Below are 576,716 nucleotides of genomic sequence, written 5' to 3' on the forward strand. Positions count from 1 at the left end.
ACGGCTAAGAAATAGTCTGCTCATAGTGTAGTTGAAAGCCGTTTAACCACAACTGCTAACAGTAAATAATTTTTGGATATTGTCTTGCATTCGTAAAAAATTTAGTCACAATGTACTATTTTATAATATACCTTGTAAGAGGTGTATTGCTCATGCGCTTCCTGCGATATACGAGGTATAAGAAAATCTCTGACCAGAGAGCAGTGTTGACTGCAGTAGGAACTGTGTAGCTGTAGCAGTTAAGTTGTTGCTAGTCTGGAGTCTGCTCCGGTCTGGTATGGTGTATCGTGTTGGCTGACCCGGTCGCGTTGCAGCGATGTCGGAGCCTGAATATTATTGTATAAGGTAAAAAGTAGCCTCGCCCATATGTAGTAATGTTATCTGAAGTCGCATGTAAATGTTTTTAAAACTCTCGTAATAATAATCTTGCTCAGAAAAGTAACTTTTAACAACCATTCATTTCAATTTAAAGAATTTACTAATTCCTCCCATCCATGATCATCCCGATTATTGCAATATAAAAATCAGGTGCTTCCTTTCATAAATGACAGATAGGTCGGCCAGCATTGCACAGAGCTGTGCTGGAAAAATTTATCGTAAGAGCAGATATATCCGGTGACTTCATTGAGGTAAGAATTTTTCCTTTTTTTATTCAAAATGATCTTTCAAGGCCATGACGCAGCACTGCTGTCGTCCAAAATTTACCAGGTTAAATTCACAGTGAATTATTGAAAAGTCATAAGTGAGCGACAATTTAATTGAGAGGTTAGTTACATTGTATTATCACCAGGTTACTGATTTTTTTTTTTTTTATTGCGACGTTACACTGAATGTGAACGACATAATTATAATTTTTACTGTTGAGAGGTTTTCTGCTTTGAGCTTACACTAAACGTGAATATTATTTATGTAAATATTTTCTGTTTTGAGGTTACACTAAATGTGAATGAGTTTTGAGCTTAGATTAAATCAGAAAGAATTTTTGTGGGGAGATTAAATGTGAATGAATTCTGTTGGGAGGATACACTTGGCGACAACCGGCCAGGATCGTATTTTCTTTGTGAATTTCTGAGAAGAAGTCATATATCTGCTCTGATTTACTTAAATGTAGTTTGCATCTGGCGCAACGCATTTACTAATTTGTCACTCTTTCTTTCACAGATCATCGGCAATTTATTGCTCTTTGTTGTAAGTGTATTTGTTCCATTTTTGCTTTGACTTTGTTTCATTTTGTGCTTAATTTTGATTTGTGAAAAATGCCGCGAAAAACAGTTAACAGTACATCGCGATGTGCAATGAGTGAAATAGCCGACTCAAATAATTGCCCGATAATACTTGCGACGCTCAGTGTAATAGCGATAATCCTCTAATTACAGATAATCAGTGCCTGCCGATCACTAGTAATGATTTTAATTCTAATGATGGGCAAACAAATTGAATTATGTCCATAGTAAATTTAACAATTGATGACGCGACACGTTCCAATACAATGAACGCAGTCCAGTTTGACACGCCTAATTTGCAAAATTTACGTAACTTTGATTTGTGAAAAATGCCGCGAAAAACAGTTAACAGTACATCGCGATGTGCAATGAGTGAAATAGCCGACTCAAATAATTGCCCGATAATACTTGCGACGCTCAGTGTAATAGCGATAATCCTCTAATTACAGATAATCAGTGCCTGCCGATCACTAGTAATGATTTTAATTCTAATGATGGGCAAACAAATTGAATTATGTCCATAGTAAATTTAACAATTGATGACGCGACACGTTCCGATACAATGAACGCAGTCCAGTTTGACACGCCTAATTTGCAAAATTTACGTAACGAACAGATAAATGTTTCTAACGAAAATGAACAGTGTACTCAGAATACGTCAGATTTATTTGATTCCGGTGTAGTGACCAACAGTGCACGTCCGATTGGCAAACCTTTTCAAGAATCACAGAATAACCAAATGGTTACACAAAACGTGACACATGCAGATACACCATCACACAGTACAGAGAATAGAGCCGCTAATTTTGGCTGGGATCAAGTTATGGCATTATTACTACAAATCAATGAAAAACTAGACAATGCGCACAAACAAGTTAATGAAAATCTCAAACGAATTAATGAATCCTACAAACAACGTAATGAAAATCTCGAACAGTGGAATGAAAAACTAAACAACAATTTCAAACAACTTAATGCAAAACAAGACAACAGTTATAAACAATTTAATGAACAGAACAAAAAACTTAGTGAACAGATTACAGCCGTTACCGTCCAACGTCATGATACTAAAGAACAATTACGTGAGGAAATTACGGTTTGTGCAAGGACCAGTAGTGAAGAAAGTAGATCTGTTGCACAAGAATTAAGTAATACACATGCAGCCACAACCAAATTACTTAGAGATGGAAGGAGTACAGTCACTGAACAATGTTCTGAAAAAGCAACACAGTTACGCGACGAGTTTAAATTAATGTCAGCAGAAGTTTCACGTACTCTGTATACGGAACTGGATAAGAAATTTGAACAACAGATCAGCCAAATTGACGAACGTTTTAAAGTGACAGAAATGAAAAATGTTTCAGTCACTAACACGTCACAGCACACGCCACGTTCCGAACATTTGTCACACTCACACAGCCAGTATAACTTAAGTAATTTACAGAGACCACGCGACTTAGAATCCGAAGAGACACAGACAAACAGACTCTCATTCGATCCTAAACATGTTAACACATTCAGAGACGATAACGTTGATTATAAGCAATTTTTATCCGTAAAAAAATCTCCCCCCCCCCCCCCCCCCAAGAACCAAGGACTTTGTCGTTGGTGGGGAGGCGTGCGGGCCTCAGCGATACAGACAGCCGTACCGTAGGTGCAACCACAACAGAGGGGTATCTGTTGAGAGGCCAGACAAACGTGTGGTTCCTGAAGAGGGGCAGCAGCCTTTTCAGAAGTTGCAAGGGCAACAGTCTGGATGATTGACTGATCTGGCCTTGTAACAATAACCAAAACGGCTTTGCTGTGCTGGTACTGCGAACGGCTGAAAGCTAGGGGAAACTTCAGCCGTAATTTTTCCCGAGGGCATGCAGCTTTACTGTATGATTAAATGATAATGGCGTCCTCTTGGGTAAAATATTCCGGAGGTAAAATAGTCCCCCATTCGGATCTCCGGGCGGGGACTACTCAAGAGGACGTCGTTATCAGGAGAAAGAACACTGGCGTTCTACGGATCGGAGCGTGGAATGTCAGATCCCTTAATCGGGCAGGTAGGTTAGAAAATTTAAAAAGGGAAATGGATAGGTTGAAGTTAGATATAGTGGGAATTAGTGAAGTTCGGTGGCAGGAGGAACAAGACTTCTGGTCAGGTGACTACAGGGTTATAAACACAAAATCAAATAGGACTAATGCAGGAGTAGGTTTAATAATGAATAGGAAAATAGGAATGCGGGTAAGCTACTACAAACAGCATAGTGAACGCATTATTGTGGCCAAGATAGATACGAAGCCCACACCTACTACAGTAGTACAAGTTTATATGCCAACTGGCTCTGCAGATGACGAAGAAATTGAAGAAATGTATGATGAAATAAAAGAAATTATTCAAATTGTGAAGGGAGACGAAAATTTAATAGTCATGGGTGACTGGAATTCGAGTGTAGGAAAATGGAGAGAAGGAAACAAAGTAGGTGAATATGGATTGGGGATAAGAAATGAAAGAGCAAGCCGCCTGGTAGAATTTTGCACAGAGCACAACATAATCATAACTAACACTTGGTTTAAGAATCATGAAAGAAGGCTGTATACATGGAAGAACCCTGGAGATACTAAAAGGTATCAGATAGATTATATAATGGTAAGACAGAGATTTAGGAACCAGGTTTTAAATTGTAAGACATTTCCAGGGGCAGATGTGGACTCTGACCACAATCTATTGGTTATGAACTGTAGACTAAAACTGAAGAAATTGCAAAAAGGTGGGAAATTAAGGAGATGGGACCTGGATAAACCGAAAGAACCAGAGGTTGTACAGAGTTTCAGGGAGAGCATAAGGGAACAATTGACAGGAATGGGGGAAAGAAATACAGTAGAAGAAGAGTGGGTAGCTTTGAGGGATGAAGTAGCGAAGGCAGCAGAGGATCAAGTAGGTAAAAAGACGAGGGCTAGAAATCCTTGGGTAAAAGAAGAAATATTGAATTTAAGTGATGAAAGGAGAAAATATAAAAATGCAGTAAATGGAGCAGGCAAAAAGGAATACAAACGTCTCAAAAATGAGATCGACAGGAAGTGCAAAATGGCTAAGCAGGGATGGCTAGAGGACAAATGTAAGGATGTAGAGGCCTATCTCACTAGGGGTAAGATAGATACTGCCTACAGGAAAATTAAAGAGACCTTTGGAGATAAGAGAACGACTTGTATGAATATCAAGAGCTCAGATGGAAACCCAGTTCTAAGCAAAGAAGGGAAAGCAGAAAGGTGGAAGGAGTATATAGAGGATCTATACAAGGGCGATGTACTTGAGGACAATATTATGAAAATGAAGAGGATGTAGATGAAGATGAAATGGGAGATATGATACTGCGTGAAGAGTTTGACAGAGCACTGAAAGACCTGAGTCGGAACAAGGCCCCCGGAGTAGACAACATTCCATTGGAACTACTGACGGCTTTGGGAGAGCCAGTCCTGACAAAACTCTACCATCTGGTGAGCAAGATGTATGAAACAGGCAAAATACCCTCAGACTTCAAGAAGAATATAATAATTCCAATCCCAAAGAAAGCAGGTGTTGACAGATGTGAAAATTACCGAACTATCAGTTTAATAAGTCACAGCTGCAAAATACTAACACGAATTCTTTACAGACGAATGAAAAAACTAGTAGAATCCGACCTCGGGGAAGATCAGTTTGGATTCCGTAGAAACACTGGAACACGTGAGGCAATACTGACCTTATGACTTATCTTAGAAGAAAGATTAAGGAAAGGCAAACCTACGTTTCTAGCATTTGTAGACCTAGAGAAAGCTTTTGACAATGTTGACTGGAATATTCTCTTTCAAATTCTAAAGGTGGCAGGGGTAAAATACAGGGAGCGAAAGGCTATTTACAATTTGTACAGAAACCAGATGGCAGTTATAAGAGTCGAGGGACATGAAAGGGAAGCAGTGGTTGGAAAGGGAGTAAGACAGGGTTGTAGCCTCTCCCCGATGTTGTTCAATCTGTATATTGAGCAAGCAGTAAAGGAAACAAAAGAAAAAATTGTAGTAGGTATTAAAATCGATGGAGAAGAAATAAAAACTTTGAGGTTCGCCGATGACATTGTAATTCTGTCAGAGACAGCAAAGGACTTGGAAGAGCAGTTGAATGGAATGGACAGTGTCTTGAAAGGAGGATATAAGATGAACATCAACAAAAGCAAAACAAGTATAATGGAATGTAGTCTAATTAAGTCGGGTGATGCTGGGGGAATTAGATTAGCAAATGAGGCACTTAAAGTAGTAAAGGAGTTTTGCTATTTGGGGAGCAAAATAACTGATAATGGTCGAAGTAGAGAGGATATAAAATGTAGGCTGGCAATGGCAAGGAAAGCGTTTCTGAAGAAGAGAAATTTGTTAATATCCAGTATTGATTTAAGTGTCAGGAAATCATTTCTGAAAGTATTCGTATGGAGTGTAGCCATGTATGGAAGTGAAACATGGACGATAAATAGTTTGGACAAGAAGAGAATAGAAGCTTTCGAAATGTGGTGCTACAGAAGAATGCTGAAGATTAGATGGGTAGATCACGTAACTAATGAGGAGGTATTGAATAGGATTGGGGAGAAGAGAAGTTTGTGGCACAACTTGACCAGAAGAAGGGATCGGTTGGTAGGACATGTTCTGGGGCATCAAGGGATCACCAATTTAGTATTGGAGGGCAGCGTGGAGGGTAAAAATCGTAGAGGGAGACCAAGAGATGAATACACTAAGCAGATTCAGAAGGATGTAGGTTGCAGTAGGTACTGGGAGATGAAGAACCTTGCACAGGATAGAGTAGCATGGAGAGCTGCATCAAACCAGTCTCAGGACTGAAGACCACAACAACAACAACAACAAAATCTAAGGTATTTAATAAGGACAGAACACAGATTCACGTTTTGGACTGGATACGACAATTTGCTTTTGTATTTTCTCCAGCTTGGCCTGTAATGCACAAACTAGAATTGGACTGGATACGATAACTTGTTTTTTAATTTTCACCGGCATTGCCTGTACCGCAGAAACTAAAATTTATTTGCAGCGCTTAATTGACCTCAGGGGATTCATTACACTTGAATGAATATGTGCCGTAGCGTACACAGGGCCCAGAGCCGTAGTAGTGCTATTTCATCTTTAGTTTTCTGCACTGCTGCCTTCTCTTCTACTATCCTTTATATCTGTCAAAACAGCTCTTCAACTATCGATCTATTTAGAAGTAAGCACGTGTAAAGAAAACCAGATACGACAAGTTTTACCTGAAAGTGACAGTTATCATTGTACGCTGCAGAAATGACAACCACGAGAACTTTAATACCAGACAAAATTTTAATCATCAGTATGTACAAAATTTTCAGCTATCGCAGACGCATTTTTGGCAACAATAGAGGCTTTTTTCCCAACAACAGCAACAAAACCAGACGGTTAGCACACCTAACCAACAATCTAATGTGCAAAGTCAATTAAGCTTTAATGTTTCGCCGCCTACACGTATAGCGTCGGCTCCGCCAAATAGTAACGCACAGCAACAAGGAAATTACTACGTACAGAAGACATACCATTTCAACTCATATCGCAATGCGCCGTATAGCAATGATTATTATGACAGACGTAAAAGTAATGAGCATAGTTTTCAGCGTAACAGTCGGTCTTACCAGCAGCAGAATCAAGCACAACAGCAGATAATCATGAATGAACCAGACAGTAGATATCATCCCGAACGTAATACGTCAGGACGAAATAACAGAACAGTACAAATAGTCGAGATGCCACAGCATCCTCCCGCAAATAATAGCACGTCAGAATGAATTTGACTAGATACAGTACAGGTTGCATCATCCAGCAACGCAAGCAATACTTTTGACACACAGAATCTTGTTCACGAAAATGTTATTACTTTTGACGACATCCGAGACACTCTTTTGCATGAAAAACCTGTTATTCAAAAAACCATTTCCCACCCTGTCATTGAAGTAAAGATTGGATAATCCAAATTTTCAGCAGTAATCGATTCTGGATCACCCAGGTCAGTTATAAATGAGGAAACTTTCAACGAATGTAACAAAAAGAATACCTATCCTACGTTACCATTAGGCAAAAGTAAAGTAAAGGGAACAGTATCTGGTAAAGGAGTGGATGTAAAATTACAGACACACTTATCGGTTTGTATTGCAGGTCATACGTTTCACTCAAATTTTTGGATTGTTCCCTTATTGACAACAGACGTGATTTTAGGTACGAATTTTCTAGTACAACACGACGCAATTATTGACTTTCAAATTTCCTATTTAATGTTAAAGGATGAAAATGTACAACTGGCTTTAGAATCTCAGCACTCTTTATCTGCGAAAGAACAAACAATTAATCGTACAGAGGTCATTTCTGCATCACGTAACATAGACTGTGATTCCACATTGTTCACATATACGTACGTACACAACTATAATACTCCAGACGAAGCCGACTATGGCGTTATTCAGATGATTACTCATAAAATTACACATAGCAGTGCAAATACAGACGACGAACGTTCAGAGCTACGCAAAATTCTTTTACAGCAAGCTCCAGTTTTTGACAACGTCCCTGGTACTATGTCCGGTTTTATGTATGAATTTCAGGTTAAACAGCACGACACATTTAAAGCAAAACATTATTCCATTCCTTATATTCACACAGAACAAGTTAAGAATGAATTGCAAGCTATGCTTGACCAAGGTATTATTGAACCGGCAGTTAGTCCGTACATAAACAAGCTCCATATTGTTAAGAAAAAGGATGGTTCACTTCTCCTCGTACTTGATTCGCGTCACATCAACGACATTATTATTAATGAAACAGATCGCCCACAGCCACTAGAAGAACTTCTACAGAAATTGCATGGTACTGCTATTTATTCCACATTAGATTTGAAATCGGGATTTTGGAAAATTCAGCTCCATCCGAACTGCAGAAGGTACACAGCTTTTCTCTGTTTTGGTGACTCTTATCAATTTTGTAAATTACCGTTCGGTCTAACTATTTCTTCAGCAGCATTTATTCGCGGTTTGAATACTATATTTCCGACTGAATTAAAAAACAGAATCACAACGTATGTAGACGACATTCTTATTGCAGAAGCTAACTGGTCTGAACACAATTTGATTCTTGAACAACTGTTACAAATCTTTCGTGCACAAGGACTCACAGTTAATCTCAGCAAATCGCTCTTTGGCAAAAGTTCTATAAGATTTCTTGGACATGTAATTTCAGCAGAAGGCATTGCGCCTGACCCGGAAAACCTTCAAGCTTTACGTGACATTACTGTTCCTACGACGAAGAAACAACTACGCAGCTTTTTGGGTTTAATTAACTTTTTCCGTAAATTTATTCATTACTGTGCTTTAGACACCCCTAGATTATGTCAGTTGACCGGTAAAAACACTATTTGGTCATGGGATAGCCAAGCACAGTCTGAATTTGTCCATCTAAAACATGCCTTGTTGAATGCACCATTTTTGTCACACCCAGATCTTACTAGAAATTTTTCCATTGCCACCGACAGTTCTAACACCGCTTTAGGCGTACACATTTTTCAGGAAATTGAAGAAGATGGTTCTGCAGCAATTAAAAACATCGCCTTTGCGAGTCGCATTCTGTCACCTGCTGAACGCAATTATTCTGTCGCAGAACTTGAAACATTATGTGTTGTATGGGCATTTGCGAGATTTAGGCATTTTCTTTATGGAAGACACACTACCGTTTACACAGACCATAGAGCTATACAGTTTTTACTTTCAGCAAAATTTACACATGACAGGTTAAGCAGAAGGAAACTCTATTTACAGGAATTTAATTTTACAATTTTTCATATTCGCGGCACACAAAATATTGTAGCAGACGCACTATCCCGTTCTCTCAGCAACAATCAGCAAGACATCGCAACCAACTTCTGCCAAGCAAATTTTAGCGTCATGTATATTCAACAAGTTGCATTTGAAATTTTATTTCGTCATGATTACGAAACATAGCACAAGAGCAGAGTAAAGGTAACGTATGGAAAGAGATTATACACCTTTGGCACGATAGGAATAATGTTACCATAAGAAACCATTACACTGTACGCAGTAATATTCTGTTTCGCCGCTCTCACCCTCACAGCAACAACTGGTTACTATGCATTCCTGACGAACTGGTTACCAAATTAATTTGGTATACTCATTTAAATTTCGCACATTATGGAGCCAGAAAATGTTTTCTTATACTGAGACAGAACTGTTATTTTGCCATTGCCATTGACATGGAAAACATATTAGACGAGTTTTAGCGTCATGTAAAATTTGCCAGAAAGCTAAGTCAGACACGACTTCACATATTCCTCCGTTACATCCCATTGTACCTGTTAAATTGAGACATATGGCCGCCGTAGACATTTTTGGTCCGATTCCCAGAACTAATAGAGGTTTTTGCTACATCTTTGTGTCGCTGTTGAACTCACTTCAAAATTTGTAACTTTCACTCCGTTACGCAAAGCTACTGCTAAAACTGTTTCGAAAGCATTTGTAAAACATTTTCTATATCATGTAGGACATGTATTGAAAGTAATTTCCGACAATGGACCACAGGTTCGATCTGCTATATGGACACGTATGTTACGAACAAGGAACATTTTTCCGATCTATATATCCAAGTATCACGCTTCTTCGAACCCTTATGAACGACTGATGAAAGAAATTGGTAAACTATGTAGAATATACTGCTACAAAAAACATAATGATTGGGATACACACATACTATCATTCCAGGATGTAATTAAATCCACACCAAATGAATCTACTATGTTATCTCCGAGAGTTGTACTGAAAAATGTTGAGCCACCTAACAAAATTTAAGAATTAGTATCCTTTCCTACATCTCGTCGACTACGACACCATGAAATAATTGGCATTGCACTCAACAACATCAAACGTGCCGCAGAGCGCCGAAGAATACAGCAAAAACAGGTTTGCACACGCCGTGACTTTCACATTGGACAGAAGATATTAGTACGCACACATTATTTATCCAACAGAGGAAAGAGTAGATGTAGTAAATTTGAGCTTCTATATGCAGGTCCATATCGAATTCGTAGCATTCCTCACCCCAATGTAGTACACGTCGAAACTTTGAGAACCAGAAAAAGCAAGGGCAATCACCATGTCTCCAATATTAAACCCTTTATTGAATGAACATACCTTATGATTTATCACACTGTAATGCCATTTCCCGATTTTTGTATGAGCACTTATGCAATTATATTTATATGAACACTTTCTGATAATTATCATATTTTTTCTTGGCAAGTGCCCGGCAAGGTAAGGTTAGCAGGTCGCTTTTCTTGTCGTTACGCATCAGACCGTGCACATTATTCCAGATAAAGTTACATATTTTATGACCAATTATGCAATTCTATCTAGTGACATATTAATTTTATCAAATTCTTTCTCCATTAAAGTCTTAAACTCTCGCCTCTATCAACTACACAACATACAAGCTGAACACAAAGAAAGTCATTGCTTGTCGTTATATATCAGACGGTGTACATTTTCCATTTTACGTGTATGTATGATTGTTTTCCTGTTTTGTTTGTATGCATTACGAAATCATTAAGATATAATAAACACCAGTTGATTTTAACATTTTTCCTTATCATATCTCAATATCTTGACTATTCTACACTTTTGGCTACTGCATTATGAGACTGTGTGTACATTTTTGCACCTGAACACTCTCTATGTTTTTGACACAATACGTTTTCTGTCATGCTATGGTGTATGCTTAATTATATCACTAGAAACAAGTTTTTATTTAATGGGTATATGATGTAAATGCAAGATATTAATCATTATTCATCATTTTCAGAAAGCAATAACGTGTAAAAGAAATAAATTAAACAAACCACAGTGGATTACTATGAAATGGTAATTTCACCTTCGGAATGAACGAAAGAAAATGGAATACCTTGTGATGAAGAGTAAATAGATCAGAATTAACAAGCATTAACAAGAATATACCATACACATCGTATGATAGCAGTCTTAACAATTTTTTTTCTTTCAGAATGCGAGGCGATTGATGTAGGCTGTCAGACAGAACTACACATCTTAGTTATTAGTGAAGAAATATGCTAGAAATAAGAAACTCTATACTATGAATAGTTATATGAAGTAAATGGTAATATGAATAATGAATAATGAAGTGTCTTTTTTGCAGATGATAATGAATGATGATGAATAGTTATATGAAGAATATACTAATATGAATAATGAAGTTTTTCTTTGCAGGTGATGATAGTGATGAATTTTATATGGCCACTTAACGCACCACTTTTTAATTTTTCCTTGCAGATGAGAATAATGATGAAGTTTATATATTATTTAAGAGATGCTATGTAGTTATTTAAGTATTTTTTGCAGTCCGTTTTCACAATATGTCTTATGTCGCATGGTATAATGACTGAATGTTTTGGAAAGGACAGCTAGAGTCCATACATATTGAGTACATGTTTCATAACCTGTTAATTCGAAGTTCACTACTTTTCAGCATAATATGCGATTCTTCTTTCAGCTCAATAATCCATTTTGTATTTTTTCCAGGAGAAGCTATTCATGAAATTAATGTGCTATAAGCAGTTATTTATTAAACCTGTTCTAGTACTTGCATTTTTTTTTTACCCATTTGTGTGTGTCATTCATGAATGTGATCACATATACTCTACTTGTTTCATAACCTTGCTTCAGCTGACTCATGACGAATGACGTTACCTATCCTCATTTGCAGCAATAAGTCAAAAGCAAATATTGTTATCCCCCAGCAATTAATTATCAATCCCAACGCAATGCATTGCTAGCACAAAAAACGTATTACCAGTCCCAAATAATGCTACCTGTTTACGAGAGTTCTGAGTAACACTGAATGATGTTTTCTAATCACAGACCTTGAGTAATAGTTACAGTGTGTTACATTTTAAATATGTCTTATGTCACTTGAATGATGAGTTATGAGTAATACCGAATGATGTTTTCTAACCACAGACCTTGAGTAATAGTTATAGTGTGTTACATTTTAAATATGTCCTATGTCACTTGAACGATGAGTTCTGAGTAATACTGAATAATTTTTTGTAATAATGCATAAATGCTATGCCAATAATTTCTGTAAATAATATTTTTGTTATACTCTATAAATGCTATGCCAATAATTAATTCTCATTTTGAATGATGACTTCTGAATAATACTGAATAATGATTTATAAAACTATATGAATACTTTGTAACTGGCCAATGAATGCCACTGTTTCTTATATTTTAAATTTGTCTTATGTCACTTATATGCTATTATACACTCCTGGAAATTGAAATAACAACACCGTGAATTCATTGTCCCAGGAAGGGGAAACTTTATTGACACATTCCTGGGGTCAGATACATCACATGATCACACTGACAGAACCACAGGCACATAGACACAGGCAACAGAGCATGCACAATGTCGGCACTAGTACAGTGTATATCCACCTTTCGCAGCAATGCAGGCTGCTATTCTCCCATGGAGACGATCGTAGAGATGCTGGATGTAGTCCTGTGGAACGGCTTACCATGCCATTTCCACCTGGCGCCTCAGTTGGACCAGCGTTCGTGCTGGACGTGCAGACCGCGCGAGACGACGCTTCATCCAGTCCCAAACATGCTCAATGGGGGACAGATCGGGAAATCTTGCTAGAGCACGTTGGGTGGCACGGGATACATGCGAACGTGCATTGTCCTGTTGGAACAGCAAGTTCCCTTGCCGGTCTAGGAATGGTAGAACGATGGGTTCGATGACGGTTTGGATGTACCGTGCACTATTCAGTGTCCCCTCGACGATCACCAGTGGTGTACGGCCAGTGTAGGAGATCGCTCCCCACACCATGATGCCGGGTGTTGGCCCTGTGTGCCTCGGTCGTATGCAGTCCTGATTGTGGCGCTCACCTGCACGGCGCCAAACACGCATACGACCATCATTGGCACCAAGGCAGAAGTGACTCTCATCGCTGTAGACGACACGTCTCCATTCGTCCCTCCATTCACGCCTGTCGCGACACCACTGGAGGCGGGCTGCACGATGTTGGGGCGTGAGCGGAAGACGGCCTAACGGTGTGCGGGACCGTAGCCCAGCTTCATGGATACGGTTGCGAATGGTCCTCGCCGATACCCCAGGAGCAACAGTGTCCCTAATTTGCTGGGAAGTGGCGGTGCGGTCCCCTACGGCACTGCGTAGGATCCTACGGTCTTGGCGTGCATCCGTGCGTCGCTGCGGTCCGGTCCCAGGTCGACGGGCACGTGCACCTTCCGCCGACCACTGGCGACAACATCGATGTACTGTGGAGACCTCACGCCCCACGTGTTGAGCAATTCGGCGGTACGTCCACCCGGCCTCCCGCATGCCCACTATACGCCCTCGCTCAAAGTCCGTCAACTGCACATACGGTTCACGTCCACGCTGTCGCGGCATGCTACCAGTGTTAAAGACTGCGATGGGGCTCCGTATGCCACGGCAAACTGGCTGACACTGACGGCGGCGGTGCACAAATGCTGCGCAGCTAGCGCCATTCAACGGCCAACACCGCGGTTCCTGGTGTGTCCGCTGTGCCGTGCGTGTGATCATTGCTTGTACAGCCCTCTCGCAGTGTCCGGAGCAAGTATGGTGGGTCTGACACACCGGTGTCAATGTGTTCTTTTTGTCCATTTCCAGGAGTGTATATGAATACCAGTAGCTTGATGCTACACTCATTAACTCCTGTTTTGAATGATGACTTCTGAACAATGCATAAAAATGGTTTGTTACTGGCCAATGAGTGCCGATGATTACTATAATTAGATGAATTATGTAAATACTATGTCATTAATTAACTCCTTTTTTGAATGATGACTTCTGAATAATGCATAAAAATGGTTTGTAACTGGCCAATGAGAGCCAATGATTACTATAATTAGATGAATTATGTAAATAATATGCCATTAATTAATTTTTGTTTTGAATGATGACTTCTGAATTATGCATAAATATGGTTTGTAACTGGCCAATGAGTGCCAATGATTACTATAATTAGATGCATTATGTAAGTACTATGCCATTAATTAACTTTTGTTTTGAATGATGACTTTCTGAACAATGCATAAAAATGGTTTGTAACTGGCCAATGAGTGCCAGTGATTACTATAACTAGATGAATTATGTTAATGCTATGCCGTTAATTAACTCTTGCTTTGAGTGATCACTTCTGAATAATGCATAAAATGGTCTGTAACTGGCCAATGACTGCCAATGATTACTATAACTAGATGAATTATGTTAATGCTATGCCATTAATGAACTCTTGCTTTGAATGATGACTTCTGAACAATGCATAAATATGGTTTGTAACTGGCCAATGAGTGCCAATATTTAGTGTAATCAAATGACTTATGAATACTTTTCTGTAATACTCCATACATAGTACAGAAATGTTTAGTAACTAGGCAATGAGTGCCAACAATTACTGAAATCGGTTGATAGACTAGTGTAATTCTCTATGATGACTAGTATAAGACTTAATGTCCTTCACCTTCTGACCTAATTACCAGAAATTACTGCAATATCCGTTTGTCCTGTCTATCCTCATGATCATGGAGCACTATATTTGGTTTTTGCACTAATTCTACGTTGGTGTACCTTACAAGAGTGTGGTGTTGACACATCATGCTGTCCACCACCTTGAACGATGGAGATGTTATTATGGTCTCACTGTTTGGTGTACCTAATGTACTACCAAAATGATAACACTGAATATTAATGCGACATTTCAGTGTCTTGGTTACACTGATTAATACTTCAGAGAAGAGAACTTCAGATTGTCTCACTTGGTGTTGTGCTTCTGTAGAAAGATATAGACTTTCAGTGCAGCTACGTGCAACCTACTGTGCTACAACCATGATGCAATCCTTCCCTTTCCTTTCCTGGTTCTTATAATATGGTAGAGATATATACAGTGCGTGTGCACTTTATTTCATTTGTTAATATGTCTTGTAGTCATTGCATATCCTAGTTCTTGTAAAATGGTAGAGATATGAACAGTGCATGTGTACTTTATGTCATTTGTTAATATGTTTTGTACTCATTGCATATACATTTTGCTTGATATGTTCTGTACTCAGTGCATTTGCACTCTATTTTATTTCATGTTATGCACTTATATATATATATATATATATATATATATATATATATATATATATATATATATATATTCTGTAACTGTCAACTTTGTTAATTAAGTAGATTTTAGATAAATTTGTTGCTCATGGCAAGTACAATTGACTCACCATCGCTGACAAATTTTTGCCCCCCCCCCCCCCCCCAGTGGAGGGTTATGTAAGAGGTGTAATGCTCACGCGCTGCCTGCGATATGCAGGGTATAAGAAAATCTCTGACCAGAGAGCAGTGTTGACTGCAGTAGGAACTGTGTAGCTGTAGCAGTAAGTTGTTGCTAGTCTGGAGTCTGCTCTGGTCTGGTATGGTGTATCGTGTTGGCTGGCCCGGTCGCGGTGCAGCGATGTCGGAGCCTGAGTATTATTGTATAAGGTAAAAAGCAGCCTCGCCCATATGTAGTAATGTTATCTGAAGTCGCATGTAAATGTTTTTAAAACTCTCATAATAATAATCTTCCTCAGAAAAAGTAACTTTTAACAACCATTCATTTCAAATTAAAGAATTCACCTATTCCTCCCATCCCTGATCATCCCGATTATTGCAATAGAAAAATCAGTTACTTCCTTTCATAAATGACAGATAGGTCGGCCAGCATTGCACAGAGCTGTGCCGGAAAAATTTATCGTAATAGCAGATATATCCGGCGACTTCATTGAGGTAAGAATTTTTCCTTTTTTTATTCAAAATGATCTTTCAGGGCCATGACACAGCACTGCTGTCGTCCAAAATTTACCAGGTTAAATTCACAGTGAATTATTGAAAAGTCATAAGTGAGCGACAATTTAATTGAGAGGTTATTTACATTGTATTATCACCAGGTTACTGATTTTTTTTTATTGGGACGTTACACTGAATGTGAACGACATAATTATAATTTTTACTGTTGAGAGGTTTAGGAATTTTCAGTTTTTAGCTTACACTAAACGTGAATATTATTTATGTTAATATTTTCTGTTTTGAGGTTACACTAAATGTGAATGAGTTTTGAGCTTAGATTAAATCAGAAAGAATTTTTGTGGGGAGATTAAATGTGAATGAGTTCTGTTGGGAGGTTACAACCTATGCAATCGCAATAGGACCGGTTTCAACATAAAATCAAAGTATGATGTCGACTGATCAAGCAGCTGAAAAGGGGGCACTAGGGCTCTAAATGCATCAAGCGTTGATGTGAAATCACGTCTTGTGACTGAAGGGGGTTTGTGTTTTATTTTACGAGTGTAATACAGTCACAGACGGAAGACTCAGTTTCCTCATTAGCAAATATAGTTTCACAAGTTAGTATCAACATTTTTTTCTAGGGCGCTTCTTTATGTTCCAGAGGAAATGAAAATTTTATTTAATTAATAATCTTGCTCAAATAGTAAGGACTGACATAAAATCATCCCTTAAAAATAAAATCGTAACTTAAAAGCAAATAAACATACGTAACTTTTCATTGTAAAAATGTGCCCTTGGGAATGTATTTACAATGTACCAGTAAATATTTGAGACTACCACAAGCATCAACAAATTTCCGGATATATTATTCGTAAAAAAGTAGCAACGAAGAACTGAAAAGAATATAGGCATAGAAAAATCTCATAATTTTTGGGATGCGGTGTTGCACTCAACTAATTTAAAAATATTTGGTTCATCATTTTTTTTTCAGACACATGTATTTTTAATACACAAACCAGACTGCAGTTTGTCTTCTGTAACAGGAGACACCCCTGCCAGCCCTAGGCACTCCTCGGGACATACCACCTGTGCAGAGATGGCCACTGCGCAAAGGAAATGTTTTGTTGTTTCAATATGTCATACAACGCCATTAAACCAGTAATTCATCATTCACACCAGAAAAGTGAATTTATTCAGATGAGAGACCTAAAGAGATACTAAATGTTCATTGTCTAAATCAAAAGTCTCATAGTTCTATATCTCGATGCTTTACCTGTATTTACTATGGCCAATTGACCACTGAGTTATGAGACAACAGTTTCAAAATCAGCAATAATTTACCACACTGCCATCCATTCAATGGGAATTAGATTCACAGAAGTGTCTATAAGATTAATTCAATGTAATTTGAGGTGTGAACAGGAACTTACTAGGAGACACTCTCTCAACAATATAGCTAAGAAGATTGAGTACTCGTAACATTGTGAGATAGTTGCTGTTACATCCCACTCATCTCACTGCATACAAAAAACTTTTACAGATGTAGCTGCAGTGAAAGTTTGACAATGTAGAAGGTACGGTAAAATTTCAGCACCAGAACTCTGAGGACATAATTTAATATCTGTTGTCTACTCCACACAGCAGAAATTACCGTCGTGACAGTCCAAAGAGGAATGGATACAGGATGATTCACGAAGATATGCAAATATTTTAATATGTTATCCAGCAAGTACAACTGAAGAAAATAGTTCACATGAAGATAGGTCCGCGTATGTTTAGTTATGGGTAGTAAAAGCTTTTCCGCGAAATCTAGCAACTTCGTTAATATGAAGCCATCGCAAAACTGTACGAGGTTAAAGTACGATTTCAATTTTGTTGTTGTTGTTATTGGTCTGGTATATCTAATAAAACATCTCCCAGACGTCTATCCACAGTGGTTTTCCAGAACGTCCAACATGAATTCACGCGTGCTTTGGTATTAATGATAGCAGATTATCTGACAAATTCACACAGTTTCAGTTAACTTCATTAGCATCATTTCTCCAAAATTAATTCCTCTACATCTTCTGTTGAAAGCGTTGTGCATTGTCTGGAATTAAAAAAAAATGGGCCAAGTAGTTAATAAATTTAAATTACGTCTTTTCTTCTTTGCAAGTTCTAGAAACTATTGCAGATACACGTCTGGTACATGTTTTATGAGAACCACCGGATCAATAACAACAATCGTGCTTCACTTTAAACTGTTATTGATTTGCGATGGCTTCAAATTAGCGAAGTTGCTAAATTCCAGACCAAATCTTTTATTAGCCGTAACTCCGTAACTAAACATTTGCGGACGTAGATTTATCTGAGGATCTTTTCTTTAGTTTTACTTATAAAATAACGTATGAAAATATTTGCATATCTTCGTCAATCACCCTGTAGAAATATGAAGGTTCCAAATAAACAGTGCGTCCAAGACAGTTGCAAAATTCGTGAGCATCTGGCTTATGTCTCCATACGACAAACATTCTATTCAGTATAACAATACGAGCCCCGCGTCCTTTTAAAGGATTTCTGTAACTTGGGTAAATGGTAGAAAAAATCATTAGCTGTATATCCCATCATAGCTGGTAAACTTGTAAAACTTCTGCTACAATGATCAGTCCGGATTTCGTAAGCATCACGGCACCATGGGAACCTAAAATATGCCACTGGCAAACATACGGCTACAATAACGATACTGCTTGAGTTCGGCAAAGCATTCGATGCACAAGAAAGTGGTATAATGCCCCGAAAACACGCGGTAGCTAAATTTTTTGGATAGTGTGCTGTAGTTACGTGAAAGTTTCGTGAGAAACAGAGCCCTACGTGCTGTCTGTGGGAAGGAAATCTGTCCTGGGAGCATGTTCTATGCAGATTGCCAAGGGGTTCAATCCTAGGCTCCTAGTGGTTCTCTTCTACGTCGGGGACATCTAACTCATTCTGACATCCTGTAAATATCATTTCTGTGCCGACCACCACCACCTTTAAGTAAGAGATACGCCATTTACATCTACGTGGCTACTCTGCAGTTCAAATTAAGGTGGCACATTGAGGGATCTTCGAACCACCTTCAGACTATTTCTCTACCGTTGCACTCTCTAACAGAGCGTTAGAAAAACAAACATTTACATACTTCTGTAGCTAATCTGATTTCTCTTGCTTTATAAAGATGGTCATTTCACCCTACGTAGGTACGTGACAGTCAAATACTTTCACATTAAGGGAAAATATTGTTGACTGAAATTTCGTGAAAAGATCTCGTCGCAGTAAAAATCGACTTTCGTTTAATGACTTGCAAAGGACGTACAACCGCACTGTAAGCAGTCTCTTTAGTAGAAATGTTATATCTTCTAAGTCTTAGTTAAACGCAGTCTGTATGTTGCCTTCCCCATGACATTGTCTATCTGGTCTTTCCAATTTAAGTTGTCCTTAACAGTAATTCACAGATATTTAGTTCAATTGAGAGCCTTTAAATTCGTGTAATTTCTTGTGTAACCGAAATCTAATGCCTTTCTTTCTTAATCATTTGGTTGACTTTATGGTTTATCTATTCCGAGAAAATTGTCGCTTCTCGCACAATACAGATACCGTGTCTATTTTGGAATTGGTTTTGATCTTCTGACGACTTCACTACAGACCAAACGAAGGCATCATCTACAAACAGTCCTTCAGGGCTACAAAGATTGCCTCCTGAAATTTTTACATAGGTTAGGGAGAGCAGAGAGACCATAACTCTTCTTTTGGGAATGCCAGATAATAGTTCTGTTTTATGAAAACAAGATGTGTTTGTCTTCGTAGGGTTGCCTCAATCGTTACTGAACAAAAATAGGAAGATTGGATTTGAATACTTCCATTTTACTCGATGATTTTCTGTACATTACTGCGAACTGTGACCTATTTTACAGGAACCCATGAGTCTAGTCGCGTAACTGAAGTGAACTTTATAGACAGCAATTGATTAGAAGTCTCTTTGAAGGAACGATGTCAAAAGCCTTCTGGAAGCCTACAAATATGGAATGAGCTTGAGATCCCCCGTCGATAGCACTCATTATTTCTTGCGAATTAAGAGCTATTTGTGTTTCACAAGAACGAATTTTCTAAAAACACGCTGACAATGCGTCAATGAATATCATATATACGAGTATCGATGTTTCGTCAGTGTTTCAAAAACTACAACTACATGTGACGACGACCCTGGTATTTTTAGTAACCGATCAGAAATTGCTCACTTTCAGGTTCCAAAAACTACTGCTTTTGTTTCATCTTGACGGTATCCAAATACCATGTATCAGAAAACGGTAAAAATTAGTAGTGAAATTTCGCAGCGGCAGCTCAGCTGGACACAAATGCTGCCGCCACATCCAGGAAGAAGTACATTACGCAATGAGTTGTTTGAACGAAACTGCCCTACTATGATGTAATCCAAAACGGCACCAGTAATGGTAACGCTAGATAAACAGAACTGACCATGAACGAATGTGTGTGTTACATCTAACATGTCCATCGATATGAGCACGTCCAGTGCTTCACATCCTTGTTAATGGCTTCGTCTAAACAAGTTACGTGAGAAACATAACCTTTGTCTACATCACCAACTCGTCAGGGTGCAAGCACACTTTTTACCTCGTGTGACGTCGGGCGCTGTCGATACTACGCCACCTGAGTCCACATCTAGAACTTGGCGGTAGCCCATGTGACTACACCACCAATTGATGGCCGGCTCAGAGACACACCCTCCTCAGCCCATGCGCCCAGTACCACTACGAAAACGACTTAATAGGCAACCCACAGCTCTCTACAGTAGTCTAGTATAGTCCTGCTGTAGTTCCGCCCTCTCTGTCTAGTCTAAGCGTTCTCATTCAGCCTTCGTTGCTACTGCGGTCATCGGACTCGGCCTATCTCACAGACTTACGTTAGTTATTGCGCCGGACTTGCTGAGAATCACGTTAAGTATAGAGATGTATCAATCACTACGTATGAATCTCGTTATTTGCCTCCCTGTCACAGAATCCACGACCCCCTTGACCTTCACACGTTTATGGTCGACCAGACATCTCACATGAGAGGCCACAAGTTTTCACTGAGGCGACAAAAGTCATGTGATACCGTGCCGGACGTCGTTTTGCCCAGTGTAGTGCAGTAACTCGAAATAGCATGGACTCAAAAAGTCGTTGGAAGTCCTCTGCAGAAAAACTGACCCATGCTACGTCTATAGCCGCCCACAACTACTAAAAGGTTGGTAGTGCAGTATTTTAGGCTCGAAGTGAGCCCTTGATTATGTCCCATAAGCGCTCGATTGTATTCGTGTCGGACGATCTAGGGGACCAATTTATTCGCTATAACTGTGTAGAATGTTCTTCAAACCAAACGCGAGCAATGGCGGCATGGCGCATTGTCACCCATAATGATTCCACCACTGAAAGACCGCAAATGGTGTTCAGTTAGCCGAACATAACCATTGCAAACATCAAACTTTCAATTGCAATCATGGCTTTAATAAAAATATAGCAAAGGTAATGTTGAATCATAACACTAGGAGCATTTGTGGTCTAAATAACACAGTTTTATTCATTCTTATCATCACCAGACAAAAAGAGTGGTTAAAGAAACGTACACATTTTAACGCTATAAATGATATGCGATATATGGTGAACAAAGTGATCAGCTGGGCATCAACACACGACTCAGACCAGAACACTAATCGCTTTACCTGACTTCATATATGTGAATCCGTGGCATGGCCCAACAACTACTCTGCAGTCAAGCATCTGTACTGTACTATTCCATAAAGAAGAATGTGGCTCCAAAGGCTGCTGAGAAGTATACATTGGAGACCCACGCCATAGCAGCGAATACGTTTCCCTCCTGCTGGTCAGGGCGGCACACCACGATGAGCTCGGCGACTGGAGACATGGGCGGCAGCTATCTGTTATTAATGGCGCGCGTCCGAAAGATGCAAGTACGCGGTTTCACGTTTGGCTGATCTGGAGGCTCTCAAACCCTAGTGGATTCCAGTGTGCAGGTGGACCCGTTTGCTGTCCTGCAAACCAATTTGACTCCATGCCACAACTATGCGTGACGGAATATGTGAAGTGTTTAGACGGCTGACTCAAAATAAATAAGTGCACCCACGCGTCTCTCGTTGTGTGCGTGATGCTAGAAGGTGTACCTCAGACAGTTCAGATGATGACTGACACAGGCTCTAAATGGCACACTGGCAAAGGACACAAGTCTCACCATCTAGGTATCACCTGCTGTTCTTTACTAGCGAAGCGCCAGTACAAGAGTGTCCCCTTCTCTTTCTCTCAGCTTTCCTCTCCAGCTCGGTAGCCCAGCACAGTTACATGTTAGACTACTCCCACTTTAGCCCAAGCCAATCACGAGCTGGAGCGCAGCACTTGAAGCTGGGTGACCACCCCTTACTCTGCAAACACAGATTAGACCATTTTTTAAAAATTAATTGGGGGAAAAGGAAAAACAGATTCTGCTTCGCGGCCTGTTTCCCTCACGTTTACGCCGTATCTTTTGCTAAAATCATGACCTCGATGGAAACACAGCACACCATAAAAGATTGCTATCTCCCTTGTTGTGTCCATTTCGAACTTTCTAATGAATACCCATAAACTCGCTACAAGCCTTGTGCCTTCACAAATATGTCTTGTAGCAGAGTATGGATGTCTGGGCGCCACTGACCTGTCCCATAGATATTCGCAGAAACACAAAGTCGTCCCATCGGCTTCGTGTCTAACAAAGACCCATCCTCTGCTCTATTGGCGTGGTACACAGGTCAGGTAACCAGTCCACCGCGATGCCACTCCAAAATTCGCTCGCAGGCGTTTAACTATAACTCTGTCCATTCACACCGCACAATAAGTGTGTTGGCCAACACAGTGAAGAACGCTTAATCTCAAGGACTCAATATAGAGTAGCACTTCGATCCGCTCTCGACAGTGGTGCTCTCCCAGTGAAGTACTGAGGAGAGACTTGTTCCTCACTCTTTGAGTACATGTTCGAGCGCGCACGCTTTCGTTACGTGTTCTCGCTCCAATAGCGACAACGGAATGACCCATCTCCACGCCAGATGTGAAGGTGTATATCTTTCGGTCTCTTCCATTACTCCTTCAGCTCAAGGCGTCAGAAATATCGTCTGCCAATCAGCATTGCTCTTCTAAAACGGGAGAATGACGTTTCGTTTAAGCCGACCAATCTGGAAACCTGTAGTCTCGGCGTTTGGCGTTTGCTGTTTCCCTGTGAAAATCTCTGAAACTGCATGCTATGAGTAAAGAATGCATAGGCTGGCCGCTCCCACACAATGTAGCGGAATTTGCTTTTAAGCTGAACACGGGGTCGTTCCCCCTTTTCACTCGGGCCTACGCTGTCCGTCCCACAGGCGGTCACCGGCAGACAGAGATAGGCTGGGTCGTCCTCTGAAGCGACCGGCGTCTCGTTGTGGAGTTTCTCTCCCGAACTAAAAGCTCCGGTGACCGTTGTGTCTGGAATGTATGTGTGTACGCCAGCCTAAAGGATTTCAACCCCGGTGTGCTTACTTGTTATTTGCATATCGTTTACATGAATTCATATGACGTTGACTTTATCTTATCGAGTTTGGGCGTCTTGATGTGCGGAATATGATAGTGAGGGCGGAATGTGTAAGCAATTAAGGTCAGGAGGCCACGACGTGTTACAGCCCATATGTAATGGGCATGTTCAATACCTCACTTCACGAAAGAACCTTACCCAGAGACTGGAAAGTTGCACAGTCTCACCAATATTCAGGAAAGATAATAGGAATAATCCTCTATATTACAGGCTCAAATCATTAACTTCGATATGGAGCAGGATTTTGGAATGTATATTGTTTTCAAACATTATGAATTACCTTGAAGAGAACTGTCTATTGCCACACATTCAGCACAGATTTAGGAAACATCGTTCTTGTGAAACACATTTACTCACATGAAATGGTGCGTGCTATTAACAAGGGATTTCAAATTGATTCCGTATTTTTAGATCTCCAGAAGGATTTGACACTGTACCTCAAAAACGGCTTCTAATCAAACTGCATGCTTGCGGAATATCGTCTCAGTTACGCCAATGGACTCCTGATTCCCTGCTAGAAAGGTCGCAGTTCGTAGGAAAGTGACGGAAAGTTATGGAGTAAAACAGAACTGATTTCTGGCATTCGCAAAGGTAGTGTTATAGACATTTGCTCTTCCTTTTTAATGTAAATGGTTTAGGAAACAATCTGAGCAGCCCTTTTAGGTTGTTTGCAGGTGATGCTGTCGTTTGGCATCTACGAAAGTCATCAGAAGATCAAAGTAGATTGCGGAACGACTTAAAAAAATCCCATAAGATTTCACACACATTTGAACATTTTTTTGAGCTGCTGCAGCAATGCGCCGGGCAAAGGGAAGTCCGAAACGATATTAGAAGGTATCCAATGGCTCTGTCACCTCAGTCATTTTCTGCTGTGCATGCTACTACCCTAACATAGGGCTATTTTCGACGACTAAAGACAATGCATGCCACATTTTTATACTTATATTGGCGGCACTGGTTTAGTATGTACTCTGGCTAGGGTGCCGTCTGCTGGCATTAGGTTTTTGTATAACTACTGACGCAATCTGAATATTATCAAGCACATGGTTAACTTGACGATAATTTATAACAGAATATTTTAAAGCTATGTATGATTGTCATACATAGCTGTAAGTATTTTATATTTCATGCATCACTAAGACTTGTATAGATTTAATGTTAATTAATTGAACTGAGTCGCTTCCACAGTATTTATATTTAAAACAGATCTGAAGATGGCGATAAGCCGAAATCGGTCATAAAGTGGATAGAAATCTATGTGATCAAGAAGGACTTATGAAAATAAATGTGCTCAAAATAAAATGATCGCTGACTCATATACGACTTTATGTCTTCAACTGATAATAAATTCTCTTGAGACTGAGAATCTTATGTCAACGAATCAGAATGGTTTCCGAAAGCATCGGTAGTGCGAAACTCAGCTTGCCCTTTTCACACATGATAGGCTGCGAGTTATGGATGAAGCGCAACAGGCAAATCGCATATTTCTAGATTTCCGGAAAACGTTTGGCACGGTACCCCTTCGAAGCCTGTTAAAGAAGGTACCAGCATGTGGATTAGTTTCACTGATATGTGAGCGCCTCGAATATTTCTGAAGTTATAGAACCCTGGATGTGGATCTCGACTGCCAGTTTTCGTCAGAAACAAGGATATCGTCAGGAGTGCACGATGGAAGTGCGACAGGCAAACTGTTGTTCTCTACACATACAAATGATTTGGCCGACCGGGTGGAAAGCAAATTGTGACTGCTGACGATGCTGTGGTGTAGGGTAAGTGTCGAAGGTGAGTGACAGTAGGAGGATAAAATATGAATTAGACAAATTTTATAGTTGGCGTGATGAATGGCACTAGCTCCAAATGTAGATAAATGAAAGTTAATGTGGATGATAAACCCGTAATGCTGGGATACAGCGTTAATAGTCTCCTGTTTGAGACGGGAACGTCGTTTTCATACACAGGCGTAACGCTGCAAGCGATATAAAACGAAACGAGTATGTGAGATTTGTTGTAAGAAAGGCGAATGATCGAATTCTGTTTATTGGGAGAAACATAAGTAAATGAAACCACATACAGGTCATTAGTGCGACGTATTCTTGGGTACTGCTTCTGTGTTTGGATCCGTACCGGGTCTCATTAAAGGAAGACATCGAAGTAATTCAGAGACGAGTGGTTAGATATTTTACTAACAGTGTTCCGGACATGGTTCAGGATCTAAAATGAGAATTGCGGGACTGGAAGGAGACATTATGTACCAGTAAGACTATTGAGAAAATTTAGAGAACGGTTCTACTGCCGCCACAGTATATTGCGCGTAATGACCGTGAAGATAAAAAACGAGAAATTCGCACACATACGAAGGCACATAGACAATAATTTTCCTGTCGCTCTGATTTGAGTGGATCTGGAAGGAAAATGACGGACAGGGGTACGGAGTACCCTCCGCTACTCGTCGTATGGTGGACTGCGGATTAGATATAGACGTACATATGTGCTATTCCTTTTTGTAGTACTACCACGTGATACAACTGGTAGATATTCTCTTATGTTCCTCAGCCTATCGTAACACATCCACCCCACACAACTGGCACCAAAATTTTGCGTCATTTCCTGGCGAAGATCCGAACTACAAATATAGATTTTGTGTGACTTGCGTAGCGCAGTCAGAATATTGACGATAATACTGTTCATCATGTTTTGCCCTAATTAACCATTCTAAGAGAATGGGGAGGGAGTAGAACTTCCATGGCTGTTTTCGTATTGGTACTGTGAAACAGAAATGAATATTTGATAATGAAGGAGACATGCGAAAGTAGCAAGATGATACGCACTCCTTAAAAAAAGTTTCATTAGTCATGTTTATATGTGAGTGTTGACCACCTGATATACAAGGTAATTGGGTGTAAGTGCAGACATGTCTACTGGCGACTGAGGATGGTGTACTGAAGAATATTGCAACAGTATTTATGTCGATTGTAGACTAATAATTATGCCCATAAAAAAACCGATAGATTTATGTGTGTACATATAAAGGTACCACATATAAAAATATCTGCATTTACACCTTTCACACCCTGTACATCCCTGAACTACTAATCGAACCAACATTTTACTGTCGTAATTTCTTTACTGTGATTCCATATCATTACAAATGGGTTCCCATTGTGAAGAGACGAGCCACCTGGCTCTTGTCCTAATCTATATAAAATGCATTACCTAGGGTGCTTAGCCTGTTCCGTCATCTAATGAATCAATGGCCACTTGGCATAACTGCTAATTCAGCTTCTAACTGACTAGTTATTGCATCACTGTCCCCTTCGCCCAACTCTCGCAGGGACAGCCACTATCCACAACATTGCTAACTGACATAAAGACAGACTCTGCCGTGCTGTCGTGAACATTACTAAATGAAACACACACACACACACACACACACACACACACACACACATATATATATATATATATATATATATATATATATATGTGTGTGTGTGTGTGTGTGTGTGTGTGTGTGTGTGTGTGTGAGTGTGTGTGACATTTGTAAGACTCCTACTCATGCTACTCATCTATCAGTTGTTGATACTTCACCCAGAGTTGCACTGTTCCTACATTAACTGCTGTGTCCAAGTCGTTGACGCTAATCCCATCCATAATTACTACTCACTGACTCTATAAATGTTTTCTACGTCCCATTCCTGACCATTTATATGATTCCTAAGTGACTTTTACGAAACCGATGAAACCGATGTTTGTGAAGCAACATTATATTATGGTGCCAGACTTTAAATAGCAGCCAATGTAAATTTAGGAAGAAAGATTGTAGCTCCCCACAAAATATTCAGTTTTCAAATTCCTCAACTTGAACGAAAAACTGTCATCGAGGAGAAGTACTTTACAAAAGATCGTAGAACTTACGTACACTGTTGCAATGTTGATGTGTAATTTGCGTGTTTGATTGGTATTTCCATGACCTAATTATATCTCGTAATCCAGGACAGTAAATTCCTTCTTCCCGCATTAATATATCACCTATGCATTTACGCCAAGCCCCGCTTTTCATCCAGATAAAAAATTTCCATACCACTGCACTTTAAGCAACACATATCATCACAGTGCCAGCCGCCCACAGAATACTACTCCACACCGGTATGGTAATGTAGTTTATGTCTAGCTAGTGCAGTTCTCTTACAGCTATAATAACATGTTTTGCATGTTTTAGTATTTTATTATGCATTACGCTCTTCTGAAAAGTTTAACTTTTGAGGTAGCTGATGACAAAAATATTGCATTTTTCGATAAATGCGAACCAAGGAACACTTATCTCTAGCAGATGTGCGTCAGATGGATATGTTGTGAGCATAATGGGTTATGAGACTCTATTAACTGTAATCATCAAACGTAATGTCTAACGTCTGTTACACTAGAAAAAGTCTGTTAAGTCGTTCTTACTATTAAAATGACTTATAACATACCAGCTGATAAATGCTCCTGTCAGATAACAAAAAAGCCACTATACTCTTCTTTACTAGAAGAGTGTTGTCAGTCAACAAAGATTCACAGCAATATTTTCTTGTCTGCTGTGAAATGAGGAGAAACTGAACGAAATACGTTCACTTTTACAAATGCAGAGAAAGGCAAACAATACTCACACTTTCAGTGCCAGCAAGATGTTTAACACGAAGATTTGTATTTATATAGGCTCCGTAGGTATCTTGATGATGCTCTAAGTGGCATATTAAGTCCAACAGTGAATTGTTAACGACCTGAATTGCAAAGCTAATTAAGAATGGATTTAAATTTTTACTATGTGAAAAACCATACGTTGCATAAGAAAAATTTTTACCAACATTGCTATTTCTAGCATACCTGATGTCTAATAACAAAGCATCACAGGTCTGAGTAAACAATATAATTATGTGGTCGTTGAAAATTTGTGCAACTGGGTATGCTTCAGGAAAAAACTGCAGGCAGTTTTGAATTTGTGTATAATTATTCTAATTTCTGAAACTATATCACAAAGTTTACATAATACACAGGATCGAGACGACATGGTTTATGTACAAAGGTCATAATACTTTTGGACCCACAAATATATTCAAACACCATTTCACACAAGGTGAGATTTTAATCAAAACACATTTAAAAAATAAAATACATTTAAGAAATATTCTACAGTATCCCCTAATTTATTTCGTGACTGCCTTGACTAAAAACATGAAGTGAATAGTGTTTTATCAATTTTTTAACGTTCTCTTCTTTGTCTTTCTTGAAGATCCTTGTATATCATGACTCTCCCTCTTCAACATCGAACGATATTCGGCCATAATAGTTGCTTTCCAGTTCCCCTGGTACCCACTCGCCATCTCCTTAATGTCTTTGTGGGAAGGTTTATCCTGCGCATCGCTACAAAGTTCCAACTTTTCTGGATGTAGTCGGTAAATGAGTGTAGAAAAGTGGAATTTCAAACTCATATTACATCCCATCTTCTCGAAATTTTGCTACATGTTTTCAGCAAATGCCTAGCACTTAGGATGCTTGTTATTCAGAGAACATTTTCAGTAATTGATCGGAAAGCGGACCATTGGTTTTTTTGTTTTCTTTTCCTTTTCATTGTCTTGTCAAAATTTTCATCCTTAATCTGAGGATCAACAAAAATTGTCTCTTGCGATGAAAAGATATTTCTCTGGAAAGTTGCTTAAATCAGGGTCCATCCTGTGGTAGAGCCTTTAAAAACTGCTACATCAAACCCAATTATGTGTGTAGTGGTGGAAGCAAGATTTTATTTCTTTGTGTGCCTCTACAAGCGGTCCGTGCTAAATATTACTAGTTCCAGGCACAAAAATTCTCCGTTATGGACAAACTCTCGCACCGCTACATGTTTTCCTTCCCCATATCTACCATCGTGTACGTAGCAAAGCATTTTTGTAAACTCTAATACTATTCAGATAATTTTGAAGTCATCACTGATTAGCCATTTGTGTTCCTCTTAATGGATACTTGAAAACAGTATCTTCATGTTCTCATACGCCTCTTTCAGTTGAACTGAATGGGCCACAGGAATGGGCACATACACTTTCCCATAATGCAGTACCACGCCTTCAGGCTTTTCTTTGGTTAGCCTAGAAAAAGTCCCCAATAGGCAGGATCTTGTTCAGTGCCATAGAAGTACATTAAATCTTTTACGTTACTCCAGTAAACTAAGGAATCGCTCTGTGAGAATAAAACGACTAGTTCTTACTCTCTATGTCTGTACCATGAGTAATGTGTTGCTGGTTCCGGAAGTTTCTTAGTTTTTAACCGGGAGCCACGTAGTTCAGTAGATTCCTAATGCAAATATAAATCTCCTACTAGAACATTAATTTTACTCTGAGAGAATAATTGTGCAGTAAAGTCGTATTCAGGCTGGCAGACATCACTATAATCTTCGGTAAATGCATCAGCTTCATTTTCGTCATCATCTTCTGCCATTATCTCTGAAACAGATGGAAGAAGAGGAGCAATCAGTTCTTCTCCAAGTGCAACTGGCCTAATGGCTGCAAAAAAGGCTTGGATATACAATGTGTTTGTTAGTTTCGTAGCGGCTTCCCTGAACGTTAACTAAACAGAAGTATGAATCATTAAGGCGATACTGGATGGTCAAAAAGTCAGTATAAATTTGAGACCTTAATAAACCACGGAATAATGTAGGTAGAGAGGTGCTTGAAATGACATGATGGGGTTTTATTAGAGACAAAAAAGAAAAAAAAGTTCACAAAATGTCCGACAGACGGCGCTGGATAGCAAAACTGCGCATGACAATCGTGTATAAAAGGAGCTGTAATGAGAGAGAGAATCAGAAGCGCCAGCAGTCGCAGCATGTTGTATGCTAGTTCCGCGTTACGATCCTATCGCCATAGGAAGGGGACTCGAACGGGTAAAGGTCCGTTGACAAAAGCAGCTGTGGCGAGAATGATTTCGAAGTTCGAAGCCAAGGGTGGTTTAGACGATAGACCCCGTAGTAGCCGACCGCGCCGAAGGCGTAATGCTGCTGAGACAGTTCAGGAAGAAATGGGGACTGTAGCGGGTTCGTCTATGCAAGGGGAAGTCGGCGCTCGTGCAGTCGCACATCGCACCGGAATTCCAAACACTGTTTGGTTGGCACTTAGGCGTACCCTCCGTTGCTATCCGTACAAAATCCAACGGCATCAACAACTGTTACCTGGCGATTTAGTGGCGGAGGGCGTTTACGGTGTCGGCGTTTCAAAAGATAGCGGAAGATGACAATTGGTTGAGTAACGTGTTGTTTACCGACGAAGCTCATTTCACGATCGGAGGATCTGTCAACACCAACTGCAGAATTTGGGCTTTCGAAAATCCTAGAACTGTCGTGGAAACTCCATTTCACGACGAGAAAGTCACGGTATGGGTTGGATTTACCACATCTACCGTTATTGGGACTTTCTTCTTCGAGGAAATGCGTGATTCTGGTTTTGTAACTCATACCGTGATGAGTAAGAGGTACGCCGATATGTTACAGAATCGCATCATCCCCAGCCTGGCTGATAAACACGTGCTGGAAAGTACGATGTTTATGCATGATGGAGTTCCACCCCATTGCTAGACGTGTGAAAGATCTCTTGCGCGCGTCGTTTGGTGATGATCGTGTGCTCAGCCGACACTTTCGTTATGCTTGCCCTCCCAGGTCCCCGGACCTCAGTCCGTGCCATTATTGGCTTTGGGGTTACCTGAAGTCGCAAGTGTATCGTGATCGAACGACATCTCTAGGGATGCTGAAAGACAACATCCGACGCCAATACCTCACCATAACTCCGGACATGCTTTACAGTGCTGTTCGCAACATTATTCCTCGACTACAGGTATTGTTGAGGAATGATGGTGGACATATTGAGCATTTCCTGTAAAGAACATCATCTTTGCTTTGTCTTACTTTGTTATGCTAATTATTGCTGTTCTGATCAGATGAAGCGCCATCTGTCGGACATTTTTTGAACTTTTGTATTTTTTGGTTCTAATAATACCCCATGTCATTCCAAGCATGTGTGTCAAATTTTACCTCTCCATTTACATTATTCTGTGATTTATTCAGTTTTCAAATTTATACTTACTTTTTGATCACCCGGTATATTGTGAACACCAACGGCCCTATCACACTTTCCTGTGGTACTCCGGATATTACCTTCGCATCTGTTGCGTTAAGAGCGACGTGTTGAGTTCTATCTGCAAAGAAAGTCTTGAATCCAATCACAGGTCTGCTCCGATACTCCGTAAGCTAGTATTTTCTTCATTAAACGGCAATGCACGACGGTGTCAAACGCCTTACTGAAATAAAGGAACACGACATCAGCCTGAGCGCCGTTGTCCACTGCGCTGTGGATCTCATGGAGGAACAGAGCGAGCTGAGTTTCGCAGGATTTGTGTTTGCGGAATCAATGTCGATTTTTATAGAGGAGCTGTTCATTTTCCAAGAACGTCATAATGCTTAATTCTAGTTCTGGTCACCACGTTCCATTTTAAAATAAGCATGGAAAGCTTTTTTCACAAAGCCTGTTTTAGCCACTCTCTGCTTAGGCATTGTATAATTTCCACAAACGCAACAGAAAACATTTGGGTCGTTCACGCACTTGAATGTTGACATTGTAGAAACTACAAACAGTAGGCGAACTGTTTTATTAATAATGTCTTAAATACACAGACTAATCAAATTATATCACTGGTAACGCAAGCCCGTGAGATAAAAGCACTTTCAACGTCACACAATAACAACTAGCATCAACAACTGTAGCAACCGAAAGGTATACAGTGCGAATTGACAAAACTTCTCTCCAACAATATGCATTACCTACCACAGCAACATACATTGAAGCAGATTGCGCCAAAACTGTACGTTACAGGAAAAAACAGAAAACAGATTTAGAATCAGAATAGAAAGTAGAAGTAATATCATATATTAGTTTTCAGTCATCTAGTACCATGCGGACTAGTGTAATATGCCCTTTATGAAAATCGTTTATCTCAACTGATTTCCCCATTTGCAGCCCATATATTCTATAGCGTGGGCCCACATACGAATCTGCTCCACTTACATACTGTTGTTACCGCGTCAAATCCCCACAGCGCCACTGGGCGTCATCCAACGCCGCGGTGGGCAGCGGTCATAATGCTTTGACTTACCACTGTTTACAGGGTGTTGACAATGACATTCAAGGTTCGAAACGCACGTAGAAAGAGAAGCATTCTTCAGAACGATCTCAAATCTTAACAGCATATTACTGAGGCGGGGGGAATGGTCAGTGGACAAAAAAACATGTTACAAAAATCTGACAAACAGATGGCGCTGTAACAGTCAGACAGACACGCGACTGCATCACGGTTGCTGCCCTCCAAGACAGGGAGGTGTCGCCGCCCTTGGTCTTGGAGGGCAGCAGTCGTGATGGGCGTCGCATGCGCCGTGTACTGAACGCTGGCCTATATAGCACGTCGATTTGCAGTCGGGCGTCAGTTCTCAGCGAGACTCATCAGCAGAAGCAGCATTTTCCTTAAGATGGCGACCAGTTGGATCGCCGAAATATCGAGTCAAGATGATTTTTAGGATCCGGCTGCAAACCCGAAGAGACTTTCAAGAATTATTACGCTGGGAAATACTACGTAAACACATTAGACTAGTTTCTTACGTGTAAATTGATGTGTTTTCACTCACAAAATCAATACCTTTGCTATATTCACACAGGACAAGTGAGCAGTTACGACTATCTTGGATATTTTACAAACCACAAGAGGCTAATTCCCACTGCTAGGAGTTCGTACATCCGAAATATGGTTACATGTCATATTTCAAGGGATGGGATGAGGGGGAGGAAGCTTGCCAAAGCAGATAGCAACACACATGCGATACATGAATTTATAATTGTCACGTCCTTAATATGAACAAGTGGAGTAACTTCCATAGCAGTAATTTTTCATGTTGAGCAATTCATGACTCCATATAATTTAAAGCCTCCTCTTTCGTGACAGAAGCAGTTTCTGGTATAGCGTAGTCGAAAGAATAGAAAATATTTGTAATATCTTCTCCACTCTTTTGAGAATTATCTCACATTGTTATAACTTTGACGCCAGTGGACGAAGATACGTCGATTATAAAGACCAAAGAGTTAAAATACAATTGAAAGAAAACAGCCCTCGGTCACTAATTTTTAACAAATTAACCGGGTATCGACACTGATAGGAGTGTCTTCATCAGAAGTTAAACCAAAGAATGGTCTAAAACGTAGTGCCCTTTTATTCCATGTGTACGCGATACTACTGCCATTTGTATACGTGCTTATAACTAGCCCATGATCTTCGCCATCTCAGTGTATTAAAAGAAACTATTGACAATCGGACGAGAGATTATAACTCAGAAGTATAACCTTGGTACATATGGGTGGGGAGGATGAAACACAGTTACGTTAATAATTTGCCGATACGACCAGTGACTTCATAAGTTGAATAGTTAAATGTAGGAAGCACACAGAAACTTAGGAACGAACACCATAAGTTTGCTAAAACGCGCAGCGAGGGCAACAAGCTTGATTCGTGACCATAAAAATCGCACTCGTTCGCTGAAGGGACTGAATGAACTTCGCTTCTGAAAGGCGACCAAGCGGGCAACGGAGATTCGTCTTATCAGGCAGCCAAAGCGCGAATAAATCGGAAGACGGCACTAGCAACTCGAGTGTCAGATTCAGCAGTCCATTTGTACTTAAAGATCAAATGCAGAAATCCTTCCAACGGCAGCAAGGTTCAGATCATCAGTTGCCTCTCCTGTCCCCGCCTGAAACTCCAACTGTGCAGATAACTGAAGTGAAGTGACTGCTCTGCAGAAATCTACAGGTCATCTCCTTGTGCTTCTCTTTGGATCTTCGCTGCATTTCGCCAGAGAAGAAACTCGTTGGACAATGGTGACGAAGATTGCAAATGTCGACCAGAAAAAGCCAAATGAAGGTGTTAAACGATCTCCTATTCTTGTAGATTTTTTTTTCTTTTTTGATCCAATATAGCTCTTAGGTGTTGAGGAAGGCAGAAGAACTCTCCTACTACATAGTACAATTCTCAAAAGGGCCTGTCCAATGTTCCGCACGTAGAAAGAGCGAAAAAGTGTGGGCACGCCAGAAATTAAGAGCATGACCGAGCCAGAAATCTACATTCTCTGTGTTTAAACCGAACGTTATTATGAGGCATTGTAATGAAAAATTACACGGCATGAGGGAAACCACACCTGGCTAAAGATCTCTTACATGACTAAATGTCTTCTGCAGAGAATTCTATGGTTCTTACGACAAAAAAAGTGCTTCGTGTGTCGCTCCTGGGCTACCGGCGGAGGGAGAGGGAGGGGTAGGGTTGTTAGAGTGGCCATGAATGCCTATCTGCCCATCTAAGGCCGCGCCTCTCCCAGGGCTCAACATTTTTATGGTGGCCAATCCCTCTTGACAGGACTGATATCTCGTGCAGCCAGCTAGAAAGCTTTCAGTTCTTGGAAACCTCCACTGTATTATCTAGTAAATGTAAAGAAACAAACACGAAATGAAAAAAGCCACTGTCTTGGCTAACACATATCTGCTATTTCAGCGCAATAAAACTGAACTGAATAAAACTGAACGACTATGTTTCGTTTTGCAACTTACCAGCCACGCCCAAGTACCATCTAGCGACATTTTGCAAACTGGTCAGGTTAGTCGGTCCAGTGTTGGCTGCCGCCTGTAGCGATGTATTGAAACTTTGTTTGTCCAGAAGTAGACTTGCTGGTCCTTTGTTCACTCAGATACTGGCGAACATCCGTTGAGAGCGGATGCCTCATGTAGCCTGCAGACACTGCAGCGTGCAGATGTAGGTGGGTGTCTCGACCAGTCAGCGGCCACAGCTTTTGAGGAACTTCTAATGTATTACTGAATACCTCCTTGTGCACTTTTAGACAATTCGGAATAAAGTATTTTCACGTAAAGGTTGTGTTCGGTGTCATCATTGTGGAGTGAAAATAAGGAGAGGACAATGAGTCCTCTCGTACTACACATTCCAAACTCAAATCTATGAATGCATTAACAGAGGCCTGCAAGTGAGCTTCCTAGATATCAATTTATCAAGCGAATTTACATATCGCCCTCTGAAAAATGTTAGTGGCTACTTTCAAAGACAAATGCCCATGTTAGAAATGGAACAGATCTTTAAAATGTCATTCGAAGAAAACTATAACCAATGTTGATAAAATGCAGAATTAGCATGGGGAATACGTCACACTAAAAACTAAAGAATTTTCTGGCTAAGAGCAGGGGACAAATCTCATGTACATTCTCGAGTGTGTACACAGAGCACCAGCACAATACATTATACAGACAGACAGACACACACACACACATATATATATATATATATATATATATATATATATATATATATATATATATATATATATATATGGTGGTCCTTAAATCTACGAAGAACGAAACTCGTCTAGCTAGAAGTGGGAAACCACATGGTGATATGGTTGGCCCACTAGGTGGCGCTGCCATAGGTCAAACGAAATCAACTGCGTTTTTTAAATAGGAACCCCCATTTTTATTACATATTCGTGTATTATATATATATATATATATATATATATATATATATATATATATATATATATATATATGTGTGTGTGTGTGTGTGTGTGTGTGTGTGTTGTCAAGCACTACTAACTTTCAAGGAACCAAGGTGAATTTATTAGTTCACATACACCGCCATAATAAACACTATTTACTCACCTTTGGGCCAAGCCGTGTGGCTCCCACAGGTGACAGCAACGCCACAGGTCTGAGTCTGGCAAGCGAGATGTTAAAATTTGTAAATAGAGACCCAGCATGAATGTGTTAATACCAGAATGAATGCACTGTTTATTAGTTCACATACACCGGCATAATAAACACTATTTACGCCTACTACAGTAGTACAAGTTTATATGCCAACTAGCTCTGCAGATGACGAAGAAATTGATGAAATGTATGATGAGATAAAAGAAATTATTCAGGTAGTGAAGCGAGACGAAAATTTAATAGTCATGTGTGACTGGAATTCGAGAGTAGGAAAAAGGAGAGAAGGAAACATAGTAGGTGAATATGGACTGGGGCTAAGAAATGAAAGAGGAAGCCATCTTGTAGAATTTTGCGCAGAGCATACCTTAATCATAGCTAACACGTGGTTCAAGAATCATGAAAGAAGGCTGTATACATGGAAGAACCCTGGAGATACTAAAAGGTATCAGATAGATTATATAATGGTAAGACAGAGATTTAGGAACCAGGTTTTAAATTGTAAGACATTTCCAGGGGCAGATGTGGACTCTGACCACAATCTATTGGTTATGAACTGTAGACTAAAACTGAAGAAATTGCAAAAAGGTGGGAAATTAAGGAGATGGGACCTGGATAAACCGAAAGAACCAGAGGTTGTACAGAGTTTCAGGGAGAGCACAAGGGAACAATTGACAGGAATGGGGGAAAGGAATACAGTAGAAGAAGAATGGGTAGCTTTGAGGGATGAATTATTGAAGGATGCAGAGGATCAAATAGGTAAAAAGACGAGGACTAGTAGAAACCCTTGGGTAACTGAAGAAATATTGAATTTAATTGACGAAAGGAGAAAATATAAAAATGCAGTCAATGAAGCAGGCAAAAAGGGATACAAACGTCTCAAAAATGAGATGGACAAGAAGTGCAAAATGGCTAAGCAGGGATGGCTAGAGGACAAATGTAAGGATATAGAGGCTTAGTTCACCAGGGGTAAAATAGATAAAGCTTACAGGAAAATTAAAGAGACCTTTAAAGAAAGGAGAACCACTTGCATGACTATCAAGAGCTTTGAAGGAAGACCAGTTCTAAGCACAGAAGGGAAAGCAGAAAGGTGGAAGGAGTATATAGAGCGTCTATACAATGGCGATGTACTTGAGGACAATATTATGGAAAAGGAAGTGGATGTAGATGAAGATGAAAAGGGAGATACGATACTGCGTAAAGAGTTTGACAGAGCACTGAAAGACCTGAGTCGAAACAAGTCCCCGGGAGTAGACAACAAGAACTACTGACAGCCTTGGGAGAGCCAGTCCTGACAAAACTCTACCATCTGGTGAGCAAGATGTATGAAACAGGCGAAATACCATCAGACTTCAAGAAGAATATAATAATTCCAATCCCAAAGAATGCAGGTGTTGACAGATGTGAAAATTACCGAACTATCAGTTTAATAAGTCACAGCTGCAAAATACTAACGCTAATTCTTTACCGACGAATGGGAAAATTGATAGAATCCGACCTCGGGGAAGATCAGTTTGGATTCCGTAGAAATGTTGGAACACGTGAGGCAATACTGACGCTACGACTTATCTTAAAAGAAAGATTACGGAAAGGCAAATGTACGTTTCTAGCATTTATAGACTTAGAGAATGTTGATTGGAATACTCTCTTTCAAATTCTGAAGGTGGCAGGGGTAAAATACAGGGAGCGAAAAGCTATTTACAATTTGTAAAGAAACCAGAAGGCAGTTATAAGAGTCGAGGGGCATGAAAGGGAGGCAGTGGTTGGGAAGGGAGTGAGACGGGGTTGTAGCCTATCCCCGATGTTGTTCAATCTGTATATTGAGCAAGCAGTAAAGGAAACAAAAGAAAAATTCGGAGTAGGTATTAAAATTCATGGAGAACATGTAAAAACTTTGAGGTTCACCGATGACATTGTAATTCTGTCAGAGACAGCAAAGGACTTGGAAGAGCAGTTGAACGGAATGGACAGTGTCTTGAAAGGAGGATATAAGATGAACATAAACAAAAGCAAAACGAGGGTAATTGAATGTAGTCAAATTAAATCGACCGATGCTGAGGGAATTAGATTAGGAAATGAGACACTTAAAGTAGTAAAGGAGTTTTGCTATTTGGGAAGCAAAATAACTGATGATTTTCGAAGTAGAGAGGATATAAAATGTAGACTGGCAATGGCAAGGAAATCGTTTCTGAAGAAGAGAAATTTGTTAACATCGAGTATAGGTTTAAGTGTCAGGAAGTCGTTACTGAAAGTATTTGTATGCAGTGTATCCATATATGGAAGTGAAACATGGACGATAAATAGCATGGACAAGAAGAGAATAGCAGCTTTCGAAATGTGGTGCTACAGAAGAATGCTCAAGATTAGATGGGTAGATCACATAACTAATGAGGAGGTATTTAATAGAATTGGGGAGAAGAGGAGCTTGTGGCACAATTCGATTAGAAGAAGAGATCGGTTGGTAGGACATATTCTGAGACATCGAGGGATCACCAATTTAGTGTTGGAGGGCAGCGTGGAGGGTAAAAATCATAGAGGGAGACCAAGAGATGAATACACTAAGCAGATTCAGAAGGATGTAGGCTGCAGTAGGTACTGGGAGATGAAGAAGCTAGCACAGGATAGAGTAGCATGGAGAGCTGCATCAAACCAGTCTCAGGACTGAAGACCACAACAACAACAACTCACCTTTGGGCCGAGCCGTGTGGCTCCCACAGGTCTGAGTCTGGCAAGCGAGATGTTAAAATTTGTAAACAGAGTCCCAGCATGAATGTGTTAATCCCACAATGAATGCACTGATTGAAATCTTCGGCTAAGTCGCCAGGAACCTTGAGTAGTGAATGTTGTATTCGCCTGATAAACACAGGCATGGAGAGTGTGCAGGATGTGTGTGGCTACTTCAGATCTTCCTCGAAAGGTATCGGTGTTCAAACGGTTTTACCATGAGATTGAGCACGGAGTGTCATTATCGTGCAGCTTCTAGCGACTCTCTTACATAAGCTGGCCATGCAGTGTAGTTTGGATTTAAAACGGTTTTATTTACAAGACCTGCAATACCTTCTTTCCCCAAAACCGCCAATTCTCCTGTCTCATATACTTTCCAATAGTAGAAGCAGTCAGTGGTCACATGGCTCCTCAAACTGACCTAGTACCAAACTGGGGCTTAGGTTTGATAGAAAACCCTATGTGTTTAGTTTGGGAAGGAGGTCCCATTAGAGAAATGCGTTCAGTCAATCGAAATAGCACATTAAGCAAATGAACATGGCAAGGTGTGCTGCTGTTTACGAAATAGTGATTTCAGATGGCGCTGTTGTTGGATTTTTCTATCTGAACTCTCTGATGGGCATTATTTTGGTTCTCCTACCTTTGACGACCCTATAACTAATGCCCTTGGTGTATATATTCATCGTAAATAAAATTTTCTGTTTTCTAACGAATTATTTGGCAAGTTAGTCTATATCTTTTTGCTGGATAATATCTTCCATCAAACGGTCGCATACTTTCTGTGGCACTTCGCTGCCTCTTTCATTGTACTGGGTGAAATCCAGGTATCTATGTGTGTCATTACAATTTTTTAATGCCATAGTAATGATTAACCAGTGTTATTGTTAATCACAGTCATAATTTCAGTTTTGTTAACTTTGTATTGCACAAGGTAAGGATCCAGTCGTTTATGACTGAACTTGTGTGGAAACGAGGATATTTTGATGTAGGCAGTTAGGAAAAATGTGAAAGGAAAAGCTTCTTTATTGATACTGAAGTTTTGGGATGAAACGACAAAATAAATCAAATCATCATGAGGAAAAGAAGTACTTTATTTGCAGTAGAATTGCGTAAATTAATATTCGTACGAGCTATTTCTGCACATGGTGCTGTTATTACTCAATTTAATGAAAGAGCAAAACATGTCGTAGCAAATTTTATCATTTATTACGGTGGTGAACAGCAACAGGCCTGGAATGGTGAGTAGCCGTTGTACGTCAGTGCGGTCGTGGGTTGGTAAGAGCTCATCCACCTTCCTGCGTCGTGGTTTAGCCCCTAGATGGAGGAAGCGTTGGACGCTAGAGAGGAGGACAAGAAAAAAAACTTGGTTATTACTTTGTTTCTATCATATCTCGAGCCATCATCACGTTCCACAATTGACTTCTTATATCAACGAATGTAGCATATGAATTGCAGAGAATATACAAGGACCTGTTTGTGAAGTTTGCAGGAAGTGTCTCCTCAGCTCTTATGTTACTGCGCACGTCTGTAGCAGGGAGATAGGAAAAGCAACAGACCGTCTGTACACTCATCGTGCACAAATGTCAATCAGTATTTTATAAATGGGGTTGTTTGCTTCGTTCTCACCCATCGTTGTTGACAAAGTGTATGAATACTGCATAGCTTTCAAGAGCGAAAGGCGGCATGTATCAGTTAACTTACTTTAACGAAAGCCTAGTCTTTTAATATCTCTTCTTAGTTTGACACAACAGAAAGTTTATGTGTCGAGGAGGCATCACAGAAACAGTATTACGGATCAAATAAGTGTTATGTTATCGTCGTGGGTGAAGAGATTACAATTAACTATTTCAAACTGACAATAGGCCAAATTTCATGATTTACATTGTGGAAACGTTAAGAATTATGCCGCGATAGACATGGTACCGTTCCATTGGTGCCGGATTTGAATTTATTGTGATGTTCAAAAGCTTATTCTGTGATTTCTTTTCCCGTTTACCGTATATATAGCAACTTAGCACTACCACTCTCCTTGGCTGAGTTATGTATTGGCAGCAGAGGGTGGTTGAGAACATTGTGAGCCTTATATTTTATTATAAATTTACATTCTATTTATTCTATGGTTAAGATTTGTGGCAGGCCTTCTATTTGAAGTGGTGTGCTTCAGCGTGTCTGCCTGAGAGCTGTTAGGTTTAATGCTTCGAGGAAAGTAAAAGTGAGTTAAGAATTAAAAATAAGTATGAATGTTACTATGTCGGAAGTTTAAGAGAAGTGCTGTATCGACCGGTATTGCTGCCGACGTCGGGCGAGCAAGATATGACTGCAGCCCTGTATGTTACTGAAATGATGTTTGTAGACATGTTGACATTACTTTCATTCTTCGAAGAACTAGAACCGTCTTCCCGCAACTAAATTCCTCCGGCACCAACGGGGAAGGTGTACTTTTCACCAATCTATAGTAAGTACTATAATCTAGTCATGTACTTCATATTTTAGAATTTCGAAAAAAAAAGTAGGCCGGCCTTTGTGACCGTGCGGTTCTAGGCGCTTCAGTCTGGAACCGCGTGACCGCTACGGTCGCAGGTTCTAATCCAGCATAGGGCATGGATGTGTGTGAAGTCCTTAGGTTAGTTAGGTTTAATTAGTTCCAAGTTCTAGGGGACTGATGACCACAGATGTTAAATCCCATAGCGCTCAGAGCCATTTGAACCATTTCGAAAAATATGTATACTGCTTCCCATGAATTCTTCTAGCATATTCTACAGTACTGTTAAATTTTTATCATGTAAAGTTAATTCAGAAATTTAGGTTGTAGTGATAAATGTAGTTGTAGTAGTCTACTAGTACTCCATTCGACTTGCCACAACGATAGTCATATTAAATATTTTCAACCTCTGAATGCTAGTTACACGTCATCATCTATTTAAAATGTATGCTTTTAGTAAAAGTCCACAACAGCTAAGGTTATCTGTACTTTTTTTTAACCTTTTGTCTTCGTGGTGCTGTTGATGAACAAGATAGAACCGAGTTTAATAAGCAGTAGGTAGAGACAACAGTGGGTAAGGGTGGTAATGAGAATAGAATTAGTGCCGAAATGTTTCGGGAGAGTGAGTACCAACCATGTTAAGTGAATTTGCCAGTTGGTACGAAAGGGAAAATGTGCAATGTCTTAGTGACTAGCTGCACGGAACGGAAACTGTTTTAATTATTATGTCTGACATGTGCAGTAGGACAGCAGGATTTACACCTACTGTTCCCTTCATTTGCGTTATATGCGGAAAAATGCTGTGTATGCTTGGACTCACGCAGTTCAATTTCCCTACTCAGGGAGAATAGTTACCGTAATAACGATGCAACTTGAAAAATTCCATCATTGGTTTCAGATGTGGGAACTTGTAAGATGGAAAATTCGGCCGAGATGTTATTACTAGCTGACTCCGATTAAATAGCACTATTTAACTTGCAAATTCCGCGTGAGAGGGGGAAGTCATTTAGCAGTATCGCAAACTTTGGGATGTTATTTGATAAAACATTCGAGCCAGAGGGTAGCTTTACAAAGCACAAACATGTAAATTTTGTGGGCTTACGATGCCATTGGTAATTCGGTTGGGGGGAAGGAAGACTTCGAGATCGATCACTTGTCAACCGAGAAGGCCAAATACTTACTGGATTTCTTTCCTGACGTTCCCACTGATGACATGGGAGCGACGAAACTGAAGTCAGTCATAACGTGAAGAAAAGGTAACAATCATAACGACTCTTACCCCCACGGATGAAACAACTTTAGCCAATATCGGTTAGTTGTTACGTGAAGAAATAATTAGACTATGTATCATCATTATATTGACTCATATTTTTAGTTCTGAAAAGATGAGGCGGATTTGGCCAGCAGCTGATTAAAGAGGCCTGAATTACAAAGTAATCCTCCAGTCTGTTTCACTACGAGACTTCCATTCATGTTTTCGTGCTACGATAAGCAGAGATATTTATTACACTAGAAGTAAACCAGGCTTATTCTCAGATACCGTTTGCAGAAGCGTGTAAGACTATTGTAGTCTTCACAATGCACTAAAATTTATATGAATTTAACTGAGTTTTGTTCAGGCCTTCAATCGGAGCTGTGGTGTTGTTACGTCTCCTGGGCAACATTTTTTGACACAACTAGATGTTGTGCCTGCATTTACTATAGTGAAATGAAGTCAGAGTTACACAGATACGGTTCCAGGATTCCTTTATAAATAGCCTTCTAATCGCGATTACATTCACTTTATTGTGAATACGAGGAAGTCATCGTAACTAGAGACTCATACATGATCTTAGTGATACACTTTATACATAACATATTATAACATAACGTTTTTTTCCGAGACATTGCTGTCGTGATTTCCATATTTTTCAGCATCGATCAAGATCGATTCAAGATAGTTTTACGTGCGCATTTCAAACATCGTTGTAATCATTTTCGTGACTACTAAATTTTTCTTAAAAAAAGACACTATAGCCATTTTATGAAGCCCATACAGCGATAGCCCATTTCTGCGAGAAATGTTCCTCAGGTTTCACTTCAGCATATGCACTTACTGAGTCGTTTAAATAAAATAAGTCTTCAGAATTATTTCACCGGAAAGGTTCAGCCTCTTATTCATTCACACATCATCACTTCTAGTCATTTCTTTCCCTGTTGCACTCTCAAATAGAGCGAGGGCAAAACTACTGTCTACAAGCCTCCGGACGAGACCCAGTTTCTGTCAAGTCATCTTCTTGGTCTTTGCGCGAAACGTACGATGGCGGCAATAGAAAAGTTCTGCTGTCAGCCTTAAAACTGAGTTGACTAAATATCTGCTATGGTGCCTCGAGAGAAGTGTGCCGTCTGCCCTCTAAGGTCCTCATTTGAGTCCACAAAGTATATTTGCCTGCTGCTCGAACCACCCGGTAACAAATCTAACAGCACGAATCTGAATTATTGTGATGTTTTCCTTTAACCCGACCTGGTGAGTACCCCAAACACATGAGCAGTACACAAGAAAGGGTCGCACTAGCGTTATATATGCCGCCTCCGCTATAAATGAGCTACATTTACCCAAAATCCTTCGAATAAACCGAAGTCGATCATTCGCCTTTCCTGCTAAAAACCTGACCTGATCGTTCCATTTCATATTGCTTTACAAATTTTCGCCTAGATGTTGAAGCGATGAGTCTGTGTCATGCAGCACACGACTAACTCTGTATTCTAAAGTTACAGGAATTGTTTTTTCCTACTCGATCACATTATCTAATATCTTTCTAAATTTAAAGCACGTTGCTACTCATCTCACCAACTAGAAATTCTGTTTTGGTCATCTTGTGTCAACCTACAGTCAGTCAACGTCGACACCTTCCCGTACATTACAGCATCATCAGCAGAAAGACGTAAATCTCTGCAGCCTGACCGATCACTTACGTATATAGAGAATAAAAGCTGTAAAATCATGCTCCCCAGAGACATTCCTGACAATGCACTAGTCTCTGGTAAACGCTCGCCGACAAGGAAAACGTACTGGGTTGTATTACTTAAATAGTATTGAAGCCATTCACATATCTAGAAACATAATCCATATTGCCTCAAATGGCTCTGAGCACTATGGGACTAAACATCTGATGTGATCAGTCCCCTAGATCTTAGAACTAGTTACACCTAACTAACCTAAGGACATTACACACATCCATGCCTGACACAAGATTCGAACCTGCGACCGTAGGGGTCGCGCGGTTTCAGACTGAAGCGCGTAGAACCGCTCGGCCACAGCGACCGTGTAATCCCTCTTCTCGCACCTTTGTGAACAACCTGCACTGGGGCGCTATGTCAAACGTTTCTCGGAAATCTATGATTATCAATGTGCTTTTTACCCTTCAACCATGGTTCGCAGTATATCTTGCGAGAAAAGAGCAAGCTGAATTTTAAATGTGGGCATAGTTACGTGAAATGCATTCTAATGTAATGTAACTATGAAATCAATAAAAGAACCCACAGTATGAACGTATTTACGAGGGGCTTTCAATAAGTAATGCAACACGTTGCTTTTCTCAGCCCAGTTTAGGTTGGAAAACGCGAAATTTGTTGTGGAACGTCGTTGAATACTACCGCTTCAGTCCCTCTAGTTTCATTACGTTCCGATTGGCGGTGGCTCTGTACATGACCTTCAAATTAGGGTCTGTCACTGAGGTGCATTCCAAGCAGAAAGCTGTCATAAAGTTCTTTTCAGCGGAAAACCTGAGCTTCATAGAAATTCATAGGTGCCTGGAATGTCAACGGAGACCTAGTAGTTGAAAAAAGCACGATGTGTCGCGGGGCGAGACGTCGGCGATTATCGCTGCGAGGTCGCTCAGACCTGTCCGGAGTCCTGCGTGACGGGAGGCCTCACGCAGCTGTGACTCTTGCAACGTTTCAACGTGCGGACACTCTAATTCGAGGCGAGTTAGGACGACGGTCCTCTGGGACACTGAGGATGTGGTCCTGTTTGACGTTCTCCCTCATGATGTAACGATCAACTCTGAAGTGTACTGTGCTACTACAACGAAATTGAAGAAACGACGTGAGTGTGTTAGTCGCACAAAAATACAAACGAACTTTTGTTCCACCGTGAGAACACAAGCACTCACACAATTCTGCGCACACGAGAGGAACTCACAAAACGTCATTGGACTGCTCTTCCTCATCCACCCTACGGCCCTGATCTTGCACCTTCCGCCTCTTATCTGTTTGGCCCAATGAAGGACGTTCTCCGCAGGAAGCGTGATGGCCAGGCTATTCATGGATCTGGACGTTGGCTGCAACGTTGACCAGCAGAGCAGTAACAGGGGGGATACAGGCCATCCACTAACGTGGAGCAAGGCCGTCGCACTGAACCAAGGTTTTGAATTAAAAAAAAAATAAGGAAGAATGTCGTGTACTGGAATCTTGAATAAAACCTACCTGCATCCTGAAAAAAAATGTGTTGCATTGCTTTTTGTACGCAAGTCGTATAACTATGAATTATTTACCGATCCTTATCGCTGATGTACTTAACAAATGCTACTAGCAATTCAGCCGTGATTTGTTCAAGATATAGATGCAAGTTATTATTTTGTTTCGTCCCTTATGCAGCACCTGCCAAGTGTAGACGTTGAGATTATTCGCACTGAAGCGTACAATAAATATAAGTTAAAGCTAATCCAACTCCTTTTTCCGCCAGTTATGGCAATTGTTAATCGCGTTGTGCTTACTAGCAAGCGGAAACGAAGCACCGTTGCCGCTACTCTTGCAGTGGTTGTATTACATTATCGTAAAAATTGGTTAGTTGCAACAAGATGAGGATTCTTCCATTACACCCCAAAATGGTTCAAATGGCTCTGAGCACTATGGGACTCAACTTCTGAGGTCATTAGTCCCCTAGAGCTTAGAACTAGTTAAACCTAACTAACCTAAGGACATCACAAACATCCATGCCCCAGGCAGGATTCGAACCTGCGACCGTAGCGGTCTTGCGGTTCCAGACTGCAGCGCCTTTAACCGCACGGCCACTCGGCCGGCCATTACACCGCACCCACATCACTACGCGACGACACATTCTTATACACGTAAATCCACTGGAAAAGAATAACAGTGTATTAGTTATTGGTAAAACTAGAACTCCAGCCATGGCAGTGTATGTTGCAGGTTCCGTGATTTACTCCTCACACTCACCAAAACTTTGATTGCTTGACGCAGCTTATAGGAACATTAATCATCTCGACCGTGGATCTCTGGAGCATAGTGCTCATAAACGCTGTAACGTCAAATAATCAGTGAACCAGACGGCATCGTGCCAGCCTCGGCTAACATTCACTGACGGAAAAAAGTCGCAACACCAAGAAATAGTTGTGCGACATCAGAATTACTCTAAAAACATGCTGTAGCGGCCGTGAGCACTAGTTACTTTTGATAGTGGACCCGGTGTGCTGCTGTTAGTCAAGAACGCGTTTATGGTGACTAAGTTTGAACGAGGTCGTGTAATACAGTACTAGAAGCTGGATGCTCCGTCTCCGATACTGTACAAAGACTTGGCAGGAACGTAGCCACCCTGCATGACTGGTGACAGCGGTCGTCACGAGATTAAACAGTCGCAAGAAGATCGGTCTCCGGATGGCTACGTGGCACTACGAAGACCATACGTTCGGTGTGTGGTTCTGGGGCATATTTCAGCAGCGGTTGACATCATAGCGCCATAGAAAGCTGTTATAAATCTGTTACCTCAAGCACAGCTCTGAGCCAGACGCCTTGTAGCATGCATTCCGCTGTGCCCAAACCATTGGACAGCGCGGTGGCAATCTCTCGTGTTTTCTGGTGAAAGCAGGTTCTGTCTGCCAGTGACGGCTGTGTGTTGGTTACTGGGACATCAGTTGAGGACCTACGGCCAACCTGTCTACTTTCTAGACGTAATGGACCTATACTTATAGTTATGGTCTGCGATGCGATTTCATACATCAGATGGAGTACTCTTACGGGTAACCAACGCACTCTGACAGCAAATCTGTACGTCAACCTGCAGATTGGACCTATTGTGTTGCCATTCATGAACAGCGTTCCAGGGTGTATTTTCCAACAGGATAACGCTGGCCCACATACAGTTGTTTTAACCCAACATGCTCTACAAAGTGTCGACATGTTGCCCCGGCCTACTCTATCATCACATCTGTCTCCAATCGAGCGCATATGGAACATCATCACACGACAGCTCCAGCGTCCTCCACAGAAAGCGTTAATCATCCCTGTATTGACCGACGGGGTGCAACAAGCAAGGAACTCCATTCAAGAAACTGACATCCGGTAACCGTAAAACAAAATACATGCGTGTTTGCATCAAACATTCTGGCAGATGCTACGGTTATTAATGTACCAGCACTTCACATTTTCAATGGATCATCTCGCGCTGACATTAACCTGTGATCTTGCCCTGTTAATAACCTGGACAAATGTATTGGAGGAATTTTATTCCTTTACATTAATTATTCTTGGTGTTGTGACATTTGTTCCGTCAGGGTATTTAAATTTTCCTCCGAGTTTGGGACACAACGCCTTCAATAGGTAAGAAGTAAAGTTCACACTGCTCCTAAAAACAAAAATCCACATGCACTTAGTGATAAACTAATTACCAGATAATACCAAAACCCTGGATTATACACTTCGGTAACGTGGGTTTCCTGGGGTATCGGCTGGCCATTTGCTCTGGTCGCTGAGACGGGAAGTGGCGCTCGTAGACTTTGACGGGGCAGGTCCCTTCCATGGCGTCCTGTGCAGGAAACTTTAGTTAGTTACTGCTGAGTATTTTCCTGGAAGTAAAAGTCTTTACAATCGTTTCTTTCAGCTACCCGATGGCGTGGTAATCCACACACGGATGCTGAAAGCAGGAGCTACAATGAGCTACATTCTACCAGCTCTACTTTAGTGTTCGTTTCTGCTGCAGGCAACCACACGCCGAAATCTACATTTTTTGCTGTGAGTTTTGTGAGCGTCGGTGCGTTTCCGTCAATTAAGGTATCATGTCCTGGAAAGTGCGTTCTGATTAGCTTACGATGTTACTGCAATGAGGTGAAATTTGTGGTTGGGGACGTTTACGTTTCTTTTTTGCATGCAAATTGCCCGGAGTATCAGTTATCATTAGTTTGTCTGTCTGGTGTTTTTTACAATCAATTGTCCATTAAGATCTCTGGATTTGCGGAATCTGCCTGATAACTTGTACTGGTAGCCTATATCAGGGATTGCACGATTAGTTCAGAGAATGTACTGACGGGGAATCAATTACGCACATCATTCTGGCGGTAATGGGACTTTGTCCTTCTTGTGGTTCTGTTTAAACGGTTAAGGAACCGCGACTGAGCAAGGATGTACAAATTTTTGGAAATTTGTGGTAAGTTCCTATGTGACCAAACTGCTGACGTTATCGGTTCCTAGGCTTACACACTACTGAATATAATTTAAAATAACTTACGGTAAGGACTACACATACACCCATTCCCAAGGGAGGACGCGAACCTCCGACGGAGAGAGTCGCGCGAACCATGGCAAAGCGCCTAAGACCGCACAGCTACCCCGCGCGGCGATGTACTAATTGTAATCAGCTCCACCATAGTTGCTTATATTGTCACTCGATCAAGTTTGTGTCTGTTTGGATTCACCGAGAACTCGAGTTCATGATATCCATGTCAGAGCGAGCACTGAGTTTCGCTGTATGTGTTTTATGAAGTTTTCTAAACGCCGTTAAGTGTGTTGGTATTTAAGTGTTAGCTTTTGTTGGCAAGAGTACGATAAGAACTGCATTGTGTTTTCGCATTGCACGTTATTTACTGTCAAATACTGAAGTGTGGCATAAAGGAAAAACATATGTTGGTCACTGCGGTTCAGCTGGATTAGGTAAGGTTAGAGCCGTCTTTGGGTAAATGGGTTTTTGTGCGAAAATTGTAAGTGATATCTTACGACAAACGGCCTTACTTGTAAGAGGCGGATACGTTAAGAGTTAGTTTGGTTGTAGTTCGGTGAGTTTCCACTAGTGTATCTACTAATTCATAGCAACGAGTACGACAAACTGGGCTCAGGTAATACCTGTTAAGTGTGCAACTTATTCGGCTATTGATGGTGTTAATTGTTAACTGTGCTAACCATTTAACCCATGTTATAATCAATACCACGAGGCAGCTGTGTTTGTTCGAAACAGCTTAGACCGATTTGCGCACATTAATAATTACCAACTATATGATAAGAAACTGAAGTGTGTTGTCTGCCTTACTATTTGGTATTCTTTGATGTCAGAAGTTTAGTTTCTTGCAAATATAATTTCACAAGTTAGTGTCAACATTTTTTTCTAGGGCGCTTCTTTATGTTTTAGAGGTGCTGCAAATTTTATTTAATTAATAGTCGTGCTCAAGCTCTAAGGATTGACATAAATTCATCGGTTAAAAATAAAAACGCTGTTTAAAAGCAAATTAACATATGTAATTTTTCATCGTAAAAATATGACCTTGAAAATATATTTAAAACTTAGCAGTAAATATTTTATACTACCACAAGCACCAAAAAATATTAGTACTAATTAACTGTATAAAAATAGCAACGAAGAACTGAAAAGAATATGGGCATAAAAATCGCATAATTTTTGGAATACACAATTAATTTTAAAAAAAATATTTCTTTCAGTATATTTTTCAGACATATGAAGTGGTAATATACAAACCAGACTGCAGTCTGTCTTCTGCAACCGAAGGCCCTCCTGCTAGCCCTAGGCACTCCTCGGGACATTCCACCTGTGCAGAGATGGCTCCTACGCAAAGGAATTGTTTTGCGGTTTTAATATGTGTCATACAACGCAATTACAGCAGTAAATTTATCGTTCACAATAGAAAATTGAAGTTATTTAGTTGAGAGACCTAAAGAGATACTAAATGTTCACATTCTCCATCAAAAGTCTCACAGTACTATATCTCGATGCTTTTCCTGTATTTAATATGGTCAACTGACCTCTGAGTTATGACAAAACAGTTCCAGAATCCGCAATAATTTACCAAACTGTCATCCATTCAATGGGAATTAGATTCACTTCAGTGTCTATAAGAGTAATTCAACTTAATTCGAGGCGTGAACAGGAAATTACTTGGAGAAACTCTCTCCATAATATAGCTAAGAAGATTGTGCACTCGCAACATTTTGAGATTGTTGCTGTTACACCCCACGCATCTCACTGCATGCAATAAACTCTTACAGATGTAGAATGAGAATTTCACTCTGCAGCGAAGTGCGTGCAGATTAAAACTGTGTGCCATACCGAGACTCGAAATCGGGACCTTTACCTTTCGCGGGCAAGTGCTCCACCAGCTGAGCTATCCAAGCACGGCTCACGCACCGTCCTCACCGATTTACTTCTGCCAGTACCTCGTCTCCTACTTTCCAAACTTTACAGAAGCTCTCCTGCAAACCTTGCAAAGTGAAAATCTCATTCTGGAATCATCCCCCAAGCTGTGGCTAATCCATGTCTCCGCAATGTCCTTTCTTTCAGGAGTGCTAGTTCTGCAAGGTTCGCAAAAGAGCTTCCGTAAAGTTTAGAAAGTAGGAGACGAGGTACTGGCAGAAGGAAATCCGTGAGGACGGGGCGTGAGTCGTGCTTGGGTAACTCAGATGGTGGATCACTTGACGCGAAAGGCAAAGGTCCCGATCGAGTCTCGGTCAGGCACACAGCTTTAATCTACCAGGAAGTTTCTTACAGAGGTAGCTGCAGCGAAAGTTTGACAATGTAAAGGATATGGTAAAATTTAAGCACCAGAACTCTGAGAGCATAATTTAATATCCGTTGTCTACTCCACACAGCACAAATTTTGTCACACAACTTGGAGGAACATTAGATATATCGATCGCGACAGCCCAAAGGGGACTGCATACAGGATGATTCACGAAGATATGCAAATATTTTAATACGTTACTGTGCAAGTACAACTAAATAAAAAAGTTCATATGAAGATAGGTCCGCAAATGTTTAGTTACGGCTAATAATAGCTTTTCCGTGAAATTTAGCAACTTCGTTAATACGAAGCCATCGCAAAACTGTTTTAGATTAAAGTAAGGCACGATTTCAGTTTTTTTTATATTTTTTTTATTATTGGTCTCCTGAATCTAATAAAACATGTCCCAGACGTGTACAGCAGTGGTTTTCCAGAACATCCAACATGAATTCACATGTGCTATGGTATTGATGAAAGTAGATTATCTGACATATTCACACAGTTTCACGTAACGTTATTACCCCGTTTTTTCAAAATTAAGTTCTCTACAACTTGTGTTGAAAACGTTGTGCATAGTCCGGAATTTAAAAAGCGAATTAGGCCAAGTAGTTAATAAATTAAAATTTTACGAAATTACATCTTTACTTCTCTGGATGTTCTGGAAAACTGCTGCAGATACACGTCTGGTACATGTTTTATTAGATCCACTTGATCAATAAAAACAAAATGAATGGAAATCATGCTTTGCTTTAACCTCGTACAGCCATGAATTCAAAATAGTGAAGTTGCTAAATTGCCGACAAAATATTTTACTAGCCATAACTCCGTAACTAAACATTTTCGGACGTGTGTTTATCTGAACTGTTTTCTTTAGTTTTTCTTATAGAATAACATATCAAAATATTGGCATATCTTCGTGAATCACCCTGTAGAAATATAAAGGCTCCAAATATAGAGTGCTTCCAAGAAAGTTGCTAAATTTTGGAGCTTCTGTTTCATCGCTAAATACAACAAACATTCTATTCAGTATAACAATACGAACCCTGCGTCCTGTTAAAGGATTTCTGTAACTTTGGTAAAAGTCAGAAAAAATCATCAGGTGTACATCACATCATAGCTGATAAACTTGTACAACTTATACCGCAAGTATCAGTCGGGATTAAGTAAACACCCGGCACCAACTGATGACCTAAGATATGCCACTGACAAACGTGCGGCTACCATAACGACACTGCTTGAGTTCGGCAGAGTATTTGATGCACAAGAAATTGGTGCAGCGCGTGAGAGAAATAAACATTTACATACACATACCTCTGTAGCTACTACGATTTCTCTTACTTTATTAAGATGGTCATTTCTCCCTATGTAGGTAGGTGACAGTAAAATACTTTCACATTAAGGGAAAATATTTGTGACGGAAATTTTGTGAGAAGATCTCGTTGCAGTGAAATCGACATTCGTTTAATGACTTGCAAAGGACGTATAAGGGTACTGTAAGCAGTCTCTTTAGTAGAAATGTTATACCATCTAAGTCTTGGTTAAGTGTAGTCCATGTGATATCTTCCCCATAACATTATCTATCTGGTCTTTCCAATTTAAATTGTCCTTAAAAGTAATTCACAGATACTTAGTTCAACTGGCAGCTTTTAAATTTGTGTAATTTCTGGTGTAACAGAAATTTAAAGGATTTCTTTTCTTACTCATTTGGGTGACCTTATTGGTTATCTATTCTGTCACTTTTCACACCATGCCGATACAGTGATTATTTGGGAATGGTTTGGATATTCTGATGACTTCACTAGAGGGCAAACGATAATTTATTCTGCAAACAGTCTAACAGGGCTACAAAGATTGCCTCCTAAAATGTTTACATAGGTTAGGGAGGGAAGAGAGACTATAGCTCTTCTTTTGGGAAAGCCGGATAATAGTTCTGTTTTATCGAAACTGGACGTGTTTTTCTTCATAGAGCTACCACAATCGTTACTGAAGAAAAAGAACGAGATTGCATTGGAACAGTTCTGTGTTACTCGATGATTTTCTGTTGATTACCACGAACTGTGACCTATATGATAGGAACCCACGAGTCTAGTCACGTAAGTGAAGTGATACTTCATAGACACGCAATTGATTAGATGTCTTTTGGAAGGAACAGTGTCAAAAGCCTTCTTGAAGCCTAGAAATATGGAATCAATTTGAGACCCCTCGTCGACAGCACTCTTTATTACTTGCGAATGAAGAGCTGGTTGCGTTTCACAAGAACGAATTTTCTGAAAACACGCTGACAATGCGTCAATGAATATCATGCATATGAATATCGATCTTTCTTCAGTGTTCCAAAAATTACGACTTAAAGTACGTGTGATGACGTCCCAGGTATTTGTAGTAACCGAACAGAAATTATTAACTTTCAGGTTCCACGAACTACTGGTTTAGTTTCATCTTGACGGTATCCAAATACCATGTATCAGAAAAAGTTAAAAATGAATAGTAAAATTTCGCAGTGGCAGCTCAGCTGGACAGAAATGCTGTCGCCACATCCAAGAAGACGTACATTACGCAATGAGTTATTTGAACGAAACTGTCCCTATTATGATGTAATCCATACCGGCACCAGTAGTGGTAATGCTAGATGATTAGAACTGATCATGAACGAATGTGTGTGTTACATCCAACTTGTCCCCAGTATGAGCACGTCAGGGCTTCACAGCCCTGTTAATGATTTCGTCTAAACAAGTTACGTGACTAACATAACCTTTGTCTACATAACCAACTCCCCAGGGTGTCAGCACACTTTTTACCTCGTGTGACGTCGTGTGCTGTCAATACCACGCCACCTGAGTCCACATCTAGAACTTGGCGGTAGCCCATGTGACTACACCGACAACCTATGGTCGGCTCAGAGACACACCCTCCTCAGCCCATGCGCCCAGTACCACTACGAAAACGACTTAATAGACAACCCACCGCTCTCTACCGTAGTCTAGTATAGTCTTGCTGCAGTTCGCTCTTTCTGTCTACTCTAAGCGTTGTCATTCAGCCTTCGTTACTTCTGCGGACATCGGACTCGGCCTATCTCACAGACTTACGTTGGATATTGCGTCGGACTTGCTGGGAATCACGTTAAGTATACAGATGTATCGAACACTACGTATGAATCTCGTTATTTGCCTCCCTGTCACTGAAGCCACCACCTCCTTGACCTCCACAAGTTTATGGTCGACCAGACACCTCACATGAGAGGCCACAAGTTTTCACTGAGCCGACAAAAGTCATGGGATACCGTGCCGGACGTCGTATTGCCCAGTGTAGTGCAGTAACTCGAAATAGCATGGACTCAAAAAGTCGTTGGAACTCCCCTGCAGTAAAACTGACCCATGCTACGTCTATAGCCGTCCACAACTGCGAAAACGTTCCGAGTGCAGGATTTTTGTGCTCGAAGAGAGCCCTTGATTATGTCACATAAGCGCTTGACTGTATTCGTGTTGGACGATCTAGGTGACCAATCTATTCGCAGAATGTTCTTCATACCAAACTCGAACAATGGCACATGGCGCGTTGTCATCCATAATGGTTCCACCACTGAATGACTGCAAATGGTCTTCTGTTAGCCAAATATAACCACTGCAAACATCCAACTTTCAATCGCAATCATGACTTTAGTAAAAATGTGGCAAAGGTAATGTTGAATAAGATCACTGGGAGCAGTTGTGATCTAAATAAGAATAGATTTATTCATTCTAAACATCACGAGACAAAAAAAATGACTAAATAATCGACACAAATATTTTTTATTTGGCCAAACGCTATCAATGATATGCGGCCTATAGTGAACAAAGTGATCTCCTGGGGATCAACACACGACATTAACCAGAACACTCAGATTAGAGGCCTCTTTCTCACACGTTTACGCTGTGACGTTTGCTGAAAACATATACTCGATGGAACCACAGTCTTACATACAAAGATTGCTATGTCCCCTGTAGCATCCATCTTGAACTTTCCAAATAATGGCCATAAACTCGATAAACCCCTGTGGCGTCACAAATATGTATTGAAGCAGAGTCTTGACGTCTGGGCGCCACTCATCATGGAAATTCGCAGAAACGCACAGTCGTCTCATTGGCTTCCTGCCTAACAAGTGCCCATCCTCTGCTTTATTTGCTGATCATGAATGCTCTGCCCACAGCTAGTCGGACTATGTGGACGCGGCCGCCGGCCGACTGGCGCCATCTAACGAGTCTGCACAATGAGACTGAGAAGCAGGGCAGTCCGCAACGTTTTCACCCAGGTTCTGCAGAAAAAACGATCCCCTCGGCCGTGAGCCACCGTACGCTTTCACTGCAGTCGTTTAAATCGGCACCCTCTTCCTTTAGATGAAGGCAAAGCCTACCGCAACTCCTTCAGTGGACCACACAAGCAAGAGCGTTAACTGCTGCCAACCATTTCATGATATGAATGAAGTCAGATAAATTCCAGCTATAGCAAGCATGTAATAAAGATCAACTTCCCTAGGAACACAACACCGTATCAGAACTGACAGTGCCCTGCAATTTCTCACCATCGCCAGGCAATGAGGGGTTCAGATGAACTAGACCAACCAGTCCATTGAATCTAAACACAGCCCTCACCATTACTGAACCACTACCAGCTTACACTATGTCTTGTTGAAAACTTGGTTTTGTGGCTAAGTGGGGTGTGTGCCACACTCAAAATCTAGCATGAGCTCTTACGAACTGAAATAGGCACTCGTCTGACATGACCACCGTTTCCCTGTCATTTAGGGTCCACCCGATATGGTCATCGGCTCAGGAGAGGCACTGCAAGCGATGTCATGCTGTTAGCAAAGGCACTCGGGTATGTCGTCTGCTGCCATAGCCCATTAACGACATCTTTCGCAGCACTGCCGTAACAGATACGTTAGTCGTACGTTTCACACTGATTACTACGGCTGTTTCTCGTATTGTTATTGCCTGTTAGTACTGACCAATCAAACGCAGTTGCTGTCGGTCGTTAAGTGAAGGCCATCAACCACTGCACTGTCCGCCTGAAATGTCATATTCTCGGCACACTCTGAATTCCCAAACGATCTCCAGAATGTACTTACCCAATCGTCTCGCTCCAAATGCCTTTCCGCGTCGTTAAAAGTAAGCTAATTACCTTGTTGAGGCCACAATCACCTTGGGGAAATATTGTACATGAATCACATCTACATCATACTCGGCAAGCCACCTAATGGTGTGTGGCGGAAGGAATTTTTGGTACAACTATCTGATCCCTCCAACCCTGTTCCACTCGCAAATAGTGCGCGCAAAGAATGATTGTCAGTAACTACCTGATTACAAATGAAAGCTCCGCCAACGCACTGCCCTTTTACGCCTTGTGTACCCGATACTACCGACACTTGTATGTGTGCATGTCGTTATCCCATCACCTTTGTTATCTTAGAGATAGGTTTCGTACATGAACCAGTCGCCTGCTGTGGAGGTGACCCTTGAGCCGATAGCCATTGACCTCTGTACACCAACAAGCCCGTTTTCAGTGTTGTCGGGCACATTCGACTTGTAATCTCACTGACTGTATTAGAAGTGTCTACAGTGATGAGACCCGCTTTGAACCGAGCCCCGATGACCAGTGGGGACGTACTTTCAGACACCCATGGATGGATGTGCCATTTCATATCATAGCAGGACCACTTTGAATGTCATCCTCGGAAACCTTACAGCATGTTCTAAGCCCATTTTATTGCCCTTTATGGCAAGGCATCATGGGCTTACATGTCAGCTAGATAACGCCCTCCTGCACACGGCGAGACTTTCTGCTGCTTGCCTTCGTGCTTTCCAAAACCTACCTTACCCAGCAAGGTCGCCTTATCTCACCCCAGTTGAGGAAATTTGGAGCATTATTGGAAAGTCCCTCCAAGCAACTCGGAATTTTGAAGATCTAGAGTGCAATTTGGACAGCATTTGCCAAGGTATCCCTCAGGAGGACATCCAACCATTCTATCAAACAATGTCAAGACTAATAACTGCTCACGTAGCGCCAAAGGTGGACCAAAGCGTAAACGACTTTCTCAACTTATGAAGCTTTTCCTCTTGAATAAACTATCGAATTTTTTCTTAAGTTGCAATCATTTGTTTGACTGTACACGCACATTACATCGACCGAGTTCCGTCACTTTTTGTCTCAGAGTATATTCGTAAAGTAATTCTGGCGCAAGCATTGTTCTTTTTAGGAGCAGTAGCGGTCAATTTCATAACAAATAATCTTTTCGTTCCAAAACAAGGCGGGAGGAATATGAGAATCTTTTATCTGCAAACGTGAGAACTAAAATTATTAGACACAATGGAAGAGACACCAAAGAATTAGAGCCAGTATGGTAGTGCTGTTAGTACTCAGTTAAAAACCCTCTCCGGTAAAGAAGCAACACATGAGCCACACTGCCTCACGGATGACCGAATATGTGAAAAATGTGTTTAGCTTCCAAACTGACTACCGCAGGAACGCCTGTAGACCTATGTTGCGAACGCTACGAACAATACCATACAGTTACCATAAACGCTCGTCGTCTCTTTGCGTCACATTAAAATGGAACTAACACTTAATTTAACGAAACTGGAATGTAAACGCAGCCATGGAGCACAAAACCACAAAATGTATATATTCATTAAGGTTTTTTACGAAATATCAAGGTAGTTAATTTACTGTTTAGCTTGTGGAAATTTGTACGATATCTATGTCGTAACTGCTTCTTTAAATCAGCGCAATAAATAATCCATAGTGTAGCCCATATGATTTAGAAGAAAATTATTTTCCATCGTCTTGTCATCGAAACGATATGTAAGCACAGGGTTCGTTGCATTATTGAGATTTAGTGACAGCACTTCAAGCAACCGTCTGTTAGATATTGCTCAAACGAACTCCACTTAATCAAATATCCAAACGGGAATGCTACCACAACTCAGAATATGTGAACATAGCAACTTAATGCTCCATTTTATTCCAAATGGCTGCTCTTTTTGGAGCTTGCAGTTACTGACTGGTAATATTAATCTCCTTTCCCAGAGTTTATTTCTAAGTAATTAGGTGCACATAGTCTCACTCTGCTGTACGCGACGCTTGCCTCATTTATCCTTTACCTTTTCCTTTTTTTACACATGGGATATCATGAGAAAAAGTTATGCCTATGCCTCCACGTGTAATATTTTCTGTCAAACAGTATGAGGTGATAGCCAAAACTATAACGCAGTTGAGTCCGTTCTGTCAGTCAGGATACAAGAACAAATGAATAAAGGCTTGTGTACTGGTGAAAGCATGCAGTGCAGTACATGAGAAAGGGGATGCATATAGAGAACGGATGGAAGAACGGAGTGTCTCAAAGATTAGCAACAAGTAATTCGTTTCCAGCTGTTCGCCTCTTCGAAACGTAGTTAGAGGTCAAACAACGTTATTGGTATATCTGTTACAAATGCGTCTAAGAGTCAATTACAAACGAAGTTACGTGGCTCTGTTCGGCGAATTGGCTTACCGACACAGGCGGCGACCACGACGATGACAATGAGTGTCTTCTGCATGGCGAATAGTAGCCAGGAGTCAGCAACATCGCCTTTTATAGGCTAGCAAGCTTCCGTTGTTACGTAAAGCGAACGTTATCAGATACGTGCGAATTGTAGTGATAAAAGCTATCAGGCGTTTTGTACTTCACAGAAAATTATCCGTTGTTCCGTCCTGTGGGTGTTAATAGCAGTCCGACAAGGAAAATGGAAATTAATTTACATGTAACTGGTTGAGGGAAGCGTGGCTACGCGAACGAGCCAGAAAACAAAACGTTTACGACGTCTGGTTACGTAAAGTTTTTATTTTTTTCATTATTTATTTATATAATGCTTTGAGTTAAAATAAATACTATCGACGGCTGTCAAGTAACATATACCAAATATATTAATAATAAATGCTACTGATCGCCCACATTACACAATACAGGTCGGAACACTGTTGCAGAAGCGACGAAAAAAGCATATCAAAGAAGAACGCGAAATCTCCAAGAGTGACGAAGCTTTACGTAAGCTAGAAATTCAGCGCGATCTCAAATGACAAATGGTTTTTATAGTTTCCACAACGAAACTCAATCTATAAATGTGGCAGAAGATCCAAAGACATTCTGGTCGTATGTAAAGAACTCAAGCGGAAATATGCAATGAATATCTCCATTACACTATAACGCGCTACAGATGACAGTGCCATTAAAGCAGAGTTACTAAAAGTGGTTTTACCCAATTCTTTCCCCAAAGAAGACGAAGTAAATATTTCCGATTCGAATCAAGATCAGCTGCAAACGTGAGTAACTTACAAGCAGATATCCTTGGTGTAACACAGCAGCTTAAATCAATAAAAGCAAAGCCTCGGTCCATACTGTATACCAGACAGGTTCTTCTCAGAGTATGCTGATAACATAGCTTCATATTTATAGAAGCATATACAGCCGCTTGCTCGTCGAATCATTCTTACCTAAACACTGGGAACTTGCACAACTCACACCAATATCCAGGAAAGGAAATAGCCTTAATCCGCTGAATTACAGACCCATACCGTAAACTTCGAATTGCCGTAGTGCTTAGGAACATATATTCTGTTCGAGGATTATGAGTTACCTCAAAAAATAAAAAAAATTTATTGACAAACGGGTAACCTGGATCGCCTTGCGAAACGCATCTCAAAATTTATTGTCAGCAAGTAATGAGCACTATTGACGGGGTTGTCAAAGTGCTTCCGTAGCTATAGGCTTCCAGAAATTCCGTATATTTAGGTTTCCTGGAAGTTATTGACAACGTTCTCCACCGTCAGAAGCTGCTTCTGTTCAAATTACGTGGCTGCAGAGGATCGTCCCAGTTGTGTGACTGGATTCGTGATTTCCTGCCAGAAAGGTCACAGTTCGTAGTAATAGACGGAAAGTCATCGAGTAAAACAGAAATAATACCTGTCGTTCCCCAGGAAGTATTATAGGCCCTCTGTTGTTCCTCGTGTACATGACAGATTTAGAAGACAATCTGAGTAGCACTCTTAGATTGTTGGAAGATGGAGCTGTCATTTATCGTCTTATAAAGTCATCAGATGCGCAAAACAAATTCCACTACTATTTAAACGAGGTATCTGTGTAGTGCGAAAAGTGGCAATTGACTCTAAATAATTAAAAATGTGATGTCGACCACATGACTACTACAAGAAATCGGCCAAATTTCGGGTACACTAAAAATCACACAAATATAAGGCCTATAATCTCAACAACATACTTAGGGATTTTTATTACGAATAACTTAAGTTGGTTGCATTACATAAATGTTGTGGGTAAAATAAACCGAAGACCACAATTTATTGACAAAACACTTAAAACGTGTGACGGGGCCTCTAAAGACACTGCGTACACTACGCTTGTCCGTGCTCTTCCAGAGTAGTCCTGTGCGTTGCAGGAGCCGCATCATATTGCATCTGTGGAGGTCACTGAAAAAGTTAAGAGAAGGGCACCTCATTTTGTACTGTCACGAAATAGCGAAGAGATGTGCCACGGATATGGTACGCGAACTGGTGCGGCAATCACTAAACGTAAGTCGTTTTTCATTGAGGCTGGATGTTGTCACGAAATTTCAATCACAAATTTTTTCCTCAGAGTGTGGTAATTTTGGATTATGCCCACCTACATAGGGAGCAATGATCATCGTAATGAAACATGAGAAATCAGAGCACTCACGGAGAGATGTACTCGTATGTATTTGTGTTTCCCGCGTGCTGTAACAGGGTGGCACGCAAGAGAAACAGAATGAAGTTGGTTCGGTGAACCCTGCGTCAGGCACTTCATTGTGAATTGCAGAGTACTAAAGCAGATGTGAGTGTATTTTCACAGACGTTAGGTGACTACCTGCACCAACAGAGTCAACTGGAGAGAAAAAAGCTATAAGCCAAGTTGACTCTAAACACCTGTTTGAAAGTTTTTCTTCATTTAATAAAGGCTAAACGTATAAATACCGTCAAAGAGCTTCTTCTTAAAAGTTCAGTAATACGTATTATGTAAAAGGCGAGATACTCACTTGATTGGTAAGCTTCATTATTGACTTGTAGATAAGGGTCTATATCTAGCCTTCATACAAGAGCCGGTTAATTAGTCTTCTCCTCTATTTGAAAACACTAGGAAGAACCTGATATCATATCATTTTCGCCGATGCGGATTATATCATCGGTAAGCATTTAACAGGTTTTTTTCAATGTCCACGAAACACGGTAATGCACAGTCCTCAAGGTAGTAAGTGGTTCCTGTTGATTATCTCAGTAGGTGGGACTATACCAGGCACGGCCTACATCTCAACAGGAAAGGGAAGGGGAAACTGGCTGGGGTAATAGCAGGAAATTTAAGGGGGGGAGGCACTGCCATGAATGGTAAAATACCAGTGGTTACAGGTGTTGGAGCAGCACCTTTTTTAGGATAGGTAAGACAGAAAGATGTCAAGTTCTACGAGAGGTCAGGATTGAAACAAATCTTCAGTTTAGGAAAGAAATTAAACAGCACAATTCTAGCACATTGGATCACCAATCACAGCTATCAATTATAAATTTTCACCAATCACCAGAAATTTTATTTCCACCAAGTTGTAGCTCAGTCCTAGGTAATTGCATTGATGAATTAAAGTCACCCAACCCAGTTGACATAATCTGCCTCTCTGAACACCGTGTGACCATTGGTATAGGAACTAGGCCTAAGCACAATGAGAAACTCAGACAGGAGAGTACTGCAAATGTTAGAATAAGGAAAGGTTCTCATAAAGGTATAATTAAAAATAATGTAAGTATATTTCATCAAAATATTGGGAGTTTAAAGAATAAAGTAGATGAGCTTCTGGTTTGTTTAGAAGATTCAGAAGCTGAGAATGAAATAGATATACTATGCCTGTCTGAGCATCACATTGTTACTGATATGGATAAGGTAAATGTAAGTGGATATAAGCTCTCTGCACATGTAATGAGAGAAAATATGGAGAAAGGAGGAGTTGCCATATATGTCAAAAGTTATCATTGTGCAAAAAGTATAGAAACAAAAAAGTTTTGTGTAGAGAAACATATAGGAGCATGTGCCTGTGAGCTTAAATTAAATAAAGGCACATTTATAATTGTAACTGTATATAGGTCCCCATCAGGAAATTTTCATCTATTTCTGAAAAATTTGGACTCCTTGTTGTGCTATCTGTCAGACAGGGGGAAGCAAATTATTATTTGTGGGGACTTCAATGTAGATTCTCTGAAAGAGGGTAATAGGAAAAATGACCTTGAAGTATTACTCGGTTCTTTCAATTTGACACCCGTTATTGATTTTCCTACTCGGGTGGTAAAGGATAGCAGCTCACTGATAGATAACTTCTTTATAGACCAAGATAAGTTTAACCAGATAAATGCTCAGCCTGTTGAGAATGGTCTTTCTGATCATGGCGCACAGCTAGTTACAATATATGACATAGCTCCATTCAGCAATACTAAACAGTCCTCCAAAGTGGTACGTTCAGTCAACGATTTAACAATTGCAAATTTCAGGGAAAGCCTACAGCAGTTAGACTGGGATGAGGTGTACCGTGAACCTGATGCCAATTTAAAATATAATTTATTTCATGACATTTTTGTAAATGCATTTGAAAACTGCTTCCCCAAGAAAATAGTTAAATATACTCGTAAGAAACCTTGTAAGAAACCATGGCTTACTAAGGGTATAAAAATATCTTGTAACCGCAAAAGGGAAATGTATCTGACAGCAAGAAAGAGTAGTGACCCAGAAACTATCAAAAATTATAAAAACTACTGTGTTATATTAAGAAAAGTTATTAAAAAATCCAGGAGTATGTGTATCATGTCTGAAATCAGCAACTCTGATAATAAAATTAAAACAATTTGGAATATTATTAAAAGAGAAACAGGTCAACCAAGAGCAGAGGAAGACAGTATTACCATCAAATTGAATGAAAACTTTACGAACAAAAAGTCAGAAGTTGAAAATATTTTTAATAATCATTTTCTAAATGTTGTGGATATAGTAGGATCCAGGTGTTCATTAGAAGATGCTAGGCTGTTAATGGAAGAGGCCATACCTATGCAATTTGATACAATTGAAATCTCACCCACTTCTCCCTTTGAAATTAGGAAAATAATAAACTTGCTTAAAAGCAAAAACTCACATGGAATTGATGGCATTTCCAGCAAAATACTAAAAGCTTGTTCTCAACAGATAAGTAAGATTCTCAGCCACCTGTGTAATAGCTCTCTGGAACAGGGCATTTTCCCTGATAGACTGAAATATGCTATTGTTATACCTTTGCATAAAAAGGGGGATAGATCTGATGTCAACAATTACCGTCCAATCTCCCTTCTAACAGCTTTATCCAAAATTTTTGAGAAAGTAATGTATTCAAGAGTAGCTTCACATATCTGTAAAAATGAAGTACTAACAAAATGTCAGTTTGGTTTTCAGAAAGGTTTTTCAACAGAAAATGCCATATATGCTTTCACCAGTAAAATTTTGAATGATCTGAATAACCGAACACCACCCATTGGGATTTTTTGTGATCTCTCAAAGGCTTTTGATTGTGTAAATCATGAAATTCTGCTAGACAAGCTCAAGTATTGTGGCATGAGTGGGACAGTGCACAAATGGTTTAATTCGTACCTAACTGGAAGAGTGCAGAAAGTTGAAATAAGTAGTTCTCGTAACATGCAAAGATCAGCACATTCCTCAAACTGGGGAACTATCAAGAATGGGGTTCCACAAGGGTCAGTCTTGAGTCCTTTGTTGTTCTTATTATATATTAATGACTTGCCATTCTATATTCATGAAGAGGCAAAGTTAGTTCTCTTTGCTGATGATACAAGTATAGTAATCACACCTGACAAACAAGAATTAACTGATGAAATTGTCAATACTGTCTTTCAGAAAATTACTAAGTGGTTCCTTGTAAACGGACTCTCACTGAATTTTGATAAGACACAGTACATACAGTTCCATACAGTGAATCGTATGACGCCATTAATAAATATAGACCTTAATCAGAAGCATATAGCTAAGGTAGAATATTCCAAATTTTTAGGTGTGTCCATTGATGAGAGATTAAATTGGAAGAAACACATTGATGATCTGCTGAAACGTTTGAGTTCAGCTACTTATGCAATAAGGGTCATTGCAAATTTTGGTGATAAACATCTTAGTAAATTAGCTTACTACGCCTATTTTCACTCATTGCTTTCATATGGCATCATATTTTGGGGTAATTCATCACTGAGGAATAAAGTATTTATTGCACAAAAGCGTGTAATCAGAATAATAGCTGGAGTCCACCCAAGATCATCCTGCAGACATTTATTTAAGGATCTAGGGATATTCACAGTAGCTTCTCAGTATATATACTCTCTTATGAAATTTGTTATTAACAACCAAACCCAATTCAAAAGTAATAGCAGTGTGCATAACTACAATACTAGGAGAAAGGATGATCTTCACTATTCAAGATTAAATCTAACTTTGGCACAGAAAGGGGTGAATTATACTGGCACTAAAGTCTTTGGTCACTTACCAAATAGTATCAAAAGTCTGACAGATAACCAACAAGTATTTAAGAAGAAATTAAAAGAATTTCTGAATGACAACTCCTTCTACTCCATAGAGGAATTTTTAGATATAAATTAAGAAAAAAAAGAAAAAAATATTAAAAAAATAAAAATAAAAAATAAAGAAAAACAAAAAACACAAAAAATAAAGTTGTTATATTAACTTAAGTATGTTGTTAAATTAACCTAATTATGTCATGTATTGGAAAATTCGACTCGTTCCACATCATTACGAAATATCGTATTCATGATCCATGGAACTAGTATTAATCTAATCTAATCTAAAGAAATTCGTTTCAAATAATAATATAAACTATTTATTTTCCAAGAAATCCATATGCTTTCTCAGCATTTTAACAAACCTCGTTGTGTACTTATAACACTACCTCCAGTTACCTATCGCGACTCCATCGTAACAGTGTGAGTCCCACGTAACAGAGTGACTCTCACGGAAAGTAAATGGGCCACTGACTTGTTTTTAACACTGCACACTAAAAGGTATTGTAGTAATCAGCGTCACTAACCACTGAAATTATGTTTTTCGCCCCCGTGTCCTCCATGGTACTGGGAAGCTGTTTTACAGACTCCTTGAAGGTCCTAGAGGGTTTCACGCATTATCGACTGCAGAGAAAATCGTCAGTAATTTTCATCCACACATCATTTGCAGCATCATTAACTTCTACCGGCGATATGAACACTGCTATAGCTACACAGTCTCTTCAGCAAACTATACGTCTCAGAAGCTGTTTCACTCAGAGCACGACACACTTACGCGACACATAGGCGACCATAGAATTACCTAAAAATATGAAGTCTTTTTTCAAAAGCTTTCCTCAAGTCATGTCTCTGCCACCCTTCGCATCTGGAATATGCACACAGAGGTGGGCATTCCAGGGAACACACTAGTGGCCTGTATCTCTCCCGCAAGCAGCCTTTTCTTCTCTGTGACAGAGAAATCCCAATGCTGTTGAAGTCTGCGTTTAAATCAAATACACCCCTTTCCCGAAACAGCTTTCGATCGGATAGTTTACCGTTATGAAATTTCAATACAGACTGAACGTGATATGAAACACAAATAATTATCAGCGTTATCGGATAAATTATTTGTTTACAAATTAGATGAAATAAAGCATTTGGAAGAAAAAGTAATCACTGAATGTTTAGTCATACAAAGGGAGTACAGGAATTATTAGTAGCAAATAGAAACTGTGATGTAGCGCAATAACGGGTAAACGCAGGTGGGTGACATCGACTCTGCCGTTACCACGCACTGGGGGCACGGTCGAACTCTAGAAAAGATCGATTAATATGTTTCTCACCTCGTACTGGAGGTCGAAACCATGGGCTTGTAGATTAACTGCTGCTTTTTCCGGTCTCTGACTGGCCAGCACGCGAAAAATCCTGACAGGTAGCCGTGTCTTGGCAGCTGGAGTGCGAAGGTGTTTGGAAAAAGACGTCCAGTACACATCCAGCGTTCGTATGTCAAACAAAGGCGTTACCTCACACATCATATCATACTATTCGGTAATCTCACTGTAAATTAGTGGAACGATTTCAAGCTGTTAAAACAGTGAATTTAAACTTTGTAGTTATTAGTTGCCAATCCTCTCAGTTCGTAGCTTGTAACCGATTAGTTCTTAGTTTAGTTGCACATCATCAGTTGTGGCGGTCACATCATCCGTTGTTTTGTATATATTTGTCTTTATACTTTCAAATGTCCACTGTAACAATATAAGGACGAACAGTCTTCACAAACAGTTGTATTATAAACATGCCTCAGGCTTTCGCATTACCGTCGCCATGAAAAAACAACTTTTGATAAGTGTCTGGCAAATTGCTTATGTAGAGATGTCACACAAAAAGACCGGCCTACCTCAGGCGGTAATACATCCTTGTCAAACCTCTAGTTACCTGGTCAGGGAACTTTACTTATTTGGAAAAATTGTGAAACTCTTTGTTTACGACGGTCGCGTGAAAATAAACGTTAAAAGCAGTCTTCTCTGCAGTTATAAAGCAGTGGCTTTTCTGTTTTTGTATCGGTTACCCGAAACAGGTTGCCAGATTTCGCTGGTTGAAAGGGAAATAAGGTGAGTGACAAAAAAAAGTAAGTTCAGAAAGTAAGGAGGAGCAAAACTAAACGTCTCATGTTGAGCGGTTGTACGCCTTAATTCCAGTGACTGAAAAATCAAATGAAACGAACAATGATGCAGGAAGCCTACGCTCACTGTTGGTCCTTTGTCAGTACGATGATGTAGTATCACTGGTAGTGAAGGATGGAGGGCAGTCGGAAGAAATGTCACGGTTCATTTCAGACATCCGTCGGCACTGCTTGCACGCAAAATGACCGTGTTAGCATAGTTACGGAGCCTAATAAGTCAACTGAGTGTCTTCCGGCGAGAAAGCAAAATGTAAATCACCCTCTTAGCTAATTCAGATTACTGGGACTCATATTCCTCAGAAATTTTCATTAGCGACTGAGTTTGCTGCCTCTGAGTTGGATGTGAGGTTTGCAACTCTGCGTGGCATCCCGGCAGAGATCCTAGCTACGACAATACGATACACGTAGATTTGGTCTGGCCTTCGTGGCGCAATCAGGACGTTGAGACAGGATTGTATATTGTGTGTTCTACTAATTACAACGGAGATGAGAGAACGTAGAGCCTGCTTGGTAGTTTCAGGTTTGGTTCTGGGGAAACAGAGAAGGACTTTTCACAGGGTTAACGGTCTGCCAATTCAGCAAGACGATATGGTATTCGTAATAAAGTTTAATTTTCGTTAGACATATTTCTATGCCAAGTGTTTGACAAATTAACATATATACATGAGCTACGGTTGGTACCAACGTTTTACTGTTGAAAGTCCTTCCTCCACAATTCCGTTTTACAGGACATGGAATACCTACCTCAGAGACAAGGACAATTGCTGCTATTTGTTCTGTCGTCTACTGAATCAATGGCCACTTGACCTTATTAAAAACTCAATGGCCACTTGGCTAATGGTTATATCATTGGCTCCTTGGCCTAACTCACAGGACACAAGTACTGTTCACTGACGTGTTCCGACTAGCTAATTAAATTCGATACAGTGAGGGCTGAGACAAAGACAGACTGTCTCTTATCCACACTCTTCAATGAAAGATATATAATACACTGTAGAACTGTTACTGTTGTATAAACTGTTGTTGCGTCGCACGAAGTAGTACTCTCTTCTTGTTACAGAAGTAGCTGCTGTCGTCGAAGATTCTGGTGCCTTCGTTGACACTCTCCTTACTCCATTCTTAATGAATACTCGCTGACTCCATGACCGAAAACTACTGCCCATAGCGCACCCTTTATAGGTTTTCTAAGTGACTTTTGTCAACTCGTAGGTAGTTGTCCATGATCCTATTCATTATTTTCTCGATCACTGCATCTACACATGATTATCTTCATGCGCTTCTAGTAACCTAAATTCGATCATGGCTTTTTTCTGTCTTGAGTTTAGTCTCGAATCTCGTCTCATTTGATAGGTTGATAAGTGTTACCCATGTGCTGTACTCTTGACATGCGAGCTAATTACTTCTAGGAGTCTGCATCTACATCTACCTGATTACTCTACTATTCACAGTAAGGTGTGAGGCAGAGGCTTCAATGAACTACCTTTAAGAAGTCTCTACCGTACCACTCTCTAACGGTGCGCCGGAAAAACGAATACTTAAATTTTTCTGTGCGACTCCTGATTTTTTTTTTCATCGTGATGAACATTTCTCCTATATAGGTGGATGCCAACAGAATGTTTTCGCAATCGGAGGAGAAAACAGCTTAATTTCTCTGATAGTGCAATGAGATGGTTTGAAAGCTACTTAAAAGGCAGACAGCAATGTGTTGTCTGCGTAAATGAAAAATCTTCCTGGAAACATGTTTCCTCGGGAGCGCCACAAGGATCAGTCTTAGGACCACTTTTGTTTTCTTTATATGTTAACGATATTTCGTCGGTTCTGTCTTCCTGTAAATATCATTTCTATGCCGACGACCTCCAGCTCTACCTAAGCGTCAGACCTGAAGATATAAACACTGCAATCGCTCAGATGAATGATGATCTGCCTTCAGTAGCGACATGGGCGAAAAACCTGGGGCTTAAACTAAACGCAAAAAAGACGCAAGTAATCTTAATAGCCCATCAGAAATTAGTAAGTTCAGATTTCCGTGAACGGCTACCTCCTATTCTGCTCGACGGTACCGCAATACCATATCAGAAAACAGTGAAGAACTTGGGTGTAACTCTGGATGAGCATCTCAACTGGGCGGAGAATACAGTCGCAGTGTGCCGAAAGACGTCTGCTTGTCTCTATGCTCTCAAAAAGTTTCGGAACATATATCCACAGGACTTGAAACGCCAGCTCGTGCAAGCACTCGTTCTACCGAACCTCCACTATTGTTATGTGATTCAACAAGGCATGAGTAGTGAAAACAAAAGACGGCTAGAGCTAACCGTGAATGCCTGTGTGCGTTACACCTGCAACATTCGCCGATATTATCATGTTAGTGCTTCATACTCCGAGCTAGGGTGGCTGCGGCCGGACAAATTGCGTGACTACCACACTCTATGTCTACTTCACCGACTCCTCATCGCGCAAGCACCCCAGTACCTTGCATCAGAGATTAAAAACCTGTCATGCCATCATAATCGAAACACGAGGTCACTATAATTTGGTATCCTAACTGTGCCCACTCACAAAACAAAAACTTTTGCAAACTCCTTCTCAGTTGCCGCTGTCCGCCTCTGGAACAAACTGCCCCTTACCTTGCGCAAAATTCAATCTCCTGCTGCTTTTAAAAAGAAGTTGAAGCATTTCCTACTATCATCCTCATAAAGTTCTCCACAAAATTAATGTACAAGGGCAATCCTCTCATCTGTCGAATAGCAAAGCTAGCGTCTCCTATCTTGCTCCTGAGATGCCTTCCTCTTCATCTATCTCTATTAGCCACACAATTTTCTTTTCCTTTATATTTCCTTAATTATGTTTCATCATGTCTCTCTATTCTTCTCCTCCCTTCACCATGAGTCTCCCTCATACTCCCTGCTGCCAGCACTCCTATCTAAAATCTGTCTCTTCAATAATGTCTAATTATAACAGTACTTATGATCTAAGAATATAAACTCTATATGTATGTATTTTTCCAGGTGTACCTTTCTAATTGTTTATTTCACTTTTTGCACTAGATGTAGTTTAACATGCCTACTAAAACATATGAATGTAAAATAAGTAGAATGCCTGGTTAGATGTAAGAGAGGGCCTGATGGCACTAATCTTGCCAGGTTAAATAAATAAATAAATAAAATATTTTGAGAAGATCCCGTCGCTACGAAAAACACCTTTCTTTTAATGATTTCCACTCCAGTTCACTTATCATATCTGTGGCACTATCTCCGCTATTTACAGCCTTTAGATTTGTGCGACTTATCACGTAATCGAAATTTAGCGGATTTCTTGTATTACTCATTTGAATAACTTCACACTTTTCTTTATTCAGTGTCAATTGCCACTTTTGGCACTATACAGATAACTTATCTAAATGATTTTGGAATTCGTTTTGGTGATCCGATGACTTTACAAGACGGTAAATGACACCATCATCGGCAAACAAGCTAATAGCGCCACTCAGATTATCTCCTATGTAGTTAATATAGATCGGGAAAAATAGAGGGTATATAGCACTTCCTTGGGGAACGCCGGATATTAATTCTGTTTTACTCGATGACTTTCCGTGTACTACTACGAACTGTGATTTTTCTGACAGGAAATCACGAATCCAGTCGCACAACTGAGGCGATATTCCATAGGTACACTGTTTGATTAGAAGACACTTGCGAGGAACGGTGGCGAAAGCCATCTGGAAACCTAAAAATATGGAATCAATTTGACATCCCCTGTCGATAGCACTCATCACTTTATGAGTATAAAGAGATTCTTGTGTTTCACAAGAACGATGTTTTCTGAAGTTGTTCTATGTGTCAATAAATCGTTTTCTTCGAGGTACTTCACAATGTTCGAATACAGTATATGTTCCAAAACCCTACTGCAAATAGACGTTAGTTATATTGGCCTGTTATTCAGTGGATTACTCCTATTTCCCTTTTGATTATTGGTGTGACTTGAACAATTTTCCAGTCTTTAAGTACGGAACTACCTGTGAGCGAGCGGATGTATATAAATGCTAAATATAGAGCTATTGTATCAGAATACTCTGAAAGGAACTGACTCGTATACACTCTGGAGCGGAGGCTTGCATTTATTAAGTGATATAAGCTGCTTTGTTGCACCGGGGATATCTACTTCTATGTTTCACATCTTCGCAGTTGTTCTTTATTGGAATTCAGGAATATTTACTTCGTCTTCTTTGGTGCAGGAGATTCGGAAAGCCGTGTTTAATAACTCTCCTTTAGTGGTACTGTCAGTAGTGACTTCACCGTTGTTATTGCCCAGTGAAGGTATTGATTGCGTCTTGCCACTGGTGTGCTTTATGTATGACCAGAATTTCTTTGGGTTTTCTGCAAGATCCAGAGACAAAGTTTCGTTGTGGAAATTATTAAAAGCATTTAGCACTGAAGTACGCGCTATATGTCGAACTTCTGCAAAACATTGCCAATCTTGGGGATTTTGCGTTCTTTTAAATTTGGCATGCATTTTTCGTTGCTCCTGCAACAGCGTTCTGACCCGTTTTGTGTACCATGGAGGACCCGTACCATCACTTATTAATTTATGTGGTATATATTTCTCAATTACCTTCGATACTATCTCTTTGAAATCACTCCACATCTTTTCTACGCTTACGTGGTCAGATCGGAAGGAGTGGAGACTGCCTCTTAAAGAGGCATTAAGAGCATTTTTATCAGCCTTTGTAAATAGATGTACTTTGCGTTTCCTTTTGATGGTTGTGGGTGTTACGTCATTCAGCCTAGCAGAATCTTCCTTGTGGTCGATAATCCCTGCATTCGTCATGATACTCCCAATTAGTCCGGGATTATTTGCTGCTAAGAGGTGAAGTATGCTTTCGTAACAATTTACGCATCGAGTTGGCTCATGAACTACTTGTTGAAAATAATTTTCTGAGAAAGCATTCAGTACAATTTAGGATGACGTTTTATGCCTGCCTCAGGCTTTATATGTATAAATTTTCCAGCATATCGATTGTACATTTAAGTCACCACAAATTGAACTGTTCAGCACTATATGTTCTGAGTAGGGTGGTCGGTAAAACGATCCATTTAATAGTTTAGTCCGACATACTACTTCGCAGGAAATATGTACTTAAATTTCACTACAAGGTAAACAACTTCTGACATTAATATATTCTCCATCACAACTGTATTTAATCTATCCTTTCTGAACACTGTTAAATCATTTGGAAAAAAATTCTGATAAACTTATTTCCGGCTTTAGCCAGCTTTCCGAACCTATAACTTTTTGAGATTCAGTCCTTTCTATTAGGGTTTGGAACTCTGGTTCTTTCCCAACCCAGTAATGACAATTCACAATTACAACACCGATCTTTTCTACAACTACCTTTCTGTGTTTTAAACTGCCCCCGTTTAGACGGACGCCCTTCCTGTGGTTTCCTGAGACCCTCTAACCTAAAAATTTGCTTCGGAAGGCGTTCTCGTTTACAATTACTCGGCTTCGCTCCGTTCTTGTTTCTCCTGCTCCGCACAACCATGGGCGTATTCCAAGAAGCCCAGTGGAAGTGCCCCACTTATCTTCTCACTTTTAACTAAAATAGTCCCGGTCCTGAGAGCTACCCGCCAAAATACATTAAAGGGCACTACACGAAGTAGCAGTAGTACAATAAAAGTTGTACATGGATTGTTCACATGACCCTGAAAGAACGCAACTACATTTTGTACACTATCGTCAGTTTGTTATGATTACTCAGTCATCTGTTTCTCTATGAAGTCTTTCTTACATCACTATTTCGTCATCTGTCCCTCCTGCTCGTATCGGTATTTCGGTTTCTCTGCAGAACTCGGTACAGATGTCCTCTTAGGAAGAGAAAACAATAGTTACCACCTCAAATTTCATCAAATAATTTCTTATACACATGTTGTAACAATCACATTCGGAACAACGCAAAAATACAACTACTATTATAATTTAGCTTGTACTTAAGATATGTAGCAATGGGACATTTTTACATCGTTTCTTCGCTTTGCATTTCGATCTATTCCTCACCTATGGATTTGCAAATTTCCTCTACTCTTTTTACAGGTTTTCTTAAATCAACAGATTCGATGTTACATATTTCAAAGGTAAATATAATCGTACCTGTCAGGCAGTAATGTTTGTTTCTGGGCTCTCACAACATCTGTGCTCAAAGCCACATTTGGTATTTCTTCTTTCCAATTATAATTTTTCTGTACCACTTTGTCTGACTGAGTATATGATGATCCTACCCTTCAACAATTTTCCAGATTTCATTTACCTCAACAGCTTGAGATGAATACGTATTACAAAATATGGTATTATTTTACTCACTAAAAACTACATACAACCATTCGTTGGCAAGTAAATGTGTCCATTAACTTTTAGCTAATGAATTAGTTTTTATTTAAACAATTATTAGGATAATGCCTTTTTCGTTGTAAGGCAATTTCACTTTTCTCGCTCATACATCGTAATTTCCACAAAAGTTTGGTAATAAATTTTCTCCCTTTTATCTCTCTCCTTAGATAATTTATGTTACTTACCAGCTGTCGTAATAAATGGTCAACACAAAATTTTCATTGTCTAGAATTCTCACTTAAGGGAATATCAATTAAATATCCTAAAACATCAATGTTACCAAATACATCAAGATCCGTAACATTCAATAGACTATACCTACATAATCTACAATTAGAGGTAATTGAAACCTTACATCTCTCTTCAGCTTGGATTAGCCTTAGGTATTTATCATTCTGTAATGAATTTACTACATGTGGTACAGGCAGTCTTTCTGTGTGTGAACTACTGCAATCACTAACTCTTCATATTCTATACTTAACTCGCTCAAAGAGGTGTAGTTCTTTTCAGAGTCACATCTGTAGTTCTCAGACAGTACGTGTGAATTGTTCCATATCTGTCATACCATTCTTAAGCAACTTCCCATTTCTGCTGATCGAATTTACCATCCAATTCAGACCAGACAAGGGGCATTCACTACAGTCACTTGCTCTTTGATAATTTCCACGGTTGTTCTGATCTAGATTCGATCATATGTATTTGCATTTTATAATAAGCGACATTCGCCTCGTCCAAGGTTCCGAACAATATTTTGCTAAATTCTTATACAAAGTTAAGAATTCATTAATTTATCATTTTATGGATCTCGTTACTTGCAACCTTTCCACATAGTACAATTCGTTTTACTAATATTTAGTTGCTATATTTTACCCTTGTCTTGTTGAACAACCTTCAAATCCGCTCTCTTTGCCCTACTAAGTTTTCATGAATTGTTCTAAGATTTACTTAAGTTACCAACTTTCAGGTCATACTGATAACTTTGACGAAGGTTGATGATGGTAATATAATCCTGAGGAAGCCCCTGCACTTGAACACCCCAGGCATAATACGTTCAAGTAATGATCGAGAGCCAAGTCATCACTGGCATTGCTAGCATGATGGTTTGGTATTCAGTATGCGGAAACCGCACCTAAATTTCCTTGAAAGTTTATGCCATACAACTCTATTCTGATAGTATGTCTTGAGTCTGTAGGCGTGTTCCTATAATTCTTGCTTTCTTTTTGACTCCATTAGTATATTAGGCAGTGCTACTCTTAGTACGAGGGTGACTATGCCCATTTTATACCATTCGCAGGTCCTAAGGTATAGGAAGGTTTCATGCTGCTAAGCGCCGGATAACATGATGAAAGGCAAGCGAATGATGTCTTCACGGAATCATCTGGAACGGTACTCCAATGAGTGCGAAGATCTCCTGGAGCTCTTTGTTACTGGTGATGAAACGTGGATGTTGCATTTCACGACGGAATCCCACGAGCAGATTAAGGTGTGGAAACGTCCAAGTTCGGCTGTCACAAGTAAAAAAAATCCGTTGAGAGCCACCTGTCAGGAAAGTGATGTTAGCGGCCTTCTGCGATAGCCGTGGACCGCTCCTGCTGGTTTTCATGCCATGAGATGGCACCATCAGTGCCGACAGCTATTGCACCTCACTGCCACGTCTGAGGGCTGTCATCAGACGAAGGCGTCGAGGCATACTGTGGACAACGTGGTTCTCATCCATGACAATACGATGAGACATGTGGTAATCAGAACAGCCGAAAAACTACCAGGCTCAGGTTTTCCAGTCGTCTAGGGTCCAGGCGATAAGGTAACGAGCCAAGGAGAGGTGCTGCAAGTGGTGACGTGCCGTGGCCATAAACGCGAACATTCGCCGCTTTGTGCTAACGGATACGTTCTTTGGACGTCCCACACTGATTTCTGGTTTCATTTCACGCAGTGTTGCTTGTCTGTTAGCACTGACAACTCTTGAAAACGCCACTTCTCACGGTCGTTAAGTGAAGAGCGTCGGCCACTACGTTCTTAGTGGTGAGAGGTAATAACTGAAATTTGGTGTTCTCGTGACATTCTTGACATTGTGGATCTCTATGTATTAAATTAAATGACGATTTCCGAAATTGAATGTCCCAGGCTTCTTGCTCCAACCACCTTTCCGCGTCTAAAGTTCGTTAGTTCCCGTCGTGCGACAAAAACCACATCGGAAACCCTTTCACATGCATCACATGAGTACATATGACAGCTGCCCTTTCATACCTTGTGTATGCGACACTACCGCAATCTGCATACGTGCATATCGCTACCGCATGACTATTGTCATCTCAGTGCATAATTTGGCATTTATGTTCTGCTGATACCGGGTGTATATGGCTCATAGTTTCGGTAAATGATAATCTGTCACTCTTTAAATGAAGCGCAATGCGATATGCACAGCCGGCCGGTGTGGCCGAGCGGTTCTAGGCGCTACAGTATGAAATCCGCGACCGCTACGGTCGCAGGTTCGAATCCTGCCTTGGGCATAAATGTGTGTGATGTCCTTCGGTTAGTTAGGTTTAAGTAGTTCAAAATGGCTCTGAGCGCTATGGGACTTAACATCTGTGGTCATCAGTCCCCTACAACTTAGAAGTACTTAAACCTAACTAACCTAAGGACATCACTCACATCCATGCCCGAGGCAGGATTCGAACCTGCGACCGTAGCGGTCACGCGGTTCCGAACTGAAGCGCCTAGAACCGCTCGGCCACACCGGCCGGCTAGGTTTAAGTAGTTCTAAGTTATAGGGGGCTGATGACCTCAGGTGTTAAGTCCCATAGCGCTCATAGCCATTTGAACCATTTTCCGATATGCACAACAGAACTTTTGTAATTCATGTTTTCCATTTCATTTTATGTGCCCTGTTCGCAAAGTGTCCCTGACTTGCGCGATGTGAGCATTATATTCTTGGGCCACGTCTGGGGTTTCTACACCTTACTGTTGTTTCCCAGCATATTGATTCAGTAATTAAGTATACAGACCTTATATCACACTCCTCCTCGATTGCATGCATATCATTTATAATTCATTCCCCTCGTATGATTCTTAGTAGGGCTTCTGTTTCGACACTATCATTTCTTCGTCTTCTTGATTAATGCAGTATCCTTTATTCGACTCCATATGACCTTCCCGTCCCTTGACCCAATTGTTTCCTTTCGTCCGCGTAGCTTGCTTTTGCGTTGGTCCATAATTCTCGCTGACAATGTTCCACCATTTGAAATTGCTTTGCTGCGACTCGTCCCATTGTCTATTCTCATTTATCACATTCTTAGAGTCCTGATGGGCAATTCGTGCTCCCAAATGTCCAGTAACATTTCGTGGTCTCGTTTGTTTTTTCTGTATCTCATCTTCGTGTACCTACAACAGCGACATTTTACTCTTAGTCACTTCTAATTTTCTACCCATATAGATAATGACCACTATCTCTCTTGTGAGGAAATATCTTCCTACTAAACTATTATAACGGACGTTTCTTCCCTTCTTCAGATTTGAAGTTTGTTTCCTCCTAAAACATTTCTGGCTATTTTAACAGTCAAATTCACCATCCCAAGCATGTTCAAAGTGCCATGAGTCACACTTTTCAATCTTCGCACCTCATGCTTGTCAGCTGGTACACATTTGGTTGTAGCTTCTCCTGTAACTAATTTGTAAATACACTCGGATGACAAAAGTCATGGTAAAGCGATATGCACATATAGAGATGGCGGTAGTATCTCGTACACAAGGGGTGAAAGGGCAGTGTGAATGCGGAGCTGTCATTTTGACTCAAGTGATGAATGTGAAATTGTTTCCGACGTGATTATGGCCGCACGAGGGGAATTACTAAACGTTAAACACAGAGAGGTGCCTGGAGTTAGAAGCCTGGGACATTCCATTTCACAAATCGTCAGGGAATTTAGTATACCGAGATCCACAGTGTCAAGAGCGTGCCAAGAACACCAAACTGCAGGCATTGCCGATCACCACGCACGATACATCGGCTGTCGGCCTTCACTTAACGACCGCGAGCAGCGCCGTTTTCGTAAAGTAGTCAGTGCTAACAGACAAACACCACTGTGTGAAATAGACTCAGAAAGCAATGTGGGACGAAATTTTTGATAAGGACTTAACGGTTTTCTGAAACGATCGGCTAAACACATTTGGTGGTGGCATGTCTGTTGCTGTTAGAACTAATTTATCTTGTACCGAAAATGAATTAGTTTGGGTAGAGGTCATTCGTGGCAACCGGAATAAAGTAATAATTTGATCATTTAGGTAATTTACAGAGAATACGTGAGTTACATTCCGAACAGTCACAGACAAATAGATTCTCATACAATCCTGAACTTGTTCAGACATACAGAGACGATAATTTAGATTATAAGCATTTTCTATCCGTGAGAAAATTTAAAGTATTTAAAAATGACAGAACACAGATCCACCCCTTGGATTGGATACAACAATTTAGCTTTGCTTTTCTACCGACTTGGCCCGTAACACACAATCTTGAATTTATTTGCAGTTTTTTGGAAGGCGAACCGGCAACTCGTATGAGACCGATCGCGAGACAATGCTATTCGGTAGAAGAATTTCAGAATGCTTTTCTGTCAGCATATTGGTCGAAGACGACACAGCGCGGAATCAAGGATCAATTAATTAATTTACCGAATTATGAGAACTCATACTCTTCCACTGTCACGCAATTTTTTGAACACATGGTCCAACAAAACCAGTACTCAGGTGAGCCATACAGTGAATCTGCACTTATCCAATTATGAATTTCTAAATTACCACGATCATTAAGAGTATCACTTTTAACAGGTCAGCAGAAAGAAAATATTTCGGCATTCAGAGATCTGTTACAGCTTCTGGAAGTTCAGCAATCAGATTATTCCTTCATAAACAAAAACTTTTCATATAATAACCAAGGTCAACAAGCATACAGCAATTACGATCAGCCACGCTATGTCAATAGCAAAGCTAATAGACGCTTCAGGAGCGACAACCACCAGAATTTTAAAAACAGAAAATTTTTTTTGTATCAGTATCGTCAAAATTATCAGCAACAGGAACCACATTTTGGTAACAATAGACGTTTTTCACCGCAACAGCATCAAAGCCAGCCGGTTAGCATTCCTAACGAACAATGTAATGTACAAGGTCAACCAGGCTTTAATGTTTCGCCGCCTACACGTATAGCGTCGGCTGCACCAAATAGTAACGCACCGCAACAAGGAAATCACTACGTACAGAAAACACATCATTTCAATTCCTATCGCAACGCGCCATATAGCAATGACCATCATGCCAGACGAAAAATAATGAGCACAATTTTCATCGTACGTTTAATAACAGTCGGTCTTACCCGCAGCAAAATCATCCGCAACAACAGATTATCATGAATGAACCAGACAGTAGATATCATCCCGAACGTAATACGTCAGGAAGAAATGACAGAACAGTACAAAGAGTCGAAATGCCACAGCATCCTCCGGCAAATAATAGTACGTCAGACAGAATTTGACTAGATACAGTACAGCTTGCATCTTCCAGTAACGCAAGCAATACTTTTGACACGCAGAATCTTGTTCAAGAAAATGTTAGTACTTTTGACGACATCCGAGACACTCTTTTGCAGGAAAGACCAGTTATTCAAAAAACCATTTCACACCCTATCATTGAAGTAAAGATTGGATCATCCAAATTTTCAGCAGTAATCGATTCTGGATCAACTATGTCAGTCATAAATGAAGAAACTTTCAACGAATGTAACAAAGAGAAAACCTATCCTACGTTACCATTAGGCAAAACTAAAATAAAAGGAGCAGTATCTGGTAAAGGAGTAGATGTAAAATTACAGACACATTTATCATTTTGTATTGCAGGTCATACATTTCACTCAAATTTATGGATTGTTCCCTTATTGACAACAGACGTTATTTTAGGTACGAATTTTCTGGTACAACACGACGCAGTTATTGACTTTCTAAACTCCTATTTAATGTTAAAGGATGAAAATGTACAACTGGCTTTAGAATTTCAGCGCTCTTTATCTGCAGAAGAACAAACAATTAATCGTACAGAGGTCATTTCCGCATCACGTAACATAAACTGTCATTCCACATTGTTCACAGATACGTATGTTCACAACTACAGCACACCAGACGAAGCCGACTATGACGTTATACAGATGATTACTGATAAAATTAAACAGATCAGTGCAAATACAGACGACGAATGTTCAGAGCTACGCAAAATTCTTTTACAGCAAGCTCCAGTTTTTGACAACGTCCTTGGTACTACGTCCGGTTTTATGTATGAATTTCAAGTTAAACAGCACGACACATTTGAAGCCAAACATTATCCCATTCCTTATATTCACAGAGAACAAGTTAAGAAAGAATTGCAAGCTATGCTTGACCAAGGAATTATTGAACCGGCAGTTAGTCCGTACATAAACCCGCTCCATATTGTTAAGAAAAAGGATGGTTCACTTCGTCTCGTACTTGATTCGCGTCACATCAACGACATTATAATTAATGAAACAGATCGCCCACAGACACTAGAAGAACTTCTACAGAAATTTCACGGTACTGCTATTTATTCCACATTAGATTTGAAATCGGGATTTTGGAAAATTCAGCTCCATCCGAACTGCAGAAAGTACACGGCTTTTCTCTGTTTTGGTGACTGTTATCATATTTGTAAATTACCGTTCGGTTTAACTATTTCTTCAGCAGCATTTTTTCGCGGATTGAATACTATACTCCAGACAGAACTTAAAGACAGAATCACAACGTACATAGACGAAGGAGGAGGAGGAGATTAGTGTTTAACGTCCCGTCGACAACGAAGTCATTAGAGACGAAGCGCAAGCTCGGGGGAGGGAAGTATGGGGAAGGAAATCGGCCGTGCCCTTTCAAAGGAACCATCCCGGCATTTGCCTGAAGCGATTTAGGGAAATCACGGAAAACCTAAATCAGGATGGCCGGAGACGGGATTGAACCGTCGTCCTCCCGAATGCGAGTCCAGTGTGCTAACAACTGCGCCACCTCGCTCGGTGTACATAGACGACATTCTTATTGCAGAAGCTAACTGGTCTGAACACAATCTGATTCTTGAACAACTGTTACGAACTTTTCGTGCACAAGGACTCACAGTTAATCTCAGTACATCGCACTTTGGCAAAACTTCTATAAAATTTCTTGGATATGTAATTTCAGCAGAAGGCATTGCGCCTGACCCGGAAAAACTTCAAGCTTTACGTGACATTACTGTCCCTACGACGAAGAAACAACTACGCAGCTTTTTGGGTTTAATTAACTTCCGTAAATTTATTCATTACTCTGCTTTAGACTCTCCTAGATTATGTCAAGTGACAGGTAAAAACACTATTTGGTCCTGGAATAGCCAAGCACATTCTGAATTTGTGAACCTGAAAGAAGCTTTGTTGAATGCACCACTTTTATCACATCCAGATATTACTAGAAATTTTTCCATTGACACCGACAGATCTAACACCGCTTTAGGCGTACACATTTTTCAGGAAATTGAAGAAGATGGCACTACAGTAATTAAATACATCGCCTTTGCGAGTCGCATTCTGTCACCTGCTGAACGCAATTATTCTGTTACAGAACTTGAAACATTATGTGTTGTATGGGCATTTACGAGATTTCGGCATTTTCTTTATGGAAGACACACTACCGTTTACACGGATCATAGAGCTATACAGTTTTTACTTTCCGCTAAATTTACACACGACAGATTAAGCAGATGGAAACTTTATTTACAGGAATTTAATTTTACAATTGTTCACATTCCCGGCACACAAAATATTGTAGCAGATGCACTATCCCGTTCTCTCAGCAAAAATCAGCAAGATATTGCAACCAACTTCTGCAAAGCAAATTTCAGCGTCATGTACTTTCAACAAGTTGCATTTGAAAATTTCATTTCGTCGTCATTACGAGACATAGCGCAAGAGCAGAGTAAAGACAACGTGCGGAAAGAAATTAAACACCATTGGCAAGATAGGAATAATGTTACCATTAGAAACAATTACACTGCACGCAATAATATTCTGTTTCGCCGCTCTCACCCTGATAGCTACAATTGGTTACTATGCATTCCTGACGAGCTTGTTAACAAATTAATCTGGTATACTCATTTAAGTTACGCACATTACGGGGCCAGAAAATGTTTTCTTATACTGAGACAGAACTGTTATTTTGCCAACATGGAGAAACGTATTCGACGAGTTTTAGCGTCATGTAAAATCTGCCAGAATGCTAAGTCAGACACGACTTCACATATTCCTCCGTTACATCCCATTGTACCTGTTAAATTGAGACACATGGCCGCTGTAGACATTTTTTGTCCGATTCCCAGAACTAATAGAGGTTTTTGCTACATCTTTGTCGCTGTTGAACTCACTTCAAAATTTGTTACCTTCACTCCGTTACGCAAAGCTACTGCTAAATCTGTTTCGAAAGCATTTATAAAACATTTTCTATTTCATGTAGGACATGTAATGAAAGTAATTTCCGACAATGGATCACAGTTTCGATCTGCTATATGGACACGTATGTTACGAGCTAGAAACATTTCTCCGATCTATATATCCAGGTACCATGCTTCTTCGAACCCCTGTGAACGACTAATGAAAGAAATTGGTAAACCGTGTAGAATATACTGCCATAAAAGACATATTATTGGGACACACACATACTCTCATTCCAGGATGTAATTAATTATATACCAAATGAATCTACTGTGCTATCTCCGACTGTTATACTGAAAAATGTTGAACCACCTAACAAAATTAAAGAATTGGTATCCTTTCCTACATATCGTCGACTACGACACCATGAAATAATTGACATTGCGCTGAACAACATCAAACGTGCCGCAGAGCGCCGGAGAAGACAGCAAAAACAGGTTTGTACACGCCGTGACTTTCACATTGGACAGAAGATATTAGTGCACACACATTATTTATCTAACAGAGGAAAGAGTAGATGTAGTAAATTTGAGCTTCTATACGCAGGTCCATATCGAATTCGCAGCATTCCTCACCCCAATGTAGTACACGTCGAAACTTTGAGAACCAGAAAATGTAAAGGCAATCACCATGTCTCCAATATTAAACCCTTTATTAAATGAATATACTTTATGATTATCACACTGTAATGCCATTTCCTGATTTTTATATGACCAATGATGCAATTATATTTATGTGACTACATACTGATGATTATTATATTTTTTCTTGGCAAGTGCCCGGCAAGGTGAGGTTAGCAGGTCGCTTTTCTTGTCGTTGTATATCAGACCTAGCACTTTTTCCATTTTTCATGTATGTATGATTGTTTTCCTGTTTTGTTTGTATGCACTATGAAATGTTTAAGATGTAACAAACACCAGTTTACTTTGACATTTTGCCTTATGATATCTCAACATCGTGACTATTTTACATTTTTTTTGCAACTACATTATGATACTCTGTGTACATTTTGCACCTGAACACTGTCTATGTTTTTGACATAATACGTTTTCTGTCATGCTATGCTGTATGCTTAATTATATCACTAGAAACCAGTTTTTATATAATGGGTATATGATTTAAATGCAAGATTCTAATCCTTATTCATCATTTTCAGAAAGCAATAACGTGTAAAAGAAATAAATTAAACAAACCACAGTGGATTACTATGAAATGGGAATTTCACCTTCGGAATGAACGAAAGAAGATGCAATACCTCGTCACGAAGAGTAAATGGATAAAAATTAACAAACATAAACAAGAATATACTATACACATCGTATGATAGCAGTCTTAACTAATTATTTTTCTTTCAGAATACGAGGCGATTGATGCAGGCTGTCAGACAGAACTACACATCTTAGTTTTAGTGATGAAACATGCTAGAAATAAGAAACTCTATACTATGAGTAGTTGTTGAAGTAAATGGTAATATGAATAATGAATAATGATGTGTCTTTTTTGCAGAGTTATTTAAGTATTTGTTGCAGTTCGTTTTGACAGTATGTCTTATGTCGCATGGTATAATGGCTGAATGTTTTGGAAAGGACTGCTAGAGCACATACATATTGAGTACACGTTTCATTACCTGTTAATTCGAAGTTCACTACTTTTCAGCATAATATGCGTTTCTTCTTTCAGCTCAATAATCCATTTTGTATTTTTTCTAGTAGAAGCTTTTCATGAAATTAATGTGCTATTAGCAGTTAGTCATTAAACCTGTTCTAGTACTTGCACCTTTTTTTACCCATTTGTGTGTGTCATTCATGAATGTGATCACATATACTCTACTTGTTTCATAACCTTGCTACAGCTGACTCATGATGAATGACGTTACCTATCCTCATTTGCAGCAATAAGTCAAAAGCAAATATTGTTATCCCCCAGCAATTAATTATCGATCCCAACGCAATGCATTGCTAGCACAAAAAATGTATTACCAGTCCCAAATAATGCTACCTGTTTACGAGAGTTCTGAGTAACACTGAATGATGTTTTCTAATCACAGACCTTGAGTAATAGTTACAGTGTGTTACATTTTAAATATGTCATATGTCATTTGAATGATGAGTTCTGAGTAATAGTGAATGATATTTTGTAATAATGCATACATGCTATGCCAATAATTTCTGTAAATAATGTTTTTGTTATACTCTATAAATGCTATGCTGATAATTAACTCTCATCTTGAATGATGACTTCTGATGATTTGTAACTGGCCAATGAGTGTCAATAATTATTCTAAATATGTCGTATGTCACTTGAATGATGAAAAATGTTTTGTAATATTCAATACGTGCTATAAGTTTAGTAACTGGCCAATGAATGCCACTGTTTCTTATATTTTAAATTTGTATTATGTCACTTACGCTATATATATGAATACCAGTAGCTTGATGCTACACTCATTAGCTCCTGTTTTGACTTATGACTTCTGATGGTTTGTAACTGGCCAATGAGTGCCAATAATAATTTAAAATATGTCGTATGTCACTTGAATGATGAAAAATGTTTTGTAATATTCAATACTTGCTATATGTTTGGTAACTGGCCAATGAATGCCACTGTTTCTTATATTTTAAATTTGTATTATGTCACTTACATGCTATTGTGTATGAATACCAGTAGCTTGATGCTACACTCATTAGCTCCTGTTTTGAATGATGACTTCTGATGGTTTGTAACTGGCCAATGAGTGCCAATAAATATTTTAAATATGTCGTATGTCACTTGAATGATGAAAAATGTTTTGTAATATTCAATACTTGCTATATGTTTGGTAACTGGCAAATTAATGCCACTGTTTCTTATATTTTAAATTTGTATTATGCCACTTACATGCTATTGTGTATGAATACCAGTAGCTTGATGCTACACTCATTAGCTCCTGTTGTGAATGATGACTTCTGATGGTTTGTAACTGGCCAATGAGTGCCAATAATAATTTAAAATATGTCGTATGTCACTTGAATGATGAAAAATGTTTTGTAATATTCAATACTTGCTATATGTTTGGTAACTGGCCAGTGAATGCCACTGTTTTTTATATTTTAAATCTGTATTATGTCACTTACATGCTATTGTATATGAATACCAGTAGCTTGATGCTACACTCATTAGCTCCTGTTGTGAATGATCACTTCTGATGGTTTGTAACTGGCCAATGAATGTCAAACATTACAATAACTAGATGAATTATGTAAATAGTATGCCATTAATTAACTCTTGTTTTGAATGATCACTTTTGAATAATGCATAAAAATGGTTTGTAACTGGCCAATGAGTGCCAATGTTTACTATAATTAGATGACTTATGAACATTATTCTGTAATACTTCACACATAGCACAGAAATGTTCAGTAACTAGGCGATGAGTGCCCCCAATTACTCCAATCGGAAATCCTTCCCTTTCCTTTCCTAGTTCTTGTAAAATGGTAAAAAAAATATACAGTGCGTGTGCACTTTATGTCATTTGTTAATATGATTTGTACTCATTGCGTATACATTTTGTCATTGCTTGATATGTTCTGTACTACAGTGCGTGTGCACTTTATGTCATTTGTTAATATTTTTTGTATTCATTGCGTATACATTTGTCATTGCTTTATATGTTCTGTACTACAGTGCGTGTGCACTTTATGTCATTTGTTAATATGTTTTGTATTCATTGCGTATACATTTTGTCATTGCTTGATATGTTCTGTACTCAGTGCATGTGCACTATATTTCATTTCATGTTCTGCACTTATATATATGTATATATTCTGTGACTGTCAACTTAGTTAATTAAGTGGATTTTAGAAAAATGTTTTGCTCATGGCAAGTCCAATTGACTCACCATCGCTGCCAAATTTTAGCTCCCCCAGTGGAGGGTTATGTAAGAGGTATGCGCTGCGTGCGATATGCAAGGTATAAGAGAATCGCTGACCAGAGAGCAGTGTTGAATGAGTATGAACTGTGTAGCTGTAGCAGTAAGTTGTTGCTAGTCTAGTCTAGTCTGCGGTTGTCTGCAGTCTGCTCTGGTCGGGAGTCTGGAGCCTGACTATTATTGTATAAAGTAAAAAGCAGCCTCGCACATATCTAGTAGTGTATCTGAACTGTCATTCAAATGTTTTAAAAAATGTCCTAATAATAATTTTTGTAATATAAAATAATTTTTTTAAAAGCATTCATTTCAATTTAAAGAATTTACTAATTTCTCCAATCCATGATCATCCCGATTGTTGCAAAAGAAAAATCAGTTGCTTCCTTTCACAAATCACAAATGTATAGGCCAGCATTGCACGGAGGTGTGCCGGAAAAATGTTAAGTAAGAGCAGATATATTCGCCGTTGTTATTGAGGTAAGAATTTTTGCTTTTCTTTATTCAGAATGATCTTACAGGGCCATCACGCAGCACTGCTGTCGTCCTAAAATTTACCAGGTTACTGAATTAATTTTTTTTATTTCGGGGTTTAGGAATTTTTCTGTTTCGCGCTTACATTAAATGAGAAAAGAATTTTGTGGGAACATTAAATGGAAATAAATTTTGTGTGGAGGTTAAATGTGAATGATTTTCTGTAGAGAGGTTACACTAAATTAGAATCACATTCACTATTCATATTTAATTTATTTAATAATTTCGTATGGGGAGGTTACAATGGTGACAAGTGTTACCCATGTGTTGTGGTTATAGCAGGTTGTCAAATGATAAACAGTATTCACCTGCTTCCGAAGGTGTTATCATTTACAAATACTCTGGTTCCCCCTGCCATTGTCGCGTCTCCCGGTACAGACCAACGGGTGTTTGCCAAGAAGTTCCGTCCACCAACACAGTACCTGAATCATCAACATCAACAACAGAAAGGACTGAACCCAGTGAAACAACTAAGTCAGCTGTGGAGACAACATCAGAGGGGACAACTTCTCCAACCACAAAAAATGCGTCGACCTTAGCAGAAGAAGAAACAACAGCTGCTGACACAGCAACAGATGTTTCAGACACAACTGCTGAAACTGATTCTTCCACATCAGAGGAGACAAACGTGTTAACCTCAACTGCCTCAACTGCAGCAGGCGCCTGAAAGAAACGTAATGCTATCGCACTGGGTAAGAGAAGCCAGCACCACGAATTACGCCATGGCTTTATGCGTCATTCTAAACACGCAAAACGTGGGGGCACGGAGAACATGTAAAAAATGGAAAACATGCCTTTTTTGACAGGTAACAGAACTGAGTGTTTCACGATCGGTGTAACAAGAATGGTTCAACCAAATTTTAACTAACTATACTAATAATCTTTTACTTTTACGTGGATGAACTGAAAACTTGCAATTAGAAAAACGTAAAACACTAATAATTGGAGGGTTGATACAGATATTGCACTGCAGAAGTGAATGCATAGGATGATGCTACGATAACAATTTGCAAAACCCAGTCACACTCATTCATGTCACTACATTACTAATCATGCACTAAACAATAATGAAAGTAGTACATACACAACTATGAAAATAATAAATAAATTAGTCTACTGCAATTGATGAAAACGATGTTTGTGAAGCAACATTATATTATGGTGCCAGACTTTAAATAGCAACCAATGTAAATTTAGGAAGAAAGATTGTAGCTCTCCACAAAATATTCAGTTTTCAAATTCCTCAACTTGAACGAAAAACTGTCATCGAGGAGAAGTACTTTACAAAAGATCGTAGAACTTACGTACACTGTTGCAATGTTGATGTGGACTTTGCGTGTTTGATTGGCATTTCCATGACCTAATTATATCTCGTAATCCAGGACGGTAAATTCCCTCTTCCGGCATTAATATATCACCTATGCATTTACGACAAGCCCCGCTTTTCATCCAGATAAAAAATTACCATACCACTGCACTTCAAGCAACACATATCATCACAGTGCCAGCCGCCCACAGAATACTACTCCACACCGGTATGGTAATGTAGTTTATGTCCAGCTAGTGCAGTTCTCTTACAGCTGTAATAACATGTTTTGTATGTTTTAGTATTTTATTATGCATTCTGCTCTTCTGAAAAGTTTAACTTTTGAGGTAGCTGATGACTAAAATATTGCATTTTTCGATAAATGCGAACCAAGGAACACTTATCTCTAGCAGATGTGCGTCAGATGGATATGTTGTGAGCATAATGGGTTATGAGACTCTATTAACTGTAATCATCAAACGTAACGTCTAACGTCTGTTACACTAGAAAAAGTCTGTTAAGTCGTTCTTAGTATTAAAATGACTTATAACATACCAGCTGATAAATGCTGCTGTCAGATCACAAAAAAGCCACTATACTCTTCTTTACTAGAAGAGTGTTGTCAATCAGCAAAGATTCACAGCAATATTTTCTTGTCTGCTGTGAACTGAGGAGAACTGAACGAAATACGTTCAATTTTACAAATGCAGAGAAAAGCAAACAATACTCACACTTTCTACATCTACATCTACATTCATACTCCGCAAGCCACCCAACGGTGTGTGGCGGAGGGCACTTTACGTGCCACTGTCATTACCTCCCTTTCCTGTTCCAGTCGCGTATGGTTCGCGGGAAGAACGACTGTCTGAAAGCCTTCGTGCGCGCTCTAATCTCTCTAATTTTACATTCGTGATCTCCTCGGGAGGTATAAGTAGGGGGAAGCAATATACTCGATACCTCATCCAGAAACGCACCCTCTCGAAACCTGGCGAGCAAGCTACACCGCGATGCAGAGCGCCTCTCTTGCAGAGTCTGCCACTTGAGTTTATTAAACATCTCCGTAACGCTATCACGGTTACCAAATAACCCTGTGACGAAACGCGCCGCTCTTCTTTGGATCTTCTCTATCTCCTCCGTCAACCCGATCTGGTACGGATCCCACACTGATGAGCAATACTCAAGTATAGGTCGAACGAGTGTTTTGTAAGCCACCTCCTTTGTTGATGGACTACATTTTCTAAGCACTCTCCCAATGAATCTCAACCTGGTACCCGCCTTACCAACAATTAATTTTATATGATCATTCCACTTCAAATCGTTCCGCACGCATACTCCCAGATATTTTACAGAAGTAACTGCTACCAGTGTTTGTTCCGCTATCATATAATCATACAATAAAGGATCCTTCTTTCTATGAATTCGCAATACATTACATTTGTCTATGTTAAGGGACAGTTGCCACTCCCTGCACCAAGTGCCTATCCGCTGCAGATCTTCCTGCATTTCGCTACAATTTTCTAATGCTGCAACTTCTCTGTATACTACAGCATCATCCGCGAAAAGCCGCATGGAACTTCCGACACTATCTACTAGGTCATTTATATATATTGTGAAAAGCAATGGTCCCATAACACTTCCCTGTGGCACGCCAGAGGTTACCTTAACGTCTGTAGACGTCTCTCCATTGATAACAACATGCTGTGTTCTGTTTGCTAAAAAATCTTCAATCCAGCCACACAGCTGATCTGATATTCCGTAGGCTCTTACTTTGTTTATCAGGCGACAGTGCGGAACTGTATCGAACGCCTTCCGGAAGTCAAGAGAAATAGCATCTACCTGGGAGCCTGTATCTAATATTTTCTGGGTCTCATGAACAAATAACGCGAGTTGGGTCTCACACGATCGCTGTTTCCGGAATCCATGTTGATTCCTACATAGTAGATTCTGGGTTTCCAAACACGACATGATACTCGAGCAAAAAACATGTTCTAAAATTCTACAACAGATCGACGTCAGAGATATAGGTCTATAGTTTCGCGCATCTGCTCGACGACCCTTCTTGAAGACTGGGACTACCTGTGCTCTTTCCAATCATTTGGAACCCTCCGTTCCTCTAGAGACTTGCGGTACACGGCTGTTAGAAGGGGGGCAAGTTCTTTCGCGTACTCTGTGTAGAATCGAATTGGTATCCCGTCAGGTCCAGTGGACTTTCCTCTGTTGAGTGATTCCAGTTGCTTTTCTATTCCTTGGACACTTATTTCGATGTCAGCCATTTTTTCGTTTGTGCGAGGATTTAGAGAAGGAACTGCAGTGCGGTCTTCCTCTGTGAAACAGCTTTGGAAAAAGGTGTTTAGTATTTCAGCTTTACGCGTGTCATCCTCTGTTTCAATGCCATCATCATCCCGGAGTGTCTGGATATGCTGATTCGAGCCACTTACTGATTTAACGTAAGACCAGAACTTCCTAGGATTTTCTGTCAAGTCTGTACATACAACTTTCAGTGCCAGCAAGATGTTTCACACAAAGATTTGTATTTATATAGTCTCCGTTGGTATCTTGACGTTGCTCTAAGTGGCATACTAAGTCCAACAGTGAACTGTTAACGACCTGAATTGCAGAGCTATTTAAGAATGGATTTAAATCTTTACTATGTGAAAAACCATACGTTACATACGAAAAAAATTTACCAACATTGCTATTTCTAGCATGCCTGATGTCTAATAACAAAGCATCACAGGTCTGAGTAAACAATATAATTATGTGGTCGTTGAAAATTTGTGCAACTGGGTATGCTTCAGGAAAAAGCAGCAGGCAGTTTTGAATTTGTGTATAATTATTCTAATTTCGGAAACTATATCAGAAAGTTTACATAATACGCAGGATCGAGACGACATGGTTTATGTACAAAGGTCATAATACTTTTGGACCCACAAATATATTCAAACACCATTTCACACAAGGTGAGCTTTTAATCAAAACACATTTAAAAAATAAAATACATTTAAGGAATATTCTACAGTATCCCCTAATTTATTTCGTGACTGCCTTGACTAAAAACATGAAGTGAATAGTGTTTTATCAATTTTTTAACGTTCTCTTCTTTGACTTCCTTGAAGATCCTTGTATATCATGACTCTCCCTCTTCAACATCGAACAATATTCGGCCATAATAGTTGCTTTCCAGTTCCCCTGGTACCCACTCGCCATCTCCTTAATGTCTTTGAGGAAAGGTTTATCCTGCGCATCACTACAAAGTTCCAACTTTTCTGGAAAGTAGTCGGTAAATGAGTGTAGAAAAGTGTAATTTCAAACTCATATTACATCCCATCTTCTCGAAATTTTGCTACATGTTTTCAGCAAATGCCTAGCACTTAGGATGTTTGCTATTCAGAGAACATTTTCAGTAACTGATCGGAAAGCGGACCATTCGTTTTTTTTTTCCTTTTCATTGTCTTGTCAAAATTGTCATCCTTTATCTGAGGATCAACAAAAATTGTCTCTTGCGATGAAAAGAAATTTCTCTGGAAAGTTGCTTAAAGCAGGTTCCATCCTGTGGTAGAGCCTTTAAAAACTGCTACATCAAGCCCAATTATGTGTGTAGTGGTGGAAGCAAGATTTTATTTCTTTGTGTGCCTCTACAAGCGGTCCGTGCAAAATATTACTAGTTCCAGGCACAAAAATTCTTCGTTATGGACAAACTCTCGCACCGCTACATGTTTTCCTTCCCCATATCTACCATCGTGTACGTAGCAAAGCATTTTTGTAAACTCTAATACTATTCAGATAATTTTGAAGTCATCACTGATTAGCCATTTGTGTTCCTCTTAATGGATACTTGAAAACAGTATCTTCATGTTCTCATACGCCTCTTTCAGTTGAACTGAATGGGCCACAGGAATGGGCCCATACACTTTCCCATAATGCAGTACCACGCCTTCAGGCTTTTCTTTAGTTAGCCTAGAAAAAGTCCCCAATAGGCAGGATCTTGTTCAGTGCCATAGAAGTACATTAAATCTTTTACGTTACTCCAGTAAACTAAGGAATCGCTCTGTGAGAATAAAACGACTAGTTCTTACTCTCTATGTCTGTACCATGAGTAATGTGTTGCTGGTTCCGGAAGTTTCTTAGTTTTTAACCGGGAGCCACGTAGTTCAGTAGATTCCTAATGCAAATATAAATCTCCTAGTAGAACATTAATTTTACTCTGAGAGAATAATTGTGCAGTAAAGTCGTATTCAGGCTGGCAGACATCACTATAATCTTCGGTAAATGCATCAGCTTCATTTTCGTCATCATCTTCTGCCATTATCTCTGAAACAGATGGAAGAAGAGGAGCAATCAGTTCTTCTCCAAGTGCAACTGGCCTAATGGCTGCAAAAAAGGCTTGGATATACAATGTGTTTGTTAGTTTCGTAGCGGCTTCCCTGAACGTTAACTAAACAGAAGTATGAATCATTAAGGCGATACTGGGTGGTCAAAAAGTCAGTATAAATTTGAGACCTTAATAAACCACGGAATAATGTAGGTAGAGAGGTGCTTGAAATGACATGATGGGGTTTTATTAGAGACAAAAAAAAAAAAAAAAAAGAAAAGTTCACAAAATGTCCGACAGACGGCGCTGGATAGCAAAACTGCGCATGACAATCGTGTATAAAAGGAGCTGTAATGAGAGAGAGAATCATATCACTCGGCTGAAGAGCGGCGGATTGTGCTGCTGACAGCCCTCCCCTGCCCGTATGGGGCAGGGGAATGAAATCACAATAAAGAAAAAAAAAAAAAAAAGAGAGAGAATCAGAAGCGCCAGCAGTCGCAGCATGTTGTGTGCTAGTTCCGCGTTACGATCCTATCGCCATAGGAAGGGGACTCGAACGGGTAAAGGTCCGTTGACAAATGCAGCTGTCGCGAGAATGATTTCGAAGTTCGAAGCCAAGGGTGGTTTAGACGATAGACCCCGTAGTAGCCGACCGCGCACAAGGCGTAATGCTGCTGAGACAGTTCAGGAAGAAATGGGGACTGTAGCGGGTTCGTCTATGCACGGGGAAGTCAGCGCTCGTGCAGTCGCACATCGCACCGGAATTCCATACAGTTTGGTTGGCACTTAGGCGTACCCTCCGTTGCTATCCGTACAAAATCCATCGGCATCAAGAACTGTTACCTGGCGATTTAGTGGCGGAGGGCATTTGCGGTGTGGTCGTTTCAAAAGATGGCGGAAGATGACAATTGGTTGAGTAACGTGTTGTGGACCGACGAAGCTCATTTCACGCTCCGAGAATCTGTCAACACCCACAACTGCAGAATTTGGGCTTCCGAAAATCCTAGAACTGTCGTGGAAACTCCATTGCACGACGAGAATGTCACGGTATAGGTTGGATTTACCACATCTACCGTTATTGGGACTTTCTTCTTCGAGGAAATGCGTGATTCTGGTTTTGTAACTGCTACCGTGATGAGTAAGAGGTACGCCGATATGTTACAGAATCGCATCATCCCCAGCCTGGCTGATAAACACGTGCTGGAAAGTACGATGTTTATGCATGATGGAGTTCCATCCCATTGCTAGACGTGTGAAAGATCTCTTGCGCGCGTTGTTTGGTGATGATCGTGTGCTCAGCCGACACTTTCGTCATGCTTGCCCTCCCAGGCCCGCAGACCTCAGTCCGTGCGATTATTGGCTTTGTGGTTACTTGAAGTCGCAAGTGTATCGTGATCGACCGACATCTCTAGGGATGCTGAAAGACATCATCCGACGCCAGTGCCTCACCATAACTCCGGACATGCTTTACAGTGCTGTTCGCAACATTATTCCTCGACTACAGGTATTGTTGAGGAATGATGGTGGACATATTGAGCATTTCCTGTAAAGAACATCTTGTGTTTGCGGAATCAATGTCGATTTTTATAGAGGAGCTGTTCATTTTCCAAGAACGTCATAATGCTTAATTCTAGTTCTGGTCACCACGTTCCATTTTAAAATAAGCATGGAAAGCTTTTTTCACAAAGCCTGTTTTAGCCACTCTCTGCTTAGGCATTTTATAATTTCCACAAACGCAACAGAAAACATTTGGGTCGTTCACGCACTTGAATGTTGACATTGTAGAAACTACAAACAGTAGGCGAACTGTTTTATTAATAATGTCTTAAATACACAGACTAATCAAATTATATCACTGGTAACGCAAGCCCGTGAGATAAAAGCACTTTCAACGTCACACAATAACAACTAGCATCAACAACTGTAGCAACCGAAAGGTATACAGTGCGAATTGACAAACTTGCTCTCCAACAATATGCATTACCTAGCACAGCAACATACATTGAAGCAGATTGCGCCAAAACTGTACGTTACAGGAAATAACAGAAAACAGATTTAGAATCAGAATAGAAAGTAGAAGTAATATCATATATTAGTTTTCAGTCACCTAGTACCATGCGGACTAGTGTAATATGCCCGTTATGAAAATCGTTTATCTCAACTGATTTCCCCCTTTGCAGCCCATATATTCTATAGGGTGGGCCCACATACGAATCTGCTCCACTTACATACTGTTGTTACCGCGTCAAATGCCCACAACGCCACTGGGCGTCATCCAACGCCGCGGTGGGCAGCGGTCATAATGCTTTGACTTACCAGTGTTTACAGGGTGTAGACAATGACATTCAAGGTTCGAAACGCACGTAGAAAGAGAAGTATTCTTCAGAACGACCTCAAATTTTAACAGCATATTGCTGATGCGGGTGGAATGGTCAGTGGACAAAAAAACATGTTACAAAAATGTGACCAACAGATGTCGCTGTAAGAGTCAGACAGACACGCGACTGCATCACGGTTGCTGCCCTCCAAGACAGGGAGGTGTCGCCGCCCTTAGTCTTGGAGGGCAGCAGTCGTGATTGGCGTCGCATGCGCCGTGTACTGAACGCTGGCCTAAATAGCACGTCGATTTGCAGTCGGGCGTCAGTTCTCAGCGAGACTCATCAGCAGAAGCAGCATTTTCCTTAAGATGGCGACCAGTTGGATCGCCGAAATATCGAGTCAAGACGATTTTTAGGATCCGGCTGCAACCCGAAGAGACTTTCAAGAATTATTACGCTGGGAAATACTACGTAAACACATTAGACTAGTTTCTTACTTGTAAATTAATGTGTTTTCACTCACAAAATCAATACCTTTGCCATATTCACACAGGACAAGTGAGTAGTTACGACTATCTTGGATATTTTACAAACCACAAGAGGCTAATTCCCACTGCTAGGAGTTCGTACATCCGAAATATGGTTACATGTCATATTTCAAGGGATGGGATGAGGGGGAGGAAGCTTGCCAAAGCAGATAGCAACACACATGCGATACATGAATTTATAATTGTCACGTCCTTAATATGAACAAGTCGAGTAACTTCCATAGCGGTAATTTTTCATGTTGAGCAATTCATGACTCCATATAATTTGAAGCCTCCTCTTTCGTGACAGAAGCAGTTTCTGGTATAGCGTAGTCGAAAGAATAGAAAATATTTGTAATATCTTCTCCACTCTTTTGAGAATTATCTCACATTGTTATAACTTTGACGCCAGTGGACGAAGATACGTCGATTATAAAGACCAAAGAGTTAAAATACAATTGAAAGAAAACAGCCCTCGGTCACTAATTTTTAACAAATTAACCGGGTATCGACACTGATAGGAGTGTCTTCATCAGAAGTTAAACCAAAGAATGGTCTAAAACGTGGTCAAAGAATTATGACTAAAGACGTATGATACAAATTACTAGTATGGAATTATCGTGAAAGACTGGCAGTACTTATATTTCATTTATAAAATAATAAAAATGCCAAATAGGCATTAGTTACAAGATGGCCTTTTGGCCAATTTTTGACACTGTGCATCACGGAATATTGAATTCCAGAACGATTTCCGAAACGGAATATCCAGTGTGTCTAGCTCCTACCACTGTTGCGCGTTGAAAGTGTGTTAACTCTAGTTGTTCGACCATCATAACGTCGGAAATCTATTCAAATGAGTCGCCAGAATACAAATGACAGCTCTGCCAACGTAGTGCCCTTTTATTCCATGTGTACGCGATACTACTGCCATTTGTATACGTGCTTATAACTAGCCCATGATCTTCGCCATCTCAGTGTATTAAAAGAAACTATTGACAATCGGACGAGAGATTATAACTCAGAAGTATAACCTTGGTACATATGGGTGGGGAGGATGAAACACAGTTACGTTAATAATTTGCCGATACGACCAGTGACTTCATAAGTTGAATAGTTAAATGTAGGAAACACTCAGAAACTTAGGAACGAACACCATAAGTTTGCCAAAACGCGCAGCGAGGGCAACAAGCTTGATTCGTGACCATGAAACTCGCACTCGTCCGCTGAATGGACTAAATGTACTTCGCTTCTGAAAGGCTACCAAGCGGGCAACGGAGATTCGTCTTACCAGGCGGTCAAAGCGCGAATAAATCGGAAGACGGCACTAGCAACTCAAGTGTCAGATTCAGCAGTCCATTTGTACTTAAAGATCAAATGCAGAAATCCTTCCAACGGCAGCAAGGTTCAGATTATCAGTTGCCTCTCCTGTCCCAGCCTGAAGCTCCAACTGTGCAGAAAACTGAAGTGACTACTCAGCAGAAATCTACAGGTGATCTCCTTGCGCTTCTCTTTGGAACTTCGCTGCATTTCGCCAGAGAAGAAACTCGTAGGACAATGGTGACGTAGATTGCAAATGCCGACCAGAAAAAGCCAAATGAAGGTGTTAAACGATCTCCTATTCTTGTAGATTTTTTTTCTTTTTTGATCCAATATAGCTCTTAGGTGTTGAGGAAGGCAGAAGAACTCTCCAACTACATGGTATAATTCTCAAAAGGGCCTGCCCAATATTCCGCACGTAGAAAGAGCGAAAAAGTGTGGGCACGCCAGAAATTAACTGCATGACCGAGCCAGAAATCGACATTCTCTATGTTTAAACCGAACGTTATTATGAGGCGCTGTAATGAAAATTTACATGGCATGAGGGAAACCACACTCGCCTAAAGATCTCTTACATGACTAAATGCCTACTGCAGAGAACTCTATGGTTCTTAAGACAAAAATAGTGCTTCGTGTGTCGCTCCTGGGCTACCGGCGGAGGGAGAGGGAGGGGTTGGGTTCTTAGAGTGGCCATGAATGCCTGTCTGCCCATCTTAGGCCGCACCTCTCCCAGGGCTCAACATTTTTATGGTGGCCAATCCCTCTTGACAGGACTGATATCTCGTGCAGCCAGCTAGAAAGCTTTCAGTTCTTGGAAACCTCCACTGTATTATCTAGCAAATGTAAAGAAACAAACAGCGAAATGAAAAAAGCCACTGTCTTGGCTAACACATATCTGCTATCTCAGAGCAATAAAACTGAACGACTATGTTTCGTTTTGCAACTTACAAGCCACGCCCAAGTACCATCTAGCAACATTTTGCAAACTGGTCAGGTCAGTCGGTCCAGTGTTGGCTGCCACCTGTAGCGATGTATTGAAACTTTGTCCAGAAGTAGACTTGCTGGTCCTTTGTTCACTCAGATACTGGCGAACATCCGTTGAGAGCGGATGCCTCATGTAGCCTGCAGACACTGCAGCGTGCAGATGCGTGTCTCGACCAGTCAACGGCCACAGCTTTTGAGGAACTTCTAATGTATTACTGAATACCTCCTTGTGCACTTGTAAGACATTACGGAATAAAGTATTTTCACGTAAAGGTTGTGTTCGGGGCATCATTGTGGAGTGAAAATAAGGTGAGGACAATGAGTCCTCTCGTACTACACATTCCAAACTCAAATCTACGAATGCATTAACAGAGGCCTGCAAGTGAACTTCCTAGATATCAATTTATCAAGCGAATTTACATATCGCCCTCTGAAAAATGTTAGTGGCTATTTTCAAAGACAAATGCCCATGTTAGAAATGGAGCAGTTCTTTAAAATGTCATTCGAAGAAAACTATAACCAAAGTAGATAAAATTCAGAATTAGCATGGGAAATACGTCACACTAAAAACTAAAGAATTTTCTGGCTAAGAGCAGGGGACAAACCTTACGTACATTCTCGAGTGTGTACACAGAGCACCAGCACAATACATTATACACACACACACACACACCCACACACACATATATATATATATATATATATATATATATATATATATATATATATATATATATATATTGTGCTGGTGCTCTGTGTACACACTAGAGAATGTACATAAGGTTTGTCCATGAACCATGGACGTTCCCGTTGGTGGGGAGGCTAGCGTGCCTCAGCGATACATATGGCCGTACCGTAGGTGCAAATACAACGGAGGGGTATCTGTTGAGAGGCCAGACGAACATGTGGTTCCTGAAGAGGGGCAGCAGCCTTTTCAGTAGTTGCAGGGGCAACAGTCTGGATGATTGACTGACCTGGCCTTGTAACATTAACCAAAACGGTCTTGCTGTGCTGGTACTGCGAACGGCTGAAAAGCAAGGGGAAACTACAGCCGTAATTTTTCCCGAGGACATGCAGCTTTACTGTATGATAAAATGATGATGGCGTCCTCTTGGGTAAAATATTCCGGGGGTAAAATAGTCCCCCATTCGGATCTCCAGGCGGGGACTACACAGGAGGACGTCGTTACCAGGAGAAAGAAAACTGGCGTTCTAGGATAGGAGCGTGGAATGTCAGATCCCTTAATCGGGTAGGTAGGTTAGAAAATTTAAAAAGGGAAAGGGGTAGGTTAAAGTTAGATGTAGTGGGAATTAGTGAAGTTCGGTGGCAGGAGGAACAAGACTTTTGGTCAGGTGATTACAGGTTTATAAATACAAAATCAAATAGAGGTACTGCAGGAGTAGGTTTAATAATGAATAAAAAATAGGAGTGCGGGTTAGCTACTACAAACAGCATAGTGAACGCATTATTGTGGCCAAGACAGATGGTTCAAATGGCTCTGAGCACTATGGGACTCAACTGCTGAGGTCATTAGTCCCCTATAACTTAGAACTAGTTAAACCTAACTAACCTAAGGACATCACAAACATCCACGCCCGAGGCAGGATTCGAACCTGCGACCGTAGCGGTCCTGCGGTTCCAGACTGCAGCGCCTTTAACCGCACGGCCACTTCGGCCGGCTGCCAAGACAGACACAAAGCCCATGCCTACTACAGTAGTACAAGTTTATATGCCAACTAGCTCTGCAGATGATGTAGAAATTGATGAAATGTATGACGAGATAAAAGAAATTATTCAGGTAGTGAAGGGAGACGAAAATTTAATAGTCATGGGTGACTGGAATTCGTCAGTAGGAAAAGGGAGAGAAGGAAACGTAGTAGGTGAATATGGATTGGGGGGAAGAAATGAAAGAGGAAGCCGCCTTGTAGAATTTTGCACAGAGCATAACTTAATCATAGCTAACACTTGGTTCAAGAATCATAAAAGAAGGTTGTATACCTGGAAGAATCCTGGAGATACTAAAAGGTATCAGATAGATTATATAATGGTAAGACAGAGATTTAGGAACCAGGTTTTAAATTGTAAGACATTTCCAGGGGCAGATATGGATTCTGACCACAATCTCTTGGTTATGAACTGCAGATTGAAACTGAAGAAACTGCAAAAAGGTGGGAATTTAAGGAAATGTGACCTGGATAAACTGAAAGAACCAGAAGTTGTAGAGAGTTTCAGGGAGAGCATAAGGGAACAATTGACAGGAATGGGGGAAAGAAATACAGTAGAAGAAGAATGGGTAGCTCTGAGGGATGAAGTAGTGAAAGCAGCAGACGATCAAGTAGGTAAAAAGACGAGGGCTAATAGAAATCCTTGGGTAACAGAAGAAATATTGAATTTAATTGATGAAAGGAGAAAATATAAAAATGCAGTAAATGAAGCAGGCAAAAAAGAATAAAAACGTCTCAAAAATGAGATCGACAGGAAGTGCAAAATGGCTAAGCAGGGATGGCTAGAGGACAAAGGTAAGGATGTAGAGGCTTGTCTCACTAGGGGTCAGATAGATACTGCCTACAGGAAAATTAAAGAGACCTTTGACTAGAAGAGGACCACATGTATGAATATCAAGAGCTCAGATGGCAAACCAGTGCTAAGCAAAGAAGCGAAGGCAGAAAGGTGGAAGGAGTATATAGAGGGTTTATACAAGGCCAATGTACTTGAGGACAATATTATGGAAATGGAAGAGGATGTAGATGAAGATGAAATGGGAGATACGATACTGCGTGAAGAGTTTGACAGAGCACTGAAAGACCTGAGTCGAAACAAGGCCCCGGAGTAGACAACATTCCATTAGAACTACTGACGGCCTTCGGAGAGCGAGTCCTGACAAAACTCTACCATCTGGTGAGCAAGATGTATGAGGCAGGTGAAATACCCTCAGACTTCAAGAAGAATATAATAATTCCAATCCCAAAGAAAGCAGGTGTTGACAGATGTGAAAATTACCGAACTATCAGCTTAATAAGTCACAGCTGCAAAATACTAGGGCGAATTCTTTACAGACGAATGGAAAAACTGGTACAAGCGGACCTCGGGGAAGATCAGTTTGGATTCCGTAGAAATGTTGGAACACGTGAGGCAATACTAACCTTACGACTTATCTTAGAGGAAAGATTAAGAAAAGGCAAACGTACGTTTCTAGCATTTGTAGACTTACAGAAAGCTTTTGACAATGTTGACTGGAATACTCTCTTTCACATTCTAAAGGTGGCAGGGAGCGAAAGGCTATTTACAAATTGTACAGAAACCAGATGGCAGTTATAAGAGTCGAGGGGCATGAAAGGGAAGCAGTGGTTGTGAAGGGAGTGAGACAGGGTTGTAGCCTCTCCCCGATGTTATTCAATCTGTATATTGAGCAAGCAGTAAAGGAAACAAAAGAAAAATTCGGAGTAGGTATTAAAATTCATGGAGAACAAGTAAAAACTTTGAGGTTCACCGATGACATTGTAATTCTGTCAGAGACAGCAAAGGACTTGGAAGAGCAGTTGAACGGAATGGACAGTGTCTTGAAAGGAGGATATAAGATGAACATCAACAAAAGCAAAACGAGGGTAATGGAATGTAGTCAAATTAAATCGGGTGATGCTGAGGGAATTAGATTAGGAAATGAGACACTTAAAGTAGTAAAGGAGTTTTGCTATTTGGGAAGCAAAGTAACTGATGATGGTCGAAGTAGAGAGGATATAAAATGTAGACTGGCAATGGCAAGGAAATCGTTTCTGAAGAAGAGAAATTTGTTAACATCGAGTATAGGTTTAAGTGTCAGGAAGTCGTTTCTGAGAGTATTTGTATGGAGTGTAGCCATGTATGGAAGTGAAACATGGACGATAAATAGCATGGACAAGAAGAGAATAGCAGCTATCGAAATGTGGTGCTACAGAAGAATGCTCAAGATTAGATGGGTAGATCACATAACTAATGAGGAGGTATTTAATAGAATTGGGGAGAAGAGGAGCTTGTGGCACAATTCGATTAGAAGAAGAGATCGGTTGGTAGGACATGTTCTGAGACATCGAGGGATCACCAATTTAGTGTTGGAGGGCAGCGTGGAGGGTAAAAATCATAGAGGGTGACCAAGAGATGAATACACAAAGCAGATTCAGAAGGACGTAGGCTGCAGTAGGTACTGGGAGATGAAGAAGCTTGCAGAGGATAGAGTAGCATGGAGAGCTGCATCAAACCAGTCTCAGGACTGAAGACCACAACAACAACAACTCACCTTTGGGCCGAGCCGTGTGGCTCCCACAGGTCTGAGTCTGGCAAGCGAGATGTTAAAATTTGTAAACAGAGTCCCAGCATGAATGTGTTAATCCCACAATGAATGCACTGATTAAAATCTTCGGCTAAGTCGCCAGGAACCTTCAGTAGTGAATGTTGTATTCGCCTGATAAACACAGGCATGGAGAGTGTGCAGGATGTGTGTGGCTACTTCAGATCTTCCTCGAAAGGTATCGGCGTTCAAGCGGTTTTGCCATGAGATTGAGCACGGAGTGTCATTATCGTGCAGCTTCTAGCGACTCTCTTACATAAGCTGGCCATGCAGTGTAGTTTGGATTTAAAAAAGGTTTTATTTACAAGACCTGCAATACCTTCTTTCCCCAAACCGCCAATTCTCCTATCTCATATACTTTCCAATAGTAGAAGCAGTCAGTGGTCACATGGCTCCTCAAACTGACCTAGTACCAAACTGGGGCTTAGGTTTGATAGAAAACCCTATGTGTTTAGTTTGGGAAGGAGGTCCCATGAGAGAAATGCGTTCAGTCAACCGAAATAGCACATTAAGCAAATGAACATGGCAAGGTGTGCTGCTGTTTACGAAATAGTGATTTCAGATGGCGCTGTTGTTGGATTTTTCTATCTGAACTCTCTGATGGGCATTATTTTGGTTCTCCTACCTTTGACGACCCTATAACTAATGCCCTTGGTGTATATATTCATCGTAAATAAAATTTTCTGTTTTCTAACGAATTATTTGGCAAGTAAGTCTATATCTTTTTGCTGGATAATATCTTCCATCAAACGGTCGCATTCTTTCTGTGGCACTTCGCTGCCTCTTTCATTGTACTGGGTGAAATCCAGGTATTTATGTGTGTCATTACAATTTTTAATGCCATAGTAATGATTGACCAGTGTTATTGTTAATCACAGTCATAATTTCAGTTTTGTTAACTTTGTATTGCACAAGGTAAGGATCCAGTCGTTTATGACTGAACTTGTGTGGAAACGAGGATATTTTGATGTAGGCAGTTAGGAAAAATGTGAAAGGAAAAGCTTCCTTATTGGTACTGAAGTTTTGGGATGAAACGACAAAATAAATCAAATCATCATGAGGAAAAGAAGTACTTTATTTGCAGTAGAATTGCGGAAATTAATATTCGTACGGGCTATTTCTGCACATGGTGCTGTTATTACTCAATTTAATGAAAGAGCAAAACATGTCGTAGCAAATTTTATCATTTATTACGGTGGTGAACAGCAACAGGCCTGGAATGGTGAGTAGCCGTTGTACGTCAGTGCGGTCGTGGGTTGGTAAGAGCTCATCCACCTTCCTGCGTCGTGGTTTAGCCCCTAGATGGAGGAAGCGTTGGACGCTAGAGAGGAGGACAAGAAAAAAAACTTGGTTATTACTTTGTTTCTATCATATCTCGAGCCATCATCACGTTCCACTATTGACTTCTTATATCAATTAATGTAGCATATGAATTGCAGAGAATATACAAGGACCTGTTTGTGAAGTTTGCAGGAAGTGTCTCCTCAGCTCTTATGTTACTGCGCACGTCTATAGCAGGGAGATAGGAAAAGCAACAGACCGTCTGTACACTCATCGTGCACAAATGGCAATCAGTATTTTATAAATGGGGTTGTTTGCTTCGTTCTCACCCATCGTTGTTGAGAAAGTGTATGAATACTGCATAGCTTTCAAGAGCGAAAGGCGGTATATATCAGTTAACTTACTTTAACGGAAGCCTAGTCTTTTAATATCTCTTCTTAGTTTGACACAACAGAATGTTTTTGTGTCGAGGAGGCATCACAGAAACAGTATTACGGATCAAGTAGGTGTTGTGTTATCGTCGTGGGTGAAGAGTTTACAATTAACTATTTCAAACTGACAATAGGCAAAATTTCATGATTTACATTGTGGAAACGTTAAGAATTATGCCGCGATGGACATGGTACCGTTCCATACGTGCCGGATTTGAATTTATTATGATGTTCAAAAGCTTATTCTATGATTTCTATTCCTGTTTACCGTATATATAGCAACTTAGCACTCTCCTTGGCTGAGTTATGTATTGGCAGCAGAGGGTGGTTGAGAACATTGTGAGCCTTATATTTTATAATAAATTTACATTCTATTTATTCTATGGTTAAGATTTGTGGCAGGCCTTCTATTTGAAGTGGTCTGTTTCAGCGTGTCTGCCTGAGAGCTATTAGGTTTAATGCTTCGAGGAAAGTAAAAGTGAGTTAAGAATTAAAAATAAGTATGAGTGTTACTATGTCGGAAGTTTAAGAGAAGTGCTGTATCGACCGGTATTGCTGCCGACGTCGGGCGAGCAAGATATGACTGCAGCCGGCCTTTGTGACCGTGCGGTTCTAGGCGCTTCAGTCTGGAACCGCGTGACCGCTACGGTCGCAGGTTCTAATCCAGCATAGGGCATGGATGTGTGTGATGTCCTTAGGTTAGTTAGGTTTAATTAGTTCCAAGTTCTAGGGGACTGATGACCACAGATGTTAAATCCCATAGCGCTCAGAGCCATTTGAACCATTTCGAAAAATATGTATACTGCTTCCCATGAATTCTTCTAGCATATTCTACAGTACTGTTAAATTTTTATCTTCTAAAGTTAATTCAGAAATTTAAGTTATAGTGATAAATGTTGTTGTAGTAGTCTACTAGTAGTCCATGCGACTTGCCACAACGATAGTCATATTAAATATTTTCAACCTCTGAATGCTAGTTACACGTCATCATCTATTTAAAATGTATGCTTTTAGTAAAAGTCCACAACAGCTAGGGTTATCTGTACTTTTTTTTTAACTTTTTGTCTTCGTGGTGCTGTTGATGAACAAGATAGAACCGAGTTTAATAAGCAGTAGGTAGAGACAACATTGGGTAAGGGTGGTAATGAGAATAGAATTAGTGCCGAAATGTTTCGGGAGAGTGAGTACCAACCATGTTAAGTGAGTTTGCCAGTTGGTACGAAAGGGAGAATGTGCAATGTCTTAGTGACTAGCTGCACGGAACGGAAACTGTTTTAATTATTATGTCTGACATGTGCAAGAGGACAGCAGGATTTACACCTACCGTTCCCTTCACTTGCGTTATATGCGGAAAAAAGCTGTGTATGCTTGGACTCACGCAGTTCAATTTCCATACTCAGGGAGAATAGTTACCGTAATAACGATGCAGCTTGAAAAATTCCATCATTGGTTTCAGATGTGGGAACTTGTAAGATGGAAAATTCGGACGAGATGTTATTACCAGGTGACTCCGCTTAAATAGCACAATTTATCTTGCAAATTCCGCGTGAGAGGGGGAAGTCATTTAGCAGTATCGCAAACTTTGGGCTGTTATTTGATAAAACATTCGAGCCAGAGGGTAGCTTTACAAAGCACAAACATGTAAATTTTGTGAGCTTACGATACCATTGGTAATTCAGTTGGGGGGAAGGAAGACTTCGAGATCGATCACTTGTCAACCGAGAAGGCCAAATACTTACTGGATTTCTTTCCTGACGTTCCCACCGATGACATGGGAGCGACGAAACTGAAGTCAGTCATAACGTGAAGAAAAGGTAACAGTCATAACGACTCTTACCCTCACTGATGAAACAACTTTAGCCAATATCGGTTAGTTGTTACGTGAAGGAATAATTAGACAATGTATCATCATTATATTGACTCATATTTTTAGTTCTGAAAAGATGAGGCGGGTTTGGCCAGCAGCTGATTAAAGAGGCCTGAATTACAAAGTAATCCTCCAGTCTGTTTCACTACGAGACTTCCATTCATGTTTTCGTGCTACGATAAGCAGAGATATTTATTACACTAGAAGTAAACCAGGCTTATTCTCAGATACCGTTTGCAGAAGCGTCTAAGACTATTATAGTCTTAACAATGCACTAAAATTTATATGAATTTAACTGAGTTTTGTTCAGGCCTTCAATAGGTGCTGCGGTGTTGTTACATCTCCTGGGCAACATTTTTTGACACAACTAGATGTTGTGCCTGCATTTACTATAATGAAATGAAGTCAGCGTTACACAGATCCGGTTCCAGGATTCCTTTATAAATAGCCTTCCAATCGCGATTACATTCACTTTATTGTGAATACGAGGAATTCATCGCAACTAGAGACTCATACATGATCTTAGTGATACACTTTATACATAACATATTATAAGATAATGTTTTTTTTCCGAGTCATTTCTGCCGTGATTTCCATATTTTTCAGCATCGATCAAGATCGATTCAAGAGAGTTTTACGTGCGCATTTCAAACATCGTTGTAATCATTTTCGTGACTACTAGATTTTTCTTAAAAAAAGACACTATAGCCATTTTATGAAGCCCATACAGCGATAGCCCATTTCTGCGAGAAATGTTCCTCAGGTTTCACTTCAGCATATGCACTTACTGAGTCGTTTAAATAAAATAAGTCTTGAGAATTATTTCACCGTAAAGGTTCAGCCTCTTATTCATTTACACATCATCACTTCTAGTCATTTCTTTCCCTGTTGCACTCGCAAATAGAGCGAGGGCAAAACTACTGTCTACAAGCCTCCGGACGAGACCCAGTTTCTGTCATCTCATCTTCTTGGTCTCTGCGCGAAACGTACGATGGCGGCAATAGAAAAGTTCTGTTGTCAGCCTTAAAACTGAGTTGACTAAATATCTGTTATGGTGCCTCGAGAGAAGTGCGCCGTCTGCCCTCCAAGGTCCTCATTTGAGTCCACAAAGTATATTTGCCTGCTGTTCGAACCAACCGGTAACAAATCTAACAGCACGAATCTGAATTATTGTGATGTTTTCCTTTAACCCGACCTGGTGAGTATCCCAAACACATGAGCAGTACACAAGAAAGGGTCGCACTAGCGTTATATATGCCGCCTCCGCTATAAATGAGCTACATTTACCCAAAATCCTTCCAATAAACCGAAGTCGATCATTCGCCTTTCCTGCTAAAAACCTGACCTGATCGTTCCATTTCATATTGCTTTACAAATTTTCGCCTAGATGTTGAAGCGATGAGTCTGTGTCATGCAGCACACGACTAACTCTGTATTCTAAAGTTACAGGAATCGTTTTCTCCTACTCGATCACATTATCTAATATCTTTCTAACTTTAAAGCACGTTGCTACTCATCACACCAACTAGAAATTCTGTTTTGGTCATCTTGTGTCGACCTACAGTCAGTCAACGTCAACACCTTCCCGTACATTACAGCATCATCAGCAGAAAGACGTAAATCTCTGTAGCCTGACCGATCACTTACGTATATAGAGAATAAAAGCTGTAAAATCATGCTCCCAAGAGACATTCCTGACAATGCACTAGTCTCTGGTAAACGCTCGCCGACAAGGAAAACGTACTGGGTTGTACTACTTAAATAGTATTGAAGCCATTCACATCTCTAGAAACATAATCCATATTGCCTCAAATGGCTCTGAGCACTATGGGACTAAACATCTGATGTGATCAGTCCCCTAGATCTTAGAACTAGTTACACCTAACTAACCTAAGGACATTACACACATCCATGCCTGACACAAGATTCGAACCTGCGACCGTAGGGGTCGCGCGGTTTCAGACTGAAGCGCGTAGAACCGCTCGGCCACAGCGACCGTGTAATCCATCTTCTCGCACCTTTGTGAACAACCTGCACTGGGGCGCTATGTCAAACGTTTCTCGGAAATCTATGATTATCAATCTGCTTTTTACCCTTCAACCATGGTTCGCAGTATATCTTGCGAGAAAAGAGCAAGCTGAATTTTAAATGTGGGCATAGTTACGTGAAATGCATTCTAATGTAATGTAACTATGAAATCAATAAAAGAACCCACAGTATGAACGTATTTACGAGGGGCTTTCAATAAGTAATGCAACACGTTGCTTTTCTCGGCCCAGTTTAGGTTGGAAAACGCGAAATTTGTTGTGGAACGTCGTTGAATACTACCGCTTCAGTCCCTCTAGTTTCATTACGTTCCGATTGGCGGTGGCTCTGTACATAACCTTCAAATTAGGGTCTGTCACTGAGGTGCATTCCAAGCAGAAAGCTGTCATTAAGTTCTTTTCAGCGGAAAACCTGAGCTTCATATAAATTCATAGGTGCCTGGAATGTCAACGGAGACGTAGTAGTTGAAAAAAGCACGATGTGTCGCGGGGCGAGACGCCGGCGATTATCGCTGCGAGGTCGCTCAGACCTGTTCGGTGTCCTGCGTGACGGGAGGCCTCACGCAGCTGTGACTCTTGCAACGTTTCAACGTGCGGACACTCTAATTCCAGGCGAGTTAGGACGACGGTCCTCTGGGACACTGAGGATGTGGTCCTGTTTGACGTTCTCCCTCATGATGTAACGATCAACTCTGAAGTGTACTGTGCTACTACAACGAAATTGAAGAAACGACGTGAGTGTGTTAGTCGCAACAAAAATACAAACGAACTTTTGTTCCGCCGTGAGAACACAAGCACTCACACAATTCTGCGCACACGAGAGGAACTCACAAAACGTCATTGGACTGCTCTTCCTCATCCACCCTACGGCCCTGATCTTGCACCTTCCGCCTCTTATCTGTTTGGCCCAATGAAGGACGTTGTCCGCAGGAAGCGTGATGGCCAGGCTATTCATGGATCTGGACGTTGGCTGCAACGTTGACCAGCAGAGCAGTAACAGGGGGGCATACAAGCCATCCACTAACGTGGAGCAAGGCCGTCGCACTGAACCAAGGTTTTGAATTAAAAAAAAAATAAGGAAGAATGTCGTGTACAGGAATCTTGAATAAAACCTACCTGCATCCTGAAAAAAAATGTGTTGCATTGCTTTTTGAACGCAAGTCGTATAACTATGAATTATTTACCGATCCTTATCGCTGATGTACTTAACAAATGCTACTAGCAATTCAGCCGTGATTAGTTCAAGATATAGATGCAAGTTATTATTTTGTTTCGTCCATTATGCTGCACCTGCCAAGTGTAGACGTTGAGATTATTCGCACTGAAGCGTAGTATAAATATAAGTTAAAGCTAATCCAACTCCTTTTTCCGCCAGTTATGGCAGTTGTTAATCGCGTTGTGCTTACTAGCAAGCGGAAACGAAGCACCGTTGCCGCTACTCTTGCAGTGGTTGTATTACATTATCGTAAAAATTGGTTAGTTGCAACAAGATGAGGATTCTTCCATTACACCCCAAAATGGTTCAAATGGCTCTGAGCACTATGGGACTCAACTTCTGAGGTCATTAGTCCCCTAGAGCTTAGAACTAGTTAAACCTAACTAACCTAAGGACATCACAAACATCCATGCCCCAGGCAGGATTCGAACCTGCGACCGTAGCGGTCTTGCGGTTCCAGACTGCAGCGCCTTTAACCGCACGGCCACTCGGCCGGCCATTACACCGCACCCACATCACTACGCGACGACACATTCTTATACACGTAAATCCACTGGAAAGGAATAACAGTGTATTAGTTATTGGTAAAACTAGAACTCCAGCCATGGCAGTGTATGTTGCAGGTTCCGTGATTTACTCCTCACACTCACCAAAACTTTGATTGCTTGACGCAGCTTACAGGAACATTAATCATCTCGACCGTGGATCTCTGGAGCATAGTGCTCATAAACGCTGTAACGTCAAATAATCAGTGAACCAGACGGCATCGTGCCAGCCTCTGCTAACATTCACTGACGGAAATAAGTCGCAACACCAAGAAATAGTTGTGCGACATCAGAATTACTCTAAATACATGCTGTAGCGGCCGTGAGCACTAGTTACTTCTGATAGTGGACACGGTGTGCTGCTGTTAGTCAAGAACGCGTTTATGGTGACTAAGTTTGAAGGAGGTCGTGTAATACAGTACTAGAAGCTGGATGCTCCGTCTCCGATACTGTACAAAGACTTGGCAGGAACGTGGCCACCCTGCATGACTGCTGACAGCGGTCGTCACGAGATTAAACAGTCGCAAGAAGATCGGTCTCCGGATGGCTACGTGGCACTACGAAGACCATACGTTCGGCGTGTGGTTCTGGGGCATATTTCAGCAGCGGTTGACATCATAGCGCCATAGAAAGCTGTTATAAATCTGTTACTTCAAGCACAGCTCTGAGCCAGACGCCTTGTAGCATGCATTCCGCTGTGCCCAAACCATTGGACAGCGCGGTGGCAGTCCTCGTGTTTTCTGGTGAAAGCAGGTTCTGTCTCTTTGCCATTGACGGCTGTGTGTTGGTTACTGGGACATCAGTTGAGGACCTACGGCCAACCTGTCTACTTTCTAGAAGCAATGGACCTATACTTATAGTTATGGTCTGCGATGCGATTTCATACATCAGATGGAGTACTCTTACGGGTAACCAACGCACTCTCCCAGCAAATCTGTACGTCAACCTGCAGATTGGACCTATTGTGTTGCCATTCATGAACAGCGTTCCAGGGTTTAATTTCCAACAGGATAACGCTGACCCACATACAGTTGTTTTAACCCAACATGCCGTACAAAGTGTCGACATGTTGCCCCGGCCTACTCTATCATCACATCTGTCTCCAATCGAGCGCATATGGAACATCATCACACGACAGCTCCAGCGTCCTCCACAGAAAGCGTTAATCATCCCTGTATTGACCGACGGAGTGCAACAGGCAAGGAACTCCATTCAAGAAACTGACATCCGGTAACCGTAAAACAAAATACATGCCCGTTTGCATCAAACATTCTGGCAGATGCTACGGTTATTAATGTACCAGCACTTCACATTTTCAATGGATCATCTCGCGCTGACATTAACCTGTGATCTTGCCCTGTTAATAACCTGGACAAATGTACTGGAGGAATTTTATTCCTTTACATTAATTATTCTTGGTGTTGTGACATTTGTTCCGTCAGGGTATTTAAATTTTCCTCCAAGTTTGGGACACAACGCCTTCAATAGGTAAGAAGTAAAGTTCACACTGCTCCTAAAAACAAAAATCCACATGCACTTAGTGATAAACTAATTACCAGATAATACCAAAACCCTGGATTATACACTTCGGTAACGTGGGTTTCCTGGGGTATCGGCTGGCCATTTGCTCTGGTCGCTGAGACGGGAAGTGGCGCTCGTAGACTTTGACGGGGCAGGTCCCTTCCATGGCGTCCTGTGCAGGAAACTTTAGTTAGTTACTGCTGAGTATTTTCCTGGAAGTAAAAGTCTTTACAATCGTTTCTTTCAGCTACCCGATGGCGTGGTAATCCACATACGGATGCTGAAAGCAGGAGCTACAATGAGCTACATTCTACCAGCTCTATTTTAGTGTTCGTTTCTGCTGCAGGCAACCACACGCCGAAATCTACATTTTTTGCTGTGAGTTTTGTGAGCGTCGGTGCGTTTCCGTCAATTAAGGTATCATGTCCTGGAAAGTGCGTTCTGATTAGCTTACGATGTTACTGCAATGAGGTGTAATTTGTGGTTCGGGACGTTTACTTTTCATTTCTGCATGCAAATTGCCCGGAGTATCAGTTATCATTAGTTTGTCTGTCTGGTGTTTTTTACAATCAATTGTCCATTAAGTTCTCTGGATTTGCGGAATCTGCCTGATAGCTTGCACTGGTAGCCTATATCAGGGATTGCACGATTAGTTCAGAGAATGTACTGACGGGGAATCAATTACGCACATCATTCTGGCGGTAATGGGACTTTGTCCCTCTTGTGGTTCTGTTTAAACGGTTAAGGAACCGCGACTGAGCAAGGATGTACAAATTTTTGGAAATTTGTGGTAAGTTCCTATGTGACCAAACTGCTGACGTTATCGGTTCCTAGGCTTACACACTACTGAATATAATTTAAAATATCTTACGGTAAGGACTACACATACACCCATTCCTAAGGGAGGAAGCGAACCTCCGACGGAGAGAGTCGCGCGAACCGTGGCAAAGCGCCTAAGACCGCACAGCTACCCTGCGCGGCGATGTACTAATTGTAATCAGCTCCACCATAGTTCCTTATATTGTCACTCGATCAAGTTTGTGTCTGTTTGGATTCACCGAGAACTCGAGTTCATGATATCCATGTCAGGGCGAGCACTGAGTTTCGCTGTATGTGTTTTATGAAGTTTTCTAAACTCCGTTAAGTGTGTTGGTATTTAAGTGTTACCTTTTGTTGGCAAGAGTACGATAAGAACTGCATTGTGTTTTCGCATTGCACGTTATTTACTGTCAAATACTGAAGTGTGGCATAAAGGAAAAACATATGTTGGTCACTGCGGTTCAGCTGGATTAGGTAAGGTTAGAGCCGTCTTTGGGTAAATGGGTTTTTGTACGAAAATTGTAAGTGATATCTTACGACAAACGGCCTTACTTGTAAGAGGAGGATACGTTAAGAGTTAGTTTGGTTGTAGTTCGGTGAGTTTCCACTAGTGTATCTACTAATTCATAGCAACGAGTACGACAAACTGGGCTCAGGTAATACCTGTTAAGTGTGCAACTTATTCGGCTATTGATGGTGTTAATTGTTAACTGTGCTAACCATTTAACCCATGTTATAATCAATACCACGAGGCAGCTGTGTTTGTTCGAAACAGCTTAGACCGATTTGCGCACACTAATAATTACCAACTACACTCCTGAAATGGAAAAAAGAACACATTGACACCGGTGTGTCAGACTCACCATACTTGCTCCGGACACTGCGAGAGGGCTGTACAAGCAATGATCACACGCACGGCACAGCGGACACACCAGGAACCGCGGTGTTGGCCGTCGAATGGCGCTAGCTGCGCAGCATTTGTGCACCGCCGCCGTCAGTGTCAGCCAGTTTGCCGTGGCTTACGGAGCTCCATCCCAGTCTTTAACACTGGTAGCATGCCGCGACAGCGTGGACGTGAACCGTATGTGCAGTTGACGGACTTTGAGCGAGGGCGTATAGTGGGCATGAGGCAGGCCGGGTGGACGTACCGCCGAATTGCTCAACACGTGGGGCGTGAGGTCTCCACAGTACATCAATGTTGTCGCCAGTGGTCGGCGGAAGGTGCACGTGCCCGTCGACCTGGGACCGGACCGCAGCGACGCACGGATTCACGCCAAGACCGTAGGATCCTACGCAGTGCCGTAGGGGACCGCACCGCCACTTCCCAGCAAATTAGGGACACTGTTGCTCCTGGGGTATCGGTGAGGACCATTCGCAACCGTCTCCATGAAGCTGGGCTACGGTCCCGCACACCGTTAGGCCGTCTTCCGCTCACGCCCCAACATCGTGCAGCCCGCCTCCAGTGGTGTCGCGACAGGCGTGAATGGAGGGACGAATGGAGACGTGTCGTCTTCAGCGATGAGAGTCGCTTCTGCGTTGGTGCCAATGATGGTCGTATGCGTGTTTGGCGCCGTGCAGGTGAGCGCCACTATCACGACCGAGGCACACAGGGCCAACACCCGGCATCATGGTGTGGGGAGAGATCTCCTACACTGGCCGTACACCACTGGTGATCGTCGAGGGGACACTGAATAGTGCACGGTATATCCAAACCGTCATCGAACCCATCGTTCTACCATTCCTAGACCGGCAAGGGAACTTGCTGTTCCAACAGGACAATGCACGTCCGCATGTATCCCGTGCCACCCAACGTGCTCTAGAAGGTGTAAGTCAACTACCCTGGCCAGCAAGATCTCCGGATCTGTCCCCCATTGAGCATGTTTGGGACTGGATGACGCGTCGTCTCACGCGGTCTGCACGTCCAGCACGAACGCTGGTCCAACTGAGGCGCCAGGTGGAAATGGCATGGCAAGCCGTTCCACAGGACTACATCCAGGATCTCTACGATCGTCTCCATGGGAGAATAGCAGCATGCATTGCTGCGAAAGGTGGATATACACTGTACTAGTGCCGACATTGTGCATGCTCTGTTGCCTGTGTCTACGTGCCTGTGGTTCTGTCAGTGTGATCATGTGATGTATCTGACCCCAGGAATGTGTCAATAAAGTTTCCCCTTCCTGGGACAATGAATTCACGGTGTTCTTATTTCAATTTCCAGGAGTGTATATGATAAGAAACTGAAGTGTGTTGTCTGCCTTACTATTTGGTATTCTTTGATGTCAGAATTTTAGTTTCTTGCAAATATAATTTCACAAGTTAGTGTCAACATTTTTTTCTAGGGCGCTTCTTTATGTTTTAGAGATGCTGCAAATTTTATTTAATTAATAGTCGTGCTCAAACTGTAAGGATTGACATAAATTCATCGTTTAAAAATAAAATCGCTGTTTAAAAGCAAATTAACATATGTAATTTTTCATCGTAAAAATATGACCTTGAAAACATATTACAAACTTAGCAGTAAATATTTTAAACTACCACAAGCACCAAAAAATATTAGTACTAATTAACTGTATAAAAATAGCAACGAAGAACTGAAAAGAATATGGGCATAAAAATCGCATAATTTTTGGAATACTCAATTAATATAAAAAAATATTTCTTTCAGTATATTTTTCAGACATATGAAGTGGTAATATACAAACCAGACTGCAGTCTGTCTTCTGCAACCGGAGGCCCTCCCGCCAGCCCTAGGCACTCCTCGGGACATTCCACCTGTGCAGAGATGGCTCCTACGCAAAGGAATTGTTTTGTAGTTTTAATTTGTGTCATACAACGCAATTACACCAGTAAATTCATCATTCACAACAGAAAATTGAATTTATTTCGATGAGAGACGTAAAGAGATATTAAATGTTCACTTTCTACATCAAAAGTCTCACAGTACTATATCTCGATGCTTTTCCTGTATTTAATATGGTCAACTGACCTCTGAGTTATGACAAAACAGTTCCAGAATCCGCAATAATTTACCAAACTGTCATCCATTCAATGGGAATTAGATTCACTTCAGTGTCTATAAGAGTAATTCAACTTAATTCGAGGCGTGAACAGGAAATTACTTGGAGAAACTCTCTCCATAATATAGCTAAGAAGATTGTGCACTCGCAACATTTTGAGATTGTTGCTGTTACACCCCACGCATCTCACTGCATGCAATAAACTCTTACAGATGTAGAATGAGAATTTCACTCTGCAGCGAAGTGCGTGCTGATATGAAACTTCCTGGCAGATTAAAACTGTGTGCCATACCGAGACTCGAAATCGGGACCTTTACCTTTCGCGGGCAAGTGCTCGACCAGCTGAGATATCCAAGCACGGCTCACGCCCCGTCCTCACCGATTTACTTCTGCCAGTACCTCGTCTCCTACTTTCCAAACTTTACAGAAGCTCTCCTGCAAACCTTGCAGAGTGAAAATCTCATTCTGGAAACATCCCCCAAGCTGTGGCTAATCCATGTCTCCGCAATGTCCTTTCTTTCAGGAGAGCTAGTTCGTGCTTGGGTAACTCAGATGGTGGAGCACTTGCCCGCGAAAGGCAAAGGTCCCGATCGAGTCTCGGTCAGGCACACAGCTTTAATCTGCCAGGAAGTTTCTTACAGAGGTAGCTGCAGCGAAAGTTTGACAATGTAAAGGATATGGTAAAATTTAAGCACCAGAACTCTGAGAGCATAATTTAATATCCGTTGTCTACTCCACACAGCACAAATTTTGTCACACAACTTGGAGGAACATTAGATATATCGATCGCGACAGCCCAAAGGGGACTGCATGCAGGATGATTCACGAAGATATGCAAATATTTTAATACGTTACTGTGCAAGTACAACTAAAGAAAAAAGTTCATATGAAGATAGGTCCGCAAATGTTTAGTTACGGCTAATAATAGCTTTTCCGTGAAATTTAGCAACTTCGTTAATATGAAGCCATCGCAAAACTGTTTTAGATTAAAGTAAGGCACGATTTCAGTTTTTTTATATTTTTTTTTATTATTGGTCTCCTGAATCTAATAAAACATGTCCCAGACGTGTACAGCAGTGGTTTTCCAGAACATCCAACATGAATTCACGTGTGCTATGGTATTGATGAAAGTAGATTATCTGACATATTCACACAGTTTCACGTAACGTTATTACCCCGTTTTTTCAAAATTAAGTTCTCTACAACTTGTGTTGAAAACGTTGTGCATAGTCCGGAATTTAAAAAGCGAATTAGGCCAAGTAGTTAATAAATTAAAATTTTACGAAATTACATCTTTACTTCTCTGGATGTTCTGGAAAACTGCTGCAGATACACGTCTGGTACATGTTTTATTAGATCCACTTGATCAATAAAAACAAAATGAATGGAAATCATGCTTTGCTTTAACCTCGTACAGCCATGAATTCAAAATAGTGAAGTTGCTAAATTGCCGACAAAATATTTTACTAGCCATAACTCCGTAACTAAACATTTTCGGACGTGTGTTTATCTGAACTGTTTTCTTTAGTTTTTCTTATAGAATAACATATCAAAATATTGGCATATCTTCGTGAATCACCCTGTAGAAATATAAAGGCTCCAAATATAGAGTGCTTCCAAGAAAGTTGCTAAATTTTGGAGCTTCTGTTTCATCGCTAAATACAACAAACATTCTATTCAGTATAACAATACGAACCCTGCGTCCTGTTAAAGGATTTCTGTAACTTTGGTAAAAGTCAGAAAAAATCATCAGGTGTACATCACATCATAGCTGATAAACTTGTACAACTTATACCGCAAGTATCAGTCGGGATTAAGTAAACACCCGGCACCAACTGATGACCTAAGATATGCCACTGACAAACGTGCGGCTACCATAACGACACTGCTTGAGTTCGGCAAAGTACAGTATTTGATGCACAAGAAATTGGTGCAGCGCGTGAGAGAAATAAACATTTACATACACATACCTCTGTAGCTACTACGATTTCTCTTACTTTATTAAGATGGTCATTTCTCCCTATGTAGGTAGGTGACAGTAAAATACTTTCACATTAAGGGAAAATATTTGTGACGGAAATTTTGTGAGAAGATCTCGTTGCAGTGAAATCGACATTCGTTTAATGACTTGCAAAGGACGTATAAGGGTACTGTAAGCAGTCTCTTTAGTAGAAATGTTATACCATCTAAGTCTTGGTTAAGTGTAGTCCATGTGATATCTTCCCCATAACATTATCTATCTGGTCTTTCCAATTTAAATTGTCCTTAAAAGTAATTCACAGATACTTAGTTCAACTGGCAGCTTTTAAATTTGTGTAATTTCTGGTGTAACAGAAATTTAAAGGATTTCTTTTCTTACTCATTTGGGTGACCTTATTGGTTATCTATTCTGTCACTTTTCACACCATGCCGATACAGTGACTATTTTGGAAATGGTTTGGATATTCTGATGACTTCACTAGAGGGCAAACGATAATTTATTCTACAAACAGTCTAACAGGGCTACAAAGATTGCCTCCTAAAATGTTTACATAGGTTAGGGAGGGAAGAGAGACTATAACTCTTCTTTTGGGAAAGCCGGATAATAGTTCTGTTTTATCGAAACTGGACGTGTTTTTCTTCATAGAGCTACCACAATCGTTACTGAAGAAAAAGAACGAGATTGCATTGGAACAGTTCTGTGTTACTCGATGATTTTCTGTTGATTACGACGAACTGTGACCTATTTGATAGGAACCCACGAGTCTAGTCACGTAAGTGAAGTGATACTTCATAGACACGCAATTGATTAGATGTCTTTTGGAAGGAACAGTGTCAAACGCCTTCTTGAAGCCTAGAAATATGGAATCAATTTGAGACCCCTCGTCGACAGCACTCTTTATTACTTGCGAATGAAGAGCTGGTTGCGTTTCACAAGAACGAATTTTCTGAAAACACGCTGACAATGCGTCAATGAATATCATGCATATGAATATCGATCTTTCTTCAGTGTTCCAAAAATTACGACTTAAAGTACGTGTGATGACGTCCCAGGTATTTGTAGTAACCGAACAGAAATTATTAACTTTCAGGTTCCACGAACTACTGGTTTAGTTTCATCTTGACGGTATCCAAATACCATGTATCAGAAAAAGGTAAAAATTAATAGTAAAATTTCGCAGCGGCAGCTCAGCTGGACAGAAATGCTGTCGCCACATCCAAGAAGACGTACATTACGCAATGAGTTATTTGAACGAAACTGTCCCTATTATGATGTAATCCATACCGGCACCAGTAGTGGTAATGCTAGATGATTAGAACTGATCATGAACGAATGTGTGTGTTACATCCAACTTGTCCCCAGTATGAGCACGTCAGTGCTTCACAGCCCTGTTAATGATTTCGTCTAAACAAGTTACGTGACTAACATAACCTTTGTCTACATAACCAACTCCCCAGGGTGTCAGCACACTTTTTACCTCGTGTGACGTCGTGTGCTGTCAATACCACGCCACCTGAGTCCACATCTAGAACTTGGCGGTAGCCCATGTGACTACACCGACAACCTATGGTCGGCTCAGAGACACACCCTCCTCAGCCCATGCGCCCAGTACCACTACGAAAACGACTTAATAGACAACCCACCGCTCTCTACCGTAGTCTAGTATAGTCTTGCTGCAGTTCGCTCTTTCTGTCTACTCTAAGCGTTGTCTTTCAGCCTTCGTTACTTCTGCGGACATCGGACTCGGCCTATCTCACAGACTTACGTTGGATATTGCGTCGGACTTGCTGGGAATCACGTTAAGTATAGAGATGTATCGAACACTACGTATGAATCTCGTTATTTGCCTCCCTGTCACAGAAGCCACCACCTCCTTGACCTCCACAAGTTTATGGCCGACCAGACACCTCACATGAGAGGCCACAAGTTTTCACTGAGCCGACAAAAGTCATGGGATATCGTTCCGGGCGTCGTATTGCCCAGTGTAGTGCAGTAACTCGAAATAGCATGGACTCAAAAAGTCGTTGGAACTCCCCTGCAGTAAAACTGACCCATGCTACGTCTATAGCCGTCCACAACTGCGAAAACGTTCCGAGTGCAGGATTTTGTGCTCGAAGAGAGCCCTTGATTATGTCACATAAGCGCTTGACTGTATTCGTGTTGGACGATCTAGGTGACCAATCTATTCGCAGAATGTTCTTCATACCAAACTCGAACAATGGCACATGGCGCGTTGTCATCCATAATGGTTCCACCACTGAATGACTGCAAATGGTCTTCTGTTAGCCAAATATAACCACTGCAAACATCCAACTTTCAATCGCAATCATGACTTTAGTAAAAATGTGGCAAAGGTAATGTTGAATAAGATCACTGGTGGCAGTTGTGATCTAAATAAGAATAGATTTATTCATTCTAAACATCACGAGACAAAAAAATGACTAAATAATCGACACAAATATTTTTTATTTGGCCAAACGCTATCAATGATATGCGGCCTATAGTGAACAAAGTGATCTCCTGGGGATCAACACACGACATTAACCAGAACACTCAGATTAGAGGCCTCTTTCTCACACGTTTACGCTGTGACGTTTGCTGAAAACATATACTCGATGGAACCACAGTCTTACATACAAAGATTGCTATGTCCCCTGTAGCATCCATCTTGAACTTTCCAAATAATGGCCATAAACTCGATAAACCCCTGTGGCGTCACAAATATGTATTGAAGCAGAGTCTTGACGTCTGGGCGCCACTCATCATGGAAATTCGCAGAAACGCACAGTCGTCTCATTGGCTTCCTGCCTAACAAGTGCCCATCCTCTGCTTTATTTGCTGATCATGAATGCTCTGCCCACAGCTAGTCGGACTATGTGGACGCGGCCGCCGGCCGACTGGCGCCATCCAACGAGTCTGCACAATGAGACTGAGAAGCAGGACAGTCCGCAACGTTTTCACCCAGGTTCTGCAGAAAAAACGATCCCCTCGGCCGTGAGCCACCTTACGCTTTCACTGCAGTCGTTTAAATCGGCACCCTCTTCCTTTAGATGAAGGCAAAGCCTACCGCAACTCCTTCAGTGGACCACACAAGCAAGAGCGTTAACTGCTGCCAACCATTTCATGATATGAATGAAGTCAGATAAATTCCAGCTATAGCAAGCATGTAATAAAGATCAACTTCCCTAGGAACACAACACCGTATCAGAACTGACAGTGCCCTGCAATTTCTCGCCAGGCAATGAGGGGTTCAGATGAACTAGACTAACCAGTCCATTGAATCTAAACACAGCCCTCACCATTACTGAACCACTACCAGCTTACACTATGTCTTGTTGAAAACTTGGTTTTGTGGCTAAGTGGGGTGTGTGCCACACTCAAAATCTAGCATGAGCTCTTACGAACTGAAATAGGCACTCGTCTGACATGACCACCGTTTCCCTGTCATTTAGGGTCCACCCGATATGGTCATCGGCTCAGGAGAGGCACTGCAAGCGATGTCATGCTGTTAGCAAAGGCACTCGGGTATGTCGTCTGCTGCCATAGCCCATTAACGACATCTTTCGCAGCACTGCCGTAACAGATACGTTAGTCGTACGTTTCACACTGATTACTACGGCTATTTCTCGTATTGTTATTGCCTGTTAGTACTGACCAATCAAACGCAGTTGCTGTCGGTCGTTAAGTGAAGGCCATCAACCACTGCACTGTCCGCCTGAAATGTCATATTCTCGGCACACTCTGAATTCCCAAACGATCTCCAGAATGTACTTACCCAATCGTCTCGCTCCAAATGCCTTTCCGCGTCGTTAAAAGTAAGCTAATTACCTTGTTGAGGCCACAATCACCTTGGGGAAATATTGTACATGAATCACATCTACATCGTACTCGGCAAGCCACCTAATGGTGTGTGGCGGAAGGAACTTTTGGTACTACTATCTGATCCCTCCAACCCTGTTCCACTCGCAAATAGTGCGCGCAAAGAATGATTGTCAGTAACCACCTGATTACAAATGAAAGCTCCGCCAACGCAATGCCCTTTTACGCCTTCTGTACCCGATACTACCGACACTTGTATGTGTGCATGTCGTTATCCCATCACCTTTGTTACCTTAGAGATAGGTTTCGTACATGAACCAGTGGCCTGCTGTGGAGGTGACCCTTGAGCCGATAGCCATTGACCTCTGTACACCAACAAGCCCGTTTTCAGTGGTGTCGGGCACATTCGACTTGTAATCTCACTGACTGTATTAGAAGTGTCTACAGTGAAGAGACCCGCTTTGAACCGAGCCCCGATGACCAGTGGAGACGTACTTGCAGACACCCATGGATGGATGTGCCATTTCATATCATAGCAGGACCACTTTGAATGTCATCCTCGGAAACCTTACAGCATGTCTAAGCCCATTTTATTGCCCTTTATGGCAAGGCATCATGGGCTTACATGTCAGCTAGATAACGCCCTCCTGCACACGGCGAGACTTTCTGCTGCTTGCCTTCGTGCTTTCCAAAACCTACCTTACCCAGCAAGGTCGCCTTATCTCACCCCAGTTGAGGAAATTTGGAGCATTATTGGAAAGTCCCTCCAAGCAACTCGGAATTTTGAAGATCTAGAGTGCAATTTGGACAGCATTTGCCAAGGTATCCCTCAGGAGGACATCCAACCATTCTATCAAACAATGTCAAGACTAATAACTGCTCACGTAGCGCCAAAGGTGGACCAAAGCGTAAACGACTTTCTCAACTTATGAAGCTTTTCCTCTTGAATAAACTATCGAATTTTTTCTTAAGTTGCAATCATTTGTTTGACTGTACACGCACATTACATCGACCGAGTTCCGTCATTTTTTGTCTCAGAGTATATTCGTAAAGTAATTCTGGCGCAAGCATTGTTCTTTTTAGGAGCAGTAGCGGTCAATTTCATAACAAATAATCTTTTCGTTCCAAAACAAGGCGGGAGGAATATGAGAATCTTTTATCTGCGAACGTGAGAACTAAAATTATTAGACACAATGGAAGAGACACCAAAGATTTAGAGCCAGTATGGTAGTGCTGTTAGTACTCAGTAAAAAACCCTCTCCGGTAAAGAAGCAACACATGAGCCACACTGCCTCACGGATGACCGAATATGTGAAAAATGTGTTTAGCTTCCAAACTGACTACCGCAGGAACGCCTGTAGACCTATGTTGCGAACGCTACGAACAATACCATACAGTTACCATAAACGCTCGTCGTCTCTTTGCGTCACATTAAAATGGAACTAACACTTAATTTAACGAAACTGGAATGTAAACGCAGCCATGGAGCACAAAACCACAAAATGTATATATTCATTAAGGTTTTTTACGAAATATCATGGTAGTTAATTTACTGTTTAGCTTGTGGAAATTTGTACGATATCTATGTCGTAACTGCTTCTTTAAATCAGCGCAATAAATAATCCATAGTGTAGCCCATATGATTTAGAAGAAAATTATTTTCCATCGTCTTGTCATCGAAACGATATGTAAGCACAGCGTTCGTTGCATTATTGAGATTTAGTGACAGCACTTCAAGCAACCGTCTGTTAGATATTGCTCAAACGAACTCCACTTAATCAAATATCCAAACGGGAATGCTACCACAACTCAGAATATGTGAACATAGCAATTTAATGCTCCATTTTATTCCAAATGGCTGCTCTTTTTGGAGCTTGCAGTTACTGACTGGTAATATTAATCTCCTTTCCCAGAGTTTATTTCTAGGTAATTAGGTGCACATAGTCTCACTCTGCTGTACGCGACGCTTGCCTCATTTATCCTTTACCTTTTCCTTTCTTTACACATGGGATATCATGAGAAAAAGTTATGCCTATGCCTCCACGTGTAATCTTTTCTGTCAAACAGTATGACGTGATAGCCAAAACTATAACGCAGTTGAGTCCGTTCTGTCAGTCAGGATACAAGAACAAATGAATAAAGGCTTGTGTACTGGTGAAAGCATGCAGTGCAGTACATGAGAAAGGGGATGCATATAGAGAACGGATCGAAGAACGGAGTGTCTCAAAGATTAGCAACAAGTAATTCGTTTCCAGCTGTTCGCCTCTTCGAAACGTAGTTAGAGGTCAAACAACGTTATTGGTATATCTGTTACAAATGCGTCTAAGAGTCAATTACAAACGAAGTTACGTGGCTCTGTTCGGCGAATTGGCTTACCGACACAGGCGGCGACCACGACGATGACAATGAGTGTCTTCTGCATGGCGAATAGTAGCCAGGAGTCAGCAACATCGCCTTTTATAGGCTAGCAAGCTTCCGTTGTTACGTAAAGCGAACGTTATCAGATAAGTGCGAATTGTAGTGATAAAAGCTATCAGGCGTTTTGTACTTCACAGAAAATTATCCGTTGTTCCCTCCTGTGGGTGTTAATAGCAGTCCGACAAGGAAAATGGAAATTAATTTACATGTAACTGGTTGAGGGAAGCGTGGCTACGCGAATGAGCCAGAAAACAAAACGTTTACGACGTCTGGTTACGTAAAGTTTTTATTTTTTTCATTATTTATTTATATAATGCTTTGAGTTAAAATAAATACTATCGACGGCTGTCGAGTAACATATACCAAATATATTAATAATAAATGCTACTGATCGCCCACATTACACAATACAGGTCGGAACACTGTTGCAGAAGCGACGAAAAAAGCATATCAAAGAAGAACGCGAAATCTCCAAGAGTGACGAAGCTTTACATAAGCTAGAAATTTAGCGCGGACTCAAATGACAAATGCTTTTAATAGTTTCCACAACGAAACTCAATCTATAAATGTGGCAGAAGATCCAAAGACATTCTGGTCGTATGTAAAGAACTCAAGCGGAAATATGCAATGAATATCTCCATTACACTATAACGCGCTACAGATGACAGTGCCATTAAAGCAGAGTTACTAAAAGTGGCTTTACCCAATTCTTTCTCCAAAGAAGACGAAGTAAATATTTCCGATTCGAATGAAGATCAGCTGCAAACGTGAGTAACTTACAAGCAGATATCCTTGGTGTAACACAGCAGCTTAAATCAATAAAAGCAAAGCCTCGGTCCATACTGTATACCAGACAGGTTCCTCTCAGAGTATGCTGATAACATAGCTTCATATTTATAGAAGCATATACAGCCGCTTGCTCGTCGAATCAACACTGGAAACTTGCACAGCTCACACCAATATCCAGGAAAGGAAATAGCCTTAATCCGCTGAATTACAGACCCATACCGTAAACTTTGAATTGCCGTCGTTTTTCATTGAGGCTGGATGTTGTCACGAAATTTCAATCACAAATTTTTTCCTCAGAGTGTGGCAATTTTGGATTATGCCCACCTACATAGGGAGCAATGATCATCGTTATGAAACATGAGAAATCAGGGCACTCACGGAGAGATGTACTCGTATGTATTTGTGTTTCCCGCGTGCTGTAGCAGGGTGGCACGCAAGAGAAACAGAATGAAGGTGGTTCGATGAACCCTGCGTCAGGCACTTCATTGTGAATTGCAGAGTACTAAAGCAGATGTGAGTGTATTTTCACAGACGTTAGGTGACTACCTGCACCAACAGAGTCAACAGGAGAGAAAAAGCTATAAGCCAAGTTGACTCTAAACACTTGTTTGAAAGTTTTTCTTCATTTAATAAAGGCTAAACGTATAAATACCGTCAAAGAGCTTCTTCTTAAAAGTTCAGTAATACGTATTATGTAAAAGGCGAGATACTCACTTGATTGGTAAGCTTCATTATTGACTTGTAGATAAGGGTCTATATCTAGCCTTCATACAAGAGCCGGTTAATTAGTCTTCTCCTCTATTTGAAAACACTAGGAAGAACCTGATATCATATCATTATCCCCGATGCGGATTATATCATCGGTAAGCATTTAACAGGTTTTTTTCAATGTCCACGAAACACGGTAATGCACAGTCCTCAAGGTAGTAAGTAAAGAAATTCGTTTCAAATAATAATATAAACTATTTATTTTCCAAGAAATCCATATGCTTTCTCAGCATTTTAACAAACCTCGTTGTGTACTTATAACACTACCTCCAGTTACCTATCGCGACTCCATCGTAACAGTGTGAGTCCCACGTAACAGAGTGACTCTCACGGAAAGTAAATGGGCCACTGACTTGTTTTTAACACTGCACACTAAAAGGTATTGTAGTAATCAGCGTCACTAACCACTGAAATTATGTTTTTCGCCCCCGTGTCCTCCATGGTACTGGGAAGCTGTTTTACAGACTCCTTGAAGGTCCTAGAGGGTTTCACGCATTATCGACTGCAGAGAAAATCGTCAGTAATTTTCATCCACACATCTTTTGCAGCATCATTAACTTCTACCGGCGATATGAACACTGCTATAGCTACACAGTCTCTTCAGCAAACTATACGTCTCAGAAGCTGTTTCACTCAGAGCACGACACACTTACGCGACACATAGGCGACCATAGAATTACCTAAAAATATGAAGTCTTTTTTCAAAAGCTTTCCTCAAGTCATGTCTCTGCCACCCTTCGCATCTGGAATATGCACACAGAGGTGGGCATTCCAGGGAACACACTAGTGGCCTGTATCTCTCCCGCAAGCAGCCTTTTCTTCTCTGTGACAGAGAAATCCCAATGCTGTTGAAGTCTGCGTTTAAATCAAATACACCCCTTTCCCGAAACAGCTTCCGATCGGATAGTTTACCGTTATGAAATTTCAATACAGACTGAACGTGATATGAAACACAAATAATTATCAGCGTTATCGGATAAATTATTTGTTTACAAATTAGATGAAATAAAGCATTTGGAAGAAAAAGTAATCACTGAATGTTTAGTCATACAAAGGGAGTACAGGAATTATTAGTAGCAAATAGAAACTGTGATGTAGCGCAATAACGGGTAAACGCAGGTGGGTGACATCGACTCTGCCGTTACCACGCGCTGGGGGCACGGTCGAACTCTAGAAAAGATCGATTAATATGTTTCTCACCTCGTACTGGAGGTCGAAACCATGTGCTTGTACATTAACTGCTGCTTTTTCCGGTCTCTGACTGGCCAGCACGCGAAAAATCCTGACAGGTAGCCGTGTCTTGGCAGCTGAAGTGCGAAGGTGTTTGGAAAAAGACGTCCAGTATACATTCAGCGTTCGTATGTCAAACAAAGGCGTTACCTCACACATCATATCATACTATTCAGTAATCTCACTGTAAATTAGTGGAACGATTTCAAGCTGTTAAAACAGTGAATTTAAACTTTGTAGTTATTAGTTGCCAATCCTCTCAGTTCGTAGCTTGTAACCGATTAGTTCTTAGTTTAGTTGCACATCATCAGTTGTGGCGGTCACATCATCCGTTGTTTTGTATATATTTGTCTTTATACTTTCAAATGTCCACTGTAACAATATAAGGACGAACAGTCTTCACAAACAGTTGTATTATAAACATGCCTCAGGCTTTCGCATTACCGTCGCCATGAAAAAACAACTTTTGATAAGTGTCTGGCAAATTGCTTATGTAGAGATGTCACACAAAAAGACCGGCCTACCTCAGGCGGTAATACATCCTTGTCAAACCTCTAGTTACCTGGTCAGGGAACTTTACTTATTTGGAAAAATTGTGAAACTCTTTGTTTACGACGGTCGCGTGAAAATAAACGTTAAAAGCAGTCTTCTCTGCAGTTATAAAGCAGTGGCTTTTCTGTTTTTGTATCGGTTACCCGAAACAGGTTGCCAGATTTCGCTGGTTGAAAGGGAAATAAGGTGAGTGACAAAAAAAAGTAAGTTCAGAAAGTAAGGAGGAGCAAAACTAAACGTCTCATGTTGAGCGGTTGTACGCCTTAATTCCAGTGACTGAAAAATCAAATGAAACGAACAATGATGCAGGAAGCCTACGGTCACTGTTGGTCCTTTGTCAGTACGATGATGTAGTATCACTGGTAGTGAAGGATGGAGGGCAGTCGGAAGAAATGTCACGGTTCATTTCAGACATCCGTCGGCACTGCTTGCACGCAAAATGACCGTGTTAGCGTAGTTACGGAGCCTAATAAGTCAACTGAGTGTCTTCCGGCGAGAAAGCAAAATGTAAATCACCCTCTTAGCTAATTCAGATTACTGGGACTCATATTCCTCAGAAATTTTCATTAGCGACTGAGTTTGCTGCCTCTGAGTTGGATGTGAGGTTTGCAACTCTGCGTGGCATCCCGGCAGAGATCCTAGCTACGACAATACGATACACGTAGATTTGGTCTGGCCTTCGTGGCGCAATCAGGACGTTGAGACAGGATTGTATATTGTGTGTTCTACTAATTACAACGGAGATGAGAGAACGTAGAGCCTGCTTGGTAGTTTCAGGTTTGGTTCTGGGGAAACAGAGAAGGACTTTTCACAGGGTTAACGGTCTGCCAATTCAGCAAGACGATATGGTATTCGTAATAAAGTTTAATTTTCGTTAGACATATTTCTATGCCAAGTGTTTGACAAATTAACATATATACATGAGCTACGGTTGGTACCAACGTTTTACTGTTGAAAGTCCTTCCTCCACAATTCCGTTTTACAGGACATGGAATACCTACCTCAGAGACAAGGACAATTGCTGCTATTTGTTCTGTCGTCTACTGAATCAATGGCCACTTGACCTTATTAAAAACTCAATGGCCACTTGGCTAATGGTTATATCATTGGCTCCTTGGCCTAACTCACAGGACACAAGTACTGTTCACTGACGTGTTCCGACTAGCTAATTAAATTCGATACAGTGAGGGCTGAGACAAAGACAGACTGTCTCTTATCCACACTCTTCAATGAAAGATATATAATACACTGTAGAACTGTTACTGTTGTATAAACTGTTGTTGCGTCGCACGAAGTAGTACTCTCTTCTTGTTACAGAAGTAGCTGCTGTCGTCGAAGATTCTGGTGCCTTCGTTGACACTCTCCTTACTCCATTCTTAATGAATACTCGCTGACTCCATGACCGAAAACTACTGCCCATAGCGCACCCTTTATAGGTTTTCTAAGTGACTTTTGTCAACTCGTAGGTAGTTGTCCATGATCCTATTCATTATTTTTCTCGATCACTGCATCTACACATGATTATCTTCATGCGCTTCTAGTAACCTAAATTCGATCATGGCTTTTTTCTGTCATGAGTTTAGTCTTGAATCTCGTCTCATTTGATAGGTTGATAAGTGTTACCCATGTGCTGTACTCCTGACACGCGAGCAAATTACTTCTAGGAGTCTGCATCTACATCTACCTGATTACTCTACTATTCACAGTAAGGTGTGAGGCAGAGGGTTCAATGAACTACCTTTAAGAAGTCTCTACCGTACCACTCTCTAACGGTGCGCCGGAACAACGAATACTTAAATTTTTCTGTGCGACTCCTGATTTTTTTTTTCATCGTGATGAACATTTCTCCTATATAGGTGGATGCCAACAGAATGTTTTCGCAATCGGAGGAGAAAACAGCTTAATTTCTCTGATAGTGCAATGAGATTGTTTGAAAGCTACTTAAAAGGCAGGCAGCAATGTGTTGTCTGCGTAAATGAAAAATCTTCCTGGAAACATGTTTCCTCGGGAGTGCCACAAGGATCAGTCTTAGGACCACTTTTGTTTTCTTTATATGTTAACGATATTTCGTCGGTTCTGTCTTCCTGTAAATATCATTTCTATGCCGACGACCTCCAGCTCTACCTAAGCGTCAGACCTGAAGATGTAAACACTGCAATCGCTCAGATGAATGATGATCTGTCTTCAGTAGCGACATGGGCGAAAAACTTGGGGCTTAAACTAAATGCAAAAAAGACGCAAGTAATCTTAATAGCCCATCAGAAATTAATAAGTTCAGAATTCCGCGAACGGCTACCTCCTATTCTGCTCGACGGTACCCCAATACCATATCAGAAAACAGTGAAGAACTTGGGTGTAACTTTGGATGAGCATCTCAACTGGGCGGAGAATACAGTCACAGTGTGCCGAAAGACGTCTGCTTGCCTCTATGCTCTCAAAAAGTTTCGGAACATATATCCACAGGACTTGAAACGCCAGCTCGTGCAAGCACTCGTTCTACCGAACCTCCACTATTGTTATGTGATTCAACAAGGCATGAATAGTGAAAACAAAAGACGGCTAGAGCTAACCGTGAATGCCTGTGTGCGTTACACCTGCAACATTCGCCGATATTATCATGTTAGTGCTTCATACTCCGAGCTAGGGTGGCTGCGGCCGGACAAATTGCGTGACTACCACACTCTATGTCTACTTCACCGACTCCTCATCGCGCAAGCACCCCAGTACCTTGCATCAGAGATTAAAAACCTGTCATGCCATCATAATCGAAACACGAGGTCACTCTTATTTGGTATCCTAACTGTGCCCACTCACAAAACAAAAACTTTTGCAAACTCCTTCTCAGTTGCCGCTGTCCGCCTCTGGAACAAACTGCCCCTTACCTTGCGCAAAATTCAATCTCCTGCTGCTTTTAAGAAGAAGTTGAAGCATTTCCTACTATCATCCTCATAAAGTTCTCCACAAAATTAATGTACAAGGGCAATCCTCTCATCTGTCGAATAGCAAAGCTAGCGTCTCCTATCTTGCTCCTGAGATGCCTTCCTCTTCATCTATCTCTATTAGCCACGCAATTTTCTTTTCCTTTATATTTCCTTAATTATGTTTCATCATGTCTCTCTATTCTTCTCCTCCCTTCACCATGAGTCTCCCTCATACTCCCTGCTGCCAGCACTCCTATCTAAAATCTGTCTCTTCAATAATGTCTAATTATAACAGTGCTTATGATCTAAGAATATAAACTCTATATGTATGTATTTTTCCTGGTGTACCTTTCTAATTGTTTATTTCACTTTTTGCACTAGATGTAGTTTAACATGCCTACTAAAACATATGAATGTAAAATAAGTAGAATGCCTGGTTAGATGTAAGAGAGGGCCTGATGGCACTAATCTTGCCAGGTTAAATAAATAAATAAATAAAATATTTTGAGAAGATCCCGTCGCTACGAAAAACACCTTTCTTTTAATGATTTCCACTCCAATTCACTTATCATATCTGTGGCACTATCTCCGCTATTTACAGCCTTTAGATTTGTGCGACTTATCACGTAATCGAAATTTAGCGGATTTCTTGTATTACTCATTTGAATAACTTCACACTTTTCTTTATTCAGTGTCAATTGCCACTTTTGGCACTATACAGATAACTTATCTAAATGATTTTGGAATTCGTTTTGGTGATCCGATGACTTTACAAGACGGTAAATGACACCATCATCGGCAAACAAGCTAATAGCGCCACTCAGATTATCTCCTATGTAGTTAATATAGATCGGGAAAAATAGAGGGTATATAGCACTTCCTTGGGGAACGCCGGATATTAATTCTGTTTTACTCGATGACTTTCCGTGTACTACTACGAACTGTGATTTTTCTGACAGGAAATCACGAATCCAGTCGCACAACTGAGGCGATATTCCATAGGTACACTGTTTGATTAGAAGACACTTGTGAGGAACGGTGGCGAAAGCCATCTGGAAACCTAAAAATATGGAATCAATTTGACATCCCCTGTCGATAGCACTCATCGCTTTATGAGTATAAAGAGATTGTTGTGTTTCACAAGAACGATGTTTTCTGAAGTTGTTCTATGTGTCAATAAATCGTTTTCTTCGAGGTACTTCACAATGTTCGAATACAGTATATGTTCCAAAACCCTACTGCAAATAGACGTTAGTTATATTGGCCTGTTATTCAGTGGATTACTCCTATTTCCCTTTTGATTATTGGTGTGACTTGAACAATTTTCCAGTCTTTAAGTACGGAACTACCTGTGAGCGAGCGGATGTATATAAATGCTAAATATAGAGCTATTGTATCAGAATACTCTGAAAGGAACTGACTCGTATACACTCTGGAGCGGAGGCTTGCATTTATTAAGTGATATAAGCTGCTTTGTTGCACCGGGGATATCTACTTCTATGTTTCACATCTTCGCAGTTGTTCTTTATTGGAATTCAGGAATATTTACTTCGTCTTCTTTGGTGCAGGAGATTCGGAAAGCCGTGTTTAATAACTCTCCTTTAGTGGTACTGTCAGTAGTGACTTCACCGTTGTTATTGTCCAGTGAAGGTATTGATTGCGTCTTGCCACTGGTGTGCTTTATGTATGACCAGAATTTCTTTGGGTTTTCTGCAAGATCCAGAGACAAAGTTTCGTTGTGGAAATTATTAAAAGCATTTAGCACTGAAGTACGCGCTATATGTCGAACTTCTGCAAAACATTGCCAATCTTGGGGATTTTGCGTTCTTTTAAATTTGGCATGCATTTTTCGTTGCTCCTGCAACAGCGTTCTCACCCGTTTTGTGTACCATGGAGGACCCGTACCATCACTTATTAATTTATGTGGTATATATTTCTCAATTACCTTCGATACTATCTCTTTGAAATCATTCCACATCTTTTCTACGCTTACGTGGCCAGATCGGAAGGAGTGGAGACTGCCTCTTATAGAGGCATTAAGAGCATTTTTATCAGCCTTTGTAAATAGATGTACTTTGCGTTTCCTTTTGATGGTTGTGGGTGTTACGTCATTCAGCCTAGCAGAATCTTCCTTGTGGTCGATAATCCCTGCATTCGTCATGATACTCCCAATTAGTCCGGGATTATTTGCTGCTAAGAGGTGAAGTATGCTTTCGTAACAATTTACGCATCGAGTTGGCTCATGAACTATTTGTTGAAAATAATTTTCTGAGAAAGCATTCAGTACAATTTAGGATGACGTTTTATGCCTGCCTCAGGCTTTATATGTATAAATTTTCCAGCATATCGATTGTACATTTAAGTCACCACAAATTGAACTGTTCAGCACTATATGTTCTGAGTAGGGTGGTCGGTAAAACGATCCATTTAATAGTTTAGTCCGACATACTACTTCGCAGGAAATATGTACTTAAATTTCACTACAAGGTAAACAACTTCTGACATTAATATATTCTCCATCACAACTGTATTTAATCTATCCTTTCTGAACACTGTTAAATCATTTGGAAAAAAATTCTGATAAACTTATTTCCGGCTTTTGCCAGCTTTCCGAACCTATAACTTTTTGAGATTCAGTCCTTTCTATTAGGGTTTGGAACTCTGGTTCTTTCCCAACCCAGTAATGACAATTCACAATTACAACACCGATCTTTTCTACAACTACCTTTCTGTGTTTTAACCTGCCCCCGTTTAGACGGACGCCCTTCCTGTGGTTTCCTGAGACCCTCTAACCTAAAAATTTGCTTCGGAAGGCGTTCTCGTTTACAATTACTCGGCTTCGCTCCGTTCTTGTTTCTCCTGCTCCGCACAACCATGGGCGTATTCCAAGAAGCCCAGTGGAAGTGCCCCACTTATCTTCTCACTTTTAACTAAAATAGTCCCGGTCCTGAGAGCTACCCGCCAAAATACATTAAAGGGCACTACACGAAGTAGCAGTAGTACAATAAAAGTTGTACATGGATTGTTCACATGACCCTGAAAGAACGCAACTACATTTTGTACACTATCGTCAGTTTGTTATGATTACTCAGTCATCTGTTTCTCTATGAAGTCTTTCTTACATCACTATTTCGTCATCTGTCCCTCCTGCTCGCATCGGTATTTCGGTTTCTCTGCAGAACTCGCTACAAATGTCCTCTTAGGAAGAGAAAACAATAGTTACCAACTCAAATTTCATCAAATAATTTCTTATACACATGTTGTAACAATCACATTCGGAACAACGCAAAATACAACTACTATTATAATTTAGCTTGTACTTAAGATATGTAGCAATGGGACATCTTTTACATCGTTTCTTCGCTTTGCATTTCGATCTATTCCTCACCTATGGATTTGCAAATTTTCTCTACTCTCTTTACGGGTTTTCTTAAATCAACAGATTCGATGTTACATATTTCAAAGGTAAATATAATCGTACCTGTCAGGCAGTAATGCTTGTTTCCGGGCTCTCACAACATCTGTGCTCAAAGCCACATTTGGTATTTCTTCTTCCCAATTATAATTTTCTGTACCACTTTGTCTGACTGAGTATATGATGATCCTACCCTTCAACAATTTTCCAGATTTCATTTACTTCAACAGCTTGAGATGAATACGTATTACAAAATATGGTATTATTTTCCTCACTAAAAACTACATACAACCATTCGTTGGCCAGTAAATGTGTCCATTAACTTTTAGCTAATGAATTAGTTTTTATTTAAACAATTATTAGGATAATGCCTTTTTCGTTGTAAGGCAATTTCACTTTTCTCGCTCATACATCGTAATTTCCACAAAAGTTTGGTAATAAATTTTCTCCCTTTTATCTCTCTCCTTAGATAATTTATGTTCCTTACCAGCTGTCGTAATAAATGGTCAACACAAAATTTTCATTGTCTAGAATTCTCACTTAAGGGAATATCAATTAAATATCCTAAAACATCAATGTTACCAAATACATCAAGATCCGTAACATTCAATAGACTATACCTACATAATCTACAATTAGAGGTAATTGAAACCTTACATCTCTCTTCAGCTTGGATTAGCCTTAGGTATTTATCATTCTGTAATGAATTTACTACATGTGGTGCAGGCAGTCTTTCTGTGTGTGAACTACTGCAATCACTAACTCTTCATATTCTATACTTAACTCGCTCAATGAGGTGTAGTTCTTTTCAGAGTCACATCTGTAGTTTTCAGACAGTACGTGTGAATTGTTCCATATCTGTCTTACCATTCTTAAGCAACTTCCCATTTCTGCTGATCGCATTTACCATCCAATTCAGACCAGACAAGGGGCATTCACTACAGTCACTTGCTATTTGATAATTTCCACGGTTGTTCTGATCTAGATTCGATCATATGTATTTGCATTTTATAATAAGCGACATTCGCCTCGTCCAAGGTTCCGAACAATATTTTGCTAAATTCTTATACAAAGTTAAGAATTCATTAATTTATCATTTTATGGATCTCGTTACTTGCAACCTTTCCACATAGTACAATTCGTTTTACTAATATTTAGTTGCTATATTTTACCCTTGTCTTGTTGAACAACCTTCAAATCCGCTCTCTTTGCCCTACTAAGTTTTCATGAATTGTTCTAAGATTTACTTAAGTTACCAACTTTCAGGTCATACTGATAACTTTGACGAAGGTTGATGATGGTAATATAATCCTGAGGAAGCCCCTGCACTTGAACACCCCAGGCATAATACGTTCAAGTAATGATCGAGAGCCAAGTCATCACTGGCATTGCTAGCATGATGGTTTGGTATTCAGTATGCGGAAACCGCACCTAAATTTCCTTGAAAGTTTATGCCATACAACTCTATTCTGATAGTATGTCTTGAGTCTGTAGGCGTGTTCCTATAATTCTTGCTTCCTTTTTGACTCCATTAGTATATTAGGCAGTGCTACTCTTAGTACGAGGGTGACTATGCCCATTTTATACCATTCGCAGGTCCTAAGGTATAGGAAGATTTCATGCTGCTAAGCGCCGGATAACATGATGAAAGGCAAGCGAATGATGTCTTCACGGAATCATCTGGAACGGTACTCCAATGAGTGCGAAGATCTCCTGGAGCTCTTTGTTACTGGTGATGAAACGTGGATGTTGCATTTCACGACGGAATCCCACGAGCAGATTAAGGTGTGGAAACGTCCAAGTTCGGCTGTCACAAGTAAAAAAAATCCGTTGAGAGCCACCTGTCAGGAAAGTGATGTTAGCGGCCTTCTGCGATAGCCGTGGACCGCTCCTGCTGGTTTTCATGCCATGAGATGGCACCATCAGTGCCGACAGCTATTGCACCTCACTGCCACGTCTGAGGGCTGTCATCAGACGAAGGCGTCGAGGCATACAAAATGTGGACAACGTGGTTCTCATCCATGACAATACGATGAGACATGTGGTAATCAGAACAGCCGAAAAACTACCAGGCTCAGGTTTTCCAGTCGTCTAGGGTCCAGGCGATAACGTAACGAGCCAAGGAGAGGTGCTGCAAGTGATGACGTGCCGTGGCCATAAACGCGAACATTCGCCGCTTTGTGCTAACGGATACGTTCGTTGGGCGTCCCACACTGATTTCTGGTTTCATTTCACCCAGTGTTGCTTGTCTGTTAGCACTGACAACTCTTGAAAACGCCACTTCTCACGGTCGTTAAGTGAAGAGCGTCGGCCACTACGTTCTTAGTGGTGAGAGGTAATAACTGAAATTTGGTGTTCTCGTGACATTCTTGACATTGTGGATCTCTATGTATTAAATTAAATGACGATTTCCGAAATTGAATGTCCCAGGCTTCTTGCTCCAACCACCATTCCGCGTTTAAAGTTCGTAAGTTCCCGTCGTGCGACAAAAACCACATCGGAAACCCTTTCACATGCATCACATGAGTACATATGACAGCTGCCCGTTCATACCTTGTGTATGCGACACTACCGCAATCTGCATACGTGCATATCACTACCGCATGACTATTGTCATCTCAGTGCATAATTTGGCATTTATGTTCTGCTGATACCGGGTGTATGTGGCTCATAGTTTCGGTAAATGATAATCTGTCACCCTTTAAATGAAGCGCAATGCGATATGCACAGCCGGCCGGTGTGGCCGAGCGGTTCTAGGCGCTACAGTATGAAATCCTCGACCGCTACGGTCGCAGGTTGAATCCTGCCTTGGGCATAAATGTGTGTGATGTCCTTCGGTTAGTTAGGTTTAAGTAGTTCAAAATGGCTCTGAGCACTATGGGACTTAACATCTGTGGTCATCAGTCCCCTACAACTTAGAAGTACTTAAACCTAACTAACCTAAGGACATCACTCACATCCATGCCCGAGGCAGGATTCGAACCTGCGAACGTAGCGGTCACGCGGTTCCGAACTGAAGCGCCTAGAACCGCTCGGCCACACCGGCCGGCTAGGTTTAAGTAGTTCTAAGTTATAGGGGGCAGATGACCTCAGGTGTTAAGTCCCATAGCGCTCATAGCCATTTGAACCATTTTCCGATATGCACAACAGAACTTTTGTAATTCATGTTTTCCATTTCATTTTATGTGCCCTGTTCGCAAAGTGTCCCTGACTTGCGCGATGTGAGCATTATATTCTTGGGCCACGTCTGGGGTTTCTACACCTTACTGTTGTTTCCCAGCATATTGATTCAGTAATTAAGTATACAGACCTTATATCACACTCTTCCTCGATTGCATGCATATCATTTATAATTCATTCCCCTCGTATGATTCTTAGTAGGGCTTCTGTTTCGACACTATCATTTCTTCGTCTTCTTGATTAATGCAGTATCCTTTATTCGACTCCATATGACCTTTCCGTCCCTTGACCCAATTGTTTCCTTTCGTCCGCGTAGCTTGCTTTTTCTTTCGTCACCTAACAACTGCGTTGGTCCATAATTCTCGCTGACAATGTTCCACCATTTGAAATTCCTTTGCTGCGACTCGTCCCATTGTCTATTCTCATTTATGACATTCTTAGAGTCCTGATGGGCAATTCGTGCTCCCAAATGTCCAGTAACATTTCGTGGTCTCGTTTGTTTTTTCAGTATCTCATCTTCGTGTACCTACAACAGCGACATTTTACTCCAAGTCACTTCTAATTTTCTACCCATATAGATAATGACCACTATCTCTCTTGTGAGGAAATATCTTCCTACTAAACTCTTATAACGGACGTTTCTTCCCTTCTTCAGATTTGAAGTTTGTTTCCTCCTAAAACATTTCTGGCTATTTTAACAGTCAAATTCACCATCCCAAGCATGTTCAAAGTGCCATGAGTCACACTTTTCAATCTTCGCACCTCATGCTTGTCAGCTGGTACACATTTGGTTGTAGCTTCTCCTGTAACTAATTTGTAAATACACTCGGATGACAAAAGTCATGGTAAAGCGATATGCACATATAGAGATGGCGGTAGTATCTCGTACACAAGGGGTGAAAGGGCAGTGTGAATGCGGAGCTGTCATTTTGACTCAAGTGATGAATGTGAAATTGTTTCCGACGTGATTATGGCCGCACGAGGGGAATTACTAAACGTTAAACACAGAGAGGTGCCTGGAGTTAGAAGCCTGGGCCATTCCATTTCACAAATCGTCAGGGAATTTAGTATACCGAGATCCACAGTGTCAAGAGCGTGCCAAGAACACCAAACTGCAGGCATTGCCGATCACCACGCACGATACATCGGCTGTCGGCCTTCACTTAACGACCGCGAGCAGCGACGTTTTCGTAAAGTAGTCAGTGCTAACAGACAAACACCACTGTGTGAAATAGACGCAGAAAGCAATGTAGGACGAAATTTTTGATAAGGACTTAACGGTTTTCTGAAACGATAGGCTAAACACATTTGGTGGTGGCATGTCTGTTGCTGTTAGAACTAATTTATCTTGTACCGAAATTGAATTAGTTTGGGTAGAGGTCATTCGTGGCAACCGGAATAAAGTAATCATTTGTTCATTTAGGTAATTTACAGAGAATACGTGAGTTACATTCCGAACAGTCACAGACAAATAGATTCTCATACAATCCTGAACTTGTTCAGACATACAGAGACGATAATTTAGATTATAAGCATTTTCTATCCGTGAGAAAATTTAAAGTATTTAAAAATGACAGAACACAGATCCACCCCTTGGATTGGATACAACAATTTAGCTTTGCTTTTCTACCGACTTGGCCCTTAACACACAATCTTGAATTTATTTGCAGTTTTTTGGAAGGCGAACCGGCAACTCGTATGAGACCGATCGCGAGACAATGCTATTCGGTAGAAGAATTTCAGAATGCTTTTCTGTCAGCATATTGGTCAAAGACGACACAGCGCGGAATCAAGGATCAATTAATTAATTTACCGAATTATGAGAACTCATGCTCTTCCACTGTCACGCAATTTTTTGAACACATGGTCCAACAAAACCAGTACTCAGGTGAGCCATACAGTGAATCTGCACTTATCCAATTATGTATTTCTAAATTACCACGATCATTAAGAGTATCACTTTTAACAGGTCAGCAGAAAGAAAATATTTCGGCATTCAGAGATCTGTTACAGCTTCTGGAAGTTCAGCAATCAGATTATTCCTTCATAAACAAAAACTTTTCATATACACTCCTGGAAATGGAAAAAAGAACACATTGACACCGGTGTGTCAGACCCACCATACTTGCTCCGGACACTGCGAGAGGGCTGTACAAGCAATGATCACACGCACGGCACAGCGGACACACCAGGAACCGCGGTGTTGGCCGTCGAATGGCGCTAGCTGCGCAGCATTTGTGCACCGCCGCCGTCAGTGTCAGCCAGTTTGCTGTGGCATACGGAGCTCCATCCCAGTCTTTAACACTGGTAGCATGCCGCGACAGCGTGGACGTGAACCGTATGTGCAGTTGACGGACTTTGAGCGAGGGCGTATAGTGGGCATGCGGGAAGCCGGGTGGACGTACCGCCGAATTGCTCAACACGTGGGGCGTGAGGTCTCCACAGTACATCGATGTTGTCGCCAGTGGTCGGCGGAAGGTGCACGTGCCCGTCGACCTGGGACCGGACCGCAGCGACGCACGGATGCACGCCAAGACCGTAGGATCCTACGCAGTGCCGTAGGGGACCGCACCGCCACTTCCCAGCAAATTAGGGACACTGTTGCTCCTGGGGTATCGGCGAGGACCATTCGCAACCGTCTCCATGAAGCTGGGCTACGGTCCCGCACACCGTTAGGCCGTCTTCCGCTCACGCCCCAACATCGTGCAGCCCGCCTCCAGTGGTGTCGCGACAGGCGTGAATGGAGGGACGAATGGAGACGTGTCGTCTTCAGCGATGAGAGTCGCTTCTGCCTTGGTGCCAATGATGGTCGTATGCGTGTTTGGCGCCGTGCAGGTGAGCGCCACAATTAGGACTGCATACGACCGAGGCACACAGGGCCAACACCCGGCATCATGGTGTGGGGAGCGATCTCCTACACTGGCCGTACACCACTGGTGATCGTCGAGGGGACACTTAATAGTGCACGGTACATCCAAACCGTCATCGAACCCATCGTTCTACCATTCCTAGACCGGCAAGGGAACTTGCTGTTCCAACAGGACAATGCACGTCCGCATGTATCCCGTGCCACCCAACGTGCTCTAGAAGGTGTAAGTCAACTACCCTGGCCAGCAAGATCTCGGGATCTGTCCCCCATTGAGCATGTTTGGGACTGGATGAAGCGTCGTCTCACGCGGTCTGCACGTCCAGCACGAACGCTGGTCCAACTGAGGCGCCAGGTGGAAATGGCATGGCAAGCCGTTCCACAGGACTACATCCAGGATCTCTACGATCGTCTCCATGGGAGAATAGCAGCATGCATTGCTGCGAAAGGTGGATATACACTGTACTAGTGCCGACATTGTGCATGCTCTGTTGCCTGTGTCTATGTGCCTGTGGTTCTGTCAGTGTGATCATGTGATGTATTTGACCCCAGGAATGTGTCAATAAAGTTTCCCCTACCTGGGACAATGAATTCACGGTGTTCTTATTTCAATTTCCAGGAGTGCAATAACCAAGGTCAACAAGCATACAGCAATTACGATCAGCCACGCTATGTCAATAGCAAAGCTAATAGACGCTTCAGGAGCGACAACCACCAGAATTTTAAAAACAGAAAAAATTTTTTGTATCAGTATCGTCAAAATTATCAGCAACAGGAACCACATTTTGGTAACAATAGACGTTTTTCACCGCAACAGCATCAAAGCCAGCCGGTTAGCATTCCTAACGAACAATGTAATGTACAAGGTCAACCAAGCTTTAATGTTTCGCCGCCTACACGTATAGCTTCGGCTGCACCAAATAGTAACGCACCGCAACAAGGAAATCACTACGTACAGAAAACACATCATTTCAATTCCTATCGCAACGCGCCATATAGCAATGACTACCATGCCAGACGAAAAATAATGAGCACAATTTTCATCGTACGTTTAATAACAGTCGGCCTTACCCGCAGCAAAATCATCCGCAACAACAGATTATCATGAATGAACCAGACAGTAGATATCATCCCGAACGTAATACGTCAGGAAGAAATGACAGAACAGTACAAAGAGTGGAAATGCCACAGCATCCTCCGGCAAATAATAGTACGTCAGACAGAATTTGACTAGATACAGTACACGTTGCATCTTCCAGTAACGCAAGCAATACTTTTGACACGCAGAATCTTGTTCAAGAAAATGTTAGTACTTTTGACGACATCCGAGACACTCTTTTGCAGGAAAGACCAGTTATTCAAAAAACCATTTCACACCCTATCATTGAAGTAAAGATTGGGTCATCCAAATTTTCAGCAGTAATCGATTCTGGATCAACTATGTCAGTCATAAATGAAGAAACTTTCAACGAATGTAACAAAGAGAAAACCTATCCTACGTTACCATTAGGCAAAACTAAAATAAAAGGATCAGTATCTGGTAAAGGAGTAGATGTAAAATTACAGACACATTTATCATTTTGTATTGCAGGTCATACATTTCACTCAAATTTATGGATTGTTCCCTTATTGACAACAGACGTTATTTTAGGTACGAATTTTCTGGTACAACACGACGCAGTTATTGACTTTCAAAACTCCTATTTAATGTTAAAGGTTGAAAATGTACAACTGGCTTTAGAATTTCAGCACTCTTTATCTGCAGAAGAACAAACAATTAATCGTACAGAGGTCATTTCCGCATCACGTAACATAAACTGTCATTCCACATTGTTCACAGATACGTATGTTCACAACTACAACACACCAGACGAAGCCGACTATGACGTTATACAGATGATTACTGATAAAATTAAACAGATCAGTGCAAATACAGACGACGAATGTTCAGAGCTACGCAAAATTCTTTTACAGCAAGCTCCGGTTTTTCACAACGTCCCTGGTACTACGTCCGGTTTTATGTATGAATTTCAAGTTAAACAGCACGACACATTTGAAGCCAAACATTATCCCATTCCTTATATTCACAGAGAACAAGTTAAGAAAGAATTGCAAGCTATGCTTGACCAAGGAATTATTGAACCGGCAGTTAGTCCGTACATAAACCCGCTTCATATTGTTAAGAAAAAGGATGGTTCACTTCGTCTCGTACTTGATTCGCGTCACATCAACGACATTATAATTAATGAAACAGATCGCCCACAGACACTAGAAGAACTTCTACAGAAATTTCACGGTACTGCTATTTATTCCACATTAGATTTGAAATCGGGATTTTGGCAAATTCAGCTCCATCCTAACTGCAGAAAGTACACGGCTTTTCTCTGTTTTGGTGACTGTTATCATATTTGTAAATTACCGTTCGGTTTAACTATTTCTTCAGCAGCATTTTTTCGCGGATTGAATACTATACTCCAGACAGAACTTAAAGACAGAATCACAACGTACATAGACGGAGGAGGAGGAGGAGATTAGTGTTTAACGTCCCGTCGACAACGAAGTCATTAGAGACGAAGCGCAAGCTCGGGGGAGGGAAGGATGGGGAAGGAAATCGGCCGTGTCCTTTCAAAGGAACCATCCCGGCATTTGCCTGAAGCGATTTAGGGAAATCACGGAAAACCTAAATCAGGATGGCCGGAGACGGGATTGAACCGTCGTCCTCCCGAATGCGAGTCCAGTGTGCTAACAACTGCGCCACCTCGCTCGGTGTACATAGACGACATTCTTATTGCAGAAGCTAACTGGTCTGAACACAATCTGATTCTTGAACAACTGTTACGAACTTTTCGTGCACGAGGACTCACAGTTAATCTCAGTACATCGCACTTTGGCAAAACTTCTATAAAATTTCTTGGATATGTAATTTCAGCAGAAGGCATTGCGCCTGACCCGGAAAAACTTCAAGCTTTACGTGACATTACTGTCCCTACGACGAAGAAACAACTACGCAGCTTTTTGGGTTTAATTAACTTTTCCCGTAAATTTATTCATTACTCTGCTTTAGACTCTCCTAGATTATGTCAATTGACAGGTAAAAACACTATTTGGTCCTGGAATAGCCAAGCACATTCTGAATTTGTGAACCTGAAAGAAGTTTTGTTGAATGCACCACTTTTATCACATCCAGATATTACTAGAAATTTTTCCATTGCCACCGACAGATCTAACACCGCTTTAGGCGTACACATTTTTCAGGAAATTGAAGAAGATGGCACTACAGTAATTAAATACATCGCCTTTGCGAGTCGCATTCTGTCACCTGCTGAACGCAATTATTCTGTTACAGAACTTGAAACATTATGTGTTGTATGGGCATTTACGAGATTTCGGCATTTTCTTTATGGAAGACACACTACCGTTTACACGGATCATAGAGCTATACAGTTTTTACTTTCCGCAAAATTTACACACGACAGATTAAGCAGATGGAAACTTTATTTACAGGAATTTAATTTTACAATTGTTCACATTCCCGGCACACAAAATATTGTAGCAGATGCACTATCCCGTTCTCTCAGCAAAAATCAGCAAGATATTGCAACCAACTTCTGCAAAGCAAATTTCAGCGTCATGTACTTTCAACAAGTTGCATTTGAAAATTTCATTTCGTCGTCATTACGAGACATAGCGCAAGAGCAGAGTAAAGACAACGTGCGGAAATAAATTAAACACCATTGGCAAGATAGGAATAATGTTACCATTAGAAACCATTAAACTGCACGCAATAATATTCTGTTTCGCCGCTCTCACCCTGATAGCTACAATTGGTTACTATGCATTCCTGACGAGCTTGTTAACAAATTAATCTGGTATACTCATTTAAGTTACGCACATTACGGGGCCAGAAAATGTTTTCTTATACTGAGACAGAACTGTTATTTTGCCAACATGGAGAAACGTATTCGACGAGTTTTAGCGTCATGTAAAATCTGCCAGAATGCTAAGTCAGACACGACTTCACATATTCCTCCGTTACATCCCATTGTACCTGTTAAATTGAGACACATGGCCGCTGTAGACATTTTTTGTCCGATTCCCAGAACTAATAGAGGTTTTTGTTACATCTTTGTCGCTGTTGAACTCACTTCAAAATTTGTTACCTTCACTCCGTTACGCAAAGCTACTGCTAAATCTGTTTCGAAAGCATTTATAAAACATTTTCTATTTCATGTAGGACATGTAATGAAAGTAATTTCCGACAATGGATCACAGTTTCGATCTGCTATATGGACACGTATGTTACGAGCTAGAAACATTTCTCCGATCTATATATCCAGGTACCATGCTTCTTCGAACCCCTGTGAACGACTAATGAAAGAAATTGGTAAACCGTGTAGAATATACTGCCATAAAAGACATATTGATTGGGACACACACATACTCTCAATCCAGGATGTAATTAATTCCATACCAAATGAATCTACTGTGCTATCTCCGACTGTTACACTGAAAAATGTTGAACCACCTAACAAAATTAAAGAATTGGTATCCTTTCCTACATATCGTCGACTACGACACCATGAAATAATTGACATTGCGCTGAACAACATCAAACGTGCCGCAGAGCGCCGGAGAAGACAGCAAAAACAGGTTTGTACACGCCGTGACTTTCACATTGGACAGAAGATGTTAGTCCACACACATTATTTATCTAACAGAGGAAAGAGTAGATGTAGTAAATTTGAGCTTCTATACGCAGGTCCATATCGAATTCGCAGCATTCCTCACCCCAATGTAGTACACGTCGAAACTTTGAGAACCAGAAAATGTAAAGGCAATCACCATGTCTCCAATATTAAACCCTTTATTAAATGAATATACTTTATGATTATCACACTGTAATGCCATTTCCTGATTTTTATATGACCAATGATGCAATTATATTTATGTGACTACATATTGATGATTATTATATTTTTTCTTGGCAAGTGCCCGGCAAGGTGAGGTTAGCAGGTCGCTTTTCTTGTCGTTGTATATCAGACCTAGCACTTTTTCCATTTTTCATGTATGTATGATTGTTTTCCTGTTTTGTTTGTATGCACTATGAAATGTTTAAGATGTAACAAACACCAGTTTACTTTGACATTTTGCCTTATGATATCTCAACTTCGTGACTATTTTACATTTTTTTGCAACTACATTATGATACTCTGTGTACATTTTGCACCCGAACACTGTCTATGTTTTTGACATAATACGTTTTCTGTCATGCTATGCTGTATGCTTAATTATATCACTAGAAACCAGTTTTTATATAATGGGTATATGATTTAAATGCAAGATTCTAATCCTTATTCATCATTTTCAGAAAGCAATAACGTGTAAAAGAAATAAATTAAACAAACCACAGTGGATTACTATGAAATGGGAATTTCACCTTCGGAATGAACGAAAGAAGATGCAATACCTCGTCACGAAGAGTAAATGGATAAAAATTAACAAACATAAACAAGAATATACTATACACATCGTATGATAGCAGTCTTAACTAATTATTTTTCTTTCAGAATACGAGGCGATTGATGCAGGCTGTCAGACAGAACTACACATCTTAGTCTTAGTGATGAAACATGCTAGAAATAAGAAACTCTATACTATGAATAGTTGTTGAAGTAAATGGTAATATGAATAATGAATAATGATGTGTCTTTTTTGCAGAGTTATTTAAGTATTTGTTGCAGTTCGTTTTGACAGTATGTCTTATGTCGCATGGTATAATGGCTGAATGTTTTGGAAAGGACTGCTAGAGCACATACATATTGAGTACACGTTTCATTACCTGTTAATTCGAAGTTCACTACTTTTCAGCATAATATGCGTTTCTTCTTTCAGCTCAATAATCCATTTTGTATTTTTTATAGTAGAAGCTTTTCATGAAATTAATGTGCTATAAGCAGTTAGTCATTAAACCTGTTCTAGTACTTGCACCTTTTTTTACCCATTTGTGTGTGTCATTCATGAATGTGATCACATATACTCTACTTGTTTCATAACCTTGCTACAGCTGACTCATGATGAATGACGTTACCTATCCTCATTTGCAGCAATAAGTCAAAAGCAAATATTGTTATCCCCCAGCAATTAATTATCGATCCCAACGCAATGCATTGCTAGCACAAAAAATGTATTACCAGTCCCAAATAATGCTACCTGTTTACAGAGAGTTCTGAGTAACACTGAATGATGTTTTCTAATCACAGACCTTGAGTAATAGTTACAGTGTGTTACATTTTAAATATGTCATATGTCATTTGAATGATGAGTTCTGAGTAATAGTGAATGATATTTTGTAATAATGCATACATGCTATGCCAATAATTTCTGTAAATAATGTTTTTGTTATACTCTATAAATGCTATGCTAATAATTAACTCTCATCTTGAATGATGACTTCTGATGATTTGTAACTGGCCAATGAGTGTCAACAATTATTATAATATGTCGTATGTCTCTTGAATGATGAAAAATGTTTTGTAATATTCAATACGTGCTATAAGTTTAGTAACTGGCCAATGAATGCCACTGTTTCTTATATTTTAAATTTGTATTATGTCACTTACGCTATATATATGAATACCAGTAGCTTGATGCTACACTCATTAGCTCCTGTTTTGACTTATGACTTCTGATGGTTTGTAACTGGCCAATGAGTGCCAATAATAATTTAAAATATATCGTATGTCACTTGAATGATGAAAAATGTTTTGTAATATTCAATACTTGCTATATGTATGGTAACTGGCCAATGAATGCCACTGTTTCTTATATTTTAAATTTGTATTATGTCACTTACATGCTATTGTGTATGAATACCAGTAGCTTGATGCTACACTCATTAGCTCCTGTTTTGAATGATGACTTCTGATGGTTTGTAACTGGCCAATGAGTGCCAATAATTATTTTAAATATGTCGTATGTCACTTGAATGATGAAAAATGTTTTGTAATATTCAATACTTGCTATATGTTTGGTAACTGGCCAATGAATGCCACTGTTTCTTATATTTTAAATTTGTATTATGTCACTTACATGCTATTGTGTATGAATACCAGTAGCTTGATGCTACACTCATTAGTTCCTGTTGTGAATGATGACTTGTGATGGTTTGTAACTGGCCAATGAGTGCCAATAATAATTTAAAATATGTCGTATATCACTTGAATGATGAAAAATGTTTTGTAATATTCAATACTTGCTATATGTGTGGTAACTGGCCAATGAATGCCACTGTTTCTTATATTTTAAATTTGTATTATGTCACTTACATGCTATTGTATATGAATACCAGTAGCTTGATGCTACACTCATTAGCTCCTGTTGTGAATGATGACTTCTGATGGATTGTAACTGGCCAATGAGTGTCAAAGATTACTATAATTAGATGAATTATGTAAATAGTATGCCATTAATTAACTCTTGTTTTGAATGATCACTTTTGAATAATGCATAAAAATGGTTTGTAACTGGCCAATGAGTGCCAATGTTTACTATAATTAGATGACTTATGAACATTATTCTGTAATACTTCACACATAGCACAGAAATGGTCAGTAACTAGGCGATGAGTGCCCCCAATTACTCCAATCGGTTGATAGACTAGTGTAATTCTCAATTATGACTAGCATAAGACTTAATGTCCTTCACTTTCTGGCCTAATTAGCAGAAATTACTGCAATATCCGTTTGTCCTGTCCATCCTCATGATCATGGAGCACTATACTTGCTTTTTGCACTAATTCTACGTTGGTGAAAGAATATGGATTCTGCAAGAGTGTGGTGTTGACACATCATGCTGCCTACCACCTTGAGCGATGGAGATGTTATTATGGTCCCACTATTTGGTGTACCTAATGTACTACCAAAATGATAACATTGAATATTAATGCGACTTTTCAGTGTCTTGGTTACACTGATTAATACTTGGTGTTGTGCTTCTGTAGAAAGATATGGACTTTCAGTGCAGCTACGTGCAACCTACTGTGCTACAACCATGATGAAATCCTTCCCTTTCCTTTCCTAGTTCTTGTAAAATGGTAAAAAAATATACAGTGCGTGTGCACTTTATGTCATTTGTTAATATGATTTGTACTCATTGCGTATACATTTTGTCATTGCTTGATATGTTCTGTACTACAGTGCGTGTGCACTTTATGTCATTTGTTAATATTTTTTGTATTCATTGCGTATACATTTGTCATTGCTTGATATGTTCTGTACTACAGTGCGTGTGCGCTTTATGTCACTTTTTAATATGTTTTGTATTCATTGCGTATACATTTTGTCATTGCTTGATATGTTCTGTACTCAGTGCATGTGCACTATATTTCATTTCATGTTCTGCACTTATATATATGTATATATTCTGTGACTGTCAACTTAGTTAATTAAGTAGATTTTCGAAAAATTTTTTGCTCATGGCAAGTCCAATTGACTCACCATCGCTGCCAAATTTTAGCTCCCCCAGTGGAGGGTTATGTAAGAGGTATGCGCTGCGTGCGATATGCAAGGTATAAGAGAATCGCTGACCAGAGAGCAGTGTTGAATGAGTATGACCTGTGTAGCTGTAGCAGTAAGTTGTTGCTAGTCTAGTCTAGTCTGCGGTTGTCTGCAGTCTGCTCTGGTCGGGAGTCTGGAGCCTGACTATTATTGTATAAAGTAAAAAGCAGCCTCGCACATATCTAGTAGTGTATCTGAACTGTCATTCAAATGTTTTAAAAAATGTCCTAATAATAATTTTTGTAATATAAAGTAATTTTTTTAAAAGCATTCATTTCAATTTAAAGAATTTACTAATTTCTCCAATCCTTGATCATCCCGATTGTTGCAAAAGAAAAATCAGTTGCTTCCTTTCACAAATCACAAATGTATAGGCCAGCATTGCACGGAGCTGTGCCGGAAAAATGTTAAGTAAGAGCAGATATATTCGCCGTTGTTACTGAGGTAAGAATTTTTGCTTTTCTTTATTCAGAATGATCTTACAGGGCCATCACGCAGCACTGCTGTCGTCCTAAAATTTACCAGGTTACTGAATTATTTTTTTTTTATTTCGGGGTTTAGGAATTTTTCTGTTTCGCGCTTACATTAAATGAGAAAAGAATTTTGTGGGAACATTAAATGGAAATAAATTTTGTGTGGAGGTTAAATGTGAATGATTTTCTGTAGAGAGGTTACACTAAATTAGAATCACATTCACTATTCGTATTTAATTTATTTAATAATTTCGAGTGGGGAGGTTACAATGGTGACAAGTGTTACCCATCTGTTGTGGTTATAGCAGGTTGTCAAATGATAAACAGTATTCACCTGCTTCCGAAGGTGTTATCATTTACAAATACTCTGGTTCCCCCTGCCGTTGTCGCGTCTCCCGGTACAGACCCACGGGTGTTTGCCAAGAAGTTCCGTCCACCAACACAGTACCTGAATCATCAACATCAACAACAGAAAGGACTGAACCCAGTGAAACAACTAAGTCAGCTGTGGAGACAACATCAGAGGTGGCAACTTCTCCAACCACAAAAAATGCGTCGACTTAGCAGAAGAAGAAACAACAGCTGCTGACACAGCAACAGATGTTTCAGACACAACTGCTGAAACTGATTCTTCCACATCAGAGGAGACAAACGTGTCAACCTCAACTGCCTCAACTGCAGCAGGCACCTGAAAGAAACGTAATGCTATCGCACTGGATAAGAGAAGCCAGCACCACGAATTACGACATGGCTTTATGCGTCATTCTAAACACGCAAAACGTGGGGGCACAGAGAACATGTAAAAAATGGAAAACATGCCTTTTTTCACAGGTAACAGAACTGAGTGTTTCACGATCGGTGTAACAAGAATGGTTCAACCAAATTTTAACTAACTATACTAACAATCTTTCACTTTTACGTGGATGAACTGAAAACCTGCAATTAGAAAGACGTAAAACACTAATAATTGGAGGGTTGATACAGATATTGCACTGCAGAAGTGAATGCATAGGATGATGCTACGATAACAATTTGCAAAACCCAGTCACACTCATTCATGTCACTACATTACTAATCATGCACTAAACAATAATGAAAGTAGTACATACACAACTATGAAAATAATAAATAAATTAGTCTACTGCAATTGATGAAAACGATGTTTGTGAAGCAACATTATATTATGGTGCCACACTTTAAATAGCAACCAATGTAAATTTAGGAAGAAAGATTGTAGCTCTCCACAAAATATTCAGTTTTCAAATTCCTCAAATTGAACGAAAAACTGTCATCGAGGAGAAGTACTTTACAAAAGATCGTAGAACTTACGTACACTGTTGCAATGTTGATGTGGACTTTGCGTGTTTGATTGGCATTTCCATGACCTAATTATATCTCGTAATCCAGGACGGTAAATTCCCTCTTCCGGCATTAATATATCACCTATGCATTTACGACAAGCCCCGCTTTTCATCCAGATAAAAAATTACCATACCACTGCACTTCAAGCAACACATATCATCACAGTGCCAGCCGCCCACAGAATACTACTCCACACCGGTATGGTAATGTAGTTTATGTCCAGCTAGTGCAGTTCTCTTACAGCTGTAATAACATGTTTTGTATGTTTTAGTATTTTATTATGCATTCTGCTCTTCTGAAAAGTTTAACTTTTGAGGTAGCTGATGACTAAAATATTGCATTTTTCGATAAATGCGAACCAAGGAACACTTATCTCTAGCAGATGTGCGTCAGATGGATATGTTGTGAGCATAATGGGTTATGAGACTCTATTAACTGTAATCATCAAACGTAACGTCTAACGTCTGTTACACTAGAAAAAGTCTGTTAAGCCGTTCTTACTATTAAAATGACTTATAACATACCAGCTGATAAATGCTGCTGTCAGATCACAAAAAAGCCACTATACTCTTCTTTACTAGAAGGGTGTTGTCAATCAGCAAAGATTCACAGCAATATTTTCTTGTCTGCTGTGAACTGAGGAGAACTGAACGAAATACGTTCAATTTTACAAATGCAGAGAAAAGCAAACAATACTCACACTTTCAGTGCCAGCAAGATGTTTCACACGAAGATTTGTATTTATATAGTCTCCGTAGGTATCTTGACGTTGCTCTAAGTGGCATACTAAGTCCAACAGTGAATTGTTAACGACCCGAATTGCAAAGCTATTTAAGAATGGATTTGAATCTTTACTATGTGAGAAACCATACGTTACATACGAATATTTTTTACCAACATTGCTATTTCTAGCATCCCTGATGTCTAATAACAAAGCATCACAGGTCTGAGTAAACAATATAATTATGTGTTCGTTGAAAATTTGTGCAACTGGGTATGCTTCAGGAAAAAACAGCAGGCAGTTTTGAATTTGTGTATAATTATTCTAATTTCGGAAACTATATCAGAAAGTTTACATAATACACAGGATCGAGACGACATGGTTTATGTACAAAGGTCATAATACTTTTGGACCCACAAATATATTCAAACACCATTTCACACAAGGTGAGCTTTTAATCAAAACACATTTAAAAAATAAAATACATTTAAGGAATATTCTACAATATCCCCTAATTTATTTCGTGACTGCCTTGACTAAAAACATGAAGTGAATAGTGTTTTATCAATTTTTTAACGTTCTCTTCTTTGTCTTTCTTGAAGATCCTTGTATATCATGACTCTCCCTCTTCAACATCGAACGATATTCGGCCATAATAGTTGCTTTCCAGTTCCCCTGGTACCCACTCGCCATCTCCTTAATGTCTTTGTGGAAAGGTTTATCCTACGCATCACTACAAAGTTCCAACTTTTCTGGAAAGTAGTCGGTAAATGAGTGTAGAAAAGTGGAATTTCAAACTCATATTACATCCCATCTTCTCGAAATTTTGCTACATGTTTTCAGCAAATGCCTAGCACTTAGGATGTTTGCTATTCAGAGAACATTTTCAGTAACTGATCGGAAAGCGGACCATTCGTTTTTTTTTTCCTTTTCATTGTCTTGTCAAAATTTTCATCCTTTATCTGAGGATCAACAAAAATTGTCTCTTGCCATGAAAAGAAATTTCTCTGGAAAGTTGCTTAAAGCAGGTTCCATCCTGTGGTAGAGCCTTTAAAAACTGCTACATCAAGCCCAATTATGCGTGTAGTGGTGGAAGCAAGATTTTATTTCTTTGTGTGCCTCTACAAGCGGTCCGTGCAAAATATTACTAGTTCCAGGCACAAAAATTCTCCGTTATGGACAAACTCTCGCACCCCTACATGTTTTCCTTCCCCATATCTACCATCGTGTACGTAGCAAAGCATTTTTGTAAACTCTAATACTATTCAGATAATTTTGAAGTCATCACAGATTAGCCATTTGTGTTTCTCTTAATGGATACTTGAAAACAGTATCTTCATGTTCTCATACGTCTCTTTCAGTTGAACTGAATGGGCCACAGGAATGGGCCCATACACTTTCCCATAATGCAGTACCACGCCTTCAGGCTTTTCTTTGGTTAGCCTAGAAAAAGTCCCCAATAGGCAGGATCTTGTTCAGTGCCATAGAAGTACATTAAATCTTTTACGTTACTCCAGTAAACTAAGGAATCGCTCTGTGAGAATAAAACGACTAGTTCTTACTCTCTATGTCTGTACCATGAGTAATGTGTTGCTGGTTCCGGAAGTTTCTTAGTTTTTAACCGGGAGCCACGTAGTTCAGTAGATTCCTAATGCAAATATAAATCTCCTACTAGAACATTAATTTTACTCTGAGAGAATAATTGTGCAGTAAAGTCGTATTCAGGCAGGCAGACATCACTATAATCTTCGGTAAATGCATCAGCTTCATTTTCGTCATCATCTTCTGCCATTATCTCTGAAACAGCTGGAAGAAGAGGAGCAATCAGTTCTTCTCCAAGTGCAACTGGCCTAATGGCTGCAAAAAAGGCTTGGATACACAATGTGTTTGTTAGTTTCGTAGCGGCTTCCCTGAACGTTAACTAAACAGACGTATGAATCATTAAGGCGATACTGGGTGGTCAAAAAGTCAGTATAAATTTGAGACCTTAATAAACCACGGAATAATGTAGGTAGAGAGGTGCTTGAAATAACATGATGGGGTTTTATTAGAGAGAAAAAAAAAGTTCACAAAATGTCCGACAGACGGCGCTGGATAGCAAAACTGCGCATGACAATCGTGTATAAAAGGAGCTGTAATGAGAGAGAGAATCAGAAGCGCCAGCAGTCGCAACATGTTGTGTGCTAGTTCCGCGTTACGATCCTATCGCCATAGGAAGGGGACTCGAACGGGTAAAGGTCCGTTGACAAAAGCAGCTGTGGCGAGAATGATTTCGAAGTTCGAAGCCAAGGGTTGTTTAGACGATAGACCCCGTAGTAGCCGACCGCGCAGAAGGCGTAATGTTGCTGAGACAGTTCAGGAAGAAATGGAGACTGTAGCGGGTTCGTCTATGCACGGGGAAGTCAGCGCTCGTGCAGTCGCACATCGCACCGGAATTCCATACAGTTTGGTTGGCACTTAGGCGTACCCTCCGTTGCTATCCGTACAAAATCCAACGGCATCAAGAACTGTTACCTGGCGATTTAGTGGCGGAGGCCATTTGCGGTGTGGTCGTTTCAAAAGATGGCGGAAGATGACAATTGGTTGAGTAACGTGTTGTGGACCGACGAAGCTCATTTCACACTCCGAGAATCTGTCAACACCCACAACTGCAGAATTTGGGCTTCCGAAAATCCTAGAACTGTCGTGGAAACTCCATTGCACGACGAGAACGTCACGGTATCGGTTGGATTTACCACATCTACCGTTATTGGGACTTTCTTCTTCGAGGAAATGCGTGATTCTGGTTTTGTAACTCATACCGTGATGAGTAAGAGGTACGCCGATATGTTACAGAATCGCATCATCCCCAGCCTGGCTGATAAACACGTGCTGGAAAGTACGATGTTTATGCATGATGGAGTTCCACCCCATTGCTAGACGTGTGAAAGATCTCTTGCGCGCGTTGTTTGGTGATGATCGTGTGCTCAGCCGACACTTTCGTCATGCTTGCCCTCCCAGGCCCGCAGACCTCAGTCCGTGCGATTATTGGCTTTGTGGTTACTTGAAGTCGCAAGTGTATCGTGATCGACCGACATCTCTAGGGATGCTGAAAGACATCATCCGACGCCAGTGCCTCACCATAACTCCGGACATGCTTTACAGTGCTGTTCGCAACATTATTCCTCGACTACAGGTATTGTTGAGGAATGATGGTGGACATATTGAGCATTTCCTGTAAAGAACATCTTTGCTTTGTCTTACTTTGTTATGCTAATTATTGCTGTTCTGATCAGATGAAGCGCCATCTGTCGGACATTTTTTTAACTTTTGTATTTTTTTGGTTCTAATAATACCCCATGTCATTCCAAGCATGTGTGTCAACTTTTACCTCTCCATTTACATTATTCTGTGATTTATTCAGTTTTCAAATTTATACTTACTTTTTGATCACCCGGTATATTGTGAACACCAACGGCCCTATCACACTTTCCTGTGGTACTCCGGATATTACCTTCGCATCTGTTGCGTTAAGAGCGACGTGTTGAGTTCTATCTGCAAAGAAAGTCTTGAATCCAATCACAGGTCTGCTCCGATACTCCGTAAGCTAGTATTTTCTTCATTAAACGGCAATGCACGACGGTGTCAAATGCCTTACTGAAATAAAGGAACACGACATCAGCCTGAGCGCCGTTGTCCACTGCGCTGTGGATCTCATGGAGGAACAGAGCGAGCTGAGTTTCGCAGGATTTGTGTTTGCGGAATCAATGTCGATTTTTATAGAGGAGCTGTTCATTTTCCAACAACGTCATAATGCTTAATTCTAGTTCTGGTCACCACGTTCCATTTTAAAATAAGCATGGAAAGCTTTTTTCACAAAGCCTGTTTTAGCCACTCTCTGCAGATTGCGCCAAAACTGTACGTTACAGGAAATAACAGAAAACAGATTTAGAATCAGAATAGAAAGTAGAAGTAATATCATATATTAGTTTTCAGTCACCCAGTACCATGCGGACTAGTGTAATATGCCCTTTATGAAAATCGTTTATCTCAACTGATTTCCCCCTTTGCAGCCCATATATTCTATAGGGTGGGCCCACATACGAATCTGCTCCACTTACATACTGTTGTTACCGCGTCAAATGCCCACAGCGCCACTGGGCGTCATCCAACGCCGCGGTGGGCAGCGGTCATAATGCTTTGACTTGCCAGTGTTTACAGGGTGTAGACAATGACATTCAAGGTTCGAAACGCACGTAGAAAGAGAAGCATTCTTCAGAACGATCTCAAATCTTAACAGCATATTGCTGATGCGGGTGGAATGGTCAGTGGACAAAAAAACGTGTTACAAAAATGTGACCAACAGATGTCGCAGTAAGAGTCAGACAGACACGCGACTGCATAACGGGTGCTGCCCTCCAAGACAGGGAGGTGTCGCCGCCCTTAGTCTTGGAGGGCAGCAGTCGTGATGGGCGTCGCATGCGCCGTGTACTGAACGCTGGCCTAAATAGCACGTCGATTTGCAGTCGGGCGTCAGTTCTCAGCGAGACTCATCAGCAGAAGCAGCATTTTCCTTAAGATGGCGACCAGTTGGATCGCCGAAATATCGAGTCAAGACGATTTTTAGGATCCGGCTGCAAACCCGAAGAGACTTTCAAGAATTATTACGCTGGGAAATACTACGTAAACACATTAGACTAGTTTCTTACGTGTAAATTGATGTGTTTTCACTCACAAAATCAATACCTTTGCCATATTCACACAGGACAAGTGAGTAGTTACGACTATCTTGGATATTTTACAAACCACAAGAGGCTAATTCCCACTGCTAGGAGTTCGTACATCCGAAATATGGTTACATGTCATATTTCAAGGGATGGGATGAGGGGGAGGAAGCTTGCCAAAGCAGATAGCAACACACATGCGATACATGAATTTATAATTGTCACGTCCTTAATATGAACAAGTGGAGTAACTTCCATAGCAGTAATTTTTCATGTTGAGCAATTCATGACTCCATATAATTTAAAGCCTCCTCTTTCGTGACAGAAGCAGTTTCTGGTATAGCGTAGTCGAAAGAATAGAAAATATTTGTATTATCTTCTCCACTCTTTTGAGAATTATCTCACATTGTTATAACTTTGACGCCAGTGGACGAAGATACGTCGATTATAAAGACCAAAGAGTTAAAATACAATTGAAAGAAAACAGCCCTCGGTCACTAATTTTTAACAAATTAACCGGGTATCGACACTGATAGGAGTGTCTTCATCAGAAGTTAAACCAAAGAATGGTCTAAAACGTGGTCAAAGAATTATGACTAAAGACGTATGATACAAATTACTAGTATGGAATTACACTGTTCTACAAAAAAAAACCTTTTTTTCTATTTCTGATAAAAAATATTGTGATCCTAGTTGTATTTTGAGTGCTGAATTGAAAACTGTTTTTGGTTTTTTTCTGTCAGGGATAGTTTATGAGTAATCGCAATTTTATTTCTCTTTTCAGTTTCTGATATAGTGCAGCAAACGTGAGGTGAAATTCGACAAACAAATGCACATCTTTATGATGTTATAAGTTCATCACATTAAAGGAGGGTGGGATCTAACATATAACACAGTAACCCTTGTGTATACACTTTGAAGCATTTATTTGACATGAGAAATTACAGAAAATTGACAAACAATGAGCCACTGCCTTGTAATGCACATAACGTTTTTCTCTTGTATTGTGAATCTTTCTTCTCTCGAATAATATTCCAGCAATAATCTGCTAACATAGAAGGTACCCACTTCCCTTCATAGCGCCTTTCTATGGTAGAAATGTCTTTATGAAATCCTTCCCCATGTTCATCCGATACGTCACTATAACTCTCTGTGAAGTAGTCCAGATGAGAGTCCATCATATTTACCTTCAAAGACATATTGCACCCCAAATCCTGATATGCTTTGTTCATATCCTTCACCATTGCTTTGTAGTTAGTAGCTCTTCTTCTTCCGAGGAAGTTTTCCGACACCATCTTGAAACAGTCCCATGCGGTTTTTTCTTTATCAGTTAAACATGCTTCAAAATTTGCATCTTTCTGCAGCTCCCTGATTCGTGGGCCCACAAATACACCTTCCTTTATTTTTGAAGCTGAAAGACGGGGGAATTTGGTAGCTAGATATGCAAACCCACAGCCTGTTGGATCTATGGCCTTCACGAATTGTTTCATCAGGCCAAGTTGATGTGAAGCAGTGGAAGTAGTATATATTCAGGACCTACCAGACTTTCACGTTGTACATTCTTTTCGCCAACTTTCCATCTTCGCCTAGGCCATTTCTTTTTCACGTACTGAGAAATTCGGTCTCGACTATCCCACTCGCAAAGAAAACAGGCATACTTTGTGTAGCCTTGTTGCATTCCCAGTACCATAGCAATTACCTTGAAATCTGCACATAATTTCCATTTGTGTTCATTGTATTTTAATGAATTTAGCATCCTTTGTACTAATTCGTAATTTTCTTTTGTCAAACTAGCGTAAGCTACTGGAACAGAGGGTATTTTATTTCCGTTATGGAGCAAAACACCCTTCAGACTTGTTTTCGATGCATCTATGAAAAGTCTCCACTCCTGTGAAATATAAGTGAAGTTCAGCACTTTCATCAGGCCAGCAACGTCATTGCAAAATGTCAGTGCTTCGTCAGTTGAAAAATAAGAAATAAAGGCATGTTCTCTGTGCCTGAACACACTGATTTTAGTACTTTAGCGCGGCAGATTATACTCTTGTAATCTTGAACCAAGCAGATGCGCCTTTTGTTTACTTAGTCCTAGATCACGTATTAAATCATTTAAATCTGCCTGGGTTAACAAATGTGGCGATGACTCACTTGTGCAGTGATATAAAGAATCATCATCTGTGATTTCTTCATTACTACTTATTTCACTGTCACTCGGAATTTGACCTCGGGCTCTTGAAGGTACTGGAAGGTTGTCGGAATGCTGCACTGGCATTCTCGCTGAAGGCAGATCTGGGTAAACAATGTGCCTCTTCGACTTTTTGTTTGTAAAACCCTGAATTTTTGTTAGACACAAATAACAATCAGTAATATGGTCCTTAGGCTCCCTCCACACCATGGGAACCGCAAACAACGCCACATTCTCTTTACCTTTCCACCACTGAATTAGTTTGCAGTAACATGTAGCACAACAGAAATGTGGTGCCAATTCTTTATCTTGGTCTCCTACCTCTACTCCAAAGTAATGTTTGTATGCTTTCTTTTATGACTGAAGAAATTTTCTTCCTATTTCTGGCAAAAGCGAACTTCCCACAGATGTAGCAGAAGTTGTCCGGCTTATATCGACATCCACGACGACGTGGCATTTCTGCAAATTTAAAAATACCACTTTGGTAATACACCTGTATTAAATTAATAGTAGGGAACTAGACGAACGGTGATGTGTAAAACCAAGCAGTCGTTTTACCTTCAACACCAGGCTCAATCAGTTTACACGCAGTAACTAAAAAATTCAACCGTGCTCGGAAATATGACAGACAGTTTGTTACTTGTCAGCCAAAACACCCACTCGTTAAGACTGACACAAATTGCGGCTAACACCACTATTGTAAACTCGATGCACCTGCCCCTAGGAGGCGTGAAGCTTTACTGCCGAGGCAGCGACCGGCTGTCGCCGTTGGAGTTAATGAGATGTTTCAGGTGGTTTTAATGACATAGGTGTGGCGGGGGATAACCTAATGATGTCTGATTCTTCCCACCTGCTGTTGCACAAGAAATTATCACGTTCTATGACTACTGGATGCGGCAACATACCCGTATTTCTCTATAACGTCTCTGTGTTTGCCATGAATTGTGAATATGCATATATATACATATTACATAAAAAGTATCCCTGACAACGATATTTTGTTTACATATTTGAATTTCCCACGGTAAAATGGTCTAGAAGCACATACTTTAATATCAGAAATAGAACCCATGTCGAACAGTGTTATCGTGAAAGACTGGCAGTACTTATATTTCATTTATAAAATAATAAAAATGCCAAATAGGCATTAGTTACAAGATGGCCTTTTGGCCAATTTTTGACACTGTGCATCACGGAATATTGAATTCCAGAACGATTTCCGAAACGGAATATCCAATGTGTCTAGATCCTACCACTGTTGCGCGTTGAAAGTGTGTTAACTCTAGTTGTTCGACCATCATAACGTCGGAAATCTATTCAAATGAGTCGCCAGAATACAAATGACAGCTCTGCCAACGTAGTGCCCTTTTATTCCATGTGTACGCGATACTACTGCCATTTGTATACGTGCTTATAACTAGCCCATGATCTTCGCCATCTCAGTGTATTAAAAGAAACTATTGAAAATCGGACGAGAGATTATAACTCGGAAGTATAACCTTGGTACATATGGGTGGGGAGGATGAAACACAGTTACGTTAATAATTTGCCGATACGACCAGTGACTTCATAAGTTGAATAGTTAAATGTAGGAAACACTCAGAAACTTAGGAACGAACACCATAAGTTTGCCAAAACGCGTAGCGAGGGCAACAAGCTTGATTCGTGACCATGAAACTCGCACTCGTCCGCTGAATGGACTAAATGTACTTCGCTTCTGAAAGGCGACCAAGCGGGCAACGGAGATTCGTCTTACCAGGCGGTCAAAGCGCGAATAAATCGGAAGACGGCACTAGCAACTCGAGTGTCAGATTCAGCAGTCCATTTGTACTTAAAGATCAAATGCAGAAATCCTTCCAACGGCAGCAAGGTTCAGATCATCAGTTGCCTCTCCTGTCCCAGCCTGAAGCTCCAACTGTGCAGAAAACTGAAGTGACTACTCTGCAGAAATCTACAGGTGATCTCCTTGCGCTTCTCTTTGGAACTTCGCTGCATTTCGCCAGAGAAGAAACTCGTAGGACAATGGTGACGTAGATTGCAAATGCCGACCAGAAAAAGCCAAATGAAGGTGTTAAACGACCTCCTATTCTTGTAGATTTTTTTTCTTTTTTGATCCAATATAGCTCTTAGGTGTTGAGGAAGGCAGAAGAACTCTCCAACTACATGGTATAATTCTCAAAAGGGCCTGCCCAATGTTCCGCACGTAGAAAGAGCGAAAAAGTGTGGGCACGCCAGAAATTAACTGCATGACCGAGCCAGAAATCGACATTCTCTATGTTTAAACCGAACGTTATTATGAGGCGCTGTAATGAAAATTTACATGGCATGAGGGAAACCACACTCGCCTAAAGATCTCTTACATGACTAAATGCCTACTGCAGAGAATTCTATGGTTCTTAAGACAAAAATAGTGCTTCGTGTGTCGCTCCTGGGCTACCGGCGGAGGGAGAGGGAGGGGTAGGGTTCTTAGAGTGGCCATGAATGCCTATCTGCCCATCTTAGGCCGCACCTCTCCCTGGGCTCAACATTTTTATGGTGGCCAGTCCCTCTTGACAGGACTGATATCTCGTGCAGCCAGCTAGAAAGCTTTCAGTTCTTGGAAACCTCCACTGTATTATCTAGCAAATGTAAAGAAACAAACAGCGAAATGAAAAAAGCCACTGTCTTGGCTAACAGATATCTGCTATTTCAGAGCAATAAAACTGAACGACTATGTTTCGTTTTGCAACATACAAGCCACGCCCAAGTACCATCTAGCAACATTTTGCAAACTGGTCAGGTCAGTCGGTCCAGTGTTGGCTGCCACCTGTAGCGATGTATTGAAACTTTGTCCAGAAGTAGACTTGCTGGTCCTTTGTTCACTCAGATACTGGCGAACATCCGTTGAGAGCGGATGCCTCATGTAGCCTGCAGACACTGCAGCGTGCAGATGCGTGTCTCGACCAGTCAACGGCCACAGCTTTTGAGGAACTTCTAATGTATTACTGAATACCTCCTTGTGCACTTGTAAGACATTACGGAATAAAGTATTTTCACGTAAAGGTTGTGTTCGGGGCATCATTGTGGAGTGAAAATAAGGAGAGGACGATGAGTCCTCTCGTACTACACATTCCAAACTCAAATCTACGAATGCATTAACAGAGGCCTGCAAGTGAACTTCCTAGATATCAATTTATCAAGCGAATTTACATATCGCCCTCTGAAAAATGTTAGTGGCTATTTTGAAAGACAAATGCCCATGTTAGAAATGGAACAGTTCTTTAAAATGTCATTCGAAGAAAACTATAACCAAAGTAGATAAAATTCAGAATTAGCATGGGAAATACGTCACACTAAAAACTAAAGAATTTTCTGGCTAAGAGCAGGGGACAAACCTTACGTACATTCTCGAGTGTGTACACAGAGCACCAGCACAATACATTATACACACACACACACACACACACACATATATATATATATATATATATATATATATATTGTGCTGGTGCTCTGTGTACACACTAGAGAATGTACATAAGGTTTGTCCATGAACCATGGACCTTGCCGTTGGTGGGGAGGCTAGCGTGCCTCAGCGATACAGATGGCCGTACCGTAGGTGCAAATACAACGGAGGGGTATCTGTTGAGAGACCAGACGAACATGTGGTTCCTGAAGAGGGGCAGCAGCCTTTTCAGTAGTTGCAGGGGCAACAGTCTGGATGATTGACTGATCTGGCCTTGTAACATTAACCAAAACGGTCTTGCTGTGCTGGTACTGCGAACGACTGAAAAGCAAGGGGAAACTACAGCCATAATTTTTCCCGAGGACATGCAGCTTTACTGTATGATTAAATGATGATGGCGTCCTCTTGGGTAAAATATTCCGGAGGTAAAATAGTCCCCCATTCGGATCTCCAGGCGGGGACTACACAGGAGAACGTCGTTATCAGGAGAAAGAAAACTGGCGTTCTAGAATAGGAGCGTGGAATGTCAGATCCCTTAATCGGGCAGGTAGGTTAGAAAATTTAAAAAGGGAAAGGGGTAGGTTAAAGTTAGATATAGTGGGAATTAGTGAAGTTCGGTGGCAGGAGGAACAAGACTTTTGGTCAGGTGATTACAGGTTTATAAATACAAAATCAAATAGAGGTAATGCAGGAGTAGGTTTAATAATGAATAAAAAAATAGGAGTGCGCGTTAGCTACTACAAACAGCATAGTGAACGCATTATTGTGGCCAAGATAGACACAAAGCCCATGCCTACTACAGTTGTACAAGTTTATATGCCAACCAGCTCTGCAGATGATGTAGAAATTGATGAAATGTATGACGACATAAAAGAAATTATTCAGGTAGTGAAGGGAGACGAAAACTTAATAGTCATGGGTGACTGGAATTCGTCAGTAGGAAAAGGGAGAGAAGGAAACGTAGTAGGTGAATATGGATTGGGGGGAAGAAATGAAAGAGGAAGCCGCCTTGTAGAATTTTGCACAGAGCATAACTTAATCATAGCTAACACTAGGTTCAAGAGTCCGCCCCAGTAGCTGAGTGGTCAGCGTGTCGGATTGCCGACCTCTGGGCCCGGGTTCGATTCCCGGCTGGGTCGGAGATTTTCTCCGCTCAGGGACTGGGTGTTGTGTTGTGTTCATCATCATTTCATCCCCATCCGGCGTGCAGGTCGCCCAATGTGGCGCCGAATGTAATAAGACCTGCGATATGGCGGCCGGACCTGCCCCGCGAGGGGCCTCCCGGCCAATGACGCCAAACGCTCATCATCATCACTAGGTTCAAGAATCATAAAAGAAGGTTGTATACCTGGAAGAATCCTGGAGATACTAAAAGGTATCAGATAGATTATATAATGGTAAGACAGAGATTTAGGAACCAGGTTTTAAATTGTAAGACATTTCCAGGGGCAGATATGGATTCTGACCACAATCTCTTGGTTATGAACTGCAGATTGAAACTGAAGAAACTGCAAAAAGGTGGGAATTTAAGGAAATGTGACCTGGATAAACTGAAAGAACGATAGGTTGTAGAGAGTTTCAGGGAGAGCATAAGGGAACAATTGACAGGAATGGGGGAAAGAAATACAGTAGAAGAAGAATGGGTAGCTCTGAGGGATGAAGTAGTGAAAGCAGCAGACGATCAAGTAGGTAAAAAGACGAGGGCTAATAGATAACCTTGGGTAACAGAAGAAATATTGAATTTAATTGATGAAAGGAGAAAATATAAAAATGCAGTAAATGAAGCAGGCAAAAAAGAATACAAACGTCTCAAAAATGAGATCGACAGGAAGTACAAAATGGCTAAGCAGGGATGGCTAGAGGACAAAGGTAAGGATGTAAAGGCTTGTCTCACTAGGGGTGAGATAGATACTGCCTACAGGAAAATTAAAGAGACCTTTGAGGAGAAGAGGACCACATGTAGGAATATCAAGAGCTCAGATGGCAAACCAGTTATAAGCAAAGAAGCGAAGGCAGAAAGGTGGAAGGAGTTTAGAGAGGGTTTATACAAGGGCAATGCACTTGAGGACAATATTATGGAAATGGAAGAGGATGTAGATGAAGATGAAATGGGAGATACGATACTGCGTGAAGAGTTTGACAGAGCACTGAAAGACCTGAGTCGAAACAAGGCCCCGGAAGTAGACAACATTCCATTAGAACTACTGACGGCCTTCGGAGAGCGAGTCCTGACAAAACTCTACCATCTGGTGAGCAAGATGTATGAGGCAGGTGAAATACCCTCAGACTTCAAGAAGAATATAATAATTCCAATCCCAAAGAAAGCAGGTGTTGACAGATGTGAAAATTACCGAACTATCAGCTTAATAAGTCACAGCTGCAAAATACTAACGCGAATTCTTTACAGACGAATGGAAAAACTGGTACAAGCGGACCTCGGGGAAGATCAGTTTGGATTCCGTAGAAATGTTGGAACACGTGAGGCAATACTAACCTTACGACTTATCTTAGAGGAAAGATTAAGATAAGGCAAACGTACGTTTCTAGCATTTGTAGACTTATAGAAAGCTTTTGACAATGTTGACTGGCATACTCTCTTTCACATTCTAAAGGTGGCAGGGAGCGAAAGGCTATTTACAAATTGTACAGAAACCAGATGGCAGTTATAAGAGTCGAGGGGCATGACAGGGAAGCAGTGGTTGGGAATGGAGTGAGACAGGGTTGTAGCCTCTCCCCGATGTTATTCAATCTGTATATTGAGCAAGCAGTAAAGGAAACAAAAGAAAAATTCGGAGTAGGTATTAAAATTCATGGAGAAGATGTAAAAACTTTGAGGTTCACCGATGACATTGTAATTCTGTCAGAGACAGCAAAGGACTTGGAAGAGCAGTTGAACGGAATGGACAGTGTCTTGAAAGGAGGATATAAGATGAACATCAACAAAAGCAAAACGAGGGTAATGGAATGTAGTCAAATTAAATCGGGTGATGCTGAGGGAATTAGATTAGGAAATGAGACACTTAAAGTAGTAAAGGAGTTTTGCTATTTGGGAAGCAAAGTAACTGATGATGGTCGAAGTAGAGAGGATATAAAATGTAGACTGGCAATGGCAAGGAAATCGTTTCTGAAGAAGAGAAATTTGTTAACATCGAGTATAGGTTTAAGTGTCAGGAAGTCGTTTCTGAGAGTATTTGTATGGAGTGTAGCCATGTATGGAAGTGAAACATAGACGATAAATAGCATGGACAAGAAGAGAATAGCAGCTTTCGAAATGTGGTGCTACAGAAGAATGCTCAAGATTAGATGGGTAGATCACATAACTAATGAGGAGGTATTTAATAGAATTGGGGAGAAGAGGAGCTTGTGGCACAATTCGATTAGAAGAAGAGATCGGTTGGTAGGACATGTTCTGAGACATCAAGGGATCACCAATTTAGTGTTGGAGGGCAGCGTGGAGGGTAAAAATCATAGAGGGAGACCAAGAGATGAATACACTAAGCAGATTCAGAAGGATTTAGGCTGCAGTAGGTACTGGGAGATGAAGAAGCTTGCACAGGATAGAGTAGCAGGGAGAGCTGCATCAAACCAGTCTCAGGACTGAAGACCACAACAACAACAACTCACCTTTGGGCCGAGCCGTGTGGCTCCCACAGTTCTGAGTCTGGCAAGCGAGATGTTAAAATTTGTAAACAGAGTCCCAGCATGAATGTGTTAATCCCACAATGAATGCACTGATTGAAATCTTCGGCTAAGTCGCCAGGAACCTTCAGCAGTGAATGTTGTATTCGCCTGATAAACACAGGCATGGAGAGTGTGCAGGATGTGTGTGGCTACTTCAGATCTTCCTCGAAAGGTATCGGCGTTCAAGCGGTTTTGCCATGAGATTGAGCACGAAGTGTCATTATCGTGCAGCTTCTAGCGACTCTCTTACATAAGCTGGCCATGCAGTGTAGTTTGGATTTAAAACGGTTTTATTTACAAGACCTGCAATATCTTCTTCCCCCAAACCGCCAATTCACCTATCTCATATACTTTCCAATAATAGCAGCAGTCAGTGGTCACATGGCTCCTCAAACTGACCTAGTACCAAACTGGGGCTTAGGTTTGATAGAAAACCCTATGTGTTTAGTTTGGGAAGGAGGTCCCATGAGACAAATGCGTTCAGTCAACCGAAATAGCACATTAAGCAAATGAACATGGCAAGGTGTGCTGCTGTTTACGAAATAGTGATTTCAGATGGCGCTGTTGTTGGATTTTTCTATCTGAACTCTCTGATGGGCATTATTTTGGTTCTCCTACCTTTTACGACCCTATAACTAATGCCCTTGGTGTATATATTCATCGTAAATAAAATTTCCTGTTTTCTAACGAATTTTTTTGCAAGTAAGTGTATACCTTTTTGCTGGATAATATGTTGCATCAAACGGTCGCATTCTTTCTGTGGCACTTCGCTGCCTCTTTCATTGTACTGGGTTAAATCCAGGTATCTATGTGTGTCATTATAATTTTTTAATACCATAGTAATGATTGACCAGTGTTATTGTTAATCACAGTCATAATTTCAGTTTTGTTAACTTTGTATTGCACAAGGTAAGCATCCAGTCGTTTATGACTGAACTTGTGTGGAAACGAGGATATTTTGATGTAGGCAGTTAGGAAAAATGTGAAAGGAAAAGCTTCTTTATTGATACTGAAGTTTTGGGATGAAACGACAAAATAAATCAAATCATCATGAGGAAAAGAAGTAGTTTATTTGCAGTAGAATTGCGGAAATTAATATTCGTGCGAGCTATTTCTGCACATGGTGCTGTTATTACTCAATTTATTGAAAGAGCAATGCATGTCGTAGCAAATTTTATCATTTATTACGGTGGTGAACAGCAACAGGCCTGGAATGGCGAGTAGCCGTTGTACGTCAGTGCGGTCGTGGGTTGGTAAGAGCTCATCCACCTTCCTGCGTCGTGGTTTAGCCCCTAGATGGAGGAACCGTTGGACGCTAGAGAGGAGGACAAGAAAAAAAAACTTGGTTATTACTTTGTTTCTATCATATCTCGAGCCATCATCACGTTCCACAATTAACTTCTTATATCAACGAATGTAGTATATGAAGTGCAGAGAATATACAAGGACCTGTTTGTGAAGTTTGCAGGAAGTGTCTCCTCAGCTCTTATGTTACTGCGCACGTCTGTAGCATGGAGATAGGAAAAGCAACAGACCGTCTGTACACTCATCGTGCACAAATGTCAATCAGTATTTTATAAATGGGGTTGTTTGCTTCGTTCTCACCCATCGTTGTTGACAAAGTGTATGAATACTGCATAGCTTTCAAGAGCGAAAGGCGGCATATATCAGTTAACTTACTTTAACGGAAGCCTAGTCTTTTAATATCTCTTCTTAGTTTGACACAACAGAATGTTTTTGTGTCGAGGAGGCATCACAGAAACAGTATTACGGATCAAGTATGTGTTGTGTTATCGTCGTGGGTGAAGAGTTTACAATTAACTATTTTAAACTGACAATAGGCAAAATTTCATGATTTACATTGTGGAAACGTTAAGAATTATGCCGCGATGGACATGGTACCGTTCCATTGGTGCCGGATTTCAATTTATTATGATGTTCAAAAGCTTATTCTGTGATTTCTTTTTTTGTTTACCGTGTATATAGCAACTTAGCACTACCACTCTCCTTGGATGAGTTATGTATTGGCAGCAGAAGGTGGTTGAGAACATTGTGTGCCTTATATTTTATAATAGATTTACATTCTATTTATTCTATGGTTAAGATTTGTGGCAGGCCTTCTATTTGAAGTGGTCTGTTTCAGCGTGTCTGCCTGAGAGCTATTAGGTTTAATGCTTCGAGGAAGGTAAAAGTGAGTTAAGAATTAAAAATAAGTATGAATGTTACTATGTCGGAAGTTTAAGAGAAGTGCTGTATCGACCGTTATTGCTGCCGACGTCGGGCGAGGAAGATATGACTGCAGCCGTGTATGTTACTGAAATGACGTTTGTAGACATGTTGACATTACTTTTATTCTTCGAAGAACTAGAGCCGTCTTCCCGCAACTAAATTCCTCCGGCACCAACGGGGAAGGTGTACTTTACACCCATCTATAGTAAGTACTGTAATCTAGTCATGTACTTCATATTTTAGAATTTTGAAAACAAAAATAGGCCGGCCGGTGTGACCGTGCGGTTCTAGGCGCTAGCCGGCCGAAGTGGCCGTGCGGTTAAAGGCGCTGCAGTCTGGAACCGCAAGACCGCTACGGTCGCAGGTTCGAATCCTGCCTCGGGCATGGATGTTTGTGATGTCCTTAGGTTAGTTAGGTTTAACTAGTTCTAAGTTCTAGGGGACTAATGACCTCAGCAGTTGAGTCCCATAGTGCTCAGAGCCATTTGAACCATTTTTTTTCTAGGCGCTACAGTCTGGAACCGCGCGACCGCTACGGTCGCAGGTTCGAGTCCTGCCTCGGGCATGGATGTGTGTGTTGTCCTTAGGTTAGTTAGGTTTAAGTAGTTCTAAGTTGTAGGGGACTTATGACCTCAGCAGTTGAGTCCCATAGTGCTCAGAGCTATTTGAACCATTTTACTCCATGCGACTTGCCACAACGATAGTCATAATAAATATTATCAACCTCTGAATGCTAGTTACACGTCATCATCTATTTAAAATGTATGCTGTTAGTAAAAGTCCACAACAGCTAAGGTTATCTGTACTTTTTTTTTTAACTTTTTGTTTTCGTGGTGCTGTTGATGAACAAGATAGAACCAAGTTTAATAAGCAGTAGGTAGAGACAACATTGGGTAAGGGCGGTAATGAGAATAGAATTAGTGCAGAAATGTTTCGGGTGAGTGAATACCAACCATGTTTAGTGAGTTTGCCAGTTGGTACGAAAGGGTAAATGTGCAATGTCTTAGTGACTAGCTGCACGGAACGGAAACTGTTTTAATTATTATGTCTGACATGTGCAGTAGGACAGCAGGATTTACACCTACTGTTCCCTTCATTTGCGTTATATGCGGAAAAATGCTGTGTATGCTTGGACTCACGCAGTTCAATTTCCATAGTCAGGGAGAATTGTTACCGTAATAACGATGCAACTTGAAAAATTCCATCATTGGTTTCAGATGTGGGAACTTGTAAGATGGAAAATTCGGACGAGATGTTATTACCAGGTGACTCCGCTTAAATAGCACAATTTATCTTGCAAATTTCGCGTGAGAGGGGGAAGTCATTTAGCATTATCGCAAACTTTGGGCTGTTATTTGATAAAACATTCGAGCGAGAGGGTAGCTTTACAAAGCACAAACATGTAAATTTTGTGAGCTTACGATACCATTGGTAATTCGGTTGGGGGGAAGGAAGACTTCGAGATCGATCACTTGTCAACCGAGAAGGCCAACTACTTACTGGATTTCTTTCCTGACGTTCCCACTGACGACTTGGGAGCGACGAAACTGAGGTCAGTCATAACGTGAAGAAAAGGTAACAGTCATAACGACTCTTACCCTCACGGATGAAACAACTTTACCCAATATCGGTTAGTTATTACGTGAAGGAATAATTAGACAATGTATCATCATTTTATTGACTCATATTTTTAGTTCTGAAAAGATGAGGCGGGTTTGGCCAGCAGCTGATTAAAGAGGCCTGAATTACAAAGTAATCCTCCAGTCTGTTTCACTACGAGACTTCCATTCATGTTTTCGTGCTACGATAAGCAGAGATATTTATTACACTAGAAGTAAACCAGGCTTATTCTCAGATACCGTTTGCAGAAGCGTCTAAGACTATTATAGTCTTCACAATGCACTAAAATTTATATGAATTTAACTGAGTTTTGTTCAGGCCTTCAATAGGAGCTGCGGTGTTGTTACGTCTCCTGGGAAACATTTTTTGACATAACTAGATGTTGTGCCTGCATTTACTATAATGAAATGAAGTCAGAGTTACACAGATACGGTTCCAGGTTTCCTTTATAAATAGCCTTCCAATCTCGATTACATTCACTTTATTGTGAATACGAGGAAGTCATCGTAACTAGAGACTCATACATGATCTTAGTGATACACTTGATACATAACATATTATAACATAACGTTTTTTTCCGAGTCATTGCTGTCGTGATTTCCATATTTTTCAGCATCGATCAAGATCGATTCAAGAGAGTTTTACGTGCGCATTTCAAACATCGTTGTAATCATTTTCGTGACTATTAGATTTTTCTTTAAAAAAGACACTATAGCCATTTTATGAAGCCCATACAGCGATAGCCCATTTCTGCGAGAAATGTTCCTCAGGTTTCACTTCAGCATATGCACGTACTGAGTCGTTTAAATAAAATAAGTCTTGAGAATTATTTCACCGTAAAGGTTCAGACTCTTATTCATTTACACATCATCACTTCTAGTCATTTCTTTCCCTGTTGCACTCTCAAATAGAGCGAGGGCAAAACTACTGTCTACAAGCCTCCGGACGAGACCCGGTTTCTGTCATCTCATCTTCTTGGTCTTTGCGCGAAACGTACGATGACGGCAATAGAAAAGTTCAGTTGTCAGCCTTAAAACTGAGTTGACTAAATATCTGTTATGGTGCCTCGAGAGAAGTGTGCCGTCTGCCCTCTAAGGTCCTCATTTGAGTCCACAAAATATATTTGCCTGCTGCTCGAACCACCCGGTAACAAATCTAACAGCACGAATCTGAATTATTGTGATGTTTTCCTTTAACCCGACCTGGTGAGTACCCCAAACACATGAGCAGTACACAAGAAAGGGTCGCACTAGCGTTATATATGCCGCCTCCGCTATAAATGAGCTACATTTACCCAAAATCCTTCCAATAAACCGAAGTCGATCATTCGCCTTTCCTGCTAAAAACCTGACCTGATCGTTCCATTTCATATTGCTTTACAAATTTTCGCCTAGATGTTGAATCGATGAGTCTGTGTCATGCAGCACACGACTAACTCTGTATTCTAAAGTTACAGGAATTGTTTTCTCCTACTCGATCACATTATCTAATATCTTTCTAAATTTAAAGCACGTTGCAACTCATCACACCAACTAGAAATTATGTTTTGGTCATCTGGTGTCGTCCTACAGTCAGTCAACGTCGACACCTAACCGTACATTAAAGCATCATCAGCAGAAAGACGTAAATCTCTGTAGCCTGTCCGATCACTTACGTATATAGAGAATAAAAGCTGTAAAATCATGCTCCCCAGAGACATTCCTGACAATGCACTAGTCTCTGGTAAACGCTCGCCGACAAGGAAAACGTACTGGGTTGTATTACTTAAATAGTATTGAAGCCACTCACATATCTAGAAACATAATCCGTATTGGCTCAAATGGCTCTGAGCACTATGGGACTAAACATCTGATGTGATCAGTCCCCTAGATCTTAGAACTAGTTACACCTAACTAACCTAAGGACATTACACACATCCATGCCTGACACAAGATTCGAACCTGCGACCGTAGGGGTCGCGCGGTTTCAGACTGAAGCGCCTACAACCGATCGGCCACAGCGGCCGTGTAATCCCTCTTCTCGCACCTTTGAGAACAACCTGCACTGGGTCGCTATGTCAAACGTTCCTCGGAAATTTATGATTATCAATCTGCTTTTTACCCTTCAACCATGGTTCGCAGTATATCTTGCGAGAAAAGAGCAAGCTGAATTTTAAATGTGGGCATGGTTACGTGAAATGCATTCAAATGTAATGTAACTATGAAATCAATAAAAGATCCCACAGTATGAACGTATTTATGAGGGGCTTTCAATAAGTAATGCAACGCGTTGCTTTTCTCGGCCAGTTTAGGTTGGAAAATGTGAAATTTGTTGTGGAACGTCGTTGAATACTACCGCTTCAGTCCCTCTAGTTTCATTACGTTCCGATTGGCGGTGGCTCTGTACATGACCTTCAAATTAGGATCTGTCACTTAGGTGCATTCCAAGCAGAAAGCTGTCATAAAGTTCTTTTCAGCGGAAAACCTGAGCTTCATAGAAATTCATAGGTGCCTGGAATGTCAACGGAGACCTAGTAGTTGAAAAAAGCACGATGTGTCGCGGGGCGAGACGTCGGCGATTATCGCTGCGAGGTCGCTCAGACCTGTCCGGAGTCCTGCGTGACGGGAGGCCTCACGCAGCTGTGACTCTTGCAACGTTTCAACGTGCGGACACTCTAATTCCAGGCGAGTTAGGACGACGGTCTTCTGGGACACTGAGGATGTGGTCCTGTTTGACGTCCTCCCTCATGATGTAACGATCAACTCTGAAGTGTACTGTGCTACTACAACGAAATTGAAGAAACGACGTGAGCATGTTAGTCGCACAAAAAGATAAATGAACTTTTGTTCCACAGTGAGAACACAAGCACTCACACAATTCTGCGCACCCGAGAGGAACTCACAAAATGTCATTGGACTGCTCTTCCTCATCCACCCTACGGCCCTGATCTTGCACCTTCCGCCTCTTATCTGTTTGGCCCAATGAAGGACGTTCTCCGCAGGAAGCGTGATGGCCAGGCTATTCATGGATCTGGACGTTGGCTGCAACGTTGACCAGCAGAGAAGTTAAATGGAGGCATACAGGCCATCCACTAACGTGGAGCAAGGCCGTCGCACTGAACCAAGGTTTTGAATTCAAAAAAAGAATAAGGAAGAATGTCGTGTACTGTACTCTTGAATAAAACCTACCTGCATCCTGAAAAAAATGTGTTGCATTGCTTTTTGAACGCAAGTCGTATAACTATGAATTATTTACCGATCCTTATCGCTGATGTACTTAACAAATGCTACTAGCAATTCAGCCGTGATTAGTTCAAGATATAGATGCAAGTTATTATTTTGTTTCGTCCCTTAGGCTGCACCTGCCAAGTGTAGACGTTGAGATTATTCGCACTGAAGCGTAGTATAAATATAAGTTAAAGCTAATCCAACTCCTTTTTCCGCCAGTTATGGCAGTTGTTAATCGCGTTCTGCTTACTAGCAAGCGGAAACGAAGCACCGTTGCCGCTACTCTTGCAGTGGGTGTATTACATTATCGTAAAAATTGGTTAGTTGCAACAAGATGAGGATTCTTCCATTACACCCCACCCACATCACTACGCGACGACACATTCTTATACACGTAAATCCACTGAAAAAGAATAACAGTGTATTAGTTATTGGTAAAACTAGAACTCCAGCCATGGTGGTGTATGTTGCAGGTTCCGTGATTTACTCCCCACACTCACCAAAACTTTGATTGCTTGACGCAGCTTATAGGAACATTAATCATATCGACCGTGGATCTCTGGAGCATAGTGCTCATAAACGCTGTAACGTCAAATAATCAGTGAACCAGACGGCATCGTGCCAGCCTCTACTAACATTCACTGACGGAAATAAGACGCAACACCAAGAAATAGTTGTGCGACATAAGAACTACTCTAAATACATGCTGTAGCGGCCGTGAGCACTAGTTACTTTTGATAGTGGACACGGTGTGCTGCTGTTAGTCAAGAACGCGATTATGGTGACTAAGTTTGGTTGGTTCAAATGGCTCTGAGCACTATGGGACTCAACTGCTGAGGTCATTAGTCCCCTAGAACTTAGAACTAGTTAAACCTAACTAACCTAAGGACATCACAAACATCCATGCCCGAGGCAGGATTCGAACCTGCGACCGTAGCGGTCCTGCGGTTCCAGACTGCAGACTAAGTTTGAACGAGCTCGTGTAATACAGTACTAGAAGCTGGATGCTCCGTCTCCGATACTGTAGAAAGACTTGGCAGGAACGCAGCCATCCTGCATGACTGGTGATGGTGGTGGTGGTTAGTGTTTAACATCCCGTCGACAACGAGGTCATTAGAGACGGAGCGCAAGCTCGGGTTAGGGAAGGATTGGGAAGGAAATCGGCCGTGCCCTTTCAAAGGAACCATCCCAGCATTTGCCTGAAACGATTTAGGGAAATCACGGAAAACCTAAATCAGGATGGCTGGAGACGGGATTGAACCGTCGTCCTCACGAATGCGAGTCCAGTGTGCTAACCACTGCGCCAACTCGCTCGGTCTGCATGACTGCTGACAACGGTTGTCACGAGATTAAACAGTCGCAAGAAGATCGGTCTCTGGATGGCTACGTGGCACTACGAAGACCATACGTTCGGCGTGTGGTTCTGGGGCATATTTCAGCAGCGGTTGACATCATAGCGCCATAGAAAGCTATTATAAATCTGTTACTTCAAGCACAGCTCTGAGCCAGACGCCTTGTAGCATGCATTCCGCTGTGCCCAAACCATTGGACAGCGCGGTGGCAGTCTCTCGTGTTTTCTGGTGAAAGCAGGTTCTGTCTCTTTGCCAGTGACGGCTGTGTGTTGGTTACTGGGACATCAGTTGAGGACCTACGGCCAACCTGTCTACTTTCTAGACGCAATGGACCTATACTTATAGTTATGGTCTGCGATGCGATTTCATACATCAGATGGAGTACTCTTATGGGTAACCAACGCACTCTGCCAGCAAATCTGTACGTCAACCTGCGGATTGGACCTATTGTGTTTCCATTCATGAACAGCGTTCCAGGGTGTATTTTCCAACAGGATAACGCTGGCCCACATACAGTTGTTTTAACCCAACATGCCGTACAAAGTGTCGACATGTTGCCCCGGCCTACTCTATCATCACATCTGTCTCCAATCGAGCGCATATGGAACATCATCACACGACAGCTCCAGCGTCCTCCACAGAAAGCGTTAATCATCCCTGTATTGACCGACGGAGTGCAACATGCAAGGAACTCCATCCAAGAAACTGACATCCGGTAACCGTAAAACAAAATACATGCGTATTTGCATCAAACATTCTGGCAGATGCTACGGATATTAACGTACCAGCACTTCACATTTTCAATGGATCATCTCGCGCTGACATTAACCTGTGATCTAGCCCTGTTAATAACCTGGACAAATGTATTGGAGGAATTTTATTCCTTTACATTAATTATTCTTGGTGTTGTGACATTTCCACTAGTGTATCTACTAATTCATAGCAATGAGTACGACAAACCGGGCTCAGGTAATACCTGTTAAGTGTGCAACTTATTCGGCTATTGATGGTGTTAATTGTTAACTGTGCTAACCATTTAACCCATGTTATAATCAATACCACGAGGCAGCTGTGTTTGTTCGAAACAGCTTAGACCGATTTGCGGACACTAATAATTACCAACTATATGATAAGAAACTGAAGTGTGTTGTCTGCCTTACTATTTGGTATTCTTTGATGTCAGAATTTTAGTTTCTTGCAAATAAAATTTCACAAGTTAGTGTCAACATTTTTTTCTAGGGCGCCTCTTTATGTTTTAGAGGTGCTGCAAATTTTATTTAATTAATAGTCGTGCTCAAGCTGTAAGGATTGAAATAAATTCATCGGTTGAAAATAAAATCGCTGCTTAAAAGCAAATTAACATATGTAATTTTTCATCGTAAAAATATGACCTTGAAAATATATTTAAAACTTAGCAGTAAATATTTTAAACTACCACAAGTATTAAAAAATATTAGCACTAATTAACTGTATAAAAATAGTAACGAAGAACTGAAAAGAATATGGGCATAAAAATCGCATAATTTTTGGAATACTCAATTAATTTAAAAAAATATTTCTTTCGGTATATTTTTCAGACATATGAAGTGGTAATATACAAACCAGACTGCAGTCTGTCTTCTGCAACCGGAGGCCCTCCTGCCAGCCCTAGGAACTCCTCGGGACGTTCCACCTGTGCAGAGATGGCTCCTACGCAAAGGAATTGTTTTGTAGTTTTAATTTGTGTCATACAGCGCAATTACACCAGTAAATTCATCATTCACAACAGAAAATTGAATTTATTTCGATGTGAGACGTAAAGAGATACTAAATGTTCACTTTCTACATCAAAAGTCTCACAGTATTATATCTCGATGCTTTTCCTGTATTTAATATGGTTAACTGACCACTGAGTTATGAGAAAACAGTTCCAGAAACCGCAATAATTTACCAAACTGTCATCCATTCAATGGGAATTAGATTCACTTCAGTGTCTATAAGAGTAATTCAACTTAATTCGAGGCGTGAACAGGAAATTACTTGGAGAAACTCTCTCCATAATATAGCTAAGAAGATTGTGCACTCGCAACATTTTGAGATTGTTGCTGTTACACCCCACGCATCTCACTGCATGCAATAAACTCTTACAGATGTCTCGAGTCTCGGTCAGGCACACAGCTTTAATCTGCCAGGAAGTTTCTTACAGAGGTAGCTACAGCGAAAGTTTGACAATGTAAAGGATATGGTAATATTTAAGCACCAGAACTCTGAGAGCATAATTTAATATCCGTTGTCTACTTCACAAAGCACAAATTTTGTCACACAACTTCGAGGAACGTTAGATATATCGATCGTGACAGCCCAAAGGGGACTGCATACAGGATGATTCACGAAGATATGCAAATATTTTAATACGTTACTGTGCAAGTACAACTAAAGAAAAAAGTTCATATGAAGATAGGTCCGCAAATGCTTAGTTACGGCTAATAATAGCTTTTCCGTGAAATTTAGCAACTTCGTTAATATGAAGCCATCGCAAAACTGTTTTAGATTAAAGTAAGGCACGATTTCAGTTTTTTTTATATATTTTTTTTTATTATTGGTCTCCTGAATCTAATAAAACATGTCCCAGACGTGTACAGCAGTGGTTTTCCAGAACATCCAACATGAATTCACGTGTGCTATGGTATTGATGAAAGTAGATTATCTGACATATTCACACAGTTTCATGTAACGTTATTACCCCGTTTTTTCAAAATTAAGTTCTCTACAACTTGTGTTGAAAACGTTGTGCATAGTCTGGAATTTAAAAAGCGAATTAGGCCTAGTAGTTAATAAATTAAAATTTTACGAAATTACGTCTTTACTTCTCTGGATGTTCTGGAAAACTACTGCAGATACACGTCTGGTACATGTTTTATTAGATCCACTTGATCAATTAAAACAAAATGAATGGAAATCATGCTTTGCTTTAACCTCGTACAGCCATGGATTCAAATTGGCGAAGTTTGCTAAATTGCCGACAAAATATTTTACTAGCCATAACTCTGTAACTAAACATTTTCGGACGTGTGTTTATCTGAACTGTTTTCTTTAGTTTTACTTATAGAATAACATATCAAAATATTAGCATATTTTGGTGAATCACCCTGTAGAAATATAAAGGCTCCAAATAAACAGTGCTTCCAAGAAAGTTGCTACATTTTTGAGCTTCTGTTTCATGGCTCCATACAACAAATATTCTATTCAGTATAACAATACGAACCCTGCGTCCTGTTAAAGGATTTCTGTAACTTTGGTAAAAGTCAGAGAAAATCATCAGCTGTATATCACATCATAGCTGATAAACTTGTACAACTTATACCGCAAATATCAGTCGGGATTAAGTAAACACCCGGCACCAACTGATGACCTAAGATATGTCACTGATAAACGTGCGGCTACCATAACGACACTGCTTGGGTTCGGCAAAGTATTTGATGCACAAGAAATTGGTTCCAGCGCGTGAGAAAAATAAACATTTACTTACACATACTTCTGTAGCTATTACGATTTCTCTTACTTTATTAAGATGGTCATTTCTCCCTATGTAGGTAGGTGACAGTAAAATACTTTCACATTAAGGGAAAATAATGCTGACTGAAATTTCGTGAGAAGATCTCGTCGCAGTGAAATCGACATTCGTTTAATGACTTGCAAAGGACGTATAAGGGTACTGTAAGCAGTCTCTTTAGTAGAAATGTTATACCATCTAAGTCTTGGTTAAGTGTAGTCCATGTGATGTCTTCCCCATAACATTATCTATCTGGTCTTTCCAATTTAAATTATCCTTAAAAGTAATTCACAGATACTTAGTTCAACTGGCAGGTTTTAAATTTGTGTAATTTCTGGTGTAACCGAAATTTAATGGATTTCTTTTCTTACTCATTTGGGTGACCTTATTGGTTATCTATTCTGTCACTTTTCACACAACGCCGATACAGTGACTATTTTGGAATTGGTTTGGATATTCTGATGACTTCACTAGAGGGCAAACGATAGCTTATTCTACAAACAGTCTAACAGGGCTACAAAGATTGCCTCCTAAAATGTTTACATAGGTTAGGGAGGGAAGAGTGACTATAACTCTTCTTTTGGGAAAGCCGGATAATAGTTCTGTTTTATCGAAACTGGACGTGTTTTTCTTCATAGAGTTACCACAATCGTTACTGAAGAAAAAGAACGAGATTGAATTGGAATAGTTCTGTGTTACTCGATGATTTTCTGTTGATTACGACGAACTGTGACCTATATGATAGGAACCCACGAGTCTAGTCACGTAACTGAAGTAATACTTCATAGACACGCAATTGATTAGATGTATTTTGGAAGGAACAGTGTCAAAAGCCTTCTTGAAGCCTAGAAATATGGAATCAATTTGAGATCCCTCGTCGACAGCACTCTTTATTACTTGCGAATGAATAGCTGGTTGCGTTTCACAAGAACGATTTTTCTGAAAACACGCTGACAATGCGTCAATGAATATCATGCATATGAATATCGATCTTTCTTTAGTGTTCCAAAAACTACGACTTAAAGTACGTGTGATGACATCCCAGGTATTTGTAGTAACCGAACAGAAATTATTAACTTTCAGGTTCCGCGAACTACTGGTTTGGTTTCATCTTGACGGTATCCAAATACCATGTATCAGAAAAAGGTAAAAATGAATAGTAAAATTTCGCAGCGGCAGCTGAGCTGGACAGAAATGCTGTCGCCACATCCAAGAAGACGTACATTACGCAATGAGTTATTTGAACGAAACTGCCCTATTATGATGTAATCCATACCGGCACCAGTAGTGGTAATGCTAGATGATTAGAACTGACCATGAACGAATGTGTGTGTTACATCCAACTTGTCCCCAATATGAGCACGTCAGTGCTTCACAGCCCTGTTAATGATTTCGTCTAAACAAGTTACGTGACTAACATAACCTTTGTCTACATCACCAACTCCCCAGGGTGTCAGCACACTTTCTACCTCGTGTGACGTCGTGTGCTGTCAATACCACGCCACCTGAGTCCACATCTAGAACTTGGCGGTAGCCCATGTGACTACACCGACAACCTATGGTCGGCTCAGAGACACACCCTCCTCAGCCCATGCGCCCAGTACCACTACGAAAACGACTTAATAGACAACCCACCGCTCTCTACCGTAGTCTAGTATAGTCTTGCTGCAGTTCGCTCTTTCTGTCTACTCTAAGCGTTGTCTTTCAGCCTTCGTTACTTCTGCGGACATCGGACTCGGCCTATCTCACAGACTTACGTTGGATATTGCGTCGGACTTGCTGGGAATCACGTTAAGTATAGAGATGTATCGAACACTACGTATGAATCTCGTTATTTGTCTCCCTGTCACAGAAGCCACCACCTCCTTGACCTCCACAAGTTTATGGTCGACCAGACACCTCACATGAGAGGCCACAAGTTTTCACTGAGCCGACAAAAGTCATGGGATACCGTGCCGGACGTCGTATTGCCCAGTGTAGTGCAGTAACTCGATTTGGCATGGACTCACAAAGTCGTTGGAAGTTCCCTGCAGTAAAATGGAGCCATTCTATGTCTATAGCCGTCCACAACTGCGAAAATGTTCCGAGTGCAGGATTTTGTGCTCGAAGTGAGCCCTTGATTATGTCACATAAGCGCTTGACTGTATTCGTGTCGGACGATCTAGGTGACCAATCTATTCGCAGAATGTTCTTCATACCAAACTCGAACAATGGCACATGGCGCTTTGTCATCCATAATGATTCCACCACTGAATGGCTGCAAATGGTCTTCTGTTTACCGAGCGAGGTGGCGCAGTGGTTAGACACTGGACTCGTATTCGGGAGGGCGACGATTCAATCCCGCGTCCGGCCATCCTGATTTAGGTTTTCCGTGATTTCCCTAAATCACTCCAGGCAAATGCCGGGATGGTTCCTCTGAAAGGGCACGGCCGACTTTCTTCCCCATCCTTCCCTAAACCGATGAGACCGATGACCACACTGTCTGGTCTCCTTCCCCAAACCAACCAACCAACCATCTTCTGTTAGCCGAATATAACCATTGCAAACATCCAACTTTCAATCATGGCTTTAGTAAAAATGTGGCAAAGGTAATGTTGAATAAGATCACTGGGAGCAGTTGTGATCTAAATAGGAATAGATTTATTCATTCTTAACATCACGAGACAAAAAAATGACTAAAGAATCGACACAAATATTTTTATTTGGACAAACACTATCAATCATATGCTGCCTATGGTGAACAAAATGATCACCTCACAACACACGACATTAACCAGAACACTCAGATTAGAGGCCTGTTTCTCACTCGTTTACGCTGTGACGTTTGCTGAAAACATGAACTTGATGGAACCACAGTCTTACATACAAAGATTGCTATGTCCCCTGTAGCGTCCATCTTGAACTTTCCAAATAATGGCCATAAACTCGCTAAACCCTTGTGCCGTCACAAATATGTATTGAAGCAGAATCTTGACGTCTGGGCGCCACTCATCATGGAAATTTGAAGAAACGCACAGTCGTCTCATTGGCTTCCTGCCTAACAAGGGCCCATCCTCTGCTTTATTTGCTGATCATGAACGCTCTGCCCACAGCTAGTCAGCCTATGTGGACGCGGCCGCCGGCCGACTGGCGCCATCCAACGAGTGTGCACAATGCGACTGAGGAGCAGGGCAGTCCGCAACGTTTTCACCCAGGTTCTGCAGAAAAAACGATCCCCTCGGCCGTGAGCTACCGTACGCTTTCACTGCAGTCGTTTAAATCGGCACCCTCTTCCTTTAGATGAAGGCAAAGCCTACCGCAACTCCTTCAGTAGAGCACACAAGCAAGAGCGTTAACTGCTGCCAACCATTTCATGATATGAATCAAGTCCGATAAATTCCAGCTATAGCAACCATGTAATAAAGATCAACTTCCCTAGGAACACAACACCGTATCAGAACTGACAGTGCCCTGCAATTTCTCACCATCGCCAGGGAATGAGGGGTTCAGATGAACTAGACTAACCAGTCCATTGAATCTAAACACAGCCCTCACCATTACTGAACCACTACCAGCTTACACTATGTCTTGTTGAAAACTTGGTTTTGTGGCTAAGTGGGGTGTGTGCCACACTCAAAATCTAGCAAGAGTTCTTACGAACTGAAATTGGCACTCGTCTGACATGACCACCGTTTCCCTGTTATTTAGGGTCCACCCGATATGGTCATCGGCTCAGGAGAGGCACTGCAAGCGATGTCATGCTGTTAGCAAAGGCACTCGGGTATGTCGTCTGCTGCCATAGCCCATTAACGACATCTTTCGCAGCACTGCCGTAACAGATACGTTAGTCGTACGTTTCACACTGATTACTACGGCTATTTCTCGTATTGTTATTGCCTGTTAGTACTGACCAATCAAACGCAGTTGCTGTCGGTCGTTAAGTGAAGGCCATCAACCACTGCACTGTCCGCCTGAAATGTCATATTCTCGGCACACTCTGAATTCCCAAACGATCTCCAGAATGTACTGACCCAATCGTCTCGCTCCAAATGCCTTTCCGCGTCGTTAAAAGTAAGCTAATTACCTTGTTGAGGCCATAATCACCTTGGGGAAATATTGTACATGAATCACATCTACATCATACTCGGCAAGCCACCTCTTGGTGTGTGGCGGAAGGAACTTTTGGTACAACTATCTGATCCCTCCAACCCTGTTCCACTCGCAAATAGTGCGCGCAAAGAATGATTGTCAGTAACCACCTGATCACAAATGAAAGCTCCGCCAACGCACTGCCCTTTTACGCCTTGTGTACCCGATACTACCGACACTTGTATGTGTGCATGTCGTTATCCCATCACCTTTGTTACCTTAGAGATAGGTTTCGTACATGAACCAGTGGCCTGCTGTGGAGGTGACCCTTGAGCCGATAGCCATTGACCTCTGTACACCAACAAGCCCGTTTTCAGTGGTGTCGGGCACATTCGACTTGTAATCTCACTGACTGTATTAGAAGTGTCTACAGTGAAGAGACCCGCTTTGAACCGAGCCCCGATGACCAGTGGAGACGTACTTGCAGACACCCATGGATGGATGTGCCATTTCATATCATAGCAGGACCACTTTGAATGTCATCCTCGGAAACCTTACAGCATGTCTAAGCCCATTTTATTGCCCTTTATGGCAAGGCATCATGGGCTTACATGTCAGCTAGATAACGCCCTCCTGCACACGGCGAGACTTTCTGCTGCTTGCCTTCGTGCTTTCCAAAACCTACCTTACCCAGCAAGGTCGCCTTATCTCACCCCAGTTGAGGAAATTTGGAGCATTATTGGAAAGTCCCTCCAAGCAACTCGGAATTTTGAAGATCTAGAGTGCAATTTGGACAGCATTTGCCAAGGTATCCCTCAGGAGGACATCCAACCATTCTATCAAACAATGTCAAGACTAATAACTGCTCACGTAGCGCCAAAGGTGGACCAAAGCGTAAACGACTTTCTCAACTTATGAAGCTTTTCCTCTTGAATAAACTATCGAATTTTTTCTTAAGTTGCAATCATTTGTTTGACTGTACACGCACATTACATCGACCGAGTTCCGTCACTTTTTGTCTCAGAGTATATTCGTAAAGTAATTCTGCCGCAAGCATTGTCCTTCTTAGGAGGAGTAGTGGTCAATTTCATAACAAATAACCTTTTCGTTCCAAAACAAGGCGGGAGGAATATGAGAATCTTTTATCTGCGAACGTGAGAACTAAAATTATTAGACACAATGGAAGAGACACCAAAGATTTAGAGCCAGTATGGTAGTGCTGTTAGTACTCAGTTAAAAACCCTCTCCGGTAAAGAAGCAACACATGAGCCACACTGCCTCACGGATGACCGAATATGTGAGAAATGTGTTTAGCTTCCAAACTGACTACCGCAGGAACGCCTGTAGACCTATGTTGCGAACGCTACGAACAATACCATACAGTTACCATAAACGCTCGTCGTCTCTTTGCGTCACATTAAAATGGAACTAACACTTAATTTAACGAAACTGGAATGTAAACGCAGCCATGGAGCACAAAACCACAAAATGTATATATTCATTAAGGTTTTTTACGAAATATCAAGGTAGTTAATTTACTGTTTAGCTTGTGGAAATTTGTACGATATCTATGTCGTAACTGCTTCTTTAAATCAGCGCAATAAATAATCCATAGTGTAGCCCATATGATTTAGAAGAAAATTATTTTCCATCGTCTTGTCATCGAAACGATATGTAAGCACAGCGTTCGTTGCATTATTGAGATTTAGTGACAGCACTTCAAGCAACCGTCTGTTAGATATTGCTCAAACGAACTCCACTTAATCAAATATCCAAACGGGAATGCTACCACAACTCAGAATATGTGAACATAGCAACTTAATGCTCCATTTTATTCCAAATGGCTGCTCTTTTTTGAGCTTGCAGTTACTGACTGGTAATATTAATCTCCTTTCCCAGAGTTTATTTCTAGGTAATTAGGTGCACATAGTCTCACTCTGCTGTACGCGACGCTTGCCTCATTTATCCTTTACCTTTTCCTTTTTTTACACATGGGATATCATGAGAAAAAGTTATGCCTATGCCTCCACGTGTAATCTTTTCTGTCAAACAGTATGACGTGATAGCCAAAACTATAACGCAGTTGAGTCCGTTCTGTCAGTCAGGATACAAGAACAAATGAATAAAGGCTTGTGTACTGGTGAAAGCATGCAGTGCAGTACATGAGAAAGGGGATGCATATAGAGAACGGATGGAAGAACGGAGTGTCTCAAAGATTAGCAACAAGTAATTCGTTTCCAGCTGTTCGCCTCTTCGAAACGTAGTTAGAGGTCAAACAACGTTATTGGTATATCTGTTACAAATGCGTCTAAGAGTCAATTACAAACGAAGTTACGTGGCTCTGTTCGGCGAATTGGCTTACCGACACAGGCGGCGACCACGACGATGACAATGAGTGTCTTCTGCATGGCGAATAGTAGCCAGGAGTCAGCAACATCGCCTTTTATAGGCTAGCAAGCTTCCGTTGTTACGTAAAGCGAACTTTATCAGATAAGTGCGAATTGTAGTGATAAAAGCTATCAGGCGTTTTGTACTTCACAGAAAATTATCCGTTGTTCCCTCCTGTGGGTGTTAATAGCAGTCCGACAAGGAAAATGGAAATTAATTTACATGTAACTGGTTGAGGGAAGCGTGGCTACGCGAACGAGCCAGAAAACAAAACGTTTACGACGTCTGGTTACGTAAAGTTTTTTATTTTTTTCATTATTTATTTATATAATGCTTTGAGTTAAAATAATTACTATCGACGGCTGTCGAGTAACATATACCAAATATATTAATAAGAAATGCTACTGATCGCCCACATTACACAATACAGGTCGGAACACTGTTGCAGAAGCGACGAAAAAAGCATATCAAAGAAGAATGCGAAATCTCCAAGAGTGACGAAGCTTTACATAAGCTAGAAATTTAGCGCGGACTCAAATGACAAATGCTTTTAATAGTTTCCACAACGAAACTCAATCTATAAATGTGGCAGAAGATCCAAAGACATTCTGGTCGTATGTAAAGAACTCAAGCGGAAATATGCAATGAATATCTCCATTACACTATAACGCGCTACAGATGACAGTGCCATTAAAGCAGAGTTACTAAAAGTGGCTTTACCCAATTCTTTCCCCAAAGAAGACGAAGTAAATATTTCCGATTCGAATGAAGATCAGCTGCAAACGTGAGTAACTTACAAGCAGATATCCTTGGTGTAACACAGCAGCTTAAATCAATAAAAGCAAAGCCTCGGTCCATACTGTATACCAGACAGGTTCCTCTCAGAGTATGCTGATAACATAGCTTCATATTTATAGAAGCATATACAGCCGCTTGCTCGTCGAATCAACACTGGAAACTTGCACAGCTCACACCAATATCCAGGAAAGGAAATAGCCTTAATCCGCTGAATTACAGACCCATACCGTAAACTTTGAATTGCCGTCGTTTTTCATTGAGGCTGGATGTTGTCACGAAATTTCAATCACAAATTTTTTCCTCAGAGTGTGGCAATTTTGGATTATGCCCACCTACATAGGGAGCAATGATCATCGTTATGAAACATGAGAAATCAGGGCACTCACGGAGAGATGTACTCGTATGTATTTGTGTTTCCCGCGTGCTGTAGCAGGGTGGCACGCAAGAGAAACAGAATGAAGGTGGTTCGATGAACCCTGCGTCAGGCACTTCATTGTGAATTGCAGAGTACTAAAGCAGATGTGAGTGTATTTTCACAGACGTTAGGTGACTACCTGCACCAACAGAGTCAACAGGAGAGAAAAAGCTATAAGCCAAGTTGACTCTAAACACTTGTTTGAAAGTTTTTCTTCATTTAATAAAGGCTAAACGTATAAATACCGTCAAAGAGCTTCTTCTTAAAAGTTCAGTAATACGTATTATGTAAAAGGCGAGATACTCACTTGATTGGTAAGCTTCATTATTGACTTGTAGATAAGGGTCTATATCTAGCCTTCATACAAGAGCCGGTTAATTAGTCTTCTCCTCTATTTGAAAACACTAGGAAGAACCTGATATCATATCATTATCCCCGATGCGGATTATATCATCGGTAAGCATTTAACAGGTTTTTTTCAATGTCCACGAAACACGGTAATGCACAGTCCTCAAGGTAGTAAGTAAAGAAATTCGTTTCAAATAATAATATAAACTATTTATTTTCCAAGAAATCCATATGCTTTCTCAGCATTTTAACAAACCTCGTTGTGTACTTATAACACTACCTCCAGTTACCTATCGCGACTCCATCGTAACAGTGTGAGTCCCACGTAACAGAGTGACTCTCACGGAAAGTAAATGGGCCACTGACTTGTTTTTAACACTGCACACTAAAAGGTATTGTAGTAATCAGCGTCACTAACCACTGAAATTATGTTTTTCGCCCCCGTGTCCTCCATGGTACTGGGAAGCTGTTTTACAGACTCCTTGAAGGTCCTAGAGGGTTTCACGCATTATCGACTGCAGAGAAAATCGTCAGTAATTTTCATCCACACATCTTTTGCAGCATCATTAACTTCTACCGGCGATATGAACACTGCTATAGCTACACAGTCTCTTCAGCAAACTATACGTCTCAGAAGCTGTTTCACTCAGAGCACGACACACTTACGCGACACATAGGCGACCATAGAATTACCTAAAAATATGAAGTCTTTTTTCAAAAGCTTTCCTCAAGTCATGTCTCTGCCACCCTTCGCATCTGGAATATGCACACAGAGGTGGGCATTCCAGGGAACACACTAGTGGCCTGTATCTCTCCCGCAAGCAGCCTTTTCTTCTCTGTGACAGAGAAATCCCAATGCTGTTGAAGTCTGCGTTTAAATCAAATACACCCCTTTCCCGAAACAGCTTCCGATCGGATAGTTTACCGTTATGAAATTTCAATACAGACTGAACGTGATATGAAACACAAATAATTATCAGCGTTATCGGATAAATTATTTGTTTACAAATTAGATGAAATAAAGCATTTGGAAGAAAAAGTAATCACTGAATGTTTAGTCATACAAAGGGAGTACAGGAATTATTAGTAGCAAATAGAAACTGTGATGTAGCGCAATAACGGGTAAACGCAGGTGGGTGACATCGACTCTGCCGTTACCACGCACTGGGGGCACGGTCGAACTCTAGAAAAGATCGATTAATATGTTTCTCACCTCGTACTGGAGGTCGAAACCATGGGCTTGTAGATTAACTGCTGCTTTTTCCGGTCTCTGACTGGCCAGCACGCGAAAAATCCTGACAGGTAGCCGTGTCTTGGCAGCTGGAGTGCGAAGGTGTTTGGAAAAAGACGTCCAGTACACATTCAGCGTTCGTATGTCAAACAAAGGCGTTACCTCACACATCATATCATACTATTCGGTAATCTCACTGTAAATTAGTGGAACGATTTCAAGCTGTTAAAACAGTGAATTTAAACTTTGTAGTTATTAGTTGCCAATCCTCTCAGTTCGTAGCTTGTAACCGATTAGTTCTTAGTTTAGTTGCACATCATCAGTTGTGGCGGTCACATCATCCGTTGTTTTGTATATATTTGTCTTTATACTTTCAAATGTCCACTGTAACAATATAAGGACGAACAGTCTTCACAAACAGTTGTATTATAAACATGCCTCAGGCTTTCGCATTACCGTCGCCATGAAAAAACAACTTTTGATAAGTGTCTGGCAAATTGCTTATGTAGAGATGTCACACAAAAAGACCGGCCTACCTCAGGCGGTAATACATCCTTGTCAAACCTTTAGTTACCTGGTCAGGGAACTTTACTTATTTGGAAAAATTGTGAAACTCTTTGTTTACGACGGTCGCGTGAAAATAAACGTTAAAAGCAGTCTTCTCTGCAGTTATAAAGCAGTGGCTTTTCTGTTTTTGTATCGGTTACCCGAAACAGGTTGCCAGATTTCGCTGGTTGAAAGGGAAATAAGGTGAGTGACAAAATAAAGTAAGTTCAGAAAGTAAGGAGGAGCAAAACTAAACGTCTCATGTTGAGCGGTTGTACGCCTTAATTCCAGTGACTGAAAAATCAAATGAAACGAACAATGATGCAGGAAGCCTACGCTCACTGTTGGTCCTTTGTCAGTACGATGATGTAGTATCACTGGTAGTGAAGGATGGAGGGCAGTCGGAAGAAATGTCACGGTTCATTTCAGACATCCGTCGGCACTGCTTGCACGCAAAATGACCGTGTTAGCGTAGTTACGGAGCCTAATAAGTCAACTGAGTGTCTTCCGGCGAGAAAGCAAAATGTAAATCACCCTCTTAGCTAATTCAGATTACTGGGACTCATATTCCTCAGAAATTTTCATTAGCGACTGAGTTTGCTGCCTCTGAGTTGGATGTGAGTTTTGCAACTCTGCGTGGCATCCCGGCAGAGATCCTAGCTACGAGAATACGATACACGTAGATTTGGTCTGGCCTTCGTGGCGCAATCAGGACGTTGAGACAGGATTGTACATTGTGTGTTCTACTAATTACAACGGAGATGAGAGAACGTAGAGCCTGCTTGGTAGTTTCAGGTTTGGTTCTGGGGAAACAGAGAAGGACTTTTCACAGGGTTAACGGTCTGCCAATTCAGCAAGACGATATGGTATTCGTAATAAAGTTTAATTTTCATTAGACATATTTCTATGCCAAGTGTTTGACAAATTAACATATATACATGAGCTACGGTTGGTACCAACGTTTTACTGTTGAAAGTCCTTCCTCCACAATTCCGTTTTACAGGACATGGAATACCTACTTCAGAGACAAGGACAATTGCTGCTATTTGTTCTGTCGTCTACTGAATCAATGGCCACTTGACCTTATTAAAAACTCAATGGCCACTTGGCTAATGGTTATATCATTGGCTCCTTGGCCTAACTCACAGGACACAAGTACTGTTCACTGACGTGTTCCGACTAGCTAATTAAATTCGATACAGTGAGGGCTGAGACAAAGACAGACTGTCTCTTATCCACACTCTTCAATGAAAGATATATAAAACACTGTAGAACTGTTACTGTTGTATAAACTGTTGTTGCGTCGCACGAAGTAGTACTCTCTTCTTGTTACAGAAGTAGCTGCTGTCGTCGAAGATTCTGGTGCCTTCGTTGACACTCTCCTTACTCCATTCTTAATGAATACTCGCTGACTCCATGACCGAAAACTACTGTACATAGCTCACCCTTTATAGGTTTTCTAAATGACTTTTTTCCACTCGGAGGTAGTTGTCCATGATCCTATTCATTATTTTTCTCGATCACTGCATCTACGCATGATTATCTTCATGCGCTTCTAGTAACCTAAATTCGATCATGGCTTTTTTCTGTCATGAGTTTAGTCTCGATTCTCGTCTCATTTGATAGGTTGATAAGTGTTACCCATGTGCTGTACTCTTGACACGCGAGCAAATTACTTCTAGGAGTCTGCATCTACATCTACCTGATTACTCTACTATTCACAGTAAGGTGTCAGGAAGAGGGTTCAATGAACTACCTTTAAGAAGTCTCTACCGTACCACTCTCTAACGGTGCGCCGGAGAAACGAATACTTAAATTTTTCTGTGCGACTCCTGATTTTTCTTTTTTCATCGTGATGAACATTTCTCCAATATAGGTGGATGCCAACAGAATGTTTTCGCAATCGGAGGAGAGAACAGCTTAATTTCTCTGATAGTGCAATGAGATGGTTTGAAAGCTACTTAAAAGGCAGACAGCAATGTGTTGTCTGCGTAAATGAAAAATTTTCCTGGAAACATGTTTCCTTGGGAGTGCCACAAGGATCAGTCTTAGGACCACTTTTGTTTTCTTTATATGTTAACGATATTTCGTCGGTTCTGTCTTCCTGTAAATATCATTTCTATGCCGACGACCTCCAGCTCTACCTAAGCGTCAGACCTGAAGATGTAAACACTGCAATCGCTCAGATGAATGATGATCTGCCTTCAGTAGCGACATGGGCGAAAAACCTGGAGCTTAAACTAAATGCAAAAAAGACGCAAGTAATCTTAATAGCCCATCAGAAATTAATAAGTTCAGATTTCCGTGAACGGCTACCTCCTATTCTGCTCGACGGTACCGCAATACCATATCAGAAAACAGTGAAGAACTTGGGTGTAACTCTGGATGAGCATCTCAACTGGGCGGAGAATACAGACGCAGTGTGCCGAAAGACGTCTGCTTGTCTCTATGCTCTCAAAAAGTTTCGGAACATATATCCACAGGACTTGAAACGCCAGCTCGTGCAAGCACTCGTTCTACCGAACCTCCACTATTGTTATGTGATTCAACAAGGCATGAGTAGTGAAAACAAAAGACGGCTAGAGCTAACCGTGAATGCCTGTGTGCGTTACACCTGCAACATTCGCCGATATTATCATGTTAGTGCTTCATACTCCGAGCTAGGGTGGCTGCGGCCGGACAAATTGCGTGACTACCACACTCTATGTCTACTTCACCGACTCCTCATCGCGCAAGCACCCCAGTACCTTGCATCAGAGATTAAAAACCTGTCATGCCATCATAATCGAAACACGAGGTCACTCTTATTTGGTATCCTAACTGTGCCCACTCACAAAACAAAAACTTTTGCAAACTCCTTCTCAGTTGCCGCTGTCCGCCTCTGGAACAAACTGCCCCTTACCTTGCGCAAAATTCAATCTCCTGCTGCTTTTAAGAAGAAGTTGAAGCATTTCCTACTATCATCCTCATAAAGTTCTCCACAAAATTAATGTACAAGGGCAATCCTCTCATGTGTCGAATAGCAAAGCTAGCGTCTCCTATCTTGCTCCTGAGATGCCTTCCTCTTCATCTATCTCTATTAGCCACGCAATTTTCTTTTCCTTTATATTTCCTTAATTATGTTTCATCATGTCTCTCTATTCTTCTCCTCCCTTCACCATGAGTCTCCCTCATACTCCCTGCTGCCAGCACTCCTATCTAAAATCTGTCTCTTCAATAATGTCTAATTATAACAGTACTTATGATCTAAGAATATAAACTCTATATGTATGTATTTTTCCAGGTGTACCTTTCTAATTGTTTATTTCACTTTTTGTACTAGATGTAGTTTAACATGCCTACTAAAACATATGAATGTAAAATAAGTAGAATGCCTGGTTAGATGTAAGAGAGGGCCTGATGGCACTAATCTTGCCAGGTTAAATAAATAAATAATTAAATAAATAAAATATTTTGAGAAGATCCCGTCGCTACGAAAAACACCTTTCTTTTAATGATTTCCACTCCAGTTCACTTATCATATCTGTGGTACTATCTCCGCTATTTACAGCCTTTCGATTTGTGCGACTTATCACGTAATCGAAATTTAGCGGATTTCTTGTATTACTCATTTGAATAACTTCACACTTTTCTTTATTCAGTGTCAATTGCCACCTTTGGCACTATACAGATAACTTATCTAAATGATTTTGGAATTCGTTTTGGTGATCCGATGACTTTACAAGACGGTAAATGACACCATCATCGGCAAACAAGCTAATAGCGCCACTCAGATTATCTCCTATGTAGTTAATATAGATCGGGAAAAATAGAGGGTATATAGCACTTCCTTGGGGAACGCCGGATATTAATTCTGTTTTACTCGATGACTTTCAGTCTACTACTACGAACTGTGATGTTTCTGACAGGAAATCACGAATCCAGTCGCACAACTGAGGCGATATTCCATAGGTACACTGTTTGATTAGAAGACGCTTGCGAGGAACGGTGGCGAAAGCCAACTGGAAACCTAAAAATATGGAATCAATTTCACATCCCCTGTCGATAGCACTCATCACTTTATCAGTATAAAGAGATTGTTGTGTTTCACAAGAACGATGTTATCTGAAGTTGTTCTATGTGTCAATAAATCGTTTTCTTCGAGGTACTTCACAATGTTCGAATACAGTATATGTTCCAAAACCCTACTGCAAATAGACGTTAGTTACATTGGCCTGTTATTCAGTGGATTACTCGTATTTCCCTTTTGATTATTGGTGTGACTTGAACAATTTTCCAGTCTTTAAGTACTGAACTACCTGTGAGCGAGCGGATGTATATAAATGCTAAATATAGAGCTATTGTATCAGCATACTCTGAAAGGAACTGACTCGTATACACTCTGGAGCGGAGGCTTGCATTTATTAAGTGATATAAGCTGCTTTGCTGCACCGGGGATATCTACTTCTATGTTTCACATCTTCGCAGTTGTTCTTTATTGGAATTCAGAAATATTTACTTCGTCTTCTTTGGTGCAGGAGATTCGGAAAGCCGTGTTTAATAACTCTCCTTTAGTGGTACTGTCAGTAGTGACTTCATCGTTGTTATTGCCCAGTGAAGGTATTGATTGCGTCTTGCCACTGGTGTGCTTTATGTATGACCAGAATTTCTTTGGGTTTTCTGCAAGATCCCGAGACAAAGTTTCGTTGTGGAAATTATTAAAAGCATTTAGCACTGAAGTACGCGCTATATGTCGAACTTCTGCAAAACATTGCCAATCTTGGGGATTTTGCGTTCTTTTAAATTTGGCATGCATTTTTCGTTGCTCCTGCAACAGCGTTCTCACCCGTTTTGTGTACCATGGAGGACCCGTACCATCACTTATTAATTTATGTGGTATATATTTCTCAATTACCTTCGATACTATCTCTTTGAAATCATTCCACATCTTTTCTACGCTTACGTGGTCAGATCGGAAGGAGTGGAGACTGCCTCTTAAAGAGGCATTAAGAGCATTGTTATCAGCCTTTGTAAATAGATGTACTTTGCGTTTCCTTTTGATGGTTGTGGGTGTTACGTCATTCAGCCTAGCAGAATCTTCCTTGTGGTCGATAATCCCTGCATTCGTCATGATACTCCCAATTAGTCCGGGATTATTTGCTGCTAAGAGGTGAAGTATGCTTTCGTAACAATTTACGCATCGAGTTGGCTCATGAACTATTTGTTGAAAATAATTTTCTGAGAAAGCATTCAGTACAATTTAGGATGACGTTTTATGCCTGCCTCAGGCTTCATATGTATAAATTTTCCAGCATATCGATTGTACATTTAAGTCACCACAAATTGAACTGTTCAGCACTATATGTTCTGAGTAGGGTGGTCGGTAAAACGATCCATTTAATAGTTTAGTCCGACATACTACTTCGCAGGAAATATGTACTTAAATTTCACTACAAGGTAAACAACTTCTGACATTAATATATTCTCCATCACAACTGTATTTAATCTATCCTTTCTGAACACTGTTAAATCATTTGGAAAAAAATTCTGATAAACTTATTTCCGGCTTTAGCCAGCTTTCCGAACCTATAACTTTTTGAGATTCAGTCCTTTCTATTAGGGTTTGGAACTCTGGTTCTTTCCCAACCCAGTAATGACAATTCACAATTACAACACCGATCTTTTCTACAACTACCTTTCTGTGTTTTAACCTGCCCCCGTTTAGACGGACGCCCTTCCTGTGGTTTCCTGAGACCCTCTAACCTAAAAATTTGCTTCGGAAGGCGTTCTCGTTTACAATTACTCGGCTTCGCTCCGTTCTTGTTTCTCCTGCTCCGCCCAACCATGGGCGTATTCCAAGAAGCCCAGTGGAAGTGCACCACTTATCTTCACACTTTTAACTAAAATAGTCCCGGTCCTGAGAGCTACCCGCCAAAATACATTAAAGGGCACTACACGAAGTAGCAGTAGTACAATAAAAGTTGTACATGGATTGTTCACATGACCCTGAAAGAACGCAACTACATTTTGTACACTATCGTCAGTTTGTTATGATTACTCAGTCATCTGTTTCTCTATGAAGTCTTTCTTACATCACTATTTCGTCATCTGTCCCTCCTGCTCACATCGGTATTTCGGTTACTCTGCAGAACTCGCTACAGATGTCCTCTTAGGAAGAGAAAACAATAGTTACCACCTCAAATTTCATCAAATAATTTCTTATACACATGTTGTAACAATCACATTCGGAACAACGCAAAAATACAACTACTATTATAATTTAGCTTGTACTTAAGATATGTAGCAATGGGACATTTTTACATCGTTTCTTCGCTTTGCATTTCGATCTATTCCTCACCTATGGATTTGCAAATTTTCTCTACTCTCTTTACGGGTTTTCTTAAATCAACAGATTCGATGTTACATATTTCAAAGGTAAATATAATCGTACCTGTCAGGCAGTAATGCTTGTTTCCGGGCTCTCACAACATCTGTGCTCAAAGCCACATTTGGTATTTCTTCTTCCTAATTATAATTTTTCTGTACCACTTTGTCTGACTGAGTATATGATGATCCTACCCTTCAACAATTTTCCAGATTTCATTTACTTCAACAGCTTGAGATGAATACGTATTACAAAATATGGTATTATTTTCCTCACTAAAAACTACATACAACCATTCGTTGGCAAGTAAATGTGTCCATTAACTTTTAGCTAATGAATTAGTTTTTATTTAAACAATTATTAGGATAATGCCTTTTTCGTTGTAAGGCAATTTCACTTTTCTCGCTCATACATCGTAATTTCCACAAAAGTTTGGTAATAAATTTTCTCCCTTTTATCTCTCTCCTTAGATAATTTATGTTCCTTACCAGCTGTCGTAATAAATGGTCAACACAAAATTTTCATTGTCTAGAATTCTCACTTAAGGGAATATCAATTAAATATCCTAAAACATCAATGTTACCAAATACATCAAGATCCGTAACATTCAATAGACTATACCTACATAATCTACAATTAGAGGTAATTGAAACCTTACATCTCTCTTCAGCTTGGATTAGCCTTAGGTATTTATCATTCTGTAATGAATTTACTACATGTGGTGCAGGCAGTCTTTCTGTGTGTGAACTACTGCAATCACTAACTCTTCATATTCTATACTTAACTCGCTCAATGAGGTGTAGTTCTTTTCAGAGTCACATCTGTAGTTTTCAGACAGTACGTGTGAATTGTTCCATATCTGTCTTACCATTCTTAAGCAACTTCCCATTTCTGCTGATCGAATTTACCATCCAATTCAGACCAGACAAGGGGCATTCACTACAGTCACTTGCTCTTTGATAATTTCCACGGTTGTTCTGATCTAGATTCGATCATATGTATTTGCATTTTATAATAAGCGACATTCGCCTCGTCCAAGGTTCCGAACAATATTTTGCTAAATTCTTATACAAAGTTAAGAATTCATTAATTTATCATTTTATGGATCTCGTTACTTGCAACCTTTCCACATAGTACAATTCGTTTTACTAATATTTAGTTGCTATATTTTACCCTTGTCTTGTTGAACAACCTTCAAATCCGCTCTCTTTGCCCTACTAAGTTTTCATGAATTGTTCTAAGATTTACTTAAGTTACCAACTTTCAGGTCATACTGATAACTTTGACGAAGGTTGATGATGGTAATATAATCCTGAGGAAGCCCCTGCACTTGAACACCCCAGGCATAATACGTTCAAGTAATGATCGAGAGCCAAGTCATCACTGGCATTGCTAGCATGATGATTTGGTATTCAGTATGCGGAAACCGCACCTAAATTTCCTTGAAAGTTTATGCCATACAACTCTATTCTGATAGTATGTCTTGAGTCTGTAGGCGTGTTCCTATAATTCTTGCTTTCTTTTTGACTCCATTAGTATATTAGGCAGTGCTACTCTTAGTACGAGGGTGACTATGCCCATTTTATACCATTCGCAGGTCCTAAGGTATAGGAAGGTTTCATGCTGCTAAGCGCCGGATAACATGATGAAAGGCAAGCGAATGATGTCTTCACGGAATCATCTGGAACGGTACTCCAATGAGTGCTAAGATCTCCTAGAGCTCTTTGTTACTGGTGATAAAACGTGGATGTTGCATTTCACGCCGGAATCCCACGAGCAGATTAAGGTGTGGAAACGTCCAAGTTCGGCTGTCACAAGTAAAAAAAAATCCGTTGAGAGCCACCTGTCAGGAAAGTGATGTTAGCGGCCTTCTGCGATAGCCGTGGACCGCTCCTGCTGGTTTTCATGCCATGAGATGGCACCATCAGTGCCGACAGCTATTGCACCTCACTGCCACGTCTGAGGGCTGTCATCAGACGAAGGCGTCGAGGCATACAAAATGTGGACAACGTGGTTCTCATCCATGACAATACGATGAGACATGTGGTAATCAGAACAGCCGAAAAACTACCAGGCTCAGGTTTTCCAGTCGTCTAGGGTCCAGGCGATAAGGTAACGAGCCAAGGAGAGGTGCTGCAAGTGATGACGTGCCGTGGCCATAAACGCGAACATTCGCCGCTTTGTGCTAACGGATACGTTCGTTGGACGTCCCACACTGATTTCTGGTTTCATTTCACGCAGTGTTGCTTGTCTGTTAGCACTGACAACTCTTGAAAACGCCACTTCTCACGGTCGTTAAGTGAAGAGCGTCGGCCACTACGTTCTTAGTGGTGAGAGGTAATAACTGAAATTTGGTGTTCTCGTGACATTCTTGACATTGTGGATCTCTATGTATTAAATTAAATGACGATTTCCGAAATTGAATGTCCAAGGCTTCTTGCTCCAACCACCATTCCGCGTTTAAAGTTCGTAAGTTCCCGTCGTGCGACAAAAACCACATCGGAAACCCTTTCACATGCATCACATGAGTACATATGACAGCTGCCCGTTCATACCTTGTGTATGCGACACTACCGCAATCTGCATACGTACATATCGCTACCGCATGACTATTGTCATCTCAGTGCATAATTTGGCATTTATGTTCTGCTGATACCGGGTGTATATGGCTCATAGTTTCGGTAAATGATAATCTGTCACCCTTCAAATGAAGCGCAATGCGATATGCACAGCCGGCCGGTGTGGCCGAGCGGTTCTAGGCGCTACAGTATGAAATCCGCGACCGCTACGGTCACAGGTTCGAATCCTGCGTTGGGCATAAATGTGTGTGATGTCCTTCGGTTAGTTAGGTTTAAGTAGTTCAAAATGACTCTGAGCACTATGGGACTTAACATCTGTGGTCATCAGTCCCCTACAACTTAGAAGTACTTAAACCTAACTAACCTAAGGACATCACTCACATCCATGCCCGAGGCAGGATTCGAACCTGCGACCGTAGCGGTCACGCGGTTCCGAACTGAAGCGCCTAGAACCGCTCGGCCACACCGGCCGGCTAGGTTTAAGTAGTTCTAAGTTATAGGGGGCAGATGACCTCAGGTGTTAAGTCCCATAGCGCTCATAGCCATTTGAACCATTTTCCGATATGCACAACAGAACTTTTGTAATTCATGTTTTCCATTTCATTTTATGTGCCCTGTTCGCAAAGTGTCCCTGACTTGCGCGATGTGAGCATTATATTCTTGGGCCACGTCTGGGGTTTCTACACCTTACTGTTGTTTCCCAGCATATTGATTCAGTAATTAAGTATACAGACCTTATATCACACTCCTCCTCGATTGCATGCATATCATTTATAATTCATTCCCCTCGTATGATTCTTAGTAGGGCTTCTGTTTCGACACTATCATTTCTTCGTCTTCTTGATTAATGCAGTATCCTTTATTCGACTCCATATGACCTTTCCGTCCCTTGACCCAATTGTTTCCTTTCGTCCGCGTAGCTTGCTTTTTCTTTCGTCACCTAACAACTGCGTTGGTCCATAATTCTCGCTGACAATGTTCCACCATTTGAAATTCCTTTGCTGCGACTCGTCCCATTGTCTATTCTCATTTATCACATTCTTAGAGTCCTGATGGGCAATTCGTGCTCCCAAATGTCCAGTAACATTTCGTGGTCTCGTTTGTTTTTTCAGTATCTCATCTTCGTGTACCTACAACAGCGACATTTTACTCTAAGTCACTTCTAATTTTCTACCCATATAGATAATGACCACTATCTCTCTTGTGAGGAAATATCTTCCTACTAAACTATTATAACGGACGTTTCTTCCCTTCTTCAGATTTGAAGTTTGTTTCCTCCTAAAACATTTCTGGCTATTTTAACAGTCAAATTCACCATCCCAAGCATGTTCAAAGTGCCATGAGTCACACTTTTCAATCTTCGCACCTCATGCTTGTCAGCTGGTACACATTTGGTTGTAGCTTCTCCTGTAACTAATTTGTAAATACACTCGGATGACAAAAGTCATGGTAAAGCGATATGGACATATAGAGATGGCGGTAGTATCTCGTACACAAGGGGTGAAAGGGCAGTGTGAATGCGGAGCTGTCATTTTGACTCAAGTGATGAATGTGAAATTGTTTCCGACGTGATTATGGCCGCACGAGGGGAATTACTAAACGTTAAACACAGAGAGGTGCCTGGAGTTAGAAGCCTGGGCCATTCCATTTCACAAATCGTCAGGGAATTTAGTATACCGAGATCCACAGTGTCAAGAGCGTGCCAAGAACACCAAACTGCAGGCATTGCCGATCACCACGCACGATACATCGGCTGTCGGCCTTCACTTAACGACCGCGAGCAGCGACGTTTTCGTAAAGTAGTCAGTGCTAACAGACAAACACCACTGTGTGAAATAGACGCAGAAAGCAATGTGGGACGAAATTTTTGATAAGGACTTAACGGTTTTATGAAACGATAGGCTAAACACATTTGGTGGTGGCATGTCTGTTGCTGTTAGAACTAATTTATCTTGTACCGAAATTGAATTAGTTTGGGTAGAGGTCATTCGTGGCAACCGGAATAAAGTAATAATTTGATCATTTAGGTAATTTACAGAGAATACGTGAGTTACATTCCGAACAGTCACAGACAAATAGATTCTCATACAATCCTGAACTTGTTCAGAGATACAGAGACGATAATTTAGATTATAAGCATTTTCTATCCGTGAGAAAATTTAAAGTATTTAAAAATGACAGAACACAGATCCACCCCTTGGATTGGATACAACAATTTAGCTTTGCTTTTCTACCGACTTGGCCCGTAACACACAATCTTGAATTTATTTGCAGTTTTTTGGAAGGCGAACCGGCAACTCGTATGAGACCGATCGCGAGACAATGCTATTCGGTAGAAGAATTTCAGAATGCTTTTCTGTCAGCATATTGGTCAAAGACGACACAGCGCGGAATCAAGGATCAATTAATTAGTTTACCGAATTATGAGAACTCATACTCTTCCACTGTCACGCAATTTTTTGAACACATGGTCCAACAAAACCAGTACTTAGGTGAGCCATACAGTGAATCTGCACTTATCCAATTATGTATTTCTAAATTACCACGATCATTAAGAGTATCACTTTTAACAGGTCAGAAGAAAGAAAATATTTCGGCATTCAGAGATCTGTTACAGCTTCTGGAAGTTCAGCAATCAGATTATTCCTTCATAAACAAAAACTTTTCATAGAATAACCAAGGTCAACAAGCATACAGCAATTACGATCAACCACGCTATGTCAATAGCAAAGCTAATAGACGCTTCAGGAGCGACAACCACCAGAATTTTAAAAACAGAAAAAATTTTTTGTATCAGTATCGTCAAAATTATCAGCAACAGGAACCACATTTTGGTAACAATAGACGTTTTTCACCGCAACAGCATCAAAGCCAGCCGGTTAGCATTCCTAACGAACAATGTAATGTACAAGGTCAACCAAGCTTTAATGTTTCGCCGCCTACACGTATAGCTTCGGCTGCACCAAATAGTAACGCACCGCAACAAGGAAATCACTACGTACAGAAAACACATCATTTCAATTCCTATCGCAACGCGCCATATAGCAATGACTATCATGCCAGACGAAAAATAATGAGCACAATTTTCATCGTACGTTTAATAACAGTCGGCCTTACCCGCAGCAAAATCATCCGCAACAACAGATTATCATGAATGAACCAGACAGTAGATATCATCCCGAACGTAATACGTCAGGAAGAAATGACAGAACAGTACAAAGAGTCGAAATGCCACAGCATCCTCCGGCAAATAATAGTACGTCAGACAGAATTTGACTAGATACAGTACAGCTTGCATCTTCCAGTAACGCAAGCAATACTTTTGACACGCAGAATCTTGTTCAAGAAAATGTTAGTACTTTTGACGACATCCGAGACACTCTTTTGCAGGAAAGACCAGTTGTTCAAAAAACCATTTCACACCCTATCATTGAAGTAAAGATTGGATCATCCAAATTTTCAGCAGTAATCGATTCTGGATCAACTATGTCAGTCATAAATGAAGAAACTTTCAACGAATGTAACAAAGAGAAAACCTATCCTACGTTACCATTAGGCAAAACTAAAATAAAAGGAGCAGTATCTGGTAAAGGAGTAGATGTAAAATTACAGACACATTTATCATTTTGTATTGCAGGTCATACATTTCACTCAAATTTATGGATTGTTCCCTTATTGACAACAGACGTTATTTTAGGTACGAATTTTCTGGTACAACACGACGCAGTTATTGACTATCAAAACTCCTATTTAATGTTAAAGGTTGAAAATGTACAACTGGCTTTAGAATTTCAGCACTCTTTATCTGCAGAAGAACAAACAATTAATCGTACAGAGGTCATTTCCGCATCACGTAACATAAACTGTCATTCCACATTGTTCACAGATACGTATGTTCACAACTACAACACACCAGACGAAGCCGACTATGACGTTATACAGATGATTACTGATAAAATTAAACAGATCAGTGCAAATACAGACGACGAATGTTCAGAGCTACGCAAAATTCTTTTACAGCAAGCTCCGGTTTTTCACAACGTCCCTGGTACTACGTCCGGTTTTATGTATGAATTTCAAGTTAAACAGCACGACACATTTGAAGCCAAACATTATCCCATTCCTTATATTCACAGAGAACAAGTTAAGAAAGAATTGCAAGCTATGCTTGACCAAGGAATTATTGAACCGGCAGTTAGTCCGTACATAAACCCGCTTCATATTGTTAAGAAAAAGGATGGTTCACTTCGTCTCGTACTTGATTCGCGTCACATCAACGACATTATAATTAATGAAACAGATCGCCCACAGACACTAGAAGAACTTCTACAGAAATTTCACGGTACTGCTATTTATTCCACATTAGATTTGAAATCGGGATTTTGGCAAATTCAGCTCCATCCTAACTGCAGAAAGTACACGGCTTTTCTCTGTTTTGGTGACTGTTATCATATTTGTAAATTACCGTTCGGTTTAACTATTTCTTCAGCAGCATTTTTTCGCGGATTGAATACTATACTCCAGACAGAACTTAAAGACAGAATCACAACGTACATAGACGGAGGAGGAGGAGGAGATTAGTGTTTAACGTCGACAACGAAGTCATTAGAGACGAAGCGCAAGCTCGGGGGAGGGAAGGATGGGGAAGGAAATCGGCCGTGCCCTTTCAAAGGAACCATCCCGGCATTTGCCTGAAGCGATTTAGGGAAATCACGGAAAACCTAAATCAGGATGGCCGGAGACGGGATTGAACCGTCGTCCTCCCGAATGCGAGTCCAGTGTGCTAACAACTGCGCCACCTCGCTCGGTGTACATAGACGACATTCTTATTGCAGAAGCTAACTGGTCTGAACACAATCTGATTCTTGAACAACTGTTACGAACTTTTCGTGCACGAGGACTCACAGTTAATCTCAGTACATCGCACTTTGGCAAAACTTCTATAAAATTTCTTGGATATGTAATTTCAGCAGAAGGCATTGCGCCTGACCCGGAAAAACTTCAAGCTTTACGTGACATTACTGTCCCTACGACGAAGAAACAACTACGCAGCTTTTTGGGTTTAATTAACTTTTCCCGTAAATTTATTCATTACTCTGCTTTAGACTCTCCTAGATTATGTCAATTGACAGGTAAAAACACTATTTGGTCCTGGAATAGCCAAGCACATTCTGAATTTGTGAACCTGAAAGAAGTTTTGTTGAATGCACCACTTTTATCACATCCAGATATTACTAGAAATTTTTCCATTGCCACCGACAGATCTAACACCGCTTTAGGCGTACACATTTTTCAGGAAATTGAAGAAGATGGCACTACAGTAATTAAATACATCGCCTTTGCGAGTCGCATTCTGTCACCTGCTGAACGCAATTATTCTGTTACAGAACTTGAAACATTATGTGTTGTATGGGCATTTACGAGATTTCGGCATTTTCTTTATGGAAGACACACTACCGTTTACACGGATCATAGAGCTATACAGTTTTTACTTTCCGCAAAATTTACACACGACAGATTAAGCAGATGGAAACTTTATTTACAGGAATTTAATTTTACAATTGTTCACATTCCCGGCACACAAAATATTGTAGCAGATGCACTATCCCGTTCTCTCAGCAAAAATCAGCAAGATATTGCAACCAACTTCTGCAAAGCAAATTTCAGCGTCATGTACTTTCAACAAGTTGCATTTGAAAATTTCATTTCGTCGTCATTACGAGACATAGCGCAAGAGCAGAGTAAAGACAACGTGCGGAAATAAATTAAACACCATTGGCAAGATAGGAATAATGTTACCATTAGAAACCATTAAACTGCACGCAATAATATTCTGTTTCGCCGCTCTCACCCTGATAGCTACAATTGGTTACTATGCATTCCTGACGAGCTTGTTAACAAATTAATCTGGTATACTCATTTAAGTTACGCACATTACGGGGCCAGAAAATGTTTTCTTATACTGAGACAGAACTGTTATTTTGCCAACATGGAGAAACGTATTCGACGAGTTTTAGCGTCATGTAAAATCTGCCAGAATGCTAAGTCAGACACGACTTCACATATTCCTCCGTTACATCCCATTGTACCTGTTAAATTGAGACACATGGCCGCTGTAGACATTTTTTGTCCGATTCCCAGAACTAATAGAGGTTTTTGCTACATCTTTGTCGCTGTTGAACTCACTTCAAAATTTGTTACCTTCACTCCGTTACGCAAAGCTACTGCTAAATCTGTTTCGAAAGCATTTATAAAACATTTTCTATTTCATGTAGGACATGTAATGAAAGTAATTTCCGACAATGGATCACAGTTTCGATCTGCTATATGGACACGTATGTTACGAGCTAGAAACATTTCTCCGATCTATATATCCAGGTACCATGCTTCTTCGAACCCCTGTGAACGACTAATGAAAGAAATTGGTAAACCGTGTAGAATATACTGCCATAAAAGACATATTGATTGGGACACACACATACTCTCAATCCAGGATGTAATTAATTCCATACCAAATGAATCTACTGTGCTATCTCCGACTGTTACACTGAAAAATGTTGAACCACCTAACAAAATTAAAGAATTGGTATCCTTTCCTACATATCGTCGACTACGACACCATGAAATAATTGACATTGCGCTGAACAACATCAAACGTGCCGCAGAGCGCCGGAGAAGACAGCAAAAACAGGTTTGTACACGCCGTGACTTTCACATTGGACAGAAGATGTTAGTGCACACACATTATTTATCTAGCAGAGGAAAGAGTAGATGTAGTAAATTTGAGCTTCTATACGCAGGTCCATATCGAATTCGCAGCATTCCTCACCCCAATGTAGTACACGTCGAAACTTTGAGAACCATAAAATGTAAAGGCAATCACCATGTCTCCAATATTAAACCCTTTATTAAATGAATATACTTTATGATTATCACACTGTAATGCCATTTCCTGATTTTTATATGACCAATGATGCAATTATATTTATGATGTGTCTTTTTTGCAGAGTTATTTAAGTATTTGTTGCAGTTCGTTTTGACAGTATGTCTTATGTCGCATGGTATAATGGCTGAATGTTTTGGAAAGGACTGCTAGAGCACATACATATTGAGTACACGTTTCATTACCTGTTAATTCGAAGTTCACTACTTTTCAGCATAATATGCGTTTCTTCTTTCAGCTCAATAATCCATTTTGTATTTTTTCTAGTAGAAGCTTTTCATGAAATTAATGTGCTATAAGCAGTTAGTCATTAAACCTGTTCTAGTACTTGCACCTTTTTTACCCATTTGTGTGTGTCTTTCATGAATGTGATCACATATACTCTACTTGTTTCATAACCTTGCTACAGCTGACTCATGATGAATGACGTTACCTATCCTCATTTGCAGCAATAAGTCAAAAGCAAATATTGTTATCCCCCAGCAATTAATTATCGATTCCAACGCAATGCATTGCTAGCACAAAAAATGTATTACCAGTCCCAAATAATGCTACCTGTTTACGAGAGTTCTGAGTAACACTGAATGATGTTTTCTAATCACAGACCTTGAGTAATAGTTACAGTGTGTTACATTTTAAATATGTCATATGTCATTTGAATGATGAGTTCTGAGTAATAGTGAATGATATTTTGTAATAATGCATACATGCTATGCCAATAATTTCTGTAAATAATGTTTTTGTTATACTCTATAAATGCTATGCTAATAATTAACTCTCATCTTGAATGATGACTTCTGATGATTTGTAACTGGCCAATGAGTGTCAATAATTATTCTAAATATGTCGTATGTCACTTGACTGATGAAAAATGTTTTGTAATATTCAATACGTGCCATAAGTTTAGTAACTGGCCAATGAATGCCACTGTTTCTTATATTTTAAATTTGTATTATGTCACTTACGCTATATATATGAATACCAGTAGCTTGATGCTACACTCATTAGCTCCTGTTTTGACTTATGACTTCTGATGGTTTGTAACTGGCCAATGAGTGCCAATAATTATTTTAAATATGTCGTATGTCACTTGAATGATGAAAAATGTTTTTTAATATTCAATACTTGCTATATGTTTGGTAACTGGCCAATGAATGCCACTGTTTCTTATATTTTAAATTTGTATTATGTCACTTACATGCTATTGTGTATGAATACCAGTAGCTTGATGCTACACTCATTAGCTCCTGTTTTGAATGATGACTTCTGATGGTTTGTAACTGGCCAATGAGTGCCAATAAATATTTTAAATATGTCGTATGTCACTTGAATGATGAAAAATGTTTTGTAATATTCAATACTTGCTATATGTTTGGTAACTGGCCAATGAATGCCACTGTTTCTTATATTTTAAATTTGTATTATGTCACTTACATGCTATTGTATATGAATACCAGTAGCTTGATGCTACACTCATTAGCTCCTGTTGTGAATGATCACTTCTGATGGTTTGTAACTGGCCAATGAGTGTCAAACATTACAATAACTAGATGAATTATGTAAATAGTATGCCATTAATTAACTCTTGTTTTGAATGATCACTTTTGAATAATGCATAAAAATGGTTTGTAACTGGCCAATGAGTGCCAATGTTTACTATAATTAGATGACTTATGAACATTATTCTGTATTACTTCACACATAGCACAGAAATGTTCAGTAACTAGGCGATGAGTGCCCCCAATTACTCCAATCGGTTGATAGACTAGTGTAATTCTCAATTATGACTAGCATAAGACTTAATGTCCTTCACTTTCTGGCCTAATTAGCAGAAATTACTGCAATATCCGTTTGTCCTGTCCATCCTCATGATCATGGAGCACTATACTTGGTTTTTGCACTATTTCTACGTTGGTGAAAGAATATGGATTCTGCAAGAGTGTGGTGTTTACACATCATGCTGTCCACCACCTTGAGCGATGGAGATGTTATTATGGTCCCACTATTTGGTGTACCTAATGTACTACCAAAATGATAACATTGAATATTAATGCGACATTTCAGTGTCTTGGTTACACTGATTAATACTTCAGGGAAGAGAACTTCAGATTGTCTCACTTGGTGTTGTGCTTCTGTAGAAAGATATGGACTTTCAGTGCAGCTACGTGCAACCTACTATGCTACAACCATGATGAAATCCTTCCCTTTCCTTTCCTAGTTCTTGTAAAATGGTAAAAAAAATATAAAGTGCATGTGCACTTTATGTCATTTGTTAATATGATTTGTACTCATTGCGTATACATTTTGTCATTGCTTGATATGTTCTGTACTACAGTGCGTGTGCACTTTATGTCATTTGTTAATATTTTTTGTATTCATTGCGTATACATTCGTCATTGCTTGATATGTTCTGTACTACAGTGCGTGTGCACTTTATGTCATTTGTTAATATGTTATGTATTCATTGCGTATACATTTTGTCATTGCTTGATATGTTCTGTACTCAGTGCATGTGCACTATATTTCATTTCATGTTCGGCACTTATATATATGTATATATTCTGTGACTGTCAACTTAGTTAATTAAGTAGATTTTCGAAAAATTTTTTGCTCATGGCTAGTCCAATTGACTCACCATCGCTGCCAAATTTTAGCTCCCCCAGTGGAGGGTTATGTAAGAGGTATGCGCTGCGTGCGATATGCAAGGTATAAGAGAATCGCTGACCAGAGAGCAGTGTTGAATGAGTATGAACTGTGTAGCTGTAGCAGTAAGTTGTTGCTAGTCTAGTCTAGTCTGCGGTTGTCTGCAGTCTGCTCTGGTCGGGAGTCTGGAGCCTGACTATTATTGTATAAAGTAAAAAGCAGCCTCGCGCATATCTAGTAGTGTATCTGAACTGTCATTCAAATGTTTTAAAAAATGTCCTAATAATAATTTTTGTAATATAAAGTAATTTTTTTAAAAGCATTCATTTCAATTTAAAGAATTTACTAATTTCTCCAATCCATGATCAACCCGATTGTTGCAAAAGAAAAATCAGTTGCTTCCTTTCACAAATCACAAATGTATAGGCCAGCATTGCACGGAGCTGTGCCGGAAAAATGTTAAGTAAGAGCAGATATATTCGCCGTTGTTATTGAGGTAAGAATTTTTGCTTTTCTTTATTCAGAATGATCTTACAGGGCCATCACGCAGCACTGCTGTCGTCCTAAAATTTACCAGGTTACTGAATTAATTTTTTTTATTTCGGGGTTTAGGAATTTTTCTGTTTCGCGCTTACATTAAATGAGAAAAGAATTTTGTGGGAACATTAAATGGAAATAAATTTTGTGTGGAGGTTAAATGTGAATGATTTTCTGTAGAGAGGTTACACTAAATTAGAATCACATTCACTACTCATATTTAATTTATTTAATAATTTCGTGTGGGGAGGTTACAATGGTGACAAGTGTTACCCATGTGTTGTGGTTATAGCAGGTTGTCAAATGATAAACAGTATTCACCTGCTTCCGAAGGTGTTATCATTTACAAATACTCTGGTTCCCCCTGCCATTGTCGCGTCTCCCGGTACAGACCCACGGGTGTTTGCCAAGAAGTTCCGACCACCAACACAGTACCTGAATCGTCAACATCAACAACAGAAAGGACTGAACCCAGTGAAACAACTAAGTCAGCTGTGGAGACAACATCAGAGGGGACAACTTCTCCAACCACAAAAAATGCGTCGACCTTAGCAGAAGAAGAAACAACAGCTGCTGACACAGCAACAGATGTTTCAGACACAACTGCTGAAACTGATTCTTCCACATCAGAGGAGACAAACGTGTTAACCTCAACTGCCTCAACTGCAGCAGGCGCCTGAAAGAAACGTAATGCTATCGCACTGGGTAAGAGAAACCAACACCACGAATTACGCCATGGCTTTATGCGTCATTCTAAACACGCAAAACGTGGGGGCACAGAGAACATGAAAAAAATGGAAAACATGCCTTTTTTCACAGGTAACAGAACTGAGTGTTTCACGATCGGTGTAACAAGAATGGTTCAACCAAATTTTAACTAACTATACTAAAAATCTTTTACTTTTACGTGGATGAACTGAAAACTTGCAATTAGAAAAACTTAAAACACTAATAATTGGAGGGTTGATACAGATATTGCACTGCAGAAGTGAATGCATAGGATGATGCTACGATAACAATTTGCAAAACCCAGTCACACTCATTCATGTCACTACATTACTAATCATGCACTAAACAATAATGAAAGTAGTACATACACAACTATGAAAATAATAAATAAATTAGTCTACTGCAATTGATGAAAACGATGTTTGTGAAGCAACATTATATTATGGTGCCAGACTTTAAATAGCAACCAATGTAAATTTAGGAAGAAAGATTGTAGCTCTCCACAAAATATTCAGTTTTCAAATTCCTCAACTTGAACGAAAAACTGTCATCGAGGAGAAGTACTTTACAAAAGATCGTCGAACTTACGTACACTGTTGCAATGTTGATGTGGACTTTGCGTGTTTGATTGGCATTTCCATGACCTAATTATATCTCGTAATCCAGGACGGTAAATTCCATCTTCCGGCATTAATATATCACCTATGCATTTACGACAAGCCCCGCTTTTCATCCAGATAAAAAATTACCATACCACTGCACTTCAAGCAACACATATCATCACAGTGCCAGCCGCCCACCGAATACTACTCCACACCGGTATGGTAATGTAGTTTATGTCCAGCTAGTGCAGTTCTCTTACAGCTGTAATAACATGTTTTGTATGTTTTAGTATTTTATTATGCATTCTGCTCTTCTGAAAAGTTTAACTTTTGAGGTAGCTGATGACTAAAATATTGCATTTTTCGATAAATGCGAACCAAGGAACACTTATCTCTAGCAGATGTGCGTCAGATGGATATGTTGTGAGCATAATGGGTTATGAGACTCTATTAACTGTAATCATCAAACGTAACGTCTAACGTCTGTTACACTAGAAAAAGTCTGTTAAGTCGTTCTTACTATTAAAATGACTTATAACATACCAGCTGATAAATGCTGCTGTCAGATCACAAAAAAGCCACTATACTCTTCTTTACTAGAAGAGTGTTGTCAATCAGCAAAGATTCACAGCAATATTTTCTTGTCTGCTGTGAACTGAGGAGAACTGAACGAAATACGTTCAATTTTACAAATGCAGAGAAAAGCAAACAATACTCACACTTTCAGTGCCAGCAAGATGTTTCACACGAAGATTTGTATTTATATAGTCTCCGTAGGTTTCTTGACGTTGCTCTAAGTGGCATACTAAGTCCAACAGTGAACTGTTAACGACCTGAATTGCAAAGCTATTTAAGAATGGATTTAAATCTTTACTATGTGAGAAACCATACGTTACATACGAATATTTTTTACCAACATTGCTATTTCTAGCATCCCTGATGTCTAATAACAAAGCATCACAGGTCTGAGTAAACAATATAATTATGTGTTCGTTGAAAATTTGTGCAACTGGGTATGCTTCAGGAAAAAACAGCAGGCAGTTTTGAATTTGTGTATAATTATTCTAATTTCGGAAACTATATCAGAAAGTTTACATAATACACAGGATCGAGACGACATGGTTTATGTACAAAGGTCATAATACTTTTGGACCCACGAATATATTCAAACACCATTTCACACAAGGTGAGCTTTTAATCAAAACACATTTAAAAAATAAAATACATTTAAGGAATATTTTACAGTATCCCCTAATTTATTTCGTGACTGCCTTGACTAAAAACATGAAGTGAATAGTGTTTTATCAATTTTTTAACGTTCTCTTCTTTGTCTTTCTTGAAGATCCTTGTATATCATGACTCTCCCTCTTCAACATCGAACGATATTCGGCCATAATAGTTGCTTTCCAGTTCCCCTGGTACCCACTCGCCATCTCCTTAATGTCTATGAGGAAAGGTTTATCCTGCGCATCACTACAAAGTTCCAACTTTTCTGGAAAGTAGTCGGTAAATGAGTGTAGAAAAGTGGAATTTCAAACTCATATTACATCCCATCTTCTCGAAATTTTGCTACATGTTTTCAGCAAATGCCTAGCACTTAGGATGTTTGCTATTCAGAGAACATTTTCAGTAACTGATCGGAAAGCGGACCATTCGTTTTTTTTTTTTCCTTTTCATTGTCTTGTCAAAATTTTCATCCTTTATCTGAGGATCAACAAAAATTGTCTCTTGCCATGAAAAGAAATTTCTCTGGAAAGTTGCTTAAAGCAGGTTCCATCCTGTGGTAGAGCCTTTAAAAACTGCTACATCAAGCCCAATTATGTGTGTAGTGGTGGAAGCAAGATTTTATTTCTTTGTGTGCCTCTACAAGCGGTCCGTGCAAAATATTACTAGTTCCAGGCACAAAAATTCTCCGTTATGGACAAACTCTCGCACCGCTACATGTTTTCCTTCCCCATATCTACCATCGTGTACGTAGCAAAGCATTTTTGTAAACTCTAATACTATTCAGATAATTTTGAAGTCATCACTGATTAGCCATTTGTGTTCCTCTTAATGGATACTTGAAAACAGTATCTTCATGTTCTCATACGCCTCTTTCAGTTGAACTGAATGGGCCACAGGAATGGGCCCATACACTTTCCCATAATGCAGTACCACGCCTTCAGGCTTTTCTTTGGTTAGCCTAGAAAAAGTCCCCAATAGGCAGGATCTTGTTCAGTGCCATAGAAGTACATTAAATCTTTTACGTTACTCCAGTAAACTAAGGAATCGCTCTGTGAGAATAAAACGACTAGTTCTTACTCTCTATGTCTGTACCATGAGTAATGTGTTGCTGGTTCCGGAAGTTTCTTAGTTTTTAACCGGGAGCCACGTAGTTCAGTAGATTCCTAATGCAAATATAAATCTCCTACTAGAACATTAATTTTACTCTGAGAGAATAATTGTGCAGTAAAGTCGTATTCAGGCTGGCAGACATCACTATAATCTTCGGTAAATGCATCAGCTTCATTTTCGTCATCATCTTCTGCCATTTTCTCTGAAACAACTGGAAGAAGAGGAGCAATCAGTTCTTCTCCAAGTGCAACTGGCCTAATGGCTGCAAAAAAGGCTTGGATATACAATGTGTTTGTTAGTTTCGTAGCGGCTTCCCTGAACGTTAACTAAACGGAAGTATGAATCATTAAGGCGATACTGGGTGGTCAAAAAGTCAGTATAAATTTGAGACCTTAATAAACCACGGAATAATGTAGGTAGAGAGGTGCTTGAAATGACATGATGGGGTTTTATTAGAGACAAAAAAAAAGAAAAGTTCACAAAATGTCCGACAGACGGCGCTGGATAGCAAAACTGCGCATGACAATCGTGTATAAAAGGAGCTGTAATGAGAGAGAGAATCAGAAGCGCCAGCAGTCGCAACATGTTGTGTGCTAGTTCCGCGTTACGATCCTATCGCCATAGGAAGGGGACTCGAACGGGTAAAGGTCCGTTGACAAATGCAGCTGTGGCGAGAATGATTTCGAAGTTCGAAGCCAAGGCTGGTTTAGACGATAGACCCCGTAGTAGCAGACCGCGCACAAGGCGTAATGCTGCTGAGACAGTTCAGGAAGAAATGGGGACTGTAGCGGGTTCGTCTATGCACGGGGAAGTCAGCGCTCGTGCAGTCGCACATCGCACCGGAATTCCATACAGTTTGGTTGGCACTTAGGCGTACCCTCCGTTGCTATCCGTAAAAAATCCATCGGCATCAAGAACTGTTACCTGGCGATTTAGTGGCGGAGGGCATTTGCGGTGTGGTCGTTTCAAAAGATGGCGGAAGATGACAATTGGTTGAGTAACGTGTTGTGGACCGACGAAGCTCATTTCACGCTCCGAGAATCTGTCAACACCCACAACTGCAGAATTTGGGCTTCCGAAAATCCTAGAACTGTCGTGGAAACTCCATTGCACGACGAGAATGTCACGGTATCGGTTGGATTTACCACATCTACCGTTATTGGGACTTTCTTCTTCAAGGAAATGCGTGATTCTGGTTTTGTAACTCATACCGTGATGAGTAAGAGGTACGCCGATATGTTACAGAATCGCATCATCCCCAGCCTGGCTGATAAACACGTGCTGGAAAGTACGATGTTTATGCATGATGGAGTTCCACCCCATTGCTAGACGTGTGAAAGATCTCTTGCGCGCGTTGTTTGGTGATGATCGTGTGCTCAGCCGACACTTTCGTCATGCTTGCCCTCCCAGGCCCGCAGACCTCAGTCCGTGCGATTATTGGCTTTGTGGTTACTTGAAGTCGCAAGTGTATCGTGATCGACCGACATCTCTAGGGATGCTGAAAGACATCATCCGACGCCAGTGCCTCACCATAACTCCGGACATGCTTTATAGTGCTGTTCGCAACATTATTCCTCGACTACAGGTATTGTTGAGGAATGATGGTGGACATATTGAGCATTTCCTGTAAAGAACATCTTTGCTTTGTCTTACTTTGTTATGCTAATTATTGCTGTTCTGATCAGATGAAGCGCCATCTGTCGGACATTTTTTGAACTTTTGTATTTTTTTGGTTCTAATAATACCCCATGTCATTCCAAGCATGTGTGTCAACTTTTACCTCTCCATTTACATTATTCTGTGATTTATTCAGTTTTCAAATTTATACTTACTTTTTGATCACCCGGTATATTGTGAACACCAACGGCCCTATCACACTTTCCTGTGGTACTCCGGATATTACCTTCGCATCTGTTGCGTTAAGAGCGACGTGTTGAGTTCTATCTGCAAAGAAAGTCTTGAATCCAATCACAGGTCTGCTCCGATACTCCGTAAGCTAGTATTTTCTTCATTAAACGGCAATGCACAACGGTGTCAAATGCCTTACTGAAATAAAGGAACACGACATCAGCCTGAGCGCCGTTGTCCACTGCGCTGTGGATCTCATGGAGGAACAGAGCGAGCTGAGTTTCGCAGGATTTGTGTTTGCGGAATCAATGTCGATTTTTATAGAGGAGCTGTTCATTTTCCAAGAACGTCATAATGCTTAATTCTAGTTCTGGTCACCACGTTCCATTTTAAAATAAGCATGGAAAGCTTTTTTCACAAAGCCTGTTTTAGCCACTCTCTGCTTAGGCATTGTATAATTTCCACAAACGCAACAGAAAACATTTGGGTCGTTCACGCACTTGAATGTTGACATTGTAGAAACTACAAACAGCAGGCGAACTGTTTTATTAATAATGTCTTAAATACACAGACTAATCAAATTATATCACTGGTAACGCTAGCCCGTGAGATAAAAGCACTTTACACGTCACACAATAACAACTAGCATCAACAGCTGTAGCAACCGAAAGGTATACAGTGCGAATTGACAAACTTTCTCTCCAACAATATGCATTACCTAGCACAGCAACATACATTGAAGCAGATTGCGCCAAAACTGTACGTTACAGGAAATAACAGAAAACAGATTTAGAATCAGAATAGAAAGTAGAAGTAATATCATATATTAGTTTTCAGTCACCCAGTACCATGCGGACTAGTGTAATATGCCCGTTATGAAAATCGTTTATCTCAACTGATTTCCCCCTTTGCAGCCCATATATTCTATAGGGTGGGCCCACATACGAATCTGCTCCACTTACATACTGTTGTTACCGCGTCAAATGCCCACAGCGCCACTGGGCGTCATCCAATGCCGCGGTGGGCAGCGGTCATAATGCTTTGACTTGCCAGTGTTTACAGGGTGTAGACAATGACATTCAAGGTTCAAAACGCACGTAGAAAGAGAAGTATTCTTCAGAACGATCTCAAATCTTAACAGCACATTGCTGATGCCGGTGGAATGGTCAGTGGACAAAAAAACGTGTTACAAAAATGTGACCAACAGATGTCGCAGTAAGAGTCAGACAGACACGCGACTGCATCACGGTTGCTGCCCTCCAAGACAGGGAGGTGTCGCCGCCCTTAGTCTTGGAGGGCAGCAGTCGTGATGGGCGTCGCATGCGCCGTGTACTGAACGCTGGCCTAAATAGCACGTCGATTTGCAGTCGGGCGTCAGTTCTCAGCGAGACTCATCAGCAGAAGCAGCATTTTCCTTAAGATGGCGACCAGTTGGATCGCCGAAATATCGAGTCAAGACGATTTTTAGGATCCGGCTGCAAACCCGAAGAGACTTTCAAGAATTATTACGCTGGGAAATACTACGTAAACACATTAGACTAGTTTCTTACGTGTAAATTGATGTGTTTTCACTCACAAAATCAATACCTTTGCCATATTCACACAGGACAAGTGAGTAGTTACGACTATCTTGGATATTTTACAAACCACAAGAGGCTAATTCCCACTGCTAGGAGTTCGTACATCCGAAATATGGTTACATGTCATATTTCAAGGGATGGGATGAGGGGGAGGAAGCTTGCCAAAGCAGATAGCAACACACATGCGATACATGAATTTATAATTGTCACGTCCTTAATATGAACAAGTCGAGTAACTTCCATAGCAGTAATTTTTCATGTTGAGCAATTCATGACTCCATATAATTTAAAGCCTCCTCTTTCGTGACAGAAGCAGTTTCTGGTATAGCGTAGTCGAAAGAATAGAAAAAATTTGTATTATCTTCTCCACTCTTTTGAGAATTATCTCACATTGTTATAACTTTGACGCCAGTGGACGAAGATACGTCGATTATAAAGACCAAAGAGTTAAAATACAATTGAAAGAAAACAGCCCTCGGTCACTAATTTTTAACAAATTAACCGGGTATCGACACTGATAGGAGTGTCTTCATCAGAAGTTAAACCAAAGAATGGTCTAAAACGTGGTCAAAGAATTGTGACTAAAGACGTATGATACAAATTACTAGTATGGAATTATCGTGAAAGACTGGCAGTACTTATATTTCATTTATAAAATAATAAAAATGCCAAATAGGCATTAGTTACAAGATGGCCTTTTGGCCAATTTTTGACACTGTGCATCACGGAATATTGAATTCCAGAACGATTTCCGAAACGGAATATCCAATGTGTCTAGCTCCTACCACTGTTGCGCGTTGAAAGTGTGTTAACTCTAGTTGTTCGACCATCATAACGTCGGAAATCTATTCAAATGAGTCGCCAGAATACAAATGACAGCTCTGCCAACGTAGTGCCCTTTTATTCCATGTGTACGCGATACTACTGCCATTTGTATACGTGCTTATAACTAGCCCATGATCTTCGCCATCTCAGTGTATTAAAAGAAACTATTGAAAATCGGACGAGAGATTATAACTCGGAAGTATAACCTTGGTACATATGGGTGGGGAGGATGAAACACAGTTACGTTAATAATTTGCCGATACGACCAGTGACTTCATAAGTTGAATAGTTAAATGTAGGAAACACTCAGAAACTTAGGAACGAACACCATAAGTTTGCCAAAACGCGTAGCGAGGGCAACAAGCTTGATTCGTGACCATGAAACTCGCACTCGTCCGCTGAATGGACTAAATGTACTTCGCTTCTGAAAGGCGACCAAGCGGGCAACGGAGATTCGTCTTACCAGGCGGTCAAAGCGCGAATAAATCGGAAGACGGCACTAGCAACTCGAGTGTCAGATTCAGCAGTCCATTTGTACTTAAAGATCAAATGCAGAAATCCTTCCAACGGCAGCAAGGTTCAGATCATCAGTTGCCTCTCCTGTCCCAGCCTGAAGCTCCAACTGTGCAGAAAACTGAAGTGACTACTCTGCAGAAATCTACAGGTGATCTCCTTGCGCTTCTCTTTGGAACTTCGCTGCATTTCGCCAGAGAAGAAACTCGTAGGACAATGGTGACGTAGATTGCAAATGCCGACCAGAAAAAGCCAAATGAAGGTGTTAAACGACCTCCTATTCTTGTAGATTTTTTTTCTTTTTTGATCCAATATAGCTCTTAGGTGTTGAGGAAGGCAGAAGAACTCTCCAACTACATGGTATAATTCTCAAAAGGGCCTGCCCAATGTTCCGCACGTAGAAAGAGCGAAAAAGTGTGGGCACGCCAGAAATTAACTGCATGACCGAGCCAGAAATCGACATTCTCTATGTTTAAACCGAACGTTATTATGAGGCGCTGTAATGAAAATTTACATGGCATGAGGGAAACCACACTCGCCTAAAGATCTCTTACATGACTAAATGCCTACTGCAGAGAATTCTATGGTTCTTAAGACAAAAATAGTGCTTCGTGTGTCGCTCCTGGGCTACCGGCGGAGGGAGAGGGAGGGGTAGGGTTCTTAGAGTGGCCATGAATGCCTATCTGCCCATCTTAGGCCGACCCTCTCCCAGGGCTCAACATTTTTATGGTGGCCAATCCCTCTTGACAGGACTGATATCTCGTGCAGCCAGCTAGAAAGCTTTCAGTTCTTGGAAACCTCCACTGTATTATCTAGCAAATGTAAAGAAACAAACAGCGAAATGAAAAAAGCCACTGTCTTGGCTAACAGATATCTGCTATTTCAGAGCAATAAAACTGAACGACTATGTTTCGTTTTGCAACTTACAAGCCACGCCCAAGTACCATCTAGCAACATTTTGCAAACTGGTCAGGTCAGTCGGTCCAGTGTTGGCTGCCACCTGTAGCGATGTATTGAAACTTTGTCCAGAAGTAGACTTGCTGGTCCTTTGTTCACTCAGATACTGGCGAACATCCGTTGAGAGCGGATGCCTCATGTAGCCTGCAGACACTGCAGCGTGCAGATGCGTGTCTCGACCAGTCAACGGCCACAGCTTTTGAGGAACTTCTAATGTATTACTGAATACCTCCTTGTGCACTTGTAAGACATTACGGAAAAAAGTATTTTCACGTAAAGGTTGTGTTCGGGGCATCATTGTGGAGTGAAAATAAGGAGAGGACAATGAGTCCTACATCTACATCTACATTCATACTCCACAAACCACCCAACGGTGTGTGGCGGAGGGCACTTTACGTGCCACTGTCATTACCTCCCTTTCCTGTTCCAGTCGCGTATGGTTCGCGGGAAGAACGACTGTCTGAAAGCCTCCGTGCGCGCTCTAATCTCTCTAATTTTATATTCGTGATCTCCTCGGGAGGTATAAGTAGGGGGAAGCAATATACTCGATACCTCATCCAGAAACGCACCCTCTCGAAACCTGGCGAGCAAGCTACACCGCGATGCAGAGCGCCTCTCTTCCAGAGTCTGCCACTTGAGTTTGCTAAACATTTCCGTAACGCTATCACGGTTACCAAATAACCCTGTGACGAAACGCGCCGCTCTTCTTTGGATCTTCTCTATCTCCTCCGTCAACCCGATCTGGTACGGATCCCACACTGATGAGCAATACTCAAGTATAGGTCGAACGAGTGTTTTGTAAGCCACCTCCTTTGTTGATGGACTACATTTTCTAAGCACTCTCCCAATGAATCTCAACCTGGCACCCGCCTTACCAACAATTAATTTTATATGAGCATTCCACTTCAAATCGTTCCGCACGCATACTCCCAGATATTTTACAGAAGTAACTGCTACCAGTGTTTGTTCCGCTATCATATAATCATACAATAAAGGATCCTTCTTTCTAAGTATTCGCAATACATTACATTTGTCTATGTTAACGGACAGTTGCCACTCCCTGCACCAAGTGCCTATCCGCTGCAGATCTTCCTGCATTTCGCTACAATTTTCTAATGCTGCAACTTCTCTGTATACTACAGCATCATCCGCGAAAAGCCGCATGGAACTTCCGACACTATCTACTAGGTCATTTATATATATTATGAAAAGCAATGGTCCCATAACACTCCCCTGTGGCACGCCAGAGGTTATTTTAACGTCTGTAGATGTCTCTCCATTGATAACAACATGCTGTGTTCTGTTTGCTAAAAACTCTTCAATCCAGCCACACAGCTGGTCTGATATTCCGTAGGCTCTTACTTTGTTTATCAGGCGACAGTGCGGAACTGTATCGAACGCCTTCCGGAAATCAAGAAAAATAGCATCTACCTGGGAGCCTGTATCTAATATTTTCTGGGTCTCATGAACAAATAACGCGAGTTGGGTCTCACACGATCGCTGTTTCCGGAATCCATGTTGATTCCTACATAGTAGATTCTGGGTTTCCAAAAACGACATGATACTCGAGCAAAAAACATGTTCTAAAATTCTACAACAGATCGACGTCAGAGATATAGGTCTATAGTTTTGCGCATCTGCTCGACGACCCTTCTTGAAGACTGGGACTACCTGTGCTCTTTTCCAATCATTTGGAACCCTCCGTTCCTCTAGAGACTTGCGGTACACGGCTGTTAGAAGGGGGGCAAGTTCTTTCGCGTACTCTGTGTAGAATCGAATTGGTATCCTGTCAGGTCCAGTGGACTTTCCTCTGTTGAGTGATTTCTGTTGCTTTTCTATTCCTTGGACACTTATTTCGATGTCAACCATTTTTTCGTTTGTGCGAGGATTTAGAGAAGGAACTGCAGTGCGGTCTTCCTCTGTGAAACAGCTTTGGAAAAAGGTGTTTAGTATTTCAGCTTTACGCGTGTCGTCCTCTGTTTCAATGCCATCATCATCCCGGAGTGTCTGGATATGCTGTTTCGAGCCACTTACTGATTTAACGTAAGACCAGAACTTCCTAGGATTTTCTGTCAAGTCTGTACATAGAATTTTACTTTCGAATTCACTGAACGCTTCTCGCATAGCCCTCCTTACGCTAACTTTGACATCGCTTAGCTTCTGTTTGTCTGAGAGGTTTTGGCTGCGTTTAAACTTGGAGTGAAGCTCTCTTTGCTTTCGCAGTAGTTTCCTAACTTTGTTGTTGTACCACGGTGGGTTTTTCCCGTCCCTCACAGTTTTACTCGGCACGTACCTGTCTAAAACGCATTTTACGATTGCCTTGAACTTTTTCCATAAACACTCAACATTGTTAGTGTCGGAACAGAAATTTTCGTTTTGATCTGTTAGGTAGTCTGAAATCTGCCTTCTATTACTCTTGCTAAACAGATAAACCTTCCTCCCTTTTTTTATATTCCTATTAACTTCCATATTCAGGGATGCTACAACGGCCTTATGATCACTGATTCCCTGTTCTGCACTTACGGAGTCGAAAAGTTCGGGTCTATTTGTTATCAGTAGGTCCAAGATGTTATTTCCACGAGTCGGTTCTCTGTTTAATTGCTCGAGGTAATTTTCGGATAGTGCACTCAGTATAATGTCACTCGATGCTCTGTCCCTACCACCTGTCCTAAACATCTGTGTGTCCCAGTCTATATCTGGTAAATTGAAATCTCCACCTAAGACTATAACATGCTGAGGAAATTTATGTGAAATGTATTCCAAGTTTTCTCTCAGTTGTTCTGCCACTAACGCTGCTGAGTCGGGAGGTCGGTAAAAGGAGCCAATTATTAACCCAGCTTGGTTGTTGAGTGTAACCTCCACCCATAATAATTCACAGGAACTATCCACTTCTACTTCACTACAGGATAAACTACTACTAACAGCGACGAACACTCCACCACCGGTTGCATGCAATCTATCCTTCCTAAACACCGTCTGTACCTTTGTAAAAATTTCGGCAGAATTTATCTCTGGCTTAAGCCAGCTCTCTGTACCTATAACGATTTCAGCTTCGGTGCTTTCTATCAGCGCTTGAAGTTCCGGTACTTTACCAACGCAGCTTCGACAGTTTACAATTACAATACCGATTGCTGCTTGGTCCCCGCATGTCCTGACTTTGCTCCGCACCCTTTGAGGCTGTTGCCCTTTCTGTACTTGCCCGAGGCCATCTAACCTAAAAAACCGCCCAGTCCACGCCACACAACCCCTGCTACCCGTGTAGCCGCTTGCTGCGTGTAGTGGACTCCTAACCTATCCAGCGGAAACCGAAACCCCACCACCCTATGGCGCAAGTCATCTCGTACTACACATTCCAAACTCAAATCTACGAATGCATTAACAGAGGCCTGCAAGTGAACTTCCTAGATATCAATTTATCAAGCGAATTTACATATCGCCCTCTGAAAAATGTTAGTGGCTACTTTCAAAGACAAATGCCCATGTTAGAAATGGAACAGTTCTTTAAAATGTCATTCGAAGAAAACTATAACCAATGTAGGTAAAATTCAGAATTAGCATGGGAAATACGTCACACTAAAAACTAAAGAATTTTCTGGCTAAGAGCAGGGGACAAACCTTACGTACATTCTCGAGTGTGTACACAGAGCACCAGCACAATACATTATACACACACACACACACACACACACACTGGTGCTCTGTGTACACACTAGAGAATGTACATAAGGTTTGTCCATGAACCATGGACCTTGCCGTTGGTGGGGAGGCTAGCGTGCCTCAGCGATACAGATGGCCGTACCGTAGGTGCAAATACAACGGAGGGGTATCTGTTGAGAGGCCAGACGAACATGTGGTTCCTGAAGAGGGACAGCAGCCTTTTCAGTAGTTGCAGGGGCAACAGTCTGGATGATTGACTGATCTGGCCTTGTAACATTAACCAAAACGGTCTTGCTGTGCTGGTACTGCGAACGGCTGAAAAGCAAGGGGAAACTACAGCCGTAATTTTTCCCGAGGACATGCAGCTTTACTGTATGATTAAATGATGATGGCGTCCTCTTGGGTAAAATATTCCAGAGGTAAAATAGTCCCCCATTCGGATCTCCAGGCGGGGACTACACAGGAGGACGTCGTTATCAGGAGAAAGAAAACTGGCGTTCTAGGATAGGAGCGTGGAATGTCAGATCCCTTAATCGGGTAGGTAGGTTAGAAAATTTAAAAAGGGAAAGGGGTAGGTTAAAGTTAGATATAGTGGGAATTAGTGAAGTTCGGTGGCAGGAGGAACAAGACTTTTGGTCAGGTGATTACAGGTTTATAAATACAAAATCAAATAGAGGTAATGCAGGAGTAGGTTTAATAATGAATAAAAAATAGGAGTGCGGGTTAGCTACTACAAACAGCATAGTGAACGCATTATTGTGGCCAAGATAGACACAAAGCCCATGCCTACTACAGTAGTACAAGTTTATATGCCAACTAGCTCTGCAGATGATGTAGAAATTGATGAAATGTATGACGAGATAAAAGAAATTATTCAGGTAGTGAAGGGAGACGAAAATTTAATAGTCATGGGTGACTGGAATTCGTCAGTAGGAAAAGGGACAGAAAGAAACGTAGTAGCTGAATATGGATTGGGGGGAAGAAATGAAAGAGGAAGCCGCCTTGTAGAATTTTGCACAGAGCATAACTTAATCATAGCTAACACTTGGTTCAAGAATCATAAAAGAAGGTTGTATACCTGGAAGAATCCTGGAGATACTAAAAGGTATCAGATAGATTATATAATGGTAAGACAGAGATTTAGGAACCAGGTTTTAAATTGTAAGACATTTCCAGGGGCAGATATGGATTCTGACCACAATCTCTTGGTTATGAACTGCAGATTGAAACTGAAGAAACTGCAAAAAGGTGGGAATTTAAGGAAATGTGACCTGGATAAACTGAAAGAACGATAGGTTGTAGAGAGTTTCAGGGAGAGCATAAGGGAACAATTGACAGGAATGGGGGAAAGAAATACAGTAGAAGAAGAATGGGTAGCTCTGAGGGATGAAGTAGTGAAAGCAGCAGACGATCAAGTAGGTAAAAAGACGAGGGCTAATAGAAATCCTTGGGTAACAGAAGAAATATTGAATTTAATTGATGAAAGAAGAAAATATAAAAATGCAGTAAATGAAGCAGGCAAAAAAGAATACAAACGTCTCAAAAATGAGATCGACAGGAAGAGCAAAATGGCTAAGCAGGGATGGCTAGAGGACAAAGGTAAGGATGTAGAGGCTTGTCTCACTAGGGGTGAGATAGATACTGCCTACAGGAAAATTAAAGAGACCTTTGACTAGAAGAGGACCACATGTATGAATATCAAGAGCTCAGATGGCAAACCAGTGCTAAGCAAAGAAGCGAAGGCAGAAAGGTGGAAGGAGTATATAGAGGGTTTATACAAGGGCAATGTACTTGAGGACAATATTATGGAAATGGAAGAGGATGTAGATGAAGATGAAATGGGAGATACGATACTGCGTGAAGAGTTTGACAGAGCACTGAAAGACCTGAGTCGAAACAAGGCCCCGGAGTAGACAACATTCCATTAGAACTACTGACGGCCTTCGGAGAGCGAGTCCTGACAAAACTCTACCATCTGGTGAGCAAGATGTATGAGGCAGGTGAAATACCCTCAGACTTCAAGAAGAATATAATAATTCCAGTCCCAAAGAAAGCAGGTGTTGACAGATGTGAAAATTACCGAACTATCAGCTTAATAAGTCACAGCTGCAAAATACTAACGCGAATTCCTTACAGACGAATGGAAAAACTGGTACAAGCGGACCTCGGGGAAGATCAGTTTGGATTCCGTAGAAATGTTGGAACACGTGAGGCAATACTAACCTTACGACTTATCTTAGAGGAAAGATTAAGAAAAGGCAAACGTACGTTTCTAGCATTTGTAGACTTACAGAAAGCTTTTGACAATGTTGACTGGAATACTCTCTTTCACATTCTAAAGGTGGCAGGGAGCGAAAGGCTATTTACAAATTGTACAGAAACCAGATGGCAGTTATAAGAGTCGAGGGGCATGAAAGGGAAGCAGTGGTTGGGAATGGAGTGAGACAGGGTTGTAGCCTCTCCCCGATGTTATTCAATCTGTATATTGAGCAAGCAGTAAAGGAAACAAAAGAAAAATTCGGAGTAGGTATTAAAATTCATGGAGAACAAGTAAAAACTTTGAGGTACACCGATGACACTGTAATTCTGTCAGAGACAGCAAAGGACTTGGAAGAGCAGTTGAACGGAATGGACAGTGTCTTGAAAGGAGGATATAAGATGAACATCAACAAAAGCAAAACGAGGGTAATGGAATGTAGTCAAATTAAATCGGGTGATGCTGAGGGAATTAGATTAGGAAATGAGACACTTAAAGTAGTAAAGGAGTTTTGCTATTTGGGAAGCAAAATAACTGATGATGGTCGAAGTAGAGAGGATATAAAATGTAGACTGGCAATTGCAAGGAAATCGTTTCTGAAGAAGAGAAATTTGTTAACATCGAGTATAGGTTTAAGTGTCAGGAAGTCGTTTCTGAAAGTATTTGTATGGAGTGTAGCCATGTATGGAAGTGAAACATGGACGATAAATAGCATGGACAAGAAGAGAATAGCAGCTTACGAAATGTGGTGCTACAGAAGAATGCTCAAGATTAGATGGGTAGATCACATAACTAATGAGGAGGTATTTAATAGAATTGGGGAGAAGAGGAGCTTGTGGCACAATTCGATTAGAAGAAGAGATCGGTTGGTAGGACATGTTCTGAGACATCGAGGGATCACCAATTTAGTGTTGGAGGGCAGCGTGGAGGGTAAAAATCATAGAGGGAGACCAAGAGATGAATACACTAAGCAGATTCAGAAGGATGTAGGCTGCAGTAGGTACTGGGAGATGAAGAAGCTTGCACAGGATAGAGTAGCATGGAGAGCTGCATCAAACCAGTCTCAGGACTGAAGACCACAACAACAACAACTCACCTTTGGGCCGAGCCGTGTGGCTCCCACAGGTCTGAGTCTGGCAATCGAGATGTTAAAATTTGTAAACAGAGTCCCAGCATGAATGTGTTAATCCCACAATGAATGCACTGATTGAAATCTTCGGCTAAGTCGCCAGGAACCTTGAGTAGTGAATGTTGTATTCGCCTGATAAACACAGGCATGGAGAGTGTGCAGGATGTGTGTGGCTACTTCAGATCTTCCTCGAAAGGTATCAGCGTTCAAGCGGTTTTGCCATGAGATTGAGCACGGAGTGTCATTATCGTGCAGCTTCTAGCGACTCTCTTACATAAGCTGGCCATGCAGTGTAGTTTGGATTTAAAACGGTTTTATTTACAAGACCTGCAATACCTTCTTTCCCCAAAACCGCCAATTCTCCTGTCTCATATACTTTCCAATAGTAGAAGCAGTCAGTGGTCACATGGCTCCTCAAACTGACCTAGTACCAAACTGGGGCTTAGGTTTGATAGAAAACCCTATGTGTTTAGTTTGGGAAGGAGGTCCCATGAGAGAAATGCGTTCAGTCAACCGAAATAGCACATTAAGGAAATGAACATGGCAAGGTGTGCTGCTGTTTACAAAATAGTGATTTCAGATGGCGCTGTTGTTGGATTTTTCTATCTGAACTCTCTGATGGGCATTATTTTGGTTCTCCTACCTTTTACGACCCTATAACTAATGCCCTTGGTGTATATATTCATCGTAAATAAAATTTCCTGTTTTCTAACGAATTTTTTGGCAAGTAAGTGTATACCTTTTTGCTGGATAATATCTTCCATCAAACGGTCGCATTCTTTCTGTGGCACTTCGCTGCCTCTTTCATTGTACTGGGTTAAATCCAGGTATCTATGTGCGTCATTATAATTTTTTAATACCATAGTAATGATTGACCAGTGTTATTGTTAATCACAGTCATAATTTCAGTTTTGTTAACTTTGTATTGCACAAGGTAAGGATCCAGTCGTTTATGACTGAACTTGTGTGGAAACGAGGATATTTTGATGTAGGCAGTTAGGAAAAATGTGAAAGGAAAAGCTTCTTTATTGGTACTGAAGTTTTGGGATGAAACGACAAAATAAATCAAATCATCATGAGGAAAAGAAGTACTTTATTTGCAGTAGAATTGCGGAAATTAATATTCGTACGAGCTATTTCTGCACATGGTGCTGTTATTACTCAATTTAATGAAAGAGCAAAACATGTCGTAGCAAATTTTATCATTTATTACGGTGGTGAACAGCAACAGGCCTGGAATGGTGAGTAGCCGTTGTACGTCAGTGCGGTCGTGGGTTGGTAAGAGCTCATCCACCTTCCTGCGTCGTGGTTTAGCCCCTAGATGGAGGAAGCGTTGGACGCTAGAGAGGAGGACAAGAAAAAAAACTTGGTTATTACTTTGTTTCTATCATATCTCGAGCCATCATCACGTTCCACTATTGACTTCTTATATCAACGAATGTAGTATATGAATTGCAGAGAATATACAAGGACCTGTTTGTGAAGTTTGCAGGAAGTGTCTCCTCAGCTCTTATGTTACTGCGCACGTCTGTAGCAGGGAGATAGGAAAAGCAACAGACCGTCTGTACACTCATCGTGCACAAATGGCAATCAGTATTTTATAAATGGGGTTGTTTGCTTCGTTCTCACCCATCGTTGTTGACAAAGTGTATGAATACTGCATAGCTTTCAAGAGCGAAAGGCGGCATGTATCAGTTAACTTACTTTAACGAAAGCCTAGTCTTTTAATATCTCTTCTTAGTTTGACACAACAGAATGTTTTTGTGTCGAGGAGGCATCACAGAAACAGTGTTACGGATCAAGTAAGTGTAGTGTTATCGTCGTGGGTGAAGAGTTTACAATTAACTATTTCAAACTGACAATAGGCAAAATTTCATGATTTACATTGTGGAAACATTAAGAATTATGCCGCGATGGACATGGTACCGTTCCATTGGTGCCGGATTTCAATTTATTATGATGTTCAAAAGCTTATTCTATGATTTCTATTCCTGTTTACCGTATATATAGCAACTTAGCACTCTCCTTGGCTGAGTTATGTATTGGCAGCAGAGGGTGGTAGAGAACATTGTGTGCCTTATATTTTATAATAAATTTACATTCTATGTATTCTATGGTTTATATTTGTGGCAGGCGTTCTATTTGAAGTGGTCTGTTTCAGCATGTCTGCCTGAGAGCTATTAGGTTTAATGCTTCGAGGAAAGTAAAAGTGAGTTATGAATTAAAAATAAGTATGAATGTTACTATGTCGGAAGTTTAAGAGAAGTGTTGCATCGACCGGTATTGCTGCCGACGTCGGGCGAGGAAGATATGACTGCAGCCCTGTCTGTTACTGAAATGATGTTTGTAGACATGTTGACATTACTTTCATTCTTCGAAGAACTAGAATCGTTTTCCTACAACTAAATTCCTCCGGCACCAACGGGGAAGGTGTACTTTACACCCATCTATAGTAAGTACTATAATCTAGTCATGTACTTCATATTTTAGAATTTTGAAAAAAAAAGTAGGCCGGCCTTTGTGACCGTTGGTTCTAGGCGCTTCAGTCTGGAACCGCGTGACCGCTACGGTCGCAGGTTCGAATCCTGCCTAGGGCATGGATGTGTATGATGTCCTTAGGTTAGTTAGGTTTAATTAGTTCTACGTTCTAGGGGACTGATGACCACAGATGTTAAATCCCATAGTGCTCAGAGCCATTTGATCCATTTTGAAAAATATGTATACTGCTTCCCATGAATTCTTCTAGCATATTCTACAGTACTGTTAAATTTTTATCTTCTAAAGTAAATTCAGAAATTTAAGTTATAGTGATAAATGTAGTTGTAGTAGTCTACTAGTAGTCCATGCGACTTGCCACAACGATAGTCATATTAAATATTTTCAACCTCTGAATGCTAGTTACACGTCATCATCTATTTAAAATGTATGCTTTTAGTAAAAGTCCACAACAGCTAAGGTTATCTGTACTTTTTTTTTAACTTTTTGTCTTCGTGGTGCTGTTGATGAACAAGATAGAACCGAGTTTAATAAGCAGTAGGTAGAGACAACTTTGGGTAAGGGTGGTAATGAGAATAGAATTAGTGCAGAAATGTTTCGGGTGAGTGAGTACCAACCATGTTAAGTGAGTTTGCCAGTTGGTACGAAAGGGAGAATGTGCAATGTCTTAGTGACTAGCTGCACGCAACGGAAACTGTTTTAATTATTATGTCTGACATGTGCAGTAGGACAGCAGGATTTACACCTACTGTTCCCTTCACTTGCGTTATATGCGGAAAAAAGCTGTGTATGCTTGGACTCACGCAGTTCAATTTCCCTACTCAGGGAGAATAGTTACCGTAATAACGATGCAGCTTGAAAAATTCCATCATTGGTTTCAGATGTGGGAACTTGTAAGATGGAAAATTCGGACGAGATGTTATTACCAGGTGACTCCGATTAAATAGCACTATTTAACTTGCAAATTCCGCGTGAGAGGGGGAAGTCATTTAGCAGTATCGCAAACTTTGGGCTGTTATTTGATAAAACATTCGAGCCAGAGGGTAGCTTTACAAAGCACAAACATGTAAATTTTGTGAGCTTACGATACCATTGGTAATTCGGTTGGGGGGAAGGAAGACTTCGAGATCGATCACTTGTCAACCGAGAAGGCCAAATACTTACTGGATTTCTTTCCTGACGTTCCCACTGATGACATGGGAGCGACGAAACTGAAGTCAGTCATAACGTGAAGAAAAGGTAACAATCATAACGACTCTTACCCCCACGGATGAAACAACTTTAGCCAATATCGGTTAGTTGTTACGTGAAGAAATAATTAGACTATGTATCATCATTATATTGACTCATATTTTTAGTTCTGAAAAGATGAGGCGGATTTGGCCAGCAGCTGATTAAAGAGGCCTGAATTACAAAGTAATCCTCCAGTCTGTTTCACTACGAGACTTCCATTCATGTTTTCGTGCTACGATAAGCAGAGATATTTATTACACTAGAAGTAAACCAGGCTTATTCTCTGATACCGTTTGCAGAAGCGTCTAAGACTATTATAGTCTTCACAATGCACTAAAATTTATATGAATTTAACTGAGTTTTGTTCAGGCCTTCAATAGGAGCTGCGGTGTTGTTACGTCTCCTGGGCAACATTTTTTGACACAACTAGATGTTGTGCCTGCATTTACTATAATGAAATGAAGTCAGCGTTACACAGATACGGTTCCAGGATTCCTTTATAAATAGCCTTCCAATCGCGATTACATTCACTTTATTGTGAATACGAGGAAGTCATCGTAACTAGAGACTCATACATGATCTTAGTGATACATTTTATACATAACATATTATAACATAATGTTTTTTTTCCGAGTCATTTCTGCCGTGATTTCCATATTTTTCAGCATCGATCAAGATCGATTCAAGAGAGTTTTACGTGCGCATTTCAAACATCGTTGTAATCATTTTCGTGACTATTAGATTTTTCTTTAAAAAAGACAATATAGCCATTTTATGAAGCCCATACAGCGATAGCCCATTTCTGCGAGAAATGTTCCTCAGGTTTCACTTCAGCATATGCACTTACTGAGTCGTTTAAATAAAATAAGTCTTCAGAATTATTTCACCGTAAAGGTTCGGCTTCTTACTCATTCACACATCATCACTTCTAGTCATTTCTTTCCCTGTTGCACTCGCAAATAGAGCGAGGGCAAAACTACTGTCTACAAGCCGCCGGACGAGACCCAGTTTCTGTCATCTCATCTTCTTGGTCTCTGCGCGAAACGTACGATGGCGGCAATAGAAAAGTTCTGTTGTCAGCCTTAAAACTGAGTTGACTAAATATCTGTTATGGTGCCTCGAGAGAAGTGCGCCGTCTGCCCTCCAAGGTCCTCATTTGAGTCCACAAAGTATATTTGCCTGCTGCTCGAACCAACCGGTAACAAATCTAACAGCACGAATCTGAATTATTGTGATGTTTTCCTTTAACCCGACCTGGTGAGTATCCCAAACACATGAGCAGTACACAAGAAAGGTTCGCACTAGCGTTATATATGCCGCCTCCGTTATAAATGAGCTACATTTACCCAAAATCCTTCCAATAAACCGAAGTCGATCATTCGCCTTTCCTGCTAAAAACCTGACCTGATCGTTCCATTTCATATTGCTTTACAAATTTTCGCCTAGATGTTGAATCGATGAGTCTGTGTCATGCAGCACACGACTAACTCTGTATTCTAAAGTTACAGGAATTGTTTTTTCCTACTCGATCACATTATCTAATATCTTTCTAAATTTAAAGCACGTTGCTACTCATCTCACCAACTAGAAATTCTGTTTTGGTCATCTTGTGTCAACCTACAGTCAGTCAACGTCGACACCTTCCCGTACATTACAGCATCATCAGCAGAAAGACGTAAATCTCTGCAGCCTGACCGATCACTTACGTATATAGAGAATAAAAGCTGTAAAATCATGCTCCCAAGAGACATTCCTGACAATGCACTAGTCTCTGGTAAACGCTCGCCGACAAGGAAAACGTACTGGGTTGTATTACTTAAATAGTATTGAAGCCACTCACGTATCTAGAAACATAATCCATATTGCCTCAAATGGCTCTGAGTACTATGGGACTAAACATCTGATGTGATCAGTCCCCTAGATCTTAAAACTAGTTACACCTAACTAACCTAAGGACATTACACACATACATGCCTGACACAAGATTCGAACCTGCGACCGTAGGGGTCGCGCGGTTTCAGACTGAAGCGCGTAGAACCGCTCGGCCACAACGACCGTGTAATCCCTCTTCTCGCACCTTTGTGAACAACCTGCACTGGGGCGCTATGTCAAACGTTTCTCGGAAATCTATGATTATCAATCTGCTTTTTACCCTTCAACCATGGTTCGCAGTATATCTTGCGAGAAAAGAGCAAGCTGAATTTTACATGTGGGCATAGTTACGTGAAATGCTTTCTAATGTAATGTAACTATGAAATCAATAAAAGAACCCACAGTATGAACGTATTTACGAGGGGCTTTCAATAAGTAATGCAACACGTTGCTTTTCTCGGCCAGTTTAGTTTGGAAAACGTGAAATTTGTTGTGGAACGTCGTTGAATATTATCGCTTCAGTCCCTCTAGTTTCATTACGTTCCGATTGGCGGTGGCTCTGTACATGACCTTCAAATTAGGGTCTGTCACTGAGGTGCATTCCAAGCAGAAAGCTGTTATAAAGTTCTTTTCAGCGGAAAACCTGAGCTTCATAGAAATTCATAGGTGCCTGGAATGTCAACGGAGACCTAGTAGTTGAAAAAAGCACGATGTGTCGCGGGGCGAGACGCCGGCGATTATCGCTGCGAGGTCGCTCAGACCCGTTCGGTGTCCTGCGTGACGGGAGGCCTCACGCAGCTGTGACTCTTGCAACGTTTCAACGTGCGGACACTCTAATTCCAGGCGAGTTAGGACGACGGTCTTCTGGGACACTGAGGATGTGGTCCTGTTTGACGTCCTCCCTCATGATGTAACGATCAACTCTGAAGTGTACTGTGCTACTACAACGAAATTGAAGAAACGACGTGAGCGTGTTAGTCGCACAAAAATACAAACGAACTTTTGTTCCACAGTGAGATCACAAGCACTCACACAATTCTGCGCACCCGAGAGGAACTCACAAAACGTCATTGGACTGCTCTTCCTCATCCACCCTACGGCCCTGAACTTGCACCTTCCGCCTCTTATCTGTTTGGCCCAATGAAGGACGTTCTCCGCAGGAAGCGTGATGGCGAGGCTATTCATGGATCTGGACGTTGGCTGCAACGTTGACCAGCAGAGCAGTAACATGGGGGCAGTAACAATTCAAAAAAAGAATAAGGAAGAATGTCGTGTACTGGAATCTTGAATAAAACCTACCTGTATCCTGAAAAAAATGTGTTGCATTGCATTTTGAACGCAAGTCGTATAACTATGAATTATTTACTGATCCTTATCGCTGATGTACTTAACAAATGATACTAGCAATTCAGCCGTGATTAGTTCAAGATATAGATGCAAGTTATTATTTTGTTTCGTCCCTTATGCAGCACCTGCCAAGTGTAGACGTTGAGATTATTCGCACTGAAGCGTAAAATAAATATAAGTTAAAGCTAATCCAACTCCTTTTTCCGCCAGTTATGGCAGTAGTTAATCGCGTTGTGCTTACTAGCAAGCGGAAACGAAGCACCGTTGCCGCTACTCTTGCAGTGGTTGTATTACATTATCGTAAAAATTGGTTAGTTGCAACAAGATGAGGATTCTTCCATTACACCCCAAAATGGTTCAAATGGCTCTGAGCACTATGGGACTCAACTTCTGAGGTCATTAGTCCCCTAGAGCTTAGAACTAGTTAAACCTAACTAACCTAAGGACATCACAAACATCCATGCCCCAGGCAGGATTCGAACCTGCGACCGTAGCGGTCTTGCGGTTCCAGACTGCAGCGCCTTTAACCGCACGGCCACTCGGCCGGCCATTACACCGCACCCACATCACTACGCGACGACACATTCTTATACACGTAAATCCACTGAAAAAGAATAACAGTGTATTAGTTATTGGTAAAACTAGAACTCCAGCCATGGCAGTGTATGTTGCAGGTTCCGTGATTTACTCCTCACACTCACCAAAACTTTGATTGCTTGACGCAGCTTATAGGAACATTAATCATCTCGACCGTGGATCTCTGGAGCATAGTGCTCATAAACGCTGTAACGTCAAATAATCAGTGAACCAGACGGCATCGTGCCAGCCTCGTCTAACATTCACTGACGGAAAAAAGTCGCAACACCAAGAAATAGTTGTGCGACATCAGAATTACTCTAAAAACATGCTGTAGCGGCCGTGAGCACTAGTTACTTTTGATAGTGGACACGGTGTGCTGCTGTTAGTCAAGAACGCGTTTATGGTGACTAAGTTTGAACGAGGTCGTGTAATATAGTACTAGAAGCTGGATGCTCCGTCTCCGATACTGTACAAAGACTTGGCAGGAACGTAGCCACCCTGCATGACTGCTGACAGCGGTCGCCACGAGATTAAACAGTCGCAAGAAGATCGGTCTCTGGATGGCTACGTGGCACTACGAAGACCATACGTTCGGCGTGTGGTTCTGGGGCATATTTCAGCAGCGGTTGACATCATAGCGCCATAGAAAGCTGTTATAAATCTGTTACTTCAAGCACAGCTTTGAGCCAGACGCCTTGTAGCATGCATTCCGCTGTGCCCAAACCATTGGACAGCGCGGTGGCAGTCTCTCGTGTTTTCTGGTGAAAGCAGGTTCTGTCTGCCAGTGACGGCTGTGTGTTGGTTACTGGGACATCAGTTGAGGACCTACGGCCAACCTGTCTACTTTCTAGACGCAATGGACCTATACATATAGTTATGGTCTGCGATGCGATTTCATACATCAGATGGAGTACTCTTACGGGTAACCAACGCACTCTGCCAGCAAATCTGTACGTCAACCTGCAGATTGGACCTATTGTGTTGCCATTCATGAACAGCGTTCCAGGGTTTATTTTCCAACAGGATAACGCTGGCCCACATACAGTTGTTTTAACCCAACATGCTCTACAAAGTGTCGACATGTTGCCCCGGCCTACTCTATCATCACATCTGTCTCCAATCGAGCGCATATGGAACATCATCACACGACAGCTCCAGCGTCCTCCACAGAAAGCGTTAATCATCCCTGTATTGACCGACGGAGTGCAACAAGCAAGGAACTCCATCCAAGAAACTGACATCCGCTAACCGTAAAACAAAATACATGCCAGTTTGCATCAAACATTCTGGCAGATGCTACGGTTATTAATGTACCAGCACTTCACATTTTCAATGGATCATCTCGCGCTGACATTAACCTGTGATCTTGCCCTGTTAATAACCTGGACAAATGTATTGGAGGAATTTTATTCCTTTACATTAATTATTCTTGGTGTTGTGACATTTGTTCCGTCAGGGTATTTAAATTTTCCTCCGAGTTTGGGACACAACGCCTTCAATAGGTAAGAAGTAAAGTTCACACTGCTCCTAAAAACAAAAATCCACATGCACTTAGTGATAAACTAATTACCAGATAAGCCCAAAACGCTGGATTATACACTTCGGTAACGTGGGTTTCCTGGGGTATCGGCTGGCCATTTGCTCTGGTCGCTGAGACGGGAAGTGGCGCTCGTAGACTTTGACGGGGCAGGTCCCTTCCATGGCGTCCTGTGCAGGAAAGTTTAGTTAGTTACTGCTGAGTATTTTCCTGGAAGTAAAAGTGTTTACAATCGTTTCTTTCAGCTACCCGATGGCGTGGTAATCCACATACGGATGCTGAAAGCAGGAGCTACAATGAGCTACATTCTACCTGCTCTACTTTAGTGTTCGTTTCTGCTGCAGGCAACCACACGCCGAAATCTACATTTTTTGCTGTGAGTTTTGTGAGCGTCGGTGCGTTTCCGTCAATTAAGGTATCATGTCCTGGAAAGTGCGTTCTGATTAGCTTACGATGTTACTGCAATGAGATGTAATTTGTTGTTGGGGACGTTTACGTTTCTTTTATGCATGCAAATTGCCCGGAGTATCAGTTATCATTAGTTTGTCTGTCTGGTGTTTTTTACAATCAATTGTCCATTAAGATCTCTGGATTTGCGGAATCTGCCTGATAGCTTGTACTGGTAGCCTATATCAGGGATTGCACGATTAGTTCAGAGAATGTACTGACGGGGAATCAATTACGCACATCATTCTGGCGGTAATGGGACTTTGTCCCTCTTGTGGTTCTGTTTAAACGGTTAAGGAACCGCGACTGAGCAAGGATGTACAAATTTTTGGAAATTTGTGGTAAGTTCCTATGTGACCAAACTGCTGACGTTATCGGTTCCTAGGCTTACACACTACTGAATATAATTTAAAATAACTTACGGTAAGGACTACACATACACCCATTCCCAAGGGAGGACGCGAACCTCCGACGGAGAGAGTCGCGCGAACCATGGCAAAGCGCCTAAGACCGCACAGCTACCCCGCGCGGTGATGTACTAATTGTAATCAGCTCCACCATAGTTGCTTATATTGTCACTCGATCAAGTTTGTGTCTGTTTGGATTCACCGAGAACTCGAGTTCATGATATCCATGTCAGAGCGAGCACTGAGTTTCGCTGTATGTGTTTTATGAAGTTTTCTAAACGCCGTTAAGTGTGTTGGTATTTAAGTGTTACCTTTTGTTGGCAAGAGTACGATAAGAACTGCATTGTGTTTTCGCATTGCACGTTATTTACTGTCAAATACTGAAGTGTGGCATAAAGGAAAAACATATGTTGGTCACTCCGGTTCAGCTGGATTAGGTAAGGTTAGAGCCGTCTTTGGGTAAATGGGTTTTTGTGCGAAAATTGTAAGTGATATCTTACGACAAACGGCCTTACTTGTAAGAGACGGATACGTTAAGAGTTAGTTTGGTTGTAGTTCGGTGAGTTTCCACTAGTGTATCTACTAATTCATAGCAACGAGTACGACAAACTGGGCTCAGGTAATACCTGTTAAGTGTGCAACTTATTCGGCTATTGATGGTGTTAATTGTTAACTGTGATAACCATTTAACCCATGTTATAATCAATACCACGAGGCAGCTGTGTTTGTTCGAAACAGCTTAGACCGATTTGCGCACATTAATAATTACCAACTATATGATAAGAAACTGAAGTGTGTTGTCTGCCTTACTATTTGGTATTCTTTGATGTCAGAAGTTTAGTTTCTTGCAAATATAATTTCACAAGTTAGTGTCATCATTTTTTTCTAGGGCGCTTCTTTATGTTTTAGAGGTGCTGCAAATTTTATTTAATTAATAGTCGTGCTCAAGCAGTAAGGATTGACATAAATTCATCGGTTAAAAATGAAAACGCTGTTTAAAAGCCAATTAACATATGTAATTTTTCATCGTAAAAATATGACCTTGAAAATATATTTAAAACTTAGCAGTAAATATTTTAAACTACCACAAGCACCAAAAAATATTAGTACTAATTAACTGTACAAAAATAGCAACGAAGAACTGAAAAGAATATGGGCATAAAAATCGCATAATTTTTGGAATACACAATTAATTTAAAAAAAATATTTCTTTCAGTATATTTTTCAGACATATGAAGTTGTAATATACAAACCAGACTGCAGTCTGTCTTCTGCAACCGAAGGCCCTCCTGCTAGCCCTAGGCACTCCTCGGGACATTCCACCTGTGCAGAGATGGCTCCTACGCAAAGGAATTGTTTTGCGGTTTTAATATGTGTCATACAACGCAATTACAGCAGTAAATTTATCGTTCACAATAGAAAATTGAAGTTATTTAGTTGAGAGACCTAAAGAGATGCCGGCCGAAGTGGCCGTGCGGTTAAAGGCGCTGCAGTCTGGAACCGCAAGACCGCTACGGTCGCAGGTTCGAATCCTGCCTCGGGCATGGATGTTTGTGATGTCCTTAGGTTAGTTAGGTTTAACTAGTTCTAAGTTCTAGGGGACTAATGACCTCGGCAGTTGAGTCCCATAGTGCTCAGAGCCATTTGAACCATTTTGAACCTAAAGAGATACTAAATGTTCACATTCTCCATCAAAAGTCTCACAGTACTATATCTCGATGCTTTTCCTGTATTTAATATGGTCAACTGACCTCTGAGTTATGACAAAACAGTTCCAGAATCCGCAATAATTTACCAAACTGTCATCCATTCAATGGGAATTAGATTCACTTCAGTGTCTATAAGAGTAATTCAACTTAATTCGAGGCGTGAACAGGAAATTACTTGGAGAAACTCTCTCCATAATATAGCTAAGAAGATTGTGCACTCGCAACATTTTGAGATTGTTGCTGTTACACCCCACGCATCTCACTGCATGCAATAAACTCTTACAGATGTAGAATGAGAATTTCACTCTGCAGCGAAGTGCGTGCAGATTAAAACTGTGTGCCATACCGAGACTCGAAATCGGGACCTTTACCTTTCGCGGGCAAGTGCTCGACCAGCTGAGCTATCCAAGCACGGCTCACGCACCGTCCTCACCGATTTACTTCTGCCAGTACCTCGTCTCCTACTTTCCAAACTTTACAGAAGCTCTCCTGCAAACCTTGCAGAGTGAAAATCTCATTCTGGAATCATCCCCCAAGCTGTGGCTAATCCATGTCTCCGCAATGTCCTTTCTTTCAGGAGTGCTAGTTCTGCAAGGTTCGCAAAAGAGCTTCCGTTAAGTTTAGAAAGTAGGAGACGAGGTACTGGCCGAAGGAAATCCGTGAGGACGGGGTGTGAGTCGTGCTTGGGTAACTCAGATGGTGGAGCACTTGCCCGCGAAAGGCAAAGGTCCCGATCGAGTCTCGGTCAGGCACACAGCTTTAATCTGCCAGGAAGTTTCTTACAGAGGTAGCTGCAGCGAAAGTTTGACAATGTAAAGGATATGGTAAAATTTAAGCACCAGAATTCTGAGAGCATAATTTAATATCCGTTGCCTACTCCACACAGCAAAAATTTTGTCACACGACTTGGAGGAACATTAGATATATCGATCGCGACAGCCCAAATGGGACTGCATACAGGATGATTCACGAAGATATGCAAATATTTTAATACGTTACTGTGCAAGTACAACTAAAGAAAAAAGTTCATATGAAGATAGGTCCGCAAATGTTTAGTTACGGCTAATAATAGCTTTTCCGTGAAATTTAGCAACTTCGTTAATATGAAGCCATCGCAAAACTGTTTTAGATTAAAGTAAGGCACGATTTCAGTTTTTTTATATTTTTTTTTTATTATTGGTCTCCTGAATCTAATAAAACATGTCCCAGACGTGTACAGCAGTGGTTTTCCAGAACATCCAACATGAATTCACGTGTGCTATGGTATTGATGAAAGTAGATTATCTGACATATTCACACAGTTTCACGTAACGTTATTACCCCGTTTTTTCAAAATTAAGTTCTCTACAACTTGTGTTGAAAACGTTGTGCATAGTCCGGAATTTAAAAAGTGAATTAGGCCAAGTAGTTAATAAATTAAAATTTTACGAAATTACATCTTTACTTCTCTGGATGTTCTGGAAAACTGCTGCAGATACACGTCTGGTACATGTTTTATTAGATCCACTTGATCAATAAAAACAAAATGAATGGAAATCATGCTTTGCTTTACCCTCGTACAGCCATGAATTCAAAATTGTGAAGTTGCTAAATTGCCGACAAAATATTTTACTAGCCATAACTCCGTAACTAAACATTTTCGGACGTGTGTTTATCTGAACTGTTTTCTTTAGTTTTTCTTATAGAATAACATATCAAAATATTAGTATATTTTTGTGAATCACCCTGTAGAAATATAAAGGCTCCAAATAAACAGTGCTTCCAAGAAAGTTGCTAAATTTTTGAACTTCTGTTTCACAGCTCCATACATAAATATTCTATTCAGTATAACAATACGAACCCTGCGTCCTGTTAAAGGATTTCTGTAACTTTGGTAAAAGTCAGAAAAAATCATCAGGTGTACATCACATCATAGCTGATAAACTTGTACAACTTATACCGCAAGTATCAGTCGGGATTAAGTAAACACCCGGCACCAACTGATGACCTAAGATATGCCACTGACAAACGTGCGGCTACCATAACGACACTGCTTGAGTTCGGCAGAGTATTTGATGCACAAGAAATTGGTGCAGCGCGTGAGAGAAATAAACATTTACATACACATACCTCTGTAGCTACTACGATTTCTCTTACTTTATTAAGATGGTCATTTCTCCCTATGTAGGTAGGTGACAGTAAAATACTTTCACATTAAGGGAAAATATTTGTGACTGAAATTTTGTGAGAAGATCTCGTTGCAGTGAAATCGACATTCGTTTAATGACTTGCAAAGGACGTATAAGGGTACTGTAAGCAGTCTCTTTAGTAGAAATGTTATACCATCTAAGTCTTGGTTAAGTGTAGTCCATGTGATATCTTCCCCATAACATTATCTATCTGGTCTTTCCAATTTAAATTGTCCTTAAAAGTAATTCACAGATACTTAGTTCAACTGGCAGCTTTTAAATTTGTGTAATTTCTGGTGTAACAGAAATATAAAGGATTTCTTTTCTTACTCATTTGGGCGACCTTATTGGTTATCTATTCTGTCACTTTTCACACCATGCCGATACAGTGACTATTTTGGAAATGGTTTGGATATTCTGATGACTTCACTAGAGGGCAAACGATAATTTATTCTACAAACAGTCTAACAGGGCTACAAAGATTGCCTCCTAAAATGTTTACATAGGTTAGGGAGGGAAGAGAGACTATAGCTCTTCTTTTGGGAAAGCCGGATAATAGTTCTGTTTTATCGAAACTGGACGTGTTTTTCTTCATAGAGCTACCACAATCGTTACTGAAGAAAAAGAACGAGATTGCATTGGAACAGTTCTGTGTTACTCGATGATTTTCTGTTGATTACCACGAACTGTGACCTATATGATAGGAACCCACGAGTCTAGTCACGTAAGTGAAGTGATACTTCATAGACACGCAATTGATTAGATGTCTTTTGGAAGGAACAGTGTCAAAAGCCTTCTTGAAGCCTAGAAATATGGAATCAATTTGAGACCCCTCGTCGACAGCACTCTTTATTACTTGCGAATGAAGAGCTGGTTGCGTTTCACAAGAACGAATTTTCTGAAAACACGCTGACAATGCGTCAATGAATATCATGCATATGAATATCGATCTTTCTTCAGTGTTCCAAAAATTACGACTTAAAGTACGTGTGATGACGTCCCAGGTATTTGTAGTAACCGAACAGAAATTATTAACTTTCAGGTTCCACGAACTACTGGTTTAGTTTCATCTTGACGGTATCCAAATACCATGTATCAGAAAACGGTAAAAATTAATAGTGAAATTTCGCAGTGGCAGCTCAGCTGGACACAAATGCTGCCGCCACATCCAGGAAGAAGTACATTACGCAATGAGTTGTTTGAACGAAACTGCCCTACTATGATGTAATCCAAAACGGCACCAGTAGTGGTAACGCTAGATAAACAGAACTGACCATGAACGAATGTGTGTGTTACATCTAACATGTCCATCGATATGAGCACGTCCAGTGCTTCACATCCTTGTTAATGGCTTCGTCTAAACAAGTTACGTGACAAACATAACCTTTGTCTACATCACCAACTCGTCAGGGTGCAAGCACACTTTTTACCTCGTGTGACGTCGGGCGCTGTCGATACTACGCCACCTGAGTCCACATCTAGAACTTGGCGGTAGCCCATGTGACTACACCGACAACCTATGGTCGGCTCAGAGACACACCCTCCTCAGCCCATGCGCCCAGTACCACTACGAAAACGACTTAATAGGCAACCCACCGCTCTCTACCGTAGTCTAGTATAGTCTTGCTGCAGTTCGCTCTTTCTGTCTACTCTAAGCGTTGTCATTCAGCCTTCGTTACTTCTGCGGACATCGGACTCGGCCTATCTCACAGACTTACGTTGGATGTTGCGTCGGACTTGCTGGGAATCACGTTAAGTATAGAGATGTATCGAACACTACGTATGAATCTCGTTATTTGCCTCCCTGTCACAGAAGCCACCACCTCCTTGACCTCCACAAGTTTATGGTCGACCAGACACCTCACATGAGAGGCCACAAGTTTTCACTGAGCCGACAAAAGTCATGGGATATCGTTCCGGGCGTCGTATTGCCCAGTGTAGTGCAGTAACTCGAAATAGCATGGACTCAAAAAGTCGTTGGAACTCCCCTGCAGTAAAACTGACCCATGCTACGTCTATAGCCGTCCACAACTGCGAAAACGTTCCGAGTGCAGGATTTTTGTGCTCGAAGAGAGCCCTTGATTATGTCACATAAGCGCTTGACTGTATTCGTGTTGGACGATCTAGGTGACCAATCTATTCGCAGAATGTTCTTCATACCAAACTCGAACAATGGCACATGGCGCGTTGTCATCCATAATGGTTCCACCACTGAATGACTGCAAATGGTCTTCTGTTAGCCAAATATAACCACTGCAAACATCCAACTTTCAATCGCAATCATGACTTTAGTAAAAATGTGGCAAAGGTAATGTTGAATAAGATCACTGGGAGCAGTTGTGATCTAAATAAGAATAGATTTATTCATTCTAAACATCACGAGACAAAAAAATGACTAAATAATCGACACAAATATTTTTTATTTGGCCAAACGCTATCAATGATATGCGGCCTATAGTGAACAAAGTGATCTCCTGGGGATCAACACACGACATTAACCAGAACACTCAGATTAGAGGCCTCTTTCTCACACGTTTACGCTGTGACGTTTGCTGAAAACATATACTCGATGGAACCACAGTCTTACATACAAAGATTGCTATGTCCCCTGTAGCATCCATCTTGAACTTTCCAAATAATGGCCATAAACTCGATAAACCCCTGTGGCGTCACAAATATGTATTGAAGCAGAGTCTTGACGTCTGGGCGCCACTCATCATGGAAATTCGCAGAAACGCACAGTCGTCTCATTGGCTTCCTGCCTAACAAGGTCCCATCCTCTGCTTTATTTGCTGATCATGAATGCTCTGCCCACAGCTAGTCGGACTATGTGGACGCGGCCGCCGGCCGACTGGCGCCATCTAACGAGTGTGCACAATGCGACTGAGGAGCAGGGCAGTCCGCAACGTTTTCACCCAGGTTCTGCAGAAAAAACGATCCCCTCGGCCGTGAGCCACCGTACGCTTTCACTGCAGTCGTTTAAATCGGCACCCTCTTCCTTTACATGAAGGCAAAGCCTACCGCAACTCCTTCAGTGGACCACACAAGCAAGAGCGTTAACTGCTGCCAACCATTTCATGATATGAATGAAGTCAGATAAATTCCAGCTATAGCAACCATGTAATAAAGATCAACTTCCCTAGGAACACAACACCGTATCAGAACTGACAGTGCCCTGCAATTTCTCACCATCGCCAGGCAATGAGGGGTTCAGATGAACTAGACTAACCAGTCCATTGAATCTAAACACAGCCCTCACCATTACTGAACCACTACCAGCTTACACTATGTCTTGTTGAAAACTTGGTTTTGTGGCTAAGTGGGGTGTGTGCCACACTCAAAATCTAGCATGAGCTCTTACGAACTGAAATAGGCACTCGTCTGACATGACCACCGTTTCCCTGTCATTTAGGGTCCACCCGATATGGTCATCGGCTCAGGAGAGGCACTGCAAGCGATGTCATGCTGTTAGCAAAGGCACTCGGGTATGTCGTCTGCTGCCATAGCCCATTAACGACATCTTTCGCAGCACTGCCGTAACAGATACGTTAGTCGTACGTTTCACACTGATTACTACGGCTATTTCTCGTATTGTTATTGCCTGTTAGTACTGACCAATCAAACGCAGTTGCTGTCGGTCGTTAAGTGAAGGCCATCAACCACTGCACTGTCCGCCTGAAATGTCATATTCTCGGCACACTCTGAATTCCCAAACGATCTCCAGAATGTACTTACCCAATCGTCTCGCTCCAAATGCCTTTCCGCGTCGTTAAAAGTAAGCTAATTACCTTGTTGAGGCCATAATCACCTTGGGGAAATATTGTACATGAATCACATCTACATCATACTCGGCAAGCCACCTAATGGTGTGTGGCGGAAGGAACTTTTGGTACAACTATCTGATCCCTCCAACCCTGTTCCACTCGCAAATAGTGCGCGCAAAGAATGATTGTCAGTAACCACCTGATTACAAATGAAAGCTCCGCCAACGCACTGCCCTTTTACGCCTTGTGTACCCGATACTACCGACACTTGTATGTGTGCATGTCGTTATCCCATCACCTTTGTTACCTTAGAGATAGGTTTCGTACATGAACCAGTGGCCTGCTGTGGAGGTGACCCTTGAGCCGATAGCCATTGACCTCTGTACACCAACAAGCCCGTTTTCAGTGGTGTCGGGCACATTCGACTTGTAATCTCACTGACTGTATTAGAAGTGTCTACAGTGATGAGACCCGCTTTGAACCGAGCCCCGATGACCAGTGGAGACGTACTTGCAGACACCCATGGATGGATGTGCCATTTCATATCATAGCAGGACCACTTTGAATGTCATCCTCGGAAACCTTACAGCATGTTCTAAGCCCATTTTATTGCCCTTTATGGCAAGGCATCATGGGCTTACATGTCAGCTAGATAACGCCCTCCTGCACACGGCGAGACTTTCTGCTGCTTGCCTTCGTGCTTTCCAAAACCTACCTTACCCAGCAAGGTCGCCTTATCTCACCCCAGTTGAGGAAATTTGGAGCATTATTGGAAAGTCCCTCCAAGCAACTCGGAATTTTGAAGATCTAGAGTGCAATTTGGACAGCATTTGCCAAGGTATCCCTCAGGAGGACATCCAACCATTCTATCAAACAATGTCAAGACTAATAACTGCTCACGTAGCGCCAAAGGTGGACCAAAGCGTAAACGACTTTCTCAACTTATGAAGCTTTTCCTCTTGAATAAACTATCGAATTTTTTCTTAAGTTGCAATCATTTGTTTGACTGTACACGCACATTACATCGACCGAGTTCCGTCACTTTTTGTCTCAGAGTATATTCGTAAAGTAATTCTGGCTCAAGCATTGTTCTTTTTAGGAGCAGTAGCGGTCAATTTCATAACAAATAATCTTTTCGTTCCAAAACAAGGCGGGAGGAATATGAGAATCTTTTATCTGCGAACGTGAGAACTAAAATTATTAGACACAATGGAAGAGACACCAAAGAATTAGAGCCAGTATGGTAGTGCTGTTAGTACTCAGTTAAAAACCCTCTCCGGTAAAGAAGCAACACATGAGCCACACTGCCTCACGGATGACCGAATATGTGAGAAATGTGTTTAGCTTCCAAACTGACTACCGCAGGAACGCCTGTGGACCTATGTTGCGAACGCTACGAACAATACCATACAGTTACCATAAACGCTCGTCGTCTCTTTGCGTCACATTAAAATGGAACTCACACGTAATTTAACGAAACTGGAATGTAAACGCAGCCATGGAGCACAAAACCACAAAATGTATATATTCATTAAGGTTTTTTACGAAATATCAAGGTAGTTAATTTACTGTTTAGCTTGTGGAAATTTGTACGATATCTATGTCGTAACTGCTTCTTTAAATCAGCGCAATAAATAATCCATAGTGTAGCCCATATGATTTAGAAGAAAATTATTTTCCATCGTCTTGTCATCGAAACGATATGTAAGCACAGCGTTCGTTGCATTATTGAGATTTAGTGACAGCACTTCAAGCAACCGTCTGTTAGATATTGCTCAAACGAACTCCACTTAATCAAATATCCAAACGGGAATGCTACCACAACTCAGAATATGTGAACATAGCAACTTAATGCTCCATTTTATTCCAAATGGCTGCTCTTTTTGGAGCTTGCAGTTACTGACTGGTAATATTAATCTCCTTTCCCAGAGTTTATTTCTAGGTAATTAGGTGCACATAGTCTCACTCTGCTGTACGCGACGCTTGCCTCATTTATCCTTTACCTTTTCCTTTTTTTACACATGGGATATCATGAGAAAAAGTTATGCCTATGCCTCCACGTGTAATATTTTCTGTCAAACAGTATGAGGTGATAGCCAAAACTATAACGCAGTTGAGTCCGTTCTGTCAGTCAGGATACAAGAACAAATGAATAAAGGCTTGTGTACTGGTGAAAGCATGCAGTGCAGTACATGAGAAAGGGGATGCATATAGAGAACGGATGGAAGAACGGAGTGTCTCAAAGATTAGCAACAAGTAATTCGTTTCCAGCTGTTCGCCTCTTCGAAACGTAGTTAGAGGTCAAACAACGTTATTGGTATATCTGTTACAAATGCGTCTAAGAGTCAATTACAAACGAAGTTACGTGGCTCTGTTCGGCGAATTGGCTTACCGACACAGGCGGCGACCACGACGATGACAATGAGTGTCTTCTGCATGGCGAATAGTAGCCAGGAGTCAGCAACATCGCCTTTTATAGGCTAGCAAGCTTCCGTTGTTACGTAAAGCGAACGTTATCAGATAAGTGCGAATTGTAGTGATAAAAGCTATCAGGCGTTTTGTACTTCACAGAAAATTATCCGTTGTTCCCTCCTGTGGGTGTTAATAGCAGTCCGACAAGGAAAATGGAAATTAATTTACATGTAACTGGTTGAGGGAAGCGTGGCTACGCGAACGAGCCAGAAAACAAAACGTTTACGACGTCTGGTTACGTAAAGTTTTTATTTTTTTCATTATTTATTTATATAATGCTTTGAGTTAAAATAAATACTATCGACGGCTGTCGAGTAACATATACCAAATATATTAATAATAAATGCTACTGATCGCCCACATTACACAATACAGGTCGGAACACTGTTGCAGAAGCGACGAAAAAAGCATATCAAAGAAGAACGCGAAATCTCCAAGAGTGACGAAGCTTTACATAAGCTAGAAATTTAGCGCGGACTCAAATGACAAATGCTTTTAATAGTTTCCACAACGAAACTCAATCTATAAATGTGGCAGAAGATCCAAAGACATTCTGGTCGTATGTAAAGAACTCAAGCGGAAATATGCAATGAATATCTCCATTACACTATAACGCGCTACAGATGACAGTGCCATTAAAGCAGAGTTACTAAAAGTGGTTTTACCCAATTCTTTCCCCAAAGAAGACGAAGTAAATATTTCCGATTCGAATCAAGATCAGCTGCAAACGTGAGTAACTTACAAGCAGATATCCTTGGTGTAACACAGCAGCTTAAATCAATAAAAGCAAATCCTCGGTCCATACTGTATACCAGACAGGTTCCTCTCAGAGTATGCTGATAACATAGCTTCATATTTATAGAAGCATATACAGCCGCTTGCTCGTCGAATCATTCTTACCTAAACACTGGAAACTTGCACAACTCACACCAATATCCAGGAAAGGAAATAGCCTTAATCCGCTGAATTACAGACCCATACCGTAAACTTCGAATTGCCGTAGTGCTTAGGAACATATATTCTGTTCGAGGATTATGAGTTACCTCAAAAAATAAAAAAAATTTATTGACAAACGGGTAACCTGGATCGCCTTGCGAAACGCATCTGAAAATTTATTGTCAGCAAGTAATGAGCACTATTGACGGGGTTGTCAAAGTGCTTCCGTAGCTATAGGCTTCCAGAAATTCCGTATATTTAGGTTTCCTGGAAGTTATTGACAACGTTCTCCACCGTCAGAAGCTGCTTCTGTTCAAATTACGTGACTGCAGAGGATCGTCCCAGTTGTGTGACTGGATTCGTGATTTCCTGCCAGAAAGGTCACAGTTCGTAGTAATAGACGGAAAGTCATCGAGTAAAACAGAAATAATACCTGTCGTTCCCCAGGAAGTATTATAGGCCCTCTGTTGTTCCTCGTGTACATGACAGATTTAGAAGACAATCTGAGTAGCACTCTTAGATTGTTGGAAGATGGAGCTGTCATTTATCGTCTTATAAAGTCATCAGATGCGCAAAACAGATTCCACTACTATTTAAACGAGGTATCTGTGTAGTGCGAAAAGTGGCAATTGACTCTAAATAATTAAAAATGTGATGTCGACCACATGACTACTACAAGAAATCGGCCAAATTTCGGGTACACTAAAAATCACACAAATATAAGGCCTATAATCTCAACAACATACTTAGGGATTTTTATTACGAATAACTTAAGTTGGTTGCATTACATAAATGTTGTGGGTAAAATAAACCGAAGACCACAATTTATTGACAAAACACTTAAAACGTGTGACGGGGCCTCTAAAGACACTGCGTACACTACGCTTGTCCGTGCTCTTCCAGAGTAGTCCTGTGCGTTGCAGGAGCCGCATCATATTGCATCTGTGGAGGTCACTGAAAAAGTTAAGAGAAGGGCACCTCATTTTGTACTGTCACGAAATAGCGAAGAGATGTGGTACGCGAACTGGTGCGGCAATCACTAAACGTAAGTCGTTTTTCATTGAGGCTGGATGTTGTCACGAAATTTCAATCACAAATTTTTTCCTCAGAGTGTGGTCATTTTGGATTATGCCCACCTACATAGGGAGCAATGATCATCGTAATGAAACATGAGAAATCAGAGCACTCACGGAGAGATGTACTCGTATGTATTTGTGTTTCCCGCGTGCTGTAACAGGGTGGCACGCAAGAGAAACAGAATGAAGGTGGTTCGATGAACCCTGCGTCAGGCACTTCATTGTGAATTGCAGAGTACTAAAGCAGATGTGAGTGTATTTTCACAGACGTTAGGTGACTACCTGCACCAACAGAGTCAACTGGAGAGAAAAAAGCTATAAGCCAAGTTGACTCTAAACACCTGTTTGAAAGTTTTTCTTCATTTAATAAAGGCTAAACGTATAAATACCGTCAAAGAGCTTCTTCTTAAAAGTTCAGTAATACGTATTATGTAAAAGGCGAGATACTCACTTGATTGGTAAGCTTCATTATTGACTTGTAGATAAGGGTCTATATCTAGCCTTCATACAAGAGCCGGTTAATTAGTCTTCTCCTCTATTTGAAAACACTAGGAAGAACCTGATATCATATCATTATCGCCGATGCGGATTATATCATCGGTAAGCGTTTAACAGGTTTTTTTCAATGTCCACGAAACACGGTAATGCACAGTCCTCAAGGTAGTAAGTAAAGAAATTCGTTTCAAATAATAATATAAACTATTTATTTTCCAAGAAATCCATATGCTTTCTCAGCATTTTAACAAACCTCGTTGTGTACTTATAACACTACCTCCAGTTACCTATCGCGACTCCATCGTAACAGTGTGAGTCCCACGTAACAGAGTGACTCTCACGGAAAGTAAATGGGCCACTGACTTGTTTTTAACACTGCACACTAAAAGGTATTGTAGTAATCAGCGTCACTAACCACTGAAATTATGTTTTTCGCCCCCGTGTCCTCCATGGTACTGGGAAGCTGTTTTACAGACTCCTTGAAGGTCCTAGAGGGTTTCACGCATTATCGACTGCAGAGAAAATCGTCAGTAATTTTCATCCACACATCTTTTGCAGCATCATTAACTTCTACCGGCGAAATGAACACTGCTATAGCTACACAGTCTCTTCAGCAAACTATACGTCTCAGAAGCTGTTTCACTCAGAGCACGACACACTTACGCGACACATAGGCGACCATAGAATTACCTAAAAATATGAAGTCTTTTTTCAAAAGCTTTCCTCAAGTCATGTCTCTGCCACCCTTCGCATCTGGAATATGCACACAGAGGTGGGCATTCCAGGGAACACACTAGTGGCCTGTATCTCTCCCGCAAGCAGCCTTTTCTTCTCTGTGACAGAGAAATCCCAATGCTGTTGAAGTCTGCGTTTAAATCAAATACACCCCTTTCCCGAAACAGCTTTCGATCGGATAGTTTACCGTTATGAAATTTCAATACAGACTGAACGTGATATGAAACACAAATAATTATCAGCGTTATCGGATAAATTATTTGTTTACAAATTAGATGAAATAAAGCATTTGGAAGAAAAAGTAATCACTGAATGTTTAGTCATACAAAGGGAGTACAGGAATTATTAGTAGCAAATAGAAACTGTGATGTAGCGCAATAACGGGTAAACGCAGGTGGGTGACATCGACTCTGCCGTTACCACGCACTGGGGGCACGGTCGAACTCTAGAAAAGATCGATTAATATGTTTCTCACCTCGTACTGGAGGTCGAAACCATGGGCTTGTAGATTAACTGCTGCTTTTTCCGGTCTCTGACTGGCCAGCACGCGAAATATCCTGACAGGTAGCCGTGTCTTGGCAGCTGGAGTGCGAAGGTGTTTGGAAAAAGACGTCCAGTACACATTCAGCGTTCGTATGTCAAACAAAGGCGTTACCTCACACATCATATCATACTATTCGGTAATCTCACTGTAAATTAGTGGAACGATTTCAAGCTGTTAAAACAGTGAATTTAAACTTTGTAGTTATTAGTTGCCAATCCTCTCAGTTCGTAGCTTGTAACCGATTAGTTCTTAGTTTAGTTGCACATCATCAGTTGTGGCGGTCACATCATCCGTTGTTTTGTATATATTTGTCTTTATACTTTCAAATGTCCACTGTAACAATATAAGGACGAACAGTCTTCACAAACAGTTGTATTATAAACATGCCTCAGGCTTTCGCATTACCGTCGCCATGAAAAAACAACTTTTGATAAGTGTCTGGCAAATTGCTTATGTAGAGATGTCACACAAAAAGACCGGCCTACCTCAGGCGGTAATACATCCTTGTCAAACCTCTAATTACCTGGTCAGGGAACTTTACTTATTTGGAAAAATTGTGAAACTCTTTGTTTACGACGGTCGCGTGAAAATAAACGTTAAAAGCAGTCTTCTCTGCAGTTATAAAGCAGTGGCTTTTCTGTTTTTGTATCGGTTACCCGAAACAGGTTGCCAGATTTCGCTGGTTGAAAGGGAAATAAGGTGAGTGAGAAAAAAAAGTAAGTTCAGAAAGTAAGGAGGAGCAAAACTAAACGTCTCATGTTGAGCGGTTGTACGCCTTAATTCCAGTGACTGAAAAATCAAATGAAACGAACAATGATGCAGGAAGCCTACGCTCACTGTTGGTCCTTTGTCAGTACGATGATGTAGTATCACTGGTAGTGAAGGATGGAGGGCAGTCGGAAGAAATGTCACGGTTCATTTCAGACATCCGTCGGCACTGCTTGCACGCAAAATGACCGTGTTAGCGTAGTTACGGAGCCTAATAAGTCAACTGAGTGTCTTCCGGCGAGAAAGCAAAATGTAAATCACCCTCTTAGCTAATTCAGATTACTGGGACTCATATTCCTCAGAAATTTTCATTAGCGACTGAGTTTGCTGCCTCTGAGTTGGATGTGAGGTTTGCAACTCTGCGTGGCATCCCGGCAGAGATCCTAGCTACGACAATACGATACACGTAGATTTGGTCTGGCCTTCGTGGCGCAATCAGGACGTTGAGACAGGATTGTATATTGTGTGTTCTACTAATTACAACGGAGATGAGAGAACGTAGAGCCTGCTTGGTAGTTTCAGGTTTGGTTCTGGGGAAACAGAGAAGGACTTTTCACAGGGTTAACGGTCTGCCAATTCAGCAAGACGATATGGTATTCGTAATAAAGTTTAATTTTCTTTAGACATATTTCTATGCCAAGTGTTTGACAAATTAACATATATACATGAGCTACGGTTGGTACCAACGTTTTACTGTTGAAAGTCCTTCCTCCACAATTCCGTTTTACAGGACATGGAATACCTACCTCAGAGACAAGGACAATTGCTGCTATTTGTTCTGTCGTCTACTGAATCAATGGCCACTTGACCTTATTAAAAACTCAATGGCCACTTGGCTAATGGTTATATCATTGGCTCCTTGGCCTAACTCACAGGACACAAGTACTGTTCACTGACGTGTTCCGACTAGCTAATTAAATTCGATACAGTGAGGGCTGAGACAAAGACAGACTGTCTCTTATCCACACTCTTCAATGAAAGATATATAATACACTGTAGAACTGTTACTGTTGTATAAACTGTTGTTGCGTCGCACGAAGTAGTACTCTCTTCTTGTTACAGAAGTAGCTGCTGTCGTCGAAGATTCTGGTGCCTTCGTTGACACTCTCCTTACTCCATTCTTAATGAATACTCGCTGACTCCATGACCGAAAACTACTGCCCATAGCGCACCCTTTATAGGTTTTCTAAGTGACTTTTGTCAACTCGTAGGTAGTTGTCCATGATCCTATTCATTATTTTTCTCGATCACTGCATCTACACATGATTATCTTCATGCGCTTCTAGTAACCTAAATTCGATCATGGCTTTTTTCTGTCATGAGTTTAGTCTCGAATCTCGTCTCATTTGATAGGTTGATAAGTGTTACCCATGTGCTGTACTCTTGACACGCGAGCAAATTACTTCTAGGAGTCTGCATCTACATCTACCTGATTATTCTACTATTCACAGTAAGGTGTGAGGCAGAGGGTTCAATGAACTACCTTTAAGAAGTCTCTACCGTACCACTCTCTAACGGTGCGCCGGAAAAACGAATACTTAAATTTTTCTGTGCGACCCCTGATTTTTTTTTTTTTCATCGTGATGAACATTTCTCCTATATAGGTGGATGCCAACAGAATGTTTTCGCAATCGGAGGAGAAAACAGCTTAATTTCTCTGATAGTGCAATGAGATGGTTTGAAAGCTACTTAAAAGGCAGGCAGCAATGTGTTGTCTGCGTAAATGAAAAATCTTCCTGGAAACATGTTTCCTCGGGAGTGCCACAAGGATCAGTCTTAGGACCACTTTTGTCTTCTTTATATGTTAACGATATTTCGTCGGTTCTGTCTTCCTGTAAATATCATTTCTATGCCGACGACCTCCAGCTCTACCTAAGCGTCAGACCTGAAGATGTAAACACTGCAATCGCTCAGATGAATGATGATCTGCCTTCAGTAGCGACATGGGCGAAAAACCTGGGGCTTAAACTAAATGCAAAAAAGACGCAAGTAATCTTAATAGCCCATCAGAAATTAATAAGTTCAGATTTCCGCGAACGGCTACCTCCTATTCTGCTCGACAGTACCGCAATACCATATCAGAAAACAGTGAAGAACTTGGGTGTAACTCTGGATGAGCATCTCAACTGGGCGGAGAATACAGTCGCAGTGTGCCGAAAGACGTCTGCAGGTCTCTATGCTCTCAAAAAGTTTCGGAACATATATCCACAGGACTTGAAACGCCAGCTCGTGCAAGCACTCGTTCTACCGAACCTCCACTATTGTTATGTGATTCAACAAGGCATGAGTAGTGAAAACAAAAGACGGCTAGAGCTAACCGTGAATGCCTGTGTGCGTTACACCTGCAACATTCGCCGATATTATCATGTTAGTGCTTCATACTCCGAGCTAGGGTGGCTGCGGCCGGACAAATTGCGTGACTACCACACTCTATGTCTACTTCACCGACTCCTCATCGCGCAAGCACCCCAGTACCTTGCATCAGAGATTAAAAACCTGTCATGCCATCATAATCGAAACACGAGGTCACTCTTATTTGGTATCCTAACTGTGCCCACTCACAAAACAAAAACCTTTGCAAACTCCTTCTCAGTTGCCGCTGTCCGCCTCTGGAAGAAACTGCCCCTCACCTTGCGCAAAATTCAATCTCCTGCTGCTTTTAAGAAGAAGTTGAAGTATTTCCTATTATCATCCTCATAAAGTTCTCCACGAAATTAATGCACAAGGGCAATCCTCTCATGTGTCGAATAGCAAAGCTAGCGTCTCCTATCTTGCTCCTGAGATGCCTTCCTCTTCATCTATCTCTATTAGCCACGCAATTTTCTTTTCCTTTATATTTCCTTAATTATGTTTCATCATGTCTCTCTATTCTTCTCCTCCCTTCACCATGAGTCTCCCTCATACTCCCTGCTGCCAGCACTCCTATCTAAAATCTGTCTCTTCAATAATATCTAATTATAACAGTACTTATGATCTAAGAATATAAACTCTATATGTATGTATTTTTCCAGGTGTACCTTTCTAATTGTTTATTTCACTTTTTGCACTAGATGTAGTTTAACATGCCTACTAAAACATATGAATGTAAAATAAGTAGAATGCCTGGTTAGATGTAAGAGAGGGCCTGATGGCACTAATCTTGCCAGGTTAAATAAATAAATAAATAAATAAATAAAATATTTTGAGAAGATCCCGTCGCTACGAAAAACACCTTTCTTTTAATGATTTCCACTCCAGTTCACTTATCATATCTGTGGCACTATCTCCGCTATTTACAGCCTTTTGATTTGTGCGACTTATCACGTAATCGAAATTTAGCGGATTTCTTGTATTACTCATTTGAATAACTTCACACTTTTCTTTATTCAGTGTCAATTGCCACTTTTGGCACTATACAGATAACTTATCTAAATGATTTTGGAATTCGTTTTGGTCATCCGATGACTTTACAAGACGGTAAATGACACCATCATCGGCAAACAAGCTAATAGCGCCACTCAGATTATCTCCTATGTAGTTAATATAGATCGGGAAAAATAGAGGGTATATAGCACTTCCTTGGGGAACGCCGGATATTAATTCTGTTTTACTCGATGACTTTCCGTGTACTACTACGAACTGTGATTTTTCTGACAGGAAATCACGAATCCAGTCGCATAACTGAGGCGATATTCCATAGGTACACTGTTTGATTAGAAGACGCTTGCGAGGAACGGTGGCGAAAGCCATCTGGAAACCTAAAAATATGGAATCAATTTGACATCCCCTGTCGATAGCACTCATCACTTTATGAGTATAAAGAGATTGTTGTGTTTCACAAGAACGATGTTTTCTGAAGTTGTTCTATGTGTCAATAAATCGTTTTCTTCGAGGTACTTCACAATGTTCGAATACAGTATATGTTCCAAAACCCTACTGCAAATAGACGTTCGTTATATTGGCCTGTTACTCAGTGGATTACTCCTATTTCCCTTTTGATTATTGGTGTGACTTGAACAATTTTCCAGTCTTTAAGTACGGAACTACCTGTGAGCGAGCGGATGTATATAAATGCTAAATATAGAGCTATTGTATCAGAATACTCTGAAAGGAACTGACTCGTATACACTCTGGAGCGGAGGCTTGCATTTATTGATATAAGCTGCTTTGTTGCACCGGGGATATCTACTTCTATGTTTCACATCTTCGCAGTTGTTCTTTATTGGAATTCAGGAATATTTACTTCGTCTTCTTTTGTGCAGGAGATTCGGAAAGCCGTGTTTAATAACTCTCCTTTAGTGGTACTGTCAGTAGTGACTTCACCGTTGTTATTGCCCGGTGAAGGTATTGATTGCGTCTTGCCACTGGTGTGCTTTATGTATGACCAGAATTTCTTTGGGTTTTCTGCAAGATCCAGAGACAAAGTTTCGTTGTGGAAATTATTAAAAGCATTTAGCACTGAAGTACGCGCTATATGTCGAACTTCTGCAAAACATTGCCAATCTTGGGGATTTTGCGTTCTTTTAAATTTGGCATGCATTTTTCGTTGCTCCTGCAACAGCGTTCTGACCCGTTTTGTGTACCATGGAGGACCCGTACCATCACTTATTAATTTATGTGGTATATATTTCTCAATTACCTTCGATACTATCTCTTTGAAATCATTCCACATCTTTTCTACGCTTACGTGGTCAGATCGGAAGGAGTGGAGACTGCCTCTTAAAGAGGCATTAAGAGCATTTTTATCAGCCTTTGTAAATAGATGTACTTTGCGTTTCCTTTTGATGGTTGTGGGTGTTACGTCATTCAGCCTAGCAGAATCTTCCTTGTGGTCGATAATCCCTGCATTCGTCATGATACTCCCAATTAGTCCGGGATTATTTGCTGCTAAGAGGTGAAGTATGCTTTCGTAACAATTTACGCATCGAGTTGGCTCATGAACTATTTGTTGAAAATAATTTTCTGAGAAAGCATTCAGTACAATTTAGGATGACGTTTTATGCCTGCCTCAGGCTTTATATGTATAAATTTTCCAGCATATCGATTGTACATTTAAGTCACCACAAATTGAACTGTTCAGCACTATATGTTCTGAGTAGGGTGGTCGGTAAAATGATCCATTTAATAGTTTAGTCCGACATACTACTTCGCAGGAAATATGTACTTAAATTTCACTACAAGGTAAACAACTTCTGACATTAATATATTCTCCATCACAACTGTATTTAATCTATCCTTTCTGAACACTGTTAAATCATTTGGAAAAAAATTCTGATAAACTTATTTCCGGCTTTAGCCAGCTTTCCGAACCTATAACTTTTTGAGATTCAGTCCTTTCTATTAGGGTTTGAAACTCTGGTTCTTTACCAACCCAGTAATGACAATTCACAATTACAACACCGATCTTTTCTACAACTACCTTTCTGTGTTTTAACCTGCCCCCGTTTAGACGGACGCCCTTCCTGTGGTTTCCTGAGACCCTCTAACCTAAAAATTTGCTTCGGAAGGCGTTCTCGTTTACAATTACTCGGCTTCGCTCCGTTCTTGTTTCTCCTGCTCCGCACAACCATGGACGTATTCCAAGAAGCCCAGTGGAAGTACCCCACTTATCTTCTCACTTTTAACTAAAATAGTCCCGGTCCTGAGAGCTACCCGCCAAAATACATTAAAGGGCACTACACGAAGTAGCAGTAGTACAATAAAAGTTGTACATGGATTGTTCACATGACCCTGAAAGAACGCAACTACATTTTGTACACTATCGTCAGTTTGTTATGATTACTCAGTCATCTGTTTCTCTATGAAGTCTTTCTTACATCACTATTTCGTCATCTGTCCCTCATGCTCGCATCGGTATTTCGGTTTCTCTGCAGAACTCGCTACGAATGTCCTCTTAGGAAGAGAAAACAATAGTTACCACCTCAAATTTCATCAAATAATTTCTTATACACATGTTGTAACAATCACATTCGGAACAACGCAAAAATACAACTACTATTATAATTTAACTTGTACTTAAGATATGTAGCAATGGGACATTTTTACATCGTTTCTTCGCTTTGCATTTCGATCTATTCCTCACCTATGGATTTGCAAATTTTCTCTACTCTTTTTACAGGTTTTCTTAAATCAACAGATTCGATGTTACATATTTCAAAGGTAAATATAATCGTACCTGTCAGGCAGTAATGTTTGTTTCCGGGCTCTCACAACATCTGTGCTCAAAGCCACATTTGGTATTTCTTCTTCCCAATTATAATTTTTCTGTACCACTTTGTCTGACTGAGTATATGATGATCCTACCCTTCAACAATTTTCCAGATTTCATTTACTTCAACAGCTTGAGATGAATACGTATTACAAAATATGGTATTATTTTCCTCACTAAAAACTACATACAACCATTCGTTGGCAAGTAAATGTGTCCATTATCTTTAGCTAATGAATTAGTTTTTATTTAAACAATTATTAGGATAATGCCTTTTTCGTTGTAAGGCAATTTCACTTTTCTCGGTCATACATCGTAATTTCCACAAAAGTTTGGTAATAAATTTTCTCCCTTTTATCTCTCTCCTTAGATAATTTCTGTTCCTTACCAGCTGTCGTAATAAATGGTCAACACAAAATTTTCATTGTCTAGAATTCTCACTTAAGGGAATATCAATTAAATATCCTAAAACATCAATGAGGTGTAGTTCTTTTCAGAGTCACATCTGTAGTTCTCAGACAGTACGTGTGAATTGTTCCATATCTGTCATACCATTCTTAAGCAACTTCCCATTTCTGCTGATCGAATTTACCATCCAATTCAGACCAGACAAGGGGCATTACTACAGTCACTTGCTCTTTGATAATATCCACGGTTGTTCTGATCTAGATTCGATCATATGTATTTGCATTTTATAATAAGCGACATTCGCCTCGTCCAAGGTTCCGAACAATATTTTGCTAAATTCTTATACAAAGTTAAGAATTCATTAATTTATCATTTTATGGATCTCGTTACTTGCAACCTTTCCACATAGTACAATTCGTTTTACTAATTTTTAGTTGCTATATTTTACCCTTGTCTTGTTGAACAACCTTCAAATCCGCTCTCTTTGCCCTACTAAGTTTTCATGAATTGTTCTAAGATTTACTTAAGTTACCAACTTTCAGGTCATACTGATAACTTTGACGAAGGTTGATGATGGTAATATAATCCTGAGGAAGCCCCTGCACTTGAACACCCCAGGCATAATACGTTCAAGTAATGATCGAGAGCCAAGTCATCACTGGCATTGCTAGCATGATGGTTTGGTATTCAGTATGCGGAAACCGCACCTAAATTTCCTTGAAAGTTTATGCCATACAACTCTATTCTGATAGTATGTCTTGAGTCTGTAGGCGTGTTCCTATAATTCTTGCTTCCTTTTTGACTCCATTAGTATATTAGGCAGTGCTACTCTTAGTACGAGGGTGACTATGCCCATTTTATACCATTCGCAGGTCCTAAGGTATAGGAAGATTTCATGCTGCTAAGCGCCGGATAACATGATGAAAGGCAAGCGAATGATGTCTTCACGGAATCATCTGGAACGGTACTCCAATGAGTGCGAAGATCTCCTGGAGCTCTTTGTTACTGGTGATGAAACGTGGATGTTGCATTTCACGACGGAATCCCACGAGCAGATTAAGGTGTGGAAACGTCCAAGTTCGGCTGTCACAAGTAAAAAAAATCCGTTGAGAGCCACCTGTCAGGAAAGTGATGTTAGCGGCCTTCTGCGATAGCCGTGGACCGCTCCTGCTGGTTTTCATGCCATGAGATGGCACCATCAGTGCCGACAGCTATTGCACCTCACTGCCACGTCTGAGGGCTGTCATCAGACGAAGGCGTCGAGGCATACAAAATGTGGACAACGTGGTTCTCATCCATGACAATACGATGAGACATGTGGTAATCAGAACAGCCGAAAAACTACCAGGCTCAGGTTTTCCAGTCGTCTAGGGTCCAGGCGATAAGGTAACGAGCCAAGGAGAGGTGCTGCAAGTGGTGACGTGCCGTGGCCATAAACGCGAACATTCGCCGCTTTGTGCTAACGGATACGTTCGTTGGGCGTCCCACACTGATTTCTGGTTTCATTTCACGCAGTGTTGCTTGTCTGTTAGCACTGACAACTCTTGAAAACGCCACTTCTCACGGTCGTTAAGTGAAGAGCGTCGGCCACTACGTTCTTAGTGGTGAGAGGTAATAACTGAAATTTGGTGTTCTCGTGACATTCTTGACATTGTGGATCTCTATGTATTAAATTAAATGACGATTTCCAAAAATTGAATGTCCCAGGCCTCTTGCTCCAACCACCATTCCGCGTTTAAAGTTCGTAAGTTCCCGTCGTGCGACAAAAACCACATCGGAAACCCTTTCACATGCATCACATGAGTACATATGACAGCTGCCCTTTCATACCTTGTGTATGCGACACTACCGCAATCTGCATACGTGCATATCGCTACCGCATGACTATTGTCATCTCAGTGCATAATTTGGCATTTATGTTCTGCTGATACCGGGTGTATATGGCTCATAGTTTCGGTAAATGATAATCTGTCACCCTTTAAATGAAGCGCAATGCGATATGCACAGCCGGCCGGTGGGGCCGAGCGGTTCTAGGCGCTACAGTATGAAATCCGCGACCGCTACGGTCGCAGGTTCGAATCCTGCCTTGGGCATAAATGTGTGTGATGTCCTTCGGTTAGTTAGGTTTAAGTAGTTCAAAATGGCTCTGAGCACTATGGGACTTAACATCTGTGGTCATCAGTCCCCTACAACTTAGAAGTACTTAAACCTAACTAACCTAAGGACATCACTCACATCCATGCCCGAGGTAGGATTCGAACCTGCGACCGTAGCGGTCACGCGGTTCCGAACTGAAGCGCCTAGAACCGCTCGGCCACACCGGCCGGCTAGGTTTAAGTAGTTCTAAGTTATAGGGGGCAGATGACCTCAGGTGTTAAGTCCCATAGCGCTCATAGCCATTTGAACCATTTTCCGATATGCACCACAGAACTTTTGTATTTCATGTTTTCCATTTCATTTTATGTGCCCTGTTCGCAAAGTGTCCCTGACTTGCGCGATGTGAGCATTATATTCTTGGGCCACGTCTGGGGTTTCTACACCTTACTGTTGTTTCCCAGCATATTGATTCAGTAATTAAGTATACATACCTTATATCACACTCCTCCTCGATTGCATTCATATCATTCCCCTCGTATGATTCTTAGTAGGGCTTCTGTTTCGACACTATCATTTCTTCGTCTTCTTGAATAATGCAGTATTCCTTTATTCGACTCCATATGACCTTCCCGTCCCTTGACCCAATTGTTTCCTTTCGTCCGCGTAGCTTGCTTTTTCTTTCGTCACCTAACAACTGCGTTGGTCCATAATTCTCGCTGACAATGTTCCACCATTTGAAATTCCTTTGCTGCGACTCGTCCCATTGTCTATTCTCATTTATGACATTCTTAGAGTCCTGATGGGCAATTCGTGCTCCCAAATGTCCAGTAACATTTCGTGGTCTCGTTTGTTTTTTCAGTATCTCATCTTCGTGTACCTACAACAGCGACATTTTACTCTTAGTCACTTCTAATTTTCTACCCATATAGATAATGACCACTATCTCTCTTGTGAGGAAATATCTTCCTACTAAACTATTATAACGGACGTTTCTTCCCTTCTTCAGATTTGAAGTTTGTTACCTCCTAAAACATTTCTGGCTATTTTAACAGTCAAATTCACCATCCCAAGCATGTTCAAAGTGCCATGAGTCACACTTTTCAATCTTCGCACCTCATGCTTGTCAGCTGGTACACATTTGGTTGTAGCTTCTCCTGTAACTAATTTGTAAATACACTCGGATGACAAAAGTCATGGTAAAGCGATATGCACATATAGAGATGGCGGTAGTATCTCGTACACAAGGGGTGAAAGGGCAGTGTGAATGCGGAGCTGTCTTTTTGACTCAAGTGATGAATGTGAAATTGTTTCCGACGTGATTATGGCCGCACGAGGGGAATTACTAAACGTTAAACACAGAGAGGTGCCTGGAGTTAGAAGTCTGGGCCATTCCATTTCACAAATCGTCAGGGAATTTAGTATACCGAGATCCACAGTGTCAAGAGCGTGCCAAGAACACCAAACTGCAGGCATTGCCGATCACCACGCACGATACATCGGCTGTCGGCCTTCACTTAACGACCGCGAGCAGCGACGTTTTCGTAAAGTAGTCAGTGCTAACAGACAAACACCACTGTGTGAAATAGACGCAGAAAGCAATGTGGGACGAAATTTTTGATAAGGACTTAACGGTTTTATGAAACGATAGGCTAAACACATTTGGTGGTGGCATATCTGTTGCTGTTAGAACTAATTTATCTTGTACCGAAATTGAATTAGTTTGGGAAGAGGTCATTCGTGGCAACCGGAATAAAGTAATCATTTGATAATTTAGGTAATTTACAGAGAATACGTGAGTTACATTCCGAACAGTCACAGACAAATAGATTCTCATACAATCCTGAACTTGTTCAGACATACAGAGACGATAATTTAGATTATAAGCATTTTCTATCCGTGAGAAAATTTAAAGTATTTGAAAATGACAGAACACAGATCCACCCCTTGGATTGGATACAACAATTTAGCTTTGCTTTTCTACCGACTTGGCCCGTAACACACAATCTTGAATTTATTTGCAGTTTTTTGGAAGGCGAACCGGCAACTCGTATGAGACCGATCGCGAGACAATGCTATTCGGTAGAAGAATTTCAGAATGCTTTTCTGTCAGCATATTGGTCGAAGACGACACAGCGCGGAATCCAGGATCAATTAATTAGTTTACCGAATTATGAGAACTCATACTCTTCCACTGTCACGCAATTTTTTGAACACATGGTCCAACAAAACCAGTACTCAGGTGAGCCATACAGTGAATCTGCACTTATCCAATTATGTATTTCTAAATTACCACGATCATTAAGAGTATCACTTTTAACAGGTCAGCAGAAAGAAAATATTTCGGTATTCAGAGATCTGTTACAGCTTCTGGAAGTTCAGCAATCAGATTATTCCTTCATAAACAAAAACTTTTCATATAATAACCAAGGTCAACAAGCCTACAGCAATTACGATCAGCCACGCTATGTCAATAGCAAAGCTAATAGACGCTTCAGGAGCGACAACCACCAGAATTTTAAAAACAGAAAAAATTTTTGTATCAGTATCGTCAAAATTATCAGCAACAGGAACCACATTTTGGTAACAATAGACGTTTTTCACCGCAACAGCATCAAAGCCAGCCGGTTAGCATTCCTAACGAACAATGTAATGTACAAGGTCAACCAAGCTTTAATGTTTCGCCGCCTACACGTATAGCGTCGGCTGCACCAAATAGTAACGCACCGCAACAAGGAAATCACTACGTACAGAAAACACATCATTTCAATTCCTATCGCAACGCGCCATATAGCAATGACTATCATGCCAGACGAAAAATAATGAGCACAATTTTCATCGTACGTTTAATAACAGTCGGTCTTACCCGCAGCAAAATCATCCGCAACAACAGATTATCATGAATGAACCAGACAGTAGATATCATCCCGAACGTAATACGTCAGGAAGAAATGACAGAACAGTACAAAGAGTCGAAATGCCACAGCATCCTCCGGCAAATAATAGTACGTCAGACAGAATTTGACTAGATACAGTACAGCTTGCATCTTCCAGTAACGCAAGCAATACTTTTGACACGCAGAATCTTGTTCAAGAAAATGTTAGTACTTTTGACGACATCCGAGACACTCTTTTGCAGGAAAGACCAGTTATTCAAAAAACCATTTCACACCCTATCATTGAAGTAAAGATTGGATCATCCAAATTTTCAGCAGTAATCGATTCTGGATCAACTATGTCAGTCATAAATGAAGAAACTTTCAACGAATGTAACAAAGAGAAAACCTATCCTACGTTACCATTAGGCAAAACTAAAATAAAAGGAGCAGTATCTGGTAAAGGAGTAGATGTAAAATTACAAACACATTTATCATTTTGTATTGCAGGTCATACATTTCACTCAAATTTATGGATTGTTCCCTTATTGACAACAGACGTTATTTTAGGTACGAATTTTCTGGTACAATACGACGCAGTTATTGACTTTCAAAACTCCTATTTAATGTTAAAGGATGAAAATGTACAACTGGCTTTAGAATTTCAGCACTCTTTATCTGCAGAAGAACAAACAATTAATCGTACAGAGGTCATTTCCGCATCACGTAACATAAACTGTCATTCCACATTGTTCACAGATACGTATGTTCACAACTACAACACACCAGACGAAGCCGACTATGACGTTATACAGATTATTACTGATAAAATTAAACAGATCAGTGCAAATACAGACGACGAATGTTCAGAGCTACGCAAAATTCTTTTACAGCAAGCTCCAGTTTTTGACAACGTCCCTGGTACTACGTCCGGTTTTATGTATGAATTTCAAGTTAAACAGCACGACACATTTGAAGCCAAACATTATCCCATTCCTTATATTCACAGAGAACAAGTTAAGAAAGAATTGCAAGCTATGCTTGACCAAGGAATTATTGAACCGGCAGTTAGTCCGTACATAAACCCGCTCCATATTGTTAAGAAAAAGGATGGTTCACTTTGTCTCGTACTTGATTCGCGTCACATCAACGACATTATAATTAATGAAACAGATCGCCCACAGACACTAGAAGAACTTCTACAGAAATTTCACGGTACTGCTATTTATTCCACATTAGATTTGAAATCGGGATTTTGGCAAATTCAGCTCCATCCTAACTGCAGAAAGTACACGGCTTTTCTCTGTTTTGGTGACTGTTATCATATTTGTAAATTACCGTTCGGTTTAACTATTTCTTCAGCAGCATTTTTTCGCGGATTGAATACTATACTCCAGACAGAACTTAAAGACAGAATCACAACGTACATAGACGGAGGAGGAGGAGGAGATTAGTGTTTAACGTCCCGTCGACAACGAAGTCATTAGAGACGAAGCGCAAGCTCGGGGGAGGGAAGGATGGGGAAGGAAATCGGCCGTGCCCTTTCAAAGGAACCATCCCGGCATTTGCCTGAAGCGATTTAGGGAAATCACGGAAAACCTAAATCAGGATGGCCGGAGACGGGATTGAACCGTCGTCCTCCCGAATGCGAGTCCAGTGTGCTAACAACTGCGCCACCTCGCTCGGTGTACATAGACGACATTCTTATTGCAGAAGCTAACTGGTCTGAACACAATCTGATTCTTGAACAACTGTTACGAACTTTTCGTGCACAAGGACTCACAGTTAATCTCAGTACATCGCACTTTGGCAAAACTTCTATAAAATTTCTTGGATATGTAATTTCAGCAGAAGGCATTGCGCCTGACCCGGAAAAACTTCAAGCTTTACGTGACATTACTGTCCCTACGACGAAGAAACAACTACGCAGCTTTTTGGGTTTAATTAACTTTTCCCGTAAATTTATACATTACTCTGCTTTAGACTCTCCTAGATTATGTCAATTGACAGGTAAAAACACTATTTGGTCCTGGAATAGCCAAGCACATTCTGAATTTGTGAACCTGAAAGAAGCTTTGTTGAATGCACCACTTTTATCACATCCAGATATTACTAGAAATTTTTCCATTGCCACAGACAGATCTAACACCGCTTTAGGCGTACACATTTTTCAGGAAATTGAAGAAGATGGCACTACAGTAATTAAATACATCGCCTTTGCGAGTCGCATTCTGTCACCTGCTGAACGCAATTATTCTGTTACAGAACTTGAAACATTATATGTTGTATGGGCATTTACGAGATTTCGGCATTTTCTTTATGGAAGACACACTACCGTTTACACGGATCATAGAGCTATACAGTTTTTACTTTCCGCAAAATTTACACACGACAGATTAAGCAGATGGAAACTTTATTTACAGGAATTTAATTTTACAATTGTTCACATTCCCGGCACACAAAATATTGTAGCAGATGCACTATCCCGTTCTCTCAGCAAAAATCAGCAAGATATTGCAACCAACTTCTGCAAAGCAAATTTCAGCGTCATGTACTTTCAACAAGTTGCATTTGAAAATTTCATTTCGTCGTCATTACGAGACATAGCGCAAGAGCAGAGTAAAGACAACGTGCGGAAAGAAATTAAACACCTTTGGCAAGATAGGAATAATGTTACCATTAGAAACCATTACACTGCACGCAATAATATTCTGTTTCGCCGCTCTCACCCTGATAGCTACAATTGGTTACTATGCATTCCTGACGAGCTTGTTAAAAAATTAATATGGTATACTCATTTAAGTTACGCACATTACGGGGCCAGAAAATGTTTTCTTATACTGAGACAGAACTGTTATTTTGCCAACATGGAGAAACGTATTCGACGAGTTTTAGCGTCATGTAAAATCTGCCAGAATGCTAAGTCAGACACGACTTCACATATTCCTCCGTTACATCCCATTGTACCTGTTAAATTGAGACACATGGCCGCTGGAGGCATTTTTGGTCCGATTCCCGGAACTAATAGAGGTTTTTGCTACATCTTTGTCGCTGTTGAACTCACTTCAAAATTTGTTACCTTCACTCCGTTACGCAAAGCTACTGCTAAATCTGTTTCGAAAGCATTTATAAAACATTTTCTATTTCATGTAGGACATGTAATGAAAGTAATTTCCGACAATGGATCACAGTTTCGATCTGCTATATGGACACGTATGTTACGAGCCAGAAACATTTCTCCGATCTATATATCCAGGTACCATGCTTCTTCGAAACCCTGTGAACGACTAATGAAAGAAATTGGTAAACCGTGTAGAATATACTGCCATAAAAGACATATTGATTGGGACACACACATACTCTCATTCCAGGATGTAATTAATTCCATACCAAATGAATCTACTGTGCTATCTCCGACTGTTATACTGAAAAATGTTGAACCACCTAACAAAATTAAAGAATTGGTATCCTTTCCTACATATCGTCGACTACGACACCATGAAATAATTGACATTGCGCTGAACAACATCAAACGTGCCGCAGAGCGCCGGAGAAGACAGCAAAAACAGGTTTGTACACGCCGTGACTTTCACATTGGACAGAAGATATTAGTGCACACACATTATTTATCTAACAGAGGAAAGAGTAGATGTAGTAAATTTGAGCTTCTATACGCAGGTCCATATCGAATTCGCAGCATTCCTCACCCCAATGTAGTACACGTCGAAACTTTGAGAACCAGAAAATGTAAAGGCAATCACCATGTCTCCAATATTAAACCCTTTATTAAATGAATATACTTTATGATTATCACACTGTAATGCCATTTCCTGATTTTTATATGACCAATGATGCAATTATATTTATGTGACTACATATTGATGATTATTATATTTTTCCTTGGCAAGTGCCCGGCAAGGTGAGGTTAGCAGGTCGCTTTTCTTGTCGTTGTATATCAGACCTAGCACTTTTTCCATTTTTCATGTATGTATGATTGTTTTCCTGTTTTGTTTGTATGCACTATGAAATGTTTAAGATGTAACAAACACCAGTTTACTTTGACATTTTGCCTTATGATATCTCAACATCGTGACTATTTTACATTTTTTTTGCAACTACATTATGATACTCTGTGTACATTTTGCACCTGAACACTGTCTATGTTTTTGACATAATACGTTTTCTGTCATGCTATGCTGTATGCTTAATTATATCACTAGAAACCAGTTTTTATATAATGGGTATATGATTTAAATGCAAGATTCTAATCCTTATTCATCATTTTCAGAAAGCAATAACGTGTAAAAGAAATAAATTAAACAAACCACAGTGGATTACTATGAAATGGGAATTTCACCTTCGGAATGAACGAAAGAAGATGCAATACCTCGTCACGAAGAGTAAATGGATAAAAATTAACAAACATAAACAAGAATATACTATACACATCGTATGATAGCAGTCTTAACTAATTATTTTTCTTTCAGAATACGAGGCGATTGATGCAGGCTGTCAGACAGAACTACACATCTTAGTTTTAGTGATGAAACATGCTAGAAATAAGAAACTCTATACTATGAATAGTTGTTGAAGTAAATGGTAATATGAATAATGAATAATGATGTGTCTTTTTTGCAGAGTTATTTAAGTATTTGTTGCAGTTCGTTTTGACAGTATGTCTTATGTCGCATGGTATAATGGCTGAATGTTTTGGAAAGGACTGCTAGAGCACATACATATTGAGTACACGTTTCATTACCTGTTAATTCGAAGTTCACTACTTTTCAGCATAATATGCATTTCTTCTTTCAGCTCAATAATCCATTTTGTATTTTTTCTAGTAGAAGCTTTTCATGAAATTAATGTGCTATAAGCAGTTAGTCATTAAACCTGTTCTAGTACTTGCACCTTTTTTTACCCATTTGTGTGTGTCATTCATGAATGTGATCACATATACTCTACTTGTTTCATAACCTTGCTACAGCTGACTCATGATGAATGACGTTACCTATCCTCATTTGCAGCAATAAGTCAAAAGCAAATATTGTTATCCCCCAGCAATTAATTATCGATCCCAACGCAATGCATTGCTAGCACAAAAAATGTATTACCAGTCCCAAATAATGCTACCTGTTTACGAGAGTTCTGAGTAACACTGAATGATGTTTTCTAATCACAGACCTTGAGTAATAGTTACAGTGTGTTACATTTTAAATATGTCATATGTCATTTGAATGATGAGTTCTGAGTAATAGTGAATGATATTTTGTAATAATGCATACATGCTATGCCAATAATTTCTGTAAATAATGTTTTTGTTATACTCTATAAATGCTATGCTAATAATTAACTCTCATCTTGAATGATGACTTCTGATGATTTGTAACTGGCCAATGAGTGTCAATAATTATTCTAAATATGTCGTATGTCACTTGAATGATGAAAAATGTTTTGTAATATTCAATACGTGCTATAAGTTTAGTAACTGGCCAATGAATGCCACTGTTTCTTATATTTTAAATTTGTATTATGTCACTTACGCGATATATATGAATACCAGTAGCTTGATGCTACACTCATTAGCTCCTGTTTTGACTTATGACTTCTGATGGTTTGTAACTGGCCAATGAGTGCCAATAATAATTTAAAATATGTCGTATGTCACTTGAATGATGAAAAATGTTTTGTAATATTCAATACTTGCTATATGTTTGGTAACTGGCCAATGAATGCCACTGTTTCTTATATTTTAAATTTGTATTATGTCACTTACATGCTATTGTATATGAATACCAGTAGCTTGATGCTACACTCATTAGCTCCTGTTGTGAATGATGACTTCTGATGGTTTGTAACTGGCCAATGAGTGTCAAAGATTACTATAACTAGATGAATTATGTAAATAGTATGCCATTAATTAACTCTTGTTTTGAATGATCACTTTTGAATAATGCATAAAAATGGTTTGTAACTGGCCAATGAGTGCCAATGTTTACTATAATTAGATGACTTATGAACATTATTCTGTAATACTTCACACATAGCACAGAAATGTTCAGTAACTAGGCGATGAGTGCCCCCAATTACTCCAATCGGTTGATAGACTAGTGTAATTCTCAATTATGACTAGCATAAGACTTAATGTCCTTCACTTTCTGGCCTAATTAGCAGAAATTACTGCAATATCCGTTTGTCCTGTCCATCCTCATGATCATGGAGCACTATACTTGCTTTTTGCACTAATTCTACGTTGGTGAAAGAATATGGATTCTGCAAGAGTGTGGTGTTGACACATCATGCTGCCCACCACCTTGAGCGATGGAGATGTTATTATGGTCCCACTATTTGGTGTACCTAATGTACTACCAAAATGATAACATTGAATATTAATGCGACTTTTCAGTGTCTTGGTTACACTGATTAATACTTCAGAGAAGAGAACTTCAGATTGTCTCACTTGGTGTTGTGCTTCTGTAGAAAGATATGGACTTTCAGTGCAGCTACGTGCAACCTACTGTGCTACAACCATGATGCAATCCTTCCCTTTCCTTTCCTAGTTCTTGTAAAATGGTAAAAAAATATACAGTGCATGTGCACTTTATGTCATTTGTTAATATGATTTGTACTCATTGCGTATACATTTTGTCATTGCTTGATATGTTCTGTACTACAGTGCGTGTGCACTTTATGTCATTTGTTAATATTTTTTGTATTCATTGCGTATACATTTGTCATTGCTTGATATGTTCTGTACTACAGTGCGTGTGCGCTTTATGTCACTTGTTAATATGTTTTGTATTCATTGCGTATACATTTTGTCATTGCTTGATATGTTCTGTACTCAGTGCATGTGCACTATATTTCATTTCATGTTCGGCACTTATATATATGTATATATTCTGTGACTGTCAACTTAGTTAATTAAGTAGATTTTAGAAAAATTTTTTGCTCATGGCAAGTCCAATTGACTCACCATCGCTGCCAAATTTTAGCTCCCCCAGTGGAGGGTTATGTAAGAGGTATGCGCTGCGTGCGATATGCAAGGTATAAGAGAATCGCTGACCAGAGAGCAGTGTTGAATGAGTATGAACTGTGTAGCTGTAGCAGTAAGTTGTTGCTAGTCTAGTCTAGTCTGCGGTTGTCTGCAGTCTGCTCTGGTCGGGAGTCTGGGGCCTGACTATTATTGTATAAAGTAAAAAGCAGCCTCGCGCATAACTAGTAGTGTATCTGAACTGTCATTCAAATGTTTTAAAAAATGTCCTAATAATAATTTTTGTAATATAAAGTAATTTTTTTAAAAGCATTCATTTCAATTTAAAGAATTTACTAATTTCTCCAATCCATGATCATCCCGATTGTTGCAAAAGAAAAATCAGTTGCTTCCTTTCACAAATCACAAATGTATAGGCCAGCATTGCACGGAGCTGTGCCGGAAAAATGTTAAGTAAGAGCAGATATATTCGCCGTTGTTACTGAGGTAAGAATTTTTGCTTTTCTTTATTCAGAATGATCTTACAGGGCCATCACGCAGCACTGCTGTCGTCCTAAAATTTACCAGGTTACTGAATTAATTTTTTTTATTTCGGGGTTTAGGAATTTTTCTGTTTCGTGCTTACATTAAATGAGAAAAGAATTTTGTGGGAACATTAAATGGAAATAAATTTTGTGTGGAGGTTAAATGTGAATGATTTTCTGTAGAGAGGTTACACTAAATTAGAATCACATTCACTATTCATATTTAATTTATTTAATAATTTCGTGTGGGGAGGTTACAATGGTGACAAGTGTTACCCATGTGTTGTGGTTATAGCAGGTTGTCAAATGATAAACAGTATTCACCTGCTTCCGAAGGTGTTATCATTTACAAATACTCTGGTTCCCCCTGCCGTTGTCGCGTCTCCCGGTACAGACCCACGGGTGTTTGCCAAGAAGTTCCGTCCACCAACACAGTACCTGAATCATCAACATCAACAACAGAAAGGACTGAACCCAGTGAAACAACTAAGTCAGCTGAGGAGACAACATCAGAGGTGACAACTTCTCCAACCACAAAAAATGCGTCGACTTAGCAGAAGAAGAAACAACAGCTGCTGACAGAGCAACAGATGTTTCAGACACAACTGCTGAAACTGATTCTTCCACATCAGAGGAGACAAACGTGTTAACCTCAACTGCCTCAACTGCAGCAGGCACCTGAAAGAAACGTAATGCTATCGCACTGGGTAAGAGAAGCCAGCACCACGAATTACGCCATGGCTTTATGCGTTATTCTAAACACGCAAAACGTGGGGGCACAGAGAACATGTAAAAAATGGAAAACATGCCTTTTTTCACAGGTAACAGAACTGAGTGTTTCACGATCGGTGTAACAAGAATGGTTCAACCAAATTTTAACTAACTATACTAACAATCTTTTACTTTTACGTGGATGAACTGAAAACTTGCAATTAGAAAGACGTAAAACACTAATAATTGGAGGGTTGATACAGATATTGCACTGCAGAAGTGAATGCATAGGATGATGCTACGATAACAATTTGCAAAACCCAGTCACACTCATTCATGTCACTACATTACTAATCATGCACTAAACAATAATGAAAGTAGTACATACACAACTATGAAAATAATAAATAAATCAGTCTACTGCAATTGATGAAAACGATGTTTGTGAAGCAACATTATATTATGGTGCCAGACTTTAAATAGCAACCAATGTAAATTTAGGAAGAAAGATTGTAGCTCTCCACAAAATATTCAGTTTTCAAATTCCTCAAATTGAACGAAAAACTGTCATCGAGGAGAAGTACTTTACAAAAGATCGTCGAACTTACGTACACTGTTGCAATGTTGATGTGGACTTTGCGTGTTTGATTGGCATTTCCATGACCTAATTATATCTCGTAATCCAGGACGGTAAATTCCCTCTTCCGGCATTAATATATCACCTATGCATTTACGACAAGCCCCGCTTTTCATCCAGCTAAAAAATTACCATACCACTGCACTTCAAGCAACACATATCATCACAGTGCCAGCCGCCCACAGAATACTACTCCACACCGGTATGGTAATGTAGTTTATGTCCAGCTAGTGCAGTTCTCTTACAGCTGTAATAACATGTTTTGTATGTTTTAGTATTTTATTATGCATTCTGCTCTTCTGAAAAGTTTAACTTTTGAGGTAGCTGATGACTAAAATATTGCATTTTTCGATAAATGCGAACCAAGGAACACTTATCTCTAGCAGATGTGCGTCAGATGGATATGTTGTGAGCATTATGGGTTATGAGACTCTATTAACTGTAATCATCAACCGTAACGTCTAACGTCTGTTACACTAGAAAAATTCTGTTAAGTCGTTCGTACTATTAAAATGACTTATAACATACCAGCTGATAAATGCTGCTGTCAGATCACAAAAAAGCCACTATACTCTTCTTTACTAGAAGGGTGTTGTCAATCAGCAAAGATTCACAGCAATATTTTCTTGTCTGCTGTGAACTGAGGAGAACTGAACGAAATACGTTCAATTTTACAAATGCAGAGAAAAGCAAACAATACTCACACTTCCAGTGCCAGCAAGATGTTTCACACGAAGATTTGTATTTATATAGTCTCCGTAGGTATCTTGACGTTGCTCTAAGTGGCATACTAAGTCCAACAGTGAACTGTTAACGACCTGAATTGCAAAGCTATTTAAGAATGGATTTAAATCTTTACTATGTGAGAAACCATACCTTACATACGAATATTTTTTACCAACATTGCTATTTCTAGCATCCCTGATGTCTAATAACAAAGCATCACAGGTCTGAGTAAACAATATAATTATGTGGTCGTTGAAAATTTGTGCAACTGGGTATGCTTCAGGAAAAAACAGCAGGCAGTTTTGAATTTGTGTATAATTATTCTAATTTCGGAAACTATATCAGAAAGTTTACATAATACACAGGATCGAGACGACATGGTTTATGTACAAAGATCATAATACTTTTGGACCCACAAATATATTCAAACACCATTTCACACAAGGTGAGCTTTTAATCAAAACACATTTAAAAAATAAAATACATTTAAGGAATATTCTACAGTATCCCCTAATTTATTTCGTGACTGCCTTGACTAAAAACATGAAGTGAATAGTGTTTTATCAATTTTTTAACGTTCTCTTCTTTGACTTCCTTGAAGATCCTTGTATATCATGACTCTCCCTCTTCAACATCGAACAATATTCGGCCATAATAGTTGCTTTCCAGTTCCCCTGGTACCCACTCGCCATCTCCTTAATGTCTTTGTGGAAAGGTTTATCCTGCGCATCACTACAAAGTTCCAACTTTTCTGGAAAGTAGTCGGTAAATGAGTGTAGAAAAGTGGAATTTCAAACTCATATTACATCCCATCTTCTCGAAATTTTGCTACATGTTTTCAGCAAATGCCTAGCACTTAGGATGTTTGCTATTCAGAGAACATTTTCAGTAACTGATCGGAAAGCGGACCATTCGTTTTTTTTTTTTTTTTCTTTTCATTGTCTTGTCAAAATTTTCATCCTTTATCTGAGGATCAACAAAAATTGTCTCTTGCCATGAAAAGAAATTTCTCTGGAAAGTTGCTTAAAGCAGGTTCCATCCTGTGGTAGAGCCTTTAAAAACTGCTACATCAAGCCCAATTATGTGTGTAGTGGTGGAAGCAAGATTTTATTTCTTTGTGTGCCTCTACAAGCGGTCCGTGCAAAATATTACTAGTTCCAGGCACAAAAATTCTCCGTTATGGACAAACTCTCGCACCGCTACATGTTTTCCTTCCCCATATCTACCATCGTGTACGTAGCAAAGCATTTTTGTAAACTCTAATACAATTCAGATAATTTTGAAGTCATCACAGTTTAGCCATTTGTGTTTCTCTTAATGGATACTTGAAAACAGTATCTTCATGTTCTCATACGCCTCTTTCAGTTGAACTGAATGGGCCACAGGAATGGGCCCATACACTTTCCCATAATGCAGTACCACGCCTTCAGGCTTTTCTTTGGTTAGCCTAGAAAAAGTCCCCAATAGGCAGGATCTTGTTCAGTGCCATAGAAGTACATTAAATCTTTTTCGTTACTCCAGTAAACTAAGGAATCGCTCTGTGAGAATAAAACGACTAGTTCTTACTCTCTATGTCTGTACCATGAGTAATGTGTTGCTGGTTCCGGAAGTTTCTTAGTTTTTAACCGGGAGCCACGTAGTTCAGTAGATTCCTAATGCAAATATAAATCTCCTACTAGAACATTAATTTTACTCTGAGAGAATAATTGTGCAGTAAAGTCGTATTCAGGCTGGCAGACATCACTATAATCTTCGGTAAATGCATCAGCTTCATTTTCGTCATCATCTTCTGCCATTATCTCTGAAACAGCTGGACGAAGAGGAGCAATCAGTTCTTCTCCAAGTGCAACTGGCCTAATGGCTGCAAAAAAGGCTTGGATACACAATGTGTTTGTTAGTTTCGTAGCGGCTTCCCTCAACGTTAACTAAACAGACGTATGAATCATTAAGGCGATGCTGGGTGGTCAAAAAGTCAGTATAAATTTGAGACCTTAATAAACCACGGGATAATGTAGGTAGAGAGGTGCTTGAAATGACATGATGGGGTTTTATTAGAGAGAAAAAAAAAGAAAAGTTCACAAAATGTCCGACAGACGGCGCTGGATAGCAAAACTGCGCATGACAATCGTGTATAAAAGGAGCTGTAATGAGAGAGAGAATCAGAAGCGCCAGCAGTCGCAGCATGTTGTGTGCTAGTTCCTCGTTACGATCCTATCGCCATAGGAAGGGGACTCGAACGGGTAAAGGTCCGTTGACAAAAGCAGCTGTGGCGAGAATGATTTCGAAGTTCGAAGCCAAGGGTGGTTTAGACGATAGACCCCGTAGTAGCCGACCGCGCACAAGGCGTAATGCTGCAGAGACAGTTCAGGAAGAAATGGAGACTGTAGCGGGTTCGTCTATGCACGGGGAAGTCAGCGCTCGTGCAGTCGCACATCGCACCGGAATTCCATACAGTTTGGTTGGCACTTAGGCGTACCCTCCGTTGCTATCCGTACAAAATCCAACGGCATCAAGAACTGTTACCTGGCGATTTAGTGGCGGAGGGCATTTGCGGTGTGGTCGTTTCAAAAGATGGCGGAAGATGACAATTGGTTGAGTAACGTGTTGTGGACCGACGAAGCTCATTTCACACTCCGAGAATCTGTCAACACCCACAACTGCAGAATTTGGGCTTCCGAAAATCCTAGAACTGTCGTGGAAACTCCATTGCACGACGAGAACGTCACGGTATCGGTTGGATTTACCACATCTACCGTTATTGGGACTTTCTTCTTCAAGGAAATGCGTGATTCTGGTTTTGTAACTCCTACCGTGATGAGTAAGAGGTACGCCGATATGTTACAGAATCGCATCATCCCCAGCCTGGCTGATAAACACGTGCTGGAAAGTACGATGTTTATGCATGATGGAGTTCCACCCCATTGCTAGACGTGTGAAAGATCTCTTGCGCGCGTTGTTTGGTGATGATCGTGTGCTCAGCCGACACTTTCGTCATGCTTGCCCTCCCAGGCCCGCAGACCTCAGTCCGTGCGATTATTGGCTTTGTGGTTACTTGAAGTCGCAAGTGTATCGTGATCGACCGACATCTCTAGGGATGCTGAAAGACAACATCCGACGCCAGTGCCTCACCATAACTCCGGACATGCTTTACAGTGCTGTTCGCAACATTATTCCTCGACTACAGGTATTGTTGAGGAATGATGGTGGACATATTGAGCATTTCCTGTAAAGAACATCTTTGCTTTGTCTTACTTTGTTATGCTAATTATTGCTGTTCTGATCAGATGAAGCGCCATCTGTCGGACATTTTTTGAACTTTTGTATTTTTTGGTTCTAATAATACCCCATGTCATTCCAAGCATGTGTGTCAAATTTTACCTCTCCATTTACATTATTCTGTGATTTATTCAGTTTTCAAATTTATACTTACTTTTTGATCACCCGGTATATTGTGAACACCAACGGCCCTATCACACTTTCCTGTGGTACTCCGGATATTACCTTCGCATCTGTTGCGTTAAGAGCGACGTGTTGAGCTCTATCTGCAAAGAAAGTCTTGAATCCAATCACAGGTCTGCTCCGATACTCCGTAAGCTAGTATTTTCTTCATTAAACGGCAATGCACGACGGTGTCAAATGCCTTACTGAAATAAAGGAACACGACATCAGCCTGAGCGCCGTTGTCCACTGCGCTGTGGATCTCATGGAGGAACAGAGCGAGCTGAGTTTCGCAGGATTTGTGTTTGCGGAATCAATGTCGATTTTTATAGAGGAGCTGTTCATTTTCCAAGAACGTCATAATGCTTAATTCTAGTTCTGGTCACCACGTTCCATTTTAAAATAAGCATGGAAAGCTTTTTCCACAAAGCCTGTTTTAGCCACTCTCTGCTTAGGCATTTTATAATTTCCACAGACGCAACAGAAAACATTTGGGTCGTTCACACACTTGAATGTTGACATTGTAGAAACTACAAACAGTAGGCGAACTGTTTTATTAATAATGTCTTAAATACACAGACTAATCAAATTATATCACTGGTAACGCAAGCCCGTGAGATAAAAGCACTTTCAACGTCACACAATAACAACTAGCATCAACAACTGTAGCAACCGAAAGGTATACAGTGCGAATTGACAAACTTGCTCTCCAACAATATGCATTACCTAGCACAGCAACATACATTGAAGCAGATTGCGCCAAAACTGTACGTTACAGGAAATAACAGAAAACAGATTTAGAATCAGAATAGAAAGTAGAAGTAATATCATATATTAGTTTTCAGTCACCCAGTACCATGCGGACTAGTGTAATATGCCCGTTATGAAAATCGTTTATCTCAACTGATTTCCCCCTTTGCAGCCCATATATTCTATAGGGTGGGCCCACATACGAATCTGCTCCACTTACATACTGTTGTTACCGCGTCAAATGCCCACAACGCCACTGGGCGTCATCCAACGCCGCGGTGGGCAGCGGTCATAATGCTTTGACTTACCAGTGTTTACAGGGTGTAGACAATGACATTCAAGGTTCGAAACGCACGTAGAAAGAGAAGTATTCTTCAGAACGATCTCAAATCTTAACAGCATATTGCTGATGCGGGTGGAATGGTCAGTGGACAAAAAAACATGTTACAAAAATGTGACCAACAGATGTCGCTGTAAGAGTCAGACAGACACGCGACTGCATCACGGTTGCTGCCCTCCAAGACAGGGAGGTGTCGCCGCCCTTAGTCTTGGAGGGCAGCAGTCGTGATGGGCGTCGCATGCGCCGTGTACTGAACGCTGGCCTAAATAGCACGTCGATTTGCAGTCGGGCGTCAGTTCTCAGCGAGACTCATCAGCAGAAGCAGCATTTTCCTTAAGAAGGCGACCAGTTGGATCGCCGAAATATCGAGTCAAGACGATTTTTAGGATCCGGCTGCAAACCCGAAGAGACTTTCAAGAATTATTACGCTGGGAAATACTACGTAAACACATTAGACTAGTTTCTTACGTGTAAATTGATGTGTTTTCACTCACAAAATCAATACCTTTGCCATATTCACACAGGACAAGTGAGTAGTTACGACTATCTTGGATATTTTACAAACCACAAGAGGCTAATTCCCACTGCTAGGAGTTCGTACATCCGAAATATGGTTACATGTCATATTTCAAGGGATGGGATGAGGGGGAGGAAGCTTGCCAAAGCAGATAGCAACACACATGCGATACATGAATTTATAATTGTCACGTCCTTAATATGAACAAGTCGAGTAACTTCCATAGCAGTAATTTTTCATGTTGAGCAATTCATGACTCCATATAATTTAAAGCCTCCTCTTTCGTGACAGAAGCAGTTTCTGGTATAGCGTAGTCGAAAGAATAGAAAATATTTGTAATATCTTCTCCACTCTTTTGAGAATTATCTCACATTGTTATAACTTTGACGCCAGTGGACGAAGATACGTCGATTATAAAGACCAAAGAGTTAAAATACAATTGAAAGAAAACAGCCCTCGGTCACCTATTTTTAACAAATTAACCGGGTATCGACACTGATAGGAGTGTCTTCATCAGAAGTTAAACCAAAGAATGGTCTAAAACGTGGTCAAAGAATTATGACTAAAGACGTATGATACAAATTACTAGTATGGAATTATCGTGAAAGACTGGCAGTACTTATATTTCATTTATAAAATAATAAAAATGCCAAATAGGCATTAGTTACAAGATGGCCTTTTGGCCAATTTTTGACACTGTGCATCACGGAATATTGAATTCCAGAACGATTTCCGAAACGGAATATCCAATGTGTCTAGATCCTACCACTGTTGCGCGTTGAAAGTGTGTTAACTCTAGTTGTTCGACCATCATAACGTCGGAAATCTATTCAAATGAGTCGCCAGAATACAAATGACAGCTCTGCCAACGTAGTGGCCTTTTATTCCATGTGTACGCGATACCACTGCCATTTGTATACGTGCTTATAACTAGCCCATGATCTTCGCCATCTCAGTGTATTAAAAGAAACTATTGACAATCGGACGAGAGATTATAACTCAGAAGTATAACCTTGGTACATATGGGTGGGGAGGATGAAACACAGTTACGTTAATAATTTGCCGATACGACCAGTGACTTCATAAGTTGAATAGTTAAATGTAGGAAACACTCAGAAACTTAGGAACGAACACCATAAGTTTGCCAAAACGCGCAGCGAGGGCAACAAGCTTGATTCGTGACCATGAAACTCGCACTCGTCCGCTGAATGGACTAAATGTACTTCGCTTCTGAAAGGCTACCAAGCGGGCAACGGAGATTCGTCTTACCAGGCGGTCAAAGCGCGAATAAATCGGAAGACGGCACTAGCAACTCGAGTGTCCATTTGTACTTAAAGATCAAATGCAGAAATCCTTCCAACGGCAGCAAGGTTCAGATCATCAGTTGCCTCTCCTGTCCCAGCCTGAAGCTCCAACTGTGCAGAAAACTGAAGTGACTACTCTGCAGAAATCTACAGGTGATCTCCTTGCGCTTCTCTTTGGAACTTCGCTGCATTTCGCCAGAGAAGAAACTCGTAGGACAATGGTGACGTAGATTGCAAATGCCGACCAGAAAAAGCCAAATGAAGGTGTTAAACGACCTCCTATTCTTGTAGATTTTTTTTTCTTTTTTGATCCAATATAGCTCTTAGGTGTTGAGGAAGGCAGAAGAACTCTCCAACTACATGGTATAATTCTCGAAAGGGCCTGCCCAATATTCCGCACGTAGAAAGAGCGAAAAAGTGTGGGCACGCCAGAAATTAACTGCATGACTGAGCCAGAAATCGACATTCTCTATGTTTAAACCGAACGTTATTATGAGGCGCTGTAATGAAAATTTACATGGCATGAGGGAAACCACACTCGCCTAAAGATCTCTTACATGACTAAATGCCTACTGCAGAGAATTCTATGGTTCTTAAGACAAAAATAGTGCTTCGTGTGTCGCTCCTGGGCTACCGGCGGAGGGAGAGGGAGGGGTAGGGTTGTTAGAGTGGCCATGAATGCCTATCTGCCCATCTTAGGCCGCACCTCTCCCAGGGCTCAACATTTTTATGGTGGCCAATCCCTCTTGACAGGACTGATATCTCGTGCAGCCAGCTAGAAAGCTTTCAGTTCTTGGAAACCTCCACTGTATTACCTAGCAAATGTAAAGAAACAAACAGCGAAATGAAAAAAGCCACTGTCTTGGCTAACACATATCTGCTATCTCAGAGCAATAAAACTGAACGACTATGTTTCGTTTTGCAACTTACAAGCCACGCCCAAGTACCATCTAGCAACATTTTGCAAACTGGTCAGGTCAGTCGGTCCAGTGTTGGCTGCCACCTGTAGCGATGTATTGAAACTTTGTCCAGAAGTAGACTTGCTGGTCCTTTGTTCACTCAGATACTGGCGAACATCCGTTGAGAGCGGATGCCTCATGTAGCCTGCAGACACTGCAGCGTGCAGATGCGTGTCTCGACCAGTCAACGGCCACAGCTTTTGAGGAACTTCTAATGTATTACTGAATACCTCCTTGTGCACTTGTAAGACATTACGGAATAAAGTATTTTCACGTAAAGGTTGTGTTCGGGGCATCATTGTAGAGTGAAAATAAGGAGAGGACAATGAGTCCTCTCGTACTACACATTCCAAACTCAAATCTACGAATGCATTAAGAGAGGCCTGCAAGTGAACTTCCTAGATATCAATTTATCAAGCGAATTTACATATCGCCCTCTGAAAAATGTTAGTGGCTATTTTCAAAGACAAATGCCCATGTTAGAAATGGAACAGTTCTTTAAAATGTCATTCGAAGAAAACTATAACCAATGTAGATAAAATTCAGAATTAGCATGGGAAATACGTCACACTAAAAACTAAAGAATTTTCTGGCTAAGAGCAGGGGACAAACCTTACGTACATTCTCGAGTGTGTACACAGAGCACCAGCACAATACATTATACACACACACACACACACACACACACACTGGTGCTCTGTGTACACACTAGAGAATGTACATAAGGTTTGTCCATGAACCATGGACCTTGCCGTTGGTGGGGAGGCTAGCGTGCCTCAGCGATACAGATGGCCGTACCGTAGGTGCAAATACAACGGAGGGGTATCTGTTGAGAGGCCAGACGAACATGTGGTTCCTGAAGAGGGACAGCAGCCTTTTCAGTAGTTGCAGGGGCAACAGTCTGGATGATTGACTGATCTGGCCTTGTAACATTAACCAAAACGGTCTTGCTGTGCTGGTACTGCGAACGGCTGAAAAGCAAGGGGAAACTACAGCCGTAATTTTTCCCGAGGACATGCAGCTTTACTGTATGATTAAATGATGATGGCGTCCTCTTGGGTAAAATATTCCAGAGGTAAAATAGTCCCCCATTCGGATCTCCAGGCGGGGACTACACAGGAGGACGTCGTTATCAGGAGAAAGAAAACTGGCGTTCTAGGATAGGAGCGTGGAATGTCAGATCCCTTAATCGGGTAGGTAGGTTAGAAAATTTAAAAAGGGAAAGGGGTAGGTTAAAGTTAGATATAGTGGGAATTAGTGAAGTTCGGTGGCAGGAGGAACAAGACTTTTGGTCAGGTGATTACAGGTTTATAAATACAAAATCAAATAGAGGTAATGCAGGAGTAGGTTTAATAATGAATAAAAAAATAGGAGTGCGGGTTAGCTACTACAAACAGCATAGTGAACGCATTATTGTGGCCAAGATAGACACAAAGCCCATGCCTACTACAGTAGTACAAGTTTATATACCAACTAGCTCTGCAGATGATGTAGAAATTGATGAAATGTATGACGAGATAAAAGAAATTATTCAGGTAGTGAAGGGAGACGAAAACTTAATAGTCATGGGTGACTGGAATTCGTCAGTAGGAAAAGGGACAGAAGGAAACGTAGTAGGTGAATATGGATTGGGGGGAAGAAATGAAAGAGGAAGCCGCCTTGTAGAATTTTGCACAGAGCATAAGTCAATCATAGCTAACACTTGGTTCAAGAATCATAAAAGAAGGTTGTATACCTGTAAGAATCCTGGAGATACTAAAAGGTATCAGATTATATAATGGTAAGACAGAGATTTAGGAACCAGGTTTTAAATTGTATGACATTTCCAGGGGCAGATATGGATTCTGACCACAATCTCTTGGTTATGAACTGCAGATTGAAACTGAAGAAACTGCAAAAAGGTGGGAATTTAAGGAAATGTGACCTGGATAAACTGAAAGAACCAGAGGTTGTAGAGAGTTTCAGGGAGAGCATAAGGGAACAATTGACAGGAATGGGGGAAAGAAATACAGTAGAAGAAGAATGGGTAGCTCTGAGGGATGAAGTAGTGAAAGCAGCAGACGATCAAGTAGGTAAAAAGACGAGGCCTAATATAAATCCTTGGGTAACAGAAGAAATATTGAATTTAATTGATGAAAGGAGAAAATATAAAAATGCAGTAAATAAAGCAGGCAAAAAGGAATACAAACGTCTCAAAAATGAGATCAACAGGAAGTGCAAAATGGCTAAGCAGGGATGGCTAGAGGACAAAGGTAAGGATGTAGAGGCTTGTCTCACTAGGGGTCAGATAGATACTGCCTACAGGAAAATTAAAGAGACCTTTGACTAGAAGAGGACCACATGTATGAATATCAAGAGCTCAGATGGCAAACCAGTGCTAAGCAAAGAAGCGAAGGCAGAAAGGTGGAAGAAGTATATAGAGGGTTTATACAAGGGCAATGTACTTGAGGACAATATTATGGAAATGGAGGAGGATGTAGATGAAGATGAAATGGGAGATACGATACTGCGTGAAGAGTTTGACAGAGCACTGAGAGACCTGAGTCGAAACAAGGCCCCGGAGTAGACAACATTCCATTAGAACTACTTACGGCCTTCGGAGAGCGAGTCCTGACAAAACTCTACCATCTGCTGAGCAAGATGTATGAAACAGGTGAAATACCCTCATACTTCAAGAAGAATATAATAATTCCAATCCCAAAGAAAGCAGGTGTTGACAGATGTGAAAATTACCGGACAATCAGTTCAATAAGCCACAGCTGCAAAATACTAACACGAATTCTTTACAGACGAATGGAAAAACTAGTAGAAGCCGGCCTCGGGGAAGATCAGTTTGGATTCCGTAGAAATACTGGAACACGTGAGGCAATACTGACCTTACGACTTATCTTAGAAGAAAGATTAAGGAAAGGCAAACCTACGTTTCTAGCATTTGTAGACTTAGAGAAAGCTTTTGACAATGTTGACTGGAATACGCTCTTTCAAATTCTGAAGGTGACAGGGGTGAAATACAGGGAGCGAAAGGCTATTTACAGTTTGTACAGACACCAGATGGCAGTTTAAGAGTCGAGGGACATGAAAAGGAAGCAGTGGTTGGGAAGGGAGTGACACAGGGTTGTAGCCTCTCCCCAATGTTATTCAATCTGTATATTGAGCAAGCAGTAAAGGAAACAGAACAAAAATTCGGAGTAGGTATTAAAATTCATGGAGAACATGTAAAAACTTTGAGGTTCACCGATGACATTGTAATTCTGTCAGAGACAGCAAAGGACTTGGAAGAGCAGTTGAACGGAATGGACAGTGTCTTGAAAGGAGGATATAAGATGAACATCAACAAAAGCAAAACGAGGGTAATGGAATGTAGTCAAATTAAATCGGGTGATGCTGAGGCAATTAGATTAGGAAATGAGACACTTAAAGTAGTAAAGGAATTTTGCTATTTGGGAAGCAAAGTAACTGATGATGGTCGAAGTAGAGAGGATATAAAATGTAGACTGGCAATGGCAAGGAAATCGTTTCTCAAGAAGAGAAATTTGTTAACATCGAGTATAGGTTTAAGTGTCAGGAAGTCGTTTCTGAGAGTATTTGTATGGAGTGTAGCCATGTATGGAAGTGAAACATGGACGATAAATAGCATGGACAAGAAGAGAATAGCAGCTTTCGAAATGTGGTGCTACAGAAGAATGCTCAAGATTAGATGGGTAGATCACATAACTAATGAGGAGGTATTTAATAGAATTGGGGAGAAGAGGAGCTTGTGGCACAATTCGATTAGAAGAAGAGATAGGTTGGTATGACATGTTCTGAGACATCGAGGGATCACCAATTTAGTGTTGGAGGGCAGCGTGGAGGGTAAAAATCATAGAGGGAGACCAAGAGATGAATACACTAAGCAGATTCAGAAGGATGTAGGCTGCAGTAGGTACTGGGAGATGAAGAAGCTTGCACAGGATAGAGTAGCATGGAGAGCTGCATCAAACCAGTCTGAGGACTGAAGACCACAACAACAACAACTCACCTTTGGGAAGAGCCGTGTGGCTCCCACAGGTCTGAGTCTGGCAAGCGAGATGTTAAAATTTGTAAACAGAGTCCCAGCATGAATGTGTTAATCCCACAATGAATGCACTGATTGAAATCTTCGGCTAAGTCGCCAGGAACCTTCAGTAGTGAATGTTGTATTCGCCTGATAAACACAGGCATGGAGAGTGTGCAGGATGTGTGTGGCTACTTCAGATCTTCCTCGAAAGGTATCGGCGTTCAAACGGTTTTGCCATGAGATTGAGCACGGAGTGTCATTATCGTGCAGCTTCTAGCGACTCTCTTACATAAGCTGGCCATGCAGTGTAGTTTGGATTTAAAACGGTTTTATTTACAAGACCTGCAATACCTTCTTTCCCCAAACCGCCAATTCTCCTATCTCATATACTTTCCAATAATAGCAGCAGTCAGTGGTCACATGGCTCCTCAAACTGACCTAGTACCAAACTGGGGCTTAGGTTTGATAGAAAACCCTATGTGTTTAGTTTGGGAAGGAGGTCCCATGAGAGAAATGCGTTCAGTCAACCGAAATAGCACATTAAGGAAATGAACATGGCAAGGTGTGCTGCTGTTTACGAAATAGTGATTTCAGATGGCGCTGTTGTTGGATTTTTCTATCTGAACTCTCTGATGGGCATTATTTTGGTTCTCCTACCTTTTACGACCCTATAACTAATGCCCTTGGTGTATATATTCATCGTAAATAAAATTTCCTGTTTTCTAACGAATTTTTTGGCAAGTAAGTGTATACCTTTTTGCTGGATAATATCTTCCATCAAACGGTCGCATTCTTTCTGTGGCACTTCGCTGCCTCTTTCATTGTACTGGGTTAAATCCAGGTATCTATGTGCGTCATTATAATTTTTTAATACCATAGTAATGATTGACCAGTGTTATTGTTAATCACAGTCATAATTTCAGTTTTGTTAACTTTGTATTGCACAAGGTAAGGATCCAGTCGTTTATGACTGAACTTGTGTGGAAACGAGGATATTTTGATGTAGGCAGTTAGGAAAAATGTGAAAGGAAAAGCTTCTTTATTGGTACTGAAGTTTTGGGATGAAACGACAAAATAAATCAAATCATCATGAGGAAAAGAAGTACTTTATTTGCAGTAGAATTGCGGAAATTAATATTCGTACGAGCTATTTCTGCACATGGTGCTGTTATTACTCAATTTAATGAAAGAGCAAAACATGTCGTAGCAAATTTTATCATTTATTACGGTGGTGAACAGCAACAGGCCTGGAATGGTGAGTAGCCGTTGTACGTCAGTGCGGTCGTGGGTTGGTAAGAGCTCATCCACCTTCCTGCGTCGTGGTTTAGCCCCTAGATGGAGGAAGCGTTGGACGCTAGAGAGGAGGACAAGAAAAAAAACTTGGTTATTACTTTGTTTCTATCATATCTCGAGCCATCATCACGTTCCACTATTGACTTCTTATATCAACGAATGTAGTATATGAATTGCAGAGAATATACAAGGACCTGTTTGTGAAGTTTGCAGGAAGTGTCTCCTCAGCTCTTATGTTACTGCGCACGTCTGTAGCAGGGAGATAGGAAAAGCAACAGACCGTCTGTACACTCATCGTGCACAAATGGCAATCAGTATTTTATAAATGGGGTTGTTTGCTTCGTTCTCACCCATCGTTGTTGACAAAGTGTATGAATACTGCATAGCTTTCAAGAGCGAAAGGCGGCATGTATCAGTTAACTTACTTTAACGAAAGCCTAGTCTTTTAATATCTCTTCTTAGTTTGACACAACAGAATGTTTTTGTGTCGAGGAGGCATCACAGAAACAGTGTTACGGATCAAGTAAGTGTAGTGTTATCGTCGTGGGTGAAGAGTTTACAATTAACTATTTCAAACTGACAATAGGCAAAATTTCATGATTTACATTGTGGAAACATTAAGAATTATGCCGCGATGGACATGGTACCGTTCCATACGTGCCGGATTTGAATTTTTTATGATGTTCAAAAGCTTATTCTATGATTTCTATTCCTGTTTACCGTATATATAGCAACTTAGCACTCTCCTTGGCTGAGTTATGTATTGGCAGCAGAGGGTGGTAGAGAACATTGTGTGCCTTATATTTTATAATAAATTTACATTCTATGTATTCTATGGTTTATATTTGTGGCAGGCGTTCTATTTGAAGTGGTCTGTTTCAGCATGTCTGCCTGAGAGCTATTAGGTTTAATGCTTCGAGGAAAGTAAAAGTGAGTTATGAATTAAAAATAAGTATGAATGTTACTATGTCGGAAGTTTAAGAGAAGTGCTGTATCGACCGGTATTGCTGCCGACGTCGGGCGAGGAAGATATGACTGCAGCCCTGTCTGTTACTGAAATGACGTTTGTAGACATGTTGACATTACTTTCATTCTTCGAAGAACTAGAACCGTCTTCCCGCAACTAAATTCCTCCGGCACCAACGGGGAAGGTGTACTTTACACCCATCTATAGTAAGTACTATAATCTAGTCATGTACTTCATATTTTAGAATTTTGAAAAAAAAAGTAGGCCGGCCTTTGTGACCGTGCGGTTCTAGGCACTTCAGTCTGGAACTGCGTGACCGCTACGGTCGCAGGTTCGAATCCTGCCTAGGGCATGGATGTGTATGATGTCCTTAGGTTTAGTTAGGTTTAATTAGTTCCAAGTTCTAGGGGACTGATGACCACAGATGTTAAATCCCATAGTGCTCAGAGCCATTTGATCCATTTTGAAAAATATGTATACTGCTTCCCATGAATTCTTCTAGCATATTCTACAGTACTGTTAAATTTTTATCTTTTAAAGTTAATTCAGAAATTTAAGTTATAGTGATAAATGTAGTTGTAGTAGTCTACTAGTAGTCCATGCGACTTGCCACAACGATAGTCATATTAAATATTTTCAACCTCTGAATGCTAGTTACACGTCATCATCGATTTAAAATGTATGCTTTTAGTAAAAGTCCACAACAGCTAAGGTTATCTGTACTTTTTTTTAACTTTTTGTCTTTCTCGGAAATTTATGATTATCAATCTGCTTTTTACCCTTCAACCATGGTTCGCAGTATATCTTGCGAGAAAAGAGCAAGCTGAATTTTAAATGTGGGCATAGTTACGTGAAATGCATTCTAATGTAATGTAACTATGAAATCAATAAAAGATCCCACAGTATGAACGTATTTACGAGGCGTTTTCAATAAGTAATGCAACACGTTGCTTTTCTCGGCCAGTTTAGGTTGGAAAATGTGAAATTTGTTGTGGAACGTCGTTGAATACTACCGCTTCAGTCCCTCTAGTTTCATTACGTTCCGATTGGCGGTGGCTCTGTACATGACCTTCAAATTAGGGTCTGTCACTGAGGTGCATTCCAAGCAGAAAGCTGTCATTAAGTTCTTTTCAGCGGAAAACCTGAGCTTCATAGAAATTCATAGGTGCCTGGAATGTCAACGGAGACCTAGTAGTTGAAAAAAGCACGATGTGTCGCGGGGCGAGACGTCGGCGATTATCGCTGCGAGGTCGCTCAGACCTGTCCGGAGTCCTGCGTGACGGGAGGCCTCACGCAGCTGTGAATCTTGCAACGTTTCAACGTGCGGACACTCTAATTCCAGGCGAGTTAGGACGACGGTCTTCTGGGACACTGAGGATGTGGTCCTGTTTGACGTCCTCCCTCATGATGTAACGATCAACTCTGAAGTGTACTGTGCTACTACAACGAAATTGAAGAAACGACGTGAGCATGTTAGTCGCACAAAAATACAAACGAACTTTTGTTCCACAGTGAGAACACAAGCACTCACACAATTCTGCGCACACGAGAGGAACTCACAAAATGTCATTGGACTGCTCTTCCTCATCCACCCTACGGCCCTGATCTTGCACCTTCCGCCTCTTATCTGTTTGGCCCAATGAAGGACGTTCTCCGCAGGAAGCGTGATGGCCAGGCTATTCATGGATCTGGACGTTGGCTGCAACGTTGACCAGCAGAGCAGTAACAGGGGGGATACAGGCCATCCACTAACGTGGAGCAAGGCCGTCGCACTGAACCAAGGTTTTGAATTCAAAAAAAGAATAAGGAAGAATGTCGTGTACTGGACTCTTGAATAAAACCTACCTGCATCCTGAAAAAAATGTGTTGCATTGCTTTTTGAACGCAAGTCGTATAACTATGAATTATTTACCGATCCTTATCGCTGATGTACTTAACAAATGCTACTAGCAATTCAGCCGTGATTAGTTCAAGATATAGATGCAAGTTATTATTTTGTTTCGTCCCTTATGCTGCACCTGCCAAGTGTAGACGTTGAGATTATTCGCACTGAAGCGTAGTATAAATATAAGTTAAAGCTAAGCCAACTCCTTTTTCCGCCAGTTATGGCAGTTGTTAATCGCGTTCTGCTTACTAGCAAGCGGAAACGAAGCACCGTTGCCGCTACTCTTGCAGTGGGTGTATTACATTATCGTAAAAATTGGTTAGTTGCAACAAGATGAGGATTCTTCCATTACACCCCACCCACATCACTACGCGACGACACATTCTTATACACGTAAATCCACTGAAAAAGAATAACAGTGTATTAGTTACTGGTAAAACTAGAACTCCAGCCATGGTGGTGTATGTTGCAGGTTCCGTGATTTACTCCCCACACTCACCAAAACTTTGATTGCTTGACGCAGCTTATAGGAACATTAATCATCTCGACCGTGGATCTCTGGAGCATAGTGCTCATAAACGCTGTAACGTCAAATAATCAGTGAACCAGACGGCATCGTGCCAGCCTCTGCTAACATTCACTGACGGAAATAAGTCGCAACACCAAGAAATAGTTGTGCGACATAAGAACTACACTAAATACATGCTGTAGCGGCCGTGAGCACTAGTTACTTTTGATAGTGGACACGGTGTGCTGCTGTTAGTCAAGAACGCGATTATGGTGACTAAGTTTGAACGAGGTCGTGTAATACAGTACTAGAAGCCGGATGCTCCGTCTCCGATACTGTAGAAAGACTTGGCAGGAACGTAGCCATCCTGCATGACTGGTGGTGGTGGTGGTGGTGGTGGTTAGTGTTTAACATCCCGTCGACAACGAGGTCATTAGAGACGGAGCGCAAGCTCGGGTCAGGGAAGGATTGGGAAGGAAATCGGCCGTGCCCTTTCAAAGGAACCATCCCGGCATTTGCCTGAAACGATTTAGGGAAATCACGGAAAACCTAAATCAGGATGGCTGGAGACGGGATTGAACCGTCGTCCTCCCGAATGCGAGTCCAGTGTGCTAACCACTGCGCCAACTCGCTCGGTCTGCATGACTGCTGACAACGGTTGTCACGAGATTAAACAGTCGCAAGAAGATCGGTCTCTGGATGGCTACGTGGCACTACGAAGTCCATACGTTCGGCGTGTGGTTCTGGGGCATATTTCAGCAGCGGTTGACATCATAGCGCCATAGAAAGCTATTATAAATCTGTTACTTCAAGCACAGCTCTGAGCCAGACGCCTTGTAGCGTGCATTCCGCTGTGCCCAAACCATTGGACAGCGCGGTGGCAGTCTCTCGTGTTTTCTGGTGAAAGCAGGTTCTGTCTGCCAGTGACGGCTGTGTGTTGGTTGCTGGGACATCAGTTGAGGACCTATGGCCAACCTGTCTACTTTCTAGACGCAATGGACCTATACTTATAGTTATGGTCTGCGATGCGATTTCATACATCAGATGGAGTACACTTATGGGTAACCAACGCACTCTGCCAGCAAATCTGTACGTCAACCTGCGGATTGGACCTATTGTGTTGCCATTCATGAACAGCGTTCCAGGGTGTATTTTCCAACAGGATAACGCTGGCCCACATACAGTTGTTTTAACCCAAGATGCCGTACAAAGTGTCGACATGTTGCCCCGGCCTACTCTATCATCACATCTGTCTCCAATCGAGCGCATATGGAACATCATCACACGACAGCTCCAGCGTCCTCCACAGAAAGCGTTAATCATCCCTGTATTGACCGACGGAGTGCAACAAGCAAGGAACTCCATCCAAGAAACTGACATCCGGTAACCGTAAAACAAAATACATGCCCGTTTGCATCAAACATTCTGGCAGATGCTACGGTTATTAACGTACCAGCACTTCACATTTTCAATGGATCATCTCGCGCTGACATTAACCTGTGATCTAGCCCTGTTAATAACCTAGACAAATGTATTGGAGGAATTTTATTCCTTTACATTAATTATTCTTGGTGTTGTGACATTTGTTCCGTCAGGGTATTTAAATTTTCCTTCGAGTTTTGGACACAACGCCTTCAATAGGTAAGAAGTAAAGTTCACACTGCTCCTAAAAACAAAAATCAACATGCACTTAGTGATAAACTAATTACCAGATAATACCAAAACCCTGGATTATACACTTCGGTAACGTGGGTTTCCTGGGGTATCGGCTGGCCATTTGCTCTGGTCGCTGAGACGGGAAGTGGCGCTCGTAGACTTTGACGGGGCAGGTCCCTTCCATGGCGTCCTGTGCAGGAAAGTTTAGTTAGTTACTGCTGAGTATTTTCCTGGAAGTAAAAGTGTTTACAATCGTTTCTTTCAGCTACCCGATGGCGTGGTAATCCACATACGGATGCTGAAAGCAGGAGCTACAATGAGCTACATTCTACCAGCTCTACTTTAGTGTTCGTTTCTGCTGCAGGCAACCACACGCCGAAATCTACATTTTTTGCTGTGAGTTTTGTGAGCGTCGGTGCGTTTCCGTCAATTAAGGTATCATGTCCTGGAAAGTGCGTTCTGATTAGCTTACGATGCTACTGCAATGAGGTGTAATTTGTGGTTCGGGACGTTTACGTTTAAACGGTTAAGGAACCGTGACTGAGCAAGGATGTACAAATTTTTGGAAATTTGTGGTAAGTTCCTATGTGACCAAACTGCTGACGTTACCGGTTCCTAGGCTTACACACTACTGAATATAATTTAAAATAACTTACGGTAAGGACTACACATACACCCATTCCCAAGGGAGGACGCCAACCTCCGACGGAGAGAGTCGCGCGAACCGTGGCAAAGCGTCTAAGACCGCACAGCTACCCCGCGCGGCGATGTACTAATTGTAATCAGCTCCACCATAGTTCCTTATATTGTCACTCGATCAAGTTTGTGTCTGTTTGTATTCACCGAGAACTCGAGTTCATGATATCCATGTCAGAGCGAGCACTGAGTTTCGCTGTATGTGTTTTATGAAGTTTTCTAAACTCCGTTAAGTGTGTTGGTATTTAAGTGTTACCTTTTGTTGGCAAGAGTACGATAAGAACTGCATTGTGTTTTCGCATTGCACGTTATTTACTGTCAAATACTGAAGTGTGGCATAAAGGAAAAACATATGTTGGTCACTGCGGTTCAGCTGGATTAGGTAAGGTTAGAGCCGTCTTTGGGTAAATAGGTTTTTGTGCGAAAATTGTAAGTGATATCTTACGACAAACGGCCTTACTTGTAAGAGACGGATACGTTAAGAGTTAGTTTGGTTGTAGTTCGGTGAGTTTCCACTATTGTATCTACTAATTCATAGCAACGAGTACGACAAACTGGGCTCAGGTAATACCTGTTAAGTGTGCAACTTATTCGGCTATTGATGGTGTTAATTGTTAACTGTGCTAACCATTTAACCCATGTTATAATCAATACCACGAGGCAGCTGTGTTTGTTCGAAACAGCTTAGACCGATTTGCGCACATTAATAATTACCAACTATATGATAAGAAACTGAAGTGTGTTGTCTGCCTTACTATTTGGTATTCTTTGATGTCAGAAGTTTAGTTTCTTGCAAATATAATTTCACAAGTTAGTGTCAACATTTTTTTCTAGGGCGCTTCTTTATGTTTTAGAGGTGCTGCAAATTTTATTTAATTAATAGTCGTGCTCAAGCAGTAAGGATTGACATAAATTCATCGGTTAAAAATAAAATCGCTGTTTAAAAGCAAATTAACATATGTAATTTTTCATCGTAAAAATATGACCTTGAAAACATATTAAAAACTTAGCAGTTAATATTTTAAACTACCACAAGCACCAAAAAATATTAGTACTAATTAACTGTATAAAAATAGCAACGAAGAACTGAAAAGAATATGGGCATAAAAATCGCATAATTTTTGGAATACTCAATTAATATAAAAAATATTTCTTTCAGTATATTTTTCAGACATATGAAGTGGTAATATACAAACCAGACTGCAGTCTGTCTTCTGCAACCGGAGGCCCTCCCGCCAGCCCTAGGCACTCCTCGGGACATTCCACCTGTGCAGAGATGGCTCCTACGCAAAGGAATTGTTTTGTAGTTTTAATTTGTGTCATACAACGCAATTACACCAGTAAATTCATCATTCACAACAGAAAATTGAATTTATTTCGATGAGAGACGTAAAGAGATATTAAATGTTCACTTTCTACATCGAAAGTCTCACAGTACTATATCTCGATGCTTTTCCTGTATTGAATATGGTCAACTGACCTCTGAGTTATGACAAAACAGTTCCAGAATCCGCAATAATTTACCAAACTGTCATCCATTCAATGGGAATTAGATTCACTTCAGTGTCTATAAGAGTAATTCAACTTAATTCGAGGCGTGAACAGGAAATTACTTGGAGAATCTCTCTCCATAATATAGCTAAGAAGATTGTGCACTCGCAACATTTTGAGATTGTTGCTGTTACACCCCACGCATCTCACTGCATGCAATAAACTCTTACAGATGTAGAATGAGAATTTCACTCTGCAGCGAAGTGCGTGCTGATATGAAACTTCCTGGCAGATTAAAACTGTGTGCCATACCGAGACTCGAAATCGGGACCTTTACCTTTCGCGGGCAAGTGCTCGACCAGCTGAGCTATCCAAGCACGGCTCACGCCCCGTCCTCACCGATTTACTTCTGCCAGTACCTCGTCTCCTACTTTCCAAACTTTACAGAAGCTCTCCTGCAAACCTTGCAGAGTGAAAATCTCATTCTGGAAACATCCCCCAAGCTGTGGCTAATCCATGTCTCCGCAATGTCCTTTCTTTCAGGAGAGCTAGTTCTGCAAGGTTCGCAAAAGAGCTTCCGTAAAGTTTAGAAAGTAGGAGACGAGGTACTGGCAGAAGGAAATCCGTGAGGACGGGGCGTGAGTCGTGCTTGGGTAACTCAGATGGTGGAGCACTTGCCCGCGAAAGGCAAAGGTCCCGATCGAGTCTCGGTCAGGCACACAGCTTTAATCTGCCAGGAAGTTTCTTACAGAGGTAGCTGCAGCGAAAGTTTGACAATGTAAAGGATATGGTAAAATTTAAGCACCAGAACTCTGAGAGCATAATTTAATATCCGTTGTCTACTCCACACAGCACAAATTTTGTCACACAACTTGGAGGAACATTAGATATATCGATCGCGACAGCCCAAAGGGGACTGCATACAGGATGATTCACGAAGACATGCAAATATTTTAATATGTTACTGTGCAAGTACAACTAAAGAAAAAAGTTCATATGAAGATGGGTCCGCAAATGTTTAGTTACGGCTAGTAATAGCTTTTCCGTGTAATTTAGCAACTTCGTTAATATGAAGCCATCGCAAAACTGTTTTAGATTAAAGTAAGGCAAGATTTCAGTTTTTTTTTTTTTATTATTGGTCTCCTGAATCTAATAAAACATGTCCCAGACGTGTACAGCAGTGGTTTTCCAGAACATCCAACATGAATTCACGTGTGCTATGGTATTGATGAAAGTAGATTATCTGCCATATTCACACAGTTTCACGTAACGTTATTACCCCGTTTTTTCAAAATTAAGTTCTCTACAACTTGTGTTGAAAACGTTGTGCATAGTCTGGTATTTAAAAAGCGAATTAGGCCAAGTAGTTAATAAATTAAAATTTTACGAAATTACGTCTTTACTTCTCTGGATGTTCTGCAAAACTGCTGCAGATACACGTCTGGTACATGTTTTATTAGATCCACTTGATCAATAAAAACAAAATGAATGGAAATCATGCTTTGCTTTAACCTCGTACAGCCATGAATTCAAAATAGTGAAGTTGCTAAATTGCCGACAAAATATTTTACTAGCCATAACTCCGTAACTAAACATTTTCGAACGTGTGTTTATCTGAACTGTTTTCTTTAGTTTTACTTATAGAATAACATATCAAAATATTGGCATATCTTCGTGAATCACCCTGTAGAAATATAAAGGCTCCAAATAAAGAGTGCTTCCAAGAAAGTTGCTACATTTTTGAGCGTCTGTTTCATGGCTAAATACAACAAACATTCTATTCAGTATAACAATACGAACCCTGCGTCCTGTTAAAGGATTTCTGTAGCTTTGGTAAAAGTCAGAAAAAATCATCAGCTGTATATCACATCATAGCTGATAAACTTGTACAACTTATACCGCAAATATCAGTCGGGATTAAGTAAACACCCGGCACCAACTGATGACCTAAGATATGTCACTGATAAACGTGCGGCTACCATAACGACACTGCTTGGGTTCGGCAAAGTATTTGATGCACAAGAAATTGGTTCCAGCGCGTGAGAAAAATAAACATTTACTTACACATACTTCTGTAGCTATTACGATTTCTCTTACTTTATTAAGATGGTCATTTCTCCCTATGTAGGTAGGTGACAGTAAAATACTTTCACATTAAGGGAAAATAATGCTGACTGAAATTTCGTGAGAAGATCTCGTCGCAGTTAAATCGACATTCGTTTAATGACTTGCAAAGGACGTATAAGGGTACTGTAAACAGTCTCTTTAGTAGAAATGTTATACCTTCTAAGTCTTGGTTAAGTGCAGTCCATGTGATGTCTTCCCCATAACATTATCTATCTGGTCTTTCCAATTTAAATTGTCCTTAAAAGTAATTCACAGATACTTAGTTCAACTGGCAGCTTTTAAATTTTTGTAATTTCTGGTGTAACCGAAATTTAATGGATTTCTTTTCTTACTCATTTGGGTGACCTTATAGGTTATCTATTTTGAGACCATTGTCACTTTTCACACAATGTCGGTACAGTGACTATTTTGGAAATGGTTTGGATATTCTGATGACTTCACTAGAGGGCAAACGATAGCTTATTCTACAAACAGTCTAACAGGGCTACAAAGATTGCCTCCTAAAATGTTTACATAGTTTAGGGAGGGAAGAGAGACTATAACTCTTCTTTTGGGAAAGCCGGATAATAGTTCTGTTTCATCGAAACTGGACGTGTTTTTCTTCATAGAGTTACCACAATCGTTACTGAAGAAAAAGAACGAGATTGAATTGGAATAGTTCTGTGTTACTCGATGATTTTCTGTTGATTACCACGAACTGTGACCTATTTGATAGCAACCCACGGGTCTAGTCACGTAACTGAAGTGATACTTCATAGACACGCAATTGATTAGAAGTCTTTTGGAAGGAACAGTGTCAAAAGCCTTCTTGAAACCTAGAAATATGGAATCAATTTGAGATCCCTCGTCCACAGCACTCTTTATTACTTGCGAATGAAGAGCTTGTTGAGTTTCACAACAACGAATTTTCTGAAAACACGATGACAATGCGTCAATGAATATCATGCATATGAATATCGATCTTTCTTCAGTGCTCCAAAAACTACGACTTAAAGTACGTGTGATGACGTCCCAGGAGGTTTCGTTTCATCTTGACGGTATCCAAATGCCATGTATCAGAAAAAGGTAAAAATGAATATTAAAATTTCGCAGCAGCAGCTCAGCTGGACAGAAGTGCTGTCGCCACATCCAAGAAGACGTACATTACACAATGAGTTATTTGAATGAAACTGCCCTATTATGATGTAATCCATACCGGCACCAGCAGTGGTAATGCTAGATGATTAGAACTGATCATGAACGAATGTGTGTGTTACATCCAACTTGTCCCCAATATCAGCACGTCAGTGCTTCACAGCCCTGTTAATGATTTCGTCTAAACAAGTTACGTGACTAACATAACCTTTGTCTACATCACCAACTCCCCAGGGTGCAAGCACACTTTTTACCTCGTGTGACGTCGTGTGCTGTCAATACCACGCCACCTGAGTCCACATCTAGAACTTGGCGGTAGCCCATGTGACTACACCGACAACCTATGGTCGGCTCAAAGACACGCCCTCCTCAGGACATGCGCCCAGTACCACTACGAAAACGACTTAATAGATAACCTACCGCTCTCTACCGCAGTCTAGTATAGTCTTGCTGTAGTTCGCTCTTTCTGTCTACTCTAAGCGTTGTCATTCAGCCTTCGTTACTACTGCGGACATCGGACTCGGCTTATCTCACAGACTTACGTTGGATATTGCGTCGGACTTGCTGGGAATCACGTTAAGTATAGAGATGTATCAAACACTACGTATGAATCTCGTTATTTGTCTCCCTGTCACAGAAGCCACCACCTCCTTGACCTCCACACGTTTATGGTCGACCAGACACCTCACATGAGAGGCCACGAGTTTTCACTGAGGCGACAAAAGTCATGGGATACCGTGCCGGACGTCGTTTTGCCCAGTGTAGTGCAGTAACTTGATTTAGCATGGACTCAAAAAGTCGTTGGAAGTTCCCTGCAGTAAAATTGACCCATACTATGTCTATAGCCGTCCACAACTGCGAAAATGTTCCGAGTGCAGGATTTTGTGCTCGAAGTGAGCCGTTGATTATGTCTCATAAGCGCTTGACTGTATTCGTGTCGGACGATCTAGGTGACCAATCTATTCGCAGAATGTTCTTCATATCAAACTCGAACAATGGCACATGGCGCATTGTCGTCCATAATGATTCCACCACTGAATGACTGCAAATGGTCTTCTGTTAGCCGAATATAACCATTGCAAACATCAAAATTCAATCGCAATCATGACTTTAGTAAAAATGTGGAAAAGGTAATGTTGAATAAGATCACTGGGAGCAGTTGTGATCTAAATAAGAATAGATTTATTCATTCTTAACATCACGAGACAAAAAAATGACTAAAGAATCGAAACAAATATTTTTTATTTGGACAAACGCTATCAATCATATGCGGCCTATGGTGAACAAAGTGATCACCTGGGGATCAACACACGACATTAACCAGAACACTCAGATTAGAGGCCTCTTTCTCACACGTTTACGCTGTGACGTTTGCTGAAAGCATGAACTCGATGGAACCACAGTCTTACATACAAAGATTGCTATGTCCCTTGTAGCGTCCATCTCTAACTTTCCAAAGAATGGCCATAAACTCGCTAAACCCTTGTGCCGTCACAAATATGTCTTGAAGCAGAAGCAACGTTTTCACCCAGGTTTTGCAGAAAAAACGATCCCCTCGGCCTTGAGCCACCATACGTTTTCACTGCAGTCGTTTAAATCGGCACCCTCTTCCTTTAGATGCAGGCAAAGCCTACCGCAACTCCTTCAGTAAAGCACACAAGCAAGAGCGTTAACTGCTGCCAACCATTTCATGATATGAATGAAGTCAGATAAATTCCAGCTATAGCAACCAAGTAATAGAGATCAACTTCTCTAGGAACACAACACCGTATCAGAACTGACAGTGCCCTGCAATTTCTCACCTTCGCCAGTCAATGAGGGGTTCAGATGAACTAGACTAACCAGTCCATTGAATCTAAACGCAGCCCTCACCATTACTGAACCACTACCAGCTTACACTGTGTCTTGTTGAAAACTTGGTTTTGTGGCTAAGTGGGGCGTGTGCCACACTCAAAATCTAGCATGAGCTCTTACGAACTGAAATAGGTACTCGTGTGACATGACCACCGTTTCCCTGTCACTTAGGGTCCACCCGATATGGTGATCGGCTCAGGAGAGGCACTGCAAGCGATGTCATGCTGTTAGCAAAGGCACTCGGGTATGTCGTCTGCTGCCATAGCCCATTAACGACATCTTTCACAGCACTGCCGTAACAGATACGTTAGTCGTACGTTTCACACTGATTACTACGGCTATTTCACGTATTGTTATTGCCTGTTAGTACTGACCAATCAAACGCAGTTGCTGTCGGTCGTTAAGTGAAGGCCATCAAGCACTGCACTGTCCGCCTGAAATGTCATATTCTCGGCACACTCTGAATTCCCAAACGATCTCCAGAATGTACTTACCCAATCGTCTCGCTCCAAATGCCTTTCCGCGTTCAAAGTAAGCTAATTACCTTGCTGAGGCCATAATCACCTGGGGGAAATTTTGTACATGAATCACATCTACATCATACTCCGCAAGCCACCTAATGGTGTGTGGCGGAAGGAACTTTTGGTACAACTATCTGATCCCTCCACCCCTGTTCCACTCGCAAATAGTGCGCGCAAAGAATGATTGTCAGTAACCACCTGATCACAAATGAAAGCTCCGCCAACGCCCTGCCCTTTTACGCCTTGTGTACCCGATACTACCGACACTTGAATGTGTGCATGTCGTTATCCCATCACCTTTGTTACCTTAGAGTTAGGTTTCGTACATGAACCAGTCGCCTGCTGTGGAGGTGACCCTAGAGCCGTTAGCCATTGAGCTCTGTACACCAACAAGCCCGTTTTCAGTGGTGTCGGGCACATTCGACTTGTAATCTCACTGACTGTATTAGAAGTGTCTACAGTGATGAGACCCGCTTTGAACCGAGCCCCGATGACCAGTGGAGACGTACTTGCAGACACACATGGGTGTGCCATTTCATATCATAGCAGGACCACTGTGAGTGTCATCCTCGGAAATTTTACAGCATGTTCTAAGCCCGTTTCATTGCCCTTTACGGCAAGGCATCATGGGCTTACATGTCAGCTAGATAACGCCCTCCTGCACACGGCGAGACTTTCTGCTGCTTGCCTTCGTACTTTCCAAAACATACCTTACCCAGTAAGGTCGCCTTATCTCACCCCAGTTGAGAAAGTTTGGAGAATTATTGGAAAGACCCTCCAAGCAACTCGGCATTTTGAAGATCTAGAGCGCAATTTGGACAGCATTTGCCAAGGTATCCCTCTGGAGGACATCCAACCATTCTATCAAACAATGTCAAGACTAATAACTGCTCACGTAGCGCCAAAGGTGGACCAAAGCGTAAACGGCTTTCTCAACTTATGAAGCTTTTCCTCTTGAATAAACTATCGAATTTTTTCTTAAGTTGCAATCATTTGTTTGACTGTACACGCACATTACATCGACCGAGTTCCGTCACTTTTTGTCTCAGAGTGTATTCGTAAAGTAATTCTGGTGCAAGGATTGTCCTTTTTAGGAGCCGTAGCGGTCAGTTTCATAACAAATAACCTTTTCGTTCCAAAACAGGGCGGGAGGAATATGAGAATCTTTTATCTGCGAACGTGAGAACTAAAATTATTAGACACAATGGAAGAGACACCAAAGATTTAGAGCCAGTATGGTAGTGCTGTTAGTACTCAGTAAAAAGCCCTCTCCGGTAAAGAAGCAGTATGTGAGCCACACTGCGTCACGGATGACCGAATATGTGGAAAATGGGTTTAGCTTCCGAACTGACTGCCGCAGCAACGCCTGTAGACCTATGTGTCGAACGCTACGAACGATACCATACAGCTACAATAATCGCTCGTCGTCTCTTTGTGTCGCATTAAAATTGAGCTAACTCTTCATTTAACGAAACTGGAATATAACCCATGGAGCACGAAACGACAAAAATTTATGTATTCATTAAAGGTATTTACGAAATATCAGGGTAGTTCATTTACTGTTTAGCTTGTGGAAATTTGTATGATGTCTATGTCGTAAGTGCTTCTGTAAATCAGCGCAATAAATAATCCGTAGTGTAGCCCATATGATTTAGAAGAAAATTATTTTCCATCGTCTTGTCATCGAAACGATATGTAAGCACAGCGTTCGTTGCATTATTGAGATTTAGTGACAGCACTTCAAGCAACCGTCTGTTACATATTGCTCAAACGAACTCCACTTAATCAAATTTCCAAACGGGAATGCTACCACAGCTCAGAATATGTGAACATAACAACTTCATGCTCCATTTTATTCCAAATGGCTGCTGTTTTTGGGGCTTGCAGTTACTGACTGGTAATATTAATCTCCTTTCCCAGAGTTTATTTCTAGGTAATTAGGTGCACATAGTCTCACTCTTCTGTACGCGGCGCTTGCCTCATTTATCCTTTACCTTTTCCGTTCTTTACAAATCGGATATCATCAGAAAAAGTTAGGCCTATGGTTCCATCTGTAATATTTTCTGACAAACAGTATGGCGCAGTTGAGTTCGACCTGTCAGTCAGTATAAAAGAACAAATGAATAAAGGCTTGTGTACTGGTGAAAGCATGCAGTGCAGTACATGTGAAAGTGGATGCATATAGAGAACGGATGGCTCAAATGGCTCTGAGCACTACGGGACTCAACTGCTGAGGTTATTAGTCCCCTAGAACTTAGAACTAGTTAAACCTAACTAACCTAAGGACATCACAAACATCCATGCCCGAGGCAGGATTCGAACCTGCGACCGTAGCGGTCTTGCGGTTCCAGACTGCAGCGCCTTTAACCGCACGGCCACTTCGGCCGGCTAGAGAACGGATGGAAGAACGGAGTGTCTCAAAGATTAGCAACAAGTAATTCGTTTCTAGCTGTTCCCCTCTTCGAAACGTAGTTACAGGTAAAACAACGTCATTGGTATATCTGTTACAAATGCGTCTAAGAGTCAATTACAAACGAAGTTACGTGGCTCTGTTCGGCGAATTGGCTTACCGACACAGGCGGCGACCACGACGATGACAATGAGTGTCTTCTGCATGGCGAATAGTAGCCAGGAGTCAGCAACATCGCCTTTTATAGGCTAGCAAGCTACCGTGGTTACGTAAAGCGAACGTTATCAGATAAGTGCGAATTGTAGTGATAAAAGCTATCAGGCGTTTTGTACTTCACAGAAAATTATCCGTTGTTCCCTCCTGTGGGTGTTAATAGCAGTCCGACAAGGAAAATGGAAATTAATTTACATGTCACTGGTCGAGGGAAGCGTGGCTACGCGAACGAGCCAGAAAACAAAACGATTACGAGATACGACGTCTGGTTACGTAAAGTTTTTATTTTTTCATTTATTTATTTATATAATGCTTTGAGTTAAAAGAAATACTATCGACGGCTGTCGAGTAACATATACCAAATAAATTAATAAGAAATGCTACTGATCCCCCACATTACACAATACAGGTCGGAACACTGTTGCAGAAGCGACGAAAAAAGCGTATCAAATTTGAAAGAACGCGAAACCTCCAAGAGTGACGAAGTTTTACAGAAGCTAGAAATTTAGTGCGAACTCAAATGACAAATGGTTTTAATAGTTTCCACAACGAAACTCAATCTATAAATGTGGCAGAAGATCCAAAGACATTCTGGTCGTATATAAAGAACTCAAGCGGAAATATGCAATGAATATCTCCATTACACTATAACGCGCTACTGATGACAGTGCCATTAAAGCAGAGTTACTAAAAGTGGCTTTACCCAATTCTTTCCCCAAAGAAGACGAAGTAAATATTTCCGATTCGAATGAAGATCAGCTGCAAACGTGAGTAACTTACAAGCGGATATCCTTGGTGTAACACAGCAGCTTAAATCCATAAAAGCAAAGCCTCGGTCCATACTGTATACCAGATAGGTTTCTCTCAGAGTATGCTGATAACATAGCTTCATATTTATAGAAGCAAATACAGCCGCTTGCTCGTCGAATCATTCTTACCTAAACACTGGAAACTTGCACAACTCACACCAATATCCAGGAAAGGAAATAGCCTTAATCCGCTGAATTACAGACTCATACCGTAAACGTCGAATTGCCGTAGTGTTTAGGAACATATATTCTGTTCGAAGATTATGGGTTACCTCAAAAAATAAAAATAATTTATTGACAAACGGGTAACCTGGATCGCCTTGCGAAACGCATCTGAAAATTTATTGTCAGCAAGTAATGAGCACTATTGACGGGGTTGTCAAAGTGCTTCCGTAGCTATAGGCGTCCAGAAAATCCGTATTTTTAGGTTTCCTGGAAGTTATTGACTCCGTTCTCCACCGTCAGAAGCTGCTTCTGTTCAAATTACGTGACTGCAGAGGATCGTCCCAGTTGTGTGACTGGATTCGTGATTTCCTGCGAGAAAGGTCACAGTTCGTAGTAATAGACGGAAAGTCATCGAGTAAAACAGAAATAATACCTGGCGTTCCGCAGGAAGTGTTGTAGGCCCTCTGTTGTTCCTCGTCTACATGACCGATTTAGGAGACAATCTGAGTAGCACTCTTAGATTGTTGGAAGATGGAGCTGTCATTTATCGTCTTATAAAGTCATCAGATGCGCAAAACAAATTCCAGTACAATTTAAACGAGGAATCTTTATGGTGCGAAAAGTTCCAACTGACTCTAAATAATTAAAAATGTGATGTCGACCACATAAGTACTACAAGAAATCGGCCAAATTTCGGGTACACTAAAAATCACACAAATATAAATGCTGTAATCTCAACTACATACTTAGGGATTTTTATTACGAATAACTTAAGTTGGTTGAATTACATAAATGTTGTGGGTAAAATAAACCGAAGATCACAATTTATTGACAAAGCGCTTAAAACATGTGACGGGGCCTCTAAAGAGTCTGCGCACACTACGCTTGTCCGTGCTCTTCCGGAGTAGTCCTGTGCGGTGCAGGAGCCGCATCATATTGCATCTGTGGAGGACACTGAAAAGGTTCAGAGAAGGCCACCTCGTTTTGTATTGTCACGAAATAGCGAAGAGAGTGCCACGGATATGGTACGTGAACTGGTGCGGCAATCACTAATCGAAAGTCGTTTTCCATTGCGGCTGGATGTTGTCATGAAATTTCAATCACAAATATTCTCCTCAGAGTGTGGAGATTTTGGATTATGCCGGCCTACATAGGGAGCAATGATCTTCGTAATGAAACATGAGAAATCAGAGCTCTCATGGACATATGTACTCGTATGTATTTGTGTTTCCCTCGGGCTGTAACAGAGTGGTACGGTAGAGAAAAAGAATGAAGGTGGTTCGGTGAACCCTGTGTCAGGCACTTCATTGTGAATTGCAGAGTAATGAAGTAGATGTGAATGTACTTTCACAGACGTTAAGTGACTACCTGCACCAACAGAGTGAACAGGAAAGAAAGAAGCTGTAAGCCCAAAACACTAAATAACTGATTTGAAAGTTTTTCTTCGTTTAACAAAGGCTAAACATATAAATACCGTCGAATTGCTTCACTGGTTTATTTTTCTTGTTACAAGCTCAGTAATAAGTATCATGTAAAACGCGAGATCCTCACTTGATTGGTAAGCTTCGTTATTGATTTGCAGCTAAGGGTCTATATCTCGCCTTCATACAAGAGCCGGTTAATTAATCTTCTCTTGTATTTGAAAACACTAGGTAGAACATGAGTTCATATCATTAACCTCGATGCGAATTATATCATCCGTCAGCATTAAACAGTTTTTTTTCAATGTCCACGACACACGGTTTGCACAGTCCTCAAGATAGTAAGTAAAGACATTCGTTTCAAAAAATAATATAAACCCTTCAGTTGGCAAGAAAACCATATGCGTTCTAAAAATTTTAACCCACTTCATTGCTTACTTATAACACTACCTCCAATTACCTATCGAGACTCCATCGTAACAGTGTGAGTCCCACGTAACAGAGTGACTCTCACGGAAAGTATATGGGCCACTGACTTGTTTTTAACACTGTACACTAAAAGGTATTGTACTAAACAGCCTCACTAACCACTGAAATTATGTTTTTCGCCCCCGTGTTCTCCATGGTACTGGGAAGCTGTCTTACAGACTCCATGAAGGTCCTAGAGGGTTTCACGCATTATCGACTGCAGAGAAAATCGTGAGTAATTTTCATCCACACATCTTCTGCAACATCATTAACTTCTACCGGAGATATGAACACTGCTATAGGTACACAGTCTCTTCAGTAAACTATACGTCTCAGAAGCTGTTTCACTCAGAGCATGACACACGTACGCGACACGTGGGTGACCATAGAATTACCTAAAAATATGAACACTTTGTTCAAAAGCTTTCCTAAAGTCATGTCTTTTCTAATTGTCAGTTTGCACCCTTCGCATCTGGAATATGCACACAGAGGTGGGCATTCAAGGGAACACACTAGTGGCCTGTATCTCTCCCGCAAGCAGCCTTTTCTTCTCTGTGACAGAGAAATCCCAGTGCTGTTGAAGTCTGCGTTTAAATCAAATACACTCGCTTCCCGAAACAGCTTTCGATCAGATAGTTTACCGTTATGAAATTTCAATACAGACTGAACATGATATGAAACACAAATAATTATCAGCGTTATCGGATAAGTTATTTGTTTACAAATTAGATGAAATAAAGCATTTGGAAGAAAAAGTAATCACTGAATGTTTAGTCATACAAAGGGAGTACAGGAATTATTATTACCAGATAGAAACTGTGATGTAGCGCAATAACGGGTAAACGCAGGTGGGTGACATCGACTCTGCCGTTACCACGCACTGGGGGCACGGTCGAACTCTTGAAAAGATCGATTAATATGTTTATCGAATCGTACTGGATGTCGAAAGCATGCGCTTGTAAATTAACTGTTGCTTTTTGCGGTCTCTGACTGGCCAGCACTCGAGAAATCCTGACAGGTAGCCCTGTCTTGGCACCTGGAGTGCGAAGGTGCTTGGAAAAACACGTCCAGTACACATTCAGCGATCGTGTGTCAAACAAAAGCGTTACCTCACAGATCATATCATATTATTCGGTAATCTCATTGTAAATTAGTGGATTGATTTCACGCGGTTAAAACAGTGAATTTATAGTTTGTAGCTATGAGTTGCCAATCCTCTTAGTTCGTAGCTTGTAACCGATTATTTCATAGTTTGGTTGGACAACATCAGCTGTGGCGTTTACATCATCCGTTGTTTTGTGTATATTTCTCTTTATACTTTCAAATGTTCGCTGGAACAAGATAAGGACAAACAGTCTTCAGAAACAATCCTATTATAGACGTGCCTCAGTCTTTCTCATTATCGTCGCCACGGAAAAACAACTTTTGATAAGTGTCAGGCAAATTGCTTATGTAGAGCTGTCGGACAGTAAGACCGGCCTACCTCAGACGATGTGGACCTCCTTGTCAAACCTCTAGTTATCTGATCAGGGAACTCTACTTACTTGGGAAAATTGTGAAACTCTTTGTTTAAGACGGTCGCGTGGAAATAAACGTTAAAAGCAGTCTTCCCTGCAGTTATAAAGCAGTGGCTTTTACGTATTTGTTTCGGTTACCCGAAACAGTTTGCCACATTTCGCTGGTTGAAAGGGAAATAAGGTGAGTGACAAGAAAAGTAAGTCCAGAAAGTAGGGAGGAGCAAAACTAAACATCTCATGTTGAGCGGTTGTACGCCTTTATTCCAGTGACTGAAAAATCAAATGAAGCGAATAATGATGCAGGAAGCTTACGCGCACTGTTGGTACTTTGTCAGTACGATGATGTAGTAGCCCTGGCAGTGAAGGATGGAGGGCAGTCGGAAGAAATGTCACGGTTCATTTCTGCCATCCGTCGGCACTGCTTGCACGCAAAATGACCGTGTTAGCGTAGTTATGGAGTCCAATAAGTCAACTGAGTGTCTTCCGGCGAGATAGAAAACTGTAAATCACCCTCTTAGCAAACTAAGATTACTGAGACTCGTATTCCTTAGAAATTCTTATTAGCGACTGAGTTTGCTGCCTCTAAGTAGGATGTGAGGTTTGCAACTCTGCGTGGCATCCCGGCAAAGTTCCTAGCTACGAGAACACGATATACGTAGATTTGGTCTGGCCTTCGTGGCGCAATCAGGACGTGGAGACAATATTGTACATTGAGTGTTCTACTAATTACAACGGAGATGAGAGAACGTAGAGCCTGCATGGTAGTTTCAGGTTTGGTTCTGGGGAAACAGAGAAGGACTTTTCACAGGGTTAACGGTCTGCCAAGGCAGCAAGACGATATGATATTGGTAATAAAGTTTAATTTCCATGAGACATATTTCTATGCCAAGTGTTTTACCAATTAACATATATACATGAGCTACGGTTGGTACCAACGTTTTACTGTTGAAAGTCCTTCCTCCACAATTGCGTTTTACATGACATGCGCTTTCCAGTATCGAGGGATACCTACCTCAGAGACAAGGAAAATTGTTGCTATTTGTTCTGTGGTCTACTGAATCAATGGCCACTTGACCATGTTAAAAAACTCAATGGCCACTTGGCTAATGGTTATATCATTGGTTCCTTGGCCTAACTCACAGGACAGAAGTATTGTTCAGTGACGTGTTCCGACTAGCAAATTAAATTCGCTATAGTGATGGCTGAGACAATGACAAACTGTCTGTTTTCTACACTCTTCAATGAAAGATATATAATACACTGTAGTACTGTTACTCTTGTATAAACTGTTGCTGCATCGCACGGAGTAGTACGAGGGGCATTCAAGTTCTAAGGCCTCCGATTTTTTTTCTCCGTACTGGAAAGAGATAGAAACATGCGCATTGTTTTAAAATGAGGCCGCGTTCATTGTCAATACGTCCCAGAGATGGCAGCACCGTACGGCAGATGGATTTTTACCGCCAGAGGCGAGAATGAGAACTGTTTTAAATACTTAAAATGGCGATGTTTTCCTTACTTGAACAGCGTGCAATCATTCGTTTTCTGAATTGGCGTGGTGTGAAACCAATTGAAATTCATCGACAGTTGAAGGAGACATGTGGTGATGGAGTTATGGATGTGTCGAAAGTGCGTTCGTGGGTGCAACAGTTTAATGAAGGCAGAACATCGTGTAACAAACCGAAACAACCTCGCGCTCACACAAGCCACTCTGACGACGTGATCGAGAAGGTGGAGAGAATTGTTTTGGGGGATCGCCGAATGACTGTTGAACAGATCGCCTCCAGAGTTGGCATTTCTGTGGGTTCTGTGCACACAATCCTGCATGACGACCAGAAAATGCGAAAAGTGTCATCCAGGTGGGTGCCACGAATGCTGACGGACGACCACATGGCTGCCCGTGTGGCATGTTGCCAAGCAATGGTGACGCGCAACGACAGCATGAATGGGACTTTCTTTTCGTCGGTTGTGACAATGGATGAGACGTGGATGCCATTTTTCAATCCAGAAACAAAGCGCCAGTCAGCTCAATGGAAGCACACAGATTCACCGCCACCAAAAAAATTTCAGGTAACCGCCAGTGCTGAAAAAATGATGGTATACATGTTCTGGGACAGCGAGGGCGTAATCCTTACCCATTGAGTTCCAAAGGGCACTACGGTAACAGGTGCATCCTACGAAAATGTTTTGAAGAACAAATTCCTTCCTGCACTGCAACAAAAACGTCCGGGGAGGGCTGCACGTGTGCTGTTTCACCAAGACAACGCACCCGCACATCGAGCTAACGTTACGCAACAGTTACTTCGTGATAACAATTTTGAAGTGATTCCTCATACTCCCTACTCACCTGACCTGGCTCCTTGTGACTTTTGGCTTTTCCCAAAAATGAAAGAATCTCTCCGTGGCCGCACATTCACCAGCCATGCTGCTACTGCCTCAGCGATTTTCCAGTGGTCAAAACAGATTCCTAAAGAAGCCTTCGCCGCTGCCATGGAATCATGGCGTCAGCATTGTGAAAAATGTGTACGTCTGCAGGGCGATTACGTCGAGAAGTAACGCCAGTTTCATCGATTTCGGGTGAGTAGTTAAATACAAAAGAAATCGGAGGCCTTAGAACTTGAATGCATCTCGTACTCTCTTCCTGTTCCGGAAGTAGCTGCCGTCGTCGAAGATTCTGTCGCCTTCGTTGACACTCTCCTATTCGTAATGAATACTCGCTGACTTTATGATCGATCACTACTGCCCATATCTCACCCTTAATAGGTTTTCTAAGTGACTTTTTTCCACTCAAATATAGTTGTCCATGACCCCTCTTCATTATCATTCTCGATCTCTGAATCTACACGTGATCATCTTAATGCGCACATAGTAACCAAAATTCGAAAATGGCTTTTTCCTGTCAGGAGTTTAGTCTCGACCCTCGACTCATTTGATGGGTTGACAAGTGTTACCCGTGTGCTGTACCCTTGCAAACAAGCTAATAGCGCTACTCAGATTGTCTCCTATGTCGTTAATATAGATCGGGAATAATAGAGGGCCTATAAGATCTCCTTGGGGAACACCGGATATTAATTCTGTTTTACTCAATAACTTCCGTGTACTACTACGGACTGTGATGTTTCTGACGGGAAATCACGAATCCAGACGCACAACTGAGGCGATATTCCATAGGCACACAGTTTGGTTGGAAGACGCTTGCGAGGAATGGTGGCGAAAGCCATCTGGAAACCTAAAAATATGGAATTAATTTGACATCTCCTGTCGATATCACTCATCACTTTCTGAGTATAAAGAGATTGTTGTGTTTCACAAGAACGATGTTTTCTGAAGTTGTTCTATGTGTCAATAAATCGTTTTCTTCGAGGTACTTCACAATGTTCGAATGCAGTATATGTTCCAAAACCCTACTGCAAATAGACGTTAGTTATACGGGCCTGTGATTCAGTGGATTACTGCTATTTCCCTTTTGATTATTGGTGTGACTTGAACAATTTTCCAGTCTTTTGGTACGGAACTGCCTCTGAGCGAGCGGATGCATATAAATGCTAAATATAGAGCTATTGTATCAGCATACTCTGAATGGAACTGACTCGTATACACTCTGGAGCGGAGGCTTGCATTTATTAAGTGATATAAGCTGCTTTGCTGCACCGGGGATATCGACATCTATGTTTATCTTCGCAGTTGTTCTTTATTGGAATTCAGGAATATTTACTTCGTCTTCTTTGGTGCACGAGTTTCGAAAAGCCGTGTTTAATAACTCTTCCTTAGTGGTACTGTCATTAGTGACTTCATCGTTGTTATTCCCCAGTGAAGGTGTTGATTGCGTCTTGCCACTGGTGCGCTTTATGTATGACCAGAATTTCTTTGGGTTTTCTGCAAGATCCCGAGACAGAATTTCGTTGTGGAAATTATTAAAAGCATCTAGCACTGAAGTACGCGCTATATGTCGAACTTCTGCAAAACATGGCCAATCTTGGGGATTTTGCGTTCTTTTAAATTTGGCATGCTTTTTTCGTTGCTCCTGCAACAGCGTTCTGACCCGTTTTGTGTACCATGGAGGACCCGTACCATCACCTATTAATTTATGTGGTATATATTTCTCAATTACCGTCGATACTATCTCTTTGAAATTATTCGAAATCTTTCCTACGGTTACGTGGTCAGATCGGAAGGAGTGGAGACTGCCTCTTAAAGAGGTGTTAAGAGCATTTTTATCAGCCTTTGTAAATAGGTGTACTTTGCGTTTCCTTTTGATGGTTGTGGGTGTTACGTCATTCAGCCTAGCAGAATCTTCCTTGTGGTCGATAATCCCTGCATTCGTCATGATACTCCCAATTAGTCCGGGATTATTTGCTGCTTAGAGGAAAAGTATGCTTTCGTAACCATTTATGCATCGAGTTGGCTCATGAACTACTTGTTGAAAATAATTTTCTGAGAAAGCATTCAGTACAGTTTCGGATGACGTTTTATGTCTGCCGCCGGCTTTATATGTATTATTTTCCCAGCATATGGATGGTAGATTTAAGTCACCAATGACTATAATTGTATGATTGGGGTACCTATTGAAATGAGACTCAAGTTTTTGTTGGTCTCCTCAGCAACTATATTTCTGAGTCGGGTGGTCAGGAAAACGATCCAATTAATATTTTAGTCCGACATACTACTTCGCAGGAAATATGTACTTCAATTTCACTACAAGGTAAACAACTTCTGACATCAATAAACACTCCACCACAACTGTATTTATTCTATCCTTTCTGAAAACTGATAAATCATTTGAAATAATTTCTGCTAAACTTATTTCCGGCTTTAGAAAGCTTACCGAAACCATAACTATTTGAGCTTCAGTCCTTTCTATTAGGGCTTGGAACTCTGGTTCTTTCCCAACCCAGTAATGACAATTCACAATTACAACACCGATCGTTTCTACAATTACCTTTCTGTGTTTTAACCTGCCCCCGTTTAGACGGACGCCCTTCCTGTGGATTCCTGAGACCCTCTAACCTAAAAATTTGCTTCAGAAGGCGTTCTCGTTTACAGTTACTCGGCTTTGCCTCGTTCTTGTTTCTCCTGCACCGCACACCCATGGGCGTCTTCCAAGAAGCCCCAGTGGAACTGCCAAACTTATATTCTCACTTTTAACTAAAATAGTCGCGTTCCTGGCCGCTAACCGCAGAAATACATTAAAGGGCCCTACACAAAGTAGCAGTAGTACAATAAAAGTTGAACATAGTTTATATGTTTCTGAAAGAATGCAGCTACATTTTGTACACTATCGTCAGTTTGTTACGATTATTCAGTGATCCGTTTATCTACGAAGTCTTTCGTACGTCCCTATTTCATCATCTGTCCCCCCTTCTGGCAACGGTAATTCGGTTTTTCTGCAGAACTTACTACAGTTATCCTAGCAGAAAGAGAAAACAATAGTCACCACCTCAAATTTCATCAAATAATTTCTTATACAAATGTTACAACAATCTCATTCGGATCAACGCCAAAATACAAATACTATTATAATTAAACTTGTGCTTAAGTTATGTAGCAATGGAACATCTTTCAGACCCTTTCTTCTCTTTGCACTTCGATCTATTCCTTACCTAAGGATTTTGAAATTTCCTCTACTCCTTTAACAGGTTTTCTTAAATCAACTGATTCGATGTTACATATTTCAAAGATAAATGTAATCGTACCTGTCAGGCAGTAATGTTCGTTTCCGGGCCCTCACATCTGTGCTGAAACTCACATTTGGTATTACTTCTTTCCAATTACAATTTTTCTGTACCACATTGTCCAACTGAATATATGAGGACCCTACCCTTCACCATTCTTCCAGATTTCATTGACTTCAACAGCTTGACATGAACATCTATTACAAAAGATGGTATTATATTCTTCCCTAGAAACTACGTACAACCATTCGTTGGCACATAAATGTGTCCATTATCATTTAGCTAATGAATTAGTTGTTATTTAATACAAATATTAGAATAATGCTTGTCTCGTTGTAAGATCATTTCACTTTTCTCGGTCATACACCGTAATTTCCACAAAAGCTTGGTTATAAATTTTCTTCCTTTTGTCTCTCTCCTTACATAATTTCTGTTCCTTACCAGCTGTCGTTCTAAATGGTCAACATAAAATTTTAAAAATTTTAATTGTCTAGAATTCTCACTTAAGAGAATATTAATTAAATATCCTAAAACATCAATGTTAGCAAATACATCAAGATCCATGACTTTCAAAAGACTATACCTATATATTCTACCATTAGAGGTAATGGAAACCTTACGTCTCTCTTCAGCTTGGATTAGCCTTAGGTATTTAACGTTCTGTAGTGAATTTACTGCATTTGGTGCAGGTAGTCTTTCTATATGTGAACTACCGCACTCACTAACTATTCAGATTCTACACTTTCCTAACTCGCTCAATGAGGTGTAGTTCTTTTCAGAGTCACATCTGTAGTTCTCAGACAGTACGTGTGAATTGTTCCATTTCTGTCATTCCTTCGAATTTACCATCCAATTCAGATTAGACAAGGGGCATTCACTACAGTCACTTGCTATTTAATAATTTCTACAGTTGTTCTAATCTAGATTCGATCTTATGTGTGTGCAGTTTATAATGAGTGACATTCGCCACGTCCAAGGTACCGAACAATATTTTACTAAATTCTCATACAAAGTTTAGAATTCATTAATTTATGATTTCATGGACCTCGATACTTGCAACCATTCCACATTGTGTGTGACCCCATTAATCAACATATTATAATCAATTTTACTAATATTTAGGTGCTATAGTTTACCCTTGTCTTGTTGAACAGGCTTCAAATCCACTAAGTTTTCATGAATTGTTCTAAGATTTACTTACGTTACCAACTTCCAGGTCATACTGATAACTTTGAAGGTTGATGATGGTAATATAATCCTGAGGAAGCCCGTGCACTTGAACAACCTATTCATAATACCTTCAAGTAGTGATCCAGATCCAAGTCATCACTGGCCATGCTAACATGATGGTTTGGTATTCAGTAGCAGGAAACCCCACCTAAATTTCCTGAAAGTTTATGCCATACACTCCTATTTTAATAGTATGTCCTCAGTCTATTGGCGTGTACCTATAATTCGTTCTTTCTCTTTGACTCCATTACTAGATTAGGCCGTTCCACCCTTAGGACGAGGGTGACTATGCCCATTTTATACCATTCACAGGTCTTAAGATATGAGAAAGTTTCATGCTGCTAAGCGTCGGATAACATGATGATAGATATGCAAATGATGTCTTCACTGGATCATCTGGAACGGTACTCCAAGGAGTGTGAAGATCTCCTGGAGCTCTTTGTTACTGGTGATGAAACGTGGATGCTGCATTTCACGACGGACTCTCACGAGCAGATTAAGGTGTGGAAACATCCAAATTCGGCTGTCACAAATAAAAAAAATTCGTTGAGAGCCACCTGTCAGGAAAGTAATGTTAGCGGCCTTCTGGGATAGCCGTGGACCGCTCCTGCTGGATGTCATGCCATGAGATGGCACCATCAGTGCCGACAGCTATTGCACCTCACTGCCACGTCTGAGGGCTGTCATCAGACGAAGGCGTCGAGGCATACAAAATGTGGACAACGTGGTTCTCATCCATGACAATACGATGAGACATGTGGTAATCAGAACAGCCGAAAAACTACCAGGCTCAGGTTTTCCAGTCGTCTAGGGTCCAGGCGATGAGGTAACGAGCCAAGGAGAGGTGCTGCAAGTGATGACATAAACGCGAACTTTCGCCGCTTTGTGCTAACGGATACGTTTGTTGGATGTCCCACACAGATTTCTGGTTTTATTTCACGCAATGTTGCTTGTCTGTTAGCACTGACAACTCTTGCAAACGCCAATGCTCGCGATACTTTAGTGAAGAGCGTCGGCCACTACATTCTTAGTGGTGAGAGGTAATACCTGAAATTTGGTGTTCTCGTGACATTCTGGACATTGTGGAACTCTATGTATTAAATTAAATGACGATTTCCGAAATGGAATGTCCCAGGCTTCTAGCTCCAACCACCATTCCGCGTTTAAAGTTCGTAAGTTCCCGTCGTGCGACAAAAACCACATCGGAAATCCTTTCACATGCATCACATGAGTACATATGACAGCTGCCCATTCATACCTTGTGTATGCGACACTACCGCCATCTGCATGTGTGCATATCGCTACCGCATGACTCATGTCATGTCAGTGTATAATTTGACTTTTATGTTCTGCTGATACCGAATGTATATGCCTCATAGTTTCGGTAAATGACAACCTGTCACCCATTAAATGAAGCACAATGGGATAGCACAGCAGGCCGATGTAGCCGAGCGATTCTAGGCGCTTCGGTCTGGAACCGCGCGACCGCTACGGTCGCAGGTTCGAATTCTGCCTCGCGCATGAACGTGTGTGATGTCCTTAGGTTAGTTAAGTTTAAGTAGTTAGTTCTGAGTTCTAGGGGGCAGATGACCTCAGATGTTAAGTCCCATATTTTCGGATATGCAAAACAAAACTTTTGTAATTTATGTTTTCCACTTCATTTTATGTGCCCTGTTCGCAAAGTGTCCTTGACTTGCGCGATGTGAGCATTATATTCTTGGGCAACGTCTGGGGTTTCTACACCTTACTGTTGTTTCCCAGCATATTGATTCAGTAATTAAGTATACAGGTCTTATATCACACTCCTCGTTTGTATCCATATCATTTATAATTCATTCTGCTCGTATGATTGGTACTAGGGCTTCTATTTTGACACTATAATTTCTTCGTCTTCTGGAATAATGCAGTATTCCTTTATTCGATTCCACATGAACTTCCCGTCCGTTGACCCGATTGTTTCCTTTCGTCCGCTAGCTTGCTTTTTCTTTCGTCACCTAACAACTGCGTTGGTGCGTAATTCTCGCTGACAATGTTCCACCATTTGAAATTCAAAAAAAATGGTTCAAATGGCTCTGAGCACTATGGGACTCAACTGCTGAGGTCATTAGTCCCCTAGAACTTAGAACTAGTTAAACCTAACTAACCTAAGGACATCACACACATCCATGCCCGAGGCAGGATTCGAACCTGCGACCGTAGCGGTCTCGCGGTTCCAGACTGCAGCGCCAGAACCACGCGGCCACTTCGGCCGGCATTTGAAATTCCTTTGCTGCGACTCGTCCCATTGTCTCTTCTCATTTATCACATTCTTATAGTCGTGATGGCCAATTCGTGCTCCCAACTGTCCCGTAACATTACGTGGTTTCGTTTGTTCTTTCAGTATCTCATCTTCGTGTGCCTTCCACAACGGTAATTACTCTCAGTCACTTCTAACTAACTACCCATATAGATAATGACCACTATCTCTCTTGTGAGGAAATATCTTCCTCCTAAACTATTATAACGGACGTTTCTTCCCTTCTTCATATTTGAAGTTTGTTTCCTCCTAAAACATTTCTGCCTATTTTAACCGTCAAATTTACCATCCCAAGCACGTTCAAAGTGCCATGTGTCACACTTTTCAATCTTCGCACCTCATGGTTGTCACCTGGTACACATTTGGTTGTAGCTTCTCCTGTAACTAATATGTAAATACACACGGTTGACGAAAGTCATGGTAAAGCGATATGCACATATAGAGATGGCGCTAGTACCGCGTACACAAGGGGTGAAAGGGCTGTGTGAACGCGGAGCTGTCATTTTGACTCAAGTGATGAATGTGAAAATGTTTCCGACGTGATTCAGGAGTTAGAAGCCTGGGACATTCCATTTCACAAATCATCAGGGAATTTAGTATACCGAGATCCACAGTGTCAAGACGTGCCAAGAATAGCAAACTGCAGGCATTACCGATCACCACGAACGATACATCGGCTGTCGGCCTTCACTTAACGACCGCGAGCAGCGACGTTTTCGTAAAGTTGTCAGTGCTAACAGACAAACATCACTGTGTGAAATAGACGCAGAAAGCAATGTGGGACGAAATTTTTGATAAGGACTTAACGGTTTTCTGAAACGATAGGCTAAACACATTTGGTGGTGGCATGTCTGTTGCTGTTAGAACTAATTTATCTTGTACCGAAATTGAATTAGTTTGGGTAGAGGTCATTCGTGGCAACCGGAATAAAGTAATAATTGGATCCTTTTAGCGACTTCCCAACTCAAATAATATAGTTTTTGAAAGGTTCTAAGAAAACTCGAATCTAATTTGAAACACCTACCGGACCCATACAGTTATAGTTGGTGGTGACTTCAGTTTACGCTCGATATGTTAGCGAAAACACATGTTTAAATACGGAGGTACGCATAAAACATCATGCACAATTGTGCTATACTCATTCTCTGTATATTATTTCCAGCTCTTCGGCCACAAGTCTACTCGAATGCTAAACGGTTGTGAAAACACACTTGACATCTTTGCAACAAATAATTATCAGCTAATAACCAGCATCAAAACGGGTACAGGGATTAGTGAACACAGGGTTGACTAAATACCCTAAAAATAAACGAAAAATAAACGTATTCAGAAAACGAATAAAAATTCTCTTGACGCCTTCCTGAAACATAAGCACTAATCCTTCCAAATGCGGCTTGAATTCAAAGAAATAGAATCGAAAGCAATTGAGAGATTTAGACTAAGTAAATTAACAAACGACGGAGCCGAATCCGCTGGGTACATGAAATGGGTAGGACCAGTGTTGCGGAAACAACGAAAAAAGCATGCCAGATTAAAACGAACGCAAAATCTCAAAGATTGGCGATCTTCTACACAAGCTCGAAACTTAGCGCGGACTTCAATGCGATATCCTTATAATAGTTTCCACAACGATACTTTCTCTAGAAACCTGGCATAAATTCGACAGTGATTCTGATCGTACGTAAAGAATGCTAGCGGCAAGACATAAACGGTATCTTTACTGGAAAATGCCAATGGTACCGATAAAAGGGACACTAAGACGGAGTTATTAAACTTAATCCTCAAAATTGATTCATCAAAGAAAACGAAGTAAATATTCAAGAATTCGAATCAAGAACAGATGTCAACATAAGAAACTTAGACGTTGATGCCCTCGGAGTAGTGAAGAACCTTCAATCAATAAAAACAAGTCTTGCTGTGCAGGGTTCTTTCGGAGTATGCTGGTGCAATAGACGCATACCTAACACGCATGTACAATCCCTCTTTTCACTAAAGAACCTTACCCAAAGAGTGGAAAGTTGCACAGTTCATCAATAATCAGGAAAGGCAATAGGAGCAATCCTCTAAATTAGAGACCCAAATCGTTAACTTCGATATGCAGCAGGATTTTGGAATGTATTTTCTTTTCGAACATTATGAATTACCTCGAAGAGAACTTTCTATTGACTCACAGTCAGCACGGATTTAGGAAACATCGTTCTTGTGAAACACACTAGCTCTTTACTCACACGAAATGGTGAGTGCTATTAACAATGGATTTGAAATTGATTCCGTATTTCTAGATCTCAAGAAGGTTTTTGACACTGTACCTCAAAATCGGCTTCTAATCAAACTGTGTGCTTCCGAAATTTCATCTCAGTTACGCCAATGGATTCCTGATTCTCTGCCAGAAAGGTCGCAGTTCATAGGAAGTGATGGAAAGTTATCGAGTAAAACAGAACTGATTTCTGGCATTCCCAATAGTAGTGTTACAGACATCTGCTGTTCCTTCTCAATATAAATGATTTAGGAAACAATCTGAGCAGCCCTCTTAGGTTGTTTGCAGATGATGCTGTCGTTTGGCGTCTACGAAAGTCATCAGAAGATCAGAGTAAATTGCGGATCGACTTAAAAAAATATCTGTATGGTGTGAAAATTGGCCATTGATTATAAAAAAAGAAAAGTATGAGGTCATCAACATGAGTGCTGAAAAGAATCCGGTAAACTTCAGTTAATTGATAAGTCAATGAAATGTGACGGCCGTAAATTAAACTGATATCTAGGAATTACAGTTTCGTACAACTTAAATTCAAAAGAACAACAGAAAATGTGCAGAAAGCAAATCAAAATATGCGATTTATTTGAAAAACACTTTGAAAAAGCAGCAGATCTGCTCAAGAAACTTCCTACACTACGCTTGTCCGTCTTCTTTTGGAGTACCTCTACGCGGTGAGGGGTTTTTATTTATTTATTTATTGTTCCGTGGGACCAAATTAAGGAGACGTCTCCATCCTCATGGAACGAGTCAATACATGAAATTATAACAATATATTAGAAACAGATAAAATGAAATATAAAAAAACATATTCAGGTGACAAGTCGTAAGCTTAAATAAAGAAAATCAACAATGTAACACTGGAACCCCCTTAATTTTTTAGCTCTTCCAGGAGCTCCTCGACAGAATAGAAGGAGTGAGCCATGAGGAAACTCTTCAGTTTGGTCTTTAAAGAGTTTGGGCTACTGCTAAGATTTTTGAGTTCTTGTGGTAGCTTATTGAAAATGGATGCAGCAGAATACTGCACTCCTTTCTGCACAAGAGTCAAGGAAGTGCATTCAACATGCAGATTGGATTTCTGCCTAGTATTAACTGAGTGAAAGCTGCTAACTCTTAGGAATAGGCTAATATTGCTAACAACAAACGACATTAAAGAAAATATATACTGTGAGGGCAATGTCAGAATTCCCAGACTATTCAATAGGGGTCGACAAGAGGTTCTCGAACTTACACCACATATAGCTCGAACAGCCCGTTTTTGAGCCAAAAATACCCTTTTTGAATCAGAAGAATTACCCCAAAAAATAATACTATACGACATAAGCGTATGAAAATATGCGAAGTAGACTACTATTCGTGTTGAAGTGTCACTTATTTCAGATACTGTTCTAATGGTAAATAAAGCAGCATTTAGTTTCTGAACAAGATCCTGGACATGGGCTTTCCACAACAGCTTACTATCTCTCTGAACGCCTAGGAACTTGAACTGTTCCGTCTCGCTTATAATATGCCCATTCTGTCTGATCAAAATATCGGTTCTTGTTAAATTGTGAGTTATAAACTGTAAAAATTGTGTCTTACTGTGATTTAGCCTCAAATTTTTTCCACAAGCCACGTACTTATTTCATGAACTATATTATTTGATACTGTTTCATATTACACACAAGATCCTTCACTATCAAGCTGGTGTCATCAGCAAACAGAAATATTTTTGAATCACCTGTAATACTAGATAGGATTAACGGAGAACATCGAGAAATTTCGAAGAAAAGCAGCACTGGAAAACAGTCGCCTGTTGAGATGAGTATCAACTGGAAGAGCTCACGGTTCACGGTGTGGTGGAGACCTCACGAAGCCATGGACCCAAGTTATCAACAAGGCGCTGTGCAGGCTGGTGGCTGTTCCATAATGGTATGGGCTGTATTTACATGGAATGGACTGGATCCTCTGGTCCAACTGAACTGCTCATTGACAGGAAATGGCTATGTTCGGCTACGTGGAGACCATTTGTAACCATTCATGGACGTCATGTTCCCACATAACGATGGGATTTTTATAGATGACAATGCGCCATTCACCCGGACACAGTTGTTCGTGATAGGCTTGAAGAAGGTTTTAGACAATTCGAAAGAATGATCTGGCCACTAGGGCCACCTTCTTAAATCCTGTAGAAGATTTATGACATATACTGATGAAGTTAGTTCTTGCACAATACCCTGAACGATCAACACTTTCGTACTTACGGACGGATATAGATGCAGCATGGTTCAATATTTCTGCAGAGGACTCCAACGACTTTCTGGGTCTATGCCACGTCCAGCTGCCTTAGCACTGTGCCAGCCAAAGGGAGGTCCGAAACGATATTAGAAGGTATCCCATGGCTCTGTCACCTCAGTCATTTTCTGCTGTGCATGCTACTACCCTAACATTGGGCTATTTTCGACAGTGGCCGCGCATGACTGCCACACGAAGCAGCTATTGATTATCCCATCGTTTTCTCAGGAGTGTTTCCGAGTTTCTCTCCACACCAGTGTGCTGCTTGCCAGTATTTAGTACATAAATAAGATCTGGAAGTGTCAGAGGCCTTACGGTGACGTCTGACTTTTTAACAGTTACACTTTGCATCTGTTTGCTCTGACTCGTCACAATAGTAAGAGAAATCTAGAAATTTTCTAGCTAACTCTGCCTTAGTATGTGTCTGCACCCATTTTACTTTGACATTGTTTCGGTCCTTATCACAGCATCTGCATATATGTCTCTAATTCCCACATTTGTAATGTTACTTATCACGTTTCTTTATTATTACCCTGCCAACATTTTACTGTTGTCACTTTACTTCCACTTTCTTTGGCATATTCGCACTTTCGTCGTACAGCACGAAATGAAATGAGTCACTTAAACTAATGTTCTCGCCCTTCTCCAACATGCTGCGCTCTCTAGTCTGTCATTTTCCAATCTCTGAAGGAAATATGCTCGTCCTAGTGCATAAACCAATTCTATTATGGTGCTTAACTTCACTTTTTCAGTCCCACTCTTATGGCAGTCCTAAGGGACTTTGATTGCTAATTCATCCCATTTCCCCATCAGGCTACAATTCCCCTGAATGGTGTCTGGCTTGATATAATATACGCGTGTAAAAATCTGTCGTACGTCTATCGGAAGTTTTTGTTCTGTTACCTCTGACTACCAAATTAGGTCTTGTATCACCAGTAATTTTTTAATTTAGCTATCAAAATAATAGTTCTTGGTCATCAACTTTAGCTACCTCAAATGCAGCATGTATATTTTCAGTAACTCCTGCACTTCCCCTTTGTTACTCTCAAATGTTCTAGAAAATATTACTAGTGGTTCCTCCGAACGTTTACAACTCTCATCGCTGCTGGAGGACGTCATTTTACACATGGGATTTCAGATGTTTTGGCGCTATGTGGCTCGTTCTACCAGCTGGGCTCCTCTGCTCGTCTACTTCTTGGGGCAACCTCTGGCATGGATCTCAGTCTGCTGGCCTATATGTCTTCTGTTTCTCCGACACTGCAACGCATATTGACTTGAATTGGTATCATTTTGTTTATAACTGCTCAACGTTAATCATACTGGGACTAAGTTTAAGCGGATTGTAAATCGTGATCTAGATAATTATGTCCGTAGTAATTGGGTTAAGGACGGAAGACCAACCTTGTTTTAATAACAAGATTCGAGAAAATTTCAGGAAGCGGACGCTGTTGCGCTCGAAGTTCAAAAGACAAGATGTAAATGTCTGCTAGCAAAGGAGAGTAGAGATTGAAGCGTCTGTGAAAATATCTATGCTTGAAGCATACAAAAACTACCACCGTCGTACATTAGAAAAACATATGACAGAGAACTTTCGAAAATTTTGGCCTTGATGTAAAATCGCTAAGCGGGTAAAAGAGTATTCCATGGCATTGGCCCCTTACCTAGCTTGCCTTTACCGCGAATCTCTCGCCCAGCGGAAAGTCGCAAGCATCCCTCACATCGGTTTTCAGCAAAATCCTTGAACACATTCGCAGTTCGAACATAGTCAATTTTTAGCACTTTTATTTTCACAAGTTCGTCTTGACCACACAGATTTCTTTACAGTTTATAACCCGTTTCGGCTTATCGACATCTTCAGATCTGTTGTAAATATAAATACTGTGTAAGCGACTAGGTTCTATTAATTAAGATTAAATCTATACAAGTCTTAGAGATGCATGTAATATAAAATATAAAATATTTATAGCCATGTATGACAGTCATACATACTGTTAAAGTATTGTGATATAAATCATCCTCAAGTTAAACATGTGCTTGCTAATACTCTGACTGCGTCAGTATTTATACAAGAACCTAATGCCAGCAAATGGCAATTTAGTCAGAGTACATAGTAAACCAATGTCCCCAATATAAAGATTAAAATGCGGTATGTATTTTCTGTAGTTAATTTTTTCCCCTTTGGCTAAACGAGCGCCTGTCATTAAAAACATATACTGATATACTATATGCGAAATTAGACTCACACTTGAAATTCATGAAGAGTACAAATAACATACATTACAACCCTTAGCCTGGTTAGGTAATATACAACTTTTATGAATGCCAGCATAAAAAGTAGCCCTAACCACGCAACGGTTGTATTGCATATTATTTGTACTTTTTATGGATGTCAACTATGTGTATATCAGTACATATTTTTAATTACAGTCGCTCGTTACCCAAGGGCGAAATTTTTTTAACTAAAGACAATGCATTCCGCAATTTAATTTTTATATTGGCGGCACTGGTTTACTATGTACTCCGGCTAAAGTGCCCTCTGCTGGCATTAGGTTTTTGTATAAATACTGACGTTATCTGAGTATTATCAAGCACAAATTTAACTTGACGATGATTTATATCAGAATATTTTGACGGTATGTATGGCTGTCACACGTGACTATAAATATTTTATATTTTATATTTCATCCATTACTAAGACTTGTATAGATTTAACCTTACTTAACTGAACCTGGTGGCTTACAACAGATCTGAAGATGTCGATAAGCCGAAACTGGTCATAAAGTGGATAGAAATCTATGTGATCAAGACGGACTTGTGAAAATAGAAGTGCTCAAAATAAAATGGACGCTGACTCATATACAGACCTTATGTCTTCAATTGATTCTAAATTTTCTTGAGACTGAGAATCTTATGTGAACGAATCAGCATGGTTTCCAAAAGCATCGCTAGCGCGAAATTCAGGTTGCCCTTTTCTCACATGATATGCTGCGAATTATGGATGAAGCGCAACAGGCAAATTGCGTATTTCTAGATTTCCGGAAAACGTTTGACACGGTACCCCATCGAAGCCTGTTAAAGAAGGTACGAGCATATGGATTAGTTTCACAGATACGTGAGTGTCTCAAATATTTCTTAAGTTATAGAACCCAGAATGTGGCCCACGACGGCCAGTTTTCGTCAGAAACAAGGATATCGTCAGGAGTGCTCCATGGAAGTGCGACAGGTCCACTCTTGTTCTCTTCATAATATACAAATGATTTGGCGGACCGGGTGAACAGCAATTTACGGTTGTTTGCAAACGATGCTGTGGTGTAAGGTAGGTGTCGAAGGCGGGTGACTGTGGGAGGACAAAATATGACTTAGACAAAATTTATAGTTGGCGTTATGAAGGGTACGAGCTCCAAATGTAGAAAAATGAAAGTTAATGTGGATGATAAACCCGTAATAATCGTATACAGCGTTAACAGTGTCCTGTTCGACACAGTCACGTCGTTTAAATACATAGACGTAAGACTGCAAGAGATATGAAACGGAACGAGTATATGAGAATTGTTGTAAGGGAGGCGAATGGTCGGATTCGGCTTATTGGGAGAGTAAATGAGACAAAATATAGGACGCTAGGGCGACGTATTCTTGGGTACTGCTTCTGTGTTTGGATCCGTACCGGGTCACATTAATGGAAGACGTCGAAGCAATTCAGAGACGAGTGGTTAGATATTTTATTACCAGGTCCGAGCGACACTTAAGTGTTCCGGACATGGTTCAGGATCTAAAATGAGAATCCATGGAGGGAAGGCGACATTCTGTAACAGGAACACTATTGAGAAAATTTAGAGAACCAACACTGGAAGTTGGCTGCAGAACGGTTCTACTACCGCCACAGTATATTTCGTGTATGGACCGTGAAGATAAAATACGAGAAATTAGCACACATACGAAGGCACATAGACAATCATTTTTCTCTCGCTCTGTTTTCTAGTGGGTAAACGACTCAGAGTTCGGAGTACCCTCCGCCACGCGTCGTATGGTGGACTGCGGAACCGATGTAGATGGACTTATGTGCTGGTTCTTCTTATAATACTGCCACGTGATACAACTGGAAGATATTCTCTTATGTTCCTGAGCCTATCGTAAAACACCCGCCCCACAAGCCTGTCACCAAAATTTTACGTCGTTTCCTGGCGAAGATCCGAATTACAAATATAGATTTTGTGTGACTTGCGTAGTGCATCAGAATGTTGACGATAATATTGTTCATCGTGTTTTCCCCTAATTGAATATTATAAGAGAACGGGGAGGGAGTGGGACTTCCCTGGTTGTTTAGAATTGGTGCTGTGGAACAGAAAAGAATCTTTGATAAGGATGGAGACAGGCGAAAGTAGCAAGATGATACGTACTCGTTAAAAAAGTTTTTTTAACTTTCATTAGTCATGTTTAGATGTGAGGTGTCTGACCATTTGGTACACCAGGTAAATGGGTGTAGGTGTTGACATGTCTACTGGCCACTGAGGACGATGTACTGAAGAATATTGCATCAGTTAACCCTTTGTGCGTCACATTTAGAACAAAATTGTTGAATTTTTTTTATGATGAGTATTTATTGTATATGTTGCACATATGCCATATCCATTGCAAAATTTCTTTTGAAGCTATTGGTTAATAAATAAAATAATGATTCCAAATGACATCATTGTCGCAGAAATTCATCGTAAGTATTATTTAGGTATAAAGTTGTCACTATAAATACATAAACTAATTTTTTATATATTTTATTAGTAAGTGTTAAGACTCTTTATCGTTTTGTTAATGAATAAAACAGCATGTTTGTTTGATCCTTTCATTTATTTTTAACACAAGAAAATGCTACGAATTTGATTTTTTACTAATTTATTTACAATGAAAATTTCTGAAGCAATAGTTTTGTTTGTTAACACATAATGCAACATTGCACTTGCAGCATTTAACTCTTGAATATGCCTTTATGCAAAGTCTGCATCTGGATTTAGATTCTAAAAGCTCTGGCCAGTGTCCTATTGGGCCAGAGCGCACGTCAACGACTAGGTGAATTGCCTTGGGCTTTCTTTTGGGAGCAGGTAGACTTGGAGAGTCTGTGGCTGGATGGCCCCTCTTTCTTGCAGGTGAACCAATTCCTTTCTTCAGCAAGTCACTTGTTATATCTGCTCAAAACTTCAGCCGTGGTGTATATTTCTCATTTTCTGAGCGTAATGTCGCCTGCAAAGCAGCCAAGCGTTCATACAAGCCATGTGTATGAAATGGAAAACAATTCTCGAGTAGTACCTCTTGATTTTTATGTTTATTCTGTATATTTGTACCAACATATCACGGACGTCCACTGCTCCCATGTGCATATTATATTCCTGCATAATGTTGGGACATGGAATGTCTATATACGATATGTTCTGTTTACTCCAACGTTCCACATTATCAACAGGTTCCTTGCCTTTATAGGTAGAAATGAGGTGAACAGCTTTATTGTCATACCATTTCAAAATTATATTTTTTTTTTCATCTTCACTGTAACCACAGGTTCCTCTGCTTTCTTTTTTCACCTCTGCATCACTTTTCAGACGGCATCTACCCAATCTGTTTTTTCTGATGCATCCCACAACATATATTCCTTCATTTCTAAGCTTTACTGCTATGTTGAGGGAAGTAAACCAATTGCCCATAAAGAGTTTGAGAACTGGCCTAGGCACGCCAATTTCAATAAGCCAAATCACTACATTCCCACTCATACCTAACTCAGGATTACTTGCAGTGTTTGTTCCCATCCCAACATACACTTCAAAATCATAAATGTAATCACTTACACCAGCTCAAGCAAATACATTTATGCCCCGTTTGTGAGGCTTTGATTTTCTATACTGGCGTACAGAAGTATGTGATTTTAGAGGAATAATAAGTCCATTAATATTGTTGTATTCTTTAACTTTGGCTTTTAGAAAATTGTTCATTAGTTGATCTAAAAAATGACCTGACCATGAATAACTTGTCATGTTGAGGGTCATCCCTAGGTAACGTATTTGCATTGTTGTTCACATGCAAATACCACCTCAACTTGTAAAATCGACAGAGTGACATCATGTCAGCTATCTGATTATACCTTGTCTCATTTGCCCAATACATCTTGTAACTCGACACACTCACAATATGACTTAGCAAATAAATACCAAAGAACTGTCTTCCTTCATTGGCACTAGTGTTTATACTTCGTTGTAACACTTGAGTAGAGTATAGATTTGTCTGCGTAACTAAATTGTGAATTATACGCTCATCAATAAAAATTTCAAAATATTGGAGGGGAGAATGTTCTTCACTTGGTGGATCCGAAAGCTACACAGCACACTGAAGATCCATAGCCTGCAGATCCTTGCATATCCGCATATAACCCAGGCAATCTGCATTTCCTGCTCCTAAAGTTTCAAGGCATACAAACAGGGGAGTTTCATCAACAGTAAGAGATACTTCTAAACTGTCCAGCTCGGGTTCTGTCTGTAGAGGCGATACTTGCTGTACTGATGGATCATAGTTACTTTCATCATCCAAAACAATTTCGTCATCTGATATTTCAGAGTCATCGTCGCAAAGAAGATGAAGAATTTCATCATCCTGTAGAGCTTCATGTTTTCCACGCTCAACCTATAAAGAAACAATGATGCAAGAATGAAAACTAGGAAATATTATATAAGAACAAACACAATTCACTCTTGTGATACAAATTAATTTTTACATACCTCATACATACTAATGCATCAATGACTCCAAATGACGTCATTAGAAATTACGTAATAATTAATCCAAAAAATGTATGCATAACTGTATCGTAAACTTAACGTATTTCTTTCCCTTGCCATTGGGTACTTGGTAAAATTGGTTCCATAACCAAGAATTTCAGTATATACACAATAAAACTAAACAATTGTTGTGCACTCAGAAATGCAGTAGCACAACTCATGACGCTTCTTTGTTCTGCATTTTAAACAAACAGCGAGTCACCAAACTAAACACCACTGCAATCTGATGGTCAAACTTGGAACTGCGCGAAAAGATTCCAAACGGTATCATTGAAGCATTGGGAAGCACAAAAAAAAAAAAAGGAATACTTAGTGATGCCATTTGGAATCGCAGACGCAGAGAGGGTTAAGTCGACTGTAGACTATTAATTATGGCTATTATAATTTGTACTTTTTCTGGTGGGGTAGTAGTACCTTTACCTAAGTGTGGTACAAGTAAGCCACTAACATTAATTTTCACTCTGTGTAATAGGTCAATTATTGAAGTGTGTACGTGTGGAAGCAAAACGAGAAGTATATACTGAAAGGCGTAGTCCACCTCGTTGAGCAGTTACGACCATGGAGAAAACATCTATTATTGTTCGTGGGACGACTGATGCAGAAGAAAGAAAAGACAGATTGATGTGTGTACATATAAAAGTACTACATATAAAGGTATCTGTATCTATACCTATCACACCCTGTAAATCCCTGAACTACTCCTCGAACCAACATTTTACTGTCGTAATTTCTCTACTGTGATTCCATATGATTACAAATGGGATTCCCATTGTGAAGAGACGAGCCATCTGGCTCTTGTTCTAATCTATATAAAATGCGCCACCGGTTGTGCTTAGCTTGGACTTGTTCTGTCATCTAATGAATCAATGGCCACTTGGCCTAACTGCTAAAGCAGCTTCTACCTGACTAATTATTATGCCACTGGCCCCATATACACACACACACACACACACACACATATATATATATATATATATATATATATATATATATATATATATATATATATATATATATATATAGGGTGAGTCACCTTACATTACTGCTGGATATATTTCGTAAACCACATCAAATACTGACGAATCGATTCCACAGACCGAACGTGAGGAGAGGGGCTAGTGTAATTGGTTAATACAAACCATAAAAAAATACACGGAAGTATGTTTTTTAACACAAACCTACGTTTTTTAAATGGAACCCCCTTAGTTTTGTTGGCAAATCTGAACATAAAAAACAAATACCTAATCAGTGCCGTTTGTTGCGTTGTAAAATGTTAATTACATCCGGAGATATTGTAACCCAAAGTTGACGCTTGAGTACCACTCCTCCGCTGTTCGATCGTGTGTATCGGAGAGCATCAAATTACGTAGGGATCCAAAGGGAACGGTGATGGACCTTAGGTACAGAAAAGACTGGAACAGCACATTACGTCCAAATGCTAACACCATTTTATTGGTCTTTTTCACTGACGCACAGGTACTTTACCATGAGGGGTGAGGTACTCGTACACACGTGGTTTCCGTTTTCAATTACGGAGTGGAATAGAGTGTGTCCCGACATGTCAGGCTAACAGAGGTTCAATGCGGTGGCCATCATTTCCTGCACACAGTTGCAATCTCTGGCGTAATGAATGTCGTACACGCCGCAGTATATCTGGTGTAATGCCGCCGCAGGCTGCCACAATACGTTGTTTCATATCCTCTGGGGTTGTAGGCACATCACGGTACACATTTTCCTTTAACGTACCCCACAGAAAGAAGTCCAGAGGTGTAAGATCAGAAGAACGGGCTGGCCAATTTATGCGTCCTCCACGTCCTATGAAACGCCCGTCGAACATCCTGTCAAGGGTCAGCCTAGTGTTAGTTGCGGAATGTGCAGGTGCACCATCATGCTGATACCACATACGTCGACGCGTTTCCAGTGGGATATTCTCGAGCAACGTTGGCAGATCGTTCTGTAGAAACGCCATGTATGTTGCAGCTGTTTGGGCCCCTGCAATGAAGTGAGAACCAATGAGGTGGTCGCGAATGTTTCCGCACCATACATTTACAGTACACGGTCGCTGTCGCTCTACCTGTCTGAGCCAGCGAGGATTGTCCACGGACCAGTAATGCATGTTCCGTGGATTCACTGCCCCGTGGTTTGTGAAACCCGCTTCATCGGTAATCAGGTAGACCTGCAACGCAATCTCTGTTAATGGCCATTGACAGAATTGCACTCGATGATTAAAGTCATCACCATGTATTTGCTGATGTAGCGACACATGAATCGGGTGAAAGCGGTGACGATGCAGTATGCGCATGACACTACTTTGACTCAGTCCACCGGCTCTCGCAATGTCCCGTGTACTCATGTGAGGGTTCATGGCAACAGCAGCTAACACACCAACTGCACCCGCATCTCCTGTGACGGGCCTGTTACGGACCCGTTTCCGAGCTACGACCATACATGTTGCATACAGTTGGCGGCAGATGTTTTGCAATGTGCGGAACGTTGGATGCTCTCTGTCCGGGTACCGTTCTGCATACACCCTGCAGGCTTCCGCTGCATTTCGTCGACACTCGCCATAGATGAGCATCATCTCCACCTTTTCAGAATTCGAATACACCATGGTCACACTTCCTACAACACAACACTATCACAGACGTCTGGTAACACGGTGTACTACAGTTGGTCTGCGTGCGGAGACGAATGCAGAATAACAATAGCAGCTAGCGCTACATGCGGACACTGCGACAGCTAGACCAAACCACAACAGTGCACTACAGCCACACTCGTAAACACGGTCCTCATCGTAAACATGTCCCTGCAGTTGCTGCTCGCCGACCGTGGACCGTGTTTGTTACAACACGCAACTGAATATCGGTGGTTTCAAGCGTCAACTTTAGATTACAATATCTCCGGATGTAATTAACATTTTACAATGCAACAAACGGATCTGATTACGTATTTGTTTATATGTTCAGATGTGCTAACAAAACTAACGTGGTTCCGTTTAGAAAAACGTAGGTTTGCGTTAAAAAACATACTTCCGTGCATTTTTGTATGGTTTGCATTAAACAATTACCCTAGCCCCTCTCCTCACGTTCGGTCTGTGGAATCGGTTCGTCAGTATTTGATGTGGTTTACGAAATATATCCAGCGATAACATTTGGTGACTCACCCTTATACACTCCTGGAAATGGAAAAAAGAACACATTGACACCGGTGTGTCAGACCCACCATACTTGCTCCGGACACTGCGAGAGGGCTGTACAAGCAATGATCACACGCACGGCACAGCGGACACACCAGGAACCGCGGTGTTGGCCGTCGAATGGCGCTAGCTGCGCAGCATTTGTGCACCGCCGCCGTCAGTGTCAGCCAGTTTGCCGTGGCTTACGGAGCTCCATCGCAGTCTTTAACACTGGTAGCATGCCGCGACAGCGTGGACGTGAACCGTATGTGCAGTTGACGGACTTTGAGCGAGGGCGTATAGTGGGCATGCGGGAGGCCGGGTGGACGTACCGCCGAATTGCTCAACACGTGGGGCGTGAGGTCTCCACAGTACATCGATGTTGTCGCCAGTGGTCGGAGGAAGGTGCACGTGCCCGTCGACCTGGGACCGGACCGCAGCGACGCACGGATGCACGCCAAGACCGTAGGATCCCACGCAGTGCCGTAGGGGACCGCACCGCCACTTCCCAGCAAATTAGGGACACTGTTGCTCCTGGGGTAAATGGACCGCCAAAAGTCGTCGTAGATATCTTTTGCTAATTGCTGATAAACGCACTATTTCACTCCCATTTACGGAGCTTGTTAGCACTTGATGTTAGGTTGGCGCCATTACAAAATATTGTATTGTAGTAATCGCTGCTGCTTGCTGGATCGCTGCTGCTTGCTGGATCGCTGCTGTGTCTCGTTGCTGATGCTGGCTCTAAATTTGGTTGTCTAGGGTAAACACATGAGGTTCCGTTTTTTTCATGTGCTTTTGATGATAAAGAACGAGCGAAACCAACACGTATGTAAACATCAAATATTTATTACTTTAGTGGCCATATTAATTCCACTGTCCACCAAAGACCATAACACAACACAAAGTAATACTTCCTTTACATGTTCTTTGACTTGTTTTGCCAAACAATAACACAGAAACACACTTCACCAAAGTGACATTCCGACTGCCCTGACTGCCTCCGACTGCTCTCTCGACCCTTCTCGTTGCTTGTATTTATAACATTGTCAAAGAACTACTAAAAAGAGATATAGCTTATGAGTCACATGTACATCTGTTATCATAATTTGTGCAGAAAAGTTATTAATTTGCATCGAGTGACATAATTTAACATGTTATTAAAATGACAGACAGATTTGTTGACTTGACAGAATAATTCTTTGTTACAAAAAGGCTGTTTTTTAGAAGTTTGTCAATTGACTTCTCTAATTTGCATTAATAAGTAAGTAACATGAATTATGAAGAATTACATTGGTTTTCGTCTAAAATAGGATTGATTACGTGAATACTGAGTGAAAACGCTCCTAGTGAACAAATAGGTTTCACTGGGTGATTTTTATTTAAGGAGATCCAAAATACCTATGTTGGCCACTATTTTTCGTACTTCATATTAATTATTTAAGATGAACTTAGTGTTTTTACATGATGACATTTGCTGTATCAGTGATCAAGTGATATTAACTTTTGTATGGGTCAGTTATTCAGTATAATTTAATGGGTTGACTGTTTATGGAGACATGTTGTGCAATCATTGTTAACATACACAATAACTTTTCTATAATCATAAATACTCGTTAAACTGGTTGAATTTGGAAGGGATCGCATACTTCATTAAAGTAAAGCCTTTAATATGTTCCGTTACAATACCCCCCTCGGGTAATATCATTTACAGAATGTTAATGATATTAGCCGACTAGGACAAATGTGTCAATTACTATGCATAATGTGTATGTATACAACAACCGTTACACCGTTTCAAAATGACTTTTTCCTGAAAATATTTTAGTTGTGTTGTTTCAAATGCACTTTGTGTTATGTCAATCAGTATGACAGCATAATAAAAATATTTAGTAATACATGAAAGTAAAAAAAAAATGTTAATCTTTGCTCCCAGTGAGCCACATGGAAAATGATCAAAAAACACACACAAATATATCACATGCGATTTTAAGATATATAAAAAAAATATATATGTAAATTATTTCAAAGTCAGCTCTCATTGAGTCACAGATTAGTCAAGATAATAGAAGGAACATAAATATATTACATAGATGGACAGGTCATATGTCCATATGAAAATATTGCCACTGTCTGTTCCTTTTGAGCCACATAAAAGAAATGAAAACCAAGAACATAATTATAAGTATGGACATGATATGTAAATACACACACTAGTGAAGTCACATGTACGGATATAATATGCATTTAAAAAAGAAACGAAATATTTAAAAAAACTTGTCTCCCATTGAGACACATAGTCAAGACAGTACAAGAACATATGAATACTAAAATTGGACACTTAAATTGGTCACAACATAACACAAACATCAAACTTGGTGAACATCTGATTAGCTGTAGAAAATTGTCCACAAATCTTATGTCTAAGAAAACAATAGTAACACAATGATGGGTCTTGCACAACAATTTTTACATTGTCTTTTATATTTGGTGCAAGTATGTCCCATATTCAACAATACAACAAGAAAGTAATAAATGTTTGTCACCTTCTTGCCCATTGCAAGTAAAGAAGATGTCTCCAAATTTAATATTCAATGGTGACAATAAAAATATAAAAACATTCTCTCAGAAATCTGGAACTTTTCCAGGGTCTGTAGTATGAGTGGTAGTTGCTACTTGACACATCCAGTAAAAATCTTTGCTGATCACATGCTTTATGGAAAATGGGTAAGTAACTGTATTTAAACAGGGAAATGTGCTTAATCATGTTTATATGGTTTCAATTCAGTGATGTTTCTTAGTCCAAATAACCTTCTTGATCTGGGGAAGATAAGTCTATACGCATTTGGATGTGGGCTTTCTTTTATTTCATATGGACTAATGTCAATGTTTACTTTAACATATAGCCAACCTAGATCAACATCTTTGTCTATTTCAGTATTTTCAAACAATAGATCATTTTCAATTTCTTTAGTTCCTAAGTCTAATGTCTCTTTCCTACATTTAGCCACATCCCTCTCTGTTTGCAAAGCATTGACATTTAAACATAAACCTTTGTTTTCATCTGTTCCTTTTAACACTGTGTTGTCACTTAACAACCTACTGTTTTCACCCCCTTTTTTATAAAGTCCACTACGGATTTTTGTCCACCATATAGGATACAAGGTTGCACTTACCTTTGCTAATTCTTTCCAAAAGGCATCTTTGTTTATACAGTTCCCATAGTTGTTCCACAAAACTTCTAAAAACTTTTCCCCTTTTTCTTGAAAACACACATTTACATTCAATCCCTTTATATTTTCTTTAATATTATTATTATTACCATTCTCATAGATTAGCGTTTCATAGTTCCCAATAGGCAATAGCTTGTCTTCAGATACACATTCCCTAGTCTGCATTTCACTTAAATTAACCTCATTATTATCCATGTTTGTCACATTACTTACCTTTATCTCATCATCACTTTTCAATTCTACAAATACTTTTATTTCTTCCTCTACACTCTCATCAATAACATCACTTGATTTAGGATCATTATTTAAATGTCCCTCTATTACTTCTTCTTCCTCCTCAACAACAACAACCCCATCTTCAGTTTCCCCCCTATGTATCTGAATCTCAGCAATTGAGTCTTTGGCTCCATTAAACACTTCGTCATCCCCCTTCATATCAAATAAACCCCCCAAAATAGAATCTACTTGTGGTGTGTCTGACTTGTTATTCACACCAGTATCTTTTTCAGCCCAACTATGGAACTCTGCAATACCTTCAACTTCTGCACTTTCACCAACTACCTGTGCTTGAATACAGTTTTTATTAACTGTATCACTTTTACTCATAGTATCCCAAAACCTTTTATTAAATTCTAATTTATTCATTCTAACAACTTCAGTATTTTCATGGTATTTACTCTTTACATTGTATCCTCTCCTTTTCCAGTTTCGGTTATGTGTTGTCCTGTCATAATATTGTCTAGCCCCTAAACTACGGACATCTAGTGGGACTGTCCACCGTTTCCCGGCTGGTTTCCTCGGTCTGTCCGTTTGTAGTTGTCGTTTTGTTCACTAGTTTCAACAAACCCCCTTCTATCTTGTTCTCTTCCCCAAAACCTATTTCTATCATTCCTGTTATCTCTCCTCCATCCTCCCTCCTGTGTATTGTTTCTGAAATTATTTTCATATCTCCTATCTCCCCTATTTGGAGCATTATTTCCAGAATTTTCAAAGTCTCTCCTCCCATAATAATCTCTATTTACATTCCTGTTCCACCCCCCATACTGGTTGTTGCCAGAGCCAAAACTTTGGTTACTTTCTCTTTCCAAGGCCCTATCTAATCTATCTACAAATTTCAGGAACTCTTCCATTGAATCGTCTGGTCCATGGACCAATTCCCACTGCAGTCTCTCTGGTAATCTTCTTTTTAAAACATCAATTTGTGTCATAATATCAAAAGAGTTATTTAAGTGAGCAAGTTTTTTCAATTGATCTCTGCAAAATTTTTGCATTCCCCCTACTTTCCCTCTATACACTGGTCCATTTAGAAATTCTGACTTTAATCTGGCTTGTATGGACTGTGACCAAAATTTACGAATAAATTTGGCTTCAAACTCTTCAAACGTATTCCAAGAATCATTATTCTCATTTGCCCAGGATAGGGCCTCCCCTTCTAGAAACCGTTTTACTAACTTAATTTTTAGGTTATCTGACATTCCTACAACAAACATATCCTTACATTGGTGAATAAAGTCAATAGGGTGCAGATTTTCACCAGGAAAGCATTTCACTTGGATGTGCCCATACATTGTATTTTGATTGTAAATCGTTTGTTTGGACATCAATGCATCTTCCAATTGTGAATATTTAGTGTGCATATTTTCTACTTTTGTATCTACATTAGTGGTGTACAGGTTGTATTCTTGTTTAAGGTCTTCTGATGTTTTGTCTATTCTTTGATCTAATCTTTTAGCTTCAGCATCTACTCTGTTGTAGATGACAGCAATGCTGTCTGTGTTAGCTTGTATGTTTTCATTTAAACTTTCAACTTTAACTTGAAATTCTTTTCTGAAGTGTATCAACTGTTCTCTAGTGTCCCTACTGAGGGTAGTTTTAATTTCTTCACACTTCTCATTGAGATGAGTACTTAATAGATCAAAATCCAAACTTAACTTATCCAGTCTATCTGTGTTTTCTTCACTTGATTGTTTAAAATCCAAACTTAACTTATTCAGTCTATCTGTGTTTTCTTCAAGTTTCAAACTTACTTGTTCACTTAATTGTTGAAAATCCAAACTTACTTTCTCACTTGATTGTTTAGAATCCAAACTTAACTTATTCAGTCTATCTGTGTTTTCTTCATGTTTCAAACTTACTTGTTCACTTAATTGTTGAAAATCCAAACTTACTTCCTCACTTGATTGTTTAGAATCCAAACTTAACTTATTCAGTCTATCTGTGTTTTCTTCATGTTTCAAACTTACTTGTTCACTTAATTGTTTAAGTTGCGAGTTTATTTGCGTTGCAAACCCTGCTAGCCACTCTGTTAAGTTTAATTGTTCACCATCCCCTGGTTCAATTTTTACATTTCCTACGATATCATCACTCTCAGGTAGAGACATTTTCACTAATAATTATTTTAAATGACAACAACAAAATACCTTGCTTTATGCTATGATGTCGTGATCGGTGTTCTTGTTGGCTTTCTTCACTTCTATTCAGTTTTATCGAAGCTGAAGTCTTGATTGATGAAATCCATTGACATAATCCAGACGTTAATCTTCCGAGCGGTGTGATGATAGTTCTTCGTAGTCGCACAAACACACTTTATTTATTTATTTTTGACATATTTTCACTGTTGCCACAATGCACAAATAAAATTTTTTGGAGTGCTAAGCACTTACGAAATTTATCGCTGCACTATTATCATCGATGCACTTAAAGATCCCGGACGAGCCCCCACTTTTGTAAATGGACCGCCAAAAGTCGTCGTAGATATCTTTTGCTAATTGCTGATAAACGCACTATTTCACTCCCATTTACGGAGCTTGTTAGCACTTGATGTTAGGTTGGCGCCATTACAAAATATTGTATTGTAGTAATCGCTGCTGCTTGCTGGATCGCTGCTGCTTGCTGGATCGCTGCTGTGTCTCGTTGCTGATGCTGGCTCTAAATTTGGTTGTCTAGGGTAAACACATGAGGTTCCGTGTTTTTCATGTGCTTTTGATGATAAAGAACGAGCGAAACCAACACGTATGTAAACATCAAATATTTATTACTTTAGTGGCCATATTAATTCCACTGTCCACCAAAGACCATAACACAACACAAAGTAATACTTCCTTTACATGTTCTTTGACTTGTTTTGCCAAACAATAACACAGAAACACACTTCACCAAAGTGACATTCCGACTGCCCTGACTGCCTCCGACTGCTCTCTCGACCCTTCTCGTTGCTTGTATTTATAACATTGTCAAAGAACTACTAAAAAGAGATATAGCTTATGAGTCACATGTACATCTGTTATCATAATTTGTGCAGAAAAGTTATTAATTTGCATCGAGTGACATAATTTAACATGTTATTAAAATGACAGACAGATTTGTTGACTTGACAGAATAATTCTTTGTTACAAAAAGGCTGTTTTTTAGAAGTTTGTCAATTGACTTCTCTAATTTGCATAAATAAGTAAGTAACATGAATTATGAAGAATTACATTGGTTTTCGTCTAAAATAGGATTGATTACGTGAATACTGAGTGAAAACGCTCCTAGTGAACAAATAGGTTTCACTGGGTGATTTTTATTTAAGGAGATCCAAAATACCTATGTTGGCCACTATTTTTCGTACTTCATATTAATTATTTAAGATGAACTTAGTGTTTTTACATGATGACATTTGCTGTATCAGTGATCAAGTGATATTAACTTTTGTATGGGTCAGTTATTCAGTATAATTTAATGGGTTGACTGTTTATGGAGACATGTTGTGCAATCATTGTTAACATACACAATAACTTTTCTATAATCATAAATACTCGTTAAACTGGTTGAATTTGGAAGGGATCGCATACTTCATTAAAGTAAAGCCTTTAATATGTTCCGTTACAACGTGCCCGTCGACCTGGGACCGGACCGCAGCGACGCACGGATGCACGCCAAGACCGTAGGATCCTACGCAGTGCCGTAGGGGACCGCACCGCCACTTCCCAGCAAATTAGGGACACTGTTGCTCCTGGGGTGTCGGCGAGGACCATTCGCAACCGTCTCCATGAAGCTGGGCTACGGTCCCGCACACCGTTAGGCCCTCTTCCGCTCACGCCCCAACATCGTGCAGCCCGTCTCCAGTGGTGTCGCGACAGGCGTGAATGGAGGGACGAATGGAGACGTGTCGTCTTCAGCGATGAGAGTCGCTTCTGCCTTGGTGCCAATGATGGTCGTATGCGTGTTTGGCGCCGTGCAGGTGAGCGCCACAATCAGGACTGCTTACGACCGAGGCACACAGGGCCAACACCCGGCATCATGGTGTGGGGAGCGATCTCCTACACTGGCCGTACACCACTGGTGATCGTCGAGGGGACACTGAATAGTGCGCGGTATATCCAAACCGTCATCGAACCCATCGTTCTACCATTCCTAGACCGGCAAGGGAACTTGCTGTTCCAAAAGGACAATGCACGTCCGCATGTATCCCGTGCCACCCAACGTGCTCTAGAAGGTGTAAGTCAACTACCCTGGCCAGCAAGATCTCCGGATCTGTCCCCCATTGAGCATGTTTGGGACTGGATGAAGCGTCGTCTCACGCGGTCTGCACATCCAGCACGAACGCTGGTCCAACTGAGGCGCCAGGTGGAAATGGCATGGCAAGCCGTTCCACAGGACTACATCCAGCATCTCTATGATCGTCTCCATGGGAGAATAGCAGCCTGCACTGCTGCGAAAGGTGGAAATACACTGTACTAGTGCCGACATTGTGCATGCTCTGTTGCCTGTGTCTATGTGCCTGTGGTTCTGTCAGTGTGATCATGTGATGTATCTGACCCCAGGAATGTGTCAATAAAGTTTCCCCTTCCTGGGACAATGAATTCACGGTGTTCTTATTTCAATTTCCAGGAGTATATATATATATATATATATATATATATATATATATATATATATATATATATATATATGTGTGTGTGTGTGTGTGTGTGTGTGTGTGTGTGTGTGTGTGTGTGTGTGTGTGCGTGCGTGTGTGTGTGTGTGTGTGTGTGTGTGTGTGACACTTCTAACACTGCTACTCATGCTACTCATCTATCAGTTGTTGATACTTCACCAAGAGTAGTACTGGCCTCTCATAGATGAAGTAATACTGTTCCTTCATCAACTCATATATGTCCAAGTCGCTGGCGCTTACTCCATCCATAATTACTACTCACGGTCTATAGATGTTTTCTACTTGCCATTAGTGCCCATTTATACGATTCTTAAGTGACTTTTGCGACTTGGAACTGTGTGCACACGACACTCTTCATTCTCTTTCGGGAATATTCAGTCTACGTGTGATAATTCCCATCTGTTAGCAAAATCCAGAGAGGACTTTTCATTGTCGTGAGTTTGGTGTCGACCCTCGACTCATTTGACATGGTGACAACTGTTATCCACGCGTTCTGTCTGTAGCAGGTTGTCAAATTATGAACAGTATTCCCCCCGCCGTTGTCGCGTCTGCCGGCACAGACCTATGGGTGTCTGCTAAGAAGTTTAGTCAGAATTTCTCCACTTACATTCGTACAAGCAAGTAAAATATTCCCAAGTCATGACATGTTATATATTGTTAGTTAGGCATTAGATCTACACAAATTCAACGAAAGTTAATCATTACATTAAAACACAGGATCACGACCTCTTTTAATTGCTGTAAAGAATTCGAACTCTTTCCTCCTTTGAGATTCTGGACTACAGCCACGTTAGTAGGGCAACAGTACCAGGATGAGGCCAATCTCCATTGTACCCAGTTCTGTCCAAAGGACCAAGATCATGGTCACACTTCATTCTCTCACAACCTTCCTCCATTTAATCTAGGCCAAATCGGCAGCTTAAAAATGATGAGATATTCTAACCGGTGTATTTCTTTTGACAGGGGAAATGAGTATAGGCTATGTGGTTTCCAGATTCATCCTCCAACAAAGGGCAAACGGTCCATTGGTTTCCTTCATCTAGGTTAAATGAGACTGACGACCTGTCACTTTTAGCATCTTTATTTATTGTGCAGTCATAGTCATTTATCATCCAAAAATAAGGATTTTCGCCCACCATCAACAATTAAAAAAGATAGTTCCCTCCACTACTCCTCCGCCTGTACTAATCATCAGACAAAGTCCTCACTCACATTCTATTTCTCACACTATATCCATTCCTGCCCTTTAGTTGTATATGACATCTGACTCATCTCTTATGCCATTTTTATGCAGTTCAACCGCCTTTTTACATTTATGTGATCAATGTTTAGCACAGAAGGTATGGTTTGTAAATTACAACAAGGCATAGTGCAACACATTTTCTTGATTAAATCACAATAGTTTCTCTGGTAGCAATTTTATGTCCTATACGTTCTTGGCTACAATACATCATATCTTTTGACATAATTTTTTCTTTGATTACAATATGTTGAGAGACACTATATATATATATATATATATATATATATATATATATATATATATATATATATAGAGAGAGAGAGAGAGAGAGAGAGAGAGAGAGAGAGAGGGAGAGAGAGAGAGAGAGAGAGACAGAGAGAGAGAGAGAGAGAGAGGAGAGGTTCTTCTACTTACACGAATACAACAAAATCAGTACACACCATGTCTGAACAAGCCTCAGAATATTTGGAAATTTGTGGTAAGTCCCTAAGGCACCAGAATGCTAAAGTCATTGGCCCCTAGACTTGTTGTTGTTGTTGTGGTCTTCAGTCCTGAGACTGGTTTGATGCAGCTCTCCATGCTACTCTATCCTGTGCAAGCTTCTTCATCACCCAGTACCTACTGCAACATACATCCTTCTGTATCTGTTTAGTGTTATCATCTCTTGGTCTCCCTCTACGACTTTTACCCTCCACGCTACCCTCCAATACCAAATTGGTGATCCCTTGATGCCTCAGAACATGTCCTACCAACCGATTCCTTCTTCTAGTCAAGTTGCGCCACAAACGTCTCCTCTCCCCAATCCTATTCAATACCTCCTTATTAGTTTTATGATCTATCCATCTAATTTTGAGCATTCTTCTGTAGCACCATATTTCGAAAGCTTCTATTCTCTTCTTGTCCAAACTAGTTATCGTCCATGTTTCACTTCGATAAATGGCTACACTCTATACATATACTTTCAGAAACGAATTTCTGACACTTAAATCTATAATCGATGTTAACAAATTTCTCTTCTTCAGAAACGCTTTCGTTGCCAATGCCAGTCTACATTTTTCATCCTCTCTACTTCGACCATCGTCAGTTATTTTGCTCCCCAAATAGCAAAACTCCTTTACTACTTTAAGTGTCTCATTACTTAATCTAATTCCCGCAGCATCAAGCGACTTAATTTGACTACATTCCATTATCATCGTTTTGCTTTTGTTGATGTTTATCTAATATCCTCCTTTCAAGACACTATCCATTCCGTTCAACTGCTCTTCTAAGTCCTTTGCTGTCTCTGACTGAATTACAATGTCATCGGCGAACCTCAAAGTTTTTATTTCTTCTCCATGGATTTTAGTACCAACTCCGAATTTTTCTTTTGTTTCCTTCACTGCTTGGTCAATATACATATTGAATAACATTGGGGAGAGGCTACAACCGTGTCTCGCTCCATTCCCAACCACTGCTTCCCTTTCATGTCCCTAGACTCTTATAACTTCCATCTGGTTTTTGTACAAATTGTAAATAGACTTTCGCTTCCTGTATTTTACCCCTGCCACCTTCAGAATTTGAAAGAGAGTATTCCACTCGACATTGTCAAAAGCTTTCTCTGAGTCTACAAATGCTAGAAACGTAGGTCTGCCTTTCCTAGCTGCTAAGATAAGTCGCAGGGTCAGTCAGTATTGCCTCACGTGTATCACATCTGTCAACACCTGCTTTTTTTGGGATTGGAATTATTATATTCTTCTTGAAGTCTGAGGGTATTTCGCCTCATACAGCATGCACACAGGATGGTAGAGATTTGTGAGAACTGTCTCTCCCAAGGCCGTCAGTAGTTCTGATGGAATGTTGTCAACTTCCGGGAACTTGTTTCAACTCAAGTCTTTCAGTGCTCTATGAAACTCTTGACGCAGTATCGTATGTCCCATTTCATCTTTATCTACGTCCTCTTCCATTTCCATAATATTGTCTCAAGTACATCGCCCTTGTATAGACCCTCTATATACTCCTTCCGCTTTTCTGCTTTCCCTTCTTTGCTTAGAACTGGATTTCCATCTGAGCTCTTGATATTGATGCAAGTGGTTCTCTTTTCTCCAAAGGTCTCTTTAATTTTCCTGTAGCCAATATCTATCTTATCCCTAGTGAGATAAGCCTCTACATCCTTACATTTGTCCTCTAGCCATCCCTGCTTAGCCATTTTGCACTTCCTGTCAATCTCATTTTTGAGACGTTAGTATTCCTTTCTGCCAACTTCATGTACTGCATTATTATATTTTCTCTTTTCATCAATTAAATTCAATATATCTTCTGTTACCCAAGGATTTCTACTAGCCCACGTCTTTTTACCTACTTGATCCTCTGCTGCCTTCACTAATTCATCTCTCAAAGTCACCCATTCTTCTTCTATTGTATTTCTTTCCCCCATTCCTGTCAATTGTTCCCTTATGCTCTCCCTGTAACTCTGTACAACCTCTGGTTCTTTCATTTTCTCCAGGTCCCATCTGCTTAAATTCCCAGCTTTTTGCTGTTTCTTCAGTTTTAATCTACATTTCATAACCAATATTTTGTGGTCAGAGTCCACATCTGCCCCTGGAAATGTCTTACAATTTAAAACCTGGTCCCTAAATCTCTGTCTTACCATTACATAATCTATCTGATACCTTCCAGTATCTCCAGGATTCTTCCAGGTATACAACCTTCTTTTATGCTTCTTGAACCATGTGTTAGCTATGATTAAGTTGTGCTCTGTGCAAAATTCTACCAGGCGGCTTCCTCTTTCATTTCTTAGCCCCAATCCATATTCACCTACCACGTTTCCTTCTCTCCCTTTTCCTACTACAGAATTCCAGTCACCCATGTATTAAATTTTCGTCTACCTTCTCTATCTGAATAATATCTTTTATTTCATCATACATTGCTTCAATTTCTTCGTCATCTGCGGAGCTTGTTGGCATATAAACTTGTACTACTGTAGTAGGTGTGGGCTTCGTGTCTATCTTGGCCACAATAATGCATTCACTATGCTGTTTGTAGTAGTTTTTCAGCACTCCTATTTTTTTATTCATTATTAAAGAGACTCCTGCTTTACCACTATTTGATTTTGTATTTATAACCCTGTATTCGCCTGCCCAAAAGTCATGTTCCTCCAGCCACCGAACTTCACTGATACCTACTATATCTAACTTTAACCTATCCATTTCCCTTTTTAAATTTTGTAACCTACCTGCTCGATTAAGGGATCTGAAATTCCACGCTCTGATCCGTAGAATGCCAGTTTTCTTTCTCCTGATAACGACGTCCTCCTGAAAAGTCCCCTCCCGGAGATCCAAATGGGTGACTATTTTACCTCCGGAATATTTTACCCAAGAGGACGCCAATGTAAAGCTACATGGCCTCGGGAAAAATTATGGCTGTAGTTTCCCCTTGTTTTCAGCCGTTCGCAGTAGCAGCACAGCAAGGCCGTTTTGGTTAGTGCTATAAGGCCAGATCAGTAATCATCCAGACTGTTGCCCCTGCAACTACTGAAAAGTCTGCTGCCCCTCTTCAGGAACCACACGTTTGTCTGGCCTCTCAACAGATACCCGTCCATTGTGGTTGCACCTACTGTACGGCGATCTATATCGTTGAGGCACCCAAGCCTCCCCACCAACGACAAGGTCCACGGTCCTTCTTAATCTAACTTAAACTAACTTAGAGTAAGTACAACACACATACCCACGCTCAAGGGAGGACTCGAACCTCATGTCATCCTCAGCTGAAAGGCAAAACTATTCAGATACAGTAAGGCATGTGGTCATCATGTTACTCTCATGGCTATTGGCAGCTTTCATGATTAGCTTTACAGAGACACAAGTTACATGAAAAGAATCTGTATACTACATTCCTCTCATTACACTTCAATATCATTGTTAAAATATCGAACTTTCATATCATTTTTTCCAATAGAAACTTTAGACACTGTTAGTATTCTTTAATGCAGTTGTTATAATATTAAAATATCCTTTCTTGTTATCACTGTTCCAGTAGAGGCGTTTTCACATGGGAAGTGAGAAACAGTAATAATACTGCCTGGGACAACTAACAGCATGTGATACAACTATAGAAAAACACACACACACACACACGTAATGTACAAGTGCACTCATAGTATGCAGTCAGCTGGGATACACACATCATACATCTGTACAGTATATATGCATATAGTATGCAATCAACTTCACCACACACCTATTTAAAATATTACAAGGTGTCCCTACAAGACCACATACACTCACACCTATGAGCACACACATACATACACACACACACACACAGACACACACACACACACACACACACACACACATGTACACGATAAACACATTCTCACTGTCACCCTAGTGAATAGTATGTATATGGGAAGGTCTGTGCCACACTCTCACAAATGAAATGCACCAAAGACCAATCTTCAATTTCCATACAATGTGTACCACATGGTAGTGTGATCTAATGCTTACTTGGTGCACCATATGTCAATGTTAGGGCAGAGCACAACCAACAATACTGAGCATGCACTCCTTGTAATCATCAATGTGAAACCTATTGATAGTGGAGGATGCACACTCTCTGCCTTGCTTGGAGTGGCATTTATTCTGTATTGTACTTGTACATTTTGATCTAAGGCCGATTACCTTGGACCCATTTTCCCCTCTTTCATGAGAGTGATAATCTTATTGTAAGCAGATGCTCTAGCATAAGAAATATCTGGGATGTATCCAGATGTATCAAATCTTTCAGGGTGGTATTTTCTTACTTCATTTGGCTAGCAGCTCTTTACACAGAGATGAAACTGTTTGCTTACATATAAATTAGTTTTGGTTCTGTGACATAAGTTTTAGCTAACTCAAAATGAACGTGGTAAATATGGAGTTTGAATATACCCAATGAATACCTACTTACTTATATAAACAGGTCCTGTCCACTGTATCAAAACCTGAGCCATCTCCACAGCAACGCATTGTTCATAGAAGATTGTGGACAGTTTAAAATCTGACTTGCCGATATAATCGCTATGTGAATTTCTTGATGGTTTCTCAAATTCTCCATTGCCTTGCCTAAAATTAGGTTGGTCCTTAATTTAGAAAATCTGTTACATTACGGAAGTCCTCATGTCGGTGTTAACACCAATATACTCACTCTTTCAATGAGTGTGACTTCTTGAAGGAGGTGGTGTATATGATTCTAATCGCTTTCATACCCAGCATCATCCTGTTCTGGAGGCTCCTGTAGAGCTTATGTATTTCTGTTTATCCCCGCTAGGATCGTCATCAGTTTGTGGAGGGAACTTTAGAATGGAACCAATCTTTCTGGACATAGTGGCAAATCGCTGTACCATTCATGCAGACTATTAGTATATTCCAATTCTTCCTCCACGATACATCCTACACCAGAAATCACAGCCATACCCGTGAATTCACCTAATCTGACGATTTCTTTACGTGAAGCCATCGCAACCCTACAATCAGCTGTGAATATTGCATGGCTTACCTTTATATATTATTTATGTCAAAGTATAGGATGTAACTCAAATTGTTGGAAGTGATGAACTCCTCAGTCATTCATGTCTATTTGCTTTGCTTAGGGACACATTGGCGAAGTCCCACGCGATTTGCAAAACGATCAGCATGTTGACATCGATCAAACGGTCGATGTTAACAGGTGTCTTTAGCAAGACAGTGTCCCACAAAAGCCCTGTATGGTGTAATAGAAGACAGCTTTCAGCATGTATGTGGTCATGCATACACTCCTGAATTTATTGCAAATAAATTCAGGTCGGTACATACCCATGTTCACATAAAGTCTAGTATACTCCTTTAAATTAGGTATGTTGAACCGCTGTCCAACATACTGTACATGCCCATACTGTAAGCTTACTGATGGAGGTGTTTATGTTGGACAATGTGGTTTCATTGAAAGTCTCCATATATTCCAGGTATTTAGAAGGGAAGACCCCCTTCTAATACAGAGCGAGTTGGTGCAATGGTTAGCACACTGAACTCACTTGTCAGCCTGGCCTGTGTCTGTCCATTCTGGTTTAGGTTTTCCGTGATTTTCCTAAATCGCTTCAGGCAAATGTTGGGATGTTTCCTTTGAAAGGGCATGGCCGATATCCTTCCCCATCCTTCCCTAATCCAACCTAGTTCTCCATCTCTAATGACATCGTTGTTAAAGTTAACCACTAATCTGCTCCTCCACTTTCTCCCCTTCTTCATCTGATCTGAAAATTTTCATGATGGGGATTTGAACTTCGAATGATGTGTATGTCCACTTGATGCATTGTTTCAGCAAGTTTCCGAAATGGTGCATTCGCAAAACATATTGTTGTAGGAGGTAGAGCACAATATCTTTGGCAATTCACTTTAAGAATAAAATGTATTTTTCAACGTTCTCAGGAAGCACACTAACCTTGTCTTTTCTCAAGGAAATATCAACGATAAATAGAGAATCCTTGCCTCTCAAACTGAGGAAGAAAATGGTTATTTGTCATGACAGCTGGTATTTAATGATGCATGCATTGGAGCTGCGCTATGGAATTCCCCATTACAGACAGCTTTCCCTACATGGAGTCTCCATCATTCTATCTAATGGGAGCTCACAAATGTGACAGTCAGCTGCTTTCTTTTATAAATGATCATATTCCTGCTATTTAATCATGGGAATATTGATGCAAGGAACCTATCAACAGCCTTTGCAAGTCATTTGACCTCAGAGAACAGCTATCTCTTAGCAATAACCGACATGTATGGCTCAGAATGGTTAAGAGTGGGGTTATATGAGCACACAATTTGATACCCTTACCCATATGGTACATGACATTCTGTGAAGCTGCTATGGGAGGCAGTGGGGTCACACCTAAAATGTGTCACAATCTCTAGGAGGTTCTAAGAATCAGCATATACTAAAAGGGAAAACGCTGTTGACGGTGAGTGTTAGTAAACTTGAAGAATTTGTTTTGTTTTCTAGGCATTCCCACAAGTACTGGTTGCTTTGTAGAGTAATCCATCAGATGCTTCGCTAAATACTCATCGTATGGGTCCTGCTTCGCAACATTTCAGAAAATTGGCCCAGTATGGCACTCAAGGTAAGATTTTGGAACCATTCTTCAATTTTGGTGATCCATCATATCATCCGTCCAATCCACCCCTCCCCCCCCCACCGGAAATATAGATAAATTCTCTTCAACAGCAATACCATATTATTTTGAGGTGTATGTGAGCTTCCAGCATAGCACTTCGCTGCATTTAATTGTAGGGTATTGTGGATTGTTAATAGTTTTGAGGAACCAAATGGATTTACTGTCTTCAACGGAACTTAGTCATTGCGCTAACTGCAGTTTTAATTTCAATGTCAACATCCATCTCAGTATTATCAGCATCATCTGAGCTTCCTAGAAATGGAAAACGCCAGATATGTATTGTATGTAAGTGGAAATTATTGTAGAAACACTTTTCGCATCAATCGACACTGATGGATTCTTTCACAGACAACTGATGCCATTCCTCATGAACTCAGGATTGAGAATGGCATCATAACATGTTCCAGGTCGATAGCAACAGCCTAAACACAGTCCAGTCTCTCAATGTCCTCTTCCAAATTCCCTGGAAACAAGATCATTTGACAGGTATTTAAGTGCAAAATATTGTAACACTTTTTGTGTGAATTAACATTTATGTATTAATTCATCAACAATTGGGCCCATTTCCTTTCAACTTTTGGTGGAATCTTGCTCTGTGTCATGTTCTGGCAAATCTGTGTGAAGACTAGGTATCTCATCACAAAGTCAGTAACCAGTTGTCAACCCACTCACACATTACAATAATATCATCTAAGCCTCCGAGAAATATCAGTTATCAGATTAGTATTGAATGCAAGTGTAAATTGTTTTTGTAGAAACGTACGTAGGAAATTACGTAAACTGTTTATCATTACAAAAGCAATCACTGTAGCAGTTAATACATTTCTTCCACTGTAAGACAAGATGGTCAGTTTCTTCATAGACACATGTTTTTAGCCGCATACTCTAACAAACCCGTTCCCACTGTTCAGTAATCATGGAGATAATAAAATATAGGTGACTGAGTTGTTTGATATTTCTGTCAACATCAGTCGACATATAAATGTTTAATGTTTCAAGAAGGCAAATGGAATTATAGATGGGCTGCTCCTAAGTTCATTATAGTGGTAGCTGAAAGTAAGTAGAAGGCGGCAGCTCATGCAGACACTCTTCATCGTCATTCTAAGTCCGTTGACCTGCGTGACGGAGAGTGCGTTAATAATCTATGATGACACGGGAGATGGTGGTGTGCGTCTCTGCACGTTGCACCTCCATTGCAGTAACTACCGTGATGAGTCACCTCTTACGCTGACTCCATTCTCTCACGATGTGATAAGGAAAAGAATGTTCTTGTGGGATGGAATCTTGCAGTCCCGCTCGAACCGGCGTGTTTTCTAGTCCGGCAGACGTGATTTGCGGGAGCCATGTTTGTGACTGTTAGACGCTCTGGCGAAGGCTGTTGAGACGCTAGTTCTTTCAAGATCCTGTAGTAAAATTCAGAGGTCGATCATTACCAAAGCCCTCTGTCTCGTCCATATGCCATTAGCGTGCGGCGAACAGCTGGTTTGCAGCAGTGTGTCCACCATCGTTTCGTAGGATCACAGGTATAACGTCGTCGTTCACATTTTTGCCAGATATCAGTGACGGCTAGACTGCAAGCCTCTTAATGGGGAATGTTTAAATGAAGCGTTCATGATCTTCTACTAAGGTTCGTCTGTTTTCGTCGCAGGGTCAAGGCGCATTAGCCTCAAGGTCGGTGGACGCATTGGGCCACAGCTTGGCACCTACAGTTGCTGCCCGCCGGTCTCGGGAAACTGAAATCCTGCCCAGCCTGCTGGCCAAGTGGTTGGTGAAGTTTGTACAGTGGCGTCGTTCACCATGGATTATTGTCGATGTAACGTGGAAACCCTTACCAATGCGTGAAGGGCAAGGACGTGAGACATGGTGAGGGTTCTGATCGTCAGGGCGTCAGACACTGTTGAACTCCCCGCCCAGCACGAAGTACTCTGTAGCACCTTGAAACAGTGGAGCTACGTCCGCAGAGTAATACTGCTCGCTCTCGACGCTTCGTAGTACCGGACTGGGCGTACAGAGTCACAAGGCGGACCGCAACGATTGTGAGCGCTATGCCCCGCGCTGATGGCAGATACTGAATACCCGTCGCTTCTGCGCCGTCACGTAGTAGTATGGCGTACCACCATCACAGTCGGTTACTGGATTGACTTAAGACATGTATTCATAAACATTCAGGGGCAGATCAGGGCTTAACTCTCGAAGAAGCACGATATCGATGTCCGCCGCCCGAATCATATCCTTTAACAGCTGGATTTCGATCGTGGAACTAATTCCGTTGATTGTACCTATCCGATACACCCGGATCATTGGGGAGTAAGATTTCGTATCCTACAGTCGTTTAGACCAGTAAGCGCCACGTCGCCCATCTAACTGTCCCTGTCACCCGCAACACATGCATTAGTGATCGGCTGAGACAAGATACCCCATCCGAGGATCCGCCGATCGCGGGCATCAGATGGTCGCTCGAGTATGACATCACCTCTTCCACCTCAGACGCCCATTCACCAAGCTGGAGATGTGGTACGTTAGGGGACGGAAGATCTTCATCTGATGTCTTAGCGGCAAATTCTCCAGGGGGTTGAACATCGGCAAACTGTCTTTGTCCTGGGGCAGACGCTGGCAGCAGCGAAACAGGAACCGTTGAAGTGGGGTCAACAGCCCGGGCCGCAGGGCGATTGTCTTCATTTTCCTGCAACGTGTCTTGCGAAGCGTTCCCTGCGGACAGCCCCCACTTCTTTCGCCTTTTGGGCGACTTCTGCGTGCGGGAAGGTGTGTCTGCGTCCCGTGGATCACGACGAACGGTAGGCACCACCCATCTCTCCATGTACGAGCTTGAATCGACCTTCAGGTGATGTCCTCCCTCCCACGGATGATTTGCAGACAGGGTTGTTGCTGTCGAAAACGTCGACGGTTCCGATGCAGGCCGTGGCTAGATGGGCGCGGAAACCGGACTCGCAGTGGTGGGTAATCGTAACGGAAGGGCAGCCGCTTCCATCACGTTCCTCGCTGCTTCAACGTATGTAATAATCAGCGTCACCGGTTGCGCTGTAGGGTCGTGTCTGCACGAGATATCTTGACGAGAGTTCTCTGCAGGCATTCAGGGGGAACATGCCCTTCCTGCCCGCACCCCGAAGAAGTCCGTGGTTGACGATCGATCGACAGCCAACGACGGTCACGTACGACGGGATGTGTTTGCGCAGTTTGATTCTCAGCTACGTAGTACTTCACAGCAATGCCGCAGCGTGTCCACGACAGCATGGCCGGAACTTTAAAAGGCAGCTCGAAGATTCGTACGGTCCGAACCGAGAGTCCTGCATGGCCAACATTCACTCCTCTCACATTGCCGTCCTAGTGATGGAAACGATATCCATGGGTGGAACGGCGAATAATCCTTTCACACGCTGCTTCATCGACGTATTTCAGGTGAACTGTGCTGGTGACGATCGAAAGATGTATACCGGGGAGTCCCTGTGGATCGTCAAGCATTACTTCACGCAGGAAACGCTCTACTTTATATTGCCTTTGGCTGTACGTACTGGGCATGGAACGCTAATTTTACCCTGGACACTCTACATGAAAGCGACATCAGTTTACCTTACGATACCATTACCTGCTCGAGTAAACAAATGCCCGCAGGGGGAGCACCGCACATAGCCCCCGGCACATCTGCTTGGCAACACAGCTGAGTGCCGACTGACTACTTGGCAACAATATTCTCATACTGATACTCTGCAGCTGTATTTGCGCCTTCAAAAGCGAAATGAGTAAACCTTAACAACTGAAGAAGTATTACGAAATGAGGTTATTATTTTCGATTTTCAGTTTAATCATGGCAGTCACGTTGAGGAACAGCGCATCTCCTTCACATGTACTTCATTATCACGTTTTCAGTGTTAAAATCCAAAGAAAATTACGTACAACAGTGGTGTTAACTGGGGAGTAGTTCTCCTCTACTTCTTTAATGACAATCCCATTTATTTCACGTGCTCACGATACTTTTGTGAATCGCGACATGAAAATGTTCAGAGTAAAGGTATCGCTGGCATGATCTGTAAGTTAGAAACGGCGCACTTTGTCACAATGAACAAAGCATGTTACCAATACCACAGCAGTATTTCACAGCCCTGTAACACCGCTGTACAGTACTTCGCGCTCGGACCTTAACTGACCGCAGTGACGAGTAGTTAGTGAAAAACGACCGGTGAGCACGTAACTTAAAAGCTGTACATTCGGTAGGTCATCAGAGAGCATACTGTCAGAACTATGGCCGAAAGTTACGCCTGGGATCAATTGCTGTGACTGCAGTCTTTCAATGTCTGCTTTTTTCTGTAAAATGTGAGGTCAAGTTGGTGCTGTTTTCTTCTGAGTCACAGCCATAATTCGTATTTGATCATAACACAACTCTAAAATAATTTCTTTTTATTGTTGTCAGGGTTACGTGAACGTATACTGGGTATATGTGGTACGCTGGATCGAAATCCGAAAACGTATTTCTTCAGTTGGCTCTAGTTTCTTAGATAAAGGCTATCTCTGACACGTAGCGTTTAATCGTTAAATTATCAGTAAGTGAAATCCATAATTCTGTATGCCTATTCATTTTACATTTTGTGGCTGCGTTCGTTCAAATGAGGACAAGGTGAGATTATGAGACGTGGTAGTAATTTGAGACACCCTCTTGAGTCTCACAATTTCAAGGAGAGTCAGTTGGTCACACTGCTGCATTGAAGGTCAGGCTGCCCCACCCCATTGTTTCTGCTCAGAGCGGCATTAGAGCCAGGAACGAGCGTGTGAGAGGACGCTATTTGTGTAATAGCAGTTAAAAGCTTTTGTTAGTGAAAAATTTCTCGTTCGTTGTATCAAGAAAAAGGTATATCACGATTAGTTGTTACATTATGGTTATTTAAATGTAAGCTATAGATCATTTAGTAACATATATTGTCTTATTGGTTCCATCTTATCATATTTATAATAACATGTTTTTGCAAATATAATTTTTATCTTATTTTATTTTTTTCATAGATAAACATCAGTTCTTCACACAGAGGTCGTTTCAACTCTCCTAATGTGTTCTGCTATATTCGTGGAGAATACACTCGGCGAGAACAACGGAAGAATATCACTGGCTTTGTGAAACAGACCACTCTTGCGTATTTTTGGGATCAACTGCGAGACAAAGATAAACACTGGACTCCTCATAAAGTTTGCAAAAGATGTATCGAGTCATTACGACTGTGGACTAATGGTAAACGAAGGGGTTTAAACTTTGGAGTGCCAATGTTGTGGCGAGAGCCAAAACACCACCATAATAATTGTTAATTTTTGCATTGTCAGTGTAAAATGTTCAGAAGCATTAGTGGGACTATCCACATTTAGAATCAGCAAGGCGACCTAAGCCACATAGCGATGACATTCTTGTCCCAGTGTGCACCACTCTGCAACAACTACTTCCTTCAGATGACGATGATTTGCAGGACTTTAACATTAGCAGCAGTGAATCTGAATACGAAGAAGTTCCACAAGACATCAGCTTTTCAGTACAGAACAGCTTAACGATTTGATAAGAGACCTCAGTCTTTTTAAACAGTCTTTGAACTCTAGGCATCTAGACTAAATGAGAAGAATTGTCTACAACCATAACTATAATCACAGCTTACCAGACAAGAGAAGAAGATCTATTTCCATACTTCAGTCGTGATGATGCACCTGTTTACTGTAGTGACATACCTGGTTTGTTACTAAAAGTTGGACTACCAAAATATCAACATTAAGACTGGAGGATTTTTATCAATAGCTCAACCAGAAGCCTAAAATGTATGTTACTGCATAATGGTAACTGATATGCATCCATTCCAATTAGCCACTCGACGAAACGTCATAAAGAATACGAAAGCATCCAGACGATTCTCTAGAAATTTCATTATAGTCAACACAAATGGCCTATCTGTGTTGATTTAAAAACGGTTAACTTTTTTCTTGGACAGCAAAGTGGATACACAACATTCCCTTGCTTTGTTTGAATATGGGCCAGCAGAGCAAAGCATGTTCACTGGGAAAAGTTTCGTGGTCATCAAGATAGAGCTTTACTGTAGGAGCAACTAATATCCTTAAAGAACCGTTAATTGACAGGGACGAGATCATACTTCCACCGCTTCATATCAAGTTTGGTATAATGAAGTGACTGTTTCAAATATATATGCAAATCATTCCCTGGACTCAGTAATGAAAAATGAAAAGCTGGTATATTTGATGGCAGAGTCAGAGAAGAAGGAGGATGGGTGCGAAGAGTGCAGTGAAGGCCTGTTTGTGGAGTAAGACTTGTCCGATGACGTGACGGAAGAGGAAACTAGTCTCGATTGGGATGGAATGGGGAACATTGTGTTGGATTCTATATTTGGAAGAGCTCTGAAGGCTTCAGATCAGATAAGGTATACGAGATGGAGGACATTGCACCGAGTTTCTAGGATCGTTGGGGTAAATGAAAACAGGGGGACTACTCAGACTGATGCGTAGAATGTGTAAGACTGGCGATATACCATCGCACTTTCGAAGGAGTATCTTCCTCGTAATTCCCAACACTGCGGGGGCCACAGGTGCGAGAATTCTCGCACTATCAGTTTAACAGTTAATGAATCGAGGTTGCTGAGAAGAATAGTATACAGGGGAAAGGAAAATAATTTTTAAATCCGTTAAATGGTCCCCTAATTCGAAAGCTTATACATGATTTGGAATTAATTAAAGTTATGAATTGCACTGAATCATCTGCCTGGAACAGTTTTGTCTCTATAGTGAAGAATGTCTTAGGGAACCACAAGGCACATAATTATGAGGAACTGGAGCAAAACATGCTCAGAAACTTCAAGAGCTTAAGGGCTGATTTGAGCATTAAGATTCACTACCTCCACAGCGATCTTGATAGATTTCCGGACAATCTTGGTGACTACAGCGAGGAACAAGGTGTCATATTAAATCGATTTTCAGGTGATGGAACAACGATATGATGGTAGATGGGACAAGCACATGATGGCAGACTACTGTTGGAATCTTGAGCCTGACTGGCCTGACGATAAACACAAGAGAAATCACACAGGCAGAGTTTTTTCCATATGCCAATTGCAACGTTTTTAACAGTCAATGTTTTTCTTTCTTCCTGTATTACATGCTGAATCAACTACAAAATTGCATTTTTGTATTCCTTTTCATATGTTTTTGTCATTTTCATTTGACTGTGTAGAGAATGTATCTTAATTACTATTTTGAATTTTGGTTTGTTTGTTTATCTACCTATGATACGTTACCACAATAAATAGAGCCAATCCTGCAAAACGAGTGACACATTCGAATTCAGGGCCATAAAGTTACCCTAAATTCACTGTCAATTAATTGGCACTAAAATCACTGTTGACCAGTGATAATCTAGTGGACATGGCATCACAGTCCAAATTGATGAATCTTATTGTTTACCAACTATTGCCCACTACAGCAGATGTCTTCAACCACTTCTTAATCGAAAGTGTTTTCCCTGAAGCCTGGAAAAGGGGGATAGTTAAGCCATTATCTAAAATGATTTCGCACAGAACTCTCTGAAAACCGACCAACTCGCATTCTTAGCGCACTGTCCAATGCCTTGGAATATATAGACCAAACCGAGGTAACAAATAATCTATCTTTACACAACCTACTGGCCGAATACCAACCTGTCTTAATATAGGAAACACATGAGCTGGAGCTTGCCATGGATGCAGACGAGGCAATTAGCATGTTAGTAAGACGAGGCAATTATCTTACTAACGCTACAGCAGTGACTTATGAACTGAATTCTTTTGCTTGCATTGAAATTGTACACTCCAGGAAATGGAAAAAAGAACACATTGACACCGGTGTGTCAGACCCACCATACTTGCTCCGGACACTGCGAGAGGGCTGTACAAGCAATGATCACACGCACGGCACAGCAGACACACCAGGACCCGCGGTGTTGGCCGTCGAATGGCGCTAGCTGCGCAGCATTTGTGCACCGCCGCCGTCAGTGTCAGCCAGTTTGCCGTGGCATACGGAGCTCCATCGCAGTCTTTAACACTGGTAGCATGACGCGATAGCGTGGACGTGAACCGTATGTGCAGTTGACGGACTTTGAGCGAGGGCGTATAGTGGGCATGCGGGAGGCCGGGTGGACGTACCGCCGAATTGCTCAACACGTGGGGCGTGAGGTCTCCACAGTACATCGATGTTGTCGCCAGTGGTCGGCGGAAGGTGCACGTGCCCGTCGACCTGGGACCGGACCGCAGCGACGCACGGATGCACGCCAAGACCGTAGGATCCTACGCAGTGCCGTAGGGGACCGCACCGCCACTTCCCAGCAAATTAGGGACACTGTTGCTCCTGGGGTATCGGCGAGGACCATTCGCAACCGTCTCCATGACGCTGGGCTACGGTCCCGCACACCGTTAGGCCCTCTTCCGCTCACGCCCCAACATCATGCAGCCCGCCTCCAGTGGTGTCACGACAGGCGTGAATGGAGGGACGAATGGAGACGTGTCGTCTTCAGCGATGAGAGTCGCTTCTGCCTTGGTGCCAATGATGGTCGTATGCGTGTTTGGCGCCGTGCAGGTGAGCGCCACAATCAGGACTGCATACGACCGAGGCACACAGGGCCAACACCCGGCATCATGGTGTGGGGAGCGATCTCCTACACTGGCCGTACACCACTGGTGATCGTCGAGGGGACACTGAATAGTGCACGGTATATCCAAACCGTCATCGAACCCATCGTTCTACCATTCCTAGACCGGCAAGGGAACTTGCTGTTCCAAAAGGACAATGCACGTCCGCATGTATCCCGTGCCACCCAACGTGCTCTAGAAGGTGTAAGTCAACTACCCTGGCCAGCAAGATCTCCGAATCTGTCCCCCATTGAGCATGTTTGGGACTGGATGAAGCGTCGTCTCACGCGGTCTGCACATCCAGCACGAACGCTGGTCCAACTGAGGCGCCAGGTGGAAATGGCATGGCAAGCCGTTCCACAGGACTACATCCAGCATCTCTACGATCGTCTCCATGGGAGAATAGCAGCCTGCATTGCTGCGAAAGGTGGAAATACACTGTACTAGTGCCGACATTGTGCATGCTCTGTTGCCTGTGTCTATGTGCCTGTGGTTCTGTCAGTGTGATCATGTGATGTATCTGACCCCAGGAATGTGTCAACAAAGTTTCCCCTTCCTGGGACAATGAATTCACGGTGTTCTTATTTCAATTTCCAGGAGTGTATATACAGAAGGGCATTGATTATTTGCTAGCCGTCATTTTTTTCTTGCGGCCTACCTTTGTGGATACGCAAAGTTAAGTATTGTCAATTTAACTTACTGCAATAAACACCATTAATAAGATTTGCTAGAACTGTTGTCTAGCGATCCGAGAAAACAGCTTCCTAGGCAGCCTATATAAGACGAGTGGGCGGGATACCACAGATAATATATGTAACCTGATGAGCTCCAATTGTATGTAAATGCAAAACCAATAAACCTGAAGCCACCAATCGAGAATCACATTACCGACCTGTGTGCGCTGTCAAAATGGGTGCAGGAACAGAGCTAAATCTCAACCCATACAAAACTCATGCGGTACTGGTTGGTAATTCTAGGCTCATTAGCTCAAAATGTCGGGAATCAATACCTTCTTTAATCCTAAACGGGGCAAACATGAACATGTGTCCTTAATTAAAGAGTCTAGGACTAATAACAGCTGAAAATCGAAATTGGACTGAGCACGTAGCTGCAGTGTGGAAGAAGAGATCAGCGTCTCCTCATACCAGACAAAAATATAAAATGTTGTCCCTCTTGACATCAAACAGATACTTCTAGAAACACATATAATTCCAGTTACTGATTACAGCGATGTATCCTGCAAGCATTTCTCCGGAAAGCTCATGGTGCCTGGAACCGGTTACAAATGTCTGAGCTCGATTTATTTTCTGTGTATTTGATCACATTTCACCATACACAGATATCCTGGATGGGTGCCGACTAGCACAGAGATTTCAATGCCCTGTGTCTTCTCTACTGTCTTATCAACGAACACTGTATCTGAAATCTCTCCTCGACCTTAGCTCTTGTCTGATCAGCGAAGCAGAAACTCGCGCTTTCATCAGAGCCAAATTCTTTCCGTCCCACTCCATAGTTCGGCCACTTTCTCGAAGTCCTCCCCAGTGGCAGAAACCCGACTCTGGAATAACCTTCTGCATTAGATTCGAGAAGTGAATAATGTCTCCAGCTTCAGAAGAGAATTAGTGACGCGTCTACTAAATCAACAATGAGGGCCGCCATTGTCCCTGCACGTACTTGTTATCGTTGTACGTCACTCTCCTCATATCCCAGTGTTCTTAGCCGTTTCCTTTTCCCCAGAAGTCTCTACATTAGAAAACGCGTATTCTACCCACAAGTCAGTTCTTCTTATACCTGCTACTGTCATTATTGTTATTATTGTCTTTATTATTGTCATTGTTTTCAATATTACTATTATCACTATCATTGAAAGCAGCTACAGTAGTAAAAGTACTACCGGCATTACCTTTATTAGTTCATAGTCACGATAGCTTACTCAGACTGTCACTTCAGACACGTAGATCATTTTAATACTAGTTGTCTTATTAAATTTTTTGTTTCTTAAATAATTTAGATGAATCCCTAGTCCTATGTGAAAGAGGGTCTCATGGCCCTAATAAAATTCGATTAAATAAATCAATAAGTAAATAAATGTGGTATAACGAGCTACAGTAAAATATTATGTAAGAATAAACCTCGCTAACAGTCTATAGTTGCTGGTTCCACCGTCTCTGAGGTGTCGTCAGATACTTCGTTTTCTTGGCGATGTATCATAGCGCACAGCGACTGAAGTGACGTTTACTTACTATCGACCTTAAATAGTGATACAAGGATGTATATGATGCTTATCACTGAATTACATGGTTACCTTCACGGAACTGCACTATACACATATTTCGAGCAGTGCGGGATTAGCCGAGCGGTCTATGGCGCTGAAGTAATGGACTGTGTGGATGGTCCCGGCGGACGTTCGAGTCCTCCGTCGGGCATGGGTATGTGTGTTTGTCCTTAGGATAATTTATGTTAAGTAGTGTGTAAGCTTAGGGACTCATTACCTTAGCAGTTAAGTCCGATTACATTTCACAATTATTTCAACATTTGAACACATATTTCTAGTAAACTCATATTTTTCTTTAATGATAGTGGTTCCATTATAGCGCTAACCCCTTACCGGCTGGGTCGAAGATTTTCTCTGCTTGGAGACTGAGTGTTGTGTTGTCCTAATCATCATCATTCTCTGCCTCGTGATGACTGGGTGTTGTGTGCTGTCCTTAGGTTAGTTAGGTTTAAGTAGTTCTAAGTTCTAGGGGACTGATGACCATAGATGTTAAGTCCCATAGTGCTCAGAGCCATTTTTGAACCATCATCATTTCATCCCCATCGACGCGCAAGTCGCCGAAGTGGCGTGAAATCGAAAGACTTGTACCAGGCGAGCGATCTACCCGACGGGAGGCCCTCGTCACAAGACATTTTTTTTTATTTGTATAAGCCTGATGCATAAGCCCGTATCGTTCTTCGATAAGTTTAGTAACCACAAGAGATTCACTATTTGCAACAGTCTGCCAGCCTTGGAGTAACTTTTCGATTACGCGTGTGTAGAAATCACGTGGTTTTTCAGGCGAGGAATTCATCGAGCAATGCTCGGAGCGCGTTCTCATCAGGAAAGGAAGTTCCTTCAAGGTTGTTCCTACAGAGAGCGGAAAAGGTCAAAATTTGAGGACGTGAGATCAGGTGAATAAGGTGGGAGCGCAATAACCTCCCAACCCAAGTCATGAATAATGTTTTTTGTCAGTCTAGGATAGTGCGGGCGGATGTTATCGTGGAGTAGTGTCATTCCGAGTAATCTTCAAGGTCGTTATTATTGGATTGCGTCTGCAAGACGTCTCAGTTGTTGACAGTAAATATCGGCAGTGACGGTTACACCTCGGGTTCGCAATTTTTAATGCACCGCACCGTCGCCGTTCCACCAGACGCACAACGTTATCTTCTGCCGATTAGCGTACGTGAAGTTGCAGCTTCTTTGGGGCTCGACTTTTCCTTTCTTTTCTTTATGGTAGCATAAAGACAACATTTTCTGTCGCCAGTAAAAACGCATGATAGGAATGGTTGGTGTGGTTCAAGAGCCAATTGATGACGAGCAAGCAGAGATGGCCGGCAGCGGTGGTCTCGCGGTTCTAGGCGCGCAGTCCGGATCCGTGCGACTGCTACGGTCGCAGGTTCGAATCCTGCCTCGGGCATGGATGTTTGTGATGTCCTTAGGTTAGTTAGGTTTAAGTAGTTCTAGGTTCTAGGGGACTAATGACCACAGCAGTTGAGTCCCATAGTGCTCAGAACCATTTGAACCATTTGAACCAAGCAGAGATGTGCGTGTCCAATGGCATTACCCCATACAGGGCGCAGATTTTTTGGCTACCACTGCTGCTGCCACCCGTTTCTTTTACACGAACAGAGGAGTATGTCGATAATATTGCGATTTCTCCTCTTCGCACTCCATTTTCTAGGATCCACGTCTCCGCTCACTATCTCAAACTGACAGTATGTAAACTCAGATAGCAACAGTTAACTACAAATAAAGAATTACGATCGATAAGTAAACAAATAGCAACCAGAATACCGCCATACTTATTTACTTACTTACTTACTGCGTTGGCCACACAAACCGCAGTCGGTCTTTGGCCTCACCAATGAGCCTCCTCCAGCGTCCTCGGCCACCGTATTCTTCTTCAGACAGCCCCAGCTTACTCACATACTCTGTGACCTGATCAGTGCATCGGAGTCGTGGTCTTCCCCGTGGTCTGTTGCCTCTAATGTCTTCCTCCTCTACGTGCCTGATGATCATCCCTTCTCGACGCATCACGTGTCCACACCACTTCAGTCCTCTTTCTTTGTCCACTGCCACGATGTCCATCGACTTGTATAGCTCCTGCGATTTGTAGTTCTTTCTTTTCCTCCATTCATTTCCTTCATTCACTGGTCCAAAAATCTGTCTGAGGATGGCGTTCTCAAACGTCAGAATTTTCCTCTCCATCTTTTGCGTGATGGTCCTAGTCTCTGCTCCACATAAGACTAAAGGTTGTATTATTGTCTTATAAAAATTGGTCTTTGAAAATTTCGATAGAAGCCGGGACTTTAATAGCTTTACCAGAGCATACCTTTACCTGTTTCCTGCTTGTATTCCGTGCGGTAATTTCCTGGTCTATCTCGTTCCTTTCACTGAGTATAGAACCAAGATATTTAAAGGTTTTACTCTTTCTAAGACTTTGTCCTCCACTTTCAGGGATCTGTCATTATTTTCTCTGCTAACTACCATTCAAAACAAAAATGCTACAAACTTATGCACCTAGTATCGTATCCCCGGAATCCTATACTAGTTTTTTTCCTACTTATGGCGTATAAAATATTTCATATCGGTTCCTAAAGATTCTAGAGTGTGGGAACGTGCATGGGATTTGTGAATGTAACAAGTTTTTTTATTCTGTTTCGTTTTGCAACACTAAATATTAATAAATTTCTAGAAATTTTTTTACATACGGTGCAGTTATAATAAGAATCAAGTAAGTAATAATGATATGCCACAGAAGCTATCTTCAGGGATTGCCTTAGCTGTTTTGGCGACTGTAACCTCAAGCGTAGAGTGAAGGTCGCGCACTGGCGCTGGATAGGTGCCGTCGTGCATTGATGCGAGACCCTGAACTGTGGAGTAAAGCCCTCTCTCTAGCGCTGTGTAGATGTGGTCGTGCGTTGATGCGTGCCGACCCACTGCCCTCAGACGATGTGGCCTCTGTATCTGAAGACGACTCCGTAGATGCTGTTGCTGATTCCGATGTTGTGGTTGACGTTGTTGTCTATTGCATAGCAAATGTTAGTTGCCATTGGCAGATGAAGTCAATGAAACACTAGTATTTTAGTAAGGAACATTGTTATACTATTCATTTACAATGTATGTAGGAAAAGCTTACCTGGTAGTTACTGCATCGCCAACAAGCAAAGGTATAGTATCTGATGAGATCACCTACCAAACAGAACGAAAATATTTTATTGATGTGGCCTAGGATATGTAAACACATAAGCAAATATTTTAATAGCTCTCCACTGAAAAACATCCTTTTCCCCTAATGTATTGTAGTACCCAATACAACGTTAGTGTCTGTAATGTGTGATGACAATTGGTTTTTCACGTTAAAGTATGAAAACATATAGGACGTTCTACGAATGAATGCTGCTAAGCACTTTGCTAGGTGTTGGCAGTCTATCATCGTGGAAGACGAAATCCAATAAAACATCAATCATTGGAATAATTTTCAAGCTTGTCGTCAAATGTTGCGACACAGACACACGTTTATGATAGTCATGTGCCACGTGAGGAGACTGAATAACTAGTACATGCATCCCACGTTGTAGTGTTCGTTTACTTATTGAAATATATGAACATTACCGTGTACTTACCTTTCTATCATCAGTCTTTCGACTCGTTCTTTTGTGTCTGTCTCTCCTTATTTTATCTTGTATAAACGTTTCATACCAGCGTACCTACCTTGCTCATCTTCCAGAATCCGATTTTACATATTCGAAACTTGGTCTCTCTCTGCTATTTTTTGCCCTCTACAAACCCCTTTGGTGCCAATTTAACTAGTCATGGATGAAATACACTCCTGGAAATGGAAAAAAGAACACATTGACACCGGTGTGTCAGACCCACCATACTTGCTCCGGACACTGCGAGAGGGCTGTACAAGCAATGATCACACGCACGGCACAGCGGACACACCAGGAACCGCGGTGTTGGCCGTCGAATGGCGCTAGCTGCGCAGCATTTGTGCACCGCCGCCGTCAGTGTCAGCCAGTTTGCCGTGGCATACGGAGCTCCATCGCAGTCTTTAACACTGGTAGCATGCCGCGACAGCGTGGACGTGAACCGTATGTGCAGTTAACGGACTTTGAGCGAGGGCGTATAGTGGGCATGCGGGAGGCCGGGTGGACGTACCGCCGAATTGCTCAACACGTGGGGCGTGAGGTCTCCACAGTACATCGATGTTGTCGCCAGTGGTCGGCGGAAGGTGCACGTGCCCGTCGACCTGAAACCGGACCGCAGCGACGCACGGATGCACGCCAAGACCGTAGGATCCTACGCAGTGCCGTAGGGGACCGTACCACCACTTCCCAGCAAATTAGGGACACTGTTGCTCCTGGGGTATCGGCGAGGACCATTCGCAACCGTCTCCATGAAGCTGGGCTACGGTCCCGCACACCGTTAGGCCCTCTTCCGCTCACGCCCCAACATCATGCAGCCCGCCTCCAGTGGTGTCACGACAGGCGTGAATGGAGGGACGAATGGAGACGTGTCGTCTTCAGCGATGAGAGTCGCTTCTGCCTTGGTGCCAATGATGGTCGTATGCGTGTTTGGCGCCGTGCAGGTGAGCGCCACAATCAGGACTGCATACGACCGAGGCACACAGGGCCAACACCCGGCATCATGGTGTGGGGAGCGATCTCCTACACTGGCCGTACACCACTGGTGATCGTCGAGGGGACACTGAATAGTGCACGGTACATCCAAACCGTCATCGAACCCATCGTTCTACCATTCCTAGACCGGCAAGGGAACTTGCTGTTCCAACAGGACAATGCACGTCCGCATGTATCCCGTGCCACCCAACGTGCTCTAGAAGGTGTAAGTCAACTACCCTGGCCAGCAAGATCTCCGGATCTGTCCCCCATTGAGCATGTTTGGGACTGGATGAAGTGTCGTCTCACGCGGTCTGCACGTCCAGCACGAGCGCTGGTCCAACTGAGGCGCCAGGTGGAAATGGCATGGCAAGCCGTTCCACAGGACTACATCCAGCATCTCTACGATCGTCTCCATGGGAGAATAGCAGCCTGCATTGCTGCGAAAGGTGGATATACACTGTACTAGTGCCGACATTGTACATGCTCTGTTGCCTGTGTCTATGTGCCTGTGGTTCTGTCAGTGTGATCATGTGATGTATCTGACCCCAGGAATGTGACAATAAAGTTTCCCCTTCCTGGGACAATGAATTCACGGTGTTCTTATTTCAATTTCCAGGAGTGTAGATTATATCTTAAAAAATCTGTTCATTCCTCAGGTAACTTCCGAAGCCCTCTTTATCACCTGTTATTTTCAGTATTTCTTCAGCTTGTACTATGTCTCTCCACTGTATTACTAACTATCGCTGATAACATGAGATTTCAAATGTTTCAGGTTTCTCCGACTCCAGGCTCCCAGTGAACCCGTCTTTGAGTTACAATTAAGTGCTGTGCTTCATATATGTACTTTCAGGAATGTCTTATTCTCTCCCAAATCGGTGTTTAATGCAAGTGCAGATATGTTATTGAAGAAAGCTTTCTCAGTTTGTGCTAATGTTCATTTAATGTATTAGTTACTTTGGCTGCCCTTTGCTACCTTACAGTGCTATTACAAATGATTGAAGCGATTTCATAAATTCATTGTAGCTCCATTCATTGACATATGGTCACGACACACTACAGACACGTAGAAAAACTCATAAAGTTTTGTTCGGTTGAAGCCGCACTTCAGGTTTCTGCCGCCAGAGCGCTCGAGAGCGCAGTGAGACAAAATGGCGACAGGAGCCGAGAAACCGTATGTCGTGCTTGAAATGCACTCACATCAGTCAGTCATAACAGTGCAACGTCACTTCAGGACGGAGTTCAACAAAGATCCACCAACTGCTAACTCCATTCGGCGATGGTATGCGCAGTTTAAAGCTTCTGGATGCCTCTGTAAGGGGAAATCAACGGGTTGGCCTGCAGTGAGCGAAGAAACGGTTGAACGCGTACGGGCAAGTTTCACGCGTAGCCCGCGGAAGTCGACGAATAAAGCAAGCAGGGAGCTAAACGTACCACAGCCGACGGTTTGGAAAATCTTACGGAAAAGGCTAAAGCAGAAGCCTTACTGTTTACAATTGCTACAAGCCCTGACACCCGATGACAAAGTCAAACGCTCTGCATTTTCGGCGCGGTTGCAACAGCTCATGGAAGAGGATGCGTTCAGTGCGAAACTTGTTTTCAGTGATGAAGCAACATTTTTTCTTAATGGTGAAGTGAACAGACACAATGTGCGAATCTGGGCGGTAGTGAATCCTCACGCATTCGTGCAGCAAATTCGCAATTCACCAAAAGTTAACGTGTTTTGTGCAATCTCACGGCTTAAAGTTTACGGCCCATTTTTCTTCTGCCAAAAAAACGTTACAGGACACGTGTATCTGGACATGCTGGAAAATTGGTTCATGCCACAACTGGAGACCGACAGCGCCGACTTCATCTCTCAACAGGATGGTGCTCCACCGCACTTCCATCATGATGTTCGGCAATTCTTAAACAGGAGATTGGAAAACCGATGGATCGGTCGTGGTGGAGATCATGATCAGCAATTCATGTCATGGCCTCCACGCTCTCCCGACTTAACCCCATGCGATTTCTTTCTGTGGGGTTATGTGAAAGATTCAGTGTTTAAACCTCCTCTACCAAGAAACGTGCCAGAACTGCGAGCTCGCATCAACGATGCTTTCGAACTCATTGATGGGGACATGCTGCGCCGAGTGTGGGAGGAACTTGATTATCGGCTTGATGTCTGCCGAATCACTAAAGGGGCACATATCGAACATATGTGAATGCCTAAAAAAACTTTTTGAGTTTTTGTATGTATGTGCAAAGCATTGGGAAAATATCTCAAATAATAAAGTTTTTGTAGAGCTGTGAAGTCGCTTCAATCATTTGTAATAACACTGTACTTCCTACACTGGAGCTTTCTTGCAATTATGCACCAATATGTTATTCCTAACTTGATGTGAAAGGAATAGTTATTCTCCATTCAACCATCGTTCATCAGATTCACTTTTGTTTTGTTCATCCCTAAACCCTCTTGCTGACTAAGTGTGTACCCATATCATGTTAGCAGGACTTTTGAGTCTTCCTTATCTTTAGCCAGAAGGGCTATAACACTAGCGGAAAGTAATATTGGTATCTTTTCGGCTTGAAGGTATATTACTTCTCCTAAAGATTCTTTCAGGTCCTTCATGGTTTTTCCCACGTACTAGTTAACAATAGCGGTGATAAACTACAACACTGCCTCAGACCCTTCTTAACACAAACATGTCCACTCCAGGTTCTTCCTTTTAGATGTAGGAGATTATTCGTTTGTCTCCTTTCAGCAGCATTAATATTCTGGTTAATTAATATGTCAGGTAGTTAGCCTACATTCTAAGGATTGTAAATTTACTTTATGCTATTCACTATACACAGGTGAATTATATTACTTAAAAAGTAACTGCTCAATTCTTATACAATATTTAGTCGTTAACAGTCTGCTTTATATCTACATATATTTGCAGTACAGCAATACCTTTATGTTGTCGTACTGTTTAACTTCTGACACAAAATCCGGCTTCTGAAAGGTAAATGTAATTGAAATGATGTTGATACCCACACTCCATCACAGTAGAGGCTGGAGATAAATACAACTGTACTGAGTGAGTTTGGGTGAGTGTGTGTGTGTGTGTGTGTGTGTGTGTGTGTGTGTGTGTGTGGAGTGGAGTTTTATGTTAGCGTGGGGAGGGAAGCCGTTTCGATGTTTATCATTAACTTCCTAGACGTGTTGTGTGAAGCAACGACCTCCACGACCCGTTATTCGTATGAAAGTGACCGACCATAATGTAACTAAGAGACTTAATGACAAAAATTTCAAACTACATTTCTATAGACTGTTGCTATAATGATCAATCACTTTTCGGTAAATACAGTTCTAATATACAAACCTAAAGAAAAATCAGGACCATGTATGTCATTTGATAGCTCCAAGCATTGATCAGGACACGACACCTGGGCTGAGCAAACGCCTGCAAAAAGAAAAAGAAAGCAACATATATCTTATAATGTGAGGAAATCAGGGAGATACAATTTACTGTATACCACAGTAATGAGTCCTTGTCGTTAAGAGAAAAAAATAAAGCAAAAAGGAAATCTTGCTGCTCTCAGAATGTTTCATTATGATAAATCCTTATTGTTTCAGTGCTCTCCAGATCATCCGAGTCATATTCCGTGCAGTTTCTACTGATACGTATGGTACTATTAGATTGCAGTGACTACAGCGATATTAACAGTATAGTGATAAGAGAGTGAGGTGAGATAAAGTAATGTACGCATTCATGTTTTCGCAGCACAACGAATGATACATTAAATTTGGGGCGTGCAGACATAAAATGTATTTCTTGTCCTGATATTTCGATCGTATACTTTTCGGCCACTTTCAGAGTGAGCCAACAGAAACGCTAGCTTTTGCTGTGCTGTCAGACTTCAGTACATTTACTGTGGAATGAATTACCTCCTACAGATGGTGCCCGAATCACTAACAGATACTCCAGGTGAGATTTACTTTAATTTCAGATACATTTACCTACTACGGATGATCATTGGTAGCTTGATTAGTGATAGTTACATTGGCAGAAGACAGTTACTGAATACTGTAATTGCTGTAAGGTAACACATTGTCGTGCCCTACAGACACGATTAATACACACAGAAGCCTTACCTTCAGAAAACAATTATAATCTACTTTCTACTGAAATACATTGTTTTCCAAGATTTCTCCTAAGTTTGCATTTCCATGTACTGCATACTTCCCACCTTGACGAAATGTCAAGTTGTATTGTGTCGCTGACAGCAATTTATTTTAAATGAAGCGAAAGAACAAGAAAACTCTGACCCAAGTATACACGTATCTGCCACCAGAATGTAAAAGTGAAGATATTGTTAGAAATTTGGATTAAAGACCTGCATTTCCCATAAAAACTGTAGAGCTGTAGGTGATGAACTTGTGCAGATGACTCTAACGTCGAAACTTAACAGGGGAGATCGGGCAACACTGTCAGAAGTGGCACGATGGCCAACTGGTATTATATCGTTAGGTTGCGCCACCGGCCAAGGACGTTACTAGCAATCAGTGGTCTTTAAACAAATACGTTAGAGTACTTAAACTGTCGAGTGAGGATGGGCAACGATTTTAAGTTTTCCTTTTAGTGAAAGTAAATTTTGCTTATTGAAGATATTTTGTTGTGTGCCTGAGGACAACACTCTTGTTAAACAAGTAAGTACGACGATAAAAGTCCATAGTTCACGGATTACAGCGATAGGTGTTTAAAACGTTTTTGTAAACGAACTAAAATAATTCGAGTATGGCAACGGGGCACAATCGCCCACTTAAATAGTGGGGGAACATTGGTCCACTTGGCCAACCTTCCTCGCTGTCTTTATGTAAGAAGTTCTTTTATTTAATAGATACATTCGTAATGTGAGTGTAAGTCACATCTAATGAAATTTTGTACGAGAGTCAATTATAGGTTGCGTTGATTTTAAATCAGTAACATGTTTAAGATTTTAAATCTTATTTATATTTAACTTTTTGATTTTCATAGATGACTTCTTTCATAACAACCTAACGCTGATGGGTGTGGCTGAATTTCTGAAGTTGGTCCTTCAATTGCTCAGGAACACAATGGTAGCGTTTGCTGTCAAAACAACGCCTCTTAAGCGCAACGTCACTTCAGCTGACGAACCGCATTACCCAACGCCTGAAGAAATCCAGTCATTTTAGAAATGACAAACAAGGAAATACCAGAAAACTAACCACAAAGAATTCGGCTACGCTGACAGACACTCCAGTGAAAGATGCGTTACAATGGGAAAAACAAGCCTCCACGGAGAGAAAAGAAACCAGTGTAAAGGGAAATACTGATGTTTTGCTCAAAACATATTACCTAAAAAGTGCCAATTGTCAAGGTAAATTACATGATTAAACTCCTCAGATAAAAACAGTAAGGAAGTAGGCATTCCTAAGAAGGTTCTTCACGATGAAGAAGATGAAGATGAGGATGTCGTGTGCCTCGGTTGTCTTAAACCATTCTGTCACAGCAATTCAGTTGACGAAAGGACTCACAAGTGGAAGGCCTCAGACACGGCCAACCGATTCGGCTCAAATTTGGGAGGTCGCTTGTGTACAACCTAAAACGAAGGACTCTAAGATATTTTGGGTCAACAACCCCGGAATTTTGAGAAAATCACCCCTAAATGTTATGACGAACAAGCCATTCAAAATTGGAGGGATCGATAGATAATTAATTGTAAATAGAGCATTTTTCATCATCAGGTATGGGGTTCGCAAACGCAAACTTTTCCAGAAAGCGAGGGAAGAAACTTTTACAACTGCCTCTTCTGTAGCCACATGGTAAACGCTTTTCGCCGACAGCACCGATAGCGCAACGGCCAAGGTAACTGCCTGGGAATCGGAAAACCCGGGTTCGAACCTCGACGAATATTAACGGATGTTATTATTTTCGTTTGTATTTTTCCATATCTCAATTGATGGGGATAGGAGGGTTAATAAGGTAAGTAACTCAATAAGGAATGATAATAACAAGGTAGGCAATCTAATTTCCTTGCCAGCACGGTAGCTCAGCGTGTTCGGCCAGAGGGGTGGCTGCCCCCTGTAATAAGCAAACTGAGTTAATCGATCAACAACGAACTTAACGGATGTCTTACGACGTCCGCCCCGAGCAGATACAACGAACGAAAGCGAACAAAATGAGACAAAAAAGGTAACTGGCTGAGAATCGGAAAACCCGTGTTCGAATCTCGAAGGATCTTAACGGATGTTATTCTTTCCGTTTGTATTTTTCCATATCTCAATTCCTGGGGATAGGAGGGTTAATAAGGTAAGTAACTCAATAAGGAATGATAATAATAAGGTAGGCAAACTAATTTCCCAAATGCCGTGAGTTAATAAAGTATTAAACTTTTAAGCCTTGTCACATGAAAAAAGCTCCGAGTAAGAGTGCTGCAAATTCCTCACGAGGGATCACAGATAGCCAACCGCGCGACGCTTGTTTACAGCGGGGCACGGGACAGAATGCACGCGGCGAGAGTTATGTTGTCGCGGTTGCCTCTTCCTCATATCATAGTTGTGAACCTGGAAGAGTGAAGGTGTCCTGCACGGGCCTTATAGAAGTCAATCGGGAAGAGTTGTTTTCCGTCATTAGGCTGCCACGAACCTCGCGGATACATGTAGTGATTTTTCCATCGTTAATGCACCGAATGAATTACGTTTTGTGAATGAATGCATAAGTAACATATGACGAGTACTGTATGTAGTTTGTAGTAATTAGCTCGTCTGTTTATGCCGTAGTAACCAGTTATTGTTTGTTGTGTCATATCTTTCAGGAATCTGAATAATGGAGGATGTACACACTTCGACTAGCGCTGTAATATATAGTTGGGAGCCTGTCACAGACGATGGCAAGTGGGAAGTTACCGACGCTGTGTTTTGGTTTGTAAAAGTGTTGCAAGACAGATACAATATCAATGCACTACAGGAAGCAGGCAGTTCTGTTTCTCGGCGTTCCAGATTGATAGGAGCGGCTATCGTCAAGCGATTTTTGGAGCTGACGAACGAAACGACTTTTGTTGATACTGAAGTACTATACCATGAAGACGAAGCAGAAGGTGATTCAGTGGAAGATATCCCAACTAGTGAATCCCTAATGGACATAACACTTTGGAAATCTCCACGTCACTGGGAATATGTGCTTCATCTGTTCCCGATGAGTATTACGAACTGGTTACTAAACGATTGAACTACGGTGCTACAACCCTTGAAGTAAAAGTAAAGGCGCTAGCGGTAGCCACGAATCATCCAAATTGGAACTTACAAACACTGCAAAAGAGTGGAGGAACAACAGCCTTGAAAAGGAAGAAGGACTTGAAATTGTGGGAAAGTGATATCGTTAAATGAGGGACAAGATACGACAAATAACAGGCGATAAATAAGTGGACATACGACCAACTTGTCAAATTTCGTGTTCGTAACGAGAATGTAACAACGAGGATACTTCAGGAGTGGGCTGCAGGTGCAGCGCTTCAATATACGGCCAACGAGGATTTTTCGTCAGCTGCATCATTATCTTGGGCAAAAAATTTGAAATCGGAGTATAAAATTCGTCAACGGCACGTCACTAAATACGTCTCTCATAAGGAGGTACAACATAGAAGATACACAGAAAGTGGCGGCTCTTTTCTGAACGAAAACGGCGTCACTTATAACCGGTTTTAATCGTGATTATGTGATCAACACCGATGAAACAGGATGCGAATATCGGGTGAACATTCAACGCACGTTATCACATAATGGAGAAAAACGAACTCTTGTCGCACTTGATAGTAAAAACAAACTAACACGTTCGTACACGGCGCAATATGCCATCACAGCCTCCGGAAAAGTGTTGCCTAAGGTTTTCCTGTGTTTACAAGAAACGAATGTTACATTTGGTCCTCGGGTTATAGAAGAGGTCAATCGTTTAACCGACTCGTTGAAAAATGTTTACGTAGTTTCTCATAACGAGTTTTGTCTAATATTGGATTCCTGGAATGGATAAATTAATACTACAATATATGACACAATGTTTATAGATGGCGAGGGTCAGCCGACGTGCACAGTAAAAGTAATACCGCCAAACTGCACACCTTTGTGCCAGCCGTGTGATGTTTATTTCTATCGCCAGGTTTTTTAACAGCCAGTTACCTTTTTTTCATTTTGTTCGATATAGTTCGTTGCGTTTGGTCTGGGCGGATATCACAATACATCCTTTCAAAGTTGATCGTTGATTACTTGACTGAGGTTTTTTTTTTTTTTTTTTTTTTTTTTTTTTTTTTTTTTTTTTTTTTTTAATTACAGAGACACGCAGCCCTCTGACCCTCTGACCGAACACGCTGAGCTACCGTGCCGGCAAAACCTTGGCCGTTGTGCTATCGGCGAAATGCGTTTACCGTATGGGTATAGAGGCGGCAGTTGTAAAAGTTTCTTACCTCGATTTCTAGAGAAGTATGCGTTTTTGACCCCATACCTGATGATGAAAAATGCTCTATTTACAATTACCTGTCGATCCCGCAAATTTGGAGTGCATTGCCTTTCATAACCTTTAGGGGTGATTTTTCCAAAAACGTGGGGATGTTGACCCAAAAATCTTAGATTCCTTCGTTTTAAGTCGTACATAAATGACATCCCAAATTTGAGCCGAATCGGTTGGTCGTGTCTGAGGCCTTCCCTTGTCAGTGGCCAAGTTATGAGCGATGGGCACACCCATTTAAAATGACACGAAAGAACTTTTTCCTTTTTAAGAACGTGAAGATCCTATCAGTCATTCAGACAAAGACTGATAAAAGTTCTGGATATACTACTCTGTCAAGCTGTTATTATAACAATGATAATACAATTTATGGTTTTAGTTTTTGCGAAAAACTATAATAATTCTTATTAAAATCGAGTCTTAGTATTAAAGTCGACACATGTTCAGTTAGATAACTAATTAAGTGATAAAGTTATGTGCGTCAACTTGCCCCAACTACTGGGCCATTTTATTCCATTGTTGGCGTAATTTGGCTTAGGTGGTATTACTGTATTAAATATTGTTTATGTGAATAGACAGTCACGGAGACACCACAAATGATTAGCTGCAAAGCTGCTGAAACAATGTACCAAAGTTTCCACATACAAATAGCAATGGAAACATTTGAAATGCAGCTCGAAAAAAAAAATCAAGAAAAAAAGGGCCAATCTGTCCCGTTCTCCACTACCAAATACTTCTGTTGTTCACGATCTGTTCCTCACTCAACAATATTTTGTTCTTACGTACAAGTATCTATGTTTTCTTTTTAATTTATACTTGTATTAGCTAGTCCATCACACACAACCAGTACGCAGAGGAAAGTAAATGTCTATGACAGCCGAGTATTCGCCTATACCTTTGGAAAAGGTGACTTACCTAGACACACAGCGACAACAAGTACGGAAAGGAGTGTTCTCTCCATGGCGGAAGACTGAAAGCAATCGTGGACTTCTTCCTTTATATATCATTCTTCACCAGTAATTTTGGACGCGAAAGAGCATGCGTAAAAACGATAAGGTCACCGTGATAACAGTCTACTTTCGGCAAGTTGATCACCTTCCTTCTTGTTGCGTATTTTGTTGGTAATTAGACAGAGTACATTTTTGTGATAGTCGTTATCTACTTCTTCTAGTAAGCTATGTGGTATAGGGGAGAAGCCTTATAAGGAAGGCGATGATAACATTTAAAATATGTATCTTTCCAAGAGTTGTTTCGTGTCATTTGTCTTCCTGTTTGACTACGGTAAAGGAGACTACCGAAGGAACCAGCGTGCATGAAACAGTATCCACTCGTATTGTAAGTTATGAGTGATTAAAAGTCACCAATAATCAACATCTGACATTGACGTGTTTGGTTATTTCCGTTCTTAGATACAATATTCGTGACTATATTTTAGGCAAGTTGTTCCAGGTATTTGCAGACAAGATGTCATCTGCAACAAACAGAAGGGATAGCTGTATAAACAGCGAAGTTCGGACGATTGTAATTGTTTCGACGAGCAGTAGATGATCCAAAACCTTCGTGTGCGAGGAATAGGACTGAAGATGGCATAAATGAAGCTGTTTCGACTTCCATTCATCATGAGCAGTTACCTGACATATACCTCTCACTTGGACATGTTTATCGTAAGCGATGCATTCCGCAGCCATTGAGAATGCGCGATGCATAAGACAACTAAATACGAAGGCAGCTAGGAGTGTTCGCAAGAGTTCGTCGTTCACTGAAAGGAGAGCAAAAGTCTTTTCTTGTTCTATTACAACAGAATATCTGATTCTCAACATGTACTTAGATCTCCGTATATGTTCGTAGAACCTATCTTTCTATTAGAACAATAGGTCCTATAACCATATTATGAACGGAAGTGGGAAACGTTCTAAGTGTCATTATAAGAAAAAGGCGAATCCATTGCTGTTGTGGTCTCGGTGCTCTGCTGCATTTTCTTCAGCCTGATTTAGGTGCAAGATCATGGAGAACATGCCTTCGTAAACGTGCTTAGCTGTACCTCCCTCTAGAATGCCAGTGCTGTTAGTTGGAACAGTTCTACTAGTTACAAAACGAATATAGATTTCTGAATATATATTGTTACAGATAAAAAATAGTGACTCAGTATTACTGGTACTTGGAACAAAAACTTTCTTCCCACTATTTTATAGAAAGGTGACATTTGTGAGGCTATGTATAAAATATTACTCGAATTTTGAAAAGATGAAACAAGCGACCAATCCCTGTCAATAATGCTATTTATTTCCACAAATAGCGCCGTTACCGGTTTCAAACCGAAAGAGTCATCTTCAGACGGCTGTTCATTTTTATATTAAATTTGTTTCTTGTTTACATTAATCGTTGGAGTAAAGCAATCACCAACAAATATAAAGAACAACAAATGTGCAACAAACGGAAACGTGCGGTTGAAGACGAACGTGTCGGCTGGAAATCATTATGTTTAACATTTTTGTAAATAAATAATAGTCCTATCAGTGACTAGTTGCTGTTAATACCATAATCAACCTGTAAAACTTTTGTTATTGGTAACTGAACTCAGTCAGTTTCCTTGTATGAATATAGAACGTTCTTAATTAACAGTTTATTTTCTAGCTTGTCTCGCTTTTTTTCACTGATGTGGTGAGTAGCAAGATGCTGTTGTATTAGAACACACTCCTAATTTCTTCGATACATATCAGTTACGCACAAACATCCGAAAACAAATACTTGTGAAGAAATCGACTATTCTTTCCCACGATAGCCGCTCTTCTGCTGCTGACACTGAATCAGTGGATCAAGTGACAAGAAACTTATTTAAAATGAGAGCTTTTTAATTAAGTCCCCATCTACATTGGTGTGCGCACATGCGTTTAATTCGTTTATTTTCGGGACTAGTTCTCTTAACTCAGGTATTCGAGATCCTCAAAACTACATGTTTGTATCGATTCGTGTTTATTTTCACGGACATATACTACCAAAAAGTAGGACCACTGTCCTTATTCACTGACTTCTTTTATACGCCGCTTTACTCTTTAATTGTTAGTATTATCCTGTTTCTTGTACAGAACTGATTACAATGCGCTATTTCTTAACTAAAGAGGTGTTCATGCACGGAAGTATGTTTAGTAAGGTGTATGCTTCGCCGGCGATGGGCGAGGCATGACAGAATCTCTGACCAGACAGTAGTTTATTGTTAGTTGTTGCTTGTCGCGAGTCTGCGCTTGTCTGCGGGAGTCGACAGTAGTAGTCAGTCGGATACAGTAGTAGTCGGTCGGCTTTAGTAGCAAGTGGACGGTAGTAGTCGGCGGGAGTCGGCATGCGTCGGCTGTGTGCTCTGCTCGCGACTCTGGTCAGGACTCTGGAGGATGAGTATCGTTGTAGAAGGTAAAGAAGCAGCCTTGCGCATAATTAATAATGTATGTTAATTGTAATTTAATTTGTTCAAAAAATGCCCCAATAATACTTTTTACAATATAAAGTAACCTTTTTTTAAAAAAAGAAAAGTATTCATTTCAATTTAAAGAACTTTTCCAATGCATTATCATTGCTTCCAAGAATCAAAAAAAAAAAAAAAAAAAATTTACGCCAACATAGCACGAAGCTGTGTCGAAGAATGTATTCATAAGAGCAGATACATAATTGCAGTTTTATTGAGGTAAGAATTTTTCCTTGTTTTATTCAGAATACAGGGCCGAAGGTCAGCGCTGCTGTCCTTATAAAATTTACCAGATATTATTATTTCTGTTAGGAGGCTACATTTCGTTCATGGTTCATTATTTAATTAATATTATTATATTATTGTGTGGTTTCCCCCCCCCCCCCCCTGAACCATGGACCTTTCCGTTGGTGGGGAGGCTTGCGTGCCTCAGCGATACAGATGGCCGTACCTTAGGTACAACCACAACGGAGGGGTATCTGTTGAGAGGCCAGACAAACATGTGGTTCCTGAAGAGGGGCAGCAGCCTTTTCAGTAGTTGCAGGGGCAACAGTCTGGATGATTGACTGATCTGGCCTTGTAACATTAACCAAAACGGCCTTGCTGTGCTGGTACTGCGAACGGCTGAAAGCAAGGGGAAACTACAGCCGTAATTTTACCCGATGACATGCAGCTTTACTGTATGATTAAATGATGATGGCGTCCTCTTGGGTAAAATATTCCGGAGGTAAAATAGTCCCCCATTCGGATCTCCGGGCGGGGACTACTCAAGAGGGCGTCGTTATCAGGAGAAAGAAAACTGGCGTTCTACGGATCGGAGCGTGGAATGTCAGATCCCTTAATCGGGCAGGTAGGTTAGAAAATTTAAAAAGGGAAATGGATAGGTTGAAGTTAGATATAGTGGGAATTAGTGAAGTTCGGTGGCAGGAGGAACAAGAGTTTTGGTCAGGTGACTACAGGGTTATAAATACAAAATCAAATAGAGGTAATGCAGGAGTAGGTTTAATAATGAATAAAAAATAGGAGTGCGTGTTAGCTACTACAAACAGCATAGTGAACGCATTATTGTGGCCAAGATAGACACAAAGCCCATGCCTACTACAGTTGTACAAGTTTATATGCCAACTAGCTCTGCAGATGATGAAGAAATTGATGAAATGTATAACGAGATAAAAGAAATTATTCAGGTAGTGAATGGAGACGAAAAGTTAATAGTCATGGGTGACTGGAATTCGTGAGTAGGAAAAGGGAGAGAAGGAAACATAGTAGGTGAATATGGATTGGGGGGAAGAAATGAAAGAGGAAGCCGCCTTGTAGAATTTTGCACAGAGCATAACTTAATCATAGCTAACACTTGGTTCAAGAATCATAAATGAAGGTTGTATACCTGGAAGAATCCTGGAGATACTAAAAGATATCAGATAGATTATATATTAGTAAGACAGAGATTTAGGAACCAGGTTTTAAATTGTAAGACATTTCCAGGGGCAGATATGGATTCTGACCACAATGTCTTGGTTATGAACTGCAGATTGAAACTGAAGAAACTGCAAAAAGGTGGGAATTTAAGGAGATGGGACCTGGATAAACTGAAAGAACGATAGGTTGTAGAGAGTTTCAGGGAGAGCATAAGGGAACAATTGACAGGAATGGGGGAAAGAAATACAGTAGAAGAAGAATGGGTAGCTCTGAGGGATGAAGTAGTGAAAGCAGCAGACGATCAAGTAGGTAAAAAGACGAGGGCTAATAGAAATCCTTGGGTAACAGAAGAAATATTGAATTTAATTGATGAAAGGAGAAAATATAAAAATGCAGTAAATGAAGCAGGCAAAAAGGAATACAAACGTCTCAAAAATGAGATCGACAGGAAGAGCAAAACGGCTAAGCAGGGATGGCTAGAGGACAAATGTAAGGATGTAGAGGCTTGTCTCACTAGGGGTAAGATAGATACTGCCTACAGGAAAATTAAAGAGACCTTTGGAGAGAAGAGAACCACTTGTATAAATATCAAGAGCTCAAATGGCAACCCAGTTCTAAGCAAAGAAGGGAAGGCAGAAAGGTGGAAGGAGTATATAGAGGGTTTATACAAGGGCGATATACTTGAGGACAATATTATGGAAATGGAGGAGGATGTAGATGAAGATGAAATGGGAAATACGATACTGCGTGAAGAGTTTGACAGAGCACTGAAAGACCTGAGTCGAAACAAGGCCCCGGGAGTAGACAATATTCCATTAGAACTACTGACGACCTTGGGAGAGCCAGTCCTGACAAAACTCTACCAACTGGCGAGCAAGAAGTATGAGACAGGAGTAATACCCTTAGACTTCAAGAAGAATATAATAATTCCAATCCCAAAGATAGCAGGTGTTGACAGATGTGAAGATTACCGAACTATCAGTTTAATAAGTCACAGCTGCAAAATACAAATGCGAATTCTTTACAGACGAATGGAAATACCGGTAGAAGCGCACCTCGGGGAAGATCAGTTTGGATTCCGAAGAAATGTTGGAACTCGTGAGGCAATACTAACCTTACGACTTATCTTAGACGAAAGATTAAGAAAAGGCAAACCTACGTTTCTAGCATTCGTAGACTTAGAGAAAGCTTTTGACAATGTTGACTGGAATACTCTCTTTCACATTCTAAAGGTGGCAGGGGTAAAATACAGGGAGCGAAAGGCTATTTACAATTTGTACAGAAACCAGATGGCAGTTATAAGAGTCTAGGGGCATGAAAGGGAAGAAGTGGTTGGGAAGGGAGCGAGACACGGTAGTAGTCTCTCCCCGATGTTATTCAATATGTATATTGACCAAGTAGTGAAGGAAACAAAAGAAAAATTCGAAGTTGGTACTAAAATCCGTGGAGAAGAAATAAAAACTTCGAGGTTCGCCGATGACATTGTAATTCAGTCAGAGACAGCAAAGGACTTAGAAGAGCAGTTGAACGGAATGGATAGTGTCTTTAAAGGAGGATATTAGATAAACATCAACAAAAGCAAAACGAGGATAATGGAATGTAGTCAAATTAAGTCGCTTGATGCTGCGGGAATTAGATTAAGTAATGAGACACTTAAAGTAGTAAAGGAGTTTTGCTATTTAGGGAGTAAAATAACTGATGATGGTCGAAGTAGAGAGGATATAAAATGCAGACTGGCAATGGCAAGGAAATCGTTTCCGAAGAAGAGAAATTTGTTAACATCGAGTATAGATTTAAGTGTCAGGATGTCGTTTCTGAAAGTATTCGTATGAAGTGTAGCCATGTATGGAAGTGAAACATGGACGATAACTAGTATGGACAAGAAGAGAATAGAAGCTTTCGAAATGTGGTGCTACGGAAGAATGCTGAAGATAAGGTTGGTAGATCACGTAACTAATGAGGAGGTATTGAATAGGATTGGGGAGAAGAGAAGTTTGTGGCACAACTTGACTAGAAGAAGGGATCGGTTGGTAGGACATGTTTTGAGGCATCAAGGGATCACAAATTTAGCATTGGAGGGCAGTGTGGAGGGTAAAAATCGTAGAGGGAGACCAAGAGATGAATACACTAAGCAGATTCAGAAGGATGTAGGTTGCAGTAGGTACTGGGAGATGAAGAAGCTTGCACAGGATAGAGTAGCGTGGAGAGCTGCATCAAACCAGTCTCAGGACTGAAGACCACAACAACAACAACAACATTGTGTGGTTTATGGTCAATTATCATTCCTTAATTTTTGTGGGGAGGTTACGCATGGCTCCATTTCACATTTTTATTAAACATTTATTTTCGTGGGGAGGTTACACTTGGCTCCATTTCATTTAATTATTCAAATTTTTGTGGGGAGGTTACACTTGGCGACCCGGCCAGGATCGTATTTCTTTGGGAATCTTCTGATAAGTAGTCATATATCTGCTGTTATTTACTTAAATGTAGTTTGCATCTGGCGCAACGCGTTTACTAATTTGTCGCTCTTTCTTTCACAGATCATCGGCAATTTTTTGCTCTTTGTTCTATTTGTGTTTGTTGCATTTTTGCATTTTTGCATTGTGTTTGTTTCATTTGTGAATAATTTTAATTTTTTGATTTGTGAAGAATGCCGCGAAAACCTGTTAACAGTACATCGCGATGTACAATGAGTGAAATAGCCGACTCAAATAACTTGACCGATAGTATTTGCGACACTCAGTGTCTTAATGAAAGTCCTCTATTTACAGACAATCAGAGTGTGCGGATTATTAATGTTGATTTTGATCCTAGTGATGAACAGACAAATTCAATTGTGTCGCGGGACGTTCTGTTACAATGAACGCTGCCCAGCTTGACACACCCGGTTTGCAAAATTTAAGTAATGAACAGACAAATTTTTCTAATGAAAATGAACAGTGTAATCAGAATATGTCATATTTATTTAATTCCGGTGTAGTGACCAACAGTGCACATCCGATTGTCAAACCTATTCAAAAATTACAGAATGACCAAATGGTTACAGAAAACGTGACAAATGCATATACACCATCACACAACACAGAGAATGCAGCAGCTATTTTTGGCTTGGATCAAATTATGGCAGTATTGCTACAGTTTAACACGGAACAAAATGAAAAATACGACAAACTTAATGAATCGTGCAAACAATTAAATGAAAGTTTCAAATAGCGGAATGAAAATTTCGTCAACCATTTCAAAGAACTTATTGAAAGTTTCGACAACCATTTCAAACGGTCGAACGAAAAACACGACAACCTTACCGAATAGAACAAACAACTTAGTGAACAGATTACAGCCGTTACCGTGCAACGTGATGATACTAAAGAACAATTACGTGACGAAATTAAGACTTGTGCTACGAACAATAGTGAAGAAACTAGATCTGTTGCACAAGAATTAGGTAATAGACATGCAGGCACATCAGAATCATTTAGAGATGAAATTAATGCAGTCGCTGAACAATGTTCTGAAAGTGCGACACAGTTGCACGACGAGTTTAATTTAAAGTCACCAGAACTTTCACTCACTCTGGATACGGAAGTCGATAAGAAATGTGAACAACAGAACAAGCAAATTGACGAACGTATTAAAGTGACAGAAATGAAAAATGTTTCAGTCGCTAACACGTCACAGCGTACGGCACATTCCGGTCATTTCTCACACTCGTACAGCCAGTGTAGCTTGGATAATTTACAGAGAGCACGCGACTTAAAATCCGAAAAGATGCAGACAAACAGATTCTTATGTAATCGTGAACCTGTTCACACATTCAGTGACGAGAACGTTGATTATAAGCAATTTTTATCCGTAAGAAAATCTAAGGAATTTAATAATGACAGAGCACAGGTACACGCTTTGAACCGTATAGGACAATTTATATTTGTACTTTCATCAGCATTGCCTGTAATGCAGAAATTAGAATTAGCATGGATACAGCAATTTGTTTTTGATTTTTCACCGGCATTGCCTGTAACGCAAAAGCTGAAAAGTATTTGCAGCGCGTAATTGACCTCAGGGGATTCATTACGCTTTTAAGGAATATGTGCCGTAGCGTGCACACGGCCCCGAGCCATAGTAGTGCTGTTTCATCTTTAGTTTTCTGCACTGCTGCATTCTCTTCTACTACAGGTATCCTTTATATCTATCAGAACAGCTCTTTAACTATTGCTCCACCTAGGATTAAGAAAAGTGTAAAGAAAGCCCGATATGACATATTTTACCGAAAGTGACAATTTTTTATTAGACGCTCAAGAAATGACAACCACGAGAACTTTAATATCAGAGAAAATTTTAATCATCAGTATGTGTAAAAAAATTATCAGCAACAGGAACCACATTTTAGTAATAATAGACGTTTTTCACCGCAACAGCATGAAAGCCAGCCGGTTAGCATACCTAACCTACAATGTCGTCTACAAGGTCAACCAAGCTTCAATGTTTCGCCGCCTACACGTATAGCATCAGCTCCAACGAATAGTAACGCACAGCAACAAGGGAATCGGTACGTACAGAAAACACACCATTTCAATTCCTATCGCAATGCACCGTATAGAAATGACTATCACGCCAGACGTAAAAATAATGAGCACAATTTTCACCGTACATTTAATAACAGTCTATCTTATCAGCAACAAGAATATCCGCCTCAACAAATAATCATGAATGAACCAGACAGTAGGTATCATCCAGAACGTAATGCGTCAGGAAGAAATAATAGAACAGTACAAATACTTGAAATGCCACAGCATCCTCCTGAAAAAAATAACACGCCAGATAGAATTTGATTAAACACAGTACAGGTTGCATATTCCAGTCACGCAAGCAATACTTTTGATACGCAGAATCTTGTTCACGAGAATGTTATTTGAAACATGCTTTGTTGAATGCACCACTTTTATCGCACCCAGATCTTGCCAGAAATTTTTCTATTGCCACCGACAGTTCTAACACCGCTTTAGGCGTACATATTTTTCAGGAAATTGAAGAAGATGGTTGTACAGTAATTAAAAACATCGCTTTTGCAAGTCGCATTCTGTCACCTGCTGAACGAAATTATTCTGTTACAGAACTTGAAACATTATGTGTTGTATGGGCTATTACCAGATTTCGGCATTTTCTTTATGGAAGACATACGACCGTTTACACAGACGACAGAGCGATACAATTTTTACTTTCCGCTAAATTTACACACGACAGATGAAGCTGATGGAAACTTTATCTAGAGGAATTTAATTTTACAATTGTTCACATTCCTGGTACACAAAATATTGTAGCACATGCACTATCCCGTTCTCTCAGCAACAATCAGCAAGACATCGCAACCAACTTCTGCAAAGCAAATTTCAGCGTCATGTACATTCACAAGTTGCATTTGAAAATTTCATTTCGTCGTCATTACAAGACATAGCACAAGAGCATAGTAAAGACAACGAATGGAAAGAGATTAAACACCTTTGGCAAGATAGGAATAATGTTACCATTAGAAACCATTACACTGTACGCAATGACATTCTGTTTCGCCGCTCTCATCCTGACAGCAACAATTGGTTATTATGCACTCCTGACAAAGTTGTTAACAAATTAATCTGGTATACTCATTTAAGTTACGCACATTACGGAGCTAGAAAATGTTTTCTTATACTGAGACAGAACTGTTATTTTACCAACATGGAGAAGCGTATTCGACGAGTTTTAGCGTCATGTAAAATCTGCCAGAAAGCTAAATCAGATACGACTTCACATATTCCTCCATTAAATCCCATTGTACCTGTTAAATTGAGACATATGGCCGCTGTAGACATTTTTGGTCCGATTCCCAGAACTAATAGAGGTTTTTGCTACATCTTTGTCGCTGTTGAACTCACTTCAAAATTTGTTACCTTCACTCCGTTACGCAAAGCTACTGCTAAAACTGTTTCGAAAACATTTGTAAAACATTTTCTATTTCATGTAGGGCATGTGTTGAAAGTAATTTCCGACAATGGATCACAGTTTCGATCTGCTATATGGACACGTATGTTACGAGCTAGAAACATTTCTCCGATGTATATATCCAGGTACCATGCTTCTTCGAACCCTTGTGAACGATTAATGAAAGAGATAGGTAAACTGTGTAGAATTTACTACCATAAAAAACATATTGATTGGGACACACCCATACTCTCATTCCAAGATGTAATTAATTCCATACCGAATGAATCTACTGTTCTATCTCCGTCTGTTATACTGAAAAATGTTGAACCACCTAACAAAATTAAAGAATTAGTAACATTTCCTACATCTCGTCGACTACGACACCATGAAATAATTGACATTGCGCTGAACAACATCAAACGTGCCGCAGAGCGCCGGAGAAGGCAGCAAAAACAGGTTTGTACACGCCGTGAATTTCACATTGGACAGAAGATATTAGTACGTACACACTATTTATCCAACAAAGGGAAGAGTAGATGTAGTAAATTTGAGCTTCTATACGCAGGTCCATATCGGATTTGCAGCATTCCTCACCCCAATGTAGTACACGTCGAAACTTTGAGAACCAGAAAAACCAAAGGGAACCACCACATATCCAACATCAAACCTTTTATTGAATGAAAATACTTTATGATTTATCACACTGCAATGCCATTTCCTAATTTTTTATGACCGCTTATGCAATTATATTCACATGAACACCTACTGATGATTATCGTAATTTTTTCTTGGCAAGTGCCCGGCAAGGTAAGGTTAGCAGGTCGCTCTTCTTGTCGTTACACATCAGACCGTGCATATTTTTCCAGATGAACTTATACATTTTATGACCACTTATGCAATTGTATTTATGTGACTACTTACTGATGATTATCGCATTTTTTTCTTGGCAAGTGCCCGGCAAGGTAAGGTTAGCGGGTCGCTTTTCTTGTCGTTACACATCAGACCGTGCATATTTTTCCAGATGAACTTATACATTTTATGACCACTTATGCAATTGTACTTATGTGACTACTTACTGATGATTATCGCATTTTTTTCTTGGCAAGTGCCCGGCAAGGTAAGGTTAGCGGGTCGCTTTTCTTGTCGTTACACATTAGACAATGCACATTTTCCAGATAAAATTACGTATCTTACGAATAATTATGCAATTCTATCTAGTGATATATTAATTTTATCAAATTTTCTCTCTATTAAAGTCTTCAATTCTCGCCTCTATTAACTACACAACATACAAGCTGTACACAAACAAGATCACATTTCTTGTCGTTATACACCCTAGACCGTGCATATTTTCCATTTTTATGTATGTATGACTGTTTTCCTGTTTTGTTTGTATGTACTATGAAATATTTAAGATGTAACAAACACCAGTTGACTTTAACATTTTGCCTTATGGTGTATGCTCAATTATGTTACTATAAACCAGTTTTTGTCTAATGGGTATATGAATTAAATGCAAGACATTAATCTTTGTTCATCATTTTCAGAAAGAAATAACGTGTAAACGAAATAAATTAAGCAGAAATGGGAATTTCACCTTCGGAATGAACGAAAGAGGATGCAATACCTCGTGATGAAGAGTAAATGGATCAGAATTAACAAGAATATACTATACACATCGTAGAATAGCAGTCATAACTATTTTTTTCTTTAAGAATACGAGGCGATTGATGCAAGTTGTCAGACAGAACTACACATCTTAGTTTTAGTGATGAAATATGATAGAAATAAGGAATAGTTGTATAATGAATAATGAAGGGACTCTTTTGCAGATGATAATGAATGGTGATGAATAATGATGAAGAATATGCTACTATGGATAATGAAGTTTTTCTTTACAGGTGATAATAATAATGGAGTTATGGTGATATGGATAATGAAGTTTTTCTTTGCAGATGAAAATAATGATGAAGTTTATATATTTGCTGTTAGTTAAGAGATGCTATGTAGTTATTTAAGTATTTGTTGCAGTTCGTTTTGACAGTATGTCTTATATTGCATGGTAGGATGACTGAAGGTTTTGGAAAGGACAGCTAGAGAACATATATATTTTTATATACATTTCACTACCTGTTAATTCGAAGTGCACTACTTTTTAGCATAATATGCGTTTCTTCTTTCAGTTTTATAATCTATTTTGTATATTTTGTAGGAGAAATTATTCATGAAATTAATGTGGTATAAATAGTTGTTAATTAAACCTATGTCGTTTATGAATGTGATCACATATACTCTACTTGTTTCATAACCTTGCTACAGCTGACTCATGACGAATGACGTTACACATCTTCATTTGCAGCAATAACTCAAAAGTAAACAAAGTAATTACCAGTCTCAAATAATGCTACTAGTTTAAGAGAGTTCTGAATAATACTGATCAGCTCTGAATAGTATGTCACTTCAATAATGACTTCTGAATAATACAAAAAAAAAAAATTCCTTGTAACTGGCCAATGAATGCCACTGTTTATTGTAATAAGATTACCTATGATGCCAATGATTACTATAATTAGATTAATTATGTATAAATGCTATGCCAATAATTAACTCATTTTGAGTAAGGACTTCAGAATAATACAAAAAATTATGCTTTGTAGCTGGCCAATGAATGCCACTGTTTATTGTAATAAGATTACCTATAATGCAAATGATTACTATAATTAAGTGAATTATGTTAATACTATGCCATTCATTAGCTTCTGTTTTGAATGATGACTTCTGATGGTTTGTAACTGGGCAATGAGTGGCAATAATTACTATATTCATATAATTTTATGAACATTATTCTGTAATACTACATAGATGGTACAGAAATGTTCAGTAACTGGGCGATGAGTGCCACCAATTACTCAAATCAGTTGTTAGACTAGTGTAATTCTCAATGAAGACTACTATGTGACTTAATGTCCTTCACCTTCTGACCTAATTACCAGAAATTACTGCAATATCCATTTGTCCTGTCTATCCTCATGACCATGGAGCACTATATTTGGTTTTTGCACTAATTATACGTTGGTCTACTTTACAAGAACATGGTGTTGACACGACATGCTGTCCACCACCATGAGCGATGGAGATGTTATTATGGTCCCACTGTTTGGTGTACCTAGTGTACTACCAAAATGATAGCATGGAATATTATTACGACATTTCAGTGTCTTGGCTACATTGATTAATACTTCAAGGAAAAGAGCTTCAGATTGTCTCACTTGGTGTTGTGCTTCTGTAGAAAGATATGGACTTTCAGTGCTGCTGCGTGCAACCTAAAGTGCTACAACCATGACGCAATCCTTCCCATTCCTTTCCTAATTCTTGTAAAATGATAAAGACATATACTGTTCGTGTGTACTTCCTTTCATTTGTTAATAAGATCAGTTGTCCTGAAATACTAAAGACTTCTATAGTGCATGTGCACTTTATTTCACTCCTTGGTATGTTTATTTGTTGTAAAAAAATGCTAGAGAGTTTTACAGTGCGTGTGCACTCTATGCCATATGTTAATATGATTTGTACTTATTATGTATACATTTTGTGATTCCCAGATAAGTTCTGTATTGCAGTGCGTGTGCACTTTCGTCATTTTGTTAACATGATTTGTATTCATTGCATATATATTTTGTGATTTGCTGATATATTCTGAACTACAGTGCGTGTGCACTTATGTCATTTGTTAATATGATTTGTATCCATTGCGTATACATTTTGTGATTTCCGGATATGTTCTTTACTACAGTACGTGTGCACTTTATGCCATTTGTTAATGTGATTTCTACTCATTCCGTATTTGCTGATATGTTCTGAACTACAGTATGTGTGCACTTTTACCATTTGTTAATACGTTTTCAACTCATTCCGTATACATTTTGTGATTTGCTGATATGTTCTGTACTCAGTGGATGTGCACTATATTTTATTTCAATATATATATATATATATATATATATATATATATATATATTCTGTAAATGTAAAGTTAATTAATTATGAAAAATTTGTTGCTCATGTCAAGTCCAATTGACTCACCATCGCTGCCAAATTTTTGCCCCCCCAGTGGAGGGTTATGTAAGGTGTATGCTTCGCCGGCGATGGGCGAGGCATGACAGAATCTCTGACCAGACAGTAGTATATTGTTAGTTGTTCCTTGTCGCGAGTCTGCGCTTGTCTGCGCGAGTCGACAGTAGTAGTCAGTCGGATACAGTAGTAGTCGGTCGGCTTGAGTAGCGAGTGGACGGTAGTAGTCGGCGGGAGTCGGCATGCGTCGGCTGTGTGCTCTGCTCGCGACTCTGGTCAGGACTCTGGAGGATGAGTATTGTTGTAGAAGGTAAAGAAGTAGCCTTGCGCATAATTAATAATGTATGTTAATTGTAATTTAATTTGTTAAAGAAAATGCCCCAATAATAATTTTTACAATATAAAGTAACCTTTTTTTTAAAGAAAAGTATTCATTTCAATTTAAAGAATTTTTCCAATGCATTATCATTGCTTCCAAGAATCAAAAAAAGAAATATACGCCGGCATAGCACGAAGCTGTGTCGAAGAATGTATACATAAGAGTAGATACATAATTGCAGTTTTATTGAGGTAAGAATTTTTGCTTGTTTTATTCAGAATACAGGGCCGAAGGTCAGCACAGCTGTCCTTATAAAATTTACCAGATATTATTATTTCTGTTAGGAGGTTACATTTCGTTCATGGTTCATTATTTAATTAATATTATTGTGTGGTTTATGGTCAATTATCATTCCTTAATTTTTGTGGGGAGGTTACGCATGGTTCCATTTCACATTTTTTATTAAACATTATTTTTGTGGGGAGGTTACACTTGGCTCCATTTCATTTAATTATTCAAATTTTTGTGGGGAGATTACAGTTTATTAACACAAACCTACGTTTTTTTAAATGGAACCACGTTAGTTTTGTTAGCACATCTGAACATATAAACAAATACGTAATCAGTGCCGTTTGTTGCATTGTAAAATGTTAATTAGATCCGGTGATATTGTGACCTAAATTTGACGCTTGAAACCTCCGACGTTCAGTTGCGTGTTGTAACAAACACGGGTCAGGGTCGGCGAGCAGCATCTGCAGGGACCCGTTTCATGTGTCGCTACATCAGCAATTACATGGTGATGACTTTAACCATCGAGTGCAAATCTGTCAATGGCCATTAACAGAGAATGCATTGCCGTTCTACCTGTTTACCGATGAAGCGGGTTTCACAAACCACGGGGCAGTGAATCTACGGAACATGCATTACTGGTCCGTGGACAATCCTCGGTGTCTCAGACAGGTAGAGCGACAGCGACCGTGGACAGTAAATGTATGGAGCGGAATCATTGGCGACCACCTCATTGGTCCTCCCTTCATTGCAGGGGCCCAAACAACTACAACATACATTGCGTTTCTACAGAACGATCTGCCAACGTTGCTCGAAGATGTCCCACTGGAAACGCGTCGACGTATTTGGTATCAGCATAATGTTGCACCTGCACATTCCGCAATTAACACTAGGCTGACCATTGACAGGATGTTCGACGGGCGTTTCATAGGACGTGGAGGACGCATAAATTGGCCAGCCCGTTCTCCTGATCTTACAACTCTGGACTTCTTTCTGTGGTTTACGTTAAAGGAGAATGTGTGCCGTGATGTGCCTACAACCCCAGAGGATATGAAACAACGTATTGTGGCAGCCTGCGGCGACATTACACCAGATGTACTGCGGCGTGTACGACATTCATTACTTATATGAACTCTTAATGTAATTACAATGATGATTATGGACTTCTTAAAAGGTTAACAATTATTCGTATTTTATTTACAAAATGTTATCTTCCAAAGATGATTTTGCGCAAATGGATCCATACATGATAGTATTTTCCTTGCTACATGTTGTCAGAGGCAAATCTTTGTCTTTGAGAAGTGTGCTTTACGGGTCTGAAGTGTGAGGATGGTGTACAAGTTACGTGTGTTATACTGTTTTTTACTGCGAAATGAAATGACTGAATATGTAAGCGTTAATCATCACAAAGTCCATCAGTGAACATATGATTTAATAGAAGGAACCCAGACAACCTTGAGACCAGCATAAAAAGTTATACCTAAGAATCGATAATAAGCAATCAACTTACAACAAAGAAGAGGAATAAAAGATGAGTATTGTTATTAAAATTGGTTATTCAAATTCTTCTGTCGCTATCTTTGACTGCAGTTTGTCACTATCTCAGTGTGGCAAGTGCTGTGAAAATGTAACCTGCTGCTCAAATTAGTAACTTACTTCAAAATTATTAAGTCAACTTTGGGCAACTAGAGGGTGGTGATGGACAGAAATGGTGGCATCTTCCGGGTTGTCTGAAAGGGAAATACGAATACTGTGTTCGATTATTTTTCTTATTGTAAATTGAAAGTAAAAGCATTGGGAAAATTTTATACAAGTAATCTACGAAGTAAGAATCACTGTGACAAGACAGTAACAATAGCAGCAAAAAGAGTTCGAAAACAAGAATAAGAAGAAGAAAATTATGAAAACCAAAAAGTGAGGTGAACAATTAACAATGACAAAGTCCAACGACAAAGTTAAGTACTGGATGTATTTTCTTTATTTTACCCTTTTTCTGGTGAAGTGTTTCTTGGAATTATCATTAACAATGACAGGCATTGAACAGGAGTCTAAGGTAATGGAGAGAAATAAGACTTGGGAGCAATGACAGTCATTGAACAGGAGTCTAAGGTAATGGATGGAATTAAGACATGGGAAACTTAAGTAGTGTTGTGATGAAGCAGTAGTGTGGAAAAGAGACACAGAGGATTCATGTACATTGTTAAAAAAGATGGTGATATTGATATAAATACAATGCTGGCATTGTTAATAAAAGTGACTAACCAAAAGCTTAGAGGTAATAAGTAGCAGTTTGCAAAAACTTATGAGCAATTTGAAAGTCATGAACAAGAAAGTAAACATCAGTTTAGAGAATTCGGCCATTAAATAGGAGCATTATTTGCTCATATGGGTAAAGATACAGCTAAACTAAACGATATCAATGAAAAAATTAGGGGTTGGATGGTCGACTAGAGATTGTTGGGCCCAAAATATAAGAAATTGAACTTAAACTTAACACTGAAATCAAAAACGTCAAAGATGAGGTCGAGGAAGATAGAAAAACAATTTCTTTCGAAAAAGTGCATGACAAAATAACTCCTGTTGAAAAAATGTAAATAGTCGAATTTAGATGTTGGAAAGTAATGTTGACACCAAACTGAAATTTTTTGATGGCACAACATATGCAGATTTGGAGAAAGGATATTTAGATAAATGTTGATCAGAGACTAAAAAAGATAGAATAAAAAAAGTGAACTTCGCAGTGGACCTAATTACAGTGAAGGTCATCTTAGCATGAAGCAGTTTTGCAAAAATCAACTCAAAAAATTGGTACATTTGAGCAAACCTTTTGATAAACTCATCCAGACTGATGTTTTAAAAAGGTTACAAGCTGAGGTATAGTGGGACCTAGCCTATTTGCCAGTTGACAATAGACCTGTTTTGGAAATGTGTGTATCAACAAGAAGAGAGTTCTGAAAAACAGAAAAATACAACTATAGTAGATACACACATTTTGAAAGAGGTAGAAATCAAAATTAGCACTGTAATAATCCCAACATGAAGGAACATAGTATCCACAATGATGGTAACAATTGTCATCAGAAGGAACATAATGGAGTAAACAGTAATAATTTTCATTCTGAATAGCAACATGGTGATAGCTGCAACAAAAACGTGTTTTAGAACCCAAATGCTTTCGACCATATGTAAAGAACTATATATTTACAGTTTTTTTTCTAAATTTTTGGGCTAACAATTTAAATGTGGTAACTTTCTTTTTGCTTGTGCCCTGTTACTTTTAAACAGGTGGTAAGTAAGACATGATTTATATTTTTTATCTTCTTGGATAAGAAGTAATTAGTTTTTTATATTGTCATTTGTCAATATTTAGAGAAATGTTTTACTTAGGTAATCATTTGAAAAGCCACAGCTTTAAGTATAAGTCTCAGTCAATTCCTGAACATTTATTCAGTTCTTATTTGTGGAACATAATGTATTAGTACTTGTGCCATTTCCATGTTATTTTTGGTCATGATGTTTGTGTGAAAAGACACTGGAATCTGAAGTGACCATTAGAACACTTCTTTTTGTTATCTACAATTGTTTGTCACCCAATGAAACTTGTTCTGGGAGGGTGTGTGAAAAGTAACACACTATTTCTCACAAAATAACTGCAATTTCTTTTTTCTGTATGTAATTTACTTGTATGTACTAGGATATATTTTATACTTAATATTATTTTTTGTGTATGTATTGAACTTTCAGGTTGCCCCATTCAATCAATAAACTTTATCTAGACGTGAAATAAGAATTTAAATGTAACAGCGACAAATATTTAAGGAACAGCACTTAAAAACAAATTTTAGTGTTGTTGACATTTTTAGCATAATCTATGGAAAATATGTTTTAAGTAAATAACTAAATATTTGAGTTTTCAAGAAAACACATAAGAAAGAGCTAGTGGTCTCATTCTGTAACATAATTTGAGATATCTGAAAAGTAATTTTTCATATCCTATTGTAATCTATTATGTAAAATGTAAACTAACAAATGTAATATGTTTCTAACAAACGGAGACTAAATGACAAAAGAGTGATAAAATTGATAACCTTGCACATGAAATGTATGTAGGGGGTCTGGCTTTGGTAGGTACACCACTTGGTGACTGGTGCCTTTCCAAGCTGGGTGTAACGATTCTTAACTTCTGGTAGACTCAGACTCTTTCCTGTCAGGGTTCTGTTTCCACTGTGCTCTTAAATTTTTTTTTACTTTTTTCAATCTGGGGTGTATCCTATTTTATGTCACCACAACTTCTGAGGTGATAGACGGATCTGCACTTCATGCACCTGCCATTTCGTACATAAAAAATTATTGCGAAGAAGGGCCAGAAATAATTCCTGTTGGTGCAAATTTTTATATTCTGAGCGTTAAATGCTCTGTATGAAAGTTAAATTCGGAAGTAAGAAGGTCCTGGTACCCATTCTAGATGATAAACTCAGACAACTGTGGAGTTTGGTAAAATGAATATGCACTGAGTACCAATACTGAAGAAAGTAAAGTGAAGTTTGTTTCAGTGGAAGCCAGACATACCTGGTGATGATGTAAGGCTCTATAGAAGATATGTAGGTATTAGTGAAAAATGTAAAGTGTAAAAGACATTGTAAAATGTTGTTACCAAAACATTTCATTAGTGTTCTGAGCAAAATCTGTAAGCTCCTAACTAAGTACATTAGTTTTTTTCCATGGTCCAAAGTATTTTGCTCTATTTTCTTTAGAGCACTTCAAATAACTCTGTGTGTTCTAACATGGTTCCTTTTGGTCATATAGCATTACAATCAATGATATTTCAGTTACTGAAGACAGATTCATAAGCACTGGTACATAAGGAAATGTAAAAGAAATTTTTTTTGTGTAGTGCTTATTAACAGACACAGGTTGATCACAGTATTTTTTTGGTTTATCAAAATGCTTACAGACATTTTCATGAAATACAAGTTATACTGTCATGCCAATATGATAAAATCACTGTTATATCTAACATCTTCTCCATATTCCATACATGTTACATGATATTTGCTAAAAGTTTTAGAGCTACACAATAGGTAAAAAATCAGACTTTCAAACTACTTTGAAAATTAGTGAGAAAAGAACTTTTTAAAGCGAAATTTTGCTATTGCCTCTCTTGAATGAAGTAATGACACTAAGATAGTCAAATTGTTCTAATTCATGTAATGAGGAATATATGGATATTGATTTGCTATACTCAAATCTTGTTGGCATAACCAGTTTTATCATTTTGTATCATAATCGTTTTCCCTTTTATGCGTTAAAATTTTTTTGGTGGAGGCAAGTAGTTGTATTAAGACAGGTTATAGTGAGATACTTGTACTAACCGATTTTGGATCATATGAAAAGACCGATTCCAGATTGAAGATTTAACTCCCAGAAATCCACTAGCACGTACTTTTACAAAATGTTTAAACTGTAACTTATATAAACTCTTAATGTAATTACAATGATGATTATGGACTTCATAAGAAGATAAACAAATATTTGTGTTTTATTGACAAAATGTTATGTTCCCAAGATGATTTTGCATAATCAGGTCGATGTTTAGTATTTCCTGTGCTACATGTTGTTAGATGTAAATCTTTGTCTTTGAGCTGTCTGTTGTACGAGTCGGAAGTGTGAGGATGGTGTACAAGTTATGTGTGTTACACTAATCTGTATTGTGAAATGAAATAGTCGAAAATGTTAGCATAAATCACTACAAACTTCTTCAGTGTTCGTGTGACTTAATCCTGCGGCAGACGCGCTTAAGATTGTTGCGTCAGCAGGCTCGTGCAGCACTCAGTGCCGCCTACTTTTAAATACATAAAAAAACAGTTTTTTTTAATTTTTTGGTCGAATTAATTATTTATTGTTTATAACATCATTCTTAACAGCAACTTTTAATATGATCTGTATACATATATCCAAGGCGCATGGGAAATTTAAAATTGTTACAGAATATGTGACATACGTTTCCAGGATATTTCCTAAGCGCTACTTTAATAGCAAATTCTAAATAAATTATAACGACAGTTATGATTCGATTGTTTACCATTGCTAAAGCAGGTTTTACAAAAACGTGTAATATGTATAAAACTTTTCTAGTAATAATAAAGAATAAGGCAGTCAGTAAATACATATCAAGAATCACACACTTTCCTTTTCCAGAGAAGCTCTGCAATCATTACATGTGACAACATTTTGGCAATGTTGCTTGCAAACGAATCTTTTGCAGCTATTGCAAGTGACAGCAGTTTTATTACTTTTTTTTACCACCACAATGGTGGCACCTCCCACACCTTACAGTCTCATAGTGATTGGCGGGAATTGATTGATTAGGTGACAGAAATCCTTGATTATCTCGTGGGAGAGTAGAGAGCCGAGCCCTTTCTTTCAAATGGCAGTCCATCAGAGCCAATGTCAGGTTTGTTAGGTAGGTTCTTCTTTTGAATCTTTTCTCTGGATTGTTTGCAAAAAACAAGTGCTGGGAATTTATCCCAGCAACATCCAGATAACGAAAAACCAATGCTAAGGGCCATCTTCTTGTGGTCCATTGTGTAGAGTAGGATGTACACATATAATCCACAGTATCGTCTCCACCTTTTGTTGCATTGTAGTCCAAATTTTACAGATTTTACAGATTTGCCTGTAGCGGTGTCGATTTCAGCAGTTTCATGCATTGACGACAGGAAAATCACAGCCTTGTTCCTTTTTGTTTGGCACGAAACAAGACAGAAGTCATCTTGAAATCCGAAAAGACAATTTCCAATTTCTCCCGATCTGTTGGTCAACAATTCTGGAGGAATTTCCTTCATGTTATTTTTCAATGTTCCAATGAACGTTAGCCCATTTTCTAAAGGATGCTGGGCCACAGGGTAACTACTGTAGTAGTTGTCTGTAGTTACATTTCTGTGAGTTCCCTTGATTGGTTCAATCAATCTCTTCACAATATCCATTGGCTGGTTAGATGCAACAAATGGTCCAGGATTCTGTCTGCCGCAGTATACTTCAAAATTAAAAGTATAAAATGTCTTGCTATCTCACAATGCATACAACTTCAATCCATACTTAGCAGGCTTATTGGGCATGTACTGAACAAAACCACAACGTCCGCGAAATGGGACAAGCATATCGTCTATCGTTGTGTGTGTGTGTGTTTGAGGTTTACGGGCGCTAAACAGCGGGGTCATCAGCACTCCTATCGTTGTGATCTCCCCTGGACTATAGATATTTCTGCAGTTGTTCGGAAATGCTGAGTGGAGATTGCGGATGGCAGAAAGTTTATCAGTTGCTAGTCATTCTTTTCTTGTAGAAGTGTCGTCAAACCTGAGTGACTGGAGCAAGAACAGAAAGCGCTTTTATCTAAATGCTGCCCTTAGAATAATCATTCCTGTTCCATTTAATGCCCGCAGTTCTAATACATTTCTGCGTCCACCTTTTTGTACTGCAATGAGAAACAGTGCTCCTAAAAGAGCCGTTATTTCAGAAGCCGAAGTAGTTTTGCAATCTGTAGCCCTTGAGTAATTCACAGATGATCTCTTGTTATTTATGTACTTGTTTATGTTTCCAACGACATAATCAATTATCTCAGGATCAAACAATTTGAGGAAACTTTCAATTTCAGTTTTAGCTTCTGTACCATTGCGTTTCGGGCCAGATAGGACTTTGATTATATTCTTACGTTTTGGTTTCCCTGTTCGATCGTGTGTATCGGAGAGCACCGAATTACGTAGGGATCCAAAGGGAACGGTGATGGACCTTAGGTACAGAAGAGACTAGAACAGCACATTACGTCCACATGCTAACACCTTTTTATTGGTCTTTTTCACTGACGCACATGTACATTACCATGAGGGGTGAGGTACACGTACACACGTGGTTTCCGTTTACAATTACGGAGTGGAATAGAGTGTGTCCCGACATGTCAGGCCAATAGATGTTCAATGTGGTGGCCATAATTTGCTGCACACAATTGCAATCTTTGGCGTAATGAATGTCGTACACGCCGCAGTACATCTGGTGTAATGTCGCCGCAGGCTGCCACAATACGTTGTTCCATATCATCTGCGGTTGTAGGCACATCACCGTACACATTCTCCTTTAACGTACCCCACAGAAAGAAGTCCAGAGGTGTAAGATCAGGAGAACGGGCTGGCCAATTTATGCGTCCTCCACGTGCTATGAAACGCCCGTCGAACATCCTGTCAAGGGTCAGCCTAGTGTTAATTGCGGAATGTGCAGGTGCACCATCATGCTGATACCACATACGTCGACGCGTTTCCAGTGGGACATCTTCGAGCAACGTTGGCAGATCATTCTGTAGAAACGCGATGTATGTTGCAGCTGTTTGGGCCTCTGCAATGAAGTGAGGACCAATAAGATGGTCGCCAATGATTCCGCACCATACGATGGCCACCACATTGAACATCTATTGGCCTGACATGTCGGGACACACTCTATTCCACTCCGTAATTGAAAACGGAAACCACGTGTGTACGTTTACCTCACCCCTCGTGGTAATGTACATGTGCGACAGTAAAAAAACCAATAAAAAGGTGTTAGCATGTGGACGTAATGTACTGTTCCAGTCTCTTCAGTACCTAAGGTCCATCACCGTTCCCTTTGGATCCCTACGTAATTCGGTGCCCTCCGATACACACGATCGAACAGTGGAGGAGTGGTACTCAAGCGTCAAATTTAGGTTACAATATCTCCGGATGTAATTAACATTTAACAATGCAGCAAACGGCACTGATTACGTATTTGTTTATATGTTCAGATGTGCTAACTAAACTAACGTGGTTCCATTTAAAAAATCGTAGGTTTGTGTTAAAAACATACTTCCGTGCATTTTTTTATGGTTTGTATTAACCAATTACACTAGCCCCTCTCCTCACGTTCGATCTGTTGTGGAATCGATTCGTCAGTATTTGATGTGGTTTACGAAATATATCCGACGGTAATGTTAGGTGACTAACCCAAATACAGCTTGCTTGCTGCATTACCTACGAAGACTGATCGCAAGTGCGAACAAGATTGGGGCACAGCAGATATTTAAATCTTGTGGTCGCAGAGTAATTAACCAAGCCTGATACACCTAAAACGTAATATTTTATGTTCCCAAAACTTTGTTTGAAACGTCACTACAGCTCATGTCATGAAAAACGCGATTCTTTGGGGACGCTAAGAGCACTTAAGTGTAAAAATATTCTTACGCTGGATATGTCAATGTATTCAGTAATATGTATAATTCATGATTGATGGTTTCTCTTACATGTAATCATAAAACACACATGTCGGTCGAGATAAATGTTAAACGAAAACAGAAAATAAAGATTCAATAAGTGCTTTGACAAGCAACAAAATACAATACAACGGTTGAAACTAGTAATGTAAGGAATAACAACACAACAGCACTAGTTAAGGAATACTTAGACTTACTTCAAAACAAATGGTTTGTAGGATTCTGTAATTTTCAAGTCTGTTACTTGAGCCTCTTGCAAGCTAGAGATTTTGTTACATACATAATTTGTCATTATCATATAATTATTTTTACATTTCATAACAAAGCCACAAGAGGGAAGATGTCCTTGATTAAGTGCGTGCAGTTTTTAGTAGCGAGGTGGTGTTGTTTTCGAAGAAATATCATCCATCAGTAAAACTGTGCCGGACACGAATACATCTGTGATTTGTTTCTGTGTTAATCGCAATAAGATCAGATGTAACTTCAGCCAGTTATTCTTGCACATCAGTGTGGTTAAAGCTAGACGCCAGGTAACCATGATCCAATACTCAGATGTAGGGAGTGTGTCACATCAAATATCAGAAGGCAAATAGGCCAGTGAGAAAGTGTGTAACGTTCGCGCTTCAGCAGTGAGCTAACGTCACCTGCTACAATCTAAGCTATTGCTGAGTCTATCGCTACGACACCAGATTCTGTTACGCAAATACTCCGAGGACAAGAAACAATGATCGGTTGTTTGACGAATTAATAACAAAACACATTAAAACAGACATATTTCGTCTAGTAAGCAAAACGTTTTGCCTTGTTAGGTTGCACAAGCCACCGAACAGCTTAAAAATCTAACCAAGCAGTTGATAACCGAAGTTGCTAATCACGTAACTCGGTTATTACAAGAATATCTTAAAAATGTCACAACCGAATTAAGGGGGAGTTGTTAAGTGTATCGCTGAGTCGGTAGAAGAGTCATCTGAGTACTTTAACTCTCTACAATCGCCACAAAACACTTCAAAAATTAACATTTCAGCAATTTGTAAGACAGGTGGAAGATATTTGTACCAAACACGAAAAAAAGGTAGATCAGTTTTTAAAAAACACTGTCAGATCACAAAAAGATTAGAGCCAGACTTAGAAAATGTGGCACAGGAAACCATTACTGAAGAACATAATGACCAAAGCGCTTCAGCACAGACGATTAAGAAAGAGTTAGGACAGATACATAAGACACTGAAACAAGGTTTGCCTCAGTCGCAAGTCAGAATGCAGCCTCAACTTAGTGCGAAGATAGGTAAATATAAAAGGAATTGGAATGCTGTTGAGAACTACTGAGAAGCGGTACAACCTACATAGTTAGGACTATTGGTGTCCGTCACGGTATCGAGTCTTAAGGAAACAGGTACGCTGACAAAGTATGTGGTGGTTCTTGATTAGCACCAAATCTTACAGCAAAGAGTATAGGGGCAGCACCCACTGTTTCTGTTGTTTTGTTAGTAGAAGTTATACTAAAACCAGGGAGTTTCAGATGTTCACACCTACGATACATAATAATGACAATAAAGACGAAAACTACAGCAGTTGTGGTGCGAGTCAATTCTTGCCGCTGCAATTAAGGTTTTGTAGTCGCAGTTCAGTTTGGCGATGCAACCGCTGACACTGGTGTTGTGTTACACTCGACACTCAGAATGCAGCGCACCTTGTGTTAATAAGAAAAGATGTGGCGTAAACGCCATCGCTTGCCGGCATCCCGATCTATGGCAGCATCCATATCATGAGTCAATACAGACTAGAGTGTAAATTATCTACAGTTACTCGGCATTTCAGTGTCATACATAATTCTAGCATGAACTGATAAAGACATTAACCCTCGACACGTTAACTGTGACCATCAAAAACCAACCAAACAATAATTTGTGGGCAGTTTGTACCGAATAGTTCACAAGAAGGAAGTTATGGTTATCTTTTACTACATCCAAGGTGTAAAAAAATTAAAACCCTATATTTCCACAGGGACATTAAAAAACATTTACTAGTGCTTTCAAATAATAAATGAAAGTGGAAATGCACTAAAGGTTCAGGAAACATAAGTTCTTTATGTGATGACATAATTTTTACTCGTACAGTCAGGTACTACTGAGTACTTTCAGACCACAACAGAACTATAATGACGTAAAAGCAAATTCAAATGGCTCTGAGCACTATGGGACTCAACTGCTGAGGTCATTAGTCCCCTAGAACTTAGAACTAGTTAAACCTAACTAACCTAAGGACATCACAAACATCCATGCCCGAGGCAGGATTCGAACCTGCGACCGTAGCGGTCTTGCGGTTCCAGACTGCAGCGCCTTTAACCGCACGGCCACTTCGGCCGGCTATAAGCAAATTCATGGGAAACATAACATCCCATTTCTATATCCGAGATGCCTTAGTTCTGATTTCATGTGCGAGTGTTGTCACTGTTAATAAGTAACTAGGATACATTAGTAATTGTTTGCTCTGCAGTCTGGAACCGCAAGACCGCTACGGTCGCAGGTTCGAATCCTACCTCGGGCATGGATGTTTGTGATGTCCTTAGGTTAGTTAGGTTTAACTAGTTCTAAGTTCTAGGGGACTAATGGCCTCAGAAGTTGAGTCCCATAGTGCTCAGAGCCATTTGAACCATTTTTTTTGTTTGCTCTGCGTCAATAGAAATGCAGTTGTCATGGTGAGTGAAGAAATACAACAGGACCGCTGTAATGTTAGGGTAAGTTTATCAAAGGCAATCGAAATCAATTGGCACGGCTCATGTAGATACTTAAATGCAGTTTGGTGGGGATGACGAAATCTAGGAAGGGAGGAATGACTCGACCTTCCACCACTTATGGAATTTAAATGATGGATGAGTAGATAAGTGTTCAAGTTTTTTGTGAAATGTGTAAATGATGAAACAAGTACTGTCTCATGTGGAGCAGGTAATTTGTTCAAATTAACTCTAAACAAATATGAGGATTCTGAAACAATTGAATAGATAAATAATGTTTTGACAGACACCCATGAATGTGGAAGCTTAATTGTACTGAAGAGTTGGGGAAGAACTTAAAGTATTGTTCATTCACAGCCGTAAAATAAAACATTCTTCTTATATGTAGGAGAACGTAATATTCTCTGCTTATAATTACAACAGTAACGAACCATATCCAATGGAAGTGACGTAACTGGTGAACTCCAATCTGGTAAATCATTTGGGGACTTCCTTTTGGTATAAAACTGACGTGATGTAAGTTGTGCACATCTTTATAAGGAGCAATGACTGATATTATACCTTATTATTTACATTATGCTACCGTTAATTAATTGTGTTGGGAATGTATAAATTTTAATGGAAGAAGTAGTACAATGAAAATGTGAAAGAATCTTTGTCACTGCGATCACTGAAAATGAGGAAGTCTTTACCCAGACAATGGACGTTGAAGGGAAGTTCTAGAAACCAAAATGACAATATATTAATAGAAAATCGTAGCCCAAAATTATCTAAAAGAGCAATAGAATGAGGTGGCAAATGTCATGGAATAGCGATATTCAAATATAAAGATGGCGGTAGTATCGCGTACACAACGTATAAAACGGCAATGCGTTGGTGCAGCTGTCATCTGAACTGAGCTGCTTCACGTGAAAAGGTGTATACAGAGTGTAACGGGTATAAGTGCAGGTATTTTGTATGTGCTACTTTAACATCCACACACATCAGGTGCGTTGGTTGTTTTTTCTTCTGTGCCGAACAATCTGCCCACAAAAAGTCACAAACTTAACGACCTGGTGTTTTATGCTGATGGTAGTTGCATCACGAAGTGGAAGATGCTTGTCATTGTAGACTTACCTTTCTATGTCCACGTGTCCACACTTCAACACGTAATCTGCAGACCAGGGCAAAGTAACCATTAAAGGGTTGCCCTTGCCACACGTACTTGGAGATAGTAACTAACCTAAAAATATATTACTCCCAATAGCTGTAATTATTAGTATGCAAATGAAGTAACTTCTGGCGTAATGTTATTCAGTACATCGCCCTCAGTCAAAAATAGAAATATCTACAAATGACTCTGAGCACTATGGGACTTAACTTCTGAGGTCATCAGTCCCCCAGAACTTAGAACTACTTAAACCTAACTAACCTAAGGACATCACACACATCCATGCCCGAGGCAGGATTCGAACCTGCGATCGTAGCGGTCGGGCGGTTACGGACTGTAGCGCCTAGAGCCGCTCGACCACTTCGGCCGGCTATCGACACTGATACGCGTTTTACCGTATGTATATTTTTAGGCAATAAGTGAATAACATCATATCTGGAGAGTTACTGATTGATTAATTGCTGTGTTAGTGAGTGAAAGAAATAGGTTATGACTTTGAAACACCGGCCGGTAGTTACCAATTTCAGTATTTTGAAGAAATATTTTCTACCTATTTTCCATGAATCAATAACCAAATAAAAGATGATGCAGAATTTCATATACAGGTCTCAAATAAACAGATTTTCTCCGGTAAATTTCGCTGTAGGACTTTTTCTTTCCTGTCTCTTTTGGGTTGAGACTAGTGTCTACATGAATTGACACTTTCATCTGTGTTTCACGTAATGAAAGCTGTTGAACTTAGTAAATGGACGAGGGGCATTGCCTTGCCGCATTTAGCTGACGAGTGTACTATAAAAGCTGAACTGTGTTCCCATCCGAGTAATATAAAATCAAGAAACATTACTTCTTATTAAATCGTACGTTCTCACTGCATAAGAAAAGAAAATTGTAAATCTGTTTCACAGAGAGCATTGGGAACGATTGACAAGAATAGCGGAAAGAAATACAATAGAAGAAGAGTGGGCAGCTTTGAGAGATGAAATTGTGAAGGCAGCAGAGGATCGAGTCGGTAAATGACGAGGGCTAGTAGAAATCCTTGGGTAACGGAAGAGATATTGAATTTAACTGATGAAAGGAGGAAACATAAAAATGCAGTAAATGAAGCAGGCGAAAAGAAATACAAACGTCTCAAGAATGAGATCGACAGGAAATGCAAAACCGCTGAGCATGGAAGGACAGAGGACAAATGTAAGGATGTAGAAGCATATATCACTAGGGTTGATACAGACACTGCCCATTGGAAAATTAAAGAGACATTTGGAGAAAAGAGAGCAAACTGTATGAATATCAAGAGCTCAGATGGAAAACCAGTCCTGAGCAAATAAAGGAAAGCAGAAAGGTGGAAGAAGTATATAGAGGAGGGGGTCTATACAAGGGCGCTGTACTTAAGGGTAACGTTATGAAAGTGGAAGAAAACGTAGATGAAGATGAAATGGGAGATATGATATCGAGTGAAGAATTTGACAGAGCACTGAATGACCTTAGTAGAAAAAGTAGATAACATTCCATTAGAACTACTGATAACCTTGGGTTAGGCAACCATGACAAAACCCTTTCATTGGTTGAGCAAGATGTACGGGTTAGGCGAAATACCGTCAGACTTCAAGAAGAATGTAATAATTTCAATCCCAAAGAAAGAAGGTGTTTGGAGGTGTACGTGTTACCGGACTATCAGTTTAATAAGTCACGATTGCAAAATACTAACACGAATTCTTTACACATGGACGGAAAAACTGGTAGAAGCCGACCTCGGGGAAGATCAGTTTGGATTTCGTAGAAATGAAGGAACTGGCGAGGCAATACTGACCCTACGACTTATCTTAGAAGATATGTTAAGGAAAGGCAAACTTTCATTTTTAGGATTTGTAGGTTTAGAGAAAGCTTTTGACAATGTTGCCTGGAATACTCTCTTTCAATTTCTGAAGGTGGCAGGGAGCGAATGGAGCATGGAGCGAAAGGCTATTTACAAAATCCACAGAAACCAAACGACAGTTATAAGAGTCGAGGGGCACGGAAGGGGAGCAGCGATTGAGAAGGACGTGAGACAGGGTTGTTGCCTATCGCCGATGTTATTCAATCTGTATACTGAGCAAGCAATAAACTAAACACAAGACAAATTTGGAGTAGGAATTAACATCCATGGAGAAGAAATAAAAACTTTGAGGTTTTCCGACGACACTGTAACTCTGTCAGAGACAGCAAAGGACCTGAAAGAGCAGTTCAGCGGAATGAACAGTGTCTTGAAAGGAGGATATAAGATGAACATCAACAAAAGCAAAACCAGATTAATGGAATATAGTCTAATGAAATCAGGTGAGGCTGAGGGTATTTGATTAGGACATGAGACACTTATAGTAGTAGATGAGTTTAGATATCTGGGAAGCAAAATAACTGATGATTGTCAAAGTAGAGAGGATATAAAATGTAAACTCTCTATGGCAAGGAAAGCGTTTCTGAAGAAGAGAAATTTGTTGACACCTAGTAAAAATTTAAGAGTCGGGAAGTTCTTTCTGACAGTATTTGTATAGAGTGTAACTATGTATGACAGTGAAACATGGACGATAAATAGTTTTGATAAAAAGAGAATAGAAGCATTCGAAACGTGGTGTTGCAGAAGAATACTGAAGATTAGGTGGGTAGATCACATAACTAATGAGGAGGTACTGAATAGAACTGGGGAGAAGAGTAATTTGTGGCACAACCTGATTAAAAGGAAGGATCGGCAGGTAGGAAACGTTTCGAGGCATCAAAGGATAACCGATTAGTATCGGAAGGAAGCGTGAAGGGTAAAAACCTAACGAGTCTCTGGACCGAAGTCCACAACGACAACAACAAATTGGTTTATAATTGTAATTTGATGTAAAGATAGAATGTGAGTTTCTAATCGATTATCAATTAAATCACTCTTGCATGGGGCCTCAATATGTACAAAGTACTTTATAGGTAAGGCAAAGAGGAGAACACAACTAACGCTGTCCAAATAATGAACAGAGCTATGAATGTTCAAAATTCTTAGTGAAAGTGGACAAAAGTGAGGCGGTGGTATGTAGTGATGTGAAATAGCTGTTGCCTAATGGAGAAGGTAGTTGACAGTGAAAATGCGTTTCACTCACAAGTGCTGGAATGTTGCGGACACGGGAAGGGACGGGATTCACAGAATGTCTTCGCTTTTTCCTGTGGGTAGCACAAAATGTTCCGAAATCGCTGACAAAACGGACATTTGTCGGCGATGTTAAGCAGGCCAAGGCTAAGTATTTACGCACCGGCAGGTGTGGCAGTGCGGCACAGCCTAAACTGTAAACTGCCCAGAGTAGTAGCTTATTTTGTGTTGTTGATGGCTTTCCGGTGTAAATGTCTGCCATCGTAACATTCAACGAACAAATGAAAGAAGTTGCAAAACTGACAAAATGGCACACAGAGACACATCATGCCGTGCTGGACTGATCGTTAACTAATAAAGACGATTTGAAACTGTGTACAGGTTTCCCGTAAATAGGTTGTGTTAAAGTTACAACTCACATAATCGTGAAATGATGCTCAGGCTTCATGCTGAACTTGTGAGATAACCCGAAGAATTTCGATGTTGGCTAGTTTCTATTAGAGAAAACAAACTACATGTACCCTAAAGTAAACTTTCTTTTATGCACATAGATGTATCTCACTGAGCAGCTATTTTAATTCGTGTCTACGTGTCTTTCCATGTAACTCGCCAAATGTGGACGTCATCGTAACCTCCGGGATCCTGTCCTGAGTGGTCTCGAGGTGTCTTGTAATTGGTTCCGAAAACCATTTCTGGAAGGTTCTCACTTCGTGTGATGTGTCCAGGGTCGAAATGCAACCGTGTCTGCTGTCCTCCGTGAACTGTCAGTCGCCCGCAAAGCCATAACCACGAGTCCTTTCCGGTTGAAGCCTCCATAAAAGCTGCCATACAGGACAGAACTTATACTTTTATTTAAAACTCTTTTAGAGTGTGAATCTATTGTGTAGGCTGAAATGTTGAAGTGTTTTCAGTGGTGAACTGGTTTTTGGATGCTAAACTTTGGTAGTGTGCATTGTTGAATGACCTAAAGGTGCGATTCCTGGCGTAATTCTGTTTTTTGGATGCTAAACTTTGGTCTGCTTAAAATAGTGTGCATATGCAACCGTGTCTGCTGCCCTCCGTGAACTGTCAGTCGCCCGCAAAGCCATAACCACGAGTCCTTTCCGGTTGAAGCCTCCATAAAAGCTGCCATACAGGACAGAACCCATCCTTTTATTTAAAACTCTTTTAGAGTGTGAATCTATTGTGTACGTTGAAATGTTGAAGTGTTTTCAGTGGTGAACTGGTTTTTGGATGCTAGACTTTGGTGGTGTGCATACTTGAATGACCTAAAGGTGCGATTCCTGGCGTAATTCTAACCGTTGATTTCAAAATTCAACTGCGAGAGTGCACTCAGAAATGTAACTGTGAGATTTCTAAGAGTATCATGTTATTTCTGAAATTTATTGTCATTACAAAAACTGACTATATACTTTGACAGAAAACTGGTTACTTTGAAACTAAAGTTGGTCCCTGTGAAATTTAATTAAAGCAAGAATCTGTTTTCTACACGATTCCTTTACCTTGATCGCACCGGATAACGCCGTGCAAACTGCTCTCGTAGCTACAGTGCGTCTCGATAACAGAGCTGCAAAATCTAACTACTCCGGTACACAAAGGTGCAATGCGTTCTCTACAAGCACTGCTATCATTTCTGATTCATAAGTTTTGATAATGGTTTGAAAATAAACTGAAAAATAATTGACTCCTGAGATGTGGACAATGACTCTGAGTTAAATAAACTCAATAGCAATCTCATGCCATTTTGCTTAATAACGTTTAATGAAACAGATATACTTTCTCTGAAATCATGTTACTATTACCCAAGAATTACAAAAATTAAATCTCAAATTTACAATCTTTGGCTAAACAAAATTCCAAAACCTATTTCTTAAATCCATTTGCCTCACAGTTATCGGTAAATCCTAACAACAACAAAAATTGAGAGACAGAAAGATTTCTGATCATGATGTCTGATGAACCAAGAATGCTGCATTATCAAACGAACTTAATCATTACCTGTAAACCATTCTTCACAAAGATTATAATCGTACCAGTGCAAAAATCAATCCTTTTGTCCTCCACAACAAATCTTCCAATAATCCATAATATAATTCCGAATATTCTCCATCACTTACTGCTTACTGCTTGTTGCTAATAAACATCTAACCTCAAAGCTGTCTCCTCTCCTCCTGACAAACAGATAAATCTGCCGCGCATCTTCGCTGAGCAAAAGTCACCCCAACATATCTGCGCAGCGGATCTTCTCTGTTGAAGCTGCGCGCCCATGTCTAAGCAATTCAAACTTTACGTATGCGATTCCAGAGGTCCAAAACAATGAAATTCCTATGAAAATTTACACGCACACCTTTCAAGAGCAAATAATAGGCACACTTGCGTCATGTAACGAATGTTCATAGAAACGCAAAGCCTAACGAAACTTTTCCTTGTAGTTGTTATGTGACTGACGTAAATCTTCCTGGTTTAAAAAATGTTGGGGTACTGTAAGTTGAATGGTAAGTATGGTAAAAGCTTTATTTTCGTGTAAGTATATACATGCAGTGTGTGGATTTCTGAAACGACACAATAAAAGACATGGTTCCAGCCCATGATAAAATATTTGTAAACCAGTAAGTTCTGACGGTCCCACTGCAGTTTCTACTCTCGGGGTTTTTCCGCTGGCTTCTCCCGGATGGGGGTACCATAATCAGTTAAGATCCTGAGAGTAACATGTTGTTCGGGACTGTTTGTTGGAAGAATATGATATAGCTATTGAAGAAAATTTAGTAATCCATCTATCCTATTAAATATTTAAGCTCCATGGACATTTCAAATTAGTGAAAGGTATCTACAGTGGATTTCAGGAAGTAAAGGTCACCACGTTCGTGGCTCAGTCCAGCGGACAGTGAACAGACCCCATTACTTTTTTGTGAACCGTTTTACATGGACAGTTGTTGTGGTTTCTTCGAATATCACATTTTCTTTTATGATAAGTGGAGACTCATATATTACATGAACTTGAAATATTGATGACTCAGAGCTGAAAGCTGTGCAAAGGAAATATCTCTGTCCAATATTTTCTTTCTTGTCTTTCTTCCTTGTCATGTTGGACATATCGCATTGTACTTTAAATTTTCCCCGACACTAATACTATGTATGTGTTTTAATACCATATCATTTGGATGTATCGGTGAGTTTTGTTTCATGATCAGTATTAGTTTGCTTCGACGTGATCTGTTCAGCTGCCATTACGGCCATCTCATTAGGATAACTACTAGCTACAGTAACTAAATAGAGCCTGCTCCCTACTTTACGTACGACTTCCTATCGCCAGTGCGAACAAAACTTGAGCGCCTGAGATATTTATAACTCATGTCGCAGAGAAAATACAACTAAATTGTAATATTTCGTGTTCTCAATATTTGTTTTGAACCATTAGTGCAACGAGTGTAATAAAAAACGCGTTATAAAGTATTCTAAGGACAACCGTTCAAAAGTACGCGTAAGAGGTTAAAAATTCACATAATGCCAATCTCCTGAGTTTCAACCATAACAATATATGTCTTTAGAAACTACAAAAAGTTCTCATAATGGAAATGTGAAGCTGCATAGTAGCTCTAGACTGTAACTCAGGCCACTGTAGAAACGCACTTCACAAAAAATCAATTGAATTCTTTCAACTGTACTTGCTACGAGAGTTCCTACCGGAAGAAAATGTCATTTCGGCTTCATCCTGACTGGATAAAAATACCAAGTAGCTCTACAGCACGCTATGCTCCCAAACTGTAATCATAAGGAATGAAAAGCTGCCTACGCTTACATTTCCCATGCAATGCAAATAGCTGCCTTTTACATCACTCGGTGATAAGCGAATAATATCTTCAATCCTCACTTAAACAAGAATACTGTTTAATAGTGAGACGTTTAGACAATACACTGTAGTTATAGGGCAATTAAAAACGGCCCCTCCGTTTTACTTATTTATTAATACAGATAACTCTCAGACCAATTTCAAATAATTGTCGAGTTCTGATTTCTGACTGAGAGCTCTGAATGTTATTATGTGCAACACTGTGTCACGTATATTTCAATGGCATCTTCCAAAACCAACTGCAACGTTCGCCGTACTAGAAGATTCCAGCGGAACCAATCAGTCTTATCCAGAAGCTTCCAAAAACCAAACTCGGTTCCAACTAAAAAAGGCTGCTCTTAGAATTTGGGCTACACTGGTGTCCAAAATTAAAGCAACAAACCGGTAATTCCCCGTCATCTGTCTAATTCACGGTATAATTATACAGACTGTCAACAGATTTCCGTACAATCGTGTTCTGCACGGAAGGCGGCATTCCGGTCAACGGACAACCGCACCAATGATGACGACAGGGCACCTATCAAACGGGGTAGTGCGTTCCGGGTAGTTCCACATCCGCAGTCGCTGTGTACATAGTCACAGAAGGGGCGGTATGGAAGAATGAAGACGTCTACCAGACTCCCGACGGGGGAGGGGCATAAACAGAGTCGAAGCAAGACAGTTTCAAACTGATGTGGCCCGATGGCTTAATGTGAGTTGTTGTGTGGTTTCTCGGTGTGGCGACAGTTTATAGAGACCGAAACTGTATCCCGAAGACCAGGGAGAGGCTGAACATGAGTAACATCAGAAAGAGAGGAGTGTTATTTGACTGTAAGGGCGCGACCGTACCGCACGAGTACTGCACGAGTACTGCACAGCAGTTGGCATTTGACATCGCAGCATCCACTGCACGTATTGTATCGAGACTAACTGTGTGCGCAAGGCTTCGGCAAAATGGCCTTAATGGTACGAGACCTGCTGTATGTGTACCTCTGATGCGTCGTTACAGAAGGGAACGTTTAGAGTAGAGCCTTCAACATACATCCTAGACGTCGAACAATAGGCCAATGTTCTTTCCACAGATGAGTCCCGATTTGGTATGAAGAGTGATTCTCCAAGCATTCGCATCTCGAAGGGACGTTGAAGACGATTTCGGGACCAATGCTCCGTGGAAAGAGACAGATATCTAGGAGGATCCATAATGGTGTCGGCAGAAATTATGTACACCACTCGAACACCTCTGTGTGAAACTGTATGGATGAATCGGCAAGGTTTAACTGTTGTCAAGTAGCATTATGAGATCTTGGGACCTCATATGCGGTTGTTGCGAGGTGCTGTGGACTTAGACTTCATATTGATGCACTATATGGTCGACATCATAGAACACGGGTGGTCGATGTTTCTGGGAAACGGTAAATGCTGCACGCATGGCTTGGCCTACTCGCTCTCTCGATTTGAATCCATAGAGCATGTCTGCGGTGCACTACGGACAGAGGCTACATCAATTCAACATCCACCAAACCACACACCAAGCTCTGCAGGTAGAATGGGAGTTATTGCCTCAAGATGAGATTGATGAAATCATTCCCAAAGTACGTCCCGGCGTCGTCGCGCCTGCATTACTGCCAGAGGTGGTCACACCCCATACTGCGAACATAACCAGTTGTCGTAATGAGCGTACAAATCCGTTAAGTAGAAAAAAAACGAAGAACATTTTTGTCTACCGTCATATATATAGCAGTTATTCTTTACCTAGTTTCTACTTTACTGTCACCTGTTTATACTGTTTCGTGGCAAAATAAATGCAACCTTGCGAAATTTCTCTTCGTTGCTTTAATTTTCGACACCAGTGTATGTCGACAAATTTGAACATTATAACCGAGATGATGAGGGATTGTGTCTTGTGCGGGAACCCATGACGTAGCTGTCACTCAAACCGGAGACGTATTGTTTCGATCACACGTTCTTAGAAGACATTGTGAAACAAGCCCTGTATACTGATATGCCAAATGTTACTCACAGAGTGCTAGATCGAAAGGAACCAGAGAACGCGGAAAATAGGCAGAACCAACGAGAGTATCTTTCTAAACAGTAAGTACGTCAAATTAACACAACAGCAGACTGATCAGCTAGAACATTATGCCCACTGACGTACTACTGATACAAACCCATTCAGGCGACAGTAGCATCACCTAGTGACGAATGACTGCTAAGCAGACACACGCGCGGTGCATGAAGTATCAACGTGCGTGCTGTCCGTGTGTAGAATTGGGAAAGCACGCTATATGAGCATGACCGAGGCCAGATTGTGATGACATGGCGGCTCGGCACGAGCATTTCGGAAACTGCACGACTGGTCGGGTGTTCGAGGAGCGCTGTTGTGAGTGTCTTCAACGCGTGGCGAAACCGAGGTGAAACCACGTCCAGGGGTCGGGGGTTGGGCGGCCACCCATCATTACAGATGAAGGACGTCATAGGCTCGGCAGACTTGTAAAATAGGACAGGCAGCAAACTGTGAGGGAACTAACATCAGACTGTAATGCTGAGCAGAATGCAAGAGTGTCTGAACACACATACCCTGAACACTCTTAACCATAGGCCTCCGCAGCCGACTACCCATACATTTGCCAATGTTAGCACCATGAGATCGGCAACTATGACAGAAATGGAGTCGTGGCCATGGGCACTGGACGTTGGTGCAGAGGCAGAGCGTTTCATAGTCTGATGAATCCCAGTATCTTCTTCATCACGCCGACGGGATTGTGCGGATTCGTCTTACTCCAGGGGAATATCTCCTTGACACTAGTACTCTGGGCTAGAGACAAGCCGTCGGCGGCTGTATTGTGCTCTGTGGAATATTCACTTGGGCAGCTGTGGGTGCAGTGGAGCTCGTGCAAGGCCTCATGGTGGTTAAGGAGTTTCGTACACTAGTTTCAGACCACATACACCTCTTAATGACGATCATGTTTCAGGACAGCAGTGGCATTTTACAACAACATAATGCGCCATGTCAGAAAGGCAGGAGTGTGATGGAGTGGTTTCAGGAGCACAGTAGCTAATTCCAATTGATGCGCTGGCGCCCCCATCTCGCCAGATCTGAACCCCATCGAAGACACGTGGGACGTGATTGAACGTAGCGTCAAGCTCACCACCCCCCCTCCCTGGAATTCACGGGAATTAAGTGACTTGTGCGTGCATTGTGGTTCCAGATCCTTCTAGCGACCTATCAAGACTTCATTTCTTCAATGCCACGATGCATCGCCGCTGTTATCCGTAACAATGGTGGTCATCTACATTTACACATTTAGCACTATTACATCAACACTAGCTTCCAAAATTAAAGCAACAAACCGTTATTTCCCCGTCACGATATAATCATAGAAACTGTCAACCAGACATGTGTACGGTGTTGCTCTAGACGTAAGATGGCATAGTCAACGGACAACCACGTCAACGATGGCTTCAGGGCACCAATTAAACGAGGTAGTGTTTGCTGGGTAGCCCCACATCCACAGCCACAGCCACAGACGGTGCCCCGAGGGAGGTGCCGCAGTGGTAGCACACTGGACTCGCATTCGGGAGTACGACGGTTCAGTCCCGCGTCCGGCCATCCTGATTTAGGTTTTCCGTGATTTCCCTAAATCGCTCCAGGCAAATGCCGGGATGGTTCCTTTGAAAGGGCACGGCCGACTTCCTTCCCCGTCCTTCCGTAATCCGATGAGACTGATGACCTCGCTGTCTGGTCTCCTTCCCCAAACAACCCAACCCAACAGACGGTGCAGTGTGGCACAGAGGAGGTAACTACCAGACTCTCTGTGGTAGAGGGCCACAGAAAGTACAGGCGCAGGCAAACTGATGTGGGCTCATAGTTTAGTGTGAATCGTTCTGTTGTTTCTTGGATGTGGCGACAGTTTATAGAGTTCGAAACTGTATCCCGAAGACCAGGGCAGGGCCGACCAAGTGTGACTTCACAGTGAGGACCGTCATTTGGCTGTAATGGCACGATAGTACCGCCTTAGTACTGCATGGCGACTGGCATGTCAGTCGCAGCATCCACTGGACGTGTTGCATCGAGGCAAACGATGTGCAGAAGGCTTCGGCAGAGTGGCCTATATTGTGGGAGACATGCTGTCTTCACAGAAGGGAACTTCTAGAGTGGAGCCGTCAACAGACAACCTGGACGTCGAATAGTGGGCCAATGTCTTTTTCACAGAGGAGTTTCGATTTAGTCTGGTGAGTGATTCGCGATGGATTCGTATATGGAGGAAACGTGGAACAAGATTTCGGGATCCAAACATTGTGGAAAGAGGCCGATATCGTTGAGGGTCCCTAATGGTGTGGGCATGGATTATGTTTCCCACTCTAACCCCTACTCATGAAATTGTCAGGGTGAATCGGCAAGCTTTAACTGCTATCAGGTATCGTGAAATCCCATTTGCAGTTGTTGCGAGGTGCTGGGGCCCAGACTTCGTACTGATGGACGATAATGCTAGGCCTTATCCACGGGAGGTTGATGTTTTCCTGTAAACGGAAGGTATTGCACGCATGGCGTGTCCTGCTCACTCTACCGATTCGAATCCAGTAGAGCCTGTCTAGGATACACTAGGGAGATGGATTGCATCTCCTCAGCATCCACCAACCACTCTCCAGGACTGCGATCGGCTCTTCAGGTAGAATGGGTGCTATTGCCTCACATGAGACTGATGACATCATTCACAGCATGCATCATTGCTGTCAGGCCTGTAATGGTGGCAGGGGGCGTCACAACCCAAACTGAGCACATCAACCAGTCTTCGGAATGTGTCTGAAAATCTGTTAAGTTGGGGAGAAAGAAGAACTTTGTTGTCTACCGTTATGCATGTCGCAGATCTGAATTCTTTGTATTGTTTCTATTTTACTATCACCTGTTCATACTGTTTTGTGGCAATGTAAAGGTAAACTTGTAAAACTTCCTCTTGTTGCTTTGTTTTTTGACACCATTTTACATAGATACTCCGCAAGCCACCGTAGGGTGCCTGGCGGAGGGTACCCATTACCGCATAGGAGGCAGGTGCCCGTAATGACCTGGCTGATCAGTGTACCTGGGTTAGAGGTAGTTAAGAATCCCATATACCTCGGTCGTTGAACCTATATTTCGATGTTAAAAAATTAGATAATAGATCTATGGTCACAGATTTTATCGTAACGATACAACTGGAGGAGTGTCTAAGGAAATATGTAGCCCTCTATGTAACATAAGGGAGGGAGTATGTTTTTAAATTACTTTCGACTGAAATTAATTTATTACTCGCCAACGTAATAAAATCCTGAGCAGGGGTGCCAGATAAAGGACGGGAGTATTCATTAAAAAAAGGGGTCAGTTATGGTTCAGTATGCACTTCGTAATCTATCATACTTGTAATATTAAGTGAAGTTACACTATCGAATATGGCCATTAAAACATGACTGATGAGATTTCGAGTATTGGATAAACTAGATATCAGCAAGCATTTAGTGTTAGCTGACGTTATGGAAATAGCATTAGGATTGAATTCATTATCCATCCTGTAACCTTAGTCTTATTTAGTTTTCAGGGCGCACGTACTTTCAGTTCGCCCTAATCTTTTGGGGTCAGGAACATCGGGATGAATGGAGAATGAGATACGTGAGATAAAAATCACCTAAAGGCAAGAAACGCATTTAAAATTCAAAGTATTCATGGGAGGAAACAGGAATATGTAATTTAATATTCGATCCGCTACAACACTCTTCGTTTAACAGGTGATCCTTTAACATGTACCAAAATGGGACACGTAGGAAACAGTGAATCTATTGTGGAATCAGCCTCGTGCCCGAGATACTGGAGCTACAAAACGGATGAAGCAAGGATCATTTAATCCAGACTCATTCATACAATGGGAGAACAAGCAACATTAATCTCTACAATTTTTTCGTATGAGGGCATTCAGAGAATGAATAGATGAGGCAGTGATATCTTTCGTATCAGAGACTGGTGTTCGCAAAAATAGTTTACGAAAGAAAATTCTCTATGAAAGTAGTTATTCATTGGATGCGTAATTTCACGCTCTACAACGTGCACGGAGAATTAAACTGGTAGCGAAGAGACCGGAAACACAAGCTGATATAATGAACAAATGTGCAACATTGGATGCAGTCTTTATCCGGTTAAAAGAACAATCAATTTAACAGGACGTTTGTCACACAGTGCATGAGTCAATACGTAGCCAGATTAGTGAATAGAGGGCTCATGATGTCTACTGCTTTGGACAAAGTTTAAATGTGGTGGTTGTTGAAAAGGAACAGAGCATGCCATATCAAATTACATTCTATAACCCAATTTAAGTGAAGCAATCGAAAAAGACGGGAACACAAACCGTTTTCCTGACTTTTTTAGTTTAATCATCAGTCTACTGACTTGTTTGAGGTGGCCCGCCACGAAATTCTCTCTTCTACTAGCCTTTTGATCCCAGAGTAGCACTTGCAACCTATGTCCTCAATTATTTGCAGTATGTATTGCCATCTCTGTCTTCCTCTACAGTTTTTCGCCTCTACACTTCCTTCTAGTAGTGGATCGAATATTAAATTACGTGTCCCTGTTTGCGGCCTGTGTTTGTTCCGTGATGTCTTAGCAGATGTCCTACTATCCCTTCATATTGCGTGTTTTTTTTTCTATGTATTCCTCTCCTCATCGATTCTCCCAGTAACTCTTCAGTCCTTACCTAGTCAGTCCACCCAACTTTCAACAATCTCCTGCAGCACCATGTCTCAAGTGCTTCTACTATCTTCTGTTCTGGTTCTCCTACAGTCCTTGTTTCACTACCATGCAGTGCAGTGCTCAGAACGTAAATCAGTAGAACTTCCTCAAATGAAGGCCTATGTCTGATACTAGTAGACCTTACTTGACCAGGAATGCCCTTTTCGCCAGTCCTAGTCTGCTTTTTATGTTCACGTTGGCCCGTTCGTCGTAGGTTATTTTGCTGCCTAGGTAGAATAATTCCTTAACTTCATCTCCTTCGTAATCGCAGGTGATTTTTTTCCGAAACACAGATGGTATATCGCCAGTCTCATACATTCTACAGAAAGAAGTTAATAGTCGTTTCATTGCTACTTCCTCCAATGATTTTACAAATTTGGATGGGATGTTACCTATTCTTTCTTAAGTCTTCCAGAGTTCTTTGAAATTCTTATTCTAGTACAGGATCATATACCTCTTTCAATATGGATTCCTGTTTCTTCTTCTATCACCCCATCAGACAAGTTTTCCACCTCATAGAGGTCTTCAACATGCTCTTTCGACATATCCGCTCTCTCCTTTGCTCTTAACAGTGGAATTTCCATCCCCTAACGTCATCCTACTGTCCATCACTACTAAATTCTGGCCTGAATCTGTACTCGCTCCTGGGTACGTCTTACAATCCAATATCGGATTTCGTATTCTATGCTTGACCATGATGTAATCTAAATGAATTCTTCCCGTATCTCCCTGCCTTTACCAGGTATACCTCCTACTCTTGTGATTCTTGAACAGCGTATTCGCTATTACAAACGGAATTTTATTGCAGAACTCAATTAGTCTTTCTCCTCTCATTTCCGGTACCAGGCACTCTTCCGTAACCCTTTCTTCTACTTCCCCTTCAACTCCATTCTGATACCGCATGTGAATTAGATTTTTATCAGCCTTTATGTACAGAATTAGCTATTCAGTATCCTCATATACTTTCTCTGTCTCTTCATCTTCGGCTTGCTACGTCGACATGTATACATGAAGTATCGTTGTCAGTGGTGATTTGCTGTTGATTCTGATGAAAAAAACCCTATCTCTGAATTGTTCACAGTAGCTCACTATATGCTCTACCTTCCCGTTCATAACGAATTCTACTCCTGTTATACCATTTACTGCTGCTGCTGATGCTGGCCTCTACTCATGTGACCAAAAATCCTTGTTCTCTTTCCAATTCACTTCACTGAACCCCACTATATACACATTGAGCCTTAGTATTTCCATTTTAGGATTTTCTAGCTTCTCTACCACGTTCAAACCTCTGACATTCCACGCCCCGACTCATAGAACGTTATCCTTTCGTTGAGTATTGAATATTTTTCTCATGGTCACCTCCTCCTCGGGGAGTCCCCTCCAGGAGATCCGAATGGGAGAATAGTCCGGAACCTATTGCCAATGGACAGATCATCCATAACATAGTAAGAGTTAATTAAACAGATCAAGTAAATTGTCTCATTCAAGTATTTTTATCCTCGACCTGACACCAATACTCAGGAGAGCAAATCGCTGAAAAAATAACGCTGCCAAGAGAACTCATGGCCGAAACGTTTCCTCTATCACGTGGAAGGGTGAGATACCTGTGACGAAATTCACCCCTGCGACGAATGGAAGTATTGTTAATCTCTGTCCATTGCGTTCTATTCGCTTCCGCAAAGTGAAGTTCGTAGGGACTACCTGCTACGTTCACTGACTGTTGTATGCAGAAGCATTTCAAATGCGCTTATACGCACATTCTTTCATTCATGGTCAATTACATAATAAATACAAAACAGAAAGTCTTATACAGAGTAAATAGATGGAAAAATTGTGTATTGCCAACTCAAGAATGCTATTAGACTGTGACGTGTTACCTATGAGATTTATGGTATTAATCTGATTGCCATTTCATCACCCCATGCCTTAGGAAAACAAGTGAACCAGAAATATCGTTGCCATGGAAGAGCAGTTCTTAGCATGCTGACCCAATGAGGTCCCCCATTTTTACATATAAATTAATGACTAAAAGTCACGAAATACACATATCAATTGTGAAGAGTTCTGAACTGTTTAAACATATTACATGAAATCGTAATCACTACAGACATACAAAAGTATGAACTGGCCTCTGTGCATAATTATCTGTCACAGTAACTTACACGTTTTACATAGAAAATGACAAGAATAGAAACAACAAAACAAATTGCTTCACATCAATTGAAAATTATACTTGACAAATAAGCAAGAACATGATGGAGATAATCACAAATACACTACTTGTTATTTACAAGAGGATCAAAAACTTCACAAATTACACGCTCTATTCCATTGAGCCACACCTAATATACTCTAATCTGGTTCAAATATTTTGCATATAAATTCGACAATTTAAATAAAATTTTGAAGATATATGTTGGTGTTCCAATAATTAAAAGTATCATGATAGAGACTTTAATAGCACTCGTCTTTAGGTAACAACATCACTCAAGGAACGTAATTAAGAAGCAGCCTCAGACGTCATCTGATTAGCGAAAAAAAAACAAGAACAAATTTACTTCCATATCTATAAATACATTATGTATATAGAGACAATTTGAAACTTGAAATGAGTGACTGTCAGTAACATGTAAAATCTACCTGCATTTGTTGCTTGATTTCCACACCTTTGTCAGGGGCTGCCTCTCTATCACTAGTCTTCTGTCGTGTTAGTATCGACGTGCTTTATTCACACAGCAACAGCTGAACACATCATTTCTGATAGTTGACACCTTGCTACCAGAATCTAGAATACACTGTAACATAATATTACCTATACTTATGTCTACTATGAGACATTTAACGACCTAAGTTTCTCCATTTTCTTAGAGTAAAGCCTCTGTAACATTATGAGGTCACATGCCCTTACTCTCTCCATTTTCGCTCTCAGGTCTTATATTCTCCAATAGTCAGTCCCTTCAGTTTTCAACCTCTCCTAGATAGCACTCATTGTTACAGGGATCACCTGATCTGATTTCCATTACGTGTGGAGAAGACCTATTGTTAATCGCTGATACATTTTCATCAAAACGTCGCGGTTCATTATAGTTGCGATGTTCTGAGCGCACAAGCTGGGGGAGGGGGTGGGGGGAGATTTGAGCGGCAGTTGCCTGCCGCAGAGCACATGGCTGGCGGCTGCAACGAGGCTGTGGCTGTGGCTGTGGCGAGCGGCTAGCGTTTACGCGGCCTTGGAAAAATCCGAGCGGAAGCCTGGCAGGGGCGTGTATGGCCCGTGTTTTCGGGCTTGGAGGAAGTTATATGCCAGAGAAAAATTGATGAAAACAGAACTAAGAGAGACATGGAGGTACGAGTTGGCACTCATGGACAGAAAAATGTGTAAAGCTAAATTATCTAGACGCGCCACAAAATCAATAATAGTTTCAATGTTACTGTTGCGTTAAAAATTGTAAATTTATGAAAGTTCAAAAGCTATATCTCGTCAATGCTTTAGGCTATTTATATGAATAAATTGCTTACGGATGCGGCTAGTAGAGCTGCATCGAGCAGTCGTAGCCGATTTAGCAGAATACGTACCGTATCTGAATGAGAGGTCGGAATATGGCATTCGACTGAGAGAAACTGTTGTTTTTGGTTACAAATAAATTTAAACAGACAAATCTAGCCGTAGCTTTCTAAAGTCTAAGGAGGTAGATGAGTAATGAAGTATGTATTTTTATTTGTTATTTATGTTTAGTATCAAAAATCCGGGGAAAGCAAAATCACGCCACAAGAACATTATTTGTGAAAAAACGGTAGCGTGTTTAGTTTCAGAATGTTCGTAATTTTTTTGTAAAAAATTGTTTTTAGTTAGGCAGTCGTTTCGAGGATGCACAGGGCGGCCATCTTTTAGAACAGTGGAGACTGAGTGACGCTAAGAGCCGGATGTGCCACCCATCTGGGGTAGTAGTCGGTTGGTAGCCAGGTTCAGGGACAAGTACGTATGTAGCGAAATTCGAAAACGATCAAGTTAAGCTCAATATAGTGGTTTAGGACAGCAGATAACAGTGTATTTTGTGAATTGTGAACAGACTGTTGAGTGCCGTGATTGCGACATATGAATTTTATAGTGAAGTGTTGCAGCATCAGCTATTAACGGCCGCCCTTACGTAAAAGCACCTAGTCTGTATTTTAAGTGTTTAGTCAATATATTGAAGCTTTCGTGGAAAAATAAAAATAAACTACAAGTTCAAATTATAAATCAAGCTGAGTGACTGAGTACTTTTTTAAATTTCATCTTATCTGCCTGCATTGCTTTTTTATATTTTTATTTCAGCTTGGACATTGAGTTTGCGACATGTCTGAGCTGGCACCCTATGAGCAAAAACGTAGCCAAACGTTGAGACCGGTCACATCTATGGGCCGCTCAATTAAGCTGAATGTTCAGTGTAAGAAATATATATATTTTCGTCCCATAGCACGTGAGGGGCTGTAGCTAACTATACAAATCATCAGTGCTTAGTGCCCAGTACACCGTAATGTGAATACCACGAACCACATACACAGTTCATTTTCCATCTTCTGCCACTCGCTGACCATTTCATCACACAAAGCTTGACAAGAGATCTGCTGGCTCGAATACATGCCTTACCTCCTCCAGGTGCGGGTGCCAACTGCGGTGGGTGATAAATGTGCTGAGGCACATGTGCTTCCAACAGCCGCTGGCCCTCGTGCTGTTAATCATTCAAGACTGGACCGCTGAATTGACCAGACGAAATGGTGACTGGCTCATGATTTTGCTGGCTAGAGACACTCTGTGGTGTGAAGTATTGCCTTCCCCACCGCACAGTGGTGTAGCGAGGTGGCTGAACCTATGAATACACTACAGATCTGTTAGGCATTAAGAGCTATAAAGACTGTACCCGTGGTCTGGGGGTAGCGTCTTTGATTCGTAATCAAAACGGCTTCGATCCCCGCCACTGCCTAAATTTTGATAAATAATCAGCATTGGCGGCCGAAGACTTCCGGCATAAGAAGTCAGCCTCATTCTGCCAACGGCCTTGTCAAAGAGGGCGGAGGAGCGGATAGGTTCAGGGCACTCTCTTGTCCTAGGGGTGGGAAATTGCCCCTAAAGGCGGAAGAATCAGCAATGATCAACGACATGAGGATGCAGAAGGCAATGGAAACCACTGCATTAAAGACACGTAACGTGTATCCACAGGACATGTGGCCTGTAATTGAAGAAGTGTCATGATGATCTCTCCATTGGCAAAAGATTCCGGAAAAGTCCCCCATTCGGATCTCCGGGAGGGGACTGCCAAGGGGGAGGTTACCATGAAAAAAAGATTGAATAATCTACTAAAGGATAACGTTCTACGAGTCGGGGCGTGGAATGTCAGAAGCTTGAACGTGGTAAGGAAACTAGAAAATCTGAAAAGGGAAATGCAAAGGCTCAATCTAGATATAGTAGGGGTCAGTGAAGTGAAGTGGAAGGAAGACAAGGGTTTCTGGTCAGATGAGTATCGGGTAATATCAACAGCAGCAGAAAATGGTATAACAGTTGTAGGATTCGTTATGAATAGGAAGGTAGGGCAGAGGGTGTGTTACTGTGAACAGTTCAGTGACCGGTTTGTTCTAATCAGAATCGACAGCAGACCAACACCGACAACGATAGTTCAGGTATACATGCCGACGTCGCAAGCTGAAGATGAACAGATAGAGAAAGTGTATGAGGATATTGAAAGGGTAATGCAGTATGTAAAGGGGGACGAAAATCTAATAGTCATGAGCGACTGGAATGCAGTTGTAGGGGAAGGAGTAGAAGAAAAGGTTACAGGTGAATATGGGCTTGGGACAAGGAATGAAAGAGGAGAAAGACTAATTGAGTTCTGTAACAAGTTTCAGCTAGTAATAGCGAATACCCTGTTCAAGAATCACAATAGAGGAGGTATACTTGGAAAAGGCCGGGAGATACGGGAAGATTTCAATTAGATTACATCATGGTTAGACAGAGATTCCGAAATCTGATACTGGATTGTAAGGCGTACCCAGGAGCAGATATAGACTCAGATCACAATATAGTAGTGATGAAGGGTAGGCTGAAGTTCAAGACATTAGTCAGGAAGAATCAATACGCAAAGAAGTGGGATACGGAAGTACTAAGGAGTGACGAGATACGTTTGAAGTTCTCTAACGCTATAGATACAGCAATAAGGAATAGCGCAGTAGGCAGTACAGTTGAAAAGGAATGGACATCTCTAAAAAGGGCCATCACAGATGTTGGGAAGGAAAACATAGGTACAAAGAAGGTAGCTGCGAAAAAACCATGGGTAACAGAAGGAATACTTCAGTTGATTGATGAAAGGAGGAAGTACAAACATGTTCCGGGAAAGTCAGGAATACAGAAATACAAGTCGCTGAGGAATGAAATAAATAGGAAGTGCTGGGAAGCTAAGACGAAATGGCTGCAGGAAAAATGTGAAGACATCGATAAAGATATGATTGTCAGAAGGACAGACTCAGCATACAGGAAAGTCAAAACAACCTTTGGTGACATTAAAAGCAACGGTGGTAACATTAAGAATGCAACGGGAATTCCACTGTTAAATGCAGAGGAGAGAGCAGATAGGTGGAAAGAATACATTGAAAGCCTCTATGAGGGTGAAGATTTGTCTGATGTGATAGAAGAAGAAACAGGAGTAGATTTAGAAGAGATAGGGGATCCAGTATTAGAATCGGAATTTAAAAGAGCGTTGGAGGACTTACGGTCAAATAAGGCAGAAGGGATAGATAACATTCCATCAGAATTTCTAAAATCATTAGGGGAAGTGGCAACAAAACGACTATTCACATTGGTGTGTAGAATATATGAGTCTGGCGATATACCATCTGACTTTCGGAAAAGCATCATCCACACAATTCCGAAGACGGCAAGAGCTGACAAGTGTGAGAATTATCGCACAATCAGCTTAACAGCTCATGCATCGAAGCTGCTTACAAGAATAATATACAGAAGAATAGAAAAGGAAATAGAGAATGCGCTAGGTGACGATCAGTTTGGCTTTAGGAAAAGTAAAGGGACGGGAGAGGCAATTCTGACGTTAGGGCTAATAATGTAAGCAAGGCTAAAGAAAAATCAAGACACTTTCATAGGGTTTGTCGACGTGGAAAAAGCGTTCGACAATATAAAATGGTGCAAGCTGTTCGAGATTCTGAAAAATGTAGGGGTGAGCTATAGGGAGAGACGGGTCATATACAATGTGTACAACAACCAAGAGGGAATAATAAGAGTGGACGATCAAGAACGAAGTGCTCGTATTAAGAAGGGTGTAAGACAATTCTGTAGCCTTTCGCCCCTACTCTTCAATCTGTACATCGAGGAAGCAATGATGGAAATAAAAGAAAGGTTCAGGAGTGGAATTAAAATACAAGGTGAAAGGATATCAATGATACGATTCGCTGATGGCATTACTATCCTGAGTGAAAGTGAAGAAGAATTAAATGTTCTGCTGAACGGAATGAACAGTCTAATGAGTACACAGTATGGTTTGAGAGTAAATCGGAGAAAGACGAAGGTAATGAGAAGTAGTAGAAATGAGAACAGCGAGAAACTTAACATCAGGATTGATGGTCACGAAGTCAATGAAGTTAAGGAATTCTGCTACCTAGGCAGTAAAATAACCAATGACGGACGGAGCAAGGAGGACATCAAAAGCAGACTCGCTATGGCAAAAAAGGCATTTCTGGCCAAGAGAAGTCTACTAATATCAAATACCGGCCTTAATTTGAGGAAGAAATTTCGGAGGATGTACGTCTGGAGTACAGCATTGTATGGTAGTGAAACATGGACTGTGGGAAAACCGGAACAGAAGAGAATCGAAGCATTTGAGATGTGGTGCTATAGACGAATGTTGAAAATTAGGTGGACTGATAAGGTAAGGAATGAGGAGGTCCTACGCAGAATCTGAGAGGAAAGGAATATGTAGAAAACACTGATAAGGAGAAGGGACAGGATGATAGGACATCTGCTAAGACATGAGGGAATGACTTCCATGGGACTAGAGGGAGCTGTAGAGGGCAAAAACTGTTGAGGAAGACAGAGATTGGAATACGTGAAGCAAATAATTGAGGACATAGGTTGAAGTGCTACTCTGAGACGAAGAGGTTAGCACAGGAAAGGAATTTGTGGCGGGCCGCATCAAACCAGTCAGTAGACTGATGACCAAAGAAAAAGAGCTATAATTCTTCCATTCCGTTGTATTACACCATGTGGTACAGCATCCACGTAAATAAAATGGTAATTTTTAAACAAGAAACGATGGAATATTACTGTAATTGATACATATCAAGAGTGTACAAAGTGGACTCTGCCCCTCTACAACGATAGCAGGAGTGTACTTTACTAGTTATCCCACTTGATCTTTTCTTTTTTAATTTCCAGTCGCTTTTACTCCAGAGGATAATGTTGTCGTCAGCTAACATCACTTGCTTATGATGAAAGTACTTTTCCTGCTTCATTATTAGAAATGCTACAAGTTATAACACATCAGTAATTTATAACTACCCTACAATTTACACTATTTAGTACTTAGCACAGTGCTGAACATTCCTACACAAATGGACCACGCATTTAATGTGAATTTATTCAATTTCTCACCATTTTTACGCATCTATAGTAATGCCATACTCTCAGACTTCTCTGGGGCCGCCTGATGGTGACTTCATTATACTGGCCATATTGGCTCAGAAAGTATATTCTGGATACCGAAACATCTGGCACTTACATTGGGTCATAATTTACAGCGATAAGATAAAGGTGATATCAATATGTAGCTGATCACTTTGTTACAGTCAGGATAATGAAATAGGTAATACATATAAATGCTACATAAATACTAATATCTAGTAGCATAACACCCACGTTTATAAATTAGATTTTAAATAAAACAGTGGTCTACCTGCTCAGTGGTGGAGCTGGGGCTAGGGTCCGGGATGATAGGTGCGGTTTGCTTACATGAAGGTCTTCGCACCCAGTTTGGCCCATTACTATTGGAGTATGCAGAACACAACTGACACCCTGAAACTTATCTATCTCCGTATTTGATCTGTCGAGATGATAATAGTATTCCATATGTCAGTATGTTCTGTGTGATATTGCTCTATGTTTTAAATTGTCCTATTTTTTCCACCTCTTTACCTTTGTTTCTTTATGCAATCTATGTTAAAGATGGTGTTTCAGCATGATACGAAAGAAAGAAGTTGTTAAAATGCCATGTCGAGACCTACTGGATTGCCAGACCATTCATATTTCTCTGAATACGAGTAGGAAATGAAGACTACTGAAGTGAGTTTTTTTGTTTGCTTTAGTGAACCTAGCCACTAATATTTTTTCACTGCTGTTGTTATGTAGATGAGCTCTACACACAGTTGAGGCTTCTGTTAACACTACAGATACACAGACGTGTGGAAGGGCTAGACAGGATGCAAGAGATTGTTACACTGTTGTCTGCAAATGACGTCCAAGCCGATACCAGACGTTTCTGCAACGTTCATATGAGCTTAGACGTGGTGATTGGTACTGAGAAAATAATCATACCTCAAAATCTAAATCTTATTGAAGATAGTTATATATCTCCATTATTATTCCCAGGATTGAGTTAGAATGAGATGAAGATGCTTCTTCATCTTCAGAATCCAGTTGCACCACCACGACTCCAGGGCCACGCCGGAGAATGAGACGACTGGACATCACCATTAGCAGCCATGGTTTCGAGTGTGGGTTGGACTGGCCAGTGCCAGTTCATTGCAAAACTTGGTGTCTCAGTGGCAGCAGCCGTCCTGTTCCTGCCCGAAGGCAGCGTGTTGCATCTACATCTACATCTACATTTATACTCCGCAAGCCACCCAACGGTGTGTGGCGGAGGGCACTTTACGTGCCACTGTCATTACCTCCCTTTCCTGTTCCAGTCTCGTATGGTTCGCGGGAAGAACGACTGTCTGAAAGCCTCCGTGCGCGCTCTAATCTCTCTAATTTTACATTCGTGATCTCCTCGGGAGGTATAAGTAGGGGGAAGCAATATATTCGATACCTCATCCAGAAACGCACCCTCTCAAAACCTGGCGAGCAAGCTACACCACGATGCAGAGCGCCTCTCTTGCAGAGTCTGCCACTTGAGTTTATTAAACATCTCTGTAACGCTATCACGGTTACCAAATAACCCTGTGACGAAACGCGCCGCTCTTCTTTGGATCTTCTCTATCTCCTCCGTCAACCCGATCTGGTACGGATCCCACACTGATGAGCAATACTCAAGTATAGGTCGAACGAGTGTTTTGTAAGCCACCTCCTTTGTTGATGGACTACATTTTCTAAGCACTCTCCCAATGAATCTCAACCTGGTACCCGCCTTACCAACAATTAATTTTATATGATCATTCCACTTCAAATCGTTCCGCACGCATACTCCCAGATATTTTACAGAAGTAACTGCTACCAGTGTTTGTTCCGCTATCATATAATCATACAATAACGGATCCTTCTTTCTATGTAATGGCAATACATTACATTTGTGTATGTTAAGGGACAGTTGCCACTCCCTGCACCAAGTGCCTATCCGCTGCAGATCTTCCTGCATTTCGCTACAATTTTCTAATGCTGCAACTTCTCTGTATACTACAGCATCATCCGCGAAAAGCCGCATGGAACTTCCGACACTATCTACCAGGTCATTTATATATATTGTGAAAAGCAATGGTCCCATAACACTCCCCTGTGGCACGCCAGAGGTTACTTTAACGTCTGTAGACGTCTCTCCATTGATAACAACATGTTGTGTTCTGTTTGCTAAAAATTCTTCAATCCAGCCACACAGCTGGTCTGATATTCCGTAGGCTCTTACTTTGTTTATTAGGCGACAGTGCGGAACTGTATCGAACGCCTTCCGGAAGTCAAGAAAAATAGCATCTACCTGGGAGCCTGTATCTAATATTTTCTGGGTCTCATGATCAAATAAAGCGAGTTGGGTCTCACACGATCGCTGTTTCCGGAATCCATGTTGATTCCTACATAGTAGGTTCTGGGTTTCCAAAAACGACATGATACTCGAGCAAAAAACATGTTCTAAAATTCTACAACAGATCGACGTCAGAGATATAGGTCCTGTGCACAACAGACAACACGCGCCCCTATGAGGTGCAGGTGCTTGGCTGAGTGGCAAGAAGAGGCCGCTGCCAAATAGAATGCCGTTACAACATAACACATAGCACTAAGGCTGCCGCCCATCCTCCAGCCTGCTGTCAGTGTCACCAGCCACTTGCATGAACATCACCTCGCTTCACAGAAGCAACCAGCCACAATGTAGCGCTAGCCACGGTCAATGGAGGGGTCGTATTTGCTCAACTGAGACAAAGACTCAATCTATAATTCAAGTTGAATAAATGCGTTTCCTTCAGTGTGTGGTATTTCCACTGGGCCTCCTGGCCCATTGTCAGCACCACTCACCTTACCGCATGCAACTGCACTCAACAGTTGCAGTAGTGCTATCTCTGAACCCATCACCACGTTGTGTGATGACAGCAAATGGAGCAGACATTTGACTACTTCAGAAGCGCAGTTAAATCAACACTTGGTGGGGTGAGCGCAGCCTGTTCGTTTGATTGTCAGGTCATAGATCATGGCACATCAGTATGTATTACTAGGGGTTGAGTTGTGCTTTTATGTTTAGTATGCGACAGGATGATAATTTGCAGTAGACATAAATATTAATGTTAGTTTCATTTGGTTGACATGTGCAATACGATTGTCACAAGCATAATATGTGGCTCATTATTTAGTAGCACATAAGCAGTCAACCATGAGTAGTGATTGTAGAGGTGAACCTGAGATTGGTCGTTGTTTCAATGAGTAGCAATAATTATGAGCAACCACTAAGATGAAAGTAATTAAGTTATAATAAGGAGTATTATGATAGAGTTAAGGTTAAATGTTGTCATAATATGATTTTGTTTTCTGCAGAGCAAGGAACATGGCTTGGTATTTGAGCATATAAGATAGTGACAAGTGTTGGAACTGTGTATGTTCAAATGTTTGTTCTTCGTTTATGTTTTTGTAATTGATAAGAGGTAACAAATTCAAATGGTTCAAATGGCTCTGAGCACTATGGGACTCAACTGCTGAGGTCATTAGTCCCCTAGAACTTAGAACTAGTTAAACCTAACTAACCTAAGGACATCACAAACATCCATGCCCGAGGCAGGATTCGAACCTGCGACCGTAGCGGTCTTGCGGTTCCAGACTGCAGCGCCTTTAACCGCACGGCCACTTCGGCCGGCGGTAACAAATTCACGTTCAGTATCACCAGGAGGGGAATTTCGATACTGCTAGGAGATACCATGGTAGAAATGTTTAAAATTTTAGGTAGTACAATGAAGGAGAAGATAGAGTGATGTAAACAATTAGAAGCACTTGATACTAAGATGAAGGAAACAGCTTGTCATTTGACTCTGGAGTATAAGGAGAAGTTGTGGAGAGAACACGAGGACTGGATAATTTAAAACGGGCCATGTGAGGAATATGTTGATTATGCAGAAGCTGGAGAGAAGCAAAAGAAAGGAAGCAAAGAGGAGGAAGAAGGAAGTATCTGAAAGAGAGGGGATAAGGCTTGTGGATATTTTTCTGTTCCTGCAGTAAGGCCAACTGCTGTTAATTTAGTTAAACCTGTGCAGAGTAGGGCAGAATGTCTCAGTTGATTAGACAGTCTTTCTAGTGGTAAGATTAGATTAGTTGTGAATGTTGTCGTAATACAAGTTCCTGACAATTTATGTGAGGCACAGTACCATGATGTTGTTGAAGTTGAGGAGATTAATGTAGTTGGAGATGCATGAATGAGTAAGGGTTCTACTGAAATGACTGTGTGTGGGATTAGTAATACGGGTGATTTAAGTGCAGTAGCTTCTGTTGTAAGGTGTCAAACAAATAACATGCCTTACACTGAATTCCTAAAACAATTGATATGTCACACGTCATAGTTACATGAAAATGTACGAATTTTATTGATAGGCAAAGAGAAGTGAATAAATAAACAGACATTTCATGAATATAAACGACAAACATTCACACTAGTAACTGCACGCAAGTAATATCTTGGCCAGAGCTACGAGACACACGTCTGAGGGAAAGGAAAATTTTACGATGAAGCGCCACCTTGCATGGCTGAAACCCTCGCTACGGGACACCTAGAGGACACAAGGAGACACTGCCGCCACTGCGTAGGCTGCTGGCAGAAGCAGCCCATGTCCCTGCTTTTAATGACGACCCTTAGGAAAGCCTTTCTACAGGAACACGATCAGAGATCACAAATGAACGTCCAGAGAAACCCAACTCAAAACATTGATGACTCCCTGTAGCCACATGCATTAAAACTCACTCACATGAAAGAAAAAGCTGTTTATTTCAGTATTACGTAGCACAAGTTAAACTCTGTCCTAGAAAAAGGAACGACTCTTGTGATAGGCTACAAAAACTCTAGTGGGTGAAAATATGAAAAGCACGAATGCCCTGATTGGCCAGAAAGAAAATGCATGGCCACTAGCTTTGGCATAAGCAAACTGCAGACAGAATAATTGGCTTCTTCTCTTGCAGAAAATCGCTGAGTCTTTGAGCAAGGTGAATTGCACCGTACTGAGACTATTGCGAGAGTCATTATGTGAACACTTGCTCTGAGGCTCATTTTAACTCATAGGGAGTTAAACTGCTAAGTCTTCTAGTACAGAAAATGGCACCTAGCAGTGACAGTTAATACTTGCGAGCAATTTGAGGGAAACGGCGTATGTGGTATTTCAGCCAAATAGAATGTACCATGCCAATTAACATAGCTAGGGAATAAATAGGAGTCTCGACTTCACCGAAGAACGAGGAAATGTATCAGACTAGCGTGTCTCAGTAGAGAGAGATTTAGAATAGATTCTCAGGATCCACAGCTCGAGCCGACAGTCGTCACTGCGCCGCCGACGCAAGGTAATCACATGCGCTCGCACTACACCAGCAAGTGAGATACAGTTGACACTCATAACTTTGGTTGTCTCCATGTCTCCTGATTTTCGTACATTCAACCACGACCAGTAGTTAAACATATTCATGATAGTTGGGTGTAACTGAAGCAGAAACGTGAGATGTCTAAGCTATTAGAAAGGATGATCTGCCACTGTATGAATCATTAATTGCGTACTTCTTTTTGATTGCTCTTTACCAACGCCCATTCTTTTTGCGTATTTGGGTATTTTTATTGTGCATTTTACCGTAATTGATACCTCTGGCCCCAAATGTATTTCATTTATTTGTATTTTCATCGACGCACAGACATGGTCATCAGCCATCTTACCATTAAACACTAGTATAATATGGACCATGGACCTTGTCGTTGGTGGGGAGGCTTGCGTGCCTCAGCGATACAGATGGCCGTACCGTAGGTGCAACCACAATGGAGGGGTATCTGTTGAGAGGCCAGACAAGCGTGTGCTTCCTGAAGAGGGGCAGCAGCCTCTTCAGTAGTTGCAGGGGCAACAGTCTGGATGATTGACTGATCTGGCCTTATAACACTAACCAAAAGAGCCTTGCTGTGCTGCTACTGCGAACGGCTGAAAGCAAGGGGAAACTACAGCCGTAATTTTTCCCGAGGGCACGCAGCTTTACTGTATGGTTAAATGATGATGGTGTCCTCTTGGGTAAAATATTCCGGAGGTAAAATAGTCCCCTCATTCGGATCTCTGGGCGGGGACTACTCAAGAGGACGTCGTTATCAGGAGAAAGAAAACTGGCGTTCTACGGATCGGAGCGTGGAATGTCAGATCCCTTATTCGGGCAGGTAGGTTAGTAAATTTAAAAAGGGAAAGGGATAGGTTAAAGCTAATTATAGTGGGAATTAGTGATGTTCGGTGGCAGGAGGAACATGACTTTTGATCAAGTGAATACAGGGTTATAAATACAAAATCAAATAGGGGTAATGCAGGAGTAGGTTTAATAATGAATAAAAAAATTGGAGTGCGGGTAAGCTACTACAAATCGCATAGTGAACGCATTATTGTGGCCAAGATAGATACGAAGCCCCTGCCTACCACAGTAGTACAAGTTTATATCCCAACTCGCTCTGCAGATGATGAGGAAATTGATAAATGTATGATGAGATAAAAGAAATTATTCAGGTAGTGAAGGGAGACGAAAATTTAATGGTCATGGGTGACTGGAATTCGAGAGTAGGAAAAGGAAGAGAGGGAACCATAGCGGGTGAATAAGGATTGGGGGAGAGAAGTGAAAGAGGAAGCCGTCTGAGAGAATTTTATGCGGAACATAACTTAATCATAGCTAACACTTGGTTCAATAATCATCAAAGAATGTTGTATACATGGAAGAATCCTGGAGATACTAGAGGGTATCAGATAGATTATATAATGGTAAGGCAGAGTTTTAGGAACCAGGTTTTAAGTTGTAAGACATTTCCAGGGGCAGATGTGGACTCTTATCACAATCTATTGGTCATGAACTGTAGATTAAAACTGAAGAAACTGCAAAAAGGTGGGAATTTAAGGAGATGGTACGTGGATAAACTGACTAAACCTGAGGTTGTACAGAGTTACAGGGAGAGCATAAGGGAACAATTGACAGGAATGGGGGAAAGAAATACAGTAGAAGAAGAATGGGTAGCTCTGAGGGATGAAGCAGTGAAGGCAGCAGAGGATAAAGTAGGTAAAAAGACGAGCGCTAGTAGAAATCCTTGGGTAACAGAAGAAATATTGAATTTAATTGATGATAGGAGAAAATATAAATACGCAGTCAATGAAGCAGGCAAAAAGGAATACAAACGTCTCAAAAATGAGATCGACACGAAGCGCAAAATGCCTAAGCAGGGATGACTAGAGGACAACCGTAAGGATATAGAGGCTTATCTCACTAGAGGCAAGATAGATGCTGCCTACAGGAAAATTAAAGAGACCTTTGGAGAAAAGAGAACCACTTGTATGAATAACAAGAGCTCAGATGGAAACCCAGTTCTAAGCAAAGAAGGGAAAGCAGAAAGGTGGAAGGAGTATATAGAGGGTCTATACAAGGGCGATGTACTTGAGGACAATATTATGGAAATGGAAGAGAATGTAGATGAAGATGAAATGGGAGATACGATACTGCGTGAAGAGTTTGACAGAGCACTGAAAGACCTGAATCGAAACAAGGCCCCCAGAGTAGACAACATTCCATTGGAACTACAGACGGCCTTGGGAGAGCCAGTCCTGACAAAACTCTACCATGTGGCGAGCAAGATGTATGAAACAGACTTCAAGAAGAATATAATAATTCCAATCCCAAAGAAAGCAGGTGTTGACAGATGTGAGAATTACCGAACTATCAGTTTAATAAGTCGCAGCTGCAATATACTAACTGCAAAATACTAACGCGAATTATTTACAGACGAATGGAAAAACTGGTACAAGCCGACCTCGGGGAAGATCAGTTTGGATTCCGTAGAAATGTTGGAACACGTGAGGCAATACTGACCCTACGACTTATCTTAGAAAATAGATTAAGGAAAGGCAAACCTACATTTCAAGCATTTGTAGACTTAGAGAAAGATTTTGACAATGTTGAGTGGAATACTCTCTTCCAAATTCTGAAGGTGACAGGGTAAAATACAGGGACCGAAAGCCTATTTACAATTTGTACAGAAACCAGATGGCAGTTATAGGAGTCGAAGGGCATGAAAGGGAAGCAGCACTTGGGATGGGAGTGAGACAGGGTTGTAGCCTATCCCCGATGTTAATCAATCTGTATATTGAGCAAGCAATAAAAGAAACAAAAGAAAAGTTCGGAGCAGGTATTAAAATCCATGGAGAAAAAATAATAACTTTGAGGTTCGCCGATGACATTATACTTCTGTCAGAGAGAGCAAAGGACTTGGAAGAGCAGTTGAACGGAATGGACAGTGTCTTGAAAGGGGGATAAAAGATGAACATCAACAAAAGCAAAAACGAGGATAATGGAAAGTGGTCACATTAAGTCGGGTGATGCTGAAGGAATTAGATTAGGTAATGAGACATTTAAAGTAGTAAAGAAGTTTTGCAATTTGGGGAGCAAAATAACTGATGATGGTCGAAGTAGAGAGGATATAAGAAGTAGACTGGCAATAGCAAGGAAAGCGTTTCTGAAGAAGAGAAATTTGTTAACATCGAATATAGATTTAAGTGTCAGGAAGTCGTTTCTGAAAGTATTTGTATGGAGTGTAGCCATGTATGGAAGTGAAACATGGACGATAAATAGTTTGGACAAGAAGAGAATAGAAGCTTTCGAAATATGGTGCCACAGAAGAATGCTGAAGATTAGATGGGTTGATCACATAAGTAATGAGGAGGTATTGAATAGGATTGGGGAGAAGAGGAGTTTGTGGTACAACTTGACAAGAAGAAGGGACCGGTTGGTAGGACATGTTCTGAGGCATCAAGGGATCACAAATTTAGCATTGGAGGGCAGCGTGGAGGGTAAAAATCGTAGAGGGCGACCAAGAGATGAATACACTAAACAGATTCAGAAGGATTTAGGTTGCAGTAAGTGCTGGGAGATGAAGAAGCTTGCACGGGATAGAGTAGCATGGAGAGCTGCATCAAACCAGTCTCAGGACTGAAGACAACAACAACAACAACAATATTCGTTGATAGTTGTTTTGCCGATGTTGTGTCAGAAATTATACAGGCACACATACTTCCTCAGAAGCAGGGTGAAATGAAGAAAAGGAAAAAGAAGCGAGTTCATAGAGAGAATTATCAAGTAGACACGACTGGATTGGTTGAATATAGTAGGCGAGAAGTGCAGAAAGTGATGCGAGTACAAGTACATGGCACAGATTTGCAGCACAAGCCGCTGACAGGTGTAGCGAACTGTTTAGAGCACAACTGAAGTCCGACGATCGCGACGACTTAGAAGTTGGGGCAGGGTACAACGCAAGCCTGGATGTAAGCGTTTCGACTGAATAGCGCGCCAAAGTTACCCTTCGGGGCAGAGACTATTGCTTGTGTAGAGCTGTTACGAGATGCGTTTGTTCTTCAAGACACACCAGCGAAACCACGTAGAGTTAGCAGTAATTTGCATGATGTACAGGGTGATTTTTTGCACCGAGCACAAACTCTAGGGATTGATCAATGAGAGGATATGGAACAAAAACGGTATAATGAACTTATGTCTGGAAATGCATGGTTTCCATACTAGAGACCACTTATTCAGTCATACTTGTTACAGAGACTGCGGTCTAATACGCACTGTACCGTACAGCCCCAGTTACAGTATGCATGGTTTCCTCCTAGAGGGTGACACTGTTCCTCATACGTCGTGCCCTAACGCCCACTTCTGCCATAATAATTAGTGATGCTAGGTTTGATTCACTTCTCTTGCAGACACAATGTTTCCGTATTAGAATTGAGAGCTTGCCGACACGGTGTTTTTCTTATAAAAAGGCAAATGGCAACGGACGGCAGGCAGCAAGACTGTATCAGGACACCTATCTCTGCCGACAATAACGACAGCGTTCAATGTCTGCTACAGTGTTCTGCTATTTGTCTGAGACAGGGTCGTTTCAGTAACAAGGAAATCATGAAGGACGTACCCAAAGTGATTGGACACCAGACTTGGTGGGAAGTGGGCAGCGGGTTGCCCCGCCCCCACGACAGTCACCACACACCAACCACATGTGGAACGCCATCGCAGCACTAAACACAGTGCCGCTGGCGCTTCAGCCGCGGCCTACCGAGGCGGTCGACCACACTCCAGCCTGTCGTCAGCATCGCAGAGTGCCTGTGTGAGCACTTATTCGTCAGGTGGAAGCAGCCAGGTGTAAGGGCTGTTTGTCTCACTGCGTTAATGATGCAGACTGTAATTAAAGTAGAATAAACGCCTTTCGTTTCGCCATCATTGTTAACACTGGGTCACCTGGCCCATTGTCACCACCACTAACCCTACAGATGGCAGGTGCATCTGCGTATGATATATCATCTATGTGTATGAATGCTGTATGTGTGTTTGAAGCAAAGTTATGGAAATAAACGTGTTTCTTTTCATTGCGGCTTTTAGTTACACAGCATTCTAGTAAAACTTATATGGCATTAGGCTGTGTTCCGTGGAATGTTTCTGTGCTTAACGGCTTCCTCAGCTTCTCTGAGTCTGGAAGTACTGCCTTAGCCTTTACAGTCTCAGGTGTCGTTTTTAACAGTCTTGCGTTCATTAGGATTATTCGCTTGTCTCATTGTCGTTTATTCCACCCATTTGTTTCTACTTAAAATAGTCATACACTCTGCACATGTTCAGCGAGTGAGTGTACCTAGTGTTTATAAGCAGTCTCCTTTCTTCAGAAGGAATTTTATTTTGAAATGAAAGTGGCGACAGCATGACTTTCTGAATCTGTCCACAAATGCATTCCTCATATTATGTTTTTTAACTGTAGATTCGTTGTGAAACAACGTGTTGTCCTTCTCATACACGCTGTATAAGTAAACTGAATTGGTGATGCGGTTCAGTATTAGTGCAGATCTAAAATCGGTTTGAAAGTAATGGATCAAATGACATCGTCAAAACATATCGTGTCGTTAGTCGCCAGATAATCCTATGTCATTACGAGACTTGCTTAAATGACAACATGGGACACGTTTCGGCCGATTCTAACCGATACAACAGGAATCTAATACTTCTTCATGCTGCTGAGGTACAGGCTTAGCGGTTGCTTGAATTCCTGTTAACTGTTGATCATGGGCGGCGATACGTTAACACAGGGCCATGGAAGCACTACTTGATAAAATGGCAAAAACTGTGCCACGCACGAAGGAACGTAGCTCTCCCGGCCGGCACATCCCGATGATGTAGGATGCCAGGTGTTTATATTTAAAAACGTTCTTCTTCAGCCACTTCTGGGTAACGTCCCATATCGTGTTCCTGTCACAGCGTCTCTTCCTTAGTCTCCCAACACAGCTCTTGTGCCGTGGTCTACAATTCGTTGCTAGTTCAGGAAGTCTTGGCAGCCGCAATCGGTACACGTTCTCTCCATTTTTCTTCGTAATGAATTTCCTTTTGGATTATAGGTTGCATCACTAATTCTTCCCTTATTTCTTTGTTTCTAATTTTGTTTCCCCTAGAGCAGCTTCAACAGATCTGGGAAATTTCATTCCTGACGCTTCTAGTTGCCGTAAAGTTTGCAGGAAGACGGCGGCGAGTGAGTGACACGTGTTAGTTTGGCTAGACGAGTTCCGTCATATATTTTAAGACACAGTTGACATGATTGAAACATTTCTGTCGGATACCCGGCTCAAACGAAGTATTCCCACCATTTCGGTAAATCTAGACGACTTAGAATGTATAACCGTTGAACAACTTGGAGCATAAAATGGTTTAAATTGCTCTCTGCACTATGGGACTTAACTGCTGTGGTCATCAGTCGCCTAGAACTTAGAACTACTTAAACCTAACTAACCTAAGGGCATCACACACATCCATGCCGGAGGCAGGATTCGAACCTGCGACCGTAGTGGTCACGCAGTTCCAGACTAGCGCCTAGAGCCGCTCGGCCACACCGGCCAGCAACTCGCAGCATCGCCAACGGCCAGTCTGGAGGCTAGCTGACAACGGGAGCTGAGGCCCTAAGTCGTTACACCACGCTCGTGAAGGTTAAAGGGAGGTGGGTGTCGGACTCCAGTCGCAGGACGCGCCCTGGTCAGTTGTACAGACCATCACTGGTGCTGACACTACAGCAGTGACGGCCAAAATATGCGAACAAAATCCGTGTTCTGATCAAATCATTAAAAGAAAGTGGAGTCAGGGTCTCGAGCCGTAGCTGATCGAGATGTCTGACGAACTTGAAAATAACACATACTCAGTAGTCTCAGACTATTCGGAACTCATGAGAATAAGAACAGGAATACAAACGATTTGCCCGCATCTCGTGGTCGTGCTGTAGCGTTCTCGCTTCCCACACCCGGGTTCCCGGGTTCGATTCCCGGCGGGGTCAGGGATTTTCTCTGCCTCGTGATGGTTGGGTGTTGTGTGCTGTCCTTAGGTTAGTTCGGTTTAAGTAGTTCTAAGTTCTAGGGGACTTATGACCACAGCAGTTGAGTCCCATAGTGCTCAGAGCCATTTGAACCATTTGAACAAACGATTTAGTGATCAGCGTTGCCCAAGAGAAGCTAGGCCTGCAGGTGAGAATGAATGACGCAGACAGAAGTCATAGAGTGGAGCGTAAGACTCCGGGATATCCAAATCCTGGACCCGTAACAGTGAAGTTTGTGTCGTACGGGGTTAGATCTGATATCTACAGAGTGAAGAAGATACTCGCAAAAGTAAGACTCACGATACGCGAGTATCACACTTCTGGAAGTCCAACGATTTCTATCACTGTGATCTCCTGATATGAGCTACCAAATACTTGCATAAACGACAGCAGGGTAAGGGTGAAAACAGGAGAAAGGGAAAAGATCAGTCTTCAGTGCAGATGAATTCGAATGTTTGTGCTTGAGAAGCTAAAAACTTGTTCAATCTTGCTGCCTCTAGTTTTCGTGTTTATTTTTGTCTTTATATTGTGAAGAAAGAATTAGTTATTGTAGTACTTACCTTAAAACTATTACCAGCTGTTAACATTAGTTTGTTAAGGTTTCCCTTACTACTAATTATAAATTTTCTGTTCAGTTTTCATACTTCCCACAGTAATATAGTTCATTATTACACTATTACTTCATTATTCCCACAAGGCTGTGATTCAGATGATTACTGTGTTACTTCAGCTTTTATTTAGTAATTTATTATCATATTACTGTTGTTATTCATTATTACAACCATTTATACAGCAGTCAGTTTTTATTCCCTTCATTTTCTTTTCAGTACTGTGGTGTAGAGATTATTCTAGCTCGTTTCAGTGACTTTCTTCTCTTGTCTCCAGTCAGCTGTTCACGAACCGGTGCAAATCCTACTGGTCTTGCCTATGAAGCATCCCCTGTCCCTGAAGATGCTCGCTTTTTTATTTCAGAGAACCCCGTTCCCCTACCTCAAAGTGCCCCAGTATGCCTTGTTTCCCACCCTCTTTGGCCCATACTCCCTAATAACCGAGCGCACTATGCTCCATAATCCACTCTCAAATGCCCAGTCACCGCCACCTCATCTCGACGAGTTCCGTCATGAATCCAACAATCCGACAGTATACTTGGACCAAACGAAGTATTCCCACAATTTCGGTAATTCTAGACGGCTACATCTTTCTAAGACGTGACAGGTCTAACTGATGAGGGGCTGGAGTAAAGGCGTACTACTCTCAGATTTATCACCTACTATGCTGCACAGATCCAACAATAATAAAGATAAACAAATGGAAAATATGCTCAGAGGAGTCAAATCTCTTAAAAGACAGTGCTAGATCCTCGCCTTCTAGAAACCTTCTAGAGTAGGTGGATTTTCCTGCTTCGAAACTGTTTCTTTAAGTCTCGAATCGACGTACAAAAATATAATTATAGCTGGTGACAGCTGTACTTCCCTGGAAGCAGAAAGAACATGGGGGAAATACTTCTGTTCAGGTAAATGTGGTGGTGCGGGAGAAAAAGGTGAGAATACTTTGTAACCGTCAGACCAATACCCTGTCGGACAGCAGCTAGCATGCAGTGTTCACGCTCGGATTGAGTCCAGCATGAAAGTGGTTTTATAAGGCATTATGTGGATTGTATTACGTGTCAAAATGGAGAAGTCTAGCACAAACCTACGATTAGAGTCTGTACCGGATATATAATTTATTTCATGACATTTTTGTAAATGCATTTGAAAACTGCTTCCCCAAGAAAATAGTTAAATATACTCGTAAGAAACCTTGTAACAAACCATGGCTTACTAAGGGTATAAAAATATCTTGTAACCGGAAAAGGCAAATGTATCTTACAGCAAGAAAGAGTAGTGACCCAGAAACTATCAAAAATTATAAAAACTACTGTGTTATATTAAGAAAAGTTATTAAAAAATCCAGGAGTATGTGTATCATGTCTGAAATCAGCAACTCTGATAATAAAATTAAAACAATTTGGAATATTATTAAACGAGAAACAGGTCAACCAAGAGCAGAGGAAGACAGTATTACCATCAAATTGAATGAAAACTTTACGAACAAAAAGTCAGAAGTTGAAAATATTTTTAATAATCATTTTCTAAATGTTGTGGATATAGTAGGATCCAGGTGTTCATTAGAAGATGCTAGGCTGTTAATGGAAGAGGCCATACCTATGCAATTTGATACAATTGAAATCTCACCCACTTCTCCCTCTGAAATTAGGAAAATAATAAACTTGCTTAAAAGCAAAAACTCACATGGAATTGATGGCATTTCCAGCAAAATACTGAAAGCTTGTTCTCAACAGATAAGTAAGATTCTCAGCCACCTGTGTAATAGCTCTCTGGAACAGGGCATTTTCCCTGATAGACTGAAATATGCTATTGTTATACCTTTGCATAAAAAGGGGGATAGATCTGATGTCAACAATTACCGTCCAATCTCCCTTCTAACAGCTTTATCCAAAATTTTTGAGAAAGTAATGTATTCAAGAGTAGCTTCACATATCTGTAAAAATGAAGTACTAACAAAATGTCAGTTTGGTTTCCAGAAAGGTTTTTCAACAGAAAATGCCATATATGCTGTCACCAGTCAAATTTTGAATGATCTGAATAACCGAACACCACCCATTGGGATTTTTTGTGATCTCTCAAAGGCTTTTGATTGTGTAAATCATGAAATTCTGCTAGACAAGCTCAAGTATTGTGGCATGAGTGGGACAGTGCACAAATGGTTTAATTCGTACCTAACTGGAAGAGTGCAGAAAGTTGAAATAAGTAGTTCTCGTAACATGCAAAGATCAGCACATTCCTCAAACTGGGGAACTATCAAGAATGGGGTTCCACAAGGGTCAGTCTTGGGTCCTTTGTTGTTCTTATTATATATTAATGACTTGCCATTCTATATTCATGAAGAGGCAAAGTTAGTTCTCCTTGCTGATGATACAAGTATAGTAATCACACCTGACAAACAAGAATTAACTGATGAAATTGTCAATACTGTCTTTCAGAAAATTACTAAGTGGTTCCTTGTAAACGGACTCTCACTGAATTTTGATAAGACACAGTACATACAGTTCTGTACAGTGAATGGTAGACGCCATTAATAAATATAGACCTTAATCAGAAGCATATAGCTAAGGTAGAATATTGCAAATTTTTAGGTGTGTCCATTGATGAGAGATTAAATTGGAAGAAACACGTTGATGATCTGCTGAAACGTTTGAGTTCAGCTACTTATGCAATAAGGGTCATTGCAAATTTTGGTGATAAACATCTTAGTAAATTAGCTTACTACGCCTATTTTCACTCATTGCTTTCATATGGCATCATATTTTGGGGTAATTCATCACTGAGGAATAAAGTATTTATTGCACAAAAGCGTGTAATCAGAATAATAGCTGGAGTCCACCCAAGATCATCCTGCAGACATTTATTTAAGGATCTAGGGATATTCACAGTAGCTTCTCAGTATATATACTCTCTTATGAAATTTGTTATTAACAACCAAACCCAATTCAAAAGTAATAGCAGTGTGCATAACTACAATACTAGGAGAAAGGATGATCTTCACTATTCAAGATTAAATCTAACTTTGGCACAGAAAGGGGTGAATTATACTGGCACTAAAGTCTTTGGTCACTTACCAAATAGTATCAAAAGTCTGACAGATAACCAACAAGTATTTAAGAAGAAATTAAAAGAATTTCTGAATGACAACTCCTTCTACTCCATAGAGGAATTTTTAGATATAAATTAAGAAAAAAATATTAAAAAAAATAAAAAAAATAAAAATAAAAAATAAAGAAAAACAAAGAAACACAATAAAATAAAGTTGTTATATTAACTTAAGTATGTTGTTAAATTAACCTAATTATGTCATGTATTGGAAAATTCGACTCGTTCCACATCATTACGAAATATCGTATTCATGATCCATGGAACTAGTATTAATCTAATCTAATCTAATCTAATCTAGATGAGCCATCTACCGGTGAAATACGCCTTGTGTGAGCTGTAATGGAAATATATGGAACAGACGACGTCTACCAATTCTACACGACGTCCTATCACGTCCAGTCGTGGTATATTGCAGTTATTTAATAGAATGGATCGTCTTTTCTTGCAAGTGACTGAATAAACTGTTTATGAATTTTCATACATGTGTGAAGTTTATGGTTGCCCAATGAAATGGAAAATGAGATAAGTTCCTTTTACATATGGTGATTTCATACTCGTATTTTAGTGTCATGCAATATAAAGTCAGAGCTGTATAGCAATGTTTCTGCAGAATGCACTGAGACATCACAGTGTAAACTTCTTGGTAAAGAAGTTTAGTAATATTTTGGAGTTTCAGATTGATTCATGTTGACAAGTAACTTTGTTGTGAAGCCGAGCCTTAAAGCTAGTAGAAAGATTATGTGCAGTCATGAAACTGGATTTGGAAATGTTTCCTGGCAGTATTTAATGTGGCTGTTTATGCGTAATTTCGTGTGTAAAATAAGTGAGTTACTAATATTGTGATGTAGTTTCATGATCTGATGAATATATTTTAAAACAACACATAATTAAGAGGATACATCCTTATTCGTGGTAGTTGTATTTGCTCGAAATTATTATCGAAGTATGTATTGTAAAGTAGGATCTCGGTTTGTTCTGGCAATTGATATTCTAGAAAGAATAACGTAACAGCTCATGCAAACATATGTCTGATTTATCCTGTCGAACGTTTTCAGTAATTGCCTCACTACACTGAAAAATATTTTGTTCCCTATTTTATCCATAACACGCTCACTCTCCACTGTTGATGAACTATTGAACTCCTTTACATTGTTTTAAAGATTGGGACTTTGAAGGGAATCGTGTAAGTACTTGGAGAGAAGTGACACACCTTACTTACAACATAGGTAAAATGATCATGGTAAAAATTTAGAAAAAAGATTCATTAAAACCCATAGCTGTAGGGCAACATTTCCTCAAGATTTAATTGGTCTTAAAAATGTTTTCCTTGAAGGAAAATTAAACAGAAGAGCGGATTACATCCTTATCTAAAGGCGGAACTGTGATCAGTAGGAGGTGATGACGTGTCACACTGATTCCCTTTCGTAAGGTAGTACATTTTCTTATTATAAAGGTGAAACTGATCAGTAGCAAGTGGTGACGTCGCACTGATTGCCTTTTGTACGATAGTACGATGCGATATATCACACAACGAAAATTAACAAAAAGGATTCAGCCCTGATGAAAGGTGGCTCGACTATTGGGTTACAGAGTTTGTAGATTTCCTGCCGCTACTGCGATGGCTGACAGTCACTGCAATATGTAACGTACTGAAAATGGCTAGCAAATGTTTTGTATTAGTGATTTGGCACAAATGATGTTCATTCTACTATAGGCCGTTCGTTGCATACAATAATCACATGTTAAGCAAGGCCTCAATGACTTACGCCATTTGAAAGTAAATTCCACTGATTCCTCGGTTGCCACCTCAACTCCATAAATGAAATTGATAGCTCATAACATACTGACGATTTACGGTTGTCGTCATCAAAAGTTAAAAATTTTAATTTGTTATTTTTACAAAATTAACTTTTGTTTGTTATTTGTACTGTTCAAAAATGTTCTGGAAATGAACTCAGTTCTTCGGAACACATTTCGATACGTTAGTGCATGACTCGAAAAAGCAGCGTTCACAGATAGCAAGAGGTTGTAAATTTGGCTGGCACTTGCAGATAAGACAGGCGTCCAATTCATGATTCGAACTCTACATCTGTACCGCTGCATGCCAAAGTCCTCAGTACATTACATCAGCCTCTCTGCTCTGTTGCTGAATGAAGACGTGGACAATTTATGTGAGAGTATGCGTACTGCGTAATGGTGTTCAATGTAGCGGCTGAGTTTGTATTCGGCCTTTGAACGAAACTTTATAGCGGAACTGTAGCTCATACTCTCCACATCGTGTGGCCTGTATCAACAGCACAAGGTGACATTAAAACAGATAAGAGTTAACACTTACGAATTAACAAAGAATTTTACGAACAATCTGACGGTGTCACCATGGTGAGTCCTTTGTCTTTCCTGGTGACCTATCGTTTTATGGAGGATTTTGAGGAGAGAGATCTCGATTCTGCCACTTCTAAACCGACAGTATTTTTGCGGTACGTTGACGACACTTTTATAGTGTGGCCTCATGGTCTGGACTGTCTCCAAGAATTTTTACGTCACATGAACTCCATACATGAAAACATAAAGTTTAACATGGAGATAGAGAAAGGTGGTTGTCTGCCATTTTTAGACGTCTTGGTGCGACGGAAGAGTGATGGCACACTTGGTCACTCGGTGTACAGAAAGCCCACTCATACAGCTCTGTATCTACAAGCTACTTGTTGCCACCATCCAGCACAAACAATGGGCGTTCTCAAAACCTTGATCCAGCGTGCCCATACTATCTCTGACCCACAGTCTTGAAGCGGAACTGGAACACCTGCAAAAAGTATTTTTGAAGAATGGCTTTTCGCCTAGGCAAGTGAACAGAGTGATGAAGACCTACAAACGACGGAACAAGGAAGAGGATGAGGCCTTCAGGTCGACTGTTTATCTACCATTTATTGGGAATATTTCTTCACAGATAGGCAGAATATTGAGAAAGTATCAAGTGAGAGTCATCTTTCGCCCTCCTTCCAAAATTTCATCACTGGTGGGATCCGTTGAAGACGACCTGGGCCTGCGTAAACCAGGTATTTACAAAATTCCGTGTGAACGAGGCAAATCATAAATAGGGCAAACAACACGAACTCACCTTCTCCAACCCAAGTGCGCAATCGCCGAACATTATATTTCCACAGACCATTCCATGAATTACAACGACACAAAATTTTTTTCCCATACATCAAACTTTTGGAGCTCGATTATCAATGAATCTGTGGAAATAAGATTGTCTGACAACGAGACTCTCATCAATCGAGATAGCGGTTATCGGCTAAACTCTGCTTGGAATCCTGTTATAGAGAAACTTCGTAGTCGACGTAGTTATCTGAGTAAAGATGGAAATCGACCTGATACCTATACGCCAGGCTTATAACAGTGGAGGGCGCGAGGCGCAGCGCACGGAGCCGTTATGAACGCGCACGCTGAGCAGCGCATGCGCAATGTCACCTCAGTACGGCTTTAAATAGCGGAGCTCAGCGCGTACTCGCGCATCTAGAGGGTTGGATCCCCTCCTTCGAAAGCGTCAGATTGCAAAGGCTGGGCGACTCTCAGGGTGGAATCTCCGTCTTCGAAGATTGTGTCTGTCTGTCGGTCTGTCTGTCTGTCTGCCCGCTCGCCTGCCGCTTGCTGCTGTAGCTGTTCGTCCGTCCGCCTGCCTGCTCGTCGTCCTTCGTCGTCGCCGCCGTCGCCGTAGCCGCCACCGCTGCCTGCTGTCCGTCCGTCTGGTCGCCGCCGTCCATCGCCGCTGCCGCCGCCGCCGCCGCCTGCTGCCCGTCCGTCCGTCCGTCGCCTTTCGACTGCTATGAGTACTCCCACCTCCACTGTCATCTACACTTCCCCCTCCCCCTCACCCACAATCACATCCTGGAGTGCCGCCTCTAGCCTCCCTCCTTACACCTCACCTCCCCTTCCCCCACTTACCCATCCCCCTATCTCTTCCCCTTCTGCATACCCACGCCTTTACACCCTTCCTCCTGCCTCCACACCCTCAGCAGCTCCCACTACTACCCCAGCCCTCACGTACGCATCTGTTGCCGCCTCTACTGCCACCCCTCAGGGTGTCGGCTTCCCCTCTCTCACACTCCCCGTCGCTTCATCATCTGCATCTCCTGCACGAATCACGTTGCGTGGAGCCACTGTCGCCACCACTGAACCGGCTGCTTATCCCGGCACATCCACTACGCCACAGGGATCTGCCAGTCACCACCTCCCTCTCCTCCCAGTCCCTCTCCCCTCCTTCCTGCCTCCAGTCTCCAAAAAAAACCAAACCCAACTCCCCCTCCTCCTGTCGTCTCTATGGACACCACCCCTCGTCCAGCTACCCAAACCCCGGCCCCCACCCTCTACACCTTTGTCCTGTCAACTCCCGATCCTAAGTTCCTCGACACTCGTACCCTCACCGTGGAGATACAGAGGTACTTACCTGGTGCTCCCATCTCCCAACTCATTCCCCGCAGGGATTCAGTCCTTATCGAGTCCCCGTCCCCATCCTTCCACACAGACCTTCTCTGTAAACTCCCACGAGTTATGTTTGGCCTCCACGCCTCTCTAACACTCTGCCTTTCCCCATCCACGCCTCGTCAGCCCCAGCCTCCCCATCTCCCCCCCCCCCCCTACACCACTGTGATCACCAAGCTCAGCCCGGTGATCACAGAGGGTGAAGTGTTGGCAGAACTGAACTCCCACGCAGACTTGGAAATCCGCTCTGCCAGCCGTATCCACAATGCCTCTGGTCCCACCTACCTCATGCGGGTCTTCTCTGAGTCCGGCCCCTCCATTGACCATCTCCTCTTCCAGGGTGCCCTGATATACCACCGTCGCCACCCTGTTGAATCCTCCAAATACCCTCCCCAATCCTACCGTTGCCAGTGGTGCCTGATGTACAATGACCACCTGACTCCCAACTGCTAATATCCACCCACCTGTCCCCACAGCAAGGCCTCCCACTTTCTTAAGAACTACCCCAACCTCACTGCTCCTCCTTCCTGTAACACCTTCAATGGCCCCCATCCCACCTACTCCCACAAGTGTAAAACTAAACCCCCTACAGCCACCCCTGATCTTACCGTCCCTGTTCATCCCGTCGATCCCCCTGTCCATCTCAACAATTCCCTCCATCCACCCCCTACGGCCGAGGACATCATCTGGTTCCTTACCGTTTTACTCCAAAACATTCACCCGCCGTGGAGGCCCATGTTCCTACTAAAACCATCCACCCACACCATCCCACTCTCGTTCCACGGGCTGTCCTCCTCCTCCGTGAGTCCCGCCGCCTCTATTGCTCCTTCCTGCGCACTCGTGACAGGGATACACTCCAACGCCACCGGCAAATACAGCGACACGTACGGAACCTTATTACAGCAACGAAACGCCGAGACTCCCGCCAGACCTGCACATGACTCAACGCCACCCTCACTATCAACTTCTCCAAGTACTGGTCAGCCTTCCATCGCCTTACTGGTTCTCTTTCCGCTCCCCACTACCCCCTTCTAAATAACGATTGCCCCCTTGCTGACAACCTCAGTAAGGCCAACCACTTCGCTTCCCACCTTTCTGAGGTCTTCTCCATCCCAGGTGATCCCCAGTTTGATTATTCTCTTTCCCCCACCATCATGGAACGTGCTGATACCTCGGTCGCTCCACTTGCTCCTCGTCTCCAGTACTTGGGGCAGTTGCCCCCCTCCGACATAAAAATCCCATCACAGCACAAGACGTTAAACTTATCCTCTGGTCTAAACGCAACACGGCCCTTGGTCACGACTGTGTCACCTACCGCCACCTTCGCGAAAGCCCCTAATCCTTCCTGACTGTCCTCGCCCATCTTTATAATGTCATCCTCTCTACTGGCTTCTACCCTGACCTGTGGAAGACCTCCCGCATCCTCATATTCCTCAAACCCAACAAACCCACTTCTGCCGCCTCTTCCTATCGTCCCATCTGCCTCACCTCCATCTTCAGTAAGGTCTTTGAATCCATCCTCTCCCACCGTATCCATCAGCACCTTACTCATCACCATCTCCTCCCCCTTACCGAGTGTGGCTTCTGACCCACCTTCTCAGCTGACGACCAACTCCTAAACCTCATTCACCTTCTGTCCCTCCAGCTCAACTCCCGTCACTCCGCCATATTTGTTTCCCTTGACCTCCAAAATGCCTATGACCGTGTATGGCATCCCGGTCTCCTCTTTAAACTCCAAACCTATGCCCTGCCTATCAATTTTGTCCGTCTGGTCGCTTCCTTCCTCTCGCACTGTCCTTCTTATGTCACCCTCCACAACACCAACTCCCGTATCTATTATCCCACGGCTGGCGTCCCCCAGGGTTCTGTCCTCTCCCCTCTCCTTTATCTCTTGTATGGGGCTGATGTGCCCAAACCAACCCCACCAGTCCACCTTCTCCAGTATGCTGATGACACCGCCTTCCTGGCTCTCTATAATACCCTTCAATGGTCCCAACGTACCCTCCAAACCCACCTTAAACAGTTCACCACTTGGTGTAACCAGTGGTTCCTCTGTCTCAACCCCTCCAAAACCCAGGCAATCATGATAGGCCGCACCACTCGCTCCTTTAACCTCCATGAATTCTACCTCACCCTTTATGGTCATCCCATCCAGCTCACCCCACCCTGAAATAACTTGGCCTCACCCTCGACCGACACCTCACCTGGACCCCTCATCACCAGACCATCCAGCAGAAAGCCCATTCCCATCTCCGCCTTCTGAAACACCTGTCTGGCCGAACATGGGGATTGCCCCCTTCTACCATCCTCCACACCTACAAATCCCTCATCCGCCCTATCCTTTGTTAAGCCAGCGTTGCCTGGATCTCCACCCCCACCCGCTTTTACAAGGCCCTCCAAATCCTTGATCGCCATGCGCTCTGCCTTGCCTTCTGTATCCACCTTCCTTCCCCCATACGGCTCCTGTAAGAACTGATCCCCTTCCCCCACCTCCTCCTGTTCCTCCAACATCTCCACATCCTTTACATTGTCCGCCAGGTTGATCCCCCCTACCCTCTTGTTTCCTCCTTCCTCTCCACCCCCACCTGTTGCCGCGCCTCTATCGCTGTATCCCTCCCTCTCTCCATCTCAACACCCTCCATCTCCCTCATCAGGGCAATTTCCAGCGCCTCCCCCTCCCGGATGACGAACTTCGCCATGACATCTACCCTTCCTTCCTACTATAACCTGGCCTTGTTCCCCCCCCCCCCCCCGGGTCCCCTTTTTCCTCTCCCCTCCTTCTCCCAGAGCGGATTTTCCACCTTCCCCACTCCCCTGAGACTCTGCACCCCGTACTTGCCTCTTTCCTTCCCACCTCCCTCCCTACCTGCCCCTCTTCAGCGCGCCCCCCGCCCATCTCCTCCTTCTCTTCCCTTCCCTCCATCCCTCCCTTCCTTCTTCCGGTCGCCCTCATCTCCTTGCGCCTGGCAGATCCTCAATTTTGATCATCTTCAGTGTGCCACGTTAGTGTTGTGTTTAGTGCTGTTTCTCCTGTGCGTCAAGAGGTGTGATTTTAATTGTGTACTGCCTTGAGGTTCGACGTCAGTGTTTGTTATGTGCTACGCCATCCGTTGATACTTTTTATGCTCCAGTCATACTGTGCCTTGTGTACCTTTACTTGTCGCAGTGTGTGGCTTTTTGTGTGCGCTACTTTTAAACAGTATTTTATCTCCATTTTACAGTCGCCCCTTTTTTTGTCTATTGCCTTCCATGATGTTCACCCTTTCTTATATCTTTACTCACCATATTCTCTCATTCGTTATTTTTAAATGTCTTCTATTGTATGTATTGTTTGTTCTATGTCTTTCGGCTGAAGAGCAGCGCATATGCTGCTGCCAGCCCGCCCCGATGGGGAATTGAAATACAATAAAGAAAAAAAAAGAAAAAAGCGTACTCGCCAGTACTACTACAATGGCACTCACCTGAACATGGCCAGAAGACTCTGCGCCGAAATATCGTGGCAGGACTTTGCTGATATCCGGCAGTTCTCCCGTGTTTTTATGGAACTTAAGGCGCACTTCAAACCCCGTAAGGAAAGTATAAGAACGAGCAAGTTCTCATGTGTTTGAAAAGTTTCGCGTTTGTCTACTCAGTCACATTCCATGTATTATGCATACAGTGTAACCATTATACATTGTTGTTGTGGTCTTCAGTCCTGAGACTGGTTTGATGCAGCTCTCCATGCTACTCTATCCTGTGCAAGCTTCTTCATCTCCCAGTACCTACTGCAACCTACATCCTTCTGAATCTGCTTAGTGTATTCATCTCTTGGTCTCCCTCTACGATTTTTACCCTCCACGCTGCCCTCCAATACCAAATTGGTGATCCCTTGATACCTCAGAACATGTCCTACCAACCGATCCCTTCTTCTGGTCAAATTGTGCCACAAACTTCTCTTCTCTCCAGTCCTATTCAGTACCTCTTCATTAGTTATGTGATCTACCATCTAATCTTCAGCATTCTTCTGTAGCACCACATTTCGAAAGCTTCTATTCTCTTCTTGTCTAAACTATTTACCGTCCATGTTTCACTTCCATACATGGCTACACTCCGTACAAATACTTTCAGAAATGACTTCCTGACACTTAAATCTATATTCGATGTTAACAAATTTCTCTTCTTCAGAAACGCTTTCCTTGCCATTGCCAGTCTACATTTTATATCCTCTCTACTTCTACCATCATCAGTTATTTTGCTCCCCAAATAGCAAAACTCCTTTACTACTTTAAGTGTCTCATTTCCTAATCTAATACCCTCAAAATCACCCGACTTAATTCGACTACATTCCATTATCCTCGTTTTGCTTTTGTTGATGTTCATCTTATATCCTCCCTTTAAGACACCATCCACTCCGTTCAACTACTCTTCCATGTCCTTTGCTGTCTCTGACAGAATTACAATGTCATCGGCGAACCTCAAAGTTTTTATTTCTTCTCCATGGATTTTAATACCTACTCCGAATTTTTCTTTTGTTTCTTTTACTGCTTGCTCAATATACAGATTGAATAACATCGGGGAGAGGCTACAAACCTGTCTTACTCCCTTCCAAACCACTGCTTCCCTTTCATGTCCCTCGACTCTTATAACTGCCATCTGGTTTCTGTACAAATTGTAAATAGCCTTTCGCTCCCTATATTTTACCCCTGCAACCTTTAGAATTTGAAACAGAGTATTCCAGTCAACATTGTCAAAAGCTTTCTCTAAGTCTACAAATGCTAGAAACGTAGGTTTGCCTTTCCTTAATCTTTCTTCTAAGATAAGTCGTAAGGTCAGTATTGCCTCACGTGTTCCAACATTTCTACGGAATCCAAACTGATCTTCCCCGAGGTCGGCTTCTACTAGTTATTCCATTCGTCTGTGAAGAATTCGTGTTAGTATTTTGCTCATTAAACTGATTCTTCGGTAATTCTCACATCTGTCAACACCTGCTTGCTTTTGGATTGGAATTATTATATTCTTCTTGAAGTCTGAGGGTATTTCGCCTGTTTCATACATCTTGCTCACCAGATGGTAGAGTTTTGTCAGGACTGTCTCTCCCAAGGCCATCAGTAGTTCCAATGGAATGTTGTCTACTCCGGGGGCCTTGTTTCGACTCAGGTCTTTCAGTGCTCTGTCCAACTCTTCACGCAGTATCGTATCTCCCATTTCATCTTCATCTACATCCTCTTCCATTTCCATAATATTGTCCTCAAGTACATCGCCCTTGTATAGACCCTCTGTATACTTCTTCCACCTTTCTGCTTTCCCTTCTTTGCTTAGAACTGGGTTTCCATCTGAGCTCTTGATCTTCATACAAGTGGTTCTCTTTTTTCCAAAGGTCTCTTTAATTTTCCTGTAGGCAGTATCTATCTTACCCCTAGTGAGATAAGCTTCTACATCCTTACATTTGTCCTCTAGCCATCCCTGCTTAGCCATTTTGCACTTCCTATCGATCTCATTTTTGAGACGTTTGTATTCCATTTTGCCTGCTTCATTTACTACATTTTTATATTTTCTCCTTTCATCAATTAAATTCAATATTTCTTCTGTTACCCAAGGATTTCTACTAGCCCTCGTCTTTTTACCTACTTGATCCTCTGCTGCCTTCACTACTTCATCCCTCAAAGCTACCCATTCTTCTTCTACTGTATTTCTTTCCCCCATTCCTGTCAATTGTTCCCTTATGCTCTCCCTGAAACTCTGTACAACCTCTGGTTCTTTCAGTTTATCCAGGTACCATCCCCTTAAATTCCCACCTTTTTGCAGTTTCTTCAGTTTTAATCTACAGGTCATAACCAATAGATTGTGGTCAGAGTTCACATCTGCCCCTGGAAATGTCTTACAATTTAAAACCTGGTTCCTAAATCTCTGTCTTACCATTATATAATCTATCTGATACCTTTTAGTATCTCTAGGGTTCTTCCATGTATACAACCTTCTATCATGATTCTTAAACCAAGTGTTAGCTATGATTAAGTTGTGCTCTGTGCAAAATTCTACCAGGCGGCTTCCTCTTTCATTTCTTAGCCCCAATCCATATTCACCTACTACGTTTCCTTCTCTCCCTTTTCCTACACTCGAATTCCAGTCACCCATGACTATTAAATTTTCGTCTCCCTTCAGTATCTGAATAATTTCTTTTATTTCATCATACATTTCTTTAATTTCTTCGTCATCTGCAGAGCTAGTTGGCATATAAACTTGTACTACTGTAGTAGGTGTGGGCTTCGTATCTATCTTGGCCACAATAATGCGTTCACTGTGCTGTTTGTAGTAGCTTACCCGCGTTCCTATTTTCTTATTCATTATTAAACCTACTCCTGCATTACCCCTATTTGACTTTGTGTTTATAACCCTGTAGTCACCTGACCAGAAGTCTTGTTCCTCCTGCCACCGAACTTCACTAATTCCCACTATATCTAATTTTAACCTATCCATTTCCCTTTTCAAATTTTCTAACCTACCTGCCCGATTAAGGGACCTGACATTCCACGCTCCGATCCGTAGAACGCCAGTTTTCTTTCTCCTGATAACGACATCCTCTTGAGTAGGCCCCGCCCGGAGATCCGAATGGGGGACTATTTTACCTCCGGAATATTTTACCCAAGAGGACGCCATCATCATTTAATCATACAGTAAAGCTGCATGCCCTCGGGAAAAATTACGGCCGTAGTTTCCCCTTGTTTTCAGCCGTTCGCAGTACCAGCACAGCAAGGCCGTTTTGGTTACTGTTACAAGGCCAGATCAGTCAATCATCCGGACTGTTGCTCTTGCAACTACTGAAAAGGCTGCTGCCCCTCTTCAGGAACCACACGTTTGTCTGGGCTCTCAACAGATACCCCTCCGTTGTGGTTGTACCTACGTTACGGCTATCTGTATCGTTGAGGCACGCAAGCCTCCCCACCAACGGCAAGGTCCATGGTTCATGGGGGGGGGGGGGGGCATTATAGATTAACTTCCTTAAATCATGGCTTTATGTATTGTAACCATCAAGGCAAAATACAATTTAAGTATAGAAAATCCCGGCGGTAAAGGATTGACTGCAATACCATGTTAGTGTATACTGAATGGAACCTTCTAAAACCCCTGGTTATTGCATTAAAGAACGATTTCGATGCTGAGATTCATGGAACTATACACTGATAAGCTAAAACATTATGACCACTGCCCACCGCGACATTGGATGCCGCCTGGTGGCATTGAGGGTACGTGAAGTGCTAACAAAATTATGTGAGCGGAGCAGACACTGACGGGTGATCATTGTAGCGAAGATATGGGCTGCAAATGATGAAATACATTGAGATAAGCGATTTTGACTGCGGATAGATTATTATCACGCCGAGCCTGTGAACGAGTATCTCGAAAACGGCGAAGTTGGTCGAATGTTCACGTGCTACTAATGTGAGGATCTACGAAAACAGTTAGAAGGACAGTCAGTGAAACGACCGCTAGGTGCTAATTGGTCGGACTTGCACAACTCTTCGCAGAACCTTGGGTTCGGAGGCTTGTCTGCTCTGTAAGTAGAAAAATGCTGATCTAAGGCATCTCTGCCGAAAGAGCACAATGCTGGTGCACGCACAAGTGTTTTGGAGCACACCGTTCATCGCATATTGCTGAACATTGAGCTCGACAGCAGACCACTCCTACGTGTTCACATGTTGCCCCAACGACATCGACAATTACGACTGTAGTAGGCACAGGACCATTGGGATTCGTCCGTCGACCAATGGAAAGATGTTGACTCTTCGGGTGAATCAGATTTTTGCTGCACTAGGCCACTTTTCGTCTCCACAAACGCCGTCATCGAGGTGAACGGCAGCCCAAATTATCCGGCGCACCACGGACGCCAGCTTGTGGGAGCACTGTTACGCTAAAGGAGACATTCTTCTGCGCTAACGTGGGACCTGTGATAGTAATCGAAGACAAGCTGGCAGCTGTGAAACATGTTTATCCCTAAATACGTTATATCTTCCTCGACGGCGATGTCATCCTTCAGCAGTATAATTGTCCGTGTCTTGGAGCCAGAACCGTCCTACAGTGGTCTGAGGAACATCACAGTGAACTCACGTCGATGTCTCGGCAACCAAATTCACCTGATGCAAATCCTGTGGAAAACCACCTGGATAGCAATCGGGCCACATCACCGCGGACGCAAATCAACGGCCGGTTATTTACGCGAATGACATGACCTGTGCGGAGCTATATAATGCCACATACCTCCAAAAACCTACCAACAATCTATCGGAACCCTGATACTCAAAATCAGTGATATATTTCTTTCCAAAGATGGACAAACAAGGTATTAAGCAGCTAGTCATAATGTTTTGGCTCATCAGTGTATTTCTTACACACTGCTGGGCGGAGTGACCCCGCGGTTAGAGGCGCCGTGTCATGGATTGCGCGGCCGCTCCCGCCGGAGGTTCGAGTCCTCCCTTGGGCATGTGTGTGTGTGTTGTTCTCAGCATAAGTTAGTTTAAGTTGGTTTAAGTAGTGTGTAAGTCTGAGGGCCGATGACCTCAGCAGTTTGGTCCCTTAGGAATTCACACACATTTGAACATTTTTGAAGTTGCACATCTTCATGAAGACTGTGTTTCACAAACGGAACTACAACTTTCATAAGGCGCTTCAGACACAGAATTCATGATAGACATTGTGCCTGAAATTTCAACGACATGGGATAGAAGATTATTCGCATTCTTATGGGCATAGGGTACCAGAGTCGTCACACATGATGTCATAGCTAGCAGACGAACACAGGACATTGAGCCATAAACTTTGGCTGTGGCGCTGTTGAGGTCTCATGTACTGCCAAAACATCGATGTGCTTTGTCCCTTTCCACAGGGACCTGTCTGGGGGACTGGACATGCAGCTTTATTTACTTGGTATGGACTGAAAGCGAGAATGCAGATAAAAACAGTATGTCGGGCTGTGCTTGTAGATAGTACATTACGGCTGTTTTCATCCTGGAACCCAAACAGACCCAAGGGAGAAAGAATTTGAAACATCCTGGCAGATTAAAACTGTGTGACGCACCGAGAGCCGAACCTGGGACCTTTATCTTACGAAGGAAAACCAAGAGCACTTGTTTTAAGATTGAAAGGAACTACATGAAATACTCGTAGAAGTAAGGCTGCGGATTCGAAGTGTGATTCGTGCTTGGATAGCTAAAGCAGCAGACCAATTTCCGGAGGACGACAAAGTCGAGTCGCGGTACGGTACAAAGGCAGGAGTGCCAAATCAATGCCTTCTTCGTTGTAGAGTGAAACTTCATTCTCAGAATTATATTGCTTATAAACGTCGTCTTGCAGTTCTTTCACAATGGTTACATACCATAAATTTCTTAAGGTATGCATATCAGCGAATACTCCCGCAATGTATTTAACTTCTTAAAACTCGTCGTAAGTTAAATTTGTCAGCAATTTGTTGCACCTTCGATTAATTTTTGTTTATTGGCTAACATAGTGATATAATTCAATTCTTTCATAAAGATTTTTCTTGTAAAGTGTTCCGTGCAATCCATCAAAAGTGGAGGCGTAGTCATTCACGCCAACGACTTACAGATGTCTTAAACTACCTGTTTCGTCATCCGGATTACGTTTCCCAAATGATGCAACGCAAAGGTGTGGAAGATTCACCTGAAAAAACCTTCACCATTCGTTACAGTCAGACTTTGTGTTCAGTCAGTAACGGCCTCATGGTCGACGCGACGTTAAGCCTCCGAAAAGATCACTTCCTTTGTTCATATAAAATATGTGGTTAACGACGCTTGTTTATATTGTTCAAAGAAAGCAATAAATCAGCGTCATTATCGGAGTTGAATGAATCTTTGGTGTGATTGTATTTGCTTTCCAACACATCTGACATGCATAAAAATCGTAAAAACTAGTTTTAATGGAAAATATAGCTGATTAGTGAATAGGGTTGCATCACAAAAACTCAAACTTGAGGAGTCTCTACAAGGACGTCCGCAGTATTTGCAGAATGAAATGGTGTCTGTGATTCACGAAGCTGAATAAGTTCAGGGTTATGTGGTCAAGCGCATTGCAACAGGCGTAAGTCCGAATATAGCTCAGAGTAACATTTTTCTATTTCACATTGTCTCTGTTTCTCTGTAATTATCAATCACTGCCATGTTGAAAGTTCAGTGCGTGGACTCTGTCTTTTCAGTTATTCGTAAACTGTTCACTTTCATCAAAGGAAATTAAATCTTTTGTTGGAAATAAAGAAAGGAAATTTAGAAAATCACTGTTTAAGAATTTACAATATTTGTACGTGCAGTACATTTGCCATCTCTAATTAGGACAACTAAAGTTCTAATAATACGTGAAACAACACACTCCAAACATGGAAAGATCAATACGCACGTACAGTTTGTTCGAAACATGTAGTCTGACGCGGGTAGTGACGGTGGGGAGAAAATTGCTTCGGCGTTCTCAGAGTGAGCACTGTACTCCAGGAAGTTTCTAGCGTAAAGTGATTGGATGAGGACACGTGGTCGGATTAGGTTCTAGGAAGGTCTGATGTAATTTACCGACGTACTGAGAAAACCTCTTACGAAGAGTGTCACGGCCATGGAGTACTGGAAATGGATTGCCTCATATCAGGATGAAATGGATGCCTTGAGGAAATCAAGGGCTACGTTGCTACGTTATGACAGTTTCAATGACAATGAATGGTACAATCCTCAGTCAGAAACGTAGTCTCTATCCTCTTTGTGATATCTGTTGTTTCACAATCTACTGCAGCTTTTTACGAATAAATTTTGACAGTAGTTTCACAGATATCTTTGGTAATTTTTGATTTGTCTAACAACAAATATTCTAAGAATAAGTTTTCATGTTACAACCAAGAACTGTAGCAAAATTATTAAGAAAAATTAAAACTGAGGTAATTATATTATCCCCTCAAACAGCGGGAACACTAAAGCGCTATTTCTATGTTCGTAGCGTATTACAGTGAGGAATCAAACGCTGTGATTGACAACTAGATTGCTATGCCGTGAACTCACCTCTGTTGCGTTTATCGAGTTGTTCAATTATTTGCGTACATGATGACGTAGGTACATGTGTCAATTTTAGGGATATCGGAAATGACACATTTGTTTGGTGCGCTGAAAACAAAAGTTACATAAAGAGCCATGAAAGCTTTTGTTGTAACCACAACCAACTGCGGGAACGCCTTGGGCTGCGGATCGGAGCCGCCAGGCGGGGAAGCCGCTGACGGTGGAGCACGCATCACCGGTTAAACACAAGGACGAGTCGGACGACAGACCAACGACAACCGACAACAACCGACCACGACCGACACAACAAGGAAGAGATAAACAACGGAGGCTTGTACAGAGCACAACACCAAACACCAACAGTGAATCCACTCGGAACCAGAGCCAGGCAAAAGTCAACAACGAGCAACGACAAGAACGCAGTACCGCCGATATAGAAACTCAATCAAAAGCGAGTACCAGGCTGACTGGACTAGGTTCCTTTTTTTTCTTTATTGTTATTTTAATCACCTTATCAAAGGTGGGCTGTCAGCAGCATAATACGCTGCTCTTCAGCCGCTAGTGGTACAAGAAATATGACATAAAGGTGGTACAGATAATACAAAAAAATGGCGGGCAAAAACTGTAGACACGAAAAACAATAAACATGAAGCCGTTCAGGCTGGACGAGAAAAAACACTAAAACCTTTTGACACGGCGCACAAAACACAGACGACTGCGATGGCACAGGTGAACAGTGGTGGCGTACGGCGAAAGAACACTAAACTCAAAACGAAGGCACACGCACGAGACACTGATGGCGATGATCTCCGGCGCGCGAATGTCCAGTGAGCGTGTACGAGTCCGGGGACCTGCGATGAGAGGAGGAGGGGGGTGGGAGAGGGAGAGGGGAGAGCAGAGATGCCTTGGGAGGGGAGATACGGGGGAGGGAGGAATGGAGGAAGGGGGAGGGGAAGCCCAGGGGAAGAAGGGCGGAGGAAGGGGGGTGGGGGGAAAGCAGAGAGAAGGGAGGGAGGGTGCCTAAAGGAAAAGACACAGGAAGTGGGAGGGGAGGATCAAAGTTGATAGGAGGGGCAGATGGAGGGGAGGAGGACATCATCAGGGAGGGGGAGCTGGCGGCAGCCACCTTGGGAGAGGGTAAAGAGGGTGCAGAGATGGATACCGAGTGGGATGTGGGAGTACAGGCGCGGCAGCGGGCGGGGGTGGGAGAGGATGGGTGAGGCAAGCAGGTGAGGAGGATCGAGCTTACGGGAGGTGTACAGGATCCATATCCTTTCAAGGGAAAGGAGGAGGAGGGGAACGGAAGGAGGTCATACTGGATCCATGTGGGGGAGGGGAGACGGATGCGATAGGCGAGGCGGAGAGCATGGCGTTAAAGGATCTGAAGGCATTTATAAAAGGTACGGCGGATGGAGATCCAGGCCGGATGGGCATAACAAAGGAAAGGGCGGATGAGGGATTTATAGGTGTAGAGTATGGTGGAGGGGCCCACACCCCACGTACGGTCGGAAAGGAGCTTGAGGAGACGGAGTCGGGAGCGTGCCTTGGCTTGGATTTTCCCGAGATTGGGGGCCCAGGAGAGGCGACAGTCGAGGGTGACGCCAAGGTACTTAAGGGTGGGGGTGAGGGTGATAGGACGGCCATAGATGGTTAGATAGAAATCGAGGAGGCGGAAGGAAGGGGTGGTTTTGCCTACAATGATCGCCTGGGTTTTCGAGGGATTGACCTTGAGCAACCACTGGTTGCACCAAGTGGTGATCCGGTCAAGCTGGGATTGGAGAAGGCGTTGGGAGCGCTGCAGGGTGGGGGCAAGGGCAAGGAAGGCGGTGTCATAGGCAAAGTGGAGAAGGTGGACGGTGGGGTGACGGCGGCGGCTTGTCCGCCGTATACAAAAGGTACAGAAGGGGGGGAGAGGACGGAGCCTTAGGGCACACCGGCGGTGACGTAGGAAGGAAGGCGGGAGAGAAAGGAGCCTACCTGACGGACTTAGTTAATGGGAAGGGCGAAGGTTAGGAGCTTGAAGAGGAGAACGTAATGCCATATGCGGTCATAGGCACGTTCGAGGTCCATGGAGAGGAAGATAGCGGAGCGACGGGAATGAAGCTGCTCGGAAAGGAGATTAGTGAGGTGAAGGAAAAGGTCATCGGAAGAGGACGGCTGAAAGCTACACTGGGTAATGGGAAGGAGGCGGTGCTGGCTGAGATGCTGGTGGATGCATCGGGTGAGGATGAATTTCAGGACCTTGCTGAAGACCAAGGTAAGCCTGATGGGACGGTGGGAGGAGACGGCGGACGGCTGTGTACCAGGTTTAAGGAACATCAGGATACGGGAGGTTTTCCACAGGTCAGGGTAGTAGCCAGTGAACAGGACTACATTGTAGAGCCTTGCCAGGGTGGAGAGGAAAGAGACAGGAGCTTCACGGAGGTGGCGGTAGGTGGTGTTGCGTTTTGTGCGGAGTGTAGCAATGAGACCCTGTGTAGTGATAGGGGCCCTGAGTTCCGTGAGTGCAATGTTGTCCAAGTACTGGAAACCAGGTGCTAGGGGAGGGACAGAGGTGTCAGTTTGATCACAGACTTCCGGGAGGAGGGAGATCATCGGGGATGGAAAAGATATCGGAGAGGTAGGAGGCAAAGTGATTGGCCTTACTAAGGGTGTCAGGGAAGGGGTGATCATCATGGAGAAGAGGATAGTAGGGGGAGGGATTAGTTCCGGTAAGGCGACAGAAGGCTGACCTGAACTAGGACGAGTTTATGGGTAGGGTAGCATTTAAACGGGTGCATGTCTCTCGCCAGTCCCGGCGTTTCTTAGCCGCGAGCAAATTTCGAATGTGTCGCTGGAGTTGCCGGTGGCGTCGTAGTGTGTCCGGGTCATGCGTGTGGAGGAAGGCATGGTAGAGAGGGTAGGGGGTGGGCGAAGGGAATTGCCGGGAGGGTTGGGGGCGTCCAGAGGGCTGACAGGAACGGTGAGTTCAGGAGTGGTAGGAGGGGGTCGGGCCTTACATTTCTGGGAGTAAGTAGGATGAGGAAGGTTACAGGTATTACAGGAGGGGGGGGGGGACTGGAGATTAGGGCACTGCCATATGAAGTAGGCTTGCTTACAGTGCGGGCAAGTGGGGGCCTCGTGGCACTCAGATGTCAGGTGTGCATTATACCGCAAGCACCTATGGCAGCGGAGGGATTGATGAGGGGAATGGGAAGGGTCAACTTGGTAGCGTTGGTGAAAGAGAAGGGCACCCTTCTTCAGGAGACGGTCTATGCAGGGGGCGTGTTTGGAAAAGACCCGCATAAGGCGGGTGGGGCTGGTTTAGTTGTGGATGCAGCGAACTGCATGCACCTCCAGATGGGGATGTGCCTTGGGCTCCACCAACACCTCCTCCTCCGTGATCGTCGGACTAAGCCAAGTGATCATAGCAGTGAGGGTTGGCGGGCAATGCGGGGGTTGGGGTTGGCGGGAGGGAGGCGGGGAAGGGGCAGGGGTGAGGGAGGCATTAGGGCCAAAGCAGGTGACAGGGATGCGGGAAAGGAGATCTGTGTGAAGGGTAGGGCTGGTGGAGGAGATGAGGACCGAATCACGGCGAGGAGTGAGGAGGGAGATGGGGGCGCCGGGCAAATGCTGGCGAAGGAAGAGGGTGATGTTCCAGGCCTCAAGAAGGGAGGGATCAGGACGGGAGAGGAGGTAGCGGTATGAGGAGGGGGAGGATGAGGAGGAGGGGGCAGGGACAGGCGGGGAGATATCCATGGCATCCTGGGCAGGGGAAGGGGGACAAGGCGGAGCCTTTTTAGGTGCAGAGGAGGCAGGGGTGGCACTGGGGCGTTTAACGGTGGCGGAGGACGTGTGGGGGATTGGAGCAACTGGAAGGTGGCGTAGAGTGGCAGGTCCCGGTGCTGGAGTCGGCGCCGGAGATGGTGAGGGCGAAGGTGATGGCGACGGCAATGATGAAGACGACAAAGAGGGCGAAGGGGAAAGTTGAGCGGGAACCGCGGAAACGGAAGGAGGAGAGGGAGGGAGTGGAGGGAAGGGATCAGAGGATGCGCAGCAGGGAGGAGCCGGGGATGGGGCAACAAAAAGTGAGGGAGATGGGAGAGTGTGGAGTGGGGTGATGGACTGAGGGGGGGGGGGTGATTGGGCACACCATGTGATGGTGGTGGCGGTGGCGGAGGGAGATGTGTATATGATGGTAGTGGTGGTGGCTGTAGTAGTGGTGGTGGGGGTTGATAACATGATAGGGGGAAAACACAGGACAGGACAAACAAGCAAACGAGGGATGGGCAAAGCGCAAAGCAACCAGATACAAAGAGTAAAAGGGACGGAGAATGATGAAGGAGATTGGGGCCAAAGCCCCACTCTGCTGCTGCTGGCGGGGGGGGGGGGGGGGGGCACCCGGTGGGGACGCCGCTGCTGCTGCTGCTGGTGGCTGGCTGGGGCCGCTGCTGGCTGCTGGCTGCTGGCTGCTGGCTGGAACCGCCGCTGGCTGGTGCCTGCAGGCTGGAACCGCCGCTGGCTGGTGGCTGCTGGCTGCTGGCTGGGACCGCTGCTGGCTGCTGGCTGCTGGCTGCTGGCTGCTGGCTGCTGGCTGCTGGCTTTACCGCTGCAGGGTGGCTGGCACCTGCAAGATACCTATCGCTTCGATAAGAGCCGGAAAGGCACAATCGAACGGCGGTATCCTTTCGGATAACCGCCGAAGATCACTGGACTAGGGCAGAGCGGGTCCGTATTTACGAAACCTGAGGCAGCGGCTATTGGCCGCTGTCTGCACGTGGCGTAGCGTGGCATCCTCACTGCGCGAGAGCCGCTGCGCAGAATAGCCGCCGCGTACGCGGAGCCCTCTATGGGCTGACCACGTCCATTGGTTCCGGCGCGTGTTCTACTTCCGCGGCGTGAGGTACTAGAGCTTTCCCTAGCAAACTTAGCCTTATGTGTTAACTACTTTCAGCTCAACTGAAAAATTATGCGACTCATGTACACTGAAAGACATTTAACTACATTTTTATCAATGATCGTTTTACATAATAGGTTGCACACATCGTTCTTAAATCAATAATTGTCACTTCACCTAGTTACTACAGCGCGTGGCTACACATTCTACGAGCAAAAGTAAAAAACTGAAGGCACTGTCTGAAAAGAAACTTGTAATTTGTTGAGCAAAATTTGCATTCTTTTAAGAGGTCTGCGACTGAGAAAATTAACTGAGAGGTCCAGCAAAAACCAACATAATACTGCCCTAATGAAAATACACTCTGCTCTCTATGTATGTTGATACATACTATAATTCTGGAACACGATCTGACTTCAGCAACGGTTTTGACACAGACAAACGTACCTAGCACAATTGGTAATTGGATACTGAAAATTATAGATGACTTAATTGTGCACAGAGTCCATACGTGGAAACATTTCATACATTACACATCACTGGCAAAGCAAGTGTATGGAGTTTGCTGGGCTATTACTTGTAATCCAGAAAATAATGTGACTGTAACGCAGAAAACACAAGCTTTCTACATCCATATCATGTACATTCCACAAGCCACCTTGCGGTGTATGGTGGAGGTGATTTTGTGAACCACTGTCGCCTGCCCCCTTTCCTGTTTCGTCGTGATTGGTTCGCGGAAGAATGATTTGCCCTTAAGCCTCTGTGTGGACTCTATCTCTCTGATTTTATCTTCTATGCCTCTTCTGAAGATACCCGTAAGAAGAAAGAATATATTTCAAGACACAAAGGAATTATATGACATTAGTAGATAGTGGGAATTGATTTAAATCAAAGGGTAAAGTTGAAAGTTAGCGTCAGACCAGGATTCGAAACAGGGTCTCCTGGTTACTAGCCAGATGTGCTCGCCACAGAGCCATCCGGACACAGTGGTCATCACAAGTGCATGGACTACCCTCTCCAATCCCGTCAGATCCAAATTCTCAACCTTATCCGCATACTTCAGAGGTAGGCACTTGCCCACTATCCTCATAGCTCGCGGCATTTCGTCGATTCGCGCAATCGTTCGAGCGTGGTGAACATCTGCAGAGAAGTGATTAATTGGTCGTCCTCACCTTAATTACATATATGTGTCTGTTCTTTCGGACATATCCAAAAGAAGAGACACCACTTGTAGCAATACAAGTGCCTCTGGCAGGCATTTAAATGTGATCTGCAGGTTATCCATGTAAATACAGATGTAGACTTTTCTAGCCACGTACGCTCTCGGAATTTTGATGATACCAGCCGCGACACAGAATACCTGTCTTGCATCGTCTGCCACTGGATTTCGTTGACCATACCTGTGACGCTTCTCTGATTACGAACTGAACCTGTAATGAAACGTGCTGCTGTTCTTTGGATCTTCTTTATTTCCTCTATCTATCCTCTCTGGTAGGATTCCGTACTGATGAGCTACGTTAAAGTATTGGTCGAATGATGGTTGTTGACATCCCATTTTGAATCACTCCTGATACATACTCCTACATATTATATAGAAGTAACTGATTCCAGTGATTGTTCTGAAATCGTGTAATCGTACAGTATTGGGTCTCTGTGTCAAAGTGTACGCAATATGTTGCGTTTGTCTATGTTGAGGCACAAACGCCACTCCTTGCACCTCTTCCTGCATTTCGCTGCGATTTTTTTTGCGTTGCGACTTCTCTGCATACAACAGAAAAGCCTCATGGAATTTACGATGTTGTAGGCTATGTCATGTAGGCCTATATACAGGGTGGCGTAAAATTCAATGCATGGCATTGAGTTTTGTAGTAGAAGTCGAGGGGAGCGACCAGTCACCCTAAAGAGCTGTTATTTAGTCGGTTATAGCGTCCAGTTTTTGTAACAATGGCACAGTGGACTGTTCACCATTGTGTTTTCGTTGCTGGACATTATTCCGAAAGTAATGTACGAATCTGTTATCACAATTCAGAGACGATGCAAAGGAGATACTATAGATGGGCCTGCCTCCCACCACTTCCCCATCCATCCAGTCCTCCCAGGCAACATTCGCCAAAAACCTTCCAAGCCCCCAAGTGGTAACCTCATCTCCACCCCCTCCTCAAAAGAACCACCACCCTCACCACTTCCCTCTGATCCCACCTTGGATACCACCCATCATCCAGCCTCCCCAGCCCCCACACTGTATACCTTCGTCCTTGCCAACCCTGATCTGAAATTCCTCGATGCTCACACTTTCAACCTTGAAATCTGGAAATTCATCCCCAGTGCACCAATTACTCAACTTATTCCTCACAGAGGCTCTTGTTCGGTTCTAGGCGCTGCAGTCTGGAGCTGAGCGACCGCTATGGACGCAGGTTCGAATCCTACCTCGGGCATGGATGTGTGTGATGTCCTTAGGTTAGTTAGGTTTAATTAGTTCTAAGTTCTAGGCGACTGATGACCTCAGAAGTTAAGTCGCATAGTGCTCAGAGCCATTTGAACAGAGCCTCTGTTTTCATTAACTCCTCCTCTCCCTCTTTCCATACTGATCACCTCCGGTGCCTTCCCTGCGTCACCTTTGGCCCCATGCAGCCGTCACCCCTTTCCTTACTTCCTCCTCTCCTTGTCAGCCCCAACCCCCTCATCGTCCTCCAGCCCTCACCACCGTGATCACAAAGCTCAGCCCTGTGGTCCCTGAGGCAGAGGTGTTGGCAGAACTGAACCCCCATCCCGCCATGGAAGTCCTCTCGGCGTGCCATACTTACAACTCCTCTGGCCCTACTTTTCTCACGTGTACCTTTATTGAGTCCGCCTCCTCCATCGATCACCTCCTCACACAGGGAGCCCTGATTTACAACCACCACCCCATTGACCTGTCCCGTTCCCCTCCTCAATCCTACTGCTGCCAATTTTGTCTCCTGTACAACGACCACCTCACACAAAACTTCAAGAACCTCCCAACCTGCCCCCACTGTAAAGCCTCCCACTTCCTTAAACAGTGTCCTAGCTTTGGCTCTCCCCCTTCCTGCAACACTTGCAAATAACCCCACCCCATGTACTCCTCCAAATTCAAAGGAAAACAGCCTCCCACCAACCCTGAGCTCACTGTCCCCATTCGCCCCATTGACCCGCCTATACACCCCAACAATTCCCTCATCCCTCCCTCTACAGCAGAAGACATCATCCGGTTTCTAACCATTGTCCTGCAAATCATTCACCCCTTCCAGCATCCGCACACCCTCCAGCAGACTTACCTCGCTGCCCACTCTGTTTTCCATTTACATACCTATGCCACCTACTCCTAAAACCAGGCCCACTTTACCTTGAACCACCTAGACAGTCTTGTTAAGCCCCTCACCCCTCATCCCACTTCCTTCCCCCCTCCCAACTCCTGGCATGTCACCAGTATCATCTCCTCTACCTCAACATTCGCTCCCTCTCTGCCAACAAATACCTCTTCATGCATTCTCTATCCCAGCACCATGTTGACTCCTTCATCCTTAATTGAAGCTTCCTCCAACCTCACCATGTTGTCCACACCTCTATCTCCTTCATCACACCGACAATCCCTTTCCCCTCACCCAAGGTGTGGCGCTATTGGCCTCGTTAAGCATCTCCATGACTGGCCAAAACCCCTCCTCAAATACCCCACTGAACACCTTCTCCTTAGCATCTTTATCCCTCCCTCACAATCACCTGTATCACTACCCATATCTGTACCGCAACTCCTTTCCCCTATGACTTAATTTCTCATGTATACTGTACATCCTCCACCTATGTGATGACCGGCGATCTCAACATCCACAACCGCGACCCTGCCACACTTCGGTGGTGGCATCAGATCTTTCCCACCTTCCATGGTGACCTTGCTCCTCTCCAACAACACACCTGTCCTGAAAGCAACTCCACCTCTGATGTTAACTTCGCTTTCCCTAACCTCCTTGGTCGTATCACCATGGATATCCTCAATCGAGTTGGTAGTGACCACAGCCCTGTCCTTCTCACTGTCTCCTCTGCCACCTGCAGCCCCCCGCCCTGCTGCCCCTCCAAAGTCCCTCCGTGACTACCGCCATGACGACTGGGATGCCTCCCAGGAATCCACTGCCTCCCAGGTCAATAGCCACCCCCTCATCTTACACAATCCCGCTGACATCCCCCATGCCTCTTCTTTTCTTCAGAAGAGCATCACTGATGCTGTGGACGCCCATGTCCCTACCAAAGTCTTCCACCCTTACCGCCCTACACTTCCTCTGCAGGCTGTCCATATTCTTTGTGAATCTCACAGGCTCTACTGCTCCTTCCTCTGCACCAGTGACGAGGATACACTCATCCGCCACCGGCAATTACAGCTACTCGTTCGGAACCTCCTTACAGCAAAGAATCGCTGGGACTGACGCCAGACAAGCACACGCCTCAACTCCACCCTCCCTGTCAACTCCTGGTCAGCCTTCCACTACCTTACTGGTAGCCATCCCAACCTGCATTACCCTATTCTCCACGACAATCGCCCCTTCCCTGACAACCTCAGTAAGGCTACCCATTTTGCTTCCCATCTCTTAGCTGCATTGTGGCCTTTAATGTTTTACTGAAGTAAAATATTTGTGCATGTTGTTAGACAGTAACATTTTTGGATCGGAATTTTAGACAGTAATATTCGAAGAACTTTGATTTAAAAGCTACTGTTGTAAGTAGGCTGTTAAGGTTTTTTTATTGGTAACGCCACCTCTGTATGAAAATTACTGGCTGTGCTGTGTGTAGCTGCTTTGCATTGTTGTAATACTCGCCATTGTAGTGTTAGGCAGCTGGCTGTGAACAGCGCGTAGCGTTGCGCAGTTGGAGGTGAGCCGCCAGCAGTGGTGGATGTGGGGAGAGAGAGGGCGGAGTTTTGACATTTGTCATGAACTGCTATATATATTATGACTATTGAGGTAAATACATTGGTTGTTCTCTATCAAAATCTTTCATTTGCTAACTATGCCTATCAGTAGTTAGTGCCTTCAGTACTTTGAATCTTTTATTTAGCTGGCAGTAGTGGCACTCACTGTATCGCAGTAGCTTGAGTAGCGAAGATTTTTGTGAGGTAAGTGATTTGTGAAAGGTATAGTTTAATGTTAGTCAGGGCCATTCTTTTGTAGGGATTTTTTTGAAAGTCAGATTGCGTTGCGCTAACAAAATATTGTGTGTCAGTTTAAGCACAGTCATGTATAATTGTTAAAAAGGGGACGTTTCATATGGCGACCCTGCCAGGATACCTCACTGGAATCTTCTGATTTTTTTCTTGTAGTTTGTGTAATTAGTGTAGTTTTGTTTATTGCTAGCACGTAATTGTAGAGAAAATCTCCTTTGTAGTTGCAGTCTTTCATTGTTGTACAGTAAAACAGTTGTGGCATGCATGTAGATTTGCACCAAGTATTTCGCAGCTGCAATTAACTAGATATTATTTTCAGTGTTATGTTAATGTGTTCTCTTATTTTTGCTCTTCAAATTGTGTTTTTCTGTGTTGTCGTGTGAAATACTGTGACAATAATGGCGTGTGAAAAACGTAATACTAGGCTCCAAAGTAAACTGCAAAATGACAGTGAAAACGAAAGCAGTGTGTTAGCGCCACCGAGTAATGAATTAACTGATGTTCAAAGTAGTAATTTAGTAATTGTGCATAGGGAAATGGAGCGGGCGGCAAACAATGGCGTGGACAGTGAAACAATTAGTGAAGAGGGAAGCATTATCGATCGATCGGTCGGCAACAGCTTGTGGGGCGGCGAGTTTGTGAGAAAAATATTTGTTGCTGTATAAAAGCTTGGATGTTGAATCAGTTTCTAGCTTTTAAAATGTTGTTAATGCTGTGTTTCGCCGTTCTCAACACTGGCTCTCTAATTCCTTTTTAGCCCCCAGAAAGTGATTTAACAAAACGTGAAGCCTGTAATTAGAGTTCCTAGTGCCCACTTCAGATGAGAATATAATTATAGCTGCAGCTTATAGCTCTGAGGAATTAGGAGATTGTCCGGGATTTCTAATCAAAAACGATTTTCCAAAATAGTTGAGTATATTCTCAAAGTCACAAATAAAAAACCCAAGTATCCCTACAACCTAACTAACAGAGCAGTTCAGAGTCTAGTGCGCTGATGCAACTATAAATGTCCGAATTAAATGTTAGAAAGAATGCTCGCCATAATTTGATGAAAATATTTCATCAAACGCCACGCTAAATAATTGGTAGAATGTCTGTCCCGCGATGGCACGTGAAAATACGACAATACGCAAACTGAAGCTAGATAATGAAAATCACTTGAAATGATTTAATGGTTACGCGCCTCTCGAGTAACTGAATACGGCATCCGAGGCTGTTAGTAGCAGTGATACCGACGCGACGCGACTGCCGACACAGATGGCGTGTTATTCAGCGTCTGGAGAGAACTGGGGCCTTCCTTCCTCGCGCAGCGTTCTTATATATAAAGCCGCGGTGCGGACGGCTAAGGGAACGCCTGATCAAATCGGCTCTCCCGACTAGCCGCTGGGCTAGTAACGCACCACTTGAAGTTACATAATAAATTATAGCTTCTTTTCCTGATGGCCGATGAAGCTCTTAATTTAACTATGCATTCTGCACGCAGGTAAGTATTGATAATAAAATTTTGACGTGGCTAAGTTAAGTATTTTGGGCGAGAGAATTAATTTAATTGCCCTGCACGCAGCAGATGAGCTCTGAACTGTCCCTTTTGAGATCCGCTATCGCTATAATTTTATAGGTATTCAAAAGAAACTTTTCACATCTTCATAGTCATAGCGGACCTCCAACCTATTTAAATCTAAACATCCTAGCCTTATTTACTAGCCTACTTAATCTATCTTGCTTCCTTCAGTTTGAGACGAAAACCACAAAATCATGAATTTCAGCTAAAATCTTAATTTGCGAAATCCAAAGTACGGTTTTTATTAAATCATTATGAAAGATGAATCTAAATATAAATTTTGAAGTCTCTAGCTCTTTTCTGTTGCGCCAATGATTTTTTCAGAAAAACGTCCAAATCTCGGAAATGGCTGAAGTTATCGAACTGATATTTAACACATATTAATTTAGTATTACTTCTGACATGCCAGAAAAGTTTTAGGTTATTTGCTTGATTTTTAAGGTATTGCGCAACATTTATGACGTCAGAGCTAGTTACAGCAGACTGGCTGGCACACAATGGAAACTGATGTGAATTTACTACAGCGTGAGTAGGCTGCTTCCCTACAAGCTCGCCTCAGGAATCGGGAATGACAGGACACAATTTTGCAAATATTGTAGACTCAGGTTTTCGGTTCTCACCGTTTTCTCAAATGAGTCAAGACACATTTTCCACTTGTCAAAATGTGAATGTTGCTGGTGCAAATTCACTGCCGAAAAGCACTGAGGAACATGTTTCAGACACCAGTGCATTGTTATTACAATTAATGCAACAAATGGGACAAAAGCTTGAAAAATTAGACACAATGGAACAAAATCAGAGACAAACACAGCAAAAGCTTCAAAAATTAGACACAATGGAACAAAATCTTAAAAAGTTAGACGCAATGGAACAAAATCTTCAAAAGTTAGACACCACACTTGAACAAACACGTGAAGATTTAATTACTGAGTTACATAAAATCGAATCGAAATGTCAAAAAGTCTGTAATGACGTAAAAACACAAATTTGTGAGCATTTCCAACCTATTTTTTCGCGTCATGAAAATGCATTACAGAATCACGAAGCAGCCATAAAAGAACTGACAACTATTGTTCATGAAAATCACGACACCCTGCAAGCTAAAATTGACTCACTTGCATCTACCGATTCGGTTATGCAACTTGCAAAAACTCAGGAAAACTTAAAGGACACAGTAGATACGATTTCAACACAAATGGACACTCTGAAACTTGGTTCAGAAAAACACACGGAAGAAATAATTTCACTAACAGATAAAGTAGCCGAACTTTCAGATCAGTTCACTAACTTATCTACAAAAGTAGATGATAATCTGAATGATACAAAACCGGTAGTCTTTAATGACACAGAAGAGAGCGAACAAATTAGGAAACTGAAACAAAATCTGAATCAAATTAATACACAGTACAAAAGAGAAATCCGGGAAGTACAAGATCAGTTGACGCAGGTAATACAAGTATTACGTATTTGAGAGGACACTCGCGCTCCAACACGGGAAGAGGGACTTAGAAATACGGAAAAGCCGCAAAATAATAACACAGGGCATTTCGGAAGTTATGAAAGAAATTGGCAAGGCACACCGAATTTTGAGATGGAACCGCCGACACGACGTAACAATGACCGATGTGCTACTCGCCGACACGATGATTTTGACTATAAGCTGTTCATTACTACACGTAAATTCAAAACATTTAAGAATTCTGGCAACGACATTCATCCACAAGCATCGCTCCATCAATTCTCTCATTGTTTTCCTCCCAACTGGTCATTGCAGCACAGATTAGAATTTATGTGTGGCTACTTGGAGAATGAACCAGCTGTAAGAATGCGATCGGTCATTCACGATTGCCACAGTGAAGGAGAATTTTACCATGCCTTCCTCTCAGCATATTGGTCTCAAGCCACACAAGACCGAGTAAAACATGGCATCATAATGATGAAACATTTCGAACAATCTGAATTCTCCAGTCTTGTGAAATATTTTGAAGACATGTTGCACAAGAATCAGTACCTGTCAAACCCATACAGCCCCCCAGAACTCATTCGCATTTGCTTAATCAAATTACCTGAACATTTACGACATATTATTTTAGCAGGACGTTGCAAAGAAGACATTGAGGCTTTTCAGGGACTGTTACAAGAACTGGAAAGTGACATTGACAATCGCGGAACGCAGGAGCACAACAATTACAGATCACATCCGTCGCAATTCCGCGATGAAAGAAATAATAACTGGACGCGACGAGGCTATTCTCACAACACAAATCGTGACCGAAACAGACACCACCCGTATGACAACCGTTGGCAGAGTAGTAATAATTACAGAGAAAGTTCGCATTTCCGTCGTAATGAATATGACAGAGACAATCACAGAAACAGACAATATGGTAACCAGAACTATTATTATCAGGGGAGACAGAATAACTTCAGACGCAACAGTTCAGCGCGCAGTTACGATTCCGGGAGAAATTCTCCACCACATGACCGACAAGAAAGAAACTATGGAATCTACCGACATGACGACAGACGATATGATCGTAACGACAGACCTGAATTGCATCAGAACTGGCGAGCTTCAAACAGGGCAGGGCCTTCTCGTCAAAGTGAATTTGTAGAAGCTAGGTCTCCTAATCCCAATAACGACGCGCGCCAACAAAGAGACAGACAATGACCCGCACAGCAGGCAGCCGCGTGCGCCAGCTGGCTCAGGGAAAAATAACATAGACGCTAACCTTGAGAAGAATTCCAGTATTCTTTACCGACGTATACCACTTGACAATTGCGTTAAAGTTGAAACTCTGCGTACTAGGAAGAGCAAAGGGTTACACCATATTTCACATGTAAAACCGTTTATTGAAAGATAATCTGCCTTTTAAACTTTGTCTTTGCCATAAAACTTTTCACTTCACATTTCTAGTATGCATTGTCAGACTTAGAAACTGTTACCATGCAACAATGTTTGAAGTTAAATATCCAGTCAAGAACCAAGAGAACTTATTTCAACAGAAATTACGAATGCATTGTTATAGTGAACAGACGACACAGTGTTGTTATTTGTACATTCTTGCTTGTTAGTTACACGATTACGTAACGACTATCAGGCTTACATACTTCGAACATGTACTGGTACTGCTAATGAGATTTTAATGCAACATTTTCGTTTACTTGAAAATACATTCTGGATTTAAAGTACTTTCTGTGAGATACCAGATGACACAGTGGTTAGTTTATGTGACAGCTACACGATTTTTATCACGACGCTACTAATGAGTGACAATTTACAATGTTGCTTTTGCAGTGTTTCTGTTTTATATCTGCACAGTTTTCTGTGTTATTCTGGAAAGTAAAACATGTTTTAGTAGTAACTTTTGTGGTATAGCAATAATGAGACAGCCTTTTCTGTAGCACAACAATACGTTACAGCACAGTACTTTCTTCATCACAGAAATAAGCATAATAACTAAGATATCTATACTCAAAGCATTTCACTTTTGTTTATCATGAGGTAAGTACATTGACTTCTGCAGAACTTAGCTTTCGGAGGACGATAACTACGAGACTTCCACAGAGATTATCTTACAACATGACGCACAGTTTAGCACTACAGTACACGTATTTGAGTGATTAATTTCGCACTTAAAACATTTATTTTTTTAAGATATTTGAAGTGCAATGATACAAGGGTTTTCCGTGATACATTTCATTCCATTGCTGTAATCTGTAATACCTGAGGTTATAATTACATTAATCCTCAGGGGGGTACACGCTTACTTTGTGTACCATGTGTTTGGCAAGCACAAGGAGCCCTAGCTAATATGGTATTTGCTTATACAACTTTACACATCGGTACCATATTTCTCTAACACAGAATTACACAGCTATCTGATTATTTGACAGAGATAAACATTTTTTTTACTACATCAGTGACAGATGTTTACGCAATTACACAGTTGGATAACTTCACACTTATAAAACTGTATTTTGTCTGTACTTTGTAAACTGTTCATGTTTTTTCGGAACCATTGTGATACTATAAGAGCTTTGAATGATGTATTTGGTAAGGGAGCATGATTTTAAAGTATGTTTGAGGTAGATGACAGTATTGAAATGAGCAGAGAATTTTCTTTAGGTTTTGATATTATTGGAGGAAGCTACGACGATTTTGAGAGTTGACTGAGGTGTTATGATATTATTACGATGACTATGTGTACTATGCTGTTGCGGTATGTTTATGATCAATAAGCTGATGCTATATGAGTTATTTGAGTATGCTACGTATCTGTTATCATAAAATTTTGAAGAAGTGTCGACGAATAAGGTAAGGAATAATGAGTAGTGGTTAGGGACTCACTCTGGTTTCTGAAACAGGTTGTTGGAAACCAAGAATCATACTTTAAGAGTTATGAAATGTATGTAAATGCGTGAATGTATTACAATGCCGACAAAAACTTTTTGGACACTGTTATATCAATAGGATTTTGTTTCTACAGATTTGTAACGCAAATTCTTGACCTGTGAAATATTTTTATACGAGACTGCCACTGTAGCGGAAACTGTTGTCGTAAATATTTCGGTAAGAAAGGTAAGTGACCTTGGCGTAATGCATCTTGAGCGGCCACCTGTGCCAGCCACCTGGAGAAACAGCCATTAGGTGAAAAAAAAGAGGCCATTAACCTTGCTATTGACATTCCTTTGTAGAAAGCATCGCAAAAACGACACGGTCGAACTTGAAAACATATGATTATACTGTGGAGCTCTTAATTTATGATATTTATTAAAATGCCTAATGAAACGATGAGAAACATTTCACGGCTATTGTCGTGCTAGTTGAGAGAAATGCCATGTGACTTGCTCTATGTAATTATTAACTTATTTTGTTTAATATCTAGTTTCTAGCTGCACTTCAGCGTTGGTTAAAATAAAATTTTATAGATGTACTAATACAAATATTTTCTGTCTACAGATCGAGTAAATAATAATTTTTTTAAAAAAATGAGGGAGCACAAAAAGATATTTACCTTCACAGGAACTGCATACATAATTTTCTTTTCAACTACTTGGTAATTTTTTGGTAGAGTAAGTTATCGTGATGCATCACTCTAGTGTTAAGATGTGACATAGGTATTAGACATGGCAATTTTTAGTGTAATATTTTTTCTGCTTGAGCTTTGTCATGTTTAGATATAAGCTGCTGTTTGCCAGGCATAGTGTTACTGAATTTGACTTTGTGTTACCCTGCTAAGCCAGTTTACTACTGATTTATTTTTCTTGTTTACTGCTCATTGCCTTATATTAGTCGTAATATTGCAATTGATTTGCCAATGTCCATTTTTTTGTCATTGCTGTTTGTGTTATTTGTTTTGTGCTGCTGCATTGCCTCGTCCCTTAGTTTAGCATCTGAGCTCAGTAGATTTAAGTTAGCTTAAGAGGGGGTAGACTATATAAGAAACTAACTATGATGAATTGGAAGAAATGCATTGAGAAGCTATAAGAAACAGATTTGGCAAAAATGAGTATTGTGCACTGAGAAATAATTATTTTGGAAGAAATATGAATAGAATATAGAAAGCAGGTATAGATAGGACTTTTTGGGAATAATGATGAATGAAGGGAGATCTCCGAGAGGTAAAGAAAATTTTGTTTGCAAAATACCGCAGTAAAACAAACCCTGTCCTTTCCTTGTATTATTCCGCTATATGTTTGTGTACCCTTGGGTATTTATGTTTTTCCTGTATTTATATGTTTAGCTAATAAGATTTATGTTGTAGAATTTTTCAAATACTAAATTATTTTCTTCATAAAGGTGTTTAGACAGTATTTATTCTGTTTTGTTTTAATGCTCATGTGTGAAGTTGATGTTTCGAAAGTTATTCTGATCTTTATGTATGTACTTATGTCATTATTTTTGTAACACTGATGTATATGTTATTTCCATTCTTTTGTAAAGCCTGTACTACAAATGTTATCTGTATTGTTACGTTCTTTAATGATGTATTTTGTACCTTTGTTATTGTATTCCTATGTTATAAAATTGTAATTGACACCAGGTCATCAAATTAAGTAACTTGTAAGTTCCATTTCACTGCACACGTTTCTGTTGGTCATGGTATATGGACAATATGTGAGAAGTAGGGACTGTTAGTGTTTGCACGTGTGTTAATAATTCAGCAAGGGACTGGATAACAGCATTGCTGGTTCTAAGGACAATTCCAAAAACTTTGTGAGTGCACAAGTGGTGGTTTATGGACTTGCTATACTGTCCGCAAGACTCTTCGATGTTGATTGTGCACCTGCGCAGTCGCAACAGATGGCTGCTGGCCGTCTCTACAAGGACTGAACTGGGTCTGCACCTTCGATGACTCACCAATACAATTATTTCTACAAGGACTGCAGTGGGTCTGCACCTCTGGTGGCCCACCAATACCATACTCTCTACCAGGACTACAGTGGGTCTGCTCTGTGATGACCTACCTACCAATACTCTTCAAAACTTCGACTGACTCTGCTGTGGGTTTGCTCTGTTGTGGCCCATTACCTGTCAGCATGTCAAGAGTCAGCATTGTCTTTCCGTTGGAAGGACAACACTACTACTTCAAGACTGCATGGAAATCCACTACTTCTGTGTGCAATTTCTTTTACTAATGGGACTTTGTGAAAAAAAACTGTAATTACTATTATGATGAATGATCAAAACTATCTTTATGGACTGTGAGAAAATTTTAGCTTTTGACCATCATTGTATCAATAAGTGTGTGCATTTGATTTCTTTGTTATTGTAATTACGATTATGAAAAATTTTAACAAATATGTATTGCCCAGTGCCCAAAACAATTTGTAAAATTTTTTGTGGAGAGCATGGGGGCTATGTAAGTAGGCTGTTTAGGTTTTTTTATAGGTAACGCCACCTCTGTATGAAAATTACTGGCTGTGCTGTGTGCAGTGTGTGGCTGCTTTGCATTGTTGTAATACTCGCCATTGTAGTGTTAGGCAGCTGGCTGTGAACAGCGCGTAGCGTTGGGCAGTTGGAGGTGAGCCGCCCGCAGTGGTGGATGTGGGGAGAGAGATGGCGGAGTTTTGAAATTTGTCATGAACTGGTATATATATTATGACTATTGAGGTAAATACATTGGTAGTTCTCTATCAAAATCTTTCATTTGCTAACTATGCCTATCAGTAGTTAGTGCCTTCAGTACTTTGAATCTTTTATTTAGCTGGCAGTAGTGGCGCTCGCTGTATTGCAGTAGCTTGAGTAGCGAAGATTTTTGTGAGGTAAGTGATTTGTGAAAGGTATAGTTTAATGTTAGTCAGGGCCATTCTTTCGTAGGGATTTTTTTGAAAGTCAGATTGCGTTGCGCTAACAAAATATTGTGTGTCAGTTTAAGCACAGTCATGTATAACTGTTAAAAAGGGGACGTTTCACTGTGTCGTAGTTTATTGTATAGATTGTTTGGATATTTGTAATGTTCATTTCATTATGCATTAACGAATTGGGACAGGTTTATTTCTTGCCTATGTTACGTTGTGGAATCAAGTTTATAATTTTCTATCTTAAAGCATACTAATGTGTGCAGCGCTGTGTTGGAACAGAGATAACCATGAATGGTCATTTTTCAATGCTGATATTGATACAATTTTAATAGATGACAGCTCACCAGTGCTTACTAGCAGCTGTAACCACATTGCTTGACTATGAGTTGAATAAATACATAACCAACTTATTTCCACAGTTTTTTATTAGTGTTATATTAGATTTAGTGCTTTGTATTCACTATGAGTGAATTTGTCGGTTGTAGTAAAACGTGGATCTTGATAATGTTCTTCGTTTTTATAGATTCATTTTAAGAGGTGTAAAGGCAAAAAAGAGAGCAGCAAGCTAAGGTGGATATTTCCACATTAATGGAGCAGAAAAGACGATTATCGGAAATCAGAAGAAGCTGCCAGTGCATTAGTAAGTGAACTCAGTAACTGACATACGGTAAAGTAAAATCCAAAATGGTTCTCATTTAATGTAGTGAACGTCACCATACTACCGAGCAGTCTCCTTCTGAGAAAGCTGTTACATTTTATCAGTGTTCCAGTTTGGAAACGAAGAGCTTATAACTGAATGTTATGCGGCACCTTAACAAAACATGTCGTAAATGTTGAAAGCCTCTAACGTCCCATTTTGAACGGTAAGTACCTTTTTAATGGATAGTTTAACAACCAGAGCTGGCTTCTCTGTGTTTTAACGTCGCATTGTACATGTGTCAGTGCCGAAGCCTCTTTACATAGCATTCGCAGTGTAGATTGCGCGCAAGATATGGTGGCCGATGCGCAGTGACTAGTTTTCGTCCTGGGCGAATTCATTCGCTCGTTCGGAAGTGGAGGCCGACAAGTTTTGCCACCGTTCGGCCAGTCGGCAATTATAGAATCGAAGAGCAAGGCCTGCAATCTTTCTCAAACGATTTTACGGGTGCTATTCGGGCAACAATGTTTTTCTTTGCGTTGCATATAGCTTTGTATATAAGATCCATGACAACGTTCCCATCATTAATGATCGTAGTTATTATTATATTTACGTGGAAGTAAGACACTGCGCGAAATTTGAAAAAGTTAGCAATGAAAATTTGGGGTCGCTATGATATTGCAATTGGTTCACATTACGTAATATGTTTCTGCATATTAAATTTAGCTAACATACTGAATTCTTTTTAGACTTGGGTTTAGGTCTCTATACATCATCAATCTCGAGATATTTAATCTGATACAGCATATTCATTTGCCATCGCGTCCCACGAGCAGTAAAGCCAGAATTAAATATTCACAGCGTTCCTAATATTTCATAAACAATTTCACATATCTAAATGAGATTTTAGCAAATGATAGCCCACAAGGATGAGACTATTTTTCTATATGGTTATATGTGAAACTTAATTATCTACTGTGTTATTTCACCAACTACTCATAGTTACTATGTGATACTTAATTATCTCTAGTGTTATTCCACCGATTACTGACTTTGTCGATGAAAGATTTTAAGGGCCATCGATATAAGGTGAAATGAGAAATACTATATGTTTTGGAATAAGCTAAGTGAAGACATACCACATTTAATTTCTAGCGAAGACGTGCTTTTTCATTAGCTACTGACCTTACTCTTCCTCAGTTCCTCACTTAATAATGTGATGAAACCACTTTTTCGTAATTCTTTTGCAACTGCATGTGGGCAACAAGTTAGTGAGGTGAGACTGTGTAAACTCCGCTGTGTTTTGGCAAAAGAAGCAGATTTTCACTCTGTAACTAGAGAAACATGTACCTTTTACTCAAAATTCACCATTCATGAGCTTCTCTGTAAGTTAGAAATGGTAACAAGCCAGAAGAAAGTAAATCCCTGTATTTTCAGCGAAATTCTTCTTAGATACCAACCAAAGCATAGGTATCAGATCTTTTTGAAAGGACAACATGCAAGCAAGAGTGGGACCGAAGCGGTTCAGCTTAATATTTAGAAGAAATGTGACGGTAGACCTCAGTATAAAACGACACTTGCCCTCCAAAACACAGTACATGGCATTTCCCCTGCAGTGGCTGCCAGTAATCCCTACCACTGCAGCACTCGCTATGCATGCCGTGCTGACTGGGCATATACCAGCCAAATTATTTTGCTCGGACTCTATCAACTTAACAAAAGTAGCACATAATCTTAAAATAACTTGTTATTATGGATATACGTTGGCCATTTTCAGCTTTTTATTCGACCACTTTTTTATATTCCGGTTTTCCGGCAGAGTGTCAAAGAGTAATTAAGAACAACCTACAATTATCAAATTACTGTTGCTGTGTGTTGCAGATATTATATCCCTGGATATTTTGATGGAGTATTTCACAGTTCTGCATTTCTTTCATTTCTGGACATAATTTGACACAATTAGAGAAACCCACAAATACAGTAGTACAAGAAAAATTGATAAGCACTACCCTCATGTAGATGTAACTCATACAAGTTGTCGAAAACATATTTTCTCAGTAAATGAATGTACCATGTGGCTGTCCTTAATAAGCACTAAATTAATACACATACTAACGTCAACCCATAGCGTAACTCTAATACCTTTCTTGTGTGCAGCAAATAAGGTTTCTTCAGGTGAGAAGTTATTGTAAAATAGACCATATTATATCATTCAATGAAAATAAACAAAGTATGAAGTTACTCATTTATGATAAACTTATATTGGTAACAATTCTTTTGGCACTCGTTACTGGTACCAAATCTTATAGAAAATCTGCTGTATTATTTTGTATGTCTAAGTTTTCGTCAAAATGCACAGTTAAAAATTAAAAAATATCTACCTGTTGTTAGGTCTTAGCTGGTGTACTATAAGAACTGAATGTAGTGTATTTGGAAAGTCCAAAACTAGATTATCCGTGTTTTTCTTCCGAGTTTAAATGTATACCTTTTATGCAAAGTAAGCTAAAAATTTGCACAAAAACCTTATTTTCTTCTTTCCTTCTTCATAATTACTTATTCGCTTCACATCAAAATTTTCATTATTTACTAATGAAGTCAAACTCAACTACATATCGTTGACAACGAGAAAGAAAAGTAGTAGGTCAGTATCTGATCCCTGTAACACAGTGATAGACCTATCTCTCTGGGAAGACGATACCTGCACTTGTGAATTACTTGAAGAACCGCCTGTAGGTGCTGTGGTTTGTTTATTAAATGGAAACTAAGCTGTGCTTATGTTACATTACGAATTTCATAAACATGTAATGAAAGTATGATTGATAATATCCAGTCTTTGATATGTCTCACTTGCTGATAAACTCAGCTATTTTATCATGTAAAGGTTTTGTAATGATTTCAGTGGACCTTTAATAAAGCAAACTCTCACTGGTTATGTATTCAATTATGCTCAGATAGAGTGGTAACCGTACAGTAGACTACATTCCTATTTTTAAATCCTCCGAAAAATAGTTACAGGCAAATGATTGGTAGGTAATAGCGAAAATCTGTGTAGAGTGGTCTTCCGTGCTGCAAAGCATAATAAACGTAAGAAGAATCATCAAAAATTAAGTTTTATTTCACATTGGACATCATAATCTCTAACTTTTTCAATACTTCACTAGAAAAACCAACCAGTCACCATAAACTTTAACTTTTGAATATATTGATGGTGTTTCGATTTTTATTGATTGTCAACAGCAGAAGCACATGAAATGTTTCCGTGAGTCGGACCAAGAGAAGCGTTTGGAAACTGAAATCTAGACTGCCGCTGGGAAGCAACTTACGCAGGACATCTACAATGGTACTGGTGGAGCCATTCGAATAAATGAAGTGGCCATAATGAGAATTGGGATAGTTTAGATTGACAAGAATGATGGTCGCTAAATGTCACGGCAATGCTGGCATCATAGAGTAGAAATATCTCCAGTGTGAGCACTGCGTTCTGCAGTTGTTGTCAACATCAATTTGGCACTGTTACGTAACGCCATTTCAAATGTCAGCATTCATATATGTCGTCAACGAATCTTCAAGTTACGTCAAGGTATCTCGGGAGGTAAGTTTCGACGGTATCGTTGTTTGCTAACTCCTTAATTTCACCTATTTACGCCACACACACACTTGCGTAGTAGCAGTGGATTTTCTGCTTTTGTTCCATCGTATTCATTATTCCATTATATGCCTTACTTTCGTAGCAACATGCATATGTTCTATAACACTCCATTGAGTGTTGTTGCAAAAGCGAGCTCAGATATCTGAAAACGAAAAATAATTTTCGTTTGACAGCAACAGAACAGAGGTGACGCCCTCTAAATAAGAACAAAAGGTGATGAAGCTATTTCCATCACATAACATTTGAAATGAAAACGTAAGCTTTAATGAAGGAGAAAAATACTGTTGATTATGAAGTTATTAGTTATGTAAGAAAAAATAATGGATAACGTAAAAAGATTCCATGTATTCCCTTACAGACATAGTTCGGCGTGTTTGTATGTATATATTTCCCCTAACCAATTAATGTCGATTTTTGGAAAAGGAATTTTTTTAACTTCTCAGCACATTAACAAATAAAATTGATCAAGAACGTACGTTATCAAGCTTGTTTTGGCGATTAATAGCCTTTGTCGTTGTTACTAACTCAATTGTGATACTATACTCTTACATGGGATAAGCGAATTAAGATGACATGACGTAACGGACACTGTGAATACACGCTCACGTGATGGTGCCTTGACGTTATGACCGTTCATTTTGCTCATTAAATGTAAGAGCCCAATTTATTCCGGGTAACATATGTAGGTTGTTACGGTCTCTTTTACTAAATCCACAGCGTCTACGAAGGGAACTTCTCTTTACTACGGAAATAACACCAATCAAAATTTATGGGATACTATACAGGCAAAACTATGTCGTTCTGGGATCACGTGATCCCGGCGGCAACGTACGCTGACAACGGAAAATCAGTTCTGCGTATCTGAATGCTCACTCCGGAGTCATTCCTACTATATCGCGAGGTTATATAACATAAAAGTATCAGTACTGCTTCATGAAAATTTCGAGGCTCTGTTGTTGACATTGTCCTGCTTATTTCCACGTTCAAAAAGAACTGCGATCCATTGCGCCGTCTTCTCCTACCTGAATACTTTTACATACCGCTACGATTATTCTTCCAGCTTACCTTCCTGTATCTGACTGCATCATCATAATTCAGTTTTTACAGATTATGAAATTAAGGACGCCAAGTCAGTGCGTAACTTCAGAAATATCACAAGACTTCTTTGAAGGTTGACATCGGATGCTATTATCTAAACATATCCCTATAAACGTTCGAGAATGGCTGCATTTACTAGCCCTGTAGGGAAACAATCCGACAAATTCGACAGCGTTTCAGTGCGCAAATTTCCGAAGCATCTTGAGCGAGTACTCACTTTCACAGAGCGCACTTCTCTAGTTGCATTATAATGCAGGATGCCTTTGACTGCAATGAATAATTCATGACGCACTTCTTAAACAGCAAAGGCTTGCACAAAAGAATTAAAAACATCTTTGACAATCCTTACGGCCGCAGTGATTGTCAGCACTGGTTCTGAGCCTACGCTGTCGATTTGCCACAGAGCTTTGCAGAAAGAGGATGTGGCAAATTTGTTGCACTTGAGTGAGACTTATTATTTGTATTCTGTTCCACGGAAGCTGAACTGCTAAGTAAGCGCACTGAATCTAGTTGCAATATAAGCAGAAAGTATTTGACGGCAATGAACAATTCATCACACACTGGCCACCTTATAATACACATATGATTTGCATTATAGAGCCGTAAGTGATCACCGACATCGCAAATGGGGGCTGTATGGGGCGATATGAAACTCGTAGTATTAAGAATAAGTTAGATATCGTGACTGAAAGTATTAACTGTGGTTGAAGACTTTCTATGTAATGGAAGACCATATTGAGACAAAGCGTCATACTGATGTAGATATTATGTGTAGAACCATGCTGATCCATTTTTCGCTGGAAAATGTCTAAAGTCGATCCATTTGAACTGAGACTAAATGGAAATTGTTCGCTAGTATACAAAGTGACAAGCCCATTACTACAACCCACAAGGATGTGGACGGCATTAGCGCTAGGTGTGGAAAACAATTCATATTAATTTTTTGGAAGCGCAAAAGGTGGAGGAAACAAAACACATCTGCTTACAAAATAAAGCTCAAAAATATTGAGAAACTGTGTTCAGTTATCATCAAGCATACTAACGCTACCACCCTGTAATGAATATGTATTATGTAGGTTGTTCATAAATGAGACTGTTTCGTTCACCTGAATTACGTATGTATTATTTGGCTGTCACGCTGATAAAGTTCAGTTACAGGCAAATATTATCTATATTAATTTTCAGCTGTTTCCGCTAATGGTCAGCTGCGTTAGAAAAACAGGCAGAACGAAGGTACAACACTATGGAGTTCTGTTAGAATTTAAAATTATCTGGAATATTGAGGTGCAAGGAGAATAGCGGCGAGGATGAAAAAATTTTGAAAATTGACTACAAATCTTTCGGGGCAAAGTTGCTACTAGTAAATATCCATTACATATTTTGGCTTTCTTCAAACAGGCACTGAATCGACACGTCTTTGTGATGGTGTAAGATCCGATCTCGACTAGCGAAGTTATTTTCCTAGGGTGTGGAGGGGCGGGGGTGGAGGGGTGGGGGAAGCACCATCTCTACCCTTCTGCTCAATGGATACGAGCTTGATAATCCATGGCGCATGCAGGCAAACGCACTTGCACTCTTGTTATGGGAGTTAAGCAAATTAATGGAAAACGTGCCTTAAATATACGTGTCGTTAAGTGATAACGAATATTGTCTGTCCACGTGTAGCTATGCCGTCGACCTTCACTGGAAGCATAGCTGTTCAGCAAGTTTCCATACATATTAATGTTACTGGGGAAAACACGCCAGCGCTTGTGTCCGGACAATAGCTACGTGGTTTACCAGCAGTCTTGAAAGGAGATATCCGCCTAGGGTGCTTCTGTCTTCCGTACCTTAAAAGTGTAACTTCCTGCAACCTAAAACAAATACACAACTCCATCGTTTACCATTTACCTCTCTCGTTCCTGAAAGTCCACGAAAATAAATCAGTTGGTGGTGAATTTGGGTGACATTATTTACTTATACAGGGTGTTACAAAAAGGTACGGCCAAACATTCAGGAAACGTTCCTCACAAACAAAGAAAGAAAATATGTTATGTGGATATGTGTCTGGAAACGCTTACTTTCCATGTTAGAGCTCATTTCATTACTTCTCTTCAAATCACATTAATCATGGAATGGAAACACGCAGCAACAGAACGTACCAGCGTGACTTCAAACACTTTGTTGCAGGAAATGTGCAAAATGTCCTCCGTCAGCGAGGATACAAGCATCCACCCTCCGTCGCATGGAATTCCTGATGCGCTGATGCAGCCCTGGAGAATGGCGCATTGTGTCACAGCCGTCCACAATACGAGCACGAAGGGTCTCTACATTTGGTACCGGAGTTGCGTAGACAAGAGTTTTCAAATGCCCCCATAAATGAAAGTCAAGAGGGTTGAGGTCAGGAGAGCGTGGGGGCCATGGAATTGGTCCGCCTCTACCAATCCATCGGTCACCGAATCTGTTGCTGAGCAGCGTATGAACACTTCGACTGAAATATGCAGGAGCTCCATCGTGCATGAAGCACATGTTGTGTCGTACTTGTAAAGGCACATGTTCTAGCAGCACAGCTAGAGTATCCCGTATGAAATCATGATAACGTGCTCCATTGAGCGTAGGTGGAAGAACATGGGGCCCAATCAAGACATCACCAACAATGCCTGCCCAAACGTTCACAGAAAATCTGTTGATGACGTGATTACACAATTGCGTGCCGATTCTCGTCAGCCCACACATGTTGATTGCGAAAATTTACAATTTGATCACGTTGGAGTACATACTGATGAAACTAAAATGAGCTCTAACATGGAAATTAAGCGTTTCCGGACACATGTCCACATAACATCATTTCTTTATTTGTGTGTGAGGAATGTTTCCTGATAGTTTAGCCGTACCTTTTTGTAACACCCTGTATATTTATAGCACAAACGATATGTTCATTAATAAAACCGTCGTTTTCAGTAACTTACCATTACCAGTACTTGTACGTGACCAAAAAGTAACCAGAATTTTTATTTTTCTTAAATTATCTTTATTTATTCACCAACATCAACTTTGCCCCCTTCAAAGTAAAACCCCTCAGAGGTAACATACCCTATGTGATCAAAAGTATTGGGATACCCCCAAAAACATAAGTCTTCCATATTAGGTTCATTGTGCTTCCCCTGCTGCCAAGTACTCCAAATCAGCGACCTCAGTAGTCATTAGACATCGTGAGGTAGCAGAATGGGGCGCTCCGCGGAACTCACAGACTTCGAACGTGGTCAGGTGTTTGGGTGTCACTTGTGTCACACGTCTGTGCGCGAGATTTCCATACTGCTACACATTCCTAGGTCCACTGTTTGCGATATGATTGTGAAATGGAAACGTGTAGGGGCATGTACAGCATGTACAGGCCGGTCTCGTCTATTGATTGACAGAGACCGCCGACAATTGAAGATGGTCGTAGTGGGCAATAGGCAGACATCTATTCAGACCCCCCCCCCCCCCCCCCCCAGGAATTCCAAACTGTATCAGGATCCATTGCAAGTGCTATGGCAGTGAGGTGGGAGGTGAGAAAACATGGATTTCATGGTCGAGCGGCTGCTCATAAGCCACACATCATGCCGGTAAATGCCAAATGACGTCTCATTTGGTGTAAGGAGCGTAAACATTGGACGATTGAACAGTGGAAAAAGTTGTGTGGAGTGACGAATCACGAAACACAATGTGACTATTCGATGGCAGGGTGTGGGGATTGCGAATGCCCGTTGAACGTCATCTTTCAACGTGTGTAGTGCGAACATTAAAATTTAGATGCGGTGGTGTTATAGTGTGGTCGTGTTTTTCGTGGAGAGGGCTTGTGCCCCTTGTTGTTTTGAGTGGCACTATCACAGCAAAGGCCTAGTTTGATGTTTTAAGCACCTTCTTGCTTCCCACGGTTGAAGAGCTATTTGGGGATGGCGACTGCATCTTTCAACACGATCGAGCACCTGTTCATAATGCACGGCCTGTGGCGGAGTGGTTGAACGACAATATAACATCCCTATAATGGACTGGTCTGTACAGTGTCCTGACCTGAATGCTATGAACCACCTTTGGGACGTATTGGAACACTGACTTCCTGTCAGGCCTCACCGACCGACATCGATACCTCTCCTCAGTGCAACACTCCGTGAAGAACGGGCTGTCATTCCTCAAGAAACCTTCCAGCACCTGAATTAACGTATGCCTGCGAGAGTGGAAGCTGTCATCAAGGCTAAGGGTGGGCCAATACCATATTGAATTCCAGCATTGCCGATGGAGGGCACCACGAACTTGTAAGTCATTTTCAGACAGGTGTCCAGATACTTTTGATCACATAGTGTAATTGTGCCAGCGCTTTATCCAGTCTTTGAAACATTTCTGAAACTCACTCTTTATTATCGTCTTCAGAACCTTCAACGATTCTGTTTCTGTCTCATCCATGGTAGCGAAACGCAGTTTCATGGTTCTCGTCAGCCGCTGGCGGCGTGTCCAATGAATATTATGGTGGCTGGGGCAGCGTCACGTTTTTTTCTTTTCTTTTTTGAAGCCTTATCGTGCTGCGATTTTCACGAGTGGTTTGGCCACAGTTCTTGTCTTTTCTTTGAATTGCTTTACGCCAAAGGCGCATACCTTCCAAGTAAAGTCCCTTACTGACCGTACGACCATAAGCAGGAACTCATGACGCGCTATCTCGTTGTAATCGAAGAAAACACTGACAAGAGCTTTGTCATGCGATCGAGCTTGTCGAATGTTTTTCGACCGTCACTCTTCATACAGCTTCCATTAGGACGACTGGACCTTCGTTTCGACGTCATACCCGTGTCACCATGTCTCGCCAACTATTAAAGCTTCTTTAGAAGTTCCGTATCGTTGTCGACTTGATTCAGCAATTTCTGAGCGATGTCTACGCGACGTAGGTTTTGTTCGAAATTTGACTGTTTCGGAAGAAACATTGCTACTATACGTTTCGTGCCCAAACATCCGACAAACTACTTGGCATGAGCCAAAGGTTATGCCGGCGTCGCTATCTACCTCTCTGATGGTGATTTGGCAATTTTACACAATTTTCTTCAAATCGTCCACATTGTCGTCAGTGTGCTAGAACGTCCAGGAGGGTCGTCGTCTTCAACGTCTTCCCGACCCTCTTTGAAACTCTTATACCTCTCGTGAACTCTTGTCTTACTCATAGCACATTCGACAAATCCACCGTCAACATTTCGAATTCGGTGCAGCGCATTATTCCATTCTTCAAGGAAACTGTAATACATATTGTTTGATCCATCTTTCTCGTAAGTAATAATTCGCCGGGCACTAAGAAACACATACAACCTTTTCGACTGTCAACAATAAACTAAACATTCAAAATTGTTGAAAATGGAAACAGAAATCATCAACGTGTGTACCAACGAGATAAAAAAGTTTTTGAAAATCGGTTGTGTAAAGGCCGCGAAACTGAAAAATTCCAGTTACTTTCTGATCACACCTCGTAAGTCACATTCTCTACTGAGCTACTTAAGAGAGACAAAATCAACAATAAGCGATAAAAATTGTTTAACGTGAAAATTCTGTAAACGGTTTATGGTGATCTGACAATACACTGTGTAAGTTCATGCCTCTTTTTCTTATTTGAAGGCGAAACAAAAAACTTTTAACACGGAATGTTTTTAATTCTAGGAAGAAGAAATGTGTATTTTTTATGTAATTATGAAGCCGTCCACATTAACTGCCATCTTTTTCGGTGAACCGAATAAAGTGAACCGTGATTCGTAGTGTTGTGACGATGACACTTTCCATTCGGTATTCAGACTGCAAAATATGATCTGCGCTCGGTGGTATCACACCTGGTCTTGCGCTCGTCCACCGCAATGCTCGGTGTCACAGCACCGAGTTACGACACCTGGAGATGGGCATATAAGAGCCCGAAACAGGTCGTATGTTAAATGAAAGAGACTTACAGCTGTAGCGGTATTTTCAGCCTGTGGTATAACGCTCAGTTGCCGATGCTTCTCCGTTGGGATTGTTTGTGCAAAATATTTGATCATTTTTAGAATTCGGCAAAGTGTGTGTGGACGTCGACGGGTTACACATTGAAAAGAGTGAATTTGGTATGAAAATCTATGCGTGATTTTTGTTTTATTTTTAAATACAGACACTGTAAAATTATATTTTATGTCCAATGACATGTATGTCAGAACGAAGGAAACTGCTGTTTCGTTTAATATCACGAAGGGGCTGCTTAAGGCAGTTGATGAAAACCGAATATAAAAGGAAATCTGTGCACAGTTTGGCGAGGTTACCTCTACGCTGTCGACGCTAGTTACAAGCACAAATATGAAGTTACGGCAATGTTCGAGTACAGAGAGAGAGAATATCTGACAACTCCTAAACATGAGTATGTAGAGACTGCAGTCCCTTCTTGCTTCAAATGATATAGGTCGCAGACTGTTCCTATGTCGAGATTTTTGTTACTGAAAAGAGATGATTAAATTGCGAAGCAAGAGATTACCGAATTTTCTGAAATTCCAGGCTGGATGGAACATTTCCGGAAAAGGAACGCAGTAGCCTTAGATGTGTTTTGCGTCGAACGTAATCAGTTTTTACCATGGCTACAGATTTGTGGTATTTTACATCAACTTCAGTACTTGATCAATGTGACGTGAAATATACCATCAACGCTGACAAATAATGCGTAACCTACCGCTGCTTACCCAATAAAGCTTTAACGTTTACGGAACAATCGTGTTCAAAGGGAAAAATCTTTGAGGAAAGAATTACTTCCTCATAAGATACAGTTCGGATGGATCCTCATTAACACCCTTATTTCTGAACGGGAAAAATCAAATCGGACTAGCCGAATACAAAAGCTTTGCTCAGAGATGAAATTCTTAATTTGGTGAAGCGCTGTTACGAGAAAAACATGACGTCACATTTATCATTATTAAGTACTTGTGATAGTGTCAACGGCCTTGCCATAGTGGTAACACCGGTTCCCGTCGGTTCACCGACGTTAAGCACTGTCGGCATGGGCTAGCTCTTAGGCAGGTGACCATCCGGTCTGCCTAGCGCTGTTGGCAAGCGGGATGCATTCAGCCCTTGTGAGGCAAACTAAGGAACTACTTATATGAGAAATAACGGCTCCGGCATCGTGAACTGGCATATGGCCGGGAGAGGGGTGTACTGACCACATGCCCCTACTTATCCGCATCCAGTGATGCCTGTGGGGTGAGGACGACACGGCAGCCTGTCGGTACCGATGGACCTGCCAGTACCTTTTGACGGAATTTACGTTTTACTTGTGACAGCAATCACTGAATGGAATAGAAGGAGATTAATGATTAAATGTGGATAAGTAAAAACATAATATTAGAGTTAGTAAGTATTTAGAGATCATAATACCCTAGCACATTCATGTTCATACTCAAAAGTTATATCCAAACATTTTTCATACTGACAATAGTACGAGTGTTGTTTCGTAATAAATAGTTACAACAATTGTGATTGTTTCACAAATTTCATGAAGACGAAGGCTACCCGGGAAGTAAGGAACAATCGATGGGGAAATGGAAACCACACTGAAACTCCGATGACGCTTTGCACAAATGTGTTGATAGTGTTTTAGTATGCCCGTAGATAGGATCACATCGCTCTTCTCAGTTCTCAGTGTACTGAGAGCGAATAAAGGTGCCTACAAATATTTTTTTGTTTTTTAACTTATTTATTTACTTATTTTTGGTTTGGTTTCACAGAAGTACTACCATCACGTGGCTTGACTTCCTGGGTGTACAGAGTGAAGGGGTTATTTTCTCTTTATTTCTCCGTGAGAAGGGTATTGGGCAATAGGTCCACGGAACCTCCTAAGGTGTTGGTTACTGTATTACATTTCATTTGATTCTACATGCTCTTCGAGTTTACTTTATTTTCGTGTCATTCAACGTTACATTACTTTTTCTCCTTTTTCTTTTATAAATATACATTACTTTGTGAAGTAATTTTGGTACCTCGCATACGACGCTGGGAATTCTGATGCGATGCGACTCCTCAGAGGGGACGGAGTCCACATAATCAAGACATCTCGTAGTGGGCCTGTGTGCTTCAATGGTAGCGAGCTCTTTTTGTGTGGATAATACACTACTTGCCATTAAAATTGCTACACCAAGAAGAAATGCATATGATAAACGGGTATTCATTGGACAAATATATTATACTAGAACTGGCATGTGATTACATTTTAGCCCGCATCTCGTGGTCGTGCGGTAGCGTTCTCGCTTCCCACGCCCGGGTTCCCGGGTTCGATTCCCGGCGGGGTCAGGGATTTTCTCTGCCTCGTGATGGCTGGGTGTTGTGTGCTGTCCTTAGGTTAGTTAGGTTTAAGTAGTTCTAAGTTCTAGGGGACTGATGACCATAGATGTTAAGTCCCATAGTGCTCAGAGCCATTTGAACCATTTTTTTTTTTTTTTTGATTACATTTTCACGCAATTTGGGTCCATAGATCCTGAGAGATCAGTACCCAGAACAACCACCTCTCGCCGTAATAACGGCCTTGATACACCTGGGCATTGAGTCAAACACAGCTTGGATGGCGTGTACAGGCACAGCTGCCCACGCACCTTCAACACGATATCACAGTTCATCAGGAGTAGTGACTGGCGTATTGTGACGAGCCAGTTGCTCGGCCACCATTGACCAGACGTTTTCAGTTGGTGAGAGATTTGGAGAATGTGCTGGCCAGACAGAAGTGGACATGGTATACGAGCAGAGCTGAATAAATCCAGTCGTTGTTTGTTCATGTGGTTGATCGAGGCTGCGAATGATCAGCATTGTTATAATTATTAACGAGATCATACATTTAGACGACCAGAGTCGAAGTAAACGACTAACAGGAATAACATGTAAGAAAGATTTCATAGTAATTTCATCGATGTACCCAACAGAATGAAATTTTGATACAATTTTTGCCAGATCGCTACACTACGGGTCAGTTGTACAGTCCCCGGTTATCAGCCGTTTAAATTCTAGTCTCGGAATAGCGCGGAAAACGCGTTGTACGAACACGTAATAACGCCTAACCGGAGAATGGATGGGGAATAACTAAACTGGTGATTCTGGCAGGGTTAGTAAAATAAACAGTAGAACAAGTTTGAGGAATGGCAGGAATGGTTACAGAATTAGTGATAGCAATATTGTTTATTAGAACAAGGAAGGAGAAGAAACGAGGATATCACACAAATTGTATGGAATAATATGAGACTTCCAATTCTACATAAAAACTTCGTGCTACTACTTATCGATCACATGTTCGAGAAGCTGGAGCGTATAAATGAAATGTGAAAGAATTTCTTAACATAAAACTTTTTGCTTGTAGTAGGTCTACTAGGCATTTGATACTTGTACATCGTGAACTATATTCTGTCGTGTTATCTATGTAAATGAGACAGGTAAAAATGACTATTTGTGCCAAAACAATCTCGCTCATTTGGCGTGTGTTACAATTGCTCCAATAATAGTCAGGCCTGTTCCGTTTTATCTTAGGGACAGTGAGAAAATAGACAATCAAATCGAGAAACCATACCAGTCTTCAGTATTAACACCTTTTTTCAGTATTAGAGAACAGCATTTGGGTTTTTCATGTAGCAAAACGTTCGACAAACTTTGATGCGATAACAGAAAGGAAAGCACACCGTGTAAAGCTGTAGCAAGATCAGAGAGAAAAAATACTGGGACCTAAAGATTGAAGAAATGTGTACTGTCTTGTTTGTCTCTTGTCTTTACTGGTTCTATGTTTGATTTATTTAATTTTGCCACACAAAAGAGGATGTTATTAGCTAATAGGCAATTAAGAGTGCAAATTTTTTGAAGATTTCTTATTCTCCCGGTTGCAAATACTCCAACCTGGCATTAGTTGTGAGGTTTTTCTTAAGGTGGTAGCATGTCAAACGGGCCAACTGGGAGCAGGAGAGGCACCATAGGGCATTTTAATTTCCACTGTCCTGAATATAGCTTTAATGGTTTAGATTACAAAACATACGCATTTTAATTCCACAGAGAGAAATAGTGACGTGCGATAGAAGAGACATGGCACTGCACTCTGGCACACTTAAGACCAAATAATATGTCTTATATTTCCTCGAATATATATGTTGCATATATCAAGTTCTTCATAAAGATGTGCGCTACAAAATTAACAACATTTTGAAAAATTGATTTTTTTTTTTAAATTGGACGTCCTATCTCAACCTCTCGAGAGTGAGGGAGGGGAAGGGGGGCTGACTTCAGTTATAAGTACACGCCTCCGAGACCGACCCAAATCTCTTTATGTCACCGTGCTTACGCCCCATGGTGGTCGTACGCTTCCTGTGATCCCACACAGGGAGAGACATAGTTATTAGTGTCGTTTTGGCCACTCCAGGCATGTAATACATTGTTGCAAATTCTGCATTTTACAGTTTTTGCGTACGGTAGTATGCAATGTCCCTCAGTCTGCTAATACATCTCTTCTATATTTCGAACTGTCCAGAAAATTCCAGAGCTTGATTTATACATACAAAATTAGGACCATTAAATTAGGTTCAGAATAAAAGGCACATTAAACACACGACAAAGTACTAACTGTTGAAGGTACTTTTAATCCTTCATTACAATTACAGGAAAACGTGTATATTTGTCACCAAACGTGTTTTGTTTAATTGAAATAAAACATAACCAAAGAGATGTAAAGAAATATATTTACAACAGGCTTGCCTTCTAGATCGAATAAGAGTTCGTTACAAAATGATCTAATTTTACTTATGTTATTTTAAACGTGATTTTCGCACACATCAGGAAAGGCCGTCTACTTCCCCCTTGTTGAGGTATTTCTTCGGTTGGTACTCTTGAAGATGTCCTACTGTTTGCTTGCGTCTCTGACGCTAAATATAACTCGTGTATTTTGTGTAGTGTTACCAACTTAACCACTGGTTGTCCCATTGAGCTAAAAATGTTCTCTGCCTCTGCGAAACACTAAAGATTCATTTTAACAGAGAAATAAAGATATGAATGATGAAACAAACAGACCAAATCACACCAGCACACACTGTAAGTAGGCTGTTTAGGTTTCCTTATTGGAAACGCCATGTAGCGCTCTGTATGAAAATCACTGGCTGTGCTGTGTGCAGTCTGTGGCTGGTTTGCATTATTGTTTGCTATTGTAGTGTTGGGCAGTTGGAGGGGAACCGCCAGCAGTGGTGGATGTGGGGAGAGAGATGGTGGAGTTTTGAGAGCAGATGATCTGGACGTGTGTCCATCAGAGAGAGTAAATTTGTAAGATTGGATGTCATGAACTGCTATATATATATATTATGACTTTTGAACACTATTAAGGTAAATACATTGTTCGTTCTCTATAAAAATGTTTCATTTGCTATCTATGCCTATCAGTAGTTAGTGCCTTCAGTAGTTTGAATATTTTATTTAACTGGCAGTAGTGGCGCTCGCTGTATTGCAGTAGTTCGAGGAACGAAGATTTTTGTGAGGTAAGTGATTTGTTAAAGGTATAGGTTATTGTTAGTCAGGGCCATTCTTTTGTTGGGATCTTTGAAAGTCTGATTCCGTTGCGCTAAAAATATTGTGTGTCAGTTTAGTGTTGATCAGAATAAGTAAAGAGCGAAATGTCTGAGTATGTTCAGTTCTGCTCAGCTGTTTGAATATCAAATAACATAAGATTTTATCAGCACAGTAATTCATTAATTTTTCTAAGGGGTTCGTTACATATGGCGACCCTTAGCCGCGGATACCTCACTGGAATCTTCTGATTTTTTCTTGTAGTTTGTGTAATTAGTGTAGCTATTGTTTATTGCTAGCGCGGAATTGTAGAGAGAATCAGCTCTGTAGTTGTAGTTTTTATTGTTGTACAGTAAAACAGTTGTGGCACGCTTGTAGATCTGCACCAAGTATTTTGCAGCTACGCTTGCAATTAACTAGATATTATTTTCAGTGCTATGTTAATGTGTTTTCTTATTTTACTCTTCCAATTGTGCTTTTCTGTGTTATCGTGTGAAACATTGTGGCAATTATGGCGTGTGAAAAACGAAATACTAGGCTCCAAAGTAAACTGGGAAATGACAGTGAAGACGATAGCAGTGTATCAGCACCACCGTGTAATGAATTAACTAATGTTCAACATAGTAATTTGGTAATTGTGCATAGAGAAATGGAGCGGGCGGCAAACAATGGCGTTGGTAGTGAAACAATTAGTGAACGGGGAAGCATTATCGATCGATCGGTCGGCAACAGTTCGCCTCAGGAATCCGAAATGACAGGACACAATCATGCAAATACTGTAGATTCAGGTTTTGCGTCCTCACCGGTTTCTCAGAAAAGTCAAGGCACATTGCCGGTTCAAATGCACTGAGTAACATGTTTCAGACACCAGTGCATTGCTATTACAGTTAATGCAACAAATGGGACAAAGGCTTCAAAAGTTAGACACAAGGGAACACCACCAGAGACAAACACAGCAACAGCTTCAACAGTTAGACACCACGCTTGAACAAACACATGATGGTTTAACTGCTGAGTTACTTAAAATCGAATCGAAATGTCAAAAAGTCAGTAATGACGTAGAAACACAAATTTGTGTGCATTTCCAACCTATTTTTTCGCGTCATGAAGCTGCATTACAGAATCACGAAGCAGCCATAAAGAAACTGCAAACTATTGTTCATGAAAATCAGGACACCTTGCAAGCTAAAACTGACTCAGTTGCATCTACCGATTCGGTTGCGCAACTTGCCAAAACTCAGGAAAACTTAAAGGACACAGTAGGCACGATTTCAACACAAATGGACACTCTGAAACTTGGTTCAGAAAAATACACTGAGGAAGTCAGTTCACATTCGGAGAAAGTAGCCTAACTTCCGGATCAGTTCAACAACTTATCCACAAAGGTAGACGATGATATGAATGACATAAGACCCGTAGCCTTCACTGACACATAAGAGTATGAACAAATTAGAAAATTCAAACAAAATCAAAATCAAATCAATACACAGTACAAAAGAGAAATCCGGGATGTACGAGATCAGTTGACACAGGTAATACAAGAATTACATATTTCAGAGGGGACTCGCATTCCTACACGGGAAGAGGGTCTTAGAAATACGGAAAAGGCCCAAAATAATAACACAGGGCATTTCGGAAATTATGAAAGAAATTGGCAAGGTGCACCGAATTTTGAGATGGAACCGCCGACACTACGTAACAATGACCGCTATGTGACTCGCCGACACGATGATTTTGACTATAAGCTGTTCATTACTACATGTAAATTCAAAACATTTAAGAACTCTGGCAACGACATTCATCCGCAAGCGTGGCTCCGTCAATTTTCTCATTGTTTTCCTCCCAACAGGTCACTGGAGCACATGTTGGAATTTATGTGTGGCTACTTAAGGAATGAACAAGCTGTAAGAATGCGATCGGTCATTCACGATTGTCACAGTGAAGGAGAATTTTATCATGCCTCCCTCTCAGCATATTGGTCTCAAGCTACACAAGACCGAGTAAAACATAGCATCATAATGATGAAACATTTCGAACAATCGGAATTTTCTAGTCTTGTGAAATATTTTGAAGACATGTTGCACAAGAATCAGTATCTTTCAAACCCATACAGCCCCTCAGAACTCATCCGCATTTGCTTAATCAAATTTCCTGAACATTTACGACATATTTTTTTGGCAGGACGTTGCAAAGACGACATTGAAGCTTCTCAGGGTCTCTTACAAGAATTGGAAATCGACACTGACAATCGCGGGAAGCGAAAACAGGAGCACAACAATTACAGGTCACATCCGTCACAGTTCCGCGATGACAGAAATAGTAACTGGACACGACAAGGCTTTTCTTACAACGTAAATCGTTACCAAAACATACACCACACGTATGACAACCGGTGGCAGAGTAGTAATAATTACAGGGAAAGGTCGCATTTCCGTAGTAATGAATATGACAGAGACAATCATAGAAACAGACAATATGGCAATCAGAACCATTGTTATCAAGGGAGACAGAATAACTTCAGACTCAACGGTCCACCGCGCAGTTACGATTCCGGGAGAAATTCTCCACCACATGACCGACAAACAAGAAACTATGTAAACTACCGACAAAACGACAGACCGGAACTCCAACAGAACTGGCGAGATTCAAACAGGGCAGGGCCTTCACAACAAGGTGAATTTGTAGAAGTTAGGTCTCCTAATCCCAATAACGACGCCCACCAACAAAGAGACAGACAATGACTCGCACCGCAGGCAGTCACGTGCGCCGACTGGCTCACAGAAAAATAGCATAGACGCTAGCTAACCTTGAGAAAAATTCCAGTATTCTTTGCCGACGTATACCACATGATGATTGCGTTGAAGTTGAAACTCTGCGTACTAGGAGGAGTAAAGGTTTACACCACATTTAATATGTAAAACCGTTTATTGAAAGATAATCTGCTACATATCTTAGCCGTAGCCGTTGCCATACAATTTTTCACTTCACGCTACTAATACAATTTGTCACACTTAGAAACTTTTAACATGGAACAATGTTTTGAAGTTAACTATCCAGTCTAGAACCTCGGGAACATATTTAAAAAGATATTACGAATGCATTGTTATAGTGCTCAGACAACACAGTTTTGTTATTTGTACATTCTTGCTTGTTAGATGCACGATTACGTAACGAATATAAGGCTCACATACTTAGAACATTTACCGCTACTGCTAATGAGATTTTAATGCAACATTTTGGCTTACTTGAAATACATTCTGGATTTAAAGTACTTTCTGAGGGATACCAGATGACTCAGTGGTTAGTTTATTTGACAGCTACACGACTATATCACAACTCTACTAATGTGTGACACAATTTACATTGTTGCTTTTGCGGTGTATCTGGTTTATATCTGCACAGTTTTTCTGTATTATTCTGGAAAGTAAAACATGTTTTAATAGTAACTTTGTGGTATAGGTACAGTGAGACAGCCTTTTTCGTAGCACAACAGTATGTTACAGTATAGTACTTTCTTGATTACGGTACTGTACGTAATAACTACGATATCTATACACATAGCATTTCACTTTTGTTTCTTACGAGGTAAGTACATTGACTTCTACAGAAATTTGCTTACGGACGACGATAATTACGACACTTGGCACATTTTTTACCCTTAAGTAATGAAAGAGATTATCTTACAAGACGCACAGTTTAGCGCTACAGTACAGGTATTTGAGTGATTAATTTTGTACTTAAAACATTTATTTTCAAAGCTTTTTGAATTACAAAGATACAAAGGTTTTCCGTGATACATTTCATTCCATTGCTGTAATTTGTAACACTTGATGACATAATTACATTAATCCTAAGGGGGTACACGCTTACTTTGTGTACCATGTGTTTGCAAGCAAAAGGAGCCCTAGCTTTCATATCAGCGCACACTCCGCTGCAGAGTGAAAATCTCATTCTGGAAACATCCCCCAGGCTGTGGCTAAGCCATGTCTCCGCAATATCCTTTCTTTCAGGAGTGCTAGTTCTGCAAGGTTCGCAGAAGAGCTTCTGTAAAGTTTGGAATGTAGGAGACGACGTACTGGCAGAAGTAAGGCTGTGAGTACCGGGCGTGAGTCGTGCTTCGGTAGCTCAGTTGGTAGAGCACTTGCCCGCGAAAGGCAAAGGTCCCGAGTTCGAGTCTCGGTCGGGCACACAGTTTTAATCTGCCAGGAAGTTTCACTGATGTATATGTTTATTTCTATTCTTTTGTAAAGCCTGTGTTATTACAAATGTTATCTGTACTGTTATGTTCTTTCATGATGTACTTTGTACCTTTGTAATTCTATTCTTATGTTGTAAATTTATAATTGTATAGACACCAGTTCTTCAAATTAAGTTTCATTTCAGTGCACACGTTTCTGTTGGTCATAATATATGCATAGTAGGTGAGAAGTTGGGACTGTTAGTGCTTGCATGTGTGTTAGTAATTCAGCAAGGGACTGGTTAACAGCACTGCTGGTTCTAAGGACAATTCCAAAAACTTTGTGAGTGCACAAGTGGTGGTTATGGACTTGCTATATTGTCTGCAAGACACGTCGATGGTGATTGGGCACCTGCACAGTCGCAACAGATGGCTGCTGGCCATCCCTACAAGGACTGAACTGGGTCTGCACCTTTGATAACCCACCAATACCATTATTTCTACAAGGACTGCCGTGGGTTTGCACCTCTGGTGGCTCACCAATTCCGTACTCTCTACCAGGACTACAGTGGGTCTGCTCTGTGATGACCTACCTACCAATATTCTTCAAAACTTCAACAGACTCTGCTGTGGGTTTGCTCTGTTGTGGCCCATTACCTGTCTGCATGTCAAGAGTCAGCATTATCTTTCTGTTGGAAGGACAACACTACTTCTTCAAGACTGCATGAAAATCCACTACTTCCGTGTGTATTTTCTTTTACTGCTCAGACTTTATGCATAAAATTGTAATTAATACTGTGATGAATGATCAGGACTGTCTTTATAGACTGTGAGAAAATTTTAGCTTTTGACCAACATTGTATCAATAAGTGTGTGCATTTGATATCTTTGTTATTGTAATTATGAAAAATTTTATCAAATCATTATTGGCCATTGCCCAAAACAATTTGTATAATTTTTTGTGGAGAGCATGGGGGCTATGTAAGTAGGCCGTTTAGGTTTTTTTTATTGGTAACGCCATGTAGCGCTCTGTATGAAAATCACCGGCTGTGCTGTGTGCAGTCTGTGGCTGGTTTGCATTGTTGTTTGCTATTGTAGTGTTGGGCAGCTGGATGTTAACAGGGCGTACCGTTGCGCAGTTGGAGGTGAACTGCCAGCAGTGTTGCATGTGGGGTGAGAGATGGCGGAGTTTTGAGTGTGGATGATCTGGACGTGTGTCCATCAGAGACAGTAAATTTGAAAAATTGGATGTCATGAACTGCTATATTTATTATGACTTTTGAACACTATTAAGGTAAATACATTGTTGGTTCTCTATAAAAATCTTTCATTTGCTAACTATGCCTATCAGTAGTTAGTGCCTTCAGTAGTTTGAAACTTTTATTTAGCTGGCAGTAGTGGCGCTAGCTGTATTGTAGTAGTTCGAGTAACGAAGATTTTTGTGAGGTAAGTGATTTGTGAAAGGTATAGGTTATTGTTAGTCAGGGCCATTCTTTTGTAGGGGTTTTTGAAAGTCAGATTGCGCTGCGCTAAAAATATGTGTCAGTTTAGTGTTGATCAGAAAAAGTAAAGGGCGAAATGTCTGAGTATGTTCAGTTCTGCTCAGCTGCTTGAAAATCAAATAACATAAGATGTTTATCAGCACAGTAATTGATGAATTTTTCTAAGGGGACATTACAATACAAGCAACAAAATAACAAGAAAATGACATACACATGAAACTGAAGAATGAAACAGGTAACTTATTAAAAAATCAGAGTGTAAACTTGGCGTAAAAAAAATCAATAAATAAACACGTTCCTAAACTAAAACCCGGACTGAAACTTATAATAACAATTTCATATAACGCAGTTCATTTTCAAAGACTGTGAAAAAATGTAGATTGTAATGACTGGAAGGACATTTCACACAAGGAACAAAGAGCACTTGAAAGAATGGAAATGAAGTACAAACCGCTCATCATTTGCAGAGCACCTAAAACAAGAATACCATTTGCTATGTGTGATAGAAAATCACATGAAAATTGTAAAAATCACTAAGGAGAGATATCTCATCCCTTTTCAAGAAAAATTTCGTATACACAAATCATTAAGAAATAAAAAAGTTATCCAACGACTAGACAAATATTGGAAATCAGACACTATGTAAAATATCTGAGAAAATCACGTAATGGAAGAGAAAACCTTTTCTTTACCAACCCCTCGCTCCCTCTCTCTCTCACTTCCCTCTCCCTTCCTCCTTCATTTTCTACTCAAATTTTCTCTTCAATATCATTACCAACTCACTCTTCATTCCACAATTTTGCATTCACAGATCTCGCATAAGTGCCTCCCTCCCCTAACTCACAAAGATACGAATTTTCTTCTAGTTACAAGGATAAATTAATAATAACTTAAATATTTGTAAATGAACTACTGACAATATGTCCCGACAAATCGAAAATTATGCAAAATGTTTGCACACTGTCTCTTGCTGAATAGCTAGTACTAGTATTTTAAAACGTATATTGAGCCGTTACTCCCCTTAGGGAAATAGCGGAAAGGTCGGGGAAGAAGTCCAGTGTTCACTCTGTCTGCTTGCCAGGGGGTCTCATCCGAGATGTGGAGGAGGCCATGCCGGCGGCGATAGAGAGCACTGGGTGCACCCGACTGCAAATTGGTGCTCTTGTCGGCACCAATGACTCCTGCCGTCTGGGTTCAGAGGTCATCCTCAGTTCGTACAGGCGGTTGGCGAAATTGGTGAAGGCGGGAAGCCTCGCTCGCGCGGTGGAATCTGAGCTAACTATATGTAGTATCGTTCCCCGACCCGATCGCGGTCCTCTGGTTTGGAGCCCAGTAGAAGGCTTAAACCAGAGGCTCAGAAGATTCTGCGGAGATCTGGGGTGCAAATTTCTCGACCTCCGCTATCGGGTGGAGAAATGTAGGGTCCCCCTGAATAGGTCAGGCGTGCACTACACGCCGGAAGCGGCGACAAGTGTAGCGGAGTACGTGTGGAGAGCACATGTGGGTTTTTTAGGTTAGAGAATTCCCTCCCTAGGCCCGACAAGACGCCTCCTGAGACGCGGAAAGGTAGGAGTACGCAAAATGCAACAGGGAATAACAATATTAATGTGCTAATAGTAAACTGCAGGAGCGTCTATAGAAAGGTCCCAGAACTGCTCTCATTAATAAACGGTCACAATGCCCACGTAGTACTAGGGACAGAAAGTTGGCTGAAACGAGACGTAAACAGTAATGAAATCCTAAACTCAGATTGGAATGTATACCGCAGAGACAGGCTGGACAGTGAAGGGGGAGGCATGTTTATAGCGATAAGAAGTGCAATAGTATCGAAGAAAATTGACGGAGATCCGAAATGTGAAATGATTTGGGCGAAGGTCACGGTTAAAGCAGGCTCAGACATGGTAATTGGATGTCTTTATAGGCCGCCTGGCTCTGCAGCTGTTGTGGCTGAGCACCTGAAGGATAATTTGGAAAATATTTCGAGTAGATTTGCCCACCATATTATAGTTCTAGATGGAGATTTTATAATTGATAAAAAATGATAATCGAACTGAATTTATAACCTCAATGAAAGTCAAGATAAAGACCACCACCTCTTTTAGTTGTTTTGACATAGCAAAGCAGAAAACCGTTACATGTGATACAAAAGAAAAAAAATCTGTGCGTACAAGGAAATGGAGCTCTCCAATCGTCAAATCGCCAAGAAGCTGATGCGCTGAAGTACAATGATTGATATTTTGTTAGACAGGCCGCACGATATGGACAGAACGAAAAATATGGTAAAGCAGAAAACTATCTGAGGTATCTTAAACGGTTACTTTAACGCAAAGCAGCCCGCATCTCGTGGTCGTGCGGTAGCGTTCTCGCTTCCCACGCCCGGGTTCCCGGGTTCGCTTCCCGGCGGGGTCAGGGATTTTCTCTACCTCGTGATGGCTGGGTGTTGTGTGCTGTCCTTAGGTTAGTTAGGTTTAAGTAGTTCTAAGTTCTAGGGGACTTACGACCACAGCAGTTGAGTCCCATAGTGCTCAGAGCCATTTGAACCATTTTTTAACGCAGAGCAACGACGACAAACCTGTACTCTTCTCTTTCTGTTGTTAACCTGCAGTTGCCAGTAACTGACAGACGTGTAAGACGAATTTCTTCACGTGACAGACATCTTGCATTCAAGAAACGACTGCAGAATCTTGCTGTATCACCCTAACATAAGCAGCCTGGAGAGGAATTTACGGAAAAAAAATTGTCATGGCCTTCAGAGTGGGATAAGGTAATCATGAGTGATGAGAGCAAGAAGCTTAATTTAGATGGGTAGCGTAGATTTCAATAATAATGGCATGATTTGAGAACAGAGCAGAAGACAACAACGAGCAGAAATTATAGTGCTGGAAGTTTTATGATTTAGTCAGCCTTCTGCGCTAAAGATAAACCACGTATTGCTTGGCTGAACATTAGAATGAACTCTGACATGCACACTGAGATGCTACAGACAAAACTGATTAGAATGTGTGAGGAACTAGGGAACGAAAGTCTAATGTTTCATCATGTGTGAGGAACTAGGGAACGAAAGTCTAATGTTTCATCAAAATAATGCATGTTTGCATGTTTCTGCTGCAACAAAAACGTTGGTTGAGGATAAAGATGTCGATATCTTGCCCCGGTCTATACATAGGCCGGATTTGAATGCCGTGGAATTCTTATGGGAATAGCAGCCGCGCATGTTTATCGCAAGGGAACGAGATTTGAAGCCGTATGTGAATTGAAAAGAGCGATACGAGAAGAGAGAAGCGTGGGCGACAGTTTCACTACAAGACCTGCAGACCCTAACAAAAATCATTATCGACAGAAAACTTTGAGGTAATAAGGAAGACTGGAAATTGGACAAAGAACTGGTGGTGGTGGTGGTGGTTAGTGTTTAACGTCCCGTCGACAACGAGGTCATTAGAGACGGAGCGCAAGCTCGGGTTAGGGAAGGATTGGGAAGGAAATCGGCCGGACAAAAAACTAATAATGCAATAACACAGCAGGTCAGTGAGTGCCTTTATTTCAAGAAGAAAGTATGTAGTTCCGTCATGATTGTTTGTTTTGTATGTAACTACTACTTTTATAATAAATTCGATACACGTTTGCTTCAGACATTGTACAGTACATTACTTTCGTAGGAACCCTGTCTTTATACTGATTTCCACTACTGTAGAACACTTGTACAAACAGGCTCTTCGTTCGTTCGCTTTAGAGTAATTGTTCTGCATAAGACATATTAGCGATACAATAGTTTCGTACCGTCTGTAACAATATCGCCTCTCTGTAACGTATAATCGTGGTGCTATTTATTTGACCTTTGTGACGAATCTTTTTTCACGTTATTCGTCTCATCCAGAACCGAACGCGTAAACTTAATTTTTTAGTAATTACGACAATGACCAGCATCTTCAGTGGTTATATGCATTCCAATACGTATCGTAACGAATAGCCAATTTGTAAACAACAATGGTAGTCGTGAAGTTCACGTGTCACGTAAGAGCTGTAGATTGTAACATCCAGAACTTAAATCTTTCAGAGTTGTTCCACCCCACTCAATTTAAGCTTGTCGACCAATACTTGAATACTTCTCGTCAATATAGGATACGTATGAAACAGAATTGATGGAGGACATAGAGAGGATTGAAAGAAGAGCAACACGCTTTGTTATAGGTTCACTTAGTAAGAATGAAAGCATGAGTGCGATGCTCAGCCAACTCCTGTGGGAAATGCAGCTAGAGAAATGGTCTGCATCACGGTATGGTCTACGATCCTAGAAGAGTCAACCACTATATTGTTTCTTCTTTCGCACATGTCGCGAAAAAACCGCGAAGATAAAACTAGAGAGATTCAAACGTACACGGAGGCTTTCCAGTGATTCCCGTAAACCACAAGCGACTAGAACACGAAAAGGGGGAAGTGACCCAGCTACAAAAACCCTCCGCCACACACCGTAAGGTGGCTTCCGGAGTTTGGATGTAGATATAATAGCGTAGCTCGAAATTTCACGCGGAAAGCAAGATAGTTACACTACATTAAACAAGCATTGTTAATAGTTTCCAAAGTATGTAAACAATTTGTATATTCCGTGGAATTTACGAGTACTTTCAGTCGTATTGAATCTGACTCGCAAAAATTTACTTTTACGCCTATGTACCTGCGCTGCTTTTGACGTAAAGAGCTGTTACGTCATTTGACGAACTGGAGATGAACCAAAGGCAGCTCACAGAAAACCAAACCTTCGCAAATAACGGTTTCCATACAAAACTGATTATTTTTGGTTAATTGCATCCACATGTTTTAATAATCTGTTTAGCCACTCCTTTAGGTAACTTCACAAAAAGAAAAATCCTTCCTTGCAGAAGAATAGGTCCATCTTGCTTATTGTGGAGTGAATCGTGGTAATTATATTAGTCGTCGGATGTTTTAGGTAGATGATTAGTGGGGATTTGTTTATGACATTGAGAGACAACTGTTTCAGGGTCATAACATGTGCTCCACTTACGAGATTCCAGTCGACGTTCAACCTAGCTGAACCCAGGCTGATCCTTTATTTCGCAGAAGATTACCAGTGGCAGATATTGTGACAGAAATGGGAAACGCCTACTTTTGCGAAACTTGATTATTCGTTATTCCTATAAACAAACATATTTTGTCATTTTTCTCCCATTTTAGTACATCGTGACTTCATTTAAGAGCCCAAACGTGAATTATGAGTTTGAAGAGTAACAGGGCAGTCTGAAACTTTTATACGACGTATATTTCACCTGGGTGGGCAGTTATCTGCTAAAAACAAGTCATCGTGGCCGGGGCAAATAAGTTCGTGATACAGCCGAGATTCGATGTCGGATCTGCGTACATGCAGCTGATAGAAATAACCACAGAATCGTGTGACTGGGGCATAATCAGTCTGATGAGTCCTGCATTCATTTGCCGGTTTCAATACAAAGCGTTCTGGGCAGTGACAATAAGCACAACGAACATACCGATTAATCTGCGCATGGAGCACGCGCACTCCATTTTGCCGCGCACCATTTAGCGTACATTTTGCGCATGGTACATGGAAGATGAATGCAAACTACCATTTAGACCGGCAGCAATTAAAGAACGCGGGTTCATTGTGCCCCATAAAAATAAGTATTGGCACAATACAAAGTAAATTACATATTATTCAGACACTGGTTAAATAAAGAGGGAATTTCAATACCGATACTTTTATACATTGGTAATGTGTTCCGGATGATGTTTTTGATAAACATAGCGTTCTGTGCGAGTGACCCATGAAAGAGCTATCAGCGACACTGGCTGAGCCCCACCCATAGGAAGCTTCACAAGAAACTGCAGGTCCCAGAACGAAACACAAAATCAATGTATGTGTATGTTAGTTGCATACAATTACAGTAGCAAGACTAGTATGTAGGCTGTCGCTGTCTGCAGACCATTGAGGGGAAAATGTGTGTTTGTGCAATCAAGCACAGCGTGTCACAAAAGAGGAAACTGGGGTCTCTAGTGTGAGGTATGCAGCTAATTGTTACAGCTTTCGTCTCGAGATGATCTTTCATGGAACTACAAGTGGTATTCCAAACCATAGCTCCTCAGCACTTAGAGTCGTAGACCAAGAAAGTGGCCAGGTGTCAGTCCTGAACATGTGTAGTCCAGATAACATAATACTTCAATCACTTCCATACTTGTACGGTGCCAGAGGTGTGACAGCCCTGGTAGCTGTGGTCGAAGTTACTCACGTGGTAACGTGTCCCACTGTCTTCAGAAAGTACACTTCGCCTCTTTCTGTGCGCTCCACTTCTCTAAGGCTTTTCGTGCCGGTCTTTAATGACATTGATTGCTAACCTTGATGCGGATTTTAACCTGTCGAGTAAAAGAAGCCATGGCGCAACTCTCCTCCCCTCTCTGGAAAATACACTGGATCGCAAATTGGCAATATTTCCAGAAATAACTTGATAACAGATCTTAAGTTTTGTGTAAGTGTATTATTTCTTCAGTTTTATTACACTAATTGAACTTGAACCACAGTTTTTACTGGCTGTACACTTAACTAAGAACTATTTGTAGTGTGGGGGAGGGTTCAGGTGGAGTGGGGTTCTACCTCAGAGTTGTATAGATGTAGGGCCCATTACATTTACTAGCACGTTATTTATCATGTAAAGCCAATTTAGCAAGACAGAAAACACGATAATAAACAAAAATCTTGTTGAAGCCCAAATAAACCTGAAGAGGACTTGAAAAACACAGAGCATATTACTGGGATAATAATGATAATTAAAACAGACCACTTCAGACTGTCCCCACACAGGTAACCCAAATAACATCGTAGCACATTACAATATATGACATCATGCATCAATATATTAATTAAGTACCGAAACTTTCATCGAAGTGAACAGTAAACCAGTAATATATATTACGAATTCATTCATACAGAAGAATATAACAATCACAATACACATCGATGAACCACTTGATCAATAACAAGATGTGTACTGAATCAACATAAAACCTATAGGGTACAAAACAGATTCGCAATGGTAAAAATGCTTTAAACTAGATTTAAGTTGCGCTCAGTCAACCGTTCAGCACATACTGATTCATTGTCTTGCTATATGGCACCATATTCATTTTAGCACTCCCTCCATCTAATGTAAGACACTCTCTTAGCACAGCCCCATGTATGATAGCACAATGAGCACTTACACAATGCTCATCACATCTGGATACAGTGAGCTCCCACTGACTTCACTTAACACAACTTTGCATACGACACTGAGACTCAGCTTCAATATAAGAGCACCAGGATACCGACATCAACTCAGATGCATCCCGACTGTGCCCCATGCGATCTGCTGAGACAGCTCCTCGCCTTCCTGTAATGCCATATATGCAACGAGAGAGTCAGGACCCGTTCCAACAGATAGTTGTTAACATTCTAGCGCTGGCTGTGCTGACCTTGTCCATCCAGTGTCAATGTGTCCACCAACGTAGTGAGAGTCTTGGACTAGGCTTTCCACAGTACTGCTTTCCTTGATGTCTCTCCAACAACTCCTCATCACCCACCGTCCATCTCAAAGCAGATGCTGAGCATCCAGCCGCAGCCATCCTCACCTTGTGCTGACTGTTGCTAGCACACCATCGGCCCCGACCACAGATTTAGCGTTTATCTCTGGGAGATGTCACCATTGTACTAAAGAATCACTGACTGCCTCTTCGCAGCACAGCCACAACGGCACTCCTGCCGGTCACATGTTTCACAGTAACCACACACTGGAGGCTATTAACTTGTCCAGAATGTCGAGAGGATCAGTTTCAAAGGTACCGTTTAGGTAGGTCTTGAGCTGGCAGCACCTCTAAATGTTTGTCTGGCCAGTGCAACAAACGATATGTAATATTCAGAATTTTAGCTCCTGCTACAGTACCTGGAAGTTGAAAATTTCGTCCTCAGATGTAATAAGTCACGCCATTTATTAATGTACCACAGTCTCATACCTCCAACTATTCCATCCCCATAGATTCACCCTGCTCATACCAGCTTGCGGTAACCGCTGGAATACATCCAGTGCATCCTTGTTGTCCAGATATATAGGATTGTGGGGTAATTACTCCCCGCAGGTACCACTCTGCTTTGGTCCCACCTAATAAAAACTGTAACCATGCGTGGGGGGAAGATAGCCTTCCAGCCGGTCCTAAGCTGGGATAAAGTGCAAGGCTTAATTGTTGAACTAAGCATTGAACATTGTAAAAAAAAACTGGGGGGTTCCTATACACTCACACCCAGCGTCGGATTGGAATGAGTGTTATGGAAGACGAACCAAGCTTACGAGTAAAGCACTACAAATAGGAACATGAAATGTAAGAACACTATACATTGCAGAACAAACAAAAATACTTGATACAGGACTAACAGAGTACAAAACGAATATTACATCCCTGCAGGAGATAAGATGCCCTGCGCAAGGCACACACAGAGAGAAATACTATGCAATCATATACAGCAGAAACAAACATGGTTGCCATACATTTGGGACAGTATTTGTGGTACATAATAAATTAATGGTCAATGTAGTAACACCAGAAAATGACAATGAAAGGCATCAAAGATAAATATAGACACGTCTCATTATAAGTGTCTATGTCCCAACCGAGGACATTAAGGAAGACATAAAAGACGAATTCTGTGACACCTTTGACCAGATGTGCTCCACATTACAACAGAATGACATCAGAATCGTGTCACGAGACTTAAATGCCAAAACAGGACAAAAACACCAATCGCAACCACATGTAGGCACGTTTACCTTGCACAATCATAATGGCGTAAGGCTTATTACCTTCGTGACAGCTAAAGCATGAAAATCGTCAGTACATCACTTTCTCCATAAAGACATGTCCGCCCCGATAGCTGAGTGGTCGAATGTAATAAGACCTGTACCAAGGGGGCCGGACCTGCCACGTAAGGGGCCTCCCGGCCAAAGACGCCAAACACTCATTTCCAAGTCAGAATTAACAAGTTCAGTTCTAGCTAATTTCCTTGCACATAGTGTTATTAAAATAATGTAATCACCCTTCTCCTTGGAGTAAGGAGACTCGACTGTGATTACCTCACAGAGGCATAATACGAGTACCTGTAAACGAAGGTTAGGCAGATAAATGCAGTCAGATGCTTAAGCATTCAAGCATCGGACCGTTGGGAAGATCTATTGTAATGGAAGGGAGATGACTATACTATAAGATAACGGTATCTCTCGAGAGAAACGCCAGGATCGAACTCAATGTCTTGAGAAAGACTAGACAATAGATTGTCTTTGCAACAACTCACTGTCTCTCTTCACCTCTCAGTTTCCTCTCTGTCTGGCGCTGCTGGCTCACTGATTGACTGACCTACCTCTGATTCATTATAACAGATCTCACTGACTATCTCTCACACCGATTGATCACTGATTGATTTGTGAATTTTCCTGCTTGGTCGTGCTGATACATACTCCCCCACACTATCCTTTCAGATTGTTGGAATTCCCCATCAAGTCATCTTTGCCACTGGCGAACTTAATTTGTGTTTCTGCCCAATTAACGTACATCACCGCGTAACAGCGCCCCAGCTTTTCCAGCAGGGTACGAAAAATTCTAATCCTGGAGTAGCTGACATGTAACCTGGGAACTATCAAATCGCTCTAGTGTGCTCGGTGTTACGGTACTTCACAACACAGGCTGAAGCTCCCTAGCGTATGGCATATGACTAGGATTTTCTGCACATGTTGGTCTGCTTCCCCGATTTGTTAAGAACGCATCAGATCAACAGTAAACCTGCTTATTTCTAGTAGTAATATCTGTGCTTTGCTCAAATGTCCTTAGTTGTACGTGACTCGGTGGTGTCCCTCTTGTTGTCCATCAGCCCTTCATTGGCGCAACCCTTTCAGAGCGAAAAAAAAAGTTAGTTAAGCTGTACTTGTCCAAATTTTGGGATAATCTCACATGCAGATTGCAGCTTAAGTGTCCTCTGTCACGCTGAGTGCCTGACAGTGAAGTATTACGGCAATGAGATCACAATGCCAGTTATATTATTTTAGAGTCTTTATAAAATACTTACACAAACTTTTGGGATATATTCCTTACACCAAAACAGGAAAAAAAATCACATTAACATTGTCCGAAGATCGTTCGTTTTCGAGGTATTAATGGAAGTTTACTTCCAACGGCTTTCCAGGTATCCTAGATGGCGTTGTGTTGCCAGGAAGACTTCTTTCCCTTGTCATTTGTCTATCGTCAATGTGTTCAGTTTGTAATATACTACAGGCAGTGAATTAACGGGATGAGCTCCGTTCGAACACGGGATGATATTCGATTCGTGATCAAGCAGACATGATTTTTATCTACCGCCGAGCAAATGGTAATGGACACAAGCCTGCATGGTCCTATCAGACAGCGTTTCCAGAACAAATTCCAGTAATGGAATCTTTGGTGGTGTGTATCGCCGCGTTGCCGATTTAGGATACATCACACCACACACAAATAATCTAGAAAAGCCACGTGTTGATCTTACGCTTTACTAGTAAAGGCCTATTCAATGGGCTGTCGAAAAAGAGCCTGATATTAGCACAAAACTAGTGGCTCTGGCATGTGGTACATCTCCAAGTAGCATAGAGGGTACTTTACGAGCAGCTCATGCAACCGTATCAGCGTCAACGCGGGTAGGTCTTTACGCCAGCTGATCATTCACCACAGAAGAACTTTCGCCGAAGATTTGTTTCACGAACTGATAATTCAGTGTTGGTCTGTTCATTTTAGTTGTACCGACGAGGCAACCTCTGGAACCGATGGATTTACAAATTCCATGACCAACGCATATGGGCCGGTTGCCACAGTACTGGCTAGACACCAGCAACAGTTTAAGATTAATGTGTGGGCTTGAATTGTAGGTGACTGTCTGGTAGGGCCATACGTTCTCCCTGCACGTCTTAATGGTAGTGTCTACGCGAACCCGCCAAGACGTATTGGGAGACGTGCCCCTGCTAATAAAGAGAAGCATGTTGTTTATTTAAGATGTAGCTCTAGGAAATTCCAGTCTCAGAACTCGAGAATGGCTAACAAGACAGTTAGACAGGTAGAGGAGAACCAATTCCATGTCCTGCAAACTCTCATGACCCAGACGACCTTGGATTGTTAACGCTGGAGGCACCTCAAGTAATTGGTGTTCACAGCTCAAAACCTAGATGTAGAAACTCATCATCAATGTGTCATGCAAGCCTGTGAAAGCATTCGAAACAGTCAAGTAGTACTTGCAAGGCGGCGACAATACATGGTTCGACAAGTCAATGGGTATTAATAGCAAAAGAAGGACATTTCGAACATATATAGTGAGTTTAAGGATTGATGAGGTCCATCCACCTAAATTATAAAGTTTCATTAATAACCAAAAGATGAAGGCTCTTTGGAGACACAGTAGATGAATTTTTGTTCTTGTCATGGTATATATCGGGTGATCAAAAAGTCAGTATAAATTTGAAATCTGAATAAATCACGGAATAATGTAGATAGAGAGGTACAAATTGACACACATGCTTGGAATGTCATGAGGTTTTATTAGAACCAAAAAAATACAAAAGTTCAAAAAATGTCCGACAGATGGCGCTTCATCTGATCAGAATAGCAATAATTTGCGTGACAAAGTAAGACAAAGCAAAGATGATGTTCTTTACAGGAAATTCTCAATGTGTCCACCATCATTCCTCAACAAAAGCTGTAGTCGAGGAATAATGTTGTGAACAGCACTGTAAAGCATGTCCGGAGTTATGGTGAGGCATTGGCGTCGGAGGTTGTCTTTCAGCATCCCTAGAGATGTCGGTCGATCACGATACACTTGCGACTTCAGGTAACCCCAAAGCCAATAATCGCACGGACTGAGGTCTGGGGACATGGGAGGCCAAGCATGACGGAAGTGGCGGCTGGCTGAGCACACGAACATCACCAAACGGCACGCGGAAGAGATCTTTCACGCGTCTAACAATACATTTTTTTTGTTCTAATAAAACCTCATGTCATTCCAAACATGTGTGTCAATTTTTACCTCTCTATCTACATTATTCCGTGGTTTATTAAGTTTTCAAATTTATACTGACTTTTTGATTACCTGGTATATATATATATATATATATATATATATATATATATATATATATATATATATATATATATATATATATAAGGGGGTGGACCAGGTATAAGCACAGATATTTCTGACAGTATGATCTACTGAACAACGTCACATCAGTACAGTATTTCATCATTTGCAGGTTAACAATTGTAGATATTAGTGTTATGTTTTAGGTTGTTTAGTATTTCCACGTGGAAGTGGCTAAAGCAAGTCGTTAATGCTTAATTTTCCCTGCGCAGCAAGTCAGGTGTTGAAGTGTGACGCTTAGTGGTAAAACGGTAACTCCGCACAGGCAGGCGTGGTCTACTTAGTGATGTTGTTATAACTGTACAGAAAATATCAGGTAGTAAATTATGTGTTGCGTTCGTAGAAAGTCTGTTCGATACAGAGATAACTCAACAAACACATTAATGTGGGTACACACTAAAGAACCACGTATAAAAACATTTGCGCTTTTATTGGGTACACCCTGTATACTCTGGTGAGTGACACAGAAGTTGAACCGTAAATATTGCGGAGATGGAAAGTGCTCTTTATGTGCGGTTTTTCACAGAATGGGTTGGTAATCAGGGGCTCGTACTGTTACTTAATCGCCGCGCGGGGTAGCCGTGTGGTCTAGGGCGCCTTGTCACGGTCCATGCGGCTCCCCCCATCGGAGGTTCGAGTCCTCCCTCGGGAATGGGTGTGTGTTCTCCATAACGTAAGTAGTGTGTAGGCTTAGGGACCGAGACCTTAGCAGTTTGGTGCCATAAGTCCTTACCACAAATTAATTAAATTAAATGTTACTTAATCAATACGTTGTAATAATATTTATAAAGTACATTTTTGTGCAAATATGCACTTTTTCAGATGGAACAATGCCTATTGAAACCAAAAAACTAAAAGGAGGGAAAATATATCACTGGTGAATGTTGCAGAGCTCTTGTCCGAGTCGTTTACAAGATATCCTGTTTTTAAGTTTCCTGCGTAGTTCTTAGGTACGTTGTTGTTATGTTTGCTTATATACTTGTGTGTTCCTTGAGTGCATTGCGAATAGCTAGTCAGTTAGTATGTGACAATCCAAGCAGAAGGTCGTCAGTGGACGATGGGATTTAGCATCGCAGAAAAGCCGACATGCTCATAGTGTATGGAGCATCTACGAAGAATGCAGTTGGTTCTTGTACGGTGTGTGCTGCAAGACATACCAATAGACGTCAAACATCTCGGCAGTTAATGATCAAGCTCTTCAACCAGTTATGTGAAAGTGATACTTTATATGATCGAGTGTTTAAGAGTAACGCCTCAGAAGTTTTTATGCGAAAACTCTTAAAGCAATGAAATAAATACCCTTTATTACAATTCTATTTCTTTGCTCTTCATGTATACATGTTTATTTCTCAACATGGTCAACCTGGCGACGAATACGTTTCTCCCAGAGAGATACCATCAGTATACAGTGCTTCACTTTGCTGACAGAGCCTCAACCTCACCTCTGTTTCCACAGTCTCCTCACTATCGGAGTGAGGCCCTTGAAAACGTTCATGAAAATGGCTCTGAGCACTATGGGACTTAACTTCTAAGGTCATCAGTCCCCTATAACTTAGAACTACTTAAATCTAACTAATCTAAGGACATCACACACATCCATGCCTGAGGCAGGATTCGAACCTGCGACCGTAGCGGTAGCGCGGTTCCAGACTGTAGCGCCTAGAACCGCGCGGCCACCCCGGCCGGCTCGTATTTTCATTGTACAGTATACATGATGTCCCTCCTAAAAGTCGTCAGGTGATTTTATATCATATTTCGGCACACATTTCCAATTTTGTTTTTGTAACGTGAAGCGTGAGTCAGCCCACACAATCACTGCTCGTCACGTCTTTCATGCGACACCCATTTTCGACGCAAAGCGCCAGTTTCCCGTTACGAATTAAATTATATTTGAAGTGGAATTTCCGTGTCCTTTCAATAGTTACTGCAATGTTGAGATGAACTATATGTGTTTAAAAAATGCCATCGTACAAAGGCAGCGAACTTAATATTGTAGCTCTGTCACGCTGGTTCAGGTGACTTATTTAACCGCCGGGTCACCATTATCGAGTGCTGGATGTACCATTCTTGCCCCGAGAGAGAGTAGTACAGCAAGCTGTGTTAACACGTGGATTCACCATCGGCAAAATGGCAGAGACTCAACCATCATCGTGCTAGGTGATGCTGTGTGTTTTTTGTGACTGCCATGTTGTGGTGCTAACATGTTACGCTCATTAGGGGAAAACACCGAAGTATACTACGGAAAGTTACTGACGAGTTTACCGTGGGCTGCGAAGACGAACCGTTGCGGGAAGGTGTACAAGATGTCGTTTTATCACCATATATTAGCTCAAGTCATTCTGTACATGACCAGTCCAATAGGCAACTTACTTCGATTATCAAATTTTGCCTTACACCATCATCAAGGTTCATAGTCACAATAGACCTCGTACTTCACTAATGGGCTTACCATTGGCGGGACGTAAAACCTGAGTGTATTATCTTTCTTTCTGCACTGCCTTCGCCTCATATTTATCATATGTGTGACCCTCAGAACGTGAGTGAGCTGTTAACAATAATTACTTGCTCAAGTAGCTGAACCTTGTACTTATCTGCTGCTGTTAACGCGAAACGTGGGTAATTATACTCCATTTACGTATCTCCGTAACCTTACTTACCTCAGCAGAAGGGCTGCAACGTACTGATAACCACTCTTTATCGAGAACGTTGACACTTCATGTTCCACTGCCATGATCTCTTCATGTACTGAAACGAGGAAATAGTGTACACTTGCAAACAATAGCACTCTTAGCGACATGCGTATTGTTCGTTCAGTCTTTCTTAATCGTACGATCATCTCATCTCCTCTTGATCAGAAAATGGGCTTTTTACAGCAAGTCAAATCACATGGCTTTCACTTTTTTCATTACTTAGGTGAAAAAACAACATTGACCTGACTGGTACCTAATCGATAATACTGACGTATTTCTTTATTCTGCTCCGGTGTTCTAGGGGTAAAATAAGCGTCTGGAAAACTGAAAGGTCACGGAATCGAATCGCAACAGGACCACAGAACATTTCCTTCTATTTTTAATCTATCCTTCACCTCCTTATAATGTGAATATTTTATTCGCGACGGTGGAGGTGGTCAAAATGTCAAAAATCAAAATTGTCACAAAGTCGTGTATTCAGTCCGATGCCCATTCTATAATGAACACGGAAATTTTTACACATGTTACAAATACGCACATTACGCAAAATGAACAATAGATAACTTTCCTAAGGTAATCGGTCTGCGTTTCTCACAGACTCGTTCTCCCTGTAACAAGTGCACCCCACGACTAGCTGCCGGAACGGATCACTTCTTGGCGCAATGTTTGTGACAACTCAGCAACGCACGAAGTTATTTGGGCTGTTCATGTCTCTCCTTATTTTACGAATGTTATATTGTTTTAAAATGCATAAGAATTAGTACACCAATGAGGGACATTGATGTTTGGTTTAATTACTAAATAGTAGGGAAAAGTATTATAACTATAGGATAGTGTACCTAGGAAAACATAATGCTTTTTAGCCGGGCCGGCCGGTTTGGCCGAGCGGTTCTAGGCTCTTCAGTCTGGAACCGCGTGACTGCTACGGTCGCAGGTTCGAATCCCGCCTCGGGCATGGATGTGTGTGATGTTCTTAGGTTAGTTAGGTTTAAGTAGTTCTAAGTTCTAGGGGACTGATGACCTCAGATGTTAAGTCCCATAGTACTCAGAGCCATTTGAGCCAGTTTTAGCCCGTCTTCAGTCTAGGGATTAATTATAGAATCACACGAAGGAGACCGCCATAAGCAGTTTTCCAATTTTCTACTGTTTAGGTTGTTGTTGAAGGCAACGGCCTTGCCGCAGGAGGTACACCGGTTCCCGTCAGGTCACCGAAGTTAAGCGCTGCCCGGAGTGGCAGGCACTTGGATGGGTGACCGTCGAGGCCACCATGCGCTGTTGCCACTTTTCGGGGTGCACTCAGCCTCGTGATACCAATTGAGGAGCTACTCGACCGAATAGTAGCGGCTCCGGTCAAAGAAAAACCATCATAACAACTGGGAGAGTCCCTCCTATCCACATCTTCATCCGAGGATGACACTGCGGTCGGATCGTTCCGGTGGGCCACTTGTGGCCTGAAGTCGGAGTGCAGGTTGTTGATACACATGAGGTCTCCCATTTCTGCATCGTTTCTGAATACACTGACGGAAAAAATTGCAACACCAATGCCAAACTGGCAAGACAACAAGTCGAATGACAAGACTGACGTACAGATTTGCAATCATGGTGATTGGGATAATCACGAGAGTGCTCCTGCTGTAACACTAAATCGCACCCCAGATCGTAACTCCAGGAGTAGGTCCAGTGTGTCTACCAATTAGACAGGTTAGTTGCCATCTCTCAACTCGCCTCCTCCTAGCCAACACACGGCCAACAGTGGCTTCGAGACAGAACCAGCCTTCATCAGGAAAGACAACAGACCTACACCCTGCCCTCCAATGAGCTCTCGCTGGAGACCACTGAAGTGGCAAATGGCGGTCGTTTGGGGTCAGTGGCATGCACGGTACAGGACATCTAGCTCGGAGCTGTCCCTGAAGTAATCAGTTTGTAATACTTTCTTCTGTCACTGTGGTGCCAACTGCTCAGACTGCTGCTGCAGGTGCAGTAAGATGTGCCAGAGCCATATATAGAACATGATGGTCTTCCCTCTCCGCAGTGTCAAGTGGTCGCCCCGAGCTCTGTGTTCTTGCGACAGCACATTCGCATGACTACCGCTGCCAGCAGTTATGTGCAGTGGCCACATTCCTGCCAAATCTTCTTGCAGTATCACAGAATGAATATACATTTTGTCTTAGCGCTATTACTCGACCCTGTTCAAGTTCAGTGAGGTGTTGATAAAGACGTCCTTGTCACCTTAAAGGCATTCTTGGCTGACATCAACTAACCACGTCCAATCTCGCAGACACCTTAAGCTAACAGCTTGTATTTAAAGCAAACCTGATTTGCATTCTCATAGCTACTAGCGCCGCTCTTATGCTGTTGGAGTGAAATTACATCACCTTTCGGAGGTAGAAAGACGTCGATCAACTTTCGTATTCGTAGCACAACATCTTATTGGTGTTGTGATTCCTTTTCCGTCGGTGTTTCCACATACCAGGCATTTAAGGGCTCGGTAATATCTTAAAGCGACGTTGAATATATTGTTACTTCTTCAGGTGCAGAATTTTATAGTAGGTTATCATTTCCGTTAGTAGCATTTGTGTAAAATTTGAACAGTTAAGCGATATTTCGTCGGTCGTGCACTATCTCGAACCTCGAAAAAGAAGATAATTATCCATGCAACATGTAAGACGTGTTAATTGGCCGATTTACCTTAAAGTCTTCGTAATCTTAGCAGTTTTGAAAATGGAAATTAGTGTTCCTCTCCAGTAGCTTCTATTTCGAAATATGTTTAACTGATAATTCGTTTTTGATAATAGTTCTGTTTAATTTCATTTTATTTATTTATTGTAGATGTGTAGTTGAGTAATGGTGTATCAGATGGACAATTAAATACTGTATTGACAAGATATCTCGATTACAAAGCTTTTAAATTTCAATCCAGTATTTCTTTCACCGTTCACGACCATGTTGTTCCTTGGAACGTATTTTCACATTCAGAAAAACCTTAATTTTCTGTAGTAATTTTTGTAATTCAGGAAACTACTACAGCACATTTGAAATGGGATAAAAAATATAGCGTATTAAACTAGAGTCTAGAGCCGAAACTCTGACATGTGTAACAAGTGAAAGACTTGTATGTAATTTATATATGTATGAAATACTGAATATTCTTTTTCAAAACAGTTTCTCCTCATGTAACGTGTCCTTAAGATGTCGTATACTGACTGTTGGTTGGCCCTGCACTGCGCATGAGAACAATGTCGTGAAACTAAACATTGCTCTTAGTGAAATGCAATATTTGAATAACGAAAACAGATCTAATTACATCCCAAAAGAAACTAATTGTGTGTTCAACGACTACTGTTTAACTGAAAATCAATACTGAAGTACATTATGAAAGTTGCGTAACATGAAATGCAATGTCTGACTAGAGGTATCCACACAATGAAACACTGCTCAGCTCCGAAGAAAGAAACTGTTTAAGATTATCTGCACTAATCACTGTAAAGTAATCTGATTATTTAGCACAACGCCTGAAAATTCTGACTATGTACTGTTTGCTCACGAGAATGCAAAGTGAGATATGCTCTGAAACAAAATGAACTTACCTCTTGCTCAGCATACTACACACCTGGAAATGGAAAAAAGAACACATTGACACCGGTGTGTCAGACCCACCATACTTGCTCCGGACACTGCGAGAGGGCTGTACAAGCAATGATCACACGCACGGCACAGCGGACACACCAGGAACCGCGGTGTTGGCCGTCGAATGGCGCTAGCTGCGCAGCATTTGTGCACCGCCGCCGTCAGTGTCAGCCAGTTTGCCATGGCATACGGAGCTCCATCGCAGTCTTTAACACTGGTAGCATGCCGCGACAGCGTGGACGTGAACCGTATGTGCAGTTGACGGACTTTGAGCGAGGGCGTATAGTGGGCATGCGGGAGGCCGGGTGGACGTACCGCCGAATTGCTCAACACGTGGGGCGTGAGGTCTCCACAGTACATCGATGTTGTCGCCAGTGGTCGGCGGAAGGTGCACGTGCCCGTCGACCTGGGACCGGACCGCAGCGACGCACGGATGCACGCCAAGACCGTAGGATCCAACGCAGTGCCGTAGGGGACCGCACCGCCACTTCCCAGCAAATTAGGGACACTGTTGCTCCTGGGGTATCGGCGAGGACCATTCGCAACCGTCTCCATGAAGCTGGGCTACGGTCCCGCACACCGTTAGGCCGTCTTCCGCTCACGCCCCAACATCGTGCAGCCCGCCTCCAGTGGTGTCGCGACAGGCCTGAATGGAGGGACGAATGGAGACGTGTCGTCTTCAGCGATGAGAGTCGCTTCTGCCTTGGTGCCAATGATGGTCGTATGCGTGTTTGGCGCCGTGCAGGTGAGCGCCACAATCAGGACTGCATACGACCGAGGCCCACAGGGCCAACACCCGGCATCATGGTGTGGGGAGCAATCTCCTACACTGGCCGTACACCACTGGTGATCGTCGAGGGGACACTGAATAGTGCACGGTACATCCAAACCGTCCAACAGGACAATGCACGTCCGCATGTATCCCGTACCAACCAACGTGCTCTTGAAGGTGTAAGTCAACTACCCTGGCCAGCAAGATCTCCGGATCTGTCCCCCATTGAGCATGTTTGGGACTGGATGAAGCGTCGTCTCACGCGGTCTGCACGTCCAGCACGAACGCTGGTCCAACTGAGGCGCCAGGTGGAAATGGCATGGCAAGCCGTTCCACAGGACTACATCCAGCATCTCTACGATCGTCTCCATGGGAGAATAGCAGCCTGCATTGCTGCGAAAGGTGGATATACACTGTACTAGTGCCGACATTGTGCATGCTCTGTTGCCTGTGTCTATGTGCCTGTGGTTCTGTCAGTGTGATCATGTGATGTATCTGACCCCAGGAATGTGTCAATAAAGTTTCCCCTTCCTGGGACAATGAATTCACGGTGTTCTTATTTCAATTTCCAGGAGTGTATTTTATGTCTGATGTATTGATGTTCTCGAAAGAAAATTTAAATCAGCAAATACAGAAGCTAAAAAAAGAAAAATAATCTACTGACTGCTAAATGTTTCTTTGCTAAGACTCTAACAACTACGAAATTCAATCATTACAAAAATTACGGACATTTAAATAAGTTGCGTTATTTGTTAAATAATGAAAACAAAGAGATCAAATTAACACTAATAATAAATATTTTTAGTTATCTAAGGGACAAAGGTTCCTTCATTTAATACTTCGGACAAGCAAACAATTTGACTCTGCGCATGGACTGGTTACATAGAAACATTCGTTCAAAAATCTTCTCTCTCCACACATTCAAGAAAATATTTTTACACATAACTTTTCCTCCCCATTATAAAATATTCCAGATCATTTCTGACAGAATCACAGATATCAGATCTCCTTCTCTGATACTCAACTGCTCGCTGCTATGCTTCTAACCAAAACGCCCAAGCGCCGCACAGCTTATTGGCTACCAAGCGCACCACAAATTACATTAAACACAGTGTCAAGAATTTTATCCACCACCTGTGCACCGCGCTCATGCATCTTTGTCACCGAACAGTAAAGGTGAATTATTTACAGTGGTGGAAAACATATGAAAACCTCACACACGGTTCAACATTGTCTACACTTTGGCACAGAAGCTATACACAAGCAAACAATTGAGAGTGGTAATGATGTTCAGTCCCAATGGGGCACTGTTAAATGGGGCGTTCCCCAAGGGTCGGTGCTGGGGCCACTGCTGTTTCTTATTTATATAAATGATATGCCTTATAGTATTACAGGTGATTCAAAAATATTTCTGTTTGCTAATGACACCAGCTTGGTAGTGAAGGATCTTGTGTGTAATATTGAAACATTATCAAATAATGTAGTTCATGAAATAAGTACGTGGCTTGTGGAAAATAATTTGATGCTAAAACACAGTAAGACTCAGTTTTTACAGTTTCTAACTCACAACTCAACAAGAACTGACATTTTAATCAGACAGAATGGGCATGTTATAAGCGAGACGTATGGATAGATAGTAAGCTGTTGTGGAAAGCCCATGTTCAGGATCTTGTTCAGAAACTAAATGCCGCTTTATTTACCATTAGAACAGTATCTGAAATAAGTGACATTTCAACACGAAAAGTAGTATACTTCGCATATTTTCATACGCTTATGTCTTATGGTATTATTTTTTGGGGTAATTCTTCTGATTCAAAAAGGGTATTTTTGGCTCAAAAACGGGCTGTTCGAGCTATGTATGGTGTAAGTTCGAAAACCTCTTGTCGACCCCTATTCAATAGTCTGGGAATTTTGACATTGCCCTCACAGTATGTATTTTCTTTAATGTCGTTTGTTGTTAGCAATATTAGCTTATTCCCAAGAGTTAGCAGCTTTCACTCAGTTAATACTAGGCAGAAATCAAATCTGCATGTGGAATGCACTTCCTTGACTCTTGTGCAGAAAGGACTGCAGTATTCTGCTGCATCCATTTTCAATAAGCTACCACAAGAACTCAAAAATCTTAGCAGTAGCCCAAACACTTTTAAGTCTAAACTGAAGAGTTTCCTCATGGCTCACTCCTTCTATTCTGTCGAGGAGCTCCTGGAAGCGCTAAAAAATTAAGCAAATTCCAGTGTTACATTCTTGATTTTCTTTATTTAAACTAACGACTTGTCGCCTGAATATGTTTCTTATATTTCATTTTATCAGTTTCTACAATCGTGTTATAATTTCACGTATTGACTCGTTCCATGACCATGGAGACTTCTCCTAAATGTGGTCCCACGGAACAATAAATAAATAAATAAATAAATAAAAAACAATCAGTCGTAGCATGTTCTGCTGGTTCCACGTCAGCTAGACGTAGGGACTCGCTGGATGGTAGTGCCTTATTCAAACAGACACCTGGCAGTTTTCCTTTCTCTCTAACATTGATCAACAATTATCTGTAACGTCGGCTGTCTGCTGTAATACGTAAGATGCTCTGGAGGAAAAACAAAAAAAGTAATCATGGCTCCAAGAACCACAATTGTTGCATCAAAAGTGCATTACAATAATCATAATAAAACTAATTATTATTATTATTGTTACTATTATTATTATTGTTGTTGTTGTTACTATATAGACTTCATCACGCAGGATTCAAGATGGGCTCTCTTCTTAGGAAATCGTTTTTCCTTATCGGGTTCTTTTAATTTTTCTTAAAAGCAACTGATGATAACTCAGCTGTAGCTGTTTCGTCCCTGCAATTATATTTCTGTTCCACATGTAACTTTAAATACAGACAACACGTAATAATTACCTCCCTTACACAATCACTTTTGCAAACAGTACAAATTACAGTCTTCCAAATAATTATTAGACTTAACCTTTGTAACATGTCCTTCGATATTTCCCAACAAAACTCCTCTAGAGAGCGAGTTCTTTACATTATTTAATTTCAATTTTAAAACTAACACAGAAGGATTTTAATTGGGTTACTGACATTCATGGCCTTAGCTTTCCCCATTCACTTATTTTTTAACTTACAACTTTCATTTTTAGGGTTTACTTTTCGCTGACTCATTGCGTGGGTCTATAATGGTTCCCAAGTCTCTCTCTTTCTATAGTCAACACAAATTCTTACCTATATTAGCATCACGTGATTCCTCTTAGAATTTATACGCCTAGAGGCGCACTAACATAGTTTTATTACTTATCCACAACCAATACATAACACAATAAATTACCTTAATTATTTTTTTCAGAAAATACTTGTGAGTTGTGAACTATAAACCGGACAAATTAGGGTATTTTTTTTTATTTGAAACTGAATTGGATTTGAATTCTCCACACAGGTTATTAAAAGCTGACGTTGCGTTTTAATGATGGTGGAAATAAATACAGAATTTCTTTTTGATGCACACCTTCGAGCTATTTAAATGAAATAATTTCATTAAAGAAGCGAAAGTTTTCTTTAAGGTATATCTGTATGCTAAATTTTTAACTTTCAAAGAATTATAGTAGGTGGATAATGTGATCAAGAACAAACTAGCGGTGGATAGTATTTTAAGTAAGAGGAAATACAAATCATTGCTCCTGAGACAGTTTCTATTAATGAAAACTGCATCAAACAGTTAGAGGGAAAAGAAGGATGGCATAACTAATCATTCAAAAATATATATATATATATATATATATATATGGTTTTTGTCGAAGGACTGACTTAAATAAACTGGTTCTAGTTAAGTTAAGTTTAAGAAAAACTGCTATATCTTAAACTCTGATAAATAGTCTTCTTCCAGTTGTCGAGCTTCTTTCAACTCCTTTTGTTATTTTATCATGCATTCATTTCGTAAGCTTATTGTTGTGATCTATTAGTTTTATTGGCAAATAAATTCTACATCTTGTGTTGTTTTCCGGTCTTATAGTTTCGCTATTTAGGTTTTCAAACAGAGGCAGTCCTATGTTTGTTAACTATCATGCAAATTCTAAAATAAATGAGAGTTTTTTGTCTTTAAAGTTCTGTAGTTAGAAAATTATTCCCTAAAACAACTTTTACATATATTTTTCTGCAGTTTATACAAAGATTTTGATGTCTTTTGCTAAATGTCTCCAAGTGTTAATTTCAATTCAGTCCGGTTTTTCTATAAGAATATTATTACAACATATGTTATTTATTGCTTTATTAACAGGTGAGTTTCGTTTCTTACACTAACACTCTTATACCTCAGGTGTAAATTTTCCACATTTCGCCAGCAATTGCTTCTCAGTCTATACATGTTACACATTTCCCTGTGATAAGTTTCATTGAACCACAGTTTATTAAGACTTCTGCAAAAGAGACCTGATAAGGTTTGCTGAGAGTTATAACAACAGTTTCATAGATTACATCTTCTCTTGCATAACGCCCACGCGAAAATCAGTTTCATTTTCTTGGAGAGTAAGGAATGATCCAAATACTATTAGGTGGCCAGTTAGGTGGCCCCAACATATTTCAGAGTATTTTATGCTCATATCCTTCTGAAAATAGTCGATTACTGACGGTGCGTATAGTAACTGATATCGAAATTCAGTACCTTCAGCGATTACTCCTTTTATTGATTTACGGTCATTTATCGTTTTTAGTACGACGAAGGAAATGCTCACTTGGAGCTGTCTATCGAAAGACAAGAATCCTTTTAAGAGGAGTTGGCAAACATAAAATTCTTCATAATCTGAGACGATGTCGCAGTCTTAGATAAACGAATGAGCATTCCGTTCCCTCTCACCCCACGCCCTCCAGGAAGGACTTGAGATGGCCGCTTTCTGTCGGAAAGACATACAATTGTTAACAGAAGCCTTTTAATAAGATAAGAGATCTATAGCCAGGTGTAGCTTCCCAGAGGGCTGTGTGAATCTTAGATATGAAGGCCTGAAATAATGTTCGGTTTAAACTTCCAGAATCCAGCTTTCCTGTTGGTACTTACTGTTATTTTTTCGCAGAGTGGCCAGTTCTCGGAAGTGCCAGTGTGTCCGCCGTCTTATAGGTCAGCCGGCCCGAGTGACCGAGCGGTTATAGGCGCTTTAGTCTAGAACCGCTCGACCGCTACGGTCGCAGGTTCGAATCCTGCCTCAGGCATGGATGTGTGGGATGTCCGTAGGTTAGTTAGGTTTAAGTAGCTCTAAGTGCTAGGGGACTGATGAGCTCAGAAGTTAAGTCCCATAGTGCTCAGAGACATTTGAACCATTTTTTCTTATAGGTCAGTTTCACAATTGTACCATGAAATGGGAGAGATTTTCTGCCTTCCTGCACAGCTCAGAGTACTGTTGGTTGAAAATAGCGACTATCTGTAAGAATAGGAGTTCGTTTAACTTCTTTACTTTCGTTTAGTGGACACAACTTTGGATCTATGCCATCTTTGGCTAGCGAGTTCCTGTTCTGGCTAAGAGCAGCCAAGTTATTCACTGTCCACAAGAAAGTCACTTCATGCTAGGCCATGAGAGAGGATACTTGATGTTAGGAGATGGTGAATTAAAGACATGTTGGTGGCTGACTGATGGGGCGAGCCTAGCAGTCGCACATAAAGTGTTTCCGCTTGTGTAGTGTTCACAGAGAGAGAGATAAACTCAGCCCTTCCCGGCGCTAATGCTGCTCGCCTATGCATCACGCTAAGAATGTGGTAATATGCGCTATCTTTGATAATCACGCTTTCGTAGGGACTCGATATTAGTTGACTGCCTTCAGGAGTTAGTTATTCCGTTTTAATACTCCGCAGTCAACTACACTCCTGGAAATGGAAAAAAGAACACATTGACACCGGTGTGTCAGACCCACCATACTTGCTCCGGACACTGCGAGAGGGCTGTACAAGCAATGATCACACGCACGGCACAGCGGACACACCAGGAACCGCGGTGTTGGCCGTCGAATGGCGCTAGCTGCGCAACATTTGTGCACCGCCGCCGTCAGTGTCAGCCAGTTTGCCGTGGCATACGGAGCTCCATCGCAGTCTTTAACACTGGTAGCATGACGCGACAGCGTGGACGTGAACCGTATGTGCAGTTGACGGACTTTGAGCGAGGGCGTATAGTGGGCATGCGGGAGGCCGGGTGGACGTACCGCCGAATTGCTCAACACGTGGGGCGTGAGGTCTCCACAGTACATCGATGTTGTCGCCAGTGGTCGGCGGAAGGTGCACGTGCCCGTCGACCTGGGACCGGACCGCAGCGACGCACGGATGCACGCCAAGACCGTAGGATCCTACGTAGTGCCGTAGGGGACCGCACCGCCACTTCCCAGCAAATTAGGGACACTGTTGCTCCTGGGGTATCGGCGAGGACCATTCGCAACCGTCTCCATGAAGCTGGGCTACGGTCCCGCACACCGTTAGGCCGTCTTCCGCTCACGCCCCAACATCGTGCAGCCCGCCTCCAGTGGTGTCGCGACAGGCCTGAATGGAGGGACGAATGGAGACGTGTCGTCTTCAGCGATGAGAGTCGCTTCTGCCTTGGTGCCAATGATGGTCGTATGCGTGTTTGGCGCCGTGCAGGTGAGCGCCACAATCAGGACTGCATACGACCGAGGCCCACAGGGCCAACACCCGGCATCATGGTGTGGGGAGCAATCTCCTACACTGGCCGTACACCACTGGTGATCGTCGAGGGGACACTAATAGTGCACGGTACATCCAAACCGTCCAACAGGACAATGCACGTCCGCATGTATCCCGTACCAACCAACGTGCTCTTGAAGGTGTAAGTCAACTACCGTGGCCAGCAAGATCTCCGGATCTGTCCCCCATTGAGCATGTTTGGGACTGGATGAAGCGTCGTCTCACGCAGTCTGCACGTCCAGCACGAACGCTGGTCCAACTGAGGCGCCAGGGGGAAATGGCATGGCAAGCCGTTCCACAGGACTACATCCAGCATCTCTACGATCGTCTCCATGGGAGAATAGCAGCCTGCATTGCTGCGAAAGGTGGATATACACTGTACTAGTGCCGACATTGTGCATGCTCTGTTGCCTGTGTCTATGTGCCTGTGGTTCTGTCAGTGTGATCATGTGATGTATCTGACCCCAGGAATGTGTCAATAAAGTTTCCCCTTCCTGGGACAATGAATTCACGGTGTTCTTATTTCAATTTCCAGGAGTGTATTTTATGTCTGATGTATTGATGTTCTCGAAAGAAAATTTAAATCAGCAAATACAGAAGCTAAAAAAAGAAAAATAATCTACTGACTGCTAAATGTTTCTTTGCTAAGACTCTAACAACTACGAAATTCAATCATTACAAAAATTACGGACATTTAAATAAGTTGCGTTATTTGTTAAATAATGAAAACAAAGAGATCAAATTAACACTAATAATAAATATTTTTAGTTATCTAAGGGACAAAGGTTCCTTCATTTAATACTTCGGACAAGCAAACAATTTGACTCTGCGCATGGACTGGTTACATAGAAACATTCGTTCAAAAATCTTCTCTCTCCACACATTCAAGAAAATATTTTTACACATAACTTTTCCTCCCCATTATAAAATATTCCAGATCATTTCTGACAGAATCACAGATATCAGATCTCCTTCTCTGATACTCAACTGCTCGCTGCTATGCTTCTAACCAAAACGCCCAAGCGCCGCACAGCTTATTGGCTACCAAGCGCACCACAGATTACATTAAACACAGTGTCAAGAATTTTATCCACCACCTGTGCACCGCGCTCATGCATCTTTGTCACCGAACAGTAAAGGTGAATTATTTACAGTGGTGGAAAACATATGAAAACCTCACACACGGTTCAACATTGTCTACACTTTGGCACAGAAGCTATACACAAGCAAACAATTGAGAGTGGTAATGATGTTCAGTCCCAATGGGGCACTGTTAAATGGGGCGTTCCCCAAGGGTCGGTGCTGGGGCCACTGCTGTTTCTTATTTATATAAATGATATGCCTTATAGTATTACAGGTGATTCAAAAATATTTCTGTTTGCTAATGACACCAGCTTGGTAGTGAAGGATCTTGTGTGTAATATTGAAACATTATCAAATAATGTAGTTCATGAAATAAGTACGTGGCTTGTGGAAAATAATTTGATGCTAAAACACAGTAAGACTCAGTTTTTACAGTTTCTAACTCACAACTCAACAAGAACTGACATTTTAATCAGACAGAATGGGCATGTTATAAGCGAGACGTATGGATAGATAGTAAGCTGTTGTGGAAAGCCCATGTTCAGGATCTTGTTCAGAAACTAAATGCCGCTTTATTTACCATTAGAACAGTATCTGAAATAAGTGACATTTCAACACGAAAAGTAGTATACTTCGCATATTTTCATACGCTTATGTCTTATGGTATTATTTTTTGGGGTAATTCTTCTGATTCAAAAAGGGTATTTTTGGCTCAAAAACGGGCTGTTCGAGCTATGTATGGTGTAAGTTCGAAAACCTCTTGTCGACCCCTATTCAATAGTCTGGGAATTTTGACATTGCCCTCACAGTATGTATTTTCTTTAATGTCGTTTGTTGTTAGCAATATTAGCTTATTCCCAAGAGTTAGCAGCTTTCACTCAGTTAATACTAGGCAGAAATCAAATCTGCATGTGGAATGCACTTCCTTGACTCTTGTGCAGAAAGGACTGCAGTATTCTGCTGCATCCATTTTCAATAAGCTACCACAAGAACTCAAAAATCTTAGCAGTAGCCCAAACACTTTTAAGTCTAAACTGAAGAGTTTCCTCATGGCTCACTCCTTCTATTCTGTCGAGGAGCTCCTGGAAGCGCTAAAAAATTAAGCAAATTCCAGTGTTACATTCTTGATTTTCTTTATTTAAACTAACGACTTGTCGCCTGAATATGTTTCTTATATTTCATTTTATCAGTTTCTACAATCGTGTTATAATTTCACGTATTGACTCGTTCCATGACCATGGAGACTTCTCCTAAATGTGGTCCCACGGAACAATAAATAAATAAATAAATAAATAAAAAACAATCAGTCGTAGCATGTTCTGCTGGTTCCACGTCAGCTAGACGTAGGGACTCGCTGGATGGTAGTGCCTTATTCAAACAGACACCTGGCAGTTTTCCTTTCTCTCTAACATTGATCAACAATTATCTGTAACGTCGGCTGTCTGCTGTAATACGTAAGATGCTCTGGAGGAAAAACAAAAAAAGTAATCATGGCTCCAAGAACCACAATTGTTGCATCAAAAGTGCATTACAATAATCATAATAAAACTAATTATTATTATTATTGTTACTATTATTATTATTGTTGTTGTTGTTACTATATAGACTTCATCACGCAGGATTCAAGATGGGCTCTCTTCTTAGGAAATCGTTTTTCCTTATCGGGTTCTTTTAATTTTTCTTAAAAGCAACTGATGATAACTCAGCTGTAGCTGTTTCGTCCCTGCAATTATATTTCTGTTCCACATGTAACTTTAAATACAGACAACACGTAATAATTACCTCCCTTACACAATCACTTTTGCAAACAGTACAAATTACAGTCTTCCAAATAATTATTAGACTTAACCTTTGTAACATGTCCTTCGATATTTCCCAACAAAACTCCTCTAGAGAGCGAGTTCTTTACATTATTTAATTTCAATTTTAAAACTAACACAGAAGGATTTTAATTGGGTTACTGACATTCATGGCCTTAGCTTTCCCCATTCACTTATTTTTTAACTTACAACTTTCATTTTTAGGGTTTACTTTTCGCTGACTCATTGCGTGGGTCTATAATGGTTCCCAAGTCTCTCTCTTTCTATAGCCAACACAAATTCTTACCTATATTAGCATCACGTGATTCCTCTTAGAATTTATACGCCTAGAGGCGCACTAACATAGTTTTATTACTTATCCACAACCAATACATAACACAATAAATTACCTTAATTATTTTTTTCAGAAAATACTTGTGAGTTGTGAACTATAAACCGGACAAATTAGGGTATTTTTTTTTATTTTAAACTGAATTGGATTTGAATTCTCCACACAGGTTATTAAAAGCTGACGTTGCGTTTTAATGATGGTGGAAATAAATACAGAATTTCTTTTTGATGCACACCTTCGAGCTATTTAAATGAAATAATTTCATTAAAGAAGCGAAAGTTTTCTTTAAGGTATATCTGTATGCTAAATTTTTAACTTTCAAAGAATTATAGTAGGTGGATAATGTGATCAAGAACAAACTAGCGGTGGATAGTATTTTAAGTAAGAGGAAATACAAATCATTGCTCCTGAGACAGTTTCTATTAATGAAAACTGCATCAAACAGTTAGAGGGAAAAGAAGGATGGCATAACTAATCATTCAAATATATGTATATATATATATATATATGGTTTTTGTTCGAAGGACTGACTTAAATAAACTGGTTCTAGTTAAGTTAAGTTTAAGAAAAACTGCTATATCTTAAACTCTGATAAATAGTCTTCTTCCAGTTGTCGAGCTTCTTTCAACTCCTTTTGTTATTTTATCATGCATTCATTTCGTAAGCTTATTGTTGTGATCTATTAGTTTTATTGGCAAATAAATTCTACATCTTGTGTTGTTTTCCGGTCTTATAGTTTCGCTATTTAGGTTTTCAAACAGAGGCAGTCCTATGTTTGTTAACTATCATGCAAATTCTAAAATAAATGAGAGTTTTTTGTCTTTAAAGTTCTGTAGTTAGAAAATTATTCCCTAAAACAACTTTTACATATATTTTTCTGCAGTTTATACAAAGATTTTGATGTCTTTTGCTAAATGTCTCCAAGTGTTAATTTCAATTCAGTCCGGTTTTTCTATAAGAATATTATTACAACATATGTTATTTATTGCTTTATTAACAGGTGAGTTTCGTTTCTTACACTAACACTCTTATACCTCAGGTGTAAATTTTCCACATTTCGCCAGCAATTGCTTCTCAGTCTATACATGTTACACATTTCCCTGTGATAAGTTTCATTGAACCACAGTTTATTAAGACTTCTGCAAAAGAGACCTGATAAGGTTTGCTGAGAGTTATAACAACAGTTTCATAGATTACGTCTTCTCTTGCATAACGCCCACGCGAAAATCAGTTTCATTTTCTTGGAGAGTAAGGAATGATCCAAATACTATTAGGTGGCCAGTTAGGTGGCCCCAACATATTTCAGAGTATTTTATGCTCATATCCTTCTGAAAATAGTCGATTACTGACGGTGCGTATAGTAACTGATATCGAAATTCAGTACCTTCAGCGATTACTCCTTTTATTGATTTACGGTCATTTATCGTTTTTAGTACGACGAAGGAAATGCTCACTTGGAGCTGTCTATCGAAAGACAAGAATCCTTTTAAGAGGAGTTGGCAAACATAAAATTCTTCATAATCTGAGACGATGTCGCAGTCTTAGATAAACGAATGAGCATTCCGTTCCCTCTCACCCCACGCCCTCCAGGAAGGACTTGAGATGGCCGCTTTCTGTCGGAAAGACATACAATTGTTAACAGAAGCCTTTTAATAAGATAAGAGATCTATAGCCAGGTGTAGCTTCCCAGAGGGCTGTGTGAATCTTAGATATGAAGGCCTGAAATAATGTTCGGTTTAAACTTCCAGAATCCAGCTTTCCTGTTGGTACTTACTGTTATTTTTTCGCAGAGTGGCCAGTTCTCGGAAGTGCCAGTGTGTCCGCCGTCTTATAGGTCAGCCGGCCCGAGTGACCGAGCGGTTATAGGCGCTTTAGTCTAGAACCGCTCGACCGCTACGGTCGCAGGTTCGAATCCTGCCTCAGGCATGGATGTGTGGGATGTCCGTAGGTTAGTTAGGTTTAAGTAGCTCTAAGTGCTAGGGGACTGATGAGCTCAGAAGTTAAGTCCCATAGTGCTCAGAGACATTTGAACCATTTTTTCTTATAGGTCAGTTTCACAATTGTACCATGAAATGGGAGAGATTTTCTGCCTTCCTGCACAGCTCAGAGTACTGTTGGTTGAAAATAGCGACTATCTGTAAGAATAGGAGTTCGTTTAACTTCTTTACTTTCGTTTAGTGGACACAACTTTGGATCTATGCCATCTTTGGCTAGCGAGTTCCTGTTCTGGCTAAGAGCAGCCAAGTTATTCACTGTCCACAAGAAAGTCACTTCATGCTAGGCCATGAGAGAGGATACTTGATGTTAGGAGATGGTGAATTAAAGACATGTTGGTGGCTGACTGATGGGGCGAGCCTAGCAGTCGCACATAAAGTGTTTCCGCTTGTGTAGTGTTCACAGAGAGAGAGATAAACTCAGCCCTTCCCGGCGCTAATGCTGCTCGCCTATGCATCACGCTAAGAATGTGGTAATATGCGCTATCTTTGATAATCACGCTTTCGTAGGGACTCGATATTAGTTGACTGCCTTCAGGAGTTAGTTATTCCGTTTTAATACTCCGCAGTCAACTACACTCCTGGAAATGGAAAAAAGAACACATTGACACCGGTGTGTCAGACCCACCATACTTGCTCCGGACACTGCGAGAGGGCTGTACAAGCAATGATCACACGCACGGCACAGTGGACACACCAGGAACCGCGGTGTTGGCCGTCGAATGGCGCTAGCTGCGCAACATTTGTGCACCGCCGCCGTCAGTGTCAGCCAGTTTGCCGTGGCATACGGAGCTCCATCGCAGTCTTTAACACTGGTAGCATGCCGCGACAGCGTGGACGTGAACCGTATGTGCAGTTGACGGACTTTGAGCGAGGGCGTATAGTGGGCATGCGGGAGGCCGGGTGGACGTACCGCCGAATTGCTCAACACGTGGGGCGTGAGGTCTCCACAGTACATCGATGTTGTCGCCAGTGGTCGGCGGAAGGTGCACGTGCCCGTCGACCTGGGACCGGACCGCAGCGACGCACGGATGCACGCCAAGACCGTAGGATCCTACGTAGTGCCGTAGGGGACCGCACCGCCACTTCCCAGCAAATTAGGGACACTGTTGCTCCTGGGGTATCGGCGAGGACCATTCGCAACCGTCTCCATGAAGCTGGGCTACGGTCCCGCACACCGTTAGGCCGTCTTCCGCTCACGCCCCAACATCGTGCAGCCCGCCTCCAGTGGTGTCGCGACAGGCCTGAATGGAGGGACGAATGGAGACGTGTCGTCTTCAGCGATGAGAGTCGCTTCTGCCTTGGTGCCAATGATGGTCGTATGCGTGTTTGGCGCCGTGCAGGTGAGCGCCACAATCAGGACTGCATACGACCGAGGCCCACAGGGCCAACACCCGGCATCATGGTGTGGGGAGCAATCTCCTACACTGGCCGTACACCACTGGTGATCGTCGAGGGGACACTAATAGTGCACGGTACATCCAAACCGTCCAACAGGACAATGCACGTCCGCATGTATCCCGTACCAACCAACGTGCTCTTGAAGGTGTAAGTCAACTACCGTGGCCAGCAAGATCTCCGGATCTGTCCCCCATTGAGCATGTTTGGGACTGGATGAAGCGTCGTCTCACGCAGTCTGCACGTCCAGCACGAACGCTGGTCCAACTGAGGCGCCAGGGGGAAATGGCATGGCAAGCCGTTCCACAGGACTACATCCAGCATCTCTACGATCGTCTCCATGGGAGAATAGCAGCCTGCATTGCTGCGAAAGGTGGATATACACTGTACTAGTGCCGACATTGTGCATGCTCTGTTGCCTGTGTCTATGTGCCTGTGGTTCTGTCAGTGTGATCATGTGATGTATCTGACCCCAGGAATGTGTCAATAAAGTTTCCCCTTCCTGGGACAATGAATTCACGGTGTTCTTATTTCAATTTCCAGGAGTGTATTTTATGTCTGATGTATTGATGTTCTCGAAAGAAAATTTAAATCAGCAAATACAGAAGCTAAAAAAAGAAAAATAATCTACTGACTGCTAAATGTTTCTTTGCTAAGACTCTAACAACTACGAAATTCAATCATTACAAAAATTACGGACATTTAAATAAGTTGCGTTATTTGTTAAATAATGAAAACAAAGAGATCAAATTAACACTAATAATAAATATTTTTAGTTATCTAAGGGACAAAGGTTCCTTCATTTAATACTTCGGACAAGCAAACAATTTGACTCTGCGCATGGACTGGTTACATAGAAACATTCGTTCAAAAATCTTCTCTCTCCACACATTCAAGAAAATATTTTTACACATAACTTTTCCTCCCCATTATAAAATATTCCAGATCATTTCTGACAGAATCACAGATATCAGATCTCCTTCTCTGATACTCAACTGCTCGCTGCTATGCTTCTAACCAAAACGCCCAAGCGCCGCACAGCTTATTGGCTACCAAGCGCACCACAGATTACATTAAACACAGTGTCAAGAATTTTATCCACCACCTGTGCACCGCGCTCATGCATCTTTGTCACCGAACAGTAAAGGTGAATTATTTACAGTGGTGGAAAACATATGAAAACCTCACACACGGTTCAACATTGTCTACACTTTGGCACAGAAGCTATACACAAGCAAACAATTGAGAGTGGTAATGATGTTCAGTCCCAATGGGGCACTGTTAAATGGGGCGTTCCCCAAGGGTCGGTGCTGGGGCCACTGCTGTTTCTTATTTATATAAATGATATGCCTTATAGTATTACAGGTGATTCAAAAATATTTCTGTTTGCTAATGACACCAGCTTGGTAGTGAAGGATCTTGTGTGTAATATTGAAACATTATCAAATAATGTAGTTCATGAAATAAGTACGTGGCTTGTGGAAAATAATTTGATGCTAAAACACAGTAAGACTCAGTTTTTACAGTTTCTAACTCACAACTCAACAAGAACTGACATTTTAATCAGACAGAATGGGCATGTTATAAGCGAGACGTATGGATAGATAGTAAGCTGTTGTGGAAAGCCCATGTTCAGGATCTTGTTCAGAAACTAAATGCCGCTTTATTTACCATTAGAACAGTATCTGAAATAAGTGACATTTCAACACGAAAAGTAGTATACTTCGCATATTTTCATACGCTTATGTCTTATGGTATTATTTTTTGGGGTAATTCTTCTGATTCAAAAAGGGTATTTTTGGCTCAAAAACGGGCTGTTCGAGCTATGTATGGTGTAAGTTCGAAAACCTCTTGTCGACCCCTATTCAATAGTCTGGGAATTTTGACATTGCCCTCACAGTATGTATTTTCTTTAATGTCGTTTGTTGTTAGCAATATTAGCTTATTCCCAAGAGTTAGCAGCTTTCACTCAGTTAATACTAGGCAGAAATCAAATCTGCATGTGGAATGCACTTCCTTGACTCTTGTGCAGAAAGGACTGCAGTATTCTGCTGCATCCATTTTCAATAAGCTACCACAAGAACTCAAAAATCTTAGCAGTAGCCCAAACACTTTTAAGTCTAAACTGAAGAGTTTCCTCATGGCTCACTCCTTCTATTCTGTCGAGGAGCTCCTGGAAGCGCTAAAAAATTAAGCAAATTCCAGTGTTACATTCTTGATTTTCTTTATTTAAACTAACGACTTGTCGCCTGAATATGTTTCTTATATTTCATTTTATCAGTTTCTACAATCGTGTTATAATTTCACGTATTGACTCGTTCCATGACCATGGAGACTTCTCCTAAATGTGGTCCCACGGAACAATAAATAAATAAATAAATAAATAAAAAACAATCAGTCGTAGCATGTTCTGCTGGTTCCACGTCAGCTAGACGTAGGGACTCGCTGGATGGTAGTGCCTTATTCAAACAGACACCTGGCAGTTTTCCTTTCTCTCTAACATTGATCAACAATTATCTGTAACGTCGGCTGTCTGCTGTAATACGTAAGATGCTCTGGAGGAAAAACAAAAAAAGTAATCATGGCTCCAAGAACCACAATTGTTGCATCAAAAGTGCATTACAATAATCATAATAAAACTAATTATTATTATTATTGTTACTATTATTATTATTGTTGTTGTTGTTACTATATAGACTTCATCACGCAGGATTCAAGATGGGCTCTCTTCTTAGGAAATCGTTTTTCCTTATCGGGTTCTTTTAATTTTTCTTAAAAGCAACTGATGATAACTCAGCTGTAGCTGTTTCGTCCCTGCAATTATATTTCTGTTCCACATGTAACTTTAAATACAGACAACACGTAATAATTACCTCCCTTACACAATCACTTTTGCAAACAGTACAAATTACAGTCTTCCAAATAATTATTAGACTTAACCTTTGTAACATGTCCTTCGATATTTCCCAACAAAACTCCTCTAGAGAGCGAGTTCTTTACATTATTTAATTTCAATTTTAAAACTAACACAGAAGGATTTTAATTGGGTTACTGACATTCATGGCCTTAGCTTTCCCCATTCACTTATTTTTTAACTTACAACTTTCATTTTTAGGGTTTACTTTTCGCTGACTCATTGCGTGGGTCTATAATGGTTCCCAAGTCTCTCTCTTTCTATAGCCAACACAAATTCTTACCTATATTAGCATCACGTGATTCCTCTTAGAATTTATACGCCTAGAGGCGCACTAACATAGTTTTATTACTTATCCACAACCAATACATAACACAATAAATTACCTTAATTATTTTTTTCAGAAAATACTTGTGAGTTGTGAACTATAAACCGGACAAATTAGGGTATTTTTTTTTATTTTAAACTGAATTGGATTTGAATTCTCCACACAGGTTATTAAAAGCTGACGTTGCGTTTTAATGATGGTGGAAATAAATACAGAATTTCTTTTTGATGCACACCTTCGAGCTATTTAAATGAAATAATTTCATTAAAGAAGCGAAAGTTTTCTTTAAGGTATATCTGTATGCTAAATTTTTAACTTTCAAAGAATTATAGTAGGTGGATAATGTGATCAAGAACAAACTAGCGGTGGATAGTATTTTAAGTAAGAGGAAATACAAATCATTGCTCCTGAGACAGTTTCTATTAATGAAAACTGCATCAAACAGTTAGAGGGAAAAGAAGGATGGCATAACTAATCATTCAAATATATGTATATATATATATATATATGGTTTTTGTTCGAAGGACTGACTTAAATAAACTGGTTCTAGTTAAGTTAAGTTTAAGAAAAACTGCTATATCTTAAACTCTGATAAATAGTCTTCTTCCAGTTGTCGAGCTTCTTTCAACTCCTTTTGTTATTTTATCATGCATTCATTTCGTAAGCTTATTGTTGTGATCTATTAGTTTTATTGGCAAATAAATTCTACATCTTGTGTTGTTTTCCGGTCTTATAGTTTCGCTATTTAGGTTTTCAAACAGAGGCAGTCCTATGTTTGTTAACTATCATGCAAATTCTAAAATAAATGAGAGTTTTTTGTCTTTAAAGTTCTGTAGTTAGAAAATTATTCCCTAAAACAACTTTTACATATATTTTTCTGCAGTTTATACAAAGATTTTGATGTCTTTTGCTAAATGTCTCCAAGTGTTAATTTCAATTCAGTCCGGTTTTTCTATAAGAATATTATTACAACATATGTTATTTATTGCTTTATTAACAGGTGAGTTTCGTTTCTTACACTAACACTCTTATACCTCAGGTGTAAATTTTCCACATTTCGCCAGCAATTGCTTCTCAGTCTATACATGTTACACATTTCCCTGTGATAAGTTTCATTGAACCACAGTTTATTAAGACTTCTGCAAAAGAGACCTGATAAGGTTTGCTGAGAGTTATAACAACAGTTTCATAGATTACGTCTTCTCTTGCATAACGCCCACGCGAAAATCAGTTTCATTTTCTTGGAGAGTAAGGAATGATCCAAATACTATTAGGTGGCCAGTTAGGTGGCCCCAACATATTTCAGAGTATTTTATGCTCATATCCTTCTGAAAATAGTCGATTACTGACGGTGCGTATAGTAACTGATATCGAAATTCAGTACCTTCAGCGATTACTCCTTTTATTGATTTACGGTCATTTATCGTTTTTAGTACGACGAAGGAAATGCTCACTTGGAGCTGTCTATCGAAAGACAAGAATCCTTTTAAGAGGAGTTGGCAAACATAAAATTCTTCATAATCTGAGACGATGTCGCAGTCTTAGATAAACGAATGAGCATTCCGTTCCCTCTCACCCCACGCCCTCCAGGAAGGACTTGAGATGGCCGCTTTCTGTCGGAAAGACATACAATTGTTAACAGAAGCCTTTTAATAAGATAAGAGATCTATAGCCAGGTGTAGCTTCCCAGAGGGCTGTGTGAATCTTAGATATGAAGGCCTGAAATAATGTTCGGTTTAAACTTCCAGAATCCAGCTTTCCTGTTGGTACTTACTGTTATTTTTTCGCAGAGTGGCCAGTTCTCGGAAGTGCCAGTGTGTCCGCCGTCTTATAGGTCAGCCGGCCCGAGTGACCGAGCGGTTATAGGCGCTTTAGTCTAGAACCGCTCGACCGCTACGGTCGCAGGTTCGAATCCTGCCTCAGGCATGGATGTGTGGGATGTCCGTAGGTTAGTTAGGTTTAAGTAGCTCTAAGTGCTAGGGGACTGATGAGCTCAGAACTTAAGTCCCATAGTGCTCAGAGACATTTGAACCATTTTTTCTTATAGGTCAGTTTCAGAATTGTACCATGAAATGGGAGAGATTTTCTGCCTTCCTGCACAGCTCAGAGTACTGTTGGTTGAAAATAGCGACTATCTGTAAGAATAGGAGTTCGTTTAACTTCTTTACTTTCGTTTAGTGGACACAACTTTGGATCTATGCCATCTTTGGCTAGCGAGTTCCTGTTCTGGCTAAGAGCAGCCAAGTTATTCACTGTCCACAAGAAAGTCACTTCATGCTAGGCCATGAGAGAGGATACTTGATGTTAGGAGATGGTGAATTAAAGACATGTTGGTGGCTGACTGATGGGGCGAGCCTAGCAGTCGCACATAAAGTGTTTCCGCTTGTGTAGTGTTCACAGAGAGAGAGATAAACTCAGCCCTTCCCGGCGCTAATGCTGCTCGCCTATGCATCACGCTAAGAATGTGGTAATATGCGCTATCTTTGATAATCACGCTTTCGTAGGGACTCGATATTAGTTGACTGCCTTCAGGAGTTAGTTATTCCGTTTTAACACTCCGCAGACAACTACACTCCTGGAAATGGAAAAAAGAACACATTGACACCGGTGTGTCAGACCCACCATACTTGCTCCGGACACTGCGAGATGGCTGTACAAGCAATGATCACACGCACGGCACAGTGGACACACCAGGAACCGCGGTGTTGGCCGTCGAATGGCGCTAGCTGCGCAGCATTTGTGCACCGCCGCCGTCAGTGTCAGCCAGTTTGCCGTGGCATACGGAGCTCCATCGCAGTCTTTAACACTGGTAGCATGCCGCGGCAGCGTGGACGTGAACCGTATGTGCAGTTGACGGACTTTGAGCGAGGGCGTATAGTGGGCATGCGGGAGGCCGGGTGGACGTACCGCCGAATTGCTCAACACGTGGGGCGTGAGGTCTCCACAGTACATCGATGTTGTCGCCAGTGGTCAGCGGAAGGTGCACGTGCCCGTCGACCTGGGACCGGACCGCAGCGACGCACGGATGCACGCCAAGACCGTAGGATCCTACGTAGTGCCGTAGGGGACCGCACCGCCACTTCCCAGCAAATTAGGGACACTGTTGCTCCTGGGGTATCGGCGAGGACCATTCGCAACCGTCTCCATGAAGCTGGGCTACGGCCCCGCACACCGTTAGGCCGTCTTCCGCTCACGCCCCAACATCGTGCAGCCCGCCTCCAGTGGTGTCGCGACAGGCGTGAATGGAGGGACGAATGGAGACGTGTCGTTTTCAGCGATGAGAGTCGCTTCTGCCTTGGTGCCAATGATGGTCGTATGCGTGTTTGGCGCCGTGCAGGTGAGCGCCACAATCAGGACTGCATACGACCGAGGCACACAGGGCCAACACCCGGCATCATGGTGTGGGGAGCGATCTCCTACACTGGCCGTACACCACTGGTGATCGTCGAGGGGACACTGAATAGTGCACGGTACATCCAAACCGTCATCGAACCCATCGTTCTACCATTCCTAGACCGGCAAGGGAACTTGCTGTTCCAACAGGACAATGCACGTCCGCATGTATTCCGTGCCACCCAACGTGCTCTAGAAGGTGTAAGTCAACTACCCTCGCCAGCAAGATCTCCGGATCTGTCCCCCATTGAGCATGTTTGGGACTGGATGAAGCGTCGTCTCACGCGGTCTGCACGTCCAGCACGAACGCTGGTCCAACTGAGGCGCCAGGTGGAAATGGCATGGCAAGCCGTTCCACAGGACTACATCCAGCATCTCTACGATCGTCTCCATGGGAGAATAGCAGCCTGCATTGCTGCGAAAGGTGGATATACACTGTACTAGTGCCGACATTGTGCATGCTCTGTTGCGTGTGTCTATGTGCCTGTGGTTCTGTCAGTGTGATCATGTGATGTATCTGACCCCAGGAATGTGTCAATAAAGTTTCCCCTTCCTGGGACAATGAATTCACGGTGTTCTTATTTCAATTTCCAGGAGTGTAGTTTGGCTACAATACACGGTTTGGCGATCTCACAGGTGTTCGAACCTATTCTTCGGTGTTATTCCTGTAATTTACTAACAATACTGTCATTGTTCGTATTCGCCTATTATACGTATAATTTCGCATTTATTGTGCCCACCCAAGGTTGAGGTTACACCTCACAATTAGAATCCCTTTGTGAAAGTATTCAGTGTTCAGTTATTAACAACGTAGCAGGAGAAACTGAGTAGAACCGTGGTGAAGTGGTTATCATACTGTTGCACGGAGGGTCGTGAGTTAAAAACTCAACTGGACTGTAGAATTTTAATTTCTATAATCGGTTCGAGTACATTCTAGAAGTATCCACAAATGTAAAGAACCATTGTACTGGAATGTTCTGTAGCTGTATATGTACTGTATGTGTTCTGGCCAGAGGCAGTTTGCTTCACGCTCTTGTATGTGCATGTGCTGAATAAATCTTAATTAAGTGAGGGTAGTGTTCGTCATTGAGCTTTTTACACCTTCTTCAACGGGACATTATTCTGGTGGAGGCGCTGGGTAATGTAACTTGTGATAGCGCACATTATCGACGACACAGTGGCTCCCATCAGACCAGGTCAGAGCCGCCGTCTGCATGGCGAGAAACCCGAGTCCGAGCCATATTCAACATATCGCAATCTACCGGAGACAGAAGAAGAAGAGAACGTTACGATGACAGCAACTGTGTGCCACCACATGAGACATCCTTCCGTGTTCTCTGGTGACGATGACCAAGATCCAAACAAGTGGCTGAAGGTATATGAGCGTATAGTCAAACTTAACAAATGAGATGACACCGTCTGTTTGGCTAAAGTATTTTTCTACTTGGACGGCATTGCCAATTAATGGTATGAGAACAACGAGGAGAAGTTCACAAGTTGGGAAGTATTCCAGGCGCAACTGCTCAAGTGTTTCGGTGACACACAACGACAGAATTGCAAGGCTGAAGATAATTAAATAGCAGGGCACAGCGTCCAGGAGAAACTACAGCATCCTACATTCAAGATGTCTAGGAGCTGTATAAAATAGCGGACCCTAGAGTGAGGGAGGAAGATAAGGTTGCACATCTCATGAAGGGTGTTGCTGAGGACATGTATCAAACCCTACTCCTGAAGGAGGTTTCGACAGCATACGATTTCATAAAATAGTGCCAGTATATCGAGAGAATGCATCAAAAAAGAATTACACGCAAGAATTTTAAATCGCTTCCAAACGCCGTATCGATGTCTGTTATGTATGAAGCAACTGATTTCCCAAGTGTTCTTCGTCAGATAGTGAGAGAAGAAGTTCAGAAGGCACTTGGATGGCACGGTGAGCAAAAAACCGAGACGCTTCAGGAGGTCATAATGGAGGAAATTGAACAGACATTGAACCCAATCTCTTGTCCTTCATTTCCCATTAAAACGGTGAAAAAGTCGAGCCCCAGGCGGAGTTACGTTCCTATAATGCCGCATGAGGAACCTGTTTCGGCACCAAGGAAGACTGACATCTGGAGGAACCAGGACAGCCAATCAATATGTTGCCACTGCGGACGATCGGGACATGTGGTGCGCTAATGTCGAGAAAGGCAGCGGATATTTGATGACGCCCGCGCCACAAGACAGCAGACGGATCTTAGCCAACGCCAACTCCGGGACAAAGACGATGAACAAGAATATGTGGGTGCAGGACGACGTAGGGCACCATCGCCGCAAGCTAGCCGCTGGACAGGACGCTCCCCAACACGCCGATCATGTTCTCCATCGCCGTTTAGAAGCTCCAGCCGATCACCTAGCGGCCGCAACCTGGAAAACTAAAGAGTGCGACCTTCTTTGGAGGTGAGGCCGCCAAAGAGAAATATGCTCCACCGTCGATCACTACAAAAATGATAGGAAACTACGTCGATATCCTCATGGATGGCCGATCAGCCCAAGCTCTTGTGCACTCTGGAGCATCATGTTCAGTCATTTGGAGAAGTACCGTCGCCAGTTGCAGAAAATCTCATTCGTCGACGACAAAACATCTCTGCTGAAGGTGGCTTTTGGGAAATGCGTGAAACCTACAGGAATATGAACCATTCGTATGGGTATAAGTGGCCATACACAGCCCTTAGAATTCATCGTCTTACAAGAGTGTAGTCATGACGTCATTCTCGGATGGGGCTTTTTGAAAGTGTCTCAGGCAATTATAGATTGTGGCCGCTCGAAGATTATGCTAGACGACTTGAGATACTGTGGACAGTAAGATGTGCATCCGAGTGTGTGGAGACTATGTGTGCTGGATGAAGTGATCATTCCTGCAGTCAGCGCTAGAAAGGTAAATGTCATGTGTCATGTCACGCATCAGCCCATGGATCTTGTAGTAGAATGTAAGAGAAGCATTCCACTGGAGAATAACTTGGTCATCCCAGCCTCTGTCGTATCGTTTAAGAACGGATTCGGTGAATTGTGTTTAGTTAACTGTCACCGACAACCGCAGATCCTTCCAAGACGCATGCGCATAGCAAACGCTGAGCCGGTAATTGCACAACAGCTGAGCGTAATAGAAACCTCCCATGCCGATTCTGTTGGCAAAATTAGCGCTACCACTACGAGACAAGATCTTCGAGCTCTACTGTCACCAAATCTCACTAAGGAACAACAGAAGAAGCTACTTGCCATTCTCCTGGAGTTCTCTGCAGATGAACAGCAAATTAGACAAATCGACGGTGAAGCACGGGATTAGCACTGGAGACCATCAACCAATAAGCCAGGGAGTACACCGTGTGTTAGCAACGGAAAGTCGAATAATTCGCGATGAGGTAGAGAAAATGATGAAGAATGACATCTTTCAGCCTTCGCAGAGCCCATGGTCGTCACCAGTGGTCCTCGTCAGGAAGAAGGATGGCAGTTGGCGCTTTTGTGTTGATTACAAGAAGCTTAATAAAATAACTAAAAATAACGTTTACCCTCTTCCACGAATTGACGATACACTAGATTGTCTGAAGGGGGCTACGTTTTTCTCAACCGTGGGCATGTACTCGGGATACTGGCAAATCTAAGTAGATAAGGCTGATTGTAAGAAAACTGCGTTCATCACCCCTGGGAGCCTGTATGAAGGTAATGCTGTTTGGTTTGTCTAATGCACCAGAAAATTTTGAACAGATGATTGATAATCTTCTACGTCACCAACATTATACTGTTCTCAGAGACATTTGATGAACACGTAAAAAGACTAAGGGCCGTTCTTAGGTGTCTCCGACAAGGCGGACTGAAACTTAATCCGAGAAAGTGTCTCTTTGGAGCAAAATAAATAAGAATACTTGGACGCCTTGTGTCAAACGAAGGTGTGCTGCCAGACCCAGAAAAGGTGAGAGGTATAATGGAATTTACTATTCATAAAATTATTAGAAATGTGAGAAACATTCTCGGAGTATATTCTTGTTGCCATTGTTTTACCAAAGAGTTCTGTATCAAAGCCGGGCCACTCCAAGGGTTGTTAAAAGCTGATGTTAAATTTATCTGGAGTGGTGCTCAACAAGATTCTTTCGATGTGCTGCGAAAAGCTCTGACGATTGACCGTGTACTTTATCTGTATGATGAGAAAGCACCTAGAAAACTACACACAGATGCCAGTGGGTATGGGATCGGTGCTGGTTTGGTGAAAATTTAGGATGGGAAAGAGAAGGTTAGAGCCTGTGCTTCTAGAACACTTACAAAATCCGAGAGAAACTACTCAACTACAGAAAGAGAACGTCTTGCTGTGATCTGGACTATGTGCAGATTACGACAGCATCTCTATGGAGGGCCATTCACAGTTGCTACAGACCATCAATAACTATGTTGGTTGACAGGTCTTAAGGATCCAACAGGACGACTCGCCAGGTGGGCACTATGTCTTCAAAAATGTGACATTACCATAGTGTATAAAAGTGGAAGAAAACACCAAGATGCCGACTGTCTCACAAGAAACCCTGTGCAAGACCATCAAGACTTTGATGAAGATAGTTGAAACGTCCCCTTAGAAAATTAATGAATGACTGTGCTGATAAACCCCTACGTTATTTGCTTTTCAAAGAACTGAGCAAAACTGAACGTACTCAGACATTCACTAAAGTGACACACAATATTTTTAGCGCAACGCAATCTGACGTTCAATAATCCCTACAAAAGAATAGCCCTGACTTACAATAACCTATACCTTTCACAAATCACTTACCTCACAAAAATCTTCGTTACTCGAACTACTGCAATACAGCGAGCGCCAATACTGCCAGCTAAATAAAAGATTCAAACTACTGAAGGCACTAGCTACTGATAGGCATAGTTAGCAAATTAAATAATTTGATAGAGAACAAACAATGTATTTACCATAATAGTGTTCAAAAGTCATAATATATATAGCAATTCATGACATCCAGTCTTACAAATTTACTGTCTCTGATGGACACACGTCCAGATCATCCGCTCTCAAAACTCCGCCATTTCTCTCCCCACATCCACCACTGCTGGCAGCTCACCTCGAACTGCGCAACGCTATGCGCTGTTCACATCCAGCTGCCCAACACTACAATACCAAACAACAATGCAAACCGGCCTCAGACTGCACACAGCACAGCCAGTGATTTTCATTCAGAGCGCTACGTGGAGTTACTAATATAAAAACCTAAACAGTCTACTTACATAATGACTGTCTTGCTGCACTCCAGTATCTTTCTGCTGAGCAGAAGAAGGACGCCAAGATATCTCAAATTATGCTTGCCTTAAATCGGTCAGAGGATGTGAAAGGACCATTTAAAGTAGTTAATGGATTGCTTGGCAAGAAAAACTTTGATCGATTTGGAAAGAGGTGGCTACCAGTGGCTCCTAAGCACATGCGCTTAGATGTTCTACAAAAATTCCATGATACACCTGAGGCCCGACATTTAGGATTTATTAAGACATACGATAGAATCCGCAAGAGATTTTTCTGGCCTGGATTAATTAGGAGTCGAGTGTCTGTCACTATGTGTCACACTGTCGGGAGTGCCAGAGGAGAAAGGCAGTTCCTCAGAAACCACCTGGCCGACTCATACCAATTCCACCAGCCGAAACGTCTTTCCAGTGTGTTGGTATTGACCTCCTCGGACGATTTGCAACTTCTGCTAGCGGCAATAGATGGATTATTGTTTGCACTGATCATCTGACACACTATACCATAACAAAAGCTGTGAAAACAGCTGAAGCATCCGAGGTAAGAAAAGAAGGTATTAAAACACACTGCCCCAAGGTCGTTAATTACAGCTCGAGGGAAAGTTTTTCAATTGAATCTTTTGACAGAGATAAACCCTCAGTGCAACATTATTCATCACATTACGACTGCCTACCACCCACAAACTAACGGGCTTATTGAACGCCTTAATAAAACCTTGGCCGACATGCTATTAGCGTTCGTCAGTGTAGAGCAGAGCAACTGGGATGAGCTGCTACCTTTCGTGACGTTTGCCTACAACACTGCCAAACAAGACACCACAGCATTTACGCCATTTTTCCTTGTGCATGGGCGTGAGGTGACTACGGCAGTGGACACTGTATTTCCGTTACATCCTGATGACGTGGACAACGCCTTCATCGGCCAGGTGTTAACCAGAGCTGAGGAAGCTCAGCAGTTAGCTCTACTCGGCACGCTGCAAGCTCAAGAAAACGATCGACGAAGGTATGACGCTAGCCACTGCCATGTTGTCTACCAGCCTGGTCACCTCGTCCGGATCTTCACTCTTGTTCGGAAGGTTGGTCTCTCTGAGATGCTCCTCAGGCGCTACTTTGGAACTTATAAGGCTGTAACAAAGTTGTCTGGCGTTACTTATGAAGTTGAGGATTTCGACCCCGACACAAGATCCCGAAAGATCAGAGATACGATCCACGTCATTCGAATGAAGCCGTACAAGGATCGTGCAACGCAGGCTAAATTCGAAGCTCTAGCGACAGGCAACAAGCGGGAAAGTGACGCTGAGCGTAGCGGCAAGGGAAGTTCTAAGAAGATCACCGCCAGGGTGAACATCAGTCATCGGGAATGGAAGTATGCAGGACCAATGACTCGTGCCCGGATTAGGAGGATTTAACACCGAGACGCTGTTCTCTTAAGGAGAGTGCAACGTCGCAAAAGAAGCTGAGTAACACACTCACTGTCCTGTAGTGGATATGATACTGAACTGTTAAACGGAGGGTCATGACTTCGAAACTCACCTGGAATGTAGAAATTTAATTTCTATATTCGGTTCGAGTACATTCTAGAAGTATCCACAAATGTAAACAATCATTGAACTGGAGTGTTCTGTAGCTATATATACTGGATGGTCCATTGATCGTGACCTGGCCAAATATCTCAGGAAATAAGCGTCAAACGAAAAAAGTGCAATGAGTGAAACTTCTGTAGCTTGAAGGGGGAAACCAGATGGCGCTATGGTTGGCCCGCTAGATGGCGCTGCCATAGGTCAAACGGATATCAACTTCGTTTTTTTTTAATAGGAACTCCCCTTTTTATTACATATTCGTGTAGTACGTAAAGAAATATGAATGTTTTAGTTGGGCCACTTTTTTCGCTTTGTGATAGTTGGCGCCGTAATAGTCACAAACATATGGCTCACAATTTTAGACGAACAGTTGGTAACAGGTAGGTTCTTTAAATTAAAATACAAAACGTAGGTACGTTTGAACATTTTATTTCGTTTGTTCCAAAGTGATACATGTACCTTTGTGAACTTATCATTTCTGAGAACGCATGCTGTTACGGCGTGATAACCTGTAAATACCACATTAATGCAATAAACGCTCAAAACGATGTCCGTCAACCTCAATGCATTTGGCAATACGTGTAACGACATTCCTCTCAACAGCGAGTAGTTTGCCTTCCTTAATGTTCGCACATGCATTGACAATGCGCTGACGCATGTTGTCAGGCATTGTCGGTGGATCACGATAGCAAATATCCTTCAACTTTCCCCACAGAAAGATATCCGAGGACATTAGATCCGGTGAACGTGCGGGCCATGGTATGGTCCTTCGACGACCAATCCACCTGGCATGAAATATGATATTCAATACTGCTTCAACCACACGCGAGCTATGTGCCAGACATCCATCACGTAGGAAGTACATCGCCATTCTGTCATGCAGTGAAACATCTTGTAGTAATATCGGTAGAAAATTACGTAGAAAATCAGCGTACATTGCACCATTTAGACTGCCATCTATAAAATTGGGACCAATTATCCTTCCTCCCATAATGCCTTACCATACATTAACCCGCCAAGGTCGCTGATGTTCCACTTGTCGCAGCCATCGTGGATTTTCCGTTGCCCAACAGTGCATATTATGCCGGTTGGCTTTACCACTGTTGGTGAATGACGCTTAGTCGTTAAATAGAACGCGTGCAAAAATCTGTCCTCGTCCCGTAATTTCTCTTGTGCCCAGTGGCAGAATCTTACACGACATTCAAAGTCGTCACCATGCAATTCCTGGTGCAGAGAAATATGGTACGGGTTCAACCGATGTTGATGTAGCATTCTCAACATCGACGTTTTTGAGATTCCCGATTCTCGCGCAAATTGTCTGCTACTGATGTGCGGATTAGCAAATACAGCAGCTATAACACCTAATTCGGCATCATCATTTGTTGCAGGTCGTGGTTGACGTTTCACTTGTGGCTGAACACTTCCTGCTTCCTTAAATAACATAACTATCCAGTGAACGTTCCGGACAATGGATGATATCGTCCAGGATACCGAGCAGCATGCATAGCACACGTCCGTTGGGCATTTTGATCACAATAGCTATACATCAACACGATATCATCTTTTTCCACAATTGGTTGACGGTCCATTTTAACACGGGTTATGTATCACGAAGCAAATATCATCCGCACTGGCGGAATGTTACGTGATACCACGTACTTATATGTTTGTGACTATTACAGCGCCATGTATCACAAAGCGAAATAGGTGGTCCGGCTAAAATATTTATATTTCTTTACGTACTACACGAATATCTAATAAAAAATGGGGATTCCTAGTCTAAAAAAACGCAGTTTGTATCCGTTTGACCTAGGGCAGCGCCATCTAGATGTCCAACCATAGCACCATCTGGTTTCCCCCTTCAAGCTAGACGAGTTTCGTTTTTATAGTCTTTCCGTTTGACGTTTATTCCGTGAGATATTTGGTCCGGTCACTATCAATGGACCACCCGGTATACTGTATGTGTTCTGGCCGGAGGCAGTTCGCTCCGCTCTCTTGTATGTACAAGTGCTTAATAAACCTTAGTTAAGTGAGGTTAGTGTTCGTCATTCACCTACTTACACCTTCTCCTACGTGACAGTAACAGTGGGTAACTCATCTGCTTTACTTTACTATAATAAATCTAATTGTTATAGTAACCACTTGTTTCTATTATAGATTAGATGCTTCTTCCATCTCATTAATATGTCTATTTGTGTGGTGTGGTAACCGTACTATCATTCTGATTGGGCCACCAATATTCAGTAACACGTCTGCGTTGTGCGAAATTATTATTTCTTTTAATTAAGTTGCATGGTCGAATGGGTGCGTGCCAACCCTTTAGGTCATCAGAGATCAGACTGTAGCATCGTAGGGCTATTCAAAGTAGTACAACCGACACTGCACAGTACCTACCACCTGGTTTACAGAAAGCATAACTGTGCTCGGTAACACACTGTATATAGATAGACAAATAACAAGAACAGTTATCTGGCCTAGTCTTCACACCATTATGCCACCAAAAAGTAGGTATCGGCCAACTCACTGAACCAAAACTTCCTTAGCGTATGCAAGAATCTAATTGGTGGTTTATGCAACATAACTTCTTCTTTTCCCTGGCGTCTATCTGTCTAGTATGGGGTCCGAGTTTCCAGAATATGGAAAATTATGGCACCATAGTCGTCAAGGTGACCTTTAGGGAGCGATGTCGTGAGTGCTACCAGTCTGTGAAACGTGAAATCTTTTTCTGAGTATTGTTTTTTAACTGCCTGTGTGTCCTCTGAGCCGGAAGTTTGGTACCATACCAGTATTTGCCTAAACCAGCGTGGAAAACCGCCTAAGATCGACATTCATTTATTTTGAGTCATCAGTCTGATGACTGGTTTGATGCAGCCCACGCCAAAATCCTCTCCAATGCCAACCTTTTCATCTCAGAGTGGCAGCTGCAACCTAAAACTGCCTCGCCCTACAGTTTCTACTCACTGCAGTTCCCATCTTGCTGCAGACCCGCCGTCCCCGCCGCCGCCCCGGCCACCAGCCACAGCCGTCAGCTGCCGCCTCCCCGCATCTGTTTCTGTCCTAGTCCTAGTCGTCATCGCCGCCGTCGTCAGCACCACCGACACAGTCTAATAGCAGGCTCCGTCTACTTGTCTTTGTCACCACCACCGCCACTCCTCATCTGCCATCACCATATCATCTCGGACGTTATAGCCGTCATTCTTCTCCATCTCAGTTACACTCCATCGTTTGTATGTAGAAACCCCTACACCTGATATCTCAACCCATGACAGATACCCTTATCACCTCCATCATTTACACCACCCCATTCCCAGCTCCCACGATCATCACTTTGATCACTTCTTGTGACCCACTACAATTTGTCCACCTCTCTTTCTGACAATTTCTTGCCCACTCACAGTCGCCTCATCTGCCTACCCTCCCCTCTCCACGACACCTTTGCCAACGCCCCCCCCCCCCATATTTTTATTTGCCTGTCCTACAGTCAAAACTGTTCCCACAGTCACATTATCTTTGCACCACCTCCACGAATTACATCCATCCTTGTCACTGTCACAACACCGGATGCCACAACACCATTAACCAGTAGCCACACTGAGTCAAGCCTGATGGAAGGAACTTCCCAGCGCCATAACCCACACTCACCAATTCCTCAACCCCCACCGCACCCATATCATCAAAAAGTTCTGAGAAGTGAGTCAACAGAGACAACACAGACAGCATTACCGCCAAAAAAACACAAATCATCCAGGTAAACTGAACACATGGACGCCACTCCCTTCCCTGCACCACCGGCCAGGCTGTCCACACATTCCTCCTATTCTGCCCTGACCATAATTTCCTAAATACGAAATCCCTCACCCTTGAAATCAGCAAGTATGTCATCCACTTTCCTGTCACCCAAATCATCCCTTGTGAAACCTCTCTCCACCTCAAGTCAAGCAGTGCTAACATCCCACAGACGTTCCTCTCGACCTCACCAGCGTTGTCTTCAGTCCTCAAAGCCTCTGTCACTACCTTCACCGCCACTGCATCTAAACAACCCTGGCGTCCCTATCATTCCCCCCCCCCCCCCCCACACACACACTGTCATGATCGCAAGGTCTGGCCTTGAGATCATGTCAGAGAATGTGGTCGCTGAACCAAATTCCAGTACTTCCATAGAAATACCCTCTTCCTGCCGTATCTTCAGTGACCCTAGTCCCACCTCCTCATGCACATATTCACAGAGCATGCCTCCACCATCGATCACGTCCTCCAAGATGGAGTGCTCATCGAGAACTACCATCAGAAATTTGAACCCTCCAAATATCTCCCACAATCCTATGCATACCAAAAATGAATCCTTTACAATGACCACCTCACTCCTGATTGTTAGAATGCTCCCAACTACCCTAACTACTAGTAATCTCACTTCCTTAAAATGTGTCCATTTGGACAGACATTCCCACATCCCACTTGCAAGATTTCAAATTAGGCTCACCCTCCCCACCCATCAAACCTGACTTAACTGGGCCTGTGTATCCTGTTGACCATCCCATCCATTCCAACAATTTTGTCCACCCAGCTCCCATAGCTGCTGACATCATCCACTTCTTTACCATCATCCTCCATAATAGCCACCCCTTCCTCTGACCAAATACCCTGCAGCTAACCTCCCTTGCTGCCCACTTATTCCACCTCCTCACCGAACTCAGATAGTCATGAAACCAGGTCCACCTCATCTTCCCCTGACTCGACACTCTTCTATAAATCTCTGCATCCCTAACCCATGTAACCTGCTCATCATGGGGCCACAGCAATACAGCATACAGTACAGCAGCATCTGCTCCCTATCTAGCAACAATCCCCTCTTCTTGCACACCCCATCCCAACACAACATCCATACCCTCATCTTCAATGAAATGTTCCTCTAACCATACCACATCACCCATACCTCTCCCTATATCCTCCACCACATAGGTAACCCCTCCCCTCGCCAGAGGTAGAGCAACAAAGTGGCTGTCACAGGAACATCCTGATTTGGCCACAATTCCTAATCAATAATCACACTGAACTAATTCTTAGCATCTTGTTCAAGACCCTAACTGTCACTTGAGCCACAATATACACATGATTCACTAGTTCCAGCCCCTTAATTCTAGCTCTCCCATGTTGATGATACCTACTCCACCTATACGATTGCTGCTTAGCTCAATATCCACAGCAGATCCCCTGCAGAACTCCAGCTTTATCATCAGTTTATGAACTCTCACCAAACTGACGTAATACCTCTACCATGACACGCTTGTCCTGAAAGTAAAACCACCACAGATGTCATCGCACATCATACTACATCCTTGGTAGACGCATTGCAAAGATCCTTGATCCAATTGAGAGTGACCACCTACCTATCATCCTCTCCATATTCTACACATTACCCCATCCCCATGCAACCCTTCCCAATTTTTGTCCAAATGTTATCCCTGAATACCTGCGAGTCTACTGGAATGCCTACTGGAGATCCATAGATACCCAGGTAGGAAGCAACCGCAAAACCTTCCCGCAATATGATGATATCTCCCCTACCACAGCCTTCCTGCAGCAGATCTTGTGGGATGCTTTATCCACCATATTCCCATCTTCCCATCGCAAGCCATACTCCTCCTCTGAGAATCGCATCACTTACACCACTCATTCCTACAGACTTGTGACTCAGACACATTCACACACCACCAGCAAATGCAGCGATACACTAGAAACTCACTCAGTTGCAAAAAACGACGTGCCTGGCACTATTATCAATGCTAAATTCTCAGTTAACTTTGGAAAGCATTCCACCAGCTCACTAGCACCCATCCCATCCCCCACTATGCGATAGTTTAAAGCAGCCATCTCTTACCTGACGATATGAGCAAAGCCAATGACTTTGCATCCTATCTCTCTAACGTCTTCTCCATCCTTGACGATCCTCACCGTGACTTCTTCCAATGTCCTACTACAAACGCACTGATACAACAGACTCACTCCCAGCTCCTAACTTCCAATACTTAAACAACATACACAGACAACATAAGACATAAAGCAACTACTTTACAGAAAACGGAACACATCCCCTTTTCATGACCATGTTACCTATTGACATGTCAGAGAATACCGTTATCTCCTTTCTCATCACCCTTGCAATCCTGTACACCACTATCCTCCCCAAATGCTACCATACCAGCCTGTGGAAGGCCTCCAAAATCCTTCTTTTCCTCAAACTGAACAAATCTTCCACTAATACCTCCTCATACCTCCCCATCTATCTCACCTCAGTGTTTAGCAAGTTCCTTGAAACCATCCCCAACCAAAGCATCCACTGACACCCGTACTAACACCATCTGCTTCTAACTGCCCGTGATGGCTTCCATTCCTCCTTCTCTGCAGATGCTCAACGCCTGAATCTCACCCATCTGCTATCCCAACAGCTCCACTCTCACAAATCCGCCATCTTTGTCTCCCTTGACCTAGAGAAAATTTTTTATGTAGTATGATATTCCTGTCTGCTTTCCAAACTTAAGACTTATCCACTTCCAATCAACTATGTCCACCTCACTGACTCCTTCCAATCCATTCTCCCACCCCATGTCATTGTTAACAACACGTGTTCCTGTACCTTTCACCCTACTGCTGGAGTGCCTAATTATTCCATTCACTCTCCTCTCTTTTAACTCTTATTGATTGGCAATACATCCAAACCATCTCCTTGCATACAACTTCTTCAGTACGCTGATAACACTGCTTTCGTCGCTCATACACACCAGAAATCCCAACCATTCTTCCAAACCCACCTCAATCAGCTTACCTTCTGGTGTACCCATTGCTCCTTACGATTAAGCTCTACAAAACATAGGCCACAATTATAGGATGCACCTACCACAACTTCTGTCTCCATGACTTCTACCTAACCATTCATGTATGTCCTGTCTAGTTAACTAACCTTCGACTGGCAGCTAACATGGAAATCACATTTATTAACCATCCATCCAAAAGAAAGTCACAATAGACTAAAACTACTAACACTATTATCTGGCCAAGCATAGGGACTTCATCCCTCTACTGTACTTCACACATACGAATCCGTGATATACCCTATCCTTTGTTGCATTAATGTAGTTTGGATATCCATCCCACCCAATTTCTGTAAGTCCCTCCAAATTACTGAACATCATGCTTTCCACCTCGCTTGCTACATCTACTTACCTTCCCCCACAAGGATCTTTTAACAACTGATCAAATTGCTACCTCTCCCTACTCACACTGAACACTTCCAAATAACCTACACCAGCCGCATATTCGACCCAAACAATTCTATTGAGCCCCCATTCTTTCCAATCCTAGTGCTGTGCTGCACCACTACCTACATATCCCACCAACCCTCCTTATGAACACCATCCACACCCTCTCCCAAAGTAATTTCAACTGACCACATGAACTCCACCCCAATATACACCCATCCAACGAACCATGAATGCTCTCCTGTGTGTCCCCACATGGCTGCCTCCCCATCCTCTACCCTTCCCTGTCGCTCTCCAGTCCGTTTTCCTTCCAGATTAGTAGATATCAGTACCAGCTACCCCCTCTCCTGGTTCTCCAACAGTCACCCCCGTCTCTTCACCACCTCTTACCAGTCCTCTTCACTATCGCTCCCCTATCTCTCTCCATAACCCCCTTTCCTTTCATCAACTGTGTACCGTCGCAGTGCAGGTCCTTTCCAGTTTTAATTATGGGTATCTCTTCTGTCGTGTTCTATATTTTTCAAGCGTTTTTTCAAGTGTTTTTTAGTTTCTTCGAGTATTTTTGAGTGTTTTTAACTATGCTGTCTGTCTACATATATCATTGTTTTTAAGCTATTCAGAGAAACAGCATTCTTTCTTTCTATTCTCCTATCAATATCAACTTTTTAATAAATATGTATATATTTTTAATCCACTGTAAATACATCTCCTTGTTTTGTGTTTAGCATCTAAGTTAGTAAATAATACCTATGCCTGAACAGAGGGTTGATTGTAGCACTGCCAGTCCATCCCTCATCAACAAGAGGTGAGGGGTAATGAAGTAACACTACAGGAACAACAAGCCACCGCTGATTTACATAAACATGTGTATTTAAGGTGTTGCTGATTCCCAAAGCAGCGATCAGCAGCAGTCCATTCAGACTCTCCCACGTAACTTTTTACACACTCTCAAAGAATATTATAAATTCACAGCACTCTCAGGCCGAGATTGTCCGCGACTGGTCGCAACATTTCTTTAACGTTTCTGGCGTGATTCCTTTTGCGTTCAGGACTCCATGTATCTCGCTAGTTGTCGCTCCACAGAATGGGAGCAGCGCTATCTGTCTGTCCTCTTCGCTTGTTTGCATGGCGCCATGTCTTTGTTTCCTCGACAGCGTTGATCGAAAATCACGGAAAGAATACCATTTGTCTTTGAACACTGTCGTCAGAAAATTAATGTTGGAGCCGATGTGGTCCTGGTCCGAAATAGTTCTGGCTCTGTTTACTTATGTGTTCAATATATAGCTCTCTTCTGAGCGGGATGGTGTAAGCTACGAACGTTGAGAAACAGGTCTCAATTCATCGGTTTCCTGCACACAGAATGGCCGAGTCATACATCTAATTTCCATTCGAACAGTATACATAAGAAAGGTAATTTCCCGTCCTTCTCCCGTTCACCGTAAATCTTACGTTAGGATGCATACGGTGCAAATGATCAACGAACTGCTGCAGCGCCTCATTGCCATGTGGCCACGTTATCGTCAACATACACTCCTGGAAATTGAAATAAGAACACCGTGATTTCATTGTCCCAGGAAGGGGAAACTTTATTGACACATTCCTGGGGTCAGATACATCACATGATCACACTGACAGAACCACAGGCACATAGACACAGGCAACAGAGCATGCACAATGTCGGCACTAGTACAGTGTATATCCACCTTTCGCAGCAATGCAGGCTGCTATTCTCCCATGGAGACGATCGTAGAGATGCTGGATGTAGTCCTGTGGAACGGCTTGCCATGCCATTTCCACCTGGCGCCTCAGTTGGACCAGCGTTCGTGCTGGACGTGCAGACCGCGTGAGACGACGCTTCATCCAGTCCCAAACATGCTCAATGGGGGACAGATCCGGAGATCTTGCTGGCCAGGGTAGTTGACTTACACCTTCTAGAGCACGTTGGGTGGCACGGGATACATGCGGACGTGCATTGTCCTGTTGGAACAGCAAGTTCCCTTGCCGGTCTAGGAATGGTAGAACGATGGGTTCGATGACGGTTTGGATGTACCGTGCACTATTCAGTGTCCCCTCGACGATCACCAGTGGTGTACGGCCAGTGTAGGAGATCGCTCCCCACACCGTGATGCCGGGTGTTGGCCCTGTGTGCCTCGGTCGTATGCAGTCCTGATTGTGGCGCTCACCTGCACGGCGCCAAACACGCATACGACCATCATTGGCACCAAGGCAGAAGTGACTCTCATCGCTGAAGACGACACGTCTCGATTCGTCCCTCCATTCAGGCCTGTCGCGACACCACTGGAGGCGGGCTGCACGATGTTGGGGCGTGAGCGGAAGACGGCCTAACGGTGTGCGGGACCGTAGCCCAGCTTCATGGAGACGGTTGCGAATGGTCCTCGCCGATACCCCAGGAGCAACAGTGTCCCTAATTTGCTGGGAAGTGGCGGTGCGGTCCCCTACGGCACTGCGTAGGATCCTACGGTCTTGGCGTGCATCCGTGCGTCGCTGCGGTCCGGTCCCAGGTCGACGGGCACGTGCACCTTCCGCCGACCACTGGCGACAACATCGATGTACTGTGGAGACCTCACGCCCCACGTGTTGAGCAATTCGGCGGTACGTCCACCCGGCCTCCCGCATGCCCACTATACGCCCTCGCTCAAAGTCCGTCAACTGCACATACGGTTCACGTCCACGCTGTCGCGGCATGCTACCGGTGTTAAAGACTGCGATGGAGCTCCGTATGCCACGGCAAACTGGCTGACACTGACGGCGGCGGTGCACAAATGCTGCGCAGCTAGCACCATTCGACGGCCAACACCGCGGGTCCTGGTGTGTCCGCTGTGCCGTGCGTGTGATCATTGCTTGTACAGCCCTCTCGCAGTGTCCGGAGCAAGTATGGTGGGTCTGACACACCGGTGTCAATGTGTTCTTTTTTCCATTTCCAGGAGTGTATCTTAGGAAAGAGGAAGTCCAGAAGGCAGCACTTTTTAATGCTCGTTCTTCAAGATCCTCCTTGATAAAGCTAGGTATAGCTGTTGACAGTGGCGAACGTGTTGATTTTCCTTGAGTCATTTCACAATAATTTCCACCGTACAAGAAGTAAGTGGACGTCAAGGTGTGTCGAAATGATTTCTATACTAATTGGAACACAGTCGTTCTCTATCTGGGGCAGACTGTATTGTCTGGGTGGCCTAGTTGCTCTTGGCCACATTTCTTAGCATGTTCATGGGAGAACAACATTTCTTTACTAGCTCCGATGTCATTCTGCTAAGTGCCGATGTGGGACAGCATATGAGCCTGCCGAAGTGGCCGAGCGGTTCGAGGCGCTACAGTCTGGAACCTCGCGACCACGACGGTCACAGGTTCGAATCCTGCCTCGGGCATGGATGTGTGTGATCTACATCTACATCTACATCTACATTTATACTCCGCAAGCCACCCAACGGTGTGTGGCGGAAGGCACTTTACGTGCCACTGTCATTACCTCCCTTTCCTGTTCCAGTCGCGTATGGTTCGCGGGAAGAATGACTGTCTGAAAGCCTCCATGCGCGCTCTAATCTCTCTAATTTTAAATTCGTGATCTCCTCGGGAGGTATAAGTAGGGGGAAGCAATATATTCGATACCTCATCCAGAAACGCATCCTCTCGAAACCTGGCGAGCAAGCTACACCGCGATGCAGAGCGCCTCTCTTGCAGAGTCTGCCTCCTGAGTTTATTAAACATCTCCGTAACGCTATCACGGTTACCAAATAACCCTGTGACGAAACGCGCCGCTCTTCTTTGGATCTTCTCTATCTCCTCTGTCAACCCGATCTGGTACGGATCCCACACTGATGAGCAATATTCAAGTATAGGTCGAAGGAGTGTTTTGTAAGCCACCTCCTTTGTTGATGGACTACATTTTCTAAGCACTCTCCCAATGAATCTCAACCTGGTACCCGCCTTACTAACAATTAATTTTATATGATCATTCCACTTCAAATCGTTCCGCACGCATACTCCCAGATATTTTACAGAAGTAACTGCTACCAGTGTTTGTTCCGCTATCATATAATCATACAATAAAGGATCCTTCTTTCTATGTATTCGCAATACATTAAATTTGTCTATGTTAAGGGACAGTTGCCACTCCCTGCACCAAGTGCCTATCCGCTGCAGATCTTCCTGCATTTCGCTACAATTTTCTAACGCTGCAGCTTCTCTGTATACTACAGCATCATCCGCGAAAAGCCGCATGGAACTTCCGACACTATCTACTAGGTCATTTATATACACTCCTGGAAATGGAAAAAAGAACACATTGACACCGGTGTGTCAGACCCACCATACTTGCTCCGGACACTGCGAGAGGGCTGTACAAGCAATGATCACACGCACGACACAGCGGACACACCAGGAACCGCGGTGTTGGCCGTCGAATGGCGCTAGCTGCGCAGCATTTTTGCACCGCCGCCGTCAGTGTCAGCCAGTTTGCCGTGGCATACGGAGCTCCATCGCAGTCTTTAACACTGGTAGCATGCCGCGACAGCGTGGACGTGAACCGTATGTGCAGTTGACGGACTTTGAGCGAGGGCGTATAGTGGGCATGCGGGAGGCTGGGTGGACGTACCGCCGAATTGCTCAACACGTGGGGCGTGAGGTCTCCACAGTACATCGATGTTGTCGCCAGTGGTCGGCGGAAGGTGCACGTGCCCGTCGACCTGGGACCGGACCGCAGCGACGCACGGATGCACGCCAAGACCGTAGGATCCTACGCAGTGCCGTAGGGGACCGCACCGCCACTTCCCAGCAAATTAGGGACACTGTTGCTCCTGGGGTATCGGCGAGGACCATTCGCAACCGTCTCCATGAAGCTAGGCTACGGTCCCGCACACCGTTAGGCCGTCTTCCGCTCACGCCCCAACATCGTGCAGCCCGCCTCCAGTGGTGTCGCGACAGGCGTGAATGGAGGGACGAATGGAGACGTGTCGTCTTCAGCGATGAGAGTCGCTTCTGCCTTGGTGCCAATGATGGTCGTATGCGTGTTTGGCGCCGTGCAGGTGAGCGCCACAATCAGGACTGCATACGACCGAGGCACACAGGGCCAACACCCGGCATCATGGTGTGGGGAGCGATCTCCTACACTGGCCGTACACCACTGGTGATCGTCGAGGGGACACTGAATAGTGCACGGTACATCCAAACCGTCATCGAACCCATCGTTCTACCATTCCTAGACCGGCAAGGGAACTTGCTGTTCCAACAGGACAATGCACGTCCGCATGTATCCCGTGCCACCCAACGTGCTCTAGAAGGTGTAAGTCAACTACCCTGGCCAGCAAGATCTCCGGATCTGTCCCCCATTGAGCATGTTTGGGACTGGATGAAGCGTCGTCTCACGCGGTCTGCACGTCCAGCACGAACGCTGGTCCAACTGAGGCGCCAGGTGGAAATGGCATGGCAAGCCGTTCCACAGGACTACATCCAGCATCTCTACGATCGTCTCCATGGGAGAATAGCAGGCTGCATTGCTGCGAAAGGTGGATATAGACTGTACTAGTGCCGACATTGTGCATGCTCTGTTGCCTGTGTCTATGTGCCTGTGGTTCTGTCAGTGTGATCATGTGATGTATCTGACCCCAGGAATGTGTCAATAAAGTTTCCCCTTCCTGGGACAATGAATTCACGGTGTTCTTATTTCAATTTCCAGGAGTGTATATTGTGAAAAGCAATGGTCCCATAACACTCCCCTGTGGCACGCCAGAGGTTACTTTAACGTCTGTAGACGTCTCTCCATTGATGTCCTTAGTTTAGTTAGGTTTAAGTATTTATGAGTTCTAGGGGACTGATGACCTCAGAACATAAGTCTAATAGTGCTTAGAGCCATTTGAACTATTTTGAGCACCATATGAGAATTTTACACTACGTGATTAAAAGTGTCCGGACATCCCCCAAAACATACGTTTTTCATATTAGGTGCATTGTGCTGCCACCAACTGCCAGGTGCTCCATATAAACAATCTCAGTAGTCATTAGACATCGTGAAAGAGCAGAATGGGGCGCTCCGCGGAACTCACGGACTTCGAACGTGGTCAGGTGATTGGGTGACACTTGTGTCATACGACTGTACACGAGATTTCCACACTAATAAACATCCCTAGGTCCACTGTTTCCGATGTGATAGTGACGTGGAAACGTGAAGGGCCACGTACAGCACAAAAGCGTACAGGCTGACCTCGTCTCTTGACTGACAGAGACCGGCGACCGTTGAAGAGGGTCGTAATGTGTAATAGGCAGACATCTGTCCAGACACCTCGCAGGATTTATAAACTGCATAAGGATCCACTGCAAGTACTGTTACAGTTAGGCGGGATGCGAGAAAACGTGGATTTCATGGTCGACCGACTGCTCATAAGCCACATGTTGTGTGGAGTGACGAATCACAGTACACGATGTGGTGATCCGATGGGAGGGTGCGGGTATGACGAATGCCCGGTAAACGTCATCTGCCAGCGTGTGTAGTGGCAACAGGAAAATTCGGATGCGGTGGTGTTATGGAGCGGTCGCGTTTTGCTTGGAGACGGCTTGCACTCCTTGTTGTTTTGCGTGAAGCCATCACAGGTCATGCTTACTTTGATGTCTGGTTCATTCGTGATAATCTGTTGTTGCGGATGATTCTGTTGCTGGTAAGACCGACTGTTACGCTGAAAATTGTGCTCATTACTTTTACGTCTGTCATAATAATCATTGCTATACGGCGCATTGCGATATGAGTTGAAATGGTGTGTTTTCTGTACGTAGTGATTTCCTTGCTGCTGTGCGTTACTATTTGGTGTAGCCGACGCTATACGTGCAGGCGGCGAAACACATAAAGCTTGGTTGACCTTGCAGACTACATTGTTGGTTAGGTATGCTAACGGGCTGGTTTTGCTGTTGTTGTGGGGAAAACCCTCTATTGTTACCAAAATTTGTTACCTGTTGCTGATAATTTTGTCGATACTGATAATTAAAATTTTGTATGTTATTAAAGTTCTGGTGGTTGTCATTCCTGGCGCGTCGATCACCTTTGCTATTGAAATAGTGTGGCTGATCGTAATTACTATATGTTTGTTGGCCTTGGTTATGATGTGAAAAAATTTTGTTTATGAAAGAATAGTCTGATTGGCGAACTTCCTAAAGTTGTAAGAGATCTCTAAATGCCGAAATATTTTCTTTCTGCTGTCCTGTTAAACGTGATACTCTTAACGATCGTGGTTAGTTTAGAAATACACAATTGGATAAGTGCAGATTCACTGTATGGCTCACTTAAGTACTGGTTTTGTTGGACCATGTGTTCAAAAAAATGCGTGACAGTGGGAAAATTTGTGTTCTCATAATTCGGTAAACTAATTATTTGATCCTTGATTCCGCGCTGTGTCGTCTTCGACCAATACGCTGACAGAAAAGCATTCTGAAATTCTTCTACCGAGTAGCATTGTCTCGCGATCGGTCTCATTCGAGTTGACGGTTCGCCTTCCAAAAAACTGCAAGTAAATTCAAGTTTGTGTGTTACGGGCCAAGTTGGTGGAAAAGCAAAGCTAAATTGTTGTATCCAATCCAAGGGGTGAATCTGTGTTCTGTCATTTTTAAATACTTTAAATTTCCTAACGGATGAAAGTGCTTATAATCAAACTTACCGTCTCTGTATGTCTGAACAGGTTCAGGATTGTATGATAATCTGTTTGTCTGTGACTGTTCGGAATCTAACTCACGTACTCTCTGTAAATTACCTAAATTACACTGGCTGTGTGAGTCTGACAAATGTTCGGAGAGTGGTGTATGCTGTGGTGTGTTAAAAGCTGAAATATTTTTCATCTCCGCCACTTATTGCTGTAAAGATGACAATTTTCTACGTAATGTATTATTGGACGAACCTATCTCACTGACCGTCTGCTGTAATTTTTGGAATTCGTGTGATTGATTAAACGAAACAGGTGAAGTATCGTCTGATTTGGTGTCATTATTATTTTCGATAACATCTGTACGACTGGCCAACTCATCAAATTTTTCAGTCAGTGCTTTTACTTGATCATCGTTTTTAGTATAACAAGCATTAATTTGTTTTTGTATTTTACGTGTGGTTTTGTTCAATTTCTTAACGTCTGCTTTAATGGCATCGGGATCGTGTATTAGTTCCACCTTTTCAAGTCTGTTGGTCATTGTCTGAAAGTCTAATGTGTGTGTGTTTTTGTTTTAAGATCGGAGATTTCATCATGCAATTCGGTGTTCAACTGTTTGATTTCGTCCGATACTGTAGCAATATTGTTGTCTACTTATGTTTTTGCTTTCGTTAACAATTTACGCTTATCTTCCTGTCTCTGTGCAGAAATTATTTCCATGACTTGTTGCTTTACTTTATTCTGTTCCTGTATAAATTTACTGTAACGCGTTTCACTGTTTTGTAGGTGGTGATTAAAACGTTCGTCAATTTGGCTGTTCTGTTGGTCGAATTTCGCGTCTACTTTCGCATCCAGAGTGCGTGAAAGTTCAGCTGACATTAATTTAAACTCGTCGCGTAACAGTGTTGCGTTTTCAGAACATTGTTTAGCGACTGCACTAATTTCATCTCTATGTAATTTAGTGGTGGCTGCATGTGTATTACTTAATTCTTGTGCCACAGATCTAATTTCTTCACTACTGTTCCTAGCACAAGCCTTAATTTCCCCACGTAATTGTTCTTTAGCATCATGACATTGCGCGGCAACGGCTGTAATCTGTTCACTAAGCTGTTTGGAATTGTTGTCTAGTTTTTCATTCAACTGTTTGTAATTGTTGTCTAGTTTTTCATTAAGTTGTTTGTAATTGTTGTCTTGTTCTTTCTTCGACTGTTTAAGATTTTCATTAAGTTGTAGCAACACTGCCATAACATAATCCATGCCAAAATTAGCGACTCTATTTTCTATGCTGTGTGTTGGTGTATTTGCATCTGTCGCGTTTTTTGTAACCATTTGGTCATTTTCTGATCCATGAAAAGGTTCGCCAATTGGATGTGCACTGTTGATCACTACACCGAAATCAAATAAATCTGACGTATCCTGACTACATTGTTCATCTTCGTGAGAAAAATTTATCTGTTCACAATTCAAATTTTGCAAATCGGGTGTGTCAAACTGGGCAGCGTTCATTGTATCGGAACGTGCCGCGTCATTTATTGTTAAATTTACTGTGGACATAATTGAATTTGTTTGCCTATCATTGGAATTAAAATCATTACTAGTGATCGGCAGGCACTGATTATCTGTAATTAGAGGATTATCGCTATTACACTGAGTGTCGCAAGTATTATCGGTCAAATTATTCGAGTCGGCTATTTCACTCATTGCACATCGCGATGTACTGTAAACTGTTTTTCGCGGCATTTTTCACAAATCAAAATTAGGCACAAAATGAAACAATGACGAAGCAAAAAATGGAAGAAACACAATTATAACAAAGAGCAATAAATTACCGATGATCTGTGAAAGAAAGAGTGACCAATTAGTAAATGCGTTGCGCCAGATGCAAACTACATTTAAGTAAATAAGAGCAGATATATGACTACTTCTCAGAAATTCACAAAGAAAATACGATCCTGGCCGGTTGTCGCCAAATGTAACCTACCCACAAAAATTTTTCTCAGTGTAACCTCCCCACAAAATTCATTCACATTTAGTGTAACCTCAAAACAGAAAAATTCCTAAACCTCTCAACAGTAAAAATTATGATTATGTCGTTCACATTCAGTGTAACGTCCCAACAAAAAATAAATTGAGTAACCTGGTAATAATACAATGTAACTAACCTCTCAATTAAATTGTCGCTCACTTATGACTTTTCAATAATTGACTGTGAATTTAACCTGGTAAATTTTGGACGTCAGCAGTGCTGCGTCATGGCCCTGAAAGATCATTCTGAATAAAAAAAAGAAAAATTCTTACCTCAATGAAGTCGCCGGATAACGCATATGTATCTGGTCTTACAATAAATTTTTCTGGCACAGCCCTGTGCGATGCTGGCCGATCGATTTGTCATTTATGAAAGGAAACAATTGATTTGTCTTTTGTAATAATCGGGATGATCGTGGATTGGAGAAATAAGTAAATTCTTTAAATTGAAATGAATGGTTGTTAAAAGTTATTTTTTATGAGAAAGATTATTATTAGGAGATTTTTAAAACATTTACATGGGACTTGAGATAACACTACTATATATGCGCGAGGCTGCTTTTTTACCTTATACAATAATGCTCAGGCTCCGGCATCGCTGCACCACGACCGGCCCAGCCAACACGATACACCAGACCTGACCAGAGCAGACTGCTCACAAGCAACAACTTACTGCTACAGCTACACAGTTCCTACTGCAGTCAACACTGCTCTCTGTTCAGAGATTCTCTTATACCTTGCATATCGCAGGCAGCACATGAGCAATACATCGAAATTACATCTGCTCGGACCTCTTACAACATGTTTAACCAATTTATTTTTTTTTATCACATAATTATCAATGTTATGTTTATCTATTGCGTTAAATGACAAATTGTTGCAAACAAATGTTTCTTAACATCACTGGGTAAAATGGCCATTTGTAGAAACTTCCACTGTGATACCAGCACTACATACTAAACATAACTTTCACAGCTCATGCTCAAAGTGATGTCCATTGGCATGCATACATAGGGTCACTCTGCGGATGAAGGATGCCCTACTTCGTGCTACTGTTTCCTCTTTGATGGCTGTACAAGCATCAATAATGCGTTGCTTCATGTCCTCTGGTGTTGTTGGTTCATGTTGGTAAACAGCATCCTTCACTGCTCCCCAAAGAAAATAATACAGCGGTGTAAGGTCCGGAAGCCGGCCGAAGTGGCCGTGCGGTTAAAGGCGCTGCAATCTGGAACCGCAAGACCGCTACAGTCGCAGGTTCGAATCCTGCCTCGGGCATGGATGTTTGTGATGTCCTTAGGTTAGTTAGGTTTAACTAGTTCTAAGTTCTAGGGGACTAATGACCTCAGCAGTTGAGTCCCATAGTGCTCAGAGCCATTTGAACCATTTTTTTTGTAAGGTCCGGAGATCGGGCAGGCCACCTAATTGGGCCACCTCGTCCAATCTACCTACCAGGGAACTTACGGTTCAGAAGTCGTCGTGCTCGTAAGGCGTTATGTGCAGGGCATCCGTCATGCTGAAACCACATGACCATTCTCCGGTTCAGAGGTACGGTGTCCAAGAGAACAGGAAGATTGCGTCGTATAAATCTGGAGTATTGTCTGCCATTTTGGATGCCATTTATAAAGAAAGGTCCGATAATGGTATCTCCAATAATCCCACACCAAACATTAACCTTCCACGGACGTTGATGCTCTACCTGACGGAGCCATTTTGGATTGTCTGCGGACCAATAATACATATTCCTTATACTGAAAATTCCTTTGTTGGAGAATGATGGCTCGTCGGTAAAGAGAACATCTGCAAAAAAATTTGGATTAGTCAGAAGTTTTTGCTGAGCCCACCGACAAAATGTTACCCTATTGCGGAAGTCATTTACATGCAGATCCTGGTGTAAATGAACATGGTAAGGATGAAATTTATGACGTTTAAGAATACGCTGTGCACTTGATTTCGACACACCAACTTCACGTTCAATTTGACGTGTGCTGATTTGAGGATTCACAGATTTGGTAGCGAGCACAGCAACTTCAGCACGTTCATCTGTGCATTTTCTAGGACGATGCCGAGGTCTTGGATTTAAGCTTCTCGTTTCACGTAGACGAGATGTGAGACGACCAAACATCCGGCGCGAAGGCGATGGCTTGTCAGGGAATCGTCTTCTGTACGGTCGTTCTGCCTGAACAGCATTTCGTCCACCTACAACAGGGTACAGTACAGGTATGTAGAGTAGGGTAGAAAACAGACATATTAAATTAATAATCATAATTTTCGCTAACAGAAGTATCAACAAACAAGCAATCTCATAACGTATTTCCCGTCAACACACATTTTCCGTAGATCAGCAGCATTTCTACCATATCTTCATGTGTGTATATTACACTGTACAGTATAAGTTCCACAACACAACATTTATTCACAATGTGTACTACCTCCGTGCCGTCACTAGATTACTCTGATGCACGACTACACTGGCAAGCGGTGTACTGCACGCCAAAGCAACAACAAATGGAATGCTCGGAGGGTGGTGGAGTACAGGAGTTTGCATGGGTCGCAAATCATAAACAAGGCGAAGTGGTAACTGTGGCAGTAGTGGGAACTACGTTGGACACTTGACTAGGTAGAGCCAGGCCCTGCACGACAGGCACAATGGGTCATATAACGCATTAGATAAACCTTATTTTGGGTGTGAAGGATAAATACGACAACCTGACGGGTGTACACCGATCGGTACTGGTTCATATTGTGTACGTAGATACGCAAAACGTGCAAGAGGGAAACCAATATGTGCTTTTGAGAGTTGATGGCAGCAGACCGTATTATTCGTTTCGGACCTCTTGATAAGTATGGAGGTGTGATTACACATGTCAATCACATCGCGATTACGGGCAGCATGGGGTTCACGCCTGAGCCTCAGGACGTGCGCTAGCAGCGCATGTCGGGTGTTTCAAGCGTCAAGTTTGCGTCTCAATATCTCGGGATGTAATGGGAATATTGCGATGCAATCAACGCCATTGTGTATGTGCTTTGTCATGCTATGGATTGCTGAAGAAAAAATATAGGAGGTCCATTTAGAAAAAAACATAAGTTTCTGTTAAAAAACACATATGCTTTCGTTTTAGAATGTTTCCAAATATGTACATTCATGGGCCCCAGCCCTACATTGATACCGGTGAAAGTCGTTTTCCAATAGCTGTTATTGTTCCAGAGATATTTTGGGTGGACAAGATAGCTGGGACACCCTGTATATGTACGATTTGCTTAAGTTGCTACTGAGCAATTAATTTTTAAAGATCATATTATATCGAAAACATTGATCAATAAATAACTTGAAAACAAAATCTCGTAGCGAGTGCAGGTATTGTCTCTTGTACTCTCCTGATTTTTGTCTTTAAAACCACATTACATTCTCCTCTGTCAGTGGGTTGGTTTAGCTTTTATTTGGAATTTCCCTTGCAATTAGTTTAATTGTTTAATATTTCTTGATGATATAATTACGAAAAATAGCGTACCTATTAACAAAAAACACTATTTATGACCAAACTATTAAAGCTACGGAGAAACTACGAACAGCATTGTAAAGCTGAGCCACTGTCTGTCCAAATCTATGTGTAATGTGTACATATAAAATTAAATTTATATTTTACATTTGCTTGCTGATGTCGGAAGTGAGCGATTATGACTCACGTCAGTGCTAGGCTATAAATACCGGCGGCTGTTTTCGCGCGGGGTCGGACTTCTGCTGCTGATCCACTGCGGATTACATCACTGCTGCTCGCTGCTGCTCTCGCTCGCTGCGCCAACTTGCCTGGACGCCCAAAGGGAGGACGGGGGGAACAAGTCACCGCGATCGTCAGCCTCCTGGCCCAAGCGCTCGGACTGGACAGCAATCAGAAGAGGAAGAAGCCTGTACAGTGCTTCCGCTGCCAGAAGCTGGGGCACTTCGCATCGGACTGCACCGGCGTACTCACGTGTTTTAAGTGTGCAAAGCCGCACCTCAGACACGAGTGCACGAAGCCTAGGTACGGCTACGTGTTCCAACTGCAGCGGCGCGCACGCCGCCAACTACCGAGGCTTCAGTTATCTCAAGAGCTGTGGCCGCAGGAAGGGATGCCACACACGCCGACGGCGAATCACTGCGCAGGAGGAGGCGGCAAATTTTATGTCCTCACTATAACACAACAAATATTCCGTGATAACCAAATTCATTTGACCTTCTGTCACTAAAACCAAAACTTAAGTTCGACTACACAACACTTCGCTGGCTGTAGCGCCAAGGAGAAAACAGAGTCACTAGTAGAGAATACAAGTCCAAACCACTGTCAACCAGTGGATACCGACGCGTCGCAAGTTTCCAGCCAGGGAGGCCACAGTACGGTTCGGTCGTCGTGAATCCAGCAGCCGGGTAGTAACACAGTCATCGGAGAAGATTGAACTGGTTAAACGGGCTCAGGGAGATCGATTAAATCCGCAGGTCCGGCCAATCAGAGTGTTGGTAGATGGCGCCCTTATGCGGTTGCTCACTCTGGTGGCAAGGGCAGCGCCGCCAGGGTAATCCGTATCGATAGTGCTGGCTACGCTGCCGCTAATCCCGCGACGACGCGTTCACTTGCGCCAGTTGTTGACATCGTGTGCAGCGCCAGCGGTACTCGCTGTGTGCCGCGCGTGTTGTAGCACGCCGCGCCGAGTTGACGACTGCTGTGCGGCGGCCGATACGACAGCAATGTACCAAGAAGCGGTAAACGCCCCGCCCGCGCATCATGTTATCGGCATTTCTACCGGTATTGGCGTGAATACAGGGCCGTGCTGCTGCAGTCCCGACAGCATTTGCAAGATCGATGATCCTGTCGCCGACGTAGTTGCCGCTATCAAATCTGCCATTGCAGAGGAGAGGGCTGCACATCTGGCTGAGGCGGAAGCGATGCTAATTCAGCTCGCGCAACTCCGCGAATCGCTGGCTTCAAACTCTCGGAAGGGGCGAGACGCTGCGACCGCCACCATCGCCACGCAGACGGATGCTCTCCCAGCCACTGCGGCAACCCAGGGTGCTGTAGCGGTGGCCATGGAGGTGGCGACAGAAATGTCTGCCCGCTCCTCGAAAGGGAAGGGCCCGCAGAAACAAGATTCCGACCCAGCTCCACCAGCAACGCGGGATGACGTGGCCAAAGAAAACCAACTGTTCGCCCGCCCTCCCGAGGGCAAGGCGGACCAACCGCTGCTGGGAGATGAAGTCATAACTGCTTGCCCCAGCCAAGACCAGAATGCAGAAGAGGTAGTCAATACGCAGCCAGCAGAGACTGAGATGGCCGTGCCAGAACTACTGAAGATGGTCCCGAAATCATTGAGTGCAAGACGTACGTGCACCATAGTACCCCCTACCCTTTCACCGACCCCAGTGTACCTAAACCTCCTCTACCCCAAAAACCTTGTGACTTCGGTTAGGACATTGCAAATCTGACTTCCGTCGTTCCTAAGACGGACTTGTATCTTATAAACCGCTTCCCTATCTTTACTGTACATGACTGGCAGCGCATTATCGTTGCTATACCAAGAGTCAAGCAGAAGATGAAGAACATAGATTCATCTTCCTCGCACCGCTATCTCCCTAGCACCCACAGTATTTTATCCTGTTGCGCTCAGACAAGCCTTAGTCAATCCTTTTAATCCCAGGCAAACGACTTTTATCTTACCCTTGTGGAGTAAATGTCAACTGACAAACACTCCGATATTGTAGACCACCGCAGGGAATGGTTGTCAGCACCACAGAGCACAGAGAGTGCGCGCGTTGTCACTTTCTTCAGTGGTTAGCTGGAGCGGAGTTGGTGAACAGACAGGATGTCCGTGTGACTGCACATCGTCTCGTGTGTTTATCACAATATTTTCTGTGCACTTGGTCAAGGATTTCAAAAAATTTCTGGTGTGGCGGCCAGAAGGACTCTGAAATATCTTTAACTCCACATCAGGTAAACTGGTTAATTGAACAAGTAGTTTCACGTGGGATATTCGCAGAGACTCTGAAACATTTTCAGCATGTGGACTCTGAATAATTAGAGGTTGGGCAATTTGGTCTAAACTTCAAAACACTGTTTGAGAATTAACATTGAGAATGATAAACACTTAGGATATCCTTAGTTCGCGATCTCAGAACTTCAACTCAGAATTTTGCTGAAGCAACTATAGATATTTTTTGTGGATTTTCGGAAGTTAAAGAAAAAGCATAATGCTGGCAGCTTTCTTAGTCTCTTGCAATGACAGATATTATTTTAATATTAAATGATTGTGAATAACACGAAAGGATATTTCAGTTTTCATGCAGTAATCTCAGTCTTTCCTTCTAAATTTAAAATACTGTCTGAAGTGAACAGAACTGCTCCTCAAATTCCTGCCTGCATTTACTATATTTTTGAGTAATTTTATTTACGTTCAATGTGACGAATGCAATGATATACCAATGGCAGTGGCGCAACCAACAAATATAAATACAAACAAGCATAAAGACGCACCAAGAAAAATGATTTCTCTCGCTTGTATTTAATTATTTTGCTTGTGCAGATGCACGTGGGGCTCACAAGTCGATCTTAGGGGGAAGCAATAGTGATTAACCATTAAACAACTATTTATCTGATAGATTCAGCAAGAAGAACAGTGTGAACATTCATTATGATTTTACATTCTCTAATTTATTCTGCAATGTGGCAAAACACCAAGCTCAATATTAAGAAAACTTCTACTCATAAAACTGAACACTCAATGAAAACTAAAAATCTGAATACAAGTTATGGAGACGACAGCAGATAACAGAATATAATTAACAGTAATGATTTAACAATGGTGGAATGACTGGATGTTTCAGCATTTAACTGATGACGCCGGACTGCGTCAATAGTTTTTTATTCGGTTGCTCCAACGGACATGTTGCACTCGACAAAAATGAACAAAACAATGAGTAAGAATCCCACAGATACGTAAATATTCATCCGACAGAATCGACTGTTTTCATTCAGTTGTTCCCAGAGACTGCCATCATTCAAATGAATGTACAATAATTATAAAGATAAATATCACTACAGCTGATTGAACTGAATGTTTTCACTCGATTGCTCTCATAGACGGGTTTCCACTCACAAGAACGAATGAATATTTCAGCCAATAATACATCCGAAAGAGTCTGCTATTTTCCAACAGCTGACTGATTCAATTCTTTTCATTTGGTTGTTTCTATTACTAAGAAAATGACGATACATCACTCAATATAATGAAGAGCCAAAGAAATGGTACACCTGCGTAATATCGTGTACGCCCCCGCGAGCACGCAGAAGTGCCGCGACACGAAGTGGCATGGACTCGACTAATGTCTGAATTAGTGCTGGAGGGAATTGACGCTATGAATCCTGCAGGGCTCTCCATAAATCCTTAAAAGTACCAGGGGGAGGGGATCTTATATTAACAGCACGTAGCAAGGCATCCGAGTCATGCTCAAGAATGTTTATGTCGGGGGAGTTTGGTGGCCAGCGGAAGTCTTTAAACTCAGAAGAGTGTTTATGGAGCCACTCTGCAGCAGTTCTGGACGTGTGGGATGTCGCACTGTCCTCTTGGAATTGCCGAAGTCCCTCGGAATGGACCATGGACATGAATGTACGCAGGTGATCAGACAGGATGCTTATGTATATTTCACCTGTCAGGATCGTATCTAGATGAATCACGGCTCCCATATCACTCCTACTACATACGCCCACACCTTTACAGAGACTCCACCCGGTTAAACAATCCGCTGCTGACATGCAGGGTCCATGGATTAGTGAGATTGTATCCATACCTGTACACGTCCATCCGTTCGATACAATTTGAAACGAGACTCGTTCGACCAGGCAACATGTTTCCAGTCATCAACAGTCCAATGTCGGTGTTGACGGACCAAGGCGAGGCGTAAAGTTTTGTGTTGTGCAGTCAACAAGGGCACACGAGTGGGCCTTCGGCCTCGAAAGCCCATAACGATGATGTTTCGTTGAATGTTTCACACGCTGACTGTTGTTGACGGGCCAGCATTGAAATCTGCTGTAATTTGCGAAAGGGTTGCACGTCTGTGACGTTAAACGATTCTCTCCAGTCGTCATTGGTCCAGATCTTGCAGGATATTTTTCCGGCCGCAGCGATGTCGGAGTTTTGTTGTTTTACCGGATTCCTGATATTCACGGTACACTCGTGAAATAATCGTACGGTGAAGCCCCTACTTCATCGCTACTTCGGAGATACTGCGTCTCATTACTCGAGCGTCGGTTATAACACTACGTTCAAATTCACTTAAATATCGACAATCTACCATTGTAAAAGCAGTACCGATCCAACAATTGCTCCAGACACTTGTTGTCTTATAGAGGCATTGCCGACCGCAGCGCCATATTCTGCATGTTTACGTATCTCTGTATTTGAATACGCATGCCTATACCAGTTTCTTCAGTGCTTCAGTGTATAATGAAAAGGAGTATGGCATCTAATCTGGAACACTGGGGGACCTATGATACTACTTCTCTCAATTTTGACTTCATGGTGTTGGACCTCACGCATTGCTGTCGATACGCCACATACAATCGAAACAATTCCACTCTACCAGGTGAGAAATTTAGGCTGCTACCAGAATGAGATTTTCACTCTGTAGCGGAGTGTGCGCTGATATGAGATTTCCGGGCACATTAAAACTGTGTGACGGACCGGGGTTCGCGGGAGAGCTTCTGTAAAATTTGGAAGGTAAGAGACGAGGTACTGGCAGACGTGAAGCTGTGAGGACGGGGCGTGAGTCGTGCATGGGTAGCTCAGATGGTTGAGCACTGGTCCGCGAAAGGCAAATGTCCCGAGTTCGAGCCTCGGTCCGGCGTACAGTTTTACTCTACCAGGAAGTTTCTTAGGCTGCTACGTTTGGCAAGTAAAATATCGAAGTTGACAGCGTCAGGCGCTTTTCTGAAACCTAAGTAGCACAGTCACCACTTGCCTATCCAGGGCAAGCTACTTATCGTCTGTTGCCGTCATTAAGGCGAAAGTTACGTATCGATGCTTCGGAACCCAGACTGGTATTCGTCTAGTGCAGGGCCGGTGAAGCCTTGCCGGACTTGACGCGTGCTGAGTGTGCCAGCCGCAGGCTGGCCAAGGCCCGGGGTGCCGGAGCTTTGCTCGGTTCTCCTGCGAAGTAACCGGTGGAGCGCGACACTTCACCTAGTACCGGGTTGTGGCACTTTTCGGTAGGCACAGTTCTCTTCAGTGTCACCACTTTTTACCTTTTTCTATTTGTTCGTGGTACAGAGGACATCACAATTCCAGGAAGAATAGCAACCTTCACTATGTGATCAAAAGTATCCGGACACACCCAAAAACATACGTTCTTCATATTAGGTGTATTGTGCTGCCACCTACTGCCAGGTACTCCATATCAGCGACCTCAGTAGTCATTAGACATCGTGAGAGAGCGCAATGGGGCGCTCCGCGGTACTCACGGACTTCGAACGTGGTCAACTGATAGGGTCATACATCTGTACGCGAGATTTCCACACTAATAAACATCCGTAGGTCAACTGTTTCCGATGAGATAGTGAAGTGAAAACGTGTAGGGGAATGTACAGCATAAAAGTGTACAGGCCTCTATCCAGACCATAACACAGGAATTCCAAACTTCATGATACACTGCAAGTACTATGACAGGTAGGCGGGAGGTGAGAAAACTTGGATTTCAAGGTCGACCGGCGGCTTATAAACCACACCCCACGACGGTAAATGTCAAACGACGCCTTGCTTGGTATAAGGAGCGTAAACGTTGGACGATTGAACAGTGGAAAAACGTTGCGTGCAGTGACGAATCATGGTACACAATGTAGTGATCCCATGGCAGGATGTGGGCATGGCGGATGCCCGGTGAACGTCATCTGCCAGCATGTGTTGTGCCAACAGTAAAATTCTGAGGCGGTGGTGTTATGGTGTGGTCGTGTTTCTCAAGGAGGGGCTTGCACCCCTTGTTGTTTACGTGGCACTATCACAGCACAGCCCTACATTGATGTTTCAAGCACCTTCTTGCTTCCAACTGTTGAAGAGCTATGCGGGGATGGCGATTACAAATCTACAACACAAATGAGCACCAGTTCATAATGCACGGCCAGTGGATGAGTGGTTACACGTCAATAATAGCCCTGTAGTGGACTGACCTACACAGAGTCCTCACCTGAATCCTATAGAACACCTTTGGAATGTTTTGGAACGCCGACTTCGTGCCAGGCCTCACCAACCGATATCGATACCTCAGCTCAGTGCAGCCATCCGTGAAGAATGGGCTGCCTTTCACCAAGAAACCTTTGAGAACCTGATTGAACGTATGCCTGCAAGAGTGGTAGCTGTCATCGAGGCTAGAACTGAAAGATTCCGTTGGCAATGAAAGAGCAAAAAATTACAAGATCAACAGACGAGATTCATTACTCCATACATCAATAAGCACTTTGTGCTATATTTTTAGGCATGGAGAACGTCGTTTTAATTTTAATACTGTCCAGGAGGTCTACTTTTCTTCCTCAGTTAGAGTTCCCACGTCTCCATAATGCGGTTACAAAAGTGCTGCTATATTCCAAACAACATATTATAGGTGTGAAAGGCATTTTTTCAGCTATGAAAATAAGTCACGAATGCGTGACAACTTGAGAGAAAGAACCTGCGTCTGTTCGCATGCTCACAATTTGTACCAGATATGAATTAAATGTCTTCAGCGCACCAAAGGTACTTAAATAACATTGAAAATATGTTTTTTGTCTATGTTGTTGAGAAATGTGAAACATGAAACTAGATCGTAAAAAGTGCGACCGCGTTACCATTTAAATGCTGCGCGTTCTCAGTTCCCCCTCGTCTCGCTCAGACAGCGTGGCGGGGCGATGGGGGAAACTTGCCAGGCAGGCTGAAGACTGTGGCACTAGTGCCATGGCACTGTTCACGAGCCGAATTCTTGTTCACCACTAGTCTAGTGGGTAGTTTGTGGTTAAGTAGATTGTTAGCTGTCGTCGACTATACAGAGTGATTTTTTCCACCTTGTACAAACTCCAGGCATTGATCGAGGAGAAGGTACAGACTATTTATCCAGTCATACTTTGTTACAGAGACTACTGTCTAATACGCTCTGTACCATGCAACTAGTTACAGTATATGTGGAAAATGGTTTCCACGTGCCTGAACCCATGCGTTTACGTGCCATAGCATGTTCTGTCTCCCACTTTCACATCGGCCAGGCTGAATCCGAACAGTGTCAAATGCATCACGAATACGCTGCCTCAATGTCATGACATCTGGAATGGGATCTGCACACAAGATACTTTTGAGACGGTCCCATAACCAGATATCGCACGTGTTGAGGACGAGCAGACCAAGCAACTGGATCCCCTCGTTCGACCATTCGACCAGGGAAGACACGATTCAGATGCGTCCGAAAGTACGGCAAAGTGGGCTGGATTACCATCATATAGCAGACACATAACCCTTCGAATCATTAATGGCACTTCTTGTAGCAGAGGAGGAAAAATCACCCACAAGAATCTCTGATGGTTCCGGCCTGTTAGGCGACGTGGAAAGAAGACTGGTCACATGATAAGGTCGTCAATTATGACGGCTCACACATTACGGTTGCACCGATGCTGGTGATTCGCTGTCACCGTACCATGGGGGCTCTGTGAACGATTCCACGGATGACTGTTATGAAAGACGAAGACACCACTCCGCGTAAATGTGGCCTCGTCTGTGAGTAGGATGGATACACAAATTCCGGTATCGTAGTTGCCTGGTGAAGAAACCAATGACAAAACAGCTTCAGATGTGGAAAATTCTGTCGCTAGTAAGTCCTGCACATCCCGTAAGTGGTAAAGGTAGTAACAATTGTCATGGAGCAGATTCCACATGGTCGTCTGGCTTACCCTGTACTGGTGGGCCAACTACCAGGTTGTGTACAAACTCTAGGCATTGATCGATGTGAAGGTATAGACTATTTATCCAGTCATACTTTGTTACAGAGACTACTGTCTAATACGCTCTGTACCATGCAACTAGTTACAGTATATGTGGAAAATGGTTTCCACGTGCCTGAACCCATGCGTGTACGAGCCATGTTCTGTCTCCCACATTCACATCGGCCAAGCTGAATCCGAACAGTGTCAAATGCACACGATTGAGATGCGTCCCAAAGTACGGAAAGTGGGCACAGTGTTAACTACATTTTCCTCCAAGTCCGGTGTCCAAAGATTTCTCGTACGTCCTTCACGATTTCCTGCTTGCTGAAACGACCCTGTCTCAGGCAAACGGCGGAAAACTGTTGCAAATATTCAATACTGTGGCTCTTGTCGTCGGAAACAGGTCTCCTGATATAGCCTTGCTGCCCTCACCCTTTGCCATTTACCGTTCTGTAGCTAAACACCATGTCGGCAAGCTCTCGATTCGAATACGGAATCATTGTGTATAACGCTGTATCACGCCGACTACAAGGTGAGTCAGCAAGAGAAGTGAATCGGACGCAACATTACCAATTATTATGGCAGGAGAGGGTGCTTGGGCATAACGTATAACGAGCAGTACAACCCTCTAAGAGGCTGCATGGTACGGCACGTATTAGACCGCAGTCTCTGTAACAAAGTGTAATTGAATAAATGGCCCGTAGCATGGAATCCATGCGCTTCCGGACATAAGTTCATAAGACCTTTTTTGTTCCGTATCCTCTCGTCCATCGGTCCCTAGAGTTTGTACACCGTGGAAAAATTCACCTTGTACATTCCGAAGCCTTGGTAAATGCCGGAAGAATACAACTAGGGCGGTAATCAGAGGGTATTGCAGCAACATCTTTTGTAGGCAGTTGGTAACTAATACCTGTAACTAGGCCTCATGGAAAATGCTTGCGTCTAATTCCTGGGTGAAGGTATCTATTGTAGTCAAGTGTAGTGAGTCAAAAATAGTTTCGTCATTTGGACTGTGATGACATCGTGTCCAGTAGATGCTGATCTGATATTAGGAACAAGATAAAAAGAATACAAACCAGGGACTACTGTTAATGTCTGTAATAAAAGTAACACTAAAGATAAACCTAAAAACAGCTCATGGTTAAGGTCTTAATCCTTCCTTCTTGTCAGACTGCTGCATTCAAGGCAGTACGAGAAATGGTCTACGATCGTGGGACACGTAATCAGTACGGCGCCAATCGCTTCAGCCGTTGTTGTCAGTCGCTCAACCCAGCGATGTCTCTGCTTCGTTTTTCAAGCACCTGCTCATTTGGCTTCATGAGGCTGAGCGGACTCTGTTCCAGACTGGCCTACGTCGAAAAAATTTTACGAGCCATTGGGAGCCGAACTCGCGTCCCCCACACCAAACTCAGCGACGCTAATCATTCAGCTGCAGGGACAGTCGTAACACTAACGATATAACAATAAATTACTGAGTAACCATGGAAGTAAGACTAAGTTAGTATAGGCTTTGGTAATTGAAACGAAAATCATAAAAAGATTTAGTAATAAGGTGAACTAAAACAGTTACCTTGTTACTACGTTATTTGTAATTGTGACGTACAACAACAAAACGAAAACATGTTGAGGTGAAAAAAGTCATGGGACACCTTCTAATATACTGTCGGACCTCCTTTTGCCCGGCGTAGTGCAGTAACTCGATGTGGCATAAAGTCAACAAACCGTTAAACGTCAGCTGCAGAAATGTAGAGCCACGGTGCCTCTATAGCCGTCCAAAATTCCGAAAGTGAGGCGGGTGCAGGATTTTATGCACGAACTGACCTCTCAAGTATGTCCCGTAAATGTTAAATGGGATTCATGTCGGGTGATCTGGGTGGCCAAAACATTAGCTTCAGTTTTCAAAAATGTTCTTCAAACCAATAGCGAACAATTGTGACCTAGCGACATGGCGCATTATCATTCATAAAACTTCCATTGTTCTTTGGGAAAATGAAATCCATTTACGGCAGGAAAAGGTCTTCAAGTAGCCGCATATAAACATTTTCAGTCAATGATTGGCGCATTCGGAATAGAGGACCCAGTCCATTCCACGTAAACACAGCTCACATCATTGTTGAGGCACCACCAACTTGCGTAGTGCCTTGTTGACAACTTGGTTCTATGGCTTCGTGGTGTCTGCCTCACACTCATATCCAACCATCAACTCTTACCAACAGAAATCAGGGCTCATCTGACCAGACCTTTCGTCTAGGGTCCAACCGATATGGTCACGAGCCCAGGAGAGACGCTGCAGGCGATGTTGTGCAAAGGCAATCGCGTAGGTCGTCTCCTGCCATAGTTCATTAACGCCAAATTTTGCTGCACTGTCGTAACGGATACTTTCGTCATACGTCCATAATGATTTCTGCTATTGTTTGACGCAGTGTTTCTTGTCTGTTAGTACTGATAACTCTACGCACTACGCAAACACTGCTGCTCTCGGTCGTTAAGTGAAGGCTGTTGGCCACTGCGTTCTTCTTAGTCAGATGTAATGGATGTAATGTGGTGTTCTAGGAAAACTCTTTACACTGTGGATCTAGAAATCTGGAATTACCTAAAGATTTCCGAAATGGAATGTCCCATGTGTCTAGCTCCAACTACCATTCTGCGTTGAAAGTCTGTTAATTTGGGTCGTGCGGCCATAATCACGTCGGAAACCTTTTCACATGAATCACCTAAGTATAAACGACAGCTCCACCAATGCACTGCCCTTTTACACCGTGTGTACGGGACACTGACGAGACAACTGTAAATGTGCATGTGGCTATGCTGCGACGTTTCTCACCTGATTGGAAACAAACTGATAGAACTAGCGGCAGCAAGAATTGACAAGTTTTTAGCTCCTAGAGAGCACGCTTCGGAGTTCACTTGCACTGCAAACTGATCTTCTCCCATCTTCTGTCTTCACCACTGTCCTGCCATTATTTATCCTTACGTTCCGCAAACCAAATCTCGGGACAAGCTGTTGAAAGTCGTTAATCTTTCACAAGTGAGATCGGGTATTATCAGATCTGACGTCACATGTTTCTTCTTTCACATGTTTCTTCTTCAGTGTGAAGATTTCACCTACTTTCCTTTACGACACATATTTTGAAACGTCCCCTTTTAAACAATTTTACACGACTGTGCTTAAACTGACGCACAATATTTTTAGCGCAACGCAATCTGACTTTCAATAATCTCTACAAGAGAATGGCCCTGACTAACATTAACCTGTACTTTTCACAAATCACTTACCTCACAAAAATCTTGGTTACTCCCACTACTGCAATACAGCAAGCGCCACTACTGCCAGCTAAATAAAAGATTCAAACTATGGAAGGCACTAACTACTGATGGGGATAGTTAGCAAATGAAAGATATTAATAGAGAACAAACAATGTATTTACCTTGATATCATATATATATATATATATATATATATATATATATATATATATATATATATATATATATATAGAGCAGTTCATGACAAATTTCAAAACTCCGCCATCTCTCTCCCCACATCCACCACTGCTGGCGGCTCACCTCCAACTGCACAACGCTACGCGCTGTTCACAGCCAGCTGCCTAACACTACAATGGCGAGTATTACAACAATGCAAAGCAGCCACAGACTGCACACAGCACAGCCAGTGATTTTCATACAGAGGTGGCGTTACCAATAAAAAAACCTAAACAGCCTACTTACATAGCCCCCATGCTACCCACAAAAAATTTTACAAAATTTTTTTTGGGCATTGGCCAATACATATTTGTTAAAATATTTTTCACAATTACAATAACAAAGAAATCAAATGCACACACTTATTGATACAATGTTGGTCAAGAGCTAAAATTTTCTCACAGTCCATAAAGATAGTCGTGATTATTCATCATAATAGTAATTACAGTTTTTTTTCACAAAGTCTCATTAGTAAAAGAAATTGCACACAGAAGTAGTGGATTTCCATGCAGTCTTGAAGAAGTAGTGTTGTCCTTCCAACGGAAAGACAGTGCTGACTCGACATGCAGACAGGTAATGGGCCACAACAGGGCAAACCCACAGCAGAGTCAGTCGATGTGTTGAAGAGTATTGGTGGGTAGGTATCACAGAGCATACCCACTGTAGTCCTGTTAGAGATTACGGTATTGGTGGGCCACCAAATATGCAGACCCACTGTAGTCCTTGTAGAGATGGCCAGCAGCCATCTGTTGTGACTATGCAGGTGCACAATCACCATTGAAGAGTCTTGCGGATAATAGAGCAAGTCCATAACCACCACTTGTGCACTCACAAAGTTTTTGAATTGTCCTGAGAACCAGGAATGCTGTTAACCAGTCCCTTGCTGAATTATTAACACACGTGCAAACACTAACAGTCCCTACTTCTCACATATTGTCCATATACTATGACCAATAGAAATGCGTGCAGTGAAATGTAACTTACAAGTTACTTAATTTGATGACCTGAGGTCAATTGCAATTTTATAACAGATGAATACAATTACAAAGGTACAAAATACATCATTAAAGAACATAAAAATTCAGATAACATTTGTAGTACAGGTTTTACAATAGAATAGAAATAAACATTTACATCAGTGTTACAAAAATAATGACATAAGTACATACATAAAGATCAGGATAAATTTTGAAACATCAACTTCACACATGAGCATTAAAACAAAACAGAATAAATAATGTCTAAACATCTTTACAAAGAAAATAACATATTATTAATGCAAATTATATTTGAGGATAACAGTAATCCTCATCATAGTGAATGTAGCTTAGTATTAGAAGAGAAAAAAATTCTATGAAACAGTACACAGAGACAGGAAGAAAACAAATACACATGGGTACACAAACACATAGTGGGATAACACAAGGAAAGGACAGGGTTTCTTTTACTGCAGTATTTTGCAAACAAATTGAAATAAGAACACCGTGAATTCATTGTCCCAGGAAGGGGAAACTTTATTGACACATTCCTGGGGTCAGATACATCTCATGACCACACTGACAGAACCACAGGCACATAGACACAGGCAACAGAGCATGCACAATGTCGGCACTAGTACAGTGTATATCCACCTTTCGCAGCAATGCAGGTTGCTATTCTCCCATGGAGACGATCGTAGAGATGCTGGATGTAGTCCTGTGGAACGGCTTGCCATGCCATTTCCACCTGGTGCCTCAGTTGGACCAGCGTTCGTGCTGGACGTGCAGACCGCGTGAGACGACGCTTCATCCAGTCCCAAACATGCTCAATGGGGGACAGATCCGGAGATCTTGCTGGCCAAGGTAGTTGACTTACACCTTCTAGAGCACGTTGGGTGGCACGGGATACATGCGGACGTGCATTGTCCTGTTGGAACAGCAAGTTCCCTTGCCGGTCTAGGAATGGTAGAACGATGGGTTCGATGACGGTTTGGATGTACCGTGCACTATTCAGTGTCCCCTCGACGATCACCAGTGGTGTACGGCCAGTGTAGGAGATCGCTCCCCACACCATGATGCCGGGTGTTGACCCTGTGTGCCTCGGTCGTATGCAGTCCTGATTGTGGCGCTCACCTGCACGGCGCCAAACACGCATACGACCATCATTGGCACCAAGGCAGAAGAGACTCTCATCGCTGAAGACGACACGTCTCCATTCGTCCCTCCATTCACGCCTGTCGCGACACCACTGGAGGCGGGCTGCACGATGTTGGGGCGTGAGCGGAAGACGGCCTAACGGTGTGCGGGACCGTAGCCCAGCTTCATGGAGACGGTTGCGAATGGTCCTCGCCGATACCCTAGGAGCAACAGTGTCCCTAATTTGCTGGGAAGTGGCGGTGCGGTCCCCTACGGCACTGCGTAGGATCCTATGGTCTTGGCGTGCATCCGTGCGTCGCTGCGGTCCGGTCCCAGGTCGACGGGCACGTGCACCTTCCGCCGACCACTGGCGACAACATCGATGTACTGTGGAGACCTCACGCCCCACGTGTTGAGCAATTCGGCGGTACGTCCACCCGGCCTCCCGCATGCCCACTATACGCCCTCGCTCAAAGTCCGTCAACTGCACATACGGTTCACGTCCATGCTGTCGCGGCATGCTACCAGTGTTAAAGACTGCGATGGAGCTCCGTATGCCACGGCAAACTGGCTGACACTGACGGCGGCGGTGCACAAATGCTGCGCAGCTAGCGCCATTCGACGGCCAACACCGCGGTTCCTGGTGTGTCCGCTGTGCCGTGCGTGTGATCATTGCTTGTACAGCCCTCTCGCAGTGTCCGGAGCAAGTATGGTGGGTCTGACACACCGGTGTCAATGTGTTCTTTTTTCCATTTCCAGGAGTGTAATTAGGGCTCCTTGTGCTTGCCAAACACATGGTACACAAAGTAGGCGTGTACCCCCCTGAGGATTAATGAATAATACTCTCAGGCGTTACAGATTACAGCAATGGAATGAAATATATCACGGAAAACCCTTGTATCATTGTACTTCAAATATCTTAAAAAATGCATGTTTTAAGTGCGAAATTAATCACTCAAATACGTGTCCTGTAGCGCTAAATGTGCGTCTTGCTGTAAGATAATCTCTTTGGAAGGGTCGTAGTTATCGTCCTCCGAAAGCTAAGTTCTGCAGAAGCCAATGTACTTACCTCATGATAAACAAAAGTGAAATGCTTTGTGTATAGATATCGTGGTTATTACGCTTATTGTAGTGATGAAGAAAGTACTGTACTGTAACGTATTGTTGTGCCACGAAAAAGGCTGTCTCATTGTTGCTATACCACAAAAGTTACTACTAAAACATGTTTTTCTTTCCAGAAGAATTCAGAAAACTGTGCAGATATAAAACAGAAACACCGCAATAGCAACATTGTAAATTGTCACTCATTAGTAGCGTCGCGATATAATCGTGTAGCTGTCAAAGAAACCAAATGCTAAGTCATCTTTAATCCCACAGAAACTACTTCAAATAAAGGATGTATTTTCAAGCAAACGAAAATGTTGCATTAAAATCTCATTAGCAGTACCTGTATATGCTCGAAGTATGTGAGCCTTATAGTCGTTACGTAATCGTGCAACTAACAAGCAAGAATGCACACACACAATAACACTGTGTCGTCTGTTCACAATAACAATGCATTCGTAATTTCTGTTTAAAAATGTTCCCTAGGTTTTAGACTGGATATTTAACTTCAAACATTGTTGCATGTTAACAGATTCTAAGTCTGACAAAGCATACTAGTAATGTAAAGTGAAAAAGTTATATGGCAAAGACAAAGTTAAAAAGCAGATTATCTTTCAATAAACGGTTTTACATGTGAAGTGTGGTGCTATCCTTTACTCTTCATAGTACTCACAGTTTGATTTGAATGCAATTATCATGCGGTATACGTCGATAAAGAATACTGAAATTTTTCTCAAGGTTAGCGTCTATGTTATTTTTCTCTGAGCCACCCGGCGCACGCGGCTCCCTGCGGTGCGAGTCATTGTCTGTTCCCTTGTTGGCGCGCGTCTTTATTGGGATTAGGAGACCTAACGTCTACAAATTCGCCTTGTCGAGAGGGCCCTGCTCTGTTTAAATCCCGCCAGTTCTGATGCAATTCAGGTCTGTCGTTACGATCATATCGTGTGTCGTCATGTCGGTAGATTCCATAGTTACTTTCTTGTCGGTCACGTAGTGGAGAATTTCTCCCTGAATCGTAACTGCGCGCTGGACCGTTGCGTCTAAAGTAATTCTGTCTCCCGTGATAATAATTATTTTGGTTCCCATATTGTCTGTTTCTCTGATTGTCTCTGTAATAGTCAATACCGCGGAGAGGTGATCTTTCCCTGTAATTATTACTACTCTGCCAACGGTTGTCATACGGATGGTGTCTGTTTTGGTCACGATTTACGTTATAAGAATAGCCTTGTCGTGTATTATTTCTGTCATCGCGGAATTGTGGCAGATGTGACCTGTAATTGTTGTGTTCCTGTTCTCGCGTTCCGCGATTGTCAGTCTCAATTTCCAGTTCTTGTAACAGTCCCTGAAAAGCTTCAATGTCGTCTTTGCAACGTCCTGCTAAAATAATATGCCGTAAATGTTCAGGTAATTTGATTAAGCAAATGCGGATGAGTTCTGAGGGGCTGTATGGGTTTGAAAGATACTGATTCTTATGCAACATGTCTTCAAAATATTTCACAAGACTGGAGAATTCAGATTGTTCGAAATGTTTCATCATTATGATGCCATGTTTTACTCGGTCTTGTGTAGCTTGAGACCAATATGCTGAGAGGAAGGCATGGTAAAATTCTCCTTCACTGTGGCAATCGTGAATGACCGATCGCATTCTTACAGCTGGTTCATTCTCTAAGTAGCCACACATAAATTCTAATCTGTGTTCTAACGACCAGTTGGGAGGAAAACAATGAGAGAATTGATGGAGCCATGCTTGTGGATGAATGTCATTGCCAGAATTCTTAAAAGTTTTGAATTTACGTGTAGTAATGAACAGCTTATAGTCAAAATCATCATGTCGGCGAGTCGCATATCGGTCATTGTTACGTCGTGTCGGCGGTTCCATCTCAAAATTCGGTGTGCCTTGCCAATTTCTTTCATAATTTCCGAACCGTCCTGTGTTATTATTTTGTGGTTGTTCCGTATTTCTATGTCCCTCTTCCCGTATTGGGGCGCGAGTGTCCTCTGAAATACGTAATTCTTGTATTACCTGTGTCAGCTGATCTTGTACTTCGCGGATTTCTCTTTTGTACTGTGTATTGATTTGATTTTGATTTTGTTTGAATTTTGTAATTTGTTCATACTCTTCTGTGTCAGTGAAGGCTACAGGTCTTGTGTCATTCAGATCATCATCTACCTTTGTAGATAAGTTAGTGACCTGATCCGAAAGTTCGGCTACTTTCTCCGATAGTGAACACATTTCCTCAGTGTGTTTTTCTGAACCAAGTTTCAGGGTGTCCATTTGTGTTGAAATCGAATCTACTGTGTCCTTCAAGTTTTCCTGAGTTTTTGCAATTTGCGTAACCGAATCGGTAGATGCAACTGAGTCAAATTTAGCTTGCAAGGTCTCATGATTTTCATGAACAGTAGTTTGCAGTTCTTTTATGGCTGCTTCATGATTCTGTAGTGCATTTTCATGACGCGAAAACATAGGTTGGAAATGCTCACAAATTTGTGTTTTTACGTCATTACAGACTTTTTGACATTTCGATTCAATGTGATGTATCTCAGTAGTTAAATCCTCACGTGTTTGTTCAAGAGTTTGCTCCAATGAGTCTAACTTTTGAAGATTTTGTTCCATTGCGTCTAATGCTGTGGTTGTCTCTGATTTTGTTCCACTGTGTCTAACTTTCGAAGATTTTGTTCCATTGTGTCTAACTTTTGAAGCTTTTGTTGTGTTTGTCCCATTTGTTGTATTAATTGTAATAACAATGCACTGGTGTCTGGAACATGATCCTCAGTGCTTTTCGGCAGTGAATTTGCACCGGAAACGTTCACATTTTGACAAGCAGAAAATGTGTCTTGACTTATTTGAGAAAACGGTGAGGATCCAAAACCTGAATCTACAATATTTGCAAAATTGTGTCCCGTCATTCCCGATTCCTGAGGCGAGCTGTTGCCGACCGGTCGATCGATAATGCTTCCCTCTGCACTAATTGTTTCACTGTCCACGCCATTGTTTGACGCCCGCTCCATTTCCCTATGCACAGTTACCAAATTACTACTTTGAATGTCTGTTAATTCATTACACAGTGGTGCTGGCAAGCTACGCTCGTCGTCACTATTATTTCTCAGTTTACTTTGGAGCCTAGTGTTACGTTTATCACACGCCATTATTGTCACAGTATTTCACACGACAACACAGAAAAACACAATTTGAAGACCAAAAATAAGAGAACACATTAACATAACACTGAAAATAATATCTAGTTAATTGCAGATGGGAAATACTTGGTGCAAATCTACATGCATGCCACAACTGTTTTACTGTACAACAATGAAAGACTGCAACTACAAAGGAGATTTTCTCTACAATTACGCGCTAGCAATAAACAAAAGCTACACTAATTACACAAACTACAAGAAAAAAAATCAGAAGATTCCAGTGAGGTATCCTCGGCTAAGGGTCGACATATGAAACGTCCCCTTTTAACAATTTTACACGACTGTGCTTAAACTGACGCACAATATTTTTAGCGCAACGCAATCTGACTTTCAATAATCTCTACAAGAGAATGGCCCTGACTAACATTAACCTGTACTTTTCACAAATCACTTACCTCACAAAAATCTTGGTTACTCCCACTACTGCAATACAGCAAGCGCCACTACTGCCAGCTAAATAAAAGATTCAAACTATGGAAGGCACTAACTACTGATGGGGATAGTTAGCAAATGAAAGATATTAATAGAGAACAAACAATGTATTTACCTTGATATGTATATATATATATATATATATATATATATATATATATATATATATATATATATATATACGAGGGCTGTTCAGAAAGTAACCTCCGGTTGATTTAAAAAAATACACCAAGTTAAATAAAAATATTTTAATATATACATCTTACAACTACATCTTTGCACTATTTTTCCACATAGTCTCCATAGCGATTGAGGCACTTATCGTATCTATTCACAAGCTTTGAAATTCCTTCTGCATAAAAATCACCCGCTTGTGCCTGGAGCCAGCCTGTGACCGCATCTTTGAGCTCTTCGTCGTCATCAAACCGCTGTGACCCGAGCCATTTCTTCAAATGCATGAAGAGGTGATAATCACTTGGCGCCAGGTCTGGGCTGTAAGGTATGCTGACTTCCGGTATCGTTTTTTTGCACGATAACGCCCGTCCTCACTCTGCTCGCAGAACAACGGCCCTTCTTGAGTCCTTCAGGTGGGACGTTATCAACCATCCACCTTACAACCCAGACCTGGCGCCAAGTGATTATCACCTCTTCATGCATTTGAAGAAATGGCTCGGGTCACAGCGGTTTGATGACGACGAAGAGCTCAAAGATGCGGTCACAGGCTGGCTCCAGGCACAAGCGGGTGATTTTTATGCAGAAGGAATTTCAAAGCTTGTCAAGAGATACGATAAGTGCCTCAATCGCTATGGAGACTATGTAGAAAAATAGTGCAAAGATATAGTTGTAAGATGTATATATTAAAATATTTTTATTTGACTTGGTGTATTTTTTTAAATCAACCGGAGGTTACTTTCTGAACGGCCCTCGTATATATATATATATATATATATATATATATGTATATATATATATATATGTATATATATATATATATATATATATATATATATATATAGAGCAGTTCATGACAAATTTCAAAACTCCGCCATCTCTCTCCCCACATCCACCACTGCTGGCGGCTCACCTCCAACTGCGCAACGCTACGCGCTGTTCACAGCCAGCTGCCTAACACTACAATGGCGAGTATTACAACAATGCAAAGCAGCCACAGACTGCACACAGCACAGCCTGTGATTTTCATACAGAGGTGGCGTTACCAATAAAAAAAACCTAAACAGCCTACTTACAATTTCATTACGGGTCGATATTTCGAAGATAATGGTGTCCTACGTTCTACTCTATGATATCTTCGCTGTTGCTCAGAGTCACCTTCATACGGAGTACACAACGATGGAACTAACGAAAAAGTCAGTCTACTGTGAACACGTGTTAGTGTTGGAACTGCCGAGTCTGCTCCACATGTTACTGGCCTCTGAGACTGTTATTTCCTGTCTAATAACCTCATCTTCTTTCGGAAATTAAGGGGCAGTTGTGAATTTTTTTGTTCATTCCAGTCTAATAGTTCAAATAAGAAAATGTGAAATTCACACGAAAATGCACCTTCCTGAGAGGTGTCTTTGACGATTGATTCGCGATTATGTCATGTATTGCATTAGGATCTAAGAATGTGAGTAGTCGCGACGTTTGAGATAAATAACTATTGGACTGTTTTTAAATACCTCTTGAAGTTTGAATTCAATAACGGGTGTATTATTTTGAACACTGAAGTGAATAATTTTCTGAAAATTTGAAAACACTCGAGAATCGAGATATATCTACAAAATAAAAACATCCAAATTTTAGCACTACTGGAGACAAGATAATTGAATGACAACACACAGTGACGGAAAAAAAAACCGTAGCACCAAGAAGAAGTTATGCAACATAAACGAAAGTTCGCAGGCATGTTTCTACATCTTAAAGATGATATCTGTTCATATTTCACTTCAATCGCGTAAGAATGGTGCTTGTAGCGTCACTATGAGAATGATAATCTGGTTTACTTTAAATACATACTGCAGCCTCCTGGAGAGTTAGTTAGCTTTGAGACTGGACATGGTCAGTTGCTGTTAGTCAAGAATGGCTTTAAGGTGTCAAAGCTGCTATAACCAACATCTCACTTAATTTGAATGGAGTTGTGTAATAGTAATACGAGAAGATGCACGCTCCCTTTGCGATGTTGCATAAAGTCTTGACTGGAATGTAGCCACTGTACTTGAGTACTAGCAGCAGTAGTCTCGAGCACGCACAGTCGCAAGAGGACTGGGCTCCAGACGGCCACGTGGATCTACCGAAAAGGAAGATCATGGTGTTCAGCGTATTCGCTCTGTCGCATCTTATTGCATTTGAAAGCAATTTGAGCAGCAGTTGATATCACAGTGACACAACGAAATGTTACCAGTCGGTAGTTCAAGGACAGCTCCGAGCCAGACGTCCTGTTGTGTGCATTTTACTCACACCTAAAACAACTACCATTTGCTACTACAGAGGTGTAAAGAGAGGGCTCACTGGAGGACAGACTGGATGTTTGTTGTGTTGTCTTATGACAGCTGGTTCTGTCTCGGTACCAGCGATGGCCGTTTGTTGGTCAGGAAGAGGCCAGTTGAAGAGCGAAAAAAACCTGTATGTCTGCTAGATACACTGGACCTATATCTCGAATTATAGTCTGCGGTGTGATTTCGTATGACAGTAGGGGCGACGTCGTGGGTATCTCATGCACTCTGACAGCAAATATGTACGTCAGTCTGATGATTCGACCAGTTGTGCTATCATTCATGAAAAGGATTAAAGGGTTTGTTTTCCAATGGGATAACGCTGGTCCATATACCGGTGATGTAACCGAACATGCCATACAAACTGTCGACAGGCTGCCTTGACTTACTCGGTCACCATATCTGTCTCCAATAGAGCACGTATGGGACATCATCGGACAACGTCGCCAGTGTCATTCACATACAATATTAACCGTACCTGTATTGATCGACCAAGTGCAACAGTCATAGAACTCTGCCCCCCCCCCCCCCCAACAGACGTGGGGCACCTGTACAACATAATACATGCACGTTGGTATTTTTGCATTTAATATTCTGGCGGTTACACCGGTTATTAATAAACCAGCATTTCACATTTGCGGTATCATATCTCGCACCTACATTGACCTACGATCTGACAATGTTCATCACTTAAACATGATTCCTAGACAAATGTATTCCCGAAGATTCATTATGGTATCTTAATTATTTTTTGGTGCTGCGATTTAGTTTCTGTCAATGTAACTGTTCACAACATGATAGAATTGATAGAGAAAAACCAGCACTATGAGTAAAGCGAAACAACTCGCAGAGTTTTATGTAAACAAAATATCTTAGCTATCATTAGATGTTTTAACCCTAAATCAGAAAGAATTACTCCTTTAATAATGAAATCCTGGAACAATAGCTTTACCCTTTACATAGATAAACCTGAGTTCATCAGTTTGTCACAGGTTGTAAGGGGCTTCTCTCTAAAATTATATAAATTACACTTTAAAAGTAATAAATAATTAGCATTTTATAATCTGTTTTAGCAATTAGTTCTACATTGATTTACACTGACTCAACAATTATTTTTCGTGTTGTTTATTACAGGATATGTGATATCAGATACAATGTTGAAAAATTTTTATCTTTCTTTTATCATTATTATCCATTTTGCTCGACATTAATTGTTATTTTTATAAGATACAATTAAATATTTACCGTCCTCTCTACATTTCTGAAATAATGATAGGATTTCTTTCAGTCCCCTCCCAATTTCAATATCATTTATGATTATTTTCATCAATATGATTAAATACGCTGAATGGATTATAAACAAGCTGTGTGACTAGCTTATATATGTAATTTCTATATTTACAGCACACTGATATTCTGTCCTTATGTCTGAGACTATCCTTTATGCTACATTACATAAGTTATCACGCAGTATATGGTATGTTAATCCGATGTATCTGACCAGAAACTTTACTACTCAAATTCTTCTC

The 576,716-nt window shown here is 41.3% G+C and overlaps 1 protein-coding gene and 1 long non-coding RNA gene across 14 annotated transcripts; both read right to left on the reverse strand.

Annotated features, from left to right (window-relative positions):
• Window positions 1-40,482: 40,482 nt before the first annotated feature.
• LOC126203518 (uncharacterized) lies at window positions 40,483-294,627 on the reverse strand. 13 transcript variants are annotated; one of them, XR_007540282.1, is made up of 4 exons: window positions 294,584-294,627; window positions 173,575-173,661; window positions 48,452-48,588; window positions 40,483-40,641 (listed from the first exon to the last, which is right to left on the reverse strand). It is a non-coding gene; the product is annotated as an uncharacterized LOC126203518 (long non-coding RNA). The 13 variants fall into 13 exon arrangements; XR_007540278.1 differs by lacking the exon at window positions 173,575-173,661 and adding an exon at window positions 50,527-50,613 and having other exon boundaries at window positions 294,584-294,619; XR_007540283.1 differs by lacking the exon at window positions 173,575-173,661 and adding an exon at window positions 231,970-232,056 and having other exon boundaries at window positions 294,584-294,619.
• Window positions 294,628-352,821: 58,194 nt separating this feature from the next.
• Window positions 352,822-364,267, reverse strand: LOC126203467 (uncharacterized). Its single transcript, XM_049937785.1, has 4 exons — window positions 364,220-364,267; window positions 358,166-358,246; window positions 353,333-353,385; window positions 352,822-353,218 (listed from the first exon to the last, which is right to left on the reverse strand). The coding sequence occupies exons 1-4, from the start codon at window positions 364,263-364,265 to the stop codon at window positions 352,997-352,999; spliced, it is 402 nt and encodes a 133-aa protein (XP_049793742.1). The 5' UTR covers window positions 364,266-364,267; the 3' UTR covers window positions 352,822-352,996.
• Between the last annotated feature and the right edge of the window lie 212,449 nt (window positions 364,268-576,716).

This window comes from Schistocerca nitens, chromosome 9 (genome assembly GCF_023898315.1).
Source record: "Schistocerca nitens isolate TAMUIC-IGC-003100 chromosome 9, iqSchNite1.1, whole genome shotgun sequence".
In the NCBI taxonomy this organism is placed as follows: domain Eukaryota; kingdom Metazoa; phylum Arthropoda; class Insecta; order Orthoptera; family Acrididae; genus Schistocerca; species Schistocerca nitens.

Bases quoted from the DNA above. Each gene is read 5' to 3' on its own strand.
- LOC126203467 (XM_049937785.1), bottom strand. From the start codon at position 364,265: ATGGAGAGAACACTCCTTTCCGTACTTGTTGTCGCTGTGTGTCTAG. The intron at 358,247-364,219 runs GTAAGTCACCTT...TTCTTTTTGCAG, and splicing joins TGTTGTCGCTGTGTGTCTAG to GCGTTTGCTCAGCCCAGGTG. The intron at 353,219-353,332 runs GTAAGCTTTTCC...GCTATGCAATAG, and splicing joins GGCGATGCAGTAACTACCAG to ACAACAACGTCAACCACAAC.